The sequence below is a fragment of the Anopheles arabiensis genome, chromosome 2 (assembly GCF_016920715.1).
Source record: "Anopheles arabiensis isolate DONGOLA chromosome 2, AaraD3, whole genome shotgun sequence".
NCBI classification, from domain to species: domain Eukaryota; kingdom Metazoa; phylum Arthropoda; class Insecta; order Diptera; family Culicidae; genus Anopheles; species Anopheles arabiensis.
In genome coordinates this window covers 69,817,802-70,394,517 of record NC_053517.1, presented here as the reverse complement: position 1 = coordinate 70,394,517, position 576,716 = coordinate 69,817,802, and the positions used below count along the sequence as shown (strand labels likewise).

Sequence of the window (576,716 nt, the reverse complement as noted above, 5' to 3'; positions counted from 1 at the left end):
GCTTATCTGATGGAGGGTATTTAATAAATCGTTTACCATTTTCCTTGTTTTTCGCACGTACCACTTTGGGCGACTTCAGCGAGCATACTCCACGGGAAGAAGCAAGCAGCCCCCGAGCATCCGTTTATCAATTTCACGACAAACTTTTGAGACGGCTAGGAGCGATGGCTAAGGATACGGCATCATTTTTATCACGTTATGTCGTCGAGTGTAATCAGGGGGGAGAGAAAAGGAAGAGCACGGCATCGGAGGTAGGATGGAAGGTGAGATAAGGCGCACAGGTTCCCTGTCACAAGTTGTATGGCTTTAATCACTCGCTTAAATTATAATTGGCAGCGTAAATGTGCACCGATTCCGAACGTACGTGATTTTATCGCTATCTATGAGGAGCCGTCTTCCATCGCCCGGCATTGCTGTATGAGGCCCGTGCCGTATCTGATTGGTCTGCTTTATCTCATAGCCACGGAGCTGCTGGTGATGATATTGCTGCTAGTACTGCCAGCGCAAGAGGCTCGACCGGAAATGAAACCAATCAGAAGACGGTCGTTTGTTCGTGATGGGGCAGCAGCCTTTTGGCTTCCGCTAGCTGTCCCGTATATATCGGTCCACGCTTCGATGGCGTTTGGCATGGCCGTTGATCTATCGCTTGGACCCGACGGCATCCACGACCTATGATGTTCTGCAAACTCTCATCTTTCGTGCGTTTCGATTGGGGCCGGGGGTTTGTGGAGCCATACGTTTAGCTTGGAATGTATGGTCGAGTCGAGCGAAAAAGCGAACGATTTATGCACCTCGGAGCATTCTTATTCCCACCGGCAGAAATGGGCTTCTGGGGAGAAATTCGATGTGGAAATGAGGGTAAAGATTACGGTCACACCAGAACACTCCGTTGGAAGGTTAGGAGGGCCGATGCTCCAACCGGTATTTGTCGTTTCGGAGTGCTACTGTTCAGTACAACTTTGGTAATGGGCAAGGGTCGCATGTTTAATGACATTGTTCAACATACCACTGGAGAATGTCTCGGCGCAACCCCAGCATCTTCCTCACCTTCACAACTCACCCAAACACACACACAAACACACAGGTTGACGCACGATGTCCAGTAAGTTGCTCGCGTTATAGTAGCTTACTGGTGCGGACACTGTCCATTCGTGATCGTTTGGCTGCGATGGAAGAAGGTGTTATAATTTAGAAAAGGACGCAGAACAGATCTTGCAAGCTGTGAAGCTGTGTACGAACACGGAAAGGTAGTAACACCTTTCCGAAAACATGGCTTCACTGAACCGTTGAACTGGAAAAGTGCACGTACCTTCGGGGTATGACCTGTCCTGGTGAAAGAAGTAAGGACAGGTCCTTTGGGAGAGCAAGTGTAAATTTCTTCACAAATAGACAACGGGTGTACGGCCGTTTGACACTGTGCAAATTTATATGGAAACGCATAGGTGTGGTAAAAAGGCTTGGCTAGAGAGGGTAAGATTTTAAATCGATAACAGTTACAATTCTATTCATGTGCTGGAATTGTTATTGAACTGCATGGTATGAGCAATTCAACAGATGATTAATGCTACTGGAGTGTAAAGTGTGCAGTGCTATATATATATGCCTTATAAAGCTTACATAGACACGAATGCATAACGGATTAATTAAAGAATTAAAAGTATTTGCAATTGGATGACTTTTGTGTTTCTGTTTCAAGACTGTTGTTCATAGTTTAGTTATTTTCGTTTTATTGTTTATATTTGTGTGTTCTTTGTTTTTTAAATATGTACGGAAGTATATTTGAAATTGAAAAACAGTTATCTAGTATAACGTTACATTATTGAAAATTTCATGTTCAAATAACATTTAATATTCATTGTTTACATTATAACTATTTGCAGGAAAAATCTGCACGAAAAAGCTGCCAAAATATTTTTTTTTTTGGCTTACATGTGCATTTTGAATCAAGATGCCTGTAAAAGCTAAAGGACGTATGCGTCATTTCAAAAGCACCATTGACGTTATCTTTGAATTCTCTCAAGAGAGTTGTATGTGAAGCTTTGGTTGTTTTAATATTCCAAATTACATCCATCTGCACAGGGTATCAAATGCATAGTATGAAGGGAATATTTTTTTTAGACTGTTAGGTTTTCATCCATTTCGATGATCGATCACATCCAAACAATGATACCTATTGCGCTGTATGCCTTTTAGAGTCCCTAGCTTCTCAGGAGAATATGGCTTTTATCTTTCCAGCAGTACCTATGGGAGATCCGTAAGCCGGATGTTCTTATTTGTTTCGAAAGACGACAGAAGGGAAAAAAGTTAAAGTCACTGGTCTAAAACACTGAATCACTTCCAATTTCATGCACATGTACGCTACACGTGTGCATTTTCTAGAAGCATCCGGTAGTCTAAGAACACTTCAATGCATATTAGTGTGCGTCTTGTGTTTCGTTCCTCTGAACGGACGGAGGACTGGGCCGGGCCAGCTTACGCCTTTTTGCAAAAAGTCATTCAGTCTGCGAAGATGTAGGATGTTGGGTAGGATTCTTAGTATTCAATCAACGTAGGGGTAATTTCTCGCTCGGAAGACAAACCACCCATTAGAGGGTAGGCATGTATGTATGGGGAAGTGTTTTTTCTGGCTTGTTGAACCAGTTGAAACCTTACCGTCGTTGTGCAAGTGAGGACATATTTGTTGGTAAGCGTGCGATGGACAAGAGAATGGTGAGAAGGTTCGTAGAAGGTGTCAGAAGGCGATGAAACAAGTAAAAGAAAGGCCAGCAAATCCTTATCGGCTGTGATGATTCCCCTTTTATCCTTGCCACTGCTCTTGGAGTGTATCACAACGAAGGGCATCTCGGAGGGAACTGAGCAGTGGAGGGAGTGTGTTTTTTTGCTGTTGACGTCGAATCTAGAAGAAGCGCTAGTGTCAAGATCTGTCCTTTTGCACCCTGACTCTGTGCAAAATATGTAAAGCGGTCATGAGAACATCTACAGGGCTGGTAGGATTTTGTGCACAATTTCTGCTCCAGCAACGGCTACAGGGCATTCACAGCAACAAGCTACTTCAGTGGTGTGGCGATTAGGGGGCCCTAGGCACGTGAAACATACTAGACTTAAAGCATAGAGTGGTTTTAAAGTTCATCAGCAAGTCTTTCTCCCGTTTGACAGTGGCATTGTATTAGACATTTGTTTGCCTCAGCCTGGAACTCATGATTTCCACTGGATGGTTTGGCCTTAAAATTGTGTTGGGATTAAGATCGAAGCAGCTGGAGGTCACGTATGGCAAACGAAACAGTAACGCAATCAGATGCACATGTTTAATTCATATTTTTCCTGGGAAAAAAGTTGCACCAACCATTGCTTGCTTGCCATCTTGCGGGTTACATCAACAGGCATATCAGCATAAATATTCAACTTCGGTAAAGTGAACATAACTAGGCCAGCAGGGCGTAGAGTACAGTTGGTGTTGTATGAACAAAAATAAAAGAGGTAAAAGCTCGGAATTGAAATGAAACAAGGAAAAAAGGGTGCACTTTTCGTAGCACAAGCTGCTAAGAAAGTGTGATTGTAAAATCCAGCTTCCCGATAGGAAAGTAAATCCCACACGGAGTAGGTTTCAAAAGTTTGCTCGTGAATCTTTGTAGCGTACGAACTTAAAAAAATCTAGCAAGGAACAGTAGCTTGCAATGGGGGTTCTTGAAAGGCTTGTACGGATGCGCTTTGGTACGGAGGCTATACCGAATGACTTATAGTATAAAGGGAAAACAATCGGTTAGCCACGTGTGATTGTGCGTGTGTGCTTGAGTGTTATTTTTCTTCTCGGACCGCTTCATGCTGACTATTGCAACGGATGCATTGCTAGAACCGCACACGAATCGCAACTCGACTAGCAAGCAGGGTTTTACACGAATCAGCAGCAGCAGCAGCCGGATGGAAAGGGCCAGATGTAGTTAGAAGATATGGATGGAAGTTTTATAAAACAGTTTTATCGGCATCAAGCTGTTGGATGTAGGGTTTCATACTCACATTAGAGGCATCTTGCCGAAGCAAGCTAAGCTGTGCCAGCTGAAGCGCTCAACACATCGCATCGGCTCGAGCGATGCAAACTTTTGGCTGATGTTTGATAAGTTTTCGCTTTGGAAGAGAGAATTCACACAGGTGAAGTTATTACACATGCTTGCTATCGTGGATGAACGTACATTTGGTAATGCAACTTGGTGAAAAGTTAAATTTTCCGGACAAGCCATAAGGGCTAAAATGTGTAATACCGGATTATCTGCGAGTTAGTTGCGAAAGTACTGAGCTTCTTACTTTGCCTGTAATTGCCTGTTTATGATTAAGTTCAGTTGATTACGACGAAAGTATTATTACTGATCAACAAATAGCAAGCTTATCCAAAGGACTGATTTAAATCAATGCTACATTAAACGTTATTGATTAAATTAAATATTAGTATGCGAGGATTTGCACTGAAATAACTGTCAGCTACCACTAGATACAAGTCCATTGGTAATCTCAAAATTGTTTTTGTGTCTATAATAATAATAATAATACAATAGTTTGTTTAAAGCATACTGACCATTGCATTCGCGGCGTTTTAGATGTTCACTCAAAAAACTAATAAAAACAAAAGAGTCAAACCTCGAGAATATTTGTTTCTTTCTATCACATTTACTTTATGAAAATTAATGAAAGATAATAACGCACACTGACTGAGCATACATAAGCAACAGTCAAATACAGTTCACATCGAAAGAGGTAAGAATTAAACACACACCCACTTGCAGGGATAAGTTTCTTGAGCTTAAGGAGTGTAGTTGGAAAGCGTCTTGTGGGGAGGGGGGGGTGGGGTGGTCGCTGCTTGCTCGGTATAATCGCTTAGCGGCAGTGTAATTATCGTTTGCTTCCACCAAAATGAAGCAGTTCGACAGTTTGCTCACGTACTCACGGCTCATGACAAAAATGCCTCCGGGACGAGAAATTAAGTAAACAGAAAGTATTCGGCACTACCCATACGGGGACCGTACCGAGGGACAATACGACGCTGTGATGAGTTTGGTAACCATATGGACTGATGCCGGCGGTGGTGCTGGTGGTGATGATGGTGCTGGTGGTGTAATTGAGGTAAACATTTATTTATGAGTACGTTCGTACGACAGTACTGTATGTTGCCTTGCGCTATGTGTTCCCGATGTTGAAAGGTTTTCTTTACATTAAGTGAAAATTGTTTTTGTACAAATACATACAGGGTGGATGGTTCGTTTTGTTGGTTTGAGATGTTGAATTGAACATGCACAAAACGAGCAAAGATGTCTATCGTTCTGAATTGCTGATATTAGCAAGAATTATAGTATTTTGAAATCAAATATTCGCTATATAGAATTCTGAAAAATGAATTCGTGTAAGCTGTGGTACTGTGTAAAAGGATGGAAATATCAAATACCGACCAGACTTGTCAAAAATGTCGCTTCTTTTTGTTGCTGTATCCTGCCAGCCGGATGTCGCCGGATTGATTTTGCCAAGGGTCGATGGTTTTGTGGCTTTGTGCAGAGAGTTATCGCTGATTGGAATGGTGAAAGATTTTCGGTCTTTATTTTCTTCCACTTCTTACGTTTGGCTGCTGCTCTTTTAGTAGTCGCTCGGTCGTTTATGGGATGTGTTTTTTCCGTTTTTTATTGTTGCTGTATTCTAATGCCTGGTCGTGAAATCGTTCATATGGATTTCAGGTTTATTGTTATCAAGTCTGTGTGACATGTGGAAAATGATGATAAAAGGTTTTTTTTATTGTATTTTGTGTGTAAAAACGGGAATGGTTGGTGTGTTTGGGAGAATATTTTTCTTTTGTTGCATTGCTATTTTTTTCGTTTGCTAGCTCTGTTCCATCACATTTCGCTGTTGGTTCAGATTTGGTTTTTCAATCATGTATTCGGTTCTTTGTTAATTCGTCGATTGAACATAAAATTGACATGTTGTGGCTTTTATGGGGACAGGCTGTGAGTGTTATTGGCAACGATTGCTAAATTTTCAATAGGGTTTGTGTGTTTCTGTACTTGTGTATGTATCAACTGATATAGTGGTTTTTCTATGCATGAAATATATAAAATAATGGATTTCAAGTAAGTAAAAGTGGTTTAAACTTATTATTATTATTATTCATTACTGGTTTTGTTCGTATAAAAAGCGTACCGTGAACCATTTTTACACGGTACTCTCAAGATTTAGACAGACAAGGACAAATATGAATGTAATACAGCTGATACGTTTGTATTGACGAGTTTTCACGCGAAAATTTATAGCTGAAACGAGGCTGGCTCACATAGACGCACGGCGCGTCTAGTTTGGGTAGGTTGGCCGGTCGGATGGGCGAGAATCGCTACCAGACAAAACATCATAAAAGTGATGACGAAATTGTTTGGAAAGCGTAAAAGGGAGTAACACGTCAGAGTGACTTAAAAATGAGTGATCGAGACGAGTTTCCCGAAGGGGCGAGTGAAAATGAGATCGTAGGAACCCATTTCCCCATTACACTCAATGACTGTTGAGTGCGCAGGGGAATATCCTGAGCGAAAAGGCACACACGGGGAAGGTGATGAGTTTAGGCACTCATAGGAGCATGGGAAAGGAATCATACTGAGCGCTACGCGAACCCAGTGTATACAAATGTGTGAAGTATACTTCCGGTGCGCGTGCGTTCACTTGTACTACATTTTTGTAATAGCGGCGACAGCAATGCGCGGGATTACGGAAACGGGAAACGAGAAGAAAGACACGGGGTTACACTTTATCGCTGTTGTCGCTGTTGGTTGTAGGTGCGACTTTAATTCGGCTCTTGTTACCGTTTGTTTCGAGCACAGCTTAAAGCGAACCTTATACACGCGCGCTCAACTGCTTTCGGCGGCAGAGATTTACATCTGTGACTGTGCGACGTGTGTCGGGTATGCCTGAGACGGGGTGTGGTGAATGCGACGGTAACAGCAGCGACGAAAGGCAGGGTGCATGCTGCGGTGGGACGCTTAAGGTCAGGCTAAATATTTACCCTGACTAGGTAAAGGCACGATATGGTAGAATCAAACGGCCCTTCAAACGGCATGTTAGATACACGGTGCTGAACTGCTGAACTGCTGCTATAGATGGGATAATTTTGAAATATAATCGTTTTGGTGTAATTACTTGGAATGGCATTTTGGCACTACACACGTTCGTAAAGGTTTTACTGGCTGAATGATAGTTGCATGTCGGGGCATTTGGTAAATGGCTTATGGTGTATTTTTTTCTCGCCTATACACGGGAAACCTGTTGTGAGGCGGGCATTACTTTGTAGAATGAGAATTTATCGATGCAAGATAATGTTTGGTTGTCAGGTTGGTTCGTTCTGTTTTCAAGTCAGCAAATATCTGTTGTGAGTAATTAAACAATCCTGTTAATCATTGCAAGGCCCTTGACACCTAATATTAACAAAAAAAAAATCAATGTGATGTCTATACAATGCTAGTAGTGTAATCTTCATTTTGATTTTTCTTTAGTATTGAAATCATGCACAATGAAAATAGCAATGAGTGCAAAATTTATTGGTTATTATAGTAAATGGTGTTTTGAGACACTCGTATATGAATAAAGCTTCCTCAACGAATGTGTTCTATTTGGATATAATAATATATAATTCTCAAATACAACTTCTCTAATTACTTACTCTTATTATTCTTTATTATTTATTTATATTAATTATTCTTGACCTACCTTAATCATATAGCTGGATGACTTATAAACCGTGTTGCTTATAAACCGTACTGCTTTTAGCCCTTTATTAATTTTGCCTTCAATCTTCCTTAAAATACGTTTAAAATGTATAATGATAGTTGAACATTTGTATGCATTAATACAAAGGAAAAACAGTAAAACCAATGAAGGTAACAGATTTAATGAGTTGAAATAAAGTCCTTCAATAATCCGGACATACTTGTAAGTTACGGATAGAAGCAATCCACAAAGTCAACCATTAAAAATGGGATGTTAACACAAACTAAACATACTTTTTAGGTTGTTTGGTCTTTATTGAAACATTTGTTTAGAAAAAGCTGCAAGAAACGTACAATATTTAATAAATCCAATACAATACTTTTTCGTAAAGTTGTTCATACAATTGCTTTTTTTCTATAGCAATTAAAACCTTTTTTGGTACGACCATCATGAAACAACACTGTTGAAGAAATTTATTAGTATAATTCCGACTTTACCTTGAAAGTGTATATTTAAAATGTCCGTTTGAATGTAAATACGGTTTTTGGCAATTTATGGATACAATGTGTTTTTAACATTAAATGATTTACTTTTTTTATTAAATAATATTCACAACCTAAACAATGGTCTGTTGCATCATTTGTATACCCTAGTTGTCCTCTTTCTTTTATTGACAATTTAAAATAAATTACCAAACACGATCAGACGTCGTTTTATGAGTAACACAAACAGTCACCGACTAATCAATAAAATGTGCATACAATCAAAGTGGGGCGAAACCGTTTCAGTTCACTACCACAACGAGGGGAGAGCCGCGAGGATCGGACACGTAATTGGAAGTTATGAAATCATTTAATTTTATAATGAGTTGTTTACCGTTCGGCGAGCCAAATCCTATCAGTGCACTGTGCATTAAACAAATACTGGTATGGCACCGAGCAGCGTAAGTGCAGCTCATTCGATATTTAAATCGGCTCGAAAAGCTTGCCAGTGAGCGCGAACGGTCGACCGGTGGTCGTAGTCGTTGGTTCCCCTAAAAAGTCACACTAAGTCGGTAAGTTGGTACACATCGCGCAAAGTCAACAGAACGGCAAAGCAGACAAACTGTCCCATCCATCCGGCGGACAGCCTTCATCAGCCGTCAGCAATCTTTATTTTGGCATACATATCTTTGTGCTCGTGTGTGTGTGGGTTTGTCTGTCTGTTTGAAGTGCACTGTCAGGGGTTCTTTGGCCCGAAACGCAGCAAACGGCATCTCGTACGTTCATTTCGGTTAACAAGCAAGCCACTGGAAAATCGCCCTCGCAACCACCATTACAATAACCGTGCGCCCGTTTCTTCACTCCTGTTGAACGATGTGCAATTTTGCAATCATATATGCATAGGTGTGTTTGTGTGTGTGTGTGTGGGTGTGTGGATTTGCATTTTCCGCCCACACCATCGTCGTCAGCATCACCGGCATCATCAACGGTGAGAACGGGCATAATATCACTACGTGCCCTTTCCTCTCTTTCTCCTCTATTCATCACACCCTCTCACAGTACCATTCGCTGATGGTATGGCATCATGTGGATGAAATGATTTATTACTCGCTGCTACTTGCAATTTTCAGCCTGCCTCTTTCATTACTTTGCAGAAAATAGTTGCAATTGTGGAAATGATATTTGATTTCACCTCATTTTTACCTCCTTCGCTTCCGGCAGAAGCGCGTCACCGTTCGAACCTGGCTGGCTCATTCTCGAGTGCATTATCGAAGGTGTGCAAACGGCGGGGCCAGAGTTCTTGCACACGTAAACGATGCTCAAAATATTGAACCCACCGTTCTACGCCATCCCCGTCGTCTCTGGGAAAGAAGAAACCAGACAATCAGGCAACGGCAATTTATCGCCATCGATTCAAATGGTTCGCCCGTCATTTCGTACCGTTCCGTTCAAATGCATGCACCGTAAAGCAAACAGAGTTCCCCGTTCCAGGGGGAACAAAAGGGCACCACGATTGGTGCGATGAGACAGTCCGCCGGGGCCAGCGGGTGTCATTTAGCGTGTCTGTCAGCGTGTGCCGAATCTCGACGCTGCTATTACATGGATTTAGTAAATGTACCATTGGCCCCGAACAAGGAAACGTAAGCGCTGATGGACGTTCGCTGTACTTTGTTTGCAAAGGTGTGACGACGGACAATGAGCAAGGTCAACGTGGTTGGCATCGTTTGTGCTTTGCTCAGGCTATTTCATTTCGCAGGCATCGAATTTGGGCAAAGTAAAGCGCGAGCTCGCGATTGCAAATCACGTCTCAACAATGTGAATTCGAATAATTCGCAGCGAAAATAAACACTTTCATTCGATCGTTTTGCCCTTCGATTCGTGGAGGAGTACGTTAAAACTAGCACCAAATCACTGTGTGGCCGTAAATCATCCCGGCACTGGGTTGCCCGTGTTCTAGCGAACCTTCAGTTAACCCCCAAACTAAAGTCGGCCACTTTTCTGGTCCCAAAAGCAGGACCGGACAATTTACGATGGTTGCCCAGCCTTTCCCAGCAGTGGGGATCCCGGCACTAGATGGCACCGGCATTGGTTAGCCGGGCGCATACCCGCCCAGACCGGAGAAACGATCGTTCATTTTAAAAACAAATATCCAATATATTTTAATTTCATGTACACACTAGAACCGGTGTAGACCGTGAAATGAAAATATTTATCATAAACAATGTATTCATTTTAAATGCAAATATTTTTTCTTCCTCTCCACAATGCGGGGTACCGTTTTTCGGGGGATCTACACCCCGGTCGGACACTATCACCCGCATCGACCCCAGGCAGCCATGTCGGGTGTTGGGGTTTGGGGGCGTCGTGTGATACGAGCTGTGGCCACATGTGCCGTGCTGAAGCCATGCGAAACGAGTGGCAACCGTTTTGGGTTGCCTGATGCTGGGGTGGAGCCCGCGCCCTTTTGGTTCGTTTCCGTGTGGAACCCCGTATCCCGTTTAGCCGGAAAGTTTCGATTCACAGACAGTTGTGATTCCCGTGTCCTTTTTCGGTGGAAATAGAAAATAAAATAAAACGAGCAACAAAGCGAGAAAAAAAACATACACACACAAAAAGGGTTAACAACTTGCAGGCCTTACGGTATACGGTGTAAAAGACCCTTTCAGTTTCAGGACACCAGTCGGGTACGGGCGAAGGGCGGCGTAGGGGCATTTTGGTGGGGGGCATTTTTTCCTGTTACTTTATTTGTCGTGTTGGGCCGATGGGGAGTTTTCGGAATAAGTTTGCATTGGGATCGTTCGTTTTTCTTCTATTTTTTTTGTGTGTGTTACTGTTGAATAACAAATACACTGGAGCACGCTGGATCGTAGGCAGGAAGCGTTAGGCAACAGCTACATGGCAACAATCTGGAGAAACTAGTTATCTTTGTATGTTGTCTAAATATGCAGAGAGTTCGTTTGTATTTTTAACACGTTTTTTTGTCCGATTTCGAAGTGGTTGTGTAGGAATAGTTTGCAACATTTGACTGTTGCACAAAGTAAATTACTTGCACTATTTTTATTTGTTGTATGTCAGCTGGCGGTAGCGAATCATTATTATTATTTGTTTAGTTTCCAACCCGCCTCACTAGTGAGCAATGCTTTCGTCTATAACATTGAAGATTAATAAAAGTTTCCTGAATTGTGCCACTAGTTTCAGTTTTGCGTAAATACTTCAGCAGATATTAATTGTATTGAAAAATGTATGTTGTATTTATGCGCCTACACAAACATATAAACATAAGGATCAATTTTGATATGCTCAGTCAGTAGAGTTAATTATTTGCACATCTCTAATACAACACTTGAACTCAAACTCATGCATGCAAAGGATTGTTTGCGCCAAACTATAAGAACGAGAATTTGCCCTGGAATGCTCGTCGTAATTACAAAGCCGAGAATAAGCATAGGGCAATAAATTCAAAAATAATTTACAGCTGACACGTAGTGTCCGCCACGTCGAGCGAGCGAATTTCGATCGTGAATTATTGCCCCAACAGCGTGTGCGCTTGGCGAGCGCTGAGTGCTGAAAGGGCAGCTCGCGCGGCTGCCACACGCCAAATGCAAATGCTTTTTTTGGGGCTGTGACAAGGGAGTGTTTGGGTGAGGTAGCATCGCGCGGGCGAATGGGCGCATCGGCCATAACAGCTGTTTGCACTGGCTTACTGGTTAGGATTAATGGGAAAACGTTCCGTTTGTTGCTCTGTGCGGTGTTATAAATTTGCTCTAGTTGATTTTATTAACAGTTCGCTGAATTATTGAGTGAATAGCTGGCGTAGGCTTCCTGAAGCTAGTGCTGCACGTCCAAAGGTGAAGGTGGTAGCAGGGTGCTATGGGATGCATTCAATTCAACAGACGAGCTTAATAAAATGGAAACGGAAATAGAAAAGTTTGTTGTGATGTTTTATTTGCACCACCCCGCTTTGCATGATGTAATAATTTTTCATCCATTCAAACGTATCGTTGCCAATGATGGGGTTTTGTCTGATTCGGGATACTGGTTGACGAGCAAAAAGAGCAAAAAGAAACGAAAAATAAATAAATTCAAATGGATCTCCGATTATTGATTGACTTTTATGCTACACAGTTCGATGTACTGCAGGTGTGATGTATCAAAGAGGTAAAAAACGGAGGTATGATATAATTGATTTGTCTGTGAGTGTTGCAAGTACTATCAATTCAATGGTCTTTTTAAATGATTTTGTAACAAATGATTCATACTCTGAAGAGTGTCATTGGATGAGTTAGTGCCGATTTACGCCGCAAGATAGATTAGTTTGACTGACAGTCTGATATGAGTAAATTTCCTAATCGTTCAATACATTTAAAATTATTATAATAATCATTATTTTTTTAACTGGTTTTCTCATCAGCTTGGAATTTAAAAATTGTGTGGAAATAAAAACAAGCTTCTTTATAAATCATGCGACTCGTTGGATTTTTTGAAACGATTTTGATTAAGTTGATTTGGCGTTGTTTTTGACACATTGAAGAAAAAAAAGCGTTCTTTTTTGCACGTTCACATCGTTATGGAACAGAAAGGGCATGAACGGGCTACATGTAATCATGCTATATTAATATTCCACTGACGGCACTCGTTTTGATTCGAGGCAAAATTTAAGACTTTATTCACGTTCCCATTTTGGTACCGGGTAGGGGATGTCATCTACGCGACCATGTCATACGTAGCAAGGTGAACTGTGCCGGCTGGGAAAAAGCGAAGAAAGCAGCTGCAAATTGTTAGCCGGTTGTTTCCCGACACCTTAGATGCATAAAATACCTCGGCCTCGAGAGCGCTGGTGGGAAAATACACTCTTACCCACGTGGGATAGGCAAGCAGCTCTCAAGCAAGCACAACGTAAACGGGAATGTGTTCTTTTGCTTCCGTCCCGTCCCGTGTACGTTCGAGTGCATTCTCACTCAATCGATGGTCGATACTGTTAGGAAAGGTGCTAAGTTTGTAGCTGACAACGATCAGCAGGCCTTGGGTTGCACCGGCTGGGCAAACAGCGTAACCAGGGCCAAGTAATCCGACACGAACTATCAGCCGTTGGTCCATCCGGTGCGAATAGAGCTGGTGGAAAGTGTTTGAGAGTTTTCGGCAAAGTTTGAACTGCACGTTGTGGTTAGAATAAAAATAGACCCACCAACCTAGAGACAGAGGCGTACGAGCTGAAGGGAGAAAAAAATCTTGTAATATGCACTGCACAGCGTGGTGCGAACACATGTAAAGTAATTTAACAAACTTTTCTAGTCGGATCAAATCCCGGTCACAGGAAGCTAAGTGCAAAGGCTAGGGTGAATGTAACAGTGAAACTGAACGGTCGTGTGTATGTGGGCATGTGTTTCTACTGTGTGAAAGAAATTCAGCATGAACTTTAGGAAAGTTCTACAGTTTTCAACAAATTTAATCATGCTCTGCTTACAAACAAATAAAAGATGCTATACAGATGTTCAAATACACATGTTTGCTTTAGTTGGTTGTGCTGAATCCTGTTTTCTGGCATTCGAAGGACGTCCAAGCAGCGACGACGAGCATGGTATGGCTAGGTAGGCCAAGTAGGAGTGCTTCACGGGGATTTTTTTTTGTTTGCGCCATCACTCCTCTCACCGTGGCTGTAAGTTACTGCTTCAAGCCAAAGTCAGACCATATCTGTGGCTGTGGCATCCGGACGATGGATGGCACCCGCGTGGCCGCCTGGGGAATTGCCCATCGGCAACAATGATGGTCCATTTTTGAACTATCGTGCGGGGCGCAACTGACGGCGATGGAACCGGGAACCAGGGGAAGAGAAATCAGTCAGAAAAGTCAACAGAAGTATTTTCGGACGAGCGCAGCGTCGGCACCGGGGATCGCTGTTTGACTGCGGGCTATTCATCGAGGAGCAATTCTGCACACGGCCGACTCCGAATCGGACCCCATCCATCCTAGCAGGTAAGGTATGTGTGTAAGTTATGCCAAGATCGTCGACCAGGCCGGGTCGGGTTTATGCTCGTCGCCCTGCCCGCAGCCTGAAATGCGTAATGTTTGCCAAACCCGTTTCGCCATCAGCGAGAGGAAGGAATCCCATACATCCGGAAGGACAGAATTTTGGGTGAAACAGTGGTCCAAACATTTTTGCTACAACAAGTGTAAATTTTGCATCCCCCGCCCCACTCCTGGGTGTTCTCAATCAGTTAAAAGGTAGGGTGATATCTTTTGCAATCGGATCGCGTGTGGCTGTTCCGAATTGACAAACGTAGGCGTGAGAGAATGGTTGACCGCACCGGTTGTTTATTTGTTGAAACACTGGCTTACCGCCGGGAGATCGAAGGGAGTGTTCAATAACATTGCTTCCGGTTTTGGTGAAATATAGTGTATGAAAAGGATGTTTAACTGTTTGTACCAACGTAGCCAGATGTATAAGTTTTCTGTGGTATAATAGTCACAAATACATTTGTACAACGTGTATGTACACACACAATACACAGAAAGTATATTAGTATATAAAAAGAAAATAAAAGATTTGTAAAAACAAATTAGATTCGTTCAGAATGCTAAAGGATGTACGTGTTTCAATCCATGTTATGCGTGTTCCTCCTTCCCAAGATAAGCGTTCTTAGCTCAAACGTTTCCAGTAATGGAAATTTCATATGGCATTTCATGTGGCATCCATTACCAAAGTATACACATATATTACACTGGTATTCACAATTATTTTATGATATCCACTGAATTTCTTACAAAGGTTTTCAATGTAAAAATTAAATACAATATTTTCCAAGAGATATCTTTTCCTAAAGATTTGTGTTGCTGGCCAAAACAACAAGAAGCTCAGACGAAAGTGAAGTAATTCAGTAATTAAAAAAATTCAATGAATAGACAAAATTTATTATGCTCTTTCAGTGCTCAATTGACTTATGGACTTATGACATACTGAAACGGTAAAGCTTCAAAAATGCTCAGCTGAATAGAACATTTGATTTCGCTATTTCTAATTAGTTATATTTATTGTTTTAACCAAAATAAACTATAGTGTTGTTCATGATTCAATAAATTTTAGCTTTTACCCAAAAATCACAAATACAAATGTTAGTGTCACATCAGCAAAAAGTGTCAAAGATGCATGATACATCATACATACGGTGATCGTTGTAAACAGACAAATTCAGGCATATTTTTCTCTTTTTGAATTTCCCGCACAGTTGACTGATTTTGCTAATTTACCACTATCATAATGGCACAAAAAATCTATGGAAAAATTAGCCGCTGGGACTCATGGCTTATTTGCACGGAGCGAAAAGTTTGGAAATCAATTAGCTCGGCTTGTTTGTGGGAACGGTTTGCGAACCATCAGATTTTTGGGTTCGGTTACTGAGGCCATACCCGTTGGCTGCTATCCAATCAAATCACTAGCCCAATATTCAACCCCTGCCTGCAAGTGGCCACGTCGTAGTTGTTGCCAAAGAGGTGGAACCATTTTTTACTTAATCACATGGGAATAGTGAGTGGGAAAAGAAACCGATGCATAGAGGGAATGAGATAGAGAACGTACAAAATACCGTGCCTGGTAGGGGATGGTCGAGTTGCGAAAAGTTTCGTTCCCGCAACCCGAGAAGATGGTCGACCGAAATGAATGGGAAAGAATGAAGAATTATATTTCCGGAGAGATCCGGCGCGTCAGCATCGAAAAACGGCCGCTTCCGCACCAAAAAAAAACAAAGATTGTCCAAGAAGGCAAAGTAGAACGACTAAGCAAAGGGAAAGGATCGTGCGAGCAGGCAGAACCATGGTATGGTTCACGTTCCGGAAAGTTTGCTGGGAAATTAATTTTTATTATGACATTTTTTTCGGCTAATAATTTTATCGCCTTTGAATAATGGGCAAGTGGTGGTTGTCAATGTTCGGTTTTGTGATCAAGTTTTCTCATATCTTATATATTAGAAAATTCTTTCCTTTTACGTCAGAATGCGGCACCGTCCTGTAGCTGTTTGATATTGGCCAAAATGCAGGATTCACAATGTTGAGCCGGTGCCGCCCGCTCGTTGGTCGATTGTCGGCAATTTTTCAATACCAAATGTCAATATGTTCGCCGTTACATCGTTTACTGGGCCGAGTGGCAGTCTTGCCCGGAATGCCAACATAAAAGTAATCCGCTGTCGCGAGATGGTCGTTTTGTGGGCACTGTTATCAATAAAATTGTATAATATATGGTTTTATCAGCACGCTATCACACTGCTGCAAGCTGAATCTTTTGTCTTCATTCTGATGTGCCGTGGCCAGTATAAACATTTTCTTTTATGGATTTATTTGCATAGTAATTTGAGGAATGGAAAGTTATTGCATCGTTTTTGAGTTTTAGGTAGAAGTATTTTTATTGGAATAGTTTCCATTGAATCCGAGAGTGAATCCGGCAGATATGCTTTGGCATTTACCAGGAGCATAACGTAGTGTTCTGTAAAATTTAATTATTCGAAAGTCATGCTGCGCTACGGGATCGTATGTGCCTTTTGCTAGCTGGTAGATTTGTTGATAAATTCCATCCCATTCACCGAATTCAACCGGCGCTGTGACGAATGGGCCCTACCGTCTGTCGATCTTTCACGTGACCGAAACCAAATAATCCAATATAACGGGCGCGTTCGTTACCAAAACGGACAGCAACACGCAACAAACAATGCAAGCGTACACGTATTAAACGGCCGTCGGCTGAAATGGGGCATACCGCCGTCGTCGGGTGGCTCACCTTGGGGATTCTTCAAAGCCTACGGAGGTTGATGAGCCGATAAGGCAAGGGTCTGGCCAGGGTCAGTCCATTTGTTGCCTCGTTTCTTCGACCGGTGCGGCGTTCGCGTAGGATGTGATGGTGCCTTGCCTGTTGTTGCGTTTGCCTGTACTGGCCCCGTTTGCTCCGAATGAAGTCGAGTGGATCGAAAGTTTAAATTAAATTTCGATCGTTGTTTGTTGTGCCTGCCCGCCGGACTATCAACACGTTCGTTTTGGCCGGACCGTGAGTGCTGTGGCACCGTGTACAGTAAGGGTGGATTTTGGAAGAGTAAAAGCCTAAATGTGGTGCGGCTTGCACCATCTTCAGTGCGGAGGTAGGCGTACGGGACCCACATTCTAGCATTCCCTGTCCGTACTGTGGTCGCTAGCGAAAGTGAGAGAGTGCATGTTGAAAGAAGTGCACTACAAAGTTGATGAGTTGATAGCTGCAGGTCACTCGTTACATCGAGATACATTCCAACAGGCCCGTTTCAATCCGCCCCGAGTGTCTGTCGAGACGGGGCTTGAAATCGAAATACCAATCAGCCCGCCAGCCATACACAGCTGTACAGCTCGCTCCGCACCCGGATTGTGTTGTGTTGTCGGTGCTGGGGCGGCCTTTTTTTACTGTTCAGTTCGTTCCATCAACGCAAAGAATGAACTCATCCGTCCGGGGCCATCGGGCCTGCTGGAAGAAGGGATGGTTTGAATTCGTGCGAAAAATGGAAAACTTTGTAAATCCGTTCGGCGCGAGCTCGAACTCAGTGCCAAACCCCGGAAGGCACCGAACCTCACTCCGGTGGTCCCGGTAATGGGACGCACTGTTTGAATAGAGTTTGTCAAATGAGTGATGCAGTGATTGCGAGACAGTGTGGGAGCGTTCGACGAAAGTTAGATTAAATTGGTATTCGCTTTACAATTGGTCGCGAACGTCTGCGAAGTTGGATATTATAGAAGGGGGTGAACGGTGAACAGGGGCGTCGTGTAGTTTGGATTTTTGAGTCGTAATTCCAAAACTTCTGCCTGAACTGATTCCATCACCATCGTTTGGAGAACTACGGTCGATGAAAAAAATGAGAATTTGAAGGATCAGTTGCACGCTTGTGTGGGAAGGATTCCCCCCCCTCCCCCAGAGAACCATTTATTCATTGCCATATCGCTTATCCCAGCGAGGAAAGAAAATGGCACGAACATCTTTTGTTGGACTGTTTTTAGTCATTGTCATTTTCAATCATTTTGCTTTTCCCTCAACAAGTCATACTATGGCTATGTAATTTCACGGCACTCTTTATCAATCCGATCCAGTCAGCAAAAGTCAGCACCGGGTTACGAAATAGAAACAGGCACCCGCACTGGCAACGGCAACAGAACATTCCTTGCAGTGCTCCAAAAAATCCAAATCCTGACAGACTAATTCCAGCCTGTTTTACGAGATGTCGCCTCTCTTGGATGGGATTTTCCCATTTTCTCCAAATGCTGTGTTTAGTTGGTTTGTTGTTTTATTTTGTAGTACTGCCGATGACGACGGTATCTGACAGAGGCCGGGATTCGGAACAGCTCCAAAGTTGAAGATTACACTCTACTGATATGGCTGACCTACCTTTCTGTTCGTCCTGTGAGGCATAAATCTGTGGCGCTGGTTTTCCAATTTGTAAGATTCATCTATATGTGTGCTGTACGGCACGGTTCGACTTACGGACTTGCACCATCGAACAGTGTGTGACGACAATAAAAAATGTGCCATATAACACAAACATAAGCCGCATCCGAATTACTTCAGTTACTGGAACGGGGGAACGATGTTCGGGCTTGGTATTCGCTCTCTCTCTCACACACACACACACACGCGCGCACTTACATAGACAAACACACAATAACCGACCCATTACGTCCAGATTTCGTAGGCCTCAGCTGACGGGTACCGTACACAGTGGGGCTTGCTCTGGGCAGGCAAAGGGGCAAAGTTTTTGCTGCAGCCGGAATTTGTGTCCGCAATCTCACTCTTGCTCACTCTTACCCTTACCATGGCGCTACCTTCAAAAGGCTGGGCGTGACACTTCCGTTGCCAAAGAGGAGACGAACCTTAGGCATGGCACTGAACGTGTGTGCGTGGTGGGGTGTGGAGAATGGTGTGGGAAAACTCTGGGAAAATGGACAACAGACGGAATGGCCGGCAGCAGAAAATTACGGGGCTTGGAAAAGAAAAAGAGCCTAAACTTTCTTTTGTTTCCTCGCTGCTCAAAGTTATCAGCTTCAGTTTGACAGTAAGAGTTTTATGTGTCCTGGAGCGAATCCCAGCCTCGGTCCGTCCGTCCAGTCGGGTGGTGTGGGTGGGTGGTAAAAAAACGTCAAGTGTGAAAGATAAGCAAGCGCTAGCAGGTCGTAGCAATGCAGCTAGCTTCCTTCGGCAGGCGGCGGAGGTGAAGGATCCAGGAGCGGAATGGGGTTTGTGTGATTGTGGCAAGGCGTTACAAGACGTAGTGTCTTCTGGGAAAGCCGGTGATCGCAATAGGTGCCCACAGGGCAATGGGAGGGTGCGGTGGCGTACGTCAACCTGAAGCTCTGGGTATTATTCGTTTGGTTCGGCTTTTACTTTGTATAATCTTTTATCTCTTCATATTGGAAACAAACAAACATGGGGCTGCGGGATGGTGCGAGAGCAGGACTGAAAGAATGAAGGATTTCCTCGGCACAGGATTCGCTCGGGCAGAAAAGCTAGTGTTGGATGCCGGCCAAACCGAAAGCTGAGAGTGGACTTTAGATGGATCATTCGATGGTAGCAAATGGTAGGTCGGAGTAGGAGTGCCTTGGTCCGATGGTCCGATTATCCGAATGCACACAGTCCTCCACCCTACGGCGAAAGCCAATGGGCCTTGGGGCAGCAGAGGAAAATCGTAAAATAAAAGCCCTTACAAAGGTTTTTCGATTACTGCAGGCCGAGTTGCAGGCCGGCTAGCCTGTAGCCGGGTGTACTGTTGTGCACGGCACCGTTAGTACGAAAGCTGTTGTGTGTTGCTGGGAAGCGGAGGGCAAACGGCAAACACTGCGGGGATGAAATTTGATGTCTCTGACCTGACACAAGTTTTATGTTTGGTGTCTCGTGCTGAAATTTGCACTCTCGAATTCATTGGAACCGGGCGGCTTTCTGGTGCACGAGTTAAGGAGGGGCAGGCAAAAAGGGTCATCTATGATGAGCATTTCATTCAGGGCGTTGCCATGAAAGGAAGTTCATTATGATTTATTTCAATGAGTTCGAAACATTAGGCAAATTAAATCGTTCCTTTCATCCGGGTGTGCATGTGCTCCGAGGCAAATGGATGGCTTTTGTGGCTTTTGTACGGTGTGCTTCCTTCTTGTAGGGGATCGGGGCAGTGGTCCACATGAGCATTGTACACAATTTATGTGCCATATCGAGGGTGGTAGCCCTTGTATTGATGCTCCCTTTGTGTTTGTTGCTGTGTAGTAAATATGAACTGAAAGGTTACGTTTGGTTGTGCGAGGTCCGGTCCGGTTGATGAAATTCATTCTGAATGATATGAAGAGCAATGGAACATTTTTATATTACTGAAATCGATAGTTAAGAGTTGATGATTAAAAGAAAGTAAGGGTTGTGAGGGAGTGGAGACAAAACAATGATACTTGAATGCAAAAATACCTTTAGCTCTTAAATAAACTCTCTCTCTCTCTCTCTCTCTCTCTCTCTCTCTCTTTCTGTTGAATATTTCAAGTGCGATTGAGACAGTCTCATTGCGACCACGGACGAAACCTTGGAGACGATGGTCTGGAAAATACTTATGATTGGCAATAAATCATTCAAAAGTAGCAAACGTCCGTTGATGAAATTGTCGACTGCAAACGTAAAAAGGACTAACTGACGAGCCAGTGTGAGTATGTGTTCATCAAAATGTATTCTTCCTTCATGCAAGAGTTACGGGCATTTTGGCATCCGGAGGGTAGTCAATTTTCATTTTCATCGCATCAATTCTACCGATAAGTGGCAAACCGACCCCAACTCGGTTACCACGGTGTGGCCCTAGTGAAGAGAAAGGGCTTTTCTGTGTTCTGCGTTTTTAGTTGGATATGTGGATGGATGTTTGTTGGAAGCTTCCAACCTAAAAGGCGACAACCCCGGAGCTGTACTCCCCACCGGCAGAAGCCTCGTGAGCTCGAGTTAAGATGAACGACTATGCCGTGAAGTTGAATCGGTACCGTTCCGTTGGGCAGTGTCGGGCTGAGATGGATGGCTCACTTTTTCGCAAACATGTGTGTGTATGTATGTGTGTGGGTATTCTTCTTTCTCTCGAAAACTTGTACTAACGCAGCTGCGGGTGATTACTACGGGTGTACGAGCTCTGGGATGGATAAGATGTCAAAACTGTGGATGGAAAATGGAAAATAGGACGGGGCCAAGCATAGGGTGAACGTACATCATGGACCTTACTGTTGCTAGACGGCAGCATACTGAGCCGGGGGGACGAGCCAAGCAACCAACGGAATACCAAACGGAGCGCCCAAACCTTCATTGGTATGGAGGGACGGAAAGTCAATGATAATTTTGTCATCACTATAGAAAATTAGATTTGGGAAAAGAATATTGTATTATGTGAGGTTGGCTCTCACTGGTAGAATTTGAAATGTGCACGACGGCAGTCGGATGTACCTGTTCGACAGCACTTGCTGAGAAGGCCTAGTTTACGAGCTGTTAATGAATGCAGAGCAAGCTGTCAGCAACGTTCGTTTATTGGTGTGTGCCACATTGTCGTTCGTGTCGGCTGAAAGGTGATGTGTAGTTTAAAATTTAATAGTTGCTACAACGCGTAGTGAGTAACGTACAGTAAATATACGTGTATGCGAAAAAATGGTGGCTTTGTATTGTCAAATAGAGATTTAAGCATAGCTTAGAAAAAAAGCTACAATGTGCTTATGTTAAATGAAGTATAATATATTTAAGCACTAAACTCTTTGCACATTCCCAAGTAAAACAATTTGCTTAAACTTGTTCTCATTACCAGCGGTTTTATATGTGTTTCTACTGTTCCAGCTTCATGTACAGCTTCATGTTCCGGAATGCGCAGCGCTACCTTCTTTCAAACAGCAGTAATTCAATCGCTTTGATCCTTCGCCGTGTAGATGTTAAAACAATGCCGAGCGCTGGCCACACATCAGGGTGTGACATTTGAGAAGCGTACAAAGTCTGTTCCAACTTGACAAAAAAGAGAATGACAAAAAAACTTTGCAAAACAACGAAAAGGCTGCATTTTCTCGAAGCAAAGTGTCCCGGTCCAGTTATGTAGATGAACTCTATAAGCTGTGCTGTTTTGGTACTGTTAGCTTTTGAACCGAAACACGATAAGGTTGACGTTTGGTGTTATGTTGTTTCGTTGCTAATTAGATTCGGTACAACTTTTTTGCTGCTGCGTACGAATCCATCGCTTCTGATGTCGAGCAGCGTACAGCGAACGTGAGTGATTTTGTGTAGCGGGACGGAGTTTTCCGGCTGCATTATCGGCACGTACTGTCGCAGTTTGTTGGCTGAAGCAAACAAGTATCCACAAAAAAGGAGCGATGCTCAAAAAACTGAAACCATCAGCAGAACGGTTAGACGAGTGCATCATGTAGAAGCAATCTTATCAGATTATTGGTCAAGTTTTCGACCGAATTGCAGGCGAACGCGTTCGAACCACAAAACCTGCTTCACTGGGTGAAAATCATCATTTATATGCTCACGCACTGCAGCACGCATAGATGCCGCACTGTTTCACCGGGGGAGGATAAAGTGTCACTACAAAGAATGTTTATTTGCCGGGAGGAAAACATAGCGCATGAAAAACAGGTTCGCATCAACATAGCAACCGCTTCTTCAAAACAATGTAGCACTACTGGGCATGGGATGAAAGCTGGGTTTGGATTTTTTTCTTGCTTTTTATTTCGCCAACTGATGAAACGCGACTGAACTTGGGATTGATCGTTTGCGATACGAAAGATGCATCATTTGAAAGAACTTCAATGGCAGCTATTCAATTTTCACCAAAACACCACCATTTTTGTTGGATTGTGGGCTTGCAAAATGCTTGTGAATAAATTAAACCAAGGAGGAGTAGTAATGAAAGCAGACTTATTTTCTAACACTTCTTAAAATGAAAAAGTGCTTCAGTGATGAGGTGTTAGGATATGCATAATAGGAGTTCCGTTCAGTTGTTTATAATTAATTGAAAGACTATCAGTATTCAGGGCCAGTCTCGCGGTACAGCCGTCAACGCGGACTTGGCTAACAACCGTTGTTTGTGCCAGAGAAGAAGAAGATACTTTAATAATAATTCTTAAGATGATTGAATAAAAGCATCTGCAATTGAATAACTTTAAGCATAGTGAAATAGTTTTATGATCAGGTTGAGCATACGATACATGAAGCTCTTGATACCCAAGTACGAGGCTCTTGATCATAGTTAGGCAAAGGTAGGTAAACATTGCGGGTAAGGTGGACACTTTTGATAAAGACTTGATAAAAATAATAAAGACTACTGGGTATATTAAGCTTTGTGACTTGCATTGTTTATATTTTCGGAAATTTTACAGAGTTTACCTAGCCAATCCGGCATCGTCAAAGCGTTATCCGGCATCGGTCGCCGTAAATACTTTTTCGAGCGTCGTAAACCCTCAATTGGGCACTGTTATTTATATTCAGGCCTTGTGCAGCATCAACTGGGCATAGTCAACAATGAAAGCGGTCTACTTTGTTTTTAATTTATAAAAAAACAACGGCAAATTGATAGAAACTTTAAAGTTTCAGCTCATTTTCTGATTGACAGTGTATTTTTTCATGGTCATTGTATTTATGTAGCCCTATTTTTTAACATTTTCCTTAACGTGTACGTTTGTTTGGCCTATCTTCCCTTACGTGTTTCCTATAAAATTAGTATAATTTCAAAGAGTGAATCTTCCTCTTGTACTTCTTCTTCCTATTAGAGTCATCCGCGGTCATGTCAGACTATGAAGGTGTCTAAATTTGCGAATTTACCATTGACAGTTTTTTTCACGGTCACAGACTACAAACAATAGGCCCGATTATTAAACACAAATTGTAAAGACAAGTTGTCAAAATCGGAGGATTTGTATTATGACATCCGTTTGTGTTGTGTGTTGGAAAAATAAAATTTGACGAAACACAAACTCACAAGCATACTGCCAAGATATGTATTATGAAACACAAACGGAAATCCAAAATTGTCAAACTGCTTTCCGTCAGCTTTTTGTCACGGAAAGGCGCCAATCTCAGATTGTTTGACCGACACAACACAACAACAGAGTTGTTACTGTAACTTTCACGACAAAATATCAGTATTTTATTTCAGAAATTATCAAATTTTAACATTTTAAACAAAAATATGTGTACTGCCATATCCATACAAATGGCGATATGCTGGAGATACTGGTAACGTGCTGCTGTTTTGGGTTAAGAAGCTGCTGTTATTTCCTTCCTCTGTTGTACTTCGATGGTAGTCGAAAGATGAAGGGCTCACGCACCCGGTTTGCGTTCAACAGCATTGGATTCCAGCAACCTCTTTAGTGAGTGACTGTTTCAACAACCAACAGCAAAGGCACATGTAATTATCACATCTAATACTGCTTACACTTTTAGGAATAACAAAGACTCGGAGGACTTGATCTCCGCCAGAATGTCAAGGAAAATTTCCTTCGACACACGAATTTTTTTTCTTAAATCTGAAATTAACAACCACGAAATGAAACATGTATAACACGGTTTGCACAAATGATCCACATGCATAACTCACGCTTGGTTGGAAAGCTGCAACGAGTCGAAAACACTTCGAAGCAGTCGGCGCTGTTTTGCCAGATCTACCGTTGTTTCTTCTTCACAGCTGCTATCGTCACTTACAAAGTAGGAGAAAATCATTTCGATGTTTTAAATAAGGATCGTTTATCAAAACGATCGTGTCTTAAATAAACTTGTTTACGTTTTTTTATTTTGATTTTGAACATTTTGACTCATCGCAAAGGCTTTGACACAGCTTTAACGAAAGAAAAAATTTAACGAAACTTGTCTGTCACAAGAACGGTTTCAAAATGCATAACTATTTTCCGTTTGTCTTGACGCACTTGTCTTGTGTCATTTCCGTTTGTGTTTAATAATCGGGCCTAATAACTCGCGGTTAGCTCACTGCTTGTGGGACTTAACTATTTATTTATCCATTCATCCACGTAATGAGTTACTGATTACACATAGCACGATAGTCAGTCCAACGTATGGGGCACGTTCCATTCGGAGGTTGAACCCATGACGGGTATGTTGTTAGGTCGTGAGCTGACGACTGTACCACCAGACCACTTCATACGCCATTGATTATTTCTTTTCGCTGCACCACTTAGCGTTCGGTTATATTCGCTCGAGCTTCGGGAGCGACTTGAACCTTGATGATCGTGGTGGTCTGTTTCGGTTGTCACAACTGCTTTTTTATTTTGGGTTCTGTTGAAACATGATGAATATTATTTTTAATACGCTGTTAAGGCGATCTTACATTTCATTTCATTTCATTTCGTTTCATTTATTAATTTCAATGTGTCTGCCTCTGGGGTTGAACATATAATTGCTTAAAACCTAGTTGGCCCTATTGGTACTAAACTAACTGTAACTTAATTAAACTAAGGGGAAATAGAAAAGGATGTAACATAATGGAAATCCATAGTGAAAGGAAAATAAGCAGTGGATAAGAAAAAAATATCTAAAACAAAAAAGAAATTAAGAATAAAAAAAGCATTGGGGGCCTTCACGATTCTAGTTAGTTTTTTGTATGGAGTTTGACAGTTGGAGGCTGAAATCATGTAAACACTCCATACAATACCACACAAAAAACTAGCCTGCAATTTTCAGTCTAGATTATTCTAGTCACAAAGCTAGAATTAGATTCGAGTACCTGCTCGAAAACACGGGTTTGTTTACATTCATCCCAAGGTGCATTAAAGAGATCAGGTGATGAAATATAGAATCAATGTGTATGTAGTCCACGTGTTATCATAGCATGTTTTTAATAACCAAAATTTAATATCATTTTTTGACAGGAGGGGTGAAAACTTTTGTTCAAACAAGCTTTCTGCAGGCTTGACGAATACACAAAACACTCTTAAAAACTTCATTCAGAAACAGAAGCGATAAAAATCAGCCTTCTAAATTCATACACCTTGGGAGAAGCCCACCTGTATATTATACTCAATTAGATAGCCGCTCGAAAACTGTTATACAATGCAAACAGCTGACAGGCTGAAATTTCAGCCTACGAACTTCAAACGAAAAGGACCCCATTATTAGAAAAAATAACAAAGAGCCGGATAAAATTAGAAATTATAATCCCGGTAATGCTCATTGAATTGACGCATATGCATATGCTTTCAAGAATTAGCGAAAGTAGAATATGAGTACAATAAGTCACATAGTTTTCCCGAATACTCTGGCAAAAAGAGTACCTTTCATGTGGCAATTATTAAAAGTCAATTAATTGTGGATTATGCTCTGATAGCTTTGGGTCTTATTTGGTTGGTCTGTAACTAGACTTTTTAACACTCCAAAACCCCTGAAACTTTTATCATTTCTTACTCTTAACGAAATGTAACATTTTGACCGAAATGTCAATGCCAATTGGTTTTATGAAATTTAATAGTGCGTAATAATTTACGCCATTTTCAGCTCAACTTACAGACCCACTTGGTCGCACGGTTGATTTTGTGGAAGAATCACCCATAGGCTAGGCCGCAGCTATTTGCACGCATTGTCAGCCACGCGTTTGCAGCGATCAAGGCAGCGTAAGTGAAAACACCGGCACTCAATTATTTATGAACTTAATTTTAATATCAATAATCTCCATAACAATTTTCTTTCATCGCCTCGAACGCGTGTGAGCGCTTCAGTGTTGGCAGTGAGCCGCTGGCGGAAGCAGAATAATTGAGTGACGTGCACAGTTGATGCTGGCGACATCAACGACGCTGGCGACCTCGACAATGATGGCAATGATGATGCAGAATTGCTGGAGGATGGGAAAATATCCGATGTCCTTCCATAAAAGGTCGTTGCTTTCGGTATAAACGTTTGCACATTTTGTGCGAGTGTGCCTACGGGTGGTGCATCGAAATTTTAAAATTGCATATATTGCCTCATTATAAAATGTTTGTGGCTTTATGCCATCTCTTCCTTGTCATTTTCCATTGCCCGACTGTACGACTGCAACAGAAACTTTTGAAGTTTAGTGCATTTTCAGCATGCATTGCGTGGTAGCACGTTGATCGTCATTGTGTGTATGTGAAGCACTGAGTATACGATTGAAATATCACCAGACACATAGTGAATGGAAAGTTTGCTCATTCACGGTGGAAACTGTATGAGAAGCAGTCAGATAAAAGGTTACATTTTTGAAATAATCACCAAACAAGATTAAAACCTTGAGTATGAACTGTTTTATTATTATTAAGCTATAAGCTATATGCTTTAAAAGTTTAATATTTGTTTAACTATTTGATAAAGAATAGTTGATTGCCTAATGGCATGCGGAACTTCGAATGTTATAACAATTTTAATTTATATTGAGTCTAAAATGTTAATGTTTTCGTCTTATGGGGCCTGAATTAATTTAAAAATGAATACCAAATTTGTATACAAAAAAACTGGCCGCGTTTGAGAGCCATTGTGCACCAAAAGTTTGACACGATTCCATTCCAGGCTGCGTTCTCGTCCAACCAACCAAAAACGCAAGCATAAGCCAAACCAGCTTTCTTTCGGGGTGGAGTGCTGCAATGTGTCTTTCCTGCTGTGATGTGTAGTGTACGAAGTCGTTACCAAACCACCATATCGGACAGCGTAAGTGACGGCTGCTCGGTGTGGCTGGCTGTCGCGCTCAACAAGCAAATCGGAAAACCAGCCGGGTGAAAGTTAGTAGCATCATGAACGTTTCACTACAAACTGACGTGCCAGTGGCAATGATTCTCAACTCATTTAACAATATTTTAAACTGCTGTTGGCGCACTCGTTAGCTGGCACTTTGGCATCGATTCGTTGTGCTGGAACGGGGTACGTGTGGTCTTGAATTACGAAGAACTACCGAAGGGACTAGTAAACGTCGGACTTTGTTTCTACCCGTGCTATCAGGATGTGTGTTTTTGTTTGTTGTTTGCTCAAGATTCAGCAACAATTCTATCGCTTCCCAACGTTACACAGTTGCCCTTTGTCGAGGAAATGGAAAAAAGCAATGTGTTTTGTTGTTGTGATTTTGCGTTTGGAATATCTTTTTCCTTACCCATGTTGTACGATCGGTGGAGACGCCTGGTAGGTGTGGTACGCGGATGGAGGCGCTTGGTGGCCAGTGGTAGCAACTAAGAAGCGTTGGTTTCACCATTGTTTTTTCCCATGTGTGAGTACATGTCGGCAAGGCGAAAGGAAGTGTGTACATGCAGAAGAACGACAGTTTTTGTCGTGATTTGCCTTTCAAGTCACGGCACATGAGCTTTTTTTTGGGTATGCCCGTGTGTGTGTGCATATGTGTTGGGTATGGCTTAGTCAACGCTCTTCCGCCTTGGCTGGAGTACCGTGTTTTAGGTTCTTTTGTATCCGGTTGTGGTTCGCTTTTATCGACAAATTTTTGGTTGGTTGGACCGTGGTGTGCAAATGTGTTTGTTTTCAGTTTATTAGGAATATTTCCACCGGTCGTGGTCCCTCGCACATGGCCGCTGGACGTGTGCCATCGAATGGCATTTTGTTCTTAAGGCTTCTTCTCTGCCTTCCAGGAATTACGGCCGAGCACTCATGGGATACACATTTCGAGAAAACATGTATACAAAATGTATGTTTCTGTGTCGGTTACGAATCGGTTGCTGGGAATGTTCAATCTAGTTTTGTGGTTTATCCGGCAATTCTCAGGATCTGATTATTTGCTTGGTTTTCGGTGGAGATTCCAAGCCCATCCTTCTAGTGTTCAAATAATTCTAGATCCCTGTGTTTTTACGGTTGCTTCTCAAATCCAGCGATTTTGCTGGATCCAGGAGAAATGCTGTCAGAAAGGTGAAGGCAGTTTTGTACGCCCGGAATGATAGCTTCAGTGAGGCTAAATTTTTTTGTTATAGTTAGCAAATGAGCACAAGCCAAAAAATAGAGAACGATATTTGTTGGCAGAGTGCTGGAAAAAGGACTGACTAGTTTCCCATGCACAAACACTTCCGTGCGTCGAGTGGAGCAGATTTATGTCGGAAATTAAAGATTCCTTTTGACTTTTAATTATCGCATTTAGCCGGTGATGATGGGTTTAGTGGCTATTTGAAATGGTACGACTAGGACGTGGCAGCAGACAAGTAGAAGGGGAACCTACGTTGGCTGTCAGTGTCGGTATTTGCTAAATTAATTTAGTGTTCTTGCACCACAGCAATGTGTCCGGGGTCCAAGGAAAATACTTGGCATCGGTAGGTTTTTGTACGAGAGCTACACCAAAGCGGTTGAAATGTCCTCTGCTCTAGTGATGAACCAGGGGTTGCTGGTACGGGCAAGTGCTTCGAATTTGATAACTCGTCAGTCGCCCTGTTGCTTGATGCCGGTCCGGACCAAATGCTCGACAGCGGTTGCTTCTCCTTTTAGGAGAACCCAGTTTACTATTCCAAAAGAGGCTTTTGCGTCGACAAAGGGAAATGAAATGAAATTGAAATTGGTTGCACGAAAGTGGCGTCTCTTATGTTTGTTGAAAGTAACAGTGTTGGAAAAACCCATGCGCTTGTTTATTTTACTTCTCGCTTTACCGGTTACATCCATCAGAAAAGCCTGCACAGTACGCCAGGACAAGGTTGGAGTGTATAGCAGTGTGCTTTTGCAAAGCTACTGTGCGTGATATCACTAGCGATGGATCTGTTTGGGAACTGTTTTCACCGAACCTCAAACAATTCTTACGCTAAAATAAACAGCAAAGAATACAGTTAAATTCATCTCACGATATTTGTTGAATCTGACGGTTTCGTCCTGATATCGTGTTGTGAGCTCGTGTGCTTCTTTGTGATGTCTGTTCTTGATGATGGTAAATAGCAGGATTGTTTTTAATTTTTATTTTAAGCATTTTTCTCACGAGCACTTCTGGTTGCGCCTCTCTAAGGCATTTCTCAACCAAGAAAACAAGTGACAGCAAACAAGCAAAGGAATCAATCCCAGAGGAATAAAGAATATTAAAAACAAACCCTCCTCCGGGACTGACTACAAGCCAAGCAAAGTAAACTCCGAGTGAATATCAGAGTTGTTGCTACCCGGTAGTGCTCTTGAATTGAGTTCTGGGGGTGAAGGTAAGGTTTAAAATTTTGCAACATCATTGTGTTGATTTATTTGGTGTTCGTTATGCCTACTTCTGAGAGGATTTTCATGATTGTATGCCAACATGCACAGTGGCAAGCAATGGGACGCGAATGTTTGTAGGGTAATACATTTGTGCCAAACAAGAGTCGGTTTGATTGACGTGGCGCATGTGTCTTATTATTTTGTAATGAACTGGTGACTTCCCATTTTATAATTGTACTTGATAAATCTGCGAAAACGTAAGCTGATCTCGTGTTTAAGTTTTGTTTGACGAAGTCCACTTTAAGATTTGTGTACTTTTTTACTCATTATTAACCGATTTTAATTTTTTGATAAAATGCAGCTAATTTATACAGCTAATTCTTTATTATACCATGCATCAAAATAGTAACTAGTGTATCGTTTTCAAATTATATTAACAATTGCTTTGATTGATATTGATCAAATTTCGGCTGAAATTCAATTGTCAATGTATACTGACAATTGAATTTCATCCGAAATTTGATCAATATCAATCAAAGCAGTTGTTAATATAATTTGAAAACGATACACTAGTTACTATTTTGATGCATGGTATAATAAAGAATGAGCTAATTTAATAATTTTGATTTTAATAGAATTTTTAAGGCCGGAATAACGGACTGGCAGACGAAGGCCGCGAGACCGTGGGCGGTTTCGGACACTTCTGAGGCAGGCCAAGACCGCAAAGCGGTTTTAGCGCCGAATAAGTAAGTAAGTAAGAATTGTAAAGGGTGGTTGATGATGAATTTCTTGGTTTTGGGCAATGGCACACACACATCTCTACACATTTCTAATGTAATTAGGCTTATTTAAGTCAGTTTATTATTTTAAACATTTCTTTATACATTGTTCATTCAGGGATCAGCAGTTTGAGAGCTCCGTTTTGTGTAAGCGCTCTGCTATTAACTTATGTTTGATTGGGGTTTTATTTTCAAGATTATTCGGCTTGCATACGTTTTATGACCCGTTTTTAGCTCCACGCATCGCTTCAATTTCCACGCATTTTTATAATATTTCTGTTATAAATATGTATCGGATTAATACTTTTTTTATGTCAAGCGAATTTTTAATATTGGGGGTTTTAACATGCAAGCCAGCTGTCTTTTTTGTGAAAGGATTTAATTTTATTTCAAGTTCTTTTGTAATCAAAGATTTTTATGTTTACTTTATGCTTTACTTTATACTTAATATATTAGACTTTGTTATTAGATTTATTGGAGTGGTTTTAGGTCTGTGTAGATTGTAATCAACCAGATTGACAATTAAAATGATTTTTAAACGAATTGCATACATCGATAAAAGCAAGGGAAAATGGTAAAAAGAAGCAAACTTACCGTATAAGTGCAATGAAACCCATATCAATTGTAGAAGCAAACCTCTCACACTTATCGACGAATGCTATTAGCCCATTAAATGAGAAAATCATTAAAAAGGCACATGACGATGGGTAAGCAGTAAGGTTTGTTTGTGCCACAGAACAAATCGTATCCTATCGATCATGAAACCGACGACCGGGTGACGTCTAGGAGCAATTACTTTGCGAACCCATGCGAACGAATCGGCTTGCGTACCGGTCAATTCGATTTTGCAGAAAAGCTTTTTCTTTTCATCGAATGTGTCAATCTCGTGATTGTTGCAAAACCATCAACCTTCGTTCTACTGCTGCTCTCGGGTAAATCGTAATGTTTCCGCCAGAACTCTTATTGCTCAATGGTATTAACGGCATGCAACCAAAATCGGCAGCCACTGATGCCATTTGTATCGCAAAGCTGACGTTTGGTTGGCATTGGCTGAGGGCATCAATTATATCAGAAGCAATTTATCAATTTCAATCGACCACCGGGAGGGAATCGTCATTAGGAAGCGAGTTGAAATTTAACAAACTTTGCAAAGGCTGGCTAACTGACGTTGGTATTTGTAGCAATTCCCATTGTTGCAGTGTGTTCTGAAAGGAAAAAGGTAAACTGTGTATAGATTGTTCTAGAATGCCTGAAGAGCATTCTAAAGTAAGTGGTTGTAAGAAGAACGGGAGTGTGCAATAAGTGAGAGTGTGAAAGAAACAACTGAAATCGATAAAGTACCAATTGGATGAAAGACCGAAAAGCGTTTCATTACTTTTTCCCAGCTTTTTCCTGGAGCAAATTGTCTTATTTTTGGTTAGACCATTTTCTTTTTTCAACCTTTGTATTGCTTCCACCACTAATCCTTTTGTTTCAGCGTGGATGTGCCGTATCATTGAGGTACACCGACAGAAGGGAAACGCTAGTTCGAAATAAAAGAAGTCATTATACTTTCCTACGTCTTAAACTATCGTAAAAAGCTGTTGCCGTCGAAAAGCGAGCAACCCCTTCTGGAGAGATGTGGCAGGAAAGTTGGTTGTGCGGTCCGATTGTTTTTACGATTTGGTCAATGAGTTTCCTCCTTCGCCAGCACAGACTAGGCGGTAACAGCACATAAATACCGAGGTGATATCTGATTACATTTTCCACCTTCCCAGAAACACCCTCAATGCTTCTATTTGGGACTATCCGCACTGAGTGGTTAAGGCATGGGGGGTTAGGATTAGTTTGGTGTTCTGCTTTGTTCCAGTTACCGGGCATGTTCTCTACTGTTTGTGTGGAACAGAGCAAGAGCCTACGTCTTCGATTTGAAAAACCAACAAATGAAGAAATGAAAACAAAGGCCGTAATTGTCTAATATATATTAAAAGCTTCCTTCCACCTCTATTCGACGAAGTAAGCGCTAGCGAGTGCCTTACCTGTAGTTACGGTTTACCACACCGTGTTTACTTTCCTTGATTTCCTCCGCTCTGTTTCTAGATTCATCGCTCACAATTCGCCCAGCCAAACGATGCGGTGCAACGGCAGCAGGGGTTGTATCCACGATTCGGTGTCCTCCTGATTTAATTGAAAATTTTATTATTGTTGTCCAGCGGCAGGAGAAGAAGGGATGCAGACGGGTAGCGCAGAACCTATGGCGGTTCGAAGCACGTTGTCAACAAACGACCAAGCAGGGGACTGAAGTTGGTCTCGCTGGAGGAGATTGGACGGTGTATGGGTGTTAGTTGCCAACAATGGTGCCAATGTTTGAGGCGACCAGCGCCTTTGCCATTCACCGAGCAAGCGATCGGGCAGCGAAGGTAGCGCGAGAGAAAGTTTTCCGAGTGTTTCTTTTTCATCCGTTATACGACAGCGTCACCTTTTGCCAAGGGAAGGTACCAATTCTACTCAGAGCTGGCGAATGGAGGTGATGGAGTGTTGGTTGCGATGGTGGAAGCCATGGTGAGCCCGGCTGTGCACAAAATTGAGAGATAAGAATGTAATTTATTTGTTTGTCGGGGTAGTACGTGCGAGTGTGTACATTTTACAATTTCAATGCATGTGTGTGCCATAGCGGCAAAGTAAAATGTGGATTCAGTATGAAGTAATGGGAGAAATAGTTGCTTTTACTAAAGAGGGATTGAACACAAGGTGATCTCACTTCGGTCGGTTTAATTCTCATCCTGTGGTGCTATTGATTGATTAATTGCGTCTCTCTACCTTTATACAGTATTGTTAGGTGTCCCATTCTGTAGCTTAAACGGAACGAATCGATGTCCGAATTTGGTGATTTCATTTAGAAGGGAAAACAGGGATTCATTTAGAGTAATTATTTTTTTACTTTATGATTTGAGGTAAAATGTATGGCTAGATGTAATGCAGTAGAATTTATACAACTTTATGACCGTGCAATAAAAATGAAATTCCAGAACTTAGTGAAAAGGAGAATAAGACCAATTGGCTCATAGTGTCAATAAAAATAAATACAAATAAATAAATGAAAGGAAAAACTAATCTTGTTCTAGTTTAGTTCGAGATGATATCATAATAGAAAAAAAGCACTTGAAAAGGATTTGTACGATCTTTACCCTTACATATTGAATCGAATTTGTGTAAGGCGCCATTTATGAATTACGTATCGTGATAATTTGCAAATTAGTAGCCCCCTCTACCCTAGTGTAATAAACTGTAATGTTGAAAGTAACCCACTCTCCCTTAAAAATCACGAAACAGGTTGCCCACCCTCCCCTACTCCCATCGCTTATTTGATTTAATAAAATCTGTTTTTGTGATTTTTTCTTTATTTATGTTTATTGTGATACATTCAAATTTTTTTAATGAAACAAAATACAATTATATTATATTTTTCACAAAGAAAAATGTTCACATACAGCAGTGCTCTCAAACCTTTTCAAGATCGTGGACCACTTGACTTTAAAAGTACATACGCGACCCACATGCATTGAGGGCATACATTTTATTTGTTCTAGAGTTATGTTTAGTTAGTTAAATTTTTAGGTAATTAAAAGGTTTTGATTAAAATTATGTTTAAATGTTATTATAGCCATGCTTTTAGTTTTTTTTTATTATTCAGGAAGAATCGTCGGAAACCGCCGTATTGCTAACAAAATTTAAACTTATCTGTGAGGGATTTTTTTTTGGGAATGTATACCAATAATTTCATTCGAGCATCACGCAACGGACCACGGGATGGAGATCACTGCCATACAGCAATCCAAAGATTTTGAAAACCGGATCCTTAGCGCCATTTGCAATATTCTTGCAACACAATCATCAGAAGCGTATTTCATCCAGCCATCTTCCAAGTTCTTCGTAAATATGTCCATCTTTACAGAAATAATTCCTTGGCTCTAGGTATTGTATTATCATCAAATTGATAATTCCATTTCACATAACATGTGATGCTGAATACGTTACGCATTGCTTAAAAATAATAAACAAAATCGATACTGTTTGCAGGAGCTTTGGTTGCACTTCGATGTATCCATAAAAATACGATCAATAACCAACTCTTACGAAAATAGGACTAACTGCATTAAGTCTACCTTCAGTTTGTTTGAAACGAATTGGGTTTGAATGGAAATGGATTGGTATTACACCTATTGCCAGTGTAACAGTTGAATCTCGTGCCACTTCAAATGCGTGCCTTTTAAATAGAATGTATGCCACTGCGGTCGTCGCAGTAACGGAATGCACTACGTATATCGACGATAGGTTTGGGTCTTACAATAAGCCTAGAAACTCTACAATAAGTCTGGAAGTGGCGCACCAATGAAACCAAAAACCATCATGTAAATAAAAATGCACTGGATTTTTTACGTTCTTGCTGTAGAGATTAGTTTTTTTTTTCTTTGGCTCAACAACCGATGTCGGTCAAGGCCTGCCTGTACCCACTTGTGGGCTTAGGCTTTCAGTGACTAATTGATTCCCCCCCATAGCAGGATAGTCAGTCCTACGTATGGCGGCGCGGTCTATTTGGGGATTGAACCCATGACGGGCATGTTGTTAAGTCGTATGAGTTGACGACTGTACTACGAGACCGGTCAGAGATTAGTATAGTAGGCATCAAACTTTGTATCACTAAAATGATAGACTATGGGTTCAAGGAATACGGTGGTATAATATTTTTGATTTTGTTTTAAAATTCATCTGCGTGATTTTACTTCGGAGGAATCGTGTGTGCGATTGTTATTTCGTTAATGTTAATGTAATTCTTTTCGACTTGACATTCTAGCAAGTCATGTCACTCTATATAGACTTCCGAGACTTATTAGTACAACGCATCAGAATAGCCAGCTGGTGCTACGGATGAATGGTACGGTAGGTAATCTATTTTGTGCGGCCTTATAGAAGACGATGCTACTATTGATAGACCATTAGTCCTTCCGGCCTCCCCACTTCCGCATTTCATATTTGTCTGAGATTGGAAAAAACAGTCAGTTAAAAAATATCTACAGTTGTAACTTTTAGAAATTTTCTAAACGTAACGGCGAGTGCGAAATAGAAATTATGCCCACGGTAAAATGATAATAATTAACATTGTTGTCAACTCTGCTTGTCAGCTATGACCGGAATAATTTTCAAGGAGTTATGGAAAGTATTTTACCTTGGCCAGCCGTTCATATAACTTCATACCAAAAACCAGCTGACACAGTAATGCACTGACTATCAGTTAGCCATTGAAATTTGATTGCATTTTCCAGTTGCACTCTGGCATCACCGTATGTTCTACCTGTGAGACTAATGAAGCATTCGCTTAGCGAGCACTTTGCTGGGCTAATGAATGGTTCGTGTGGCACGTTGGCATCCATTGACCGGGATGGAAAAAGCGCATCATCCTTCAGTTCGCTGCATGCTTGCAGCGGTGCGTTTTAATTAGGAGAAATAACAGAAAATCCAGCATGTTTTCCAGGACTCATGTTGCTTCCGTAGTGTGATTTTTTTTTCGTCCTTCTCTCACTCGCTTCAATTCATACCTCCAGGACTTTGGATGGAAACGATGGATAGGATGTGCAATGCCGGTACACAGTAGCGTAGCAGGCTTTTGTAATCTGACATTATATGATGTTTTATATCAAATTGCATTCAGCCCGAAAGCGCTGTGCTCTATGGCAAGCGCATCCACGCACAGGATAGTACGGATTGTTCCTCTACGAGATTCTAAAAAGAACATCTCTAATGTGAGTGCGAATGGTACAGAGTGTAGGTTGAGCTCACCCGTTCGGACCATATCAGTAGGTGTACGGAATAAAACCATGCTAAAGGTGTGCTTGGTTATGTGCTATCCATTCTCCATCGGTTTTCTCAACTGGCCGTACTGCAACCGTTCGACACGGAGAGTGGAGAATTATTCATTGATTTATTTACCATGAAATGTGTAGAAAATAATATCCCTCCTACCCGTGCGCGCGGCGGTCACGAACGTGTTGGAAACTGAGCATCAGGGATAACGAGTCGGTCTGATTCTTACACGCCACGGAAGTGCGTATTTCGCTCGTTCGAGCTGCACCGATGCAGCCGCGTGCAATCTTGCGTAGAGGATGCACGGCTCGTATCACATAATTTTCTCGCACTCTGCACAGACCATTAACTAATCAATGGTATATTAATTAAATGCAACGGTACACGTATTCATCCGCCAGGCTGTGGTTTTGCAATTTTATGCTCTTAGCCAGCCACTTGGCAGCGAATGGCGGAACCCATACGATAGATGGATGAATATGAAGGCAAGCATCATGTTTATAGAGCTTCCAGATACAAGGTAACCTGCTTTGGAATCGTATCGCTTGTCCGTAGCTTTCTGTGGATGATTTTGTTAGGGTTGTGAATGGTTTCACTTCGAACGTCTGTTGAATTTGGTTTTGGTTTTAAAGAGTGTTTTAGTCCGCTTGTTTGTAAACTCGTTTGTTTGCTACTTTACACATAAATGATAAGGATTTGTTGCATTGTTACATTTTTATTAGGATTTGTATACATGTGAAGTTAGCTGTGATATGGGGAGTAAATGAGGACACCGGAAAATAGAGTTCTACACGATTTATTTGCACATCTCGTTTTGTAGTTCACATTTAACCGTTCCCGTATCGTTCCCTAAACTAACTCCTCGTCCCCAAAGCGCGCACCGCTTTTATAGGTTCTGCCCATCTTCCCTCTCGCTCCGCGTTACCCGCCGTAACCGCGTTCTCCTTCCTAGCTCATTCTCGCACGTTCTCTTTATTCTCTCCTTCTCGCGCACATTTCGTCACTCGCGCACGCTTCCTTACTTTTCTCCATTTCACATACATTGGTTAAGGATTTGATGTTACATTTTTATTAGGTTGCGGTACTGTAGATAAAAAATATGACAACTGTGCTACGAGACCGGCTTTAATGTTTCTTTCTAGTAGTTTATAAAAATAGACCTTTAGCAAACGTAATAGAAATAAATTTCGTAATACAACTTGATTGCAAGTAAAATTTAGGAGGAAAATGGTAAAAGCACTTGTATACATAGCATGCTATAAGAAAATACAATATTTTCAGCAATTATTTTTTCTAGACAAATGTCGATATACACTCGATATAGACGCCATACAGTAACGGTACCTGGTGGATATCTTTCGAACACACATTACTGATTAATTGAAGGATTCTAAATATCCTTTAGCACAGTTCTAAATAACTTTGTTTTGTTTTATAGCATGACAACTTAGAACCATCCAAGGGATTTGGCTTATGGTGCTGAGTACTAAGAAGGTGGCCTGTGCTTTTGAGGAATTTACTTGATGATAACGGCTTTATGGTAAAAGAAGAGCTTTCATTTATTGCAAAAAATTAAATATTTTTACTGAAAAACGTCGCATAATACTCACCACGAATAACCTATACTCATGAATTTAGAATGCTTCAGTGAAGCATACTAGTATGATGCCTATGTAATGCAGCACATAAAACAGGGTCGCTCCCTTCTTACTCGCAGCACGTTGATGTAGTAACGGCAGTGCTTGGCAACCTGTTGCCTATGTGTTTTTGCTGACACGATAGCTTTTGTGTGTAAACACGTTTTACGTGTATTACGGGTGTGTGCGTGCGCACGAGACGTAGATTGTGGATGAGATGGGTTTTATTGATTAAATCTTCGCCATAGACATACTGTCGATTGGGGTACACAGGTTTCATCATCTGCTGTTGAGGATGGCTCTTAGATGAGAATTTCCAGATGGAGAGCAGGTTTGGTTCAGAAATATGAGTTCATATTCATATTACATTCATCAAAACATTATTAATTAAAAATATGTAGATTTTGTCACACTGTTGTGTGTTTATTAGCATTGATAGTGAATTGTACCGTATTTTCAAATACATTCAAGACTAATTTGCTTTTGATGTTAACATGCCTTGCATTTTATTTTAATTTTACTATTATTATCCATAAGTTAAAAAAAAACAGTTTTTCTTTACATACTCTCTTACATGATAATTCACGATTTAATATTATCATGAATCAGTAGCAACATAGTAATGTCTTATATAAAATTATAAAGGTCATATAATGCATATGTAGTTGAACGCTTCACGTATTTCTATTCAATTCACACAAAAATTTGATATAACATAAGCTTAAACTGGCTTTAGTAAGCGCCACCAGACGGAGGATTCAACGCAAAGCAGCCTGATTTTGGGGCAGTCACGAATTTTACATCGCGTTGCGTTTGTTTTGGGATTTCGTCACAAAGCCACCAAAGGAAGGCAACCCGATTGAGAATCTGTCAATCGGAGGATTATCCGTTATAAACAACATCAAACGATAAACGGTTTTAAATCCTTCAATTTCAATTCAGCTCATGGTGGTTGGTTTCTCTTTCCTGGTGTACCCTTGGAGTGCAGGGCTACGCATAGTCGAATCAGAAAATTGACACTCGACGCGCTATTTGGCGGGTAAGGGGTAAGCATATGAAAATAAAATTTCGTCTTGGGCACATTCTTTTTTTCCTTTAATCACGGACACCAGACAGCAAAACGAAGAACGTTGACGCAGAGATACGTGCTCGTTGAAATGGTGAAAACTGAAAACTAGAAGGGTGCTCTGCACCAACCATCGGAAAGTTGAAATCGCGAAAAAGAAAAGATTTGGAAGTAAATCCGCTAGGCGTGATTCAATTTGGTGAACCATACAGAGTAAACCGTGCACCTTTATAGCAAATAACTATTGTAGGTGTAATATTTGGTAAGCCAGATGAAGTAGTGGGGTATACCTTTGGTGTTGATAGTCAACATTCATATCTATTATTATCGTCCATTCTATTACATTGGATACAGATACTGTTGTTATATGAATGTTATATGAAAATCAGATTTCAACGCTCAGAACTTGGTTTTACGGTATTATTAATAAGGTCGAATCGAATGCTTAATAAATATTTTGTGTATTGAGAATATACAAGATATGCCGTATAAAATTTGAGTATGGAAAAAAATATTTGTGGTGTTTTATTTGATCATAATTCTAAAACATACTGTAATTATCTATTTTTACATGATATTAAAATTAGAACTAACAACCAGCCAGACATAACTTTATTGCTATGTGGTTCTAAACCGACATAGATACATATAACTTAATATGGTTAAATAGTCTTCGACTTGTAACCGGTCTCGTGGTGCAGTCGTCAACTCGTACGACTTAACAAAATGCCCGTCATAGGTTCAAGCCCCAAATGGGGACCCCCATACGTAGGACTGACTATCCTGCTTTGAGGGGTGGTAATCCATAAATCACTGAAAGTCAAGCTCTCACTAGTGGTACAGGCAAGACTTGACCGGCAAGGGTTGTTGAGCCAGAAAAGAAGAAGGAGAGAAGCCCTCGACCCTCGACCTACTATGCAGTTATGGCATAAAAGGAGGAAAATAAAATACACAATTTAAGAAGGAAGGTTTTTTAATTCTTAATGAATCGTTATCGTGTGTTGCAAGAGTTATAATTTGTTATTGTGTCGCAACGCAGACATTTAGATATTTAGAGATCCGCCGGGTAACGACTTAACTATGTAAAGTTATAAAAGACAGATATCGATCGTTACAAATACACGTTATGAGACATTAATAAAATCCGTGTGATACGTTACAAAGTGCAAACTCTAAAAGCTACATGTTTAAATAATGCGTTGCCAAATTTACTTCATGTTGGCAGTTTCATCTGGGATTAAATTACTAAATTAATTCATTTTTTATTTGTGTTTCATAAGTTGGTTATATCAATTTTACAAACTGGGAAAATATCGCAAAGTTTTCACAAACATTACTCACAATCTAATCGAAGCATTTTGTTTTGCATTCTTCAAACTATGACAGTACAGACAGACGCAAACATATGTAGATTTGCGTTTTTGTAAAAAAATCCGATCAGTTCATCTAATTGCAAACAAATCTTTAGTGAGATAACGTATCATCGATTGAAAATGATGATTGAAATCAGTTTCTGCCGTAATAACATCTCATTATCTTAAGTAGCAACTGTGAGGAATGTGCTACATGCCATCTTAATCAAAGGGAGTATAACAAACACAGTGTTCCTGTTTGTTTACTCGTGCAAATGTTTCACAGATAAATAAACAAAATTTATCAACATGAAATTTGCAATTTAATTTCCAATTCCTACCCATTCCATCAGCAAGGCCCTTACCGACTGCATGCATCTCACGGATGCATGTATCGTCTCGGTTCCTAGCTAGCTTCGATATGTCCGAGAGCGATTTGCCGACATGATATTAGAACGGTAGACCTGTCCTAGTTGCGTTATGATAGCGATCGAGCTGGAGGAAGATTTCGTCATCGTTATGCAAAGAGTTCGGAGCCTTCCTCACCACCCCTTTCTGGGATGTTTGTGTGTAGCAACTTGGTCCCAAAGCGAAACAGAGTGCAGCAAAACGGGCTTGACTTCATATCCAAACAAGACCCAACAGGCGCGTCTAGATTGCGGTGCAGTGAGTGTATCCGGGGGAGTGTGTATTTGCGTGAGTGTACGTGTATGTTTAGAGTAAACATCTTGTTTATAAACGATGCTCCTGTTCCTGCAATCGCTAAAGGATGCATCTCCTCTCGGAAGGTTCGCGGAATGGTGGGCTTTGAGTAGAGCGTGGTACGTGGACGGGATGGGGCGCTAGCATACGCAGTGTGTACTTAAAGCGAAATTCAAATAAATTTGCAGTTCAAGCTACTCGAACCTATTCAATCATCCACCGGTATACAGTAGGTGTGTCAGGGGTTTGTGTTATTCGATGGTGAGAGGTTTTCAAATTCTTGTTTCTATCAATTAGGCGCTACGTTTCTAGCTGGCCGGCTGCAAATAGAATGACTTTATTGCACATAGCAAACCATCTACTGTGTGAGGTGGTTGGTAATGCGTTCCCAGGGGCCCGTGTGTGATTGGAAAAGAATCTCTCTTGGGATGGCTGAAAGGAGGCGGCTATATTGATAGCTGGCAATTAGTGTGGTGTAAGTAATGAAAAATCGCTCTCCGTTCGCTGTCCATTGATGCCAAATGGCTTGGAATATTTCCACCCAACTTACTTGGGCAGGCTTTACTAGACACAGCGTACGCTACAGCTCGCACCGGTTTGCTATCCAAATCATTACCATCGTCCAATGCCTTCGAGCTCAAAGCTTCTATGGTGTAAGGTGGGCAAGCATTTTGCAAGCAGCAACAGCTTTCGACCGTCCGGACGTCTACGCGAGGTGCTTGGGGCTGTTTTGCGTTTCGGGATTGGAATTGCTTTCTACGACACGCTACCACGAGCTTCATTTTCATTCTGTAAAACGTGAAGCAATAATGTTGCACCTCGCAAACAGTGCTCAAGTTCGATCAGCACCCCATCCAGCAAAGTATAGCATCTAGCAATGGCGGACAAATTTGTAAAGCAATACAATGTTGCCACTGGGACTGAGTGGGGGCAACATCTTTTGCAATCTTTGAAATCATTGGTTTGCACATTACCAAGCGGGCACATGCGATTAGACACCGTTTGACACAGGACGTACGCTGGGAGACGTAGTGGCGAATTTTGCTTTGAAGTTCAGTTAGCGAACCGAAGATGACGGGCGGATTAAACACAACCACTGAGAGAGGAAGGGGATGGCCGCATGCAGTATTTGAACTGTGTTTTAATATGTACAGACAGAGGTCGTGTTTATTAGAGTGCATCAATTTGCAACATTTCATACATCGCGACGCGTTGGCAGCGGAAGTTATTGGTGGAATAGTGAAGAGAAGGAGAAATTGCACCGATCAAATGAACTGTGGTGATATTTGAATTACACACGTTTCCTGTACCACCCCTCAACTGTAGCATCATACTTTTACTAATAATTATTATTTGTTCAGGCATCATCACCGACCCATGGACTGAAAAGGGATGAGTAGTTTTAATTTCCAGCTACACGCTATTGCTTGATGATAGGCTTTAAGTCAAAACTCCCGTTTTTGTGGAGAGTGATTGTTTGGATCAGTGTGGGTGTATATTGCATTGTTTTTTGGTAAAGAAAATTAAAGTCGAACTGTGTTATATAAAATACACAGAAGAGTAAAACAAAGCAATACAGTTCAAATTTTTATAAACCAAACCGATCATATTTTTCAAACACCTTATCATTATTCAGATGAAATTCGAAATTAAAAAAATGGATTCATTTACTCGACTCGCAAAGAAACGTTTGTAGACGTTAGCTTTTTATTTATGACGGTCACTGGTACTCTTCGGCGATGTGGAGATAGCACCACATAAATTGAATAATTGAATATAAACCCAAAAAACAAAACCAACTACCTTAATAAATTTGTGTGATTGTGTGTCAATGAAAAAAAAAAACAACAACAACAAACAAAGAGTTGTGGACAAATAAACTCACATGGCCATTTTTACACGGGATACTTGTTTTCAATACATCGGCCTACGGGGTCAATTCTTGTTGCTTTCACTACTGCCGGAAGCGCTTAATAAATAGGCTAGAATTGGCTCACTTGGTTATTACTCGAACAAGGATAATTAATTGTAACATTATATAAAAGCCTTATTGCTAGTCGTAGTGTAATCGATTCTAATCTTTAATGTTTGTGAGTGTAGGTGTTGAGGACAACATCCTTTCCAATCTTTGAAATCTTTGGTTTGCATACAACCAAGCGGGCCTCAGGCAACTAATGTAAGAGTTTGTGGTTTCGTAAAAAATCTTAAATTTACATGAATACATTTTTACAGCCGTTTTTCGAACAGCATCTCCCAATGACCAGGTACCAATGGTGATTTGGAATATTGGTAGCAAAACATTGGACTGGTATCGTGATACAGTCGTCAACTCGTACGACTAAATAGCATACCCATCATGGATTCAAGCCTCGAATGGACCGTGCCCCTATACGTAGGACTGACTATCCTACTATGCGTAATCAGTAAGTCACAACCCCAGTAGTGGCACAGGCAGACCAGCAACGGTTGTTGTGCCAAAGAAGAAGAATTTATGATCCATGATAAAATACCAAACATGAAATCTATCAAAATATTTGAAATTGACATAATCTCACTGCATATATACATAGAATAGGACAAAAATACCTTACATACAATTTTGATTAATTGTTTGAATTTTAATAACTTTAAAGATCTTTAATACAGCAATGTTTGGTTTATGTACCATTAATTTTGTATATTTAGCTTTATTATTTGGTCGGTATATACGCATATTAATAAACCCCTCTGACACGAGCAGATGAATAACGTAAACGATACACTCAGACAACCACCCAGATTCGTTGACGACAAATCCGCAAGCAACGGTGGCTTGCGGACTTCATGCATAATGATACATTTTATCGGTTGCAAACGAAACGTGACATTAAAGTTAACAATAACCATTTGCTGGAGGAAATTATTGCGCACGATAAATTATCACGATTCTAGCACGGCATACTGCGCAGGATACTTTACAGCCAGATTCAAACTACCCGCCGTCGAAATCGGGAATTAATAAGACCGCAAGCAAACGATCTAACCTCGGAACCGGTTGGTTGCACGGTCTACCACACGGTGGACAGTGTAATCAATCGAATTGCATATAAATTGCGTTATTATTTTTTACGACCAATCCACCAAGCTTTTGGATAATTTACCAATGTTGGTAGGATCTCAGGGATTATTTGGGTTTCCCGGAGCTACATTGCTCAAAAGCGAGCTGAGGTTTTCATGGTCGTAAACCCTGATATGTGGCATGCCGACTTTATATGCCTATCAACCTGTCGCCTGTGTAAAATAATAAAGGGTAAATACAATAGGTTTGGTAATTTTTTAGTCATCATCTGTAACACAGCGACGGCTGTTGCGTGATAGACTGACTACCTGTTAGGTAAATACGGTTTCGATGGCATGGTAATTGAACGATTGCAAATAAAACACCACAGACAAAGCGAGGGGAAATAATGAATCCTGAGCAGAAATTTACAGGCTGCCGATAGACGATGGTTGCTTTTAGAGTGAAAATGTCCCGTCCAATAAATCATCCAGCGAGAGTAAAGTGGGAAGTAGAATACTTTATTCATATTAATTAAGGCAAAGGGGTGCTGTCAAGTGTTCTACGCGATACGTATGTGTACTATGAGACATCAATTCTTGGTGAACGGTAGTGAAAATGGTTTGCAGTCGGGTGCAGTTATACTGTGATAGCCTTTGGGCAGATGCTACAGGTACATATAGCAAACAGTACCGCAACCAACACCACGGCTGGTGGGAAGCCTAAACCTTTCTGCAGTTTTCGGACAATGGGTTGCATTTTGTGCTTGACCGATTTTACCGCCACTGCAATCGCTGTGCCGTCGTTGTTCGTTCGGTTTTGAGGCTGTAATGGTGTCTGGAGTTTACCCCTTCTGTGGTTCCCAACAATCTGGTTCGAAACAGCCGAGTTTTAGCTTAATCTATATTCAAACAGATATTGGAGTAGTGATGCGTAAAATTAATATTTTAACATGTGAGACTTGTTTGCACCAAACAAACGCACTGACCACGATGTTTAGTTTGGTTGCTCCGATGTGTCCAACACGTAGATGATGGGGTTGTGGGAGTGATTTTTTGGTTGTTTTTCCCGTTCGCTTTACTGTTGCCTCCTCGTGTGTTGCGCCGATTCGTACCGGGTCACACCGTTGCTTTCCATCATATGGTGCTCATCAATCAAACAACCAGTCCTGGTGCAGCACTCTGACCACCGTAACATGGCAGACCGGACCGGGATCGGTGTGTTAAGCTTTGTGGCGTATGTGTACGCTTCGCTCTCTGAACGCGTGCATATGTGCATGAGAGTTGCTTTAGTACGCAAGCAGTAAGACGGTGTGTTAATTATTATGAGAATAATAATCAGACGGCAGCAGGCGAAATTAGTGTGTTCCGGCTGCGAGGAACGAGGTTAATTGTGTACGCACACATTACATCGCCGTGCAGTTGCGCTGATTTCGTGGAATTCGCCTCATAATGCTGCCATTGTGCCGGTATGTGCGTTGGGATCTGGCACGTATTGTGCGCGAGGCAGTGCATCCTCGTTGTTCAAATTGATAGCATTTTTCGTCTTTGCTATTGCTTTTGCTAACAGTTGCTGGTGATTTGGAGTGGTGATTATGAAATTTAAACAACGGGTCATATTGAACGGGTGGTGAACGATGTTCGACAAACTCGTGCAATGAGCGATTGATTATGGTTTTGCTAAATTATGTGGCCATCCAGAAGGATAGTAGCATGACAGTGAATATCTAGTGAAAGCTTTGAAAGGGAGCATTCAAAAATCGTAAAACATGTGAACCGAATGCGTGTCATGTAATAAACATCTTGTAATGCACGTGCTTGTCATGTTTAACATGAAATTACTGATGTTGAAACGTTTTGTTTTTCAGACCGTGAGTACATGCTAAAAACAATTATACAACTTTTTACTATAGGAAATGCCGTTTCTAAGTAAAACCCCCATTGCCATACCATCGCTTCTGCGTATTCTATTATGTATTTTGTTTACAGTACAACTTACTTTTCCCCTTTTTAAACGAGAAGTTAGATTCGCTTTTAACAATCATAAACGGTTCACTTGCAACGGTCTGTTCCACAGCTCAAAAAGGGAACCCCAGCACCATCACCCCGTACAAGGTAGATTAGTTGGGTAGAAGCGAATCGATGGGTTGATGTGTTTTTTTTTGGTTTGCACCACGAACAGGTTGTTTATTTGGTACTGAAGATTCAGACTGTGCCACTTAGCTGAAGCATGCTTGGTACTTTTTGCCCAATTGCCAAATTTTGGTTGTCTCGGAAACACGTGAAGGGCACGGTTGATGCACCTGCTGGGAGAATCCACAAGTTGCCTGGGCGGCAAAGGGAAGTTTAGACGGGGGACTCGCGCACAAAATATTCTACTTTGTATTTTATGCTTTTATGGAAGCATAAAACTGGTCGCCATGGCGATGGGACGAAGAATTAATTCGTCGTAATTGACAAAGTTTTGCTTGCATTCACATGGATGAGCTAATTATTTTGCCGAGGGACCAATTGTGTCGAGCAGGCGAAGGTGCAGGTGGACAGGTGTTGACAGGAGAAGGTTAGACGGGAGGGACGCAGAATGTTGAAAATGTTTCAACCACCATGATGATGAGTCGACTGTTGCATGCTCGGAAAATGGTACATCAGTACAGGGAAGTCACAGTTAGTAATAATTCATTATAATTGGTTTGGTAACATTTATGTTGCAACGGACCGGTACCACTCGATCAAAAAGTAACAACAGGTGACATTCGGGTAGGAACGTGCTGGAACGTTCCCGTAAGTTGCTAGTACTACCCTTAGTTTTGTCAGCTTTGTCTACGTTTTCAGCTGATGGAAAAGAGAGTGGGCGAGAGAGGGGAAAGAGAGTAGTTAAAATAATTTACCAACACGTTTGATTGAAAGTTATAGTCCTCAGTGCCTCACGAGTCGAAGTAAGGTTTTTCGTTCGGCTGGTATATTCTCACAACCAGGCAAACTATGAATATCAATGAGCAAACATATTGAACTAGCTTACCGATGAGCCTTAATCGAGTTGTATCGGCACTTGTATTCTACCCCTGAACTGACTGGCATGCACTGGCACCTCTTTTTTGCATCTGTTTGAGTTGATTTAACGTGTGCACAGAGGGGTACCAGCATCGATGTCGGCTCCACTGGGAATAGTTGTTGGTCGTGTCGGTCGAACATCGATACGATGTTGTTTCTCGATTCAGAACTGTGTCCAACAAGCTGAAGGTTGGTGCATGGCTTCCGAAACCGTGACTGCATCTGTAGTTTTTTGAAAAGTGAACCAAATACGCTGTATTTGCATTTTCCGCTTATAAAAAAGTGGAAACATGTGAGCCAAAGGAACCAAAAACTAAAAAATACAACAATAAAACGGGTAAACGAAAAGGACGGATTTTAAATGGACTTCTGTTCAGTATTGGAATACTGGTAGGGCACTGTCGACATAAGTCGTTCCTGTTTATTTCGTGTGGGTTTTTTTTGGTTGGGTAAATCTTTTCCTACAGCAAAAGAAACATGCTACCAGAGCAAAAAAAAGCTCGACTTATTTGCCGACCGGGTTCCATTGGGAAACTAGCCTATCTTGTAGTTCAGCTCATCTGATCTGTCTGTTCTGTCCGTTTGTGACGGGTCGTTCGGTTTCCTGGCGGGGGGAAGTAAAAGCAGTGGTTAGGAAAAGGGGTAAAGAAACAAGTGCATCGGAGCGTCCAAATTGGACACAGAAAGCGGGACGGACCGGGGTGGCATGGGAATATAATGCATAAATTTGCATTCGTTTGGAATGAGTAGCAAAAATCTGACAAATAACTGACAGATTGGAGTGTGAAGTTAAATTGGTTGCAGATTTATTTATGAGAACAGTCGATGCATAGGAGCTGAGAGCGGCTTACAACAATTGAATTTTGTTGCATATTTTCACCCATGGTCTTGTGTGATGGCAGGGTATGATCGCTTTCGTACATGATTGTTTTGGCGATGATAAGAAGGTTTTACAATTTAAATTTGGTGATGCAACTCCAAGGACTTTATGTTTAGTGTTTACTATGGATGAAGTTTAACGATTTATTGGTCGTTTTTGTGTTATTCTAATCAATTAAGGACTTATACATTTGGCATGTATATTGAGACTTGGTTGCTTCCACGGATATTCTATACTGAGTTTGAAGTTCATCGAAATGATCGAATCTTTGCCTTTTCTATCTTTATTTGTGTTGTTTTGTACCTCTCAGAAGCTACTGTCTTTTATTCAAAAGTACACAGGTATAACTGTCAATATTTTATTTTAATAAATATATTTTTATATCAGTATTATAATGTTGACTGGCCCTGATCGCCGTTGGTACAAGCACCATCGTTATCAAGCCGTTCAATGTCGTCGTTTTGACACAATGATTCATCATTCGCACACCAATTCTGTCGTTGCGTGAAACCAATACGTCAACGAAGCACACTCAGTTGGCATTACTGTGACTGTCACTTTGCACCACCCTCCACCATTCGTGAAAATGTAGGAAGGAACATCTTGCTTAAACTCATTCAGTTGCTGATAGCTGAGCACTGATATACTAACTTCAGTAGTTATTTGTTTTTTTTTTTGTTATATTCATATGCACATAGTTCATATACACATGAAAATCTGCTTGTTTTGTCTTCATCATGGTACTCCAAAAGATAATAAACAGTTATGTTGAAAAATTTCATTGCACAACTAAAATAGTAAAACCCCTACTGAATTTCATGGTGATGTAATAATGAGAACAAACACAAAGGAAAGGAACATTAAACAGCATGTAAATAATTCGTTCACATTTGAACCTTCGTCGAGCACGGGAGAGACCGGGCTGTGAGTTTGTACGTTACTAGGTTGGTAGGAGCAATATTTCATAACTGCATTATGATCACTCCCTAAAACATGGATGGATTTTGCCACAGTTGCCGCGGAATCCCGTGAAACATGCCCTGAGGATGCCAATTATTCGGGACAGCGTTGAATCAGTTGAATAAATGGTTTTACACATCAATATGGGCTGTTTGATTGCAGTTTTTTTAATGACTGATGCATCAAAATCAGCCTCAATCAGCAATACTCTTAGGAATGCAATATTTATTCGTTGGCAAGATGAGTACAGTTTGGTGGGATCAGAAGTAAACTGTATTTATGGATGGAGGGTGGTGGGTTACATAGTGGTGTTTTTGCGGAATGCGGAAAGGTTCGGAATTGTATGCACACTTTTGTGCTGCCGAAAATTATCCTCGACGCATTGGATCTTAATATAAGCGGAAATCTATGGGCATAATATTTTGAGTATTAAATCATTAAACAGTTTGTCTGAATAATAGTCTGGATTTTTTATTGAAACAAAAACATTGCAAATTTAAGCAGCTTTCTGTATTAAATGATTGTTTGATTCTTAGTTTTTCATCTCCTTTTCATCAGATTTATGGTTTTATTGCTGCCATAAATTTGAAAATTGGAATCCTGGTAAATTAAACATGGTTGTTTTTCAAATTGATGATGATTATGATGTTGATTAAAAAACAATTTTTATCTTTTTCAGTTTTTCTTCAAGCAATATATCAAAAATACACATTTCAACGGTAGTAGTAAAAGTAATAATAGCCGGTCTCATGGTACAGTCGTCAACTGGTACGACTTAACAACATGCCCGTCATGGGTTCAAGACCCAAATAGACCGTGCTGCCATACGTAGGACTGACTAACCTACTATGGGCGGTAATTCAAAAAGTCACTGAAAGCCATCCCCACAAGTACAGACCAGGCCTTGACCGAGAACGGTTGATGAGCCAAAAAAAAAAAATTATCAACTTGAGCATCAGTTTCATGCTCACACACAAGTTTATAACTGAGCAAATATGGGTTTTTCCTACTATGAGCAGGAAAAGGATTGATTGAAACAGTCTATTTATTATTCACCGTGCGTTTGATGATAATTAAAAGAATAATAGGTATAAAATCTAGCGATGAATTAATTACGCCCATATCAGCATCGCCCGATCGTTGCTTCACAAAGAGAAAGAACCTGTTGGTGGTAGGTATCATACGGTCTCGAAGGAATCTTCTTGAGCGTTCTCGAAATGAATGCGAAATAAAAGAATCACTTTTTATCAACCGTTCTTTTACGTCCCTTCGTGCTAAAGTCATTGGTTTCACTGAATGCTTAGTGTTGACGACTCAGTAGTCCCGTGCCTTCATTCAAATGTGTCTTAGCTCGATTAGCCACAAGTGGGGCGTTTCATGATATGCTGCACCAGGGAGGAACTAGTTGATAGTCAATTAGTTTTTATGATATTTTTCAGAATTAAGTTTTACTACCACTTGATTACATCGCTTGCAGCGTCTTGAGCTTCAGATGTGCATGTGTTGGGAACCGTTCTAGTTTTTGCCATCCTTGTTGCTGGGCGCTAATGTCTGGAATGAATTCTCGACTCATGGAGGAAGTTTTCAACGAGGTAGCGATTCGCACTAAACCATTGGCTGGTAAAGCGGCATAATATTAGCGTGCATTGTCACCGGGGCTCTTAGCTGGTTACTAACAAGCTTTCGTAAAGTTGAGACAACGATCAATGAAGGGTTCCGACGCTAAGCGCTAATAATTGGGTAAAGTGAATAAGAACGTTTCTAAGAAAAGTAGCACTTTGGGAGTTGCTCTGGGATGTGGAATGGTATTTGGAGATTATTTTAATGGTGAAGGTAATCAGCAGCGCATGGAATATATGAGATGGTTGGGAAGTTCTCTACAAAAAGCTTGTAACCAACTTCTTTCATTGTTTAGATGCATAAAAAAGGCAACTGAGAGCAATAAACTATTCGGAAGAATCTATAGAGCCCTGCATTTATAAGAGCTTTCTAGGACAATCCCTTCTCTCTTATGTTTACTGGTAATTAAATAATTGGGACGTTCATTAAATTAGAAGCAAGAGAACTTTCATTAGGTTGTTAATAAACTATGGTAAAAAATAGCTTAAGTCTTTATTGTTAAATATGATAAAGGCATTAAGCAAAATTAAGACGAATTCATACTTTTACATTTATACTGCAGAATGACTGATGTAACTAACATGAGTGAACAAAATCTACATTTTTCTAACAAAATTGAAAAAAAGGAAAGAAAAACTAATTTATTAGTTTGTGTTATAGGGGCAATAGTAACGTAATGCTATTATTTTTCAATGCAGACAGAATTTGCAATTCTGCTGCAATCGAGCATTCAAGTAATCAATGCCTTAGCGATCATTTGTCACTCGTTTATAAAAGCACGTGTCGCCCGGCGAACGTGCTGCTTCACTTTTCATGAGTGCATTAGATCAGTGGTAGGTAAAGTCCGGCGCGCGGGCCAATTCTGATCCGCCGTAACATTCCATCCGACCCGCGAAAAGATTTGGTTGACTTTGAAAGATAGGAAGAACTTATACGAAAAACTTACAAAAACCAGTACAAATTACTGAACATATTTTAGTATGGCATCTCATACCTCCGAAATCTCTTTAATTTTCGTAATATGGATTGATTCATCAACATGGTCCAACTCAAGGTTAAATTTTCTTTATGTAACATTAACATTGCTTCTATCTGACAATGGTCATCTCCATTTGAAGGAGCTTGTTGTAAAGGGAATCAGTTTTCGGTTTTATGACATGATATTGTTTTTGATTTGTTATTTTGAACTTTAAAACATCAATTATTTTGTTTTTAAAAGTGTATAATATGATAATTTATGTACAAAAAACTGCATTCGTCTAGTCCGCAACTTTTGATGTATAGTAAATTTGACCTTTAGCTCAAAAGTTTGCCGACCACTGCAATAGAAAGTTTGTTCATTGAAATTCAATCCTTCCCGTCTCGATTCAAACAAGATTGATTATTGCCACTCTCAACATTGTTTCCTTAACATGTGTATATGAACTCTGACTAATTGGACTCTTACATACAACATACATTAGATTTTATCAAAAGTATCTAAAATATTATATTTGTTTTCTGTTGTTGAAGTTCAAAAATGGAAAAAAGTAAAACACATCCTTTTGTATTACATCGATAATGGATCATTCCATAGAATATATTAAAATATAAGATGTGTATATAAAAATAAAATAAAATAAAATAAACAATTGAGCAAAATAATTCAGCCAGCAGAAATACAGTCTTAAACCGTGGGTTGTCCTTCGATTCCCTGCCAACTATTGAATATGTGCTTTTTAGTTGGGGTTTTCCATACAAAAAATATAAAATTTATTTCGGCAGGCCATAAGATTTTTGGAAAATTTTCAATGAATTATAAAACAGATAGGGTAAATGTACCTATAGTGGTGGTAGTACCAATAGTGGTGGTATTGCACTAAAATGCGGTCCATACGGCAAATTAAAAGTAATTAAGTTACTTTCGTAATTAAGTTATTAGCCGGTCTCGTAGTACAGTCGTCAACTCGTACGACTTAACAACATGCCCGTCATGGGTTCAATCCCCAAATAGATCGCGCCGCGCCATACGTAGGACTGACTATCCTGCTATGGGGGGGAATCAATTAGTCACTGAAAGCCAAGCCCACAAGTGGGTACAGGCATGCCTTGACCGACATCGGTTGTTGAGCCAAAGAAGAAGAGAAGTTATTTTCGTCAGTGTGAAATGTTTTTTAGCCTTTTACAAAGAATTTAAAAGATAAATGGGACCATTCCGTTATTTCCTGACCGAAAAATCCATTATTTTGTGAAATGTGTCAACATTTTTCCAAAATCCTTAGGATTTCATAACGAAACTCATAATTCTGTTAACGTTCTAAATAATCACATACCCACGCAATTACTAGTTTTTCAAAATGTCTGTTATGAAATGTTTTTTTTTTTACTAAAATTATTGGTCTTTTGACCATATTTATGCATTTTTAAGTGTTTTTTACCATAGTGCCATTATAGGTACACAAAACAGGCATGTTCCTATAGTGGTTATAGTTATAAAATAAAAAAAAACAGTTCGTTTTAGATTTTTTCGATGATATTTTTGACATGTCGTACTGTTGTCATTAAAATAAGCAACAGAAATGAGTTTTCTGTAAGTAATGTACCAAATAAAGACCAAAATTCGCTTATCTGGCTGAGTGAAATATCAACCTCAAATCAAGCTTTATCTTCCGGGTGTGGGTTGACGACAGGTGTTATTCAGTACTTTAGTCAATATTTTCTTCAACTAAATTCATACATTTTTACGATCAAATTACGAAAGAAATCATTATTATGGCAGCTATCCTTGCTATTTATACAAAAACAACTTCGAAACTAAGTTTCATTGATATTATAAACTGTTTTGGAGGTATCTTTGTTTACCACCACTATAGGAACACAATATGACGACTATAGGAACCATACCACCATTATAGGTACAACAAATCAGTCACAAAAATATGTATTTTTTCGTAAATTTGATGTGTTTCATGGTAAACATGGTTGTGATTCCGAAGATAAAACATATTCCAATTGCTATGTGTTAAAATATTCACAAATTGACCTTCCTGACAATGTAAATCCATTAAAACACATCAGTATCACTACAAATTGCACCACTATTGGTGGTACACTTACCCTATTTGAACTTTAAACTTTAAACTGTGAAAATAACAACGAGAATTCCGACTTGTTCACTTTTCATCTAAGCACTACGACCAAAACGGCAGTTGTAAACAAAGCATCGATGTTGTACTGCGATATTTAGTACACCGATGTTAAGTTGCAAAGTTTTTAATTGCAAAATTGTAAATAATACAGAGGTCGATTGATAGCTCGATTTTGGTCCACCATTTTCAAAGCTTGTTTTTGACACTTGAAATGATGAAGAAGTGTTTGCAAAACATTTCCACTCAACTAAACACTTTTTACGTTCAATTGTCAATTGCACAAAACCTAATGTGACTATAGATTTTCATCTCATGAACGTGGTATGGAGTAGTTTGTTTAGTAATTTATTACTTAAAAACGACTACAATCAGGAAAATAGCCTCTTAGTTTTGGTTCTCTGGAGCTGCACATGAGTTCGGCCTAATTTTGGGCACAAATCTTGTTATAATAAAAAATTGAACTATAAATCTATATTTTTCAATAAACTTTTTTAGGAACAAAAATATGAACAAACGTTATAAAACTGTTCGACAATGCATCCGAACTACTGCATGCACCACAACTAAAATCGCTATGCATGCTGCAATGAAACTATTGAAGCTTTTTAATCTAACAGTCAAAACATTCCCAAATTTTTTTTATCAAAGGTTCTGGATGACTCGACCTCTGTTTTATAAAAAGTTTGTTTAGCGCTAATATCGTAGAGTGCTGCTCTTAGCAAAATGGTAAAAGTCGCCAAACATCTCGGCAACACATTTTAAAGGGCTGATATTTTACAAAAGGTAGTGGCCAGCACGAAACTATTGAAACACAAATGTGTTTAAATGATTATATTTGAAATAAACAATTTATTCTTGGTTTCTAATCGCAAATAGTCTGTTTTAGAGCGAACATTTTGCTAGTTATAGCCATAATTAGTACACTCATATTTCATATAAATATTTGCTTTTTTAATAAAATGAATTAATATAAAATATAAATATAAAGTGGCCACTACTTACATTTTTACATTTTTTCCGTGAAAAGTGAAGTTATTGTACTGCTTTATTTTTTGAAACATTGTTCGTGATATGTTTAAGAATGCGCAGTACCATAGCATGACAAAAGAGAGAAGTTTGCTTCAATAAAAAATATTTTTTCCAAAATTGATCAAAATCACTGTGCCAAAATGAAGTGCCCACTTTATTCATTCTACAGAAAATATTTTTATGAACAAATATAACACCAAACTTATAATTTATATGTGTTTCTCTCGCATTCTTTACATGTTCGAGGATCTTTGACATAATTTATTCTGTTTTATTTGCACATATTTAGCATTTGTTCTTCCTAGGAGTATTTCAGACCTTTAACATATTTTGTTTTTCCTAATCACGTCATTCTCACCACATTTGCATCAAAATTTGCACACGAAATCTCGATAGGATTAAAGTTAAGACTAAGTGGGAGCCATTAAACAAGTTTTATTCGATTTGATTGAAAAAAAATTAAAAAAATCTTTGTGTATAACTTGAGTCGTCTTCCTGTTGTAAAATAAATTTATTTACTAACTCCGTATTTTTCACAGAAAACAGATAAATTCACACAGGATGCTTATATAGGTATAAGCTTTCATTATGCCGTCGATTCATACCATGCTCTCCACTCCTCGCATAGAAAACCCCTCCCTGGTCATCACATTGCACCCTTCATACATATAGGTTTGTTGGATCGCGTCTAGCTATTTTTGAACATCAGTTCTAATTTGGACTCATCTGTCCAAATACCAGATTTTCAACAATCTAACGATATATCTGTTCTTGTTCTTGATGTTCTTGATCATATTGAAGCCAATTGGCTTTGTTAGATTGCTGTAGCTCGGGCGAGAAAGTTGAAGGACGCCACACCTAACGGGCAGTAAATTACGAAAATTTCAATGTGATAGCCAGGGGGTGTTTATCTTTAGGAGTAGCGTAAAAACTGGTGTGAATCGAAAGTACAACTATGGCTAATACCTTTTTTAACATTCTTCATTGTGATATTTCTTTTTAAAAAAAATGGGGTTTTAAAACTAAAAACATGTTCCTACAGGCTAACATCTCAACACACACAATCATTACAAAAAACATTTCTCAAGTAGTATCGTATAAAACACCTTGCATGTCCTCCATGTCTAAATCTTGGTTCCATCGAGAATTTGAGGCAGATTCTATGTGCGAAGGTGGATAAAACTGGTGTTACAAACAAATAAATTTAAATTCAAAGCTCTTGATAACGCTTGAGAAGAACCAGATGCAAAAACTAGATGCAGAACTAGATAAATCTTTGAAAATTAGAAAAAATACGCCAAAGATCCTCGAACATGTAAAGAATGCGAGAGGAACGCATATAAATTATAAGTTTGGTGTTATTTTGTCCAGAAAAAATATTTTCTGTAGAATGAATAAAGTGGGCACTTTATTTTAGCACAGTGATTTTGATCAATTTTGGAAAAAATATTTTTTCTTGAAGCAAACTTCTCATTTTTGTCATGCTATGGTACTGCGCATTCTTAAGCATATTACGAACAATGTTTCAAAAAATAAAGTAGTACAATAATTTCATTTTTCGCGGAAAAAATGGAAAAAATGTAAAATTGTAAGTAGTGGCCACTTTATATTACCGGCCACTGTATAAGCAAAATGGTACTTTTTGCCTCCTACTGAATAAAAAAATTGATTGAATTTATTATTTCATTCACCATTTTGTGTTTAATAAATGGATTAAAAAAAACCTTAATGCAACCCATGATTCAAAAATTACTTAAAGAGAAAGAGATATTCGGTGATTTCTTATCTTTCACGTCATCTTAACTAGAACTTGAAAAATATGTATTTTACATTTTATCTAAGCTATTTTATTGTACTGGCAGACGAAGGCGCGAGACAGTGAGCGGTTTCGGATACTCCTGAGGCAGGCCTAGACCGGCCAAGCGGTTGTAGCGCTGGATAAGTAAGTAAGTATTTTATTTTATTTGTTTGCATGCATGTCGTTATTTCCTAACAGAATAATGGAAATATAAAAAAAAAATTACCCAAATATCTTTTTTGGATTAATTCTACAAAAAAGTAGATATTAAATACTTTTTATCAAAAGAAACAATCAACAGAACTAGGCAGTCATTATTGTCACAAAAAATATTCATACGTCGAAAGTTATTTCATCCACTGCCGGCTATTCGAGCTTCGTGCAGTACAGGAAAAGTGCAAGCGCAGATGAAGCATTGTTGCATAACGAGCATCTGGGCATGCGAAATGGTGTCGTTTCCGCCCCGGCAGCATCCGACAAGACAGAGAGCATACAGTTTGTCGAGCAGTCGAGTGACGTCATTGGTTCTAGTCATTCGGCCACTCATCGGCTGCCAAACTGCTGGGGAAAGTAGTGCACACCTTTACAGACGTGTAGGCAAAGTGCAATGATTACACCTCGTATGGCTACCGGCGAATGCAGCGTGACGGGAAATGTTTTAGTAATAAACTCTCAGCTCACATCTCAATTATCACAGAATCAATTTATTACCTTGGATATTCTTTATTGCCCTGTCAGAATTATGCACGAAGACGCATCAAGCAATCATTGTTTTAAAGTATTTTGAAAGCAAAATTAAATTATGCGTTGTATAGCCATTAATGATCATGATTCAGTACCATAATCAATGATTACAATAAGGTTGAAATCAACTACCATCGAGTGTTTATTGTGTGCATATCAAAGTATACGTTACCTGTAAAAAATATGTTTTTTTTTGTTTTGGTAGAATAAGGATGCAGCTTCTCACAGCTCAATCGTTAAACTCTGTGAAGCTCTACTACAGTCATATAATCTAATCAATGGCTATTTTAATCAGTGTTATCATTAGTTGTTCTTTATTATTCTTTGTAAATTAAAGTACTAAACGATGCTTAGAATGTCACTTGGAATAATAAGCCAGGGATTTTATTTTTATTCATTTGGTTATCATTCAGAATGTACATTATATAGAACTGACAAAAGTGCATTTATCAAAATGCGGTAGTATTCTACACCATTCCTTCCGTATCATATCACATAGTTTACCGGTATAGATTAGGTACGGCATAGTAAGCAGCATACGCGTTTCGGTATCGTTGCAGGTTTGGCGCGGAGGTAGCATCGTAGGAAACTTAGCAACCTTGTTCCTAACGCAAATAAGAGATCCGTGTAGAAATGCTCCCGTTGATGGGGATGAGTTCCTGTCCTTTGCGTACAGCCAGGCACTTGTGTCCTTACGTGCAGGCAATGTTTGTGCAGGTAAGAACCTTTCCACTTCTGCTGCTGCTGCTGCTGCAAACGAATAAGAGGACATTTCCATTTCCTGTGCAGTGCGGTGGTTTACCATTACGTCTTACCTAGCCATGGGTTTTTGCGACGACGAAGGACCAAAATTTGTTTATGTCACAATCATATTAATGACATTGTCATGTACCAACCTGGAAAGGTTGCGCACGTCAAGATAAAGACAGTGCCGAGCGGAGTAGCCCGGGTACCATTTAATAGTATGAGCAATAAATTCAACATTCTTACTTCTGACAGGCCCGTTTCCTTTACGCTGTGGTCGGATATTTGAAAGTTTGCCTATTCGCTCCGTTGCTGGTGGTTGGCAACAGTTGGGCGAAGCGTTACGGAATTTTTTGGTGGTAAGCCTGCCAAGCATGAATGATTCTGTGGCACGGACACTTGGAATTGATATCCCTATCGAATGTCATCCGAATGATTGTGCAAAGTCACGCTTGGAAGGAGCTGAAAGGACCTTTCTCGGGTAGCATTTCTCGCCTTATCAAACTCAGTCGAGTGTGCAAATTTCTTTATCGTGATAGCATAGTTTCCTTACTGGCAAGGCTGAGCAAGCGCATAGCCCAATTTGTTCAGGTAATCCCTTTGGCAAATGTGTATTGAGATGCATGTTTCATTCGTTGTTTAAGAAAATGGGTTTGAAATAGTAATGTTGCATAATATGTTGTTTTGAATGATATGAAATGTTTGATATTTGCGTTCACACTTATTTGATATGTACGAAAAAGTGTTTATCTTAAAACTTCACAAAAAATGATCATTAGTCACAAACGAATCTTGTAAGAATAACTGTAGCAGCAGCAGGAAAGCAAGTGACACGAAGCACGAGTCTTATCTCAAACAATAATTGTCACTCCACAGCCTTGATTGAATGAAGTCATGAGTGATTGCGGATGTGGCACATGGGGGTAGAAATTTGGAAGCAACGCTTTTGAAGTAGAAATTGGTTATGAATGCGTGCAACATTCTTTAACTACGACGTGTGTCTTGTGCTAACCTACACTCATGAGCATGGAGGAAAAATGGGTAGGATACAATGGAAGAGCCTGATATTGCACATAAAAGAGCTCGGTAAAAGGCTTCGATAGGACAGAAAAAAACAGTGTTGGCTGAACAATTGATACCGGATGATGGTGGAGAGGGTTTTTGTGTATGTTTTTCTTTTTACCTCAAATTCCTATCGTCACATTTCTAAGTCGTTGGATTTGATGTTTGAGTGCTGATTGTGTTTGCGATTGTGAGAACTTTGCATTGTGAAGTGGTTTTACAAGTTTTCCTTTAGCTGTTACGGAGCTACTGCACAAGGGAGAATAAAAAACAAAATAAACGAAAACACATTCCCTATGTTCCATCATATGAGATAAAAGAAAAAAAAATCGGGAAAGCTTGAGCAAACGAAAAGAAGAAAAAACTGCACAACGCACGAAACAAATCTTTGGAATACGGGCCTTCGTGAAGCTTGTTTCGGGCTAGTCGGGGCACACCAAGACAGAGCGCCGTTAACTGCCAAGGAGCGATCCGTAAGAGGAAATCTTTGTTTGAAGTGCTATAAAAAGCAATTTATTGTGTGGTTGAGATGTGGGCAAACATTAGGCAATGCTCAAATGGTTCAGTATGCCTTTTTATTTTGCGCTGTCCACGACATGCTGGGAAGAGCTGTGAATTGTTGGCTGCACGTTCGTACCATCTTCCTGAATGATGACATTGTCGAGCGCGTCTCTACGTTTTATGTGTTTGCTGTATTTGATGAGGATCGCTGCGAAACCAGATTCTGGAACGGCGTGATGGTTGCTGTGATTTTAAACTTTATATTTGGTGTTGGTTTTGCGTTTTTTTGGAAAACAGATGTTTATTTGTATTACTTGCGTATGTGACAAAATAAACATTTTGATCAAACGTCACTAGACTTTGGCGTGGAGAGTAGCCAAATGAACCACATCTTTTATAGTGATGAAAGTGAATAATGTAGTTTTATTGGTCAGAATTTTTAAAACAGTATTGAAATACTCCGTTTTTATCTCTAATGTGACTAATATGATGATTTCTTTCATATATGTAACAATGTACTTACCATTAAGTTTAAAAAAAATTATAGAATAAGTTCTTAAACAGTCATATAACTTCCTCTCATGGCATAACACGTATGATATTGATTAAATTTCTGGATTTGAACTAAAAAAATATTGGTTCGCAAAACTGAAGATTACAAATAACTTTGAAGACACATTTGTAAATAGCTAGATCGTAATGTAGATGCAAGTATAGAGTGTTTTTCTCCAAATTACTTCATTTTAAGTAAACTTATCAATTTAACAAAATACGCAATGCGTTATAACAATCAGTTTATTAAGTAGAGGGCCAATCGATCGAGTCCTATGTAAAAATTGTGAAATGTTGGTACAAACCAATTCAGCAAATTACTTACTAACTAACTTACTTACATATATGTAACAATGTTAAGATTTCTAATGATAAACGTAGTAAATGAGTAGTAAATGAACATTCAAAATTGAAAATTTGTGTTGTTTGCAACATGTCACACTAGGAGTACGGAATACGTTAATTTAATGGAAATCCAATTTTGAAGTAAAATACGAAAAATACCTTTGGTTTTATCTCGTAGTTTACTTTTCGTAAATTTAAAATAAAACTTTGTCTGTTTGTACCATAATGATCATTTACTTTAGTTTAATGAATTTTTAAACACATATGTAGGAAACTTATGTCTACGAAACCCGTCAATATTTGATTACATTTATTAAATTTAGTTTAGTTGTAACATTTTTTCTATTGTTAAAATGTTAAAATATGTAGGGATTAAAGATAACTGTAAACCACTGAAATAATCTTGTTGGGTGATGTAACTTAATTACGCGAAATTGTTAACCAACTTATTCCTCCTGTTTCAAAGAACTCAATCCGGGAATTGGACAAAATGTTGAAAAAATTTTTGTTTGTGAAACAATGACGACTATCACAAAAAATTGACAATGTGCAGACAATGTTTTTTGGAAACCATGACTTATTGAACGACACATAATGTTGATACAACTAGTTTATTCTTTTATGATTGTAACTAATCTTAATCAATATTCTTACCCACCTGCCAATTTGACGGTTGCTTGTTGAGATAGGTATATGAGAGATGTCTGTTAATCTAGTGTTAAAACAATTGTTAATTTGGTTACCTAATGCGTCTTCCTTGCAGGGGTCCTCAGCCATGCTTGTATTTTAGGTACTACTTGACTTTTTATAAAGTGAAGTGATAGATTTGTCGTGCTGGTGATTTAGGTTGTTCGAAGTCGAGTTACGATTTCTGCTGCATAATTAGACGTTACGATATGGTTGTCTTGTCATGCACATCACACAAGATTAGGAGAGGTAACAGATTTATTATTATTGCGCCAAAGCAAAGTCTGGACGTCCGAAAGAATTTGGAAATAATTTCATGAAAGTGAAATAAAGTGGATAAAATTTTCATTGCTGATAAGCATTAAGAAAAAGTCTATATACTATCTATATTTTCTAATTCTAACTCTGTATATGAAACTGGAAACTGAAACAAATCTGAAAAAAGATTGATTCATGTTTATCAAGTAACTTTCATTCTTCACTACAGTAGTGTATGGTCAAGCGCAACCGATATATAATAAAACCAATTCCATTTCCTCGCGTCAACAGTTTAACAATACCATCCCGCTCCATTCGATTGCATATTTCAACAATAATTGGTTCTTTGTCTTGTTCGCAAATTCAATTTGACAATCAATAAGTTGGTAATCACTTACAATTTCGATAGGGTTGTTGAGTTTAACAATTGAGTTCCACTTGAAGTGCTTCAGCTATATCGTACCAAACTATCCCACGAATACAAGTAAATATGCAAGAGACATACGGCGTAATGGAACGTAAGAAGCACGAAGGGTTCTATCAGGGGAAGCAATCATTGGGAAGATTTTCGATATCATAAATGTGTTTCTCAATAAAAACAAATTGGAAAACCACACAGCACCTATCGCTATATTGGCAGTACACGCGAATTCGCCAAAGAAACCAAGTGCACTGAATTGTCCGTGAGCGGTAAATCATTTCACATTCAATAAATATCAATTGCAAATAATTTACTTGATATCCATCGAACCGTTGCAGCAACTGATCGCAAATATAGACTTTGAAAAGAAGAGTGGTGCGAGTGCACAGAGAAATGCGTTGCGAATGGTGAAACAGATAAGAAAAGTAGAATGTATAGCGTCCGATTGGCAGCATTGTTAGTGTTTTCCGCCGATTTGCCCAACCGTACACTGAACGCCGGATTCTTGTGTCGGCTTTCGTCTATTTTCTTACGCGCGTCAGCCATCGTCATCGAAGAGCGCTCAATCGAGTGGAGGCAGCGGCGAATTTTGCTTTGATGAAAATTCAACGGTTCGTTATGGCGAGCGTCGAAATTGCTGGTCCACGAACAGCAATGGCAGGAAAAATTGCATCAAAGCGAAACTTCACCAGCTCGCTTTACCGCTCGTGTTGGTCCCGGGGTAGGGGAATAGAGCTGGTTAGATTGGCAGTAGAAGCTGTGGAAAATAATGAAGAAAATAACGGCATGATTCCACTCAGCTGTTAGCAGACGCGTCGTTGAGCCACGTTCAGCTGATCTGATGAAGCGCAACATTCAGTTTATTTTATATCGTTAAAATATGAAGAAGCACGTCGTACAGGAGGCAAAGTTTCTGCAGGTTCGATAGGATTTGGGATTATTAGTTCTCGAAACGGTAACGTCTTCCCTTAGCGAACTGCGAGTAAGATCATCCAGTCTCGTCTGCACCGAGAGTACAGTCGACGAAAGGTAATGGTTTCGAACTGGGATCGCTTGGAAACATGTTTGAAACTTCATTACGACCGAATGAACAATCTTTCTTGCATGACGCAATGAAGAGAATGTGTATAGTGAATGAGGGCATCTTTTTCCATATTTAGCCTTACGCAGACGAAAGTTTTGGTCAAAATTGTTGTAATATTGCATTATTTGGACGATGGAGGTAAATGAATATTCACATATTTCAGTATCAACCTAATTGCAAATAGTTTGAAACTTACATTGATTATATTGTTACTAAAAGCCGAAGATTCAGTGATCGTGTTGAAGCGAGCGTGAAATGTTGTGTAATGGCCAAATCACTAAATTCTTCTTTTGATCGATTTCGTTAATTGTCATGTCATGTCAAGGTTTAATGAATAACAGGAGCATACCGTGTTGTACAAGTATTCAGGATTTGTTTAGCCAATGATTAGTGGAAAAGAATAGATGAGGATTGGACTCTCCCGGTCTTGAAGAAACTAGCAGGTTTTTTTCAATAAACGATGTATCTTAAAAGTACGTACCGCTTGTAAAATGCCGAAAGAGTCAAATACTAACCTAAGTAGATAAGTAGTTAAATAAGTAGACAAGTAATTAAACAATTGATTTGTAAGAGAGTAAGAAAGTAAATTAATACATATGTAAGTAAGTAAGTGAGTAGTTCAATAAGTTAGTTAATATTTAAGCAATTAAGGTTTTTTCCTAAGATAATTATTTTTATTGTTTATCCGATCATTCAATGAGCGATCTGAAACATGAAGATATTCTTGGCATGTGATATAAATTCGCTCAAAACCGCTAGACACTTTGTTATAGATGAACTCATTATAAGTTACGATGGTGGCAAGGTAGGCAAAGTACCGATGTAATTTAATCTCTACTACTACCTTTCGGCTTGTTTGTAGATTTTGAGAGGACTTGTGTTTAATGAATCAGCTAGAGACATCTCACTCTAATTTCATGCTGCGTAAATAACCGAAAAAGGTGCGACAGTTATTGCCTACCCTGACCCATGCCAAGTGTTAGGCAAAAAGATTGGTAGCGGTGTCAGGTAATTATTCCAATAAATATGAAATTTCACTTCACTGGAGTGTGACTATCGACTTAATCACTGAAGCACCAACACCATCACTATCGCCTGGGACCGTGAGAACGAGTTGAAACGAGCACGAGATAACATTAAAAAGGATTACATTAAATTCGTAAATCTTGGCACCATTAGAACGAGGATTGTCGTGTCTTTTTTCAAGCTATTTGTGTAGAGCCAATAGAAGCGGGAGCCGCTGGTGCCCTCGAAAACAGTTGACCTTTTGGTTGAAATGGAATCCACCGTTGATGTTATTTTTCTCCCCGACAATCCTATTTTGTGCCCTTCCCGTGTTTCCTTCGTCGCAATTTCGTATCAGCATAGGGCAACAGCTCGCTTTATCTAGCGTCGTATATCTTGGCCAATTACCAACATCCTCCTGCGAGATAGGACTAAGGATGAAGTTTGGGCATTCCTTGGATGATTTTAATACTACATCCCTTTCATTCGACGTACGTGGTCGCCCAACAGTAGCAATGCTGGTTGGCTGACCTGCTGCGATTCAATATTAAAACATAATAATTCATTTTCCAGCACATTGGTCACGTACGAAGCAAAAGTTAGAGTTTGTTTCAGTTGCTGGTTTTTATTCGGAACGTTGAGGTTTTTTTGTAGTAGGTTTTTATTTCGGCACGGGTAGTATGCTTATTCGATTTCAGTTCGCGTATGTGTGATCGCTGTGGCAGCGCATAATACTAATACGTATGAAGCTGTACGGTTGCCTGCTGGCCTGTTCAGTTCATTTTACAGCAGCTGTTGTGAATCATAAAGCATCGCAACTGTTTTTTAAACGACTCTTATGGTAAGTCTACCTTGGTTACAGTCATAGCTAGCTGTCCTTGCCAATGCACAGTAGAAGTAGCATTGACCGGGATGAAAATGTTTTATTTTTTTTATATTTCAATACCGGGAGTATTTTTGCTTTAAAGTAGAGACTATTGCATAAACAGTATAACAACAAAGAACAAAGTTGATCTGATAGGGTAAATCTCTTTACACTGATATTTTGACGGAAATCGATGTTTTAACGTCTTATTCATGAATCAAAAATAGTAGTAAAAATTGTAACAGCAAATATAAATGTGTAAAATGAAATTTAAAAATCAACATCAAAAGACGTGACAATGTATTCTGTGGCATAAAATGATATCGATCATAACATTGGACTTTAGGTTTTGGTTTAAACTCTGCAATCTAGGTAGAATAGCAAGCGTGGAGATTTAAGTTTTGTAATAAAGTGTTTTGTTGAATAATTTAGTAATTACAAGTGAGAGAGAGAGAGAGAGAGTGAATCATTTAGTAAATATGCTGGAATATTTTAATAATGTATGTGTTGTAATTATTTTTTCTCGTCGATAAAGTATACATGAAGCACTTGTTTATTTTTTTATTAATGAAAGTCAAATTTATTGAAGCGACCTTTGCTTACATCTCAGTCTCATCATTTTCCTCATGTCAAAACATACCGACCATGTTTCCCTATGCTGGACCGACTTTCTTAGCCCAATTTTACATTTTACAAACTTTAATTTTAAAAACTTCATTTGAATAAAAATGCCTACTTTTCACATATTTTGCATATTTTTTCATTACTGAATGACATGTGTTGCATACATACACAGGGATTTTTTTCTCTAGTTATTTATTTTTATTATGTCTAGAGTTAATTAGCTCAATGAGACACATTCTATAGTCTTAGATAAGCCATCATGCGGACAGTTCTGTGTAGAGTTGTCAAGTCGTAAGAATGAACAATATACTAATTAATCACTTATCAATATACAAATCTAGAATAGACCATGTATCAAAGAGATTCCCAAAGATCTCCTTACCGCGCCCACTGGTGGTAAGAACTGAACGTACCCACTGAACAATGTTTAGTTGGTGGTAAGAATGGTTTAGTTCACAAAACGTTTTATTCTAAATGAATTGATTATTTGATAAATCTAGATAACAATAGAAATCCTTAAACGCAGCTTAAATCAATGTAACATTACAAAATAAGAACTACAAGTACAAAACATGAACTTAAACACGGACAAAATAAACTGACGTGTCGCTCAGCACGAACAAAGTCACTAAACGCGGCGGGAGTCATTTTCGGTAGGCAATCACGAACGGCTTTGAATTCATGGCAGATACATACAAAAGGATCAATGGTGATAATGTGGGTTTGAAGATCCTCTATGTCGAGCATTGACAATGCGTGGAACAATCTCGACGGGACTACAATAAATTTAATTTGGAACGTTTTAGTGACTCAACGCACAGCGTCCATCGTATTCAAATTAGACCCTCTAGAAGCACAAAGCTTATTCTTCTTCTTATACTTGGCGAAACGTCCTACGAGGACATGCCGGCCTATACAGGCTTTCGTTACTTATTCAGTACCACGCAGCCGGATAGTCAGTCCTTGCTACGGGGAGACGGTCCATTCTAGATTTGAAACCACGACGGGCATATTATCTAAATAACTGACTTATCGTGCGAGTTGATGACTGAACGGTACAGCTCCCTATTATATGTACTTGAACCTGTATTTTTGTACTGCCAAATTTCATTTAAGTTATCTTAAACAAATCCGAAGCGTACCTTGTTGTACAAAAATACTTAATCATTCATTTTTTGTAAAAACTTGCGTTGTGATTTTGTTTTGTTTGAGTTTACTTGAAATACGATGAAATAATGATGATAAACAATACACGGTCTGTTTTTGATAAGTGCATAATTAAACGTTTGTAAATAAATACTTTGAATTCTTTACAAAATTGAATCAAATTATGAACTGAAACATGTTGTTAAAATTTGATCCTCGTCAGGGCATGGCTAGCAATGCTCAGCCGTTAACTAGCAATGCTCAGCGCTGCATGCAATGGCTTGCCGGGATGTCAATCATTTGTGAAAATAACTAGAATGTCAGCCACGCCAATGTCACCACCAGTCATTTACGTCACCGTCACCGCTCATATGCACAGCTTTCAATTAATATCATACAAATGGACCACGTCCGGTTATTAGGTTTTTTAATACGCCCTGCCCATCATCGCACGCACAATCTGTATGCAATAGTCGATCATAAAGTGAGGCTGTTATTGTGTTTCTCTTTCTTTTGCGGAACGAAAGGCCAGCGCATGACGGATTGCTGTTTTTAATTTCGTCACTGTACATCGCTGTAAATGAGTCTTGTGCAGTATTTTCCCCCCGAGTATGACAAACAACGAAATGCATCGATGCTTGGTCGAAAAAGCAAATGGAAAGAAAAAAAAGGAAACATTGAAAATCGTAAACACAAAAAAGTAAACCTGGTACATTGAAACAAAGTAACAGGTGAATGAAGCCAGGAAGCGGAGGCTAGTGGGGTCGCGCATTGAGAAGGAAATCTCGACAACATGAAAGAACACTGCAAAATTAAATATTTTAGGTCCCGCAGAAAATGCTTTGATCATTTATAATTACGTGAGGGCGAAATTGGAATAGCTGACGCGTCCAGTGCAATGCCGATTGAAAGAAAAATCAATCCAAACGCTCTTTCAGCGATCCACGTCAGTGTAAACCGTCGAGTGGACGCATCCCGAACGTTGTTCGATTATTTGAACGAGTATAGTGGGATGTATATTTTTAGTTGGATTTTTTATGCGATACGCAAACGATGCGAGTGAACGACTCATCATTCGTAACGGTTTATTTTTTACTTGTGTGAGTTTGTATTTTCTGTCTGAAATTGAAGTTTTTTTAGACTATGAGCGTCGCACGACAGTTTCATTGAATCCACTGATTAATGTTTGCGCTCTGATTAATTCTGTCCAGTGGTACAAAATATGGTGATTAGAATTTGAGTATCAAACACGCCAAATTAATCATGCCAAAGCTATTCACGGGAGATCTATTGTGAAGAGATGAATCAAGAAAAATTATGGGAAATTTTCTTTTCACAGCAGCGTGCCATTTCTCGGGTAAGGATGTATAGGAATTCAAATCATTTAAAACGATTGCTCTATGTCTAGAATTTTCAATTTCATTGATTAAAAAAGCCCATCAGTTTCTGGTATGTGCATTACGTGATGTATATGTTCCAAAACACAATGATAAGCCTAGTCAGAAAAATAAAAGGATCATAGCTCTTCCAAACACTCAGCCATTTCTACATGAGTAGGCTTGAACGACAAATTGAAACTGACAATTGGAGCATAAAGCGTTGCTTGTCACATCTCCTTAGCTCGACAAAAGCCTCTGGAGGACGATTTTTCACCTTTACCCTACCCGGGGAAGTATGTTGATGGTTGTATTGGTGTTGTGGAGCGGTGAGGTGAGTAGGGAAAAATATCGTTAGCATTTCCACTGTAATTATTACCATCGCTGCCCCACCCATCGGGAACTCCGGGAGTTTGGCTGCTAGGAGAAAAACGGGAGCACGACTTGTTGCCTGTCGTGCCCCAACCCCTAGGCGAAGAAAAAACACGGCCCGAGCCTTATAAAATATTAACTCATTCATACACTTTCCCTAAACACGCAAGCTCCTTCAGCACACCTGGGAACTAACGGACCGTTTGTGGAGTGGTTCGGTATGTTTCTTTCGCCTGAGTTAAGGGCGAGCTCGTGACTGTGTACATATGTGAATGATAAGAAAATATGCATTAGTCAGAAAAAAAGTAAGAGTCACTTACGCGGCCGGCCGCCCAGCTCGAGTCATTCCCGTCCCGTCCCATACGCGAGAGACAATCTTTCGTGCTTTTTGATGGTTGTTTCCGGCATTGGGGCATATCACCCCATTAATCGATTCCCTTCGGTATTTGTAGATAAATGTGGTCCGTTTTGAGGTAACGTGATTAAGTGACCACAAAAGGCTCTTGTGGGTCCCATGTCCTAGGATACGAGAACATGCTGATCGTTTAAGCATGCCACTTTGTACGTTTTTCTGTCTGGCTGCTTCTGGAAGTACCTGCGAAGGGTAAGTAAAAAAAAAGCTTTGTTTATTTCCGACTAGCTTTCTATAATAGCTACGAAAAGCGGACTTCATGGCTCGGGCTGCAAAGAGCTACCAGAGATGTGTGGGTGCTCGCGGAAATGCGACGAAAACAATTTATTGACTCATTTAAGCTACACTATCGAGCGCTCTATATCTTAATATAGATAGCACAAATCATTCCAAAGCAAACACGACGCACTAAATCCTTCTGCACCGAGTACGAGTCGCCCCGGATGTTGGCCACTGTTGACTTAGTGCCTCTCCCCTTCTCCGGAAGTATTAGCGCAACTGCCTCGCCCGTAGGGCTTAATTACCGGCATTGGTTCATTTTTCGAAGTTGGAAGTTTTTATTTTCTCAATTTATGGCGCTTTATCCGGGGCAGCTCGTGGAAGCCAATTGGCACACGTAAATCGTCAATATCGTGGTGCTTTTTTCAACGGTCGTGCTGTTGCGCATCCTGAGGGTTGGGATAGGGTCGAGGTAGCTGATTCAAGGGCCCCTTCGTGTGAGAGGCCGGTAGTAGCGGGAGTTGTGTGTCTTAGCGTTATAAATAAGTTTGTCGGACGTAAGAAATTGTTTTCACGCGGATTCTTGCTCACCTTCGTTGCATGGTGTCGTCAATTACGGTATACAGGACGGTGCGATGATGGTGGTAGAAATGTGGCCACAAAGGCTATAATTTGCAGTAAACATGCACGCTTGCTGTGAATTGTGAGGTACCGTTGGTGAAGAAGCAAACTTTTTGACTTTTGGTTGCTCGAAAGGGGTATGCTACAATAGAGATATAAATGTTTGTAGTTGCATAAGTAAAACTTGCTCAGTAGAATTGAAAACAGGTAATGTGTAAACAAGCTTTGAGTGAAATTAATTTATTAAAAACTCAAACCATTAGAAGTCATTCTAGCTGCTAGTAGCGTGACGTTTAATTATGCCATGTGAAAAGCCACCCCTGACAACATAACAATATGCCAGCGCTTATTGATGAGCTAAGATAAGGATAAGGTTGTTTTAGCATGCAGGACAGTTCCATTCATGTTTATGCCTTTTCGAACGGTTCAATACGCCAGCCATCGTGCGTTGGCTAACGGAATTGAATATTTTATTTAATATTTTCAATGAAAATTGGCTTCCCCAAAATAGCTGCCACACACTTGGACAGATTCCCATTCAGCTTGTCAGCTCACCTTGACTATCTCACATGACAAAACTCTCAGGGAAACTATAGCGGGAACGAGATCCCTCATAAATATTTCATTCCTATCATAATTCTTTGAAAGCCTGCCTATTACAAACAAAATAATATGTCTCCGTTACGGTTTGGAGGAGTTGTTGGTGGCAAAAGTGAAGCATTGGAAAGGGAATTTCTTTTCGTGTTTGGGATAGCGCAGTAAAAGGGCAGGAAACGAAAAACCGACGAGTCACATTGTGGACGCAATCTGAAGAAAGTGATGGAATTATAGGCTTCCTCATGCCTATCCCATCAGGGGCACAATAAATTGCGACTTGATATTGTAATACCCGGAACCCTCAGGTTGGGTACCGCTCGTGCCCCGATGTGTGTGGCTGGATTTTATCGTTAATCCCACGTTTTCAGATTCCCATGAGCTACTACTACTTCGTTTGAAATTGAGTTTGTGGAGTGTTGTTTCGATACGATCTATGCAGCTATGATGTGTGTTTTTGTACCAATGAATGAATGGATGCATTTTGATAACGTGTATTTACAACGTTCTTAAATATAATTTAATTGTTTAAGCAGTGCTCAATTATATGAACAGTTAGGAAAGTTTGGCAATTTCAGAACAGCTACTTATAAGCATCCATAATCCGTTACAAGAAACGCAACATCCTGCATAGTCGAACAGACTGCTAGACTGTATACAAATAGAGCTTTCACCGGAGTATAGCTGACAGAAAAATTGGTTGAATTTTTCGATGAGATGGTAGCAGCATTTTTGAAGCATTGTGTCAGCAACCCTGCCCGTTCACGGACAGGAGCGCCAGTGCCAAAGCCACATTAAAAGCCACAACATGCAACTTCTCTGTGCGCCGTGATGAGTAATTGAATTAAATTTTAATATAGCTGAAAGCGTCTTGAGCGTGTGATATAATAAAACACACAGACACAGACAATATTATTCGTCCGGTTTTACGTTCTCTGTCCGTCTACGTAGGCATGCCGTGGCAAAAATTGCCTTGAAACGGCCAGACACGCCTGCAGCGGAGCTGTGGCTGAAGAGGTGAAGCTGTGGTTTATGAAAATCTGAAAGTTATCTATTCTTTTTCTCGACTTTCCCATTCAACGGTCGAATATTCCGGCAGCGCAACAATTAGATTATGGTTTTGTTGCGAAAACTATTTATTGTCCCTTTGCTTAATGCTTCGTAGGCAACCTAAAATTTGGTGTTGTCTATGTCGAGCCGTTCGGGTCGGAACACTAAACGAAGGAAGTCTGGAAATGGGATAGCATTTTTCCTTTTAGTTATGAACGCCCTGATGAGTGAGTGGGAAGGAAAGTATTCACAATCTGGAAGCAGACGGTTTTGATCCACCTTAAACTGGTGTCCTTTTGTGCGCTTGCATTCAACTGGTTTATTGCAGTTTAAGGAAGTTTGGTGAGTGTCGAGACAGAAACAAAAAATATACCCCGCGTATTATTCGTGTTGGCGGTGTGTTAAAAACAACGATTTGCAAAATTCATTGATGTGGTAGAAATCTCAACCTGCCCGTGCTCGGGGTGGGAAGCTAGTTGAACTAACAAAAGTAGAACGGGTCCCGGGGGCAACGAAATTTGGCAATGGACAAACTTTTTCCGTTGCCCGACAATTTTGCCGGAGATCATTTATTTTCACCTATCCCGTTCCTTGGTGAAGGTGACTTGATTCGGCTTTTGGCTATCCCTGGTAGCCACCGAGGAGAGAAGTTTGAGTGGGAAAAGTTTAATTGCCACCAAATTAATTCATATCCGCCGAGTGAAAAGGCGAACGCAGCTCGGGGTGGTAGCAACGCGAATTAATAATGGAATTGACTCGGAGTGGAAGCCGTGGCAAAGGAAATTGGAATTTAATATCGCATACCTCGCTTCGTGCAGTGAACGCTGTGGAGAAGGATAAAAGAGGAAGAGAAATAGGGAATTGAGTTCGAAAGTTTGATCCGAAGGATAACTACTTGTCGATTGATTGCAATTGAATTTTGCGTGTAATAAAGAGAGCTACTGAGGTGGGCGTTTGGCTAATTATGCTGACATTGTCTTTTGCAAGTTTAATCGGTGAGAATGAATTACAGGTATTTCCAAAGGATTGGTTGCGCGAAAGCGGATAATACACTCAGATTTGCATAATTTACACTAAATTCACATTGAATAAAAACTCTTGAAATGATGTACGAAATACATACAAGGTAGTAAAAATTTTGCTACTACAAGTATGTTACAATATAATACGGTTTTAGCATTCTTTTTATTTTTCTTGTTCTTGTTTGCCATAACGACTTAGGCGGTCATATCGACCCGACAGTCACTCGACAGTGCTACGGAGAACGTTCTCCGGATGGGAATCGATCACGTCTGACCTGCTGAAAGCCAGCAAGTCCATCGGTTTTGATATCGAGCCATTCCCTATAACATTTGACATTAAGATCCAAATAATAAATTTTCTGGAGCATAATTATACTAGAATGAGTTTATGAGTTTAAAGGATTCACCAAAAGGGCTCCTTTAGTAGTATTGTGGTTTTGAATAAATTTACCATTCCTCAGCCTAGGTATCCCATAATTACCTCACTGATACATTCGACACACACTACTTGAACACCACGCTTAGATATGAACTGATCTAGCTATGTTAAGGAGTATGGCCCCTTAAGCATCATTTTGCATGACTTAGTCGCATCAAAGTGTCCGTTGTAGCGGAAAGGCAAGCAAACAGAGTGAAATGAAAATTTAGCTCATATCATCTTGCCATTGAAAACATTAATTACTGTCTAGGCAACGTGAGTCCGTGTTTGCCACTCGATTGTGGTCGTGTCGCCATGACTTTGGAGCATTGTGTAGCGCCGTCAAAGGGTCGACCGTTGGAACAGCAATAGCGTTAAGCATGTTATAGATGAGCGATGGAAAATCGATTGAGCATGTATAAAGTAAATACAGTTTCTACAAATTTATGGAGAATTTGCAGGATGTTATAGTGTGAATCTAATCGAATGTATTTGATAAACACATTTAAAAAGTAACAAATAAACATATTTAAAAAGAAAAAAGGTTAGGATGGTATACTTACCGCAAACGTACTCGTCCAGCTTATAAGCATCAGTAATGGTCAACTTTATCTTGCACTAGGTTTGGGATATGTAAATTTATGCCTAATGTTTTATAAAATATTTTATAGAAGATTATGTAGATGCTGCTTGCGATGCAAATTAATTACCCGTATTCTATTATAGGCAAAGAAGCTGAAATTTCAGCCTTGTTTGTTCTTTTTTCTGTTGGATAAGTTATAGTGCTTTTATTACATTTAAAAAAAACCTTGGTCCGTTGAAGTCCGTATGGTTGAGTTGAATGTTTTAACACATAACAGTTGGAATATGTTTTATCTTCGCAATCACAACTATTTTTACCATGAAACTTATCAAATTTACCAAAAAATATATATATTTTTGTGATTGCTTCGTTGTACCTATAATGGTGGTAAATGTTCCTATAGTCGTCGTATTGTGTTCCTATAGTGGTGGTAAACAAGGATGCCTCAAAACAGTGTATAATATTAATATAACTTAGTTTTGAGGCTGTTTTCGTGTGAATAGCAAGGATTACTGCCATAATAAAGATTTCTTTCGTAATTTGATCATCAAAAATGTATGAATTTGGTTAATGAAAATATTGACTAAAGTACTGAATAACACCTGTCGACAACCCATACCCAGAAGAGTTTGCTTGATTTGAAGTCGATTTTTCACTCAGCCATATAAGCTAATTTTGGCCGTTGTTTGGTAAATGACTTACAGAAAACTCATTTTTGTTGCTTATTTTAATAGAAACACTACGACATGTCAAAAATGTTGTCGAAAAAAATCTAAAACGAACTGTTTTTATTGATTTTTGAACTAGGACTACTATAAGATGCCTATTTGGTGTACCTATAATGGCACTATCGTAAAAAAACACCGAAAAATACGTAAATATGGTCAAAAGCCAATGACTTTGAATAAAACAATATTATTTGATAACTATTATGTTAAAAAAACTAATAATTGCGTTGTTATGTGGCCATTTAGAACGTTAACAAAAATATGGGTATCGTTATGAAATCCTCAGGATTTTGGAAAAATGTTGATACCTTTCACAAAATAATGGATGTTTCGGTCACTATGAAACGGAATGGCCCCATTTCATTTTTAAATCCTTTGGTAAAAGGCTAAAGAACATTTCACACTATCATAAATAACTTAAATACTGTTAATTTATCGTATGAGACGCATTTTAATGCAATACCACCACTATTGGTACTACCCTAGGTACGTTTACCCTATCGTAAAACATCCCAATCACAGAATACGATCATAGATCAATGATAACACACAGATCAAAATTTTGACTAGAATGAATGGTTGTAGGTAATGGATGGAATTGAATTGGCTACGATGTATAAATCATTCTTAGTAGTTGCTGTATTATGAGAAATAGTAGTAGTTGATGTTGTTTTAGTATAGGATGTATTAGTAGTCTGGGGCGGTCTGGTGGTACAGTACGTACGACTCGTACGACTTAACAACATGACCATCATGGGTTCAAGTCGCGAATAGACCGTGTCCCCATACGTAGGACTGACTATCCTGCCATGGTAACAATAAGTCACTGAAAGCCAAGCTCACTTCACTAGTGAGTACAGGCAGGCCTTGACTGACAACGGTTTTTGTGCCAAAGAAGAAGAAGAAGTATTAGTAGTAGTATTGTCTGTATTATTACTAACACAGTAGCAGTACTACTAGCTGCAGTTTTACGATTCGAAGACCATACTACTTGTTTTATACTTATAGTTAATTACTATATAATTTTTTTTGTGGTGGTGAGCTTTCACATTTTGATTTTATATTATATATTTTTTTTATTTATTTATTTATATTTATTTTTTTATTTTTTATTTATTATAAAACATCAATGTGTTGTGCTAAAGTTGGTGAAATAATTATTCATGCTATGCCGCTAAATGCATCCGGACATTAAATTTTCAATTAAAATCATGCCAAAGCACTAATCATTCACAGATTTGGAAAATGTGTGTCGAACTGCTTAAGGTATTTTTCTTTTATTTGTTAATATTTTGATTTTCCTTTTGCGTGATATGAACATTTTGCACGGTTTACCAAGATACTCTGTGATGTGAGATACCACAGGATACGAATTGTAATTCTGGCGTACTACCTACTTCAGTTTGTCTGAAATAATTTTCTATTCCACCACCAGTTTAAAAAAGCTACATACATCGCCTAAGCAACTTTAAACATGCTCTGCTTAGCTGAAACGTATTGAGGTTTGCATTCAGTTTAAGTAGTCGCCGTAGATACGTTGAACGGAGGCCGATTTTTCCGCAGCTTAGAAGAAATAATCGCTCCTGTTATGCGTTAAATTGACTTACAATCTAATTTGTTGCTTAAAGAGGTGATCGTCATTGCATTCTCAAAAGTTGCTCGTTACCTAGGGAATGTGTTGTACGGTGAAAAAAAAACTCCCAGGTTAACTCAGCACTTTTACCCAAAAAGCGTAGAAAACTCGGAACTGGTAAATGATAGTCACGAGCAGCCATGATGGTCATAGTTTTCATCTAGAGAAGAAACCTAATATGTAATGAGATACTTCATAAGCTTTGGTCGGATGCAGCATGATTCAAGTAAGGTACAGGGCTGCAATATGCGATACGATCCAAATTGCTCAATGGATGTAGGAGCATATCGTGTCGTACACGTGTGTCTAGTTGTTTGGTTGAGCATATGTTAGTTTTTCCTTGGAATAACGCCTATTCATGATAGCGCAATTAATAATGGTTGGTTCATGAAAACGCTGGCAACATCGAAAATGGTAACGTTTCAAGCAAACAGTCTTGTGAAACCCTTTGTTGGTCGTGATGCTAACGAGCGCGTACAGAGTGAGGATGAAAAAGAAAAACACGAACAAAACTAAGCATCCGCGTAGTTTCTACACATTGTAATTGTTTGTATAATGGTGAAGCATGTTACACAGGTTTCCTGATGCTTAAAGCAAATTATTCAAACAAAAAATTTACCGATAGTGAAGTGAAGAGAAGGTTCGCAATTAGGTTTGAACTAATAAAATGCGACTTTTATAAATTAAATATTTGTTTGATATCTAATCCTAACAACAAATGAAAATATATTATTTGTCTTTGATATTATATTTTGGTATCTATCAAACAGTCAAAAATGGTGTAAAAGCCTTGTAAAATAGTATAAAAATGGAACTAATAATCGGATACTTTTTATAAAGTGTAGGTAAACATACTGGATAAATTTGCAAATAAAAAGAACATTTATGTTGTTTAAAAACCATATTAGTGGTTGACGTTGAAGAATCTGCTTCTGATAGTAGGTTACGAGCAGGAAGAAGATATATACGGGCTAAGCATCTTTAGCATACTTGTAGAAGAAAAAACAACAAAAGAGACACAAGAATCATACAAACAACCTTGTGCAGACTGCTGCTACCGAGTGTCATAAATGGAGGAACCGTTAAGTTGCAGATCTTGAAATTTTATGTGTGCGCTAAAATATCGCTTTTCTGGTGGTGATGTTTTAGATGCAGAAGCGATCATTTCTCGGTCTGCTTCGGTTTGGTGCTCGCGTCATTTCACAGCGAATAGTTTTTCTCTTTGTTTGGGTTAGATTTGTTCTCCAGCAAATGAATGTTTGGTTACCAAGGGACTAGAGATTGAAGGTAAAGAATAAAGTAATAATATAAAACACGTCAGAAAGGAAGTTTATACTTCAAAGTATGATTAGAAATCAAGTATGTTTACTAGTATTTTAGAGAATTCTACTCTTTATTTGCAAAAAGTGAAACAAATATTAATTTTGAGTATTTGTTCAGTAACATCACTAGATGCACCGATGTGAAAACATATATGTAGGCAAATCAAGTATCGTAATAAAAAATCCTTCAAAAGGGCAATCCCTTGTTGTAATATTTTGTCATAAAATTAAAATATGATATTGTCACATTCTATTAAATATATAATGACACATATTGTATCAATTGAGAGAAGTAAAAATAAAGTTCAACCCAAAGTAAAATTTAATTTTCATATGCAGGAGTCCCGTTACACAAATGACAGTTTACATGAAGAGTTTGAGTTTAATACGCCTTCCGGTTACATTCACTGTCTCACTACAGTTTAAATTTATAAGGCAGAAACCTATATTCCCGTAACTTTAAACCCTTAGTCAATGCTTCCTTATACGTAATCATATCTTCTAGGCGACCGATCTGTGGAATCGGATGACGAGTCCAGCTCAACCATCACGAGAAGGATGCGAGAATGTGTGCACAATATATAAAAATATAACGAGATACGCCTGAAGTAGTTGAAGCGCTAGAAGCTTTTATTCGATTCCTGCCCGACGGGTTATAAAACGGGAGTTATAAATTCCGTGCAAGGAACGTAAAACGCAGCACGACCAAATTGGTGTGCTGATTTCGTCCAATGCACTGTGCTACTTGGAGGAATGATGATAGTACGGAATTGCACGAGGTGACGATTTAGAGTTCATCTCGGTCAAATGTATTTTGGTGTCACGTGAAGTGTCTTTGTTTGGTTTGTGCTCTTTTTGAATAATGCATAGATGATGGCTTATGCCCGTGGATAGATCTTTCATCTTCAATCGATTGTTTTTCACATCTTTCACAATTTAAAACAGTTATATCAAATCCGTTTTGGGTCACGAGTCTGTTTAATGTTGAAAATGGTGCGTTAACCGCAGTTCATCGAGGGGTCGTTGAAGTAATGGGGAAAATTGGCCTACAGCCGGATTTGGATTGATCCAAATCCGACTACTGTCGGATTCGAATCCGGATCAACTCCAATGGAAGGGGGTTTGGGATGGAATAATGTTCCAGGGTTGTTTTGGGATGGAATGATGTTCAGCTTTTTTTCAGTTGTTGAGTAAATTTCACCATCCTTTGCCAATTATTGATAATAAATGATAATTTATTGATAACAATAAACTCATAAATCCATTTTCTAATTTACAATCCTTTATCTGCACTATACAGTGCCACTATACTATATATATCCACGAAGCTACAAGCTATAAGTTTCCTGTAAACTTTTCGATTTGCCTACCAGATACACACCATCTACTGTTAGCGTCAAGAAATAATTCGGATTTAAAAAAAAATATTTGAATTAATCAACAAGGTATTGAGCGTTGCACTAAATTGTTTGAATTAATTGTTTGAAAAATATTTAGATAATGCCAACTAATTGTAGAAACGGGTAAAATATATGCGGGAAATTGTTAGTAAATCTTTGAAAGAATCCAAACGTTTTAGGGCAGCAAACCATAAATCACGAGATTTGTCAAAATAAAAATGGCAAAAGAAAAGAAAACCTTGGCAAACGCAGTATACGAATTTTTGGAAGTACGCCTAGGTGAACGAATTTTTACTTATATGTGTGGCTATGAATACAGCGCTGTTAGCTAGGAGCTAGGGTTGCTAGCAAGCTTAATTTTTTAGATTAGGTTTCATTAATTGATGGACTAGAAAGCCCTCTCGTAGTCTAAGTATTTTGCTCTACGAATTGAGCACGGTAGTGAAACAGATTCAATAGGAGCCATTTGGATACGATCGGAGTAATCCTGATTCAATCTGAGCCAAATGAATTTGTATTCATTCGGAGCAGCCGGATTCGAAGCCATGTTTATTTCAGAGTCAGATCCAGATTAAGAATGTCGGAGTTGGAGTGGATTCATGAATCCAATCCGGAGCTCTCTTTACTAGGTCGTTGGCCTATTTGTTGTGAATGTGTTAAGGAAAGAATGAATTTGGCGATATTTCTGCTGAGAATAAGATCACAAAAGTAGTTTCTAATCTTTCCTTAGCTTTTGGCGGAAAGTTAGACCGAAGATTTGACTTTCGGTCTTATTTATATGTTATATCAGCTAAATGTATGGGGTTTACGAGAATCAACAAACGCTGTTGTCACAACACTACTAATCCAAATTATTCAACAATTTAGTGAGAGAGGAAGAATATGGAAGACATTGCATTGAAGTAAAAAGCAATGACTAAAAGGCGTTCGTGTGATTGTTCAACCTTTTTTTTTTACAAAGTAATAATATTTTTTCTCCAACGTATATTATTTCAACCACATGACATGGTACTTTAGATCGCTGAACATTAAGGTTGCATTGTTGAACTAAGAATCTTATTTGGTTTTACTTCATCATCTCCAACGAATATTGTTATGTTAAATCTCTTCATATAAAATTTCTTTATGTCAAATGTTTGATACAGTTTGAAATCAAAATATTAAGTAAAATCAACAGACTACTTCAAATCAGCTACTGATGTTTATTCAAGTAACCTTTCACTGAAACTCACGCATGTGCCATGTTTGCGATAACCTCTCCAACAAGTTGCTTTTTCTCTATTTAAACAGTAAACAAAAATTGAACGAAAAAATATCCTTATTACAATATTTATAATATGTTTCTGAATCAGAAAAATAACTGGGAAAGATCTTTGCGGGCCAGATTGAAAGTATTTTTGGCATATGAATTTGACACATGTTGTGTTGTTCGAACCACGTTAAAAATACGACATAATTCGAAAACAGATACACTAACCGCGCGGCTACACGAGGTGAAATACACAGCTAAATGACCTGTTTGACATGTGAAATATCCGATAGCTAAAGCTAAAGGACTGGGGGAGATACAACATCCGCTTTCGATAATCCATTGATAAGAGTATCTCCTTAAGCGGAATATTCACAAATTGGAAGAAATGATGAATGTTGATGACAATTAACGGAAAACTGAATATTAAGGCCGGGCTACATTGATCGTATTCCTGAGTGTAATTTTTGTGAACGCGTACGCCATCTAGCGGTGGCGGGTTGAAGCTACATGTTGGTATAATTTATCTGTCAAAAAACGTTTTGGGTCGAGGAGGCTATAATTTTACCCAATGATGGATAGAGATTGGAAGATGGGGAAAAATGTGGCCCAGTGCTTTGTATGAATGACGATTTGTCCAACAACAACAATTAACGGCCTACTTTGTTGCAATTTATGGACGTTTATCAACATTTCCTACGGCAAACAGGTAGCCTGGTCGAAACTTGATGAGACACCAAGTATGAATAATTTTGGCACTTAAATTATACCCACATCTAGCTTGCGCTGGTCGCCGCCAGATGCGCTAGTGAAAATCAAAATTACGCTTGCGAGTACGATTAATGTAGCCCGGCCTTTAGAGTTCTTTAATGGAATAAAATACGATTTGATACACGTTATTTGTTTACATTGCACATCAGCTGGTTGCTGTGATGCGATATCTTGTCAAATAATTTATTTCGTTGTATATTTCACCTTGTGTGGTCGCGCGGGAAGTGTTCGGTGACGAAAAAGTTTGACAATCGAAAAGTAACTTTATTGTAAACAGACAAAAAGTGAGATAAAAAGTCCTCAATTTTGATGAGAATAACAGGAATACTTAAGTTTGTGTTAATTGTGTTAAGTTGATGTTTGGCACTGCAGAAGCATGCTTACAGCAATTTCGTTAGGTTTTTGGTCGCCGACGCGTGGACTGAAATTGGTTGATCGAAAAAAAGCGTTGCAATGCGTTACATTTCATGTGTCAATTTTTTCGTGACGGTGGTTTTTTTGGTTTGTCTGGCAGCAGCCTAAGCTGAAAACCATAGGACTTTGTTTGGTTCTTTGATGGTTATAATTTCATTTCAGTTAACAAACATTTGTCCGCTGACTGGAAAGTAAAAATTTCCTAAGTAGCAAACACTTACTGCATTTGATGGTTTAAATAGTATTCAATTCTATCATTAAGACATCCGAGAAAACGTATGGGACATTAATGTTTATTTTACTTACTTACTTATGCGGCGCTACAACCGCTTTGTTGTCTTGGCCTGCCTCAGGAGTGTCCGAAACCGGACAGACGCCTCCACACTTTCTTGCCACCTCAATTTGGGCCTACCACGCCTCCTCTGTCCATGTGAACGGCCTAAAAAGATTTTACGGGCTGGGTCGTCCGTTTCCATACGTACAACATGGCCAGCCCACCAGAGCCTGGCGAGCTTGATACGCTGTACGACAGTGAGGTCGCCGTAATTCTTGTATAGTTCGTCATTATAGCGACTCCTCCATTGTCCTTCCACACATACGGAACTAAGCATCTTTCTGAGCATCTTTCTTTCGAACGCGACTAAGAGAGTTTCGTCAAATTTGGACAGTGTCCATGTCTCAGAGGCATATGTGAGTACCGGTACTATATATGTGTTACTTTAGATAGTGATATTTATTATTTAACTCGCAGACCATATTCAATATGGCAGGTTTGAATACATCACCAGGAGTTGTAACGAAAGTATTGACTATGCTGCTCTCGTAGGTGAAGCTGCACGTACGATCCAGGACATGTGCTATTGCTGGATTCCGGACTTCGTTTGGCGCACGTGACACCACAAGCTGCATGTCCCGTTTGTTCAACTTCATCTGCGATCTTTATGAGCCAGGAACCACGGCGAAGGAATGAACCACCCGCATTTATAAATTATCAAATAATAATAACCTAGTCGCTGTCAAAATTTGTAATTTACTACGCAATAATATTGCTCATTGCTTACACTGTTGAATGACTGATGGATTATAATTCTGTAATGAAAATCTTAAGCGAGTTAATTATTTTAGTTCAAACTCTAACCGGAATCTAACAGAAAATAGAACGGCTTGAAGCAAATGTTTATGAAACAAGAAAATGCAATTATGAATAAATAATGTGCGTACCCGGTTTGACTTAGTTTGCATATCAATTCAGAAATCCTAATATACTGCATTAAACTGCTAACTGTTAACAGTTTAACAAGATGTGAAATTAAAAAAAATATCTATAATGTACTGGGAAGCATAAAGCCTTCTAAATATAAATTTATTCACAAAATTCTGTTCGGAGTTTTATATTAGATAGTTTTGACTGGCATCATTCAAATGATGACATGAACTTTTAACAAGGATTATTGTGCTCGCATCTTTTGGTCAGTTCTTTATGTATAATTTATAGCTAGTCTTAAGAGTTAGGGTAATTGAAAGTGATACGGCGACTCTTTCCGGACATTTCTTTTTGGATATACAAAAGAATGCAATAAAACAATTCTGTGAGCGAAAAAACTAGATAATGTAGAATATTAACCGGGAATATTGGCCGGGATAACGGACTGGCAGACGAAGGCGCGAGACCGTGAGCGGTTTTGGACACTCCTGAGGCAGGCCAAGACCGCAAAGCGGTTGTAGCGCCGGATAAGTAAGTAGAATATTAACCAGGATACATATCAATTTTGGCAAAGGATTTAATTGGTCTATCGTGAATTGAAAAAAAAAAACAATAAATTGATATTTGTGGACAGAGGCTACTAATTATTGACAGTAACAAGTTGATATTTGATTAGTTACTTATTTTTATCCGCCCTATCTATTATTCATGATACTTCATACACTTTCTCTCCCTTACTTTGTCATCGAAAAAGCAAGTTTACGATTTACCTTCTGAAAAAATATGTATTAAATTCACATATTACGTAAGCAACTGCATGTAGGATATATGTTAAAATGTTTGAGTGGAAAAGAGTTAAACAGTATAACAATTTTTTTTCCGAAATAGCTTGTTGCAATTTTCAACGCAAACTGACCTGCGCTATTATTTTGGTTCCTGTGTGTATATTTGATTTATTACCCATTTTTTACAAAATACTTGTGTACAGGCGATAGCTGCAACAGAGGTCTAGCGTTCATATTATATTTACAAAGCATCATCATGATTGTAGCTTATAAGTTCTGACGATACCGCCACAAGAGGATGTGATGGACCCGGTCAATGCCAAGCCTGATACGAATCGTGCAGTGCGGCAGCAAGTATTCGACGCCATGTTTGCCGGTAACACAATTAAAACTTATTTGAACTGACTTCCTGTTTGCTGCGGAAGATATGAACGACTAATGAGATATGTTTCGGAAACATTGGCTCGCCTGCGCATACAAAACTCCGTCCTTTGCTTGCTCTTCGATGATGCATCGGCATAGCGACTGTTTAACCACCGCAAGTGCACATCGTCAGCAGTGACCGACTGGCTACGGTTGAAGCACAGGGACCGGAAATTGAATGAGATTGTTTCGAATAAAAGGCAATTTATGTGGCGAGTTATTTGCAGGAAAACTGTACATGGCGTAAAATCACGCCACCGAAGAATGAATTCCTTTTACATCGACGAGAAGAGTGATAATAATGTGTTAACCAGCAGTGTTGATGGCACTGGTCCTAGTACTGGATGTTGTGTGTTTAATTTTCTGCTCTTATTAAATAACAAATTCAAAGTAAAAATTTACTTTTTAAAGTAAAAATGTAGTAAAATTGATTGGAAGAGAAATGGTACGTAGTTTTGTTCAGCAGTTTGGTATGTGATGATTAGTAAAACATGGTGATTTAATTTTTAATAATAAATAAAATTATTGTAATGAAGTATAACGAACGGTAGTTTGAGTGTTAGGTTTTGAATAATATATTGACTAAATGACATTTAAACTATTTGGTTTACTGAAGCGGCTAATTTGAGGTTACAGTAACAATTTCACTGTAACTATAATTTTGTGTACAAAAAATACAAGGTATTTTAGGAACACTACTGCGAACCGTACAATGAGTGACTTTTATTTTTGCCGATTTTCTGCAAATGAGACTCGTTGCGCATAATTTCGCTATTTTATATTTTTTTCCTTCGTCCTATACTCACTACGGTTCTAGCCAATCCAATCAAATTTATAACGTATGTCGACCAGTCGACATTAGGAACCGCAGCGATAGCGGTGGTTGGTGTAAACGCCGTTTGTTTACAACAATTTGTGAGTTCTAACCAAAGGTCTATCATGAACATGTTGATAGTTCATAGATCGCGTATGCATTGGTACAGACAAACATATGATTCCGGTATTTATAATAAAAAAAAAATGCGTATCATAGGGTTTATGTGGTCGTGAAATATATTTGAACTTATTTAATCAATTGATGAACTCAATAAATATTAGTTGTCGATTGCTTTCTATTCATTATTAATTGCTTTTTTCTTCATTCTTCATTTATCAATTCCTTTTTTCTTCATTACATTATATTCAATAACAAATGTACCCTGAGAGCCAAGGTTTAACAAACAAAGGGCGCCTTCTACCTCTGCCGCGTCTAATGAATAGTTAGTATACAGTCGCAGTCGCATAGTTATTTACTTTCGTTCGTAGTTTTTATGGTAATATGTTTTACCTTTTCATGTTTATTTCCCCACATTTATACACTATTTGGTTGCTTTGTCTTGTATGCGCATCTAGCAACACTGATGGAATGTAGCATCACGTAGCAGAAAAATTGCAATCGTGTGGTGAGGGTAGTGATCCCTAGCTGAACTCTACTGCAATTGAACGAGTCAAATCGATAGTCTCTACGATAGTTTTTTTTCAAATTCATCATTTGGGTGTTTTAAGAAAATTTTAACAGACGAAGTTCGAAACGGTGCAGTTTTCTTATCAGATGCTGCTGTTCTTTTGCTCAGCATTTTTTTACTAACGCATTTATTATGATTAAATTGAAGCATCGAATGATTTAAGTTCAAATTAAAGCGTAAGAAGTTGGCGTTAAAGTTTTAGTATTTGTCCTACTGCTTTGGATTACTTGTTTGGACAGATTTACTTCAATGATAAGTTATATCTGATATCTTTAAAGTGCGTCCCGTTATTTATTGTTTAATTTAAACCTGAACTTTTCCACAATGCTGCACACTCGGTGCGATTAGTGAAGCCAATAAAATGGCAATAATCGAATTTCTTTCGCCGCTATTTACGGACAGGCTCGCGTGCATAAACCTCATCGTGTAGCCTTTCCGAGCTATGTCACGAACTGTTGGAGGTGTGAATATGGTTGTGTGGCCCCATGAAATTTCCTGTTCCGTTACGTTCGACACTACAAATTGAACTCAAATTGCTACGGCATAACAGTTATTTGATTATTTCCGTAATTTGTTTGGTGGAGTGTATATATTACCGTACGGGAAAACATAACCCCGGCAAGCGTACGTTTGTTCAGATAAAAATTGGCGCTGGGATAGGACAAACCGGGTGGAAATGACGCTTGACACCTCAAAGGCAAATCAAACAAACTGGTGTATGATAAAATTGGTATGATTATGTTTTCAACAGGTAGGGTGGCTTCAATTAAGGTTGTGTAGTGTGGGAAAGGAATTCATGATTGAACTGCACATTGTTCATAAAGTGCAGTTTTGGGTTACTCCGTTTACGGTTAAAGACTTTTTGTTTGTTTGGAATTTGATGTTTGCCAAATCACAATTATGTCAAAACTTAAGTTAAAACCATGTGTTACACTAGGTTTAAGGCTTTCAGCCTTGTTTTTTCACATTTGATTCATTTTAAATAAATACCGCTATGCCTGTTTGCTCAGATTACCACATGGATGAATGAATTGTTCTACTGAAGCCTAAACGTTGTTTTCAAAACTAAGTCTGAAACGAAACTTTAAATTGTATTAAAATTTGATAACTCTTTATAGAAAAAAAAATAGAATATGTTTGAGATCGAAAAATCGTGCTGTTGCCGATGGCCGATTTAGATTGAACTCATATTCTTCGTGGTGCTAAACCCATATCTTTTCTGGAAGTGTACATGTATCCTTATTAGCACAGGAACTGAGCACAGGATAAGCATTTGTAAGATAAAAGTAATTAGCATACAAAATATATAATGAATATCTCTAACACCGATTTTGAAGATTGAATTATACACTTAGCATAGCATAGTTACTCAGAAGGTTATTCTCAAATCACCTAGCTAGCAAATCTTTTAAGAGTGCAGTGAATTTATCTCCCTATACAAAACGAAGTAAGAGGTGACGCTCACGTTACGCTCACGTTACGCTCATAGGTAAAACGATTGCTCACTATAGGATCTTCCTTCCACGAAAAAGTTACTCACTATAGAACGGTTTTGCTAACCAACTATGGATGCTTGGATGATTTTTATTTCTTTGCGGTGTTTCCATTCTCCGAGGCAACAAGCAATGGTAGAGTGATTGAATCATTGATATATTCATATTCAGATCAAAAGACATCATTGTTTTCTTCTACACACGTGTTGAAAGTGTATCAAAAATTATCAAACTATTCCCAGTGATTCTAAATAATTCTGTGGTGGAGATTCTACCTCGCGCCATACGTTTTATCATGCGTAGTAGTGTTTTTTGTGTAGTTCAAAACGTTTAAATAAAAATACTTGCTTCGAACTATCATGTACTTGCTTCCTGTACCATCATCCAAATGCAGTCAAATGCTTGCTTGAAAGGATTGCCAAATCGTACGCTATGAACGTTTAACAATTACAATTTTCCATTGTACATTAACCCAAAAATGCGTGGTACCATGCAAAATAGTGAAACCATTGGAGCTGCATAACTAGGACTAAGTGAACAACTTTAAAACATGCTTATAACGGGTTTATATTTCCCACGGAATAATATACAATAATAATATACACGGAATAAGGACATTCCTGGGCCATGGGTTTTTTTTATATGAGCTGATGATGCAATAAAGTTGAATGAAGTTAGTTTAATTGATTTTATTTGCATTTAGCACTCCTGGATATCCATGGCTGCTTGGTACACAAATAGTCTTGCAGAACATAGGGCACGGGTCAATAATAAGCCGTGACAGTGAGCCCTGTGGATGGATGACCCATATGTCATATGAACATGTCATGACATTTAATAGAAGCTATTCCATAAGTTCAGCATAACTAAATTACCACAACAACCGTTGTCGGCCAAGACCTGCCTGCGCCACATCGGGGCTTGGTTTTTAGTGACTTTTTGATAACCTATAGCAGGATAATAGTCAGTCATATTGGAACTTGAACCCACGATGGGCATGTTGTTAAGTCGTACGAGTTGACAACTGTCAAACATATTGAAAAAGAAAGTGGACCACGATTGCTAATGTAATGGAAACACTAACATTTGTAAATAAAACATTTAAATAAGTAAATAAGACAAAACTATGGAAGGGCTATAAACCTGGATAAGGATTGGATGGAAACCTGTACCAAGATAGCAGAACGGTCATAAAATTTACTTACTTATCCGGCGCTACAACCGCTTTGCGGTCTTGGCCTGCCTCATGAGTGTCCGAAACCGAAATAAAACGGTCATAAAAAGTATCAGTAAAAAGACATCAAAAGAGAGCAGGAATTCTTATCTACATGTTTGCATGAAAACATTTAAATATGGCCTGCAGTCAGTATACACGTCTTAAGTTCTGTTGCGAAACCTGCAACCGGGCCAAATTAACTAGTGGTATATAAATTGATGGATGTAGGCCTTTTTTTACATTTATGATATTTTATTTACGAGAGATTGTGCGATAAACGTCAACTCATCAGCAATGTTCAGCATTAAGCCGCTAACGTTGGTCCCGAGAAAGCAATACTAGCACATGGATAAACATCATGTTGGTCCATCTCGGATCAATAATGTCCTGAAAACTATGTTTATACATTTTCATATTTGCATTCATTTTCAAAAGTCAATCTATTGTCTCGAGTAGAGCTTACATTCGTTATATAATTTTACTTTTCAACAGAAAATTGTTGTACATTCGTTTCAAGTTATGAATCATACATTTTTGCTGTGAAAAATGAACTCTTATCCAGTAACGCAACAGGTAAAAACAGGTACACTGCATTCCAAATTTTCATCTCTGGTTTTATACGCACCATACGGTACATTGTCATATGCTACATGCAACTAAATTTTTGACTAGACCGTACTGCATAAAGAGTTTTTTGTGTGTGCCTGGAATTTGCCAGCTTCCTTCGTGAACTCAGAAAATGAAGCAAACGTTCCGAACGATTGTAGCATAGGAAACATATGTCTTTTTGAATGCTAGAACAGAATAATAATTGGAAATTTTTATGCCGTTTCCGAATGCAGGAAGCAGTAGACTAGATTTTTTCTACTCGTTCCTCGAACGTTCCATTCACCAAGCGATTGGCGATCCGTAACAGGTTCACACTCTTCCGGATCGACTGGTATCGGCTATTCCTTATGCTCTCGTTGATCATTGCGATGCCCTTGTGCAAAATCCTTCTTCAAAGCAGCATTTGAACCAGTGCCATCTTTTGGGGGCGTAGGACGTAGGCGTTTGAAATTATAATGAGCTTTCGAACGAGTGAGTGCCGAGATTTTATGCTACTCTAGTTCCCGTTCTCCTTCCAAGCAGCAGGCAACTGGTGGCCATGGAGCTGTTAGTAGCGCATGGCAGAGTGAAGGAAGTATCGCTGCTGCCTTACGGTGACGGAAGCGGAAGTGGAAATGGCTTCGACAACAGGATAAACGATAAAATGCTAAGTGATGGAGGCAATTTGGATGGAGGGGTTTTATTGAACGGTTTTCGACACGCACGGTCGTAGTTCTCGATGTGTGGCAACGTGATGTGTCAGAAGTTCAGTCCAACATCGTATGCGACACATGTTGAGCAAGCCAACATTTTCGGGGGCTGTACTTGTGCCCGTGACACCCAAATGCAGCAGTACTTTGGTGGAAAGCATAGCGCGTGAGTTTCATTTTGATTATCTAACGGCAAACTCAAGGACTATAATTTATGGGGTTTGTTTGGTGAGCACTATTTAATGGAAATTTGAACGCGCCTCATCTCATGTATGAGAATAAATATGACGGATAGTTTGGATTGTGGTTTGAGTGTTATTGATTATTTGGATGCTTTACAGATTTTGTACCAGGTAATTTTTGTGTAAATATTTCTTGAAATTATTGTTCATATCAATTTTTTATTTTTATTTTATGAAATTACATTATGAAATATTCATTTTAATTTTAAAAGATTTTATAATGTGACATTAAGATAACTGACAAATATTTGAATAAATCAAGAAGCTAGGAAAAGAAAATTTATCATGCAAAGCTCGTTAAAATTCTCGTTTCTTTATATTGTAGATACATAATATTTTAATAATTAAAAAAAAATAATGATTAAGAAAAATAAAGCTCTAAAGAAAAGAGACTCTATATTTTGATGACTACCTCGTATTTTACTAAAAAATATTACCCTACATCTAAAACTGTGGATCACTTCACTCGCATATGTTGCATTTATATTTCTTGTCACCTTGAAATACTATTAAATTATTCGTGATGAGTGACGAGTAGCATCATGAAACTTGTATGTTTGCTGCCACAGAATATTTTCAAAGGCAATAAATTGCATATTGAAACAATTCATAGAATCTTTTATTCTTCAGAAGGTCTGCCTCTGGTGCGTGGAAAAATGAAACTAATGCCAATATTTTGTGCCATTTTATTGAGTCATAATGAACATCTGCGTTTTACTTTCCTTTGTATTGCAGCTTGAAGCGTAAATGATTGTCTCCGGTTTCATCGGTCGGTGGGTCTTGTTCTACCGCCACAAGTATCTTCGTCGTGAAATGTGACCATATAGTTGATGGGGACGTGACATAAGCTCCCTGGTAAAAGGTGCCGTACAATAAAATCCACCAAACGCGCTACAAACGCGGCGATGCAATATGGGCTCATTAATTGGTAATACCGGTGTTGCAACGGAATGGATTAAATAATCAATTAAAACTACCGAAAAAGTAGCAACGCCCTCTTTAAGAGATGGAGTAAATCTCATCTCTTTTTCATCAAAAGAATCCCCAAGCCGTTGAAGGGCTATGATATTTGATGATCGTGTTTTACGATTTCATAACATTCTTATGACAGAACATAAACGCCCGGGACGTCACGGGAACTGTCGTGGTATAAAACCAAAAATTTAATAAAGGACCTCACAAATTGGCATGCCCGCTCAGTCCTGGAAGAGGGAAAGAGATCCAGAAACAAGAGAAGCTACGCCTCTCCCATCCCATCGTGCCCTTGTGAAAGCGGAAAAAGAAGTATTCCAGTGATTTCCGTGCGGTCAGTTGCACTAAGAGCTTTTCCGGTGACCACCGTCGGTAATTAAGTATAAACTTTGCTATTATATTAAACCATTACTTTTAATCTTCTTCGTTCGCTGTGTACTTGGGTCGACACAAACTTGGAGGGCTGGACTGTTTGCACTCTTTCCTCTGGTTTTGAGTTGGTCTGGTATCGTGGTACCGGGTCCAGGGGTTTCGTGTGAGGTGAAATAAGAAAATTTATTACACTGCCTTTCGTAATCTTAGCAACGACCGAGCGACAACGTTCGGCAACAAATTGGTTAATTTTTCTCCGTGACTTCTGCAGTCCGAGCGATGGTTGTGTATTTAGGTTGCGGACGCACACAGATGAAACAGGTAATAGTGTCACAAAGTTTTCGATTGTATAGGCTGTGTGTGGATTCGAGAGAGCACGTTTTTACGATAACAAAATTGGATAATGCTTTATCTATGCATTTCGTTATTTTGCCAGGTATAATAACATTTACGTTTGATTTGTCATTTTGCAGTGATTTATTCTCAACTTTTAAAATTCATCGCTTTCTAATGCGGATTGTTTTGTTTTAGTTCTCATTCACAAAATGCATAAAAATATCCAACATAGCGATGTAAGCTCATATGAAAACTACGAAGCAATCTGGTCGTTCTTCGTTCTTCGTTCTTTAATAAGTAGCAATCTGTTAATGTAGAATATTAATTTATTGATAGTCAAACGTGTCAAATATCTGTATCTTATAAAAGTAGTTATTATTCTAAAATGTGTACCGGTTATATTATATTTGATGATCTACTTGATGGCAAGCCCCATTTTGGAAAGCAAAGCACTAAAGTTACATATGCAACCCGTGCAAGTCATAAAGCAACTTTGTTGTTTACTTTCTTCCGTGGAATCCGGGGAATGTTTTATGTTCATTGTGTAGTTTATGACAAACATGTTATCCAATGTTCTCAATACTTATGGTGAGATGTGGTTTACAATCTATTCTATAATTCGATCGCGTTATCCAACATCCAAAACACGAAGCGCGTTTGCAAGCTCATGAGCCAAGATTAAGTGGCCTCCATGAACTGTTATCGTTATCATTCGCTACAGGATGCTGCGCAGTTTTGGAAAGAAAGATAGATTTCTGTAAAACAGTGGTGGTCAGGCTTCCCGCAAGCTGTAGTACGATCGAAGAAAACTATTTCCTTTCGGGAGCAATAAAGCTGTAACTACACAATTTAGCAGTTGAATGAATGAAGACTCAGCGTGTTACATGTTTAGAGCCAATGATGGCCATGGATCATGATGGAAGAATTTTGGAGCGAAGGATTGGCAGCACAAAACTGACCATCGCATTGATGCTATTCTGTCACTAAAATCTCGAGCATGTGTCTGGTTTGAAATCAAGCGAGCACAGTTTCAGAGACACACATACTTGTATTATTCCTTTGTGCACTCATGCGAAATGGTAGCAAGCATCATCCAAGGGCAGTGGTCAATCTGAGACATTTGGATGCATCGGAAACCCACCGATATACCGGAACTCATTGTAACAGTGTACATACATGCACACATTGCACGCGCACATTCGAACATATACAGATCCATTCATTGTCTAGAGTGTGTGTGTTGCTGCCGAAAAATCCAATTATTTCCAGAAAAACACAATCGACAATGTTTTCATTAGTCTTTGCTAGAAAAACAGTACACTGCCCCGGCACACTTACTGGCAACAAATACTGGACACGCCCGACCACACGGACACATCTACACGGTTGGGGTGGAACTGGATCGAGGTTGGTCGAAGGTTTAATGAAAATGTCATTTTGACTCTCTTTCAGTGTAAAATAAACAGCATCTTCCCGGTGTTGGAGATAGGACACGGGTCATACGGATAGGTACGGCGGTAGAATAAACCGGAGGGCTTTTGTGGGCAATGATGAAGCTAGCTGACAGGAGTTTCGCTGGCAGGACACTTTCTTCACTTGTAAAAACGACCATGTCCATGAGGGATACAACAGCAGCCAAGATGTGCTTTTTGCTTTGCTATCGTAGTTTGTAGCTTTTAATGGAGGATGGTTTAGTTCTTGGAAGGGATAAAGTTTAGATTTTGTTACAAGCAACGTAATTACACTGCTTAATGGATTTGCTCAAAGCAATTTTTAATATTGTGCAGTATTTTTTTGTAAACCGCAAAAAATAGTGTAGTCTTTATAAAAGCGTTCAATTTCAATATTACCTCAGTAAATTTTCCAATTCAGTTATACCATTGCCTTCTTCATAATCAAATTCATTGCCAATGTGCAACCATTCGGTGCAATAAATGACTGTAATTACTTGCAACGGTGGAACAATTTGACACTTTGCTTTAGAACGTGCCTGATGCAGACGTGTTTCGTGAGCAAAAATTCTTATCGAAACTCCTTAAATCCTTTTTAGTCGATCCTTGAAAAGATATGTAGCCGGACTGTGGAAGCGGCACTGTGCTTTCGTTAAGAATCGGCTGTAGCCCTGCAAGTGCTTGGCTGATTCTGTACAGGAAAGAGCGATAGAGCAAAAGATCAACAATTAATTATTTTAAGTTTTACTGTAATTAATTCCAGGCAAATTTATTGTGAGCATAGATCACTGTTAATCCATTGCCGGCCATTGTTCTGCAGATGCGTCAGAGTATAGTTCTATGTAAGTGTGTCGGTGTGTGTGTGTGCCTCACGTTATTCTTAGAGCCGAGGGACGAGAAGAATCGCGGGGTTCTTCTAAGAGCAAGACAGATGAAATGTATATACGATGAAGAAGGTGATTACTTTTATGAATTGCGAAATCTATGCAACACTCTCCATTTGGCGAATGTTTGTGTCTTTTCTTTCTTGAGCTAGGTGACTCCCAGACCTTTGATTTCGGAACTATAGGTTTTGAATTACTCCTCGATTCCTTTCAGATTTGTTACGATTTCAATTTGAAAATGTGCATATTGTCTTTAGTCCATTAACAAAACACAAATGTGTATTCGCTGTGTGTAATAATGAATTAAATGTGTGTTTTGTATTAATTAAAAATAATTTAATAATAATGAATGCAATACAACTCAATAAATGAAAAAGCGTTACACTTTAGTCGGTCGGCTCACCTATATTACCATACGTGAAGTATGTTCAAATGTTGACTGGTAGCAGGCTATCAATCGTGCAGAAAAGAGACAATTAAAGTAAACTGTGCGAAGAATTTTTATTATTATCATAAAATAAATCAACAAACAAGAAGCATATCGTATTCTACAGTTTTCAATTCACTGCTAGTAAAAACATTAAATTATTATGTTTGACAATAGCGCACCTGGTTGTAATCTATACTTAAACTCTGCTATTGTAGCAACTGTGTTTCAATACAGAGAAAAGAAGCATCAAAGTTCAAAGTTCTGGAACAAATGGCCTGTTTGAAATGTTTCTCTTAAAAAACACACGATGAAAAGATTTATTTAAAAAAATGGCATTATAAATTTATCACGTATGGTGACATCAATTACTTAGTCTAATTTTCAGATGACATGTAACTCACTATTTATACAAATCGTTTGAAATATATTTTTTTCTAATAATGAGATATGAGATATCGAAAGAAGTCTGGGTTGAGATTTTTTAATTATAGATGCAAACAAAAATGTCTAAAAGTCCTTGTCCTGTGTTAGAAATAATGACTGTACATAGAAATAATGAATACACTAAATTTAAGATCCTCTGTCAAATTCTAAATGAAAAAAAAAATACAAAGAATTGTTACGCGTACTATGAGTTATGTTGTTGTTGTGTTTTATTTGATGACTCGTCGGGTTCCAGTTGAGTAATGCACATAATTTCGGGAATGCGAGATATATTTATTAAACCCTCATTGCTGTATGCAATCCCATTCAAAACGGCAGGCTTAATATATCGAACGCTGTCTCATATACATGACATGGATGTGGATTATTTTCGATCCAGTTATGTGATGCTCACAAAGAGTAAAAATTTACACAAAGAAAAACACACGCATTGCTTTTATTTTGTGGTATTTGTGGTTTGTTTGTATCATTTATTAATATTGCAACGACTTTCCCCAATAGAAAAAATGGATTTGCACCGCCTACATTTTATCGAATGTTTATATGTTGGTAGAAGTCTAGAAGAACAAATAAATCACAATCCTCGCTGTGCTGTATTCTATAATATTTGTTTCTATCTATTTGTTTCAAATAATTACCCTCTAGGTATCAGAGACTCATTATCGATCCGAAGTTCTAATGCGATTAAAACTACAAGTACAATGAATAAAATTTACTAAGTGATCAAAACATAAAATAATATGCTTTTTGATAATAAAAAGAAAAAAACCAATAAGTGTAAAAACAGGTGCTATCGTTTCAAAAACCATTCCGAGAGCTGTCGTGAAATTCAGAGGGAGTGGACTGCGAAAGCCAAGAAATATTCCTAATTTACTTGCTAGCTCCCTCCAAACTTTTAGTCATAGAAAATCTATATTCAGCACTATGTCCAGTACAAAAATCGTGTAAGAATATTGATTTATACTTCTGTTGTTTTTGATTACTATTTGATGTACATTTAGTCATACTAGTCATGTGAAAACCCTTCCCCTCCCCATATCCCTTTCCCTACGATTTATCCACGCTGTTTATGGTTATGGGGCATCTTCCCGTTTACTCCAAGAAAGATTCTCGATTTTAAATTTATCTGTATATAAATGTTGTGAGCTTTAAGCAATACGGCTTTTTTGGACCGTTACTCCTGAATAAAAAAAAAATGTTGTGAGCTAGAATGTATTACTTAACCTTTTCTCACCAAGATACATTAAGATTCCTTTAAATTGTATATTTCTAATCAAATGTATGTTTTCAAGCATAATTTATTGATATAATGAAAAAGTTTATTTGAAAGAAATGTGTCAAATAAGTGCAAAGAACGTATGACATGCAAATCACAGGATTGCACAACAGTCTTGAACTATTGCTTGGATTGATTGGTTCCCATACTCTGCCAGCCACGACACAGACAGGTAGCTTAGCATTGCCATGGCTTGTCACCAATATTGAACCATTTTGACAGGCACCTGGGCAGTAGCAATGTGATAATATAGAATTGTTTTTATTTTTTGTATTTCACCCTAGGCCACACGTTGTTTGGACTCATGCAAGTTTTGACAGCTACTTTATTGTCAGCTACCATGGCAGATTGGTTGTGGTGAATTTGTTGGTTTTCCACATGTAAGCCAGGCATTTCGTAAAAAAATCTGCTACCTGCATCATCGCACTTGTCAAACTATGCATGACATCGTTGGTATTTGTGGTGGAAAACAGAATCCTTCTTTTAATGGAGGTGTTTTACCCATGTCATGCTGAGAGGGGTATTTACCCTAGTCGGTGGTTGTAGTGCACTGGTTGAGCCCTGAAAATGTCATTATGATTTAATGAGAAAAATGCAACCGCTGTCGAGCACCTGAATGCTAACAGACTATCATTGCCAGTAGCGAGGTGTTACAGGACTTGACGCACTCTGATATTGGTCATCGCACGACGCTCCAGGGAGTCGAGGGTGAAATATGAAACAATTGCTCTCAAAACAATGTTGCCCAAAGCGACGAAGCAATATAAATTAATTGATGCGATGAAAATTTCAGTCAGTGTAATTGATTTTAAATTTTATAAAGCTGCCCTAGGTGGTAAAATCGTCGCCCAGGCTATCAGGCATTCCGTTTTCCGCTCTATCCGAGGAGCCTAGCGGTGCTCTGAAAAAATGACTGAACGTTAAAGCCTCGAAGTTGATTCGCTGGGGGTGTCGTTTGACACGTTTGTCACATTGTTTGACCGTGTTCGGGGATTTTGAATGCGCTATGCACTGGTTTTTTGTATGTATCTGTATGTGTCCGGCGCACCAAAGCACACTTCTACAGCTGCATTCTACTACTGTAATGGCAGTTGCTTGGTGAGATTAAACTGTTAATTTATGGGAAAATGATATACAATTAAGGGCTAGACAAGCGTTATGCCATAAATCTGGATTTAGGAAATACCCGGTGATATTTCAATCCGGATGCAATGAAACACGTACAACATGTTGGCATTCATAGCTATTGATGTAATTTGTACTAAAACTCTGGTTTCTTGTTTTAAACCTCTGAAATAAGTCAATAAAAATGGTTGTATTAGCTTTCCCTTAAGTATTTATAAAATAAATTTTATAAAGAATCTACTACCTGCTATTAAAAAAAATGCATATATTTTATTATATCAAAGAAGTTGCACCTGATCAATTATAATAATGAAGGCAATATTAAAAGAAGACGGCTTCACTTAATGGATATTCACTAATTATTCAATACTATCACCTTGTGATTACGTGAAATAGGTTTAAGCTACAGCAACTACACTGCATGTTGTACCATTAACATGAAATCAGGTCAGTGTTTTTGACATTTAGAATCGAAAGAGTCTTACGTTATTATTGAATTCATCTTATTTGGCACAACAACCGCATTTGATATTGGCGTGTAATTCACGACAGTTTAACGATGCGCCTTAAGGAGAGGGGAGATGTTTTGGTAGTAAATGTTGTTGAGTTTGGTTGAGAATGAGATTTACAACGAAGGACATTCGAGAATGAAAACATGTTAAACACAACTGTTTGAAAATAAAGTTTTCTACAGACAGAAGTTTTTTTCATACACATAGTCTTACCATTACCATTTCCAGCTTTTTTTTTGTCTAAATTTATTTCGGATGTATTTTGGCCATGAATGATAGTCCAAATTTTAAAAGTGTATTTTTAACTTTTATTTTGTTAATTTTCTTTGTTATAAAGATAATATGTTTTTTTTCTTTTTATATATAATAATTTTTCTGATCATCGAAGACAATCGTAACGAATTGTCGCTGTTAGCATTTTGCAATGGACATTTTCTTCTTGTTTTGTTGTGTTACTTTCCTAAGAGTTTCTACTTGTTACTATAGAATATATTTTGCTTTTTTTGTTTTTGTTTTATATTGTTTTCTTTCGTTACTTTCATAAATCAGCTGCAAATGCAAAAAAAGAAAACAAACATTACTGTTCCTGTTTTGTGTTTGTTTTTTTTTCTCTCATAGTAGTAGTCCTAGACTATCAGGCAGCTATCCTGTAAATTCCTCTTATACTTCTAGCATTACCGCGTTTAGTGAATGTCTATCAGTGACAACTCGATGACACTGACCAACACATGCGTTAAGTGGGTCCTCTTAACTACAAAATATTTTAATGATCCGTGTTATTCCTTTTTTTTGTTGTTGGCTATGTCCTGCACTTTTTGTCTAGCGTTTTCGCGTTATATCAGTATTCACCAACTATACCTCGAACGGTTATGTTCACTTCTTACCTGTTTATTTTCTAGTGTAGTGATGTTAGCAATAAATATACTAATAATAATCATAGTTAGACTTAGTTTGTTCACTTTTGTAGTGCAACCACACTAATCATGGTTTGCTGAATGAGTGTGTGTTGCAACAAAAAGAAGGTGTGACGTGTATATTATTAAGCATGTATCGCATTGCAAATATGTTGCGCCTTTCTTTTTACTGTGTCAATGCTTTTTGCTGTATCTGCAGTTGAGTTGTAATTTAGTAAGAGCATGGTTTTTGTTTTAATTTTATTGAGTTTTGGGTTTTTGTTGTGGTTGGTTGCTGTGTATTTATCTCGTACTAATAAGTAATTGATAATAAGTACTTAAATACTTTTGTGTAATTCACCATCTCTTTAAGTTGTTTTGTTACAGCATTTATTCCTCTACTTGTCCCATTAAATTCACTAATTAGAATGCAAGTAATTTCATAAAGAAGCGTGTCCTTCACGCTAGTGTAGCTTGTTTAGTATTGTAATCCGTTCTTGTTCATTTCATTCTTCTGTTAGCTTTTAGCAGCGGTTTTGCAAATGTTCAATATCTAGGACATGTGGCATACTATAAAGTATGTGCTTCACTATTTGCGCCATTAGATTCTTCCTTCTGCATGCTAGTAAGTATTTACTTCCCCCGTGATTGACAGTGCAAGGTTTAGTTTTTATTTCTCGTTAAATCATCTTAATACTTCTTGCACCGGCATCAGTTCTCGCGTGTTGTTTTACCACTTAATTATTCATCCGTTTTTGCTGGTTGCTTATACGTAGTTCATAGACCTCAGTCGAAATGTTTGCTAACCCTTCCGCTACTCACTGTAATCCGAATCAGTGGTATGCTTCGCCAAAGTGCGTTAATCTGAAAACGTCACGGCGAGCATCCTTGTTCCACAGACTTATACGTGTTTCATTATTCTTACTAACTGATTTTGGCATTTACTGATGTCACCTAAACGGGCCCTGCATGATGCTTTGTTTCGCGAGCGTTCGACTCTATATGGTTTAGCTTCTAATCTAAGCTATTTATTAACAAATGAAAATAAAGCTTATTATAACACTATGAACGAGATGGAAGTAAAATAGAATGTTTGGTGTAATGAAAATCGTACATAGCTATTTCTAGAATTCTTCTTGTATAAGTGTTTGTGTGCATGTGAGTTTTGTAGTTAATTAAGTGAATTCTTTGCAGGATTGCAAAGATTTGTAATCAATTTTATAAAATATTCAAGTATTTCTCACGAAAAGGTATCAACCGTTTAATAACCAAATTCTCTCTCCCACTTTCAGATCTTTTATCCGTTTTATCAAATTTTGTTTTTAGCTTCCACATGTTTCGCCACAACAAAGATAACACAGTGCGAAATGTGTGGTAAAAGGCCAACGGTTAATCTTCTCTTTTAAGTATGCTTTTAATCGAATATGTACTTTCATACTGTGCATAAACTTGACTGTTTATTAAGTTTATTTAAAAAAACTTAAAAGTGAAGTAGTTTTTTAGTTAGTTAGTTAATTGGTTAACATTAAATAAAAGAGGTGTATGTACTTTATTCAATTGTTGTGTTTTCTCAGAGAATTGTTTTTTCGTGGTTTGCGTTCTTGTACGATTGTATATACTTTTTTAAAAGCATTGTATTTATGGGGATTCTTTGAAATATAGCTCAACAACGCCATTTTATTTTGTTATTTTGTCTAGGTGACTGTTTCATGAAGTACTTTAAGCTTGGTAGCTATGAATGAATTAGTGAAGGATGCAAGTGTAGAAGAATATTTGCCAGAACAAAAATTGCAAAATTAAGTTTCCGCCTGTATGGCATTACTCTCTTTCTAACTTTTGAAACAAAAGTCAAGCAATTCGTTACTGCCGTTGTTTGAATAAACTAAAGCATACAAAAACTGAATTTCGCAGATTCTGACACATGTTACACCACCCTTTTCGAATTGCGTGTGGTGAATAAAATGTACATTTAATTTTCAAATGTAGCACGTGGGATCTTGGCCTGGCTGCTTATATTGCACCTTTTTCCGTTTTGTCTCTAGAGTCTGTGTTAGTTTTAGTACCTGATTGATATGGTTTAGTTTAGCATCGTGTCGCATTACCTTGAGAGATCATGTGTTTGTGTATGCATTTTCTACAGTTTTAGCAAATTAGTTTTTGTTGTTATTTTTTTATTCATTCCCTTTACAATTCTACTAATACGTGGTGAATCTTGTTAAGCAATCACTGCAGTAATCACTCTATGATGTTGAGAGACGGGACATCATTTGACTGCTCTCAAAACGTAGCTACCAGCAGGATTGTTAGGAGGAAACCAAAACCAAATACCTCTATCGTTCCATTTTTGCTAGCTGAACTTGCCATTAGAATATCTAATACTGTTGTACTTAAGATTTAGTTCATGTTTGATGCTGTTCGTCTAGGTTCACACTGTAATGTGTTTTGTGTGAGTATCGGTGTATTATGTTTACCGCTCTGTATGATTTTCGATATAAATAATTCTTATCCATTATAAATATATATTTATGTATATGCCTTTTGCGGATACCTCTGGGTTTTCGCATTTCAGCTGCTTTTCATGTTTGTTTTAGCTTCTCTTCAGTTTTAGTTTGATTAAAAATCAGATTTGGTTTTTCAGATTCAGTTGTGAAAAAAGTGTACTAATTATGTTGGCCAACAAACAAATTTTCTCATTTAAATGAGATGATTCTGCAAGTTTTGGGGTAGTTTATCAAATGTATTCAAACGTACACTACGGAAGGTAGAAGCAGTATTAACAGACGAATATTGTGTGTTATGTTGTGCTACAAAAAAAAAAACTAAACAGCAAAATGCACTCGCCGGTCTAGCTTGTAATATAAAAAAATGAAGTAGATAAAGTTGCCACCAGTATGATACAATCGCTAAAGTAGTTTCACTACATTCGAGACTTTCAATCATATAAGATTAATAAATATCCCAAACGAATAACATTCATCCGGCTTCATAATTTAAATTAATAGTAACAGTCGATCCCTGTGCTACCGTTATCTTACGCAAATTTTGCGAATCGCAAAGATATAGAGAGGAAGAGAGAGATAGAGAGGGAGAGAGAATAATTAATGATACCATTATAATAGTAGTGTTTAGGATATTTGTGTTTGTTTTAAAGTTGTGCCCCTCCAGTGCCCAATGCACGGCACTACTGCAGCTTTGTTCGTTTTGTTTCGCTGCATTACAGCAGTGCAATTTGTCTTATAATTCGTTTTAAAGTTTTAAAGAGAAAATTCTTTGATTGAAACCATTCAATATGGTCGTAGTAGTAGTTGTTGGTGATGTTGCTGATGTTTTGTTTGTGGGTCTTGGTGGTGGTGAATTTACATGGGTTTAGAATTAGATAGCGAAACGACTGCGGAGTCTTAATGGTGCTTTCGATGACTCCACTTGTAACTATCGGTTGGTTTCCCATTCCCACTTGATGTGTGAGTGTGATGGTGAAAGTGTAAGTGGTTCTTTGAAAGCGCACGTGTATGTGTGTATGCAAATGTTGCTGCTTTGAATAAGTTTCGTTTCATCTTTTAATTAAGTCGTGCACAGTCGGCTTTTAATGTAGCATATACATGGTTTAAGGCTTCATTTCAATGTTCTTTATATTATTTTATTATAATACCATATTGTCGTAATAATTAAAGTTTCCCATTAATTATTTTGTGTCTACTCTTGCTTACTTTCTCTTCTTATTTCGGTTGTTTGGTTGTCTATCTTTTCATTCATGTTTTCATCAGTTAAATGAAACAAAGACGTTTTTAAATGTACTTCATGTTAAATGTTTGAACAAAAAAGCACCATTTAACAAATTTTCAGTACTAAATCATATATTTTGCGTTGGAAATTTCACAATTGTTAATGAAAGAATAAAATGTGATTCCATTTCTGTTTTGTTGTTTTTAGGTACATACTATGACTTAAAACATTTGCTCCAAACAAACTTTATGTTGTATATAACCTTACAAAACATTTATTGTACTTATAATTCTTGTGCGTTCTTTAGATGTTGCATGTTTGCTTTTTATAACACTCATATCACATTTAAAAACTGATTTTTGAAATGAAAATACCACAATAAGTTAAAAAACAAACTTCTCTCTGCCACCATGACACATTTACCGTAGTTTCGTCGAAGAAACGATCGATTACTTAGTAATATGTTTGATATGGTTTGAACGATTAAGCCAAATTTTCCAATTTCTCCAGGACATTTTACATAACATATAAATCAAGATTTTAAGAAAATGAACGATAAACGAGATGTCAATTCGAACCGAAGCAGTGTGCATTACCTACACTTGAGGATAATGGATGGTTTTTATAGTCTCGTGCAGGTGAAAGTTGGTGAAATTGTCAACGATTATCAGATGTTTAAACTCCACCACAAGTTGTCCTTTTCTCAATGTTAGGAGAAAGAAAACAAAGTAAATTTGTCTAAAAATTTGGTTTAATTTAATAAGATTTTTGTTTGTTTGCTTTCCAGTATTAACCGTATGTGTTGGTACTCTTCTCTTTCTTCGCCTTTTACACCGTTTCTTATTTCTCTGTGAACCTTATCATTCCCATCGCTAGGTTAGGCTTCTCACGAGACAACTTATGAATTTGCGGCTTTGCTTCTAAGGGTTATCGTGTACGATCTTTGTTATACTAAATATACTAAATTATCATTCATATATATTTTTTGTTTCGTTTTCAAAGCGTTAAATTTCGCAATGTACAGGTGTCTCCACATTGTGTTATTTTGTTAAGTGAAATTTTAAAGAATTTCTTTGTATATATGGTATATATATTTCTTTTTCATCTTTTGCACCTTCTTATTTTTACTTGTTATGGTGCTACGCATCGGAGTTCTGCAGACAACACACTCCCTCTCTAGTAAATGGGCATTTTCTTTTCTGCTCGCTTTTGGCTTCTCTTTGATTGATATTTAATTTTAAACGTGATGCACCATCACTGCATTGGCTGCCTACGAGCTATCAGGATCTAGTTGCGTATTATCGGTCTTTTGTGAACTGTAGCATTGTTGTGTTCGTAAGTCTAACGTTGATAAAGGTGTTATAGAAACTGATACTACTAAAGTCATTTGAAGCTGTTTTTAATGATCAAAAATATTGAATCACATTGAAAATTATTCCTCATGGTACTAATGAGCCCCATGAAGTAGCAACAGATGAGTGAACAATAGCCTAATGCACCGGATAATCCTGAGCGTTTACTGCCCTTTGGTTAGAAAAAAATACACCATCTCTCTAGCCAATTCGTCGCATATAGGTGATCCATTATTGAGCGCTGAGTTGTTTTCTGCAATATTACTGCTAACATTTTGAAAAAAATAAAATAAAAAATAATTTACTAATGCCAATGGTAAATGTTCTTATGAAAAGGGCTACAACTCCGATGTTTGCTCGAAGATGTTGCTCCTTTCAAAACTTGACAATACTGGTATTCGCTGAAATAAATACACTCACTGGCGATTTGATTTGAAATAAATAAATCTCTGATGTAAGTATATCGCTCTTGTTAAGTGTTTAGAGTGTTTGTGTCGTTATAATAAAATGTAAATCCATCCACATTTTATTGTGTACTGGCATGTTCTTCCCATCCTCATCCGCATGCACTTTTTCTTTATCTGTTCCTTTCTATACCGGTAGACGACCTGCCTACGACTTGTTGTCAAATCTACTTTGTTTTTTATTTTTCCTGTGTTTCTTTTCCATTAGCAAATTCATAAAGATGTTTCGGGTTTGTTATTTTAAGTATCATTTTAATAGTACTATTAATATTCTTTATAAATATTCATATCACAAAACTAATTTCTTTAAACATCATATCGTTTTCCCTTTTTGTGACTCTTATTCACAGGCATGAACGTCTAAAGGCTACTGAATTAAAACGTATGAATCACTAGTAGACAATAGAAGAAGAAAGTAGGAGCAATAAAATTCGTCGGAGGGTCGTATCTAAAAAACGTTTATGTTTTCTTTTTTTGTTTCAACAATCGAGCTTTATTTGCTTCTCTATTACGTAAGATCGCACGATTTAAGTGTGTTAGTTGTTAAATGTTTAATGAGTTTTGTTGTTCATTAAATTTATAGAATAGTATGGATTAATGCGTTGTGTAAATGGTTTTGTTATTTATTTCATTTTTCAGTAGAACCCTTCTTCTAAAACTTTAAATCGAGTTGATTAACTGAACCATTCCGTCTTCGTGGTAATAATGTACGTGTTTGTGTGTGTGAGTGTAAGTGTGTCTGTGTGTGTGTGTTTATGTGAAAGAGAATAATGATAGGAATTATGTTAGCAAAAATGTATAATGATGACTTTTACGTTTTTCAATTCGCAATAATAATAAGTTTTGTAATAGTATTTAAAAATGTAAGTTATGTTTTAATCTCTCCCTTCTTTTCTATTCAACATGCGTTTTTCTCCTATAAGTATTTAATTTCTCATTATTTTCAATAATTGCAAGAAATACCCTGTATCCTAGATTTTTACAATGTTTCTTATCTGTCATGAATTGTTTTTCTTGCAAAGAGCTTTAAACAGATTTGTATTTCTAGTTATAGGTAAACAAGATAAGGGATTCATTCGTGCGTGTGTGATCAGTGGGCCCTCCTGCCAGGATCTGTGTTTGTTCCTTTACAAATGGTGATTGCATGTGAAAAAATGAGCATCCCATTAACAGTGCTCACACTGCTCGCACACACACAAATACACTCGCAATCTGTTTTCCAACTGTTATTTCATTACGCACTTCCTTTATCGTTTCTTAGCTAGTTGAAGACTTAAAATAACTTTCCTCGTAATGGTGTAGTAATCCATTCTCTTTTGTCTTGCTAGGGTCTGCAGTGTCCAGTTTCTCCACCCGGAGAAAGGACGACCATAGCTTTGGTTCGTGATTTGGTTTGTAATGTTTCACTTGTGATTTTCGTTTACTTCTACTTTGTTGGGTTTGTGGTTTTTTCTATGTTATTTTTTGTGGTTGTGTTGTTTTTGTATGTGTGTACACGCGTTTTTTGCACGGTAAATGTATATAATAATGTTATTTCTAAATATGTGTATATACGCATGTTGGTGTATATATGTATATTTATATATAGATTCATGTGTATACTATCGTGTTGGTGGCGTGGAGCATAGATTTTGGTAAGTGAATCGAATTATCCCTGTTTGCTAAAGTTAAGCTGTCTCTACATTAAAATTGAATAGAATTTGCAAATAATTTTAAAAATTTCTTTGCATAGTAAACTTAAAGAACCAAAACTGTAATTTTCTAGTTAATTTGGAGAGTTTTTTCCCATGTCATGTGCATAAGAAAAAATAATTTGAGTTTTCTATACGATGAAACAAATTAGTTACATTAAGCGTAGCTTTTGAACAGCGAAAATGTAAACCCCTAAAATTTTTAAAATTTTATGAGAATGGTTTTATTTTTTCCGACAAGATAGTTTCTCGCGTGGATATTATCAACTGAGCTACAGTTTCAGTACGGATTTGATACGGGTGTTAAATTCACCTACTTTTGTCGTCAGAACTATGTGTACTGGGCATTAATCGTGGCCTACAGATAATAAAAAATCATGTCATAGTGGCTACTACATGCTGTAATAATGTTGCGCCATCTTTGCTTACTACTAAATATTACCTTCGCTTTGCGCTTAGCACGATGCTACTTTGTCACTCCCATCTCCCAGTCAAGATTTTGTCACAAACTCTGGGTATAAGATGTTTTGTGAGAAAAAAGGTATTAAAGGATCTTACAGATGCAAGGTATAGATCTTAAAATTGTTTCAAACTTGTATTTGTATGTGAAACATGAGATTTCACATTCATAAAAATCATTCCATTTTTCAAGCGTAAAGAAAACAAGGAGGCATAAAAGTATGATTCTTTAATGAAAGGTAAAATTGTTATGTTATCATATGTTCAACCGAATTTTACTGTAATCGTTAGTTAAATAACACATTCAGAGATTTGCGGAAATGTAGATAACCTTGAGAAGGGAGGACACACTAACTACGTTTAGTTTCAGGGAGGCAGCTTAGGGAGGGATACAAATGAAAGTACCCTGGCTAGAGAGACATATAGATTGGTGAGAGAAAAATCAAACCTGACGGAAAAGTTTCACAGTTTTTTCTCTCGAAGAAGGTGGGTTCACGTTCGTTGGGCTGTAGTCCATTTTTTCATTCATACTTTGTTTGTGTTTGTATTTTTTCATTTATCTGTTCAAGTATTTTATATGTGGATTCATTGGTGATCTTACTTGCTTTTTAATAATTATTTGACTAGTCTTTGTTTTTAACTTGCTCTGCTATAATGTGGGGACTTTCACTTTATCGTTTGTTTCGCATCAAATAGAAAGGGCGATTAGAGTGGTGATTTTTTAAATCTAGCAATGTTGGGTAAGCGATGGCTTTGTCCTGTGGAGGATTCCTTGACACTAAACTTCACGCACAAAACGCGGGCAATATGGCTCTGGGTTGAGTTACATCGGTGTGCTGTTTGTAGCACATTGACAAACTGCTCTTTGTTTTTCGCATTCCCTACTAGCAATTGAAAACGAAACTTTTAGTTTCAGTAACTGATATGGCTTTCAATGCATAGTTAGACGCATCTAATGTAAATGCGTCCGTGTTCACCTAAGAATGGCTGCCGTATAAGTTAGACTCGCTCTAGGTATGCTAAAGAGGGATTGCAGTAAGTAATACTTATATAAGTAGAGTAGAGTGAGAGAAAAACGGCTGCATTGATTTTACATCTATGTACAGGTTGAACTGTTGTTTAATTTGTCTAGTTGATGGTAAAAGTGCTACCGAACGGTAACCTCTTTTTGATCTTAATCTCGCAATCTTTTCTGAATAATTTGGCAAAGGTAAGACCGATTTTACATATTAGGTGCACGGGATTAAATAATCATGTGTTTGTTCGTCCCACTCGAGCTGCTGCATGCATTCTAGCATAAGATGCTTTCTGCAAACCTTTAGGGATAGTGATGATTATTTGTTTTATTATGGGACGATGGTCAATAAAAGCAAACAATCCTTAGAAAAAAAAGTATTTAACGACACACAAGCATTGCTAATAATTGAGGGATACAAACAAGAAAAGCAAATGCACTGTTACGATATATAAGTAGAAACAAAACAAACATCAGCAGCATTTGTTTAAGTAGGGTTTTATGTATCTGGTTGTAGTGTTTGCAAATCATAATTTGAAATCACAGCCCATTTTGTTGGTTTATCTAACAATAATATGTTTTTAGTTTTTTTTGTGTTCACTTTGTAGCTGTTCATAAAACCCTACCTGCAATTTACAAAACTGTAAATAGTAAGTTTTCAATAACTTTTTCTTATCATTGTGAATCGGGGTAATGAACAGGAGTTAATGAAAAGTACGGAAAATTCCTCAATTTTGCTGTCCCTGGAGGCATGTTCAAAGAGATTTTTTTTTATTTCAGTTGGTATACTTGTGCGGTGAAATATGGATTCTTCACGTCATGAACAAATTATTCAATCGTATCAAATTATCAACCAATAGTGCTCTGACATTTGTATATGATTTCAACTGCTCTAACGATTTGCCGCGAACCATTAAGCTCTATGTGGTATAAGGTGTTTTATTCTGGTTACTTGATCGCGTTTAAGAAAATCTGTTCATAACGAAACAAAACAAAACGATTAGAAATCGCTATTGCACCGGAGAGTACAGCGTAAAACGGAAAATAGCTGCTGAAGGAAGGGAAAAATTATTATCTCTCTACTTATTGTTAATATTGGTTTGTTTGGTTTAGTTTTTACGTAAATCTAGCACTAGTGTTAATGTTGTTCAATGTTAAAGTTTTGTTTTGTGTTAGAAATAATGTATCGTAGTCATTCGTGCAGCTTGCTCGAACCATATCTGGATTCGATGACACGAGTTACCGCTTCTCGATAAACGAGTGTATATGTTTGTTTCTTTTTGGCTTTGCTTAGCTGTAGGTTCTCAATATTTTCTCTAATACGAGTTGGTTTTATGTTAATTACTGCTGACCACGCACACAAACCCACACACGCGTTTTCTCGTTTCAAATATTATAGTTTAAATCTTTGATGCATGAAGTTAATCGTTTGTTTCTATATTACTACATTCCCTAATATTTTCGTGTGTGTGTGTGTATGTATCAGTGTACGAGTGTTCGTTTTGGTTTTTATTTAAATTTTAGGCAGGAATCCGATTACTAGACTTTCCAGCCTGGCTACTGGTGGCACAGGCCCTGGAGGGATGCAAACTACCGAACGCAAAGCTCAATGATGGCGGGCATGGGTAGATTTTTAAGATGATATTACCTTAGCCTACAAAATGACTAGTGTGATAAAACGGAAACGCAATGTGCAGTTTTTTGCAATAATGCCCTTCATACATGCTTGTCTCAGTAAAAAGACGCACAGCGAAGCCGGGGCCACGATAGACAAAAGGAACGTGTTTTTATACAAATTTAAATTAATACTGTAATAGGTAAAACGATGCAAACCTGGGCTACAAAACAAAAAGCGTTGGTAACGTTATCCACGTACATTCAGGATAGGATTGAGCTAACTGTATTTGTTTCATTGCGGAAAATTTTAAAACTTTATTTTAATGTCGATTTGATCGCAAAAAAAACTCTTCGTATATATGTGCACTTCTTCAATTATGAAGTATAAAGTAAAACGTCTTACTAAACTTATTTAAAAAAATGTTAAGGAAATAGAACCATGTAATTTAATTTTTTTAAAATCAATGTTTTAAATGTATATTTTATAATTAAATTATTATTGTTATGTATCCGATAACAAATGTGGTTTGCGGAAGTAATCATCACCTGTTTGTTGCATTCAAAAGGGTTGATAATGATGGTAAATGATTACTTAACGTAGTAATATAATTTACATCTTAATATGTTGGCTCAAATCATAACAATATGTTGAATAATTGCTAAGTGCTGTTAAACGAGGCTTATTGCCACACTGCTAATGCACTATTTAAAACTAATTCCTGTGTCGCAAATTTTACGCTTTAGTTGTTGATTAGGGCTTGAAGCTATCGAAACAAATAACACTCTTTTTATGTATTAACATATAGGCAAAGTAAGTTTCACCGTATTCCTTCGAATTCCTTAGCAGTCGAAAAAACTTTAGAAACCCATACGAAAAGAAAGCAAACCGTACCATCCCATTTGTCTCTTAGAGCCCTATAGACTATGATGAATGCGTTTTTATGTTTTGCTAAACGAGCAGTTTCACACGAAACTGTGCGAGTAAAAGAAGAAAGAAACAAGTAGTGTAACAGCATTATATATATTTGTAATAACACTGCTAATGAGTTTTCCTTAGATACAAAGATTTACTATGCAGCTAGTGAATCAAAATAAAAGTGTTTTGGTCTAAAGTTGATATAATTTCGTTTGTCGAATTATAGCGGTTAAGATGTGCACTAGAAAAGCGAGAAAACAAGAATGACAATTAAAAAGTACCTTGTGGCACGTTATTTACAATTCCATTGTTAGTATAATGAACGGGCATTTAACGTTTCTTAGTACATGATCAGTAGCGTAAAAATGTGAGTACATAAATGAGCAAAGTTTAATAGATTATCTGAAAAATGTTATTAGTATACGCTTTGCTGTAGCCTCACTATTGGTTTGAAGATGCATTTAATAACGTTCTTGTAATGCTGAACTGTGTATTGTGTCATATTAAAATTGCATAAGTGAACCTAATGTATGTAATAAATTGTGTGCGCTAGAGAATTTTTGTTACCGAACCTGAATGAAACACGTTTTCTTGGTTCCACATCGCTAATCGATGGGAACTCGGTTCCTTTTACGAGAGAGTTTTGATTTGTATCTAGATATAGATAAACTTAAGTATACGATAATTCACTTACTCCTCCTATCCTATAACCACGACATTGGTTGGCAAACATTGGACTAGCCTCCATTTTTGGTAAAACAAATGTACTTTTTCCACCGGCTGCATTACATGTTTCCAGCTGCAATCGTGTAGTCACTGTCATATGCTGTCTCCCTCTTGACTGTTGTGGCTCCGCTGGATGATGCCGGTTGTGCTGTACGCACCAAAAGCACTTTCATTTCACACTTCATCCCTTCTTTTCATCACGGACTGTTGTGTGTTGCTGGCGGGCGCGTATAGTTGGTACATCGGTTTTTTGTGTAAGACAAAAGTCACTGACTTTGCAACAGTGTTGTATAGCTTTGTAATCGTGTATTTTTTTTCTCTCATGTAGGATTTTTTTTTGTTTTTGCTTTATATATAGAGTAGCGTAAATGTTTGCTCCTTTCCATATGTTTTGTTTTTAAGTAGTGTGTCTGTGTGAGTTCATTATTTAACTTTAAGCGATTGGTTGTAGTTGTTTTTGTTTGTTTCTATTCATAACTGCACTGATAATTGATGATATTAGATTAAATTTGTCTAAGGATTAACTTCATATTTTAAAGCTTCAGCTATGTGGTTTTAATACGTACGTGAGTGGTGCAGTGTTCCGCAACAATTCCCATGATCCAGACATAGTGAAAATTGGGAGCAAATAAACGAAAAGAAGAAGAGAAAAAAAAGAACAATCGATTGGTAATCTGATACACACTAGAGACATTTTCAACGAGAAAATGTAAACAATTTGTGAATATAACACTCACCAGAAGCACTTTTTAAAGCGCTTTTAATCTCTGATTGTTAATAGGGTCTATTCGCATCCTTTGGTCTTTTCAGCTGAACTTTCAGTCTTTTCATACCAATCTGAAAACCGTTCATGGCTTGAATCGCAGCTTGTGCGCTGGCTGGATTGTCAAACGATACAAAACCTGCACATGGTTGGAACAAAGAACAAAGGCGTAAGATGCATTAGTGAGGTGTGAATAATTATCATATTCCATGAATAAACTTACCGAAACATTTACTCTGATTTGTAGCTCGATCAATGAAGACTTTAGAACTTATCACAGTTCCGAAGGGCATAAACATCTGCATCAGCTCTCCGTCACCGAATTCCTGTGGCAGATGGTAGATGAACAGGTTGCAACCTTCCGGGCCCGATATGGAGCACCCTGGGAACATTAACATGTCTTTACAGAAAATTAAAACAATCCATCACCAACGTAAAGTTAAGATTGGTTCATATAGATGTTCAACATGGTAAAACTTCGTCAGCTGATATGTAGGGTAAATGGTAGTTCATTGCAAATGGGTCAGTTTTTTTATTATATAAGAAAGGGAAAGTTCTTAACGCTTTTAAAGGTGTTTTTAGTTTCAATGGGATCGTCTCAGGGATTCTAAATTGTTTTATATTTCATTTTTTGTTTTTTACGCAAGCATGAAATGCCGTGCTACACACCAATACACTATAGGAAAGGCAATACGTACAAGAAACCAAAACACTGAATGGTGCACAGGTAACCGTATAGATAAAAAAGAAAAGAGAAACACGTGTGGGAAGTCGATTTTTGATGGACATATTTACTAAAACTTAAACGAATGTTTTCGGCAAGCAATGGCTAACAACAATATGAAACGACGCTATAGATCTAGTACAGCTCCCTTTTTCTTTGTGTATTCTGTGGTTTTACTCAGAATGTCATTTTAAAATATTTTTCACGTATAATATACGATGAATGAAATAGGAATCTGTACCTTAGCTGCCACCGATCAAACAAAACACATCGGTAAGGGAAATAAATCGAATTCTTCGTGATGGGTGAGAAAACAGGCCAGGAATGGAATAAACATACAAATGGACATTTACACACATACATTTTTACACAACATACATAACACAGAGAAACACCGAAGAGCATTCAGATGAACAGTGGGGCAGTTAGAATGTTTTGTGTCGTCAATTAAACGACTAATGTTTTCCGATGGCAATAAATAAAAAGCGACGAAACAATGTGCCTTTTGTGCCAGTTTGTACTGTGGAAACCAATTCACTGCACGATAAAGCTGCCAGATAACGAACCACAACCAAGAAGACCTAAGATGCCCAATTATTCAGCAAATTGGACAGATATGCAAAAGCTATGATTTAGGCTGTTTGCTTCAAGGAACGGAATTTTCGCTAAAACTAGTAAAGATTCACCATCTGACTGCTTTCGTGCGAAATTGTAACGTAAACTGTAGGCCGTTTTGGTAGTGGTTGTGGTGATCGCGGAAAGTGTAATTGGTTCTAGGGGGTTTGTTTTTGTTTCGTTGGATGGGGTTCGCTGCAAACGGTTCTCGCTAGCTTTTGAGGTGAGGGAAGGCGATGCTTACCTTCGCGTTGTGCTGGTGCAACGGCAGCAATCGGTTGCGGTATAGCTTGCGGAAATTGTCCATAAACGGCTGGGTAGGCTGTTAAATTTACAAATTTACAATCAAAAAAACAAATATACATCAACAACACACAGTAGAAATATCGATCGGAAAAAGGAAATGGGTGGATTGTGAAAGGAATTGAGTGGACTATGATGTGGCTATTCCGGCAAGCTTTGCAATGGTTCGGACGGATAACGTGCATGAATATGCCAATCCTAAACTAGCGTTGCGTTGCACTAGTAACTGCATTAGTCACGTATCCTTGACACTACTGTTTACATGTTTTCGACATAATTCTAACTAATGGTTGGACTTGATGGATAAAAGGTCATAATGAAGGACTAGGTGTAACGTTCCCAGGAATATTCATGAAATACGTGAAAAATAACCAATAAAAACAAAACGTTTTAAGAATCTATAGTGTTATAAATAAAAAATCGTGTCGAATCAGAAAGTACAAGGAAGAAAGATATAATGACAAATAACCGAAAACCATACTTGTGAGTAATATATTATAAAACTGTAGCATTATTCATGATACGTGCGTTTGTTGTATAGTTTATAATCTTGTTTTGTTCGTATGATATGCAAAAAGTAATCGCATAAAATACACAAAAATATCGTTCATTTTGCTTTCTCCACAAACCAGCACATTGGGCACAATCAGCCCCATAACGAAAAATGTTAAAAATATTTCTTCTGAGCACAATTGCCTTCGTAATAGATTTTGAAATATAAAACCTTCACACAAACACAAACACATACACCACCTTAAAAGAGACAACAACACTGGAAGTGACTAAACCCGCAAACGACGTATACGCTATCAAATGTAACTTATTGTAGATAGCGCGGAAGGAGGAATAAACGCGTTGTGATGCCGATTATCAACCCAACCGGTAGACCAGGTTTGGCACCGTCTGGTGATTATTGCTCAGGGTAGAAACTGTCACATAATTCAAGCTGCTAAAAACCAATTGCCTAAAAGTATTGTTTAATGAAATGGAAAATTCCGTGGACTGTCGAATCGTCTGAATCAGCGTTCGTGCTTGGTTGGAAAACGTTAGAGGGAAGCAAACATTCCATCACGAACCATAAGGAAACAAAAGAACGCTGTTGGAAAAGCCTCTTTGCGCGTATTATTTTTTGTTCATTTCATTTCAGCAATATTCCTACCATAACGAGAACACCCATATCTTTCTTTTACAAGAGATAGTACAAAAAATGCTTGTTGCGGAAAAAAACCCTCGCATGTGAGCAGAGAATCGGGTATCGTTACTGTGCGATAACATTTGACAAAGAAGTGGAAAGAAAAGAGGACGAAAAAAACAACAAGCTCATAATTTTCCACACCAAGCCTGGCGCTGGAGCTATCCTGCTGCCCGGCGTACCCTATCGATATGTTACGCTTTGTGGCCGAAATATTCAAGCAAAATGGTAAGCGTAGCGGGGGAATAAAAACAAGAAAATTCATTGCTGAAAAAAGGAAGCATAACGGAATCGAATCCATGTAGGTTACGTCGTATGAACAGCACAGCAAAAATTGGTCCATTGAGCAGCGGGAGTTTAGTAGTGCAGTTCCTTCCGGATTCCCAGCCTCTAAAGGAATCCACTTAAACCTATGGCCCAATGGCCTATTCGCTGTTCATAATCCGTTAAGGGTAGTTTTCTTTGTTCATGCCAACATCCGGATCGGCCTTTTTGGATGGCACAGAAAAAAGGGCCAAAGTTAGTGGCAGTAATAATAAAACGAGATCGGTGCATAAATCTTACCAGAAAATGGCACACACTATTTTTGCGTCTGAGCAAAAGATGAACTTTCTGTTGATTTTTTTACAGCCAAAAGAACGCGGGGGGATTTTCGTTTATCATTCAGATGTTTGTGTTTTTGCTTCGTTCTCATTTTGTTATAAAAATAATTTTGGATACGTCTTAAGTCTGTCATTTTTAGTTTTTGAATTATGTTTGGATACATAATTATCAAGCTGTAGACATACGCTGAGGCGATTATTATGCATTCGGTACACCAAACTGTCACCGATGACCAAACCCATTAGTGTCTAAATCAGGCTTAAAACGACTTAGGTTTTTGTACCAAATAATAAGGAAGATATTAAAATCGCGCATTAAGTGAGGAAATTTCATTTATTTTTTAAATTTTTTTGAAATACCTATAAATTTGTACACGCCTATATGTTTTTTCCAATATTACACAAGTCCCACCGATGTTTAACTGCTGCCTTTCACAGACACCAAAAAGTCAAACGAAGGCAAACATACTCGCAAGCCCTGCTCTGAATTTCATTCTTTATGGTACCCGATTGCAAGAAACAGCGGTTCAACACCGACGGCCGAACGGAAGCGTCTGAGACAGTGAGCATTTAATTCTATTAGCAATTTCTCCATCAATATCCGGTACTGGCAGATCTTTATGGGTACGCATTTTCCACTTTATGGTAACCACTGGCAAACCGTATGGCGCATTAAGTCGCTGATGGAGACGCCTGGTCGTTTGTGGATGAAAGCGTGCGACAGCTTGGGAGGAGAAACGGAGGCAAAACTCGGATTTAATTTACTTCCGCCTCATTGAGATTCACGAAAATGTTCTCCGACAGTTTTCATTCAACAAACGTAGAGGTGTTGAGATTACGCTGTAGATATACAGTTGCTCACAGTGACGACGACCGTTTTGAAGTGGAAAACTAATCACAAGGCAGCCTCCGTAGAGCGGAGCAGAGTTTCAAATTTTTGTACCATTTAAATGTCACTGACAATTTGCATGCAGTGGTAGTGAAACTTTGTAATGAATGGAACTGGTCGCATCGTCCAGGGACATTCCCGGCAGAAGCGTTGCCGAAGCAAAAGTTATCGCTCGGAATGTGTTTATAGCCAAGTGAGGGTTGTTTTGTTGTGTGCTGCTGCTACAAACTGTTGCATGAAAAACCCAAAACAGTATAACGAATGAAGAGATGGTTTGTGAAAAACATCCGCTTTATTGAGAGGAGAGCTGTAGGAATAGAATCAGCAGGCAGAGAAAAAGTGTAGCAATTTGCAACTTAGTTGTTATTTACCGTCGCAAAGTTGTAGCATCTGATCATTGAGATGCTGTCGTGAGAAAAGGTGGTTTCACGCCGAGAAAATCAAGGGCAGCTTAAGCAAAGTCAAACAAAACAAGATAGGACAACAGCAAAACAAAACGACTGTCCCGTTTGTCTGTCACGTTGTGCCAGAAGTATGGTATAGAAGCATGGATCTGTGAAATTCTGCCTTAAAGAGGACTGGTAAACAGGAGCAGGAAAAGTTCAACTCCGTCCCTGCTTACTGACATCAAACCAAACAGAAACGATACATTAAAAAAAGGTGAGATGAATAAAAACCATCTTTCGTGCTCAATAGCAACAGGAGCTCAGGGGGATGATGGTCGCAGCCACAGTAGCAGAGAGCAGAAAAGGGTAGAATGCAGCTGTTAATTCCAGCACACTAGCCGTGCACCAGTGGCGGTACTGGTGTATGGAAGTGAAATGCAATTAAAGTTTGTTATTTGTTTTCGGGTGAGAAAGTTTATAATTTCAATGAAACATGACTCACCGACTCCCACAGTGCCTGGGTTTGCTTTCTTTGGCACCAGTGGCCAGCGAGGGTATGTTTGTGTATACGGAGTATTTTTTCCCATACAAGTTAGTTTTAACTTCAGCTTGCTTTCCCGATCGTTTGGTTTGCTGCAATTCAATTGCTCTATGAATGAGTGGAAAATGCAAAAAGAACAGTTGAATATTCAAGCTGGTTGATACTACTATTTTTAACTCTCAATTATGCCTCCGTAGACTTGGGCTTTATTGGTTTACGGACTTGAAAGCAGAAATAAAATAAATACACATCGGCCGAAACAAGTGTGTATATATTTTTGCAATGATGTAATCATGCCTTTGCAATGGATGAGTAATTTCATTCCAACTTTGCCGACATACCAGCTTTTGATGTGCAGCACGGAGATGAGTATTTTTATTCCATTTTCAAGTGTCATGGAATGAAAATGTAAACTTGACTGAAGCTGAACTATGCTGGGAGGAAGAGTAAACGTTACCATAGATGCTCGAAAGCAACATAAAATGTATGAAGTTGTGAATATTGTAAATTCTTTTGATGAAATAATTACATAAATTTACAGAAAACAAGTTGACGGAAAACAAGAAAAATGTTGTTAAAATTTTAAAATGAAGTCCGCCAAAAAAGTGTTTTGCACACTCAATATCATTGTCAGTACATCAAGGCATTTTATATTAGAACCGATGTTTTCATTTAACGCGTATTACCTCAACCGTTGTTGTACAAATATATGAGAGTGTAGAAACCAAAAACACAATGAGGAAGTTTATATGCATAAATTAAAAATTAGCGGATTTAAAACAGTGCCAATAGGATAGATGGTAATGATAGTATTAGGACTAATAATAATGCATTTACGAAAGTATCTAAATAATCAGAGAAACACATTGACACATTAACAATGAAACGATCACGGGCGAAGGCAAAAAATCACGCAGCGATTATATAGAAAACACAAACATAAAAACATAAAAATACAAACAGAAACAAAACGACTATTAGTAACAGTAACAGCAATGAAAGTTAAAAAAAACTAGGATGGTGGGAAAATAAAGAAATGTAAATCATTATATTGAACAGTTTAGCAGTAGGAAAATGGAAGCTTGAAAATGACAGAGCATAAATAAACATAAAAAAAAACACAAAAATACAAAAAAGAGTTGTTCCACTGATCACGTTGAGTTGTTCCACGTATAAAACAAAGAAAAGTTCAAATCAACCAAGTAACGATCAAAAAATCACAACACAACAACACGAGTGTACAGCATAACATCGGACATGGGTCAATCGGTCAATAATGGATTGTTTTAGAGCGAATGACCTATGAGGGATGAAGTAGGTTTTCAAACGCTAAAATTGATACTAATGTGTAGACATTATGGAACAAAGGGTAGCAAAAGAGTGAGAGAGAGAGATACAGAGACAGCGAGAGAGATAGGGTGTACGGGATAAGGCTGGTGGTTTATACCACTACAAATACGGGTGAATAAAAACGATTTGGTAGAACTTACCGACACCGGGATACGGCTGGATGCCAGGGTAGGCGGCATGCGGTAGGGCAGCATCTCCGTTCGGAAGTCCTTGAGCGGGTATCGACAGGTGAAGAGCATCTGCATAAAGAGCTGTGTCAATTAACAAAATTGCGAAAATGTGGAGGATTTTGGGAAGAAGAATGTGTGTGTGTGTTTTTTTTTGGGTTTAACGTTCAATGTTGGAAACTACTTACGTCCTGGGTAGGTCTGGGGTATTCCGTTGGTGTAAACCGCCTCCGAGCCGGCCGGTTGACCGTTGGGCGTTTGTGCTGCCATGTTGAAGGTAGGCATCGTGGGCGATGGTAGAGAGGGGATGGCACCGTTTACTGGCTGTCCGGAACCTGTAAGGTATATTGATATCCCGGTTGTTTACATTTTGGACCATTCGGAATGAGCGGCAAAGCTTTCCCTGGGCACCGGTCACACTTACCGTTCAACGCGTGAGGTATTTGTGTTGCTAGTGCAGCCATGGGATTGATATACGTTCCTTGTGCGGTTGCAGCCGCCATCAGGGCCGCCTGCTGCTGCTGGGCGTAGGCGCCGTACGGTCCGAACTGGTTGAACACAAACGGACTCAGCAGGTTCATATGGCCAGCCATTTGCTGCATACGACGGAGTTGCCTCTCTTTTTCGGTGTCAGCAAACTTTACCACTAAGCTAGAGGATGCACCCTGCCGAATCCGTGCAAAGGTAGAAAAGAGACACAATTAATAACGTAAATCAACCTATTTCAGCAAAGGCACTCTCCATTCCTTCCCTCTCTCTCTTTATTACATTCTTGGACTCCCTCTAAGCGGACGTAAATCATCAGCCTATTAAGTGAAGCTAAACAACAACTGCGAAACGGATAATTCATGACCAATTATTTGGAATGGTGAGCATTGTGTGGTTCTTTTCTTTTCGTAACAGCTCAGTAAACGTTATAACATCAAGCGGACACTATCAGCTTTTGATGGCAGCTTAAGATAAAAACATCAACAGCAACTACAACGGTTTGTAGCGTCCCGCAGAAAAATGAACTACATAACGGGTAAGCATCTGTTTTCGTACTCTACGTTAGACGCTGCACGTTTCAGGTTAAGGAATAGTATGTATGAACATTAGTTTTCGCAAACGACACACCTTGAGCTAACTGGGCTAGCGGCAGGGCATATGCGGTCATTTTGGTATGATTAATTACATAGCTTGGTGCAAACAATATATTCTACGTTTACTGACGCAAACAGTCTGGAGAGATACGGTTGTGAGGTATCCAAACACTTAAATACAACTGCCATAGTGTACAGACAATGTTCGCTCAAACATGACACAAACACATACAACGATTACAATGATAATACATAAATACACAAACACACACTTACAACGATAATATACACATTGATATGAGATACAGCGCAAAGCAACACTCTTGAGAGGCATTGAAAGCTATTTTTGAATTAAAGTTGCTTGATCAAATAGAACAATTTCTAAAGAAATTCTTTCTAAAGAAATTCTTTCTAAAATATGAAATTAGCGATAAAGTTGTGAAAGAGAGATAGTTCTCAACTTTTATTGTTAAAATCCTGTTACGTAATGCTCAGTCGAGCCTGTGTTTTCTTACTGACGTTTGCTCCTTCAACCCTTGAATTTTAAATCAAAACGTACATTCCTTCGAACGTCCACAATATTGACTGCTCAAAAACACCTGTTGCTCGAAGGTACGTTCTTGATACAAGACACGACAACAAAAGAGTATGAGAGTTGCCCTACAAGCGTACGACACGCCAATACCGTCCACCATATCACATCACCATTATGTGGTAGCAAAGTGAAAGGGAAACGTGTGCAGACGGTAAAAAAACAGAACTGCCAGTATCGTAGGCTGAGTGGTTCGTGTTGAGAATTTGCCCCGGGGTCGTACTTAGTCACGTCACGTCACCAGTCTAAATTGTACCCCTTTTTGAGGCAGCAAAAAAGGGAAAACTATCGTTATGGAGTTTTCAAAAGCGAGAAAAAAACCCCACATCTTCATACTTCCAAGCCACTAAACTGTGATCGTCATTTCCGGCCGATTTCCTGACATTTGATGAATTTCCATTTCATGGTGATGTCTCATAAGTGAGGAGAAAAGGAATCGCTATCTCAACTGTTGCGCTTGCATGATTCCGAGTGCGGAAACCTGTTGTTATGTTCCTCTATTTTCCCTTCCCTTCCATTCCTTAGCAATGTTGGGTCTGGGAGTTTGGTTGCACGATTAAGGTTTTCTTTAGTTCAGGTTTCCTGCTCTATGCTTCTGAATGTTCTACGTCATCTTTGGGCTGGTCCATCGTTCTATTGAAACGGAAATGATCCGTACGATATTGTACGAAAAAATCGAAAAGGCTCCAGCAAAGACAAGTTCATAAATACAGACAGACGAAAAAATTGACGATAAAATTGCTTCCTCCCAGAATGGAAAGAAAATCACATACAAAAAACGGTAGGCCCATGAGGTAGCTCTCATCATCACCTTTTAGGCTGGATTGTCAGCGCTTCGTCACAAAAGGGCATTATTAATGATGGTGATTTCTGGTTCAGGGACTATGATTTGAAGCTACCTACAAGCGCCTTGAGTAATACATCCATCAAAGAATAAAGCACTCCACCAGTACAATCACGTCACGGACACGGAAAGCCGGAATATTATTGATTAACGCTGGCAGGTTACAGGACAGCTCCCGGTGGGCTTTGATTCAATTGACGCCAAGGGTGCTCACCTTGCCATACATTGACTCTGGGAAGCATTGGGATCGCTAGAGGTTAATTGATGACAAATTGAAAAGCTTCTCCCGGGGGCGAGGTTCAAACAATTATGGAATGATTTATGGAATCTTCTGTCATGCGAAGGAGTTGTTTCGTCCGGGCCGGTTGCGTCGTTTGTTTGCTAATTGTTTTGTACATTCTTTAATATTCTGTAAAAAATAAAATAGTTTATTGTACAATGCAATAATTTTTAAACTTATAGACCATGTACACAGTATCAACCCAAGTAGGTTGCTTTGCTGAAAATTTAAGTGTGACTGTTTTCGTTGCTGTTACGAAAATATGACAACAAAATAGAGGATAATGGAGCAACTTCCAGACAGGACGTTCGGGAACGTCGATAAAAATCTCTTCAAACAATAAATAAACCGTCCATTACGGACTAGGGTGGCACTGCTGGCAAATCGATTCGGCACGAGCTCAACCCAGTACCACGAAATACGGCCACCTTCGTTCGGAGAAGGGTGAACTGTGGCGAAGGACAGGCGTGCTGAAGACGATACATTTTATTGAAGAGCTTTGGCCCTAATTGAATTGAGTTGATTCGTTATCCTCTGTGTAATGTGCGCACTCGGGCCACTCGGCACATCCACTTGAAACTTCATTCCATCAATAACACTCCCTGCTGCTGCTGCTGCTACCCCAAGCGTACAAACGCCACGCCTTCGTACACCTGAGTGCGGTGAAACCATTTTATTTCATTTGTTTTATTTACTGAATGGGTTAGTGCCGGCCAGCCTTCGAGTGGTTGCGAAGTGCAGGTGATGTGAGCGCCGTTCACGGTACGGCTCGGTGGGCCCCTTCGCTAGCACTCCGTGGGGTACTTTTCTGTGGTCGGTGAAAAACTCGAGGCTCAACAGACAAAAGCATTCAATATTTTATTCATTTCACCTTCTGCACTAGAAACTGTGGAAGCAAAACGGGGAATGAGATGAGGTCTTGCAGAACACAGTCTGTTGCTGCCGACGGGAGAAATCAACAGATAGGGAAACTTCTTTCCCAAGGACGAGCTACTTGAGCTGCAGCTTGTTTGCCCGATGCCCTGCAGCCATTGCGTTGCTGGTTGTAGCCGTGCATTTAGGGTTGTTCCCAAAAGCAGAACACTCTGCACACGGTACCGCTAACTTCGCCGTTGCGCCAGTAAGCGCCACTACCGTTCGGCTACCGCTGCTTAGCAACGCTTCAAGGATCACAGGAGTGGATCCTTCAGCTAGGGAAGCTTCCGACGAGGTTGGGTCTGCTCCCAGTGGGCTTGTTACATTGCAGCCAGTAAGGATGAAACATTCTAGCTCAGCGGGTCTACAACAGCAGTGAGAATGGTGCATCTTTTGCCGTGACGGCAGCATGTTGCCAGTACCATCAGTATCATCTTGGTAGTGTCTTCTCTCTGCGGGAGCCGAAGGATGGGGCGGAGAAAACAAATAAAATGTCTACTTTTATCCGACTAACGGATGCAATTTCCGTGGAATATGTGTGTCTATGGGTGGAACGGTAAGAAAAAGTACAAATATGATCAAGGGATGGTTGCAGCTGTTGGTTTCGATTCAATGTTATATTTTGAAATGGATGCGGCGCTGCTAGACGCCATGTAATGTACCTAAATTTGTTGACATTATTATTTGGCTATCGAGGGAATTGTGCAGTGATTGTGCCGTTAAGGGCATTTTGCAAGTATCGCAGACTTGTCATATGATTTATGTCTCTTTAATAGATTTTTAATAGTTTTTTTATTTATATGAACTATAAACTCACAATAAACTATACATACAAAACTGCCCATACGCTAATCTTCGTTCACGCATGAACACTGAACCACTCAAATTAATCAAAACCTCCAATCTCTCATTCATCTCAACTTCTAGCCGCTTTAAAAGCTGCTTTTTTGTGGGAAAGAAATATTTTACCCAAACAAACCACATCTATTTTCCGCATCAACGCAGGAGAAAGCACCAGCCTGTTCGTTCCAGAAGCCCTTTGAAACAACCTCGACCGTTGTCAAAAATTCTCTACAACCCAAAAGTGTGATATATTAGATGGCCCGCTTAATCTGTTGCCTCGCAAGAAACGGCTACCAAGAGCATTTGCACGATAGTTTAAACCTCAACAGCCGGTGAGACGGTGTCCGTGATGTAATGCAATGTGCATATAATGATAATATTCATAAATTGTCATGACCTCGCTCATGGCTACGGCCACTTCGACCTCCTCCTGCGAGACTGTATCGAGCCATAAATGTGCAACAGGCAGGATGGTTTTCAGCTACGGGTAAAATAACGGCCAGATAGCGTCGACTTGTACTAATAATAATAATACAACGCAACTACCACTTGGGTCTATGGACGGAGCAATGTTCTTCGTTCGCTCGGGGCCTTTACGTGCTGTGCACTGCTCGTTTCCAAAACGAAGCAAGCCAAACATTACGGAAGACAGGAGAGAGTAAAAAAAGTACAACATCAGTAAACACGAACCGCATGTTGCATGTTCCGGTTCTAAAGCGGGACGTTTCGGAGCTTTCACGCCTCTACAGCACCAGAAATCCCTTGCTGTAAGGAATAGAACGGAATGAGAACAAAAAGAACAATCCTTGCATTCGTATGCCACGATGCAGTGGCCAACACATACCAGCCCGAAGACATGATGTGCCGCCCCAGGAAAAGTGGTCGCTGGTTTGATTTGAGTTGGTGTGTTCCATGGTTTTTTCTCTTCTCTTCTCTTTTTGCCTTCGTTCGTGCCAATCGCACCGCACTGCCTTCCGTTGGCAAAGTTCCAAAATAGCTTCTCAAATAATAATGAAAGCGATTAAATAAAGTTTAATTTTAAACGACCTCATCAGCGTCACTTGCTGGCAGGCTGGCCATTTCCACCGGATCCCGGTTTGCTTTCGTTCGGAGAGGGCCCTCGAACTTTCCACCGCTCGTTACGGATGGCCAAGTAAATTGAAGGAACGCCGTGAAGGAATCTCGCTTGCAGCTGTGGGCTTTTGAATTTTTCATGTGGTTCGTAAGGTTGAGGACGGTTGAGGATGTGTATTTTTTTATTCGTTACTTTCCTCTGCTTCTTGTGCTGTTTGCTCGGCCGGACAAATGGTAAGTTTATGCGGATCGGCAGTTTTTCCTTTGCCGATGTGTTTCCTTTGCGAACAAACGCTACGCTTTGTTAGCATTCGGGCCAGCTACCGTGTGCATAAGATGTCGATTTCTCAGCCAATTTTTAGGGGGAACGTTTGCTTTTTTTTACTTATTTCAACACCATTAGAATAGCGTGTGAAGAAGAGTGGCAAAAAGTGCCCCCAGTTTTTTTTCTTTGCTGTGTTTTCTTTGGCCTGTAGTGTTTCTCTTTCGTGCTTTTACACACCAAAGCACGATGTTATTGAAGAGCTTCTAAAAAGTACACATAATTAGGTTATTAAAGAAAAATTGATTTGCTCATCGTTTGTACGGTCGTTTACGATGTAGGGAAGGTCCAATGGCAAGAGAACATGATTTTGTTGCTTCGGATTTTTTTTGGTCGAAGCAAATATTTTCCACCGTTCCCGACACGGTTGATGAGGCTGGTATGAGGAACCTTTGTTCGTGTGTTTTTTATGCCTTCCTATTAGCTCCTTCGTTTGGGATGAAGGATGCTCCGTGTTTCTGGTCGTTTTACGCACCCTCATTACTGTGCGAAGGTTCAGATCGATGTTGGGAAACATTTCATTCAGCCATCTGCCTAACAGACAACGTCGAAGGTGAAGATATTTGGCAAGAGATATAAGGTGAAATGAAAAATTAAAAATCATGTACCATTTAATATCGCTTTTAACGTGTAGCGAGGCCAGTGAGCTACGAACATTAGCCAAGGCTAGTCTTTATATCAAAGAAAGGAGAAACTTTGTGAGCGGATAAAAGTTTTAAAACTTTTGCTAGCTTGGGCGTTGCAAGGTATTAGAGCAAACGAAAAAAATGGGCATTTCGATGAACAAATAATTTTAAATTTGTTTTTTTTTCATGCCTCCTACTATCCAGATGATGTTTGAAAAAAGGAAAATCGTGTAAAAAAGCTCATCACTGTTAGCAAGATAAATGATGGTTGCATGCATTTTGATGGTAGGTAAAATGTGGAAAGTCATGAAAATCAATAAGCTATGAACATTAATCATAATGATGCTAGCGGGCTGCAAGCTTTAAAACATTTTTACGATTCCTTTTTGCTGCCGTTTTACCTTTAAAAATGTTCAGGGATTCGCTCTACCGTATGACTGTGCATTAAAGTAAGATGGGTATGCTTTACAATTCACTTGCACTGCATTGTTAGCGAATGAAAAGAGAGGAGAAAAAAAAAGCAAAAAGTCGTTGGTTGACAAGCAGGTTTTTCTCTATTATTAGCGAGCATAAGGAATTTCATACCGCGTGACACCGAAATCCCTCATTTCTTGAGGATGCAGATGAGGCAAATAAAAATTGCATATAGCTTGAAAATTTCTATCCGTCTGTCAATTGATGGAATTAAATTTCCTTCGCTCGTGTAAAAGCGACCAACGACAAGGGAAATAACCATCCGATCTATTTTTGCCAGTTGCCCGCAAGAGCCTGACACTAGCAGCAGAGGCATGCGAATGTTCGATCTAGGGTTCTGTTGACCGGTTTACCGAACGTACCAGAATGTGTATGAGCATCCGGTGAGATGGGTGAGATGACAGCGACAGCGTGTTGAACGTACGGCCGATACGGTACGTTATCGGCTCTGCGATGACGATGTGCCCGGAAACCGGATGTCGGAAGCGGTACTTCAAATTTTAATCAAATTACTACCTAATTCAATATCCCTCCCGAAATGCCACTCCCGAGGGGCCGTGAGCGGTCGACGTCTTGTGACGCGTGGTAGTCAGCACAGTTTTCGATGCTGTTCCATGTTTGGTTTGCAGCTGACGTTTACTTTGCGTGACGGCAGGAAAACGTGGGGTATTCATAGTAATATCTACGTGAAGGATATTCATGAGAATTCAAAAAAAAAAAGAATATAGTTATTCCATCGCACACATTGCCTGTCTTCTGTTTCGCGTACTTATGTGTCTTTGCACAGTACACGGTCTTATGAGTGAGGTAGAGGAAAAAAGGAAAACGATTTGCGATCACCGTTCTACCGAACAAGAAATGCTTTTGGAACGCAAGAAACAAATATAATGCAAAAAATGAAAAACAGTAATCTTCTAGTGAGACGATTTCATCCGCTCTATTTAGGTGTAATCCTAGCGGCGAGATACTCACGTACACGCGTATGCTCCCGTTTGGGTGTAATCAAAATCGAATAACTAGTGCCTTCATCGATTGATTGAACCAACAGATCTCCTGTTGGTTGAAGCACAACGAGACGAAATACTCATCCATCGTAACCACAAATCGAATGCCATGTGTAAGCAAGCTAGCACAAGGCAAAGAGGTAGAGAGGTGGACGAATGTTTTGATCACTTCTCGGCTCATAGATAATCGAACGTGCAAACGTCAGCAAAAAGTATTATCTGTGACTGTGAGACGGCATGGCAAGACATCTCCCAACTGTATGCCTTTCAAATGGAGCATTAAAGAAGGGAATATATGTAGTAAGTTGTTGTTCATCAGCTGATAGAGTGTAGCACTGTTGTCCGTAATTTAAGTTAAAAATGACAATATATTTGCTGCGTTGGCGTCGTTCCTATTTTGTGGTTTTTCTGTTCAACCATTTTAGGATTTAAAGCTGTCTGAGTTTTGCAAACAACAGACGCAATTCTTAGGGCACATTTCCAACCTTAGCAATGCAGAAAAGGATGTTTCCATCGAAAGCATCATCCGAAGAATGATCTCTTGAATATTTCCATCACATTTACTTGCATTTGCGCTGCTTTACCCTGCTCGAACGTTCATCCCAACAGCGTTTCTACCGTTTCAGTGATGAGAAACTGCATACAATCGAGACATGAGTGAAGAAATGTGGCTCAGTATCCACGCCGGGTAGGTGGAACACTAAGGAAGAAGAAGTGTAATCGAGCGAAACACGTCCGTCAGCATAGAAACGCGGAATGCTTTCACGTTCCTGGCCGTCTTTTTAGCTATTCCGCCGTCCGTGTTTGCTGATGTGTCCTTGCAAAATGATACGCGACAGTCCATTGAGTTTTATATGAAAATTGATAGAAAACCTCCCCCTGTTTCTTTCACTGCTTGTGCTCAGCCATTTCTGGAGCTGAAGAAATGTCGGACCATTTGACATGATATATAAATTATTACACATTTCAGCTTTCCCTCCCCGCTTCAGTCGATCCTAGGAGTGTAACTAACAGCGCAAAAAGAACGAGAACAATTCATCGTCCACTCGTTCAACGCTCTTTGCACTCGATGGAGATGAATCCTTACTGGACCGTTCCTTTGTTCGTGTCGGTCAGTAGCAGCAGCAGTAGCAGCATGGGAATTTATGTTCCTACCATTTTTCTACGCTCTCATTATACTGTATGTCTCGTGGAGCAAGTCAATTGGGTGAAAAATAAATTTTCAACTCATTCGTGCGGAACGATTTGGATCCACCGAGGGAATGTGTGTGTCGGAGGGTGCATGATTTTACCCTTATTTTCTTTTCTGTTCATGAGTCTGAGTTTAAAGTACCATCAGCACTACTTTTGTTTCTCAGTAGCACTCGTGTGAAATTAGGTTGACGATGTCTAACAAATGGGTTGAACAAAGTAGTTCGCACCGTCTGAAGGGACATTATTTCAGTGAGTTTGATTTTATGCTTCCTGAGTTTGTTGCAGGAAATACTTGTGCTTTGGCAATGCTGAAAAAGAAAAAAATATGAAACGACAAAGTTGGTGCGGTTGCGTTTCAAACGAAAGCACTCCGATTTGTTCCACTTTGAAAGGCAATAATTACGTTGTGTAATGTAAATAGCGTGTTACCGTAATTACTATGTATGTTTTACGATGCGTGGCCAACTTTCCGTGTCAACAAGCTGATGGTTGAAATGGGATAAAATGCACAGGTTTGAAGAATCTTACAGCGCAGTTCACATTTAAGGAAGCTTGATGTAAAACAAGTACATCAAAGAGGTTTTTGGTTTCTAAGCACTTGCTGGTTATATTTTGCCTTAACATTAAAACATTTATTTTAACAAGTATTCTTTTCTTTATGATTTACTATTTGGCAAGCGGAACCACATGATTGACTGTTATTAGAACTATTATTACATTTGTAAATTTTCTTTATTTTAACAATAGTGAGAAATATAAAAAAAAATTGTTGCAAAGCTAAAAGTATCAAATTAGAAGAGAACGATTATAAATACGCATACATTAAACGACAAGTGTAAGAAAACATTCATCCACAAAATTGGCTTGTTGCTCTCCATGCTTGCAGAGGAATGTGGAAGCATTTCTTTAACTTCTCTTTGTATACAAACACTGTTCCACTTTCTAAAGTTTGTAGTTCCATTCCTTTTTCCTCTCTTGCCAGAAACTATCACTTATTATTTGGCGTAAATACAAACATAACTGTGTAGGACTTTGTCCATAGCAACGCAATGGGTAGAAGAAAACATAGTTAAAATACAAATAAAAAAAAACAACATGGAATCAACCAATAGATTGGGCGTTGTTTCGTTTGGTTTCGAAATTGATTTTTCGCTAACTTTGTTTCCTCTCGCAACAGCAGCTGGCCACAAAATGTGTAAGTTTGTGTAACCTTGGGCACACAAAAAAACGGCCTTTTCCCTGAGGAAAAGAAACGTAAGGAAAGTTTGCTATTCTTTAGCTTCCCCGGTTCAGTGTGTAGAAGTTTGTAAGTAGGAAACGATTTTGCTACATTTTTACATCTTGTTACCGGTCTTTACGGTAGTTATTTTCCACAGGCTTAAATTCTTAAACGAGGAAAACTTTCCTTTCTCAAAGTGTTTTTGTAGTACTCGCAGTAGGTGGGACTTATGGGTTCTTTAATTTCAAATTATGTTGTTTTTTGTTAGTCAACGTCCATGCGTATTATGAATTTAAACATTTTTATCACTATAACTACAAATTATCAATGGAAGGTTTATGGTTTCGTGTGTAATGGTTTTATTGTTGTCATTCTTTAAACTTCATTCTATAATATAAATCTATTCTAGAAATAAAGCAATCCAAATTTACTCAACAAACATAACGTTGTTGAAATAGTAGAAAAATTAATTGTTTCTACTCATCGTGTTCATACTGTACTTTTGTCAGATGTTTTTCCTTAGCTCTTGGTAAATTATTCAAGTCTGTTTTGTCTGTATTTCACCAAAACATAGACAACAATCGACATTCATTTCAATGAACTGCTGTGGACCACTTGGCCAATTACAGTTTATTTGTTTGCAATCGATTTTGTTCTACCTTTCGCATGGGCGAGTGTGCGAGTACAGTACTTGAGGAGGATGAAAAGAAATGCTGGAAGTTTATGTGATCCCTTCGTCGCGTTCAAAATCACTGAGGGAAAAAGTATGCAAAAAACAACTGATCCAAAGAACCTACACAAACGATAAAATGTTGCAAGCATGGTAATAGCTCGACGCCGACACTGTGTATTCCGTTCCGCTCACGGTAAGCATACAGTGAGCTCACACCAACATAAAGCAAAAAAAAGGAACGGCACAAGTTGCACAAGTACGTTTGTCGATTCTGTACCGGGACAGAGTGCACTCGATATTTATATGTAGATTTGTTTTTAAACCATAAAACTTCCATTCCCCACCAACCTATCGGGCTTTTGTTGCCACTAGGCCTTTAGAGGTTTAGCAAAGGAAGGAGCCAAGCTGGCTCCAAGTAGTGTAGGTGTTGAGGGTGCTTTTCCATTATTACACAATATGTACGGTGAAATGAAACGCCCATAGATGAGTTCCTCGCTCCCGTCCGAAGGAGGATTGGATTGAATTGCTTTGCCCGGCGAGCATGTCTGCAAACGATGTGATCATAGTCAAGCCCTATCATCGTCAAGAGGATTGCCCTGGCAATGCTTACTCCCAATCGCCTCTCTCCCAGTGGGCTCGAGCCGGTAGAGAAACTGGATCTATCTTCATTTTGCAACCATATACCACAATGGAACGGTTTGAAAGGATTGTCTGGCGGTGTATTGTTGTTTTTTTTTATATACAGCCAGTTGCTTGGACACGAGAATAGGAAAGGATAATTTTAAAGCTCTATGAAGCGCCATCCGTGAACACATTGCATGCTGATATACTTTGTAAGAGTAACCATTTTGCACAGACAGGTGGCTCAATTCGAGAGGCGGTACTCAATTTTATCGACAACGTGTAGTCATAAGAGGCTTAAACTCATCTATCATACTTTAAATATGGCTTATTACATCGAAGAGCTATTGGAGAAGTCAAAGAGAAAGAGATAGTGAGGAGGAGGGCGAGGAGAGAGCGTGAAAGATTGAAAGGATGGGAAATTAAATATGCTTATCCTTAAAAAGAGTATAACTTAGGTTTTGTCCGGATCATATTTTAAATCGGTTGAAGTTAGTCAGACAACGTAAATAAGGTAATAAAAGAGCGATTAAATACATTGTATTTATAAATAATTATGCAAAACCATTCAAATATTTAACACTTAAAAGCATAATCTTATCATTTTCATAAAAAACTAGACAAAAGTTGAAAATACGTTGTGTAAAACCGATTTGAAACAAAATTTGTACTAAAACACATAGTTCTCCTTTTATACCACAGTCTCATTCTCTACGGACCTGTGGTCGATTGACGTCAACCTCCCCGCGTCATGCTGTTAAACCAACGGCGACGAAATGCAAAATATGGCGTGGCAAACAGTCGCAATGGAGAGAAATATGGGAGTGAAAAATAGAATATTCATGATTCAATTTGTAAACATCAGCGGAAAAACTGCACACGGCCTTCTGGTTCAGGGTGTGCAAAGCTGTTGCTCTATATATCGCATTACCAGGAGATTTTCCGACCCCCTCGCACTCGACACCTTCATTCTTCCCCTTTTTTCGGTCCACCGAAAAGAAGAGCGAGCTGGAGTGCTGGTAGCACCTATTCCGCATCTATTGCTTGCTGAATGCAGCTCTATCTGCATTTGATGCTACACTTTGCATTGGAATGTTTTTGCTTTTTCCGACACATCCTCGCAACACAACCCTACGACCTCGCTGCGGGACTTAGAAATAGCCATCTTTATAGGATGAATCCGAGCCACAGCCTTTTCCCCGTTAACCCCAACGCAAGGCACTCCACTCATCAGGAAGCGTTTGATGGAGAGATCGAGCGTAGCGATGGAAATGAGATGCAGTTTCATTTTCTAATTTGCATAATCGCACGACAACCAACCTATCTCCGGGTACTCAACGCCTGTTTTTTTTTGTTTTCGTCTCCAGTGCCACAGTGTCATGGATGCAAATACAACATGCAGCTCAACCGGTGTCCGACACCGTGCACAACCCGTATTCGGATAGAGCAAATCTGGATTTTCACTTATAATTTGTTGATTATTTTATGCGATCTATGCCGCAAAACTGAAATTTAGCTACTCCGTTGCGGCGGAAGGAAACCACTTAAATCCGGGATTAAAAGTATCGTTGCGCCGTAGTACCACCAGCACCGGAGTACGGGTACGACCGAGGGGTGATAGGGTGGATGGTAAAAGCTGTTCTCATTATATTTCCGAAAGATAAAACACAGTTTAGCACATATTATGCGACGACAAGAATATGTTTTTGGTGTCTAAGGTTTCCTTCCATTGGCTAGCCGGCAAGGGTTGCCCGGCTGAGCAGCAAAGGAGCATGGTAGACGCGTTTCCTTTTTCGAAGAACAGAAATTAAGTTATCTACCCAACGCCAGTCCGGTTAACTACACAGATGCTGTGGACACATTCACAACCCGCAAAGCACACATGGCGACTGCTGGGCCCCTCGCCGAACCCAAGCAGACAGCATTAGTCCGTTGTCCTGGCTACAAACGTACATCCATTTGAGCATAAAAGCAACGGCTCCTATGGGACAATGGGGTGGACATTCGGGGAAAATTCGTCCGTATGTGAGGGTAAAACTTTCTCCAATTCGATTAAGCTGCCAGCGAACCGCTCGGAACCGTCTCGGCAGTGAATGGACAGGCCCGGCTGGTACCCAGCGCACAGAAGTGTAACGATCTACTACACGGACGCTCACGAGCTCAGTAATGAATGCATGTCACATAGGATATCTTATAATTAAACTGTTTTTCTTTCGGTACGGCTTTGGGGGGGAGGTTGTAATGAAGCCATCGCAGCCATCGACGCTAAGGGTGAATTTGGCGAATCCCCCCTCCTCCCTCTCCCGTAGTGGGTCCACCGGCGTCGTGCTTTCGCTTCCGCTTCATCGCGTCGTCCACAAAACCGGTCTGTCTGTCTTGATGTGTTGGGTGGAAGTTTTTAATCTTTTGTCTAAAATCTCCTCTCCTCTCTCGTGTAAGAGCATCCAGGGACTGCTTCATAAAACTATCCGGCCAATATCCCTTAATTTAGGTAGTTTAGAAACTTGTTCCCCGATTAAAATCCTTTCTTGAGCGAGGGTGTTCTCGGTTTGTGTCCTGCACCAGGGAGCGAGAGTGACATCATCGAAATCGAACCCCATAGGAAAGCCCTTAAATCCTTCGGTCGGTACTGACCCACCCACTTTTCCGCCAGCTCAACCCCAACACGATAGAGACACGATTTCTGTAAGTTTGTGACAAATTTTATAACTCTCATTTAGTGCGACCGACACACGGTAGCTCACTGGTGCTGCATGGTGTTTTGGGGTTATCCACAGCCACGGCATTCACTGGTCCTGCGAGGTTGGGTTGGGCGGGCTTCGGGGTTTCTGTGCTCGTTTCGTTTTACAGCTTGACTTTTACCCATTGTGGTCGAACGATCGTAGTGCGGTAGGATTAAGCGGCATCGTGCTGAGATTTCCAATGTACCGTCAGTGACCTTTCACTTCTTAAGAAAGCGACATATTCGTTGGAATTAGTTACAACGGTTCGATGAACGGAAGGGATAGGTGTCCGGTTGAATGCGGGGTGTTTAAATGTCGAGCGTTATCAGTGAGTAGATTGATTTGAAAATCTACCCGAGCAAACCCGTATGTTTGCATACGTTGTGGGTTACCCTCGAGGGGAAAACTTTTGGACTGGAACAATTAAAAGATTTAAAGTCAAAAAGAGACATCCGTATTGCTTTGGCAGCGTTTTGATAGTTAAGATTAGGATTGTGATGAGGATAAGGATTATTGAATGTCACAGCAGGTTGATGTCAGTAGAACATGAAGGATTACTAAAATAAGCAATAGCTTCGATTTCACTGCTGTAAAAACCAAGCAATAGTACGCATTTTATACGTTTGCTTGTGTTCTCGAGATTCTCAAAAATCTATTTGTATTGTAAAAAAATTTCCCTTGACGCGTGTAAAACCTTTGTACAAAAAACTTCGAAAGGTCTTGAAAAGGCTTGATTTCACTTAATTTGGTCAAATGTAGTCACAATTTTCCTGTATAAGCCTCCACATGCTGTTTCATTGCGTCCTCTGACTTCTATCATCATGAGTTGTGTTACGATGTTTCACAGCTGCATAGTGTTTTATGCGGTGTTTGTAGTAAATACAGCTATAGGGTAAATATTTATAATCACTTAATCATCGCAATAACGTACACTGGTCTGGTCAGCGCCAACACTTCACCGTCCATGCTATGGTCTTCTGATGAGTCATCGCCACCAGTGAAGCCATTCCGTTCAAGGCGTCTTCGAAACAAAGGAAGCTCCAGTGCGGCGAACCGAAAGAACTTCAGCATTCGTGGCCGATATCGATGCCGACTAGTTGATAGGAGCTTATCAGCATTGTTGAACGAGCAAAAAAACCAAACAAACAAAAAACTTAATCCTCATCGAACGAGTAAAGACGGTACCACAAATATTGATCGGGACCCTTCGGTAGGGTGGCATAGTAGACCATCAGGTTGAAGCAGCCACTTGTAGTTATGGTGCCTCGACACGCCCAGCTCTGTTGCTGTGGGTGCACTCGAAGCTCGGTCGTGCGATATTAGTTTATCATCAAAAGCAACAAGCAGCACGCGAGTTGGGAAGGGTGATAGAGGCAAAGCCGCGAAGAGGTTTGTTCCGTTTCGTTCCGGGGCACATTGTGAAACCACAACCGTTTGAGAGTGTCTATGCACGATGTGTTTAAGGGAAGCATGAGCACAAATTGATTAAATTGTGTTTGAAGGAAGACCGCCAACAATGTTCAGATTAAGTTTACATTCACAACAGTTCGCCCTACATACTACATATCCTTGTCAAATGAAGACGCGGACGAAGCTCCAGTGTGCATAGAAAGAGGCTTTATTATTCAATATACTAGCGTCACACAGGACAAGATCATTAGTGCACACAGACGGGCACAGACAACGCGCAGTATGTTTAGAGGTTCTTTTTTCTGCTTCTTTTTTTTCACTCGATCTGTTCATTCTATCATCCTGCCGGCACCGAGAGCTAAACATTTTCGTATTCGAAGAACCATGTACCTTTAATAAACATTCGCCGAGCATGTTGTACTGTGAGCGCGCGCCCGCCGGCAATATTGCTACAACCTTTCGCATTCGGCAGCAATCATGGCACCCGATGTAATGCAATATCCTCACTTCGTTCTTCTTGTATTCCGTGATGTTTTTATCCCCTTTCTTCGCTCTCTCGTATTTCGCCACTTTGGGAGGGTTACTGAGGTATCAGGGCGGTCGGAAAATCAGCGAAACATGCGATTCGTGTAGCCGTGCGGTGGCAGCTGAGAGGTTTAACGGGAAGAGAATGAACCAGGTACGGCTCATCGCACGAAATCGCACCTTTGCGTCCGAGTATCAATTTTCCGATCCGCCTATCCTTGACACCGAAAACTACGCCTACGCAATCCATCGATGATTGATTGCGCACGACATGGAAGCCTTGGGTTGTGGGCTGAACAGAGAAAGTATGTGAAGTGATAGAAAACTCAACCAGACCGCATGTTAGTTTTTTTGCCGTATCTGTTCCTTTTTCTCTACTCTGGTAAGAAGCAACAGAAACGTGCCACTGGAAAAAGGAGAAAGTTTGTGCAATTCTTTCCGTCGCCGTGCTATGCCTCTTTAAGTTTTTTTTTGTTTTTCTTTTTCCTCGGCTTCGCCACGGAATACAAACGGGGATCGGAAATAATAACCTACAACGTTCGTCCTCCACCACCAGCGGTGTGTGTGTGTGTACGCGTGTGTCAGTCAAGCCGGCGACGTGGACGTGATTCTGACGAGGAACCGTCGCGTAACCTGAGAATCGGGAGGAAATTGAGTTATATTTTCCATTAAAGCAACTTTAGGGAGCGATCTAAAGGTTGGCCGGATTCCAATCAGCCCCGGCCGTCCAGGATGCCCCCCGGGGAATTGGCGCAACCGAAAACCCCGAACCACCGTCCTGTGCCAAAGTCGCAAAACAAGCATAAATCAATATTTTTGATGAAGAAACTTTTCTTACAGCGCGCACGAAGGACAGGTTGGTGTGTGTTTGTGTGATTGTGTGGTCGGTTCTGTTCCTTCGAACTCCGGAGCTCCAGAGTAGCTGCCCGAGTAGATTGCGAAGGCGAGCTGTCTTAAAGTATCTTTGACGACTTGCCCTCCTTAGAGAGTAGCTTTTGAAGTAACAAAGTCCTGAGGGATATTAGTTCGTCAAACGATTGGTCGCACTGTTAGAATCTAACCTCTCACCACAGAACAATGCATTAGCGTTCATTAGAAGCAACTGTGGGTGGACGGGCGTTGTTGAAAATAGGCATGTAACATCATGTTATGGAGAAATATAACTGTGTCCATCGCATGCCAGATGTATTTAAAAATATAGCTTTAAACTAAAACGTTTTTAAAAGTCTCTTGTTACAAGTTATTTTGTTTTACATACCACCGTTTTAAAACCTATGTTTTTGAAACCAAAATGTTCACTACAAAAAGAAAACAATATTCTGCTATGACTCTCAAATGTTAGGGTTGCAAAAGCTGACACAAATTTCTTTCAAGTCCTTCATCATGTCCTGCAATCATCATCATCATCATCATCATCATTATCCATTCCATCATCATCTCCCCTCGTTTATTTGAGTTTTCTTTCATCGGGTTAGTTAGTGTGTTTAACCTGTCCGTCGATCTTTTATGTCATTTTTCGTCCCAGCGTTTGCAACTGACCGGTTTTCCTATTCACCCATCCATTCCGGTGATCTATTCACCATTAGCACAGCGAGAGAACGCTAGATGGCACCGCGAATGTGGTTCAAAGTCCCAGCCCGTGAACTGCTGCCCGGCCCCAGTGGATGGTCCGAACCGGGCTTTGTTTTCGGTTCGGTCGGGTCGCTTGTTTGCTTTACGCCCGAAAGGGCGCCACCTGCAACCGAACCGAACGGAGCGAGCGTTGTAACTGGTGGTTCGCAACGCGGCGGCCGCGCCTTTTGCTTTAATGATTCAACAAACATAATCTGCATATTTCGTTCCCAGCGCTCTTCATTTGCTTCGCCCACCGGCACCGGATCCATTAGTGGCGTCGAGGCTTCAACCTTCATCGGAACGGACTCGACTGTGGACTGTGGAAAGGCGCGACAGGGAATGTACCGAAGGCAGGGAGCAGGTGGAAAAATTTTACATTTTCTCCACCTCTACCATAGCGTTACAAGCGTCCGGAAAGTGCCAAGCTGGTTGGATGGGAAACATTAACAGTGCCACCTTTTGGTACGTTGCATCTTTGTCCGTGCGCCCGTGTCGGTTCGGCTCGTTCACTTGGCGGTTGATTTGCCCATTGGAGCAAACGTCGCCGAACTCAACCAGCTCTTTCATCGAGTCTCCACCCATTCCCCCCACCCATTAGTTTCCTCTTCAGCGTTCACTCGGTTCGCTTGTTCAGAGTGACCGTTTGTTTGTTTTGGTAAAATTGAATAAATCCTAAAATAATATTAATATTTAAATACCGTTCTCTGAGTCCGAGTCTCGGGCCGACTGTGCTGAATAGGAATGCACCGACAGCAAGGATGATGACCCGGACACTTTTGCAACAGCGAAACCCGATCCGAGCGGACGCTAGCCGGCCCAGAAGGGTGCTTTTTGATAGCATAATCTCCAGCTGCGTCCGTACAGACACGTCCGGTGGATTAGAGGTGCTCGCTAATGTTGCTGGTAGGACGCACTGGAGGAGTAAGGGAGGGGCAAAAGCAGCACAAACAAACAATCGCGTTCGTACACCACTCACCGGAACATAGCCCACCGGGACAATCGAATGAAAGTGGATTGGTCTGGTTGAATCGGGCTCACATTTAGGCACAGGGAGACGAAGGTGTGTCTCGGGAGAGTGGTCTGTAACAGGAATGTTAGCAATCGTGATGTGCGAGTGAAGTATTGGGCATACGCAAAAGGTACTACTGGACCTGACCGTACTTTTGCTTTAGGGGAGGTTTTTTCCGATAAATTCTCATCAACCACCATTTGCAACCAGTTTAGCGATGGATGAGGTGGGCATCGGTAAAAAGGTTAGTCCTATTAACAGATTAAGACGAGAAACACCCAAAGAGAAGGGGATAAACATTATGATCAACAGAAGATGTAAATAATAACACGTACGTTTACTCGCTGTGATAAGCTAGCAGAATATTCTTTTTTGTAACATAAAACCCTTCAATTTAAGCGCAACACACCATACCAAAGGAAATTTAGATTTCTATCACTAACACATAACAAAGAACGGAGAAAAACCTAAAATACTTGCATGTTACAGTGAGGCTCTTATCCGTTTTCTTTTTCCTCTTCACCAAATCATTGTTACGTTACTACATGAGGACGAACTCCTATAGTAGCGATTCTTCGTACCAAAACCAACGAAGAAATAAATAAAGGAAAAACCTTCCGGATATTCACATTTACGGTTCCTTTCATCGAAATTATCACCATTATCATAACGGAGCCATTAACATTTAATTTAATGTTGGTTCCCCAGCACCCGGGCGTTAGCCCCGGTCGCCTGGGGGTGGCCTTTTACAAGCACAATCTCCATATTGTGGTGGTGGCAGCAAAATGGCAATACGAGGCAACGATCGGCGAGATTTTAGTCTCGAAGCCGCCATTTCAAAGCATTACGAGCTTGCATGGGGAATCGAAGAAGGGAAACAAAATTTCACACTCACGCCCGCTCTCACATACCACCGAAATGGGAATGATTGTTCCATGGTCGTAATCGTGTTTCCTCTTCGATTAAAGCTTGCCGAGCGTCATTTTCAAGCCATAAATATTGTGTGTAAGGAGGGACCCTGGGGCGAAAGAATATGCAAGCTTGGTTTATTTTTTTCGTTGTTGAAATTTCCGAAAAGTGTAGAAATGTTGGCCTGCATCAAGAAGGATACGAAAAACACACATTTCCACAAGCCATATGGAACCTTTTGGCGAACCAAACGTTCATCGACGGTGGGGATTACCCTGATAGAACGCCGAATCGGTCGGAAAGCGCTCGAATCGAACCACGCGTACCACGATGAGGTATAAGGAACGAGCTCAAATACTGTAAGGCAAACATTAAATATTGAACTATTAAGGGATCGCCGAATCCCATCCCGGTGGTTTGTGAGCTTGGCGTGGGGAAGGGACATAAATATTTGAGTGAAAGATTCTGTTTTTTTCTGCTTTTTGCTTGCGTGCTGCTTGTGCCAGTGAAAGTCAAACACCGTTGAGAACAATATTTGGTGCCCTAAATGCTGAGCTGCTGATTTCAAACGATGATCGATCTTTCGACGTTCTCTCGGAGTCTTATGAAGGTTTTGGCCATTCTGTGTGGTGAGCGGTTCAAAAACGAATCCACCACTAGAGTTGTTTGTTTTCAATTTCATTCGATTTTACGATTCCATCACTTTCCATCTCCACCAGCACCAGCGCTCGTTGGGCTTGTTTTGATCCAAATAATTCTAGCCAGTTTGTGAAAAGTGCAACGATGATAAATTTTTGGTAGCTGTTTTTTCTTGGGTAAAGGCTAAATTTTACGTGAATGGGCAGCCATCAGTCCCAAAATGTATGAAATCCTAAGCGTACAATATCACAAAACAGTTTCCCCTTGCGATGTGGTTCGTGTCGGCTATAAATTTTATTGATCCATCTAGATGTGGTTGGCGGGAAAGTGCTAGCACACTTTGGCCACAAAAGGCTTTCCCGCCAGGCACTGGGGCACTAAAAGCAGTCCGTTCGATTTTGACAGCTTATCCCACTGCGCAAGGACTTTCGATTGGATCAGAATCTATCGTTTCAAGAGTAAAAGTGGTCCGACGCTTTTCGTCGTTACTGATAACCCGGTCGGCCAGAACACAACGTCCCCACAAAGGGAAGGGTAACACGTAATGGAATTTCCCCGAAAATTGTTGTCAAGCAAAGTAATACTTTCCTGCCCATTTGTGGCAGTGTTCTTTCGCTATTCACAGCCTCCACCTTCTGTACCGGTTGCGCTTGGATGTTGCCCCGAAACGGTTTCGGTCGGATTTCTTGTCAATAAAACCATCAAAAATTATGGCACTGGGAAATATTAATAAAGGAAAAGGCGAGCGTACGATAAAGAGTAAATTGTATCGATGCGTTGTGCAATAAAACATCGGCGCATAAAATGTTGTTGCTTCAAATCAAAACCTGCCCATTGGATGGGGGATGGTTTCAGTGGGATGCTGGCCAAAGCTAGACCGGCTCGCATTTTATGGCAATTTTGCCGACGGTTTTTTTGCCTTCGCATCAGAGATTGGCTGGGATGTGAGTGAGAGTTTTATGTGTGTATTTGTACGGTTCTTACGCGACGAGAAACACTAAAATTGTTGATTGGTTTTTGAATAAGTGCTGCGATGCGATAAAATGAAGAGGAACTAGTTGTTGCGAGTAAATTATGCGTTCGGGGTAGAGGAGATCGATTTCAAAGTAACTCACTAAATGTGGTTATAGGTACGGCAAAAAACAGGTTTCAAATGAAATTTAAACTGTCAAAGTAATGTCATGTAATTATCAGTTAAACATAAGTAACTACATCATTTATGAATGCAATACAAAAAAACATTTTTTTAGTCGGGCATTAAAATAGCTCCTATAGTTTTGTGAATAATCAAATCTCAGAAAGCCTCATAAGAAATTCAGACATATATTTTCTATTAGAACCATTATTGCACTGGTAACGCACGCCTTCCTGGATTTAATTGAAGTTAACACAAATCCACTACCCTTAAGATAGCAAGAGCAGCTGACAATTTGAATATTACAATGTGCAGCTGTTGTCGATTTTCTGGTTTCCAGCCTACCTAGCTTGTCGGTAAGCGTATGATCACCCAGGATGCAGACTAAAAATCTCGTCTCACAATGCAGCAAATCCGACCGAAGTCTACCATTATCTTCGTTCGGGAGGGAATGGGGCCCATAATCCAAACCACCGTGAATGAAAGGCCCAGCAGCATTCAACAACTTTTTCTCTATTCACCATCGGTGCGGAAAGTCGAACCGAATGAAGCCACACCATCATTACCATCATCGGCAGCATTGTCGATGATCGTTTCCTTTCACGTACGAAAAAGCCAACGGGTAGAGGGAAGAGCTTCTTCGAGATTGAACGGGTTTTGTTGTGAGTTTTCCAGCCCACCTTTGGCGTACCGATCAGCCGGATTTGTCTTCATGTTCGAATATGCAATCACTCTTCCTCCCGTTTGATTTTCCGCTTTGCTCGGTCGCTCGGATGTATGGATGGTCCTATTCATAAAATATATAGGCGCATATTAAATAGCAGGTTTAGTAGACGGAACAAGAGAATAAGAGCGCTGGATTGGAAGATGAGTGAGCGGCCCAACAGACGATTGATGCCGTGGAAGATGGTGGTTTCAATAGAAGACCAAGCTGATTTTCGACCACCATCGCAGCCAGCCTGTTGCCTGCTCACGAGCGAGTAAAGGATAATCTTTTACCATCGGTTGGAAAGTGATTGGAAGATCCCCGATGAATGAGACCTTCCCCTATCTTTGGGCAACAGGCGGGAGTGCTAGGAAGTCTACTGTTGAATGGAGAACAAAGAGATTATCTGCCGGCGGCGGAAGGTCGTTTTCGTACCACCTTTTGATTATGGTGTCCAAGTGGTGAATGTAAACGATTTAGCACCCTAAAAAGTCTTGCGAGATTGAAAACTTCAGGCAAAATAGCAGGTACAAGTTTTGGAAAAGAATTTTTTGTTGCATTAAACTTATCCTTAATAGATATCATAACATTCAATAATGTACGTAAACTTTATACATTTTAAAACAAATTAAGCAAACAGAACAAAAATTGAAATTTTCTTTCCAAATTATTTTGTCAATCAATAGTAGCACAAAAGAGCAAACCTTGCTAAACGATTTGCAGGCATGTTTTTGCCCGTAGCAAAAACACCTGTACAAAAGCACCATTCAATTAAAATGTCAACTCGGTGCATGTCTGCAACCCGGAAAGGCCCAAATTGAAGTGCAAAAGGGTTGCACCTGCAGCAGTACGGTAGGTCGCCGACCGGAGCTGACGTTTAATCCTTGCAGTCTAAGCTCCGATCGGACCAGCGACACAAAGCAGCGATTCTCATGTGCCCATGTGGACACATAGGCGGATTTAGCAACTCCCGTTACAGCTACCGGGGCCAACGGAAATGACCGTGCAGTGACTAAATAAATATTGTTCTACCACGCAACCTACTACCACCGATACAACCTCTCTCGCTCGGCGTTTTTCCAATCCAGTTTCGACGGTACCATACGAGCTCCAGCCGGGTGTGAAGCTGTTCGAAAACACCGGTACACAGACACAGGGAATGCGTTTACAAAACACACAACTGGTTGGCATTACGCGAATCGACATGGAGGGGGGGCACACGCAGTCAGACGCACGTTTTGAGCACACAACATTTTACCCAAAATAGTTGACACGCACGTTCTGGCGTGCACTTTCACACTGCTGCTGCCGCGCTGCTGCTGAGTGGCAGAATTCTGTGGAATAGCTGACATTTTCCCCGTCGAAGGTACGGGCATCGGCTATTATTGTAGGTGACAGTGTGTGTGCTTCCCTGTGCGCCACAAATGCACTGCAGCAACGAGCAGGTCCATGGGCTGGACCACGGCACCGGGTGGAAGTGAATGTACAAATGGCAAACAGAACCCGGCCAGGATGTGACACGGAGTGCATGCGTACGCTAAACAATCGCCCGAACTGTTGCGCTCAAATACTTAAAGCGGGATTGTGGGGGGGATGGGCGTTGTGAGCACTGGTCCGTGGGTAGCGGCGAAAATGTGTGGAATTTCAAGTTTCAGCTTGACACCACATTTCACAAACAGGTCGCACATGCTCAGCCCCAGCTGGAGCTGGCGGCGGTTGGTGTGAATTGTACTACCGTCAGAAGAGCACTTAGCCGCCACGGCGACACGAGACAATGCAACACCTTTCGTTCGTAGCATAGCGTGAAAGACTGTGCGTGTTCTCAATGGACTAAGGATGTCTGCAAGCCGTGCTCTATCATCATTAAAGTACGTCTTGTTTCAAGAAACAGCAGATAAACAGCTTTAAGCAGTACCGATAGGCATGCTTGCTTTAAGAATTACCCAAAGCTCGCAAGCTCGCAAGAAACATCGGTAATGGTGCTAATAACAATAAATACATATTTTATTCGCACATCGCCCATTACTCGTCCAGTATTTGCTGGGAGGGCAGCGTAAGGAAAAATAGCCTCTATTATTGCACCGTTAGTTAGTCGGAGCAGTGGCTTTAGTAGAAGCGAACCCTATTTTATTGATTGTTCGTGAGGCGAAAAGGGAGTTTCTTGTGCATTAACCACCAAACATGGCTAGGATGGAATGTGAGACACAAACCAGGCGATGAATGAGTGAAATTGAGCATTCAATAGAAAATATTGTTAGCAAAGCATGCCAAAAAGACGAAAAAAGGGCTCACCTCCGCACGTATGCTGTATTATTGGATTAGCAACTCTTTCAATGGATATAAATTTAAAAAATGGACCAATACATTGTCTGCACGAACAATAGGAAACGGACAAAGAAACAAAAACACACTCACTCTCTTTCTCTTGCAATAGCCAACGGTCCTTTGCACGTTTTTTGCACCTAATTGGTTGTATATGATGGTGCCGAAAACCAATGATGTCAACAACGGTGTCCCAATACGATATTCCCCAGCGGAAATGTGGGCACGAAAAGTGTCCTCCTCTTCCGTTCCACACTCACAGATACCCATGACGAGCCGATGCGCCTTATGCTCGCTGACAAAAGTAGCACCATAAAAATTGCTCTTGGACTGTGCTTTTTTGTTCGGGCCCCGCTGTGCAGTTGGCCCACAAGAAGTAAGAAAAAGCATGATATCCGTATTTTCGGCTCGTAACTAGCACCTTTGCTGTTACCAACTGTGACATACGTGTGTTTGCTGGAACGAATCCAGCTCTTTTTGTATGGATGTGTTAGTGTGAATGTATTTTTTTGTTTTGTTCCAAAACCCCAACGGATGAAGCAGGGACACTCGCTGGGTTTTGGTTGACTCGCTTTTGCGTCCCCAATTGCAATGGATCCAAAGCAACGCCATCGGGTAACGGAGTGGAAAAAAATCCGGAAAAACAATTCCTTTTCCGCCCAGCTTGTCCCGCAGTTCCTCCACTTGCCTGCGGTGACAAGGCATAGAGGAAGCACACCAAACAGTGTGCAAATAAAAACACCGATCCGTACGAAGGGAAATGCCAAACGATGCGTCCCATATGTGTGTAGGTGTGTGTTTGAACCGGTGGGTAGCAGCAGCAGCAGCATCTTTTAGCCGTGTTATTGCAAAAGATGGAAAGAAATCGACCAAAGAAGCGGCGCGTGCATTGAGTGCTGCTGGAATACTCCCGACCGCTGATGGCAGTTGTCGTGGCTGTCTTTTTTTCCTTCTTCGTTTCAGATTCAGGACGGGCAAAAGCACCGTCAGCAGCTCGATAAAAAGGAATCCAATAAAGGAACGAATCTCTCGAAACGAGATGCTCATTGGACGATGGATGAACAATTGCTACGCTGCAGGGAGTATGAGGGGCGCAGATGTGGCAATGCGGGGTGGATGAGTGTGGGTGTGTGAGTGTGTGTGTGTGTAGTGGTGGTAATGGCCAGGATGAAGCGGACCCGAATCTTCAGCGTTCTCGGTTTCCATTTGGCATGTCCCCTTCCTGTTGCCCTCCGCTCTCGCGCGGAATGTTTAGAAGCGGAATCCGTATCGAGGAAATTTTCGGGCGGAATATGGAATAAAATGAATAAAAGCGAATAAACAAAAGAATAATAAAAGTAAATTGAGTGCTACATGTGCATCATGGGTTTTTTTGGGGTCTCTCATACCACTGTATCTCGCTGGCAGTGCTTCCCGAACCGTATGGACGCACCGTCTCAGCGGGAGGTCGTATCCCAGGATAGTGTACGTTGTCCCGGTGCCAGCACCAAGTTGATGCTTTGTTGACTAGCGTTAGCATTCAATCGGGTACGTATAGTGTGGAAGATGGTTAAAAGGAAAGGACGCAGGACGCCGGACAGGAACAGGAGGAAACAATATCCTTGGAACCAGAGTCGGATGATCCTGCAAACGACATCCCGGTACCATCATGTTTGGGGTTTGTTCACCAGGACAATAAAACAGCACGCGAGCTCTCCCGGCCGTATGGTGGCAGCAGCTCGAAGACGAAACGCAAATAAAAGGAACTACTTCTCCACCGCTTTTCGGTTTTGTCGGGGTGGAAGGTAGAAAAAAAGGACAGTGCCAGAGAATCGCACCTAATGTCCTTACTTGCCCGAGGATGAACTGAGCGTGGCTAAAATGGCGTGGTGGGCGATGATGATGCAACCCGAGCGGACGCCGGTGGAACGAGCGAGAAATGAAACAATCCTTCGGGCACAGAACAAAAAATCGCTCCGATTATTGAGACAACCATCAGGCACACCTGGTGCTTTTTGTTGGTAGCATATAACCGAACTTGCTTGGGTGTGGGTTGAGTAGGGACGTTCTTATTTTCCTTTCTCTCTCTCTTTCGTTCCCTTGCAAATTTGGTTTGTCTATTTGCTTTGGTTTTGTCACCTGACACTAGAGTGGACCAAAATTAAACAAACACGTCTTTGTACATATATTTGAGCGCCACAGGACAAACATTTGCTTTGGCAAACTGCATTAGTTTGATTACGTTCCATGCGGTGGTGCTGGTTTGCCATCTTTATCTGAAAGGTAATGTAAAACCATTGTTTAACCAGCACGCAAAACATTTTTTTTCGTATGGTTTATTCTTCTCGTAAATTAAAATATCGTTATTCATTCAGTATCGCAAAAGGTTGGTTCATAATAACCGTTAGTTTTAAACTAAATTGAAAGACATCATGGTTAAATAAACATTCCTTTTTGAAAGCTTTCTGGCAACAGTGAAGGTACGAATAATAAATGAGTAGCATACCACTACCATCATTGATAATGGACCCCCAAACCATACCGTACCAAGTTGTCAGCGGCCCTCAACCATGTCCTTGTCGCGCGACAAGTAACAAATTAACAACAATGTTTGACATTTTCATAAACTTCACGCACCACCGGGAAAGGAGTTAATTTCGTTTAATTATTCATGAAAATAGAGCGGTACCGCTAGCCAGTGTTTCGGCACTGGCATGGCGGAACGAAAACATCACGACGAACCCTTCCAAATGCCACAGGCACTTTCGGTTGATACGCTCCCTAGTTTCGTTAGGAGGAGGGCAGGATATTGAGTAAAAATTCATGTTGCATCAATATAAAACAAACACACGCGAACAAAGAGGGGAAAAAAGGTGTACGATAAATCTTTCCATGTTTATAGTTTGTCGCTTTTCCGCGACATCGAACCGAACACACCGAATCTGATGGGACGAGGGTGGGCCCTTTGGCAAATTAAATTAAGTGACACGCAATCACTTTCCCCGCGTGGTGGTCGCGGCACCAGCAGGCCGTGCCTCCATCCCCGAACGGTCGAGTGTTGGAGGTGGACGAGGTATACGATTTTTGTTTAGCTTCGGCTCGATGATGTTTAGCCCGCTAGCGAGATGTACCACAAACAAAGAGCGAGAGAGGGAGAGATGAGAGAGACAATGGGACATAACGAGTGAGCCTGGAACGGGTTTAAAGTGGCTTCTCGTAGTTTGTGATAAGTAGAAAATAAGTTATTGAAGGGTGTACTTACCGGCATAGTTTGACTACCGTGAAGTGATGTTATAGCAGCTTGAGCTTCTTGATGCGAGGTAAATTTAACAAAGGCGCAACCTGTAAGGAACCAAGAAAGGAATAAAATTAGTAAAACATTAAGCAAACAAAGAATTACTATACATAATTTTGGACGACATGTGACTGTTCCGATACGGTTTATCGTTCCTGACCATACAACAAGGCACAACCCATGCAGGACATAAAATAACGAACTTCTGTATTGAGTGTGATAAACGTTGTGCCGCGTACGGAGGTCATGCTATCGCGAAAAAAACATGCGCCAACCAACCGACACCATTCGAATGAAGCGTCACCTAGAACGCTCCCCAGGATTGAGCATCGGTCAAGGATAATCCACAACAGTGGGGGTGACATGGCTGTCTATGTGTGTTGTAGCGTGATGCGCATCAGAAATCGATAAACAATTATATCAAATGGGCAACGACAATCCGGGGAGCACGAGCCCGACAGGGTGTCGTTTCCGTCGATTCATTTCAGTCGGGAGAGTTTCATGGCGCACTTGCTGTCCTGTATATCTTTCCGTCCAAATTATCACCAACGCTGACCGGTGCCGAAACGATCTTTACGCTGGACGATATTTATTGCGGGAAATAAAACTCACGAGCCTTTGCTGATGCTGATCGATGATGTGTGCCCCCTAGCTAGGGCACATTGACAGCCATTCTGGTACGAAGGAAATCCGTATAAAGTAACACCGCCAGACATGTGTGCGTGTGTTTTTTTTTCGTTTGTTTATGCGACTTTGGTGCGTCCCTTTTGGTGCACAGTGAATAAAAGGATATCTCGTTCGCCAACAGATGGCAGTCTTTGCTGTCCTGCACTGGGCTAGGAAAGGGTAAATAAATTGTGTAGAAAAAATAAACAGACGCCAAAAAACAAAAAAAGCACGAAACAATAACAATCACCAGACACGGTAGTACCACGTGCTGAGCTTCAAGAGTCAACTGCCGAGGACAAACAACAAAGAACTATATCGATGAGTTTTGGCCCTAAGGCCGAACTTTGACGATCGAAACGGTGACGGTCAGGCTGTGACAGAGATAGGACGCCACATCAGCCGAGTGTAGTGTACAAACGGTTGACCTTTCCGAAGCATTGCAATGGAACCGTTGGCCACCATAGCGATAGATTGGGCCATAAAAGTATTTTTTATTGAAAAACTTCACAATCGTTCTGGTTCACGCGTGCGTGCGTAGACGAATAAAAAACGCGAATTGGTAGCTTTGTTGCAAAATACATATTGCTTTCGACACTTGGATATGTTTCCCAACAGGGACAGAGGGGTTTGTAAAAACATATCCGTCAGTGCATATGTTCCAATGTAGCAACAACTATTAAGAACAAAGACTCACACTTGTATCACAAACAGTATTTTGGTACAACTGTTTTAAATATTTTCTGCTTATATGAAATATTCTATGTAATACAGGCTTTTTAAACTCGAAATGCGGCAAATATTGGTTGTAGTCAACTTACACTAATTCTTAAACTCCTTCAGTAAAAATGTTTTAAACACCTGTAAACAGCAACATGTGCCTGTGCACTTACCGTGTTACGTAGTGAGCGGAAACAGGATGTATACATCCATTGGTTGTTGGTCAAAGAGAATATAAAAGCTTTTACCCATCCCATTCCGTAGGCTGGTCGATTCAATGCTCATGTTTGGCAAAAGCCGCCCATTTTCGTGGATTGCAAACGTGTGGCGAAAGTAGGACAGAGGTAAGTCATACCTTCCATAACCGAACGGGAGGCATACACACTAGGCATACCACTGAACGGTGCCAGCAGGTAGGATGGACGGATTTTGCGCACGGCCATTTCACATTTTCCGTCGTTCGGTCGTTGCCAATCAAAACGGTGACGTATAGCCTGTACCTTTTTCAACCGAGGAGTGATTTGAGCGAAAGTTTAGGCACGGGACTTGAAATTAGCTTTCGCACGGTGCTTTGGGAACGGGGACAGGGGACTGTCTCGAACAAGTCGCAAGTTAGATGTGTTTTTTGATGTTTGACGAAGGATGCAAAGTCCAATCAATGTTGGTTCGCTTATATATATGAATTTGGCCCTCCCACCGGTAAGTGATGGTAGTATACAGATTTATACTTATATTTTTGAGATGTTCTACATTGCCAACAAAATTGTGCTCCATATACGGCGCCAGGTAAGATCTAGTGGGAAAAAAGGTGTGAGGAAAAGCTCAAATTTCGGCGTAAATCACTCTCATGGCAGCTTCGTTTCGAACCCTCTTCACGATAATTTTTTGCTTGTAGCGTAGGCTGGATGGCTGGTAAAAATACGTAAAAGTGGCTGCAGAAACACTCAAACACGTCAACGATGGGGCAGTGGAAATGGAATCGTTGTAGCTTAGAAGGGAAAAAAGTAGCTACATCTCTGTCAGTCCCTTGTCACCGCGTAACGAAACGCAATTGAACAGATGACAACTGGTTGATTCATTAGTAAACCCATCCCTATGGCGACGGCTCTCACCGAGACCCTACATTTCAATCACCTTTTTCACCGCTGACTGACAGCGCACTGCTCCGGTTACTAGTTGCGTCATTTTCTGTAACATGCCGTAACACGTAGCGCAGGCAGCTCGAGGAGGTCTTGTCTTAGCGTACGGATGCGCAACCATACCAATCCATAATGGATACGAATGGAAAGAAAAGGATTGTGAATATCTCCTGAATAATTCGTTCGTTTCACTTCCTTTACGGTTGATTGACAGTAAATTGGTTTCTCTGTTTCACGCGGACTCGCCCCTATCGCTCCACAAATTGGACGGTGATGGACGTGGCAAAGGATGTGATCACATTTCTGGCACTAACGTCACACACCAATCGATCGACAAAGTGTTGGAGCAAATTGAAGTAATGACCGAGATGTACAGGAGGGACGTTGGCAGTGCAAATTTTGTTACCATCTGCTCAACTACAGCAAAGCATTGGTCTGGGGGAAACTGGAAAGTGGTTATAATGAACATTCATTCTAGGGCTTTTCCCGGTCGCGTTCATAGGACTGCTTCACTTCCGTCGCTCTGTAGTTGTATTCAAGACACGGAACATTATTCGCTTTAGTAGGTTTTATCAGCAGACGTTTGTGTAGGAATTTCCTTCGGCAGAGAGTTGCCATCGCGATGCTCGTGCCAAGGAGCTGCTTGAGGCACGTAGCGAGAATGAATAAAATTAATTATCTTATTTATCATGAAGCTAAATTTGAATTCACTGTCCGACACTGGTTGACTGCTTTGGTTGCGGCAAGGCACGAACTAGCGCCGGGAGGACAATCTCCGGACAAGGATGCTCTGGAATGTTCGTGTTGCTTGAAGTAGTTGTGGCTTTTTACGTTCCCTACCATTTGCCTTGTCTTGTTTGTGTAGGTTAATGATGTTGAAAAAAAAAGGATTTATCATGTCTATCAACATTCACTGTGTTTTAGTGGAATCGGTAGTAACAAAATTTATAAAAAAGATTAGACAGTGTCGATGAAATATTTTTAAATTATTTTTCTAGTACAAAGAGCAGGCTTGCCAAACGGGAAGAGGCGAATGTGCTTGTTCTCAAAGTCTCCAAAAAGATAAGCAATCATCTTTTTGCCAAAAGAGAATGAAATTTCTCCCTTTTGCTTGCCATAATTTCATTATTTTATTCAAACTATTTTCGTTTGAAATCAATTGTTTCTATGTAAAATAAAACAACACATCGATAGCATCATTATTCCTTAAGAATGTGAAAGCCACTTATCCTTTGAATATGTATTTAAAAAATAATCTAAAATACTACCCAACAATCCATTAGTTTTTCTTTTCAACCATGACTGTTGATTGATATCTGCAATTCAGCTTGCTTCGTTCGCCGCATTTAATCTCCAAACAATAAAACACTTATCTTTAATCACTCTTCCCAGGCTATATCCACTGCTTTAAGAGCACTTTATCGAACATAGCTAATACTCTCGGCCCTAATCGTTCAACGTCATTAAAACATTAGTTTCCGATCGTACGATGCAATGCAAAATCGATTCCAATCAAATAATATCCCCCGTTTTCGTTTGCTGTCTGCCGTCTGTCTGCTCTTTGCCATTTTCATTCCAAACCTTACCGAAACCTTATTCATCGATTTGTTTGGAATAGAATACAAGCGTGTTTTTTTTTTCGCTCCATACGCCCTCTGCTTTTTTCCACCACTATTCATTCCGATTGCTTGCCCAAATTCGATCGCACTTCGTTTGTTAGATTAAAATTCAATTGAATGCTGTTGAATCCTGGGCCTGTGGCGAGGAGCCTCCCAGCTATTGGGTTGCTGTTGAATCTTTCCAATCAATTCGATTCCATCGCGCCCACACAAAACTGACGCGATGAAACCAAAGAATCATGGCCGGCATAGACATGGCCAGGGTACGATAGTTTTCCTTTCGTACGGCAGCCCCGTTCGGAATGGAATAGAGAGTGGATTTGAAAATGTTTTTCAACCAGCAGAGTAGTGCAAAATATCCAGCTATTCCCCTTCTCCTCAGATGCGCTACCGAAAGAGCATATAAACAAAAAAACACAAACTAAGTGAGGAAATCTTATCATCCGCAAAACAAATTTCAGACTCTTTCGGCGCAGCGCCATCCACATTCACAGCTCATCGCGTTTCACAAATTGCTTGTTTCCGTTCAATAACTGCGGCAATATTTGTTGGCATGTCCTACCGATTTCCCCCATGCGATTCCGTCAGCACTGCTCCCACTTTCCCTCGACGCTCGAGCTTCCGTTTCAGTGCGGGTGCGATGTTTGCCACACTTCCCAGCGATATATATTTTTCGCTCTGTCGAATCGAAAGTGGATGGTAGGAAGCGCGCAACGCACTGCTTGGCGTGTGAGAATGTGAATTTTGTCATTTCATATCCACTTGCGAGGGTCTGGAGTGAAAACTCATCTCAACGTCCTAACGACTTTCCTGGACGCAAGCAAGCCGAATCACATGGAGTGGGTGTGGGAAGCCACGGATGCTTGCACTGCAAACGTGTACCGTACTGCTGCTCGAAAACAGCCAAGATCATCACTTAGTGGGTTTATTTCGATACCGATGGCAACACTCTCGTTACGGGTGCTGAGTTCCAAACACACACATACACACGCACACATGTATATGTACACATACATAGCACCAGTCATCCTTTCATCTGCCCGGAGGTGAAAAGTTCGTCAATATTGCAACATTCTACTCTTTTCCGGTAAGAGCCGTAGCAAAACGAGCTTTAGAGCCGGGGAAGCACCAATGGAGGAAGCGTGCGACGAAACGTACATGGCAAAGAAAAATGCACAAACATTATTTCAGGCTAAAGAAGATATGACTCGTACGGTTCGGTGTACGCTACGAGTTGATGTGCAAGAAGCGACAGCGAGCTTCGCACGGAAAAGCAGTCACCACCATCGCGATCATAACGATGTCGTCGACGAACGGTTGCCACTCCACTCGATGGCAGTGAAGCAGCCGAATTTTCCCAAGCAAAGCACCTCCCCACCATTAGTGCTGCAGGGCGAGGACCTGTCGCTTTCGCGTTCTCATTTCAGGTCGTCGAATGCTGCTTAAAGCGCAGAGAAATGGGGAGCCACGGAAGCGGACGGGATCGAAATAGGAAACGGAAAAATTGGAAATAACAAATCTGTCAACTGTGATTGCCAGCTTCGCACGGACGGAATGCTATTTCCAGCGTCGATGGCACTGATATTATAGGTTGCTGTAAAAATTGCATCCATACATGTTTGTGTCGATTCACCTAGCCCTCCTTGTCCTGGTGCGATATGATGCATCGTCGCTGCAAATCGAATGCATGATGCAGCCACCGTTCGCGTTTTCTTTCCAAGCACGGATTCGAATGTTTGTCATCCGGACTTGGGACCGAAAAGCTTGTCTAGCCGTAGGGCAATGTTTTGTTTTTGGGGTCGGTAGCTGTGATTTTATGTTTTACGTTTACTTGTGTGTTTTTGTGTGTATGCGATTTGGTTTATTTCGTTAGCTTCAAGCTGATTTGGAAACGGGTCTGTCGTTGGTTCCGCCACTGAAACGAACGAACATCGTACATCGTGCTGTCATAGTCGAAGGTGACGAAGTGCATCTGTACCGTCAAACAGATACAATCAATTATAATTTCGAAGTGGAAATGCAAAAACAGAGCACTGCAATCAGTTTAGGGGTTCCAATTAAAAGTATCCAGTGGTATGAAGTAAGTGCTCGTTTGGCTGAACTTTTTTTTATCATTTTCAAATATGTATAAGCTGTGAAGAATTGATTTGATAAATGTTTATTATTTAAAAGTATTGACCATGTGTTGAATAAATATTTTTAACGTTATGCAAACGTTATGCAAATAATAAAATCAATTTTTTTTTGCTATCGTGTCGCACAACAAAGAGATTAATACTCAAATTGATTGCAACGTGTGGCGACTTCATAGTAGATATTTTGTACAAAATTGACACATAGTTCGAAATATATTTAATAGGTATTAATTTTTGTACGTTATCAATTTTTTTGAACCATAAATCCCTTTAAGCAACGATACCGTGAACACTTATTTTTTATGAAAGAACTGTTTTTATGCTCTTAAAGAACACGTGTAGTACTCAATCATACAAACAACATAATGGTACAACAGAGTGAAACCCGGGAGAAGAGGACGAATTCTCTACGGGAAAACGTTTGTCCCCAGTGTAATTACACGTTCCGGGCACGCTATTAACCATCATCACTGTCTCCCAATCTCGAATTTCATCGTACAAACCCATCGTCCGGCGTTCCACCAACACCGTGTGTGATACAACATGAATTGCAGCAAAAAGAAAAACGGTAAAATATTGCAAAACCCATTCGTCAAGAACCGAAAGGAAAGCGACGAGGGGCTGGGCAAAATGAAAAATGAACGGCATCAATGCAGAACCCACCACTACCACCACCAAAACCCGTAAACGCGGTGAGCACTTTCAAAAACCATAGCGCACATTAAAAAATGGGTCCTTTAATTTGCCGAAGCAGAGCCTAGGCACAGTGACGGGCGCCAAACTCGTCCCGTTTCACGCCACGCTCTTCGCCCAGCTGCATAAAGCTGTTTTACCAGTGCGAGATTGAAAAGGTAAAGCGAAAATGGTTTACCAGCGTAAAAACTAGATGGGAGGAAAGGGAGAACAGCATTTTGCACAGGATCTACCCCATCCTTAGTTTCTCCCCGGAACGATGCATACCGAAATTATTCGCCCATCGTCGTCCTGCTGACCAATAATTTGTCCGCGAGGACCCTTTTGGTTCGGCGTTTTTTTTAAATGTTTGGACGCGGGATGGGTAAGCGTGGAGTGAAGTGAAGGATCGGCACCCGGTGACTAAAACCCACTCAACAAAGGCGAACCGATAGGAGAGTGTTTTAAAATCCAATTATGAACCCAACCGAAGCAGAACAGAAAATCGAACGAGAAATATGTATGAGTTCGTAAAACCGCTCGCTCGACGAAGCGCTTGGTTTGGTGGGTTTGGTTTATAGTCTTTGTATGTGTGTGTATGTGCGCGCGTGTCCAGGCCTCTGCGTATGGTAAAGGGCGCTGTACGAATGATGATGGCGATGAAGGTTGAATGCGTCCCACTGGGGCCGGGCTCGTTCGGAATCGGTCTCTTCGATGAGCGTCCGCTTGGAGAAAAGCATGTTCACAGAGCAATTATGAATGTTGGTTTCGCATCGGGAGATTACGTGACAGGTGGTGTGGAGGATAGGCTGGCGTTTTGGGGCGGAATAGCGCATGGTTACCTACCACACCTGCATTGCCACACAACCCGGTTTACGGTCCACGGAAAGCGGTCAACCGTTGCCGGGGTGATTCTATCGGCTGTGGTTAAGAGCCGAGAGTGGGAGATTATTTTCATTCTTGCCAGAATTGGCTAGTGTGGGGCTTGTTTTAGTATGGAACCGCTCTCAGCAGGAGCAAGATCGACAGACAAAAAACAAAACCATTGAGATATGAATAGAGTGGCTACAGGAAGGCAGGGACGAGGATGCTTTGGTCCAGTATTTTCCGGTACGCTGGAAACAAACATGGACCCACCATAGTAAAGTGTAACCCCACCAATCAGTGGCAAAGGTGAATCGTGAGACACAAATCCGCAGACAGGTGAACGTGAAGTTGTGGCACCAAATTACTATTTTCATTGCTGCAAAGCTGCCCAAAATTTATGGACTAATAATTGCAAACGCAATAATATCAGCAGCATCAGCCACCAGCCGCTTACAACGTTGCAGCAGGTCTTGCCGGGTGTGAGAACATTTCGGTACGTGCCCACTTTCAAGCAGGTTCAGGTAAGCTACCAGGTCCGTGTTGGTTTAGCACAGGTGGGGAAAAACAAAGAAAACCAAAAAAAGCATATAAAGCGCCCGGGGAAATGAGTCACTTTCCATTAGGATGCGTGCACTCAGATCCGCGGATGCGTACCGGAATGGCACGTAGCTCGTAAACAATGCAGCAACACTTATAAAATCGTACACGCACCAACCATTTGGCTCGAACGTTGGTCACAGTGCACGGACGTGTGCGTGCCGGGAGAATAAGGATGGGATTTGGGCCGAAGCGTACGATTGGATGCGAATTGCAAAACGTCCCCCCAAAACCAGAAACGACCACTGCGCGCTCGGGAACGATGTAAGCCGCTTAATTTCGAAACGGAAATCGTGCCACCATTATTGGGACGAATTGTTTGCATTTTTCAAGCGGAATTTCGTTTATGATCACTAGTTACCATCCAGCGGGCACGTGAGTGTGGGTGTGTGTGTGTGTGTGAAAGTTTGGTGACGGTGGTCAGTCTCGGTGACCACGGAATGCATTCCACACCGGTTGCTCTATGCACGCGGCGGAGGAAGCCGTAATGTGGAGCATGTGGCGATTTGAAGCATTCCAACTGAGAAGGGAAGGTTATTTCCTGTGTTTGGTTTCCTGTTCGTGCCTTCGTGCCGGAAAACAGCTTATTGTACCGGAGTTTGGTAGAAGTACTTTGGTAGAATTAGTTTTCATTCGAGCAAATCTATTCCAGCGTTAGCGTTATTGCAAAATGAACTGTTTTTTTTTGTTCACCAACCAATGTGGCTTATACTTTGAATCAATAATAAATGGTCTTCTGAATATTTCATTACAAATAGTTTAGAAGTGATAATAGTGATATAAGTCTTGTTTGCATTGTCTTAAGGATGTTATGAAATAGCATTGTGTAAGAGTTTATCTTCACCTTAAGGCATCGAAAATGCTAAAAGGAAAAACATTAATAATCCTGAAAACTGCAGTTTTGAACCTACATTTCGTTGCCAAAACACAATTTCAACTCACTTCCTTAACTACTAACCCCATAATTGATGCCCATCAAGATGGCTATCTCAAGCCATCAATGCTTAAACCTGCAAAAAGAAACCGGCTTCGGTTCAATCTTATCAGCAGCTTTGATTTAGCTCTTACTTTTTCCTTCCTTGTTTGTCCAGTTTTTTTTTCCTCCGTCAAACTTTCTCCTGTTTACTTGTTTGTTTGTTAGCTGTTTCCTCCTGCAGCTGCCATCAACTGCCTCACTCGTCGGTTCGTTATAACGCCGCTGAATCCGGTTAGCTAAATTACATTAGAGACCTTAACTGGTAATGGTGTGCAATCGAATGGAAACAGAAAGCGGCTGGTGGATTGGGCGCGATAAGCCTGGGTGCGTGAGGCCATCTCTGCACGGGATTTGTGAATACCTCCATCTGCTTTTCCCGATGGCACGAAGGCATGGCAAGGCGGTGGCGTTTTGCACGGTTGCCGGGGTACTGGGGAACGATACCGGATAACAAAAATCCTTTCAATCGCCCAAGGCGTACAGCATGGCAGAAAGGATATTGTGCCCGTCTTCCATCCTCCATCCTGGAAGCGGCATGGAAAAGGGGTACATACAACAGCACGACCCGGTGGGGTGCCCTTTTTCTTGCTCCAAAATGCCTCCTTTTTTGTGTTTGTGCTTCGTTTGCGTTGCCACCTAGAGGCACTTCGAGCGCTCTCCCTCGAAGGTTACTTATGGGCTCGACAGATAAGGAGGCGCCCAGAAACAAACGAACGCGGACGGCCGGGCTCCTCGATGGGCGGACGATTCGGCCGCGCAGCCGAAGAGCGATATGAAAGCGTTCCACTCACAAAAGGGACCACCATCTAAAAAAAAAGGGCTTCGGGCGTGGTAGAGCACGCGTTTGATTCGTGAGCATCCACCCGGCTGTCATTCCTTTCATTTCGGTGCAAATAAAATCTCTTTTTAGCAGCAGGCAGGCAACATCCAGCAGATGCGCCCGCCAAACACTCAAGGGAATTCGATGGTTTCTGGCTGTAAGCAGACACTGATAAGGATTGTCGGTGTCGGCGGGTCCAATCGCTCGCTGTAAGGGTTTTTTTTGTTTTCGTTTTCGTATTTCTTCACTGTTACTGTTTTCGCCTTTGTAGCAACCGCATCTCAACGTAAAGAAAGGAAAATAACATGATCAATTCATCAATGAATGCTTCCGGTGGGAATTGAGGGTTGAAAAGCTGTTTGGAATAATGCGGCTAGAATTAAAACAGGGACTGCCTTCAGATTCGCCTATGTCTCTGTGTATGTGTGTGCAATGAGAGAGTTGGAAATGTGAAAGATCCCTTAAGCCTTGCCCGTCCGTGCGGAGAATTATAAATGAGTTCTGCTGGAGCCGAATCGTCAAAGTGTTTTGGTTTTGATCCCATTACATACATTTCGCCTTTAGATAATTTAAATTATTATTTCTGCTCGACTCGTTACAGAAATACCGTTTTCGTGCGCTTGTTTGGCCCTCTTCAAATGTATCAACAGCAAAATGTCGAGCGGCTTGCACACGCCAGTAATAGCCAATGGGAGCAGCTCGGCCCAAGACAATTTTCCACTCACCCCATCGGCACAAAGCCACGGTTGACGTGGATCTCAATCCGTGCTGATAGATGTGACAGCTACGCATTATGGACATGTATACCTGAGCATGATAAATTTCCGTCACACATCAAAACGCTTAGTGTCATGGGTTCGTTAGCGGAACGGCCGGAATCCGGTGAAGGAGACACAGAGCAACGTGAAAAATCCTCCTGGCAACCCCTTTTTTTCGTTTACCATTAGGACAGCGAAACGAGCAGGTTCCCAGTGGTCTCGTGTATGGTAATCACGGTACGGCCTGCAATGCAATTGGAAGGATTTCCGGCCGGCACGGACGACTAAGTTGGAGGGGTGTAGAAAATATAAAAAAGAGAGAAGACAAGAGAAAACCAGATTTCCCTCAGCTCATCAAAATGTCGAGATTCTAAATGCGGCACGTAGCCACGGTGAATGGTTTATAGCGCTATAACTCGATTACCTAAATCGAGGGTTCACCCTTTTTTCGGCCATCATTTTCCCCCCAAACCTAACCTAACCTGTCCACCTCCTCCGCCAGACAAACAACGGGAACGCAGCGGGTCCTGTGGGCTCCACAAGGACGACGGTCCCGACCACGGAAGGCAATCATTCCTGCCGGCAGGCGTTGAAAATTGCCTCGAATCCATGTGAATCCAGCTCGGGCAGCCAGTGTGGTCGGTTGCTGTCCGTACCTGCGCTGCGTCCTGTGCTGACTTTGTTCCCCATGTTTAACGATACGAGGTGATGTCACTTGAAATTGTCACAAACATACGGACACACCGGGTCGGGTTCAGTTTCGCCACTCAAGAGCCTGTGGGCCACTTCAGTTGGAATCGAAATAAATTCCCCGAACAAATTTCCCTTCCCTCCGGCACACAGGGACCGTTTTAGCGTGACTCAACCTTGTTTGTTGCCTGAGTAAAACACGCATCCTATTCATCTCGCACGCGTTGGTCGCTTCTTGGATAACAACCCCTGGCTACACGGGCTACACCTTCTCATCAACTTCCAATGGTGTGGCACGGATAAGAGGGCAAGGCCAAGAGCGAGAAAAGTTCTGTCAAAACTCGCCCGAGACACTACGGACACGACAAATGACAGCCATTCACTATAAACTGAAAGTCATAAACCCGTTTTAAGATAAAAGCCGGAAACCTTTAACCTTTTTCCCGGAACACACAACACAATCAACGCGCACGCAAACTGAGAAACGCGTGTACACATCGTCACTGGCTTAGTGTGCGAGTATATGCGAGGTGCAAGGTTCTCCGAAACGGCACGTGTCAAAGGTAGAGTCACATTTGTACCGTTGCGTGTGCCCCGGGGGCGATTTTGTCGGTTGCGAAGGAAAACCCTTCCCCCATTTTTGCCCAAAGACAAACGAGGTAAAATTAAAGCCACCATTTGGTTCATTTTCTTTCTGGCTTTTCCAAACGCTGCTTTTCGCACCAAGCCGCACGTTGCTTCTGTTGGCTGCCTGCGTATATGTTTGTGAGACTGTGTGTGTGTGAGTGTGTGTTGATGGCTCAGGGGTGGGAAAAGTGATTTCATCTCTGGGCTCGTGAAACCCTGTGATAGCAGTGATTGATGGAAAGAACGTGGAAATCCTTCTTGCTACGTGTTGGAGTGTAGCAAAGATTGACTTAACTTACCGCACAAATAATAATGGAATGTACAAAAGCAAGATATAATGATGTAATAAGTTTTATAATAACATAAAAATGCTTAAGTGTATGCTCAGCACTCATTAAAAGAAGGAAACGGAATGAAATATATTGCCTTTTAATTGATCAAATTAATTAAACGAATTTAATCAAAATTTGTACCGCATAGAAATAAAGAAAATGGCTGAGTAGAAAGAAAAGCAACAATACAAATTAATCAACATTTTCCCGCTATTTTTTCACGTTGTTGTGACACCAACTGTGGTGAATATGATTTTTCTTTCGGCCATGTCACCACGCCAACGCACGGAGGGTTTACTTTCAAAGTCAATTTTTCTCTGCCCGTGATAAGCAACCAATCCCACGGCGCTATGTCTCACGACCCAGGCGGGAGCCTTTCCAGGTCGTCACCGATACAGTTGAATGTTCTTTTTGCAGCGCCAACTTTCGCTTCAATTTCTCCCTTGGACACTTACCTCCCAGGGTTGCCCTTAAACATGCAACATAAAAGAATAATTTTTATGTCATATCCAATTTATTTCCCGTCCAGCAGTTGTGACTTAACTTGTGGGCTATTTTGCCCGCCTGAGGAAGCGCTGAAGGTAGGCTGAAGAATGGACGGGAGTTTTTTTTGTCTGTTTCTGTTGTAGTTGGTTTATTCACTGTTGATTTGTTTTGTGCTGGTGTGTCCAAGGGGCAAATGTTTGGGATTTTCTTTTTTTTGTTTGTTTCATTATTCCCGTCGAGCCAATGGGGGAGAGAGTGCAGGAATGTGAGCTTGACAAATGTTTCACGCGGATAAAACACCCGGAGAAAGGAGAGTATTTGTAGCACCCCTTTGTGTGGTGGCATCCTTTTGGAACAACTGTGCAGCAAGGAACCGAGTGTAGGATAAACTGGGGCTACAGACCAAACAAAACAAAAAAATACCTGAAACGATGCGATAGGGACGTTTGCCAGGACGTTTTTGAAGGGAAATGGAGAAAGATTGTGTCGTGACAACCATCGGCCATGGGGAAGGGAAGCAGAAACGGAGACATAGTGCGAGGGCATCTGGCGAATATGGAGAGCAGGGGCAGTGCTATTCAGGATCAGACATGCGAATAACGAATAAGGGTACGTGCATGCATTCCTCGACAACCACCGAAACATGGTACCGCAACGTCTCTACGCAGCGCCGTCCATTCACAGTCGGTTGGTGTGGTATGCGCTGTAAAGCACCAAGCCGTGTTCTTGGCGGTTGTACTGAACCGCCAGGGGAAGAGTTTCTGGTTGATCTTTTCGCTATGCGCCGTGTGTTGCGCTAACCTCGGCTGGTCACAGTAAACCACCGCTTCTTGGAATGATCTATTGCTGGCCAACATGATACGGCTGAACAACACATTCAGCCAGCAACAGCAGCCGGCACGTGTGAAATTATGTTCAGTGCATTGGAGTGCCCTCTGCTCAGTATGCGACCAGTGGTAAGCCGTACGTTTGGTACGCGAGTGGATTCTCTTTGGTGATGTAGTCAAGCCAGTCGGCTTATGATTTATGACAGTTGGAAGATTGTTTTTTTAATCAAATTATGCTCGCCTAAAACGGAAATGTACCATTTGCCTCTCGCAAAGAATTGTCTTTTTTCATATCTTAATAGCTTTTGGTGTTTAGAAACATTTCAATCCAAGCATTTGAAAGTAAAAACCCATGTCGTTGAAATATATAAAAATCGCAGTGCAGCACAAAATCACGACAAATATCGTGTCATCTTAAGATGGACCAATGTATTATTTTGCAATCAGAATCACTGGTGAAATCACCGGCACTAAGCTGACATCGATACGCCCTCCCTGAGAGCACTTTTCTCGTAGAGCAATTCCATTTTGCATTGCTCCATTTCCTGAAACACTGTCTCAGAGGGTTTTTTTCTTCTATGGAGAGGTTGGCCCTTATCACTAACACTGCTCCAAGACCGAACAATGTGCGGTTTGTGGGGTTTTGATGGAAGTGACTTAGTGCTGCCCTGAGTTGTTTCTCTGGTGTATTTCCAACCGTGTACACAGTGGTGCATGGTGATGCCACCAGACGATGTAGATATTTGCTTCCATCAGGCATAAAGAAATGTGTTGTGAGAAGTTGATGGGTGGAGAGAGAGAGGAGAGAAAAAACTCGGAATACAAGAGAAGTCGAGCGACACTGTCAACGATAGCCCTGGTGAAAATCCCTAACCACCAAAACTAGTGCTGCCAATAACGAAGCCCATATCCGGCCTTACACACACACACACCTCGTATGCATTATGTTTCGTATGTCCAGGGAAACGGAGGCGGTGTGTGAAGATAGAGCACCACTTACGGCATGAAATAAATGGCACATGACAAAAGCGAGCGGCAAAGGAAAGTTGCCAACTTGAAAAGGAGGCTGACAATATGATTCATGTGCTGCTGCTGCTGCTAGGTCCCCCCGGAAGGCACGCAGCTAACTGAAACCCTGTGCATTCATTCAGCCAGTGCCCCGAGTACTGACGAGTGAGCGTTCGCTGTCGTTTGTCATTCGGTTGGCAAATGTGGCGACTAGTTGCGCTTTTCGCTCTCCTCCCCGGCGCAGCGCTAGTGGGCAGGAAGCTGGGAAATAATTGCTCCCACAGTCGGAACAAATTTATTTTCCGGCGCCAGGGGAAGGCACGTGGAAACGGGCAGCCCGGCTGCAAGTGTCACTTCATAAGCATACCCCCTTATTGTATGCGGCTAAGAGCGACCGATCCGTCGGAGGTTTTGTGTGTGTGTCTGCACTGCGTGAATGTGCTGCTGGCTGGGTCGTTCATTTTTTCCCCTAGCCCAAAGAAAGTATCCTTCGTTTCGGAGCTTAAGACGCTTGTTTGAAGTGCAGGAAGTACAGGAATGAGGTGATAGTACTTGCACAGCTCGTTTGAACGGCTTTGTTATGCTCCCGGTGACAAGTTGACAATTCGAGTGAGACGATTTAATGGATGATAGTGAGCGCAAAATAGGAAAATAAGCCGATAAATGATGGGTCGCTCTTTTGTGCGCGAAGTACGTTCAGAATATTAAGTGATGCATACATTTTTAAATGGATGGTTGCATTGTTCAGGCTGCATTACAATTTGAGCGTTTTCTAGGAATAGCAAGTTATTGCAGTTTTTTTGAAGCCTTTTGTAGGTAAAAGATTAGTTAGGTTATCTTCAATGTGAAAAGAATGTGTACAAAATGTGAAATAAGGAGTATTCCAAAAATATTCAATCAATCATGACACTAATCACACATCAAATGCCAGCACAGCCGCTCAGGTTCATTTCATATTTATGCTTATTTGGGGTACCATTCTTTGAGGTGCAGAAAAGTATTCCCAGCGAGTCGCAAACTGATACTTAACGCAAGAAAAACAGCTCTGCAAGTGCGAACAGCTCCACGAGTTGTGTGTAAAGGTGCGATAAGCTTCACCTGAGCGTTTTTTATTTAAAAAATCCCTTTTATGGAATAAAGCAAGAGAGAAGAGAAAGAAAACAAAATTTCTTCTTTTTTCCACTACAATAGTCCAATCGAGCCACCAACAGGCTGGCAACATGCAACAACATACACCTACCATCGAAGAAGCGTTCTTCCTGGTGCTGGTCGCCGGAAACCAGTCCAACAGCAGGGTAAACTTTTACGTTCTACTCCATTACCTAATATGCCCATCGAGATATCGCGTTAATATTGTATTAGGGTGCGGTGCGTTAATATTTCTTCATTTATGTGTTGCCCACGTCTGGAGTGGCGCCATGTACCGGGGTTCCCTACGTTCCAGCACGCTCGAGACAGTATTGTCATATTGCCAGGATGTGGGCGCGGTGTGTTTGGTCGTTTGTTTATCGCTGCTATGTCCTTTTGCGGCACGGCACACGTTGTCTGCTTGTGAAACAAACAGAGCAGACTATTTAAAGTTTCTTTCAAGAAGCGAGATGGCAATCTTGCAAACCCGCAAACGAACGGTACACGGCCGAGGAGATGATTGTTATTTTGAGAAAAATGATTCCCCTGTCGCCGTTTTTGGGTGGTATTTCATTTAAGGGTAATTTGCATAAAATAGGTCATGATAACGGACGCTTGGGTAGTGTTAGGGGCGTTAGCATAGATTTCATCGTTTATAGTGGGGAATTTCATGCTGGAAATGTGGTGTGAAAATGATTTTGTAGGAGATTCCAACACCAATCGAGGACACAATTATTTTTATAAAATTGAAATTTTTCGGTACAAAGTGCCCAATAATTGCGTGTGTGTTTTCCACGGGCAGGTAAAACATCTTAAAATCGAGCTAACTTCTTATTCTTGGAAAAATGTACGACAAAAAAAGGCAAAACAGAGGAAGCACTTTTGCACTTAGTATGATGTACAGTGCGCCGTCTTTCTCACACATCCGGCACCAAAACATCTACATCCCAGCCAACGTAACCTACCGCGATGGTAACGTTGTGTGTTTGGCGTTTTAGGTTTGAAGTTGATGGCGGGACGGTTTTGTTCGGCGTGCCACCTACATCCAAACACATACACCACCCAAGCAAACACAAAAACATTCAAGGAAGTAAAAAAAAACCTCCCACTTTCAGATGTCGTTCAAATGTCAGATAAATGTGCGAACGCCTAGTGTGACAGAGGTGGCATGGGATCGAAAATGAACACACACACACTTACACATACAAAAGTTCAAGAAGTAAAATGACACCCCAAAACGCATGAAAATTCAGCATCCTTGCTGAAGATGGTGGTACACTTGGGAGGAATCCCTCCTGGCAGGAAGTTAGACATAAAGTCCTTAAGGCATTCATTCAACGCACTCACAGGCGTACTTTGTACTGTGCGGATCGTTTGCCTTCTCCAACCGTTTCGGTTTTTTGCATCAAAAAAGGACAAAGGACCAAAAGAAAGCATCCCGAAACGTCATACAGCAAAAGATGAAAATGATTTCAGTTCGCAGCGGGTGGTGGGTTTTTGGTGGGAGAAAAATATGGAAATTTTGCTCAGCAAAAAAACGGGAAAAAATCGAGGGTTAGCTCATACTTTCGCTCGCCTTGCATCGCCCGACAATACTTTGTAAGTTCATTTTCAAGCACTACTTCCCCGAAAGGATAAGACAGTCATTTTGTTAGTCGTACACAGTCGTAAGATGGGTAAAAAACGAGGCAACCAGAAAGGTGACCTCAACTGGACCGAGAGAAGCGGATTGCCTTTCGGGACAATCAGTGTATAAATTGTTCTCGCTGCTGCCATAAAGTGCACACCATTCAGACGACAAGTGGTGGAACGAATGCTTGGTGCCATCGAGTTTGAGCCTTTTTATTTGTTCACTGGGCCACTAGTTGGACAGCTTTCAAAGGAGAAGTTAACTGAGATGCTGACAGAATGCATTGCTCTCGAGAAAACGAATGGCCGCAAGGGTGTAAAAAGTATGTCTTTTCGTAATTGAAGGAAGTAGTAGAGAAAGAGGGAAATATTGCAATAGGTTTGATGGCATACTTTAAGAACGAAAAATGTTTCATCCGAAACGAAAAATATTCAGCGACCAGATAAGTAACACATAGTAGCATAACTACTTATGATGTTTTAAACAATATTCCGAAACCCATGTGAAATAAAACGGTTAAAATCACATTTCACCATTTAGCCTTTGATTTCTGATGGGAACATTTTCCAACTTTCGACCCAATCATTTGTCGCCAATTGAAACCAATTTGCAATGATAATCCGCCGCTCAACAAACATTTACTGAAAAGGCTAACTGGTTGATTGGAATGTTGGCAATGTTTATTGTTTGTAAGCATTCACATGAAAAGAGACTGCAAAATGCCACTAAATGAAACAGTATACCTTTTTTATTGGATGGATTACAAACTTTTTAATAAAACTAAAATATAGACATTTATTATCAAAACGCTTTACAGATAACAAATGATGAACATCCTCTTCTATAGCATGCAGAGACTGAGATACAAACTATGACTATACCATGGAATGTTGTGCTCATGCTTTAAATTCCAACCAATTTGAGTTGAAGCAGGAACTTACTTTGGGTCAAAATACAATTATACGTATAAATTCCCTGAATATTTGAGCTGTGATGAGCTACAAAATATCCTCGATACATAATCAAACAAATGTATAATAGCGGGGTTTCATGTATTGTAAACAAACACGTTTTTTAATCAAATTCAGAAGTAATTTGACTGGGAAAGTTTTGATTCTGGAGAAAATTACATAGATCAAATTTATGCTTAAAAATTTAGGAAAGTTTGTTTTGCTAAAATATTGTATGTTTTTGTACTCATTTGAAACATAACTCTATTTACTGTGTATAAGGATCTTATTTTGTTCAAATGCAAGGAACATCTAAGAGGTCATGTCCAAGAACAATGAGCGTAATTCGTTCAAAATGCTGTACAGATGGTATATAATTCATTGAATCTAATTACCATGTTACAGGAAATAAAAAGACTAAGTTGACAAGAAAACCGAAAGATCGTTACAGATTCCTCAATAACACACACAGTTGCTTACATACTATTAAATGACAGCTCACCAGTCAGTGTTTGCTCTCAATGTTTAAAATCCATGCTGAAGCTTACCTGTAAAGATAGAGAGGAAAATAAAACATCATTTTAATGGAAATAGAACAAGCCACAGCTACAAGTTGTGACAGTTGTAGTCGAGATTAAAAAGAAAAAAAAAACAGCGAAATCATTACAAAGGAATAAAAATAAGGATCGGAATTTGGTTGCCTTTAACTGCTTTTCCGCTGGTTGTTTTTTACGAGCCATGAGACAATGTATTGTAAATCTTCCACACCGTGATGAAATAAAAAAGGTATTCTACCAAACTCACTACCGCGAGGGTTGGGCGGTATGGGATGGAGAAAGAGAGGAGAGGGCAGGGGAAGTATCGCGAGCACGATCGTAAAATGAAATTTTCCTTCCATCGTCGTTTGCCTGAGGTCTTTTTTAGAAGCTGTGTACCCCTGTACCCATTGAACGAGTAATTTCTGTCACCGAGAAAACCCTGAGGAACCTGCACAGCCATGTCCTCGCGGCGGGCATGCTGGTGCAGACGAGAAGAAGTCTGTGTTTCATGCCGTGCCTGTTTTGTATCCTTCTGGCGTAATGCCCGCGCGACCGTTCTCTTGTTGAATGTGCCATTTTCATTTGAGCGTGTATGCTGTTTGTAACGACATTTGCATAAAAAAGCGAATCATTTTTTTCTCTTCTGCCTGTTCAACCTGTGGTGGCTTGCGGTGGCTGTGGAAGCAAAAAAAAAAGATCAGCATTTGCTTTTCTTTCGTCTGCCGCCGTCCAAAGCAGTCATCGCTGTTTGGAATTATTTTTTTATGAGCCTCCCGGGCGGGGTGAGCCTTTCAAGCGAACCGGCTCATGGGAGAACAAGAAAATGGATGATAACGTTCGTCAAAAGCTTTCATTGAAAATGTTTATGGATGATTCCCCTGGCGGTTCAACTCCACCATGTCTACCGAGAGGGCTATAGGCTCATCGGCGGTGAAAAAGAAAATGTTGATGAAACTTCTGCCCACACTCACAGAAATAGACACATATCACAACAATAACATTTCGGTAGACGTCTCGAGCCACGCGAGCAAGCAGTGGCCCGACGGGACAAAACCGAACGAATTATTTTCATTTTAAACAAGTGTGCAGTGTGGCTGTTACATATTGTGCTCCCGAAACATTAAAAACGCATTACCGTCTCAGGGAGCAACGGACCTGTCTCAAGACACCAAAGGAAGGAATACCCTCCCGAAGTACAGCGATGTGTAGAGCAAAATCGCATTATTTCGACAAAGGCATACCTACGAAGGAGATCGAAAGTGTGAGTGAGAGAAATCATCATTTTTATCTTCCATCAGTCTCTTATGTCAGAGTCCCTCTTGGTCGAAACTCATCCAGCACGGCACAGGGAAATGCCTATACGTTTCGAGAAGGGTTCCCGATTGGCGCTAAATACTCCCATCCCCCTCGCCCATCCATATTACATTCGATGTAAAGAGCCTCTCAACGAGGGTTTAAATTAAATTAGAATTACACAAGTACCAGGAACGGGAGCGAGGGTGGGGCTTTCTTGCTGCGGATTGCTTTTTATTCCAGCAAAGAAAAAAAACTTCCACCGAGTTCGGATTTCATTTCTTCAATCCGTACCGCACCAAAAAAAGGGGTGATTACGGAAAAGTGCGGAAGTGTTGAAACTGAAAACTTTCTAAATACGCATCGCACCCCATGCCCGTGCCGTACCAGTTCGTGGAATGGGAGATTATGGAGGAGGAAAACGTCATTAAAAAGTGTTTTGTACGCGTAAGGATAACAAACGAGGAAAGGATTCTCATCAGCCAAGGACACCCAACGAACGCAAGGTCTTTAATCTTCCTGCGCCATTTGGTGCGATGAATTGGGCTAGCGAAATCTACCGGGAGGTACTAAACGAAACGTACTTTTCGATACGAACGATGAATGAAAAACTTTGCCACTCGTTTTCCCTAAAGGATATCGCGGCGCAGGGTTGAGAGAGTGTGAGGGATAGAAGTAAAAGTGTGTGAGTGTGTAAAAACAAGATGATGGGCCTTGGTTTAGGTGCGGAGTAGCGTTGTTTAGTGTATTGGACGCTTCCCTTGGCGAAAACTTTGACAACTGCTGGTGAATATATTTCGCTTGTTCTATGCTCCTGTTGAGAAAAGTTTGTTTCCTTTCTTGTTGTTTTTTTTGGTTGTCGTCAGTTTTGCTTTCCTCGATGGCCAACCCAGAAGCCAACCGAACGAATATCGCGTCGGAGTGTACTTTATTTATGCGAATATGTCAGTAAATATATTTTATTACATCTCATTGACAGCGGTGGCCGGTGGGGAAGCAATGGATGCTGTTGTTATTTACCAGATCTTGCTTGATTCCTTCCGATCATCCGGAACCGTCTCGGTGTTCAATATTCGTATGCGGACAAACAACACCCGAACCATGCTGGCTGGCAGAAGCAACGGTTTAGGGTTGCAAAAAAAGCAACATACATCTTCAACATTTACCAGAAGCACTTGGGAGAGCAAAAAACTTTTGTTGTGTAACTCTCACCCCCTCCCCTTACCCGCGGCCATACTCGGTTGCGGTCGTGGCGGGTCAATCACCCGCAAAGAGGAGAAGGAGAAGGCAAGGAGACGTCGCTCGCTAAAAGTCGTGAAAGGATAGAGGGAAAGTTTTCCGTACCGAGCTGTTATATGGTACGTTTCACCCAGCACAGGGCACATGGTGGCTCGATGTGACATAATGTTCGGCTCGTGACGATCCTCGTGAGACGTCGTCGTCTTTGGCCGTGCTAAGTGTCCTCCGCTACAGGAAAAGAAGAGACGGTATGGACACGATAACACGGTACAAAAAAAATTGATTGGAAAGTATGTGCCCGTCGCTCGACGTATTGATGATATCCCTGTGGGGGTTTGCTTTTCCTTGAGATGCTCTCTTCGGTCCTAAAACATACACACGTCCCCGAAGCAAGCGTCCCCAACTGGTAAACTTTTGCTTAACGATCTAGGGGTTATGTGTGTGTGTATGTTTGTGTGGGTGCTCATTCTGTACAGTATTGCGAAATGGTCCCAAGTTTAACCACCGACTCCACCGAAACCATGAGCACTCGATGAAGGGCACTTCGATTGTCCTTACTCAGCAGGTTCCGGAGGCGGCGGTTTCGAACAAGACACCCCACGGGACAAACAATTTCGGCGGTTAGTCGCTCGCAAACTTTGGTCCATCTTTCGACCGGTTTTCATCACGCCGCTGGTTCTTGCTATCAGCGCAACGAAGTGAGTTTTCCGTGACAACCGGTCTGGCCTGCTGGATGTTTTTTTTGCGTGTGTGAGTTTCATCTTCAATTACGAACAGATAAGCTGAGCAAAACAATAGCACCGACACCTATAGACCGAAGGCAAAATGAAGTTGCACGCTAGAGAGTGAAGCCAAAACGACCGCAACATCGGAAGTGATAAAAAGTTTTAAGGACCTTCGAAGATCGATTTCGGACGCACGCTCAAACTGACGACGGGTTGTTATTCGTCGACCTAGTACTCGCTCGCATCGATGTAACATTGTAATACTTTCTGATTGCCTAGCCTAGACAGCGTCGCTTCAATTGCCACCCAAATGTCCTCTTCCCTGCCCCGTCTTGATCGCATCGCGCTCGTGATGGCCAGTAATAATGGATGTAATAAAACTCCATCATATCTGAATTCCGATTGGAGGTGCGCGAAGCACGAATTCCCATCGACATTCCAGCGGCGTGAACACGCGCACAAAACTCGACGAAACAATTTCATTTCTCGTACGATTTTTGGGGCTGCATTGGCGCGATTCCACTTTCACAACAAATGGAGGTAATTTATTATTTTCTCCGCTTGTATTTGTCGGTATTTGTGTGTGTGTGTGTTTGTATGTGTGTGTGCTTCGAAGTCTTGACCAAAGAGGCACGGTTCGCTCGTTTGAAGATGTTCCCGTGGTTTGATACAAGGAGCTATGTGTTTATGGGATTTTTGTTGTTGTATGTTTTTGTTTGGTTTGGTGTGCCACACACATCTCTCACCCCGTCAAACGTTCGATAGCCAATTCGTGGCGATTTCGCTGTCCTTTTTATTGCACTATTTGGAGGTTTTGTGGGAAACTTTTCCCATTTCACTTTCGTTTTCGAAGGGTGGTGGCACGTTTTTCTTCGCCCTGCTTGCTGTTGATGCAGGAAAGGTTTCATGGGCTCGGTACGGTGAATGAAGTCATCCGACGGAATAGTATTTTATTGCCAAGTAGGTGAAAAAGTTTTCTAACAGCGCGATAGGAATTACAAGCACTTTGTGCCAAATGAGATACATCGGTACCATTTTTAGGTCAAAATCAAGTTGAGCTGTATTGTGATTATCTTTTGTGTTTGCAAGACTGTATGAGGAAATTTTAAAGCAAACATATAAAGTGACCTCGAGTCATATAAGAGAAAAATTTTCCATTTACCTTGAAAAATTTGTAAATTAAATGTGTTGCAATTTAAAAATATTTTCAGACATGAACCTTTGCTAATTACTGAGGCACCTTTGATTTAATAGCAATTAAGGATGTAAACTTTACCTTCTACCACTTGGAAAGCATAAAACATGCTTCAATTTATCTTCTTCTAGTTCTACAAAGAACAATTTGTACAAACATCCGAACAGGCTTTGGAGTAGAAGCAAACGAGCATAATCCTTTGTGCCGGTTGGATGTCTAAAAATGGTCCTCGTGATTGCAACTGTTTTTCGTCGACCCGCTGTCGATTGTTGCCGAGTTCAAACGATCAACTTTCCTAGCAACACCTCCGCCGTAGTGGTACCGGTTGAGCAGCTCTGGTTCTGATTTGCCATTACACGAAGAGCCAGAAAGCAATCAACTTTCTCTTGACGTCTACATCAAAGCGGTGTAACAGAAATTTAATTACTTTTTGTGTTGTTGGGGATGTATCCGTACGTAAAGAAGGGATCGTGCGGAAGCGTTTCTAGCACACTGTAACCGAGGACTCCTTCGATTATTGTAAAGGAGTGTAGTTTAATTTCGTTGTCGGTACCAAAGCACCACGTGTAATCATCTCCTTCTCGGATGGTGCTGAGTTTTACACCATAGATGAATTGGGTCAGAGGATTTGATTGAAATCTGTTCGATTGGCTGTTAATAATATAGCGTCGTAATAACACTAGCCTGTACACCATTACCGATAGCAACAACGGGCCAAGCAGTAATTCTTCCTCTAAAGCTTTTTCTTGCGCTCACTTCGATCGCTCTCGGCAAAAGATTGTCCCTCGGTGGCAACATTTCAACGATGTGCTGTCAAATAAATCAAGATTCAATATTTCACTAGTCAGTGGTGTCGGTGCGGATCATCAATAATCCTAACACAAAACTGCCACCAGTTGGACGAAGTGGCGCTCGACGTGAGCACGACAACCCTGCACCCAGGACGAACAAATTGAACTCAAAATAAATTTCTCACTGAATTATACATGTAATCTTTCAATTCTACTGCTGTTTCGTCGATGTCCTGTTCGCACCATACGCAAGTGAAAATTCCTCCGCCCCATTCGGCAAGCACACACACACTCACACACTCCGACATGACAGCTCCGTGGTACACATGATCGTATAAATTATGTATTTACTAGAGTAATCTCCATTTAAATGACTTCAATCAAATCTATATCCAATGTGAGGTGGGTTGGCGCTTGCGAGCTCCAAGATGCTCTCCATTGAGATTGAACGAATGAACGTCTCCGAGCGGTTTGGCCTGACAAGCTGAAGACATCGTCTAGGTGGAGCGACGGACCCTTTTCCTGCTGGTCTTGGCAATCCAACAGAGTGACGTGCAAGCAATCGAAGAAATTGACAGAAAACATGGCTCCGGGCCATCTGGGCAGCTGGTGCTTCACCGACTCGTTGTCATTTTGTGGCCCGGTTCAAGTTGACACCGCCGCTGGGAATAGTTTCAGCAAACGAAAAGCAAACGAAACGGGATAAGATGTACCGCCGGTGTACAGTACGATGGTTACAAAAGAAAGAACTCTTGTGCTTTATTCGACCAAGAGGTTCTTTTTTTACTACGCTGTGAACTCATTATGGCACAACCCCCCCGATAAGAGTGCTTTGTTTCATTGTGAAAAAGTTTCTTTTTACTCATTGATTTTTGCTAGGATTGAAGTTTTTTATGCTGTATTCTTTGTTAACTCCGAAACAGATACATTAAGCTCGAATCTGAAGCGAAGAGTGAACCAACACCACCCTTACAAACCCTGAAAAAGAATGCCACTCTCGACGAATTAAGTCTTCTGCTTGATTCGCTCGACGTCCGCTTGCGCTTTTAATTCCGCTGCCCGTTCTGCTCCGGCAGCTGTTCAGATGGGTTTGAATTTATCACGGTTTAGTGAGTGTGACTTCTATCTCAAGACAGCAGCGACTATTTTTTGTGCCTCCAGCGTTCAAATGCTGTTACGTTTTTCATCATTATCCGTTTCTATCTGCTTTGGTGTGCTTGCTCTTGACTGGCCAAGGGCCCTTATCGGGGCACGTCAAAGTGAGACAGCGAAGAAATGGGCAGCAAGCTTACTTTTTATCGAGATTGAAGTCCAGATAATGTTTCCAAGGGCTTTTGTTGTAGGAGTGTCACCATTATGGGTGCCTCGTGTGCCATTTCGGTTGGAATGTAATGGACGAAAAGATGGATAAAGCACTTGAATTATTCTTGGGCGATGTTAAGTGCAACAGTTGCAATTTGTTCAAAGAAGTGCCGCTCTGCGTTAAAGCAAGCAAAAGATGTTATGAAATGAAGAAAGACAAAAACACAATCTAGTACATACAACCCGTTGGTGTGTAGTAAAATACAGCCGTTGGGCGAAATGAAAGTTGGTAGAACTTTGCTAACTTTGCCCCGATGTAGCAACAGCCTTCCGGAACGGGAGGATTTTCATTTTATGTCCCAGTGCTATCTTATCTCGTGGACTCTCTATTTCTTCATCATCCTTTCATTCATCGTTCAATTCCGATTCATCCGTTGCCAGCCAGTAATCCAAGAGGCAGTGAAATCGTAAGCGACAGCCTGCTTTTGTCAAAACGTGCTGCTTAAGGGAGTGCGTGTCAAACAGATCGATAGCGAGGGATGTTTTTCTCCTCGTTCCAGAGATTGTCCTGTAACACGGACTCCGACAGACGTTCGTGCGATAGTAAAACAATTCATTTTGGCGTTTTAATTTGACGATAAAAGTAACACAAACCCTGAAATCATCGAAATCCAGCACTGTGAGCGAGTGAAAGTTGGAGACAGAGAGAAAGAAATGGCAAGATGTTTGTGGAATATTTTAGTACGGACCGATCTTATCTGGTGACCCATTTTCCTGCCATCAATGTGGTTCGGTAGAGGGGTTTGCCTGAGGGTCTGTTACTGTTGCGTGATCGAACGAACGGTTGTCCGCTTTTACGTAGTTGTTACGTTCCTCACGAAGATACCGTGATGAGGCTTTTGCAGAGGGAACCCTTTCCAACCAACGACTAACCGAGCGCACACAAATAAAAAAAACAACACTTTCTCCGTAAAATGGTACTGTTTTTGTTGTTTTCGAACGTGTCCTTATGTTGGGAGCGTGGAAAAGAACTCAACGCATCAATGGAAGTAGATTTTCCGGGGTATCTATGGAGGGTTTGGCGAGAGATTGAACTTGGAGTGAGAAAACGTGATTGGAGTAATTTTCTTCCGATTAGCAGTGTGATGAAAACGCTCGTTCCAATCACGTTCCGGTTGGGGGATAACCAATAATTCTGCGTTTTTATCAGCATCGCGAATAATTTCGTCTCACCCTCGTTTTTCGTTAAAAATATCAATGGTGGCAGAAGAAATGGTTTGATATTATTTTACACGTCAAGCATAGTGTTAAATACAGCACTTAAACTTTTCATCTTAGTGTGTCCGAATAAAGGACATTCACTCGTACCACGGAATTTAAAAAGTGAACTCCACTTTATGGATCCAACATCGTTAGCGGAATACCCTTTCCGTGCAATCGTACCGCCAGACTTGTTTTCCATTTATGTTTTAATTAATAAAACCCTGACAGAGGACTTCCTTCTTTGCACCAACGAGAAGAAGAAAAAAAATCATTTTACTTCTAGCAAACTCAGAGCAAGTAAAATTAACTTTTTTTTGGATGCATTTTGTTTCCTACGTTGTGCGTCTCCCTTCTGCTACGGATTGGATCATCTCAGACCATTCGTCACTGCCAGCCATGGGACGGGGTTTTTTGTGCGTTTGGATTCAGCCTCCCTAGCTGCCCGAAGAAGAATTTTTAATTAGTTTCATTTTTTAAATAAAAAGTACTCGTTGAAAACAAAGTGTGTTACGGTGTCTGGAAATGAAACTGGGAGCCGGGCGACAGGCGGGATGAATGAAAAAAAGCTATTAGATTGACATTTGGGAACGAAAGTAAAAGGAATAACGAGTGAAAGGAAAAAATAAACATAATGCGTAGCAATGGTCACCAAGTGTATGGGACCATTTGAGATTAAAGTAGTCACCAGTTCCACGGTAACTGCCAATCATAAGCCAAACTGTCGAAGAAGTAAAGTACCTCTACTTGTTAAAGCACTAAACTCTTGGAACGAGAAACAAGACAAGGCTTGAAGAGAGTGAATGTAAAGGTCGCTGAAACAATCTCACACAAAGAACGTGTAAATACAGCCAAAAGCTGTTGGTCTCGTAAAATGCTTCCCTTTTCAAACTCGCCATTACGAATATGGCAGAAGCGAACAGCAGTGCTCTGTCGAAGTACTGTTGCAATCTACACGTTTCGGTGGGTAACGAGAAAATCCGAGATCAGAATTGAATGAAAGAATACAACAGCAAAAAAGCCATCGAACAGAAACTAGTAAATCCTCTTACCGCTTGGCCCAGGCCTGAGTGGTCGACTGATGAGTGTGCATTTGGGGTTATTTTGCGATGAGAAAAATGCGCTCGTCTGTTGCGGGTGCATATAGATAGTATCTTGCCCGAGGAGCCAACCACACTTGGCTCTGGCCTGGGAAGTTACCAGTAGGGTGACAGGAAGCGTCCCTTCCATGGGCGACGTGGTAAAATAAATGATACAACTCTCCCACGATCCCAGCTTCTCGGTGGATCTGGTTGACGGATGTACTCTCCAAAATGAGGTAATTGAAGAAATGGCTGCTCAGCGCTGAATGTAACACACCGTCGGTGACTATCCCTTTAACTATGCCTGACGGAGGGAAAATTGTATCCAAAGGACAATGAGCAAAACTAGCAACTAGCAAGCGAATAACGGACGCAAGACGCAAAAGCGGCGAACAACATTGCCATCGGGACCGTGGAGTCCGAAATGAATGGACCTTACCCTTTGGCGCGAACTCTGTCCCGGAAGGTAAACCCGGAGTGTTTATGTGTCCGGATATAGTTAGAGAGAAATGACTGGCATTTTTCCAGAGCTTAAAGAAGGATTTGAATTCTTGTGTTATTATTATTGCGCGCTCGGAGTGTAGAAAAGATCGCCCAAAAAGGGGTCAGGAGTGTACGATGGAGAAAAAGGTGCCCGAAAAAAACGGCTTCGCTGATTGCTCCGCCAACCACCCGGCAGCAGCTGTAATTAATCTTTCCACTTGGACTTTTACCTTTTTTTTTTGTTTCTACTTTCTCAAAACCCAGTATAGAATTTTTCCTCGCAAACGAGCATCCGTAGGATAGCTTGCGATGATATAGGAAGATTGAAAATCGCGAATGAAAACGAAACCCGAAAGCTTAAATGAGCAATTAAAATGATACGAATCATTCTTCTTTTCGTAGAGCGAGATGGTGTAAGGCTGAGAATGGAAGAAGGAAAATTTCAGTAACCTGTGCAACGCTTACAAATTACCCGGCTCGGAAGACTATTGATTGCAGCCGGGTGTGTTTGTACTGAGTTACTAAATTAGTTCCCAAGATCTATTGCAAGTTTTGGCAGGTTTTCCTATCCCAACGCTGAAGAACGTAGTTGGTGTAGAATGCATGATAATTGAAAATCGAAAATGATTTGTTAAGCTTCAGCGAGTAATATTTGCCATTACATTGTGTACAAAAAAAAAGAGTCATGTGAACAAATGTTTACCTAGTTTGGATACAGCACAAAAGGTTTAGTTTTTTTTAAACAAGCTCATCTTATGCTACGCTTCAGCAACCCTAATAACAATAAACAAAAACACACACGTAAACGACACAAATTAAACATTTATATTTCGTACCTGCCGTCGGAGAATTGTTGGACACGCATGACATAATAGGCATAAAACACACAATCTAATTCACAGGAACAGCACAACACGCATACAAGTGAAAGGAAGAATAGTGCCCGTTGTGTATACGTGCAAAGTTGTATTGTTTAAATGCTCGATATGGACTCGGACGCATTCATAAACCACTTATTACAGTAAAAGAAAACATAAAATACAATTAAAAAAAAAACTTTGTTTTTGAGAACGAGTTTAATAACCGAAGGTTTTTAATAAAAAAAGGACAAATCAAACCGATCATACGATTGTAAATTGTGAATGAGCAGCACATAACTAATCGTACACCGAGCGCTAACGTAAAACAGGAAGGAGCAAGTTGTGAAAATGGGAAGAATCGATTACATTTAGCACTTACCTTTGCTGGCACCGTCCGGTCCTCTCAGGATCGTGCACTCTTCAATGGTTCCGAACGCGTTAAACAACTGTCTTACATCCTCTTCAGTTTGCTGCTTGCTAAGCATGCCAACGAAAAGCTTTCGATCTAAAGTGTGATGCAATGCAAAAACACCGTAACACAAATGTTTGTTATTGTTTGTAAGTAGTTGTTTTGCAGACCGAATTGATGGTTGTTGTTTGTTTTTGCGTGCATTTCAAGGAATGAGCATGATGATTATGATAGTGGTGGTTGTGGTGGTGGTGGTGGTTGGTTATGTTGGTTTTGTTTGATTTGTTGATGGAGTTAATTATTTTGATCATTTTTGAATTGGTGTTTTCATTCGTCAATTTCCAATTGATGAAGTCGAAATGGGCGAGTTTGTTGATTGATACCACCACACATTTACCACACAACACACGGCAGGTACGGGAATGGTACGATTTTTGTTTTGTATTGGTTTGTTTGTTTTGGTTTTTGCATGAAGAGCGAACAATGGGTTTGACATAAAAAAGAAAAGAGAAAAAGAAGAAAAAAGTAAATTAATAATTTTGCATCATGAACAATTAGCTGACAGTTGTGTGTTGAAGTGTTGGCGTGCTCATGTGTTTTTTATTGTTAGGGCATTTGGAAAGGTGGTTAAATTCAATGATACAAAATAATAAACACATTAAGTAAATAGTTTGGCTCAATAGTTTGCGAATAATGTTGCTGGCAAAATAGTGATAGTAAAATAAAAAAAAGAAAACTTTTCAGAAATAGGATGAAAAAGGCTCAAGGGATAAAGCTGATTTATATTATTTAGTAACGGGAGAATTGTAAGGATATAAAGGTACATAATATAACGTGTAAGTTGATTAGAGTGCCAGCAGTACAACGTTGGAGTAACATGTAATTAACAACAGCATACATTTATCTAAAAATGATGGATTCAAAATGGTGTTATCAAAATAATATTCTTTGAATTAGGCTTTGGGTAATCAAAAAACCAAGGAAATAGATTTTAAAGTGTTAAACAGTTAAATATGTGAAGCTAAATATCAGGCTTCGGATTAGATATTTAATCAGATAATTTTAAAGCTAAAATACTGCCTGATAAATAGTTAAATGTGCTACCATTTTATTGCTTTGGTAAAACGAACAATGATTCACAAGAAAAATGAAACTACACCGTGTGAATGCAAATGAACACAAACATTCACAGAAAAAATAAATAAAAAAAACAGTATAAATTATGAATTATGTGAATTATGAAACTAAACGTTAACATATCCCTCATTTGATTCCAGTAACAAAATGTAGTATATTATCTGATTCTATTTCGTGTCATAGACAATTGTCAAAAATTCAAGTAATTAAATTTTGTTTTATGTTTATCACAGGTATCATTCATGTAATAAAACTCAACTGTTGTTTCCCCGAAAGTAGAATATATTAGACTTGCTCGTTTTCTTAAAGCTTACGATAGGATGAAGCAATACTCTAGAAATTTTACTCAGTGTAATTGCACAAAACCCTGAGTTTTTCAAACAAAAACTGTTCAAAGTTTTCTTCTCTCTAAGATCAGCTTTACTTTGTTTGAGCCCTTTTGCACATTTGCGCACACCGATCTGAAGGAATCTTTTGAAAAGGAGGAAAGAAATGAATTAATCAATTTCCACTAACAATGACGAAGTGCCTCCTCGAGAATAGGGGCAGCAGACAGCTCTGTCGATCACAATACGAAACAAAGGATCATAAAGAAGCTTTCACACCACCAGTGATGGTTGGGGATAAGTATGCCCAAAATGTCCAAATGTCTCTTTCTTCTTCACGGTTCAAGCACAGGGTATGCTGAAGGTGACCCGGGGGAAAGTGCAATTGTTTATTGTACATTTGGCTAGAGGCAGCTACACCAGCGCTACTTTCCTATGCTAATGAAAAAATATTTCGTCCCTTCCTGCTTATTACAGCCGTCGTACCTTGTCTCCTGTGCCGGTAAGTTCTGTTCCGTGCCAGACCATGAGCAGCTTGGGTTCCCTTTAACGCTGGCGACGGGTTTCTTTGTCCTCGAGCTCGGGAATGCAAAAAAACAACCCTGACAGAATTTTAAACGAAGCATCTTAGCCAAGCAGGACGCCGAGCACCGAGCTCCGGAAGTAAACATCTTTCCTTAACCGAAAGAAAACTACCTCCGATCGATTGAGCACGGTGCACAACCGCCCGTGGTTTCTTCATGCAGGGTGAAGCGGACGTGATGAGTTTTGCTAAAGATGTTTTCGCAAACTATTAGTTGAATCATGGTGCACTTCCTTCTCGAGAAGCTTCACCATGGCAGAAGACGGTGCTATAGGGCCGGCAAGGCGTTGTATCGTGAGAGGAAGGTTTTTGGGGCTACCGACGTGCATTTGCCGATCACACCGCACAGACGGAGGATGAACAGATTTGTTTTGCCATCCGCTTTTCGGGTTTGGGCTTCAAAGTGCATTAAACGATGCACCCGAGCGGAAGAGGAAATGCTATCCATCCGTTCGCTTCCGATGGACGAGGGTTGAATATTATGCCCTGGCTTCCTCTTCCTATCCCATTCACACTGCCTCGACGGAGGGAGTCGAGAAGTGGAAAACAGCAGCCCCAAGTTGTATGATCCATTGTTGCTGTATTGAATTGGTCTACCGGTTCTGATGGAAGATATCGACACAGATTGAACGTACATCATTGCATGCAAACGTCTTTTTTCGTTGGCTTTTCGGAAGATGCCACAAAGGCAAAGCTTTGTCTGTGGAATTTGGCTCCTTCTTTTTCTTCTGTCAAGGGACGTTGCCGAGACGCTATTTAAAAGAAACGGGATTGGAAGTCTATAGCTGTACGTCAATTGGATAACTTCGAACTTCTCGTCTTACGGACAATGAATCATCGAAGGAAGTAAAATTTGCCAAGACAAACCGATTAGCATCGCAACCAATACGTCACTGTACTTATTTTGATTGCCTCTTCTCCGCTTTTGCGATGAGAGGTTTCGCATACCAATGAAACACGTAAGCCACCCGGAACAAAAAACTTTATCCCCTGGATGGTGAAAGATTGGGTTTTGGGAAAAATTATCCACTCACTTTTCCAGGGCGCTTTGCTTCGTTCTCGGCTTGTGGTTTACGGTCACTTGCTACCGTGGGATTATATTACCGTTAGATATAATTCGGATCATTATACGTTATTTATGAGATTCGATGGGTATCCTTTTCAGCATTTCTAATCTTGTTAATTACACCGCACAAGCGTACAAGCATTTTGGGGCAGACAGATTGCCATGGCACGTAGATTGGCCATAAAGACTCGTTCTAAATAGTCGGGCCAGTAGGTCCCGATCGATTGTCACCGACTGAGCATGGCGGTATAAGCGTCCCAACAGAAAGATTTTCCTTTTCGGTTCGTTCTGCGTAACGATACCGTGGCGGATAGAATTCATTTGTAAATTTTCTCGATTAATTCTGATAAATCAACATTCGGTGAACATGAAACTTGCCACTTGGAGTCTCGCTGCTGAAGGGACCGTTTAGCCGACACAAGGTGACAGTCACCCCGCCATTAGTGACATTAACAAAGTTCGACTGCCAAGGGTAATGAGGCGATAGATAAAATTAATGAGCTTCTTGGGTATTTTGCTTTGTTTCCTGCATGATCTGGCACGGTACTACGGTTAGCACTGTGGACGAAAGTTTCAACTACCATCATTCAAAGCCACCAAAAGCAACCACAGACGAGTGGCAATTAGGGGGAATAAAATTTCCCATGATTTAGTGAGTGAGTATTATTTAGGAACTTGCTTTGCGCTAACGTAGCAATAATCGGTCAGTCAACAATTGCATGAAAATATTGTTCAACGATAGTCCAGCGATTTCATGAGAAGTATATATACACTGCCTACCAGAATTATTACTGAAACATTTTCAAATTGCTGGAGTGTTGAATAATTTTGTTCATCAAGAACAGTTTTCTTTGTATGCAATGAAGGTGAAATTTTCATCAAAAATATAATACGGACCGCTGATAAGTAATCGGCATTGAGTTTTACAGAATTACATTGTAAATAAATTTAAAAGTGAAGTTATCTTTATAGTATGCACAATACTGCGAAAGATAACTCGAAAAGGAATTGAAAGCGCTCATACAGGCAGAGTATTAAAAAAACGAGTAAGGCTGGAATGGTCCTTGATAACATTATTTATGTCTTGACGGTTTCCTGTGAAGGCAAGGACACGTTTATTTTTGGAATCGTTCGTACTTGTACCACAAAGATCCTTCTTGGTGTAAAAGCCTAGAAAGGATTCACTGCGAAGTGCTTCACAGTCCCGAAGGATCCCGTACGCTTTTTGTTTGTGTTTTTCTCATTATAGCATCCAGCTTTTGTCTTCTCCGACCGTGTCTTCCTTCTTTCAGCTATACCACACCGTTGCTTTGACCCAAGACGCAAAACGGCACCGGAATCTCCAGTGACCGGAACTGCAGGATATTACGGCTCACAGCGTGTGATCAAAGTATTTATTTTCCACCGCCAGCAATTAAGAATGTTTTCTTTTGGTCGAGGTGACCGAAATAGAATGTCCACCGCTAGGGTTCAAGCTTCATTCATTCGGTGGCACATGACAGGGCAATGGCCAAAGACGAAAAAAGGAAGGAAAATGGCAAGACTTGGATTGGAAGACAAATGAAGAATACACGATATGATTAATTTTCTTTCACTTCGGAAAGAAGATTGTGCAAGTAAGAAGTCGACACTGTTAGCCCACCAGGACAGCTATCCACCATTCCTGGCGGGTGTATTACAAGGCTTAAAGGATGAAGCCCGCCTGAGCCGGACCATCTTCCCCGAACCCTGCCGCAAGGATGTGTTAATTCATTAGTTCGGTTTGCTCTTCCAACAATGGCAAAGGAGGATCACATTGGCGAAGCTGCCAAGACCAAGCAGTCTGGCTGCTATCGAAAAGGATAATGAATTAATATAACGACAGTGTCTGGAGCTTCCATTTTGGCATTTGAGCGCAGAAGGGGTAGTATGTTTCGGCGAGTCGATGAATAGACTTACACATTCACTTGAATCTGTGTGGCTAGAAGCAAACAGCAAACAATTTAGTTAGTGGGGCACTGTAAAATAGTAATTGGTAAATATTTTGCTTGAAATGCTACTGCATTGTTTCAATACTATCATTTCCTTTCCTGTTGAGGTAAATTTACTTAATAATACTTAACACACACACAACCAACAACCAAATGATCAAACAATGGAATGATTCAATGAGGTATTGGTGACTTGGAGATGGTTCTGTGGATTGAATTTGGTTCATTTTTCAAGCATTTGGGCCGAATGGTTTTTATTTTGTTTGTTGACCATACCTCACTGAGCATACAAACAGTCAAAGACACGCACACACACACACACATAGAAAAGTACAGAATGTTATCACAGTGGTGAGTTAGAAAGTTACACCATAGATCATGACACATATATACTAATATAATGATAAATGAACAACATCAAAAATATACGCACCAACGCAGGTTCGCGATCTTGAGTGACATGAAAAAAAAAACGCTTTTGTTCACGAAGAGAGCTTCCTAAGAAAGCGACTTATCTACCTGAAAGCGTTTCGTCTGGAGAACGGATATAGTTCTCTAAGTGGAGTGAATGTGACACGATTTCTTCAAAATAGCAAACTACTATATAATTACGGATATCCTATGAGAATGCATAAATCACGACACTTTTAAGGGTTACGACACAACGAACAAACAGAGCAAAATAGGAATCAATGCAAACAACGCAAACAAACAAGGAAGTACGATATTAAGAGCCAAATAATGCAGTTGTAGTAACAGTGGTTGTTGTAGCAGTGGTGAAGGTGTGTATTTGAACGGCGACACGCAAAGGCATGGTAGGATCGTACGGGCTAAACTGTAAGATTGGCAACACCTCGGGCGCGGCCAGAAACAGGACTGTGTCGGGAAGAAACACAAGGAAGGAAGAGAGGATACAGAGCGGTCGCTACAAGCCCGAAGACTTCGGAGAAAATTGGAATGCGATACAGTGGCGATGCCGTTGAGCTGCGTAAGACTAGGGCTATGGGGCGATAGGAACTGTATGTTAGTCACGAATCATGGCGTTAAATGAATATTAAAATTTGGGGTTTGTTGTTTTTCTTCCTTTTGCTGCCCTTTCCCTTGTCGTCTAGTGGCCTTATGTGGGACATCCTGCTGGGGGAGTTCCTTCACAGCTCCCTTGGCCATGCTGGAACCATACCTTTGGACGACGTAGGGTCGTCTAAGGGTAAGCAAACTGTGCCCGAGCCATTGAATACGGAGAAAAGAGGGAGTTGTCAGAGAAGCGTGCGCGCGTGTAGACTGCGTGAACGGAAAACCAATTTCATGCTATGATGTGAAAATCCGTGTGATTTTCTTTTCCCTCCCTTGCCTGTTTCTGCTCTCCCCACTCCCAAACTGTGGCATCCCAATATAAGTTTGGCCAGTCACCCCAAAATCCCCACCGGCTACAGTGATTGTGGTTTGGAGCAGCCAACATTTGCATAGGTCGGCTACGGGCAAGCACCGTGGCATTGACCGTTTTCGTGGAGTTCGAGATTGAGCGATGTCGGCCAGGAATTGTCCGAGAATGACTCGGCACAGCTTTCTTTGCCCAGCGTGGTTTAATTTATGATCGAAGGTGACATTTTTTCCCCCATTCCCGTGGCACTCGTGGCGATCGTTTGGTGTTATCGCGTATCGCATCCCAATCTTGTCGCGTAACGGAAGTCATCGTTTAGGGCCGTGGAGGACCTTTTTGGCTCGTTTTTGTTTTTTTTTTTACATCTATCCGTATAGTTGTTACGGGAATGGAGTGGGACAGGATAATTTTGGACGTGGAGGGGACATTCACTTGACACATAGTAAAGGACATAATCTTACTTTTCAGAACTTGCACTGACGGAGATGTGCCCTCTGGTCGCCTGTCAGCATTTAATCGGTCTTAGTTGACGTTCCTATCGGAGGGATGAAATGAGAATCTTCCTCGAGGCAGTCTTCCTTTACTGTTCTGTTCCGTTCTTCGTTAAGTACTCTGTTTGTTTGTTTTGCCGTTTGTTATACTTGTTTGTTCGTTTGTTTTTTCTCCGTAACGTTGAGCACCTTGTATTTCCAGTCTTGATACTTCTCACTAAATCCGTTCTCTATCAAATAGTGTCCGTGGTATGTAAAAAAGTATTTATTTTGTGTTTTTTTGTTTTGTTTTCCTATTTCCAGCACTTTCTCACTATCACAATTAGTATGCACTACCGAAACCAATCATTGTACTATGCAGCATTTGGAACGTAAATTCTGCCGTTATGTTTATGCAAACGCAGAGTAAGTTAAGCTCTTTCTTATGTTTTGTTATGTGTTTTTGTGTATTGTTTTATTCTTCTCGCTAAACTTTCCCCTTGGGATTATCCTAAGCTTATTGATTGTAATTGAGTGTTCGTTCTGATACGTTTCCTTAGCGTGTTTCTCTCTTTCTCTCTCTTTCTCTGTCTCACGATTCAAACGCGGGCTGAAATTGAGTTGAGTAAACTATGTGCGATGGACGATAGGAATCGGCATCGACTTCGAGTGAAAGGTGGCTGCAATTATAGAAAGTAAAAGAAAAACCAAATAAAGTAACAGTACGCAAGAGTCCTTCACACTGTTCACTACAGGAAACGTAAAACCAAACATTTATACATCTATCCAGGACAAGTGTTGTCACATTTTATTACAGTAAGAGAGCCAAAGAGTGGATCAAATAATGCTTTACGAACAATACATGATATATGGATTAAAGTTTGGAAGCGCTGAATGCACGGAACGATACGGTACGGTTAGCTAGAATTGCCCTTAAATGAAACTAGAAATGCAAATAAATCCTTGTTTTGTGTTCAAGCAATCATCCCAAGTAAATATGAACACGCCCTTAAATGGCAGTATTTATTCAAGGTCTTCTAATTGTACACTGATTGCACAGACTTACAGATGTTGATGTTAAACGCATATAGCTGCAGAGTGAAACATTGCTATCACAAGGTGCAAACGATTCTCTTTCATATCAAACCAAAAGTATTTTAACTCGCTTTACCGACAGACTGGCTTAAAAGCAGGAATGAAAAGCGAAGTATCAGCAGAAAAACTGCGAATAATTAAAATGCGGAAGTAAACAATTTCAATTTACATCGCAAAACTGTTTTTTGTTGCTTTCCCTCTTTTATTTTCGTTCATTTTCACGCAAGGTGCAGCTTGCATTTAGTTATCATCACGCACGAGGGACGACGAGTACGGATTCTGTTATTTTGGCCTTAAAACACTACAACCCGTCCGTTTTCATTTTGCCCGCGCCAAGGGGTTGGGGAGGTAGCTTCCTATTTGGAGGCATTTATCGTTGCATAGAATGTGACTGAAATAGGACCAGCACGTAGAGAATAAAGAGCAAAAAAGGGCATACCACGCCACGCACAGTACGAGGCAACTAACGATGAAAACTCGTTCGGACGTGCCGTGCGAGCCCGGGAGTCTAATTTTTTCATCTATCCTCCCGGTTCGTTCCGGCACGCTCATCGGTATGCTGCATTCAATCCGCGATGGGAAATGGCTTGCTGCAAGCAAAACCAAAGCAATTTTCCACAATCTTGTTCTCCCTGCGGTCAGTCTACCGGTCTGCCGGCACCAAGGGGCGGTCCTTGGGGTGCTAGAATTTTTTAAACCACCCATTCCCACTAACACTATGCGCAGCCCCGGACGGACACCCGGCAGAAGCCACAAGAAGCTAAGCCCATCCATGGCCGTTTGCCAGTGCTACTGCACCGAACCGTCTGCTGATCCGACCACAAACGTTGTTATCCTACCAAGCGGCGGCTTGGGGGAATTTGCAGCATTCCATCAGTGCAGCTCGAAAGGTAAAAGAAAGTTACAGGTGGGAGTAAAATTCAGATTTATTCCACACTTGATGCAAATAAAAGCCAAAAGCACACAGATTTGCATTTTAACCATTAATTTTCTACCTTTTAAATTGTACCATCCAGTCCAGGTAGAGTGGAGCGAAATGGTGAAAAGCACATGGATTGGTATGCAGTTACGTTGCATTCTCCTTTCCGTGTCCCAGCAGTTTGCCATCACCCCAGTTCGACAGTAATTTTCTCGCATCGCTTTAGGCTTAACTTTGCACAGTGCAGCGTTGCAATTGCCGGTAAACTGACGAGCAAAAAAAAAAATGCTTTTAACGTAGGTAAACGAAATGGACACTGCATACCGATCGGGAGTAGGAGTACACGTTACTGCCATCCCTTCAACACGAGTTTTCCCACCGAGATTCCCTACCAAGCTGGAACTGGGAACTGAGTCAAGTGGTTGGGTCTCTTGAAATGCTACTCCTCACTTTTCCTTTCCACCGCTCGGTGGGTAAAGTGTTGAGTAACGAAATTTCCTTCTCCATCCACGTTGCCGGAAACCAAGGCGAAAACAGCGAAAGATGAACAGCCACGGCCCCGCCCGGTATGTTTACGTTTCTGCATGAAAAATCGTTCGCAAAGTGTTTGCTATGCTGTCGAAATTTGGCATATTTTCACCGATGGTGATGTTGCACAGTCTCAATGCATGCTCGTTTCGAAAGGAGTGGAGAGAGACAGAGAGAGCGAGTTAGAGAGGGTTGGAAACTTGCAAGAAACAGAAGCAAGCAGTGAGTGGCACGTGTTGCCTGCTGCGTGCATCATCTCATTGGTTTGTGGTGTTTGTGGATGAGGGTTTGTTTTTCTTTCAATTCATTTCCCCCTCACTGAGCAAACGGGACGGGTTGTTTTTTTGTGTTTTTCTGCCCCACACATTTGTTAGTACTTTCTTTTTGCTTCATTTTTGTTTGGCCAGTTACTTTCTGCTTGATGCAGTGTTTCTACCGATGCGTACCGACCGAACCGGCTGGGAGGAAAAAGAAAGTTTTCTTTGCGAAGGAGCAAGAAATTTTCCGATGCATTAAATCAAACTATTTTATCGTCCAGTCACTCTCAGCAGTTGAGTGCAGACTGGAAGCGAAGGTGTGTCCTAGGGTGTACACTTCTGGTCGGTTGAGTGAAGCGAATGCTTGCCCAAAAGTTACCGAGGACAACTTGGAGCTGCCAACCAGCGAAGGAGCAACCAAACTGCCCCGGCCAAAAGCGTCCAGCGTTCAGGCTTCAATCAATCTACCTTATCAGGAACATCTGGCGAGTTTCCTGTGCTGTGTGTTGTACCGTTCGTGGGTAATGAAATGGAAAAATAAGAACTTGGTCCACTGCCCGTCCGGGGCAATCGGTAACGGGAGCGAATAAAAACAAGTTCCGCTTCGGTGGTACATAATTGATCTGCTGATGGACACCGTTGATGAATGGTTACAGCAAAGCGCCTTCACCACGCAGACGTACGAGTACACTACACGGGGACCGTTGGTGTGCTGATCGGGGTTGTGCAGATGTGATTACGCATTTCTCGACTGAATGGTTTCGATGTTGATGAGCGAAAGTTCTTCCCCATTGTTGTGTGCTGTATCATTGTATCATATTGGTGTGATTAAGCTATTCAGATTCAATCGAACAGCTTGCGCTGGCAGACGCAACAATTGTTGCTAAGTAATGGGCGCACTATGCAGTCTTCTTTGTCCAATCTGAAATTAATTTTGCGCATTTTCAATAATTTGATTAGCCTAGTTACTTATATCATTTTAGCCTGGGTACCGTTTGTTCCCCCGAGCTGGACATTACTCATTTTTGTATCGAATTCAATTACAGCATCATCCGGTCGCATCATTCCATTTGTTTGTCAGTTAGAACACAAACCCGGTGCAAAAGCGTGTGGCTGGAGTCTGGTGCAATAATAAATTACACCACTTAGTATGATTTACGGCCAGCGGGTTCATCCCGGCTCGCATCGGTCATCGTTGGCGATTTGACAGAAAAATACCACACGTTAATTTTCAAGCCTCCGGTTCCGGTTCCGTGAAACCCCAGCCCGTTACGGTATTCCGACATGACCAGCGTAACATGAACCAGTCATGTGATTGTCGAGCTCATTATTTTCCAATCAACATGGAAACAAACATGCAATAGCTACAGAATAGCGACACAAAAAAACACATCACACCATTCACTTTTTCTCCCCCGGCATTGTTCTATACAGTGCGCATCGTTAACACTTCCATTCTCGGCCAGATGTAAATCACGATTGCATGTTGCACAATCATTTCCTGGGTGGTGTTTTAATTTGTTAGTAAATGAAAAATTGCCCATCGCGAAACATGCGGAAAACCACGGAAACGCTCCCGCTTGGCGTGAGGGTGGGGAATCGAATGCATTTACCACGGTGCCAAAATGATTTATATTACACACACATACACAATCCACACACGCCCATTGGGATTTGAATATTAGAACTGGATGGCCGGGGGTGTGCGTGAGTTCATGGTTTTGTTTTATCCTGCCACGAATTGTAATGCAATTTGGTATCTCTTGTCACTTTCCCATTAAAGCCACCGTGGCCGAAAGCTGCACCTCAACTTCAGGCAGTGAAACAAACAACCACTCACTTAATTTTCTGCTTTTGTTTTACGAAATCGAGGCTAAAACACAGCAAAAATGGGTTTGGGTGGCGGAAAAGGAACGAAAAGCAGATAAGTTCACTTCACCGTTTCTTCGCACTGCTTGTGTGTGTTTTGCCGTTTCTGAGCACACCGGGGACACTTGCCGTTCTCCCAAGCGCCCAAGCGCTCACTCGCTTGACAGGCGTTTGATTTATTCTGCAAGATAAAGTCAGCCTAAATTTCCGCCCGCTCCCACTCCTGCCCGTTCGAGCAACGGGTAGCGGGTAACTGATGGAGGTATTTTTTTCTCTCTCGCCTTGAGGATATTTTTCCGATTTGTGAGATTATTTGAGAATGCGTACTGAGGTCTTGCGTGCGTGCCAGGCGTGGTGGAGTGGCGGGGGAAAAAAAAAAAAAAAGACGGTGCCAAAAAAATAAAACACCAACGAGGAAATCATCTGTAAGAAGCAATGGAGGCTTCTATGCTTGAAAAGCGCAAACATCCTTGCCATATTAGAGGCGTATGATAAACAGGAACAGGGTGATGGGAAGGTAGCATCGCGAACCAGTGGCTGAAGGTTACGGCAAACAAGGACTGTGTTTGGAAATTTATGAACATTTAAATTTATTCACCGCGTGTACGCAGTTTTTGGGTGATCTCTTTCGCATAAGCATAACTTTTCCCCTCATCGTACGCCTAAGTGGCAGCGTGTGTGTGTCGGTGTATCTGTACGTGGGTACAACATGGTGCCAACAGTTGCCGACCGAATCTTCAACAACTCGGCACATCTCGCACAGCTTGTGTGTGTGTATTTGTGGGCTTGTGGCAGCTGAGCATCCGAGGGTCGACCTTTTACCAGGGAAGGGAATTTAACGCTGTGCGAATGTGTATTTATGTGTTTCGTCGAAAACGATTAGAAGAAAACGCATAAATCTAAATATGATTCCACCGTGAGCTGCCACGGGCTGGGTCCAGGTTTTTGCGGGGTTACAGTTTGACCGGCGTGCCAGTTAGCACAGCGCAGCCGCTCGGGCACGGTGGACGGGGGAAAAGATTCGTTGCCGTGATAAGAAACCCCTGCCAAAAGGGAAAACATGTTTTTTCCCACATCTCAACAGACCAACAGTGGCTAACAACGGCTCAAATATCCTAACTCACAGTTGCACTCTCTCACGCATAAATAACTGTCCATACTTTTCGCTTGCGTAAACAAATCGTATCCTTCGCACGGCCGACGACGGTGGGGGTTTTCCACGGCAAGGCGTTGTCTAATGGCCATACTGTGTGAAATGTGTGTATGAGTGCGCTCGTTTTGAAACACATTTGGAGTGTGGAAAGAAGTGGGGACTACTTTTACGGAGGCTGGCGCTGGGTGAAAAATGTGTTGTTTTTCTTGCACTTCGAGGTTCAATGAGTATCGATCCAGAAGAAGCGCAAAAAGCAAAACATCGTTTCCATGAGCGGCTTGTGAAAAGACGCTTTTAATGGATGTACTGGTTGCTCAAGATTCATCCAAGTTTGGAATCGTTTTCTAAATGAACCAGAGCGTCTTTACGAAAAGCAGTCAGATCTTTGGGATTATTACACCTCCCAGGCTTGCCGGTGTGTGGGCCGCAAGCCATTCTCCTAAAGGTGAGTGAAAATCATATCAAATGACAAACCATGGAATGTGACACTTTTAAGCACATCCTTCCTACCACAAGCCTTCTCGACCGAACGACCGAGTGGAAATCGTTGTTTTGCAGTGGATAAACTTTGTCACGCCTCGGTTCAACCCATTCGCGACACGGGCAAAGGAACGGTGCCAATGGAGGCGCCTGCTCCTGCTTCACCATAATGACACATAATAATGACACTCTAAGTTGTACCGTTGGTCGTCGCTACGTTCGTGGGTAGCCATAGTCGGTCGGGAGTGTGTAAACTCAGGGAGAAAGCTACACCTCCCTTCCAGCCGTGGAGGGAAAATGAAAAGTCATTAACGCTTTGTTTCTAGCTTTTGTTGAGCGAAAATATCTGATAACAAGTTTGTCGTCGTACTTTGGAGCATTTGCTGTTTCTGCTGGGGGTCGTAGAGGACAAGAGTTAGCACCGGTGTCACCCGGGGGCTCGCTTAAGATGCTACCGAGCACGGTGCGGATGTTGTGCTTTAGACACTAAATTTGAAGCGCAGCAGCAGCAGCAGCAGCAGCAACAGTGCTGGAGGGTGTCCAAGAATTGTCTGAAGACGCTTGGCATGAACTTTGGTGGATCGTTGTTGCTTAAAAGATCATTTCCGTATCTCCCTGGAGGCGAAAACGACGAATAGTAGTCGGTCATGTTTCATGCCTTTCGACTTGTGCACGGTGTTCGGACCTTTGGTTGCCTTAAAGGCATCGAGGAAAAATGAACAAGAAGAAGAAACCCAATTGAAAAATACACCTTGCCGCAGAAGGGATAGTTCGGCACGGTATAGTTGGCTGGAAATAAAATGGCCTCAAGAAACTGTAACCAAAGTGTATGATTCTGGTGGAAGCTTCCCCTTAGGGCGGTATTGCTTGCCGGTGTTGTATCGTAGGATGTAATCACAAGCACTAGTACCTTCAAATTTGATGACGAAGATTCTGCCTCTCTTTATTCGGCACTGTGAAGCAAACTGTAAAGAAGGAATCAGTTTCGTGGACAAACTTAGACCACCGAAAAGTGTCCCACCTGGAGCAGGATTAGATTACACAGGCGTTTGGGGATGGCTTTGCGGTTTGCCTGCTGGGAGGAACGTAGCGATATGATGAGTTATCCCAATTATTTTGACCGTGTTGGCTAAAATCCGTTGAGAAATTGCAGCAAACATATCATCAATATCCTCCATGCGATACGATTAAAAGCCACATCAGAAACTAAACCCTGCCTAACGTTCACCGCGCCCCAAAAACATTCCTCCGCGTATCGGTGTCATTATGCTTAGGCTGCTCAGCGTCGGATTAGGCGTCGACCTAGTAAGGGCGAATCTTTTGCTGAACGTCCCACAGCTCTTCCCTCATTAAAGATCATATTTATCATTTCGTTCGAAGCCGAAATTCGAAGCCTATCCTTTCACCTTCACCGCTAACATACAAACCCGTAAGCCGCATTTCGTGCTCGGAAAGTTAAGAGATAAGTGGTTGCGATTCTCATTAGTCTTGCCCAAAAAGGGAAGTTACTCCGGCGACTAGTCAGAAAATGACATTCCTGCCAGTGACGACCAGGTATACCTGGTCGCCGGAGGGCGTCAGCGTTTTTCGACCTGAACCCGTGCGCTGGCCTTTAGGTGTAACGCGAAACGCAACACACACACACACCCCCCGGAGCCGTGCCCCTTTGCACTACCCCTCGGTACGGTTTGGTCGTCGGTGAGATAGGAAAATGATTTATCGTAGCGTATAAATCTTCGGCTGTATATTTATTTATTCTATTATTTATGAGCGCGGTAACGGCTTTAGGAGCAATGACATGGCCCCGGACGCGAAACATACCACCGGAATCAATGTTTTCCTGGCGACGGTACGAGTAATCGGATACGCATTTTGGGCCGCAGGTTGCTGCGCCAGGGCAGGACACGCTGAAGGAAGTTCAATATTTGTTAAGGGGTTTGCAGCTGATTACCTTTGAAATCGATATTTTAGCCAAGGTGCGAAACAGCGCTTTGTCTTACCGGTGGATACTTTCGAAAAGAAGTTCAGGTCCTATTTACCCTATTTCTAGGGATGAAAAGATGTATTAATGCTTACTAAAAATCGATTCATGTCCCGGCTCGGCTTTGAAGTTAGTTTTTCCAAAGAAAAGAACAAAAACATGAGCGCATCGGTGTAAAAGATATCTTATTCCTGGGTATTTCTGGGAAGATGAACGACCTTACCCGAAATTTAAGTGCTTAAAAATGAAACAAAACAAAAACTGATACATTCACAGCGTAAACGCTTGCCTCCCGGTGCGCAGGCAAAGTGAACGGCTCTTGAAGGGAATTCCCGTCGGTACTTTAGGGCATTTAAAGTTGTTAAAAAAGATACACTTGCCACACCAAAGGGGCGAGTAAATGCCCCCCCTCCCCCCGCTCCAATACGGTCGTTTGCGGTTGCATAAAGGTGAAGTGAGCTGCACATAAAAATGAAAACACCTTCCGTGCGCGCAGAACGCAGCAAGCAAGTGAAACCGGAAGAATAGCCGTGGAACATAAACATAGCGATCCCGTACAGTTTTGGAGCCAGTCCCGTGTCATGATGGAGGCAGTATGTTTGCTTCCCAACGCTTCGGTACCATTCGCGGGATCGTAACTTAATCTCTCACTCAATTAAGGGACGTGTGTCGGAGAATGTGTGTGTTTGGGAGACAGAGAAAGAGGGAGGGAGAATAGGGCACGCGAACTTCCATGCCGGCACGCCGCCCCTGGTCCGGAATCTGTCTGCCACTTTGTGCCCGACAAGGAACCTTGAGTTTTAGCAGCTGCCTTGGGGTTGAAGTTCATTTTAAATTAAAGAAAAACAGTTACTTTCCATCCGTTCGGTCCCGCTTGCGCTTCCTCCCTTAGTGGAGCGTAAAATGGCGCTGCTGGGCTTGTTAAACGCGTTGGCACACCTGGGCGTGCTGCACGAGCTGCTTCAAGATGTTCACCTTCATGCGAGATGCGGCTTGGCTTATGCTACCAAATAAATGGTGAAGCAGCTTCGCCTTTGACTGTTTGCCGCCAGGCACCATATGGTTTTTTGTTTTTCTTTAGCAGGAAATTTCTTCTGCAAAACCACACCAGCAACAAGCGAAGCAAAAAAAAAAAATACACAGACACACAACGTGCTTCAAACGCTACCTTTGGTCGGAAGTTTCCTGCCACGTTCTTGTGAGTAAAAATGGCAGCAGCAGCATTTCAGTTGTTTTTTTTCATAAACTGTACAGTTTCTTGGTTTACTTTGTATTCGAGTTTTTACAAACGGCAGGCGGGCGTTTCCGTACATCAAGCCATCGTCGACTGTTGAAAGTGATGGGACGGTAGCTGCCTTATATGTAGTTGTTTGATTGTATCCAGCGTGTGTACGTCGATGGTTTAAAGATAAAAATTAAAACTGCACTTGACGGCAGGAAGTGTCTATAGAGTTGGCTTCTGTTGCGAGCATTGCAAAAGTGTGCGGAAACATCTTTGCGCTGGGAAGGATTAGGATGGTATAAAAGGTACGGCGTTCGTTTCGAAACATATCACTGCTCGGGGAACTCGGGGGAAGCATAGCATGGGAGTGTGATGTGTCGGTGAAAAGACGGAAAACATGCATAAATAAGTTTTTATTATATTTCAATTTTACGCTCCGAACTTTACTCTACCAGGAAGCGACGACGATGGTACGTGTTTCCTCGTGCTGTTGCCACGGAAGGGAAGCGCCCAAGGAAACGATTCATCTGCCCATCTTAAATGGCGCTGCCGAGCGTGGCAAATGTACAGCTGCCTGGTAGTACAGTAGTCGGGTACGTCGCTGTGTTTGGGCCCGAAAATTCAAAGTTCATCTTCCGCAACGGAACGGGGCTGTTGGTGTTGCGTTGGGCGAAGGGTTTTTCGAATATTGTCATGCCAGCCGATACACGAGCACACGCATAGGTTGAAGCATTTACAAGGGAAAACCCATGTGGGAGTACAACTTTTCCCAAAAGCCTGCCGGATGCGCCAGGAGAGGAATCGGTGAAGTAGTTAGCAAAGATTTCCCAAACCCCCCTTGCGTAAAGCCTGTCGCCCTGTTACTAGCGCCAACTGGGGTCTTCGTACCGCCAGCGGTTGTTGGAAGTAAAAGGCACCCGTGTGTATTCCTTGCTCACCTAATCACCCAACAATTTAATGGGTTTTCCAATCAGTGCCGGGAGAAAGGAATTTAATATTCGTTGATTTAGACAGGCGATGTAAAATTTCACAAATGCGCCCCAACATCGCTAACGGGCTTTCGGTATTCGGCGTGGGCCCGAAACCTAGCCGCACCGACACCTGCTGTTAACTGCCTCAACAGATGGTGCACCAGGATTGTCCTTGCGATCAATTTTCACTGTTCGAGGATTGGATTCAGGGATGAGGACCTAAGCCTCTCATGTCGGCAATTTCGTAAGCATCGGAAACCTAAAATTGATTATGCTTATTGAATGTTGGGAGTTGGACAGACTTTTTAACGCTCTTATTTGACTTGTAATAAGGTAATTTTAAGACTTTCCGAGAGATTTTTTGACTGAAGATGGCTTCATATTTGTTTCAATCTTCGAATATCCTTTACTATTATCTTCCTTTAAATACCCATATTTAAATAATATTTGATAAATTTGCAAAACTAAGGCCAGAAGGCATCCAAGGTGTCCAAAAATAAAAGATTCAATCTTTCCCCAAGCGGCTGGAGTGAAGATTATAGAGGGACATTAATGCTACTGTCACTCAATTTTTAAGCCATAGACCGCAAATTTGATTACCCTTGGCTGTATCTAGCTTTTTCGATCTTGATTTATTGATCCTTTTTGCTCATTCTATGCCATTTTGTTGTCGCCTTAGCTTTCCCCAACAGCCCTGCAAACCTTTTCAGAGTATTCTGGTTTTCTTTTCACTATTTTCAGCCACGTTATACTACCTCCCTTCCGCTTCTCGTACAAATAATCCATTGGATGAATAATTGTATTTTGATTAGAAAATAAAAAGCAATCGCGTGCAGACCTAAGACCGCGACAAAGACGTGCTAGAATACAAATCCTTTGTTTTTCCTCGGGTCGTCCTTGTTGTATTTTGCTAGGCTGCTTCGAAGCCGTATTGAATACTGGATTCCCCTCATTTTCCATTCGATAATCGCTTCCATTTGGGTTGTCATTGTGTAAAACATCCCACCAGCGTACAATGCGGCGTCGACGTCTAATGAGCTTTTGTGTGAGTGTCTGTTTTTATTACCAGCAACCGCGAACGACGAATTGAAACTATTATGCGGTATAGGAGGAGCCCATAAAACTGTCACCGAAAAGATAGGGAACGAAACAAAGGGGACACTTTCGAAAGTCCATGTCCATAGGCCCTCGATGAAGGAAACAGCACATTCAACAGATATGTTGTGTATGCCGGAGGTTTTGTGTTTTTTTCATCCCCTTCCCATTCTCGCGTTTCAGGGAGGCGACACTTAGGCGTAATGTATCGATGAACTTAGCCAGTAACGGGCACTAGCAAAGGGAAAATAGATCATTGTTTCCATTAGGCATTGTTTGGGCGCAGGGAATAGATAAACGCAAGATACGAATTTATGACTCATTAAAAGTTAATGACTCCCGATGGCTTTTGTAGGGGCTATCCATTCGGTCATCGTGGCCAACACTGCTACGACGCAGTTGTTCGCGTTTGATGACTGGAGTGACAGTTAATGGTGAACTTATTCAAACTCATATTTTTTGTGATGGAAACACATTTATTAAACAAATGGAGGCGCACGGTACCCCTCGCTGGGACGGGTAGATTATCGCATAAAGGAAAGTGATCAATGGGTTTTTTTTCGACCACGACACTTTACAAGTTCGTTCGTGTGAAGGGAAGTTGATTGGTGATAGCAACTTTACCTGCCACGAAAAGGAGAACAAGAAAATTGTCACTGTAGCGGAAGAACAATGAAGAAATGACAAGAAAGCTTATTAACTTTACCTTACTAAAGCCGACGCTTTGACTTCGACTAGACGCCGGAAGGACAGCTTCTCTAGGGAGTCAAACTGCAGAAAATTGGCTGGATTAAGTGTTCTTTTTATGCGCTCTTTCATGCCGTTGCACTTTCATCACGGTTTCCACCGTTTTGTCGCTGGTTTTTCAGCCTTTGTGGCGCAGTTTTAAAGGTGAAAGGCGGGAAATTTGGCTTCCCATCATCGCAAAACCATCCAGTCACTGCTGCCATGCACGATAAAATTCACCTCGGCTTGGATCGTGAGCTGAATGCTCAAGCAAACTCAACACTCTCACCCACAGCGAAAGGCACATTGTGAACAGACTAGCCGGAGCAGTAAAGAGAAAAAGTTTACTTCATTGTCAAAGTTATTGAGCGGTAATCTCATTAGTGGAAATGGTGAAGGTAAAGACACAAAAAGCTGGCCATCCTTCCGCACGGCGATTGCTTTCGCAGGTGTGAGTTCAATTCATTTCCACACGCCATACTGTTTCTTTGCACCTTTGCCGCATTGGAGCTTACAGTCGACACCTTACAAGGATAGTTCCACTGTTCCCATCCCCTGGTGTGACACCTTCTGGACAGTGTTTTTGTGTTTTTACGATCGGTTTAGTCAGGCTCATTTACGACCGCAGACCTCAGTGTCTTTGCCGGGAGACGGTAGAGACGATTCTTGGAAAAAACCAGAACTACAGGAGCGAGAGCGAAACTTCAATGCTCAGGGTATTTGAATTAGAAAATCTGTGGCAAAGACTGGACTCGTGTAATCATCGGTGTACAGTTGAATGGTTGTGGCATTAGCTTAATGGTAGGAAGCGTCCATTCGAAATCAAACGACAGCGTATTTTAGCAATCTTCTTTTAGCTTAAAGAAAACAGCAAAAAAGTTTTGGAATAGTGTCGATGAATGCAATCGGTGTTAATGTAGGAAGAAAATAAGCTTTAAAGGCGTTTAAGAATTGTACTTCCTGATGATTTTGGTTTCGTTATTAGCTCAAAAGCGATCAATAAAGTAACATTAAAATCTGAATTTTGAATTTGTCTTGATTTGCTTCTGATTTTTCTGTAAAGATTGTTTGAAGTAGAGCTCAACAAATTGAGCTATGGCTTCAATGGAGCTTCTGGTTAGTTCATTTTATTTACTGCGATTTGTTAAACGATGAAGGCGTCTCATTCTTTGACTCATAAAACCCACAATCACCCATCCTTCGTTTGCCTGATCGAATAGCAATTTAGCTCTACATTATGTTCGGTCAGTAAACATGCGACCATTTCCATCGCCTAAGAGCACCTCTTTTTACCACGCAAAAGCGTCCAAATCCTGCCTGATGAGGTTTGTTGTACATTCAGGTCGTAAAAGCTAGCATCTCCCCGTCTCGTTGCTTACAAATGTGGGAAGATGAAGGCGTACCGTTTAATTGGCCTCGAAGCGATCGGCTCGAATGCACTTTTGACCGTTTTGGGGAGAAGAAAGAACGACGCACGAAATGGAGGATTTACATTTCATTTCCCTCACTTCGGTTTTATTTGCTCCAAATCCTGCCAGAACGAGGCAATGAAGCCACTTTTAGTGCTTTCTAAGATTCAACAGTCAAAAATGGACTGTAAACGATTGGACGGTGGATTGTTTTTGGGGTGGATTGTACGAATGCGAATAATAACGCCCTTTTGGGTTTTGGGAAAGAATTGGCCGACAGTCGTAAAATCTTGTCTTCCGCTCGCTGGGAAGGGTAGCGCTTTTGTCTGCTTATTTTGCCATGATTTTCATTGGTTTTGTTTCTGTTTGATCGTAGTTTATGTTTGTAAAGTATTAGGATATACTTTTTTATACAAAATAAATTTTTTGTTTCAATTGCCTGAGTTCAATAAACATGTAAATTATTTATTGAAAATTTACCTAGATATACTAAAAAGGAATTGATTTAATTTCGTGTTGTTAAGCAGTTAAACTTGTTCATCGCAAACGCTTTCATAATTGTATGAGATCCCATGAAAATTACTATGTGATGTTTTTCAAAAATTGTTAATTTAATGATTCACAATAAAATTGCAAACTTACGATATAATTGAAGATTTCTTTTCATACTCTCAGCTTTTTATAGAATTTATTCTTGCTGAATGAGGTTTGACATTGTATAGTTAATAAATGAGATGTAATTAATTTCTTGAACACAATCATCAGCTTTCTTGTTTATTTAATTAAAACTTCACAACGTACACGAGCGTGCCTAGTAAAATTTAATGAAAACAAAATAGTCGGACACCAATTAGGAACGTAAACAAATGGTTCTTTTTTCTTGCGAAGCTCCAAAATAACTGATGCACTATCACTGAAATGGATAGATTGAGATAAAAACACTCTCATTAATTCATGCCTGCCCACGTTGCCCTTTGCTATGTTTGATGTTTCCGTTCGTTATTATTCCTTCTACAAATAGTACCTAGAGCACTGCCCACTGAAGTCATGTTTCTGGAATTTATTTGAACGAGTCCAGCTGATTGTTGGAGGAAAACACAATATTCTGTGCACTATTTTATGACCACCTTGCCCCTTTATGAGCATTGCAGCGAAACGAACGAATTGAGTATCAGGTTCGTTTGTCCGAGAATGGAAAGCAAAGGGGTACTGTTTGAAAACACTTCACGAATAAGAGGATATGCTGAGTAAGAAGAAAAGTCGGCTCTTCAGTGCACTTCTTTATAGCTGGCCACATACATTCTCGTTAGATGCGCAATGTATCGCATGTCCCGGCGTTGGTCCTTTGCCAACCCTCTAAAGAAAACAAAACAACAAATGGCTGGGACACAGCCATGGAAATATAAAGCGATAAAAATTATTACCATTCTCACATGCAAGCGCAATAAACGTTCATAAAGTGTAAAGTTAATAAAAACGTCAATTATTCACCGTATACTCAACATTGTGTTGCCACAGCGGACACGGGTTGGTGCACTAGTGGCTAGGGGTGAAGTAATTCCCTCGATTCGGGAACAAACAGTCCTGCTTCAAATTCTGTTAACGGTTGGTGGAGGTGTGCGCGTTTTCACAGGAAATGAAAAGAAGAATGGTCACGATCGTAATGAATTGTGGCCTCCTCCTCCAAAAAAAAAAGGGAGGACTCCCGTCGAGGGGGAATACCGAAACACAATCCTTTTTGCACTGTATTTGTGTTGTCGTTGCATTTTTATACGATTTTGGAGTTGTTGCTTTCTTTATGGTTGCTAGTGTGTTTGTTTGTGTGTGTTATTAGTTGGTGAGGTTTTTTTACTGCCCACGATAATCGTAAAGCGGACGCCAAACGCGCTGAAAATAATGAAACATTGCGCCATGCTGCTCAACACGGCAATAATCGTGGAGCGTGGTTGTAAACAGAACCGGTTGTCATCATCGATAAAGTCACCAAACGACGACGATGGCGACAGAGAACAACATTGAGCACCGCGATACACCGCGTGCGATTGTTTCAGTTGTGATAAACTGTCTTGGCTCACGAAGATGGTTCGCAATTTGAACGCTCTGATTCACACGCAGAGATAATCATAACTGTAAAGCTGACAACGATGCTCCCCCTTTTCCTGTGCTTCGTAATTCTCGCAAATTTCAACCGAGCGCCCAACACTTTGAAGGGCGCATTATGAGTGTCGCTTTTGATGGCAGATTTTATTGGAAAGAAATTTAAAAGTGATTTCAAGCAGGAACGGTGCACGAACATTGCGCATTACACGAATTTAATGTGACAGAATTTACATATCGCTCGAACGGAGCGCATCCGACCGAAGCAACGACCGACTTTAATGGGCTGATAAGAAGTAGCGCAGAACGATGGCAAGAGTTATCAGATTTCGGTTCACTTGATGCCAGAACAGCTGTACTACGGAAAGCCTCCTTGCCTGCCAGATAGCAAGCGTCTTTATGGCCTTAAATTCATTCGCAACGGATTTACATCAAACACGTGGAAGCGGTCTGCCAAATCCTTTACCGACCGACGCCTAACAACGGTTCGGATCACTTCGCCAACGGTCTTAATTCCACCCGTTTTCATGTACCCGGCCTGGGGATGCTTACTTCGCCTTTGCCTCAGCCAAGTTGCAATAAGAAATGGAGTGATAAACCTTTTTGCAGTTTTTTTTTTGCTTCTCTTGCCTAAGCTGCTCCAACTTTCTTTGTCTGTAGATCTGTGCCCCGCTCAAGGCCAAACAGAGATAGCTCGCAGGGTAAAGCGAAAGGTTCGTGCTTGTTTCGTGTTTTGCTGCTTAATTTCCCAACAAGTTTGGGGGGGGGGGGGCAGAAGAGTGCCAGCAGCAGTCGCGCTGTGTAGAAGGAAGGATTGAAGGCAAATGAATTGAAAATTTTCAGAATAATGAATAATTAACGGCATCTCCTTCGCGCGGGCCCAAGTCTTTTCGCATGCTACCGAAACCACCGATCTCATCTTTCTGTGAAGTGAAGAAATTGAAAGAAAATGGAAAAAAGGTGGTTTAAGACGCTCTGCGGAATGGCACGCAGAATTTAGCCCTGCCATACTTTGCCACGGGGCCAGCCACTCATTAAAGATGTGCTGGAGGGCGTTCCGAAAGGGTGCGCCAGGACGAGTAAAATTATTCCCAGTCTTACATAATTCATTGTCTTGGTCGATAAAACGGAATCGAACGGGATATTGTTGAGCGAACGGATAAAGTGTTGCTGTGTGTAGGGGAATGTGTATTACCCTGGGTGTCTTCGAAGAGAAAGGTTGGAAGGGTTGAGCACGCTTCTAGGCATGTGGATTTGTAGATGAGAACGCTAAGAAACGTGAAATGAGCTGAGGAAGCTTTAAGCGTTTTTAATATCCTGTCGACACGCGGTACGCCTGCTGGGCGAGTGAGACAAAATATGCTTGCAAGGGAAGCTTATACTTTCATACCGTACGTTTCTATTTTTCATTTTCTATTCATTAGCAAGATTAATGAAAGCAGGAAGGGCAGGAAGCCCAACCGTACGAGGGGAAAGTTTTGTGCGAGCTTTTCGACGAGATTATCATTGATGGTGATTGAAAGGAAACGTTCCTACGAACAAGTGAACATGATGGCACAGCCTTCTCTATGAAGCAAAATCAGAGGGTTTTTTTCGCATCTTTCGTACCCCCGATGCACCCAAACCCTGCCTCAAAAGCATCTAATGCCCCGCCGACGCAAATGAGCGTTGACGCGCATGGCGCGTAATTTGGTTATGCTAATATTTACCTTAATCATATCCATGTTTGCATGGGCACGCAAGAGGGTGCAAACAATTACCGTCCAGTACCATGGGGCTCAGCAAGCGACCAGTGCCCACGGACTTGGCCATTGCTGCCCAGCTGTGGAGGATTTTACTTCCAACCGTAAACACAACAAGGGCCAACAACCAAGTGCGCACAAGCTCGAGCGATTCCACGGCGTCTATCGTACCCGGTGCAGCAATTTGCTAACGGTAGCAGAAAATGATTATTCGGCGCGGCGCCCGTTTTTGCGATTACTACAATTACGGGGTACGTGAATAAATTATTTTCCTAATTATTTAATTGCAAACCGCCGAACGGCAACGGTTCGCTACCCCACCGGTGCGGAAAGAGACGGTCGGATGGGATAAAAGATTTTGTCAACAGGGCTGTTGCCAAGTTGTTAATGAAAGTGCACACTTCCCGCTTCGCACGCGTGTGTATACTTTCGGATTCGAGTTTTATTGGACTGACAAAGTCGCATACAATTTTAACTAAACCCTCATGTCTTTTCCCGCACTTCCCGCAAACTCTGCCAAGTTGTCTTTTCCGAAACAAAAGGGGTTATAGTTCAAGGACTACAGCAGCGCTGGGAACGCTCGCTTGCAGCCGGATTTCAACTCCACAGACCTTCAAGCCCTGCGGTGGGAATTGTGGTTTCTAGTAGGGAATTAATTTCGCCTGACTTTTCCAACCCTGACTTGAACTTTGGGGGTTTTGTGCCGCTGCTCAAGGAACATCCACACTCACTAGCCGGCCTCTAGGTGTGCGTGCGTGTGTGAGCCTGTCTGTGTACGCTCCTTGCTTCATTAGGGCAAACGACAACATTTGCCATTGGTGACTTTATTAAAGCCATTGGTGACACTTTGCGACCTTAATGTGCCTTGGCCTCAGCCTCACCACTCGCAGCTACTGTACAAACCGTGTGCTGTACGCTAAAGTTCTTGCTCGGCAGCAGAGAACAAGGCGGATAGCGGATGCGAATTTTTATGTATGCTAAAAAGGCACTTTAACTTTTTCCTCCAATTTGGCTTCGGGTTTGCCGTACACCGGGGCGAACGACAAATGGAAAAATGGCAAACACAACAACGTGGCGAAAACTTTGTCATTTCTTCCTTACCGGCTGCCCAAGAAAACAACTAAGCGTTCGTTTTTCTTTCCTTCCATTACGTTTCCTATTCGCTCTTAAGGTTATTATTGTAACCGTTCAGGATGCTGGATTTGGTCAAAACAACAATGTCGCCAACAAAGACGTAGTACGTGCAGGCAGCATGAACGAGAGAAGAACACAGAGTTTGTAAAATCAATTTAGAAATCCTCCATCCCACCTCCGAGCCTAATGTGACGGAGGCGTGTGCGCGAAACGTTGGCAGACAGGGTAGCGTTTGTTGTCGCTGTTGTTTTTATTGTTGCTGTTGGCACGGCGTGTCTCGCAGGCACCAACGGCATCCACAGCATAGCGTTAGACTAACCGACGAGATGAGGTGACCACCCGAATAAAGTTACCCAAGGCTGGACAAAATTGTTTTTCCTGCCCCATTCGTTCCAGTGCCGAAAAGTTGTGTGCAGAAGATGAACAAAAAAAAAGGCAAGCAAAGAAAACATAATAAACACATTATATTTGAAAGTGATTTCCATTTTTCCTATTTTCATCATCAACGTGCCCAACAGTTTGGTGTTAAACGAGAGGTGAGGCGAAGCGAGAGACGGAAAGAGATTGCCATTGCCAATGTTAACTTTCCCCTCCCTGGACGACCCCGGCAAACGGAGTTTTAAATTAATTTTCAAGAATAAATATGTATTTGAAGGCGTGCGCAAGCGAAAAACCGCAAGGCTTTCGGTGTCGCCGGTTCACTTAATCGTCGGCTATATTAAACTCTCTGACTTTGAAGCGCCAGCCCGGATCGTACCGTCGTTCGGACTATGTCAATGTTTGAGAACATCATACAGCATGCAGGCCGAAGCGAACTAGTGTGTGGCTATTCACACTCATGCTAAATGAAATGAGAACGCTTCGACACATACTCACACACGAGGCGTAGAATAAAAACGAAAAGAAAAAAGTGGTACAATCTAATGACATGAGACTGTACGCCGTACGCTTTTCGTGTGAAAAACGAGATATCTTACACCCATGTCGCAAGGCGGATCAGAGTGGAGAGGCGAGAAAATTATTTATTCATGGCCAGACACCCAGTTTTTGCACCGAACCCTTTTTTATGTATGCGAAGGGTACAAAACTTAATAAACACACATCAGATGAATACGTTTTACGGTAGTGTGTAATCATCTACTGTTTGTTTGGTGTTTTCTCCATTTCAATCATGTGTAATTTTATCCTAGCGTGTTTTTTTACGTTTTCCGCACGACACGACTGGATGAAGGGATAAACAGTTTCATTTGAAATTGTGAGTGCAGGAGGGAGAAAACAACTCTGTACTGTGTTCGATGAAAAAAAACAAGTCCTTTTAATAAATTTTACATCGAAAGCATTCAAAACGCTGCCCTGTGGTAGAGTGTAAAGCGGAGTTTTCCGGCTAGCCAAAAATTGAACATACCGCTTCTAGCACTTTCAAATCCCCACAGCAAACAATACCTTTTTGGTTTGGCCCAGCACAGAACTTTTACTGCACATATTTCGATGACAGGCCACCATAATGCATTCCAGCAAGTGCAGCTTTTCGCCATCAAATTTCGCCTCCATCGAATGATGAATGTTTTGTGCGCGAGAGAGCCTTTCATAAACGCTTGCATCGTGCTCACTTTTACGCGGGGTTATAGAAGTACATAAAACTCGGCATAAAAACAACCGCACAAAAAAACACATACAAAACAAAAACCCCTAATGCCTTTTTGGCTAAAGCTACCATGGACGGGTGTAAAATTTGGTCACAGAGTTGAGAGAAAAAACGAGCTCCTCCCCATGCTCCACGCTGTGCAAACGTCGATGATGAAGAGTAAAACTAAATTCAATTTGGATCTCGCTTTTTTACAGCGCTCACGTTTGGCACGCTTTTTTCCCCCCGGCTGCAGCCTCAACTTGGCCGCTGTGTCCAAAACCAAATCGCTCTGAATTCCGTGAAAGCTTAGTGGCAGCATAGTTTCTGCCCGGGCGCAATCACGGCGCATGGAGTTGTACTTTAAATTCAGTTCAGTGCCAACTTCCGCTGTTCCATTTATTTTATCATTGCCTCTGATAGTGCTGGATCGGTTGAGTGCAGCGCGTGCAGGCTGCAGCGCTGCAGTAATAGAAAATCTCCGGACATGCTATATCTGCTGCTTTGGCTATGGTGAACGCTGGCGAACGGCTATCCTCTGTGTGTTGGGGAAACACCCTTCCCGGAATGTAAAGCAGTGCATTGCGAGCATTTTTCCGGGTTAAGTTGCCACTCGGCAACGTCGTGTTCACTTCATTTCGCGGTGCATAACGATCGTAAGCCGCTGGTAGGGAAGCTGGAAGTTTCGCCCCGTGGAACATGTGTTGTGCTGGAAGTGTGAGAACCAAAGCCATCGCGCGGAGAGGAACTACAGTCCAATACACGTACGTTGGGTACCATTTTCAGCATTTTCGCCGAAAAAAACCGGAAAAACGGATGCACTGAAAAAGCACCGAATCATCATAACAAAATCACGAACATGTAGCGCGCTGTGTCCCGAAAGTGCAACCGTGTAACATGGGATTTAGTAGTTTCACCCACGTTGCTTGTTTTTTTTATTGGTCTTCTTGCTTTGAAACTCGCGCAGCTTTCAAAGAACATTTTATTTTTCCAACAGCGGGTGCCCGTGCCAGTGTTTTAAGCGTGCCGTTTTTCTCTCGCCGTCTCTCTTTATATGCAAAATCTGTTCCCAGCGAGAGATCACCGGGCGATGTGCTGGAATGGAACGAAAGCGATCCTTTACAGACGTGGCATTTATTTCGAGTGAAGTGAACAAAAAACCGCTTTCCAGGCACACACACACATACTTTATACCAGCAGACACACTCGTCATGAAATGTTGAATGCAACTGAATGGAAGAATCATGCAAACAAAAAAAAGCTACCCAGTACACATCCTTGTCCGTGAAACTACCCAAAAACCGTCCACCATCGCCCACAGGGGAGGTGTAAACTGCGGTATAACATTTTATTTTCCTGTGTGGGGTCATTTTTAAACGTGGTGATTTTGCTACAACCCCTTTTTCGCATTTCGTTTGGCAATGTTGTAATTTCACATGACTGGAATTAATTTCCGCTGCCTGTTTTTTTTTTCTCCCTTGCGGCAGTAGCAGAAACACACCCACCCTCACCCGGGTTTTGTCTTTGATGGTTGACACTTCCAGCGAATGGAAGGTAAGGTAAGCACGACATTTTGAGCAGGCTGACGAAACCGCACTATCTTTCGGGCACATAAATTCTATTAATTTACATGTGTTTCCCCTGGCCGAAAGGCATTTCCAAGCGGCAAACCCACAGCGACGAACGGCGAGTGCATCAAACAGTGACGGTGATGGTTTATTTGTGTCGTGCACCGCACATTCCTTGAAGCGTTTGGGGTGGGGGGGGGGGTCTAAACTTTGCACACGTTTACGAACTTTTTGTTAAAGGAAGTTCCAAATCAAGGAAAAACTCGGCACTTATTTGCATCCGCTTGCATTGTGCTAGCATGATCGACTCTTTTTACGCAGCAGAGAAGGACAAAAAATCAAACTTGTAGAAAATTCCATCCCAATTCGGTATACATTCCTGTGTTCCGGTGTGTTCGAGGCTGTTTCCATGGTGAATGGAGATCCGTTTTCAGCTTTCTCCTCCCAACTGAAGCATTTGCAAGCACTGGAAAATGTGTCGAGAAATCGTCAAACCGTAAAATCAAAGTCGAAATTCTCTGCATTGTCGTATGCCTCGGCTCGGTTTTCCCGGTTACCTTGACAACTTTTCGGATGGTACACGAACCGGGAACATGTTGTAGCTAAAAAAAGAAGCCTTGCTTGTCAGGTTGCTGTGCAAGGAATGGCATTGCTGTGATCCAAGTGCTGGTAACTATGGTAAGGACACTTTCTTTAAGCGCTTTGGCGAGATGAAAGTCGTATGTACCGTACAGGAATATTTCATATTTTCTTTGACGATACAAATGATAGCGCTGCAGAAAGCACGACAGGTAGAGCAAAGGGGAATGAGTGTGTGTGTTTTTTTTCTTCTTTCTGCTGAATCCTATCAACTTCAGGAACACCGGAAAACGGTCAACGAAGAAGCCATTCGCTGCGTACAGCTCCGTTCTTCACGTTTAGTATTGTTCATGTTCAAATATTTGGCAGGTATAAAATAGCAAAAATGATTGTTATTGAATGATTGTTAAAAGTGAGAGTAATATGCACAGCGCAAAATAAAAACACATAGATGCAGTGAAAATATGAAACATATTTTGAAGACTTTGAAATGAAGCTTGTTTGAAGCATTTGACATGGCGAAAAAACGATGAAAAACAAAAATTGCTTTCAATGGTTTTGTTGCTATCGGTTTACTTTTTTTCCTAAATAAATGTTACTAAACAATAGAATAAATAACTAAGAATATAGTTTTTTTGTCTAAAATTTATTTCTACAAAACAACACTATCTTTTCAAGACCCACCGTCGCTAGAGCCACTTCTTGAATGGTTCATTTTGTCACTCTCAAAGATTGCGCCTTGCGATAAGCAATAATTTAATTTTACAGGACATGGAGCCGCTTACCCGGTACATGGTGGTCGTAGTAATTGGCCCACGCCGTATACGAGCTCACTACCGGAAAACGCCCTGGAACAAGACTCGGAAAATCGGTCGCCTTGTCGGCGGTACAGCACGGCACGTCATCAGAAACTCACTGCGTCTCCCGCTTCTTGAGCCAATGGGTTGGAAATGCCGATGAAATTTGATTGATTAAGTCATTCAGTTGAATGATTATTAATTTATTACATTACCGGCAACGGCAACTCCACCAGGTTTCGGGTGATCGATTGGCCGAAACGGCGAGCATCGATCGATCTTCCGGATGCCGTCATCGCGCACCATCGCGGCTGCTAACAACGCTTCCCCATTAGCATCTCAGTCTACCGTGCGGCCGGAAGTGAGTGTGCGTGTGCGTACTCTACCAAACCGACGGATGAGCGGGACTAATTGCAATGAAGCCACAAATTATCATCGTTCATCGACCGACAGGCTCTGGGCTTTGGTGGCTGGAATGCGCGCTAAAGATCCGATTCGAAATGAATCTAATCAGTTCGCTATGATACTGTTCGACGATTCATTTCGATTTCGTTTTCCAACATGTCCCTTCGCTCCTAGCTCAAGCTCTAGTGTGTGTCCTGGGTGCGAGTATGCGGAAACAAAATGGCACACATAGCTTCAATCCAATCAAGCTTTAATTCAATGACGGAGAAAACTATGAAAAATCATCTCATTGCCAACGGTGCGGAACACTAATCGCCCGAGCCGTAAAATACTGGCGCCGTGCAGACTTCACGCTGCGTCCGTTTTATTGAGAGCGGGTAAAACTAAACTAACCTACAAGTCCCACCCAGCTTTATTACCTCCCAATAGAGAATAGAGATGTATGTGTGTGTGTGTGTGCGTGTGTTAACCTAAAAGCCGTTAGCAGCTGAGTCACAGAGCTAAACGCAAAATAAAGTTAATTAAAAATGCATTAAACGGCGATGAAATTTTAAAAGAGAATGATTATTACATTTTAATATCATTATGCACAATTTCATTATCGTCATTTGCTGTTTTATTTTTTGCTTCACACCCATGCAAAACAGAGCTCGGCCGAGCGAGAGCAGTGAGGGTCCTTGTATAACTTCAGCCCGGCTATGGAACAAATCCACATCCTTCCACTACCCTGTGCTTTGCCATATCTTCTTAGCTTACCCGTGCGTCCAGTGCAAAACTCATCCCGATGGGTGGGTAGATGCGTTTCGAAGCGGTAAAGTGGGAGATTGCCATCGCATGAAATTTGAATAATGCACACTGATCTGGGTGAGTGTTGGTCGGAGTGTGCACATGTGCAAACATACGGAGCTATCGTGCTACATGAATCCGACAAGTTTCCACTCTACTTGGTGCCCGGTTGCATCCTGATGCATGCAAAAGGGTCCAGTGAGGGAAGATGAAATAATTGCTCTATTACGAATGGCCACAGCTCGTGCATGAGCATTAAACAAAGTGCCAGAATAATCCATTCTCCATCATAATGCGGAATGTTGGCATTTGAGCTGTTGTTGAATTGATCGGAATGATTGTTAAAGTTACGCAGCTTTGGTCGAAGTTTACTTGCACCGGAAAGGTTGTGTGAATGCGTGTGTGTATTCTTTGTGGGTGATCTTAGTGAGATGATTGAGTGGTAAGGACTTACGGTTGATTAAGTCGTAGACTTTGATCATCCAAATCTTGGTGGTTTTGAATTTCATGCTCGATAAAGTACGTAAACTTATCGTACCTGGTGGAATATATATCTTTCTCTAAACGATGTCAGCTTAAATCTCCATAACAAAAACGTCTTTAGAGAGGCAGTCACAGAATTTTTAACAATGATAAATGGGTTTTAGGCCGTAAAAATGCTTCGAATCTTAAATTCACTAACCGTTTTAGCCTCCAAAATTAATGAGCATTTTTCCGCCATTACAAAACACCACAATAGGCTAACGGGTCCACTTTTCCCGTGCAGGGACATCATCTTTCTTTCGCCGCTTACCTCCTATGAACCGACAATAAATTCTCCCTGGCTACGGAACAATCGAAAAACCATTCGCCGGTAAGAAAAATTGCTTGATCAAATAAAGCGGAAAGGCACTTTAAAATTCCGTCTGTTGCTGCTGCTGCTGGTGCTGTTGCTGCCAAAAAAGGTTCGAGGGTTCAGGGAAAGGGCAAAGCGTAAAATGGGTAAGCGAAGGATCTAAAGCAAAACGACCACCTGCTTCTAGCAAACGGGAGACATCGTCGTCTCACCATCACTATTTACAAAGCTTCCATGTGCAGAAAAATAGAGAGAGGAAGAGAAAGAGGGAGAATGTGGTCAAAGAAAGGCGGAACGTATAAAAAAAATATGGAAACAGTTGAATGCTATTCTGCCTCTGAGTGTGTGTGGATAAGGGAAAATCCGTCCCATGTGTGAATGGGGCACCGGCAAATGGAACGTGTAAATAGGAGGACCGGAGCCGCCGTGTACAGCAGTCTTTATGGCGTTACATCAGTTGCAGACGAAGGCAACATTTTCCTCTTCATAAATTATAAATACCGTTACCGAGTGGCGAGAAAGCTTACGGGGGCCAGCAGGAACGATGTCGACATGTCGGAAGGTCAACCGGACAAAACGAACTTACCCAACCCATGCCCAGTGAGTGGTAGAGCTGGATTGGGGGGCGGTCCCACTCCAAGCCGGAGAAATCTCAGCCACATTCATGTCCGCTATTTCTGCACCGTTGGAAAAAGGTGGCGCAGGCAAGGCGGGACAGAGGAAAACGCCTCACGCCATACTGTTTTGCTGTCATAAACCAGTTCCAGTGCCGAACCAACCACCACCGGTTGCAAAACGAGATGGCGGTAAAACGATTTCATTTTCATCCCTCACCACACACTCACACAAACCTTCGACCATCTTTCGGGACGGGTGGGAGACGGTCCGCCGTCCGGGGAATTTTCTGCGGGTGTCACCGAACTGAAAGGCCGTCCCTCAAGTGGTCGAAAATTGGGTACCCCGGGTGTACGTATGCGACATCGAGCGAGCACTGATTCGAAACAGAGTGGTTCGCTTTTCATTTATTCATACATATTAAGTGAAAAATGGTAACCGCTCGAGTTCGGGATATTGGTAACAGGAATGATCCCGGCACCCAATCTTTACTTGGGGAGAAACCGGGACAACGACAAAGTTTGCAGTCGGATTTCACTGCTCTGCGCGAACTGCTCTTATCGCTTTGTATCGCAGTCGTTGACCGGCCAGCACTACAGCCCTGGCGACTGCGTCTGGTAATTGAGTTTGGCAATTTGCGATAATTATTTAGTTAATTAGATTTACTACTATCATTCCACCGAAATGGTCGCAGTGGGGGCGCTGCTGCGATGCTGCGTTGTATGCGTTGTACCGTGGTGAGCCTATCGGGCATAGTATAGATTCATCACTTCGGTCGCTGTCAGTGCAAGTGCCAGGTTGCTGGCATAAAATCCTTGCAAATCCCGGCGAAAGGAGACGACCAGAAATTAGACTGTCTGCCTTCGGGGGTGAACCTGAACGAGCGTGTAAATGTGTGTAATGGGATTTGCTTCCATTGGCTCGCTTATCCGGTCGTCCGGTCGGAGGCGTTCTTCAAATGGGCCAGCCCAGGGTCGTAATCGTTAGCGACACATTGCCGAGCTTACGCCGTTGTGTACCGGGTGGAAAAATCAATTTTCTGTATCTCATTAGACGTGAGAGTAAATTCTTCGCCGTACCATCATGACAGCTTGAACTGGCTGATGGCTGTACCGCGTGGTATGAGGAACGGATCCAAATTCTTTTCCAGACGACTCGAGGTTGGGTGAGTTCATTGTGGTTCTGTTTTTTTACTGTAAAGCAAGACGCAGGCGCATTAAATTTGTTGAGCTAGGGAGTTTCGTTAGGCATTAACAGACATTCCTAGGATGACCCCGATAGTCAATGACCTAGTAAATCTAATTACGCGTTTAATGTCATGCCTAAGAAAATTCTGGCAACAAGTTGTAGCGGCAATTTGACCTAAATAGGGTCGAGAGATATCTTTGGTTTGGTAATATGTGAGGCACTTGAGTGAATTAGTATCTTAATATTAAAGCTTTGATAGAAAGAGCGCTGTGGATAGATTTATAAACATTACAGGATTTTGTTTGTGGAAACATTCAAATCTTCCACAAGATCACTCAGTATCTCAATGCTCAATATCTAAGCACAGACACACATTTTTCCAAGAGTCCGTAAAACGATCCAGATGAAATCAATGCTTCAATTTCAACCGAAAGAGCTGCACGGGGAATTTCAATTTAAATCATGTCACTGTCGATAGCTTTTATTGATTTCGAGCCAAACTTTTTGCATCCACGTATCGATTACAGTGTTTGATGTATTTGCGTGGAAGTGTTTGATTTTAAAACGCACACGACACACGTTCCCGTTTGCTTCCTTGCGCATCGCATAACGTGCAGGCAACAGGCTGGTGAGCAAAAAACTCGTCCTCCCTTCGCTTACAGTGCAACTCGAACACGGTTCAACTTTTGAAAATAGAGGCCTTCCACATTCAACCAAGCTAGTGCATGGCGCGTGATTCATTACAGCCGTACGGATGGATCATCGCCAGCGGCTTCGTCCCAACCCATAAAACCCCTTTGGGACACAGTGTATCGATTGTTGTTGTGGCAACGTGATCGCGCTGTCCGTCCCGTTTCGGACCGTTATGTGTCGAACGTGTTAGGATGTATGGTGAAGTTTTTCCCTGATTTTTGTGTTGTTCCCCTTCTGTAGCATCGCTCGTTTTTTGATCTTCGGTCCACAAATGATAGGCCAACTGTAAGCTGTCCTTGCTGGTGTACTATATGCGTATGTTTATCCCTTACAACTTGACGTCCTTTGTTAGTTGTACGTTTTAAGCGCATTTTTTTTGCATTCTTCCAATCCAGCCATACCAGTTGGACGCGGACCGTAGCCGAGCAGAAACTTCGACAAGGATCAAAGCAGGTACTGCTGGCGTACAAAGTCTCACTAACTAAGCTGCCGTAATTACGAGCGATTTGTCTCGCTCGCCCGGAACGGACAAAGAAGAACGGTCGAACGAAACGCTCGAAGGCTGCCTCACTGAGTAGAGTCTTTTTGAGCGGCAGGATGAAGCACTTAAGCACTCGCGTACACACTCGCAGTGGCATTGCCGTCGGATCGGTACTGCATTGTGAAGAGTGATTTCTGTCTGAGGTTTGTCCCTCGTACGACCAAGAAGACAACCAACCAACCAACAGGATGATGCGGTCTGACGACTGAGCTACGCGACAGGATTGCAGAATACGCTCTGGCGCCGGTGGCGGTACCGTTGCCGTTGATGCTGTTTGGGGCCGTAATTAATCATACGAACGGAACATAAATTATAGCTTTGGAGTCGATTAATAAATTGCAAGCTGCTTGCCACACTGCTGGTGTTGCGTCATCGTCAACGTGTGCGGAGGTGGATTTTACCCCCTTAAGCCACCGGTGAACAGTGAACATCTTGTGCTCTGTGGCGTATTTGGTTGAGATTGCAGTAATTAACATTTTAGTTGCATCTCGGCGCAACCACGGCGTACACCATCGTCGAGGAGGCTGTGGTTTCGGGAAGTGTGATTTGCTTAATGGTTTAGAGACTGCCGCAACGCTCCCTGTTTGACGTAGGGAATGTAGCTCCCGAGGCGACAACTGATGTTCAGCACAACCGGCACAGCCCACGCTGAGCGATTGGTTTCGACAAGGGCCTCGGGTGCCTTTCGACTGGGCGGTGACGATGGTATGAGTTGCATTGATGTACTCAAAGGATAGGCGCAGCCATCATTTGGAGCTTCGTTAAAGTGCTCGATCGGCAAGTGTGCTGTGTAGTGTATGCAAGTGTGCGGTCTGCCAAGAACATGAAGCAATCTCAAGAGCACTCGATGACTCGGTGAAGTGGTATCTCGGAGATAATATTTTTATGCCTTGCGCAACGTATTACTTAGAGCCATAATGAGAATTTCAATGTTCAATTCTAGCATTATTATTGCCAAGAGATATACAGCTAGAAAATTGTTTCTTAAATTGAAAACATCCAGAATACATGCTTTAAAGGTTTAGAAAAGAGCTAACTGGTGGAAAATTCTGGAAAAAGAACAGGGAACCGTGAAAAAAGCACTTTCTGACCTATTTCACCCGCAACAGTGATCCGTACCTTCGTCAACATTATCAACACCATTGGGAGCTATTTGTTAGCCTGCCTCCAACATCGTTTCCATTGGAATGTACACGCACAAATGATTCCTTTTCTTTCTTCGTGAGACGTGAGCAAAAGGTCTAGAAAGTAAGGAAATGTGTTATGAGTGCGTGGCCAGCACATCGTCAGCACAAAACACCCCTTTTTACCGAATGCCCCAGTAAAGCTGGTACACTGGACACGGTCCGTGCCGGCCGACACGGGGAATCGAACGACGGACTCACGTTTGGTCACGTGCCGGAAACGTGCTCATTAGACTAATAATTCTTGCGTCCGATACGATGCCTCTGGACATGGTCGGAATCTGCGTGTGTATGCTGTGAGCGAAAAAGCAGGAAGATAGCAGAGAATGGGTGAAGTCGTGTAGCTGGCGTTATGTGTATCGAATTTCAAATTATGTAATATTTTCCCAACCCTTCGGTCCGGAGGAGGCACGACTGAAGGGTGAACATCTATTTTCACTCAACTTTTCAAGGAAAGCCTCCCACAGCCGAAAACTAAACCTGGATAGAGGGGTTTATTCCAACATAGGAGGCCTGGCTTAAGGGCAGGAAGCCAGAAGTAGAAATTTACTTTTTCCACCCGGTCGTATATTTCTTTTCGCACGTTTTTGACCCAAGTTGAACCGGGTTGTTTGGGAGTAATACACTACAGGAAGTGCAAAAAAAACCCACAATGCACCCCCAATCCAACGAGAACGCGCAGTAAAAAAATCTCTCCATAGGTATGGCCAACCGCTGCGGATATGTGTCAGTAACAGCAGCAACAGTGCGTTCTACACGGACCGGCCCATTCCACCCAAAATTGCGACCGAAGTGAAACCCGAAATAAATCAATCGATCCGTGGCATCTTCCTCGATTTTCTAAAGGACCATAAATAATCTTTTTCTTTCTCCAGTTCGTGATTTCGACTACGTTTCTGAGCCACGCACCGTGTGCCCGGGCCGCAGTCCGTGACCACGTCCTAAAAAGTGAAACACTTTCGGTTGAAAATCCCGGCAGTTTCCTGTCTATCGAAAACCGGTCGAAAAATAGAACGATGGCAGGAGAAGCTGAAGGACGTCAGAAGGCATTTTCCACCAAACGGACTGGAAAAATGGAACCTAGCCGAACCGCACGAAAGCGGATAAATCTGTTTCAGCCGTGGACGCTGAAATGAAAAGAGCGTGCGTGCTTGTGCGTGTGCCAATCGTTGATTCACTTTCTTTTCCCTCCTGGCGAGCTGTAAGCTAGGAGGCAACACAAAAAACACCGAAGAAAAACAGGATCAATCTCCAGCGTCGGTGTGGTGCACATACCCCATCGTCACCTAGGACTAGTTTCCTGTTTATCGAAGTAAAAAGCTGTGGCCTCAGGGTTCGCACGTTGCGTGTGTCAGGTGTAGCACGACGAAAGAAAAACAAAAGAAAACATAAAAAAAATGCGCAACCAAAAGTCAGCTCGATCCGTAGATTGAATTTTAAACGTAATTGTATGGAACTTTCGATTTGCCAGCCAGTGTCTTCCTGGGGTGTTTTGCATTCGCACCACCGATGGAAGCAGGAAGTGATGACGCGGGTGGATCGTCATGGCTTGGGTGTCGTGTATATTGATGCCATTTGACGGTTCGTGCCCACGTCAAGCTCCCGGGAATGGATTCTTGTACTTGCTCTTCTGCCGAATCCTTCAACCTTCTTGTTTATACTCATCTCGCGTACTGTTTTTGGGGGAAAGCGGGAGTGCTTTGTTGTGTGACGGTGGTGGGATTGAAGTTGCCCTATTTTTTTTCGTTTGCTTTCTTCCTGCTGCCTTGGTTTTGTGCCATCCCTCGATACCAACCCGCCAGTTGATTCAATTTCCCTCCCATCAGTCGACACTTTGCAGGCCTGTAACTTCGTTAGATAAAAGTGAAGGGAAAGTTTTTCTACTGGGATGTGCCCGCACAAAAAAACACTCTCCAGTGTCCCACCCTCCTTGCCTGTAGCTAGGATTCAAACGTCCCAACCAAGAAGGTTGAATAGAATGGAAAATTTCGAAGCGAGCGTTGAAACTTAGTGTCAACGCATCGCTAGGCTCGCGCAGAGTTAGCGAACAGGAACGCAAATTGTTCGTCTTGTGAGGCGGCTAGGTAATACAACAGGGCGCAAATCTGTGAGTTAAATAACCCAGGACAGATCGCGGGCTGTAATCGGCTGAAAAGGAAGGCCAAAAACTCCTTCAATTCAATAAGCCCGCAACCAAAAAACGAAAAGAAAAGAAAGACAAACAAAGTAAAGAGCTCCAAGTGCAGCAAGCGGCAGCACCAACGAGATTAGGCCGAAGATTATTTAGCCTTTAGGGATACATCAAAGTGGGTTGAAAGATATTTGATCGCATATTTAAATCACGTATATTTTCGGTACCAACCAACCTTATCTAAGCGTATCATGTGAACACGAAGCTTAAAAAAGAACCTTCCCGGGGTGGGTGTATAAATAGAATGGATGGATGGATTCAACCGTAACGGAACGGTCGAATGGCAAGGTGCTGAGGCTGGTCGGTTAATCAATGTCGGAGCGAAATGGGACGAACATCCCGGTCCCGAAGCAGGCTTTCATTCAAACGATACACGTGTAACTTCCGTGTAGTATGGAATTGAAAGAGAATTTGAATCCCATACGCTATTGAGTTTGTGAGGTGGATGATATGTGCGTGTGTATGTGTGTACTTAATCGTGTCAAAATAAAATTATTTATTTAAAATCAGCTCACACCTTAACAAGAAGGGACGATAAATTCCAAGTTATGCTACCGAGGTTCAGCTACTTTGCATAATGAATAAGCTTTTCTTTATGCTCTAATCACACGAAAATCATAGAAAATATCTCATTAAATTAAAGTGTGATTGCAATCGTTGGCCGATTCTTAAGAAAGGATCTGCTTTGAAGCCGAAAACATATTTGCTAATTGCGATTCCCCGGAACTGATTCGTGATTTGTCCGACCCAACAGCCCAGTCCTCAAACCCATGCCATTTGTTATTGTCCTCTACAGACAAAGTGTACTGCACTGGACACATATCATTAATTTATGGGTAACTATTTCTGCGTAGTCGGAACTCTTGAAGGGGCGTAAAATGAAGGTGCCACAGTTTCAAACAAGGCATCAGTCCAGCGGTAGTTCCGTTCCGAAACTGTGACGAAATGCAGACATAAATTGAAGGTGGTGAAAGGAAACGAACAGACCAGACGAACGATCAGACCACCGACCGCATCGAGGCACCGTTGAATAACCGAGGAAGTTGTTATTGTCGTCCAAATGCAATTCATCATAAAATGCTCTCCAGCCCCATTTCCCTCTAGTTTACGATGTCGCACGCCCTTTGCTGCTGCACCTTCGCCTTCGCATCCCTGGTCTGGTGCATGCAGTCTTGCAGGGCCACATCTCGGGTGCATCGTCATCGGGCTGTCGTGTGAAATGTTTTGACATTTCATCCAACACCCTCGACCCCCGTTTCGGTTCCGGCGCGATCCTTCCCTGCGCGAGCCATTTGGATGGTTCTTGGTGGTTTGCCAACCAACCATCCCAGTAACGCCCGGAAGCAGATGGGCGTCTCGGAGGTTAAATCCCCGAGGGCAATTGCCTCGTTTTCAAGCTTGCTGGTGTTTCCCCCAAAACCCCCGAGAGCCAATGCCCTCTGTGGGAAGGGTGTACACGGGAGTACGGAAGTGGCAAACGGAAGCAAAAACTACTTTTCATTCTTCAAGTGCAATCCATCGATCAAGCTACGGAGGCTCCAGAATCTCCTGGCAGACTGCCTGCCCAGAACACAGGAAAAAAGTAGAAATAATGAAAAAATAGCATATAATCGTGACGGAAAAAGCCCGCCAGACTCGACGAGACGCGATAGCTTGACAGTTGCCCCGACAGTAGCAGACAAAGAAAAAATTGCACTCTTCCTATGAAGGCGTTTGGTTGCACCTTGGCCGAGCGATGTTGGGCATGGCGAGGAAGCGAATTGGATATATTATGGTTTGTGTCTGGTTTGCCATCGCCGCTCTAGGAGTTGTTTTCATTGGGCGGTGTGAAGACAAGTGATGAGAATGCAATTTCTCTCCAGGTTCGTTAGTTTTGGCAGTACCAGTTTTGAGCTGCACCTGAGATATTTTGACGAAATGAAAAGCACACCCGTAACGTAAATAGTTATTTTATTCTACGAACAAAAATAAATATAAGCAAAATTATTTGATAGAAATACTCTTTCAAGGAGTTTACAGTGTTTACATGTTACAACGTTTGCTATGGAAAATTCTATAAGATCTTGCTTACGGTACATTGTAGCATTTCTAACATTACAAAACATCTTTGTACCGGATTTCAAAGGATCGGGTGCATTAAAACTCCTTCTAAATTGATGACTTGCAGCACATCTTTCCGCTGAACAATCAATCAACGTAACGATACGGAACCAACGTTGTCAAAATGGACGAAGAAACAACCGTTTACAAATGGCTTAATTTGTTGCAGTTAGCAACTCCAATCGCTGTCAAGCGCTCGCGGAAGCCGTTCGCGATTTTCATCAGGCACAAGTTTAACACCCTAGCCACCGCACAAATCTTGACAGCCCTGGGGACGGAAGGCGTAACCGTGAACGATGAAGACGTTGTCCTTTGGAAGGATTTATCGCTTGGACTGCATCGCTGTATTGTGCAGCGGCGTCCGAGGGCGTCCTGTCCCGTACCTCGAGGTGTCTGCAAGCATTCTGCCATTCTGCATAAGCGGGAAAATTGGTTGCCAATCAGCGATGCAACCGCTCACATACAAACCAACGGATTCGCTTGGAAAGCTCAAAATTCACTCGCCGTCATCATCTTTTGTCGGTCGTTTGTCTGCCAAGCGCACGGGACGGGTGACTGATGCTCGTAAATCCGGTTCGCACAGATCGTATCGCATCGTTTCCTTCGTTCGTTCGCCTGGTTCGCAGTGCACAACAATGTAAGATGCTGCATGTTCTCATCACATTGCATGTGACCGTGTGCGACCCAGTCTACGTCTTAGACATTTGATATATTAGATCTCCCTTCCCTTTAATTTTAATACGCTTGCCATTTGCTACACGACAATGCCATACGCTCATGTTTTGATGATGCATGTGTACCATCTTTACACACATGCACCCTTCTCACGTGGTCTGTACGTGTGCTTACGGCTTTGCCGTTGCTTGCCCGAGAGCGTATGCACCACAGCCCTTTGCCGAAGACGTTACTTCCGGTTGAGAACTTAAGTTCGTTAGAACCGACCCGACCGAAACGATGCTCGGGGTAATCGTTTCATGGGGAAAAAGGAGAAATGGGCAGAGGGCTTTCTCCTCTGTACCGGAATTCTGATGGTGTGGCTTTCGGGTTCGTCTGCTGGAGCAACGTTTCTTGCTCCGTCATCCTGTCGTACTCGTGCATCGTTATATTGACTTCACCACAGAACCATACGGTAAACCATATGGCTCCACGTTGCACGATGCACGGGACAGTCAGGGGAAGTGAGTGGGATGAGCTTTAATTGAAATTAAAGCTTGGCAGGATGACAGCTAAAGATGTCAAACAAATACTTTGAGCTGCAAGCATGTTCTATTGATTTACGGCCATCGAACGGTTAAATTGAAGACATGAGGGTTTTAGCGCGATAAGACGAAAGAATCTCTTTTGTGGAGCGTTCACATATGGTTCTTATCGTGGGCATGATTGAAAAGCAAACAGATATAATGTACAGTGGTAGCTTCTCCATGCTAAAAGGTATTGAATAAAGTTACTCCATGAAATGAAAAAGCATCTGAGGACTTCCACTCTACTTTAACTAAAACTTATTCCATATAAAAATAGGTGACAAAAGATAAGTAACATCATGCTCGAAATGAGATATCAAACCCATGCATTCCCTTCATCGCTCTTTGGGGAGAAACTTTAAGTCCTTAAAGCTGTGCCAACCTGTCAAGGACATTTTTTATGGCCTTCATCATCCAACCCGGTAACTTCCAGCACGGAATACCTGCCATCGCCGCGCACCACGCATTGCAAACCAATCCGATGTAATATTGTGTCATCTTCTGGTCTCGTCACCTAATATTTATTCGATGACATCAACAAAAGTGGAAATCTTGCCTCATAACCCAGCGATGATACCCGAAAGAAGACGATGTTTACGATAGAATGGTTCCACAAGCATACAGCCGTCAGCCATCGCCAGATAGAGACACATCGTCATCCTTCCAGCGATGACGTTGTTTGTTTGCTGGCCACAAAATTTATGGCCACAACAGACGTTCGCACACGCGTTTGGGCTTCTATGTGTGTGTGTGTGTGTGTCTGTGTGTGAAAGATTGAACACACGTTTGACATTTTTTACCCTCAATTCGATGGTGAAAATCAATCGTAAACGGTCGTAGCGACCAAAGGGAAGAGTGAAGCAAAATCATCGCCCCAACGCGCACTGAGGATAAAATGTCTTTTGTGGTGAGAACATAGCTCCCACACACGTCTCCGGTTTGCTGGAGGGATGTTCGTTTTTCTTTTTTCAATCATACACACCATACTTTGCACCTCCCGGGGTGGGAAACGGTTTGCTCGATGCGAAGAAGATAATACGAATATTGCCTGGCTCATTTTGTCAACCGATTCCAGGGCCATCGCCGTCTTCTGCTTTAAAGTAGGACACTGACATGAGCCGCCGAGATCCTTTTACGCTCCAGTTCGATCCCTTCTCAGGGATCGTCTCCCCTATGCCACTCTCCACTTAGTTCGAACCCGGGCAAGATTCAATCATTTGCTTAGGGTATTTGGCACTGGATTTGGCTCTAAACTCGTTTGGTTTGGTATCGATTTTTTCCTCATCACCTTGACAAGCCCATGAATCCTTATTCCGCCTACGTCGGGCAAAACATCTACCCTACCGACGTGTGTTGGTGAGTCTTCCTTCCAGGCAGATAATAAAATCAATTCAAATAACGACTACAACCGAAGCAAAATCAAAGTGACAGGATGGAAAAAGAAGAATAAAGCAACTGGGAGGAAAAATAAAATCCACCAACACTGGTGGAAGCGTTTCATGTTCGGCACAAACCCTCCTTTCCCGCCGGGAAGGGATCCGGATGGTTCCGCACCTCCCGAATCTAGCCGGAGACACGGAAACGTTCGGTGCGGCGGCGGGTTTTTGGACGCTTAAGGACAAAAACCGTACGCCGCCCGTCCTGCCGCTGTCACACCAGCATCCTCTTTTCCCGTATCGATCCCTTCCGCCTGCATCCTCGCTGGTCGCTATCCTAATTTGATGGAGAAAAGATTTAGGGGTACTCATTTTCCTTTTGAAGTGAAACAAGCAGAAGTTGATTGGGATGGAATAAAAAGGTACGCCGGGCTTCCCGTTTTTGGACCGGCGAATAGCGACCAACCGTACAGAAGGGGAAAGGAGGAATACAAAAAAAACTGTCATCCCACTGGAGCAAAACCCTAGCAACCCCAGGAGTGGGCGCGTGGAAAAAGAATCGAAAGGGCGAAACAAAATTCGTAGAACAAAGAAAGCGTGCGTTCGGGAGCCACAGTATTGACAATAAATGTTATTTTGTTTTACAATGGGACAGCAACGCGTTGGGGATCCGCGTTGGTGAATGCGGTGGCTTTCCGCACACTGTTACGATAATGGCAAAGATGTTTTTCCATTGGCCTTTTTGTGCTATGTGTGTGTTTTCTTCATTTTTGTTTTGTTTTGTTGTTGGGCTGGAGTTTGTCTCATTTCCGGGGACTTTTCTTGCTTCATTCACAGGATTTCCTGTCGATCAATCCAAATCCAAAAGGATATGACAGAAAGAAAGAAAAATCAAGACTTTGAAGAATTTGAAACCGCTCTTAATGAAAAAGGAAGTGGCGCTCATCAATGCAATTTGATGAATGGTTGAATCAATATGAATTTTGTATAAATATTCATACTCAACACAAACAGGCACATCTGTCACCGACGTCGAGCTTCGGTTTAGCAAACTTAAAATAAAATTAAAAAAGTTTTCATGTTGAACCGAGAAAGTGTTTTACATTTGGTTGGCTTGCGAGTGCAGACCACTAGCAGATTCCATTTTTATCCCCACCAACCGAACCAATACAGCATACACTGTCCAATCAATGAAGCAGAAATGCTGAAAACCAAATGCCACAAATCCAAAACCGAATCGGCTTCAACCATCCATTTGCTCACTGGAGCACTTGGGGAAAGCATACCGGCTGCAGCACTAATGTGAAAGAGGTTCATAAAACTTTCACGACCCTCATCAGTATAAATTGATAGCAAATTATTTATTTTCATAAATTATTCATCCTAAAAACTCCCACACGCCTGCTTGCGCTTCGTTTTTCTCACATTATTGACGCCTTTGCGCGTCGACGGCAAACGGTGAGCTAGTCTCGCTTTGTCATGTCCTTGCAAGGGGTACGGTGATAGCGGTGGCAGGATTGGAACATTCTTCCCGCCCAGTTCAGCCACAGCAACCGACACTGGTGGCAGGTGAAAGTAAAAGGTTGCTTTTCGCTAGCTGCCTCGGGTTTACCATCCAACTCCACAGACGGGGAGCGTACGAGAGCCTGGCCACGTGTTGAAAACGAAGGGTTTACTTAGGGGCGAAACCAAACACCTCCCAACGCCGGAAAACGAGATCGAGTAAAATCCTTCGAAAAGGGACACGGGATTGCCAATTCCTCCAACTATTTTGGGGTGGATTTCTTTTGCTTGAACAGGTAAGGTATCACACAAACACATACACACACACAAACACAAACACATGACTTAAATCGTATTCCACTCGCAAGCAGAAGTGGAGCAACCTTTTGGGACTGAATTTGGCAACGCGTTCAGGTACATGTTTTCCCGCGCCGTTGCTGTCACACATATGATGGTTTTGGATTTTGGTCGCATAAAATGTATAAATAAACAGCGGCACTAGAAATGGATTTCACACCAGCGAATATGTCATAAGCTACTCCCTTGCTCCAATAGCTTCCTGAAAGCTTCCCACCTATTTCAGCGCACCACGGAAACAAGCAAGATCTAGAGACGCGGTTTTCTTCCACAGTGCAGCTGCTAAAAATGTTGTGATTTTGTGCCTCTTTCACCACACCACATTAGGTGCTGGCAGCTTAGACATGCAAATTGAAATTGAAAATCACAAAAACGAGTTCTGCTGCTTCCAGATGGCAACATCTTCCCAGTAGGGATTCTTTTTTCCCACTGGAGCGTAAGATAAAAACGCCCTTCAACGTATGCTTTACCCTTAAGAAAACGTCGAATGAACATGTGTCTTGAGCTCGCCGTTAAGTAAAATCAGTTCCAGCACACGCGGGAATGAGTTTCTTGCAGCGGGGTGAGTGGCTTGCCTGGTTTCTCCTGGCGACAATAATGTTTGTGATTATCTGTAATTGTAGTTCCCCGTGCCTTTTCCCCTCCATCACATAGACGACCCGTCCCAAGGCACCGGGACAGCTTTAATGTAATGTAATCACGTGTCGGAACATATGTTTGGCAAAATTATGTCGACACCCATACGAGGACACAGAGTTCGAGCACCTTCAACGGCAGCAGTCGACCAGAGCTGCGCCGGGCGACAGGTTCAACAAACTTAACCTCCGAGCCACATCAAGGCGGCAAATGTGTACGATGCTACAGCAAACTGTCCAAAGGGGCTGTACGTTTCACATTTCATTGCATCCGAACGCGTTTGGTACGCGTTAAGGGGAAGCGAAAACATACTTGCACACATACTAACGAAGGAAAAAATCGATTAATGGATTAGCGTGAAGGTGGCATCGATTTTTGTCCGACCGACAACCAAAATCCACCCTCCGTTGCAACTCCTATGCGCTGTGTAACGCCTGCCTGGTTTAAGAAGCCCCAGTTTGCAGTAGCCTTAATCCACCGTGTCACGGCGTTACACGGCTGTTGTGGGCAAGTGTGGCTTATTGTTCTTCCGGTGGGTGGTTTCTTTTTCGTTCTCTTTCTCTTCCAGACCAGACGGATGGCTAAGCTCAAATGTTACACCCAAATGAGACACATAAAATTGTACGATATTGTACACGTTCACATGTGTTTGGGTAAACGAATGTGTGTAGCGGTGTCTGCACACGCTGTTTTATAATCCAACGGCACGCTTCACCAGCACGGCGTGGAAACGCCTGGCAACAGGAAGGATGTGTTTTGCTTTTAGACATGATTTCTGCCTCAAATACCCACCATTTCCATCACCACCCAGAGTGGCGTGGGTGGCGAAGGAGCCAAAAGCGAAGAGGCAAAAAAAGTGAAAAACAACCAGCATGGCTCACGAACAAAATCACGTTTTATTCTTTCCACTTGCGTTTGCGTATCTTTTTTGCTGTTGTTGTTGCTGCTGCTGCTGCTTTTGCCCAACAAAAACGCAATGAATTCCCTTGCGGCGCACTCACGCTGCGTTCGTTACGTTAAATGAAGATGAATGATGTAATCAAACTCGTGTGAATACACCCGAAGCACACGAAAAACACGCAACCCAATCCACCACCGGCGGTGTAAAGGTCTACGGTGCAGAGGGAGCGAGGGATAAATAAAGGAAACACACAGCCCAAACCAAACACGTGCCTCCTTTCGGCGCAAATGTAAATCGGCACGGGGAAAATTACGCACACAACAGGATCACCTCCCCGCCTGTCCCATTGACGTTCCGACGTTCGAAAAGCAATCCATCCGCAACGCAACGGCCGCTCAAGTCGCGAAATCCCAGCTCCACGGCTGGCACGTGGGAGAAGTCTTCAATTGATTGTGATGAATGTGTGTACAAATTAAATAACATAAAAAGTACATAAAAATAATCATCAATTCCACGCATTCCGACGGATGGCACTTCGTGATTCCCCTTACCTTTGCAAAGGCGGTGGTGGCGTTTGGGGTTGTAATACTTACAGTACACCTCTTTACAAAAGTGGTTGTGTTGTGAAATTATGTGGAGTGTAGAAAAAAAAACAACGCTCACTGACAACAGCCACCGACGAGCCCTTGTTTGATGGGTACGTGTTGTACGTGAGTTTATGAGCTGTTGGCCAAACGGTGTTTGCATTATGCAGCAAACGGAACGGAGTGTACGGGAGCTGCGACAACGGGGGTGCAGCAGCCTGGCAGCAAACTGGCAAAATGTAGCTGATATAAATTTTATGAATTACAAATCAGATATCCGAGCCATCCCTTTGCCCAGCTGGCGGGGCAGCAAATGGCTGCGGCAGGCACTGTTCTTCACCCCATCAAGAGACCCGGTGTGTAGGCCGTAATTGAGCAATCTGTCTAATGGACGGTGGTTTTAGGTTTGTTTGAAAAGGATACACATGGGGTGTATGAGTTGGTGCTGGAACAAGAATAATTTACATCGTGCTCGACTTTCAGTGAGTGGATTGATTGTGGTCAATGTCGATCAGTGTGGAGTTGTTGATGGAATGAAAGTTTCAAGCTATCATTTTCAGCCGTTAATGCCAGATGTACATTATTTTACCAGCCAACTTGCACAGCGACTTTTTTCTCTATCAAAATGTAACAAAGAAGTGCGATGAAAGCTGCCCCTTGTCGAGTAAAATGTGTTTTATGTCAGAAAACAAGACCATTTTCCATTACGTCACAGATCGGTTCCGGCTTTTGCTTTTGTTCCCCTGGAACGAGCCATAAAGAAAGTTTTGCCCAGGTAGTAACAACCATAAATGTTAATGTATTCCAGGACCGGCTAAGAGCACATGCCGGGAACGAGAAAGTGCAAAAAAAAGCTGACCATTTCGTCATTTCGCCGTTGCGCGTCCGAGCGTTGGCTGCATCCGAGATCGATACATTTAAAAACTCGACAGTCTGGAGCTGAACCGGCCACCGCCCATCCTTTGCCAATTGGCCATTTTGCATTCCCCTTCCCTCGACCTACACATGCTATCTACTTTTATGATTGTTTCGAAACTGAGTCCGGCTAGTTGATATTCACTGCGGCACGAGCGCAATATCGTTTAGTGTTTGTCTAAACGGTCACCCCCATGCACTCGCTCGTGGGCTTTGTGTGTGTCCTTTCCATTTATTTGATCGCTTGACGCCGGTTTGCCTTTTTTTTTGCACAACCATTCACCATTCATTAGAAAGGTTCAAAAATGGGAGTTGGTGGGATGAGGACTCGAAAAATAAAGCAAAAAAAAAGCAAACCCGCCCTTTCCGGCTAACCAAGAAAGTACACGGTTCCATCCCGAACGCTGCCCCATTCCGAACGCCCGTCCCGTCGACCCCTGCAACAAAGGGTCATCTCTTGGACCAACTTGCTTGCAGCAACATCCAGCAAACACGAACACACGTATATAAACGGCCTTGGAAAAGCCTATTGTTTAATGTAACCTTTACGCTTCATAAAAAATGCCTCGTGGCGCTTCGACTAGTAGGAGTAGTTGGGGCAGTAAAAAAGTCGAGCCTAGCCTTTTTTTTACTCCCGTCCGTCCCGGCACCCCGACGACGCCCCGTGTGTAATAGGCATAAAGAAAGACATTCATTCGCTTGTCCCCTGGACCCGCACCCGGGTGGGTGTTTGGTAGGTGTTGCTTTTGTTCCATTCCATACTCCACTCCTCTACCCTGGCACACCCTTGGCACAAGCAAATCCGTGACCATACACTGGCGCAGATACAATGTGGTACGGTAATTTGCATACCATCAGATAGGAGTGGGAGTGGGAAGCAGGCAATAGCAATAGACGGGGAGGTGTTTGGTGAACGAGCATTTGTCGATAAAGGTGAAAACGTCGCAGGGCAAGAAGGACGGACAGACACACGAGAAACTCGCTGAACGTTAGCTTAGGAAAATGAGCGTACAGATGACTCGGCGAAGAGGAACGAAGGACCAAACCATGCAAAGGGAAAGCGGACACAGCAAGCACCACACACACACACACACACACAAGTGGAAAAAATTAGTGATATAACCAAGTTCCGTTGTAAATGAGATAATTTGAATTAATGGTGTATCTTGGCCCCATTTTCGTCGTCATCGTCGCCGTTGTCGTTCTCTACGAGCTGACCTCTCGTGGTTGCCGTGGTTGGAGTGATCGTTTCAATCTCCCTCCCCTTGCCCAGTGACAAACGCTCGTTATCTTATGCCAAGGGAGGGCGGAGGGTATCGGGGTTTTGTTTTTCCTATTCCTCTTCTGCACACCCGTAGTGGTGTATTTCTCTGAAAAAAAAAACAAAGAGCAATACAAAACAGAAACACCGAAAAAGATTCTTTCGTTGGTCACATCCGGAAAACAGTAATGACTTGAACCCCGTACAATAATACACCCCCAAATTGCGGGGAAAACGGCACGACAAAGGCGGTAACAGACCAAACAGGAACAAAGCTGGCTGTTGGGATGAAAACTTTTTAAATTAGGTACTGGATTGGAAGTGCGGCTTTTTGTCGTGCTATCTCCATTCTGCCATTCCCCAACAGTTGGTCCAGTTTGTCAGTTGCTTGTTAGTATCGGTGTCGCTGTGTGCATCCACGGGACTACGGTTGGGAATTTTATGGACCAATTTGCTTCTTCGGTGCGATAATTGAGCAAACATTTGGTGACACCATCCCTTTTGGTGGTGTGTGCTGGTGGGAGGGGTTTGATTTAACGGCTTCCCCTCGGCACTGGGTATGGTATGGCACGTGAAACATGGTAAGATGATAATTTTTATGGTGTGTTTGCGCCCCGCACATCTCATCTGCTGGCAGGAGGAATAATTATCAAAAGTGTGAAAGATAAGATGTTAAACGATTGCCGGTACAGCACTTCATCTAGAATCGCCACAAATGTACGCACAAACCACGGCAACATTAATTGCGAACGTTACGTGCCGTTTACTCTCAGTGCAAAAAAAAAACTGTCAGGTTTTTCCATTTCGAGTCAGGCCGCCGGGTCCTTGAGCATGCACCGGAGCGCAACCATTCAATTCATCAAAAGCGCACAGCAGCGAAACGGAGAATCAAACTATAAAAGTGCCATCACCTGCGCCTCAATGCATGGAGCGCGTGCACATGCTACTGCACGCGTGCAATAAAGTTGCGTGCATGGATCTTCAAACTGTTGCTGCTGCCAGCAGTACCACAATAAACCACCGGCAAATGCAACCGTCCTATCGTTTGGTTTGCCGGACGCGGTCGCGCTGTGTGGTGTGGTTTGTACATAGCACGCGCCCACCATCGAGGGAAATGACTGACATTCCCAATGAAATATTCAGAACTTTTCTATGAATTGAAACCGACCGAACGGGCGAGCGGTGCCGTGTGAGCAGTGCGCATGGCTGCCTCCTCCCTAATGGGAGCAATCAGTCGACTAATGTGTTGAAATTTTACCGTTCATTTCCTCTCCCTAGAGGGATAAAAAGGGATGATATATGAATTCCCCGTTCGTTGCATTCCATAGATTTCTGCTATCGTTCATGGAGTTGTTTTTTTTTGTTTTACAAATTGTTCGACGTTGAAATTGATGCTTTTTACCGTCCGCTAAACTGGCCACAGTTATTACAGACTAGACTGGACTCTCTATGCTTTACTTTTATTCACTCTCGTTTATAGCCGGTGTACACCTGAAGCGATTATAGGACGTTGTTTTGGGAGCGTTATCGATGCAGCAACTAAATTACGAGCAGCTTACTCATATACCCATCCTTTGTGTTATCTGCTGTACACCGCTGTACACAGTGGCGGATCAAGGGTATCGGGGGCCCTAGGCGGAACGACGAGTTGAGGCCCTCTGTAATGGTTAATGTTGTTTGTGGGGGGGGGAGGTGGGTAGCGGCACTAAAGTTGCTGTTGGGAGATTGAACAGTAAAGTTGAAATGCCGTCGGGGCCCCTTCGATCATCAGTCGCAAACTCTTCAATTTTTGCTGACGGGGGGGTGCAATTGATTCAGCGGGGCCCCCTTCGCAAATCAAATCCTTCGCAAATCATCTGTCGCAAACTCTAAAATTTTTGCTGACGGGGGGTGCAAATGTTTCGCCAACCTCGGGGCCCCATCGGCCATCCTTCTGGGGGCCCTTGTCGCTAGTACTCTTTCCATACGGCATACTATAGAATGGCGATCTACGGGGCCCCTAAATCGGCGGGGCCCCAGGCGACCGCCTAGTCCGCCTACCGTTAGATCCGCCGCTGGCTGTACACCGGTTTGGAAGGACCTAAATTTCATTATTTTCCCACTAGAAATATCTGCACGTTTTTCTCGCGTCTCGTGCTCTTACCATTTTGTCTCTGGCAGCTCTAGCACGTTGTGTGTAATTACTGTTTTGATGCGCTGTTTAAAGTGTAAGAATTTAATTTACTCACACAAACCCTATTTGGCACGTCTGAATGGAGGCATTTGATGCTACGGTGGCGTTGGGTCGTTTGCCGTGGTGTGTTTTTTTGCCCATCTCTTATCCCGTTGCCTAGTGTGGTTGTGAGAAAGCAAGCTCAGCAAGCGTCTTAAAATTACATTTACGTTCAGCGCCGGCATCTTGGGCCTGGTTCGGTTCGGTTCGGTTCGGGTTTGGAACACAAACTCACACCCCATTCAGCAGTGAGTGTGTGTCAGCTGGTCTGGCAGAGAAACACCTGCTAATGACAATGTAATTTTCCTAATGGAAAATTGCTTCGCTAAGTTTGCTACGCCCACGTATTGGGAAGAGAGCATAGAGAACATGCGGACATGGGTGGCCCGGTTCTCTGGATCGCAGACCCGTCTTAAGCAAAACTTTTACGTTCGACAGTGCGGTGTGGCAGGTGATGGTGGTGATTCTCAGCCTCAGCTACGATAGACCTGTCACTCATCCACCAAATCCTCCATAATCGCACACCACAAACCATCATCCGAGCAAGTGGCGCGTCTCACTCAGCCCCGAACCCGAAGGACCCGACCGGCTCGAGCAAGAAAATGGTGAAATACTCACACCCCAGGCCTCGATCGAAGTTCCGGAGACGATCCCGGGAGAGCGGCAGTAAAGGTTTCGATTTTAATTTGATCAAATTATCAAACCTTCTTGCTGACAGCCCTTTTCGGTGCCCGACACCGTACGGGACGTGTTCTACGTGTTCTACGTGGATGAGCTTGTCTAACCCGTTGACGGGCGTTCAGGGGAGTGGAATCTATCGGGCTAGTTTTTACGTCACAGAAAGAAAAGGGGAGAGGCGAAAGTTGTCCGGAGCCGCGGGGAAAAGGATGGATTGTAAAACATGGGAAAGGATTAAGGCAATTACTGAAACATTGCACACATGTCGCCCTGCCAGTAACAGGTAACAGGAATGACGAAGATTGAAGCGTAGCCGAACGCTACGGACGGCGTGTTGTTTGGGGGACTAATTTTCGGGCAACGGTTTAATCGAGCAGCAGGGTTTGTCTTATCATAAATCTTGCCTCGTACGGAGGAGTTCAAATCGGGAAGGAGCTGGGTGAGTAACAAATAATACGCATCAGGCATAAAATGTGAAAGACACTATAGGAGCGAGACTGAACATAAGCAGGAAAATGCTAACAAAGGCATCAGTAACTGTAGCTTATTACAGTTCTTTTTTTTCTTGCTGAAGCTCGTCCACCACAGTCTTTCCAGCAAGACCGTTTCATTTGTTTGATTAGTTTACGCCTCCTCCTGCCCCCCGCATATCGTTACACATCATCGGACTTCTGCTGTGGTGATGATGTTTGCTTTACAATTTTTTAATCGTAAACATACACATTTGTCGCCATGCAACGCCATTTATCAAATGAAAATTGCTTTCCCCGAGACACGCGGGGTAGGGAGCACCTGGTGCCACGCAAAGAATGCGGAAGGTGACGATAACCGACCAAAACCCACCCCACGGGTAGCGGGGGAGGAAAAGGCTCGCAAAGTGTATCACAGCAATTTGCTATTAAGTCTTTTACAGGCCGCAGAGCCGGACCCAGGAGGGGAAAAGGTAGTTCCGGTGCCTTTTCCGTGTTCTTGTGTGGCTCTGAGATGGCGACACAAAACTGTGCGGGGACGGTAATGTTTATGGAGATTTATTAGCATTCTCATAACTCGCCCTCTGACTTTTGCTCCGTACCCACAGCCTCGCCTCTCCTCTCTCGCGGTCCATTTTCTGCACTCTGCCAGATGCCTAGTTGTTGCCGCTAATGAAATCTTCGTCGCCGGGCCTGTGTATGCCATGGGCAAGATTCTTCCGTTTCAACCTTAAATTTGGGCATTTGTTGCTGCAGTTCACTGACCGTGGCGGGCGGAGGGAACGAGCACGGCAAAGAGAGGGAGAGAAAAAAAAGATCATTTGCTGTTTGTGCTCGGTGTACATAAATTTTAATAACGTAACACATAAAGCTGATGGAGCAAGTTTTGTCATTTGTTGGGGTGTTGTCGGTTCGTAGACATGGACCATGGAGACTTTGCACTTCATCGCTCGTCCTGTGCAACCCCCAAGACGCGTCACCCAAAGGTCGAATGGTCCTTCCCGTGTAGGACACGGAAAGCGTGTGTGTGTATGTGTGTGCGTGGGCCAAAAACTGTTTCAAAGCCCTATTACAACACGTCAACCAGAACTGGCACAATGCCTCGGTACCCACTTTACCCTGGGTGCGTGCAGTAGTACAAGCAACGAGAGACCCTTCATAAAGCTATAGCAACGCTGCTGGTGGGAGATGTACAGTGTTGCCAAGGTTATTATTATTAAATATCAAAAGACATATTTTGTTTGCTTTGCAGCAGCATCCAGAAATAACGCCCTCGACGAAACCGTACGAAGCGTAATGGTTCCATCCTACGCTGCTGTCCTGTCCGGGCGCTTACGAAGTGAACGTTGCAAAACACGAACGCTTTTGATTGCGGCCTGGGCGGACCCATTTTATCTTTCGGTTTTGGTGAAACGAGAAACATTAGGTAATTTATATTGCTGGAAATTATTTCATTAGCATGATATTAAAGTATGTAACGCTGCCGTGCGCCCAGTTTGGTACTACGGTTGGCAGGAGAGCAGCCCTAATGGACCTGTTCAGGATGACTTTAAACAGTGCAATAAGAGTTTCCTTCCTTTGCAGATGGCGCAGTATCATTGGACTCACAAAGCAAAGATGTATTTGATCTACAAAAGCGTCGTTTCAGATAACCGTTTACGCTAGGCTGGCGTGTGGTTTGAGGGCGTGTGAAATAGCAACCATTTGATTTCAACAATTTTATACATATATATTCATTCATCTCGTATCAGCCCTCCCAATCTGGCCACTTTTAAATCAAACCAATCGTCGTGAATCAGAGTGAATTGTGTGCCAACAAAGCAGCACATCGACGCGTTCGCGCGTTCGCGATGCTATCTTGAATGATTGCCCACCACTATGGCCATTTGGTGTACCGGTGGTGGTGGCGGGGACCGAGGAAAAGCAAGATAAATGGCACCGTTTTTCGCGATTGAATTTTGGCGTGAATTTATGATTATTTTAGCTCTTTTCAAATGGGTTCTCAGCTGGCGTCCGCAGTACAGCCAGCGACAGAGTAGGAAAGAACGGTTATGCGCTTCCCCAAAAACCCGACATAAAACAAAGAGAACATCATTTTCATCCAACAGGCATTTGGCAGTCGCAATGAACGATGGTGATTTTTCAATGCAATGGGAAATTTACTCACGCTGCACCAGTGGCAGATTTATTTTACCCAGTACCAAAATATTGACAAAAGTTAGATGAAACTTAGCGGATGAAGTGCTGTGATGATTTCTGTGCGTTGCGAACGTGAATGGAGAGAAACTGTGTCGGTTGGACTTTAATTCTTTTCACCACTTGGAAAACTTCTCGCTGGCAAAGAAATTTAAATGCTAAACTGGTGCTTCAATGTAGCAAGTCGATGTTGGCGAGGGGGGTGTGGGGGAAATGTAACTCAACATAAAAACAATCCAAAACGTAATGAAAAAGACAGCAAATAGTGGTAATTTTCGGGAGGAAAGATCCACGTAAACCAAGCAAAACGAGCAAATCATAACTTACCACCGCGGTTCTCGCTATCCGCTGGCTTGACTTGAATAGCACGGTTCATCTGTTGGGAAGAGAACAAGAGGAAGAAAAAGAAGAATGTTAGATCTGATTTTCATTATATCGTTCGCATTATGCTTTACGACCACGCGCGCCGACTCGGTCACGGGGATGTTATCGAATGAACGCAATAAAATTGTAAAGGCATAATTTAGGCAGGCCACTGCTGCTGCTACTGCTTTCAACCATCGCCTACACAACACGCTCGGCATGGAAATTCCAATGTGCGAACAAGACATTTAGCCTCCCTGGTACATGCTTCTAGCTGGCGATTGCTGCCAAGGAGTGATTTGGAATGGAAAAGCGTTTCCATTCACACAGCGGTGGAGCGGTGCGGGTGTGGCTTTGGTTGTAAAAGGAAATTTTAATGTATTCTGGTTTTTAATTTATATTCAATTCCAGCCTCCACGGTGGAAACCCCTCAACGGAGTGTCCTTCTCGCCCGCACCCATCTATTTGTTTAGTGTGTGTGTGTGTGTGTGTGGCAAACCCGGGAATGAAAGCGATTTTCTTCGCACAACAGCAAGCAAGACGTGGAAATGAGAAAGCAAAAGCCACTCGGTTTGCTGTAAACGGCAGCGTGTTGAGGCGTTTGAAATTGGGGAATTAAATTTCCCTCCATCGCAACAAAGAAGCCCTCAAAACTCACGGCACTCAAAAGAAAGGCGCACCAGCCAGGCACGCCTCACGGCAGGCTGAGATTCCGTATCAATGTTATTCGGTTGCGATCGCGAACAACTCGAAGCACTGCATGTGGGTGGTTGTTTAACGAAAATGATAAAAGGTTTCTTGGGGGTTTCCACCAACGCTAGGTGTTACGGTATAAAGCTTTCGGTATTTCATACAAAACTGGCTGGGAAAATTGTCATGATGTACGAATAATTTTGTAAAATCATCCATATTACCCAGCTTATACGGGGTCTAAATAATTTAAACATGAGTTTTTAATAATTATCCCAAACCGAGTCAAATATATCGTTATAAAATATGTTTTGAATGATCGAAAATTTGTATATCTTCAGAATAATATAACAGTAAGGCTATCTTTACAACTAAATATTTCTAATATGAATGCAAACCTGTTTTAAGTAAGATTAGTTTATATGCTAATCAGCCTTAATTCTAAACCCATTTTTTGAGAACGTTTATATTTAATTTTCATTTCAAAAGGAACCATTTTCGAGTGTTATCCATTTTGTCAACTTTTAGCGGTAAAGGCATTTCTTAACCACAAGGCCGTGCGAGCTGTGAACGCACCCGTCGACCAGAAACTGCAGAAATCTGGTTGCCAAAAGACGCAAGCATTTAATGGCTCGCAGCCATGGCGAACGCCAAATTTATGTTCCCGTCTTATCGCCGCGCTCGGGAGTAATTGAATCTTTTGCATAATTTAATGTTGTTTAGCGAGCATAATGGTGCTGCAACGAGCGATTGGCCAACGTTAAACGACAACCCGACTTAGCGCAGCGCATTTGTTGCGACTTACCAACGTACCTTCCGACGTGGCATTTGTTGAAGCTAAGATCTAGCGGTTAATAAAACGGTGTCAACGTTTTGCGGTTAATTAAGCTCCCTTTGGAGTAATGATGGCGGCAGCACAATTAACTTGGTCAGCTCAATGTGAGCTTTAAACCCATACCAAATAGCTCCGAAATGTTTAAAACACCTTACTCAGGTAGTTTTCTTCATTTGCATCATTAAAACAAATCTTGCTGGCCTGGGAATGCTGGAAAGGTAATTACTGTTTTCATAAATAGTCACATCTAATTATTTTCGCTTCCATCATTCACAATTACCATCAGGGAGGGGCTAATTTTTCCTTCGCCTTTTTTCTACCCATCTAGAGAGTAATCTAAATCTTTACTGATTTTGCTGAACACTTCTTTTTGCGCTCAGCCTTGCTCCAGCGCAATTCCCTCACCAGCTTGTGGCTTTGTCCCGAAGGATGAACAACCCCTTTCTCGCCAACTGTGCGACTTAAAGAAACACTTTTCTTACACTTTGCTTAATTCACGGTGGTTTTTGTGAGTATGCGTGTAGCTATGGGTGTGTGAGTGAGAAACATAGCTGTCCAGAATGTTATCCCATCGTACGCTTTCCAAGATGATGGAGAATGTTTACTTAATATTTTAATGCATTTCTCTACTCTTCCCTGAGCGGTGCGGGGCTGTTAGAGTGATTTTTTCCTACTATGTTCTTATTTCTGCCTTTGCATCTTTGTTCGCTTTTAGCATCTTTCGGTTAACTTTCGCATTCCCCGTAGGCCATCATTGGCCCGGTCCGTCTAGCGGCGACCACTGTGAAGCAAACAGCGTCAGTCAACACCATCTCTCGAGAGGAAAGAAATACGAATCGCGTCCGGAATCGGTATATCTTCCCCCCTTTTAGTGTGGTTGGGTGAAATTGATGGTGGAAAAGTTTTCAACGCTTTCTTCACCCAGTGGCCACCTTCCGTATAACTAGCTTGTGTCTGATTATGAGAAGGGAAACCCGAACACGCGGCAGGAGATGACGCAAAATAGCGCGACGAGAAGAAGTAATGCAGAAGTTTTGCGCGAGTCCTCGGAGAGTAGCATGGTTTGGGAAAGTGGAGGCATAAAGACCAAATAGCAGCCTAAAGTCGATGTCAAGTGGTGAGGATTCGCGTTCCACTAATTAATTAATTACTAACATCGATTCAAGTCGTGCCTCTAGCTGCGGGACAGCTGCAAACGTACAAAGAAAGGGGAAACGGATGTAAAGGACCGTCTGATAAGGGCTTTGGTGGTGAAGGACTGAGTGGTTTGCCACCGCTGGGTAGCCACAAAAGCAATAAATAAATTTTCAAAGTGAATGATATATTAGACCGAAGCGGCGCTATTTTCTGTCGATGCCTGGTGAGAGGGTTGTGTTGTTCGTGCATATTCAGTGGTTTCACGATTATTGATCGATTCATCTCGCTGGGCTTCGTCGTCGAATACACTCATTTTCAATCAGTTCATCTTGCCCAATAGATGTGGTTGCTTACGGGGACTGCTTTTCAATTGAAACAACCATCCGAGCCACAGAAAGCAGCAAAGCCGAAAAAGTGACCACACTCACAACGCTTTCCATGGAGCATGATTAACCGATACGTTCGTGATAGCATAGCACCTAGCCCTCCAAAACCGTTTATCCTGTAGCGTTGGGTAGCAGCCACGCCAACTGGTAGCGATTGGGGAATCGGAGGAGCATAATGGTAGTAAGCGGTCGCGAATGACAATGAAACAACTGGCCCAACCGGTGGTAGGCCCACGCAACACAAATACACATCCATTAACGTAATTAGCTACCATTTATATTATGTTTCAGATTATAACAAAGTGTTCGCAGGAGATAAGGCGAACTCGTGGGCCTGGGACGTTCTTGGGAACGGGAAGGGAGCTTTCCCGGTTGGGCTGGTGGCAGTGGTAGCCAGGAAGTTCATAGCATTGTCCGACTACGAAACGCGTTCCCCGCTTGTGTGCGGTCCTTTCCGATATCGGAGAAACCGAGCTCGGCAGGTTCGGTCAGGCGAGCGAACAGTTGCGTCGCCTCTCCACCGTCGATTTAACACAGGCCCAAATGAATAGAGGAAGAGCATATGTCTTGTGTCGGGAATGTGCTCACTTTGGTCGCTGAAAGCTGAGCGTCCCGCACCTTGCGTCACAAATCAACTATGGCGGTCCGGCAGAATTGCCTAATGGTTTTGGGGACCGTGGAATTTGGAAAAGCGATGTTATTTCGTCCACCCGTAAGGTATTTCGAAGGCAGTTTGGTCCTTTTAGCTGTAATAAAATATAAATCAATCGTTTGAACACCGTGAATCATAAGCACGAAAATGTCCGTCTTTGTTGCTGCAGAGAACTGGACTTGTATTGTGTATCGACTTTTTGTACAATTACCTATTAAATAATAAACTAACTTAGGTGATTAGCGATAGGTTGATTATGATAGAGGCTGCAATGGGGAAAAGCAATGGGCATGCTTGATAACGATGAAAATAATGTTACTAAATTATTCACACGTAACACAAAGTCAGTTTGAAATAGATTGGAGCGGTTGTGATATTAAAATAAATTGTATTGAAATTAATATTTAATTTGCCGTTTTTGTTCGAAAGGAAGAGATTTCTAAAAGAATTTCAATATTGATTAATTTCTCCAAAGATTGCATCAAATATGTTTCGTCGGACCAAATCCTTAAGATTAAATAACAAATCCCAACATGACAGCTAGTCGTGTCAAACACTAAAACTATTTCCGATGCATTCCATGCAGCTCGTTTCATTCTCAATGACACGCGAAAATCGGAGCATTTGCACCCTGTACTGCATGGCAAAATGCTTAAGCCCAACTCGATAAGCAAAAGTTTTCCCTATAGAGCTATCCCGTGGCACCGTCGTCTAGCAGAAACTGCAAACGCCAGCAACAGCGATGGCCCGTGTAAGGAGCAATTAAAACGGATTGGATAGCGATAAAAATCCGTCACCAAGGAACTGCAAACACTCATCGTCGACGCGAACGTCCGTCTTACGGCTCCAGACCAAACACACCAAAACGCGAACGACAAAGGCACTAGAAACCGAATGACATTGTTTTCCTGACTGCTGTTTTTCAGACACTTTTTCTAACCGGGAGATTTGTTTTTTTCCTTCATGTACCAGGAAGGTATGGCCTTCTAGAGGAAAAGACGAAAGAGGTGCAAGCGATCTTGAGCGGAAAGATTACTGGACTTTCTCTTTAACGGCAACTCGTTTGCTCGTTCTTCGTCTCTGGGCAGGATTTGTTTTCGATTGGACCTAGCGGCGGGTACCGGTGTATGGGAAAACTTTTGCCCCATTCAGCAACAGTGTTGTCATTAAGGATTTAAGTTGTTGATTTTACTGCTCCAGCTTCGGCTGTCCGTTCTCGAATGCGGTGCACAATTGTTGGACTTTGCCTTGTACCGTCGTCATTGTTGGGCCAATTTAAAATAGTTTTCGCGTGCTGCTCTGTGTCCGGGTGGACAAAGCGAGGAATTTCATCGGGTCGCCGTCGTTGTGCGACTTCCGCAGTAGATAACTGGTGTAGTTAAGTCGACAGAGGCACGATATGAACAAGGCAAAGTTGGGGTGTTTCGTTAGCCTGCAAATCCCTCATTAGTGCGGTCGCTTTGGTAGCATTGTGTACCAGAGGACTGGACTGGAGGTTGACTAGGAATGGATGGAAATAAAAACAAAATCCTCATTTCTTATGTTCTTTCGTTAACAACTTGAACAAATTTGAAACTTAAAAGATTACCGAATGGATTTCTTAAAATGAGATGCCGTAGACACTACTTAAAGAACCGTATGTATTCTTCAATACTTGAGCACTGTTAAACTAGTAAGGGATAATCTGATGATATCTCGATGTAAAGCAAAGTTCCGTATAAAGCTAAGAAAACCTAAATGTTTGAAGCTAATAAACAAAACAACAATGAAAGCTGACATTTGGCTGCATAATTGTTAGATTCTTTCTGGTTTCTCCGATTTACTAAGTAACCCTAACAAACATTCGCTTCATAGCATATCTTATTCACGTTTGTGGTTACATGTTCTTGGTTTCTGGACAAATTTTTCCCTCCATGCTCAGCTACATAAAAGCTTTTGCAGTCGATGCGCTCAAGTAGCGATGGACTCAAAAGCAAACATAACCGCAGAATCGGTGCTCTGGTTTCATGTGGTCTGCCTCTTGGCTTGCCGTCTTTTGCTTGATGAGACACATTAGCGGTAGAACGGAACGACTGTTTATGTCGCTCTGGTTTTGTAACATCGATTCCCGCCCCGTGCCTTCTCCAGCCTTCACCGACGCACAGTTGCACCTCGACTGATGGCACCGTTCCGAACCATTTAAACCTTTCCCGTATCTACCGACTGCTCCGGAAGGGACAATGTAAATGTGTGTAAATGAACGCGCTCTTGCGCTTCGGGTACAGTTTGAGTGCGGGACAAGTGCAGCCACAGTGAATAGAAATGCCATCGGAGCGAGTAGTGTGCAGATGTGTTTGCAACTGTTCTACGCCAACGATGTGCATTGCATACGTTGCCCGGATGCTTCTTTCCCTTGGATAGGTTTCCTGGAATGGAATGGTTTGAAAATACGGAGCCAACTAAACGAACGAATGCATATCCTGATGACGTGCGTACACGTTCCATGCCAGCACGCGCTTCAACCATCGGTACTACCACTACGCCAGGCATTTTAGGGTTAAAGGGCTCTCCCTAGCTGCCCTACAACCTACCTTTACCATTCAACCGTAAGTACATGCAGCTGCATGACGATGCATGTGCATGCCATACCGGATGTTTGGCATAACGTTAGGCACCGGCTTTTGCTTACGCCCTCATTCATGTACCTTTGCCCATTACGTTTGCACCTCCGATCACACATAAATACAACAACAAAAAACACGACTGGAATGTTTGAACAAAGTCAAACCATTTGATCTACGTTTAATGTCAGCGACATTTTATAAACGTCAACCGAATTGTTTATTAGTGCAATAATTAATGACAGGCAGGCAGGCAGATGTTTATTGCAGGGACGAGGGTACACGGTGTCGCCGAAACGAGATGCTATCCGTTTAACGAGACCGTAGCGAATGGATCATGTGTGATGATTTATACAGCCAAGCCGGGCTTCGATATTATCCTCATTAAGGTTGCCTCATCATCGGGGCGACATCGATTGCACAATGGCCACCGTGCAGCTAATATTCATTTGCCGCCGCCGCTTTGATGGACACTAATCAACAGATTACAGGGCACAATTCCTCCGAGCGTGGTCGGATGGTTTGCTTCCTGCTGTGGCAGCTTATGACATGGTATGATAGTGCGTAAGGGTAGAAATAAAGGGAGGGAGGATTAAGGGAATTAAACCTAACCTTCGGAACGGCTCTTAATAAACATGATTGTGATAATTCTTTGATGTTAAATTAAACTTCCTTAAGATCGATCACATTGTATCGAACATTACTAAGCAAATTTTCAAACTTTCTTGTTATTTTATTTTCATACACAATGTGAAGCATCGGACAATTCCTCCTGAATAAATACAATATGATGTATACATGGTTATACTTTTTAGATATACTTTAGAAGAGGCAATAATATGCTCCTGGATCAGCTTTAAACCAAAGTGTTTAAGCTTCATCCAGACTCTTTAAAAGAAAGAAGCCGCCGAAAATAGAAACAGCTTCCATCATTTTAACAACAGCCCTTGGCCTGCCTTCTTCGCACCTTGCACCTAGTCCCCACGACGATTCAACCACTCCACCGTTCCGCTTAGGGATTAATGGATTGTTTTATTTATATAAATAACCTCTATTACTCTTTGGTGCGCTGTTTGAGGGCTGCACCGTTCGTTGCGCTGTCGATGGGATAAAAGAAACACGGCACAGGATGGCGGTACATAGTCGTTCGGTTTTGGGCAGCACAGGGCCCTAAACATCAATCCATCCGTCTTGACCAGGTCCCCCGTAAATGACCAAAGACGAGAGGGTTTCTGGTTTTCGTTGCTTTTTTCACACACACACACACACACACACACACACACACACACACACACACACACACACACACACACACACACACACACACACACACACACACACACACACACACACACACACACACACACACACACACACACACACACACACACACACACACACACACACACACACACACACACACACACACACACACACACACACACACACACACACACACACACACACACACACAAAACATGTAACAACAACAACCTCCCAAACGGTCAAGAGCCGGCTGCCGGAGAGTAACATGCCTTCCTGTACTCCGGTGTTTCGCCTGGCCAGAATTTATTTATTTAGGCGAAAAGGGAAATAAAATTTTCCACCACTTTCACGGATAGCTCCCAGAAGGTTTTGCACGGAGGTAGTTTGCTCACCATATCAATTGAATGTGTGTGTATGAATGTGTATGTGTGTCGGAGTGCTTGCTAATGTATCGTAAAATCATGCTTGACCAGTGGCGATGTTGTGTGCTAGTGTCCTAAACATGAGAGTTTGAGGCATTACTGTTAAAACAAGCGATCATGAGCATGAAGCGGATTTTTTTTGCACTACAGGTGTATGATAAACTTGTTCTGAATGGTCATGAAACTGAAATAAAATTAGGTTGGCAAGATGTATTGAGCTAGTTTATGTTTTAGTAATTTACTAAATTGAACCATTCTTTAGTGGCGTTTTTATACATAGTTTAATTTGTTGCGTTATTATTATTCAATGGAAAGAATTGATATACCTCATAAAATATACCAATGAGTTAATTTCTACTAAAATGCTGCAAGCAAAGTTCAACTTAACACATACTATCAGAACATCGAATCAAACCAACGCTTTTGATGAAAATTTAACTTGTTGATTCTAAACATCGCTTCATTTCTTGCGCCTGGTGATACAAACTTGTCGTGCCGAGTCTCTTGGTACAGTCGTCAACTCAAACGACGTAACAACATGCCTGTCATGGGTTCAAGCCCCGAATGAACCGTGACCCTATACGAGGGATTGACTATCCTGCATATGGGGGGTTATCCATAAGTTACTGAAAGCCAGCCCCACAAGTGGTACAGGCAGGCTTTGATAGGCAAGGGTTGTTGAGCCAAAAGAAGAAGAGATACAAACATAAAGTATATTAAAGTTGTCCCATGGTCAAATGAAGTTGTTAATGGAATGTGTGCGGTCAAAAAGGTTTGAGTAAATGGTACTAAAAATACTACATAGCATGAGCATCTATGTTTGGTTAGGTTTCATGGCATTGCACCCAGTTGATTCTCTTATCTTCTCCGAAGAAGCCTAAAGGTTGTTTTATAACGAAATGTGCGCCTGATAGTTTGAGCAAACGATGACTAACTTCTCATTTAAGTAACTGTTTGCGTTAGATAATTTTAACAATATTCATATTCTATTGATAATCTGCGCATATATTTTTGGAATCCTCAGTCTGCACCACTGCACGTTGAAGATATATTCTATAATCTTCAACATTTCCAGCAATTAATAAAGTTACTTTGTGCTGAAGAATTTCAACCTGTCCCACCCATCATGATCAAGGATGTTATTTTTCTTAACCATGCACACAAAATTAACAGACCATTAAAAAGCGACACCAAACTAAACTTCTCTCCAGCTCCAACCCGCTGTATGTATCTTCCGCCATTCGAGTGCTAAAGCCGTTAATGGGCATGGTCATTTGCCATTCGTAAGCGCTTTTGCCTTCCAGTTTCGCCCTTATTCTGGTGAGGTGGTTCGCTGTAAACCACGGCACCAAACAACCAGCAGCCGGAAGGAAACGACTTCCTCACAGTGGCGCAACAAGGAAAAACGAGCTTACAAAACGGAAATGGAATATTTATGCACTCACTAAACATAAAAATCTCGCCCAACAGACTCACCAGTTCGATTCACATCACCACCCAGCACCAAAACAAAAGGGAGCAAGAGGTTGAAAACCGCTAAGCGAATCAAACCGACCGGGAGAGCATTAAATTAAATACAGAAAAATGCTATTTGTCTTCGGTGCGGATTTATGTATAAACACACAATAAATATAAATTTCGCCACTAAATCGCGTTTGGTCGTGTTAGGATATTTCTTTTTATGCTTCCTTTTTGTTATGCTATGTACCATGGAAGCCCCTAAACTGGATGGGAGCAATTGTTGTACCACACACAAGTTGAGCATTTTCCTGGCCAAACAAACGGCAACAGTACGCAATGCAAAACTAACCCATGGCGATAGGCGTGCCATGGAAGCATACATGAACTGGGAATAAAATTAAAGCAACGGCAACCCTCAATAAGGTGTTGAATTTGTGTACGGGTAAGCGGTACTAAACTTGTCGAATATATTGTCACTGTCTGCTGGCGGGTGGGTGCACACTTTAGCACCACTCATGCGGTCAGTTGATAACGGAGGTCCAGATGAAAAGGGCCATCGACGAGTTTTTTTAACCCGCAACACTACTTGTAGTGAGCTTCTAGCGCTTCGACTGGGAGAGTGTTTGCAAAACTATTGAATTTAATAGTGTTCACCCAGACTAACCTTATTTTGTCGTAAATTTTCACACCAAATGCAGCCGAGCCACGCTAACCCGGTCCATACATGAGCTGTTAAAGCAATGCATTTTAAAACCATCCACACTAAGCGCCTACAACTCTTGGCTCTAAACGGAAGGAAGTGCTTCCGAAGCACACGGCATCGAAAGGCAAAAGGTGAAATTATAGTGCAATCACACCGCCACAAAGCCAAATCCTTTCCACCTTCTTTCGGGACGACTTGTGTCATACAAGCAGCTACATTGGGTCGAAAGGGTTCGTTCACTGCCATCAAGCAAACACACCGCAATTGCTAAAGGAAGGGACGAACATTCCTTGGGGATTATTCTACGATTTTTTCCCCATTGCTTAGGATGCTTTGTAGCGTCTGTCGAACCATTCAATCACAATGCTAGGACAAACGGCCGATTGGAGAAACGTTCTGCCATCTTTATCCACACTACCGGCTGACCTTTCCGTTGGCCATAATCGTTAAATTATATGATTGGATGGAATGATCTCGTAAAAGCAGTAGCTGCAATTGGGCACATGACATCCGACGGACACTCGGATGCCCGTGCCGACACACCGAAAGTGCTGAAGTAAGTCAAAGTATTTCACCAAAGCTGGCACAATTGCCACTCGAACTGGGACGTTCGATATCGAAAAACGAACTTGTCGACACTCGTTTTTCTGACAGGTTTTTTCTCCCGGTCTGCCGTACGCTTCGTATCGTGCACTTCGTTTTGTCCACTGCGTTGTCCACTCGAGCAAAGAATAGGACTTTTTGCCTCGCTCTCTTTTCAGTTTATGCCGGGTTTATGCGCCTCCTTAGCAACGAGTCCTTTTTTCTGTCGCTGTCGTTTCGTTTCGTTGTGAATGTTGTGCTAAATGTGAAGTGGCTTTCGATGGGTTGCTTCGGTTCTAATGTGCAGAATGGGTGCTAATCCAGAGGGGTTTGAAGCTGCACTGTTCGCAAGGCAACCGTACGAACACATTATCTTTGCTTGACCGTTGCTGCACAGGAGCAGATATAGTAAATCCTTTATTTACTGAGGATTTTGTAAAACACCCCGCTTTGCCTGCAAGGCCATTCGAACAGCGACCCACACAAGAACGCACACATTCTCGCTGTTTGTGGCGCTTTTACTTTGCGTTTCCGATCACAACCACTCGATGTGTTTGGAAATGAAGTGTCCTTTGGAGGACCTTCCTCCCTGATCTTTCAATCGCAATCCAATGGCAATGTTGTTCCAAAAAGTTGGAAAATTAGATTGACTGCTAAAGAAACGAACGTTCACATTAAGTGAACCACACTGTCAGGCGCTCAACATCCATGATATAGTGTCAGGTTCGCATTTATCATCGTCATGGTGCGTCGTCGTAATGAAGGGTGCTCGTCGATCGATGGGAAAACTTTTCAAATTATCTCATAAAATCGTCAAAAATCGATAAATGTAAATGATGCTATCCGGGGGTCGTCTGATGGGTGTACTTGGCTGGCAGCACGGTACATACCGACCTCTGTTCCCCATATTCGAAGGGATGTACTCAGTGCCAACTGTTTTTATTACCATCATATTTCTTCCAGCGCATCATCCTAGCGTCATCTTACTGTCCCCTCACTACCCCACACACGGTGCCGAGAGCACTAATCATGCTTCCATGGGTATTTCTAGGTGCTCTCCGTTGCTTACGCCCAAAGACTCACCCCAAGGCCACAATTGCTTATATTTGAAAAGTTCTAATTTCTATTTGAACCAAGCCTCTGTCTCTTTCTCTCTCTCTCTCTCTCCCCTCTTTCACTCTCTCTATTCCTCTATCTCTTTCTTTCTCACACACAACGCCAACGTCCGGCAAAAGTACGGGTACGGTTTTGAGTACATAAGTGATGGTTCTCCTCAACGATGTTGGTGTTGGTAAATTTCCATTTTTCCGACCTTCGACGGTAACTGACAAGCGTCATCTTCAGGATCGGAGGGAAACTCCCAAGGAAACCAAAACCCACCGCAACCATCACAACCGCCCCCCGCCTTCAGGTGCTTGCGCACACAGTGTAGGGCAGAACCGTCGAACAGTAGGCAGTAACGATGCCCTCCTGATAAAGTATTCTAATTTCGTACTCTAACGACATCGCTTTGACAACAGAAAGCCGGTAGGCAAGGGGAACCCAACTCACCCTTCTCAGAGCAGCAAGGTTCAATCCAAGGAGAGGGGGTGAGCACGATTGTAAAGCATTTTAAATGGCAATCTCATTTAAGGGTGTATGCAAACCAGGTTAAAATTCACAAAACAACCCATAACAATTTGCTAAAAAGTTGTTGTGATTTTATACTTGTTTATATTTCATCACATTTGAATTTGAGTTTATTATTATCTATGAAGTTTAAAGGGATGCAAAATACACTGAACATAGAAACAGAAACTGTAGAAATAAAACGCACAGACAGATAAAATCACTCACTTTATCTTCTGAACTGTATGAAGCTAAAGTAACAATACTTCAAACGCAAAAGATAAATATTAGGTTTTGTTCCATCCCTTATACCAAAACTAAATACCTTCAAGTCTGCCATTTCGTACTTGCCCAAGGTTTAGCCAGCCTAGGGAAAAATAATTGAACTACCACTCCCACCACCAACGCGAACCCATACAACACCCTCCTGCCCAGTATTCAGTTTATTCGGCACTCGTTTAAAGCAATCCACGCCCTTAGGCTATTCCCTTGCTCGCCGCATCACTTTTTCCTAGCTACCAGTGTTGATCTGGTGATTTCAGTCATGGTTTTTAATAATTTAAGGTTCGCAAATGAAATGCCCCAAACGTTTGTGTGTGTGTCTGTGTATGTGTATTTGTGCTAATACCGATTCAGTTTCAATATTTGGTTCCATTTGCTGCGATGCAGACAGTGACGGTGACATCGACAACGACGAAGCGTCCGTTGCTATCAATAATTTAAATTATTTCCCTATAAGATTATAGGGGTTGACAGTTCTTTGCCGTCGCCATTTGGTGTCGCCCTGTCGTCCGTATCGTCCGTGCTGGAGAAAGTCCCGTGTCTTGTGTCTCCTTGGTTTGATGAAGCGACTGATAAAACATTGAACGGGAACCCCTTCTTTACCGGATCTCGTAACGCGTTCCTGCCACGATGATGGATATGTGTGCCGTGTCTTTGCTAATGCTAACCAAAGCTATGACGGCACAGGATCGTAAATGCGTGGACGAACGCTGCTGCCAGCTGTCCCGTGCTATTGTGACATGTGAGCAACACGTCGCTCGAACCAGGTCGCTGGTTGTATTGACACTGGCATAGATTATCATTTTGAGTTGGAAGGGTTTCGGTGTGTTCGTTATCGGAACGTTGAGTATTTAAAAAAAAGCAAACCCCAATGCATGGGAACGACCGCAGTCGATATTTAATAGGGGATGGAACGAATTGAGACACCTGCAAGGTCCACCCGGCACTGGTGCGAGTGGGTGGGAAGTGATGGCACGTGTTGCGTGAATGCTAGCTGTCATTCTAATGTAGCCGTGCCCCCGCACAGCTGTCCTTACCGGCAACAAAAAATCGTCCTATTCACGCCAACCGTATCATTCGAAGTTGAATAAATTATTTTCCACCCCGTAAAGGCACTCCGTTAACCCCTTTTGCCACCGCTCGAGGGCTTTCCACTGTTCGACTTTGTTGGCAACGCGGCGAGGGCAATGTGGCAGCGAGGGCAACGTGGCAGCGCGGGCAAAGACAAACTAATCACCCTTTCGACCCTCCGTAGCTTTGCAGAGGCTCGTGTTTCGACAAAAGTGTGGCAGAGTAAAAAATGTGATATTGTTCGGCTAGCATTCCAACCGAAGTTCAAGATAGCTCATAATTACAGCAATTTTGGTTTCGTGCTTCGGCGGAAGTTTCCTTTTTCTTTCGTGCCGGATCCTTTCGGAGGGAGGAGTTGAGAAAGGGAGATGGGGGCAAAGTAAAGCGCTTCGCCCTGAAGGTCTTGGTCCCCTTGAGAACCGATGATGATGGCTCAATTTCTTCGAGGTTAAAGTGTCTCTTTCCGTGCCGGGTGAAGTTTTCTTTATTAAAGTGTGCCATAAATCATTCAGCTGATTGGAAATTAGAACACGCACAGAGGAAGGACTATTGCTCCAATGGCACCATTCGGTTTGGTGGAGACTACGTAAGTAATCATCCGATGAAGGATATCATTAAAGAAAGAGCTCTTGAGTTGATGAAAATGGGCCATTCTTGGGCAGCGATGGTTTCACGCACACGCAATTAGTGAACCATTTTTGGTTGGGAACGAAAATTTGGAAAACGAGTTGTCAGCTGGGCCACGTTACATACAGTATTACGGTGAATTATACATTTATCGTGATGAAAACAGCTTTGTTATGTTATGCAGCATTTTGGAAAGGTTCTTTTCATGCGTAAAACATTCAATTATCCGTTTTTGGAAACAAATCGTGATGATTGCTATTATTTAAATTACAGACGGTTTCATACAATATTAAAGCATTAATTCATTCAAAACAACGTCTTCTACAGCACCATTGAATGACATTGAAAATAATAGCTAAGAATAAATCACAATAGAAAACCTTCATATTCAAATAGTCCTTCTTAAAAAATCGTCGAATATCCAATGCAGACAATGCAAGTTTATCACTGTACATCTAGTATTTTGCTCAGCACTTTTACTCGCCATTTTTCAACTTTTCCGAACTTCACTAACCAAATCTAACATCGACCTGCTGGGGAAATTTAAATATTTTCCTGACCTAAATCTTCATTTGCATAGGAACCACATTTTTCCCGCAGCTTTATGCTTGCACCATTTTTGTGGTGTGGTGTATGGGATTTTAGGCGATAGAATTCAATGACCACACCTTGCGTAGCCTGAAGGTGATGTAGACCGGTAAAAAAATGCGTAAGCTTAAAATAGATTTTACACGGGAAAAAAAGGAAAAGCAAATAATTCTGACCAGCAGGAAAGGTAAGCGACGAGCTATTTCTTCCCGCGTCTGACATACAAAGCCACGTAAATTCACACATACACCAAGCAACCAGGTATCGACTCGGTTGATAAAAAATGGGCAAAGCTTAAAAAAACACGCTTAAGTGGTAGAGACCTTAATAAGATTTTTCATTTCTCGGTATTTATTTACGATGTGACATCCACTGCTGGTTCCATCCAACCCCGCTTGCTGGATGTACAAACCGTGGAAGGAAGTAAGAAAGGAAGAAAAAAATCTTTTAGAGGAATTGATTTCCGCTTCTTGCGAATCCGCACACACACAGCTGGAAGGCACGGTGCGTAATAAAATATGCAACACCTCTAACAGTGCGTCTCCTCGATTTTTGGGTCGCCTCTTATTTCATCTTGGGCAAGCAATTTATGTCAGCTTTGCTGGCGTGAGATAGGCCGCGAAAAATAAAGAGACACCGCCGTGTAGCGTACATGAAGACACTGACACAGCGGGCGCCATTGCGCAGCGAATGACGAATGAAGCCAAGTTAAGGCCGAGAATCTGCCACTAAATTGTCCTTGGCATGATAACTTTGCCGTGCCGTTGCGTACGACACATCGCACGGCGTGCCGAAGCAACGTGACAAGAAAAGGATCGCAAAGTGGAAAACCTTTTGGGGCACGGGTGTGCAAGACGTAGAGTGTGAGACGATGAGCGAAAAAGAATGAAGTTGATAAAATATTAACACGATATAAAATGAACATTTTTCTGCTCATTTCTTGATCTTAAGGATTCAAAGCGATATACCCGCGGTATATGCGTGAGATGGGGAGAGGAAGCCGTGGGACCGTGTGTTTGAGGGTGGCATCGTATCCGGTGGGTAAAATATGAACATAAAAGCTGCCATTTGACACTGTTAAATTTACATTCGGTTACGCTACGTGGGTTTTTGTCATGAGGGATTTTTTTTTTCATTTTGACTTCGCAAGCCAAATTTCATAGGATGGCACTGGTTCAGAAATATTCTCTGGAGTATAGTTTTCAAAGGAACATACGTTATTAACGAAGTCTTTGAAATACCTTGAAAACAAACGATGTTGCGTAATTTTAACGTAAATAAAATATTTTCAACTATTTCACTAAAGATCTTCTTAGTTTTTGAAATGTGAGAATATATCAATAAACTCTTTCTTTTAAGCTCTCTTCCAGAGTTCATCACGTGAAACACTTTAATTAGCACGACATCGCTACTCAAATGTATTCATTTTTTACTCAGTCCAGAGAGTCACGTAACCACGTAACCATTCCAGTATTGTAAGTCTAATAGTAAGGGTGCGTGACGTGTTTGATTGCCTCGTACTACAGTGCAATCTGCTTTTATACCCTTTTGGTCAAGTATTTCCCTACTCAACCATCTATTTATTGTTGCCCTATTTCACGACAGTCCGGCAAAGGTTCACACAACATGGCTACAAATGCATTAAAGAAATGGCACCGAACTGCAAGCCCCTAAGCAGTACACCAGTTACGCGTTGCTACCGCGAATTTGCGCGTTTCGCAATGAAATCAAGTTCGCCCATTAAAGCGATTCGGGATTGCGTGACAAGCATCGTTTCGCCCTGTTCACTTCAGTACCGAAGGGAGCCGTTACTTCAATTGGGATAACGAAACGCTCACTCCCCCTCCAAAATCCACTGACCGGGATCAGCTGTTTTCCTCGGCGCGTATATAAGCGTGTGTAATGCTGACGTCATAGCACGTTGCTCAAACGCTTCGTAGTACACGTTTGTTTCGTCAGCAGCCAGAAGATCGTATCTTTATTTATTTTTATTTGCTATTGTTACGACGCTTAAAGAGTTTGCTGCCAAAGCTTTTGCAGTATCTACCTAGCAGTTTTGGACAGTTTTAGCAAGGTGGAATGGAATAGGATGACAAGATGGGGTGCAAATTTAATGATCGGCAGTTAACTACGTCTGCCAGCTATTGCCAAGCTAAGCACAAATAAGGACCCTTTGCACAAATGGCGACGAAATCGGCATTCGCTTATAGCACAGGCCACACACAGGCACAGGCGACGACGCAAAGGCTCACCAGCCCAAGAAGCCAGCAGCAAACGGATCCACCCACTTTTCCTGGTGGCTCTGTGCAGTAGTAGGCCAACGCCCGTTTGGCGGTGCCAGGCTGTGCTGTTCATGCTGGCACGGTGGAAAAAAAGGCTCAGGAGGCTGGTCTGAGCATTTCGTCTTTGCCAGCACTTTATCGTCGTTGTCGTAGTCTTCACCTTTGCTCGTGGCGCTCTCCATTCACGGACGACGATAACTACGAAGCAGAAAGACACGGCACGAACGTCGAGCAGAACCGGGGCCAACTTGAGACCAACCGGTCGCCACGGTTTGGGAAAAATAATCACAAGAAAACTCGCTCCGGTTTTTCCGCCAGGCGTGAGCGAGAAGGCCCGTTCGCTGGGAAAACACGCTCCCGCTCATCCCAACAACCGGTTGCCGCTCTCTGGCACGGCGTGATTGAGACAGTTTTTGGCCCTTTCTGTCATTCGGGCCGGGGTTTCCGAACGGTTCGGTTTCAACTTTGCCGTTTTCCCGGCGAGTGGTGGTTTCGTCCTTTCGCTGTGCTTTCGGCAGTTCAGTTTTGGGGCGACGGTCGCTGTGGCTGTGCTTGTGCTGTGGCACTTTCTGCATGTGGCTCGATCCATACTTTCTCACTCACACCTAAACACACACACACTTGGTAACATACGGAAAATAAGGCTTTGCTTAGCAAACGCAATGAAAACCAACGATTTCAACGGTTGCACCGGTGCAGTTGACAGTGCGACTGGTGTTCCTTCGGAAGGTAGCACAGCACTTGCTATTGTTCTCACTCCCAGCTTCGTGTGAAGCGTGTTGGATAAGTTTTTATACATGTATAAAACGTTTAAGTAATGCATTTCCGAGCTTCTTAAAACGATTTCCTGCCCAATCGTCCTGCTCTAGCCCGGTTTGCTTGGAAAAAATCGAAAACGATTTTATGGATTTGTTGCTTCGAAGGTTTTATGTTTATGGCCATTTAAGGCTTGTCAGTTTGGTGGTCATTCTGTGGAAACCGATATTTCTACCACTTAAGGCAAAATTTCCCTCTATCTGTTACAACTTCCATCATGCCATCTTCTGGCACCATCTTTGGAAAAGGGCTAGCACGAAAGAAGAGCCACTTCAGCCGCATAGCAAGAGAAATCGGTATTTTACCTACCATCTTTCCCTCGCGCCTACGACCACCAAGCAACCGTTATACACTTTCTACACCCTCTCCCCCCCCAAAAATGGGTCTGGGATTCGGAAACACGAATGATTGCTGGAAATTTTTATTCCCTACGCATCAACATTATCTGTTCTCTTTTTTGTGTTGTTGCTTCTGAGGCCCCTTTCCCTCGGCTCGGGATTTCTTCCGGTCGGCCCGCTGTTGATGCCAGTTGCCCAAACCCCGGACACTGCTCTACATCACTTTCACGCAACCCCCAAGAGCCAAGTGAATTCCAGTGAAAATGAGGGAAACACACTCGCTTGCCATTACTGTATCTGGTCCGCTTCAGTCCCCTTCCCGGGAGGAATCTTCTGCTTTCTTCGAGTGCGTAGAAACTCAGACCCAGTTGGGAACACGGCATCCGTGTATATGCGCTAAGATGAGAGCACCCATGACGGACCGAGGAATCGTTGTTTATGTGAACCATAATGTGAAAATCGATAAAAATTTAAACGGATGAATGAAATGTTTTATGGGGGCGGTGATGTGGTTCTGCTATTTTCTGCCTGCATCCTTAGCCCAGCATCTCCCATCCCGAAGATCTCGGGGTCTTCGGTATGTGTTTATTTGTTTTCGTTGCTTTTTCGCGTGGAAGGAGACGGGGTTTTTTTGTGAGTTCAACTCAACTACGCTATTTTCGTAGCTAGCTGGTGATGCTTTTCGGTCAAACCCTTGTCATAGGGCTGACCAGCTCCGGTATGATCGATCGACAAACTGCGGCATTCCGGCAAAGTTCATCAGTGGACAGTGAACAAGTTTGTGATATTTGTGCACAGCACAAGAATAACATTTTTGTTTGTTTTTGATCAAGCTAACCAAACGTATTCTAGCAAGAATTGAATGAGTGTGTGTGTGTGTGATGATGCGTGATAGCGTGGTGAATAAAATATTTGACCAACTTTTGTATCTCAACTAATATTGAATGCATTTCAATTATCAATACAGTGCCGATATTTGAGATTCTTGAAAATTTTGATGTGATGAAATAGGTATCCTACGATAACATTTTTTTGGTTCAATAACAAAAACTCACAAAAAAGTGTTTAAAAAGATTTTGCAAAAATATTCCCCAATATTTCTTTACATCGTCGTCCTTCGTATCATACGATTGCGACGATGGAATTTTGCAATTCTGGATCATCTTCTTATCGTACCTTCCACGAAATTGTACGCCCACGTGACCAAAGGTTTCAGGTTGTTGGATTCTCATACACGAATAATAGAGAAAAGATAATAATGCTGGGATCACCGTCATCTTTCCGACATGCCATGCTTGGGTGTTCATATTTTCTTTTCTTTCAGCAATAACGGGTAAAGCTCATAGCTACTTAACGTACGTTGTAAAAAAATAAGTATACTTACAATAACTTGAGGAAAGTCAACTTTCCCTTGACGCACAACTTCTATCATGTGAACCATATGGAATGTATTGATTTCACTAGATGAACAATGGGATATGAACTCACAATGTTTTGCGACCGGAATTATTTCTGTTTGATTTTTCACTGCTTGGTCTCTGCTTGCGGTTTTGCTTGGATGCTAAAACCGAGAAGCGTCAATCAAATGTAACGACAAACCCTTCTATACCAACAGCTACGCTGACGATATTGCACTGGCACAGTTGGTTGCTGCCCCGTGTACTGTACTTTGCCTCTGTTCTACAAGACGCCACTGGATGGAATGATACTGTTTTGATGGATCGATTGCACTCGAGTGATGTGAGGGAAATAGAATGCGGGCTACTTGCTCGAACGCACAATATTGTATGGGTTTACAACAAAGATTGCATCATGTGATACAGTTTGATTTGGAATGATCACCGAGCCTGCCTAAATTTCTGCTATTGAGCGCTTCTGGTACTTTTCTAGCTTGGACAAATGTTTCTAGGAAGATTCGAGCGTACTTCAAATGGTTTAAACTTTATGCTAAGTTTATACTTCAATACATATGGATTTCAATTCGTTTGCTCGGTCACTTTATCACTTTCACCACTACGCAGGAATTTGATGCTTGCTTTCGCTTCACTTTTGTGTTTTTTTATTTTTATTTTTCTAGTGGTAAGATGCTTCAACACAAGACGTTTTGCTATATGCACAAACACTCACACACTCAAAAAAAAACACGGCACACTGTATTGAGTTTTTATAGATGATTTGCGTGATCAATTTGCACGGCACTATCCACGGATGCTCTAAGCACAAACTTTCAAACACCTACCAAAGATAGAAAGGAAACGTTAACACTCGCGATTCAGATCAGGAACGATCGTTTAAACAGCGCTTGGTGTCGGTTCCCCGAAGTAAAATTCTAAATCTTAATTCTGAATGGATCAATGAAGCATTTGGCTACAAAACCATGAAGAGCAACACGAAGCAGGACAAACAACTGCGGAATGATTGATTGATTACGTGCGGGTGATTTTGTTTGAAAAAGTAAAACAACCTAAATGGCGCTATTGCGTTTGATTCTGCTGCTTTCTTTTTTTCTTCTTCTTCAATTTGGAATCACTCCATGGGATTTACCCAATCGTGTTGTTATTTTATCCTTCCTCTGAAACAAAGAACCAAAAGCTGGTGGATTGCAAAACCAAATGAATCACCCACGAAATGACTTAAATCTTAACGATGATTTATATAGGCTTTTGGCAGGCTGCGGCTCCATCTGCCGTAGTCGAAGCATCGCCAGAAGTCTGATCCTGGAGCTGACGTACACAATACAAGGAAGGCAAAGTGCAAAAAAAAGCACAAAAAGAATCCAGCTTCTGATGGGTTTTCGCTTGCCAAAGACGAAGAAAAATTGCCAGTTGAAATTTATGATAAATATGCTCATCAATAAAAATAATGAGACTCGAGCGCGCGCGAGCTAACATATTGTTGGGATTTGGCTTGGGCCGGGACAGAGACTTCGATGCGCTAGCGCTTGACGAAAGGGCGTTTCGGGAAATGGGATGCTTGCTGCGGATGATTCAATTTGTGTGAAAACGAACACTCGAACATCGTTATTAGCAATGGGATGGTAAAAAATGGAAGTCAATGCTTGTTCCTTCATTCAGAGAGAGGTTATTAAGAAACAAATACTTCTAATGTTGAAAACGATTTTGCTAAACTTTCGGTATCAAGCCACTATATATGTGAGGAATTTTAAAGTTGCGTGAATCATTTAAACCATCGCTTGTAATTATAGAATTGTCTTTCGATCGACGGTTAGTGGTATGCACAACGTTCACTTTTATCACTAAGCCACTCGTTTGCAAACCTAAAGTTGCCACGTTGTCACGTACACATTTCACATCTATTCACAAAGTTTCACGTATTGTTCTTCCCTAGCGAATTAAAGCCCCACGTGTAGTTGATTTAGCGTAGGGTTGTGAGTACCGTAAGTAAGATCTGCCACTGCGATCTTGCTGCGTAGTCGCTGAGTCGTATTTTTGGGGGATTTTGCGTCCACCGCCACCGAATCGCGGTCGTGCAGGCGTTGGTTGGCGCTCGTTCGCTTTTTGCGTTTCGCTCCGGAAAACACAGACACAGCTTATACAGACAGATAATTAAATATAACAACAAACAACAAGTGTATATGATCACGACTTAACTATACAAAACTCAATTGTAGACTGAAATCTAATGTTTGTTTGTAAGTAGGTAGAGCAGCCGGAGGACGGATATCTGTCTTTTTTATGACCGTTGCATGGGGTAGCCGCGAGGTTCTGGCAGCAAGTACCGATGCGCGGTCGCAGCACGCTCGGGTTTTTCCTGCCACGGCTTCTGGTCGGGCCAGCAACGGAAACCCGACGGGCGGTCGGTGTTCGCTTCGTTCGCACTCTCACGTACATGCAGGTGCCTGCCTGCCTTGCTTGCTGGCTCGCTCGCTCGCTCACCCACCGCGGTTGGGCTCGGAAAATTCGTTCACTTTTCTTGCCTGGGTGAGGGTGGTCCCGAACCGAGAACCGATTCTCAGAAAGGATGAAAATTCCAGCGTAACTTTTTTCCCCTCGATACGAGGCGAGCAAACAGCGAACCCTAGGACGGATGCGAACCAAGTCCTGTGAACCAAGCGGAGAGCAAGTCGGCATGCATACCGAGCCTTTTTCGAGCAGTGTGAGTGCGGGTGTTTCAACGTAGGAGAATTCGAGCAGTTCACGGGCATGTCCCGAAGCGTGCGGTTTCTCCTTCGCCACACTAACACTGTGGAGCGAACGTAAACACGCGCTCGTTCGCTACCCCATCTGGCCAAACAATGTAGCTACAATGTACCAGCGCCGGTGTTCCCCGCTCGGCCCGCTTACAAACACAGACGCGAGAGGGTTGGATGTAGTGCGCAGGTGCGTCACATTCCATGCCACTACACAAGGGACGCGTGTTCGGGCACGCTGGGAAGAAACTTCGGCAAACGGCACACTGTTGATTCTCCTGCAGCTCCCGAGCGTTACATAATTTCCTGTCGTCCGCTGCGCCCGATCAGCACAATAACAACGTCCCCCTCTTCCCCTTCCCCAAGATAATGGAACCGATAAAAGGGATGCTGAATCCGGTGGTGTGGTGTGGCAGCTTCGGAACGACGGTGCACGACTACGGCGACTACGACGACGACAACGACAGCGACCACGGCACGGTGACCTATACATCTTTGTACATGTGTGCATGGCAGGCGGCTTTTCCGGCAGGGCAGCACCTTTCACTGCACACACAGAGGCGGGGTTTTCCGGCTGCGAAACATGCGCACACATACCGTACCGGAGCGGAACTCTAATCAATGTGCCGCGGCTTCCCCGCTTCGTTGCTGCTCCATGCCGCTAGCATCTTCGATTGGATGGGAATCTATCAGTGTTTTCGGAGTTCAATCGAAAGCACTTGGGTTTTGGTAGGCATAATGCAATGATATGTACCCAAAAGCGATGTTTCGGAACAATAATTTTATGTCCTTATAGGTTTGCCTACCAATTCATAGTGGAAGAAGTCGTCTTTTGTGATCGATTAGATAGTCCAAAAAGGCCTCCCTTATTGTCGAACAGACCGAGCGCACGTTTCAGTGCTACCATCGTGACATATGTTTTCTGATTTATGATAAATTGAAACAGAAATTAACAGAACAAACTGTTTTTACATAATTTATTTTAAAACTATCGTCTCGCGAACCGTTTTACACAGTTGAAACCATTTTTCCATGTTGTGTGATGTTGCAAATAACCAAGCAACGTGAAAATGGATGATGCCATAAAACCCATGTTGATCGATTATTGTTTTATAGCAAGAGAACAAAATGAACTACGAGCTAGCGCTTGTTTTCCATCAGAGTTCAACAATAATTCGTCATTGTACATCCTTTTTCACCATAAATGATCCATCATATGAATAGAACTGTGCTGCAAAAATGTTTTACCCGCACAAGTAGGGTGATAATAAAAATACCCCATAGAAACCGATAACGTTGACAAACAAATGTAGGCGAGGGTGAAAAATCGATACTGCTTACCCATCACATGTTTACCCTCGCCTGGCATCGAGAGCGGAAACCCCTTCGGGATTCGAGTAAGGGTGGTCTTTGAATGAGTAAAAGCAATGCTGCGTTGCAGACGGCGCCCATAATTGCCTTATCATCAGTATCATCTTGTTTTGAAAGTTTTCTTTGGCATTTTTATACTTCATCTTGCTCGCTTCAATCCATTCAAAGGCTAGCGCTCTGCGACCGACAATCATACATACAAAAAGAAATGCACACGCACACATACACGCATACATACTTTCCATTTCCAATGATCTATTAATCGTTCTTCCAAACAGGAGACCACTTATAGGAGAGCGTTAACGTAGAAGTGTTCCCAGTGGTATTATTTTTTGCCTTTTTTTTGTTGGTACCGATGAAAGACAAGAGTCACACGAGTTTGGATTCTGCCCGGTAAGACTGTTTCCCCTTTGATCCTGTGAAAGAATGCTACTACATGGTTCTACCCGCCTTGCCTCAGCTTCAGTTTCCCAGTTCCCAGAGTACGGTTCAGGGTCGCTATGACTTCATTACGGTACAGTAGTCATTAAATAAATTAGCAAAGTTAAATTGAGGAATGCGGATGCGGCCGAGGTTTTTGGACGGGAAAAACCACCGACAACGGTGTGGTACCACACCACGCGGCAATCACGCGCGCGGTGTGCGCGCTTTCGGCAGCGCTAGCCACGCGTTTGTTGTTTGCCGTTTCCGTGTCGTCTGTCGTTTGAGCCGGCTCGATAAAACGCCAACTCAGCATCACTTCCGCCCCCGCTACGCATTTATGCTTCATCGGAACAGTGTTACTGCCAAATAAGAGGGCAACGGGGAGAAAGGGATGGTGTGTATGCGCGCGTGCGTGGGTGTGTGTGTGTGTGCGGATGGATTTTCTCTAGTGGAAGTACAAGATTGTAATCGCTGGAGTTGAAGCTGAACAGTTCATGCAGGGCGAGCATGAGCAGGTTGTGTGCGAGAAGAAAAAAAAACGGAAAAGTACTCGATCGCTGCACGCGTGGGCATGTGTTTGGTGCGTTCGAATCATAGACGAGCATGTCAAGTGTTTTGTTTAGGTGATAGGGAATGAATGTACGACAGCTTTCCATATGGTAGCGTGAGGTCTTTTTTTAAAGAAGATTTAATAAAAACATATTGGAGACCTTCTCTCTGTGTGTGAGTGTGTTTTTTTTCGTTTAAAAAAAAACACACACACACTCACACGAAGAAATAAAATTATACATCGGTAAATTAGCAGCAAAATATCTATTGTCTAATTTATTGTGTTCAATTTTTACATGTCATCAATAGGTACATACGTTTGCCAATTGTTGCTGTTTAATTTTAACGTATAGACACATTACTTTTTCTTCTGCTTTAGCACAATAGCCGTTGTCGGGTGAGGTCTACCTGCGCCACTTTCAGTGACCTATTGATTACCCATAGCAGGATAGTCAGTCTTTCGTATCTTGGTACGGTCCATACGGGGTTTGAACCTATGGCAGGCATGTTGTTAAGATTTTCAAGTTGACGACTGTATCACGAAATCGGTTTATCGAGAATGGTTTATAACTAAACTATTTAAAATATTCGAAGCAAAACAAATGGTCAAATTCAGCCATGTTAATGAGGTTAAGATGAGTTAATGAAGTAATGAGGTATGTAATGAACCTCTTTGATTGTGTGTAAAAATCGATTACACAATTTAAATATTAAAGATTGGCTGGTTGAGGAATCTTTATTAATGTGTATGTTACGGTTATCAGAAGGATAAAACAAAACAAAATATATCAATTTCTACTGAATGGCAGACTGTTTGACTTGAACTGTCAAATCGCAATCGTCGTTGATCGCATTTCGAAAATCGCCTGTACTTTTAATTAATCAAGATGCAGTATAAACCATACATTCCAGTGCATCATAACACTTTTTGTTAATACTGCAACAACCACAACAAACTGTGCCGAATCTGACAATTGTGCAATCGAAGATGACCAGAGTGTTATTAAATTGGACAGGGTAGCTTATAACATATGAAATGTGATCAAGTGGTAGACAGCATTATTTATTCATAAAGACGATTGTTATAAACATGTATAAAATTGTTTATAGGACTGGTAAACTCTGTTTTTCTAAGTATCACTTGGTTTAAGCATATTCATTGATATAAAATCTTTTCAAGTGTTATAACATAAAAATAAATGCTTAAGTTATAGTTATGTACGTAAGAATTAGTATTAAAACTTTCAGATGTTTAATTTTAATGATAAAATTGCAATTGCAATACAATATTAATTATATATTCAACGATTGCTAGTTTATAAAAAAACGAGTACATATAAATGTTTAAACCTCTTGATAGTACTTATCCCTTATACTACTGTTCATCGGTTGGCATCGCAATGAAGCTGAATATCCTTGAAATCATGATCCTGTTTTCCATGCTGATAAATTCATTGGACCATATAACAGAGAGGAGGTAAACAAAAAACAACTCACGCAGAACATAAAACAACTCCGAAGAGAGCCACGCACTCTTCGCAACGTCAAGAAATCGGATATTTATTAAAACAACGCAACGGTGGAAAAACAGAAGCACTTCAGGAAGGATCACTATTCAGGGTGTATATATCCGTAGGCGTCCGGCACTCGAGTGTCCTTCAGCAGGCCGTAAGGCGAATTGCGTCCATCGGATTGATAATAAGATTTCGCTCGGCGCATCGGGCTGTTATACCGCCGCTGGCTTTTCGCTTCTTTTCCAAGCGGGCTTTCTTCTGTCAACATGCGACTGACCATATCCCCGTTTGGATGGTTTTAATTAGCTCCTGGAAGCTGGAACTGGAGATTCACAGTCAGGCGCGTTTCCCTTTCTATTGCATCGCAGTAGTAGAAAATGGAATCCGAGACCAATCCTGAATGAAAACGTTCGCTAAGAAACTAACAACATCATCCTTCGTCCAGATCCCATGAAGTGTGTTTTTTTATAAATAAATAACGCCCTTGCAGCTCGTTTTGCCTTTCTTTTCTTAGTGGCTGTTTTGCGTGTAGGTTCATCTTTGTTATTTGGTGATATTGCGCGATCTGACTACTGGACAGTTCATTGTAAATTTGATCATATTTCGTCGTTTGCCGCTTCTGGCAGGTAGTAGCTTAAGATTTTCCTAGACCCAAAAAAAAAAAAGACGTTGTCAACGGGAATAGATCCAGTTTCAAACTAAATTAATTAACCATTGCCTAAAGCGTCTCTAAGACGAGATTCACGTGTATCATGGCTACAGCCGGGTGGGCTATAATTTTATGTTTCATTATGCAAACACACCAACCAAGCTCCAAAAGGTCCCGAAGCTGGGAGTAGAATCAAAGGAAGTAAGTGACGCAACAGTCCAAAATGTTCATTTTCTAAACAGAAGCCGTCAAAAAGCATTCAGCAGCATTTTGAATGCTTTAACTTACATCACAATCGTACGGCTTGTGTTATACAAACTTTCTTCATTATAATTTAGCTCCAGGGGAACCTGTGAACTTTCTTTCTCTCACTCTATCTGTTTGTTTGACACATTTTCTTTTTTATTATACCTACCCGTCCCAGCCACGCTAATGGTTTGGCCAGCAGGAAAATCGGGCAGGTGTCATAAATAAAAATATAATTTGATCCATACAAGTTAATTCGGCCGTGACACGCTGGCACCGAACCATGCCAGCTGCACATCGAACGCTGCCGATTGGCCGACAGCACTGATCAGCAAAATTGACAGCGGACTCCGTCGCGGTGCCCGGCGAAGATTGTACTTCTGTTTCGACGCGGCATAAGATCACGCCAGCGATATGCTTCAATATTTCCCGTTAACACATCGTTCGTTCCGGTGACTCGATTCTGTGTGACATTAAATAGGAGGAAACTCCCATCATCCTGAGCAGTCGGAGAACTGTGTTTTCGTGGGAGTGAAACCTACTGCCCGTTTTCCTCATTTTCGTTCCGCACTCTTCCACCTCGCCAGGCTCCAGCCCTTGAGACAAAAAGTGTAAGAATCTTATCGGCGATAATGATCTGGAAATGTCATAATAATTTCATCAAAGCGTGAAATAAGAAATATTTCACCCTCAACCAGACCAGGCATGGAGAAATCGTTTTCCACTGGGCAGCATAAGCATCGGCAACATTGTCTTCCCTCCGTTCTGAGGAACGGTTGAAGCGGTCATTTTCCAGCCTGCCATCCCAACTCATGTGTGTTTGTGCGTGCTTGTGTGTGTGTGTGAATGCCTGTGTTTTGCTGGTTGAATTTTCCACTTGGTCCTGGATTTTGTTTGTTTTGTTTTTCTTTCCCTGTCCAGACCGTAGTGAAGTAACGATGGTTGGCGGCGCTTTTATTGTGTTTATCTTTTCCACCAAATCTATGATAAACACGCGGGATTCGTTGTCGGCGTTGTACTATCTCGATGGTAGATGTTCATGTCTTCAGTTTCTTTTTTTTTGCAGGAATATTTTCTTCTCTTGCTCGCACTCTTAGATTATCTCTAACGGTAGCACTTCCCATTTCACTCATTGTGGTGTGTGTACCGGCGTTTTCCTCCTTTTCCCATTTTACCCATGTTTTTTCACGATCCATCGTCATTGCACTGTTGCAGAGTTTATCGCTCGATGGCGACGAGACAAAAGTGACTTTGTTAATCCACCGTCCCCGAAATGGTCGTTCCTTCCGGCGATCGTTTGAAGTTTCGCATACTACCTCTTGCTTCGTGCAACACGTTATCTCCCTTCCTAGCTCCTGGTCTGTCACAGGATTTTCTTTGTCACTTTACCGCGCCAAACACTCATCAGACGATGGGTGGATTACCAAGCAATTGTCCCTAGTGGATGCTGGGACGGTGCGGTAGTGTTGAATCTCTCCGTAGGAAAACAAAAACAGGCATGTCATCTTTCTTTTAACCAACCGCAAGATGTAAAATTATGTGGTTTTACGAATTTCTGCGAATAAACGAACGCTCGTGGGAGTCAAAGAGAGCCTAGCGAAACTGATGGTGGGGCACGTTGTGAAATATCTTAATTACACCTACAGGGCGACAGACTTTTTTTACGGTTAGTAGTTGTTGTTTTGTGCTTGCTAAACCCGTATGATAGCGTTTTAAGTTAGATTGGGGTTTTAGTGGTTCCTTTTTGTGTGGTGAAAAAACTAAATTATTCAATGTGCGTAAGCAGAATTATCCAAACTATTATTTTCATAATATTTTATGCTTCATGGTAGAATTTCGAAAAAATCATATAAAATAATTAGATAACAAATCATTATCGATAGAAAATCTTGTTTATTAAACTTTTTAAAATTATACGTGGCTATATAACATTTGTTAAACTTCAACACCATGAGCTTGCAGTTGTTATTGTTTACGCTTTAGAATTACGCTCAAACTCAGGGGAGACATCTTCAGCCAATGTGACGAGGGACGGAGCGGTTTTGTAGCCAAATTACGCAGATTCTGCAGACTATGGTAAACGGCCAAGGAAGCGATGATTTTATGTTTACGATTATTATTTTTATTATAGCACGTTGTGATTTCTTTTATTTGCTTTGCGGTTTTGCTGTGCGTAGAACGAAATGAAGTGTTCACTTCTATTATTTTCACAAAGTCTTAAGGAAGCAAACATTGTGGCAAATGCCACTGTTTATACTCGGTTGTTTAGAGCCCGCCAACTGCCACGTCATGTCGACGGCGATGATGTGCTCCAGCCTTAAGAGGTTTTATTTGCAGTAGAAACGCAATAATTGTTCATGGTCGCGAGGAGTTTGAAGTGCGTTAGATAAATCCCAAGTCGTCTTGAGTGGGTCATATTTTTACAGATGAAAAAAAACTAAGTTTAAACTATTTTTTTATTATTTGATTATGCCTAGTAACAGCAACATATCTGGCAATTCACAATTTCAATTCAAAGTTTAATTTTCAGTGGTTATTCTACATATATGTTATAAGAACATTATTATACTTCAATAAACACATTTTAAGGTTGAAAAGCGGTTTTCTTAGCGATAGTTAAATTAATATTTACATGTCAAGAAATTTACGTAATATTTAAAAGCGGATGCTTAAAAGCCCGAAATTGAATTAAGTAAGATCATTTGTCCTGCCATCACTTCTTGTGATTTGTTCTGCCAACACAATACAGAATCATCTGTAGAAGGCCAATTTATTTTATTTAGATTTAATTTGATTCGCTTGAGTGAAATGCTATTAATCATATTTTATTCCAACTGGAGTACCTTTTCTTTCGATCCTGAATCTCGTGTTTTGATTTTTACTTGCTGCTTTAAAAAGCCCATCATGCATTGGAGTGGGCAGGTAATGTAAAAAGTTTTACAACCATAGATTCATTTTCCATCGCCAGACTTTAGACAGCTGCGTGGTTGGCTCCGATGGTTCAATGGTATGACCATTTGTTAGAGAAAGAGAATGACCGAAAGAACCGAGAGGGAGTGTGGTCTCAAAATGGCTGAACCGCAAGAAAACCCTAACAGTGTCAAGATCAATCGCAATGAGAAGAAAATAGAAATTATGTAAATAGTTTCATGCTGTAAAAGCCAAGTGAAGATGAAACAATCTATAAATCATTGCCCATGCGCTCGTGAAACGTGGAAGCTGTTGCGGTCGTAAGTGGTTCTTTGATCCCAGTTTGTATTCCGCTCCGTCTGTGCTTGGTAAGTGGACAAGGTGAAATACAGATCCGATTCACCATCTAAAAAAAATCGTATAGGGAGTGTAGGAGAAAAAGTTTCGCCAAACAGCAATTACAAAACGTACTTACCGACGTTAAAAAGTTACTTAACGATCTTTACTTCACCACCGTTTCTTACGCTACGGATAGGTTTGCAATTTATTTCTTCAAGCCATTGCAATCATCATCATCATCATTATCAACGGCGTCCACGACTCATTTTTATGTGGCGTATTTTCATGTTCGCGAAGCGAAAATGATCATCTAGAGAATCACGCTGTAGCGAAGGTATGTAATCTTACAAGGAAAAGTTTTTAGACTCCATTGTCCTTTTCAATTTGGTGCAGCGCTTGGTAGTTTGCTTGCTTCTAGTAGCCAATGCACTAACGATTTTAAAGAACCTGTGAATTTGAGTAGGGCGTGAAAGGTAAGGTTGTTGAAGAATAAAGACAGAAAAAGAATCTTTATAGCAAGTCTCGCTAAAATCACCTTTCGAAAATCGTTACAAATCTCCAACGCAGAAACTTTCGACACAACAAAGTATTACACCCATAAAAATGTGTTACATTGTACATTTACTTGACATGAAAATAAATTTTATGTTTTCTTACAATGTACAAGCAGAAAGTTTTAAGAAAGTTGTTTATGTTGCAGCACAATCTAATTCGTTCATTTGAATCATACTGGCGTCTCACTTCTCGGGATTGTATAACATATAAACCAATGGTGCCATTTGTTCATTGTCAATGAACGAATAAAACAGATAGGCACTATAGCTGTAGAATGCATCAATTGAACTTAATAGCGTTTGTAATGGCTTCTTTCTTGTTACCAAAATTTGTCAATTTTTTCACTTTTTATGTTCTATTTGTCGTAAAAGATGTTGTTGGAGATACGTCTTGCCAAATATGAATCTCATATGAATATCTATATATATATTCAATCGAAAACATCTCGGGCAATGAACTTAAAGTTTGTATAAAAGTTGAGTAAAAAACACGTTATAAATTTCAATGCACTTCCATTCCACCACCGCTGGGGATGCTAAATCATCACGCTCTGTTCATAACTTACGATCAAATATTCAGCACCGGGCTGAATTGATGACACATAAACCGTTTTCCCGAGTCAGTTTAAAAATCACGAAACCAACGCATCTCAGAACCCTTGGCAAAATTGGTATCCGTCGATTGGTCGATTCTGTCCCGTTCGATCATTGTCACGTCGGGATGAAACCATTAGTAGCTGTAGTGGTTTGGGACATATACACGGAATCGACAATATATATATCTGTTCCTGAGCTCGTGCCGGCTGTGGTTGCGGGGCGGATTTTGCCATCCACCGCCGGCAGTTCATCACTAGCCGGACACACATAAAGCGCACTGCGAGCCCACGGAAACCGATCATTCGTTCCGAGTATCGTTCTACCGGGTTCCCAAGGGTTTCCGCTCCAGCACACGAGTTGCCTGAGCGAATCGATAAGTAGTGACAGCAAGGTTCACAAAACCGTGCATACGTGGACACCCGGTACACAGGGTAGGAAAAAAACATCCCGAAACAAACATAAATGGATCGAGCTGTGGGAGAGAGAGAGAGAAAGAGAAAGAGAAGTGAAAACGATATGACAGTCATAATCGTCAACCATATTTTTCCGTCATCACCGGAATCCTTGCCGTTCGTGCCGGGCAGGGTGTTCCTTCTTGCAAAAGATCCTTTTACGGGCTGATGGATATGTACGGTGTCAAGCCGGAAGGGGTATGTGAATTGGAATGGTTTTATGTTCTTGGGGATCGTGTTTCGCTGAACGCGGATGAAGAATTGCATATTCGCAGGCTTGCCAAACCCATTCTAAATGATGGTGAGAGCAGGAGTAATTTTAACCTTCTCCATGAGCAAAATTTATTGATCGGCAATATATTAGCGTGTGAGTGAAATGGCCATATGGTCCAAAATAAACCATACGCAACAGTAGACCAGTGTCGGAGTCATGGATATGCCACTGTTTCTCAAAAAAATGTGCAAAATTGCTTGTGTGTGAGAAACGTGTGAATCACTTTCGGCATCAACTTTCATGCCGTCGACAAAACCGCAATGCATGACTAACGGCGTGAACTAAGCAAATGCTCAACATGGTGCGAACATCACGCATCACTTTGAGAAAAATGAAAAACTGCTACTCTTATGACTTTAGAGGCAACGTCATCGTTGCAATGCCGACTGTAAAAATGTGAAACACACACTCACATATCCAAACAACACGCCTGGCAACAGAAATGCAATCGGTGTAGTGAAGCAAATCCAATCGTGCGTTTATGAGCAAAACATGTACCAACGGTAATGAAACCAATTATCGATATAAAATGTTCTTACAGCTTCAGCCCAGAGCCGATTGCGATAGCTATTGTAAAAAAGGCAGCTACAGTTTGACGCAAGCCCAAAAACGTGTCACACATCTTGGGACCAAAGCGAGTTTTACGCTTTATGGCATACGGAAAAACATGAACTAAAACCGATCGATCAATACGAAATGACGTCCAGAGGATCTGCCACGCAGCGTGAATTAGCTTTAGAGTTTTTTTATGTTAGCACTTTTGATCTATTTCATTTAATTTTAGGTAAAGTACTGCAATTCATAGTTTTATGGTGGTTGATCTTGTTTTTTTTTATTGATGTTGATTTGATTGATATTCACAGTATAGGGATTGTATTCAGTAAAACTTTAAAAATAAACTGTTTAAAGGAAATGTATTGTTTTTTTTTAATGCAAATATTGGTTTCACGTGAACAATAACCTATTAATAGTCGACAAAGATTGAAAACATCGTCACGATCCGGACACTAACACGATACCATTGATATGAAATCTTATTTTATTCGAAGGAAATTTGAAAGCAATGTACTTTATAATTGCCTGACATATAAATGACAGTGGTCTCCAACCTGTGGTCTGTGGCGTTAACAAACGTGGTCCGCGAAAGAATACATATGAAAAACTTATTACTATACTTATCGTGCATTTTTCCTCTTAAAAGTAAGATGAAATTTTCAACATGCACGTCTCGAATGAGATTTAATTTTATTTTTTATCAAAAACTTTGAGCTAAGACTACAAACTGTATGCCCTCAATGGATGGATCACGGCAAATGTATTTTCAAAACCAAGTGGTCCGCGATCCTAAAAAGGTCGAAGAGCACTTTCTTCGAGTTTGGTTTAATGTTATTTTAGAGCTGTTTTAGAATTGACCAATTTTCAGTTGAGTTCCGCTATGCGAACAAGTTTTGACGCACAGTCCATCAAAAAAAGGTTGTTTTTTCCATTAATGAATTACAGTGGAGCGCCGTTTATCCGGGCACCTTTTATCCGGCTTTCCGTTTATCCGTGCTGTTAAGAAATGACAGTTCAATACAAAAGTGATATTGGGTTATGAGGAGGATATTTGAAAAAGCGGTTATAAGAGCATATTGTCATAACAAAAAACACTATAATTCTAAACTAAAAACTAAACTCTAAACTAAAAAAATAATTTAGAAGTTAATAAAAACTGAGTTACTTTTATCGAAAAATAAGAAAAATTTCCAAAAAATAACCAGGAATTGGTGATAAAATATACCATTTGACTCATTATCCGTGTTATTCGTTTATCCGTGCTTATTAAATTTAATACATTTTAAAACAGTATTTCAAACCTCTATCTTAGACTGTTTGACAAAATGTTTATGAAAAAGCTGTACAAAATATCAATTATATATGAGTTGACATGATCGTATATACGCCGATTCGGCATTTGTTTACATATTTTATTTGTATGCATCGGGCTGAAAAGATTTGTAATTAAAATATTTGTGGTATGCTGTTTTACAAGGAGCGTTAACATGACTTCAGCCGCCAACTGTAAAGCTGCGTTCAAAAAAACTAACCAGTATGATGAAGACCTTCATTATTGTACAAAACAGTTTGGAATCAATTGCAATTACCAAGTAACTAGGACCAACAACTAATGTCGCAGGGTTAAATAAAAACACCACAAAAATGAATGCTCAACTTTTACTCTGCCATCACGCTTGACGCACCAAGGGCAACCGACACTTTGCTTTGTGGCACTTAAACGTGCCTTTGTGCGAGTCGAGTAGTTTTTGCTGTCTTTTGCATTTCCAATTTCCAGAAATTTTTCTTAATTTTTTCGTTCAATTCATTGACAACGATATTATTCGAGAGATCCCACAATCATCACAAAGTGCTTGGAATAATCGTCCTTAAGGGGATGTAAAATAATTCTCAACTTTTGCTTCGTTTGCTGGAGGCTCTTTCAATTTTTTCCTAATGGTGGATTCTTCACATCCAATAGTTTACTTTCCTTTTCATTTTTTTACGTCTCCATTCTTCAGGAGTAAAGAGTTGTCCTATGCTGAACCGACCCATCGAACCTAGCATCGCGATCACTTTGATTGAGAGCTTCTGCTTTCTGTATGCTTCATTTAAAAACTGGACCTCAAGGATTTCGGGCCCTACAACGTTAAAGTCCGTCTCAGTCCCTTCTAAGAGAGAAATTGCTTTTCCCAAATGCAACACAAAAACGTAAGCAAAGCGATAAGACATTTTTGTCTGTTCCGGCCGCGGTGTGCATTGGAGGATATCGGAGCGAACGACGTGTACACTTCCCAAGACGAACAAAGCCAACCAAAGCCAACCCGGCGGCCCTCAATGTTAACCCCACTCGACACAGGCAAAATATGCCATTTGCCAGCCGGTTCCTTTAGCCGTTGGGAAACGTCTCTTTGGGCTGTAAATGCTCTGCTTTCTAGAGTCAGGGCAAGATTTTCCGCACATTTACTTCGTGCCCCAGTGGTTCGATTGTCGAAACAATTACGCCTAACGAAAGCTGCTGGAAATAAACACGATCAACTTCATGCCACTACTTGTTATCTCGAGTGCTGGGCAAATTTCTAAAGCCAAGCTGGAGGGCACATATACTTTCAACAACGGATACATATGCGGTCATCAGGAAAATTTACCCTCGGACATACTAAGCTCGACACAGCCGATTAGCTTGAAGAAAAGGCATTGCTGCTTGTTTTCTATTTCCCTTTTTTGAGTTATACGCTACAATCCTAATAGAAACGACAACAGCAGAAAAAAATAATTTAGATTTTTTAAGTCAATTTAGTAGTTTTTTTGTCAATCAAGCGAACAGAACAGGTGCTATAGACTAAGATGGATTTTTTTCTAGAAACATCAAATTAAGCCTTCACCTAATAAACTTTGGATCTAATATTATTCAATACAGTGCATTTTGAATCACATGACAGTGTGTCTTGAAGACGAAACATGCATAATATAAATGAAAAATGTATTGTGTAATTCAATCTTTCAAAATCAAGGAATTCAAACCATTACGGTATCGAAACACGGAAGAGTCTACATTATATGAATTCGATTTTTAACTCAGCCAGATGGGAGTATTACATGCTAGCTTTACTTGATAAATATTTAATTCTTCTGTTTAGTATTTTTTTATGTATTTCAAGTGTTTAAACATATATTTTATTATTACATGTCTGTTATCTGTACCTATGATGGCACTATTGTAAAACATGCCAAAAACCAAAAAGGAAAAAAGGGACAACATACAATTAATTTAAGTAAGTAAAATTACAAAAACCTCTGCATTAAATATTTGCCGTCAAAAATTTTTCCTTTTCTGTTCATTCTGGCATCCTGGCTATTCAATCCAATATTAATTCTTATTTAATCGGGTTCGGCGTATTTAAGTCTACTACAACTAGTCTACGGCGTCTTTTAGGTACTAACACCAATATGTTTGAGTTCAAGCTACAATTCGACACATCATATACGCAACACATTGTATGTAACAAAAAATATAAACTTTTTAGTATTTACTTCAATCTATTTCATAAATTTAAACAAACATATCCAGGTTGTTGCTAATCAGACATTTTTTCGCAGTTTCATATGTAATATGTAATATTACTAAATTAGTATGATTTCGCATTACTTTTAAAGTATACTTTTTCGCTACCTACACCAATACATAGGTAAAACACCTTACTCATCCTTTTACAACATTCACGAGGTTCATCAACATTACAGGGAACGAAATAATGCAGCCCATTCGCTGGATAAGCTGACAAGCGGTTGCAGTGCTTCCAAACGCTTTATTCACGACGCAAGGGGTGGATATTGGTAGAAAAGTGAGAAAAATCGATATATTCAAAATAGGTGACGGGTCGTCGTCGTTGTCGCTGTCGATGGCGGGAATGGTGGCGGTCTGTTTACACTAGATAGCACCCTGATGATAGTGCGGCCTGGTGCCCGCCTGCAAGGGGACGGGAGAGTTAACGTACGAGTTTACGCATCATTGGGAGAGCTATCCAACTCATTCCAAACTCTACAGACACACATACACACACACACACATGACGATGAAATTGTAGAACGTTGATATTGTATATATTGAGACATTAAAATGGCAAAATCACACAAACGCAATGCGTCCCCACCAACGGTACGCGTATAACCTCAAGCTCATGCCTCAAGTTCTGCCCCTTTGTGTCACCCCTTCAAACACGAGACTGCCCCGACGAACGGCTTCCGAAACACCAAAACGTACCCTTTGAGCCAGACCAAGGGATTTGTTGTGCGAGAACCGCAAGCGTGCAACAGGGTGAGAGCATCGCTGTGCCAACTGATAGCTCGTGTGTACCATCGGAAGGGTTTGCTAGCACGGCTGTGTGAGAGTTTGTGTAAGCATGAGTGTGTAATTATGTGTGATCCCGTTTTATGAATATGATTATTGCATGTAAACAAAACCACACATGCAAGCAGTAGAAACGCGTTGCCGTTGTTGGGTTTTTTCGGCCCAACGACCCTTGTACAGTGGCGGTTAGCTACAATGTCTTGGTTGTACGAGTGTATGCCTTGGCGTTACATTTCAACTGCGTATTGCGTCTAGTTCAGGCGTGTGAGCACTTGGGACGATGGGCGAACCGAAACAGCCAGTCCGCTCAAGGGCAACAAGCTACAAATGATAAATGCAATTTCTATGTTAATTTTGTTTTGCCACCCGGCTTCCAGTACACAGTGCGAACAGCGAGGGCAATTTCAACAAAGAGAACGTGCAAAACTGGCAGCTTTTTCATCGTTCATGAGTGAAAACGAGGTTAAAGTTGGAAGAAGCAGCTCTCTTCTTGTGACAAGCGAATCAAAGTTTACCCCTGCAAAGGGTGAACAACCGATGAGAAACTGCAAACGATTTAAACCGTGGCTGGAAAGGCTGTTGATTAAATGGAAATAAATCAGTATGCACCGGTCAACCGGGTCCAGGCGTCGGACTATCGGAGAAGTCAATTTTTAATTACACGCCATGAAGGAACCCCTCAGCATAATACTTCCGGGGTTGGTGCTTCCAATCCCTGCGGTTCTCTGGGCGAGTGTGTGTGAATATCGACCGGACATACAGTTAATCCGCGAGGACCGGGCCGAATAATGTAATGAATACAAATTCAAATTAGATTTCCACTACGCTGTGCCTTGATCGACGCAGAAACAACGTAAGGTTCCGCTATCAAAGGGGGGTTCACTGAAGGGGTTTTTTTTATACTGCAAGTTGGTAGCTTTGGTTACAAAAAAACTTATAGCAGAATAAAGACGAAAAAGTGATTTTAATTAATTTTGAACCTCGAAACTGCACGGAAAGCCGAGGATCAAAAGGATTACGCACCGATAATTGATGTGTCGTATCGACCGCTGGTACGACAGTCGATAAAAAAGAAAACATCTTTGGTTATTTACCCATACTTTTAGTAAAAAAACTTCTCAAAATATGTTGTTAATGTTGGCTTATTTTACAGTTCTATCAAGCAATGTATGTGACTATAACACTTTATTAAGCAATTATACATTATTTTGTAAATCATTCGAAAAAGAAATAGTTTGGTTATTACAACGAAGCAGTGGTAATAGTTGGGAAACATTTTTCTTTGAATAATTTTGTGTGAATATTACCATATAATTTCTTATTCACACATCAAAAAGTGTTAAATAGTAAATACTCTGTTTACAAATTAAAGCAGTGCAAGCCATACGGGTTTAATTAGCATTTATTCAAAAACTTTTAGCACTTATGCCATATTGACCAATAGCCCTTTTAACTGAATTAAATATGGCCAATCGATCTAAAGAAATCTGGTAAGTACGAATTTTTATGAATCAGTGAAAAATATCTAAAAAAAATGTATAAAACTTTAATAACTCATACTATGCACTTCCCAACTGTAGTACATGTTGAGTTTTTCATTTTTATGTTATTCGATGCAACATAGCCCAGACCTTTAAGGATTGTCAAAGCTAGTCCTGTGCATAGGAGATTTAGTAAATACGAGATATGCAGGACAAGAATATTGTAATGATTTTGATTATTTAAACCAAACTTTACTCATGTTGATGGAAACATATTGGAATTCAAGTTCTATTTAAAAGCAATTAATATGCTTTATTATGTCACTTTTCCGTCGCTACAGCCGTTTAGCAATCGTGCTACAAGAAACGCTCACGGTCTCGCGGCTTCATCAGATAGTCCGTAATTGACATGATTTAGACACACACAATTTTTCAAAAGGGTACTAATATTTATCTACTTTTGAAATGTACAACATATCTTCCGTGGCCGTAAATTACATCGAACTGACCACGCTATTTCATGCACAATCAGGAAAATTAAACGTAGGGCAAAGTCATACAAAAAAGTGAAATCGAGCAAGTTTATTAACGTCAGATGATGAGTATAAAGGATAAAGAAAAAAAGCTAATGTGGTAAAACGATGAGCGAATGGTACCAAAACAATTAATGATAATGTAATTCAATATTTATGCTTCAACTGATAGAGTTGTTGTTGATACATTTACGAGGGCTGAAAAACAGTAATTTATGTACGTGGTTCGGTCCAGGTTTACCTCTACCGAGCGACGAAATGGCACAGAGTGGTGCAGCGGTGTAGCGTTTTTTTGTAAGTCCTACTTTACCTCGCTGGCATGTGGTTAAGAATGAATTGTTTTCGATACGGAAAGCCAACGTGCAGGCAGGTGTGTAAGTAATGTGAGCTTGAGAGCAAGCAGAGCCAAACAGAAAACAGCACAGACAAAAAAGGCTCGTCAACCACCTGCACACGAATTGCACACAGCAACAACAAAAAAGACCGAATCACACGACAAAGGCGGAGAGCGCATAATTCAACATTAAATCGTTAGGTTGTCACAAACGGTGGAGGGCTTTTCGGAAGGGTGAACGCTTTGCCGCAACACCAGCAACAGTGTGTAACGCAAAAGTCAAGAAGGATCCAACAAAATCCTGTGACAGATTCCAAGAACCACTTTAGGCAACTGGGGCCAGTTTTGAGGGGACATTAAACGTTACCAGGGGAATGGGAGAAAAATGCTGATGTAATGTACTTAAATTACATGGTTAAAAACAAATTAATTAGTTACCCTCGCGCGTTTCGGATTTCCGTCCGTCCGTCAGGCCTATATGCTGCCCCTGGAAGCATTTTGGGACATTGTTGTCCCAGCCCTGGATACTATGGTCGAAATGGCTTGAGGGGTAACAAATGGGAAGGCAGTAAATGCTTGATTTATGTATGTATGTGTATGTTTCGTACAGCATGCCAGCACACGGCCACGATACGCTGAGCCGATAGTACTTTTGTTCGCTTGAGGACGAGAGTCCCACAAGGGCTTGCAGGATGAAAGGCACGCCGAAACGCACCGATTTTAACGTTGGTTTTACAATTTCATTAACGATTGCAAAGTGTTTTTCATTTGTAGCAACAATTTTCCACCATTTTAGCGAACACGAGCTCACGTTCCAATCATGAAGGGCTAGAGAGTACCGAGGGAAAATTAAGCTTTGGAACGGTGGATAGGTATTCACATTTACCTGGAATAAATTTGGGAAAGATATCAAATTTTGGTACACGGCACGATTCACGGCTTGGCTCAGGTTACTATAGATGCATGGAATACACAAAAACATACGGTTTTACATTGGATTTACTTGCCAGGAGATACGCTGGTGCAGCAATGGGCATGCATTTTGGGAATGAGATTCATACTGTAGGGGAGCTTCTGTGGAAAGCGTGTTTCATTTTATGCTCTCCACAAGCAAAAAAAAACACACACACGCACACACGAAAAAAACAAACGAGGTAAAACTTGTTTGACGAATATTATTTACACCAAACCCGAGCATTTCTCCGACTTCATGTTTACTCGAGCGCCGTTCCCGCTGGCAGATAGTAAACATTGCAATGAAATTAATATTTTTATGGATGTTTGTTTGCGAACAAATTCCCCCTGTCCTTCGTGTCACCAGCCATCCCGCCCAATAAGCGAGTATAAAAAAAACAGGAGGGACTGAGAAGAGGAGAAACCCCCGTTCGTAGAATGAAACCAAATAATAACCGGACTATAATTATGAAATTGCAGCAGGCGTGGATAGAGAACATCGTTTTGTTGGCCAAAAATTAAATCCTTCCTGTAGATTCATCCGCTGGGAAAGTTTCTGTTCCGCTTACCTGTGTATGGGAGAAAAAAGTGAAAGAAACAAACAACAGAATTAGCAATGTGGAATGCATTTTAACGAAAAGTTTGTTATGCATACAGTTTGCAGAAATATTGTTCAAAGGTAGTGTATTGTGTGTCTATAATGCTGAGGCACATTAATAAAGTGTATTGAAATTTGAAATGATTCAAAGACATTCTATACAGTTGATCAATAAAGTGATGGTACAGCTGCAATAAATTTGTTCCAACCGATTTTCTGTATGAAAAACTTGTCTGCATGTTTGGCATAGCCCACAACTTACCTACACATAAATATATGAGCCGAGTGCACGACTTTAAACAATTTATCATTCTCGTTTTGTTTATTATTCCTATAACGATTGCAGAACTCTCATCGACCAAAACTGTTAGTTATTTTTATTTTCATGTTGCCTAAGCAGGGCCAGTTTCCTTCGATGTTCAAATTATGATCTCAATTGAATTAGATTTGTCCATTTAAAAAATTCATGTTGTGAATTCTAGTCTAGAATGGATCTTACCCTCGTAGCAAGGACTGACTATCCTGCTGCGAGGTATTGAGTAAAGCCTCGAAAGCCTGTAAAGACCAAATAAAATAAATATTATACATCGAAAAGCATTTAAAATCTAGCTTAAAAACTAGCCTAGATTTTGACAAATAATTCCAAAAAATGTTTGACAATATGATCGAATCTTATTATTTATTTGCTATTAGTTTACCGACTTGTTAAATTATTAAGTTTTATCCCGTACGACTGATTATACGCGTGATATGTATATGCGTGATACTTAAAAAGTTTAAAAAGCCTCTATAGGTAGGCATAAGGTCATTACATTACTGCTTAGGTCATTACTCGAACAGAAGACAACAAACAACAACATTTGCGTTTCTGATATTATTTTTGTTAGTATCAAGCAAAGAATGCTATTTCTAACAATTTCAGAATAATATCGTAGAATCAATATACACTGATGTTTTTAAAGAGATCCTAACTACGAGAAATATTGCAATTCTCTTAACATTATAATTATTATAAATTAACAAAATATTGCCAAAAAGTTAATTAAAGTATATTTTTTGTAAAATGCCTAATAAATCAATCAAAACTTCGTTTATTGTATTGCATATGAAAACCAAATGGTCATATATCTAAGCGAAGTACACAACACTGTTTTAAAATACTTTAAGCACGGCGGATGCAGGAACAACAATCTCTCCCTCATCTCCACCCGTTACCATGACCGAGAGTGGTGATGGGCGGTTTTGTGGCTTGACACCTTGGTCAATAAATATCTCACCGGTGGCTTAGTGTGTTTTGCCGAGGCGACGCTTGACGCTGTTGCATTCAGGTGAAACCAAACCGAGGAACGTGAGAAGATTTCGGTTTGGAACAAAGCCCACCACACATGTCCTGGGTGTTTACAGCTTTCTGTGCCCCGTTCACGTTTCATCCGTGCCAAGCCCGTTCCAGCACTGCATAATGGGTGGTCGTTCATGGATCCCCCGGACCAGCCATAATGGACTTCGGGCTAGGAAAGTGATGATACTGGTTTAAATATTTAATACCATCTACATCCGGTGCCGACACCTTTGGCTTGGTTACTATTTTCGGACAGCGCTCTCCAGTTTCGCCAGTAATGCAGAGATTGCGGAATCGAAATGGACCGGCCATTCAGGAGGTAAAAGGATTAGTATATTTTATTCATCTACGATGATTTTTATGGCACCCGTTTACGACTGTTTTCTACCAGCGCACGAGAAGGTGGACGGTGTTTTGTGTAAAGTGATACAATTCTGGCGTACGCTGGCACTCAGCGGGGGGAATGAAAAATCGACTGATCTAGCGCAAAACGGTATCTTTTATCTTTTTTTCTCCTGCCATTTCAGTTCTCCGTTTCCAAAATAGACGGTGGTAGTTGGTGCCAATATCGGGTGCTGAAATTAAAAGTGAGCCGAACGTGATCCGGAAAATCCACTGCCACTGATTGTGTGGACCCTCATTTTCTCCCCGCAGCACGTAATGCAGATTGTTTGAGCTTTCATCAATGTATTCGATTTGTTTCTGATTTTTGGTGATTCTTTGCAAATATTGCGTTAGGTGGAATAAAAAATACCACGTGTCACTACTGCCTACCACTGCTGGGCGAAAACAGCGTCGGGAAGGACAATCGCGGCCTTAACTACAGATGGCGCATTAGGGCGAAGACATTATAGGGCTCAGGCAAACTCCCGAGGGCAATCCGTTGCCCGATGCTTGACGAGCAATCTTCTCAATATGTATAAAGACTCTTGATTAAATTGGTCCCAGAATCATCCGCTTCCGGGAGCACGAGTACAGCAAACCTTTCGCATTCCATTTCCATCTGCTAGCAAACAGACACAATCGCGGCGGATTGGGTGTGGAAGGAAGGTGGTAAATAAATATCTGCTGCATCTTCGTTTTCCATTCCCAGCGGATGGGAAACTTAATGCTGAAAGGAGCTCAGAAAACGGCCTCCATTTAATTCGGGGACTCTTCCGTCAGATTTCGGTTGGCGTTCCGACCTAAGAAGTTGGTTGAATGGAGCCAAAATCGAAGTTGCTGGTGTTCAATTTTACATTAAGACGCAAGTAGGCGAAGAATAGACAACATTTCCAAAAAGACCAACGAGTCGTGCAGCATTTCTGCAGGCTACATTTATACGCTACATTTCAAAGCTAGAAAACGTTCAAAGCAATGTAAATATTAATCACGCTGTACTACGTAATCAAATAGTATTACTTGAACGATGCTTTCAGCTCCCGTGGGAGGGTATATTTTATTTAGTTGCCGTTTAGCTCAATGAGTCGAGCTGGAGGGATTTTTGACTGAATTTGTTAGGATAGAAGAAAATTCTACGAATACTTGCCTTTTACCATGTTAAAAAGCAGCACGATCATTTCAAGTGTACACATTTTATATTCGGATACATTCTCCATTTATATAAATAAGGCGAATTATTTCTATTTCAGTTCAAATTATGATCATGCTGTGCTAGTTGCTTTGAGTCTCCCTACAACCAATGTGCTATTTCATAATTCAGTAAAAAAAAATAATGTCAAATAAGTAGGACAAATCTATTTTACCATATTCCACATTTTTTCCCGATGTTAGGAATACTATCAGCGTCGGATGACACGTCTCCCGCTGAGAGAAGGAGCAAACATATTACGAAGCTTGTCGAAGTGACGAGAGAATTTGAGCGGGAAATTACTGCAACGTAACCATTCTTCTTCACGCAAACTGTTATTCCTCAGTTGCTGTCGCAGCCAAAACGAACACGTCAGATAGTACGAGTAGGGGCCGTTTTTTCTACATGATAAGCATGAGTTGTAATCCAGCCACTTTAGCTTATCACATTATTTAGACATCTGTCATTTGCATTCTAGCCCCTACTACATAATTGATATCACACCATGAAACTTTGCACGCTGAAAACGATTGAGAGGTGTGGAATAATTCAAACACGAACATTTGCAAAACTTTATTCACCTGTCACATTACAGCCAGCTTGCTAAATCAATCCAGCAATACAATGTTAAATTAAGATTTTGACAGGGTGGATTACTTCCAAGTAAGATGTTTACTAGCTTCTTCCTTTTTGGCAAACGACGTACGCGATAATTTCGGGCTTGCATGGTCACGTAGTCGAAAAGTCAGTACTTTCGGAACGAGAAGACAAAGAGGATCCAAATGAGAATCAAACCGTGCCGGCTTTTACTTTCCACCATCCACCTTTGGAACATTGGAACACATGTTTGCTCTATAGGCAATATTTAATTATTTGTGCGAAAAAGAGTCGTTTGATTACATAGTTAATTTTTAATTTGTTGTTATTGTGTAACTATGATATTCATTTCTTGTTGAAGAGTACCACTTATTGCAGTTTGATGTTTTGTAAAAAAAAAACAAATAAATCCTGATTTCTAGATCTCTTTATACAAATTCTACCATTAAATGCCTCATAATGGTTCATTCCTTTCAAGCATAATATTAATTCAAGTCCTAGAATTTCATATTTACATCAGCATAAATAGCCAAACTTATTTCATATGGATACTTCATTGGTGTCCGTAGCCGTCTCAATGACTAAAGTTGTTAACAAACAACAGATATATTATGTTTCTGTATCTCGTATAATCAACAAACTTTCCAGTAAGACACAGCAAAGTCTGTCTCTATTTCAGGGCTGTATCAATTGCAGTTAATGGACAAATTATAGTTAATGGGGGCGGTCCTATGGTACAGTCGCCATCTCTAATGACTCAATAACATGCCCGTAATGGGTTCAAGTCCAGAATGGACCGTCCTCCTTAGCAGGGATTGACTGTTCGGCTACGTGGTAATGAATTAAGTCTCGAAAGCCTTGTATAGGCCGGCATGTCCGCGAAGGACGTTATGCCAAAAAGAAGAAGAAGAATAATAGTTAATTTACTTGTTATTAATCTTACGTTTCAAAAAATGATAAAGAGTTTGCCTTACATTTAAAAAGTTCCAAATATATTTGTTTTTTTACTCTCTGAATTAATCGTACAAAGTGTTTGACCTAGCACAGCACAAAATATATGAGCACATAATTTCAAGAAATGATTGATTATCAGAAAATTACACACCTTTTATGATGGAAAGAACAAAAAATCCATCATTTTTCAGTAAAGAGTCAAACAGATACCGTCTAACAATGCGAGCCGGTCATAGAACAAAAAGGAAACGAAACTCCTGCTCATCATTTGTTTTACCAAATAATGGAAGGTATAAAACCGAGTTTCGTATGATTTCCTGTATCAACTCTATTCGTAAAATTACCGACAAAGGGAAACTTTCCCTAGAACTGAAACTTTTGAGCTGTTTCTTTTTTTCCGCAAATCGTTCATTTATGCTCAAACGCCTTCAATTACAAACAAAACACCGCTAAGTCGCAAGCACAGGCAAAGCAAAAGTGAAACTTTCCTTTACATTTCGCTTCACCGGCGATCCTTCAGTGCACGGCCTACATGAATGACACCACCGAGCAAACAAAGCCGGCGACTGCCATCAAGTAGCAAGAAATACAACGTACAAAAGTTGATCCTATTAATTTGCGAACGAATGGTTTGTCAACGGGCACGGGCAGCACGCAAAAAGCACGCAACATCCGGTTGCACTGAGCGCTGAAAACTTCTTAGTTCCGGCCGAAATGATTTATGGTTTTGTTTCCACCGCTTCCCAACGTACTGTTCGCTTTCATTCCCTCTCCCTCCAGTGCACCTTACGGGGTCAGTTGTCAATGGCCTAGTGGTGTTGGGCAAATGCTATCCAAGTAGAAAAGTTTTCTCCGACCAAACACCAAGAATACATTAAGGATTAGTTTTGTTTTTCCTGCAATTACAAACGGGTTAAGTCGAGTCGGCCTTTGCAGCCCTGTTTTAGATCGAATCCAACAGATGCTGGAGCACAGCTGTTGCCAAATGAAATATTGCAAACCACTGCCTTTTTACATTTATTGCTGTGTTTCGTGCCTCAGAACCAATTGTACGATTCGATTGGTGCCATTAGGAAAACTTTACACTTGGAACTATTGTTTTCCTCTAAAGTTGCAATCTCGCTGTGGCGATTTCTACATTCTCCCTCAATTGAAAAAAACCGAATTAATATGAACGAAGCGTATCGCTTCAAACAATCATCGAATCACCGCAAATCAACCTCTAACCACCGTGCGATAACACATCAAAGCAGCGTGTTTTGAGTTTTTTTTATTGTGAAAATCCAAACCTCACAACCACAACATTTCACTTTGGCTTTTCGAGCTGTATCTCTGCCGTGGCACCTGCGGGAGGAGAAATGGGACAGTCAACGGAGACGTCTTTCATGAGCCAAACACTTCCGGGCGTCGGGCAACTCACACCATTTGCCATTTGCTCTCGGCACTTTCCACGCCTTCCGGTAAACTTTGCACAATAGCATAGAACAAATAATTCAAGCTAATTAATTAAGAATTCCTTTGTGTCGCTGTGAACTGGCTCGCAGCATTTAATCTCCTTGGGAGTATTTAGTCCCACTCGCTCTGCCTTGCTGTGGTAAAAGGCAAAAACGGAGACAGCTCGTGAATAAAGGGTGTGAAAGAAGTGCGCTACAGTAAAGGATGGTACGTGGTACATACCACGAGTCCATCATCATTTGCCGTGGCTGCGCTGTAGCGTTGGTGCGAGTTGTGGAATTTAAATTTCGGATTGAAGTTTCTCTCGCTTTTCTTTTCTGCTTCTTTTTTCTGCTTCGTTTCTGCGTTTTGAAACGCCCAACCGCTATTGCTTCCATCATTGGCAGCCCCATTTCTAAGGCGGTTGAGCTTAAACTTTTGGCCCAGGTACGGCAAGCGTCACCTGAATGTGATTTGACCTCGCTTTAGAGGGTTTCAAAGGTAACAGGGACGACGCTCGACAAACTGGCTCGAGCAGCGTAAGGGAAAGAAAAAAGATACCCCAAACTTTAAATTTCATGGAAATGACATCGTTGCTTGCCACAACCAGCCCCTTTCCACTTGCGTCATCGTTTGGTTTGGAGTTTGGGTGCACTCCAACGAGTAAGTCGCGGCAAACGCTCGAGATAGTGCTTGGCTTCCTTGGAAAAGTAATTCTTAGTGAAGTGTTAATTTTTAAAAACTCATCCCTCCACCTTTTACGGAGCTTTGGGAATCTCACCCAATTCATTCTCAAACCACCGGTTGCCTTCTGCTTTTGATAGCAACTGAATCGGAAAAGATGGAACGTTATTATAATTGACAGCTGCTTCGGCTTTGTTCCTTCTGCTAGCTAAATTACCTTTGAATGATGGGTAGCATGACAGGTTTCGCTTCGAGCCGGGACAAAATAATTTTAATTGAACCGTTCTCATCTGTGCTCACCGCTTGACAGCTTCCCGAATTTTCGTCGGTGCTACCCCGACCATCGAATCAAATATTGAATACGCAACAGGCGCTACGGCCTGGAAGCTACAGGTGACTCAGGTGGCATTTCGTTGGTGATTTTCAGAATTGGCATGTCATAAATGCAATTTCATTGCGGGAAAAATATAGACCATCTTTGAGCATAAAGCGTGTCTGTCGTAAACTGCAACCATAGTGATAGGATGGCGTCAGTGTATGGGACGTGAGTCCTATCAGATCATTGACAGATTCATTCACATGAATATTAAAAACATTAATAGCTTTCAGCAATAGCTGTCGAAATAATGGAATAAATAAACCTGTTTTAATAATTTTTTTTTGTTAAAACAATAGTCATAGAACAATGATTACTTAAAAGTCCCTATTTTTACACATGACATTAAATAAATATTAAATGTATATGGAAAATAGATCAACCTTACTGCATTCAGTCTGTTTACTAAAATAACATGTTGATCACTTTCTTGTAAAAATAGAAAAAAAGATGAACACAAATGATTATCACCTTCCATATAAAAACGGTAGCGTAAAACTAGTGTTGCTCCCCGAAGGCTTCATCAAACTTTCGTCCTTTACAAAACGGTTCTTTCATCGCATTCCTGGTTGTGCTGAGCTGGTATCACGGTATCATACCATACCGATCCAGAAGTGTTAGTGTTGCTGGTTTGGCTTGAAAAATTCCAAGCAGAATCCAACCCGCGAAAGAGATTCGAAAGATAGTGGTAAGGGTGCCATGCGAGAAAAATATAGAATATTCTCAACATTTCCACCTCCCCACCAATACTTTCAATGGTCTTTTCGTTGCTTTTGACCACGGCATGTGACGACAACGGTTTAATTGAACGTCGTCTGAATGAAAACTTTCTTAATTACAGTCTACTATTAACACTTACAAAAAGTGTTCCCTTGCGAGAGATTCGAGATGCGCACTGCAACAACAACAACAAAAAGAAGAAAAAATGTAATGAACGATAAACCCAACACACTACTTCTTATATCATATTGCCCAAGGTCTCACTGGGTTTTCGTCTCGGGTCACACCCGTGTATCGCCATACCTGTTCCGTTTGCCAGACAACTTCTTAGCACCTTGAGCGTAACGGTACAAAGTATGAGCTGAACTAAGATGCAAGTATGCTTTCGGCTCATCCCACTCACCACAGCTGGACGTGAGGTGCAATGGTCTAAACTTTCAACTCCAACCCGTTACACACGGGAAGGTTCATTGAGAATGCGGCTCAGCAGCAGAGGCAACGGCACTAGTGATTCACCTTTTGGAGATGCCCGTTACGATGCTGTGGCCCAGTTTAGCCGAGGTTATACCGTGCGGTTTTTGCTTTCTACGTCTTCTTAACTTTTGATTTATCTCTATTCATTTTACAACTTTCATAATGCTACCCGAGTGCTGTACATTTATTACTTTGCCCGTTCGTGTGGGGGATAGCGGGGTGGTTGTGGGTTGCGGCACTGGATTAAACTACTATGCCACTAGCTGGGCCAGCTTTCATCAAGCTGCTTGAGGTGTACCAAGCAAAGCATTAGGCTACAATCTGTCTACAACCAGGCACAAACCCCAAAAACCACGCTGGCCTAGCTATCACTTGTCTGCTCACTAGCTGGACGTAAAGGAAATTTATAAAATTCAGCTGGCCACTTCCATCTATCTCTCTCTCTCTCTCTCTCTTTCTATCTCTCTCTCTTTTACCTTCTAATTCTAATTCTCTAACCTTTTACTTGCAACTGAAATTTTGGCCCAAAAAGCGATATTTCTAACACTCACAGTGTTTTTACGCAGCACCCTTGAAATGTTTACAAACGGTGTAAGAATGCGATTACGATGCTCTGTACGTCCTAGTTGGTAATGCCACTTCTGACAGTTTCAACCCATTAAAAACGAGCAAACATTAAGGCAAACAATGGAGGATAAAAATTTATTGCTTCCCGGAGTGTTCCGGCAGGGGCCATCATTAAGCCGAAGAGTTTTGCGATGGATTGATCAGCCCGGTACACCTACAGGATGGATTGCAGATCCTTGCCGAAGAAGGAGGGAATTGTTGCCTTTCCAAAAGGATAAATAACTTTGCATTTGGTTCCACTCCGCTTTTCCTCCCAACAGTGATTGTCTTGCGCCAGAATTCAATTCCGTCTGACACGGACAATCTGTAAGCCTTTTGGAAACCCTCTCAGCGGCCCCTTCTGCCTTCGTTGATGAGAGGCTTGCTTTAATGCGTGCACTTCTTGTATGTCTCCCTTGCAGAAAATTCCAAAAGTCCAAGAAGTATTAAAGGAATTAGCCAAACTTTCATTACCCGAGTGCACTTCGCTCAGTTTTGTGTACGCTAGACATCTTTTGTTCAAGGATGTTATTATTTATATTTAATTTACTTCTCACAACTGCTACAAAAACGTGCAGTTACGGTGTTTGGTCATCGTAGCATTTGAGATTCGATTCAGCATGGTCCTCAAGGTGAAAAAAAGAAGGGACCAAAAGGCGGTCGGATTTGAGAGCGTTTTGATTGTGGATTGAAGCAACTTTGTAGGAATAAAGCCAGGCAGGCAGGACGGGGACAGTTCAATTCCACTAATGGATAACCATTCACCGTGCCACCCGATCGAATTTGATCCCGAAGAGCGCGAGGCAAATTTTTTAACGACTTCATAAAACCAAATCTCGAAACAATGGTGTTCGTCATTATTTTATGAGCGAGTTGTTACACTTAAGCGAGTTGGTTTCAAACTGTGTAATGTTCCGACTTTGGTTGTACTTTTTGTAGAGTTAAGCCAGCCAGTGTGATTTGCGGCTGTATGGGTGTGTGAGTGTGTAAGTCGTTTTCGCTTGGACAGAGAATTGCGAAACAATTACGCTAATAGCAACATCCTGAAGGATGCTCATCACCGGGCCTGGACAGATGATCGGGCTTAGAAAAGGCGGGGTGAACGATTCGAATATAAGTTTTTGTCAGGGTTTGATGGTGAGCCTTTTTTGCGCTTTGTTTGCGTCGTGGTTTTCTTGAGGAAGAAGGAGCAAGGTTTTTAGCATAAATTAGAGCTTTGATACTTTTGAAAAGGTTTCCTCTTTTTTTGTCTGTTGATCACGTTCCACGCCATTTCTGACTGAAAGAGAAAGGTGAAAATACCTTCAAGCAATTCGCTCATTACGTCTTCCCGGGTAGATTTGCAATCTCAAGGTTTCGAAGAAAGTGTTTGCTGATGAAGTTTATTTTTTGTGTGTATGGTTATGGCATTTGCAACTTAATGTACAATAAGTTGAAACATAGATAATGCTTATTGTGATAGTGTTTAGGATCATTGAAAAGCGGAAAAAATATGAATGATATGTTTACTAAAACGTTCATTTGTAATTTGATTAATCATTACCTAATCAAAATATGGTTGTTTGAATTTATATTATATATTATATTTGAATTATATTCATTATGGCATGAATTACTGGATTATGGTAACGGGATTAGGAACAGACAACACTTGAAGGCTTGAACATAAACAGGGAATTAGATGAAGATTAGAAGAATTGTATAATTAATCATAGTGTGTAAAATAAACTTAAAAGGTCAAGTGAATACACATTACCAGAGTGAAAGTTAAACCGTCTACACGTTATTTCTCCCGATTCAATATATCACAATTATCCTCCCATTTTCACACCCGGTGTAAATTTATACATTTAACTCAAAATAAAACACTTTATTGGCAAAAAAAGAATCTTAAGCCTCTACATGCAAAGTTGATTGAACATATCAGTTTTACTAAACATTTCTCCACACTTATTTTCACTGTTTTCTTTGCATCAATATCTGCGATAAAGCCCAATTATATTGCACGATTTTGTTCAGGCACGTTGCGCTGCTAATCGGCACCCGGTCGGCAAAGGTACCATCATATTTTCTCTGCAACCCAAGAAAATAAACAATTCTCCACGAGCTCTACCAGTCGCAAAGACCGGCGTCTCTTTAATCTTGGGTCGATTGGAGCCGTCTAGTAGACGCCTTGTTATCTTTCGCATGAGATAATTTTCATCGTAAAATATCAATAATTTTATCCTTTGTCTCGTGTGGCATGATGCTTGTGCTAGTTTCTTGCTTCAGCCAGTCGATGGCTGGCTGACGGGTTTACACAAATACAACAAGGAATTCAGCAACAGGATGATGATGCTCCTGCACGAGTTGCTCCCTCATAAGACCGTTTTGCTAGACTATCGTTTATTTTTCTTATTCCAAAAGCCAAACACGGGAGAACGCCATTGCAGGAGGAAGAGTGTTTTCATTAGAGACATATCGGTTAGAATCTCGCACAGTTGTCGTCATCTTTTTCGCTCGCTGAAAGAAGTGATTTTCTCCGTTGGTGCTTGTGCACCTTTCAAAATTTGCCGCCCGTTCACCGATATCAAGCCGCCCGCACACCCACTAACATTATAATGAAGAAATATAATCCGCATTTATCGTGTCGTGTAATGCTCTCGATGTTTTCAGCAACATAGACCGCTGCAACCTAAGACTTCCATTACTGTCGTCGGAAGGGGTTTTTGTCATGCTTTGCGCCGCCTGTGCACACGAGCGCTTTTCAACCATTCACCTCCAACCCATATCAACAGATGTGTGGCGTGTGTGTGTGTATGTGTTGGTTGAGATCGTTTCCTGCGCTGCAGATGGTGTGAGATTATGCTTGAAGATTGTTTAAAGCGTCATTTCAGCCTCATTTGCTTGGCATTGACGATTCACGCTGCTCTCATTTGCTTCATTGGTTGGAATTTGTGGCAATCAAACATGGATTGAAATATTCTTTGCATGAATATTGGCATTTGAAATATTTAATTCTTTAGGAAGAGAGAATGATTCAATGTTTTTTTGAAGCTTCTGTAATAAGATATTTGTTGCAAATAAAAAAATAAATAATACATGGCTTATAAATAAGAATAAGAAGTTTTTAATTATGCTATTGAATCACTTTGCATTGTGAAGTATACCTAACAACGACTTTAAAATGGATATGACTTAAACTAAATGATGTAGTTTATGAAGATTGATATATGAGTAAATATATTAAGAAGGGTAAGAGTCACACGAAGAAAATTATAGACAAAATTTATTCTTCAATTTGTTATTATGTATTGAATACAACAAAAATTAGAAAAGTAAATTACGAGCGATAGTATTACATGTTAATGAAAAATAAAAATAACCTTAGCACATTGAAATTAGGTTTTACCCTAATTTAATAAAAATATATCGATAGAGGGCTTATTTAAAGTCATTTCATTTTGACATCATTTAATGAAATGAGCAGTTTTGTAAATGGAATATTTAGATTATTTATACTTCAAAATTGTTAAATTAAAAATTAATAAGTAAATCATCAACTAGTATCCTTCAGTGTTCAAAATAAGCGGAATGAATATGATTTTTCCAACACAATAGTTTTTTTTTCCTTTTCATGGATTTCATTCACCATTAATTAAATTTAATTTTTAGTAGTTAAGATTTCTCCCTTTCACATGAATAATACAAACAACACAAAATTCACGTCACCGTTGCAATGACAAAAAAAGAAAACATGATAATACAACCGCCTGAAGGAATCTTTGCCTATTTTAAAATGTCAAAACAATTAACCTCTTTCGCGATTCAATCTTCTGCGTCTACCACTAGAAGTTGTTTTGATACATTTTATTTGTGCGCACTAAAGTATCGAATGCTAATTGATCGTTCGAACAATTGCTTCGGGCAAATCCGTGGCGTATCAGGTTAACGGAAATATCAGACTGCTGGAAGGTTTGATTGCTGCTCGTAACAAAAACTGCGACCTAACAGGGCGTTTCAAACCATTTCTCGGGCGATATCGCAACTTAACTAGTTGAAAACCGTTCCCCAAGCACAAAAAAATACAAAGCTTTCAATACTTGCATTGACATTATTGGGGGTGGTATCTTAATTTTCTTTCCAATCGTTGCTTTCCAATCGGCCAAACGGAAAGGACGTTCCGGTGCTGAATTTGTTTTTCGAATAGTCTTCCTACCCGCGAATCCTCCACGTGGGGAAAGGATGCGACACAGTGATTGGTGAAATTTATGCACAAATTTGCTATTCGCCTGTTCTTTGTTGTTTTTGTCGGTATCGCAGGTTGTTACGGTCGGATTGCCTTGCAGCTATGATCCTTGCTCGGTACTTAGGATGTGCCATAAAAAATACTTACAAGGGCTACTTCATTCGCGAAGAAACGGCACCATCTCCATCGAAAAAGGGAACCACAAGGTATGGATGGATGAAGCACAAATCCTTACCTGTGGAACTTCATTTGAATAACCGAAAATTGCTTAATTTGAATATTCTCCGCCCGACTAATTTTAAGGACACTCCTTTTCCATTTGTTTCTATTGTAACGATCACAAACAGGTTGTTGATTTGTACATATTTTAAGGGAAAAAAGTTGGTGTGTAATCTGCTGGATTTAAAATAATCATGCGCCTGATTTGTTGACCGTGATTTAATTTACATTAAACAACAAATCATTAAATCGTTTGATTGGCGATTTGTTTATTGTAAACATTATATTCATAGTTATTAGTAATGAACTTTTGAGTTAAATTGGTTAAATCACCGTATAAAGCGTACACATTAGACAACGCTTAATGAGTTTTTCTAACGTTATTTATTAGCGAAAATTAAGGAAACTATTTTTTAAAAATGCCGTTTTGAAAAAACAGATATACGTCAAACATTTAGCAACGTTTACAAAAAAAGTTTAGATAAACGATATAGCATTTACTTTCAAGCATCTTTTGTTTGCAAACTACACTCATGCCACCTTTTATGAGTAATTTCTTGCTTCCATATCGAATGAATGGTCTGTTGTCTAATGTCACGCCGTATTCAGCATCTCCAATCCATTTCTCTCACCATCAACTAGCTTGCTGTTCGCGATCGTTTCAAGTACTAACTACTCCGACACCGGCAAAGAAATCGCGAATGTAAACACTTAGGCGCCTCTACTAGGAGCCGTGTCACTGATGCTTCGTGCAGACGACGGCACTAAGTGAGTGCGATTGTGTGTGCGTAAGTGCATGCAACCGTGGCCCAGAAAGGAAGGATAATACGTTACCACTCCATCCACTAGCAGTAGAATGTCAAATGAAGTGTGCTTTTGTGCCCGTACACTAACCACTTCAACTTCCTACACACTACTACGCACTTCACTTTCTCGCCGTTTGGCATACATCGGCAAAGGTATTTTTTTATGACGCGTGTGTTATTATCATCACGTGCAGAAAATATAAGCCTCAACGAGACAAATATCCGAAGCAGTATGGTTTGCAAGTGTCCTGCATAAAAGCACCGTCGTAATCCAATAGAAGAATAATTTCCGCCAGTTTTCTTCAATTGGAGCTACTGAACGCTGACAGGGTTAAGAAGCACGTCCTGAATTTAGTTATAGACCACTCTGGAAGCTTACCAAGTGCTTGCCAGCACGTGAACAAAGCGCACTATCTGCAACAATGTGGCGAAATTTCTTCATGCACTCAGCCATAAATAGATCGCTTGATTTGAATGAGTTATAGATTATTACTCCACAATGCGGTACCTACACGCACACGAAATATGAATTTATTCCATCAAACCATATTTCCTATTGGAACGCGACAATTGATGTGACATTTATGAGAGTGCAAATTATCATTCCTTGTGTACCATTCGAGGGAGGTCTACTTTTATTGTAGTCGTAAAAGAAAAGGGAAAATAACGTCCCAACCGTGCTACCAGGGTCGTGTGCAAAGCCCTACTTGTTGAACGGCCTGGTAGGATACCTCGTGACAGCACCATTTCCAATAGCATGCAGATGGAACACAGTAGTGTTGGGAAAAATGGGTCTGCAGCCGGATTTGGATTGATCTGAATCCGACTGTTTTAGGATTCGAATCCGGATCGAATGCGGATCAACTATATCCACTCTTTCCACGTAACTACAAGCTATAAGTTTTCTGTGAACTTTCCAATTTGCCTATTAGATATTCACGATTTATTTCAAGTTTCAAGAAATAATTTGGATTCCATGAATTTATTTGTCCTATTCAACAAGGTATTGAGCGTTGCTCTAAATTTTTTGAATAATTTGTTTGAAAAATATTTAGATAATTCTTACTTATTGTGGAAAAGGGTAAAACATATGAGGGAAACTGTTAATAAATCGTTTAAAGAATCCACACGTATTAAGGAAGCAAAGCATAAATCAGAAGATTTATCAAAATAAAAATCTGGAAACAACCAGAAACCCATGGAAACGGTTGTTGGTCGGTACGTACATAGAAGATCGAATTTTTGCTTATATGTGTAGCTATGAATACAACAATGTTGTCTAGGAGCTAGGGTTGCTAGCAAGCTTACTGTTGGAGCGTAAGTATTTTGCTCTACTATTTAAGCACGGTAGTGAAATAGCCATTTGGATATGATCGCAGTAATCATGATTCAATTGGAGCCAATTGAATCTTAATTCGTACGCAGCAACCGGATTCAATGCCATATTTATTTTGGAATCGGATCCGGATTAAGAATGGTGGAGTAGGAGTGGATTCACAAATCTAGTCCGGAGATCCCATCACTAGACCATATGCTACGTAAACCTGACGGCATACTTGGTCCTCACGAATAGTATTAAGTTGACGAGTAAAATCAACTGGGTAGGTTTATGGCACGGTTGTTGGATATATGCGTGAAGATTATTTGGTGGGAGTTTCTGTAATCCATAGTGTTAATGAAGGTGGTGTCTTGTCGTAGAAGCATCGCTTGAGAGGTTTATTCAATGAAATATTCTACAGTCAACCATGCTTGTAGACAAACATTGCAGAGAACAATTCTCCCAGCAAGTCCGTTCTTGGTATTCATTATTGTTAGTAAGCCCTATCGCTACCCTAGGTAGAACATAAATCCTTTTTTCCAATTACTCCGAGAAAAGATAGTAATTAGTATTGTCGTATGTTTTTATTAACAAAACAAAATAACAACATAGCACACAGGCACAAACACAGGCTGCGCAATGCCAACACCAAACACACACTTGCTTTCATCCCAACAGTGGAAAAGGGTTCTGTACAGGACGGATGTCTTCTAGCATGTGTGTCGCTGCCGGTAAGCTCGTCACTACCTCACTTTAATACCTTTTCCCGCCAAAACCGTCAGAAGGGGAATGAAAAATTTAATTAATCATTTCAGTGGATTCAAAACTTTTCAATTACATTTAAAAACTCATTAAAACTTTTTCCCTTCCCATGTGTTTCGAATGTGCGAAGATTCCTTTCAATCCGTTCTCCGCCACAACAACAAAAAAACAACCCGGACAGCTGCCTTTCCCCGATGCTTGGCGGGATCTGTGTGAGTGTGTACGTTTATATGTTGTGCAAACTTGCTGCTATTTTTCAAACCAATGAAGCTAAGGTTTTTGGCAAATTTCGTGGTGTAAGTGTACTTTTGTAAGTCTTCTTCCCATGAAAAAGGAAGTATTCCTTGGTGAAACCATCAATATGCCAGTGTGAAAGGTTGTTATTGGCGTTCCATTACCTTTGGTAAATTCCACCCATCGAAACCTCTTGAGAGCATATTTTCATTTGCCAGGCTATATATTGATTCCGTTTTCTTGGAAACTGAGTATTATTTTGTGGAATTGAGCATTTATATTTATCATTGAATATCTGTAAGGATTCATCGCCTTGTCGGCCACGTGCAATGGGTTATGACTAATGATTATCTAGGCTGCGAATCTTTATTTATGGTTTTGGAGTTAGTCCAAAAGCAAAAACATTTTACTTTATAAGTACAAACAAGAGATTGTTTTTCATATTTTTAATTTTGGTTGCCAACCACTTCATAAAACCACTCTGATGTCGATTTTGTACCATCAGTTTTATGTTGTTCCTAGTGAGGGACATATGAAACCATGAACGTCTTTTCAGACGTTACTGCCGCTTCAGAAGGCAACTGCTGATGCTTCTGTCGGCTCGTAAAACGCGTGAAAGTTTTCGAAAATTCAATTAAAATCCATAATCCCTGTGACAAGACGATGTACGGCATGAGGTGTGCGCTCGCTCCAAACCACATTACTCCGTTGTGCCCTGGGTTTGTATTCCTTGCCCCTTACTGGCAATAAGATGTCGTCATTTTTCATCAGCAAGTGAGAAGGATTAGATTACTCCCTTTTTCGGACGACCTGCTCTAGTCTATTGATTCTAAAGCGATGAGGTAGAGGAGGCACAAACGCTGCCCCAATCAACCGACAGCAGCAGACCGCGCAAATAGTGTGTGAGCAAACCTATTAAACACTTTCCCTCGTACGCTCTCCAATCAAGAATGTCCTTGATGACATACGAAACGAGCCCGCAAACGATGGTAACCGTAAAAGCTTTCAGGAATTGCTTGGCGCCGCGATGGCGTGTTGAAAGAAGACGCACAGGAAGACAATCATCACACGTTCTACCTCAGTAATGGTATGGAAAACATTCCCCCTTCCCAATCCCGCACGCGTTCTCAAATGCCGGAAGATTCTACATGAGCCATAAACTTTAATTTGAATATTAAAATTTACACCAAAGCGAAGGTTTCAATTACAGCCTCCCTTTCACGCAGACAGTGTCTGACGTGCGATCGGTAACACAAACATATGATAATCAGGTGGTGCCCCTCGGAATGGTGCCGAGCCGTATCTTGAGCTCCCACTACTAGTAGAGGGGTGCGTTGGGAAGGGAAGACACAACCACGGTATGGGAGAATGATTCTTGACGAGCACACCTGTGCTGATTGAAGATGTTGGCGTGTTGGTGGGCTGGAGGGTGTAAAAATTCTGATGATATGCAAACAGAAAGCAAATTTATGTTTGAGGTGTTGTGGTTAAGTCTTGAAGAAAATTAAGATACGATGGTGAAATGCGGTAGGGTGAAATGTGTGCAATAAGCTTGTTGGCATAATGAATGGCTAACCGGGAAAGATCAAAAGTGTGATTTGAAATTGCACGCCCGTGGTCGTGGTGAAATTGCACTCTGATATTTGTGAGTGTCTCTTTGTGGCTTCAACTTGAAACGTCATTTACTTGGGTTAAAAATAAAAAAGTAATTAAATATAGGGCCGGTCTCGTGATACAGTCGTCAACTCGTACGTCTTACCAACATGCCCTCACGGACTCGAACCCCGAATTCACCGTGACTTCATACGTATTACTGACAATCTCGGTATGGTAATCAATAAGTCACTGAAGCCAAAGTCCATTCTGGGATTCGCTGCGTGCTTTGTTTGGCAATTGTTTTTTTTTTTTCATAAAAAGTTGTGGTTCATGTTTACTATTTCAAGGGTAATATGTTTTGTCTAGGAAGTTGATTGAGAGTTGTTTAAGTGTTCGTAACAATTTTGTTTATCGTGATTTTTTATTAGATTGGTTTGTCTACACTTACACTACACTTGTACACTTGCATGCCCCTAATTGTCTTTACAGTCATTTAAATGACTCCTTATATTTCCAATACCAATTTTAGATTTATTCGATTTGTTCATCAGCTACAGCAAACTTGTTATAAAGTTCGCTGGTAAGTAATCATAATACTCTTTTAAAAACACAAAACAGCTAAAAATCATAAAGCAAGGTATGTAACCTTCCTGGGACCAGTTAAGCTTATGTAGCATTGTAGGGACAGCGCTATGCATCCGTCGCCACTATAATCAACTGAACCCGGTAGAATCACGTTATGAGATCAACTTCTTGTAAAATCGTTTTTTCACCTTAAGCATTGCTTTTTTCTTAACTTCCTTTACATTGCAACATACCTTAATCATGAAAACAAGAATTTGTTCCAGGATTTTGCCTCAAGCTCGTTAGGACTAGCAATGGAAAATGTCAAAAACTTTTCAAACGACTGCACACACAGACTTTCAAACGAAAACGGAACCACTGCCCATTGTGACTGATTACGCCAGAACGGATAGAGAGCGAAAGACGGACGCGTCCTTAGCCACTGGAGAGCATAACGAAAAAAAGCAAAGACATTTCGTTGCAGTGCAGAACAGTTGCCTGGCAACTTACACGAATGCTTTGCAAATTGTAAACTTTCAAGAGGCCATAAGACAAGACGGACATAAAACAGGACAAAATGAAACTATATTCAAGCACTCGTTGCAACCCTGGAATATAAATCATAACTAATTTGCTATGAGCTTTGGTGTTGTATGTCTTACAGTCACTGTGCTATCAATGGAAGTAAGTTGCAGCATGTACTTTTGAGCTAAAGAAAGATAAGCAAGAAACTGGGCATGTTGAGTATCTATATTGGACATGCTATCATGCTTGTCTTATTTGGTATATCAGCCCCGGGATCAAACCAACATTTAAATTAATTAAATAAATTAACAGATTAAATTTGCTTTACCAACGTATGTTTTGCATTGTGATGTAAGCATTCCATCGCAGAATGGTAATGATTTCCTTTATTAATATAAATTCAATTCAATACCACCTCTCGAACGATTGTAACGGCAAGAATTCAAATAATGGTGGAAGGGGTTTCACTCAAGAAGGACATTGTCGATGGAACGACCGTATGCTGCACAGGATGGGTAACCTAATTTGCTATTCCAGTCATCTTATTTACGGACGGCTTTTCATCGGCTCACTCTACTATACAAAAATGGTCTAGATCGCAGCAGCATCACGCGCTAACCTTGCTGTTCAATTTGGACGCGACGGCGGCATCTCTTCCGACCAAGAAGCGTCTATCTCCGGAGTAAAATTAATGAAATATGCATGTAACAATCGTCCCCCTGCCGCATCTGTTTGCGGCACCGTCTCATCGGGGACCACATTCAACAGCCGAACAATAACACAACGCGTCTCGTCCTGCCTAGAAAAATGGCGTTTTCATGGCGTGGTGAAGGTATGCGAGCGCTACTCAAGGTGGTACGGGTGTGCTTGCCACTTTCAGGAGCGTGTGGCTCTAATTTGTCCCTAAATGTTGACGGTGCCGCAGAACATGGTGGAACATAATTAGAGAGATTTGTTTATTTATGGCAGATTTTTATACACCATTCCCGGCGAACCTGGCAGACCTGGCTTGGCTCCGTTCCGGAACGCAGCGTGACGTTCCGCGCAAAACGCATTGTCGTGGCAGTATGCGAGGAATATTTCACTAAATATCCAAATTATTTTCAATAAATTCTAGCCTTATCTTCGCAGCGATGTGGCTGAACTCTATGGCATGTGTTTGTGAGTGTATTTGCTTGTAGCGAGTGAGAAAGATAGAGAAAGACAGAAGGAAGCGATGGGAAAGGGAATGTTTCAATTAAGTTTTCTCGCCCGCGAAAACCGTTGATGAGATTGGACGCTATTGCAAGCACGTTTGGAAGCGGTTGAGCCAACGGTGCTATCCCACCAATGTGCAACGCTATGTGATACGTGGTATGCCATAACTTGCTTTATAGCCGTCAAGCGACGGTATATCATATGAAATTTTTAATCTCATCGCCATTGAAGCACGAGCTCTAATGAACTGGATGCCGTTAAATGGTTGTAAAATTTAAAGATGCGTCCTTCGACCTGAGATTGGATGGTTTAAATTTGTTGAAGAATGCATCCAATTTTACGCTAAATATTCAGTGACTGGAAAGTTCAAGCGTATTTGTTGTATAGTATTTCATGAAGTTTGATTTAACAGCGACAAATAACGACACCCTGTACTAATTAGCTGTAAAATACTTCACTGATTGGACAACGAAAAAATAGTTACGTTACCTATACAATATGAAGGCATCATTACTGTTTGATTATGCTTACCTGTAAAGAGAACAAAAAAGAAAATTGTTAGTCCACATAGTACGTCTGTTCGAGGTAGCAAATTTGCTTAAGCAGTGGAAATTGAATTTTGACACAGGGTACTTTTCCCCTTATTCCCCGAAATGCTATGAAAAAGATAACGAAATGAAATACACAATACGAGCCTTTTGAAAAGAAAGGCATACTGGTTGAGCAAAGTGCGAATGAACATCACCATCATTGACAACTGAATTGACACCTGCAAAGCGCCGTAATGGGAAACAGCAACAGGCAACAGCATCCCACTAAAGCAATCATCCACACCTACCTCGAAAGGTTAAGCCAGGCCGTCGAGCCTGGGCACGAGATAATCCGCATACCGTCCGCCCTTTGCATGTTTAGCTTTTCAGCTACCGAGTGCGCGAGAAAAACTTCATCCAAATGAAAAGCAATTCATGGCAGAATGCCTCAGCCGCGGCGACAATGTGATGGACGTGCGATATGGTGCGCGCCGGTGCCACGTAACGTTTGCAGGCAGCGGAAATACAATGAACCTAATGATGTTAGCAAAACCCGCAGCAAAACATCCGCCGTCGATACGGTCCGGAAATTCACTCGACTCACGCAAGAGCCGAAGCGATGGACGCGTTGGACGCTGGTAAACGAGGTTTATTGTTTCACAAATACTCATCCCACCACCCCTCGCTGTGCAGGTTAAGTGTGAGTCGTGTGATGGATCTACACACTGAGCGCGATACAGGTGGTGCAGGTTGTTGCAAGCCGCCCTGGCACAGGCGTAGTGCCTACAGTGCTGGAGTGCCCTTTCACGCCGTACAACAAGGTTTCCATTCTAATGTTTCGTCCTGCTCGAGCAGCGAATCGCACGTGAACGATGGTTCTCGATATCAACATAATCAAAAATTTAATAATCTAGAAAATGAACTTTGATTGACGTACCGAGACGTTCCAGTAATCAGGGCCCGGGTGCAGTCAGCAACAGAACCAAACCGCACGTCAGTTCGTCGCTGGCCACATTGAGTGATACCTGTTGTTTCGAGCGTTTTCTCGGGCACGTTTTTGTTCGTGCTGGGAAATCGATGGCACTATAATAAACAGCACGCTGTTTGAGATTCAAACGTAATTGCTACGAATGTTAGCCAAACAGAAGCTTAGATAGTGTTTGGTAAAGAAATAAAACTGTCACTCTCATGATTATCAACATCATTTCATTACACTATTTATATTTTAGGGGAAGGAAGGTAAAGGCGGTCTCGTGTTAAAGTCGTCAACTCGTACGACTTAATAACATGCCCGTCATGGGTTCAAGCCCCGAGTGGACCGTGCCACCATACGTAGGAGTGACTATCCTGCTATGGGGGCAATTAATTAAGTCACTGAAAGCCAAACCCACAAGTGGTACAGGCAGGCCTTGACCGGCAACGGTTGTTGGACCAAAAGAAGAAGAAGGTACTGACACTGAAGGCAAGATGGGCACTTTTCATAAATACATCAAAATGTTAATTTTTGAATAATTCTACAATGTATCATCCAAACTTGAAGTAAAAATACACATTTGAGAACATTTTTGACATAGTATATGCAAAATTGGTAAAATCCACGAACAAAACAAATTTTCAATCGTGCGCACCCAGGTGGATTTAGTTTGACTGTTGCGGATCTTAAGCTATTCATCTTGTATTGTTTTAATTTTCGGAAGTTTTATTCCATGAATTAATTGTGGTGATTATAAACCAAAAAAACTGGAGAAGAATTAGAATGATAGCAATAAAGCAATAAAGACGAACACTTTGTCTTAGGAAAAGATGGACACCGAATTTATTGATTTATTTTACTTCTTATGTCAAATAATGATTAATATATTGTATCAAATACCTTAAATAAGGGTATTCGGAAGATATAAACCATGCAGCAACTAGAGAAAGAATGGAAATATGCGAGAAACGGCACACTAGTTAAAATAGCAGCTATTCGTTATGCTATTACTCGCTCGACGCTGATGAGGCGCTTTACAAAATCCAATATCTTGTCACTACTTGGACAACTCTAAGTAATTAATAGATGAGACATTGATACGACATCGTTCAGGAATAAAATAGAGATTTTATGGGTTTACAAAGTTCAAAGAGTTTAATTTTAAAATGGTATAAAAATGGTTTGATCTATTAAAAAGTCCTCAAATAAGCTGGGATCACGGATTTTCCGCGGAGTAATTTCCTAAAGGGAAGTTCTGGACTGTTATTCTGTAAGCTGGAGCAACGTGAGATACTAGAACCCGATATTTCAATAATGCTTTAGATTCTGCATTCTGCATAAGCGGCGCTTACAATTCCTAAATTCATTGCTGAATGAACCGCCGTTGCAATTGGCCTAGAATTGGTTTATGTACGTACCAGGACGTGGAAAGCAATAGGAAGTGTTAAAACACTAACCCTCTTCTATTTCCAACGTTTTCTACAGATGTCCTGTACATCTTACCCTTCATGGTGTACATCTTTCCTATACCAGAGTCCGTCTTAACCGATCATTTCAAAACTGCACGAAAAAAGTTTTTAAGTCATGGAAAAACATAAAAATCGATAGAAACTTACAAATTTCAACACATATTCTGATGAAACATGAGTGTAAGGTAATGTGCGCACATTTTCATGGTCGTTGCATTTATACATCCCTAGATTTTTGCCGGGGTCGGTCTGGTGGTACAATCGTCATCTCGTACGACTTAACAACATGTTCGCCATGGGTTCAAGTTCCAAATGGACCGTGTCCCCATATGGATGACTGACTAATTAATTCATTAGTTGCAGGACTGTATATTGAAGTAATATTTTGTAATTTTTTTTTTTGATTCGATAGTATACTCATAGGTTTACATTATTTTTTTAATATTCCACGTGATTACTATTAAAATACCACAAAAATCCTTAAGAGTCAATAGTAGATTGGCATTGGCAGTAATGTATTTTATAAAAATCTTCTTGCAATTGAATGTTTTTCAGAAGTATTAACTATTTAAGCAATACACAATACTATACAGGCATTACAAACGTTGTCTAGCACAATACCGTCTTGTTTTAATTAAAATGTACCAAAACGCTCTATTTCCCAACATTCATTCTCAATGGATTTAATCTGAAGTCTTTCGGGATGATTTGTCATATTTACCTTATATCTCCAAGAAACCTTACGGCATGCAATTAAACATCGTTCAAAATAATCACATCCATTCAGCCATGTCCAAATCAAGCATCTCATTTAAACTTCATCAGATTGACTTTCACGCTTAATATTTAAAACAACTGATATTGCTCTTTTGCCCCATTGCTGCGAGTTGCCCCCTGCTCTTTCATCACCACGAAACCGTCCTCGAAGCTCGAAATATTTAGATTATACAAAACTTTGCCCAACCTTACGTCACGACCAAGCGAGCAGAGTTTTTCCCAATCAAAAACCGATTACGATCGAACGATTGCAAACTCTGCCCGTCTCTCGCCCGACCCTCAGCACACGGAGTTTTTGTATCGAATCGCCGCCTATCCTGCTATTCCAACGCGGCACACAAAGCTTGACGAGATCGGTGCGCGGGGTTTCGACGTTACTCGAATTATGTTTTTCAGTTTAGCAAACGTCACAACTTACCACGTCCTAATTTGCCGCTGACAAATCGCCGGGCACAACCAAAGCGCTAAGCCATAGGCGGGAGTTGCCGGGTTGGTTGGTAGGAGTGTGGTTTGTATCGAAAGGGTAGGCGGTAGGGCCAGCGGTGAATGGCGTGGATGTGTGTGTGTGTTTGAGGATGGCGTGTAGGCAAAGAGGCAGTAGGACAGTGTAAAAAGTGTATATCAAATATTTGAATCGTAATGGGAAACTTTTAATTACATTTCTCGTTTCGATTTGTGGCAACGAGAAGTGGTTGCTAGACACGTGGACGGGGAAAGTACGCGGTCATGTTGGTGCTGGTGGTTGAAGGGGGCTGGTTAACTTTTCCCAACCAGATTCCGTTGAAAATCACGACCCAGGCCGGATGAGGCTTGTTGCATGCTGCTTGTCATTTACTTGGGACCAAGCGTGAAGTAATTTGAAATACTGTAAAGTTTCTTTTAACTGAACGACTTTACTAGGTCCTGTCCAAGCTGTGGTGTGCTCGGGATGGTTTATTCCAGAAAATTAGAGCTCTTCGTTAGATTACAGAAGCTTGACGATGGTGCGCCTACCGTACCAAAGTGTTGTATAGTGGTTGTTTCCCTTTTTGATGATGTCTTTCCTTACAGCTATGCAGAGAAATTTTATACAGATAAGGTGCAGTACCATTAAGGAAAGTGTTGGATGTCAATTAAAAACTGGCACACTGGCATGACGGAGCGTACTTCAGCCAAAGTACGCAAGCATGTTTAATTCGAAGCACCACCGCATGCGATCACGATCGATGTGCTCGAAATACACCACCATGCAAATCGCGATGGCAACGGAACCGAGCTCTCTCGCACCAAACACACACTCGTCATCAGAAGGTGCAAAATATTTACACAGACTCACACACTCACATACAAAGAATACAGGATAGGTTTGGGGAAAAGTTTCCCCGTTTGCTCAGTGAGCTGAAAAATGAGCATCTGATTTATTATATAGTTGTTCCCCTTTCGCCACTAATTGCAGGAGCCTTGGGAACGTACCATTGATCATTTTCGTTCGGAGGAAAATGATGCCCGGCCTCCCCACCCCTTACCACATTGGACTGGTGTCATTGGACAGTTTTGCTATAGTTTCGATTGCTTCCCTAAACTCAGCATCGGAAAGCTTCGCAGCTGGAAACACCTTCCCTAGCAGAGTTCGATCGATCGGAATAACGCGGAACGGACGCAGATTATTAAGTTTGTGTCATCAGTTTTCTGTTTGCCGGTGCTGGGCGATGGAAGCACTGGATATAACACCACCACGCACCGAACACGGACGTGTGACCTGATCCCGTATGTGAGAGGCATGGAAGTGTGCGACAAGGGTGAAGAATTGATACACTCAAATAGGGGAATCGTTTCACCGATGGGTGTATGTTGTTGGTGTGAGTTGCAAGGAAACTGCAGCCCTACTGTTGCAGGTTCCAGGGCCACCGTGCCTGTCAGTGTAGTGCGAAGCAATCTGATAAATATAAATGCATTGCAATTTATACTAATCAAAACTAATTGATTTTCGAGATAAATTTTGTGGCAGGAAAACTAGCAAATAGCAATAAATTTCAATATATTCTCACTTCCGGTGCGCGTTCCGAAACAGTGATTCGAGATCTTCCCTGTCCTGCTCGGGCTTGCCTTTCGTTCTCCAGCGGGAAACTCGCACATACGCGAATCGAACGCTCGCAGAACATCGAACTTCGCAGGCACACACATACCCAAACAGGTCATCACGTACATGAAAACAAACCTCCGGCCTAGGAGGACATCCGGCCCTAGTCATGTCGTGTCCGAGCTTGGCGGAGGTGTGGCTAAGGTGAAAAACTTTTGCGTCACTTTTGCCTCGCACAAAAGCCTTCCGTCGTAGCCAGTTGACCAGGCCTGGGGGCGCTTGACTGGCAAGCGTCTGGAAGAGCCTTTTTGCGAGCTAAATTAAATTCGATGCAAACATTCATCGCTAGTTGTGAGCTGTTTTCGGAGCTTCGGAGGAATCCTTTTGCAAAATGAAGCAACTTACTTACACGGCTGCATAAGTTAGCCGACCATCCTCTGCACCGCTCTGCGTGCACATCTGCATCCTTGCCTGCCGGGTGCTTGCCGGGAGCGTACGGTTGCATGGCACGAAACATGAAACCATAGCTCCCGGAAAGCTGCACTATTTGTAAATTGAATTTTGAAACTTGTTCACTTTTTTGGGGTACATCAGGATGCTTCAGGTTATTCTTTTTTGCTTCTCGCCTCGGACCAGCGGCATCCTCTTACCGTGATTCCTTATACGGGTAAAGTGACTTAGGAATGAAAACCATTCCTTTTCATCTTACAAAATCGTCCTTTTGGTTCGCATTTGATACCGAGCTCAAATTCTCAAATGCTTCCGACCGAGCATGCTTTATTTTTAACACTGTGCAAATGGTTTATATTGCTTGCCGGAAGCAGCAGTGCATAACCAAGTGCTCAAAATGAAGCTATGCTAAGATGCGCTGTGCTCATTATGGGATAATATAATTTTATATTACATTATTTTATATGAAGTACAACAAAAACCTGAAAGAAAGGAGCGAGATAAACACTTACAAGGAAGAGACAAATGTGTAGACTTTATTTTTAAGGCTTATCATACATAATTCAACTTTTGAAATTATCGTTTATATTTAGTCAAGAATATTTGATTTCAATACAGTTTATATTGCAATGTTTGCGTCATGGATTTATATTAAAATCGATCTTTTTGGCGTATCGACCTACATGGTCATGCTGTAATACGTATACAGACATTTGAAACTTATTATTAAGTATCGATTAAGTCAGTCCTTGCAACCGAGGACATTTCATACGAGGCTTGAACTTACGACGGACATGCAGTTAAGTTGTTCGAGTTGACGACTGTCCCACGGGACCGTCCAATTAATCACACCTCCGTCTCGTTTTTGACACCTAAAGCAATAACAAACTAAAACGCGTTTTACATTACTTTTCTCTAGCTTTTTATTGTTTGATGGTAGATATGGTGCTGTTTTGTCCAAACAAATTAATGTTGTTCACTACTTTCTTTTTGGTTCCTACTTTCCGTTCCGTTTCTGGCTGCTTGTTTTCACATTATAGAGTGTCGCTTCCAACGCGCCCGAATCTTGAGTGCTAAACGAGTCAACAAGAAAAGAACAAAGTAGATAGCAGACTACAAATTTGCCGGCGGATGATGATTTATGCACCTGGGTGGCGTATTACAAAAGTACAAATTGTGGAAGTTGGTGGTAATAAATGTCACATAATAAAGTGTGAGCGTGCCACACTTTTAATGTAAAGAGGGAAGGAAAATCTCTAGCGGTGTGCATTGCGTTAGAAATTCGTTTGAAGAGCATAGAGAAGCACTGTGGTGAATCGGTGAGTCGTGGTAAATGTGGATATGTGTGTGTGTGTGTGTTGGGGATGGAGTGGGGGGAGTGAAACCCGGGTCAGAGGCTACGAGCAAACGGAAGAAACAACGCTTCTCCACCATAACGTTAACGGGAAAACAGTGCAAGAAAACTCACAATTCCATTTTCCATCAACTCTCGCACTGCCGGCGCCGCATCTTGACCCAACCCAGCGTCTCCGTAATGTCGTCTCATTGTCTGTCGCACATACATATACATACATTGTGTGTCAGTTAAACCAACTTTTGCGCGAGGGTGAAAAATAGTTCCCAGTCAAAAAGACAAATGAGCTCACTGGTGCTGCGGGTTTTGGGTGCGCGTTGCCGTTGTTTTTGTGTGTGTTTTGTAGAGTCTTCGCTCAAAATGGTGGCATTTGTGTTTGTTTTTAGCACCGGAACACCAAAAACAATGCCATCGTACCGTCACCTTCCATAGCAAAGGTGTTTTTAATGACAAACAACGAATTGGCTTTTTGTGTTGCGTCGTACTGAATAGGACGGCCTCGGTGCCGGTGAGTCTACCCATGGTCTGTTAAACCTTTTTTTTATCGCAAGCGTTTGGTTTAATTGTTGAGAAAATAAGATCAATTCAACCACAAAAATTGCTTATTAAAACTGTCAAAGAAACTTAATCACATGGTTTGTGCAATAGCCGAAACTCACAATTAAGCTATACGTCTTAGCAATAAGGCTAGTGCGGTGTATCGATTTATTATTATTATTTTAGAAAACACTTGCTATTAAATATTTTTGAATGAATGAAACTAAATAAAAAGAAAACTTAAAACCATTTTTCATTTGTAATCTTATTCATTCTGTATCTATTTATATAAATGCAAAAATCACTTTTATTCACATTTATTGCTTCATCATAATATTAGGTGTGACTTCAGATGCTCCTGAATCACTACCTATCATCAGTTTTTCACGAGTGCAAAACTCATTCGTTACATTTTGTGCCCCCGAGATAATGCTGCCGTAAAGATTAATTTTTGGCTGAACTTCTACACTTTTGCAGCTTCACCTGCTGCTACCTGTTTGGATTGTTCAAAATCACAAAGCGGCACGTGACACCGGCATGTACGCCAACGTACACCGGCTCTTACACCGTACGATTATGATTCCACAGGGACTGATTACTCTAACGACCCTCTGTAGGCACTGGCAAGTGTGTTCCGGGGGCGGGAGGGGTTAGAAAGTCCGTTCCGTTCCGCAAATCACACCATTGCCATGACGCTACGCTACAAAGATGGAACCAACTTTTCCCTACGTAGGACAATGTGCAAACCTGAAGTGTAATCTAGCATCTTCGCAAACATCGCCACCGAAATGCGCGCCGGGACACACCTTCGTGCGCTTCGGATAGCATCTGCGCCGACCCAGCGCAGCTGCACAGTTCGCGGGCCGATGACATACGTCGCCGTGACTGCCGGTGACAGCGTGCAACAGTGCACTACGAGTGTGTGTGTGAGTGTGTGTGTGTGTGCAGCTTGTCATCACTACCGAGGGGATGATTAGGGAAGGTTGGTGCATGATAATGGTAAAATTTCCTAACCCACATTCCATTTTTCTCGACCTCAATGTAAATCCTTGTGTTCGATGCGGTTTCTGATGGAAGTAACACCCGGCCGTATTCACCTACCCCACACCCAGCCCGCTTTGGACGGTTGAAATTGAATTCATTTGCCTACTATGCAACCAAAATGTAGCAGATGCAGTCACCACGGCTGACGCAGCCGTTGCCATGGTGTGTGTTTGTTGAGCGATACGCTAGAGATGGGTAACCACCCTCCCCTTCCCACCTCCAAACCCCCTAAAAACTGCCAGGGTACACAGGGTTTGAGGTTTCATGGATGCAAAGGTGCAAATCTCGCCCTGCTCACCACATTGACGGGTGGGTACGATCCAAAGTCATGTCAAACATCGGTGTGAAACACGAGCCCCGTGTGCAATTACAAGCCCACCGAAACCATGGACTGGGAAGGCGAATGCGTACGGAATACACATTGTGTGTGTGAGTGTGCTCTGTCTAGCTTGTCATTGCAACGATGCGTGACGAGGTTGTCAAGGTCCTGGGATGCGACATAGAAGCCATCCCTGCAGCGGGTAAGCTCTGAGTGTACACGCCCTAGTTGCCGACACTGGGATTGTGTCGTCATCTGTAGGCAGTGATGAATTAGATCATTGGCATATTATGATTTAAATTTTGTCCTTGTTCCACAGCCGCACAATGGTCGATCAGAATGATTATTTTCATCTTATTTGTAAATGTGTTTTGTTTCTCCTAACATCAATATTAACATTAATTACCGAAATATTTGTTTTAAAAATATGGAAACCCATGCCCTAACTTAATTGAATGCATCCTGTGTTCAGGTTACATATTACGAACTCAACAATACGAACGCATAGTGCATTAGTATATTCTCGGGAGTGAAACCTTCCCAGCACGTCAGCAGGTATGGTGCCTCACCAGGCAGGTGGTCCATTCGCAGTAACCGCAACAATGCCATCACCTCACAAGCAGCATTCGCTACACCCGGATGAAATGTTGTGTGGTTTAACATCAGTTATCAGTCTATTTTCTCCTCGTCCAGCATCTAGCATTGCTCTATGCAACATCTAGAGCATGGGTGAAAATGACACTCATGAACCCTTTTTTGTGCGAAACGCATTCCACCGACCCGGAGTGGAAGTTGTGTGACAATGCTACTGGCCTTTTTGGGGAAAACGGCACTGGCAGTGTTCGTGTCCAGTTTTCCACAATGACACTAGGATACTGCGTCATGATTGTCTCGTCCGCACGCATTGGCTCCATGCAAAGGCGAAAACTCCTTGTTACTCGTTCGGTGTTGCAGGACACTCCGGTATGATCACTCGGGTGCGATAATAATCAATATCATTTTCCTACCATGCAGTTACCACAAGGTAGCGAAACCGTTCCGTGTCGTTTGCATTTTCAGTTGCCGTTCGCTCAAAATTCAATGCAGCATGACTTTGGCACCGAGCAGAACAAGATAGCTTCATAAATTCGTCCTATGAACACCAAAGAACTAGCCCCTTTCAGGAACACTCCATGAGGGATTATCGCTAGAGGGCAGCAGACTAAAAGAAACCGAAAGCGGACATTTTGGAAGTGGCTGCAAATGTGAGGTGAATCACAATTCTAGAAATTATTGAGAAATTCGAACCTCAATTCGTCAACGAAACACCATCAAGCAAGGGATACAAGTAGAGAGAACAAGAGGGTAAGAGGGAAATGTATAGAGAAGGGGAGACAGTGCAGCGATTGGAAAACCAACAAGCCGCAGCCCACCGCAATGATGGTAGTGACAGGGGCAAGCCCAACGTCCTGTATGGCACGACAAAGTTTTCGGATGGGAAAGTTGTCGTGGTAAATTGTCTGTGGTATTGCTCTGGCATCGGCAGCAACTACCGTTGCTAGTCGCAGTAGCGGAGAAGTGGAGATCAATTTTCAACCAATTGTTGATTTTTGATTTATTCGCCAATGGACACACACGCACACTTGCACACAGCATGGTATGGTAGCTGGAGCATAAAACGGCCCACCGGTTGAGTTGCCGTCAATCGGGCGTGAATGATTTGCGATGCACGTCAGGTTGCCCAGCACAAGGAGCGACCGCATTTCGATGTCATTAGCATTTTTACAATAGCCAAGCACGAACGTAACTTGTTCTTGTGTCCTGTGGTTTGTGGATGTGGTTGAGAATATTTCCTGTATGGTGGAGACATGTACTAAGACATGCACTGAGACATGTAAATGGATGGGCCGGTGTATTGACGTTTCTGGAGAAACAGTATGGTTCAGCAGCACTTGTTATTGAGTGATTTGAATACATCCATTTCTTCATGGGAATTTAGCTTAACTAACACATGGAAGAAAGGCTAGGCTAATGCAATAGTTTCATGTGATGATGTAGAGCAAACAATATTAACATTAACAATGCAATTTTGTTAGAATAAACTGTCAGTACCTTGACTCAATATGGGGTACAATACAATTATAATAAATTCCGTTTCTAAACAATTTCCAAAGTATTTTCTTAACATGTAATCTCCATGAAATTTTACAATTTTTAATTCAAACAAATTTATCCCGGTCATTGACTTTGCCCAACAATCTTACCGCGTCTCGGATCAGCTTGAAAGATTGTTTCCCATATCTAGAAACAATAATTAATTTTATTTCCCGCTCATAAAACGGAAAGCTACCCAAGCGAAAACCGACTGCACCATCCGTACCGCACAATAATACTTTGTGCGTCGCCCCTGCACGCAGCAAAACAACGCCAATTTCTCGATGAGTCAGCAAAGTTCGACTAAAAGTTCTTGAACTATCTGCGGTGCCACAGCTACCGTGTGCGTCTTAAGAAGTTTTAATATGCTTATTGGCTTCCTGCCAGTCTCCAGCGATCGAACTCATCCATCCAACTCGACGCCGTCTAGTTCGGGACCGCCTCGGTAACGGTGACAATCGATAACGCCAAAGGCCACACTGCAAACGATTCCGGCTCTCCGGTGGCCATTCCATCACGACGAAAGCACCGTCGGAGCAACGAGGACGGACCGGACCAGGCCGAATACATGCGAAAATGGCTGGTCAAATAAGAGCGAATCTCACGTCGGCATCATTCAATCCGATGCCAATAAGTCGTCACCCTTGGGGCGAAAAAATTCCCCAACCTGCACATCTTGGTTTACCTCGGATCCCGAGAGAGCGCTCTATCACTTGCACGTCACGTTGGCCGGGTGTTTGTGTGGAACACTTCGACGAAAGGGCCCTTCTCTTAGCTGGTGCTCTGTTTGGCGTATCTTCTTCCTTTTCTATTCCGCACATTTTGTACGCGGGGCTGATGTTTTCCATGCAGCTTCATGGCCCAAGTAAACAGGAAAAGCAGATAAATAAACATCCGGCCGAAGGTGGAACACCGCCTTTACGTATGGTTTAGTTTAGCTCTGGTGTTGCGAATCGTCCTAGAGTGTTCTAGATGTTTTTTTGAGATGATTATTTAGTATAAATCATGATTTTTTGGTACAACTAATTACTACAAGTGCATTCATACAATTAATTGTATATAATGGTTTAAGAATGTTTTTAAGGTTTCTTTAATTATTTTCCAATGCAAACAACTTCCACCGAGCCATATTTTTACTCCCTTTAATGATACTAGGACAGGATGCAGATACAAAGAACGATAACAAACTCCAGCACACCGTGGTCAAGCACAGCGAGCATACCGAAAGCAGCGAACCGTTGATATAGCCGATATCGCAGTCGGAAATTATCGAATTAGATCCAACCAATTTAATGAAATTTTTATTTGCCCGGCTTTGCCCCCCACATCCGTGCACATCGCGAACGTGCGAGGATCGTTGCTTGCCCCAGGACGAGGCCATTAGCCGGTCAAACCAAAGTAAACGTTCGATTCTCGACTGTAGCTGGGCATGTCGATGAAAGGCGCCGTTTTGGGAATGAACGCTGTTGGTTTTCCGACTGTTGACAAAGCCGGATGCAACCGAAACGATGATCCGGAACATTCTACCCGAAATTGTTGGCATATGGTATCAGCACACCAAACAGTCAAAGTCTTCACAGAGGTCCGAAGAGATAGTGGTTTCGTATTTTTGTAGCATGAAAGTGTCCGAACTGTTACATCCATTTGCTTCAATTACATTCCAAGAACGTTTCGAGGTTGGGTGAGCAGAAACCATTCGCCATACGAATGCCCTTGCCCTTTGTTTCTTTTCGGCCAGAGTGGATTGATTTTCGTGTTGCATTTCGATAGGCAGCTAATATAATATCGTCTCATTTCAACTGCGTTGCGAAATTAGTTGTAAGCGAGGGACACACTTGGCCAAAAGAACAGTTTTAGCTAATGCATCACAAATATCGGCCAGTAATTAAGCGTCCCAATCAGCTTCAATTATGTGCAACACATGTCGTAAATCAGCATTGAATAAATTTACCTCCACACCACGGACGCCCGGCTAACGAACTGAGTTCCGAGCCGAGTTAATTAAATATTCATTTCCACTTGCATTTTGTCCTCGCGCTTGACCGTTTCCATCCAGCCCGTTTGACAATTTCTAATGCAGCTCGGACGGAGTACTTTTTGTATGTGTGTGTATGTGCTTGGCCTTTTTGCTGCCCAAACGAGGTTTCGAGCAAGTTTCCCCAATCATCATTTCCCGGTCGTCCCCGGCACCCACGGCTAATGGGCTCCGTTGAGGTTTGGCAGCGACCAGAGAAGGAATGAAAAATAGATAACAGCAACTCGATCGTGAAAATGTTCAGATCCTTTCAACGTTTTTTGTTGCGCTCCTTTGATGGAGCGAGCAAAAGGGCGCTGGGTGCATTGGACGCACCGTTATGCCGGACCGGTTGTCTCTAGTATTCTCTTTCACCGTTGATGCGGCTTCATTCGTTGGTCAGCTATCGATTGATGAGTTCTGTATGTGTATGCGAGTGAGTGAGTGAGACAAGGGAAGCCACCATTGACGCCGAACCATGCCTTGTCGAACAATGGACAATGTAATTGAAAATTTGAATTTTGCTTCCGTTGGAGCGCATAATTATTCCATCATTGTTTCATTGGCAGAAGAGGTGCAATGCCGGGGGGAGGGATCGTTGAATTTTAAAATGAAAGAAAACCAAAGGGTTATATGGATTAAAGGCATGAGCGCAGGTGCAGAATACACAAAGCGCAAACATAGTTCCAATATACGACTGTCGGCTTTTCGTGGTAAAAGTTGTAGTTATTTAACAGAAGCTCTGTGTTGCACAATACATAATTTTGTTCCTTGATGAAAGTTGAAAACAAGTTTAAAGGGTGGATTGGATTTTTAAAATAATTCACATGCTGATAGTGGAACCATCTTTGTAAGCTTTTATTTCAATTGAACCTTATATTTATTGAACTCCTTCAGCATCCAGAAAGACGGGAGATTCATACAACCAGAAGATGTGTTCGATACCTTCGTCGTTCACAGCATCGGAAACGTTCTGCCAACAATGTCACTGTCCGGCAAGCAACTGTCACGATGTGATAAAAAAAGTAACGCACAGCACAAACGGCGTGAGGCGCTTCGTCGAATTCCAGTGACACCTCTTCGTGCGCACCACTACCTCTTCCTCCTGAGCTGGTGTTGCTGCAGTCATTTGCAATTGCAATTATTAATGAAGCCTTCATAAATCATAAAGCACTAGCTGCACTTGTGCCGAGGTGACGAAGCATGAATATTTATGCATCCGGTGATAAAGCACATTCGATACCTCGGCTCCTTCTGCAACTCATGGCCGTGTACCGTGTGGCTGTAGCGCTGGCGCTGGTATGGTATGGTAACTTGTGGCGCGCAACAAATAGCGGCAGTAAAAATATTGTTTTTCCTGGTTCTGCGGTTGACAATGGCTGCTTTAAAGGTGGCTTTTGCAATGTTGCTTAGCTTGCGAGACATAATTTAAAGCGATATAATCGAACGGGATGGTACAGTGAGAGTGATTTTGCAAACCTCATGTCCTATAAGGTAACATCTATGTGGGGCATTGTACAGCCTAACTCCAATCTCATCGAGAATTAAAAAAAATCATGCAGCGAATGTAGGTTTTTGATTCAATAACGCTCTAATTCACTTACAGGTTACGTCAGAATTCCATAAAAATATGTTTTATCATCAATTTCATTTATTGCGCTTTCCCTACGCCGGATGCGAAGCGCGGCTGTCCCTGCTTCTTTTGTTTCTGTTCCCGATGCCGCACAGCCGCGTTCTCTATCGTTTCATCAATAACTTCGTACTCACCGACCATTTCTCGTGATGGGGTTTTTTCCTGCCTCTTCATCCCATCACACACCCTTCGTGCAATCACTCATTTCTTCTCGCTCACTGTTTTTCACTTCACTGCCACTGCTGCTGCTGCTGCTGCCGTCCTCATCCAGTTCGCTTTCTGCATCCAACTGGCACTGCCAACATTCATTCATCAATCTCATCCTTGGCTAGGATAATGGCTAATAAAATTTCAATTCCAGCACTGTACCGGCGGAACGATTTTTTACGCATGTCGGTGCAATAATCTTTTTCCAAACGCGTCCATCTGCGCGAACGGGCAAAACCGGAAAAGGTGCCGGAGCGATTTCCGGACGGGCGTTGTGTATGATGGGCGGACAAGAGACGTGCAGACGCGGGCAAATGAAATTGCTCGCGCCAAAGAACTGGGGATGACTTTTTGCTGTTTCTTAAATCAATTTGGAGCATCTTAGATGAGAGAAGAAATCAGTTTGCTCCTAAAAACCTTTTTCATGTTTTCTTCAGGCGTGTAGCTTGTACGTCTTGTTTCTATTTTTTTGTGATATAATTTTTACTCAGAAAGACGATTTGAACTTATTTCCAGCAGGTACTACGCAGTACTTATGAAGTGGTTAAAATGCTGCTCAGATATGCTTTCTTATGTTTCAAAACCATGTTTTTTGTGAGCAATTGCAGAAGTATGGTTTATCTTTATTAAAGCCAATTATTTCTGTTTATATAATAATCGCGCAATATCTAAAGAGTTTCGGAACAAACAAATCAGCAAAAATAATTCATTTTAGTCGACGCAACGATGTTTAAGAAGTTGAGCCTTACATAAATTATTCTACATTCAAAACACATCTCTCACTGAAAATGAATTCATTCTGCTGTAAATCCATTCTGGTTGATAAAATTGCTCCACCCGGCGGTCTATTTTCAAGCATTATTTCTTCTCTTAGCATCTTCTACAAGTGGCTTCCCTATTCACTTTGAATGCTTTTGCCTCGTTCTGAGAATGCATTTCTCATAAAGAATGGAAACAGGCACGGCACGATAATAAATATGTATACAACGGTACGAAGGATTACGGAACGGTCAGCTAGGTAAGTGGCAGTGCCACCTTGTTGCCGCTGCTGCCATACTAGATTAGGACAATGATAGATGGTGCTCGTGGTATGATCACCCCTGTGGCCCAGGCAGGCAATGGATAATTCTTAAAAACCTCCCCTTAGCTCGAACGATGCTCGTTGCTGAATAAACATAAGCACAGCTCCTACAAGTTGTACACGCGAGGTGAGAATAAATGTGTGCAAGTCCTTGTCTTGCTGTTGGCTTCCCCAACCAACCAACCAACTGCCCCGAAACCAAACTCTAGTGCGACTGATGAGCCTTTGTTTGCGTTTTCCATTGGCAGTCCGGGAGGTCAACAATGTCCCAAACGAAGGAAACTCAGCGAAAGTAAACCATCTCGATCCCAAGGTTTTCCCAAAATTGAGTGTTTCCAGAGCGTACTGTGTATATTGTGCAGATTTGTGGATGAACGATTACAGGTTTGTGCGTTGGGCGGCCGAGCGGCAACTTAATTTCTACGAACTTTTCCGGTTCACTTCCGTGTCCTGTTATTGTGCTCCGATGGTACCGCTGCTGCATTCAATTCTCCCACCAACACCCAGGACTTTGCACCTTGGTGTTGGCAAATAACTCATGCACCGAGGTGAAAATCAATTTTCAATTTATTAAACAAACAATCTGTGTGATTGAATGGTTTCGTCAGTCGCTCACCCCGTGTACAGGCTCGTCCGTGACCGCGACGCTTTGTTGACTCGGTCCGACCTTCCTGCGTATCTTGTGCGATGCAATGCTCGGGGAGTCGTTTAACAACATGCAGGCACCCTGTGCCCAAGTTTGCTGCTTGTTATTTCCGCGTTCCAATCCTCCGTCTATGCTCTCGTCATATCAGTGATATTGTTGATGTTGTTGTTGTTGTTGTTGGTGGTGGTGTTTTTGTTGTTGTTGTCGTTTGTATTGCGGTTGGGCGACCACAGAATTCGCCTGCAATTCAGTGCCGTCGCCTAGCAATGTGCGTGTTTCCATGGGAACCGCCGTTGTTTGAAGTTCGAGCGCAACGTTTTATCGTTTTCCGAATCCGGCAGCATACTCCAGCAACGTCGAAAGCCAACTATTCATTTACAAGGTTTCTCGCTTCGGCCCTGGTTTCCCGGATGCGGATAGATGACGCTGATGATGCCACTGCTGCCGAATTGCATGCCAGCTACAGATTGAGCACAGGGATACTGTGGTATTATGTGGGAAATTACTCCCTCGCTGATTCGGATGGCAATGTAAACCAATGGTTAATGCTGGGCAGGCTAGAGCTTACGTGTACACATAGCGCAATTTTCCTATAATATCTTCCTCGTGATTGGTATACGGGACCACATATGTGAAACGTCCGATGAGTAAAAAAATAGGTTTTTTATTAAATGTAGATGTTAGGACACTTTTAAGAAAAATATTTAGAATATCCAAATTACTCGTTTATAACTATAACAAGAACGCTATCCAAAGCACATGAAACGCAAATTTTTAAATATAATTTTTAGAGTAATGTTATTTCTTCTCCTAAAATTAATTGCATAGTAGCATACAAAATTTGATACACAACAAGGTTCATTTATACAATAAAATGGACAATCGTATTAAATATTAATAGAAATGTATATCATTTTAATGATAACTATTTCATTAATAGAATTTCAAGTTATCAAAGCTTTTTATGTTTTCAATCAACCATTTACGATAGTATTTCAAAAGACCAGCCGTTTAGCTAGATTAAGCTCCATTTGATTCACCGAACTGTGAACAAATACGTGCTTAAAACTACCAGTTTTTGTTTGATTCCATGGATTTTTGTGAATGTCTAAGCTTTCCTAGATTGTAGTTTCTAGTGTTTTACAATCGGAATTAAACAGTCAAACGCAATAGTTCACTTATAAGCACTTTGCATAAATAATCCCAGTTTTTGAACTGTAAAAACATTTTAAGTCTTTCGCATTTTTTTTTCCATATGGAAAAACGTGCCAAATTAAAGAGCACAAATTCAATAGTTGGCAGACAAACAATGATCAACCAGCGAGGTTCACTGTATTTGACTTGGCTTTCAGTTATCTGCAATTGGAAAATCTGCGATGTTTGTCTGCAAAATGTAATTCCTATCGAGATGTGTGTATGCTCGATTGCTCCACTCCACTATCAGATACCTTTATAGTCATTACTACTATTTATCCTGCCACGGATCTCGAAAACTAAACTGAATCCATAGTAACACGGCAGCAGGGAGCATCTAACGTAAACAGAATGCACAAACATCATCAGCTTCTTCCAACCCGTACAATAACAACATCAACTGGAGGAAAAACCGTACAAATCTTTACAAATTGCAATGCAGCATCTTTGCCAACAGTTTGGCCGGCCACCCGGGCTCCATTGTTATTGCAGGGTGGTGATGAGGAAGCGTATCTTTTTGGGAAGCTGTTTGCATCTGCAGGGCCCGGATTCGTTCATTTCGGAGTCAACAGGAAAACAGAATTAATTTAAGCGGTAAATTATATTTGCATTTTAAATTGTTTATCTAATTAAAACGGAAATTTTCACCTAGACAAAGACATAAGGTAACCAGAGATGGAGTCGTATCAGAGCTGTTGACTAGCGTTGTCTTTTCCTGAAAGCTTCATTTACGTCATAGTTGAATCGGTTATAATTGTAGTTGTAGCTGACTAATTCTTATTGGAATGACCTTACCGATCTTTGTGTTTGTTCCATCGCAGCTTGTTGAATGTTAGATTGTTTGTGCTAATTTTTCTCGAATCTATTTTTGTACCAGTTGGTACCAGTTCTCGCCAAACCCATTTCTTTCCCATGAAAATGGACCACATGGCTGTGCATACCATCACGCAACGCACAACCCCACTGTAATGTGGCAAACGTCTTAGGTTTCATTTATTTTTCATTTATTATTCTTCATACTCTTGCGTGCGCGCGTGTCGGGCACTGGGTGAGCAGAGGTACCGGGATGTGCAAATAATAAATAATACTGCTTCATGCATCTATGGTAGCTCAACCCCAGAGGAAACCTTGGCACTTTTCCCAGTCCTCCAGATTTCTCCAAAAACAACAACAAGGCCAAACTCATCCAAATACACACACTTGCATGCGGTCGAGAGCACGAATCGCGGTTAAGCAACAGACACACAGCCCCTCCAGGTGTTTTACTGCTCCTCTCCTGTCGAATTCTTCGGCGGTCATCCCAAACCGCTGGGTTATAAACATAGAATCACTTCTCTTGCCCCATGCAGCCACACACGGCCACTGGGATTGGGGTGCCATTTTTTCCTTCCCATTTCTACTGCTTAGCTGTCTTCTGATATCGGCACGTTCTGCAAATATTTGCACAAATTGGAAAAGCAATCTATTAGTGATCGAGAACGCGAACGCGATTCTGCGATGGTCCGGGCCTCACATTCGGTCATGCCGGCCTGCTTAGTGTCCGGTTTCACATCAACCTCTCTCTTACCCAGCGCACGTCATCAGCACACTGTGTCTGGGGCGTAAGATATTCTGTATATTTTGCCCGGTCATGATACAATTGCTCCAGCTTTGGTCACCGTTTTGATGGGATATTAATGCACTACCCGTAGTACGGCCGCGTACGTAGATGCGTTCGATCGTGCGCTTGTAAGTGTGCCAATCGAATGCCTGCGTTTAATCGCGATGCTCTCTCGTTGTATATTGTTGTCTTTTTTGTAGTGTTTTTTTTTACTTATATTTTAATTTGCGTACAAATTCCTTGATTTGATTCGTTTATGTCTGCTTGCTACTGTTGCATCAAGCGACGTATTTGTGGGAAAGTATAGCCTGATTGCGTCGCGTATCATCAATCTTTTTTATTATTTGACGGTGACAATACCCTAAATCTATGAATTCAAAGAACTTTGAATAATTGAATACTGGCTTTTATAATTCTTTTGAAATCCTTTAAAAATTTGAAGGAGGATTTATTGAAGATATTTTAGAATTAAGTTAAAATATTAGGCGTTTGTTTTTATAAAACGCGACTAAAAACATTGATAGGAAATTGGTCTATAATGGTTATAACAGTATTTTATTTTTCATTTTGACTAAATTTACCACAAGTTCAAATACAACGTCTACAATAAAAGCACAAAAACATGTTTGCCTTTTTCGTGTCATTATTTAAACGATTTACGGTATGTACCTTTAAAGTTGCGATGCCTTTTCAAACAAAAGGAACTATTTATTCTTGCTTCTCATCTAAATCCCAGTCGGTGTTGTGTATTCAGCACACTGTGCATCAAACTCTTGACGCCCTGACATCAATCATGCAAATCTGAAGAAATGTTTTCGTGCCAATGTTTGTCTACCATCCCAATAGCAATCGGTGGACTATTTATCGGCGAGTTTACTTTAACGTGAATTTAATTTTGATTTGTTTATCTTAGCATCTTGCTTGCGCGGATGGTGGTTTTCTAGGCGCAACAGCTTCCACCGACGAACAGGCAGCAACCAATCAGCTCTACCTCTCCATCCGGAGGGCCTCGCTTCCCACTGCAATGCAACCCACGCAGTCGATCAAACCGCTAGCCACAAAATCAACTAACTTTGGTCCGTGCACCGTTCAATTTGCAAATCAAATTCGATCCTTTCATTTAAATCGCTCTCGTGGTGACGCTTAACAAATTTCAGCACATCTCATTTGCCGGCAACAAATGAAGCAATTTATTGAGTCATTAAATTCGAACATACACCAACAATCCATCACCATCTTACCCGCCGAACGTCTTGAGCACTATGAACAGTCAGTCTTTCGTCGCAATCGCCCACTTGGGTTTATCTTTCCGTCCTCCCGGCCATCCGTCCGGTTGCTCGCGACTTCTTTCCTGATAGAAATTGCTCAAGCGGAGGCAGGCTCAAGTTTGCCGTGCGGGGACAAGCGCTGCCTTTGTACTGCTGCGGATTTTAATCAATTTATTTACTCATCCCAGCGGATGGCACAGTCATGGCTCAGCAAAACCGCTGAATGTAGCGCAAGAGCCACAAAGGAAAGAGAAAAATTGAGCTCAATCTGTTGATGATCATTCGTTTCTTTGAGGTTTCGAAACTGCATGACGATCGAAAAAGGACGTCACACGGAAGAGTTGTACGGCAGGACCGAGCAACCGAGTGGTACGGATTTTGTCATGTTGAATGAAGCCACAAATTAATGCTGAATTTATCAGTCACCCCTTACCGGGGGGCTTCTAGGTTGGGCGAAAAATTACTCTCCCTTTTCTTCGCACTCCAGCTAGAGCGCGGGAACTATCAACCGGAGCCGCAAGGAAGATGTCCTTTCGCTTCTTCACTGCGGTCTTCCTAAGGTGCAGAGATGAAGTAATTAAGTTTTCGCTACGTTCCATTTAGCGCGACGACATTTATGAAGTGCTTCGAAATTTGATTCTGGTGGAGCAAGTTTTAATGAAGTTTTGCTTTCGTCATGTCACGGTAAGGCGCAACTGTGGCAACGTTTGTGCCGTTGCCCCCATGAAGTTCATGCGTGCTGGTTTTACATTAAAATTGCGCGATCGTACGGCATGCGTGTTGCAAGAAAAGGAAGAAATTTGTTTTTAATTTTTAGTGAATGAAATCGTTTACTTAGAGTTTATGTCTACATTCCAATGGAAAATAGCAATATGTTTTTAACACATTATTGTTCTTTTACTAGCTTGCAATACAACATCATGTAACAGATATTTACAACGAAAACATCAGGAAACTTACTATTAAGTAAAATAGTTTCCTGTACAGTGGCAATCACCCTTTCTGCGCAGTCTTCAAACTTTTAACCCCAAACGTACCTGACGAATGGTGGTGGTTATCCTTACATTTGAAAAATGAATAAACTTCTTTCCAAAGCAGTGAAAACTCATTCCGCTGACACCGAACGTCGCTCTATGTATGGGCGATGGTTCATTTACTTCCATTACCCACACACGCAGCGCGCATCGACGTAACTATTCGTTCTTCTCCGTTGAACAAAACCATGCATGAAGCACACCATGGATGCACCATCTTGAGCGAGGGCGTCTGGTAAAGGAGTGGCAAAACGAAAGCAAAAAAAGAGAAGGAATACCGGATAACGCGCTTCTACAACAGCTCTGTCCTGGCGATAATAAAAAGCTCACTCACCCAACTTCGGGGCATCGTTTTTATCGTCCACTCCCGCCCGTTCGCTCCCTCCCAACGCAGGCATTATCAGTTATGGTTCATATCTTTCCATCTTTGAAGCTGCAGTCGAAGTCGTAGTAGATTCCTGCACATACTGGTTCGTGTACGATCCTGCCAAAAGTAACCCTAGCACTTCTTCCTCCCATTCATTCGAAAGTAACGGGAGCGATAATAGAAGACAGAGGGAAAACTGCAAGAAGCTTTTTTATCTTTCTCTGTCCTTCATCTTACTGCTTCAACCTAACAAGCAGAGGAAGCAGCATTGTTGCTGAGGTAGATCGCTCGCGTATCTTATATTTTGTAGCTCTTTCGGCAGAGAGATCAGACAATAAACCATTTTACATCGAAAGCAACATGTGCCCTTCATTCTTTCTTAACGCCCGGGCATCGATTACGACGGCATCGAGGCAGCTTTTATCTCGTCCTCCTAAGAACAGGCTCCCCGAAACGATGGCACACCCTTCCTTCCTCGAGGCACTCAGCGAATCGCTCAACCGTGACTTGCATGGAGATAAACAACTATTAACACGACGGCTTGCGACGGGTCGGGTGGAAAAAGTTACGCGCCAAGGCCGGGAGCCATCGCCTGCCAGTATCGCCTGCGTCGCCCACTTTAAGGCGCACCAAATTTATACGACCAGTATAATTCCCTGTTGCTGCTGCTAGCGCTGTCGCAAGCGCTGTCTGGAGTAAGGCAGGAAAAACATCATTTGGCTGCGTCCCATAGCGTATTGAAGCTAGGCGACGGTTTTGGGGTACAATTTTTACTGCAACTAACAGCTTCCCGCCCAGAAGTGCCGGGCACGGATATAGAGCTATAAAAGGTATAAAAATAATGACGTCCCTTGAAACAAAAGTCTCTCGCACAGTGCACCTCTTCCAAATGTCTTCGACGTTTGATGGCGGGATCGGCTTCAAGCGATCAAATCCTTCGAGTGGGATTTGTGTGGTTTTTGAAAACGTCTCTCCTCCCTCATTTATGGACCAAAACATCACAACGGCATCACAACACACTCTAGCACGTAGCAAGGTTTGAAGAAAATCCTCATCCTCATGACCACTCCGAAGGCTCAGTTTTAATGCCGCCTCGTAAAATGTTTTTCCACTCTCCAGGACTTGGTGCCGCTCCCGTGTGGCCTGCGGTAGTGGTTTTGGCAAGACGGAAATTATGATGCTTGGCGGATGGTTTTATCGTTCGGTGACAGGTTTGCACAAAATTTACTGTCAAGCTAGACAAGATTCACGCGGGTTTATCGATGCGACAATTTAGGCACACTTCAATTACGCTGAAAAACGAGAGCCAAACCCATTTTTCGGCGTTTTTTGGCCACAATGGAGGTTGTTAATATATTGGAATCTTAGGGATTTGTGTTCATTCACAAGATCATGCACTTGTTCAGCCCTCAACCATCAAAACTGTAGTTGTTTACGAAAACAACAAATAAGTAATCAAATCAAATTAAAGTTTGTTGGTACATAAAAACAAACAACGTCTTTTAGTATGGCAACACAACCAAATATCACCAGTACAAAACGCTTATCTTCAATTGTGTTTTTTATGTTTTTAATATAAATTCTTAACAAAGCTGGAAAACAATGAAACATTTATAAAGATACATTTGGATTTGGATATCCAACCAAAAACAATATCCGAAAATTTAAAACCATAGAAACATGCCCTTCCAATGTTCATATCTAGAGATATTGCATTCCAAGCCGTAAATAGCACACATTTGTCCCACCTTTCGGTACATGTTTTTTTGTTTTTTGGTTTCTCCTGCAAATAAAATCGACCAGGTCGGAACATCGTTTACGTACATTTGTTTCACTCGATAAATGCCAATCCGATTGGTGTATCTTTATGCAATGGTTTTACAAATTGCCTCAAGACACCTAACTTCCATGCACTTGGTTTTCTGATCTAAATTGGAATTTATGCTACATGCAGCTTGTGTAAACGCACGTCGATACCATTTACCTTTGAGGGCAATCGAAACCAGACCAGAAGCCAGTTTCTTCCGTTTGAAAGTTTGGCCTCAAACGGTTGCGATGCCTGTGCCATGTAATCATTTGTGAGAGTGTTTGCCGAACAGACATGATGACGCTTTTTCTAGTCGAGCTGGGTAATCGCCTGGACGTCTGTATTTCCTCCTCCCCATGCAAGAGCGCGGGCATGCAGGGCAGGCGTTAGTAAATTTAGTTAATTGGTGCTACCGTTCGGACATCAAAAGGTTTCGATTTCTTCGTGCCTGTTCTGCCTCGCAAAAACAATCCATCGACGAACAGGTCTCCCAGTTGCTGACCGGGCAGCTGCTGACTGAGCGCCACACTAATTGAATGAGGCAATACTTTAGTGTACCTTGGGGTGGTGGATCATCGAGAGGAACGGATGTGCAAACACTGTATATCTGTACACTATGCATGGTATGTTTTCGGCTCAAGGAACATGTGTTGAAAAATGCAGCCTCGGCAGACGATGTCGGTATGCCGGTTCGGCTGGAAGTCTGCAACAGCCCTGCACAGCAATTCGGTACGCTTACAGCACAAGCAATGATACAGCTTTCGACAAAGCTCCTAATCCAATCAGCAAAACTTTTTTTTTACAACCTCCTTCCTTGCCTGCAACGAACCTCTTTGCCGACGAGCAGCCCGCCGGGGATTCAATTACAGGATCGATGCTTTCAGAGTGAAAAATGTGATACGAATTTCGGCTCGATTGAACTTTATGCCGGGCGACCGTTTTGCTATGGTCTGTTTGCGAAAGTGTGTCGTAAAATTGCGCCAAAAAATCACTCTGCAACTGGGTCGGCTCATGCGACGATCGCTTCGATGTCTTCCCGACAAACCATGCGTTCTACATAGTTTGCTTTTAAAAGGTTGGACAACAAAGTTTCATCCCTTGATAGGACCTTGTAAAGTGCTACACTGCATTTGCTGTGTCGTCGGGGAAGAATATCCTGCCGGAAGCTTTATTACTGGCGTTTGTCACGAAGCGCGCCATTTGCTTGGGCATTATCATAAAAGATAAGCTACACGCTTATTATCCTGATAAATGGAAAACTCCATTCTTCAGTAGTCAATTTTACTCCCATTTAAACCAATGATGCATGATACATGTCATGAAGGTAGATTGATATCTTGCTGGTCAAAGCTTATTTTCTTGTAACGTCAAAATATGTCGCTCAAAAACACTGGCTTTGTGTTTAGCAAATTGCTTCGAAACTCAGACACTTAATACATTTTTGGCATATAATATTTTCTTACTAATTCAAATTCAATCGGTCATACCTCTAGATAACTCCTTTAGCTAAGGTAAACCTTCTGTATTAGAGAAAAAAAGATTTATAATAATTTATACTCAAAACATTGAACAAACGATTGAAATTAAAAAAAAAAAATATTATGATTCATATTCCGGGCAGTTTTGAGCTCATGTTCCAAATTACAGACGTTTTGTTTCGAATTGCGGACAGCCTTAATATTCCGCAAATATACATTAAATTCACACATTCACTTCAACTATTTTAATTTTAATTCGCTTTAATATCCGAATACACAATTTGGAGAGTTGGTGTCCTCCTGGACCAAAAGAATGACATAATCACTGACAACCACGTTTAGGTACTGTTTTTATTTTGTATTCGGAGAAGCATTGAACCGAAACACTGTTGTGCGAATGGACAATATTTCTCATACGACGCATTAACGCATTGGTTGCACCTAGTTTTCAATATCTTTAATATCTTTGTATGCTATTGTCACTGTTTTAAATAATATTTTTATGCAAGTAATCACTATTTTCTCCTACTGCCCCGAATATAAAACAAGATGAAAGTTCTTACCTCAATTTCCGTACAGAATGAAATACGCGGGTTTATGACAATAAGATCATGATATGATAAAAGACTTTTGTTTCCACATTATTAACTATTTCCACAATGGATTCCGATGTATTTCAATGCATCGGGACCATATTAATAGAATGTATTTATACTTATACTGTACTTGGTAGAAAGAAGGAAATTATACTGTACTTGGTTTATCTTGGTATGGAATGGTAACCGACAGAAAACATTTATTTCGTTGTGACATGTCAGACGAAACTGTTGGAGGTCAGACATATTTTTAATTGATTCTAGTACATCCTGGCAATCATGCAAAATAAAAAAGGAGCAGGGTCAGGGACTGGATATGAAAAAAAAAACAAAATAAATGTCTGGAGTTTGAAGCTGTCCGCAATTTATAACAGTATAATAAACCTGATGAATTCAATTACGCAACATAGTCACGATAAAACTATTTTTAGAACATAAATAGAACATTTATAGAAACATGTAAATTGCTTTATTGTTCATCTCCTTACGCAATAAAGTAAGATCTCTAGGAACTATGATATTACTTAACGCTGTTACGCATAATTTTTAGTCGATTTAAATAATTTGAGAAAAAGACCCCAGTAACAGTTCCGTATCGTCAAGTCGAACGTTTTACGAATATGCTCATCATGGGTTCAAGACTGGGTGGTCCCGTAGTACAGTACTCTACTCGAACGACTTTTTAACATGGCCGTCATGAGTTCAAGCCCAGTATGGAACGTTCCCATTGTAGCAACGACTGACTATCCGGCTGCGTGGTACTGACTAAAGTCTTGAAAGCCTTTCGAAGAGGAAATCGATTAAGTTTTATGGAAACTATATGGAAATTATGTTATGAGCAAAATCACACATTTTTAAAAAGTTTTTGATAAACATGAATAATTGCATAATAAATAACATTTATTATTTAAAATATATTTGTTGATTACAGCATTTCATCTGATTATTAACGGATTTTAGGATAAAGGCATTACTGAATGTAAATTAAATTAAATGAAACAGAAAATCAAACAGTCGAACTCGTTGATTTTAACACATTCTTAAAAACAACACTCATAAAGTAATATCAGTATGTTTGTAACACAAAGTCATTAAATACTTACACTACATACAATTCATTTTAAGTTGTATGTTTTGACCCATGCAACAAAGCCCCACGCACTGGATAACTTGAGAGTAATTCCAGCTATACCCAAAATCTTGATACAATTGTAAGTTCATGTGCATTAACAATGTGCTGATTTTCGATTCCACTAACCTTGTCTGGGTATCACTGCAGGAAAACGCATCGTCTTTGCGGCTCTCGTGTTTCCGTTCTGTAAGTGAACCCATGACACCTTCATCTTCACTTGCAACAGATACTTCCAAACAGCGTTCGCTAGGAAGCCACCAGCTTGTATCACGTTATGTCGAGAATTATGCCGGAAAGGTCGCCGCAAAGAACCGTTCCCCACTGAACCGGCTTAATGAATTGATTATTGCATGGCAGCGAGATAGTTTCACATGTGGCACGTTACCGGCCTGCAACAAAACGATTATGTGCGATTGGCCGGGCGATGTTTGCGCCCCTGTCCTCTTCACACTTCTACAGACAAATGTATCTCACCTTAAGGTCCACACCAATCGGTGTGAATCTCCAATGCAAGACCACATTTCCGTATCACTTGCCTCTGGTCCCGGGGTCGTAACGATGTCCTTCCAATGTAGAACCCGACCCTGCACGGTGCGCTCGGCAGGTTGCCGAGAAACCCGAACTGTAACACATTCATTCCCACACGCATCATGAGCGCATTATCATGCAGTCAGTGAGCATTAGAAGCAATTTTCTCACAAAGGCATAAGGATAAGCGTACGTGACCCGTACGACCCATGCCGAAGCAGTACGTTTGGCGATGATCTGCAACGGTTGCCGTGAGCTCGTTGTACTTTGTAGGATGGATGGTGTAAGAAAATTAATTCGATATCAGTGCATACGTAAGGATGTGATAATGAAAAGATGTTACTCATAGCGGGCGTCCCTGCTAGCAACTTACTTATCGTGTGTACGGGTGTGCGTTTCACGGTAGGGAATCCGTTGATACGCCAGCTTCAAGAATGACCACCTTTAATTGGGCAAAGGGGTAGTGGTTGTAACAAGGTGACGGGCAAATCGAGTGAACAGACAAAACCATATTTTCCTTTCACAAGCTAATTTATAATTTATGTTGCTGAAGATCATTTCAGGTGTTCACGGCACTGTGCGTTTGCATAGAGGCTACATGAGGTTTCCCACCAGCCGCGCGACTGGCTCGGTTTGGGTCGATGAATCGCAACTCCGTGGAACATGTCCTCCAACATATCCCTGTGCAGTGAGAACAACGGCAAGACATCCGTTTTAGTCCAGCTCGAGCCTATTCAAAGCCATCATTGTTATTTTATTCAATTCCCTATTTATTTACGAATGGATAAAGACGACACAGTTGGCATGAACTTACCCGGCGACTGCAATTGCAACCCATCGGGTTAGTTATCTCAACTTCGCTCCATGTCAAATCGTTTCCCATGAGTTGAAAGATAAATTTCCTCCAGCCGGGACTGGTGGGCCCATTTTCCATTTCCTCGCTACAGTGAGACCGCAACGGAAGGAACTTTCGCTCGACCGGTTCGATCTTGGGTGAGAAAGGGCGAGAGCTTGACAAGCTCAAAATGTTTTATAACAATTAGCATTCACAAAGGAAATGAAGCGGTTAAGGCAGTCATTAAGGTGTTTCCTTAATGAAAAACAAAAGATTGTGGTTTCTGGCCTGGAACTCGACTCGAACACCCTGGAAGAACCTTGTCAGTAGCAGCTATCGCTAGTTCCACCACTCGGCGCTGGAAAGGTGCAAAAACAGTGGGCTGAGATTTTACCCCCTAGCAAAACGGAAACCCATTTCCGCTCGGTTTTGGTTATGAACCATTTTCCATTTATCATTCGATGGAGATTTTAATTAAAACCAAATCGGGTTGTCGCAAAACCTAACGCTCCGTTCCGTTTGTGACGGGTGGCTGAAAAATGATCAACTTTTAAGCTTGGTTTGGTACGGAAACCCTTCACCCGCAAAAGCGACCGGGCTCGCCCGCCCGGAAATGCGTTCGGATCTGCAAAGATACAGAATCAATTCACTCGCAACGGAAGGCGGGAAAATTACGATGGCAACAAATTTTCCGCCTTTCTGCTCGCTGTTTGCTCTTCAGTTTATGTATCGATAGCAAACAAATGGACAAAGAAAAGAAGGCATCCACGGCCAACAAAAACTGGTGACACAATCCTTCTGGCTAACTGGATTGCTGCGAAGGTGGATTAAAGAAACCCTTTTGCTAGCTCTTTCCTAGCTGTGCGGTATCGACTGTACAGAGTCAGCCACCATCATTACTAACCAAAAGAAATGAAGCGGTTAGTGAGCGTGATTCGGTTTTCGAAGTGTGTATCCGCTAGAAAGGAAATGGAAAGAACTCAACATTTTCGCTCTCGCTCTCGATCATTATAAAAAGGTACAGGGCGCAGCGCTCGTTTAAGGCGTTCATTCATCCACTGGCGCACACTTCAAAGCGGAAAGAAAGCTAAAACCCAAGCGGAACGCCGATTGGAGTTCGGAGGATCTTCACACTTTGGCTTGCGGCAGCCGGAGTACCCCAACCCCACCGGAATCGAAAAGCATTCATCAAAGGGACGGTTTTTTTTCCTTCCTCAAAGTTGCGCGAAAACGAGACATACAAAAAAGCTCTAGTTTGGTGAACGACCGACGAAAAAGCACCATTGACAGTGGGTAGGTGGCCCTTACAATCCAAAATTCAGTTGCAAACTTTTGTGTAAATTGAAACATTTTAACGGTTTCTTGAGCGCACCGCCTTGTAACCAACGTCTTTGAGGAGTCTTTTTTGCTGCACTACAGTTTTTTTCTTCTTCATCATTTCCAGATCCTCAAGAAAAAGCTTTCGTTCGATTTCGATTTTGTGTGCGTATGTATTTGTGAATGTGTTTTGGTAGCGTGCTGTGCTAACCAACCGAACGATCGAAACGTTGCAAGCTCCGTTACCTTACCGCATCCGGAGGGAGGAAAACTGTTCCAGGCTCAAGAAGATCCTGCGGCCGTGGAATTCCCGTACCGGGCTAGAGCAGGATTTCTTTTGCAGCATTAAAATCCTAACAAAACACTAGCACTTTTGCTAAGTTTTTTTTGTTCGTTACCTTTTGTTTGGCCGACTTGAGTACGCTTTTTTTGCAGCGATGCTGGTAGTAGTAGTTCTGCATTGTACCGATGCAAACAGCGGATAAGTGAAACTTCGATAGTGTTGAGGTGCAACAAGGAACGGCAAGAGTAAAAGAGATGTAGAATAAAAGATCTACCAGTTCCGAGTGCTAGGAGGGAAAACCAAAAACATGAAGCGTACAGTATAGGGACGAAAGGGAGGATAAAAAATAAAACAGGAAGTATGTGGCTCAGAAAAGTTAGTACCAAATTTAATAATAGTCGGTCATGGTTGAGCACGAATTTATTAAGTTGCTTCGTTGGAGCCAACTGCATTCGGAGGACTGTTGGTGAATGGTTTTTGATCCTCTTTGAAGTTCTGATAGAACTTCATTCCATTTCCGGCAGATCCAGTTCTACTGGGAGGGCCAGTGGCTTATGGTTGTACTAGCAATGCACGCACAGCGCATTAGTGCATTCTGTTGTAAACTGTACAGCTCTTGAACAGATATTTATGTTTCTTTAGGTATACATAGAACAAACTGAGTGATAAAGAAGACAATTGACTATTCAGTCATTTTCTAAGAAACAGTAAACGAACAAGTCGTAACCAGGAAGGGTTCTTCCAAAGAGATTGAAAAATAGATTTAAAGAATGAAAATAATTTCAATCCCCACATTTTATGATTTTTCGATTTATTTCTCGTATAAATATATTCAATCGATAAATCATTATTCCCTTCACTTATGATTAGTAGCAATAAAACCAACTATATTATCACCTATTTTACAGGAAAATATAACATTTTGCGACATTCTTTCGTATCTGTAACAGATTATGTGTTTTGAATTACCAAAGTGCTACCTACGAACGGAAATATCGTGTGTTTAGCAAACGCATGCTGCTCAGACAGGACGGTTTGAGCGATAATTACTATGCTGCCTTCCTCTGCCGGGAACATGGAGCATGGATATGGTTTACGAGGTTGTTAGGAAACAGTGCATCTGACAATTGAAGCGAGTGGCCCTATAATTTACTCACGCCCTCCCAATCTGCACTAGTTTGTGCACCAGCGCCATGTCGCAGCTAGATGTCCTTTGCCTCGAAGCCCATCGATCAGTGTCTGCAGCTAGCGGGCAAACAATCTCGAATGCCGTCCGGGCTGGTTACAACCAACGTCCTAACGGTGGCACTCTGAACTCCCGAAACTGTGCTCGTGCAACCGTTACTGGTGGTTACCCTTTGCCCCTCGCAGAACTGCGGAATAAAATTGCTAATGACTTTCGAAATTACACAACGCAGCCCGCACTGGGTTTGATGGGTCAGGCCAGCTCGGAGTGAAGGAGGCCATCATCAGCTGCGTGATATAAAGTTCGTTTGCGGACGCTGCATGACTTCCGGCGACGAATGTTCGCAAGGGCACTGCTGCATTGTGCTGCACCCTGCATCCCTTCAGTTTCGTGGTCTAGGGCTAGACGGTTTCGTCACGAAATGTTGCAAATTGCATCTTTGCACATCGAAAATCGATCCGTGATATGTATATTCCTGTTGGTCGGTTATATTATTCCGGTCGGTCGACTAGGTAGCTCTCTCTCTCTCCAGCAACCCATTCTAGAGTGGAATTATTTATTTAAATGATTGATTAAAATCCGTTTAATGTAAATGTAACAGCACGGATAAGCTGCACAAATGCCAAGCATTATTGAATTTTCGGACCTCGACAGTGAGCGCGTTAGTGGCAGCGAGAATAGCACAGACGTACGATAAGATTCGCTTGGTCGGTCTAAAGCGAATGGAAATGGCAAAGAAAAGGTGACACTGTCTCCCTGTACGAGAAATGGCAGGTATAAAGAGCCACTTCAGGACACCGGAGCATCATTAGCTGGGACGCGTTGGTCCCGATGGACCGTTGGTCGCTTTATGCAAATGTCAGCAAAAGTTTGCCCCAATAGCTCCTCTCTGCCGGGCGAATTGCTATTGGAAATTACAGATTACCGTAATGCATGGCGCAGTCGGTGGATGAATGAATGTGCAGTAGCTGCTGAGTGCACAATGTAAGTAATCGGTGGTAGTGCATTGGATGTGCCGAAAATTTTACCACAGGCTTCCTGCAGCCACGCACACTCACACACAAACACGCTAACACTGTCCACAGATAGCAACAGAATGGAAGTGAAATCCTTTTGCAACCAAATCCCGACACTGAAAATGCGTCGCTGAAATGGGACTCGATGTGGAAAACAGGATTAAGACTTGTGCATTGTGTGCAGATACTCGTTTGTAGACACACACATACACCGTTCTGGGGCAAAAGATACCGACAGGCGGCACATTTCACTGCGGACGGACGGTGCTGCCGAAGCGCACATATATTAAACGGATTGCAAGTGTTACTTTGGGCTTTGAGTTCAATCTACACCGATGCATGGGCGCTCAGTCAACATTGGCTGGATTCGCCGAACGGTAGCCATGCATTACTGTGCGCTGCTAAAGTACCTTAATGCATTCGAGCTCCCGCACACACTTCGGACCGAATTACGAATTTCTTCATCACACGATGCCACGGATTGGCAAAGACAGACCGTTACAGATTATGGCTACAGCTGATAAGCATACCGGAGTGCCTTGTACGTGGGGTTTGCTTCTGGTGAGATATTGGCAATGTTCAAGTTCATTAAGCCACAATACGTTGGAAATAGAACATATTTGCGAAAGGAGAAGAAATGAAATATTAAACGATTAGGATAATTCATTTAAGCTTCATATTTTAGAATATTAAACACCAACATAAAGGGACCGTTCTTATTGATAAATCATAATTAAATAGCTTAACATAGCAGATTAATAAACCTAAAGTGTTAACTACAGTTTTGATTTCGAAATTTTTGTAGAAGTGTGGCTGTGTTGAGGTATACTTTAAACTGAAGAATACTTAAAAGATTGAATACTTAAAACATAAAATTTAGACGTTGATGATATTCTTGATCATTTTCACTATTATGATATGGACTTTCTCATTTGGAGGCAAACAATATACAAAGAATATTTCTTCACACCACAGTGGAACGTTTATTCTGATTCAAAAAAGACTCATTGTCAATGTAAATGGTATCTTGACTGATTTTCTCGACATACATGAAGAGATATTCTCATTTTCAGCCTTTACGCACCCTTGCAGTCAGAGTATTTTTTGCTTTGTTAACCATCAGTGTGTAGTAGTTTTTTAGATCCGTAATAACTATAATGTATCTACCGGTACATGATGTCCTCAATGCAACAAAACGAATACAAAACAAATGGATTTTTTAGCTTAAAAGAAATATTATTTAATTTAAACTTAGTCATATTTTTACCACGAAAAAGCACTTTGCTCGTACAAAACAGCGAAACAAAAATTCTGTTTTTCTTCCTTTAGCTCTTAAGCGGCTTCTCTCCGGCACATTGTGGCCGATATCATAAGTCAACATAAAATATTCAAACACTAAAAAGAGGATTTAGACGACCGATATTAATGTCTTTTTTGAGAAATGTCGCAAACGTTGGGTAGGGGTTTCGTTGCGATGCGCGACGCAAACTCCCTCGCTAACGCTTCCCTTTTATACATTTACCGATAAAGAGCCGTCAACGTCAAAGTCATCGTATTTTTGTGATAGCTCCCAAAATAAATCCATCCCCGTTTGTGCGGTAGCGTCCCTTTCTGCTATTTAGTAGCGAGCGTTAAGGCGAAGGAGAAGGAAAGATTGTGCTGGAAAAAAAGCCCCCAGCAGAAGACTCCAGTATTTTGTTCAAATACTTGGCCAACAAATGGATCCGAATGATTCTTTGCTTCTTCGTTTTGAATTTTGCAACCGGTAACAAAAGGATACTGCTGCTGGATCCGTTTACCTCTGTAGTCGAACAATTTAAGCTAGCCTTTTTCATCTCTAATTTAATACCATCCCTCCTTGGAAATAGGCTTTTCTGCGGCCATTAGCGAGATTTATAAAAAGACGTTTCATTCGCTTTGCTGTTGATTCTGTCTCTGTGCAACAGGATACGGGAGTGCACGCTGGAGCAATAAAATGGATTGCCTATATGGTTGGAAGATTTATGACCTGATTTAAAATTATCATTCGAAGTATTTTATTTTTGTTTCGCACTCAATGCTTTTGGCTGTTGTGAAAAAGGTTTCATTTTGATGACTATTCACTTATACAATATTCGGATCGTCCGTTTGTAATTTCATTACTTTTAAAGTCCTTTTTTTCATTCCAGTGATTCCATTTGACAAAACTCAACACACTTCCCTTTAACGCGTTATTAAAGGTGCAGAATGTCATTAAAGTTCATTTTCGCAGTTCTCCATTAAACCTTTACCCGTACTGGGGATGATCGGCTTACAGTTTAACCGAGTGGCAGCACACTTTACGGTTCACATATTCGCCGCTCATAAAACGTACCGTGGCATAACGGTGAAGAGCTGTCTGCCGGTGGGTTAGTGTGTGCCCATACACGGTCCCCTTTGCGGGTTTGCCGATTTTAATTGACTGTTAACAACGAAAATTATCGCGCCACTGGAGCGTATTACAGCGCGTAAAATTTGTCAATCCCTCAAAATACCTTCAAGCTTCAATAAGGCCCCCAAGGATTGAGGCCATCAGCTCACTCCATGATCCCTGCTACACATTCGCGTCATATCTCACCCGAGAACATTTAGCACATCGTAAAATTGTGCCAGTTTCGCCTTAGAAGGCACAATTTAAAGTCACATTCGTTGCCTTGGAGTGTTGATTCGGTGCCCGCACAGCCTTTTTCTCTCCCTCAAAGTCTTCCTATGCTCCGTCATAACCGTATGCCACGACCCACAAACAACGAACGCTTGCAGAAATGTCAGTTAATGTCAAAATATGTTCCTCGTCCACCATTGTCTTTCAGAGACAGCGTGCGAAGGAGGAAAGACGGATGCTATTCGGCGCTACTGTGCACATAATCGTTGCCGGGAAGGAAGCGTTGCCGTGATGAAACTAAATTGCACCAGTGAAGATTCCCGTCCTACCGTCCCTTTTCCCATGCGCCGATGACAACTCGGGAAAGTTTTGTGTGAGAAGAATGTTTAAAATTTCATGACAAATATTTTTCACTTAAAGCTGACAGATGCCACACTTGAGTGACTCCGTTCGAATCCTCCGTTGTTTGACTGGTGTTTGGAAGTACATTCTCGAGGTGTGCCGTTGACAATTCTACCCGCTGCTGCTGTCATGGCGTCACCCCCGTGGACACACAGCGTTTGCGTTCGGAAGGTTCAGATAAAGTTTCGCATACTTTTGTTGCGAAGTGTACTCCGCCTCAAGATCTATCTTAGTCTGCATCTCGTCACCGCTTGTGTCAAGTGAATTGAAACGTTCAATTTGGAAGCAAAGTGATGCTATTTCTTTACCCTCATATTGTGTCTTTGGGTACCAGTGGTACGATCTATGCGCAAGTTAAAAGATCGTCAAGTTGCAATTGTATAATTTAATTTTAAATTCAATCTTTATTACAAACTATTTAAGATAAAACTAAACATTTGGTTTACAAAATCCAATTTCTAATAGACAAATAATATTGATTTAATATACCTTTGTCGTTAATAACGCCATTTGCTAAAGGCAAAAGGTTGAACCAGTATAGATGAATGCTATTCTTAAGATGCATCATTATTTCACCAGCTAAAAGGCGTTGCGTGCAGAAAAGAAATAATTTAAACGTCAATAAGCGATCCACGCTCGCACACATACCCTTCCACATAGTGTGAAAACAGGTGCCACCCGCACACGGAAAGGGCAGCCTCGTTAGTAACAACAGACAGGAAGTGAATATATATCGTATTGCCGTGCACACTGAGACCATTTTATTCAATAAAGACGGAAGACACATCCCCAGGTGTGAATAATTGACTTGCTCAATGCACCAAGGAGCTGCCGGGGCACAAAAGCATAAACTTCCAGACGACACGCGCACACATGGTGTACATGTGTACTGGCGGCTGCAAACAAAACGCGAGATAACGGTGCTCGGAGCGTAAGTGAAATCGGAGAATAATAGCCGCAATTACAGTGCTCCATTTTGTATTCAAATCAGGTGAGGCTAATCATTAGCCTCCTCGTTTCGTAGCGCTCATAATGGTAATGACAGTCAGCATAGGGACGGTTACTGTTGTTGCTACCGAAAAGTGAGTGATCGAATGCAACGCCTACTTAAATCAAGGGACTGAAATTAAAGAAGCATACGCTGATGTGCATTGAAATTTATAAATTTTTTTATGATAAATTTTTATTATAAAATAATTATTATACTAATTATTTTATGATAAGATGAATATCCTGCTATACTTATATTTGATTGGATACATCCTTGGTATAAGATTGCTTTTGTGTCCAATGCTATTTATAAATTCTGTTTTTTTCTATTTTACATTTAAGTTAATTCTTCTTAAATGAATATCAGTTTGGTTAACACTTGACAAGTTGTCGACTGTACCACGAGACCGTCCTTTCTAGACTTCATATATTAAATTTATTTTACATACTAAAACACACATAAACTTGATTAGGAACAATTAACTTTGCAATAATAATTGTTCTATTGAAAATTATTTAAAAGTTGTATTTATGTCTCTATACTTTCTAAACGATACTCATTCCCGTACAATGGCTATGAGATTATTCTGAGTTTTTTTGTTACTAAGTATCTTGAAAATGTAGCTGAAACTAACATTCTTCTTCTTCTTCTTCTTTGGCTCAACAACCGTTGTCGGTCAAGGCCTGCCTGTACCACTAGTGGGCTTTGGCTTTCAGTGACTAATTGATTTCCCCCCATAGCAGGATAGTCAATCCTACGTATGGCGGCACGGTCTATTTGGGGATCGAACCCATGACGGGCATGTTGTTAAGTCGTACGAGTTGACGACTGTACTACGAGACCGGCTCTAACCGTGCCGCCGTGCTGTTACATTTGACCCCGAGCATCATTATCGAGGCAGGAACAATCCAATCAGCCCCTGATTGAGACAAAAACTAACATTAGCCTCTTTTATATTCTAAGCCAGAAAGCTGTAATTTCAGTCTATCCGTGGAACAATATTTATCATATTGGTTGTATTTTTTATATCCAGTGAATAATTCTGACACATGGAATTTTTTCAATTGTGTACAATAAAAGATACATTAAAAAATCACTTAGTTTTTTTTTTATTTGAAATGAGCTAATTTACTTTAAATGCATTTTAAAACATCGAATAAACAAAAGAACCTTTTTCGACCAAATATGTATGCTTTCGCGTGTGGATTTCTATTGAGTGTTAGCATTAGCCGTGAACAGTCAAACTCCATACAAAAACTCTGGTTGGTGTCGTAAAATCTCCTGTTTTTAGAATTATGTTATGTCATTGATTATTTCTTTACTTGCATCAAAATTTCATTCAATATGGTGTGAACTAGCTAACAATTTTAAATCATTTTTATCATTGGTTCTCTGTTAAATTGTGCTTCAATCTAGGGAACTACCCCCCGCAACCATAAGAGCAATCAAAACACAAATTTATAGAATGTGAGGAAAGTGCAATACTTTTCATTTTGGATTATTATGAGATGTAATATAATCTCTATAGTTTGAATATTATCGTCGCCATCATTATCTCATTCGGTCTCTATAAAAATAAAATGATCACAATTAAATTCCTTTTGTCAGTGTGACAATATCTCGATCGTTTCGAGTGGAAACTTATGAAGCTCTATCCAATTAGAATAAAACAAATTCACTCTCTCGAGAGTAGATAAATGACAGAAATGGAAAGAAAAGAATCCCACAAAGTAAAAACACCGTGCCACCGTGCTGTTACATTTGACCCCGAGCATCATTATCGAGGCAGGAACAATCCAATCAGCCCCTGATTGAGACAAAAAAGAACCATCCGAAAGGTGGGTATTTCGTGCCCGAGAACCCTTTTTCAAACATTCCTTCTAATTGGGCCCGTGCAACGAAACGACGTAATCAAATCACCAGTGCTTTGGAAATATTTTCCCTTTGCTGCTCTTCATTGTTTCTTCGGCTTCGTCTTGTGTTTGTATGCTCCCTCATTGAGTCGCTCTTTACTTCCTTTGTGTAACGAATGGCATCAAAAGTAAGATTCGTAAAATGTACCACCAAAAATCGTATTCTTGTAAGACTGGACAACATTTTCTAAAATATTTCTTGCACCAGAACGCCAAACCAACCCAACAGAACGTTGTACAATGCACATGAACCAAACCGCTGACATCACCGTCCGAAGAAGTTGCTGACGTGTCCGGATGTCGTTTGCTAGTTTTCGCGTTTGTCCAACACGGTTCTCGATGCCCGTCAGTGCCAGCGACAACAGTCGGACGGTTTTCCAAAGTGAATTAAAAGCATGGAAAAAGTTTTCACTTTCCATTTGCTCTTCTTCCAACATACTCGCAGCCATTGTTTTTCCAACGACGAAGTTGGACAATTTCTAGTAGAAATAATATTGCTTGTTTTTTTTCTTCTTGCAACGTTAAAGTACATTTTACTCGATCACAAGCTATGTGTTTTACCCTTTCGTACATCACTTACGAATACTGCCAAAGAGGCGAAAGCTTACCAAAGATCGCAACGTTGGTGAACACATTCATAAATTGTTTTTTATGCATTGTACGTGAATTTCATCGAAAATGGAACCATTGGGATGGTCTGCACTAGAGCTGCACTTAAGTAACAAATAGAGTCTTTATCGTTTAAAAGGTTTTGCTTGGGATTTTTTGGGACACAAGGGATACGCTTTAAGAGCGTTTGGTGAAAGATTAAAATGTACCTTTATTCTCATTGAAGATTGCTTTTAAAGCTTCCTAATAGCAATGGGCAGAATGCTGCAATCAATTTTTTCTTCCGATTACTCAAAGTCTTACACAAACGCAAATCAAGCTATGGGGATTAATATAGCTGCAACTTTCACCGCTGCCTTTATTAAAAGCACTGCTGTAAATATGAACTGTCGAAGGTCGGTGGGCAGCAAAATTATTTATTCTTTATCCAACCACACTAACCTAGCAGATAGATAGACAGCACACAACCTAATCCGGGAGCATTGTTTAGTATTTAGAGTGAAATGTAAATTAAAACATTTCCAACAGCGAACGGATTACTTTGCTGGCCATCGAACGATGGCCCGTTTACTGTGTTGTGCAATTAATTTCGCAAACTTCACTCGGCGGGACGTAAAATTCTAGGTCCTAAATCTTGTTGCGTTTCCAAAAGCGGACCTTGGCACAGTATAAGAGAACAGTGGATACCTGGTCACCAGGCAGATAGCGCTGTCAGTAAATCAGGGGATTAAAAATGCAAAATAAATTACACTAATGATTGTTTAAGCTCTGTTGTACCTGATTCCTGACCGTTGTGTTGCCATCCGAACCTATCCAGCAGCTTGGCCGAGTGTCTTTCAATAGCTGAGAAGCAGTTACACTTGTTGTAAACGTTGCTGGGTTATGCGTGAAACAAATAAAACTCTAATTACTGTGACAATTATGTTTTTACACTGCACAGTACGTTCTTGAGAGCACCACTTCGCGGAAAGGAGTACACACATAACATGTAAGATTTGCGTGTTTGTTGATCAGTTTTGAGCAGCTTATCTTCCCGATTATTTTACCTGCAGACTCTTTCAGATGAGTGCAGATACACTGAATTACATTGAATTACACAATAAACCAGGTTGAGTCCTGGCCTCGACCGATTATCCCTGGGATAGATAGCAGCACAGACAGCAAAGCACTGATTTAATTGACTTTAATTACGCCTTTCACTCAGCTCGCAGATTGTTAGTCGTTTTTCATTAAGCTAATGGTCTTAGAGCTTTCATTACTGCTAGCGGTGGGTTAGGCTGTCATCAACTAAACCCGGACCGGTTCGAAACAATCTCATGCAATCACTAAATGTATCAAACACAATTAAACTTAATCGTTCACTTTCTTTTCCCAGCAAAAATCAATTTCATCGCCGCTATTTTGTATTAAATGTGGGGAAATGTTTGTATAAAGAAACTGCACAATCACACTCACTTTTACAGTTTAAATTGCCTTTCACTCATTTTGGTTTCGCAACACTGGATACTCATAGTGCGAGAAAAAGAAAACAGATATTTCCTGTTGTTATTCTAAAGCCTCCGTTTAGTGTGTCAGATGGATTCACTATCGTTTGAATACGGTTGATACCGTTTTTAACCTTCCTTCCGTTTGTATAAATTAGCCAATTTCCTCTATCTGCATGCAACATGCATCGTACTCTGCTTGACGTGCAGCCAAGGTTCACTTGTCGTTGCATTTAATATGCACAGTGCATGCATTATTTTTTTACACCGCCTCACCTTGACTCGTACGCATGCTTTCGCGTCCTATCGCCACGACAACCGCGCTCTCGCTTCAACCCTAGCAAACAACCTGCTATCTCACGCGGCCCGTTGCCATGGCACTCGCCTCTGTTGCTCCCGTGCTCAGCGAATGTCCTCGCTCATCTCATTACTTTCATTGGAGCGTGCAATGGAAAGCTAGCAACAGGCAGGTTCGTGCCGAGGGAAGGGAATCTCTCGGTGCCCCCTGGTTTCGTTCAGAAAGGATAGAAAGAGACGGTGATTGCATATTGCTACGGGAAGGTGTTGGTGTAGCATCACTTGCACCACCCAAACTGCTCATGTTTGAACGAGCTTTCCGTTTCGGTGGGTCCGTTGTCAAACTCGTAACATAGTAACCGATGCTGCGATGTTTCCAATTTTCCCGCCTGGTCGGCACGGGTCGACGGTTGATCCTTTTGCTGCTTGCCTTCACAACGATCGAGGTTAAACGATTCGCCGACAGGGAGCGCTGTTTGTTTCACGGGTTCTATTTAGATTTTTGGCACGGCACGAAAAAGAGATTACTCTGTTTGGCTAGCGCCGAGCTGCACTCTGCATATTAACGATGGCTTACCGGCGCTCGGGCATTGTTTGGAGGGTCATATGGGTGTACGATTCCTGGCATGTGTATTTCTGGAGCAAGTTGGAAAAAGGTACCATCCAGAAATGATCTTAAATTAACATCCCTAAACGCTTAGTGCCCGATCATAATAAAATGAACGTATGAATATTGTTGCTTTACGCAGCAATGAAGTGCCTTGGGTAGTAAATATTCATTTCAGAACAGATATTTGAAAACTTTATCGTGAACACAGTGATGTGGAGAGTGGGCGTAAACTTAATTACTTCGCATGCTCGATCTGTGATTGATCATGCGCTTTGGCGTGACAAAAGAGTAGAAAAATAACGACTAAACATAATTTTTTTAAACATATTTGCAGAATGGACACAATGTGCAACTGTTGCGCGTAAAATTCATTCCATAAATATTTAGATTACAGTCAGTCCAAAAAGTATTCGTCTAGCTGAATATTTTACAGAAAAAGGCGAATTATGGCCCAATAGGCATGGGGCGATAAAAGTAATGATGAGGTTTGCTAAAGGGACCATCAATACACACGTTTTGCTAAAAAATAAGCATTTAAATAGTGCAATAGCAACCAAAATACATAAAAAACTAAAAAAAGTCGTTTGATGGGCGCGCAAAAAGTATTCGTCCATCTAGCTTTTTAATTATTTACGCTGGACAAACACAACGTAGACGTGAATTAAATGTATTATTATCAATCTACTGGTGTTTTCCTTCTAAAATAATGCATTTCTGTTGTTTCAATTGCACTTCAAGCGGTCAGAGAGGCACTAAAGGCGGGGGAGTTAAATTATTGGAGCATGAAGGCGCAAATCGTATCTTGAACTTATGCATAACCTATCCTACCCATTTTTGAAGGTTACAAAATGTGTGGTAGGCCTCGTTCCTTCATTTGATCAGATTTTGGCCAAATTTCTGACACTAATTGTGTGACAAACTGCCATGTAAGCAGCCATCCTTGACGGTTAATCTAACGAAAGAAGCGGTTTAATGTCAAAAAAATCAAATTTTACCATGGAATCATTGCATTTTGTGATGGCCGATAAGAAAAGAAAAAGATATGGGTCACATTTGGTTGATGCGTCATGCTGCATTTCATCGTAGCTGGTCATGTAATAGCTTGAATGAGTGAGTTGTTACAAACATGTTTTGTTTGAATAATACCATACACAGAAAGTGGCCAAATCTGTTAAGTTGCATCAAATAATTCAGGAATTTGTTTCAAATTAGGCTCTACTAACATATTAAAACATGTTTAAATCGCAAAGGTCATACGGGCGACGTCTACCATAGCGAAAACAGTCTACTAAGATCCAACATCAAAATCTCGGGTAACGGTAGCATCATGGAGTCATGATACTAGGGCTCAGTGCGGCAAGGAGAGCTAGAAAAATGATTCAAAATGATAGGAGACGAGATGGCAAACATATTAATGGAGTTTTTAAGTACTTTGGGTGCTTATTCTGAGAAATTGTACATAAAATGTATCACATGTGTCAGAACAGTCGAGCTGGAGAACAAACAGGGCATTGTCATTTGCCCAAAACGCGAAACCAGCTGAAACCAAACTGATGAAAATGATTTAGTAGACTCTCAATATGATATCAGTTGCCATTTTTCAATGGAACTTGGCCACGTAGTCCGGAAATGCAATATTTCTATCAGAGGATAATTGTAACAAGTCTTGTAGGATGAGTGGATCAAAAATACGCCCTTTTAAAGGTTCAAATGAGTTCTTGAATTGTGCAAGTAGTCACCAATAGTCATAAATGCAATAAGAAACAAGATCAGGAAATTTTTTGATTCCATAACCTTTGTTTTCATTCGCATTTTATGCCAAAAGTCTGATAGACGAATACTTTTTGCGCGCCCATCAAACGACTTTTTTTAGTTTCTTAAATAATTTAGTTTTTATTGCACTATTTTAATGCTTATTTTTTAGCAAAACGTGTTTATTGATAGTCCCTTTAGCAAACCTCATCATTACTTTTAACACCCCATGCCTATTGCGGCCATAGTTCCCCTTTTTCTGCAAAATATTCAGCTAGACGAATACTTTTTGGACTGACTGTATGTATTCAGGCTTATCAATTCAATATTACTCCGACAGTAATATATAATTAACTACACAGATGAATGAAACTATACTACTCATTCAAGTATTTATTAATCTGTGTCAAAGTATGTTGCTTTTTCCGTAGTGATATATTAATTTTGCATAAAAAATGAAAGTTTAATAAGGTTGTCGAATCAAATGCTAAACTCAAACATTGGAAATATCTCCACAGAGGCATTTTACGTAAATGATATCATGCAATCTCAACGAACCGACATTTTTACGTTTTTATACGTATTATTTCTTTCAGTGCATGCCAAGGATACAGTTTAGCTACTTACATTCGTACAATATTGAGGATAGCCAAACCTTTTCACGCTGCTTGCATGCGTGCTCAATTGAGAACAGTGAACATAACCATACCCTTTACATAGCGACGCATCCTAGCCCGGACGCTCGCATACTTGCCCATCGATGATTGTGACGAATAGGGGAATTTAAATATGAAAAAATTGTTATTTCGATGAATTTATTATGATGATAAAATATTTCAAACATTCCACCACATGACCACCACCATCATGTGCTACGTACTGAAAGACTTTTCAAGCGTTTGCGGGGAGAAAAGAAAATGCAGCTCGCTCAAAAAGGGGAAGGGCAAGGACATGTAGGTTAATCTTACTTGCCCCACACGCGGGGTAGCATGGGTAAAGGAAAATAGCTGCTATCGGTTTTCATCATCGCGACCTTTCTGGCCATAGCGATCTGGAGCAACGTGCCCGTCCCACTTCCGCAAAGCCGAATGACACGAATGGCAGAAGCGAAAAAGCACGCAAAATATTTCATTCGATCCACCAAGCGGGAAGGTGTTACGGTCCATTGAAAACAATAGGGAAAGTACGCTCGAGGACCATGGAGACCGGTAACCTTAACACTTTTCCGAGCAACAGGGAAGAAAACAAAACGAAAACAATACAGAATACAACTTCAGCAAAAGAGAAGAGTCTGGTTCGACCACGGTAATACAGAAAACCGCACCGACACTGGAGCGATTGGAATCCAGCAGCGATGTTTATGGAAAAATAGCATCAAACATGTGGAAACTTCCTTGCACGGACGGATGAGTGGCCCGTGTGCTTACAGGGTGCGTCGGTAAAGCGTCCGTGTCATTGTTAAAAATGGTGGAAAATAACCTGTCAATTTGATGGACAGACAGTAGTACGACCCGATACATCGACCGGCTAGCTAAGTAAGTGTTTCAGCATGATGGGATGGGTTTTCAATTTGTAGTCATGTAATCAGCACCTTTTGTCATACACAAAAACAAATTTATTTCGAATTTTAACAATAAACCAAAATCTTACTCATTCAATCTCAATAGGTCTTGAGCGTTGCTAAAGAGATCTATCATTATTGTATTGTAAGACATATTGAAGCTACATGGACAATTACACAAGATTTACAAATAATATATACCTTCCAAAAAGGTAAAGCCATTTGATTTATTTATGAAGTTCTTATATTAGTTTCCTTTTCGAGGTGTATAAATAGAATATATGTTCTTATAAATAGATTTGCATATGTCAATGTACTATGTAGACTCTTCACAACTTAGCATCTATTTACCCATCTTTATCTCATAAGAAATTGTTGTGCAAAGATGTACAGCGTCTTCAAGCCAATTGGCTATTTTCGGCATTTAGCTTTTATGGCTTTGGTGCACACTCATAAATAAATACGACAAGGCTTATAGTAATATATTTTTTACAAGGTCCTGTCTCTGTTTTACGTGACGCAACAAATTGTGCAAAAAAATAGCAAAATAGAAATGAGTAGTTTGAACCACTTATCAAGAAGATATTTAAAATAAATATTTTTTATTTATAGTTTTACTATTACAATTTTATTCTTAAATAAAAAGATTTTTTATTCTTAAATAAATTTTACTATTCGATTTCTATCTACGCTTTTTTACAAATATATTAAAACAAATGATGTAAGCATGAATATTTTTTGTAACTGTTTGGAAGTTCCCATTGTTTTGATTATTTATTGCTAACCCCAAAAATGATATTATGTTCAAGCTAATTTCTAGGAATTTCAATTTCATTTCCACTCAAAAACCGATTTCACATTTGATGAAACACACCAGATTCATTTCAATCTTGATTTGGAAGATACGAATCCCACCTCCGGCTCGGTCTCCCGGGCACAAACACGCACACGGATGGTGGAGAGGTGGGAAGGAGGGAAAATAATACCACCCGGATTGAAACTCATCTAGTAAATTAGCAGCTCCTGCTGAAGTTTTGTTATTATTCATACACTTTTGCCTTAATTATCGCAAGTAGTAGTGTATGTAATGTTTCATCCGAGCAAACATGCTGCCGCAGCTCGGGAAAAAGCAAACGGCAAAGTTAGGCGAAAGGAAGCACAATCCCGTCTCCATGCTGATGAGACGCAAGACGGGAGCAACAAAAAAAAATTGGTGTGCTTGTATGAAAAAGTGCTAGACGAACACGCGCAACTACACATCGCAACCAGGCAAACAGAGATCGGGTTGGGTATCCATTTTGCATATAACCAGGGGTAAACTACGGCACCGAACGGAAGCGCAACATCTAAAGACAACGCGGCTAGGTACAGCTCTAATAAACCGAGCAAGATGCATCCGGTCGTGAACGGAGCAGTTTGGCCCTTTGGCACTGCACCCTCTTGTCCTCGCCAACCAAGGCGGTGCAGCCAGCAACAACACGGCAAAGTATTATCTATATTCGGTGCTGTGGCTTAGATTCCATCCAATTTTACCACTCCACAGCGGGTGGCAGGGCTGGTGGCACCCCGATTCCCGGAAGCGATCCCGGAAGCACTGAAACGAGAAAACTGCAACCCGGCTTTGGTGTCGGTCTGACCAAATGGTGAACCACCACTACGGGGTAGGAACGTGCGAACGAACGGAGCGATAAGCACAAGGCCACCAGGCTTCCGTTTGGAGCGTTCTCGCTGCGCCCAGGGTCCCTGTGTGTCCGAGGGTGTGATAAAAGACTACAAAATTTAATTAGTATTCCAATGGCGTAATCAGCTGAACGCTGCAAGAGGGAGATGGAAACCAGACACTGCAGAGGCCAATGTGTGTGATACCCAAGAGGCGTATGTTTTTATCCACCTCCAGAGCACGCTGCATCAACAATCGAGCACACGATTCCAGCTCATCCCGTCTGTGGCTTTGGATGTGAAAATCAAGAACCGCGTGACGAATCATTTCACCATGTGTCCTGCATTTCCCCTTTATAGATTTGCAAAATTTATCTTCAAAAAATCATACACACACAAACAGACACTAGTAATGTGGTTAATGGGTTTGCTTGCATGATTTCAACAGCTTTTCACGAAGTACAACATGTAAAAGCTCAACACAAAAATCATCATCATATTGCTGTATTTTTTTCGATTCCTAATCCATTTGAAAAAGCACTTAGATGACTAAAGTCACCCTCACGGTTGCGTTGTTTACGATATTCTTGTACCTCTGCGTCGGCCAAAAAAAAGAGAACATTAAAGGATTTCAGCGAGTTATTTCGAACCAAGTACGTTCAGGTATTTAATCAATGTCTTCTCCGAAGTACGGCGAAATTATTCTTCCGCATTGTAGGAAACGTATTCTGCGGTGTGTATGCGTGTATTTGTAGGGCTTCTTTAGGATCCTTGTCTTGTTGTTGTTTAATTTAGCCACTTCAAGCTGTATATGCTGCTATCGTTGCCGTTCACTTTAGGATAGAAATTTATTAAAAACCTTCTCGTCTGATATACAACCCTTAACTCACGCTTTGCGTTCTCTGAACACAGTTTGGCACTCCATTGCTCCGCACTTGCCAGCATTTTCGAACAAAAAAAAAAGGTAGAATATCGTCTTTTTTGGAAGCCGTTGCATCCTTACGCATGATTGAATGAAGTGAATTAGTATGCTGGAGATATTTAATTTGTTTTCAGGCTTCTTCCAGTTGAGCCTTTCCGTGAAGATACTTGCGCTAAAAGGGGCTAAATCTTTGAAGTTACGCGAGGCCCCAAAAAAAGAACATGGTAAAACGAACAGCAGCCACAGCACAGTTATCGTCATTGAAAATTTGATGTTCACACTGATGTCTTGCTACGGTGTAGCTCGGTGTTCGTCGTATACGCACAAAGGGCAAATATTCACATCGGGTTGAAGTCTCAGGAGAGCATATAAATCACAACAACGGGAAATTAATTGAATCCGGGAAAATTGATGATATGCCTGTTCCTAACATCCCTCGGGGGATGGTACAGTAAAGCTAAGGAGATATGTAATAACACATCCTGGCTTCTGTACGTAGCGATCCAGGTGTGAGGTGTATCAGTCAATACAAGTGCTATTTTTCGGTTGTACTTTAATGGCAATTATTTACAAATATATTGAAAAAAAAAACTTTTGAAATAGCATAAGGCAATTGTGAACTTTGATATTAGTTTTATATCAAACCATGAATTCACGTTTAATGTAACAGTACCATGTAGAGTATATAAAAAATTATTTCTTTTTAATTTTTTTGCAAATGTGCTTAAAGATCACTTTAAACGATGTTTTTAATAATGCAATAAAAAACTAACACGAAGGACTGAAAGATAAGGTTTCCCGTGGCGTAATTTTAAAATGGAACATTTAAATACCCGCTTTGAGATGGTTTCAAAACAAAGAGCTCCCAAATCTCATTTCCTTTTTCATTCTCTTCAACAAAAAAAAAAAATCCCAGCCACGAAAAGGCTAACACATCGTCGACGTAAAGCGAAGATTAAAAGGGGAATAAAATATCAATTTGTGCGAAATCGAATACCAGGCTCGTTTGCTTTGTACTAAAGCGCTCCTGTCACCTACACAACCAACTCGTTTCCCTTTTCTAGTATTGCTCCACTGCCAACCGGAGCCACTGCCCTTGTGCGTCTCGATCGTTCCATGCGGCGGACGAAAATGGATGACATTATTCAAATTTTCCGAACCCATGCATTCATCACCGTCGTACCTGACGGGATGGAAAGCCTCAGCGAAGAAACATTCCAGATTGAACGATTCGATACACCGGCGCAGGATCTTCGGTACCGCAAACTCGTACGTCAAAGTTTTTCCATACTCGGGCCCCAATCGAAAACATTCCGATTCGCCTTTGTCTGCCCCGCACCTTCCAAAAAGGGGCAAATGATGGAAATCGTTCATTTTTTCTCTCCATTTCCCTTCGTGTGCGGAAACCGTTTTGCTAGGGCAAAGAAATGCTTGCCCAATGTTACACTCTTCACCTGGTTGCCACGCACACGTTGAGCCGGCCAGATTTTGTCACCATAAAAATGCAATCAAACTCTTTCGCCAGATTCCACGAACTAGGCGGTGCTACACTTTGAATTTCGTAACGGTAAATTACTTCCTCAAAAATAAGTGAGGAAGCAGGGGAAAAAACAACGCCAGAAGCCAAACCACTCACCCAAGAAGAGCCAAAAACCGAAACCAAAGTACCAACGTTTCTGAAGGTACATGCGCGGATTTTGCTACACCTCGTTCCCCAGAAAATTGTATCCCCGATCGGCTAGCGCCCTGGTACCGCAAATGGGAAATTAAACAGAGTTCACTTATTTTACGATGAATAAGTCACCGCAAGTCGTTTGGATGTTTGCACCGCGCGCATAGAAACTCAATCAATCATTGAGTGATAGCGAACTATCTCCGTTACACAAACGAATGTTTAACTTTTCAATAATAGATCTCCGCACGGAGAAAGGTAAGCTCAGAACGCACCAAACCGCCAGCACGTTGCTTGCCATATTTGTAGAAGAAAGATAACCATCATGATGAGAATGAGCTAATGGCAATTTTGGTGAAACTACCAGAGTGAGATTGGGAAATGATAGATAATTAATGAACTACACATTTCATTAATCATACGCAATAATTATGCATTTGCTACTATCTGTAGGTATAAAAATTATAGATCTAATTGGTCAAACACTTCATTACATACTTCAAATAGCAAGTTAAAAATATAAGAATTCTGGAAGACACATTAAATAGATAGGCCATCCGGCTGAAATAATTATCGCCCCTCCAAAATGATGATGACGAATATTGATGTTTGCAAACATATTTCCATAGTTTCCTATAATTGACTAAAGAATAGCTACAATCCATCTAAGTAATTAAAAATTATGGTAAGAATAAAGTGTTTGTTAAACTTTTCATCCATTTAATGCGACATTTAATGATTTATTTACACATTTTTTTTTGCAGTAAAGTGTTTTAAATATTTTTTCGGTATAAATACAAGCTTGGGATTGGGACGTTTTAACATAAGAGATGAAAAACTGTCATGAATACCATAACATAATAAAGACCTACATTTGTCGATAGCACCAAAAAAAAAAACCATGTCTTCCGCTAACATAAGACTCGTTAATTTTGGGTTGTCTTTCATCCTGCCCAGCGCTTCTTCATTTTCAATTTCCGGTCGGTGGAAAAGGAGAATGGAATGAAATCAAAGAGAATCGTGTAGCAACTAAAACCTACTCACAAAAAACATTCTCAAATAGAAAGCGGCACACGGCCGATACGATTCTCTCGCACGGAATAAACAGGTAGCCGACGCCGTTACGGAAAAGAAGCACGGCGACCAGCACAGTTGCCAACACACCCCCGGTGCGCTGCTATCCACAGTATATATCAATTTTATTACAAACTCCACAGAAATATCATTTCCGCTTCTGTAAGAGCGCTTTTCAAAACCAGATGTCAGCGTGAGATCCCCGGCTCCCTGTCGAAGACACAAAGTGTGCCCCTGTGATAAGAAAACTTAAATGGCACCCGAAAAGAAAATCCATCCCTTCCGTGGTCCCGTAAGTTGACACGAACCGGCGGTTGGTAAGGCGGTTTGGGAACGATTGGTAAATCAACCTGATTCAAAGAAGATCTTTTTACTAGCAGTACGATCATCACCAGTATCATCATCATCGATGCGACTGTCATACAGGTACATTTCGTCAGATAAGCTTCAAGCAGTCGAAAAAGGACTAGCAGGGAGTTTGGCCTTCGAGTCACTCAATACACTTCTACGATACGTTCGATTTGAAGGCAAAAAAGGAAAAGAAAAAGATTGTCAATAAATCTACCCTTTTATTAGAGACTGATCTGTAACGCAAGTAGCCGAAAAGTCCTCCACCAAAAGACATTCCAAGTACCGGTCGGGAGTTAATAAACCAGAATTTACTACGTTTGCTTGGGAGTGGGTGTGCGCGCGCACCCTCGTGTGACTTCTTTGTTCCTCGTCAACGTGAAATTGGGGGAAAAATACGCCCAACACATGAAGTGAGGCAAACTGTATCGTGAGTTTGGCTCGCCGTTCATGAACTTGTATTTTTCGCACCTCGTCCAGTTCAGCTGCTTCTCTCGTGCGCTTCGTCGCATCAGCCTGTATTCTTTACGGCCGCGGCCAGGACAACGCGGTAAGCAATAATTTTGAATTTTCCATCGCTTGCAACCGCACACGCATCCTTTCAGCACGTCCTGCACTTTATTTTTGACTCTCCTGTGCCGCCGTTTCTTCACGCCCGCACGTGGTTTAGGGATTTCCAACTCAGAAAAGTCTTGCTGCTGCTCTCCTGCCGCGTACAACTCGATTCGATTTACTGGAACCCTCCCGTTTGCGGGAACATTGCTGCCACATCGAAGATCGAGCCATCGAGCATCTGGTGAACCGGGTGGTTCAAGTTTGCTGTACTAGGCATCAGCCCCTAAGGAGACCCGCTCCACCGATTTCCCCTTTTCGGATTTTGATTCCAGACCCGCCCCAACAGAAAGGAGTTAAGAACAAAGTTTAGCGTAGCTGCTTAAGCCCTGTATTTATAGAAGGAAAACTTTCACTCCAAATCTACTTTCCCAAAAGTCCCATTTTGGTACACACTCCTTCTGCAGCGGCCCGATCGGTCCGATGGTACCCTTTCCACCACAACCCGGATCATCCGATTGGAAAAATCCTCCACCGGGACACTGTCCCGCAGGCCATGTGCCGTATCAGTTGCAACCCGCAAAGAGCTTTGTCGGAAGGCAGGGAGCGGAACCGGGATGGTGGGTGGGTGCGAGAAGGAAGCTCAAGAAAGTATAAAATTTAATAGTTATTAACCCCTATTGAAGGTTGAGAAAAGTTCGGTCACGGATAAAACTCGGTGTCGTGGAAAAGTATCGACTGCAATAAAAATGATTGTATTTTAGTTTTCTTCCGGCCCAGCTCTCCCGCGCCCTCACGCTCACTGGCGTTCGTTCGCCGATGGCAGCCCTTCGAACGACACACCGCACCGCAATCTGGGTAAAAATCCAGCCGGTCGGAATCAGCTCCCTGTGCACTTGGCTTCACTCGCTCTCCACCCAGCAATCGACCCATTGTGCAGAGGCTTTGAACTTGCAGTACTTGCACTCGGATGACTCCGTTTCAATTCTGGCTGCTGGTTGCGAACTCTTTGGCAACTTTGAAGCGCCCGAAAAGCGTCAAAGAAACTCGCTCCCTTTACTTTGCCCCCCTACACTGATGCTTACGCTCGAAGGTTTCTTCACCTCTCCTTGTAGGGAATTACATCATCTGCTAGCCTTTCGGAACGTGCATACACACACACACACACACACACACACACACACACACACACACACACACACACACACACACACACACACACACACACACACACACACACACACACACACACACACACACACACACACACACACACACACACACACACACACACACACACACACACACACACACACACACACACACACACACACCCATACATGCAGTAGGTTCTGTTTTCATTTCACTTCCATTTCCCAGCAGATGAATCCTCGTCCAAACCCGGGCACGAGAGTACTTCATTTCTTCTTACTCCTTAGTTCCTTCGGTTCACTTGGTTTCAGCTGCCTCAACAAGTACACCTTCATTTCACAGTGTATACGTGTGTTTGTGTGTGGCAAATTGGGTAGCCTACGACCGGGTTACAGGTGTGTGAGTGTGTGTGTGTGTTTGGCTTGGTGCGCCCGGCAAATGGTGTGCTCAGTAAGCGGAACAAGCACAGCACGGATGAAAAGATCGGGCAAGGAGTGCATCCATGATCTGTCGTTCGTATTGAACCCATTCAATTTTAATGCTCTTACAACAAAGTGAAAAGAAAACGACAAAGAGAGACATCCTCAAGAGAGGAGCGGAAGGACCGTCCGGTTCGTTCGTCCCGTTGCGGGTGCATCTATCTGGGCGAGCTGATAGATTTTAATGCAAAGTGCGTCCTCTCCTCCTTCCGCAGAAGGGCCCACACCCTGCCTACATCAGTTGTTCATTGTCCGGCCAACGTTTGGCACATTAAATAATCCCTTTGCCGAATGGCTTGCAACCATTCGGTACCATGCCAGTGTCAGCTAGAACTTATGGAAGCTGCAGGCATGCTGCTCTTCTGATACCGTCAGACGGATTTGTGCACTTGTGTTGGAGTTTTTTTTTGTCTGCATCGTTTGACATTTTTCCTTCCTTTCCTTTCATTTAGTCATTGTGCAATTTCTGCTGATGCTGCTGTTCTGTTCTTACGAAAAGCTAAGGGGACAAAAGACACACTACAGACTCTCTGAACTGTCGGTTGGGGTTTGTGTGTTTGCATCACGGTAGGTTTGGAATGTGGTGCTTTATGAGGGTCATACGGGTAGTTGAATTTAACTTCAACTACATGCAAATTTGGCCTTTAACCGCACCAAATTGTTATTGTTTCATTTGTTAATTAAGATGATTACGCCGGTTAAATGAAGGGTCCCACAATTCAAAGGCACATGTTATGTTTATAGCCTAAAACAATTCAACGTAATACTAAACACAATGAAGAGTGTCTTGTGCACTACTGCACCAACCCACTAAATTCAATTATCTGCTCGAAAAGAATTCTGTTTGCAATAATTGCTCTTATGGAGAAATCCCCAATATTTGAACCAACATTTTTGTGTTGCTTCAATTGTATTACCGCATTGCTAAAATTAATACCATTATCAATCACCGAGCTCCAAAAAAAACCTTCATCAACTTCAAAGCCCTCACTAGAAATTAGAATTCACCTGCACCACCAGTGCCACAACGAGCGCACAACGAAATATTAATCATTCCGATCGAAGGTACGCACCAAACCGCATACCAACCAACCAACCAACCAACCAACAGGTTGTTATTACTTTCCCTGCAAACCGCTCACCGATAAATGAAACAACTTGTCAAACTTCGAAACAAGGGTGTGCCGCAACGAACATCGATAATAGTTTGAATGTTGACGCTTCACATTATCAGCTTGCCAGTATTCCCTCGTATTGCATGGGCGGGGCAGGGTGAGAGCAGTTCGCTGCAAGGGGGAGAGATTTTCAACTGTTCCCTCGTTCGATCCGCACCACACTCCACATCGACCCGATCGCCCTGAGTCAGGGAGACGTCATTATTGTTATTAAATTTCGTTTCTGAATGCGTTATAATTATTTGCCCAAGTTACTGCACAGTTTTAATTAGTTTCCATTAATTATAATTTTAAAGTGGTTTCAAGTGTTGTTCAAACAAATGGGTCCGAGCGATGAGCACGATACGGTGGGGCGAGTCCGTTCGGTCCAGCCACCCACTGGTGGCGGTGGCGGCGGTACAGTTCCTCCAGCTTCTGCGAACGGATCTGAGTAATTATCGGAAGCTGTCGATTGCAGTGCGATAATGATTTCGCCCTCATTGGGACTTTGTTGTAGGGATTGTTGTTTTATTTTGTTTGACTTCCTACCCCTCCCCCCTATGGGATGGTAAGATTACAAAAAAGAGAGAGTGTGAGAGAGAGAGAGAGAGAGAGAGAGAGAGAGAGAGATGGGGGGAGAGAACGATGGTGCCTGGATATGGTACCAGCGTACTTGAGGTAGTGAAAATATACTGGATATCGTCATTGTCATTGCACTTCGCCTCGGATCGGTTGAGCGTTGAGGATCACATCGAAAATAACTTTCAAACTTAGCACACTCAAGCTATAAACCTGGTTTGGTGAAAGCAGCAGCACCCCTAGGGAAAATTATCAAGCCACGGAAGTGCCGGCATTTCAACTAAATACTTACACTCCATGTTCTCCCTTCGTTAGTGGCAGTGAAGTTCAAAACGGTACGGAAAAGGGGGATACGACTTTAAGAACACGGTATACTACGCTTCTCCGGATTATACAGGTGAGTGCGGCAATGAAGAGCACCAATTATCATTAATTGGTGTCTCGATCATAAGTTTGCTTCTCGAGACTATGCCAAACTGTACGCCCATGAAGGTGGATGGCTATCCTATCAGCTGCGTTCTTGAGTGGAGTAAGTACCAATTAACTGTGAACGAAGGAGCGTTACACAAAGCACACACATACACATCCTCGAGAGGTTATTCCATCAAAGCCTATTTCCTTTTCAAATCGAACAAAAGTCCTTCATAAGCCTACTTTAACTCGAATTGCAATTGATAATGATCCAGTGAAGCAACCAATGCACTTACATTGTATTAGCATGACGTTAAGTCATCGATTGATTGTTTATTGAAAAAACAAATCAGAGCTAAAGGAATTTTTCATTTGATCATGATTTTATTTTAAAGGCTATCAAGATTTCAATGAACTACTGATAAAAAAAAAAACAGATAAAATCGATGCAAAGTCTTGATCACGAAAGTACGTTTGCCAAACAATGCCTTGTCCTAAGAATCAGAGAACAAAACATCATCTTTAACGCATTTAATCCTCTTACCAGCACGACGATTATTACTCCGCACAACACTTAAGAATATTACCCAGCTTAATTTAGACTTTGCTATTTCTCTTCTATGCCGAAATGCCGATATGCAGCTTGGCCGATGAACAATTTGTTGATTATCTGTGTACTGCCGGTGGGTGGCCATTCGGAAGCCATTGGAAGTTTCCTATAATTCCGAATAATCCATGCTGAATAATACATAAACCTTCCGCGCGTGTGCCCGTCTCGTTCGACTCCCGGTCCGTCGCTCCCTTACCGCTGTTTCTGTAAGAATAAACAGTTTCTCAGCCAGCCAGCCAGTCAGCCAAGCCAGCCGGCAAGAAAACTGTGCAAAATATAATAAATTATATTGCAAAATACCATTTATCATGGTAGCCAAGTTTCGGTTTCGGTTTTGACACGGCAAAGGCATTCCGGTGGTCTCCTGTTACGGTAAATACACAAACACTCACACTCACACACACCCAGAGCCCACCGTTCTACCCCGTGCCCCATTGCAAGGATAGTTCCTACACGGGTACTCATCATACGAGTTGGTCGTAGTTGGGCTTGCGAGATGGGGTGGATGAAATGAAACACGGTTGGCGGAAAAATTGACGTGAACGGGAAAAACAAAGAAACTTGTTGCCTCACCTACAGGCAAGCGCCACAGAAATGCCCTTACCCCAAGGCAGGAACTACTAAAAAAAATGTACGAAAAAAAAACACACACACACGCACACAGGCTAGCCTAACCACGTGGAAAGAAGTGTTACTTAACTTCTTTCTTCTTCTTCTTCCTCCTCCTTGCGGGATAGTCTTTTGTTTTTGTCCCGAGTGTGTTTTCCGTTCTCTTGTATTCGCACCTTTCCCGGGCGGACAAGGGTGGGTGTTTTCGTGGATGCCACCCGTCACTATTTAGCACACGCCATTCGTGTGCAACAACTTTCTAAGTTAGCTGCCAAGAAAAAGTTTTCTTCCAGGTTCGGTTTCCCCGCCTCAGCGACAATGCTCATTGTCCCAGCCGTCGCAATAACATTACTTGCCCCTATATACGATCGTCCCAGCGGTACAGTGGTAACAGCGGCCCTTTTTCCTCGCCCTAAGGTGTCAATGCTAATACGGAGGTGTTTCTTGGGGGAAGTTGGGTAATTTAGGAGTGGAAGGCAACGTTTTGCAAAGTTGTTTTGTTTTCCCATCGGATTGTTTGTGCTGTTACGAATCAGTTTTAATTTTTAGTGCACCAACGACCAACTTTCCGTTTGTGGGGCGCACTTTTCTCCGAGCGTGACCAGCAAAGTGCAAAGGTGAGAAAGTACCTTGCATAGGTACACTTTCTGACACTACTGTGGCACCATGTTGACCCTTCGTGGTAAGCAGTTGTGGATGTGTTGTGTTCCCCCTGGACGCTTAATTCGTAATGGTGGTATGTAAGTTTTATTATTTCTTGTTTTGCATTGAATCGTTGAGGTGGCATTTTCATCACTTAATTGCTTGCAGGATATGATATGGGTTTCATAAGTGTAATATTGAGGGATGTTTCTATAATGTTTAAGAATTCAACAATTTAATATTCGTATATAGTAGTATATATTAGCTACTAAACGATTTATCTTAATTGGTCAAACATCCGGTTAAAGTCGGTACACTAATGCTTATCTTCCCAAGCTTCCACGGCTCATAACTGATCTGTAAGCCTAATACACAGCTTCATACACCATTTTTACCTTAAGAATCTTTCAAAGCATTTTCTATCTGTTAACTTAAGCATCAACTGTCATGATAAACTGAGTAATGAGGCTAGTCTAGTTTCTAAGGCAATAAGCACCAATATTCGATTGCGTTTTATCTCATTGATCTGTAGCCATCTACTGTTTACTAACTGTTTATTCTACTAGTTTGATGAAACTGCATAGAAAATCTAAATTATAATAGCATTACTGTCAGTAGAAGATCATTCGACTTTAGATCTTTCTTGTCATAGAGTGCTAATAAAGATACAAATACGAACAGTGGCCTTTTTTCGTATACTATCACGATTTTTACAACAACAACAAAAAAACCATCACAAAACAACTATTCGTCTCCCATCGCTCGTTGCTGTAAATCTTGCTACACGTAAAGCGTTCCACTATTTGTCTTACTATGCGGACGGACCAACATGATAATCAGGCCTTTCACTCAGCTGTGCCCGGTACGGTACGGTACACAAGCATAATCTCCATACCTGTCTGACACCCAATCACCATGCCCTGCCGCAAATCCAACCCCTTTTCCCCTAAGCGCTCATCGTAATGAGTACGTCGTAGATTAATTAATTTTAAAAGCTTTATAATGGAATTTATGCATTATCGAAAGGTGCAAAGGATTTAATGTTGGTGGAAAACGCTTCTACTTCAGGGGGTTTTTCTTTTGCCCGCACACCGCAGAATGGCTCCCGGAATACCACAATGTCCGAAAAACCCGCAAACCCACACCGAAACCGATGTTGTGCTGTCTCGGGCACAGTGTTTTGTCGGTTGTGTCGCAAACTACTCGCGTTCCACAGTGGTGTACGCGGTAAACATTGTGCTATCGGATGGGGCGTACGCGCTGTGAGCTGCTCACTGATTACGGTGCTGCATTTGGGGCGAACAATTTTCGTGGCATTCTCTAATGTGAATGAATCGGTGGATTTGGTGAGTTTGCTGGTGGCGTGGTCAGTGTAAGGCTTTGGCGGGAGAAAATGAGATTTACTCCGAATGCAACAGAGCAGAGGCTCCGGATAGAAACCGGGGCAGCAACACCGGAACGGCTTATCCGTGATGCATGCGAACGGCGGCAGATGCACCATTAGATGCAGATAGCTCATTTGTTCCTATGGAGCAGCAGCTCGGCGCGGATGATATAGCAGCCCGGATGATTAAGGGTGAAGACTCTAATTATGGATGTAGAGCAAAATCCTTCTTTTGAAATGGTTTAAAATTAGGTAGCACTATGTATGAATCCGCTCGTGCTTCGGACTTATATTCATTAAATCCTGTAAGCAGTACCTTTGACAAAGGCATTTAATACTACTACAATATAAAACATGAACATTTCCTTAACGGATTCCGCTTTTACTGAGTAAAAGCAAATCGTTTCATCTATCTGACAACAATGAAATTATTGCGAGAGCACCAAAGTTTATGCCTACCATACCTTCAAACCACTTTCCAAAGACGTTCAATCGCATAATGGCCATCCCTGCCATTCCCACGACCACTTGAACCGAAAGACTCCCAAGGATAGACAGCCGGCGCCTGGAACCGTTTTGCTTCCATACTTGGTTCGCACTAGTTGCTTTCAACAGCATTGATCCCTTCCCTTTTTCGTACGGGCGAAATTTCTAAGTGTAGGATTAAGCGCAGGATTTCTGGTCTTGTGGCGTACTGTCACCGGGAGAAGATTGAACTTCGGCCCGGAACCGGTCCCCGAACCAAGCCCGCTAGCTGGTGTTTTTAGCTCTCGGGCACTCTTCTTATCCTGAGCCTTTGCTCAAGAGCATAATACTTTTGTTGTCCTTGCCGTTATCATCTCGAAGTGCTGGGAAGGGACAGCCAGCTTCCTCAAGGTGCGGCATGGGTTTGGGTTTGACCTACGAGCAGCTTACTCTGTGGAAGGCCATCATTCGCAAACACAGAAAAAAAAGACCATGGCAAAGAGACAGAGAGATAGAGCAAGAGAGATCGAGTGAAAGACACAATCACCCATCACGGTAGTTCGTCGTAACAATGACGTACAAGCTCGCTGAGGCTCTTCAGGTCGCTCCAATGTTTCGGGTCAGCATCGGTGGGGCTTTGGGTTGGAGTAAACATAATTTTTGGAGATTATTTCTGTTTGCCTTTTTGATTCATGAAGAAAGCCGTACATTTTACGCTACACCACGTACTACAAATAAGGGAGGCTGGTTGTACGCTTACATCTTTCCACTCGGAACACGTCTAGTGCGGAGCTTAATGCATTTCAGAAGCGTTTAGCGCGGTTAGGTTTAGTTTATCTTTCTGCTGATTCTCGAAAGATGCTCTAGATCTATTTATAACAGGTACGTTATAGGAGATAGTTGCTAAATAAGTGTAAGTGTTACAAATATTTCTCTAAAATAATCTCTGTACACTTAACAAATAACGTTTTTTCAACGTATTCTGAAATGTTCTACTTAAACTTTGTTCATAGTGATTATTTTGAAATGATTATTAAGCCATTGGATTCTAAGCATTATAATTTTTAGGAATTAAAAACACTAGTTTATAATTTTTATTCAAATTTCCATTCTTTTTTCTCATAAAACCACTAAAAGTTTGAGCACTCTTTTAAATTTCTACTCTTTATCCAACCACGTCTTTCGAACGCTCTAGCTAGCTTCAATGTTCTATTTATAGGTAACCTACTGGCAACCCAAATGTCAGATGCATTCGATTTGCGTTAAGCCTATTTCACCGTACACCGACATGATGTGAAAGCATCTCACCGAACCAACGCAACCAGACCGGCTAAGTTCGTGACCGAAAAAGTAGTACCCTGGCACATCTCTGAAACACCTTTGCGTCCATCCACTACACGGAAGAGGGTATCGTAAATCAAATTGAAATATTCCTCCGCTTAAATCATCTTTCCCAAGCGGGTCGTCTGTAGCGCATTCGTGAATGGTTTTGCCCACCGAAATAGTGGCTATTGTTTTTATCTGCCGGCAACAGTGCAAACTGTCCAAGCGTAAGCAGCGTACCGCTAAGCTGCATTTGCGAGACGGTACCCAATGTGGCTCCCAACGGGTCACGAGATTTGGAAAGAAAAGTATGCCTACAACAGCAAAAAAAAAAAAGACCAACAGTACCAAAGCACCGCACTTGTTTGTACTTTTTTGTTTGGGCCCTTGTTGTTCGAGCAACCAGCGATAAATCCCTTTTTAGGGATTTTCACGTAACTGCGCGTGAGCTCTTCAGCAATGAGGCAAACTTGTTAATACGCGACCGTTCGTTTGAATCGCTTCAGAACAGCTGAGAGATGATACAGACACAAAAAAACAACAGAAATAGATGCTTTCGACGCTCATAAAATCTCTTTCATTCCCATGTTGGTCTCCCCAAGTGCTTAGCGAACAAAGTCTAGCAATTGGCGCTACCGTACCCGTACAACCGTCGTTTCCGTTTCCGGGTTTTGAATAAAGGGGTTCGCGAGAAGATGAAAAAAACTACGGGCGGAATGGTAATGGCAAGGTTGGCATAACAAGGCACACAAAGTCCGAACATCCGCCCGATCGATCGATATGGAGACGCCGCACAGCAATCAAACAGCTGGGTGCCGGTTTGTGCACTACTTGCGAGTAAACAGGAACCGGAAATGAATAATAATAAAAATTCCTCGTTCCTTCATCGGATGGACGAGCGGGAGCAGGTTTTGCTATCGAATATAAATTCCAGTACGGCAGCATCGTTGGCATCATCGCTGCCCTTCCTTGCATGCGCTTCTTGCACGTAAACGGTTATGGGGAAGCATGCCGAGGGCCAGGATATTTATGATTCCGTCAACTTTGCTGCTAAAGAACACGGCTACAGCCGTACAAAAGGGCTTCTTTTCAGCTAGTTTCTTTACCGCTGATGGTTCAAAACACTCCCGATGCTGCCACTCCTATCGGACGCTTGTTGTTGAACCGGATATCGAGTGATGTGCACACTCTTGAAAGTTGGCCGAAGGCGGAGCGTGGTGGAAATGTGTCCGGTAGAGTGTCGAGCGGCTCCGGGTAAAGCGATTGACATGATTCGCTTGGTCAAAGGATCGAACTTTGGCAAACAGTACGGAACCAAAGCCCCTACATCAATCGGTAAGTAGATGCTAACGGTAGTTTTATGACAATATCATTAGTTTTATTGAGGAACCGTGCACATACCGGTCTTTGGAGCAGTTTCAAGATTTGCCGGTAGAGGGACTTTCTGCAAGGCGATTGACAGTATAGTAAACAAGAAACCGGTTCAAGCCGGTTATTATATAGAAATATTCTTCTTTTACCTACACACAGATCTATTGCAATGTTGGTTAAGATCCACAGTAAATTCTTGAAATCTCTTTCCCTTCCCGGTGGTGATTCCGTTGCCGAAAAGTACATGAACAATTCGGCAAATAGTAATTCAACCGGCGCGCGATGGGTCTTTGGCTCAGTTTTGGCATCGTTTTTATCTTACCCTTCCAGTTTTTGGATCGTTTTGTTTACCCGCCCGAATCTATCGTCCATCGATGCGATTTATTTACCGAAGGACAACAGTTTGAATGGACCGAAAATAAATATCTTGGGCCGAAAAAAAAGGGAGAGGATATTGAAACCCGGTGGGGCCGATTTCATGCTTAAACATCGAAACGAAGCAAATGAAAATCAACAGTCAATAAAAGGAAATCCTTCGATCGGTGAAAGCAATCCTTACTGTTCATCTTCTTACCGTTGTTTAACGTTGTTTCTTCTCTTTTTTACTTCTTTCTTGCTTTCGTACGCTAACACGCACGCCACAGACTGAAAGGTCTTCAAGCAGTTTGTTGCTTCGTTGCTGGCGCTTCTTCTGCTTGGATGAATTCGTTGTTTGTTTGTATTTTGTTTTCGGGGGTTCCTTTTTATTTTATTTTTTGTTTTATTTCCCTTCTCAGATTTGTTCCACATTTTCGCCGGATTGGCCGAGGGCAAAAACATTATACGGGTGGATTGATACACACTGGTTCATCCGTGCAGAGGATTTGTTGTCTCCCAAACCGGATCACCAGTCAGTGCCCGGCAGCACTTTGTACCAGCATTGGTTTAAGTAAGGGCCCATTTTTTCCACTATCGAATGTCCAGTGTCGTTTGCAACTACAGGGCAACAGGGTTTGAGCTTCAAATGAATGAGTTTTTCATAAAGTTTTTGTTGTTGTTGAAGTTGAACTTGAGACAAACAACGTCAGCTGAAATGTGTAACCATAAACGCGATCCAAACATGACCACAACAAAACAGCAATTGAGATGTTTCCATCGCAAAGGTTTCATGTTACAGGTTTTTCAGTCTAGCTGAAAGCTTGACTACCATAGTTGAGCAAAAAATTGGTATACACTATGCTAGAGAAAGACAGATATTGAAGTAGAAGTTTGTAATCTTAACTCTAGAAATCACGTTTCCAAACATTGCTCGAACTTTCAGATGAAAACTTAATCTTTTCCCATCGACATTTTAATTTTGTACCATCGGGATTTTCTATAGGATAAGAACTAAACAAATGTATCTGTAATGTGCCTTTTATTGAAAATACAATTGTTCTACAGATTTATTAAGTAGACGATACTTCATCTACAAAACACTCTCCACAAACTCGAAACTCAGCCCGAGCTTCGCAAGTGTTTTTCGCAGTTATGCATCCTGCCATGATATAACAACTCAACATGTCTGCCCTAAATAAAAACACGCATCAAGTGTTTGTCAGTATTTTGCTTCGGTCTGCAAAATGTTATGCGTACGGTTATGGTGGCGGCAGTGGTGGTGGTGGTGGTGGTGTTGTGCGGTCCTATCCAGTGTGCTCCTCCTCGGCGTGTCTCTAGCAACAGGTTGCCAAGAAGCTGAGACGAATGGTACGCTGGATGCCTAGCAACAAGCCGAACCGGGAGAACGTGCGCTGATTGGATGGCCTGAAAAACATTGCCCCATTGATATGCGAGCGCCATTTTCGCACAGGACACGGATCACCAACATCACCACAAAATCCATCGCACGACGCCAAAACTGGCACAGCGCCTCAATAAATACGATTGATTTTTTGTTACCGTCAGCACGAGGCCATATTTACTCGCACCGTAACGAATACGCAATCACAAATACATTCACTTACACGCATCCACACACACACACACACACATCAATACTCGCCCTGTTGATTGAGGAGCGCATGGGAGTGTTTAAATAAAGAATTGAGAAAAATGAAAACACAACAGGTTTGTAGTACACACGAGAAGAGATTGTATGTGTGAGAACCGTTTGTATCCTGAGTGGTGAAAAGCTGCTTCGCAATTCTGGTGCTCTTATTTCATCTTTTCGATGTTTTCAATGCGATGTTTTCGTGAGGATGCTCAGAAGCTTTCACCATAATTATAGCGTGCTCTTAGTACACGCTTTAGTACATGGCTGTAAGTTCGAAAGGATATTTTGTTTAACATATCCTTTGAAGGATGTTCGTTCGAAAAGCATGCCATAAAGATATATGTTCTAAAATTATAGCAAACTTCCTTTTGTAGCCAAAAGCGATTTTACCACAAAAATAGTATTAGTATCTTTAAAATACAATAGATGGCTGCAAATACTATAAACAAAATAGATCGTGAAAATGGATAAAGTTATAGGAAGTTGTTTATAGCAAGATATTTGTTCGTTCAGCACATAAAACATGTGGTTTCATGCAATTTATACGTTGAGGGATATTGTAGATTGTTTTCTTGCTAATCATTTAAGTCAGTTTTTGTACAACTGTTATAACGGTCTTTTTTTAACATTGTCATATTCGCATTTTCATGCATTGACTAATCATACTTTTACTGGGTAAATGGTATGTCCTTTTGTATGCTTTTGTTGTAGACACCTCTTGACGAATTCAGGTATTATTTTCTGTCGTAGATGCTTCATGAGAGTTGTTTTAATTTAAGAGCTGATGTGACCCGGCTTCAACAATGCTGAATGAGGTTCGATACCCATTCAAGAGTCGTTCGCCCTGGATCGCACACCGTGTGTCAGTGAATCAAAATCATCTTAAATTTATCTAGAATCAAAATGTGTCTCTAGACGTGTCTTGAACGTTTACGCATGCGAACATATATTTTTTAAAGCCTATGCATGTATGCAGACTATGATAAGACTCATTTTTGTGCTGAACGTTTTGGCTAAGCTGTCAAAGACATGGTCATAATCTTTCCATGCCTAGCCTCACTCGTCTGTCGGATTGAACCATCCCAAACCGGCTGTTTGCCAGACGTCTAAAGCGATACACAAGAGCAAACAACACATCGAAGAGCCTAATCAAGAATTAGACGCACCGCTTCATCCCAATCCAGCAACCCTTCCTGCCAGGAGACAAGGCGTCGCTACCTCACATTAATCTATGCACTTTTGCATCCCTCAAGGGTTTGAAATCGAAGCAAATCCCTCGGGGGCAGTTGATTGCGCCTCTGCGTTCAATTCTCCCGAGGGCAGCCACTTGTCATAATCATGCCTTCGTTCGAGGCGATTTGGCAAAGGAACCGTCCGGCTGCCAGAATGCTCTACCAAAACAGCACCACGAAAACTATGACGATGGGTTCCCGATATCGCTACGCAACGGCCGAAGTGGCTTAAAGTGCTAGCGAGGCACGGGAGACAGAGTCGAGCTCGAACCGGGGAAAGGAAACCCACTACGGCTACTAAGCGGTAATTAACGTGCATGTTAAAGCCCAAGAAGATGCGTAATTGAAACAATTCAATTTTGCCTACTCGACGACGGGTGCCTCGTCTTCGCCTCGAGTCCAACGCAACACAATTTTGCTCGTTCAGCAAAATGGAATGCGAATTGAATCGAATGTTGAACATTCCTTCCCCCACGTGTGCACGTGCTAGCGTCTCTACACAATGTATTCACGTTCGGTTTCGATACATGGTACGACCAAACCTTTCCAAAAGAGCCACTGAAATCTGAAGTTCAGTTTTAGGCTACTTTCCGTAATGTAGGCGTCTGAGATGCAAGGACAGCTGTGTAAAATCGAATTTTTTTCTATAGGTAGTGCATTGTTCGCTACATACGCATAAGCGTTTCGTGCAATTGTATATCATAACTTGATTTAAACTGAAGGTATTGGAAAATGTTATTTTTGAAAGATGTTTGACATCGATAACATTAAAAATCCTTATTTCTACGACTAATGTGGGTCGACTATTGGGACAAGTATGTCGGTATGATTAGTGTTTAGTAAATGATAATTTGGCGTGTGAAAGTGGTATAACAGATCTGGATAACTTTAAAATAGTTTCACTCTATTGATTCATTTACACAACATACAAATTACAGTGTACTGGCCTACACAAAATGAGTTTAAGCTAAACCTAGCACCGTTTATCGATCGGTTTGTATATTTTGTTACCGGAGCTTCCCATCCTTCGAACCCCATTTGTGCGTTGTTTAGACGTTGATGTGAGCTGCAATCGGACTGCGGTTACAGTGAAAGGCTAGTCTCGTCTTTGGTCACCAGCATCGTTGAACGATCGACGTACGTTTGGCATCCGTTTGGCACCGGTCGAGTTGCGATAAGCCGAGACAGTTGATACCGTCGGCCGAAAGTGTGGACCGGCAGTGCGTGAGGGCACAGCAGCAAGATTGATTTCATTATTGCGTTGTTTTGCGTGAACAGTCCCAGCCAAGTGAGTCCGTACACTCCGTAATGTTCGTGCACAAACGAAGCGTGCTTGTAGCGAGCAGAGTGGACAATCCAATTGCCACGAAAGGAACGGTAGTGTTGAAGTACCAAGCCACCTGGTCAAAACCAGTTGACGTATGCAATTGGGTTTGTAGCCTATTGTTCCGTAACCAGCTGCCCCATACCACTCACCCAGGCGAACAAGTGTGGGCTCAAAATATCAAACTGACCGCAGATTTAATTCCTCCATTTGCTTGTCAATATCGCACCAAATTGAATTTAACTCCTAATAATTTAATCACTATGTATTTAATTAATCGCACTCCTGCCCAACACCGTTACCCCTTTTGTGTACCTTACTGATGAAATGTGTGTTGTGTGTGTGTGTGTGTGTGTGTGTGTTGGTGACTGTGTTTCCATTTACCACTCCCAGTTCCTGATTCATCTTCCTACCGGTACTGGCCATCCCACGCATCGGTCGATCGGTCGGTTAGTGAGTGGAATTGCAGATTAGGCTTCACTATGGGGAAACGGAACAGCAAGGGAACGGAACTAAGGCCACCAAACTGTGGCCACGCATTGTGCCGCTCATCCCCGCACAGTAGCAGCAGTAGCAGAAGCAAGCGCAGCAGGGCAGCATAATGTTCGAAGCAGCAAGGCAGCAGCGCTCCACCACAGTACCAGTACCGGCACGACTTGCGTACTGTTGGGCAGAGAGGTGTTCATTTGTTGCACTCCGGAAGCGGTTCGGTCGCGTAGTCCGAGCATTCACACTACCCATGTGTGTATGTGTGGGAATCGCGTGTGTATATGTTACGTGTGTGTATGTGTGTATCTAGCCCTGACGACGCGAGCCCCACTGAATGGCCGAGTGTTGATTTCAATTTCATTTGAATCAACATCAAAAATGTATTACATGTGGTGATAGTCGTTTGTTCGTGCGTGTCATCGGTCCTTCCTGTGTCGCTGCAAATGTTGCGTCGGGTGCAAGCGTCATGGCAGCGGATGCGTATTTTGGAAGGGTGCATCTGGCTCGGTGCCCACATCCATTTGCTCGTACGTTGTCGTCGGACACATTTCCATCCGTTCGCATAAATCGAGATCATTTCCCTGCTTTTCTTTCCGTTGCGCGTTGTGCTGCTGTGCGCCACGTTGGGCAAGTGAATAATTCCAATTTTAGTCACTCTTTGGTGTCAGCTTTGACCATCGTTTATGTGCTTAGTGCAGGGTTTAATACGCTAAACGGATGCACAACTGGGCACGATAAAAACGCCAAAAAAGCTGGGCGTAGTTAAGTTTTGAGTCAGATATCATATGTTTAGATTTAGTTTGTTATAAATATGAGTTTGAGGCAATCTTTATGAACATGTTCTTACTAACGCATTGTTAAACAGATAGTGTACTTATATTTTCTTGTGTTAGATATGTTTCTAGATGATTGTTCATTTTGATTATTCAAAGTTTAACATGCGGTTTAAGCGCATTATTGGTAAGGTTGTGCAATTACATACATTAATAAACTTACACTTCTAACGCCTCAATTCAATTAACGATCCTTTAAGGAGAACAAATATAATGTTTGCTACACAAACTAAGGCATGAAAAGAAGTAGAAGGTCATATAAATTGTTCAAGAAGTTTGAACATAATTCACTGAAGATCAAACGGATATGACCCTGTTAATCGGTGCGAATGTTACCAAAATCAGATCACAATTCATGAAGGCAACATAACACGTATCACATTAACCTTTATCATTCAAGGCACTATATTTATCATAAAAAATTAATATTTTACAACAGACTCCTTTTAAAAGAGATAGTTTAAGGAAAATATGTATTAAAAATAGTACGACGAATAGGTTGTAATTAATGAAAGATTTCTGGAAAAAAAATTTTTTTTGTTGAAATACACGGCCGAACAATAACTTGCTGTTAATGCTATAATCCTATAAACCGCTACAGATGTTCATATGAAGTTTCAAACTTATTAAATATGAAACATCTTTGAGCTAGAGTACAATCATCCAGTACCCATCCAGCACCAACAGATACTTCCAATGACACTCGTCTGCTGCAATTGATACCTTTCATCTCGTGATGCACTTGTGTTGGTTTTCAACATAAATGAGCACTGGTTTTAGTAATCAACACGACGATGAATGACTGTTTTGTATGATAGCATCGCAATCAACTGCACGCCTTTGTGAGTGAGCTGCCATCCGGGCGAGCAAGGCCACGAGACTGGAGGAAATGTTTCCCTCCTATATGGGATGTGTGCCAACTATTGGTGGTGTTTTGTACAACTCGAGACCACTCTTCTTACATACCCTTTGCCCCCTGTCTCATTCCGTGTTGCCACAGTCTCCCAAGCATCACAAAATAATATAACATGATTTCCATTTTAGTCCATTTGGTAAATGATAAAATGAATTAGATACGATACCGAAACACTGCATGTCCTTCCGCCGCCCTTGGGCAAGGCGGTGGATGCATGTGACGATAAGCATGTCACTCAGCTAACTACTCCGAAGCGCTTCCGGGTTGTAAATATCGAATGGTGATTGATGGAGAAAGTGTGCGGCCATCGTGGTTTGTGGCGGTGCCGGCCTGGAGCCTGCTGTCCGGATGTTTCGGGTCCGGTGCAAGGCGGTGGCGGAGGTTTCAGTTGCCGACATCGACCACATAAACTTTGCCTGGCCAACCATCATCAACATCATCGGCCACAGCGGGCATCGTGGCGGGGTGAACCGTGCGGGTAACATGCCTATCATCTGCTGCATCCCGTCCATCCGCATGGCGAAACTATGTAGAACGGATCGGCAGTGAAGCGAGGCGATTTGGAATAATATTGTTATCCAAATGAAACGGACCATTCCAAATTTCATTAAACATTCTCATTGATTTATGTTGATTTTATTTCTCGCTTCCAAACGCCTCCCCGTTTAGACCCGGATTCACACGTTCCGTGCTCTGGTTGTTTGGTCTATTGCGATGATGTTGATCGTCGCGCTAGACATGGCATTGCCCGGTGGTAAATATAATGACGCTGGGGATGATGATTTCATTGATACGGTTTGGGTGTAAACGATCGAGCAGCAACGGGACGCATTTCGTTTTATGATTGAAATCGTGCCTAACGCTTTCCCTTCTCGTCGTCTCTTCATCTAACCCGAGGAGAATTGTTCCATTCTCCCCGCGCGTGCACGCGGTAGGTGTGGAATTAAAACATGAAAAAATTCAGTTTCCCTTACGCGGGTGTGGCTAGTTGAGCCAGTTCGAGCTTGAAGCAAAGGTCATACTCCTGGTGGGACACGTACTGATCACATCCTGAAAGCAGGCACCGAACCCAGGTGCCCAGCATTGTGAGTGTGTTCTGACGGAGGGAGGTAAGCAGGTGTGGGCAGTGTGCACGCAACGCCTCCAGCAGAGCGGTGTTAAACGGATTATATGAATTATTTATGGAGAACTTTCGCCAATTTTCAATCGAATTGAATGCATAATTTTTCCACTTTATCTTGCGTGCTTTCTCACTCCTCTCTCTTTTTTCTCTCTCTCTCTCTCTCTCTCTCTCTTTCTCCCTCTCACTCTTTATGTGTCTCTTTCTGACCCTACGATTTATGTTTCACTCTTATTCCAATCGCTTTGTTCATTACTTGCCTTAAATTTCTAGTCAGCCGGCCGATCCAACTGTTTGAATTTGCAATTTCATAGGCATTATTGCGCCCGATCTTTCACTGGCAGTATGAGCGACCATGCGTCTCCATCGATCGGACAATCGAATCGAATCGCAGGCACCTTTCACATCAATCGTCCAAATTTGCCATTCTCTAGGGAAAACCAGTGATATGCAAATTGAAAAATGGATGATGGATGAACTTTGGCCATTTTTCGATCAGGTGATTGCAATTCCGTGGCGGTGATGCCATGACGCAACAAGAAGCTCAAATTGAAATAAAGAATGTTTGAAATGAAGGTGAATAGTTAACGAAGGATGAAAGGAAATGCTTTCGCAAGCATCAACATTTCCAAACCGACCCCAAAAATACCATTCAGCGCCCATGAATTCTACTGATTGCATTGTTGTGAAGCCTAAAAAACCCCGCCCTGCCATCCGTTAGGGGATAACGGGGCACACAAAACCAGACGATGGTAACCATCTCAGCCAGGAGTGTAATTTTAATCGGTAGTAATTGAAAATAATTGCCCGCGAGTCCCGGAAATTGGCCCACGCTGTAATTTGAAATTACATCGATTGCAAACTTTTTTTGTTTTTTTGTTTGTTCTACGTTTGATACCCGATATGGTGTAATTAGGAAAATAGCATCTATAACTCACACAGCGGTAGCGACCGGAACACTCTCCAGCCCGTGTCGGGTTCGATGGTTTGAGTTGTGCAGCGTGGCAATGCAAGCAAAACTTCATTGATGGACTCGCTTCAATTCGGTTCGGTTCGGATGCCAACCCATCGGTTCGATTTCGTTCGCATTTCCATTGCAGCTTAATGCTTCGTTCGTATTTGTGGCCGTTGCCATCATGTCCCTGCTTACGATCCTCAGCCCACCCAAACTTACCTGAAACGAAATAGGGGGACAAAAACAAAAACAAAAAAGAACGAAAGAACAAAAAATTATTCAACAGCAAACATGAACATGGCACAGCAAAAATGGTATAAAACATCACACCAACAAAACAAAACAACGAAGAATTCACAAATTTTAATTTCGTTTCTCTTCACACATCGATAATCACGGGATTGTAGTGTAGTGAGTGCATCGTAATGAAAAAGCAGACACGCGCTCGCAAGAGCGAGACACAGACGGATTGCAAAAGGGACGAAAGGCAGCAGCAGCAGCACACGTAAACGCACACAAGTCAAATGTGCTCACTTCCATGTGCCTTTCTGTGTTTTTCTCCCTCCCCCACCTTTTTGGTTCATTCCTCATACTGACAGGTGGATCATATCGAACATATAATCGTGCACAAATTCGTACACATCACTCGCACAAACACACATACACAGAGAGAGAGAGATACATACACAGAGACACGTACAGAAATAAAAGATACAAAAGCAAAATGAAGGAAAAAGTTTGTAGAAAAAAAGGACATACACACAACATACAAACGTTCGCAAAGCAACAGAATTGAAAGCATTTGGCTACCTGTACACTGTGGCGGTAGGTAGGAGGGAGAAAACCCACGCGTGATGTTACATGAACCACAAAAGTACACAGACGATAAAACGCAAATTACACGAAATTTAAATTCATATGAAATTTAAAACTAAACGAGGCGGCAACATCAGCCCAAAATCCATCCAATCCAACGAATATCAAAGGCCGGCCAAAACGAACGGAAATTTTGATGCGAGGGAGCGAATACATAGGTGAAAGTAAAGGAAGCCAGCGCCAAGAATGGTGGGACGAGCACGTCATGCCAGAGGTGGAGTGGAACATGTTGCAGCGGCATATTGCATACATTTCGGAGGGAATAGTGGAAAAGACAGCGCAATGGGTTAGGAATCCTGCGAGTTGGAACTAAAATTGATGAATGAAGGGTAAAAAACAACATCAACTAAACAAACCGAAGTAAAATCAAAGCACAGGGATTTGCTTTGATCTTTGACTAACCGAGCGTTATAAGTACCTCCACGCGTAGCATAACTTTTTTGATATTTTTTTGCTTAACTATCTCTTGCTCAAAGTGAATGAGGTTGCAAATTACTTTTAATGTTTGCAACGTTTGTTTTTTTTTCTCTCAAAGCTTATCTAAAATTATACAAATTCCAGTTCAATAGTATTTTCTATGATTAATGTCATCATAGAAGGTTCATGATTGCTTCTGCGAAAGTTTTGAAGAAACTATTCAAGGTTCAAGCTAGCAAAGTGAAATAAAAAAAAAAAATCTAATTGCCTCATCTATATTTATAGCTACTTTTTGTCATATTTATGGTTTCGGAATCTGAAAAAACCCTAGTTTACTGGGCTTCTAAAGCTACTATAGTTGGTCCTATGCAAAATAACTGCCAAGTGGTTTTGAAGTTTAAGGAACGCCAAATGTACAATAACCGAACGGTTCATTAAGTTCGCATGAAAAAATGAATGAGCCGATTCACAAGAAAAGAACGTTATAGTTCTTTTGTTACATCAAATTAAAACAAAATCCTGAAAATTAGTGCAATTATTTATGATAATTTTTTAAATAACTAACAGAAAAAAGCTTCCAGCATTCGAACATTTGAAGAAAAAATAAGAAATGTTTGTTTTTAAACTGTTTATGCAAGTCGCTTTCCAGGGGCAAATAACAGATTGTCAGTATTGGCTTGCTGTTAATGCAATCAAACCAACGGATTAAACTAACAAACTGTTATAAATAGTTCTACCGATTTTCGAATAGTGTACCGATTCACAGACTTTACAGGTATTGCTGTTTGCAAAAGAGCAAAAGAACCGACATCACGTTCACGTTCAGAGCAATGAACGACTCGATTCACTCACGTTCACTTAAATCCAAATACCTGGATTCACATGAAGATTGGTTATCAATCGTTATCCTCTTTTTTATATAATTTTCCATACCATTCTTTTTAACTGCCAGGGTGGCATGAAAACATATATGAAGAATTATTGGTGAGTAGTTGAATTATTGTTCAAAATATTTGAAAACTACTTGAACTATATACCCCTTGCATGCCCGACTTAATTTGTAGACATGCTCTTACAAATAACTAAATCAAACAAAAATATATTAATAAATAGCAAATACACAAAAGCATATCGACAAAGGCAGTTTTGTACGTCTACTTGCCGTAACTGCACTTGCTCGTTAAACGCATACAGTTTGCGGATTTGCAAAACGACCAAGGAGACTTCGATCCAGATTTTCTGCTTGACGGCGATCAACAGCATCACTTCGACGTGGTTGCGATAAGATTCCGATAATTTGCTGGCATTCTCATCATTTTTGGCTTACCAAACAAATTCGATGCTTCAACGAATCCACCCACCAAGCTACTTCAAAAACTCTTTTTTTTTTTGTTCGTTCGAAGGAAGGGAAGCTAAATTGTGGAAACGGAAAAAATACACCCAACACAAAACTGATAATAATAAAGATTGCGAACAAACTTCCCGAATTGACGTTGAGTGGAGAAAAATGAAAAGAATCGTGAGCTGCATGAGTATGTCGTTTGGAGGCAACTGGCGAAAGCGACAACTTTCGCCTTGACAGTACCGATCGTTAGGCAGTGCTCGTCGTCGTCCATCGGCTCGATGGAACATCGGTGGGCATTCAAAACATTTCCGTATAAAGATGTCAGTTTCTTACCCAATTCACTTGTGGTGGTTTGCAAAGTTTTGACCATCCTTCCGACCAACGGATTTGTGTTTTTCTTCCCCTTCTTCTGCACCTAGTTTGGAGATGTTTTATCGATTGGTTTGGGAGATATCCATCTCATTCTCTCCCGCTTTCTAGGACACTTGCAATGGTGCAGTACTTTTGCAATGTACTTCACGGTATCATCGTATGAGTTTCGGTGGCACCGGTCACTAAACATTCCAACAGATGCTGCAAAGGTGCAAGTGAAGAAGAAGAAAACAAAAAACCTACGTATATGTATGCGTTTATATTATACTCAACCTGCTCAGCCAGTGAAAGCAGTTGAGCCAGTCGCTGGTCGGTAAAATGGGCGTTTCAGTAAAAATGGAGAAAACTTTTTAGTTCATACTGAAAGGCACTACTATTACACGAGAGAAGGAAGGAGAGAAAAAAGAATAACGAAAAAACTTTTATAACCACCCGAGTTCAAAGTTGGCAAGAAATAATCCAACCAGGAAGTGCCAAACTTTCCATCCGTGGGCTTGCAAGCAAACATCAACCATTCCGTTTTAGTCTTGCGCTGCAAAGGCCAAGAAAATTTGTCCACCGTGTGCCAACCACTCCGAAAGCACTCCGATGTTGTTTCTTATCCACCAGAGTGCATAAACAAAGAAATATTAATGAAATAGAAAAGCCAATGCCAAAGTTGCAGCAGCACTTTACACACATACATACATACATACATACATATTTATACATACACAACACTCATTTGGAGTGCTGTTCCCTTTGTGCACACAAAACCGGCGATCCCATTCGCGCCAACAAAAGATCAAATAATAATATTAAAGATAATGAAAAGACAGGAGCATAATTAAGCGAACCCTTTGCGTTTCGTATGCAGTGAGACAGAGAATGGCATAATATGGAAGGGTTGCACTCCAAAAGAGAAAAAACAGACACCTACCAAACAGCAAGCTTAATGTCAGAATCTGAAAAGTCACCAAGTACAAGAGCATGTCCCAATTGTTCATGGTGTCAAGATGGCTGATAGCTCTTCGCTAATGGTAGATAGAATTTTTTGGAGACATAATTTTGTACAATCATTCTTTTGCAGTTTCCGAGCCGTCACTGCCTGACGTTTTAGAAAGTGGGGCAAGGTTTTGAGTGCGCGGGCATTTATACATTCATGAAACACGAAAACAAAAGTTTTGCTTCTAATAGCACCAATCAAAATTAAAACATATTTTTAACTGGGACGGACGGAAGGACTTAAGTGTATTCATCCATCTTCCTATGTTATTGCTCAGATGCAGACAATTAATTTGAAAAAAAAAAATTCTATAATTCCGCGTGTGAATCCAAACTTTACATTTCTTAGGGAATCTAAAACAAATGAAATCCACAAACATCAATTCTTACACACGTGATAACTGATTTGTATAGGAATACTACCAACTTTCTCACTTGTATTGAGCTCAAAATCACATTTTGAAACGAAACGAAACTTGAAATAGAGCACACACAAAATCTGAACATAATCCAGTGGAAATTTCTTATTCACAAAACATGACGTGTACTAACAAGGGTTAAAATGATATCTGCACCTAACGACTACGAGACACACGAATTTGGCTACTGGGATTAAGCTTGTCTTGTGCTACGAAAAATTATCCAAGAACTTGACTAGTTTCCGTTGCTTTCTCACCGGCAACGAGCCATCGTCTTCTTTTCTTTGCGTTTTTAGCTATCCGTCGAACCGGCCTTGTCTACTTCCCAGGTAGATCTGAGCATAGTTGCATTCCATCTGCGCCTGTGTCGGTGGCTTGAAGTGAAGTTATCCTCAAGAAGCAAAGATAAAGTCTAGAACGAAAGGCGACAGACTTCGCACACACTTCTTTCATTCTATTTATCGTGTCGTTTTGCCAAGCTTGCACGGGTGGTGGACATTTTTGCACATTTCTTAGACGTTCCGTACAGCTGCTTGCTCGAGTGCTATGGCTCATTTTTTTATCCCAAAACCACACTTGTTACCTATCTCGAACTAAGCCCAGTTATTGTTGTGTAGGAAACGCTAAAGTTGTGTAGCTTTTTTTTGGTTCTTCAATCAACTGTTGGCATAGGCATTATTTGATGTGGTTTAAACATCAAGAAGTTATTGATGTATAAATGTCTTTAGTATGGTGAGAAACATCCAGAGGTAGTTATTAAAGTCATTCTAATAATTTTATTTTATTGCTTTATGTTTTCGAAATGAATATTCAAACATCGTAAAAGATCCAAACAAAACCTTATGCCCTGAATGTTTGCTGTAATATGGACTTGTAAAAGTAATTGAACTTTATACTTAGTGTATGTGCGTTTAGCGTATTTGACCTTTCTATTTTTGTTCAACTAAAAAATAATAATACAACTATCAACAACACACTTTACGACCAATTGAAGCAAACACATAAATGTGAGAAAACACGTGGAAAAACAGAGACGACCACGAACAGCTCGTGCAGACAAACAAACAAAATAAACAGAATAAGTAACTAAAACCACGCCCAGTGAACAACTTTTCATATTAAGCTAGATACACTTTGGAAACGAAACTCATCAAAAACACAATCCACAAATGACACGAACAACACAAGCCACATATGACACACCACCTATATATCAAAAGCTAGTTCATCTTCATTCGCTATTGCAAACACGATCGTGATTTCTTCAACATATATAAACAAAAACATAAAACAGTAAAACATCTTTTTTTGCGATTGATCTGTTTCCATATATGACAAAATTACGAACACGCACGCACACACACACATAATATCGTCCACACAAGGCAGACTTTGAAACATTCAGAAGCGATACACAATACATCAAATGAAAATCATGATTAGAAACAGATCTCGCACAGAATAAGCAATAAATACGATCGTGTGTAATGCATTGCTCACTTTTCATGGAGCTCATTTCAGAGCAGCTTGCTAAATCGATGCAAATTAGAACATTGTCGCGCATGAGGATCGTACTAGCTTTTGACAACACAGTGACGTACCGATTCATTTTGTCAGAAGAGGTGGCGATCTCTTCTGAACGAAGAAATTGGCCTCCATTATCCTGAAATGGAAGATGCAGAGAAAGGATTTTAGTAAACAAAGGCCCCACACACACGCGCGAACGGGTTTTCTTTCACATCTACAGAAAGGCTGGTGTTGTTGGTTGCATGTTCAGTGCACTGTAAAAATAATCGTTCCTTCAATGCAAATCTCGTTCTACCCTCCGGGTCCAACCGACCAGGCCCGGCTGTGTCGTGTAATTTGTCGCTTACAATTGTGAGCCCGAAAATCCCTGCACTGCAACAATGTAAAAGCATCGAAACGACTAAATTCAAGTGATAAGACCATCATTAGCATCGCTAGGGAAAACCGCATTATACGAGGGACAATGGTGCTGTCAGTATAGCCAGTGATTGACACTACCATGTACGATGCACACATATGTGGGATAGTGCAGCAAACTTGCCGCAGCAACGATTACAAAGATGGCGACATTTTCTTGCGTAATTATACATGCCAAAGACTCTTTTGGATAGACCGCTGGGGGTGTAGCCTCGTGCTTTATTTTGTCCCCTGGTGAGAACAGCCTCGTTGGCCGAATGCCTGGGGAATGACGCTGTGGACAAGAAACAAACATCATGGTTTGGATGACATCCACCAAGCGTTGAAGATCACCACCGACTGGGGGAGCACCTTTTGTTGACTGGAATTAAGGCTTTTTAATGACTCTTGACGAGCTGCGGTTGACTGGAAATGAAATGCATAAATTACATACACTTCTAGCGCAATCTCTCAAAAGGGGCGCCGAGTAACAAGCATGATTATGTTCAGCAGTGAATTGGGATTTTTCTTTCCATTCCCCTCTTACATCCGTCTGCTGGCCTCCCACTGCCCTAATCCCACTTGAGCCCAGCCGCACACGATCCACACTTTTTCCTTCAGCCATTCACACAGACGCTCGCACCAATACAGAAGCGAAATAGTTTGACACTATTCACTGGCACTGATTTCAGCTCCATACCCACCGCACTGGCAGCGTCCACCAGAGCTACGTTTGCGTTCATCTCTCCTCCGAGACCATTGAAAGTTTGATGACTGTGGAAAGTTGTGGTAATTAAATCAGGCACTTTTGAAATTTCGCACCACCACCGCCACGGGGTCTGCCAAGCCGCCCGGCCACAGACGCTCGCAGGCAAAACTGACACGAATATAAAAACCGCAAATGCCTGGTGTTGGTTAAAGATTCACAATATCCATTCCTTGGGTCGTGCGATGTGCCACGGCGCTTCTAGGACGTTCGCACTTGACAGTGCTCTTCGTTTCACCCAAAAGGCAACGCTCTGAAATTCGCTCTTCCAATGTAGTACTGATTCTGTGCTCTCTGTCGTTTCGAGAACATTCCGGATGGAAAGTACGTCCTTTCAGTATATAGGATGTGTATTTGTATGGGAGTGTGTGTGTTTGCTTTTTTTTGTTGTTTCCTCAGCTTCTTGTGATCCATGTTTCCCGAAGAGGGTGGCAAATTGCTGTCGAGTGATTAATGTGTCCCGTCCCCAGTTGCCATCCCGAACCCCAATATAATGCTACCGGGGAAGGTTTTTTTTTTCATGTTCGCTTTCACGCTCCCCAAAGATTCAAGTCATCAGTCCATTTTGCCATCCGATAACCTATCATGGAATCATCTCCCATCACCCTGCGGCAAAGCAGTGCGAGCAGCGCAAGGAGGTATTTGAACGCTTTTCGTTCGCTAACTTCGTTTACGGTCCACCAAGGCGAGAGAAAATAGCGTACGAAGCAGCAGGCAAAAGCGGCTCCCGCTTGGATGCAAAGAGACAAGCACAGAAGACCAGCAAAAACGACACACCAAAACGCAGCTTCTTTCCTTCGACCGGAAATGCATGACCAGCGATGGTGACACTGACAAAAGAGGGGGGGGGTAAAAGGAAAGTGGGTCCAGTGTGAAAACGAGCCTCGAAAGCGGTGCATCGGGGGCAAACGATAAAAAGCAATTCCACAGCAACGACGACCACACACACTCTCCAATGATGGGAAAGAACATGAATAATCATTTATGTGACCGCTACGGAGACGATGCATACCCACGTCGGGCCGTAGCTCTCGTCCGTACTATCGACGTGAAATTGATTCCAGGGCTGCCATCTTTCAAGAAAAGTTCAACAATAGTCCCTTTTCTACTGCTTTCTCGTCATTTTCCAGCATGCAGTTCGTACGCCACGCTCAATATAGTTCTAGCAATCGAGCACACGAGGAGACATTTTTGTGTCTGCGTCATCGAATGAGGGGTTTTTTTGGTCAAATTTCCTTCCTCAATAAATGATGCGAAAAATCGAAGTTTGAGACAACTGTGCACAAATCATGGGAAGCGGACGAGCTCGTACCTTATTAAATAACCATTGTAACAACATTTTCAAATTAGACCCGAAATTTGATATAACAGGACTGGCCAGTGGTGTAAAGTGTTAAGCTGTGATTTCAATATCCTCCTAACGTATCCCCCTAAGAAGGGAAGATAGTTTGGATTGAGATTTAATGAATAATTACGTGCTAATCCTGGTATCTGAGCGTTACTAACGAAATCAATTGTTGCTATCATCAGCATCATCATAGTTTATTATTGCCATATAAAGTGATTTTGTTTATAGTTTTCTATGGAAACGAACTGAACATAATTCATCGATTTTATGCCGTTTCAATTCAACGCTTTGTCATCAGACTGTTCTCCGGTTGTTCCTTCGCAGCCAGTTATTATTTCTTTCCTATCGCGATCACACTCCAACTGCTAGCATCGAGGTGGTAACACATCGATTCGAGGCTCATCCTTTCATTGCTTTTTCTTCCCAATCCTTCCGTGATCAGTAGTATCGAGAATGGGGTTTTCTTCTAGCGCCATTTCTGATATTGAGTGAGTGAAAGCAATGGCCCGCCAAACGTTGCCCAGGTTGACACTGGGAAAGCGTGCGTCTGAAAATGTCATTGATTATGTACAGCGCAAACATGATGCTTTTGACCGAGTGCAATCGTGTTCGCTTTTCTCACGCTCAAGAACAGACTACCCCCACGCGCAATTGGAAGGATATGGAACTCTAACTAGATCACATCGTTGAGAATTGGCCAGCGTTTAGAAGGGACGATGACCAGCCGAACGCTGACCGTATGTTTGTGTGAAGAAAAACCCCAACGGCTATGCTCTGTGAGCACAGTGTGTGCTAAAAGTTTGCTCCCGTTTGGGATGCAAAAAAACATTAAATAAACTGGCATAACGCACGGTAAAATAATGTGAATTCATTAGCACTGAACTTTAATCGTTACAGAATGAAAAACCGAACAAATGCTTTACATTAAATAATCGTTTGAGGTATGTCTTTAACCATATCAAAACAGTCTCATTGGCGTCACTGTAAGGGTGTGAAGCATACGGTGCCTATCTAAGATTCATTTTCCCAGGCAGGATAAGGGAGTGAGGTAATAGACAACCTATCGTATCGAACTATAGCTGAATCAGCGAAAATCGAGCAATCATCAAGTATTGCACACATACACATATACACGGCTCTACTCATTCCGCTGGCATGAGATACGAAGGCAGACACCGTGCCGGACTGAAGTCGAAGAGTGCCCAGTGCCAACGTGCGAACTGCAAGGCAAGCAAGCGTGCGGAAAAGACGAAACTAACGGAGGAACAAACATGTGGCGCACATACCGATAATTCTATACAATCAATTTGAAATCGTTTTATGTGCACATATTATCAATGAGTTGTACATGAGATCTGGCGAGAATGTCACTGCCGGCCGGGCACTCCCGGCAAACTCTTCTAAACGCTGACTTCGAACCCCCAACCGGCTACGGCTGCGAAAGTGGTTTGTGTGATGAATTTCAACGAAAATCGTTTCCCTCAACGTTCAACCCTTCTCCTGATCTCACATCTCCACGGTAAGGTAGTACACGGTAATGTCATCGCCTCGGGTCGATCAGCCCCGGAAGGTTCCCGTACACGGTATCGAACGTTCCTCGCACCCTTCCCGTAGGGTTTTGCAAATTCGCGTGCGTTCGTTTCCCTTCTCGAGGCTGTGATGTCGATTGGCTTTCGAAGCGGAAGGGGCAGAGTGGGCACTTGGCTTGAACTTTTTCGTCCTTCAGTCTGCCCTTCACGTATCGAGCTGATTGGACATCTGTTCGGCAAGGGTTACGGGCGCACGATGCCCGTGCGACTCGCAACGATGACCGGAGCAACGATGTTCTGCCTCGTTCGGTGAAGTGGTCGACGCTGACGGAATCGACATCGACCGAGACCAGTCACGAGACTCGGTAGGATCATTAACTATGATAAACTTATCACGATGTCAGAGGAGAAGCATTAGTGGTATTAAAAATTTACTACCAAAAAGTGCTCCCTCCTCGCTGTGGGCGTCGGTCAGGGCTCGATGTAAGCCACCGTATGTCACGAAGGTGGAGCACTCGACCGGCGTCTGAGATAGTAGAAATATTGCTCCCCAACTTTTGCAAGTTGGTTGAACTTTTAAAGCCCCTGGAAGAGCGTGTATGTTCTTGAAACAGGGCAAGCTTTTACGAAGAAGTATCACCTCTCTCAATAATACTTTCGACGCAATTTGGTTCAGCAATTTCTATACGACTGGACAAGCTTACTATGAAGAAGTTAAAGAGGCTAAAAAGGTCCTTCGAGAAAAAATGGTCATACATGTTTGATCAAATTCCACTAAGCTGTTAGATTACGTTCTCCTGCTTCTACTCAAGCCGCGGTAAAAGTTCTGTTGGGGATTTGATCAGAAAATATAGTTTTTAAAACATCATGTACCCCGAAAACATTAAGAAGATTTATCCAACACCAATGTCACCATCCAGCATTTTCACCGTGACGAAGGTTTCAGAACTTTCCCATTTGCACGGTCCGCCATGGCGGAGAGGAAAGTGGCGTAAGTCAACCGAGCCACTTTTATGTCGAGTCTCGCCGGGCTAGTTGTCTTCATCGTGCACTTTCCAGAACTATCTCCTGTTACGTCGCTTCCCACCAGTTCGCAATGCTTGCGCGAATTGAATTTTGCAACAGCTATTAAGAAAAAGGACACCTGAGACTCATTGTACGATATTTTTCGACCATTCGCAACATTGTTTGCACGTGTTTGCATCATGGTATGGCCCACCTTGAAGGTCGGGCTGCAAGTGGCCACAGTAACAACACAAAGAAAAACCAACTTGTAATGGATGTCGTAAACGTCCGATACGTCCGGGGGAAGAAGCGAAAAAACAACAACACGGTACAATAAAAATAAAAATATAAGTAAAAACGCTCAGACATACGATCGGAATGTACGAAGGCGGAAAGCAGTTTCAAACAGAACGCTCAACACCGTATAGAGCAAGGCGAAAATTAAACCTTCCGTTTTGAGATATTTTGTTCATCTGTTTTCTACTTCCTGCATGGTTCAAAGAATTTTGCTTGTTCTGTTTTAAACGACAAGAAGAGTTTTTAGACCAGCATGTTTCGAAAAGAAAGGCCTATTAAGTGGGTATGCTTTCTTGTAGAATTCATTATAATCCTATTGAATCAGAAATCCTTCATAATGCATAGGGTTTGGCTTGAAACCCCAAACATTGTAACTAAATTTTTTTAAACTATTCAAAAAACTAAGTTTCAAAATTTGCCCAACGTGAGCTTCAAAAAACAAATGGTTTAACCTATACCCACCATGCCGGAGCAGACACTCATGCAACAAATCATAATCATAATTAGCAAACAAGCACTCGAAGGAGCGATTATGCGCTCTCAACAAGTGGCCCAGACGAATAATATTTTAAAACTTTATAACTCACAAATTTGTAAAGATGGTTTTCGGAAAGAACCCCAAAAAACATTATCCCCTCCAAACCCCGGCAGCGCTACCACACATACGTGGACAAACACAAATGCTCCCTTGCATAATAAACAAGACGGTGGGATCCACTGGTCGGCTGCCGCACACACAACCCGAACGGTGAGTGGAAAATTCGCCCGAGCGATTATTTAACCATGTTTCAAATTAAAAGTTATAACTCCCTCTACACACATTGGATCGGACGTGGCAGGATTTTTTCACGACCCGTTAAAGTAACCCAGCCCTCTGCGCTGCCACTCATGAAGCAACACTCGGTTAGGCCTGTGCACAGTGTGTCGTGCCGTGTGCGAGACTTACTTTGGTTTACACACTAACACAAAACTTGCAACACTGGCACATACACAAGCACACGTACCCACGACGAGACCGTACAAAAAATTCTATCAAAATCGAAAGGTCTCGCTCATGCCCTTAACACCCAGTGTACAACACACGCGATTGTGCTGTGGGAGGAATAATCGCTTGCCACCACCACCACCACCGACTGCTAAGGATCATTCGAACTGAGGAAAAGGATTACCCACCCAGGCAAGAAAGAAGACGGAGTAGAAAACTGGAGAAAAAAAAAAATCAAGAAAAAATGGCCAACCACTCGAACTTGCCGAAGGTTTAACTACGACCCGCGAGCACCCACGTATTGGCACGAGTTTTGTTCGTGTGTGGCGTACAAGGCGTGTGTGCGGGGAGTGTGAAACAACTTACATAATAAATGAACAAGTTGCGTGCTATTTTATTTTACGAAAGTTTATTAAAACCTCATGAAAACTCAAGAAGCTCGCTGTGGCATACATACACACATACATAAACACACAAGGACGGACGGGTAAAGCCACTTCAATGATCACATCCATAAAGGCACGAAGCGTTCGCAACAGTTTGGCGCTGCGATGCTTCCTGTTCGATGCCACACTCGATGATGAGAAGGGGAGAAATGCCCAAAAGTGATTGGAGGTGGAGAAAGGGAAGGAGTTGTTTGTATCTCGTGGTTTAGTGGCTGCTTGATAAGCGTGAAACGAAGAGTGTGTACAAATCCCACATGTCGGGTTTCTTCAGCCATAATCTCATCATCCTCGGCTAGCGTACTAGAAGCATGAATACAGCCCGTGCTGTACTTTGTACACTTGGTGAACCAGAAGAAAAACGCCAAAACAAGTTTGTGTGTGTGTGTGTTTTTTTCCATGGGTCTACCAAATGCGTTTATTCCTAAAATAGAATCATGGTGTGAACTGCGTAATGTATTGTTTTTCTTCTATGCTTGGATTAAATTAACAATGAATTTACATTTATTTTGTTTATAAACTGCGTGCAATAAAAATAGCACCATCATCTGTTTTGTAATAGTAATGAGATCTGGATGAAGTAATATAACACAAATATAAATCAAGAAACAGTTTAAAATAGAAGAATTTATTGGATTGCATTGAAATACTTAAGGCTGGAATTTTTACAATATCAATATTTTTTTTGCAGATATCAAGTTTTCAGCAAGCTGTCCAGCTTTGACACTTCAAAACACTTTATTTTATTAGCCTAGTTTAAAAACAAAAAGCGTAGGCTATCTAAAATTCCTGATTTGAGTCTATTTGCAACAAATTGAGTAACACTGTCTGCAATTTATATCTTTTCCTTTGGATTAGCGATTTACTGAACCAATCCGTATCCATGACATGTGATTTTATTTCTAGAATTATATATATATATATATATATAATATATAATTGATATTTTACAATACAAAATTCTTCTTTTAAATGAAGATTTTAAGAATGTTTTGTCTATTTGTCAACTAACAAGAAAGCTTGCTTGAGCAAAAGTTTTCAGCCATCTTGTCAAAAAAGACGTTCAAATTTGGTTATAACCCACATGCTATGAGACCACCTCGTCTACATACACTTTGATTCTAGATTCCACCACCTGATCTCTTTAATGCACCTTGAGATTAAAGAAAACACGACATCCAGACAAATTGTACTTAAATTACTTTACCTAAAAAAACTAGATTTGTAGGGTTGAGGCTAAAATAATCTAGTCTGAAAATTGCAAGCTAGTTTTGTGTGTGGTTTTGTATAGAGTGTTTACATTATTTCAGCCTTCCACTGTCAAACTCCACATAAAAAAAAACAGGCACACATAAAAATCCCATCAGTATATAACAGTAATGTACTCAAAAGGTATAAAACATTTTATTTTAACATTCTTTAGTAAAGAATCCTTATCGGTATAGTTATTCCACAATTATTTAAAAACAAAACGATGGTGAGGCTATTGCTATTTCAGGCGGTGTATAGAACTTTAAGAAACGCTTTATAAAAAGAATTTTAAATTAGAAATTCCAACTACATAAAAGTGCTATTTTGTTTGGCTGAAATTAGTTTAATTAATCTTTTCCTTTAGATTTCCATTTAATCTATTTCTTAAACTTAACTTCGAAAGATTAGCACAATATGGCACAATGCTAACCGGATTCATCGGTACAATAAGTGGTTTTTAATTTTGCATGCTATTTACAAAATTAATTTTGATGATTTTTTCAAATCGTTGTTTTACCAACACTCAACGCTTTTGGCAACCAACACTGCTAAAAACAACAGAGGCATAAATTCGAATGAAAGTATCACACATCACGGTTGCCCATTATTACATTCAACCCCGCTGAGCCGCACCTGAAAATGCTTTCACATGCACCATTTTGCAACCTACATGTGTGTTACTCCTCTACTCCTTTGCTCCATTCCATCTCTCCATTCCGATATGAAATTCTATCGCTTCTTTGTGCCACCTTCCCGTTATGGTAGCTCCCCGGAGCAACCGTTAACATTTCCATTGATTTTTTAATGAAATTAATTTCGAACCATCAACATAACGACCCCGCTCGCGTACCAATCCCTTGGGCCTCGTTTGACGTAGTCAAACGATCGATCCGTGCCAATCACAGACCAACAACGTGAGTAAACACATCCCATGTATGTTGCGACTTCTTGTCGGTTCCCCTTTACCTTTACCCATGCCAAACCACCAGTACGAGTACCATAACCCTACTCTACCTCTTGTTTTTGACCGTGGTACTTTGTACCAGGGTACTGTATGCACACAGTTGCACTAACCGGTAAAACTTCTGAGTCAGCCCATCGCGCAATCGACGCTTCATCTGGCTACGATAAAAGGCAAGTGCGAACTTCACGGTTGCGGGAACGGAAGGTACGAGTGATAAATCGTTTCCATCTAGACTTCAACATGTTTCAAAGCTTCATTCAACGCCCCAGTTTTAAGGTTTTCATTTTATACTTGCCCAAGTACAAACAGTCAAACCAGCAAACAGCTTCCTACCCACTAGCAAACAGTGTGGATTGTTGTAGGTGGACCGGCAAGATTGTAAGGCATCGAAAATGTAACTGTAAGATCCTCCATTCTTCCAACAGACACGACTTAGGATGGGCAACGATAACTCTTGAGCAATCCATACTGTTGGTGGAAACGTGTTGAAATTAAGGGTTGGGGATAACTTTGCATTGCTGGTGCAATCACCATTTGTGCAAACAAACTCTAAATGTAACAATCTGCACATTTCAACAAGCTTTTTTAAATGAACCTCCGTTCAATCGAGTTTGTAAATACACCCTGTAAATACCAATGATTTTAAAATGTAGTATTCGATTGTATGTAGGAAAATTGTTACAAATCTAGGTTACGTGGTATTGAAAAATCAGTTAATGTTATTCATATATGATTGGCACTGAAATTATATACGTCCTTATGTTTATGCTACTTGCTTTCGAAGTTACTTAGATATTATTTTCAATGTTTTATTTTAAAAAGATTGTAACAAGTACATTTTTTACAGTTTAAGCAGAACCATTCCGCCAACCTAGTGAGCAGTCATACATAATATAATAAATTAGTTATTTTACATACGAACACATGCAACATCATACATTTGCTAGTAGTGAACCCATATCTCTCATCGTTACATCTTGACTACATCACTTTTTGCCATCATTTCCGTTCCCAAAACGATGCATCGTTTTCTCTACAAACTAGAGCAAATTTTTGTTGTGCCATCATAATCGGGCATGACTCATGTCGAGCCGGGTACGTAACCAAGTCTTGAATGCGCAAGCAAAACGATAAAACCGAACAGCAAGAAAAACACGGCTTTACCCATAACGGATCATAATACCAAAGGCTAGCATTATCCATCATCGTAATCTGCTCGGCGCTTCTGGATGACAGTCGGGCTGTACAAGTTCGAGAGGATAGTGTCCCCGCGCCCCGTCGACGATGGTCGGTCCTTCGACGAAGTTGGTTGGAACTGAAAGCTTTTTCTACTTTTCCACTCGCTAAACCAAACACTGGACAGCGTGTCACAGCACTACACAGCACATCACATCAACACACAACCTTTTTTTTCTGTTGCTGCTTTCGCTCACATATAGATCTTTTCCACTAACATTCATCCAGCGAAGCACTTAGCGACTTTTTGTTGCTGTTGCTATAGTTGTTGTTATATTCCCTTCTTCAAAAAACAACTTCCAAAGAAGGAAAATAAAATGCTTCAGCAAAACTTCGTAATTTGATATGACAATCGTGAAGCTCCAAACTCCAATAGATTTCTTGGCGCTACTCTGCCCGGCTTCACCATGCACAGCACCCGCGGTTCAGCAACAACGACCGCCAGCTAAACAGAACAGCACCAGACCACCAATGATAAACATTCACGAATGGGAATATTTCACCACCGTAACACGTCACCAGCACGCGAGCGGTGATCTTTTGGCAATGAGAAAATTAAATCACTTGCACAATGGTCTTTTTTTGGTAGCAAATTTTGCCAAAATACGACATTATTTTTCACACCCTCTGTCAAAATATACTCTCTACCGTCTGAACCACTGAAGCCACACGATCAGGTAAACTTTCACAAATAAATGTACGGTTTGCATTAAATTGAACTAGCAACTAGAGCTACATCAAAAAATTTAAATCGACATAGATGCACACTGTTTTAAATAGTTACAAATGGTACGTATAAGCACAGAAATTTCACGATTATTCACCTTTCTTCGGAGTTGTTTAAGAAGTTATACGCTAAAGTGAAAGCGTGACAAGAAACACGAAACCCGGATCGAATCACACCGCTACCAGTGAGCAACGTTTAACCTCGAGTGCGCGCGCAAGATCGACTGGCTGGCGAACTAACTCTGAGTTTCGAGAGTGTATGGGGGTTTCGCTTTTCCCCCGGAATTGGAACGGGTTGGGAAGTAAAAATTTTCCCACTCTCCTGCTCTCGGTCGGCCGTGCCTGGTCTGGTTGCTCCCATGCCAGACCATACCAGCAGATAGGACAATATGGCTGAAGGAAACGGGGTACGGGTAAAGAAAACATCCATCGACGAATTGAACTCCAAAATCAAACAGGAATCGGTAGGAAAACGCAACGACGGATGGGACGGACGCACAATCATCGCAAAGGGGCAGTGGCAACAGGAAAACCGACATTTTCGATGATCGTAGTTCCGTGTGTTGGTTGAACCGTTGGTGGCGAGGCATCACATGTGCGTGCATTCCACCCATGCAAATGCACGGCGATGGAAGGTGGAAGAAAGTTTTCTTCTACTGCCAGACGTCTTGTTTAAAATACCGGCAGTTTCGCTGGTGTAAGCGAACCCGTTTTAGATTCCGTTCCTTAACCAATAAAATGGTGTGCTGGTTGTGGGAGGTAGCGTGTAGCGGACCTTCTCCTTCGCACTCGCCATGATCCCCCGCAGTGTATGACCTGCGTCACACAATGTACCGTAAGCGCAAGTAAACATTTCAAGAACGCACCATGGGTGTTCAGTGTTCGGGTCCTGCACCCTGTACGTAGAGTCGGGATGTTTAGACAGCAGATGTAAATGGGTCTACCGCCTTCTGCCAGTCAAATTACACCTAGAAGTTAGAAACCAGGCAGCGTGGTGCAAGAAGGCAATACATCGATGAACTTCATGCATGATAGCATGATTGACTTTAGTAATTGGAACAAAGATAGTGCAACGGAGGGGAATGGTATGGAGGGGGACAGGAACAACGGAGGTTAGAAGGCCACTTATGGCAATCAAGAAATGCGTGTAATTTAGCAATAAAATCCCTAATGACTAATCATCGTAGAAGAAGTTGATGTATTGTTCAAAACAGATTACGTGAAATTCAGAAATTTAGTATCTACACGATGTACAAAATTTCATCCACTTCTTGCTTGTAATCGACAAGATATCGTATATAAAAACGTGATAGGCACAACCATACTGCAAAGCCACAAAGAAGCCCAGATAAAATAAATATCTTTGTTGAAGAGGGATTTGCACAACTATGCATGTACTAAAATAATATTGTATGTAATTCATTTCCAAACTCTTATAAGCTTTATTTTGATGTATTTATTCCTGCTGGTCCTGAAACAAAACTACATGGCCCCAAAACCTGCAGCCAACCAGATATTGGAGCTGCTGCATCGATAGATACGGCCAATTACTTTCACTGATACAGAACGGAACATCGAAACTGGTGCACCTTCTTCACGTCCATTAGCCCAGTCGTGCACGGACGTTACACGCATTTTCATCACAACCGCGCCATTGTGCTCACCTTCCCCGCCTCAGTAGACTCTGCAAACAAGTATTAACAACGCGCCGCCACGCCATACAAAGCGTACATGTTTATATGGATGAACACGCATCCGCACGCTCGAATGCACGCTCCATCTTGATCGAATCATATTCTCATAATCTTTCCAGTCAAGTGGAGCATAAACAAACCCCAGAAGCACATGAGCGCATGTACGCCGAGGCCCATCGACTCGCGATGGTCGGTGCGGCCGCTAAAAATAGGACGCATGGAGAGAGGAAAAAAATCCCAACCAACCAACAAAGCGATTTCCCTCGTTGCTTTATTGACCTGATCGGAGAGTTTCATTACAGCGGCTAGTGTTTTTCCGACTCTTAGGTGCTTGCCCGTTCTAGTCCCGGCTTCCTTAGCCGTTACGTCGTGATGGTGAAGGACTCGTAGAGAGACAGAGAGAGAGGGAGATATAGAGTGAGAGAGTCAGTCCACTGCCGCACCGAACGGCACAATAACGATTCACGTGCGTAAAGACGCATCACAATCGATTCCACGCAAAATTGGCACATACACACACTCTCTCCCACATACGCGCAGTCGATGGAGTGAGCTGCTGGTCTTTTTAAAAATACACTCCATAGGCCGGGAGCGAAATTGTACTTGTAAACACCGCACCATATACCATACATGCAGTAGAGACGCAGGAAGGCGATGAAAGTGTAGAACAACGGGTCGGTTCCATTTCCGCTTCTATTTCCTACCCGGAATCGGTTAACGGTTCAACGATTCACGGATGCATCCATGTGTTCGGTGCATTTGCCTGCGATTGCGATCTCGGGCTCCGGCCATCGGTAAGACATCTAAATCATATGGAAGCAGTTCCCCGGTCAGTGACTGTCTTTAAGTGTGTCGCATTTTGCATCTGCTCTCGGTGAACATTACGGTACTGTCATTGCACTTCCGTTATCAAATGTACATTGTATGTATGGATTAGAACACATTTCATTACATTTGTAAAGGTTTACCATACAAGAATGAAATTATATAAAATTTATTTATAATTGATATAAGACTCAACTAATATAAGACTATCTATGGCCTACATAAAAAAACGAATATCTGTAACAATTCCTAATATCTTACTAAATTGTTCAATAAAATGTAGATGTTGTGCGTAACTTGGCTGGTGAGTACCATCAATCAACCTACTCAAAGGTTCAATAAAACCAAATCTATTGATCCAATCAACAAGGCAGCTAGCTTCAGTGCACCTAGTGGAGCCGATGTTTCTTGGTGTCAATTACGCCTCAAGAACAGCGAAACGTAAGCGTGCCACCAGCAAATTAAGCCCTCAAAGCCCTATTCAATTGCCTGTTCAATCGGGAAGCCTACCCCCAACCAGCTTACCAAATACCGGTAGCCGTAGGATAATTTGTTGAATTCCAATTCCAAACCGTACTGGAAAAACGCACACTATCGAAAAGGGCACCGAACGGGATATTGTGTGCTTCGGAGAGCCTCTACGCACTGTGGTCCTTTGTGCTGCTTTGTGGAATGTCTGCCCCACTTCTTGTTCCTTGCACTAAAATGTAGCGCAGCTTGGTTAAGCTGTTGTTTCATTTTATTCCTTTATCGACCATAAAAGTACCTTGCGAAAGGATTGGTGGCGTGCCGGAAGCGGAGTGACATACATTTCTGCGTCGAACGAGTAGCAAAGATGGGAAAGGCCCCAGCTAGTGCCGATAGTAAAATCTATTCACCTCTGCTTCCTCGCTGGAGGTCTCGATAGAGAGAGAAATGTACATTCTTCTCTTTCTTTCGAACAGCTCGGTTTAATCCACCGGTCGGACAATCGTGGCTATATAAATTTAACATCTTCTCTAACGCACCTCCCCAAAAACTAGTGGGCACGGGTTGGAGGCATACTCCGGGGTTTACTTCTGGCAATCGTAAAATGGCACCCAATACTCCATCAGGTCACTCAGGGTGCTCATGGGGTGGTTGCCACGGTAAAAATATCAGCTTTTCTCAGTAGGTGCTCGCCGAAAACACGCGAAGGTGTTGCGCCGGATTTCTTTCGTACTGGGCCGTCTAGCACCTAAATTTATGTAGCAATCGAAATAAAAGCAGGAAACAAAACTAGCATACGGTAGGCACCGCCGTAACAGAGCACAATCAAACTTACCCCAGGTAGTGTCTGCTTCTCATGTAACGCGCCCTGACCGTTAACGGCGCTTTCCGGACTGAAGTACGTCAAAAACGCGCAGCCTGCGGAGAAATGGTAATGAAAGAGGGTAAATATTGAGATATGCTATTCAACAGGGTTTGAGTGTGTATCATTTGTTGACTGTGAGGGCTTAGAACAAAGCTTAAATTATATTTTACAAGCATATTAAAAGAAAGAATATAAGCATATTAAGTTCAAAACAGATCATATTGTTAATGATTAAAACAATCAGGATTAAAATACTTAAAATGTTTAATCAGAGAAAAAATCATGATATATTCCGCTTCAACTATGTTATATTTTCAAAGTTTATAGCTCATTTAACCACTTCATTGAATTTTGAATATCAATTTAGGCATGATAATCCAATATTTTTTTAATGCTCTAATTTAACAAGAAGAATTATCTAAAATATGTAACATACTTATCAATACGTTTATATATTGGTACAATTTTCATTGATTTAATATAAGAACCTTAACATTATTTGTAGAAGCACTTTTTATGTTAGATTATCAGGTATTGGTCCCCTAAATAAATTGCTCCAAATATTCCCTGTTTAGTTTGGATCTATAGCTTGACAAGGGATCCCTTTGCAATGGAGTTGAATGACAAGCATTAATGGTGTCCAGTGGCACCGTAAAACCGCTCTTTTTCTAAACATCGTCACAGCTCCTGGCGTTACGTCGTAGGAATTGGTTGGGTCGTAAAGCATTGTTCGAGACATTTCAGGAAAATCCAAAAACCCGATATATCAGACCTTCACTTTTTGTCAAGCCCCACCAAAACTGCTTCTACATAAACGCCCGAGGGAAAACATTTGGAACAATCCTTTTTCTCTCCCTCTAGTTGCCGCTTCGAGACCCTTTATCACTAAAAAAACACACCCGAACGAATGCTTTCCCGGTCAACACTTTTCAGCGTTTTGAAAGACGGATGCCTGCCTCGCTTACCTCTGCGAGGTTCCCCACTGCACCCTGCGCTGACCGTCCGCCGGCTTTGAACAGCATCATTTAGAGGCTTCAAAAACGGAAAGCATAAAACACAGCAATTAGAGCAAAAAGAAGCCCATAAATTTGGTCGAAATAATAAATTCAAGTCGGCCGCTGGCTTACTGGCCTGGCCGATGCTTTCCGTTCTACTGGTTGAATCGCCAGCAGCATTCCGGTGCCCGGCCCAAGCGACCCTTAAGAAAATAGCGCTTTTCCGCGTTAATACTCGGTGCAAAGTGAAAAATCACCTCCTAAGGCGCTGTCAGCGAAACATCACCCTAATGGCATAATTCTCTGGCACAATTTTCGTGCACAGTTTCAGCTTCCACTCACCAGACCCTCCTTTTGGTGTACAAGCATTCTTTGGGACGCTGCTCGTTTCCGGGGTCAAACACATAAAAGAAAGGCCTGATATAAAATTTATCTAACTTTAGTGGATTTTAGTGATTAAATAAGGAAGAGTTTGTGACATCGTGGCATTAAGGGTTGTTGGAAAGGTTTTTTTAATGTTATTTGCTTTTCCACCGACAACAGCTGATAAAACCGTCGTCTGTTCGCCCCAATTGCTGTAGGATTAAATAAACAAAACTTTCTGCCTGCTAATTAGACGTTAAATTGGTGAAAACGTGAGAGAAAGATAATGGGTTTGCAACAAGGTTGCTACCAGTTTGCTACGATTTAGGACAAGAAAAGTCTTAGCAATCCATTTTTTTCCTTAACCATTGGTAAAGGTTTTCACAATACCAAATAAAAACACATTAGTTTAGCTTAAACTTATAAAAACGACCTAACATAAGCTATGGATGCAACACAGACATGTTTAATAATTATTTGCCCACCAGCCTTGTCCAATACTGTCACTGCAAAAAGTGCATCCAGTTTTCTTCTTTCGACTAATGACACTTTCAACACAGCACTGTTTAAGCCCTTTACGAATCTCTTATGAATTCCCATCATCATGTCTCGCTCCAGGGCAGAGCCTTGAAAAGGATAGGATTGCTTTTCAGTACTCAACTCTTATAAATTACCCTTTTTTGATAAATTATGACCAGATCAACGGAAGACTGAGCGATCCATTGAGGCCGTGATACATCTCATAACCAGTTCCTTGGTAGCAAGAGCCATTAAAGCATGTATGCGAGGAGCAGTAGGGCGGTGAAAATCAACTGAGCTTAAGGGCGGTAGAAGTAGCAATAGTAGCAGCAGCAAAAAAAAAAAAAGATGCAGAACAACTCCTGCTCCAAAAAATGAAACACTGTGCGGACTTGGAGAGAGATAAAAAAGGAACCCAACCAAGGATAATATGTGCATGCAAGGCAGGACGTACAGCAAGCAGAACCATGCCGGATGCACAATGAGCGAAGGCGGCGAGCAGTGCTGTCGAGCTATGGAAACTGGAATGACATGAAGCATAATTTAAAAATAGACCTTGCTTTTCGTTTCAACTTTGAAGCCAAAGTCAACAGAACAGTAGCCAGAAGCGGCCACCAGGATTAAAGTCCCATAATTATACAATCCGTCCGCCTGGACGGGCTCGGTTGAAATCATTTCCTGTATACTACAATGTGAATGAAAAGGTCTCTGGGGCTGTTTGGTTCTAGATGGTTTTTTTTGCATCACCTCTCCCTCATATTTTCCTCTATTATCGCTTATATTTCCCGGACTTCTTTACTTACAACCAATCCTTCCGGTGTAGCCATGTCTGTTGTGTCACGATTCTCTGCTTTTGCTTACTTTTCTCTGTAACAACGGCCAATGGTTGAGAGGACAAAGACGAAGCCCCAGCAGTTTATCAGTCATTAGACTGTAGTCATGAAACAAAAACCATGATCGTATCTATCCTGCCAGTCTTTCTCCTAAGAGTATCTAAAGTTTTGGATAGCTGACTTGGTTCAAAAATGATGTACCGCATAAAAAACAAAAACCATGTTGAACTGGAAACAATCCGAACAGAAGCAAAACCGATGACATACATGACTGTATGAATCGCTGTAGACAGGAACGACTTTGAATGGGAATGGAAAAGGTATGCAACAAAAGCCAGAATTCCTGTTAAAAGTAGAAGAATGGTGTTCTTTACGACGACGAGTGGCAATCAGCAACGATTACCTGTGCTAAATGTTCCGTTTCAAGGGTTAGCGATTAACATTCTTTTGTTGCAGGAAGGCATACGTGCATAAACCAAACAGCTTACATAAATGTCGATTCAAATGGTGTGTGTGTTGGATGTTTTAAATGCGTGTGTGGGAAATAAAAATGTTTGCTTAAAATCCTTTCCTTTTGGTTTACTACTTCTTCAAAACTTAGGTAAATATGTGTAAATATGTTTCAATAAATTTAACACTTTTCGTCATAAATTTTAAACAGTATTTTCACAATGCTTAACATTTTTATTGTACGCAGCAATGTATTTTTTGTTGGGCACAACAACCGTTGTCGGTTAAGGCTTGCTTGTACCATTAGTGGGCTTGGTTTTCAGTGACTTATTGATTGCTGGTATGTTCCTTCGCTAGATAACTAAATCATGTATGCTCTGAATGGTTGCATTATATTATTTATGAATGTAAATTATAAAACCTGCTAAGACAAATACGACGAACTCTTTCTAATATGCAGAAAAACTGACAAATTGTCAACAGTACTTCTTTCATGATACTTCTAAAATTTTTATAAATATCAAAATTATGAATAACAATAATACCTTCTTCCATGATACCATTTTCAATAACATTAGTACTTCAATTGGATAATTCAGACTGTAACACGTTTGGCTTAGGCTATGTACACCCAACATTATTGATTGACCTCTAATAACTGATATTGGGGCCCTTTCCGTTTTAAGTTCGTAGGCTGAAATTTCAGCCTGTCAGCTGTTCGCATTGTATAGCAGTTTTCGAGCAGCTATCTAAGTGGGTATAATATACAGGTGGGCTTATCCCAAGGTGCATGAATTTCGAAGGCTGATTTTTATCGCTTCTGTTCCTGAATGAAGATTTTAAGAATGTTTTGTGTATTCATCAAGCCTTCAAAAAGCTTGTTTGAACAAAAAATTCCCTTTCCCATCCTACCTAAAAGTGATATTCAATTTTGGTTATAAAAAACATGCTATGAGACCACCTGGACTACATACACTTTCATTCTAGATTCCATCACCAGATCTCTTTAATGCACCTTGGAATAAATGTAAACATCACCTTGTTTTGCGTTTATCGTAGCAGGTACTCGAATCTAATTCTATCTTTGAGGCTAGAATAATCTAGACTGAAAATTGCAGGTTAGTTTTGTGTGTGGTTTTGAATGGATAAAACATAATTTCAGCCTCTAACTGTCAAACTCCATACAAAAAACTGACTAGAATCGTGGAAGGGCCGCATTGAACGATTTTAAAACCATATTTACCAATGTTGCTAAGCTACATAGCACTTACTGTAAGCTACATGGTCATTTTGCTAAGAAATCGAGATAGTATGACTGGTGGATTGTATGAATATCATGCATTTTTTTACATTTACTCGTAATTTTTAGAGGTTTTTCAAAATAACGGCTTGATTTTTTGCTTGAGCATAGCTGAAGAGTGTCGAAGAGTGAAGATTTTTTTCCTATAAATTGTCTAAGACATATTTTGTAACACGCTGCCAGTTAGTCAATCCTTGCTATAGGCGAATGGTTCTTACGAGGTTTGAACCCAAGACGGACATGAAATCGAACGACATTACCATGAGTCCGCCCTCTTTTAAAATTAATCTAATAAACTAACGACCAGCTGTAAAAGTGGATCTAATTGTTTAAAATTTTTTGTTAATATTTTCGAATAATAAAACATTCATTCTCCTACAAAAGAAATGGCCGCAATTGTAAATAACTATAATTGCATCAATCAGCTTCATCGCTATCTTTTCCGTTTAACTCAGAAGATAGTTAGTCTCACCGTTCTCGATTTTTCTCAACCTATTCTGTCGATGCTTTTCAATCGATCGTTTTTTTAATCTTATATTGAAAGTGAATCCGATTATCCGGCAGAAAGGAAGTCAAATTCCTATGGGAAATTTGAAATTCTCCGTGGTTTGAAGCCTCGTTTAGTTCATTTTCAACTTGAACCAGACAGATAGATACACACACACACACACACACATATGCAGACTTTGGCCTTTATCGACTAGACAACTAAATTATTTCTTCACTTCTCAAACCCAGCAAACTAGCCTAAAAGCACCGTTTAAAGCGAACGAATCAAATCTAGCTACCCTTACTGTCTGTGGTTGAACGTGGAGGAAATTTCAAAACTGCACCGGACACTTACTTTTTATATTGGGATATATATACATGCGAGTGTGAGCGTGTGTTCGTTATGAAAGGCTAACATTTGGTTAAAGTTCAAATATTGACGAAGCCGTTTTTGTCCTATGTTTTACTCCGTTTTGACCATTCAAAATAATACCGCTTTAAACGGACGTTGCTTTCCTTCTCTTTATGCAACCAGTTTGCCCACTGCTAGAGCTTGCATGCTTTAACATCTGACCAAAGGTGCTCCATACCAAGAAGGGAAGTAAGCATTTCGCTTTGCCACTCTTAATATTCTGGATTCACTTTTTGTACTTCCTTTTCCTTCACGTGCTATTGTTTCGATTTTCAGGCACTTTTTACCGGTTATGACGATGTTTTCCCTTCTTGGTTTTGTGTGTGTGTGTTTCATGCCTCTTTATATGTTTTGTTTTACTCTTTACAGTTTCAAGCACTGTCTGGAAGCGAACCAGCTAGCCACAGGTTAGCGTTTTACCCAGCTGCTTCATTGTTATTTGCAGTGGCAGAATGTACAAATCATTGCCCAGTTCACCTGTGTAAGCATAGGATACTAACCTACGTTCAGCACGTAAAACAAAACTAAAACAAAACAGTTCCTCGCTACGCTTTCGTTCATAACGGCATGCAACTCCAAACGCCACAAACATTTTCTCTGTTGGCAAGTACTTTCCGACCACAGCGCACAACATTGCTTCGTGCTGTATCGTTTGCTCCACCACAAACGATCCGCACAAAAATGAACCTAATTGAAAGATAAGAAACAATTTTCCCAACCAAACATTCGGGTGCACGCGAAAGTGAAGTCTATTTGCAAATTTATGTCTGCTTTTAACATCGTTCAAAGCCAGCGCCGTACGCCGGCACCGTTCGACGTTTTTGAGCGTTGATAGATCTTTCCTCGAGCTAGCAAGTTCACTTAGGGGGAGAAGATGTTTATTTCGAACATTCTTATCCAATTCAGCTTAGCAGTCCGACAGGCGCGTATGCACAACCGACTCCATTTGATTTATTGACAGAATTTATCCAATTTTATGAATGCTTCCTTAAATCTCGATAATCGACCCTACCTTTTTTGGGTCGTTTTACTCCCCTTTGCCTCGTCCACAAGTGCAAAAAAAACGTGCCACGTTCGGATGAAGGAACCGTACGAAACCCTTTCTGATATAGTATGGATTTGGTCGGCTTCTCCATCCTGGCTTAGGACAAATATGCGGCCCCAAAGCTACCCATCGAGATGCCATAATCGCAAATGGTCAGCGGCCTCGAGTCGAACCTTAATTTCCAATTCGTTGATTTATAGTTTACGCTGAATGGTTTCTACAGGTTATAAATAATCTTTAATTTAGCCTAAAACGTACCTCGATAAATCAAACTCTTCGGTGTGAACTTGCTATCAAATCGTTCTGTTTCTCGGTTGCCTTTTCCTTCAACATTAGCAGGGTAGAGTACGGTAGGGAAAAACAATCGACGGCAATGGCCGTTGCAGACGGGAAGGTACGCTTTGCATGTTTCGGACGTTTCGACACAGAAGATTGCCCAAAAGGTGCCAGAAACTGGACAATCCAGCACTAACAACTGTGACTTACAATAACAACAAAAACACTCATATCTAGCTCACACTCCAGCATACGCCATGCCAAGGTGCCATTACGACAATGGGCTGCACTCAGAAGCTAGGAGTGTGCGTGTAACGGCCGCTTCTTTAGCTGCGGTGGGTGGGCAAGCGCCGTTCGAAACCGGTACACATAAACAATGACTGACCATAAGGCATAATGCCAGACAAATGACTCCATCAACCATTCGAACGACGCACTTTTTACCGATTATGGGATCTGCCAATGTCGGGATTGCCGGAAATCGATGGCCACACGCAACACAAAGGGGAGGCGAAATAAACAAAGAAAGGAAACACATCAAGCAGATAGCACGAAGCACCGGAAGCCCTTCTTTTCTTTGGCTATCCCTGCACGACCGACTTGTCCGTCAAAGGAGGGGCTCGGAGTAATATGTTCTGTTTGGCATCGCATCCACCCTAAGCACACAACTGGTTGGTAGGCTTTTCCGCGACGAGCTACGTTAAACGCAATGCCAAACGGTAGAGGAAAAAAAACAATCGATACAATCGAAGATATTTCTGAGTAAAAAGCACTCGAGTAGATTTCCCAAGCCCTTTTGTTTTTCGGTTGTATGCCGGTTGTAGAGGTTCGTCCTGTATATAAAAACTCAGCCTCTAGTATGGGAGAGCTGAATGTCTGTTGGAAAAAAGGATGTGTGCAATAAACGAAATGAAGGAAAACATCCCTCCGCTTTGTGGAGTTGGTCTAAATGGGCTGATGATCGCGTGCTGGCACAAAGCGGAGAAAGGGAGCGTGTTCGTTTGTGGTTTGGCTTTTGTTTTCCCATCCCAACAACTAACAATTCTACCTGCACTAATGGGCCGGCAGAATGAATGGCTTTGTCTTGTGCAAAAAAAAATCAAAAGCAACTTCCACAGGTTTGTGGTTAAGTATTGCTCATTAATTTATGCCATTGCCCTATAGTTATTCGTTATCACTCGTTTTCATCGTAGTGATGTGCCAAAATCTGTTATTTCTGTGTTTTGTACTGTCAAACAATGAGATGACCACATGCATTGAGAATCCATATTCGTTATCAAAGCATATTCTTTTGCATTCATGGGTATAAGCAATTTCCTTTGAACTTTGTGAACACAATATGAACTTTTTTCGATATTATAAATTAAATATCAAGCATATAAAAATGATGAAATGAAATTAAAAACAGCAAGTAATATTCAATTTTCTTGGTATAGATCGCTTGTAACGTGATTGTATAGGTTCACTGCGTTTTTTATTGCTACCTATAACTTCTGAGTTTTGAATTACTGGTAAGAGTTTTGCTAATTATTAAAAAATTATGACTTTATTTTTATTTCGGCATCCATCCATCAATGATGTAATGCTCATAGAAAAGTTTGAATTTTGCTAAAGATTTTGGTGCTCCAAGCTGGAGCTTTTGTTGCGTAACACAATATACAAGATACAAAAATAATTAAAATGAATTTTTTTTAATCTGAAGAAAGCGAATCATGTAATTCACAAAAATTATTCTTTCCAACAACAACAATCCTAAATACAAAAAAAAGTTTAAAAATTCAACTTGGCAGGGCTAGCTAAACTGTTCCAACAATGAAGAAAGAAAACGAATTCGAACCCATTACAAAACTACAAGAGTACCTATTGTACTCTGTACATAAATTTCAAATCAATAAAAACTTGTATACTACTACTACTACTACAAAAATTATTCAAAATTGTCTCCTTAAGCATCGACAACCGTCTTAGTCTTTTAAAATATTTTCAAAGCGCTGATTTACAAATCATTTCAAGCTTGAAACTAAACTCAATCAACGTGTTTGAGTAATAGAACAAATAATAACACTTCTATTCGAAAAATCGTAGTATTCATTTAAAATTTCTGTTCATTTCTGTCGAATGAAAAAATACTCCAAACCGACTTATGCATCGTTACCTCTTATGTATCCGTATCTGTTTTTGCAAAATAATCTAATGTACACTTGCCATCGAGTTTTTGGCTCTCAATCTAATTCCGTTTAGCTCAAATCTCTTCACTCAATGCCACGAAACTGTTTACGTTGGCTCAAATTCAACCACAGTCTACCCTTTACGATGATTGACTGACGTTGAACGATAATGTCCACTGGGTTTTTTCATCGTCCAACACGCGGCTAAATACATACAAGTGTGAAAGATGTGGATTGAAAGAGGGACACTGCACAAGAAATCCACATCCTCATGGCAGCGCTTGCTACTGAAATGCGCACTGGAGCAGGGGAACGATTCATTTCGCAACACATTTTCGTACTCGTTACGCGACCATCAAGTTGAGTGAAAATCCCCTTTCCGGAAAGTTTATTGAATAAAACGAAAATATTGCATTTCATTCAAATCAGGTCACGGCGCATCTCATCGTTCCAGCTTGATGGGTGTACGAGATGGAGACAGGGAAGGCCTGCGTCCTGGTGACGATGATGATGATTTTATTACACCAGAAATAGGTGCCCTACTCTTGACGACTTCGCCTTTCGTTCTCGCCGCTTTTCCCTGCGCGCTCGTGTCGTTGCAGAATGGCCTATGATGCCTAATATAAGCACTTGACAACTCTCACCCTACTCGTCCCCCCGCTCCCGGCACGACTAGCTGAAAGGAAGTCAAACAGGGAGTAGGCAGATCGACGTTGATGTCACACATTCAATCTGCTGCTCTCAACTTTACGTCAAGCGAGGTCCGGAATTGACAATCTATATCGAAGTTCGTAAAGTATGTGCGCCACGATATCGGCTCGGATCGTGTTCGCTGGGTTGCATCGTGAAATGGCAGCATCAATGGAGGGATTCATTCTTTCACAGCTCCAAACCATTCCCGCTCAAACGTGCGATGGAAAACTTACCTCACCAGAGACACGTTCCGGAAGGGACGTGGCAAGCATCGCCGCAAACTGTGCGCACCACACATGTATGGCCCCATTCTCGTGGGAAGATTATTTACTCCGCAAATACTTTTATCATGCATAAACATTTTATGAATACCAATCAGATATTTACTTTGGCTTTTCTTCTGTATGGTGTGTAAGTTTGTGCGTGTGTGTGTGTGTGTGTGAGTGTGTGTGTGTGCCCCACATGGCTACCTTCGCTTTGTTCGCTTCCACCACAAACTGCACAGGAGCGGAGGTAAACTGGAAGGTAGTTTGATGGCTTTCCTTTACATGCGGCACGTTGGTTGCCCTTCCTCCGAAGAGGCCACGCGAAGAAGTTTTGATTACCACGAATTTCCTACACTCGAGTACGGTGGGTCGACTTAACGGCTCAACGCGTCGTGACATGGGGCTGATGAAAGTCTTTGCCAATTTCTCGCCATTCTTACAAACACCCGTTTTGCGGAGTACACGGTGCCCGCAAGCTTCCTAGCAGACAGGCCGTAAAACCTCCCTGCCACATACCGTTTAAGCTTCTTGACGACCAAAAAGCCTGCCCGTGTGTGGGGGCGCTCACGCGGGCCCAGCGGGAAGGAAAAATCCTCGCTCCAACCGAACATAAAGCAAGCTTAAGCATACTGGTGATGTAAATGGTCTTATCGGTGGATCTTCCTAAATGCGAAACAAAAGAATGTAAAATTTATGTGCTCCACGCTGCATCATCAAACTACACACACACATGTGCTGGAAGGTTGCAGAACGCTGCTATTCTGTGGAGAAGACAAATCTATAGGTGAGATGGAGATTTGGGCAAAGTGAACGGAAGATAGTTTGAATGAAGGATACAACAGAGAGGTAAAAACATTTATGATTTTTTACGGTGCCGTTTAGGATCTATATGATTCTTTTTTGTCCATGTATTGTAACATAGGTACATAGAAAACAATACAAATTTACACATTTTTTGTAATTTAATTTAAAAAAATTATAGAAAAGTTCAACATAAATCAAACGAATCATTTTAGAAGAATGTACATCACACATTCGTATTAAAAATCAATATTTGTTTCGAATAAACCGCCATCGTATTTCAAATAAAAACATTGATTATGAGTGAAATTATTACATTAAATGACAAATAACATTCCCCAAATTGATAAAAACAAAAAAAAAAGATTCGCCGTTTCTCGGATGAGCGATGGGAAGGGATGGGATTTGTTTCCGTGGGATGAGAATGCAGTCGGGTGCAGTTTTTTTATGCGAAGGTGACTTACGTATAGAAACAAAAGGAAAATTTTTATTTCTTCAAATATTTTTTCTGCAGTGCAATTCGAAAATGATAGGATTAGGTTAGCTATAGTAAGAGAACTCTTTTTTTCTTATGGGAGTTTCAACTTCATGAATCGCAATAAAAAATTCTTTCAAGTCTCATTACCATATATTTTATACCTAATTCAATAACTAGAGTATATCAATAAATGTATTAATTTTCTCTTTTAACGATGCTCTAAACAAAACCTTTGTAACAGCGTATGTACCAATATTGTACGTAAAAACTTTTTATCATCATGGAAATTCACATTTTACAGTGCATAAACTATTCTTGCGAACAACATCAAACTCTGCCAACATTTCAATAATAAGCAAAATATTACAATCTTCGTGCCTTTGAGACGACACAAGACGATGCGTTCCTTCACCCCTGCAAAAATGTACGTCCACGGATGGAAACTCATTCGACGTGCTCATGTTACACGTTACAACAGCGTATCGGCGAGATGTCTTCCAGACTCAAAGCGCTTGTTGTTTCACCCAAAACCTCCCATACTACCATCTGCCATCAAACGGAAAACTTCCTGCTTTTCCGACGTAATATGCCCTTGGTTGTTCCGAAACCTTGCGCGGTTCCGTGACCCCCGCCCGCAGACTGCCTCTGGTCAGACCACACCCAGCAAAGATCTTTATTTTCATTCTTCCCATTTTCGTATGCTTTATGTCAACAAAGTACCAAAATTCCGAAAACGATATCCCATCCCCCTACGATGCTCGGGGTTGGTGGTCTCGTTCCAATCTTTCCCTTCGTTGTCATTCACGAAAGGAGCAGAGGGAGGGACGAAATAGCAGCGAACTTTTTGTACCGTGTGCGGCAAGTGAAAATTCTAAAATAATTTTACGAGCCTATAAAACACGGCAGTATTTCAAAATATGGACCAATATTTGGAAGCCAGCCTGGGGGCGCATGAAGGCAATGGCAAACCGCGGAAACGCAAGATGCCAGTCGCAAAGGAACACGAAGTATTAAAAAGTTATATGCCGCACATTTCGGTGGCCCCAGTTCTGCCGCCGCCTACTGCTAATATCAATTTCAAATATTACTTCATGTTTTCATACGTACATCGCGGTGCACCGGAGCGTACTTGTGCGGCGAGGGAATGGGAACGACCGAACCGAAGCCCAGCCGCTGGTCAGTTCTGTCCGAACTGGTTTGCTCTTGCTACTTGGGGTCGGTTTTTCATTTTACCAACCAGACGAACGGGCTTGATACGACGACCACTACACCACGCTACCACGCCTGGGAAATTCGTCCATACCGAGCAGCTGGCACAACCGGTTCACTTACCAATACATAGGCACACGCGTTAATACGCCGTGGTGGAAAATGTGAAATCAATCTTGCTGTTTGATTGTGTGGGTATCGCCGAGAAACTACCAGCTCGCAAGAAGGTCGATCAACGGTTTCATACTAAAACCCATGGGTTGGGAGATAGAATGATACTGAACCGTTTGCGAAAACGGCGGAATTCGTTTCCTCCCATCCGAGCACTATTGCTGTATAGTACGCTGAGTAAACAGAGTAAGAGTGTAAAAGATTCGACCGCTGAATCGAACCATTTTGCAATAACCTCACCGAGAGCTGGTGGACTATGGTTCCGCAATTCAATTCAATACCAATAAACCGAAGCAGTAGAATACTATACTAGCTATATTTATCGTAAAAAGAAAAAAAAATTGTCGAATTTGGAACGGTATATTTTTAATGTTCAGGAGGATCCTTCATGAACGTGTATAATTTTTACAGTGACTATGATGTCAAAATGTAAAAATAGTGTGTAATTTTTTCTCTAAACTTTTAAGATCAATCCGGCATTGAGAACCAAATGTTATAGCAACTTGTATGTTTTTACCAACACCAAAATATCACATAAAGATAGAATTGGCAAGAAGGTGCAAGTATGGCCGATCTCGTGATACTGTCGACAACTCATACGACTAAACAACCCATCATGAGTTCAAGCCCCGAATGAACCGTGCTCATATACGTACGACTGACTATACTGCTATGGAAATCAAAAAGTCTTTCAAAGCTAAGCCCATTTGTGGTACAGGCATGTCTCGCGCGACAACGATTATTGTGCCAAAGAAGAAGAAGGCTGTTAGTTTGGCATCAATTTTGAATAAAAAGTCTGATTTGAAATTTTTGAAGGCGTTGAGAATAGTATCTATGAAATTTTATATTCGTTTTTGGTAAGCTATATGGCACAGCTAAAAACGAATGGTTATCTTTAACTATTTCTGTTCAGCAAACGGTTGTACTAATTTTAGTTTGTTTAGATAATCAATTAGATTGATTAAATGATATACATTAAATTAGAATAATAAGTTCAAACGATCAAATTTAAGCTGAAGCCAGGTAAGCAATAGCAGCGACTAAATTATGTTTAATCCAAATAAAAAATTGCCAAAAATCATCACCACTTTTTTCCATCTCGCTAATTTTTTTATTTTTTTATAAAAAAAATAAACATAGTCTTTCAATGGTTACTTAACCCTAAATAATCAACAAATTGATCGAGTTTATGGATTTTTTTCAATGTTTTAAATTGTTTATCAAATACATTAAAATACTCTACATTTACATTATCTTCTTATAAATAAAAACGCATGTTTGTATTTCCGTTTGTTTGTATGTAGTTATGCAGCTACAAGGTTGATACGAATCAAATTTGTCAAATAGCTAGTTTGTAGTTCAGGGTATTATTTTTAGAGCTATTTTTACTCCCGCACCCTTCCATTTCCCTTTTATATAGTTTCCTCAAGAAATAGCGTTATTGGGGGCCTTCACGATTCTAGTTAGTTTTTTGTATGGAGTTTGACAGTTGGAGGTTGAAATCATGTAAACAATCCATACAAAACCACACAAAAAACTAAACTGCAATTTTCAGTCTAGAAAATTCAAGCCAAAAAGCTAGAATTAGATTTGAGTACCTGCTCGAAAACACGGTGTTGTTTACATTTATCCCAAGGTGCATTAAAGTAGTAAAGTAATTCATAGTCAAGCCTATGAGCAGCTCATGCAGCTCTAGACACATATGGTTGTTACAATAGATTTGAAAACAAACCAAAATTTTGGGATATTTTAACAAATTTTGGAATTGATATTGTATTATTCAGATTTTTTATGTTGAAGAAAAGTTTACTAACGTTTTGGAAATCTAATTAGTTTATTCAACGTTCAGTTTAATTTTTTTTTATTATTCATTTTAGGCGGCTTTGCCATGTTGTTTTTGTATTTTAATGAACAAAAAGCTGTTGTGTAAATAACAATTGGCTGATGTGGTCCACAAAAAACGTAAAGTTAATGGTGGTAGGAAAGGGAGAAGGGGGGGGGGGCTAGGCTGTCGTCAAACGTTACTATTTGTTTGCAAAACAAATGGTATTTATTAGACGATGGTTTAATGAAAAAGGTTTCTGACTATGTCGATACCAGAAGCGCTGCAATTAGCTATGAAGTTTCACGATATATCACCACAATTACGTTGATTTGTGGTTTAAAAAAAGCCACAATGTTATTTTTTAGTATGAGCTACCTAAAGAAGAAGAAATTGCAAGTATACAGTTGTTGATATTTTTTCAGCAGTTATTTTTGTTACATGCTTTTTACTGAATCGCTTTTAAAATAAACCTTTTACAATAGACCACGTCCATGGCAACCTATTCCGAGTGCAGCAACTGCACTCATTCTACCTGTTTTCCCCGTTAATGGCGCACTCTTTGTACGTTAAGTAGCGCCCAGTATCGTTTGAAGATCGTTTATGCAGTAGCAACATCTGCGTTAAACAGCCCAACATGTAGCAGTAAAGGTGCGAACACAACAAAAAACATTCCCGAGCAATTAAAGTGATGATTATTTGCTGAGACACTTGCGCTCGGACCAGTAGATGGCTTTGTTGACGCTAAAATGTGACACAAGCACCACCAGTCGGCTGCTACATAGATGGTAAACGGGTGTGATTTCATCGTGCAACTTCTAGCGGCTGACAGCATTTCAGTGGTGTTGTGTTTTATATATGCAAGCAAACACAGACACACACACAGGCGCATAGACCAAGACAACAAAGCAATGCTTGGCTGCGTATCTGCCTACTTGCCTGGACTGCTAGCAATCGGCGTGTAAACAGTCACTTGTTGGGACTTGCCCAGAACGCTAGAACACCCCGCACAGCGCGGTCACGAGTGAGATGTTCTTACCCATCGTTGTGATAACGTTATCTGCGCTTTTGCACGGTGCTACCGCCAGTGAGTAAGAAAATAGGGAACACACGTAATGCTGCTACGACTGTGTTCGCGCAACTGTAAGGTGACTGTTCGTTAGCAGCACGCATTCAGTACCACGGCCTAAGGTTTAGTCTAATTTATTTTAATCTAGCCACAAGCTGGATTATTCAGTAGGGTAAAATTATTAATCAATTCAAACACCGGGAGTACTAGTCCCTGGGTAGGGCTTTGTTAACAAGCGTGCTTACATGCGCCCGGAGAACATACAGTTGTCAACATCAGGAATTGACATTCGCCGACTAATTGGGCATTCCCGTAACGATTTGCGCGTTGTGTGCAGTGTGCTGTACGATGATAGTGATTTGGTTGGCAATTTGCAGGATGTCGCGTGTACTTGAACGGGAATCTCACCCAACCCCACCCGCCATTGTTTATAAAGCAGTCCGGCAACAACCAGCAGTATGACCTTTTGCAGCCTACGGGACCGTTTTTAGAATGGCGTCAGGCGGATTCAATTATATTTGCATGTTCGCCAGCTAAAAACGTTCTCAACAACAGTAAGTTTTCTAATAGTTCCATTTTTACTAGTAAAAACATGTCATCAAAGTTTATAATAATATTTTTATTCCTTTTCAATGGATTTATCGTAACAGCTCGCAACGGAAAAGCAACTTTTTCATGCTTCGAAGGACAAGACTTAACTCTAAACGACAATTTAAATCGAATCGCTTTCAATGAAATCAGTTGTAGCTCAGCCGTTTCGGGAGCAATAAAACCTTCGAATGTGTCCTGTGGCAATAAAGCAGGTCGGCTGTACAACATAGGCTTCGAAGTGGAAGGCACAGAATTCATCAACTACTTTCAAGTGTGCTACGATTTAACGAAATCGTCCGCTCTCTACAGTCAGCATCAAATTCTGGGGAAAGTTATAAGCCGTGAGTGTTAATAGGAGCATTGTAACAGGGAGCTCATTTCATTGTGATTCATTTTCTTAACTCAGAAGCACAAATCAACAACAACCGACCATCGTTCAAACTTGGTGGATTAAAATCGACCGTGCGCTTAGCTTCCGTTTACACTCAAAGACATCAGCTAGAGCACTTTTCCACAATTCTTGGCTCGGCGGAGCATGCCAGCAAGTTTATTGATTCAACCTCGTATCTGGCCAAGGGTCATCTGACGCCAGATGGTGACGCAGTGCTTGATAGTTGGGCTGGAGCAACTTACTTCTTTATAAATGCTGTTCCGGAATGGCAGGTAAGTGGATGTCTTGTTGAACTCAGCGAATAAACGAAACTGTCGTCGCTCGCTTGACCTTGGCTTTATCCGACATGTTTGACAACATGTTCTACTGCCTTCATTACATTTGCTAAGAATGCTACTGTTTTTTGTCTTCTTATTTGTGTTTGGTACAGGTTGTAAACGGTGGCAACTGGTTGCGTGTAGAGAATGCAGCACGTAAAGTGGCTACACAGTTGAATGATACCGTAGACGTATACAGCGGTGTGTACGACGTCCTCCAGCTGCCGAACAAGAAAGGTAATCTGGTTTCGTTGAGTTTGGGCGATGACGGTGTTGTACCAGTTCCAAAATGGCTATGGAAGGTAGTAGTTCATCGGCCCAGCAATAAGGGTATTGTCCTCATCACACTAAACAATCCATTTGCCACCAGCGCAGAAACTTTATGCGAAGACATATGCTCACGGTATGGCTGGAATCAGAAAGAATTTCAGGATTTACGGAAAGGGTTCACGTACTGTTGCAGTGTATCCGAAGCTCAGAAATCAATCACTCTGATTTCCAAGTCAATAAAATGTAACAGTGTTCTGGCTTTGAGATAGCAATAGTGGCAATGAATATCAATATCAATGACACTATTTCAGGAAAGTTTCTCTTTTGATGATGTAATGAACATGTCAAACAATTATATTTAATGTTTAAAATAAAGAAGTTTAAAATAGTCTTTAAATCTACAAACAAACAACAAAGTTTTTTTATATTTTTATGCATCAATCAAAACAAATCGAAAGCTACAATAAGATCAGTTTCAGTAGATTATTTTATAACTTCGATGATTAGTTCATAATTTACAAAGCTTGAAATATTCTTTACACACATTTTGATTAAAGCCTTTAACATATACTAACAATGTGTATGTTATTTTTGAAACTTTTTAATATCAAAGTACTACTAACGATAAAGTAGACTCACTATTTGAAGTTTTGCTGAAGCTACCATAATTCAAGAATGAAACAGATGATGTGTGTAATATGAAGTATGATTAATATGAAATCAATATAATTCATTATATAAGTCATAATTCATTAGCATAGTTTCATCTTGTACGCTTCTGCATCATTTTGCTACACCTACACTGATCGGTCCATTACACATACTACAATCTACATCACATTGTGCTTGTCTTTCCCTAAACTACATCACATCAAAGACACAATACGCTAACGAATGTTAAGGATCGGCCCACAAACCTCTCTAGAGATCAAATCAAACAGAGCCCACAGCAAGGATCGTAAAACGGGTACTCATAATATAACTTCAATACTGAAATTTGAAAATCAGACAACAGACACAAAATTTACATTCAAATTAGCTGCGGTCCCAACTGAGTTGGGATAAAGTTTACGCAAGCAAAAATAAAATATGCGTCAAGGTTTGTATTTTTATTTCCATCCAATTTTTTCTCTCTTCTGGTTGCGTTGAGTTTCACTTTTTTTATTCTTTTTAGTTTTTGTGGTTGCCTCACAGCCATAGGCCTTGCATTTTGCTGCCCTGCAAAGCTGTTCTTAGCTTTTATCGTACTGACGTAGACGGTTTCTATCTTCAGTTACTGCAGCAGGCAGTTTCATTCGATTTGATAAGGAACTGTAGAGTGTTGGCAAGCTTTTTTGACAGAACCCATGAGCTGGTTAGTAAGTAGTAAGGCGCTAAGCAGCTAAACGAAATGGAGCCCTTTGCACTTGGTTTCGTTTATAAATTTTATGATAATATTCTACCAGTACTTGCTACAGGCGTTTAAATAACCGCAAAAGACAACGCCCTTGTTGAGCTGTTTGTTTTATATCATTTGATGTTATGTAGGAAATATTCCATCTTTCTGGCACATATATCAAATAAAAAGGGGTTAATTATTGGAGGATTTTGGTTAAAGATATTGATATGGTTATCAATTATAAATTGATAACAATCGAATTTAATAGAACCAAATAAACTAAAACTCATTTCTCCCTTCCTATTAGTTCTCACTTGCAAGCTTAGACACGACGATGAAAACTGATAGGTAATCTCTTTGTTACATTGTTATCATACATCAAGTTGTATCTTAAAACCTACATAAGCTAGAAAAAAGCTATAACTTAGAATTTGTTTAATTTATTTTTTATTGGACTGAAGGATGAAACTCTATACCTTTATAACTCAAATTACGGACAGCTTCAACCTCCCGACATTCACGAGGTTTTTAATGAATTTCTTGATATCCAGTCCCTGTTCATGCTCCTTTTTATTTTTAAAATGGCTAGCATGATGTACTCAAATCGATAAAAATGTGTCTGACATTTAGAAACGAATGCTCTTACGCCACGGTAAATAAATATTTTCTCTCGGTCGGTCAAATCAGCATTCTTAGCAGTTTTAGTTCAAACCAACTATAGTGTAATTTCAACTTCTATTAATGTGGTTCAGATGGATTGAAGTGCATCAAAATTGATTCTATGAAAAGTTATTAGTGTGATAACAACATTGCTCTTACATATTGTGCTCAGAATTTCATTTAAACACTTATTTAATTCGTTATTAATTGCATAAAAATATCGTTCCGTCCTTTGGAGCTATATGGTACGAATATGCTTCAAAATTATAGTTATTAAACTTTTTATGTATTAGAATCCTCAAAATACAACATGCTATTTGCCTGGTATTTAAATGAATAAACACAATATTATCATAATTACAAAATAACAAATATGTAAAGCACTTCAGTGGATTAACGGGTGACGTTTGGTATCAACGCGTGATGTACTACCAACCCAGATTATATAATCTTATTTTACGGACACGTTATACATACTGCCTTTCAGATGAACAATTCACTCAAACGAAAACATCATAACTATCTTCCACCAGCAGCTTCAAGCTGCCCATAAGCAAAACTTGCACCGGAATCCTGACTCATGACGAAGACAGCATTTCCGGCGTTCAACAGAGGAATGGTTTTTCGATTCAGCTTGATAGGAAACTAGCTGTCCGCTTTCAGCCTGCCGCGAATAGCGATCGGATTGCTGTGCATGGGACTAAACAACCGCCTCCATCAGCACTACCGAGTGCGTTGGAAAGAATCGCTGCGCAAGATGCGGGGGATCGGCGAGAACTCGGCGGATGAAATAAATCACGATAAGAAAAGAAAGAGCCAAAGAATGAATAGAGTGCGCTGGGAAAAGCGAAAAAACAACAACAACAACACTTGAATAAACGATGAACAGAGTGCTGGAGAAAATTTATATTCCTACATTTATATTATCTCGCCCCAGTTGGGGAGCATAATGACTCCACCGGGCGATGACGATGACAATGACAGTGACGATGATGAAAACGAATGCCAGTCAAGCCAGCATGCCGAGTCTGTCAGTCGGAAACTGAGTCGACCGATGAGGAAGACTAGCAGCAAAAAAAAGGACATCAGACAAGGACAACGAACCCTCGTCGTCCGGCTGGAGTTTCTTCGCAAGGGAAATTGTGACTTTCGTCACACAATACTTACTTGCATTATGTAAAGTGAATAATGTTGATCTAACATCAGGCCATGATCAATGCAAAGCCCGCTCGTTTGCGTGGTTACTAAGGAAACATAGATGTCGTTAGTAGTCCTCTACCATCGTCAATGCCGCCATTCATTGTGATAACAATCCAAGAAAGATTGAAAATTATGTTTGCTGTGAAAGTTGAAATGTTTATGAAACGATGTTTGAGTATGAGTTTGAGAATACTCGATATTCTACTGTAATTATCTTGAGCTCATCATTAAAATGATCGATACATATCTGAATTATCAAAACTAATATCATTGCAGCGTACTTCAACTAAGACTACAAATGAATAAATCTTGCCTATTGATTGGAAACTTTTCCTCACAAAGATTTACGACCGTAAGTGATAGCTTTGCTATTCAAACGTGGAAATCAATTTTTTCACACGTATCCCCTACTGATTTGAAACCAAATCGTAAACCCGTTATCATCGCATTATGCTTAATTGCTTTTTACGGAGCATTTGTTTTTTTTCTTCAATTCAAACCATGCATGAATTCAAAACGCTTCTCAAATTGGCTTCGCTCTCCTTCGTACGCGTAATTGTTTCTGGCCTTCGCATGGCGATGGATTCGTTTTATCGAGAGCCCAAGAGTAAATCTGGCCAAAGCGTGCCCCACCACAAATTTATAGCACGTAGTAGCGATAAATAACTCACTGTTTTCTCGCTCGTTCACTTATACCTACATGATCGCTTGGTCCCCTTTTTAGAACCACTTTAAACCGTATCCAACTAACCCTCTTACCCTCGAAGCTCAGAAGCATCATATCTCACGTCCTTAGCTTATGTCTGTTTGGTGGAACGAATTATTTGAGACGAAGAGGACGTTATCGACTTTTAACAATTTATTTGTGCCTTTGACATAGATATCCACAATGAGAGTAATACATTCAACCTCACGATGTCCATAACTGAATCTGTCATATACACAAGCATCTTTACAAGTGTATTTTTAAGAAAAATGCTTGAGATATGCATGGCATAGAATCAATTTTAAGGAAATGAATCACCTAAACTGACTCTGCGTTTGTAGCTTAACAATAAAAAAAAGATTTTAAACTGCAAGTTCACCCTTGTTAGCTGATGAGAAATGCTAATTTTATTTTTCATAGAATAACATTTCTAATGTAGGGTAAATGTACCTATAGTGGTGGTAGAACCAATAGTGGTGGTATTGCACTAAAATGCGGTCATTTACGGTAAATTAAAAGTAATTAAGTTATTTTCGTCAGTGTGAAATGTTCTTTAGCCTTTTACAAAGAATTTAAAAGATAAATTCCGTTACTTCGTGAGCGAAAAATCCGTTATTTTGAGGAATGTGCCAACCTTTTTCCAAAATCCTTAGGATTTCATAACGAAACTCATATTTCTGTTAACGTTCTAATTGATCACATACCCACATAATTACTAGTTTTTCAACATGACTGTTATGAAATGTTATTGTTTTACTAAAATTATTGGTCTTTTGACCATATTTATTAAGTGTTTTTTACCATACTGCCATTATAGGTACACAAAACAGGCATGTTCCTATAGTGGTTATAAAATCAATAAAAACAGTTCGTTTTAGATTTTTTCGATGATATTTTTGATATTTCGTACTGTTGTCATTAAAATAAGCAACAAAAATGAGTTGGAAATGTTTCAGTAAGTAATGTACCAAACAAAGGCCAAAATTCGCTTATCTGGCTGAGTGAAAAAATCAACCTCAAATCAAGCTTTATCTTCCGGGTGTGGGTTGACGACAGGTGTTATTCAGTACTTTAGTCAATATTTTCTTCAACCAAATTCATACATTTTTTACGATCAAATTACGAAAGAAATCATTATAATGGCAGCTATCCTTGCTATTCATACAAAAACAACTTCAAAACTAAGTTCCATTGATATTATACACTGTTTTGGAGGCATCTCTGTTTACCACCACTATAGGAACACAATACGACGACTATAGGATCTATACCACCATTATAAGTACAACGAAGCAATCACAAAAATATGTATTTTATCGAAAATTTTATGTGTTTCATGGTAAACATGGTTGTGATTGCGAAGATAAAACATATTCCAATTGCTATGTGTTAAAATATTATCAAATTGACCTTCCTGACAATGTAAATCCATTAAAACACATCTGTGTCACTAAAACTTGCACCACTATTGGTACACTTACCCTATGGTCAAAGTAACATTTATTTTATAGCAGTTCACTGTATTATCGTTTAAACAATTCTCATTAACAAAATAATAAATTTCATTCCTAAACTCAACATTCATTTTATAGTAAATTAATGAGTATTCTTACGGATGTACGTATTATAACTCTTCTCTCGATGAATGCTGATTAATAACATTCACGGTAAAATCCCTTTCGCTTCAAATTTAATACAAGCTTAAAGCAACACTTTGACATAGAACTACCCTCTTTCCCCAGGGTTGAAAAAGCTTCTGTATGATACGTGTAGTATCGCCGATAAAAAACTGCCATCCAGTATGATGCCTGTTCTACAAAGCAAAGCCTTACATCTCGGTCAATGTGGCCCATACTGGGGTTCCTTTGTTGTCAGCTTGTCTTTGTCAGCTTCCCTTAGCTCTTTGCTATAACATATTGCAGGTACCGTGTAACAAATAGCCCGATCCAGAGGCGACTGTGCGGGCGTGGGAAATGTGATACGCTTATCGCCATGTATTTCCTGCTAGGATCTGATAATTTTTCTATAATCTAAAAACCAGGACGTAAAATATGCATAGCGACGAAGCTCTCAGCCCTCCACCAAGTCTCCCGCATCGATCTGCTACCTGGATTTTTGTTTTTTTTTTGCCCACATTTTGTTCTTTTTCCGTCCGGTGGGCTGCTCCGTCGCCTGTTTTTCGCCTCCTCTTTCAACCCACCAAACTACCACTTACTTGGACATGGCGCGTTCATTTGCACGGCTCGCTTTCTCGTTGTGCTACCACGGTTGGTTTATGGTTGCACACCTCGTCAAGGGGATCAATTTCCAAAAACGTTGTGCACGGGCACGAAATGGTACGGCACGAAAACCATCGACAAACGGGAGAGCGCGCATCAACCTTTCACCGCCATTTGAAACCACCGGTTCCGCCGCCAGTTGATTATGTTCGTTTTGCTCCTTCGTCTGCCATTCGCTTTAGTTTTATTTTTGCTTCTGTTAGTTTCCCCGATCACAACGGGACTCAAAAGCCACGGGGTACGTTATTTATCTCAAAAGTTGTGAATATATGTGTTTGTATGTGCGTGTTTGTGTGTTGGGGTTTTTTCGTTACCTTTAGTGCTGCCAGGTCCTCCCGAAGCACACAGCAAGGTGCCGTTTGGCCCAGTTAACCGAGCTTACATTGCTGTCTTGTCGGTTGATAAAAGATCAGCCGAATAAGGACCACTTTTGCGATTGAAATCGCTTCGGTTAACGTCCAAAAGGGAGGTTCGGACCGTGATGGAGCACCGCGGTGACGGGTTTGGCATGAATGTATTCAACGGGCCGTCGGGGCTGCTTCCGATCCGGCATGGGCTACGATAGATGACGTAAGATCTTGGTAGAAATTAAATTTTCATGCCTCACTTACACGGCGGGAATGACTTTTCAGTGCGAACCGACAACAACCGCCATCATCATTTTGCCACTGGCTCAACGATCCGGTTGCGTCCGGTCTCAAGGGGCATGGTTTTGAGTTCTTGTAGAGGTTCTCTCTCTCGCAAAGCTCTAGTTTCTAAGGTATTGAAACACCTCACCTGCATTGTAGCTACACAGCAGGACTTCACCGAAACCGTAATCATGCTTTTTCCTACACCAGCGCAACCAGCAACGACGACGACGACGACGATGATGATGATGATGATGATGATGTGTGAATGTGGTGCGCTTCGAAACTAGACCTAGCCGAGTAACAGGGAGAGGACAAATTCATTTTCTTCATCCAATGCCGTTCGACTTGCTTGAATCACACGCTGCCGTTCTTTACTGCAAGTCGCAGCTCATCAACCGGCTAAAGGCTCAACCCGGGTGTCCTGGTAACGACAGCAGCTACGAATGAACCGGTTACACCCCGAGGACAGCCACGGCTCGGCACACGCTCCCAAAAGCACGCCCTGGTACCCCGTGGGTTTGCTCTCGTTGCTAGAATCCTTCCAGCCAATGTACAGTCCTGCTGGTATGCCTTTCCTGTGGCAAGGTGTGATGAAGAATTTGATAAATATAAGCTGACTGCGCTATTGATATCGATCACTTGCAGTAGATAGAGGCCAAGCTATGAGTTAATTAATCCTGCCTAAAACTCATAATGAAAATTCCACATAACATAACTGTCAGCGGGTGAAATTTTCTGGATTGGGACATAGACGTGTTTTTACCACATTCTTCTTATCATGCCGCTCTAGTTAACATTACTAGCGGAGTGCTGTCAATTTTATCTGAAATATTATCTACATTTGATGAGTGTAGTTTTACAATAAATGGTTCTTAAGCCTTTCACCTTTTCAACACACATAAAGTTTGTTCATTTTGTACATGAAAGAGGAAAATTTTCGTCCATGCTAAACCAAACTATCCTTTAATATTGAGCATAACCTATAGACTTTATTCCCTCTCTGAAACAGAAATCCTATTTAAATATGAGAATGAGGCTCCATTACAAAGCCATCCCAACGCTATTTTGAAGATGCTGATGCCAATCATTGACTAGATGATATGTCTTAATCATCTTCATCTTTTCCTTCCGAACTACTCTTCAACGTGGAACGTACGTCTTACACACGTGGCTGTTAGATGTTACATAATAAAGAAGCTTCATTCCTTCGAAGAGCCCAACCAATGGTAAACAAAGATTTACTTATGAATATCAATATTTGTTTGCTAGTCCATCCTCGGTACGGGAGGGATGGCGTCCAGGAAAGGATCTTCATCAAAGTTGAGCTGATATTAATTATAAATTGGACAGTGCTATCTTGCAGCCGTAGGCTTGGTAGCAAGTTCCGTTTAAGTATTCATGGCTTGATTAATGCTTGTGTTGGTCAGGTTGTTCGTCCTATTTTAAGCGCTTAATATATGGTCGTAAAGTCGTCGTTTATTGGTCATAAAAAATTGATTGATTCAATGGTTTCTACGGCAATGCTACAACCAGACAAGGATTTAATTCCTCATAGTAAACTAATACACTGGATTGACGCACCGAATCTAATGAGATAATAATTTGAAATCCGTTTACCATTTTAAACACAACATCTAGCTGGATTAAACCGTTCAAATGTTAAGACCAGTTATTTCAAACCAATATTTTAATGAATATGCAATGCACCTTATTTCAAACTCTATGACCGGTTATTTCAAACCAATATGTTAATAAATATGCAATGCACCCTAACATACACAATCAATTATGCTTCCAAAAAAGTCAAAAGTCACTATCGCATGATACATTTTACTTTACATTGCACCGGTTCCTCTATCGAAAAATCCATCCAAAATACTCAGCTAACCAGTAAGTATCGATTGAGGTACTCCATTAACAAAGCCATCAATAAGCCACACCCAGCGATTGGTATCGAACAGCTTCATTTTCGATTTCGACAAACCGACCACTTATAGCGACCGTGGGCCGTCGTAACGTGCTGCTGGTGAAACTTGTATCCCGCCGAAAGCGCTTACCTAGCGAAAACCTCTCAATTAGCACCTTTTCTTTGCCAGCCAGCCATTGCCGGTCGATAACAAATTTAAGGCCTCTAATCAGTTTGAGCGAACAAATCGATCGGAAATCTCGATAACGAGTTAACCTACTTCGCGCAATCATCCATCCGTTCCATGGTGGCTCAACCGTTCCCAAGTGCAAAGAGAAGGCCGGAAGGGGACGCACGGCACTGCATCGGTTCGTGATGGGTGAGCAATCCCATCTCATTGGTACCCGCCCGGGAGTGAAAGGATTGCCGGCGACATTTATCGAGAATACTCAATCAAGATAGGCGAAATGAATCGCTAATGAAACGCTAATGCACTTTGACGACCGATCCGTCCGTCGGTCGGTCTGGAGGTTGTCCCTTGCCAGGAGTTTACCCAGGGCGGAAGCTGGCAAACGGCATGCTTGTATAAATTGTGTAATTTATTGTTATTACAAACCGTTGCCGGGAGGTCATTTCAATGGGAGTGCTCTAAAACAAACCAATTAGTCCCACACTTACAAACAGCAGTGCCAGTACTGAGTGGCAAAAGATCCAAAAGAAGGCAGAGTGAATGTGCGGGTGGAAAATTGATTTTATTTCCTTCTACGGTTCGATTCAGCTTACAAAGTGGCAAACACAGTGGCATCGACCGACACCCTCTTTTTCCACCGCTTGGATGACTCATTGGTTTCTTACCTTATATCGATTTTCCTTTCTGAATTTTGAATTGCTATTCAGCTAGGCTTTCAATGAGGCTAACATTACTAGCATTTTTTTCTGAGAATTGTATAATTAGAAGTTTTATTTGGTTTTCAGAGAAACAGATGTATTTTTACTGCGTTTTATAGTAATCCGATATGATGTAGGTATCATTACTAACAAATCAACATTAAAACAAAAAAAATCTAAGAAATCTTAGATACACATGTTATAAGGATAAAGGATTAGTTAAACTGTTTGGAAATTCCATTTATAATGTTTCGTATTCGTTCTATTCGTTTCGTGCCTTCGTCGGTTTGCGCTTCATATACATCAAGCCAATCACATTGTTGCACACCTCAAGTATAAAAATAAGTATATTGAGTGCAATGCATATTAATTTATACTCATATGATTATGTTATGTGACTAAAGTGCGGATGTGAACCGTTGTGATACATGTCTATTGAATAGGTGTTTAATGAAAAATAAGAAAATAAAAACACAAAAAACAGAAGTAGAAGCTGTTGGAAGACATTTTATTTGTTGACTACGAATACTTTTTTAACATCGTGCAATTTTTCAAATCGTTAGGGGACCATTGCATGATTGAATTGGAGGTTTGAAAGCCGATAAAGTAATCGTTGAAACGCTCAGCAAGAACGTTCAAAATAACTGTAGGATTTTTCATCCAGCGCTGCAACGCTGTGAGATAATAGTTTGGGAACTTAAAGAATAATACATTCTTCGTAGAATGTAGTTCCTTTAATAAGTATTTTCATTCAAATAGTGTAATATTACCATCAACCAAAACATATTATTTCAATATTGGTTTTATGTGATGCAATAAAGTTATATGCTGCTATAGATAAACATCTTCAATGAAAATAAACGGCTAATGTCCACGTTCATACAGAACACGTATTGGACTTCCAAGTAATGTGTCCAAGTAAGTAGTCCAAGTGTTGAAGTAAGATATAGGATACAAATCCTTTCTCCCGGACCTCTTGAAATCCCTGCAATTTGGTAAGAATGACGCGAATATATTTTTAATGAGATTATAGTGTTCGTGCTACAGTCAATTGAGTTGTTCCTGTTTTTTTGGGGAGCTTACTAACGAAGCGGAATGCAACGATCATGGTTTTTCAACACGTTCCAAGGAAATTTAATTTTAAATATCTTTATCAAAGATTTATTTTCCTTAAAACGAATCAGACATAAAAATTGCTGAGTTATAGAAAACGGATTTTTTATCAGCCTTGCAAAAATATCCTAAAAATACCATTACCAAAATCATTTTCAGAGCACCCTTTTAATCTGCACCCATTGATCCACAACAATCAAAAACATTGAAGTAATGTTCGGTATGTATATTCTGTAAAATATGACTTTTCTTTGCTGATCGATATCATTGGATAATCAGTCATTTATGTGGCCTTACGTATTTTTCTAATGGTAGTACATCAAATAATCAATCACAAACAAGGATATTCTAGATGTTTTAATTAACAGTATTTTTTTATTTTTCCTCATGATGAGTTTATTATCACCATTTATAAAACTAATTACATGTGCTTAAAACAAAATATAAAATATTTTTTTCAAGACTATTGGCGTATTTCAACCTAGTGATGTATTAATTAAGACTTATTTTGTAAATGCCTAGGTTAGTGGACAGTGAATCAAATGTCATCAAAACATACCAAAAAAGTACCAATGAAATTTAAGCCAAAGACATATCTTGAACCTGTACCATTAATATCTTGAAGCTCTTATGCAATTAATTCGTGCCTTGTTATACTGTAATTGTTTTTTAAAGGTTATCGATTTGCTACCGTAGCTTTTGATGTTTTACATTGGCAACTTAATACAGATTGGGGAAATAAATAACAAACATCTATCACAAAGAGGTTGCTGTATGACAGAAAAAATGGTATAAAATGCCTAAATAAGGAAAAATAGAATTGAAGTTATTTGTTAACGAGTTTTTGTTAACGAGGCCGGTCTCGTAGTACAGTCGTCAACTCGTACGACTTAACAACATGCCCGTCATGGGTTCAATCCCCAAATAGACCGCGCCGCCATACGTAGGACTGACTATCCTGCTATGGGGGGGAACCAATTAGTCACTGAAAGCCAAACCCACAAGTGGGTACAGGCAGGCCTTGACCGACATCGGTTGTTGAGCCAAAGAAGAAGTTAACGAGTTTTTATAGCAAACACTGACGTTCTATATTGAATCAGATACAATGTAAGAAATAAAAAAATTGACTAACACATGTTGTAAATTAAAAATGTGTTCAGGTAACTAAAAGACACAAAAAATGTTAAAAAGAAATAAAAAATTTACGTACAACATGAACACGGTGCGGTATTTCGCTATCCCAACAAAACGATACGATTACAAAGTTTCCCTGAGCAATTGTATAAAATTGTACGGTTTTAATAGATTCACGACACTCTCGATCATTGGATACAACACGAGACAAAACCAAATAAAATTGCAAACGAAGTCGAGTACACCTTAAGGATGAGTCTGGTAAGCCCTTGCAGTCATGATTTCAAACCAAAATACTAGGTCTCAGGGCTTTTAACAACCGATGGCCCACCTACAGTCGTCTGAGGTGCATGCAAGAGTGTTGCTTCGTTGAGGCTTTCGTTGAGCTTTACGTGTCAACCGGTCCACAAGCGACCGTAACCACCAGCCCTGTACGACCCAATGTACAGTGGTACACCAACATTCGTCTTAATGATGGTGTCAATGTTTTGTTAAATTTATTCAGACAACGAAATTCGAAACACTAGCTGTTCTAAGCCGCCCGCTCCCAATGTTGCTAGTGAGGGCTTTAACCTTCCCGGTACGCCTTAGCTACCGTACCATCAAGGCGCAGGGGCGTTTATTTATTGACGTTTCATTTTCTAACGCAAATACTCGAGAAAAGCTTTTGCCCATGTCAGGCTCGGGCTGTGGCTGCTTTCAGTGTTGTACCTCAAGCCAATTTTACGCTCCACTCTGCTTGGCTGACGTTGTCGTACTTATGGAAATACATGATGTACAAACACTGCACAGGGGCTGGATGCCTCGAACCAATCAAGCAGTTTCATTTGGAACATTCGAGTGTTTCTTTGCTTTATTGTCTTTCCGAATTGAGCGTGTTCCAAGATCCAGGAACGCACCCAACATCACACACCGAGTTGGGGAAATATAAAGGTGTGTACAAAAATAAATATTTTTCTTACGAATGATTTCAGGAGGCCTACCCCGCAACGAATGGTTGCAAATAGACACGCTTCAAGAAAAGTTCATTTTTTAGGAAATAATGCTATGCAGCAAATCAAAATATTTTTTTTACCAAATGTTATTCTAGTTTACTTCACGTTGAAAATTCCATTTTATTTTATATACACGACAAAGGTCTTTGCTACATTTTCTTGGCTGATAAATTATGTGCCTGCAAGAGTTTCCGTTTCCTAAGATGCGTTCAAGACAACTATATTGCTGCTCACATGACCTTCAAGGGTATTCTGCAACCTTTTCGTAAAATATACGCTCGAAAACTCGTCTAAGGTAAGCTGGGTGTGGTGATACAATCGATATTCACTCATGCCGCTCAAACAGCGTACCCGTGGTACGGTTCCCGACAAGCGGAAACAACATTCTCACATATGTACACGATATTGATTGGAGCCAAATTTATGATGTAACATAATCATTTTTCTTCGCTTCCTATTCCTATCACATCAAGCGCTTCGCTTCGAGCCGTATTTCGGCATTGAAAGCAAATCTGTTCAAATTTCTTTCGATTGAAAACGGTCCCGAGCACAACCGAGGCAGTACAGTATTGAAAAAAGGTGGAATTCACCAAAGCAATCCAACCGACTGGGTTCGTTCGTACGTTCTGGGATCGTTTTATTTTCACTTAAATTTTACTTCGCTCCAATGAAAGCATCGACCCTATTTGGATGCTCGGTTATTTATTCTCCGCTGCTCGCAAGTAATTTTTACATCTCCTCAAGATTGAAACTCCTCAACAAGCAAACGAGGTTGCTTGAAGTGCCTAACCGTTGAGCAGTCGTATGAACAGCGGGGTTATTTTTATCAGCAACTGGACCAGCTTTAAAAAGTGTTGAAAAGGGTTGTTGAGAGTCTGTCGTATGTAAAAAGGAAATATTGATTTTTGTATAGTTCTTTCATCCCTTGTATTTTTTTTTTTGCTAAAGAGAAATTGCTTTTGAATCACAAAGTTACTACGTTGCGGATTAAAACACCATCTGTTTTGTGTTTTACATCATTATTTCAACGTTTAGAAACCATTTCAAATTAGAGTAAACTTATTTAACATAAAATTTCTAACGAGTATGCGTTACTTTGCCGGCAATTCAACACAGCGTTTGATTTTTTAGTCCTGCTGAACATTTGTAAACATCTGTTACATGTTAATCAAAGCTTTTTGATAATAATTTACATAAGCATAACGAAGAAAAGCGTGCAGAAGAATAGAATATTATTTTAAATAATATTTAAAATAAACATGTGACAATAATTATACAAATGCAATTGATCGAATATAATTCAGCTGTATACGAAATTTTAAATCATGGGTTCTAAAAACGTTGGTTAAAAATATGTTTTTAAGTTTTAATGCTGTTAAACTAAGTCAATGTTTAAAAAGGTATACATTTGTATGCTGGAAACTTCAACCATTACTGACCGTAGATCTTGCAGCGTGTGAGTGGTTCTGCATCCCATATCAAGCAAAGAGGCAGATATTCCATTCCGCTTCTTCCACAGGAACGAGGTACGTTAACAATGAATGAAGTCGCACGTGATTTTTGTTATTCCTACTAACGTGACTTTATAAGTTTATCACAACACACAAGTGACGGAACGCGAGCGCTCCGTTTGCCGAACGCTGCCAACACTACCGAGCCATTTGCCCAACGATCCCAAGGCTTTCCGCAAGCAGGTGTGGAACCCTGTGGGACCGACTCCTTGCATCATCGACCAGTTGAGCCCGGCAACCCATTCACCGTGCAACTGTTGCAACTGGCGGCCTGATCATAACATCGCTTGTTCATTGGCATGCAAACTATTGTCAGCTCGAACACCACGTACGTACGGTTATGTATGAACACAGCACCACAGGGGCACCGGTAGGGCTGTGTCAGCTTTGCCCTATCTGCCAAGGCTCGCCGAAGCACTGGCACCCTTGCACCAAGTGCATCCTCGATAGTGGTGGCCGATACGGAACGTCTCGACAAACGCCTGGTACGGCTGTTTGTTTGTTTGCCTTCTGTGTCTTGTGGATTGCGGCGGCCAAAACGAAACGCTGAAGATTTATACTTTCGGGATCGTGTGATAATACTTAAGCCCATTTCTGAATTGTAGCAAGACGGACCTGCTTAAAGCGGGTTATTGGGATATTTAAGGCGGTGGGGTAGTTTTGTACACGCCTGGATTGGTTTTAAATTGGGATAACAGTGTTTTTCCCTTGTTGAACAAACGATACATAAGGATTACGATCATTCTACTTTCCCAGGGTAGTATTCAATGCATTCAAATGATCAATAAGAATCATTTTGTTTGAATCCGCTATACGGATGAATCAATACTCATAAAAGTAGTTTGATTAATAAAAGTAATTTATAACAACCTAAGAAGAGTTTAATTATTGCGATATACTTGCCAATACTATCGATTAATTCTTTTATTCTTCTCTTTGGTATGTCTTGCAACAAACGTTTCGTGAATTCTTTAATGTGCTTAACATCTCAATACTGCACAAATTAGTGCATTTCCTGTTGAAGCTACTTTTTTCTCAAGCTACACCCTGTACGGTAGCAATCTTAAAGCTGAAACTGACCTCATTTTCCATTTCCTCCGTTGATACCAGACTGAGAGAACGTCGAAAAAGAAGCATGAAACGTACACTAACGATGCTGCTAGCAAATGGCTGCCTGTCGTTTCTGGTTTTCCAACTGTCCAGGAGTGCGATACCGAGGACATCCCACGGACAGATCGGTGGAAACTATCGAAAACTACGCCACTACCAAGATGAAGAAAAACTTCATCAGCTGCTCTGGTTTGTTTGTTTTTTTTTGTTGTATTTTTTATCTTCCTTCTTCCAATTTTCCTGCCCACTCCTAGAACATCAAGTCGCTACCGCTGAGGCTTGGTTTCTAGTCGCTCTAGTCTAGTTTATCTGCCGAATGCTACCAGCAACGGCTCGGGAAGGTGACAGATACCTGCTAGAACGAATAAAACACGATCATCCAAGATGTGCAGCAAGGCAGTGCACAGCGGTACAAGACAAGGTGTTGCGACGGAGAGCACAGAATGCTCAAGCCTCATGGCCGTTCCCGAGGCCCTAAATTGAGGCAAAGGCTGCTAGGAAACGAACCGAAAGCCTATGGCAAATCATGCATTACCGAGTTATAGACTAAGACGGAGGACTCAAGCTGCGTGGTACAGCCCGAAACACGTCATGAGGAGACGAAAAAAGGAACGAGAAAAATGAGCTCGCAAATGAAAGGCACAAAAAAGAAGCCCGAGAATACGTAAAATAAGAGCATATACTAATGACCGCATATAAACGTACAAATCCTTCCAGGCGAAGCATGCCGCCGAGGGAATCTGCCCTGCGAGGGGAGTGTTTTGATGACTGTATGTGTATGGTTGGTCGTTAGCTTAGCGAGGTTAGTCCCGGCACACCGTACGGTACGTCCTGGAAAAAGGCACACATTAGAGTGTAGAGATGGATTTTCTCTCATTTTCTCACTCTCGTGTCGTCGGTTCAAAGTCGCGGGCGCGACTGAACGCCTACGTAGGTATATGGGCATGTATATGTGTTTCTGTGTGTTTGGGTCCTCCGGCACCGTGCTTAGCCAACGGATCCTTTTCCCCTCTCCTCGCGTGCAGCGAGGGAAAAGCATTTCAAATGTCTGCCCGAAGGTCTGGAAGGGGTGAACACAAACGAGCCCTCGCCTATCCATCTCCTTCATGTCTCGGAATCGCCTTACGGGTACGTACAATTTAGCACACTCCGACCGTCTGCTTACACTGAGCAAAAGCAAACGGCAATCGTGGATCGGTACGACGGAACGAATCTGGGTGTGGGTTTCTGTATGTGTGTGTGTGTATGTGTTTAGTGTGTGTATATATGCGGTTGTGGTTTTGCGAGAGCAAAAAAGAAATATCGTCCCAAGCGCTCTAGGTTTTATATTTATCAATAATTTAAAGGGCGATATAACGCGGCAAAAAGGAAAACTGTAAAACGGCGAGCCACTCGGCGAGCTCGGGAACGCTTCCTTCAAGCAGCATGGAGGAGGTTTAGCAATTGAAGTGCAAGTGATTTAGACTGTTCACTTTCGCTTGGGTAGAAATCACTTAGCAGGGGTTTTTTTCACCGATTTAAAGGGTACAACTTGGTACACATTCTAACGAGAATTAAAGTCAATTGACGGCTTGTTGAAGGAAATCAATGTTTAGGGTACTCTAGATACATGCATTGCATGTCGTTTGGCTTTCCTGTGTGGATTCGCTTCGCTTACCTAACATGTATGCAGAGTGCTGTTGATGATGTCGAAACGCAATAACGTGATGCTAGAGTCGGCACTGGAGACGATTTGTCGCAGAGTGAATGTGACGCCCTTCCCGACACTGGGCGCCGATTTATATCTATTCGCAGCGCTCGAGCAAACGATCTCTTCAAGCTCGCCTCTTAGCTTCAGGTTATTCACAACACTAGTACGATATGCGATTTCCCGGTAGAATAAGCGATTCCCGCCCTCACACACACACACACACAGCCCAGCACTCTTTCCTTTGCACAAGCACACAAACTTTCGGCTGAGAATTTTCCTTGCGTTTATGCCGCCCGCACACACCGGTTTGCTTTTTTCGTCAGTTGCATATATTTCCCTGCCACGAAATGCGCGTTTGGGCCGAGTACTGCCGTGAACTGTTGCCCGTGAGAACAAACGAAATCGAAACCTTTCCAAATTCCACACAACACGGAAAGCAACAATGGCGAAAAAACAGACCGACCGACCGGCTGCACTCACACACGCACACTCACCACCAGCAGCAGCAGATGACTTTTATGATTCCCAGAAAATATCATCAATATTTTCCACCACACTTGGCAATATTTGCTCGCGGCGCTATCACTTCGCACGTTGGTTGTTTTCCACCTGCCTTTAACACTCGGTCACCCCGCGGCCTTAACACCTCAACCACGGCGATCCCTCTGGGATTTGCAGGGCGCGGGCAAAAACTGCAACGGGAATATCGGAAAATCACACGCTCACACGGAACCGATCGGTTTGCACCGGAAGGCGGATACGAGTGGGACTGTTGAAGTTGGTCGGCGAATAATATTTCTCCGATCACAGCATCTCAGATCAAACAATCCCAACCGGGATGTGGGGGAAGAGCTGCAGAAAAGCCGGATACAACACTCCGCGGTCAGAGGGAGTGAGGGCTTTCTCTGTACGACGTTGCACAAACACACACACACTGAAACACTCACAGACACATTCACTGATACACCAGATCAAACACCAAAAATCAAACAATATGCACAGACAAACGCGGAGCACTTACACCGTGAACATACGCGAAACCTGCACTCGAGACTGGCACTGACAACAACAGCGACGACGAACACAATCACGCTCGTACACACAATCACCAAACCGATAGCGAATAATATCACAACGGAATACGCGCGCGACGACAACGACGACCGTACGACGTTCCTTGCTTTCTTCACACTTTGCACTTTAAAACTCGACTTTTTGCTTTGGCGGGTAGGCGTAGGGACCGGTAGACCCCGCACGAGTTTCGGAACGGAATCTAACTCTCCGCCACTGGAGATGATGGGCGAAAGTGATGATATTGTTATTGCGGAACTATTATTAGAACCATCGGCCGAACCACGAGTGAAGCTGGCGGAGTTGACTGCTGGGCGTAATGTAACCCCGGGGGTGGGGTTGAGGAAGGTTTGGTGGGCGGAATGGAAGTTATGCCGTTTTGCCTTGTGGAAGTATGCACTAGTCACGTCCGCAGCAAAACCCACTCGTGGGTGGGTTGATTTAAATTTTACGAAACGAAAATGCCGACGAGATCAGCATTCGCAAGTGAAATTCCGATATGTGAAGAAGGTTACCGAGTTTCTTCTTTTTCTCTCTCCTCTTTTTGCCTTTTGGTTTAGAGTTTTCGACGATCTGGTTGGAAGCTGGTACGACAGTCACGAGACACACACACACTCAGACACTGATATCACAAATATTTCCTATCACTTTGTTCAACCTCCACCTTTTGTTAGTAACGTGTTACGCAGTAGTCACGATCGTCCGGAAGCACACACACACACACACTGCTCTGTTCAATACACCATGGTCCAGAGCCGGGCTCCAAGGATTTTGATTGCTTGTTAGTCGTGTTGGGATTTTTCGCAGCACTCGCCGTAGCTCCTTTAACTTTGTATCCGCTTTAATCGATTGCTGGAAGCAGACGCGATAATGGGCACAGTTCTTCTGCGTAGACAGGTAAGTGCACGAACGCACTACCAAATGCCGGGGAAAACGAGGAAAATCAATGTTCACATCAAACACCAGCCAGCATTCGCGTTCCTCGCACGTTGCTTGAAGTGAACGCGGTCAAAACTACACCTTTGTAACAGCAGTACGAACGGAACACTCCTCCAGTTGGCAAAGGCTTCGGAAAGGCGAAACACTACTGCACCTACCCTATACTGCTACGATTTCTTCATCGAGTTTCTAAACGGTTTTAGCTCAAATAACAATCGCGATGATAACAATCGGCACACGAATTTTTGTTTTGTTTTTGGAGGGTGCGAGGGAGTGTTTCTTTTTTTTTAATAGTTTTATCACTTTTGTATTAGCACACTCGCAGCATTGCGACTAATCCGCGCGTATGTGTGTGTATTATGTTTTGTTAATACTACCACCACAAGGGAGCAAACTACTGGGCGCACACTTTTCAATTTAATGCGTTTTGATTTGTTTTTCCACTCCTTTCACCAGCTACCCGAAACGTAACACAACCATTACCTGGTGGCCTAAAGTACAACGGGGCTTTTTTGGTTTTCTGGGAATCCGAACAATCCTTGACAATCCTTAGCTACACGCTGTTTCCCAGCACCGCTTGCATGCCTGTTCAGATCCGGTACGGTAAGCGTGTTTTCTACGGACGGGTCCACGCAAATCGACGGGGTGTTCTGGACAGGGAGTTAGTGGACCAATACAACAACAGATTTAAGCGAAACGCAAAACGGAAATAGTTAGGCACTTTTTTGATGTGATGGTTGCGGTTCTCCTGCTCAGTTTCGCGTTTGTTTGTTTTGGTTGGTTGGGGTCGTTAGTTTGCTTTTGTGTGTTTCCGATAGCGAACCCGCTATTGCGCTAATGCGTTCGACTAATAGGCTGTTGCTAATGCTAATTTTGTATTATACTTTCGCCACGCTTCTGGGATGATTTGCCGGTCTGCTAGCGACTTTTGTCCCGAGACATGGGCTCGACTACGAGAATGGCACCTTGGGAACGAAGACGCAACAAAGCACTAACACACTACCACTGCGGCTAGTTTGGAAGAAAGGGGAAAGCGGCTATGTTCGCGTTGTACCGTTGTTCACTTTCACTTAAGCAACACACCTGGACTGCACACCTGAAGAACTTTAGTTGTTTCGCTTCGTTCCACTAAAAAACGCATCCACACGCATTTGCGCCGGTTACAGTACACGCTGCTTAAAGTCAGTGTATACGCGAGTGATGAAAACAACAAAAAAACACCGATCGACGAAACTCGTTTGCAACACAACTGCCACGATGCACCGATTGCGAACGGCACTGAAGGGATGCAGTCAATATATTACCACTTCTCCTGCTGCAAGTGTATGCTGTTTATGCTGCCACTGGCGGCTGACTGAGTGACTGACTGATTGTTGATTATTGACGGCAATGCATGCGGCCGTTTACTCGTTCACTCTCTTTCTCTCTCTCTCTCTTTCTCGCTCGTACTCTCGCTTGCTCGGCTCGTGCGTTCTCGCCCTGACACAATTGCACTCTCGCTCGCCCGCTCGCACACGCAGTTTTCCCAGGCCAGTTCAGATGGAAAAGCCAGCTCACGTTGTCCGGTTTTCCCTTCACTCGGATGCAACGCTATCACGCACTCCAGCTGACACTGGCATCAATCGGCGGCTGACTGTCCGCATCCGTGCTGATCCGTCGCCCGTAGCTGTGAGCTTTAATACAACCTCGTGCGCTCTTTAACTTTACGCGTCGCGCAGACTAAAAGGACAGGGTTGTCGTTTTCTGGCGAAATTCTATTCCACACAGTTGTTACGTTGCACCCACTTTTAGATGGATTGTTTTGTTCAACAGCGTCGTTTTGCTTTTCAGCTGTTGTTGTTCCTTTTGTTCCGCGAGGAGCTTTTTTATCGATTTTCGCTTCTTGAGCTAGGCTTCTTCTAGTTGCCTTCTCGTGTGCTTGTCCTTTTTAGGCTGTGGATGGGAGGTTTGTTAAAGGAGTTGCTAATTTCGAGGAAAAGGCTCAAGCAAATGTTACCATCATCGTCTTCTAAATTGCCAGCATTACATACACACATACATACAGAAATGCGTGACTAACGTACACTTTTCGTAACCTATATAATCCCTGTAATGATTTTTCGATTGATTCAGAGCTTAGTGTTTGTTTTGAGTATGTGTGCTTGTTTGTGGGTTGACTTTCTATCGTCCTACTTCCACGATTGTTGATACTTTATACATGTGTTTACAGCTTCACCTGCTTGCTCGCTGTCGGTGATGATAGTTGGTTTTCTATCTTATTTGTTTTTACATTTCGCATCTGCGTGCATGCTCCTTGCTTATTGGTTTGTTGATATTCGTTTTACGTTAACGTTTCGGTTGGGCACTTCTGTTTACTGCTTCCTTTGGCGGGTGTATTTAAATCACGAACCGCTATCAGCATACTTCACCGCTCCTCTGCATCTTTTCCAACGTTGACAAAACCGCATCTACGAGCGCGTCTCTTCGTTCCACGTCACAATCAGAGTTTTGTTTTCAAGACACCAAAACCAGTCTGCTCCTTTCTTGTCCGGTCTTAGTGTGTGAATGTGTATGCTACAATTACTACCACGATTTTGGCTCAAGCCAATGGGCTGCGTTGGTACTGGGAGGCACGATTTTCCACTGGCAAGCTTTCCCGCTCTATACCGGTTGACGATGGTTTTTGCCGGGACTTTTAGGTGCTTTACTCGACGGAACCGTTCTTGAATTCGCTGAACGCTGATCGAAAGTATTCCTGGCGTTTTGCTCGTTCTTTCACGGACACTACGACTTGCGAGCGATTTCTACCAACTTACTTAGCTTGCGGCACACGCGGCTCCTTAGCGGATAGTGTAGTAAGAGTAGTAGTAATAGTAATGGTAGTAGTAGTATTCACACAAGACCGGGGAACAAACAACAAACTTATGATTTGAACAACTAAATACGACGACGACAACAACGACGACGAGCACGACGACAACGACAACGACGATGACGATAACACACCCGTATCCTTGTTCCACGTTTCTTTCTCTGAAGTCAAAACAGTCCCAACCGGATCTAGGAACCTCTGCTACGGCATACCAGTCCCGACAGTCACGACAGCGAACGCGACGACGACGACGACGACAACAACGACGAGCAACGCCGAGGATGCTCGCCGTGAGTTCTGTTTTAGTGTCCCCAGGAGCTCAGTATATCTCAGCCACACATCACACGAACGCTACTGATGGAAACAAAAGTGAGCAACCCTTCAACGGTAGTTGTGAGTACAAATTGCTCATTGAACGCACTTTCACTCGGTCCCTATGTACGGTTATCTTGAAATTTGTAGTACTTGTTGTAATTTTTGTTGATAAAAATAGATTCATATCAATAAGCTGGACAGCATTGAAAATGGAACATATTTTAGTCTCTGAGTGCATCAACATCCAATAAACCAATAATACGAGTGGTTTTTTTCTTTTAATGTTCAAAATGTTTTTTTCTTTCAATATTGTATCAATTGGTTCAAAATTGTTCCTAAAAATACGATATAAATAATAATAATTTAAAAATATGTGTAGAAATGTTAACCTGTTTCATTCCATTCTTAAATCTAAGTGACGTCATCATTTACAAACAGCCGGCATCGGTTGATGTTCTCAGACGACCAAGTGAGTGCAAATAATACCATTCAAAAGCATTTACAAAAACCACTGGGAGCACTCCTAAAAAAAGGATGTCCGGCTTTCGGAACAGTCCGTACAGTGTATACATTTGGCGCAAGCGTCGTCGTCTGTCATCTAGTAACTCTCATTTGTAATTCTCATTTTTCTACCCCTACCGTAACTCATTGCACTCGGCTATCACATGGTAAATGAGTGACTTCCCCACCAGCTCTGAAATGGTTAGAGAAGCTATCCCTTTGCATTGATAAAGCCCTTTCGAGCCTTTTGCTACTAAAACGGAGCGTAGGGAAGAAAACATTCGAATCAGTTCACTTGTTCGTTCCTTTTTTGCACACGTAAGAATTACCTCCGTCTCTTTCTGATGTTTGCCTCGCTGCTTCGTGCTGGATTACTTATCTTATTCTTGTGAGAAAATTTTTATAGATCCGCTATAAACTACAGCTGACCAAGTCATGCAGGCATGCTAAATGATGAATTGTGTATGCCCTACCTAAATCGGATAGAAATAGACCACACCATCCAAAAATATGTATTACTCGCATGAAAGTGCATTTAATGAGCCCGAAGGACATGTACTTTGCAATAGAAGAAATTGTATCATTGTTTCCGCTGAAATAGCAGTATGTATCTTAAATCAAGGTGATCCTCTGGTACAGTCGTATATTTGCACAACTTAACAATATGTTCGTCATGGATGCAAACCTCGTATAACCGTCCCCCGAAGCAAAGACTTACTATCCGGCTGCGTGGTACTAATAAGTCAGAAAATACTTTATAGATCAGTGTGGCCGCACAGGCACGATCTTCCATAACAGTTATATCTAAGCTTTTTAGCGTCGTGCATTGTTGAATATGCTATATATTATTTGTAAATGATAAAAGTGGCAAATGAGCACGACTAAGAGATATAATTTAACCCATTTGATTGCCTGACGAACCAACTAATAATTAAAATCAATTGGTGCTACCAACAAACTTTTTTGTTCGTCCATTTTAACTCAAGACAAAGATCATAAGTGATTAATGCAACAGTGTTTTCTCAAAACATACTGTAAAAATAAGAGAAAATATATAAAACATTGGTTTAAAAAAATATTAATTTTTGAAAAATCATTACACTTTTGCTTTATTTTTCGTTTTAAATGACAAAAACATGAGGAATAAACTAGAAGTATTTAAAAACAGGTTTGCTCTTTTTCTTAACACTTTAAAAACTTTCTCCAATGTCTTTGCTGGAATAAAATCACTATCTACCGTGATGAGATGTGTATTTTTTCACCCGTTTTTTTTTTTCTTCTAGTGCTACTCCACTCAACAGGCTATCTGATGCATGAAAACTCGATCTTGTAGCATATGGTGTACAGCAACAGTGTTCTCGAGGCATGTGTTGAACTGTTAAATTATAATAAACTTGAAATTAAATGGGCTAATGTTATCTTTTTTCCCACTAGCTTTCGGCTCTTCCCACTGTTAGAGTGATGGTTTAGATTTGCAATTATGATAAGAAGGATTTCGTGCGGGAAGTTATAAACCGAAGAACCCTGCTCAACGGAAACGACAGCGGACTCACTTTGTTTCGTTTCTTCGTTCATTTTTTCGGCGTTTCCCATTCTCTTTCGGCCACATTTTTCCGATGTTTGCGAGAAAATATCTTTTTCATATTCACTTTAATCCTTTAGTCAGACCCTTTTTCTGTGCACCGGGTGTTTCTTCAGTCTCGAGACGTAAGGAAAGGGTAAGAAAATTCTGGGAAGAGTATACTCGGCATCTTTACGGCATATCTGTTGGGCTATATTCCTACAGTATCCTTTATTCTTTTTTATACTCTTGCCCTAATGCATACAATATCAACTTGTCCGTTTTTTTTTTGCTGTTGCTTAGACATCGCCTTTAGACAGCCCTAGGATTAGACTACAACCAAATTAAAATTCTGCGTTGTAGTACGGCATACTGGGCTGGTCGCTGGAAGTGGGTTGTGTGTAGTGGTCTCCGCCCGTAAGCTGCCGTTCGTAATATTCGCATTTCACTTTCTGTTTGTTTGGGGTGAGTTTCCTTCAAAAGTAGCAAATAGAACAGTAATCGGTTGGGAATCGCTTACTTAGCATCGGATTGTGGAAGGCTCTCTTTTCGTTCCTTTTTTCATTAATCGCACCGTTTGATTTTCATCCATTGCTTCGCATAATGATTTACAATCGCCCGAGGAAGGCGAGATTATGGAAACTTATTCTTTACCTTACAGTTGCTAGTCCACCCGCACCTGGGGTCGGTGATGGTGCGCTACCGTCAAACGGGGTCTTTCCTATAATCGTTATATCGTATTTTTCTCGTTCATTTCCTTCTTTCATTGCAATCCATTGCCATTTCTAGGGCAGATATAAGAAGAAAAATCCAAATCAGCGAACGTTTCCATCGGCAGAGAGTAGGTCGAGAAAAGATAAGTGTTTCCGCACACACGAAGGCGAATACAAAAGTATCTCAGGCCGTACACGTTTGTTAAACAATCTTATCAAGTACAATTTTTCATTCACTATATTTCATACCACGTTAGAGACCATTTAAATACATTGAAATTTTAAATCAATTTTCTTTACCTATGGAACAGGAAAAATACAGAAACAGTAACTTTGCAATCCTGCTATTTGTACCCACATTCAAAGAAGCCACAGACGGTAAGGTGTTCTCATAACATCTCATCATCGCGGCAATAATGCCTAGCGAAGATTTTCACCGATGTCTTTTCCATCCAAAATGAATGAAGTGATGAAAGCTGAACGAAAGCCATCACAACTTTGAACGGTTCGGGACGCCCGGTTGCGGGAAAAGCAGGGAGAGACCTCGAAGACTGATGAGTAAAGGCAAACCTCAAGCGTCGTAAGGACGTAACATCTCGATATCGGAAAATGAAGAAAAGTCTCTATTGATGACTTTTTCCACGGTGGCCCATCCGAGTGAAAGGTGCGGTACTATTCATGTACAGCTAGCAAGCAGTCAAGATGGAAGAATCGTTTGAAAATAAATCAAAAAGCAAAGAAGGTTTCTCCTTCACAGGCAGCAGAACGGCGATTCACTCATTTCAATTGACGGTGCTAGTTATACAGAGCTCCCAGCGTAATGGAATCGATCTGGGAATGATTCCTTCTTCATTGGAACAAACGGATAGCGATGCTCCGGGGCAAAAAATGTGCACCAGTTGTAAGTAAAACCGTCCAATAGCTGAGAGATGAAATAAACTTTTCCTTAAGCGACCATGTTTGAGATATCGAGAAAATACCGTTAGTTGGGTATATTTGTTTGAAGTGCCTCTTTCATCCAAGCACAAGCAATATTCGTAACCCTTTGATGGACAACAGTTCCTCATCAGTTTGTGTAAATGAGCCTTCAATGTGATTTGACCTTAAAGCATCCAAAAGAAGCCAAAAAATCGTGCAAGTTGACGACTGCCGCCCTGTTATTCATTGTTTTTCATTCCTAATATACATGATTAGACAACACGATTAGACAGAAAGAGGAAGTAGATTTCATGCAAATGAGGAAAAGTTTCCGTGTGCTAGTTCTAAGATACAATGTAAGGCTATAGAAATTAATCTTGGAGTATAGGAATTATTACATGAAAAATTTATTCCCACTTAGCATTAGCTAACGATAACATTAGTTTGGTCCGTTTATGAGTATGTATAACAAGGCGTATGAAAATCGTATTCCATATTCATCCAGGGTTCTTTTTAGTAGCACATTTTCTATCGAGATATCATAGAAAGAGTTCAAAATCTGATAAAATATCGAGTCTTTTTTTTACAAATAAGAAAAGAATGCAAGTGTGCTAAACGATTTATTTCATTTGCCTTTTATACTCACATCAGCAGGTGTGCTGATGCTTTCCCAGTACGACAACTGTTTTGTTTAATCGACTAAAAACCAACGGTCGCTCATAAAATGTTGAACGTCCTAACCATTCACTTAGCCCAGCCGCTAGGAGCATCAGGAGTTTGTTTCTTTTGTAATTTGTGTTTCGTTTATGTTTTTTTTTTCTTTGTTTTTGCTAGCACTCTCTGGTCAAAAGTCAGTAATTTCCGCGTGCTAGTGTATGTGCGGTGCACGTAGTCTTTTCGAGGGAAATAAAGCCATTTGTCTGTAAGCTGGTAAATGGAAATTGCTCTGACCGCTTCCATAAACAAAACCGACGCGAATCCCGTGCACCGGAGACATAAAAAATCCCCCTTTATTCTGTCACTGCCTCCTACCCTTCCCTTTCCAGGCGCCGGTGTTAGGAAGGAGAGTATCCAGCTTGTTCGTTCGCATCCATCTAGAAGGGAATGTTTTCCGCTCGTACACGAGCGTGTATGAGCCAGGTTGCATATGTAGGTAGCTGAGTGGGTAACTGCGTGGATGCATTGCAAGTAAGGATGGCACAGACGCAAAAAACTACACGGAAAACCCATCACTACCGCTTTCGTGTGTGACAGTTGCTGGGCCGAACACAGAATCTCGTCCACTGTTTGCTTGGCATGGCGCTTAGTGAGGCAAACGTGTGCCATTGCAACCGGTTGGGCCGGCCGGGGTTTATGTTTAATCAACAAACAAAAATAAAAGGAGACAAACATGTTTCAAACATGACCTGATATGAATCAAGAAGGTACGGCGCTACTTGCTCATCCCAAGCAACAATGTCAGTAAGGTAAATGCTAGCGTTTTTTTTTGTGAGGATTGTTTGATTGGACACACGGAGCTATTGACCTATTTTTTGTTTTGTTTTATTTATTTTCTTTTATCTACAAGTTCAAGCTGCTACTGATTTAAAAGCTATGTGTACAAAATCCGCTTTTGAGTGAGTTCATGCAATGCTTACAAAGCTTGTTTTTTTTTAATTCCCTATTTATGTTGCATCCTTTTACAATCAATCGTTATACTCGTATTTATTCTCCTCACCATATTGAACCACTGTTTTTGCCTTATTTTTTCAACAAATTGCTTTCTTGTCTGCCGTCACGTACAACCAGTTTCACAGAATAAGGATGCACGCCTGCAAGTGCAATGAGTTGGAAGAATATTTTCTCTACCTATCGATGCGAATTAATTTCTCATAAATGACATTTCAATGCCATGAATTTTCAGCCGTGATTCATTTTTACCAGTGCCATCATTTCGCTCATTTGCTCATGAAATTTGATTAACAACATAAAAAGTAAGAAAGAGTCGGCAGTTTCACTCTATTATGATGATAGCCGCGTATATGATAATGCTGTTGGAATTTCCATACCCTAATTGGGTGGTTTCCCCGACTTTCTGCGGGGTCGAGAAGTGTGACACGGATAGAAAAACGACCGCCCGGATACAAAACGGTGTGGCCACCGGCATTGGTAGTAGTCGGTAAAAAAAAATCCGATAATTTATACGACATGACACACAATTGCAGAAACATATCAATTTTTCACACTCTTCACTCCAGCGTGTCGTACTGTGGTCCGGGGGGTCGTGTTTATCTCATTGAAATCCCGTTCCAGGCTACCCGTTTGCCATCTGGATGAACGACGTCACTAAATAATTATTTTAATATTAATTTTTGACATTATATTCATCATGGACGGTGGCGTCACCGTGCGGTAATGTTAAAAGGGTAAAAATGTAGCGTGTAGATTTTTTGTTTGTTTTGAATTCAAGCCTTGCATCCCATGCGGCGATAGACGCTGGTCTGGGACATCAGTGCGTGTCAGTTATTTAAAGTGTGTTTAATTAACGTGCACATTCCTAACAAACTGGCAATTGTGTGAAGTATATTCAGATATTTGTTTTTCCCTGTTTTAGTTTGAGAGTATGAAATTGAATGTTAATTAAATGTGTACCACTCACTTTACTCTATCTGTCATTTCGATTTGTTTTACCAACGACTAAAATTATGATAAACATTCTTAATATATTTAAAAATAATGAATCAAAGCATGCGACCTATCATCTTTTATGTGTGTTTTGCACCATTCGTATTCTTTGTTTAAAAACATTGATAGAGAAACAAGTCGCTTGTACTAAGCATAATTCCTACCTTCACTAACGCTCCAGGCCAGAACGTACACATGCAGGATGCCGCTGATGGGCAGTTATGATTCATTCGCTCGTATTTTGCATACACATATTTTGCACTCACATCTCCTTTCGCTTGATAGCAGCGTAAGCCGTAACTTCAAATGGCTAAACATTACCTAGCACATGTCCTCGCCGGCTTAACGGTTTGAGCAACGGTTCGCTTGTGGGTTCGAAATTTCGTACAGGTAGCCAACGCTTTTAAATCGCACCAGCGCTTCCGCCGTGTTTATGCTTCCTAGAACCGTTTTTTACCCTCTTTCGTGTGTTTCGAAACAACCGAAATATACTGCTGATAACATTTGACCGCATAAATTACGGGTCGGCGTATATTTTGGTAGTAAATTACGGGGCTATCGCAAATTGAAACTCTCGTGCACCGTGGCCGCGCAATGGATGTCGTAGATGAAGATTGCAATTTTTGAAAAATTGCTTTATTATTTACTGCCATGTGTCTGCCACGGAGTAGCGTCGAACGAGCGCTTAGCGTCGGTAAACGCTAATGGACTAGGCACATTTGCGGCAAATTTGCTTCTTTTAACTCACTCACACGCAGTAGCTGACTATTAGAGCCTGTCGTAAAGCATAGCGAAATATTTTCTAATGTATCCGATTTTTAATTTGGATGCCAATGCACTTTCGTGTGTTAACATTTCGATTAACGAAACTGCATAACAATGATTTATCATGGGTTTAAACATATTAACCCTAATAAATGAACTGTATTATAACTGTGTGTACAATGTACATTTTGGATTAGTTATGATTTATGAAAGAATGCTAAATTATGAGTTTTAAATGCATTTCCTGTATACAAAATAAGCATTATTTAAGATCATTCCTGCAAAAATCAATGACCCTGGTATACACGATCTGCTATTTAGTTCTGTGATAATTATTCAGTAAAAAGGAGCCCATAAAAAACCTTTTTACAGAAATAGTGATGTTTTTCAGTTTTTCACACAGATGATTAATTTTTATCATTTGCAGGACAGAGACTAGGGTAAATGTACCTATAGTGGTGGTAGTACCAATAGTGGTGGTATTGCACTAAAATGCGGTTCATACGGCAAATTAAAAGCAATTAAGTTATTTACGTTAGTGTGAAATGTTCTTTAGCCTTTTACAAAGGGTTTAAAAGTTAAATGGGGCCATTCCGTTACTTTGTGACCGAAAAATCCATTATTTTGTGAAATGTGTCAACATTTTTCCAAAACCCTCAGGATTTCATAACGAAACTCATATTTCTGTTAACGTTCTAAATGACCATATAACCACGCAATTACTAGTTTTTCAACATAACTGTTATGAAATGTTATTGTTTTACTAAAATTATTTGCCTTTTGACCATATTTATGCATTTTTAAGTGTTTTTTACCATAGTTCCATTATAGGTACACAAAACAGGCATGTTCCTATAGTGGTTATAGTTATAAAATCAATAAAAACAGGTCGTTTTCTGTTTATTCGAGGATATTTTCGACATGTCGTACTGTTTTCACTAAAATAAGCAACAGAAATGATTTTTATGTAGGTAATTTACCAAAAACAGGCCAAAATTCGCTTATATGGCTGAATGAAAAATTTACTTCAAATCAAGCACACTCTTCCGGGTGTAGGTTGACGACAGGTGTGATGCAGTACTTTCGTCAATAGTTTAACATTATACAACTATTATTCGATTAACATTATACATTTTTTTACGATCAAATTACGGAAGAAACCAATATTATGGCAGTAATATCTGCTATTCATACGAAAACAGCTTCCAAACTAAGTTTCATGGATATTATACACCGTTTTTGATGCATCTTTATTTACCACCACTATAGGAACACAATAAGACGACTATAGGAACCATACCACCATTATAGGTACAACGAAGCAGTCACAAAAATTTGTATTTTTTCGAAAATTTGATGTATTGCATGGTATAAATGGTTGTGATTGCGAAGATAAAACATATTACAATTGCTATGTGTTAAAATATTCAGAAAATGTCCTTTCTGACACTTTAAATCCATTAAAACACATCGGTACCTTTACAAATTGCACCACTATAGGTACATTTACCCTATATGCGAAAAAATTGTAATTATTTACTAAAATAACCGATACAGCAAACGTTATAAAAACCAAGTAAGTATAGATGTTTCCGAAAACAAAGATCAGGTCAGGTTCCAAAACTAAAATGGAAAGTTGGAAAGGTTATCTTGGAGATCTCCAGTATCTAAAATATAATTATCAGATCCACCAACTCCTTTCAATTTCAATGGAATTTACCTGGTTTATTTGATCATGTACAGGGACGGATTAAGACGAGTGGAGGCCTAAGTGGTCACACAAATGCAGGCTTTGTTGAAGTGCCTAGTGAAGTGCCCCTATGTTCTCAGTCAGAGAGTGATTGAGTAGCAATTTTACTTACATTTATGGCAGCCACTTCTACGCTTCCGCTACTGATGTGCGCAAGTTGGAATGTGATGAAGTTAAAAGCATATCAATTACAGAACCTCGTGTAGAACCAAGATAAAGATAAAGAACAGCATACACCATCTTGTGGTTAAGTTAGAGTTTAGGCTAGCTTTTAGATCAGTTATTGAATGTGCTCAAATATATCAGATAATATGACGATCAAATAGAGCATTGGGGTAGTTAAAGATCCGAGTTCGGGAATTTATTTTGCATTTGACATTTTTATTTTCCATTGATTTGTCAAATCAGTACATCAGTCAATTTTTTTTATGTTCTGTAGGAATTATTTATAGTTTCTTTTGTGGTATTATTTACAAAAGTGTTTATGAACAAAATACATTCAAAATATTCTTGACATATGAAATAGCTTGTAACTGTATCATGTAAAATTATCCACCATTACAATAGTGGATCTACTTTTTTCTCCAATGAATCAGTTTATCCTTTTGCCGCATCAGCCATGCATGCATAATATCAGGACTCTTCACATGCGTTCGTTTGCGCTGTTGCACACGAGCGAGCGAACGGGTCGTTGTTCGATAGTTCATCTCATCTGTAGATTTACATTCAATCTATGCACAATTCGCCGATGCTCATGCAGCAGAAAATAGCAAAAACGCATTTTATGCTTGTCTGTACGGCTCGCTGGTAACGTTTGTTATTTTTGCAATCGATGTTCTGTAAAAGCGGCCCAATCTGCCCTGTCACTCCTATGCCATCGAGCCGATCCCTACCCTTCAGCTCCTTTTACAAGAACAGCGCTATGTTTCCCAATCGAGGTGCCTTGTCATATTACCGGCGCTTCCTTGCCGAAGGGAGAACCGTTCGTCCATTGACTTGCACACAATGAATCGAGCCAGGAGAATACAGGATGCACCGACGGCTGAAGCATCATTGCAATCTCGAAATCTCGTCGGCGGCATCGCCATCGTCATCGCTCGTCAGCGAGTGGTGCTAGTGCGATGGATCAGCGGCTGGAGTGAACACCCCCGCTCGGTTCACGCTACCAGTATGAGTTCGGGGTAAGAAAAAGAACCAACCTACACTGCATCACAACACAATGGATGACAACGCATCAGCACCGGCTTGGGTGGAATACCGCCACCAATGCAGCGTACAGCGTGCATAAACATGAAACTGGCCCGGCGGTGCTAGGGCGTCGGTAGTAGGACGTAATTTTCCAGATTGATGCATGATTAAGTAGACAATGATATATTTTTTCCGGCCACCGAACATCATTTTTACACAGCTGTCTAGTGCTGATAGTACAAAAATAATAGATCAGTATTTTATGCGAGACATGATTATTATGAATCATTGATTAAAATGTAAGCACCTTCCCATGTAAAGGGATGTGCATTATGATATTTTAGTGTATGATCGACATCATGTGCGATGTATATATTAATGAACAATCAAAGTCCCCTAATAAATTTAATTCAATTTCAATGGTGTACTGTAAGAACGGATATTCAACAACATTTTTATAAGAAATATTTTTTTTTTGGAAAACATAATTTCACTTCAACATAAGTTGGATTGTGGTTCATTAGAATAAGTTTGTGTATGTTATTAATTTTAAAATAATGTTCAAATTAATCAAAGAATAGAAATAATAAAACTAAACATCTTCAGATTAAGCTGAAAATAAACAAAATATCTGAAATACTAAGCTATTTAATTTTTTTATTCTTATCTGGTACAACCACCGTTGTCTATCTAGTATTGCCTTATCCACAAAAAGGGCTTCTATATCAGCGTCATATTGATTTATCCATGGCAAGATAGCTAGTCATATGAATAATCGACTCGGTTTATATTAAGCTTGAATCCATAATTCTTCACTTGTGCGAATTAAGTCACGCGAAATTTATTATTTAGGAAACAAGAATTACATAATTTTTGTTTTAATATCAATCTTACATTAAACACTCTGCAAATTCTTTAAAACAACAAAACAATTCAAAAGGCTTCAAATTTTCTAAAAAAGTTTTTTTTTAATTTAGAACATACTCGTAGTCATTCAAGCTAGCCTTATGCATTTTTGGCAATCATTGAACCTTTTGTATGGCATGGACCATTCGTAGTGTTTAACCATAACGAGCACATTATTAGTTGGCATGACTCTACGACTTACAAGTTGAAAAATCTAAACGTCTCGAGGTAAATCATAATGTTACATAAATGCGTTAATAAAAGTGAACAAACAAGATCAAAACAAATTCTGATGATACATCAATAGGATATACACAAATATTCATAAGCTTAAGAAAAGTTTGTAACATTTTTCACTAATTAAATTTTGAAATGAATGATATATCAACAAGGGTAAAAAATCAATATTCAATAAAAAAAAACATAACGTGCATTATTTCAAAATAGTGTGTTACACTTTTCGTTTTGGATAACTGTCTTTGTCTTTCGTAATTTTATATTTACGCGTGTAATTAAGATGAATATACGATGATTAAAGAAAATAAACGTTTTTTTTGTAAAATCTATAATTGGCTGTAATTCAAGCAGTCATTTTTGAAACAAACTCCAAAAATGTATCTTGTAGTTTTTACTTGTATAATTTATAAAGTTAGCTGAACCCTCCAAAATCAACCAAATGTCCAAAAAGACGGCATAGAAACAAACAACAATCAATGGCATCCGAGTGAACTCGATCCAGTTTAAATAACGCGCATAGCTCGAAGACATTCGCTGTCTAATGTGAAAGGAAATTGTGTATTATTAAGAATGTTGGACCTTTGCCAGCAAATCTCTATTCTGGTGCCATTTTCTCCGACGCCGACAGGCGGCAAATGTGTGCCATTCAGCAGCAAAGCACAGTGGCTGGACTGACGAAGGATAAAAACCATTACGGCAGGGCAGTGAGCGGAAACGTGTTGATAGAAAGAAACGATTATCCTAGGCACCAGATGACGTACATAAATATAAGCTGTGCCCGGGTGTGATGGAAGTTGAGAAAGCAGGCGGTATGTGTGTGTTGTTGAAAATTGTAGCGAATGGGGATGAGGAAAAGTGTGAATCTTTTCTGATTCGAAACTTTAAAACGCAATACTCAGACGGAACAGAAAACCTGTGGATGTGAGTGGGTGGCTTCATGGAGGCTTTGTTGGAGACCAACTGAAAAATATTTCAAATTGGAAAATCGTTCGTTTCTGAAGCATCGGGACAGCAAATAGTTCGCTCGGTTGCTCGAAATCAAACCAACCCGTAGCATTTTCACTAGGTGCCATCCAGAAATATAGTTCATTGGATGGCCTTCAACTAGTCGCTAAAGCCGCCAGGACATACATCCACGTCAAACCCTCGCATTCTGGCTAGCCACCATCCCACTGATCTTTTATCCCACACGGTCCAGTGTGAAGAAGACTTTCATGCACATTTCATACACTGAAGCTCATTTCTCATGAATAAACATATCTTTCGCTTGGCAAAGCGCTCATAAATGCAGCCGTGTTAGGGTGGAAGCGTACGGGCTATCTGAAATGCATGAAACTCCGGTAACCTCTGGTACTGGCACACAGGAGAGCTTTTGCTCCCATATTGTACGGTCCCATCTTTCCGGCACACCCGGCACGGCTCAATCGAGGCGATCACCGAAATGCATCTGCCTAGAAGAAAGCACCGTCAATAACGCTAGTGAGCGGACTGGGTTCAAGTGTTGATAGTGACAAAGCCGACATAAGCTACGGCATATCATAAATGCCAGGATGGATATTGATTTTAATACGGCAATAGCTTATCTCAGTCATGCTTGACACCTTCTTTTATTTTCGAAATTTCTACTGCACACGAATACCCCGGCCGAGCGATGCGCCAAACTCACATGCCTGAGATGTTTCTGGGCAGATAGTTAAATCTAAATTGTGAAACACGCGTATGCGTGCCATTATGAAATTTGATATCCTTAACAATGATACAGCTGAGGGTCTGAGGTGTTGCGTGTTAATTGTCACCGTTCGTTCATGTTCGTTAGAAGTGGGACGTAAATGATCGTTGGGTCGAAAGGCGTTCAAAAGTTTACCTGTTAAACGAAGCATAGAGCTTGGCAGCACAGTAAAAAGGGAATGAAATTTCGTACAACAAGCACAACTGGCCATGATTATGCTTTGGTTGCCTGCGGACAAGATTAATGGGCTCGCTGTACGTAGAAGAAATTAACACATTCTAGTCGTTGCGCTCAGGCCGACAGTCCGCTCAACATTCCATAAATTTAACGCTTACGCCAACACAACCCCGTCTGCTCGTATGATTGCACCAAAGTGGTTCTTCAGGCTCGTGCGATGTTGCGTTCTATCTTTAATGGCACACAAGTATCCAACGACGGTTGAATTACTAATAGTGTTCACGAAGGTTTACTAGGGTTATGGGAAGGTTGCATAAAACGGGATGCCTTGGATGGAGGAACACTTCGATAAACCACACCACGCTTCGTCAGGCGTAATGGCGATTAATGAGCAGTGTTTAGTGGTTAGTAAATCTTCGCCAAAGGGGAGTGGGCAATAAATAAATTTTTACCAGCAAACTAATTCGGGATGATACGATGCTGAAATAGGTTACCCGTAATGATTATGTAAGAATACTTTCAAGGTGCAATAAAGCATGTATAGGCAAAACAATTCCTTTCATTGTCAGAAACTTTTTTAATGTATTCAAATTATGGACTTGTGCAAAAATAATGGCAGGATCAAGCCCTAGTGTTGATTGGCTACATATTAAGAACAATGAGATTAAGGTTTATTGCATGCAACTTATCAACATCAGGTGTTGGCAAATATATTCTCACAGTTACTTCAAACATAATAATGGATACATAATTCAACTATGATAACTATGATTCCCATAAATTGCTGAACAATGTAAAATTTAAACACTTGACATGGGTGTAAAAATTAAAAACATGCGTTACGTTTACAAATCTATTATAGTTAATGTACGACAATAATGTTTTATTAAATATTATAATTTATATTATATAATTCATAATTACGTACATAGTTATTTGATAATTGCATAAACATTAAAATTTTCAGTAGAGTAGGTAAATTTTTCCTCCAATGACAATGTATTTAATTTTCTTCTTTAGTGCAATAAACATTGGTGATGGCTTGCCATACTACTGGCTATATTGGGCTTGGTTCTCAGTTACTTATAGATTACCCATAGCAGGACAGTCAGTCCTACAGGGCACTGTCCATACGGGGCTTGAACTGTAAACGGCAATGTTGTAAAGTCGTGCGAGTTTATAAATTTATTCGAAAGATACAGTGCGAGAAGCCTTTACAGAACGAGCAAAATACAGTACTCAGAAATCTTGTATGCATTGTTCGATGATACACTTCTTTTTTCAGGAGGAACGGTTCGAAAAGGCCGTATTGGTCGATGATAAATTTTATACCACATACAAAACGATATCGCAAAACAATGATGCAGATTAAATAACCACAAGTGCTTAGATATTTTAATCAATATGTATGTATTCTATACTCTGTACTTTGAATTACAAAGAAATTGATCCTGATGTAGAATGTAGAATGTAGAATAAATCCTCCTGCAAAGTGGCACGATGTATGTATTCAATTAACATAGTTGCAGTTAATGAAGAAATCTCCTTCTATATTTGTCTAAGGCTATGTTCTTGTGACTCAATTCGCTCATATCCGATGATAAGATGCTATATTGCACGTGTAAAAGTTTCTACCTACCTGAACGCTCATCAAAACGTTTTACTCATATGGATGACAAGAGTTAGATAGTGGTTTGGCATGAAAATTAAGGTTTAGTGAATGCAAAAATAACACATGCATTGCAATTAAAATTTTAACCAAGGAATTGATCACGCATAGACAGTTGGTTTTTGGTTATACTTCTGGATGTTTGTACATTAATGGATGTAATTATCATACCAAATACAATCCATGCGTACAATAATGTAATGATAAATTCTCGTCTTAAAGTAAAACTTTTGCCGTACAATAACGATTTTTTTTGTTCATTAAAGAAGTTTGACCTATTTTAACTGAAAAAGTGTTAAATTGTCAAGTATTCTAGACGTATGCCTATTACTATGATTTCTATGGTTTTATTATGTTACTCATCCACTATTTGTACCAAGTTGCAATTCGGTACAACATGCAAAATTACATGCAAAATTTAATATTGCAGTTAACATTTATTTAAAAAAAACGCCTTGGTGTGACCCGCTGTATCATACACGGTGCCTAATGTTGGGAATACAATTCGTGTATTTGTGGCAAACATAATCTCCTAAACTATTTACTCCTTAAATCTGCTTGGCAGAATTAACACCAATATTCTAACTAAAACACCAATCCACCATTAATTCTCAAGTATTGATTTTAGGAGCCAACAGTGTAGCTCTATGGAACCTTTGAATACATGTTTCCCGCTCTTGACAGGACATTTAGTAATAACTAATAACATATAGGTTCGTGTTAAAATTTCTTGAGCCACACGCAACCATGAAGATCATGCAGATTTTTGAAATAAATTAATTATTTCATAAAAATATTTCCCTGAAAGAAAAATAAAATAGCTAAATGGCATTAAAAAATAAGCCACACATTCTTCTTCTTCAATTTGGCGTAACGTCCTACGTGGACATGCCCAGCCTATACAGGCTTTCGAGACTTAATTCATTACCACGTAGCCGGATAGTCAATCCTTTCTACGGGGGAACGGTCCATTCTAGGATTGAACCTATGACGGGCATGTTATAGAGTCGTTCGAGTTGACAACTGTACAACTGGACCGCCATACATTAATTTTAGTGAATCAAAGATCAATTGGGTATGCAATTGAGGACTACATGTGTTGGTCAAGTATCTAATTCTCTAAGTTTTGAGGTTAGTTTGAGAGATACCAGCATACAGCATGTTATTACAATTACTTACAATCTTTTAATCGTTTACCGATTCGGTGAAACTGAAGGCAATGTTTTTGTGTTTCGTTTGGTTTCATTCATCGCGTGGGATGAGGGAGATAAAATTATAATAATGACACTTTTCAGTTCATCTTTCGCGTAGTTTGTAGAACGAGCATGAATTAATGTCTTTTATTGAAATGTATCCCATTATTTATAATGAGCCTACAACAATCTTAGAAAAAAATCAAAAGTTTAATGAGCCATTACATGGAATATCCTTTCACTTTTAATCCTGCAATTTGAAAAAAGAGCAAAAAATTGACAACGATTTTTATAGCTTGAAATTCGTTGTAAAATATTCAAAATAACAATATAAACAACTTAAGTGACAAGACATAACCAACTTTTGATTCGTTTATATCTTCAATTGTTTTACTACAACTGACTGAAACTAATTATATGACAAATATATGATTATGGATTGTGATTATATGTTCTATTGGGTGGGTTCATAATTGCTTTCATACGCATGACGGATTAACTAACAATTTGATCTACCATCGCGAGTCTAACACACACCGTGATTTAAATTTATTGTATATATTGATCGTTAAACTCAATTTCTTGATAGATGTTTGGTATTCTTCTTCATTTTGTGAGATTGCTGTATACTAATTAATACGCTATTCTTATTAGCATAACGCTGCGATAGTCAGTCCAGAAGGTCTAATAGTCTGCTAGATAGTCAGGTACAGAATGAGTTTGTTATACATGCTTTTAGTTTTCTTACATGCATTGAAATAATTACAGTTTTTTTCAGTTAAAAGGTATGCTAACTATTAATTTATTTAATGTTTTATTGATTTATTGTCGAATGTCGAAAGAATTACATTTAGCCTATCAGCATCAACACTTACCAATGTCGTCAGAATCTGCAATTTGCAGCTAAATTGATCACTTACCTGAGCTTTATGAAACGAAATCGACTACAATCTTTTAAAGCACTTATCTGTAATCTTCGTCACTGCTCATACAACTGCAAAACCCAAAATCATGATAATCGTTGAATTTTCTCTCCCACTGCAACGTCTGCGATCGAACTTTAGCTGATACCCCAGTTGGATGTACCGTTCAGCAGGACCTGTCTCGCCATTCTTGAGCAACTTAGAACATTTGCCTGCTGGGAAGTGTAAACGTACAAAAAATGGAACAGAAAAACGCAGAACCGAGCAGTTTCGCTTTTACGCGCTCGAACATTGCGCTGCTCGGTACCATAAAACCGTCCAACGGATGGCAGCAGGAAGTGAACATATTTACGACATCGACACAAAATAGAAATACCTTTAACGGCTTGAAGAAGCCATAATCTTCAAATTCACGCATTCGACGCATCAACAAGCGGCGGAACGCTGCCGTAAGGACCGATATGATGCGTCAAATGAACGAACAACGATCGAAATGTCATAAATACGGACGCCTTTCGTGAAGGAAGGGACCGGTTTAAGAGGTACCACTTTACGACTTGTGGCATTTGCCATGTCTTCCAGCCTATTACCGGTAAGGGGGAGAGCGGAACAACAGACTGTGCAGAACGCGGAGTGGATTCAGTTTTCATTGAAAATCGTACTTGTTAGTAACTGAAAAAAACACACACACACAGCCGCCCACATACACAAAGAAATACAAGCTGCCAAACCACTCCATCTTGTGCTGTAGCACGCTTTGCTCCTCAGCACCCCTGTTTCTGAGCGACTTTAGTCGTACACCCCCTTGCGTAACATTATGGTAAATGCCACGGTGAGCCTCGAAAGCACGCGGGCGCTGTTTTATGGTGCGATAAAAGAACCGCTTCGAAAATTTACACGCTCAAAGCAATGATTTTATTGCGACACAAACGAGATGTAAAGTCAGCGATCGCGTTCACCACATAGCGAGCGTGTTCAACCTCCTTCCCCCCCCACACACACACAGTTCCGAGTGTCTCGGCCACGTGTCATCCTGTTTTAATACAGCATTTTACGTTGCAGATACATTTAATTCGGATGACATAATTAATAATCGTACAAAAGCATAATGAAACATTGCTCCTCTACTGAGAGTCGGTCGTTGCTTGGAGCAAAATGATAAAAAATGAACTAACAAAACATGGTTGAATATTGAAATTATTTTTTTCTCGTTTCATACGTTTTTGCTTCGAATGTTTCAGAAAGTGTGTGATATTTTTTCCCATTAATTAAGACATTCAGTTGGTATTCAAACGGTAACTTTAATCATCGGTGCAGAGTTTTGAACGTTTCCTTTGCGCTGTTTTTAGCAAGTTGATGTACTTTGTTTCATAATTAATGCATCAGTCGTTCGTTCTGCCCATGATTAAAGTCCGTCCGCCTTTTAGCTGTAAGATGTCGTCATGCTGTTCCTTTGATACTGCAGTCTAGCATGAATATTTGTTTTTTTTTTAGTATTCCGGTCGGATTACTTTTACTCCTTCTACAGCCACCTGTCCTGGGTATCGCCAAGCAGTTTTCTGAGCCTTACACTCTTCTTAAAGGATCGACCAAGCCGGCCCGATTTTATTTTATTTTTGTGCAAGCCTCCATTTCCTGTGACCTTGTTTGCTCGCTTTCTTTCTTTATTTCCTATGTTGATTTTTTTTCTTTTTCTAGCAAAGCTAGTTGCTTCTCTTTGAACTGAAGGCGTAACGCGCGGATCAGCACGGAGAAATTAGTACTGTGAAAGGTGTATTCCAGCTGTAAAATAAAACGAAGGCTCCCGAGAACCAAATTTATTTCACCTCCTGAATGCTTAATACAACCGGAGGGAATCTGCATGACTTTTCTTTTGATGCAACTACGTTACTTCGCCAATTGCTCTTATTTCTTCGCCAGCCTTAGTTCAGCTTTAGCAATGTTTTTGACAACTCATCGCTACTGCAGGTACATATTTTTGATCACCATAAAGTTTTGTAACATTTAATTATAAGTTACGATGAATGATTTACCAAATCTGTGCAAGCTACTATTTCCGGGGCATTTTATTTATTTGCTAGTCTGAGCCAGATACTTTTTACATCAGTATGTTTTCATTAAATATGTTTTTAAATTATAAGTATGTTTATTACATAAATATGTTTTCATTAAAAACTTGTGATTTAAAATTGAATGTCACTAATGTAGGCGTTACATGTAAGATAAACAATAGGCGATAATAATACAAATAAAAAACAACGTTTGGAATACAATAATGTTGCAGACTGATACTTTTTTACCGTACATCTATACTAAGCATTGAAGATAAGCAAAATTCACAAACAATCAATTTAAATTAATTTTAACTTCTTTTCCGGACATCTGTGTATATACATGTTCCTCTGAAATTTTGTTAAAGTCTTGCTCTAATAAAAGCACAAAAACATAGATGTATGTGCCACATCAAAATGCTAAATCAGAGTGACTTATTTACCATTCCAAAATATAAAAAAGTCCACCTCACATTCCCCAGCACATCCTTGTGATAATTTTTCCCATAGCACAAAAAAAACTTCTCTTCTCACATAATGAGTCAATGTACAGCGTGACAATTTAATTTAATGAATATTTAAGAACCATCCACTTCCCCATTGGGGTGTCAGCCTTCAATTGAACTTTAAGCCTCGCTTGATGGAGTTAAAGTACCATTCAAAATCATTCGCTCGCTGATATCATGCCGCATTCGCATTGAGACGACAACGAGAGTATCAAATAACTCTCCCCGAAAATGGTCCAGCCCATCCCACAACTCGTCCAGCTCGGTTGAAAACAGGACTTCCGTCCATCTTTCAAGTGGGGGCCCGATTCTTCCGATATAATAAACTCTCAAGGGCTTACAAAGAACGGCACCGGGCCAGTGACAGAAAGAAATACCTACAAAAACTGCAAAAAACACAGTCTACCGGAAAGAAATAGGAAGCCGAAAGCCAAAGAGAATATCATTATGATGTGGCCATTTAAATTCTGTGAGGGCTTCTTCCCTTTCCGTGTGCTTTCGTATTTCTTTTTTTTTCTGCAACAGTTCAAGATAATTGTACAGTGAGAAGCATAAATTGCATTTTCACCCTTCAATGCTGTAGTCGTGCCGCCTGGCCAATGGTCGCGCGTTCAATCCGAAATTATTTTCACTTGAATCGTTTCCAAACCGTTCGGGACTGTCATCTTTCTCGTTTGTAGCGCATTCGGAGCTACACAGTATAGCACCCTCTTTTGCCTTTGGTTTTTGTCACTGCTGTGTGTTAGCTATCAGTTCCCATTATTCGTTTCAAACGTCCTTCTTTAACGATGAATCTTTTCCGCTCAACTGAAACGTTGTCTACTAGCAGGCAGTTTGAAGGACGAAAATATTTTATGAAGGCAAATGAAGCACCGGCAGCTCACCTCAACCGTGTTGGTACGAGATACGAAGCGAATGTAAAAAGCAAAAAACCCCTGAAACGTCCGTAAAATGTTCGTTCGGTCCTCTCTATCTTGCCGATAATTATTTCTTTTCATTGAAAATTCATTTTCACTCCAATCGCATAAAAACGTCGGTAAGCAGTTGTATTACTTTTACCTTCAGTTTTGGCATCCTGATGGGCTGCATTTGCAGCACTCGACGTACAAACACTTCATGCCGGATAGCAATTGCAATGCGAGGCAAAGTGAAACTTTACACTCATCGCTCGCTTTTAGAGCGAATGCAAAGGGGAAACATTTACCTTCCGATTGTCATTGTGCAGTGTCTCGTCTTTTTTCTTTTCTATGAATGTTCCCATTGCAAATGCTTACAATGAAGTAAAGCAATTCTTTCGGAAATTCTTTCCGTCTGCAGAATTCTGATGCTTTTATGTGCTGCCATAAAGTGGGAAGTGTTTTGAAAAGATAATAAGTTCTTTTGAACACTATTTCTGAATAGTATCTTAGCATGACAACAATAACACGATGGTAATTGTACTTCAATAAACCAAGACAATTATTCTGCATTTAAAATAAAACAATTTCCCCTGCCTTGTACTGTGCAATGTACAAAAGTTTTACTTTTGTTAATTCATTATGTAATTCGAGGAAATTTTGTAACCTCACGTTTTAACACATAACATACGGTTTTAATCAAATTTGTTTTCTAATAAAATGAACTTCATCAACCTATTGACCGTTTATCTACTTCGATGTTTTTGTTGAGATTATTTTCTAATTTCTAATTTCAATTGTTACACTACCTGGCATGCTTGATCTCAAACATTTTGACCACATTTAATTAACAGCACGTGCATTTCGAATCAAATTCATCAGGTGCTGTGGTGAGTGGAGGAATTCAAATTAGAACGGATGGAATTCTAAACACACCTAAACTGTTCACCATGGCAGACAGAATTTCGAATAGGATTTTTCTCAATAAACGGAACCTTGCATTCGGTGGTTTGGGATATTCATTCCACTGCATGAATTTTGTTGCGCCTTTTTTCATTTTCCCCTACTCGGTTGGAATTGACAGTTAAGCTGGTGGGATGCCGGGTGACTATGCTGGAGGATATTGGAACATCCCTGGCCTACCGCAGTGATAACGTCCCAAAAACGCTACGGTCCAAAGCGAATGAAGGACGACCACGCATCGAAGTCCGCTTCAGTAGTGAGAAGCTTAACCATTCGCGGATTCTGCTCCACGGGTCAATTCCCATCTGGGGGATATTAATGCTTGAGGTTCGGAAAGGGTTGCTCGTGTAGTGCGTGTGTATGGTTGCCTTTTCGTTTTGTATTTATTTTGGTGGAAAGTGTTCACCGTAGCTTTTTTATTTTATTTTTGCTTTGTTGTTTTTCCCCCATACGCTTGAACGGGCTGTCACCGGCAGGGTTGGATTCGAAATGGTTTGCCGATTGGCAGACGACACCGATGATGCTGGACCGATGGTGCATGCATCGATCAACTGGCGCTTGTCAAACACGTTCGATTTGTGGGATTAAATTTGAGATAGAATTTGATTGGAATATTCTGTGTACGCTAACTCGGTCATTACGCTTTCACCTGATGTGACACGAATATCGGAATTGTCCTATCAGTGAAACGTAGGGCAAAAGTCATCAAAAAGGCCGATCAAATTAGAAATGTAAAAAAGACGAACCATATTCAAAGTTTTCTTTTAAATTTTTTTAGCTTTTGCTAAATTGTGGGGTAGTAGACTATGAGTATGAATAGTATCTTTTATACATAAACTCGAAATATTTAGCCTGTCGGTAGAAATATTCATTTCGCCATATTGCATTTCGAAAATTGTGCTCAAATAATTATGCATCTCATTAATTTCGTTATTTTAGTTTCGTTCGTTCGTTATTTGCCGTTATTTTAATGCTATTTCTCAAAACCATTTTTGTTTTTTTTGTGGCTTTACTTTCTTTATCTAAATACATTTCGAAAAATATTTAAATTTCATTAGCGATGAAATAATGAAAAATCTTTGCATAAAAAATTATGTTTATTTTTACAAAACATCATTAAGTCAATAAAAATCACTATTTGCATCTAGAGGGCCACGGTGCCTTGTTGTCAAAAGTATTATTTTATTCACTCGGTACCCATGGTTGACACTTCCAGTTATTACACGCCAATGCTACCGGGAGAACCTGTCCGACTCTGATATATCTTGTGCGATCCCGACCACTCTTGCAACTCCACGTGTCAGTATCGAATGACATTGTCCCTTCTACACAGACACACATAGCTATTGCGGTTTTGCGTGTCAGCACTGCCCTTACTCATCACACATTGAATGAACATACTCTGGAAGGGCGAAATATTTTTCCCTCGAGCATTTCTTACAACACACTGGGGAGGAATGAATGGGGGTAATAGTAGCACCCTAACAACCAGGGAAGGGTGGAGGAGGGGGGTAAAGCAAAAACATGCCCATTGGCGTAAGCAAGCATACGAGTATGGTAACCATTCCCTTACACTATATATGATGAAACGGTTCAGTTTCGAGCACTGCCAACAAAACAAAACTAAAATTCAGGACGAGGCAATTCATCGCGAACATCCGTACAACACCATCCGGTGATGGCGATCGTCACCACAGGTCACAATGCGCACACAGTCAATCTGGACAAACCAATCCCGGAACTCGCCAGAGAAAGCTGACTACAAGCAGGAAGTAAAAACATAAAATATATGAAAAAAGAAACGAAACGATGAAAACCATTTAATGTACCGACATTGAATAATGACAATTTTCATGTGTGTCCCACATCGACTGTCACTCTCCATCATGCACACTCTTTCGGGGGGATTATTTTCGCGGCCATTTTTACCGCCGCTCCTACTCCCCAGCCAGCTAACCAACACCTTCGGTAGCAACATTTGTGCCGTTCTATTTTTCATCGCCCTTCCGACCAAATGCTCTTCCCGTCATCCTAGATGCGAGGCTGACGGGAAATAAATTTAAAACGACAAAAAACAACGACTTTCCTTCGCAGACGATGAGCCTGGAGGGTCTAGCATTGGATCGGTACAACGATTGGCTTTATGAACTGAGCGTTCGTGCTTCAAGCTGCCAGCTCCAAAAACCAATCTACCGGAGTGGCCCGTGAGCCAGGTGACGAATCGTTCCGGTGGACAAAATTTTCTAAAAGCTATTCCCATAAACCGTCATCAACTTGCAAACCCTTCCAACGCCACCGGGGACATCCCTCCACTGCTCTCTCACACACGGAAACAGCTGGCCACCACGTTTTCTTTCCCTTTTTTTACTACCGCACGGCCAGCGAAATGCAACACAACATAACAATACCATTAAAATGCTGCAACCGATGGAGGCGCCCAGTACGTCAGCGACACAGTTGAGCGGTGAAAGCCTGTGGATGAATCGGTGGGTACCCTTTTCGATTGTCAAAACGAGGGACACAGGAGCACAATACGATTTTACGAATGACTCGCCAATAATTTGTCGTGAAGCTTGATCCACCAGACCTGTGGGTAATCGGTCACCGAAAATGGACGGCCACCAATGCATTGGATGCAAGCATAAGTACGAAACGATCGATGGAACGAGCGATGCCAGACGGAAGGTAAACTCAGACTTCGGAACAGCCCAATTTATAAAAGCTGTGAACGATTGATATAAATGTGGGTTTTATGAAAATTAGGACATTATTTAAAACAACAATAACAGGAGCCAGCCCCAACTGCTCAATAGTGACATCCGGCAGGGCTGGTAGAAAGGGACGAATCGAATGGACGTTATTGTTTTGGATAGCAAAAAAATGGCACCACATCTGTGCATGTGGTATGTTGAAAAATAGCTCTCCGTGCGACTCCATCCAGCACTGCAGTGGAGCATCGGTGCATTTTTTGTCGACCGGATATAGGAAGGGCAAGCAGAAGGGACACTCACACAGAGGCACTTTTGCTCGGTGGTTGAATTTGAAAAATGTATCCTCCTGCATGCAGTTTGCAGCGCGTTAGAGGGCGGTACCCAGTTAATGGCCCAATCGAGCAGCACGATAATGCGCTAACGTGATCCCCCAAACAGTAGGCAAGCATTGTCCACTCGCTTACTGAGATGAAATGCATACACCCTATGTTGGATAGAAAGCTTACTCTCCTTCCGCGGGTGGTAAGCTTCAATTCAGCGGTGCTCTAGACCGTGAAAAACACGAAGCACAAATAGAGCGCCATGTTGAGCGGTACCATATTTGACCGGCAACTAGTTGACGTGTTTATATTTCAAATCCACGTGTAAGCATTTGTTAAATTTATTGTTCCCAAGCTAAACGGGTTTCCGCCAAGAGCGTTGGTAACGTTCAGCAAACATGCGCGACATTAAGGGTGCCCATTATTCCCTGCGATATAGTGATTTTCGTCCTCTTTGAAATTAAAAATATTTAAAAACATATTCGGTTTAGATATGTAAAACAAAAATAATTTCCACGTTGAAAGATATAAGACTAAATTGGATCAAAATGATGGAATAGACCTTGGTTCAGTAAGGTATACCTAAATATGCATGTCAAGTTCTCAAACACATATCATACCATACAAAAAGTATTTTTATCAATTCATGTTCAAAATTAAAGTATTCTCGTTCAATAGGTTGAAAAACCAGATTTAAGAGCAAACATTTATAGGGGCAAAAATTTATTGGTGCAGTTACATGATAGTTATAGGGGATGGTCTTGTGGTACAGTCGTCGATTCGAACGACCCAATAACATCCCCGTCATGAGTTCAAGCCTACAATGGACCGTCCCCCCTTAGCAAGGGCTGACTATCCTGCTGCGTGGTAATGAATTAAGTCTCAAAAGCCTGTATAGGCCGTTATGTCCGCGTGGGACGTTACGCGAAATACGAGAGGAAGAAGATAGTTATATTTAAAAATGAAATGCACCCGCAGATAGATAAACATGAATTAAAACTGATACTATATTATGTCTTAGAGATAAAGTAAGATATATTTAAGCCAATGATGTAATAAAAACTGAGTAAATTAATTTTTTATTTAAGAAATAATCATACAGTTGATTCGTTTAACACTCTGGGCGCTGGCATTTTGCTTTAACTTTCTGCGGAGAACACAGCACAAGATAAGAAAGCGATGAGAGCGTTTCATTGGCGCGTTCACTCTCTTTCCGATCCTCACATACGATGCCGCTTCGGCAATATGCGCTCTCTCTTTCTTCCGCTGCAATAGGCTCTGCTGAGAGTTGCCGAAAGACCAATCACAGAGAAAGAGAGTTAACAAAGCTGTGATTCCAAACCGAGTCACACAGCGGCCAGAGTGTTAAATAGCATACATTGAGAAACCCATTTATGTTTTTAAATAACAGTATTAAACGAACTATCGAACGAATCGACAAATTCTAAACATGGTAGAAAATCTTTTTGATAGACGTTAAATTAACAAAATAACACATTTATCTTAGAATGTTTCATAAATTATTTCGTGAAGTTTTGAACAATTCCTTTGACTTATGTCGTTTGCATATACACACTCTAGTATAAATAGTAAAAAAAATGGACTCACATTTGACTCAGTGGAACTCTAACCGTGATGGCCTAAAAGTAATGCAACTTTGTTTAGAAGCATGCATGAGCATAGAACTGCACCTTTTAGCGTCTAAAATAGACTCCGTGTGGCATTGTGGACGTTGTATAAGCCTGTTCCAGTATTTATAACATCTGGGCCAGTATTTAAAAAATCCGACGACTCTGAGCGACTTGAGGTTGCAAAGTAATAAGAATTCAACACGGACGGAAAAGTGGTATGTTGCTGAGTTATCTTGACCAGGAAGTCGATGCAACCCGCCAAAAAGTGAAATAGTACTTGAGAAACAAACATATCAGAAAGCAGAAATCGCGTTCACAGGCTTCTTTCTTCTTCTTCTTCTTCTTTAGCTCAACAACCGATGTCGGTCAAGGCCTGCCTGTACCCACTTGTGGGCTTGGCTTTCAGTGACTAATTGATTCCCCCCCAAAGCAGGATAGTCAGTCCTACGAATGGCGGCGCGGTCTATTTGGGGATTGAACCCATGACGGGCATGTTGTTAAGGCTTCCTAGTGACAAGCAAAGACGCCAAAACTCAATTCGATCATTTAATGCGAGTTTCGGCAGAATTTCGATATGACACCCGAATACGCGAATCGGTTCAAAATCTCCCAGTTGCATCCCATCGAAATTTTCTGGACTAACATGATGCATAATCTCTACTCCAACGATTTCGTCAGGAAAACTGAGGAGGTACTGATAAAAATCAAAGTACAGAATTGGACAATACAAGTGCAACTCACATTCACCAATCACTATATACATCAGTAAACTTCATTTTTTAGAATTTGAAATTGAGCAAGTTATTGCAGTTGATGGTTCAGGAGTCTAACTGTTTGCTGCATGATTATTGAAGTCATCAGTTGTTAAATGATAGATTACCGGTAATGTTTTGTCGACACGAGCCGTTTCGTGTTGGTCAAAACATGTGCTTTTCCTATTTTTGTTCTTATTCCCTTAAAAACTGTCTTAAAAGAGGGGTTTATTTGTAGATAAAAGTATTTTTCCTTGCATTATTGTACAATTAAAGGGTACATATTACTGAAAACACATTGACAATGGTCAATATTCCTTCTATTTATATTATCAGACATCCTAATTGGTCCTTATAGCATTGGATTGGAACTATCAAAAAAAATTATCGATGATTACAAGAGCAGAATGTTACTAAAAATTTATTGGGATTGAATGGTTGCAAATGTTTTGACCAATACTGTAAGTCTTAAAAACATGTTCTTCGTCCACCATAGCAACAATTCTGGATAGTTTGTTTGCAAGGTCGTACATTTAGATTTGAAAGTAAAATTATATAATTAATTTTCAAAAGATGCTCACAAAAGGAAATTATCCTTGTTAGTTTTTTTCTACAGCCATCCGAAAAAAGTCTTTTTTTAATGCAAACTTTAGTGAGGCGCTAATCGGTCGTTTATACCTATGATTCCCCTAAACGCCTTTCAGAAGGAACTACAGAGCATAATTCACATTTCGTCAAACCAGGTTTGTTCATAATGCACGGGCAGGCTTTGTATTGTAATGTTTAAGCATTGTAAAATTTGAGAAATTATTAAATTTTGTATAGCCTAGCTCCTTTTAAACTGAACAACGATTACAAGTTCATCCACAAACCGACTCTAAATAGCTTTTTTGGAATTACTTCAAAAACCTTATACATCTCTATACTTACCTAGTAGAAAATGTGAGATAAATCCCAAAGAAAACTGTTTCTGCAGCCCACTTTCCAAATTGGAGAGGACACAATATTTATTCATTCTGCTCATGCTTACCCTACTCGAACGGTTCATTTGGCTAAGGCCACTTTCGGGTGGATGAGAAACTGAAATTGCCCATCCAACGAATTTCTTCACGGGACGTTGATGGCGCACATGTGGAGGTGTCGTGTGCAATGGCGGGCTCGGACCAAGAAGATAGTCTTGGTCGGTATTTTTGGGCCCGTTTTTTTAACTCTCAGCTGTTCTTATTCGTACCAGGGAGGCCTGGTAGCCGTGCACCTGTGCTGTAAGGTGTAAACATTTCTCCGCGTACAAAGTGAAAAGAAACGCTCCGAAATCCAAACGACTATTCGGCACAAAACTCCTTCCCTAAGCATTAAGATTCAGTCGAGAAATTTGTCACTTCTCTCCATTTGCGTATTTCGACATAAATATGAAGAGAGCTTGTGTATTCTTTATTGCAAACCGCCAGCCAGTGAAAGGACCACAATTTGGTCCACAGCAGCAAATCGCCCCTCAGGTGAATTGCTGAAATTGTCCCAATTCTACACCAAGGTGAAAATAAATAAGGCTTCATCCCAGCAGGTACAAAAGGTTGCAAGGGGCTGTTGGTTAACTCCCCACCCCAGTGGACCGTAGCAAATCGTTACAACATCTTGTTCATGCCAGACTCGACGGACACGGCAAAGGCGTTTAATGAGAACAAATAATGGGCAAGACCTTCTGGAGGAAAACTAGACCGCTCCTGCATGAAGCAAAAAAGGGGAAAAAGAAAAACGTCAACTGTTCGTAAGCAGTAGCCTAGCACTCTCGATACGTGAGTGTTTTTGTTTCATCTAGCTTCCACCTCCGTTTGCATACAAGACACATTCATGGTGAAACCTTTTTTTTTCGACTTCTTCTGACAGCCATGTAGCGAGCTACTTCCTTCTTGAATGGATAGTGTCAATACTCTTGCGCGGCCAGCTTTTCTTGCCCTACCCGTTTCAGGGGTCCTACGCTTTTCGGTTTTGGGCTTTCTTTATTTTTGGAAAATGGAAACCAAAGACCCAAAGAAGCATCGTTACAGAATGGAAACTTCCGCATGAGTTACTTCATTTGCAATTCTGAGCCCAACCGCCCAACTGGCTTAAATTTCACTCTTCGCCCTTGCACACACCGGTACCGAAGGGTGGCTCATTTTGGTTGTACCTTTGTTACGTTCTACACTCGACAGCAACTGATTGCTATCCCTGTTCCCTTGAAAAAGAGGAGAAAAAAACACGCCGGATGCTCTAACGCGCCCCTTTGCGGGGCGGGGATGTGAGAGGACAGTGTTATGTTACTGCCATTCCTTCAATTCGGATGAACAAAACTCATTTACGTAATACAGTGAGTGAATTTATAAAGTATTAGCAACTTTTATTATTTGTTCTTATGTTCTGTGCTGACTTTTTGGGGCTCAACGGCAACGCAAGCCAGTCATTTCTAAGCACCAGGCACGGTGCTGGTTTGGAAAATGGTCAGCAGTTTTGCACTTCATCAAAAAACCGATCCAGCCGAGCATCGTTCTCAAATGAGCGTGTAAAGACGAAGACGCCGATGCGAACCTGGCTGCCAACAGAAGAAAGCAACAAAAAAAGTAAAACAAAATCAGCACCATTTCGCAAAACTACTGCTCCGAGGAGAATTGCATTTATGAAGGTTCATCAGCAGGCCACTGAAGGTAGGGCAATTTATTTAATTTATGATTTAATTTGAAACTTTTGTAATTAAGATAGCACGCCGTAGTTCGCGAGCGCCCAGCAGGAAACCGCTCTCACACACACACACACGCGCGCAGTGCAAGAAGGCAATATGAACCGGAAACAGAGATTTGGTTGTACATTTTTCGAGTATCACACAACTTTATCTTTCTCCATGTTTCCGCATGCACCCGGTTGCCAGCAAGTTCACCAACCGTGCTGACCTTGCTAGAAACAGTCGGAAGGCGTGCAACGACTTCATTTTTATAATCATCCCTTCCCGTGTCAGACCCGGGCATTCTACCTCTTCCCTTCGCAGCTTGACAGCTCTGGGTAATCCACCGCGTCGCTGCGCGGCACCAGTAATTATTCCGTCGTTAACGAGCGTCTTTGGCGTGGCGAGTGAAGTAAATTCGGAATGATATATCCTACCACGTGCTGCACGTTTCCGATGTATCTGAGGCGCTTGGTACAACAAAATGGGGTCGGACTAAACAAAGACATTAAGACACAACGGGTACAAATGGTGTGATCCTGTATTTTCGAACTTTCTACAGTTCGGCACAGCGCAGCGCAGGCACTAGGCAGGCTAGATGAAGGCCCGCAAGCAGAAAAACACTCACCAGTACGGCTGATAACAAATCAACTTACCCACGCAGCGTAATGGCCTCTAACGTTCCGCACATTGTCCGGCGGTTTCTACATCCGTGTGTGCTAATGATATTACAGCAAACATACGGTTGCACAATAAACTAATGCTACTATTTATGTGCACTGTCGACTGAACGAGGACCCCCGCAGGCTCCTTGCTCGTTTGTATCACTCGGCAAACCCTTCGACGGCTAAGGGCCGTTCACATCTGCATCTGCTCAACATTTTGCTTGCTTCACAACAGGAGCGAAGCTCACGCTCGACGATCGTCGAGAACGGGATGCGTACGGGATCGTGTCAACGCTACAAGGGTTTTTGCCCTGCTCATACCAAACGAACGACAGGGCAGAGATTATATTTAGCAAATTACTATTTTGTTGCGAAAATATACCACAGTTAGATTTCGGTAGTTGGATGGGTCCGTTACTGGCACCAGGTTGCTAGCTACTGCTTTCGACGATGCAACTGCTGTCCTCTGTACCGAAATTAATTAATGTAAATGTAATTTGTTTTCAGTTCAGTTAAATAATCAACCACCAGGCTATGGAGTGAGCGTTTGCTGTAACGCTGTGACAGTGGAATGGCAGGAGAAAGCATTAATGTTGGACTGTGCCTAACCGTAGATCAATAGTTTCAATCGCTTCGTGTCGATGATGTCCGCTGCCAAATGAGAACAATTAGCTGGGGTTCGTGTGGTGGGTTTCCTGTTAAGTTACAACTCGATACAACCGAAAAGTGATGTGATATTTTGTTTACGCCGTTCAATGTACAGTGCGATGAGTTCCATTTAAAATGGAGAGGAGATGGCAAACATTGCTCACACATTTGGTTCATTGGTTAAGTGATGCATTTTTTTACAACCCTTGTTTTATTTGCTACACATTTCACACATAAAAGGTAGTATGTTCATCATTTTTCTTGTACAATTACTTGATTGATGTTTAATTTATTTTAACAAAGGTAATTTAATACAATTGAATGTTTGAAACACCCATTCAATTTGGATTAAATTGTGCTGTGCTTCGCTAGGTTTGTAAAATGTATAATTTTTTTTATGTGTATTATTCTACAAAAATAAGCTCGTTCAGCCTATTTTTGAGTTCACAAACTCTGTCTATATCTTACCTTGTGCATTAATTTACAATCGTTTTTGGTTGTGTTGTGTAATGTAAATAAATAAGTAGGAAGGTTTATAAACCATGGCGTTTTTAGCATTTAGCAGTAAAAATCTTTAATAGATTATTTGGCTTAATAGGAAAGTAATTTATTTGGTTAACTAATTATCTTCCACGACGGACCCAGTGGACTATGTTTAAAAATCAACCTTTATAAAGCACGTTAGGAGTTCCTTTAGGCAGATTTTTTGGTCCTACACTATTCATCATGCACATCAATGATATAAAAAGTTAAATAAAACATTTAGACTTTAATCATTTTACTAATGATGCTGTGATTATTTTATTGGAAAATTAAATGAAACCATTGTACAACCATAATATTGTAAACATCTATATTAACTGAATTATTGATCGGAATCAGCAGCGCCGTTCTTATTCTGCAGCACGTTAGAGAATTTGAATTTGATCATTATATTGCAATAACTAGTGTTCCAAGAATCCCTCACTTTAGATCATCTATGGCCTTGGAATTAATTTTTGGGTCTTTCAATTTTACTATAAAATGCCGAGGTAATGCTGAGAATTTGCTGCGCTACCTCAAAAAATGTATGCTATCCACATAAAATGTAATGTTGTAATGTAATGTGTTTAGTTTCCATATTAAATAGTATATACAACCACTGACAATCGCAAATGTTTGTGATGATGACATCAGTAGCACCATCTCACGCAATTTCTTCTGATGTTATTCGCTAACCGGGTTGATTAACAATTTGAATTGAATTGAATTCATGACATTAAAAGAAATATGTCTTCCACATGTACTTTTCTATTCTTTGGAACAATACCCGTTGTTAGTCAAGGCCAGCCTGCTCCACTAAGGGATTGGCTTTGAGTGACTTATTGATTACCTACTGCAGGATAGTCAGTCCTACGTATTAAGGCATGGTCTATTCGGGGATTGAACCCATGACGAGCATGTCGTTCAGTCCTACGAGATTTCGACTGTGTCACGCGACCGGGCCACATTTACTTTAGGTTCTAGTATTTCGCGCAATACTGCCATGAAATTAACCAATTACATGTTTTAGCAATTTGCTAAAAAGTCATGTCATCGTTGATTACTAAAACTTTAAACTTAAAAAGGTAGGTTACTGCTTTCTCTTCAACGGTAGGTAATGAAAACCGATTCATTCGGAGGAATGTCTAGTTGATTTTTTAGGTTGGATTACTAAATAAACAAAGAAACTTAACTTAGCACAGTATCATCTAATCATGTGCATAAAATAAATTATAAATTCTACTTAAACGCGACACATCAAAATTAATATTTCATTAATAATTGCAACGTACTTCATCTAAGAAAGGTGAATGCTCCGAATAAAGCAAAATTGTATAAAATAGGAACAAAGAAACAACGCTAACAGTAAAACTTAAACTAAAGGAGACAAAAAAATACGTCAACTACATACTTACTCATACTTAAACTAATATGCTTAATTAATCGTTTCTTTCACGTATTCTATTTTTTTTTTGTTTAATGTATTCTTCTAGACACTTATTGTTATTTTATTGCAAACACTTCATTTATATCAACCTGCTCGTGCTCTAAAAAAACAAGACCGTAACGGCTTTTGACTAGTGAGTCGCAGAAAAGCCCATTGTCATATTTAGCATGGCTTTCATGTTTTTCCACGTGCGCTCGCTTTTGCTCATAATTGTTTGTCGCACCGAGAGGCAGTGTGTAGAAAATGTAAATGTTATTATATTTTCCTTTCTTTACCTAGCAACACCATCAGTACAAAGCCACAAAATTTCTCTTCTTGTCTCTCAACTGCGTTCTACTGCCGTTCTTAAAAATGGATTCACTTGCAAGCAGTAACAATAACAATGATAATAATTCAAACGAAAATTTTAATAATCTCCTAGCATACTACCACTCGATTACGCTACAATTGCTGCCAGGATTGAGTTGAACGTTTTATGGGCAGGCTTTGAAATTCGGTTCGTACAACTCAACGTTCCGCGTGAATGTTCTGAATGTGTTGATGCAAATGAATCTCGAGATGAAACGGTTTTTAGAGCAAGAGACAGGGGAAAATCGCATTGAATGGTTTATCTCAATTTAGGGATGAGTTATTTTTTTATACGGGTATATGATTGTTTGTAAATAAGAACCAGCTAGAGCAATTGAGCGTTTTAGTATTGCAGCAAATGCAGTAGGTGTTAAATATACCAGTTCTGGTGTTTACTATTATTTTAAAACTATAGAGAAGTTGTTTTGGCGATAGCTGAGTCATGCATGTAGCTTCGTATAATTCATTAGATATGGCTCAGGCACGAGATCTCAAGGCTTTCGCCGAATGCTACCGGATATGTCGCTGGTCACTAAAATTAATCTCAATTAAATTAAGCACGAACATAAATCATCATTCCTCTTACTGCAACTGACGTTCAAAATGCACATAAAAGCAACAACGAATCATTGCAAGCAGCCAGCAATAAACGGTGCAACAGAGCGCACAAGCAAACGAAACGATTTTTCCACCCAACCAAACAACCAACCAACCAATCGGCGAGTGCACCGTGAATGGGAAAGCGTTGAGCTTTGCGGTTTGTTTCTTCGTTGCTCCATGAATGTGCAGCACCAACGTGGGGAGGATTTGTTTTAGTTGGTGAATATTGGTGTAAAAAATAACAACATATATCCCACGGTTTTACAGCCACATGGTACGAGTGTACGGAAAAATTACGATTTGTTGGGAGTAAGTCAGAAAAAAAAGGCAAACTCTTTTCGACCCTTCGCAGCACCATGTTGTACCTTAGCAAGCTTTGCCTCGAACTGCACTCGTCAGTTGAAGCAAACTAACGCTAGCTGGCAAATGGGTGCTTCTCTTCATAGCAACTTGCTTCCCTGCCCAACCGCCAGAGTCGGAAACGTTTATTAAAAGAAATATATCCCAAGAAAGCAGAGCCGCTTTTGGCAAAGAAACTACCACTGCATGTTTTTCCTTCCTAGAAGCATCGCTAGCCAGTGCTTAAGAATTTTAAAACGACACCGCTTCCGCGAGGAAACGTGGAGCACAGTGTAAGGGGAAATGCATAAAACAATCATACTTCACTAACGTGTTGAGCTGGGTGCGCCTCACTCTATGCTACCCTCCGCTCAGTTGGTTGAGCTTATCGGATGCTTTCGTATCGTATGGGGTTGAAAGTAATCACATCAGACGTCTTGGGCAAAAGCCCACGCGTCACATTCCTCAGCACTACCACTTGCGGTGGGTGGGTGCAATGGAAATACCAAACGAAAATGCACTTTCCATGAACCCTGATTTAACGCTCAGATTACGAAGCGGAAAGTGTGTACAAGGGTGGCAAGGATGCAGTTTTAAGGGAAGTTCAAATCCCAGCCTTTCCTTTCAAATTCACATCAGCTTTTATGTGCAGTGCCGGTGCATAAAGTTTAATTTGGTTTCATAAAGCAAACCTCAATGGATGATGGCTTTGTGCCATTTTGAACCATTCATTCGTGCTATCATGTATGTGCTGGCAGATCGTATAACGAACGAGTTTACTTTCAAGCAGCCAAGAACAAAGAGTTGAGCCCCGTAGGTCACCTTCTCGTTACGGCTGAAACCCGCTGGCTGTTGGTGTTCATGTAAGTTAAACAATATCCCCATCTTAGATAAACAAATGGCCAAAGTTTTCGCATACATTTGACTCCCCTGTCTTTTCATGACTGACTAATTATCTGTTGTAAAAGAGGAAAAAATAAAACTCTCGAAGAATGGTTAGAGCTGCAACGTACAAAGATGAGCCATGTTTTGAAATGTTCCGGGTTTGAAAGTTTGAAATAGTTTCAACAGATTGATGTGGAAACAGTGGTCGTTATGAACCGAAATTACATTTTTTTGTTCACAAAAAAAATCTCTTTGCTTTTTATCTTCCAAGATGAAATCGTGATGAAAATCTAACCTGTTAAAAAGCTATTTGTATACTAAAACCAGCTCAGACATATTAAGATCCGAGGAAAAACAAACATACAATGTAACAATGTGATACGATGATATAGCTTTACACAATGGGATCGCATACGCTTCCGATACGGTAACACCATTACTGCACCAAACGTCAAAGATGGTTGGCTTCAGAAATAGTTTTTTGATGGTGACGATGGTCTCGGAATAGCTGGGTCTCCCTCCGGCAGTGCCGCCCAAGAAGCATCAAGCAATCCTCCCCCCTTCTGCATTGACAGAAGCCCATCGGCAGCCCGGCAAAACCTGATGGCGCATCGCGAACCGAACGGATAATAGTGTTTGTCCTATAAATATACTATTAAGAAGTTTATTTATTCAGAAACATGTTCCCGCACGATGATGCGTTCCGGGCGATGAATACTAATTTCGTTTTCACTCCCGAAAACACGCGAGTTCGTTAGCAGCCAGGCCGAAGAAAGTATCATTCGTGGGCCAATGCTGCCTGCACTGCGCCACACGAATATAGCGCTCAATTTGCATATACATGGCGTTGCACTCCACGGCACGGCGGCCGGGGCAGTACTGGTCGGGCCTCGAGTTCCCAGCAAACGTCCGAATACAACGTGTCCACGTGTGTGTATCCTCTAGCAGTACTGAGTGGGTGGGTTCGTTAGTTGCTGGAACAACATCTCCAGGAAAGTATCTCGAATTTGTAGCCCCATGCATGTAAGTATGTAACCAAGCGGTACGATTCAGACACCCTCCTGTCACTGCTTGTCTTGCGTCGCTCTACTGCGAGACCCACTGTGTATGCCACGTAGCGGCAAAACGTGCTCACCATTTCCGGCGTCCACAGGCACTTGTGTCCAAAATGAAACTTTTAATCGGAAACCCGTCTGACAACGGTGCCACAAACTGTGGTCGAACGTACTTCGGCCTTGTACTGCTCTACCCAGTGAGTATTACGCCCCGCCGTCATGTCGTTCCCCCAGTGGGTTGGAAGTATTGAGCACTTCAATAAAAGGACTCTTTCGCCTGAACGCATTACTGCATTTAACTTACTCAAGATCCCCACTCTAAACACGCTTCAGCCAAGTTTGAAGCTACAACACGGCCCAAATTCAATCAAGAAGGATGCGCTCGAACAGTCGAGCAGGTGGAGCATACAAGTTTTACCCAGCCATCCCACAGTTGCATCCGGTGTTCGAAGCATCCGAGAGAACAAACGAAAGCATGATTTGATGATAAATAAATGCCCTGCAACAGCTGCACTGAATTATGAATGTTCGGTACTCGGTATCGAATTTGGGTGTCCCTTCCTTTCCCAGCTGCCTAGAGTTTAGACCGCTTTGGCACGAATTGTGCATCCGGTCGATGCATTGACTTTTAATGAAACGTCAACGTAGCTTTTCATTATGCGATGGGAAAATAGAATTACTATTCCAAATTGTATTATCGAGTTTGTCTGCCTCAAAGATTTTGCAACCAAATCTCTGACCATCTTTTGTCCCGCCTATACTGCGCTTTTTATCTCTGTTGCATTAAACTGAATAATGACAATATTGGTACATATTGACATATGCTTGTGCCATTCCTTTGATACCATTTGGCGGGACAGCAATGGTGGGATTTCATTTAGTTTATTTAAAATCAATATAATATAATCAGAATCCGAATCTTAAATAATATTGCTAACCAGTTTGGTTAAATTGTTTATTTTATAGACAACGCTTCCTTGAAGATCGGATGGGATTTATTTTCATCCGGATAGATCTCTCGTAACATGGACTGATGGATATCGGGGTTATACTAAGCATGAAAAAAACCAGCACAAATAAGAACAACAAATCAATAATGTTTGAACGTATCATAAGGTCAATACTACAAACACCAATACGAAGAAGCAAACAAGATAATTTTACGTTATTGCTCTCCTGCTGCTATGACTAACAATGCAAGCTGGACACATTCATATCACTTAGTCATTTTAGTTTGACGCCTGTTCACGCAACGCCATCAGAGCAGTCAAAAAAGTAACTACTTACCGTGACACCTACTACCGTTTGGATTATATGAACACTGAACGGAAAATATGACACAAATACGTGAGTTCAAAAAAAGAGTTCAACAATGAAGTACTAAGAACAATTGATTCGTAGTATCGTAATACGACTCATGGTTTGAGATAAATTATATATATTTTTAACATAGATGGAGTACTTTAGATCAGCGATCTCCAACCTTTTCAGGAAAGCGGACCACTTGGCTTTGAAAATACATTTGCCGTGGCCCAAATCGATTGAGGGCATGCATTTTGTAGACTTAGTTCAACGTTTTTGATAAAAAATATGTGTAAATCTTATTCTAGATATGCCTTTTGAAAATTTAATCTTGATTCTGGGGAAAAAATTGCACGATCAAGGACCACATCTATTAACGCCACGGATCACAAGTGGTCAGCGGACCACAGGTTGGAGACCACTGTTCTAGATATACTACTCTAGAATTTTTCGTATCCGAGAACCGATCAAATACACACGTATAATCGTATGAACGTGAAGCAGCTTCGTTTAGAAGCGTGCGCGAACAAAGAAAGACTAACTTAGTTTTGTTTCTATAACTTTTCGAAAAAAAATCATTTTTATGGAAACTGTCAGATTTTCGGATAAATTTACTGAATATGAGGAAAAATTTAAATTCACTTTGCGTGATGTTCAAATTTATTGCCGCTTTTATCTTAGTTTTCCGATATCCGAATGAGAGGCCTTCGAGCTTGATCATCATCTATTTATACCGTCCTCTTGCGGAATAGATCGGTACTACCAAAGCAACAGGGATGGTCAAATTGTTTTGACACAAACGTTAGCACTTATGTAGGTGCTTCAAAAAGTTTGACAGATTTGTTGAAGAGCATTTTCATCGAATACCATACGTTTGTTTTGTTTGGTAGCTGGATACGAAAAATGTGAAAGCAGTACCTGGAATTTCCGCTTTTTTGGTGTAAATGTTTATCAAACGGTTTGTATAAGAATAACTCCATAGGCTGTTGACAGTTGCGTCCCATCATATTGAAATCCGGAATCAATTGTATACAAACAACAATGCAGTAACACATCTGTGTTCTGCTTGAATTGATATGAATGAATCATAATACTTTTGATACATTTAAAATGTATTTTAAATTGTTTTCAACCTTTCTTGTTAAAATGATTGAGCTTCAGCAGAAACAATCTCCCTCCCCTCCAACCTCTTCCTTAATAAATGAATATGCGAAAACACCACGAAACTTTCAATAACGACTGATTTGTTATAACCTAGGAATACTTTGCAATATTATAATCATAGTTCGCTAAATCTTTGAAAAACAGTCTAAAAATTTATTTTCCGTTATGTTTTTCTTCATATTTCGGCTCGTGTTTCAGGTGATAGTGTTTCTTAAATTAGATTGTACCTAGATCAAACCTAGCAGTAGTCAAAGAGTTCTTCTCTCTCTCTCTCTCTCTCTCTCTCTCTCTCTCTCTCTCTCTCTCTCTCTCTCTCTATCTCTCTCTCTCTCTTCTCTCTCTCTCTCTCTGTCTCTCTCTCACACACACACTCGCAATAAGCAATCCATCGCATGTTGAACGCACTCATGTAAAAACGTATGTACTATGAAATTTAATTACTATCGTGAGCTAATGACAGCCTCCCATACTCTCTTCGGTATATCATCACTTGAGCACTACGAGTGCCGAGGTTTGCTAACGTGAGGGAAAATTTTGTAATCACGAAATAATTTCTTCTCTTCCTGCACTCTTCCCGTCCGACGATCTGTTAACTTTTCTTCCATTTAAACGTTTCCGTGGCATTCAATGAGTCGACTAAAATCAGCGCAGAGGGTAGTGTTTCCGGCCCGCCCGGAAGTCTGTGATAGATATGCATTTTCTGCTTATATGGCGCTGTCAGAGCACCAGTTTGAAGAACCATCATCTCCATCATCACCATCTCCACGGTACCGTCAGTCGGGCAGGGAAGGACCCCTGAAGGACCATCATTTGGGACATGTACGGTGCACTCTTCGGGTGCACAAGTGCTCGGGATCCGCAGTACGATCGACGTGCAGAGAAGCTTTTAGCGCCATCATCAGCACACACTTAAGCACTCTAAACCACTCGCCGTCGCGATACCGAACGTACCCACCACCCGACAATGGCCATCGATGGTCCGTTTCGATGGGTTGGGTATGCGTTAACTCGAAAAGTAAATGCCACTGATGAATTGGACACATTCCGCTGACAGCTGAAAAGCTTGCAAGCTGCGTACGTCACTGCGTATGGTGGTGCATCCGCACCGGCTGTCTGGGTGCCGCCTCAATGAGACCTCATCGCGTTGACAACCTATCCAGTGCATTTTCCAATTGCATTCCACTCTTCCGTAATGCGATGCCGGTTTAGTTGTTCAAGCCGGACGATGGGTAGGGATGTTTGGGAGGATTATTGTTATGCTCGGAATTGATTTTTCCAGTGATTAATGTAGAAAAAAAACAATCCGTTCAGCATTAATTCAATTTGCTTTTCCAATTCACTGTCGCAATGCACCCAAGCCTAACATTACGCAAATATGAAGGTAAATCGTTTCAATTTGAAAAAGTCAAACCAACACAATGATTTGCGCTATCGACCAACAACAGCCATATTCAGGGTTGCTGGTGGCCAGGGAAAGATGTAACTAAATTAAGCATGTCCCTTTTATTTTATTGTTATGAATTTTTGCTGCTAGTTTTTTATTCCATCTGCCATGGTGGTCATCATCAAACGCGGTAAATAATTTGCCATCAGCACCACGCACACATTATTTCAGTATTTATGAAGCCAATCAAAATTCTGCTCGGATTTGTTTGCTCCCGTTTACCGTTCGGAAATCGCGTTCCCTTCATGTTTCCCGCTTCTTTTTTTGTTGTTGCGATTGCAGGATCGCATTTAATCTCGCAATTAATTTAATTTGTTCGACTTTTTTCGATCTGCTAATGGGTGCCCGTGTGTATTGGTGACTGGATTACAACATTGTATGCATTTCTGCTAGCACCGCGCTTTCCGTGGAGTTAAAGGTAAATTTGGGAGAGAAAGGGGCGTAGGCATTCATCGCACGAAAACTGCCACACTAACGGAGGAGCTGATTGTGTTTATCAGGATTTGGTAGGCTTCTGTTAATGAACAAACTGTATCCGCTTAATGTTTACCGAACGATCAATGCGAAATTCGAATGTTTAATTATTGGTTTTAATGGCTCGTTTTCGAAACAGTCAAAGTCCCGCTTTGGCTAAATTACGTTACTCATCACACGTTCATCTCGCTAAACTAAATGAGGAGTGCGAGTAATGCAATTGAGATGTGAAATGTGTAATAACTTTTCATTACACGCGCACATTACAATGTCTGGATACAATCATTTTCCAATCACTTACTTCAATGTAGCCTCAAATTGCTGTGCAGTGAAACGGGATTTTTTTATAACTTCTACCATAATTTTCGTCATCAGCATTACCAATACCAATGAATCCAATGTACTAAAACCCATCCGAAAGCAAACGGCGAAGGGCAGAACCAAACCAGCATAGCTCAAGTAATCGACACAAACCCATTAAACGACCCGTTTCAGGGGTCATTTTGATTAGGCATCCTCCAAAACCCACTGGGCAGTGGGGTTCTGCCTCTAAACTGGACCACGACTTCCTGAATGGAACCCGGTCGCACCTGTACACCGTCTAGAAACCATTAAAATAAATGTTTATTGCAAAACATCTAAACTTTCATTAAAACCGTTATTAAAAGCAGTCAAGGTGAAAAGGAACTTCCTGAAAACGTCAGAGATTCCCCGCTCCGAACGAAGATGTGACGTAGTCCTCGCTGTCGTAGTCGGTATCGTCGCTGCTATCCTCTTCTTTGTCGTTCCGCACGATGTCTATTTGCGTTCCCGAGCAAGTCGCTACTTGCAACACCATACCGCCGCAAATTCACTGCCGAAACTGGATTTTACACCAAACAGGCGTCACCCTATGCAAATTAAGTCCATTAAGATCTTCCATATTACATTAGCCAAACTTTGCCGATTTTTTTCTTCAGCCATTTTTGCATATGCCCTGTCCTTAACGCGTCCTTCTCTCCTTCTCACCTCACCCGAAGCGCATTTCATCGTGTGCTAGAATTTCTATCCAGTCATTACATTTTTATTTTTTTCTCTTTTCTGACTTTTTGAAATTCATTCTGACGCTTTCGTCTCTTCATCGTTCGGACCTCAAAGGCCCGTTTTTTCCTTTTACTATCGCTTTCTCCTTCTCTCCTTTATTCGCAATCCGCTCTCCGCCAAATGTTGTCCCCTTCAACGGCGCCTTCATGCGGAGCGTCATGCTTGCCCATTAAGATTCGGGACCGTTCTTTTGCGTTACTTTCTGACCGGAACCTTTCCACACCACATGGGCGAACATCTTCATTAAAGAGGTATCGTTTTAATAAAACTTTAAACTTACCGTGCCTGGCGATATGCCGTCGCAGGCAAAAGCAAAGGTATTCCCCATTACGGCCGTCACGCTTCTGGAAGTTGAGCGTAAAATTCACAAGAATTTGTTTCGTTGGTCTTTGCAATGGGATAGCCAAAAAAAAGGGGTGGAAAACTTTTTCCATATTACCGGCCAGCCGCCGTCTACCGCGATATAACGCGATGAAGGAAGTGAACCGGGATGCTTGGGTGAACCATCGTAGAAAGGATAATTAATTTTTTTTTTTTTCGCTGTTCACAGTTTTACACCCAGTAATAAGATACGGGATGAGACGGTTACGTTCGAATACACGCATATTCAAGGGAAGATTTTTGAAATATTTCAGCCCACCTTTCTGTCATCTGGTGTGTTGCAGGATCAGTGTGTTTCGTTGATACCAAATTGTTCATATATAAATAATTGAATTACGTGTTTCGTGGAGAGAATTTACCTCATGCTTTGTAGTAGTTACATTTAGCTGCTAAAACAAATTATTGTTTTGGGACATAAGTTCAAATACCGTGTAAAGCTTTATGGTTTTATGTAACACAACTTTTTGATTGCGTTTGCTTTCTCAAATGTCTGAAAAACGTTTTAAATTAATCCTCATTTAACTCTCATTTAACTCTCATTTTGGTTTACCAATGGATTGTCAATCTTTTAAGATTTCATGATCCTATTTCATGCATTGTGACTTCAAACAAAATTCCAATTACCATTGAACAATTTCCCATTCGCTCAAAAGAGACAACAGGTGCGTATTGAACATTGTTCTTCATAGAATAGAGTTGTACGTTCCCTTAGTCTAGGCATTTTGTTATTTTATTGTCACATGGCTAACATTCTTCATTTGCTTATTAAAGCTACCCTTATGCCACACCATTCTCTGTCACAACGCATGACTCTTCACACACAGGCAACATAGATACAGGAAAACTTTCGACCTATTTTGCAGCCAAATCTATAGAATGACATTGTGCTCAGTCTCTTTCTACGTTGGGGTGGTAACTGCTGGCTTGACTTGTGCACCACTCAACAGAGGGGAACGTTCAACAAGAATGGATTGCCCTTCGGCACTCGCTTCGAGAGATGTTCGAGAAGTTCCGGCCAAATGGGAGGAACAAAAGAAAACTAAATGATCATAAATTATCAAATTTCCACATACATATTTGCTAAGCCCAGAAGCGGCACGACAAAACGTTTGGACATTTGCCGAGAACGCTCGAGTCGGGCGACTACCAGCACTGTGTCAACAAGCAAGCAAGCACGGCCGGCAGGGAAAGGCAGGATAAAAACTAGCTTGAAGAATGTTTCATGTTTATTTATATTCATTTGCAGCCGAAGCATTCATCAGCCAACTTTCCCAGAGGTTTTCTGTTTCCGGCAAGAGAGGATGGCCTGCCTCTTGCAATCTTGAAACTATAAATGGATCCTCTGGGAGGCAGCACAGTGAAAGAAAGTTCTGTAACTGTTGACAATGTAGCATGTACGATGTTAGACACTTCTTGAAATGACAAGGTTTTGTTTTCAATGGAACTTCAGTTTGAAGGACAATGTAATCAATATGATCAATCCGTTTCTAAACAAAATATGCAATTCGAAATTAAAATATTAATGTCCTGTAAGATAATTCTCATATTCCAACAGCAAAATACTAAAATCGACCGAGCATACTTTCCAGCTTAAAATGCAAGTGCCTGGTATAGTTTCAATTACATGAGATAGATTTAAAAGAAACAAAAACAACCCTAATCTATGCTACTTGATGATATCTGTTCACACAAACGTAATTAAGTAATTAAACAGCTCATTATCGAATAATTACCCGCTCTCCACTGGTAAAAAGCACACAACACGTATCCCCATTTTCAATAAACCTTTCGAAAACAAATGTATTCCTACATATCGAAATAGTCTAATCAGCTGGAAGAGGCAATGTAATGTCGGGACAATTTATTGAAACCAACATCCCGATCTTAGGCTTCCTTAATTTACAAAATGAGAATAAAAGCGCAGAAAATAACGGGAATGTATCCAATAACGAGCGCGCAGCTTGAGCCGAGCTAGCGCTGGAACAGTAACCGATGCATTCCGGAAAGAGCATGGTTTAGCGTGGTGCGATATAAAAAAGCTAAAAAAGAAAAACACATTCCCGTTCATTGGGTGGAAAGTTTGTTCACTAAGCGCTCAGCCACCGTAATCCTGTTCGGTATTATTTTCGCTTTCGCTTAAAATATGTAGCATCATAAACTACCGATAAAAGTGCCCCGTAAATGTAATGCTGCGCTTAGGTTCATTCGTACCGAACGGTCCCGCTTGGCCGATCCCGACCAGCTGGAGAAATTCAATTCACTTCCGGTTGCGGTAGGAGCGACCGACGTGCCGATCGGGAAGCGACGGACGAACACGCGGGCAAACGCGGGACAGAATGTACGAGCGAACGGAATCTATCGAAAGTTACTGCCTAGGAAACCAAATCGCGCTCTGCTCCGCGCTCCCGAATGCACTTGCAATTTCACTCAACTGCATAAGCTCGGGAATATTTCGCCCACAAGTTTTTCTTAACTCTCTCTCTCCTTGCTCTCACCCTATCTCACTTCTGTCTCGTGCTGCATTTCCCTCGATCTCTACCATTTCTTTAAGCACGGTTCACTTCGAGAAAGCAGGTCCACGCTTCCTGGCAAAACAACCGTTTACCGCTTCTTGGCCGGAAGTTGCTGGCACAAATTTACACCATCGACCACCGGCTCGTTACGAACTAACCTTCTCGAGCGTTGAAACTGCTCATCCGCAAAAACAGCACCCCGCTCAAGACGCTCGGCATCCCTACGGGCGAAGCGTAAATCATGTCGTATAAAATTAAAAATAAAAACACCAACCCCGTTTGGGGATAGTAGCCACTACCGAAAAACATCCAAAATCGGACAGCAAACATGTTTTGGATCCGGTACAAAGACAAGCGATTTGTTCTTGGAATTTAGCAGGAATTATGAAAGTTACAGAGGTCTTCTAATGACGCAGTTCATGGCTGTACATGCGCCCAAACAAGCATTCAATTAAATAACCGATGTTTAACATACTTTACTAAGTGCTTCAAACCTGCCAAGCGATGCTCTGCCCTTTGCGAAATACCAACCTTATTAAAAGTTCTGATTAAACTTGCTAAGGAGAAAGTTTCTTGCAGCTCAACCTGCTCCTAGAAGTAGATAATTTCCTAAGCCGCCTCAATTGCAGCAATCAACGAAATATAACAAATTAGCCAAACGTAGGACCATTACATATCGCAACAGAATTTATCAAACGACCTGTCCTGCCTGCCTGCGTAAACTGTAGCTCACTGCATAGCAGCTTCATAAAATTTAATCTCAGGGTCTTGGTAGAAATTCATTAACATCTCACAATCTATGCCATTCATGTTATGAGCATTCAAGTTCCCCATTCGCCTCGATGACAAAAACTATGCTTACCGTTAATCAAGAAATCTACTCAACGACTCCACCTCTACTGCACTTGCCCTCCTGCCTCGCCACTCACTCTCTCAAAAGATGTCCAGAAAAGGCGAACATTCTTAATTATTTCATGTAGCTTCACCTCGTAACATTATCCCTTTTGGCATGGGTTTTAGGTGCGCTTGTTCTAGTAATCCGCTTTGCCGCTTTGCTACTTGCCCGCTACTTCAGCTTTTCCACGCTCAGCTCGTGCGCCGGCTGATCGGGGAGCTTACAGTTTTATCTTCAAGCGTGAAGATAGTTCTTTGATGCTTTCGGCTCCATTGCGTTCCCTTTGTCTGCGTTTTTCCAGTGCCCAGGCTCTAGCTTCCAAATGCGTTCAAGCTTCGTTAAGATTCGTGCCTGCTTCATACTCTTCTTCCCCACTCGAGGCACCCCCTTTCATTTGGGTTCTCTGATTCACCATCCACACCACCACGTAGCACGTTGGCTCGCCGAGTCATACGAAGAAACTTTATCGTGAGAATAATTGAAAGTAAAATAAAGTCACACCGGCTACGACGGTACCAGTGCTACAAGCGGTTCTATCCACAACCGGCAGCCACACTCAACCCCTGGCTTTGTATTGGTCCAACGAAATAAGAAAAGACCACACAAAGCCCAAAAACTCGATGGATAAAGACGGTGGATACATTCTTTCCCGACCACGACAAGCCTGCATTTCTTAAACAGCTCGATAAAAGGAACGGAGACCTTTTCCCACGAAACACTACTGCTTGTCTCATTACTATCCTCATAAGTGTTTTACTCACCGTTTTTTGCCTCAATCTCTCACATCGTTGCTTCCGTCGGTGGTTAAAGTGCGCGAGGGGGGAGGGAGTGGGGGTGTTAAAGATACGGCACAAGAAAGGATTCTAATTAAAACATTCTAAGAAGTACAAATCCTCGAAAAGCGAGTGAAAATTTCGTTCTTATGGGTGGTCCATTGAGCGCTTCGATCGTCCATGCATCGTTTCTTGCCAACTGGGACGACCCCGGGAAGCAGACTTGCCTCAACAGCTAAGCAAATAATGTTCGCACGTTTCAGTGAAATGGAAACTAATGGTTAACTGTGCGTGGCGATTAAATTATTCTTGATGCTATTGTAGCCTAACCACCATCAAGTAATTGTTGCTGATGGTTTTTTTTTATGTTTTAAAGAAACTAGCTTTTTTGAATTGTTGATGTGTAAATCGTTTGTTACCCACGGTTGTTTTAATCAATGCTGAATAAGCGCAAAAGCTTGGTGAAGATACTCGTATATGTGTATACAATAACTACAAAAGAAGTGTTCTGCGTTAATGCCTGGCATAGACAATTAAAAATCCAAAAATACTTAAAAAGTGCTGAGAAGGAGGGCGATATCAAACGTTAGTGTTTTAATATACGTGCATAACTGTACAGAATAACCTATCATATGACTTAACACAGTCGTAGTCTAAATAAGAGAAATTATAGAGATAGCAAAGAGAAATTCAGACATTAGTTTGAACAAACTGAGGCGGATATTGTGCAAGTCTTGTGGTACAGATGTTAAGTTTACTTAAGACTTAACGATAACATCGTAGCCAGTCTATACCGATATAGTCACATAGACGACGTCACTACAATAATAATAATTAGAAGAAGAAGGAGAAGGAGAATATACCCGCTCTCCAAAAATAAAACATGAAGTACAACCACCGCATATGTTTATTTTCTTTGTAGCAAATTTAGCCACTGAATCAAGTTAAAAAAATCTACCATTTGAAATACAACACTGTCACCAGCTCGGTACTTACAGAGTTTTACAAGCCAGAATCGAATGTCAGCAAAACAATTTCAGAACCTCAAGATGCAGTTTAGCTGTCAAAAGAAGTTGTTTCACCGCACCGATGCTATTTTCAAAAGCGCAATTTGATTTTTAATTCGTTCAAATTGTTTTCGCATGGTTTTGCTAATTCAATCGCGATTTTTGAGATTCCCAGCCCAGAGCTCATAAAGTTCAGATTTAGTAAATCACAGTTGTTTATGTATATTGAGCGGTCTCGTGGTACATTCGTCATCTCGTACGACTAAAGAAAACAACCCAAGTAACATTTTAAATCTTATCTTAGTTTTTACGTTGTTGTTTTGGTTATTCCATTAAGCCTCCCTTTTTCATTTGAATATCATGTATGACCTAATAAAACTATAATAAAATTCTCTTAAGATTGATAGGGCCCATCTACAGAACTCTGTTAAGACTACTTGTTAAAACCATTTCTAGATCATTAAGATGTGAGGCGTAAATAAATTATCAAAAATTACAGCTTATTGCTATCTATATGTTCTTGAGCCGGCAATGAAGTAATGATTATGAAGTCATAGTAATGGTTGAGAATTAATTGAGAGTTATTATGTTGTTTTAATTTTTTTTTATTTGGAAATCGCTAGCATATGAGCAGAAAACCATGCCAAGAAAATTTCACTGTTGAAATACATTATATTAATTTAAAAAATATCAAAGCGCCTCAATAATAAGCATCTTTTTAGCTTAAAACTAAATTATTTTAAAAATATAGTTTTCATTAAAATGCCCTCATTTTGCACAAAAAAATTTTTCAAGGCTGTGGCATAATAAACACGCCGGGAAACACGTTTGGGAAATAGCAATTTTTCTATTTGTTTTGTAAACTATGAATTGGTTTATCTACACATCTACATGGCTGACACATTTTGGATACACAAATCAACAATCTTATACATTAAAATGGATTCCATTGGCTTAAGATCAAGAGGACATTCTTGATCACAAATTCAGCCGATTTGTAGTGCTGTATGTATGGCTAAGATAGTTTTAAACAGCACATAGCTTTAGTAAGCACTTATGCAGACTAACAAGTTTTAAGACTCTCCACGTACAGATAGTGTCGAAGTACGCAGATCCTGGTATATGTAAATTTACACAATCGTTTACACAATTTACACAATTTACACAAATTTGCAAGTTATTTGCACAAATTTTATTGATATGATACAATATCAGTTAATAGCAACATGATTAAAAAAACAAAAACTGTATAGAATTGGAATAATAACCACCCACTGCAAGCAAAAGGAAAAGAAAAATAAATATATAATGCCTGAAAACCACTTCTTCACGATTTGCGTTAATATCGTATCTCAGATACAGCCTGTATAGTTTGTTCCAAGTTCCCTTCATTCAAGACTTAATAAGCATTTAATAAGATCAGTTGATCTTTATGTCCCAGTCTCAAATAACGAGTCTTAAAACATGCTCGAGAATACGTTTGCTGGATGGTTAAAGCCAGGCATCTTATAACTTTTATAAGACAGTCTAATAATCGCCTTCAGAACGTTTTAAAGGTTTAACAACTTTAAAGACTGTTAAGCATCTTTAAAATACATGTTAAAACTATGTGGCTCCTATTATAGTTTTAACAGATAGTATTATAATCGAATTCAGAACGTTTTAAAGTTTTAACAACTTTAAAGACTGCTAAGCATCTTCAAAATACATGTTAAAACTGTAAGGCTTAGTACACTCAAGCCTCGAATTGACCGTTCCTCCATATGTAGGACTAGCTATCCTGGTATTAATAATCAATAAATCACTGAAAGCCAAGCCCATTCATGACACAGGCAGGCTTTGATCGACAATGGTTGTTGTGCCAAATAAGAATAAAAAGTAGTTTATGTTCAGATGTCATTAATTTAATGCTAGATGCTATGATTCATGTATGATTCGAGTCATGTAAAGCCTTGATTTCAGTTTCAGTTAAATTGAACGTGACATTTTAGGGGTTTTTTTTTTTGCTATATTACATGAAATATTTATCAGAATATGGCTTATCGTACTTCATAACAAAGGTTACTAAATTCCATCCAACTGTTTAGACTACAGAATATATTGAATAAATATATTAAATGCATTTCCATGTGATTCCCCACATTTTCACGGTGTATAATGGTCAGTGGAAGAAAAAGTTAAGATAAAAGGAAGAAAAAAAACTTCATTGTGGAAAATAGCAATTCATTTAAATTATTCATGTTTTTTTCAAAACTGTGATCAAACACTATGATAGCAAATATGTTCAACCGGGTGCTTTTATTCTAAGCACTGGTTAGTGGTGTTTACTTACACTGAAACTATAAACTGAAACTGGATCGGGAAACGATGTAAATAAACATTTTGTTGAATTAAAATGATTGTACATCATGTTCGTAAAGACACTATCTTTAATTTATTTTAATAAAACAGCATTTATTATTTTCGCATCACACACAACTTATTGCAACAGTGAGAACCTGATTAATATTCAAAACAAATCATTGCAGCGTATCAGGCCAATACCTATAAAACATTATAAGACTGTGATATTATCTATTATCTGCATAATCATGTTTAAAACGTGCTGTAAACAAGATTTGCCCCAGTTCCTATGTAGTTTCTAGTTGCTGTTCCACTTCAAAAGTACAGATTTTGAAACTTTTCTCATTGTTTTTAACGCGGCATAATGTGCGTGCCGGTTTCATAAAATACGTTTCTGCCAAATCTTTGTTCGTGCAATTCTGTACGTATAAATAAGCACTGTGCCACAAATCCATGCGCCCATTATCATGTAAAGCGAAAAAGTTTCTCCCTAATCTCTTCATCAAAACTGGCAATGAAGAAGATTGCTGTTGACGAGATTAAATTAAAACGTGGATAGTAGCTCTATACACGTGGCAGGACCGACCATATTTAGCACATCGTTTCAGGTCGGCAGCACACAACGGAAGTACAACAACTACCTGTTAATAATCTTTTCAAATTAGCGTGTAACGTTATCAGCATGTTTACGTCGTTTACTAGTTTGAGTGAGCAGAGTGCTGGAAGATTAGCAGTGTACTTTGCCAGGAGAAACTGTCTGTACCTGTTGAAAGCATTATGCAAAACTTAACACATTACTAGTACATGCATGTATCAGACTACCAAGCAGTATGAGTGTGTATGTGGTTTTTGTTTTTAAGATTACATGACGAAACACTTGCAAAATGTAAGTATTTTACGAGAACATTGATTCATTTAGGAGAGTGGATAAATAGCCTGACTAAAATGTGTCCATTTTCTTTCAAATACTATATTTTATACATTGAAACACAAAAAAAATACAGCAAAAAGCAATTATTTTTTATATAAATAAAGATAAACATACATATAAATACACAAAATACAAATATACATTAATTTTCTTTATTTTTTATACAAGAAAGCTGCACTAACTTTCGACAAAATTGATTTAAAAATGCAACTTTCACACAATTTACACTTACCTGTACACAGCAAGAATAAATATTTTCGAACTTTCGTTTGAAAACTTTATTATTAATAATAGCAGTTATTCAACTACGAATTGAATCTATATAATTTTCAGGGCCATCGCTCAACCGCTAGATTCGGTCTTACAGTCGCATGGGAGTCGTTTGAGAATAGCTTTCCATGCGGGCATCCAGAATGGGTTGATTTTCAATCTTCCACTTGCTTGCACATCCTCCGTCGAAAAACCGCCCTCGGCAACCGACCGACGGCCACTGAGTCGTCCAAACCATCGGTCAAGCAGCCCGGCCAAATCCAGCGCAAGTGAACAGTGCACCAGAAACATCTGTGCCGTAATTGTTGCACCCAAGCTTTGTAATCGGCAATAAACAAAAAACGGGTGATACCATTCCTCCTCATCCGTCAGGTACTGAAGATGGATGTCCTTTTCCGCGTGGTACATCGAAACAAACGCAGACACCACGAACAGCAGGAACGCAGCGCCCGACACTATCGCCTCGACGGTGTAGTTTAACCCGCAGCAGCCCTTGTACAGAAACAGGAACGAGTAGAACGAGATCAGAAAGTAGCTGGCGTACAGACCGCAGAACAACATCTCGTGGGGAAACGGTTCCGGATAGTGCAGGAATCCCTGGATGTGCAGCCCGGCGCAAATCAGGCAGCAAATCTTCGCACCACGACGTCCAACAGCAACCGCACCACATCGAACACCGTCACCAGCAGCGCAATGAACCACACGTAGCCGAGAAAAAGAACAAATTGTCTTAACATGACAAGTCAATTTGATGGAACACGGCAGCAACAACGATGCCTGCCTATTGCTTACGGTTTCTACCAGCTTCATTCCAAGAAACGCCTGCTTTTCCTGCTGCCGTGTGCGATCTCGTTCAGTTTGGACACCACTCCCCGCGGCAATTTCTGGCATGACTTGGCAGCCACCGTCTAACACCAGCAGCAGATACCTTTTCTTCTCTCCCGTGCTCACCTTCCCTGCGTCGATACCTCGAAACACTCGATCGACCAACGTGCGCGAATGTGAGTAAAACAACCGAGTAAACGATTACTCAATATGCAACTAACTAGCAACAACTTCCACAGCTGCCACCCAAATGTGTCGGGCTTCTTCCATCGAGTAATTTATGGTCCCAGCAGGCAGGCTGGGAACGTTTATACGTCACAGTAGAAAGCCACACCGCGCCTACTTTGACGGCATGCATCTTTCTGTAATTATACTAGCAGCCCTTGCTCACTTATTTGCTCACTCCTGGCTGAAGCGGAGCTTCCTGCTCCGCTGACTCATCTTCTTGGGCTACTACATCGTGCCAAAAAAGCCTTTGAGACTAGACAATATCCAGACGATGTACAAGATCTTGTTGTGAAACTGCTCCATTGCAATGATTTGCAGAAAATCTAACGCAATACACATAACTGCTGGTTATCATTCATCAGTTTACATCATGCGTAACCCAATACTGGCACACTACCGTATCATCTGCAACTTTACGCCTCAGTACTTTCTCCCAATGCACAACACAATGGAAAAAAATGTCTTATCACCGATAGTACAATAGCCTAGACCAAATCCAATGTACGTGTATAATACGTACACTTCATGCCCTCCCAACGATGCGGCTAAATATTCTTCTCCACATGTAAGATAGCAGTGGTAAACCTATCATGCCCTGCCTGTAAGACTTGACATAATGAAAAACAAACCCATCTTGTAGGAAGGTCGTAATTCAAATGTTTACTTTAGGCAATTTGTTTTTAATGGACTGGAATCCATAGCGTACACCGTAAAACGATACTTTCGTTTCAGTGACCACGTGAGCGTGCATTAAATGGTGCACACTGCTGTACGTACATTACGGGGAAACAATAAAAATGTGTGATGTTAGTTAGTAACTAAGGATAGATCCGAATCCATCCAATGAGAGCATACCGAAGGTACAGCATCGCCTTCAGCAGTTCAGCAGTTGATGGCCAGTCTGGATCGGTCACTCTCGTAAAACCGTTCTACTGCCTAGTGCGCCCAGTTTAGAGTCAATTAGGCTCAACATCCTGAAAGCGATATGGCACAGAAAATGAGGAATCCTGTTACAGTGCACCATTACGTTATTAAAGCTAAATTTAGACTGCACGATCGATAGAAATTAAATTAAAGCTCTACTCTTTTGTACAGAGAAATGTTGTGCAAGCATTTCTGCTCACTATCTTATGCCGCAGGGTTGCCGTTGCCTTGCTACTTCATCGTTGTATGCTTATCCAGAGCGGAAGGGACTTCAAATCACGTACTTACACACATTGCTGGTGAACAATTGCATCACATGCCAAGCACGGACGAAAACTATTTACCACTATTTTCCACAGTTTTACAATTATAAACGAATACACTCGCAGCTTTTAACTTATATGCACATTTTAAGAATAAGTAATAGCATAAAAGTAACTGCGAACCATACCGACAGTAAACGTGGTGGATTTTAATTAAATTGGCATTCACTTTCATAACCACCGTTGTACTGTTTATTTGGTGCAACAACTAGAGTACGAGAAAAAGCATTAGCACAAAATGTTCAGCATAAAAACTTCTTTTGCATGCTCTTTCACTGGGAGTGACAAAATTGGAACATCTAGCTTAGTTATGTCTTTGCAATTCCCCAGAAACCATCAACCTTGCTCATGTTGTGGACCATTTACTAATCCCGACAATCGTCCGGACCTGGTGCAGCAGCTGAAACAGGATTAGATATGAACTTTCCGTCCGTCTGTAATATTAAAGAAGGAACAAACAGAAAAAAGAAACTAAACTACTAAACACCCGCCCCGAAACTCGCCCCAGTAGCGATAAAAAAGCTCCAACGTCTTTAGTGTTTGCAAGACAGCACATACCGTTCTAAGCCAGAACGGTGCACAGGTCTAAAGTGCACGCTTGCAACAGGGCTGTGGTTTTTCTTATACCATTGTACGGCTACATTGCGGCAGTAACACGGATGCTTATTTTCCACCAGCTTTTAGCCAGAAGCTACAGCCGCACACGGTTGTAGCATTAGTAAACTGCCAATGGCGTCCTCGAACTCGACGACAATCACACAACAACCACATACATTCCAAGTCCCCGTTGCCGGGTGCCCGGTATTCCCGGTTCATTTCCCGTTGACCGTTGCAGAAAAGGGGTTTTGATAAAATCCTATTTAAATATTTCCATAATGGAATAAATGATAACGGTTATTGCTGTCGTTATCCGCCACGAAACTAACGTCGCCGGGTTGGTTACCACAGCATTCGTAGGTGGATGCGCTGCATGTGGTAAAATCTTGGCCAAAGTCACAAACATTTTGCGGTGGCAGGAACTTGTGGGAAGAAGCGCAGCTATTAGTCGGTTAGTAGCAGTACACAGGAGGAGCTGAGGTTGAGGCTTAGTTTAGCTTGGAATTAAACCAAATAAAAGTGAATAGTACAAATTACACGGCTAATGTGGAGCATCGCTTGTTTTGAGTGTCTGTATAAACTTACTTTAGAAATGTGGAATGCACTAGAAATTGAAAGATAAATTAGAATCGGAGCTCGTAAAATCAACAAATATGATGTATAGTAACAAGGCCAAAGATATTTAACATCCTTTAATATTTATATTATTTTTTAACGAAAACTATCTCAAATAACACCATCAAAAACGAATAATTTTTAGTTGACAAATGTACCTAAAAATGTACGTTTCATTTGTAGAGATACACAAAACACACTGATAGCTTTAATATATAAACGTTTGTCGCACAATGTCGAAGAACAAAAACTGAAGCCTACACTTAATCATTGCCCAACAGGGAAAAGGTCTGTTTCGTGTGTGATTTTACTAATGGTATATTGGGCTTTTTGTCACCACCTAGGCCCATGCGTTGTCCAGATCAAAGAAACTTCAGCTAAAACCTGAAAACCTATCCTAATGATGATGTGCTCTCACAAGACCACATCCCTGAAATAAAACTGCCCAAAACACGGCAACTTACACGTGCAAGAAGAACCAACGCACACCAACAAAGTATCCGGTACACGGAGTCACACTGCCCCCCTCAGTGGTCTCGTTGCTAGGTATGTAACACCCTAGTAATGCTAAGAAACATAAATTATGTAACACCCTCACTGAAATCCGATTGAAGCTCGGATACTCGCCTTGGCATGGCATCAATTTCCGGCCACACAGGAACGGCTGCCCGTACTTTAAGGCTGTGAATATTTCAAGCCACACTACATGCATGGCACTTTTATCCTACCCTATCATGTCAGCCGCTAGCCAAAGCAAATACGGCAACGGTCTAATCGAAATGTGACTAATTGGTAGAGTCGCTGCTGCGTTCACGGTACAGAACTGATGGAATGATTTATTCAACCATTCAGAAAATTCAAACCACAAAATGATTTAATATTTGATTATACCTAAAAGTATGAAACTGAACGGGAAAGCCCTCTGAATAATGCAGAAACAATGTTACACTTTTCATCATGCGTCTAGGATCTGTAAGCCTTCTCCTACTTGGCACAGGCAATCACCCAGCAGCCGACACAGGCACAGCGTTTGAGAAGTAACTCGTAAATCGATCAACATTTGCACACAACCACAGCCAACCGGGCAGGGCAATCGTTCAGCGAATGCCTTTCAATTCATCCTAGCATGTCACTGGTTGAAAATGAACAGTGTACATACACCAATTCACGGAGCGCATGAAGAACGACCGAGATGCCTTAAGATGCTTTTTTTCCTCCCCTGGTTTGGATACAATACTGGTACTGCGAATATATTTTTCAATATTTCTACGACACAATTTTCAAATATTTTCCTTAAGACTAAACCATCTTTACTGTATAACGACACCATTCGACTGCTAATTTCCAACATCGTGCCAAACGATAAACTTTCTCCCGGTATGGTTGATGTATTTCCAGACAGAGCTGTTTTAAATCCTTGGAATCATAGAAAACTTATTTCTCGATAACTTATAGCTGCTTGAAAAACACGCACAATTTAGCTATTTTCTGCAATCGGACTGCTGGTCCACTAAAAGGCAAGTCTCTACCAACAGGACGAAGTTTCCACTGGTAAACGCGTTACCGAACGTTGATCATGCGCACTCTCCCTTGCAGGCCTACTGGTAGAACACTCATCGCACTGAGTGTTTTGCCAAAAAGTGGGAGGGGGTTAGCCTGTTACATTGAAAGAGTGCATGTATGAACATCTCGGAAGCTCAATGCACACTCTTCTGGCTGTTACCCCTGCCGTCAGTGAGCGACGCTAATCATCGGCAAGCGGCATGGAGAAAGAAAATCAGTGTTCCGATAGGGGAAGTTTTGTGCACCTTTGAGCACCATCATTGAGTGATATTGTCCTTGTGAGCTCTTTTACGTTCGTACCTTAACCTCACGTTAACGAAGGTCTCATTGCAGCTTTCCGTTTGCTTTCTCTCCTACGGGTTACCCCTCAAACAGCACGTCTCGAAGGACGTTCCTTGAGCGAACTTTCATTGCTGGAATCTTGTGGCAACGACGGTGGTTGTTGAGCGACCGTAGACAATAAGATGCTCTCTGCAGGCAGCTTTAATGTTCGCTACCGTAACTTTGCTACACGTAATTATTACCTTATCAATCATGGCACGATAAAACGAAACTTTTCATCTTTTAATGCCCATCAAACCTGACGAAAAATGCACTGTCTAAAACTTTGCGGCTGGCTTGAAAGCAATTTTATTCATTGTTTTTAATGGCAGTGAACTGAACGAACCCCAAGTGAGGTGTGTTTGTGTAGGGATGGTATTGTTCACATCGAATTTTTGTGGCAGTTTCCAAATTTCGTAACTTACTTCAGCACGCCTTACACAAGATTGCCGTGTTTAGCCGCGTTACTGTAAGCCGCCGCTGGCAAATATGGCCAAGCGATCCTATTTTTTATTACTTTTGAATAAATTTTAGATCTCAAAAGGTTCAAAGTTTGTTTACACTCAAGAATTATGATGTTTTATAATAAGCTGGTAAGTCATAAGAAGATATCTAATGATTGCGTACATTGTGATATTTTACTAAAAGCATTGTGTTTTTTAGTTCAACAAATGCTTTGGCATGATTGATTCAGTTCACTAATTCTATTTATTTATTTCTCAGATTGTTAGCCGCGTGTAAATTTTAAATAGATTGTTTAAAAACAGTTATAGATGAAATGAAGCATTGTTTCTAGCTGATTGAGCTTTTTTCAATTTCTCAGTTTAAATTAAAAAAATGTTCACAATTGTAAACAATAATATTATATTAGATATCGGTGTCTGATCATCCCAACAACAACGAAAAATAAAACAATTCAAAACATTAAATTCCGTAAGTTCCCTGCATCGTGCGTATACGCGTAAAGTCAAACAGATAAAAATTAAACATTACACACACCATAAACGTTGTTTGCCAGGAAATATTACATCCTACACAATTCACAATGTAGTAAATGAGGAAACATTCCTCACGGTCGGCCGCAGCTTTCCGCTGTTAAAAGTGTTATAAACCGTCCTTATTAGCATTACTAAGTGGTGACCACAAATCAACCATCCCAGCCGACGGCTGTGTCGGGCAATTAAACGCATCACATATTAGCGGTTGCGAACGTGTGACGACGGGCGAGAGCTTCAGTGGCGATAAAGTAAATTATTAATGTAGAAACTCATCAAACGCAAGCGAGCAAAGTGTTGATTTTCCGGCCCGTCCTGCGCTTCCCTCTCCCATTGCAGCATAACGATTCCACTAACGATTGCTACCTGTCATTAGCCTTCGTCGACTACTGCTACTGCTGACGACAAATTCCCTAGTGCGCCTGTATTTCTGACCCTGATTGCCACGCACGAGATCATCCAAGTGAGAAGTGTGTTGCAGATGGAAAGCAATATATATATTGGCAACATTTCACGTTCCTTCGGTGGCGCACCCTTCACGCCATCGTCTGCCCTTCACCGAAGATAGAAAGAAGTCGGAAAAAAGGGGCGTACCACGGTGAACTCAAGAAAAATGAGATAATTTCCACGATAACAAAACCAAGACATCCTAAATGGTATCCCTCTGCAGCTGGCTTTGAACCAAAACCTCAGGCTACCCCGCAACCGCATGGTGGCCCGAATCTGAACGCACAGCGATCCTGCCACAGCTACCGCCCTGGCGTAACCGCACGCCTAAACATAAATAATCCAATCAAAGATATAAATTACTTCCCATTACCGCTGGCATATTTCATTTTCAAAATTAATTGAAGCTCATGGTGTTGAATCGTATGCACGCCGGAATTCGCACACAGTGCCAAGAAACGGGGCTAACAAAACATTTGCCATCGGCGTCCGACCACTTCCTCCACCTGGTTCATGCGAGCAAATTAAGGTTGATGTTGGACGGGGAAGGCAGAACGGTGGCACCAAAACACAAAGATGCCTATTGTTTGAGCTTCCCTATCATTTGGCTCCAGAGAATACAGCCTGAAAGTTAACCACAATCTTTCTGACACATCATCTGCAAGGTAAACAGATAGACGCTTATCCTTCCTTCGCATTTATCGCACGCACTTGCTAAGCATCTAAATCCTTTAATATTGCTCAGAGGTGTATTTGCCATTAATCAAAAACTCTTCAAGCAGCGAATGGTTACAACACTCCAAAAAAGTATGTTTTTTTGATGAAACATCAAGTTGTTATTTTAACTTTAAGCTGTAGGAAAAGAAATACAGAAAAAAAACCTCGACATCAAACGTTCAACCGCCAATAAACAATGTGGCTTAAAGAGAAAATGTTAAAAAAGTTGATCATTTTCGCTATGTTTTTGTGTGCAATTCGTTGGATTCTTTCATAAAAAACTACTCGATACAACACTCTCAAATGCAACATAATAATGACATCTGAGGTTAGTAAATTCTCTAATCAAATAAGACTGTTCTTTTCCTTTAGCTTTTTCCTGTCTACTGTATCAAACACTCTTTTAGTACGTAAGACATAAACTAGCCAAAAATATAATGCTCCAACGGCTATGGTTAGCTTCTTTTCTGACCATGCGTTTTGTGGTCTGCTTTCTTTCCCTGCTGATATATGCTTTTACTCTTAGCTAAGACTCTACAGGCTCGCGGTACAACGGACGGCGTGTTTCTTTCTTCTTGTAAGCGTATCGCACCGTTTCATCAGCACTAGCCTTTATAGCCTTTATTCCTTTATTCATTTTTTGCTTACACGAGAAAGAGTTGGTGTCGTCCCAAAAGATTGAGAATCTTCCATTATCTGCCCACCGTGCGCGGCCAATGGCCAATGGGGAAAGCCCGTGGATTTCTGGCGTTCGTCGTACATACAACACACGCTAGCACTGCATTCTTTCGCTGGAAACCACAAACAGCGTTTGCAAAATGTACGTTTTCTTATAAAGGAGAAAAACGAGTAGAACATTATAGCGACTGCTTGGGCTTACTTCCCGCCGCACGCCTTACAACACGTAGCCAGTAACGATATAAAAATGAGTATGGTACAGCCGCATGTGCACTTTTCACTTCCATCAACGACAACAGCGTACTATCAAGCGTTATTTTAATGTGCAGCAAAGTGCTTTCAATGCCGCAGACAACCATTTGCCCGATTATCTTTGAGATCAGCACGAAATTGGAAACTAAACGCTCATAGAGAATATACACTGGAAAATTTGGCTTCATTCTATCTGGTATTATCACTAGATATCAAACATGCAGTTCTAAAGGTTGAGAAATAAACTAAGTAATGTTTGTACAGAAATATCGTGTTTTTGTAACCGTTTAAACAACAATTCAATCTAACAACACGTATATGGTTGTTCGTAACAAATTGAAGAAGAAAAAACAATCTGCCCATAAAAACAATTAGAGATAAAGACAATAACATACCAAACATTGACATTATTCAACAATTGAATGTATCGTTATAGATTAACGAGCCCCAATTTAAAATACAATAATGAGCATCACTAGAAATTAAGGGAGTCATACCAAACATCATTAAATTTTACTTGTAATGCAAACAACAACAGCGAAGTCACACGGGAATGGTGCATGATTTTTGTTGTTTACTAATCAATGTTGTAATTTGAATCGTCATCTTCAATAGTAAAGATAAAAATACATTAACGGTCCCAGGCCCACAGGGCACAAGCGGGCTGCGAGCTTCTTTTTTGACTTGTGAAATGATTTGGAAATCCGACCTATGGTTTCTTTAGGCCTGAAAATCTAAAACGATCACATAAGTCAAATCGATAAAGAAGACGTGTTTATTGTATCACAATATATTGCATGTATAGTTGCTTAATATTATGATAAGCAACATACAAATTATAAAGTTTAAAAAGTATATCTGTAAAGAAAAATTGCATGAGAGTTTCAACAGAAATATGAGGATGTCTTCAAAACGAATAAATATTGACATATTTTGTACCTATATCGAATATATTGTATATGCAAGATACATGCAAGAAAAGCCTCTTCCAGTGCTGCAAAATGTCATGAGCTACATGTGACGATCACCACTGAAAATAATAAACATATCCGTGTTAGCTTGACGTGAATAGTTGATAGTTGATTGCAAAAATGTTACCAAGCACGTGATGGTCGCACCTACTTTTTGAGTCTCACCTATGATCATCACCTCAGCTCGTGACGCGGACATGATTTTGTTTCAGTCGGAATTGGTTATGACTATATCAATGACATTTTGCAGAACTGATCACAGTAAAAAAAATCATGACAAAGTGACTGCTCAAGCGTTGGTTTCTAAAATCTTAAGCACATGTTGATCACACCAACTCACAGTCGACACCGTAGAACAAAAAAGGGATATCAGTAATTGTCATTGAATACATGATTTCTTAGGTACATTATAGCGTTGAAATTTTACATTAAACAAAATATTAATGTGTTATGTATATATGGCAAATTATAATTATTTTTAAAATATCTTTGTATCCCATTTACGTAGACTAAGACATTTCCAAAACATATTCATTTTAAAAATTTAATTGATTTTTTTTTTAAGTTACAGTGGTTTAAAACAGGTTGTTATGCTGAGTTTTTTCAAGACCGAAGACATTAGGAGTCTCTATCGTAATAACTAATGCGACTAGGAGACTAAAATTTCGTGTTTTTCTTAGTTTGATACTGTAGATTTCAATGCTTTTCTTGGATTACAGAAAAATGATAATTAAATGTTGGGCTTCATCCCGGCAGCTGCCCACTGTGCAACTGTTTGAGCATCACCTCGGATTATTACAATGTACTCTGCATGACGCTGACGTGGATTTTGTTTTAGTCAGAATTGTTTATGACATTTACACTGACATTTTGTAGCAGTGGGTCCTTCTCGTAGCAATATTAAATACGTTCATAAAGTTGACTGTTGGGTCCGCGAAAAAAACAAAATAGCACTAAATAACAGATATCCATAAGCTTCATAAAACAAACAAATAAATAATTAACAATTGTTAGTACAAAAACAGTCAGAACTCAGAAATTTTTGACAAGGATATATCGCATTAAATATACATTTATCTAGACAGATAAATCAATAATGTAAAAATAGTTAAGATCTTCAGACAAGAAGTAAGTTAACAGTTCAATTGCAAAATTTTTTTAATCAAATTAAGCCTTGGAACTTTTGCAGAACCTGTACCAGAACCATTGGAACAAATCCCAAACCCATACAGGCGTTAGAGTTGATCCCACAGATGTGACTTTGGGTCTAAAAACTCTTCCCATGACACTCTTAGAATTGATTCTGATCTCATAACAGTCTTGAAACTGATTCTGAACTTATTCAGGTCATGGAACATATCCTGAACTCATCCAGTTCCTCGACCTGATCTTTACCGGATATCGTTCTTTGAACTGATTCAAAAACCATCCCAGTTCTGGAACTTTTACAGAATTGAACTTCTGACCCCATATTTAAACGTGCAGCCTAGAACTAATCTACAACCCATAATATTCCTGGAATTTATTATAATTGTAATTTTGATATGTACCTGAACCTGTCTTAGCCATGGAATGGATCAAGAACCTGTTCTGATCCAGAAACCGTTTCAGTACTTAGTTCGATCGAGTAACATATTTATCTAAATGGTACCCTATAGACGAAGGGACTCATATACTAAAATAGCCCCGTGGTCGTGGGATCCAAGAACCTAATGACCAATGGATCATTTTTGATAGCTGTTGTTTAGGCATAGTCATCAAACTAGCCAAAGGTGCCGTTAGACTTCACGTTTAAGTGTTCGAAATGCGACCAATCGAAACAATATTTAAATTTTCTGTTCATTATCTATGGTATATTGCAAACACAATTAGACTTGAGAGAGACATCGATTAATAAATACTACACTAAACTAAACTAGCCAGATAGTAACAAAAATAATGCGCGTGACTCCTTACTAGAATGTGTACTACAAAACGATAGTTGATGCTGAATAGAAATAGAACAATATATTCAACCTTTGTGATGTTTAATCATCTTTATTTCACATATTTCACAAAGTTGAGTTTTTGCCAAAATAGCATGCTCTTCACAAAAAAGGTAGAAGAAACGACAAAACCAAGCTAATTGGTGACACCCGAGCTATGGTATGTAGAACAACTAAGTATGAGACTAATTTTGTTCTGTTTGGTCTTGCAGCAACCCGAAACAAACGAGCCATTCTTACAACACCCATCACCCAGTATCGCATTCAATGCCAGCACTCCAAGGCGCGGTAGAAGTTGAGCCCTGCGGACCAGGCGCAAAAACCGGTTAAATGTTTCGCTCTGCTTTCGCCCACCGTCAGCAGAGCTTTTAATGATGACTACCTCCACCAGCAAACAATGCGAGAAAGATTGTCTCGAGTGGCCTGTAACATCTGTGTCTCGTCTAATGAGGAAAGTATTTTCTTAATTACGTAATAATACTATTTTTGGTTTTGCTCGTGCTGGAAACCGAAACTGTCGCCTCGTGTTAGTGTGATCGCGCATCGTACCGGGCCCGGGAAATGCGGAAGTCGAGGCGACCCGGTGCGGTATGTAGCCTGCGGTGTCTAAAACGGCAGGATAAATGACAATCACAGCTGTCGGAGTGGAAGTAACCGAAGCTGAAGTCGGACAAGTCATCGGGCTCGGGGCCAAAATGGGACCCTGGTACGGTTTCGTGGTACCATGAGCATGCCTTGGGAGAATGTTAATGCTCTACGAACATTCACAAATGACATTTTGCCTAATTTCAGCAAAGAATTCATAGACTTTCTACCCCAAGATGAATGTAAATGAGTGGCGGAACCGATGCAAGATGGGCGTTTGCATGGACTGCAAGACGCATGATGTGAGTCTGTGACTGTGGCCATAAGAAACTCCAATTCAAACCCTTCCCACCCAGCAGCCGGACCAGTGGAGGCAGCCTGGCAGTGCCCGACAGTGACACTCGATTTCCGGCAAAGGAGTTTATTTTAAAAGTGCCACTTGGGCGTAACGTTATCTGCGCAATTTCTTGACAAGTTTATTAAAATCCCTTCCATGCCAGTGGCATTGAGATAGATTCCATGCAATCATTAGCATCAGCAGCTGCCTCTGTTATGGATGGTTTGACCTGGGACACAGGTTATATGATAGGACGGTTGGCGATGCAATTGTGATATATCAGCTTTAATATGTTTGAAGGATTTAATCTCTCTGCCCAAAGCTATTATTTATCTATAAATACATTTAAGGTGCTTGAAATGAAGAAAACTTTGAACATTAATCAATGCTCGATGATTTGATTTTCAAACGGCTAGGAACTTTCATTCAAACTCATTACGCAAAGCTAAGACACATCACGGTGGTCCAGTATGATCAAATTTAGTCCAAGTTTACTGCCAAACTGCTTTGTCTTCCTACGCCGCCGGGATACCGCTAGCTCCAAACCTAACTCCCTTAGAAGTAATTCGTCTTCACCGATTTCCTAAGCACCCCCACTGTCTTACCAAGTCCCACTCCTGCCCTCTAAACAAACTATGGTGGATAAAATAAAAGTCTTTCTCCTTCCTGCGCCGGCTCACACATACACGTAGAAAGCGTATTTCCGCCATACGCCAAAATAACCAAGTAACCCCCGCAAAGCGCCTCCTGCAAAGACCCTTACATTAATCAAGATTACACTTGTCCTGTTTCGTCTTCGCATCATCCCACCAGTAGGCCTAATCCGGTTGTGCCGTGAAAGTGCAGTAAGTAAGTTCCGTCCCAGATCGGATGCCGTCGGTCGCTTGATAAATATGTCAACTGACTTCTTGCTTGAAGCTCTCTTCGCGCTTCATGCTGGCATTACCTACACGTCAGCAACCTCACTCTGGGCTCACGCATACTTACAGCGAACAAACATAAATCTTGCTCTCCTCGTCTGTCTCCAAGAAAGCGGTAAAATATTACGATCGATTCTAAAATTTCACCACTTTTTGTCAGTCACCGTGCGCGGTATGTAATGTTTGGTCCGCTCCGGTTGGGGACCGTTGTTTGTGTGGTACAATGCATGCTACTAAGGAGCTGACCCGAGCACATTACGTAATGTGGCAAACACGCGCGTCCCACAAGTGAGCGTATTTGAGTTGACACAAAATCAGAGCTCATCCACGCGACCATGCATAAGGGGATGCAGACTCGAAAACAAACAAAAAAAGGTGGTTGGAGAAAGGATATAAGCGACATAAGAATGAAATAAGAACAGAATCACCCAGCAGCGGAAACTTTCAATCGTGTAACTGTCTCGGTTTGAGCGATTTATGGATCGCTATAATTAAGGGCTTGCAATCTAACCGACTCGGCTTGTGGCAACGTGACGGGAACGCAGGACGTCAACTTCCGCAGGACGTCACTACCATTTCTATGGGTGTTGATTTTACGCATCGTTTGCCACACCGGGTGAACCTCAAACAACATCCTGCGGGTAGCCGAGCTGAAAACATGATCGAATGAACCCACTCCTCAAGCGAATGTGAGATTGTGTGCGTTTGGAGAGGTTTTGTGAGGAGTCGAGCTCCACCTCTCTGTTTTACCATTGCTCAAAACTTCCAAACGCTGCTCAAGTATAACGTGAATCAATCTTGATTTAATTAGAAAAATCACTTCAAACCCTGACCAAACCACCGAATCTATGCTGAGCTACTAAAACCCAAACTACAGCAGCGTTCAACAGAAATGAAGGCGCATCTGAAACGCTTCAAATGTGACGGTTGCCACAAGGACGCTCGAGGAAAACCCCATTAACAGAAACTACCGAAGGAGGAGCAGCAGTGTGTGGGGAGGAATGGGGCATGGAAGGGAACCGGAGAGTTTTGATAGTGCCAGCAAAAGCGCTAAGCACTTGTACAACCCTGACGTTGCTAATAATAATGAAATAATCTCCTGCGCTCAGAATCGTCCCTCCCCAAACCCAACGGAAGGTCCCCGGTCTCGGTCGGACCTTTGGAAATCTCGACCAGATTTGCCAAAATAAACTTAACACACCACGGTGCAAAACGCAGCCTCGAAGGCGTTCACCAGCCGTACACCGTCTCTGTCGTCTCCATCCGTTCTCGCGCTGAGTCTCATCGGCAATCCGAGCTAGAAGGATTACGGATTTATCTGCTCTCTTTCTCTCCTGCACACTCTAACTCGTTTCGGGCGCAATGGAAGGAGGGTTTGTGCGAGAAATTTTTATGAGCTCATAATAGTTGTTATATTATGGAAACATAATGAATGCTAATCTGGCGTTGGCTTTAATTTGTTGAACTTCAATTATTCAGCTGCCCTTGAGTGTGTTTCTGCTTGTTGTTTTCGTGTTATGTTTCTTTTTTACTGTCTTTGCTTATTTATTTGCCACATTTGCACCCGTTCGCCGTTCGTGCAGCGACCGGAGTGTGCCAGCTAATCCGGAAAAGGTTTTTTCAATGTTTGGCGTTGGTGAAACAGTAACTAAGATATTATTTATTCAACTTCCAGTGCTGGGCCCGTTTCAAAGATGTTCTTTGCACCTAGAATTAGCTCAGGGAAATGAGCTTTAAGGAGAAGAACGTGCCAATGCAAAATTAAGTAAAACTCTTAATTTGAACTTTGAATGGCCACTTTCATCGCAAGATCCCTATGTCCTTCTGTTAAAGTAAATATTCATGATAAGTTTTACAACTCATAAACATTATTTGACAGACTTACTTTATATTATATTATTGATACTATAATTGTTTGCTGGTGTGGTTCCTTTTTGTGTAAATAATGGAGCACTCCTCGCTCTTGTTCTAATTTAATGTTAATTAAAAAAAACTAAAATAACTAAAAAAATACCAAGTACATGCCACATATTCAAAAATAGTAAAAGAAGACTTGTGACAACGTATGCAACAATTTTAAATAAATAAATAAAAAAATAAATAAATAAATAGTTATGTACACATGCGCTACGCGCTATGATACAGGTGCTGAGTAAGAAAACGGTCGCAAGCGAGCCATCGATGTTACTCCACGCGCGGAGTCAAGTTCCAACGGGAACTCCACTGGAAGCAGGTTCCCACGACCAGGTGTGGTGTCGTATGCTCAGACGGACCGAGGCAACATGATCATCATAAACGTGGACGACAACGTGACCGGCAAACCTGGCAGCACCGAAAACACCAGCCTAGCTAAATACCACCGAATCCAGAAGTTAGCTTTAGTCTTAGTTTAGCAGTTCGCAAATAAAGATCCCCAGTAATATTTTTTAAAACTTACTCCGGGTCATCATAAACATAATTGGCGCAGTCGGCTAGGCCCAATTCACGTTCAGTGACAAGTGTTCAAGTATAGTGCAGTGAAATAACGGAAATAAATCTGTGTATCGCCCGGACTTTGCTCCATCGCCCGATCCGTGGTTGACTCGTGACGATCGCGTGAATTTCATTATTTCATAAAGTGTAAGAACAAGTGCACGAACGGTTGGTTTCAACTATTTAGAATTGGAAGAGAACATTCGAACAAAAGCTAGCGGCAAGACTCCCCAGCCAGCGTTACTGGGTAAACTAATCAACGCAGGACAATCGCTGACCCAACCCGTGGACAACGAGCGACCAAGGAAGAAAAGGAAGGACAATCGCTGACCCAACCCGTGGACAACGAGCGACCAAAGAAGAAAAGGAAGGACAAAGCAAAGGACAGGTAACGGAAAACCCTAATTTCCCGACACGTGGATAAAAAAGGTGAGTTACATCCTAAAGCATAAGTTCCCCACTCTTATAATAAAAAGGCGGTAGGCAACAAACAATTTTTATAATTGAATGCCAAAATATACCCCTTTCCCAAAAGTTCGTTCTTTGAAATTCACTAGGGACAAGAAAATTCCAGTGAAAATGGAACAAAATATACACGCATTGATTGAATCTATGCGCTCGTTAGAGGAACGCGTTAACACACTCCAAGCGGAAAATGATAGTTTACAACGCTTCCAACAACAACAACAGCCAACGACCTCGAGTCGCAGTGCTGACTATTTTCGTATCCCGGATCCAATTAGGGTCATTCCCGGATTCGACGGAAACAAAAACAGTTAATCGGTTGGTTAACAACAGTTAAAAAAACACTAGACCTCTTCAAAAACAATGTGGCACCAGAAATATTTAGTGTCTACGAACAGACCGTAATTAATAAGATAGAGGGCAAAGCACGTGATACTATTTGTGTGAACGGAAACCCTACTACTTTTGATGAAGTCGCAGATATTTTGCAGAACGTTTATGGCGATCGAAACAACATCGCAACGTATCAAACACAACTGTGGAACCTAAAACAAAACGAATCTTTGAGCCTTCACTATAGAAAAACAAAAGAAATTTTGATCAATATGAAATCAGTAGCAAGACAGAATACGGTATACGCTTCACATTGGGAGGCAATTAACCTGTTTTTAGAACAAGAATGCCTCGCTGCGTTCATAAATGGTCTGAGCAAAACATATTTTGGATATGCACAAACCGCACAACCAGAAGACTTGGAATCAGCTTACGCCTTTCTATGCAGATTCCAAAACGCCGAAAGAACTAAATCAAACACCAATAATGGGTTCGAAAAACATCCTAGTGTCGACAAAAATGTAAAAAGGGATAATAAATTTTCACAACCTAAACACCTTGAAAATAGACCATTCAATAACATGAAACCATCTTCAGATCGTACAAAAATTGTTCCCATGGATGTCGATCAATCCTTACGGTCCAATATGAGAAACAAAATTTTCTCGCATACAGCCGAAGAAGATGACGGAAAAACAATATCAGAAGAATCCGATTCAGACGAAGAAACCGATAATGAAGAAGATGTAAATTTTCAAATTACTGCAAACTTAAACCCACCGAGTTAAACGCAATTAACGGACTACCCTTTTACACAACAAAATTAAATGGCTCAAACATCAAACTTTTAGTAGACAGCGGAGCGAACAAAAACTTTTAAATCCAGAATTAGTTCCACTAACTCAAAGAGTAAAATGCGAAACAATCACCATAAAAAATAAAAATGGTAAGTTCAAATCACAAGAATGCACATTCATAACTATTCTAGATAAAAATTTAAAATTTTACCTTTTCAAATGTCACAATTATTTTGACGGAATACTCGGATATGAATCACTCTCCGATATGGAAACACTAATTGATACAAAAATCATAAACTTATTCTACCCGATCGTACAATCGACTTAGAAATAAGAACATTAGAACCCCCTTCAATTACATTAAATGGTAATAATTCTCAAATTATAAAGCTTCCTGTTTCTCAAACAAAAGGAAACATTTTTCTTCCAAAAGACATTCAAATAAAAGATGCAATAATTCCTTCAGGCGTTTATAAAGCAAAACAAGGATATGCTAAAGTTCTTGCCAGGAATTACGGCGACACATTAACATTTCATTGGACTAAACCAGCAAAAACATATGAATTAGACAAAATGATCGAAATAAATCACATGAGCACACACCCATATAATGATCATCCACAAAATTACATAGCAAATCTCGAAAATTTAATTCGCACCGATCATTTAAACAAAGAAGAAAAACATAAACTTTTCGAAATTCTTAAACAAAATCTAGGCATCATCCATCAAGAAAAAGAAAAACTTTCATGCACCACCGCTATTAGACATCGAATAAAAACTAAAGACGATATACCCATTCACACAAAAACTTATAGATACCCCAATATTCATAAAGCAGAAGTGAATAGGCAAATCGAAGAAATGATTGCTGACGGTATTATCCAACATTCTATATCCCCATGGACATCCCCAATCTGGATAGTCCCTAAAAAATCAGATGCAAGTGGAAAGGAGAAATGGCGCATCGTGGTTGACTATAGAAAATTGAATGAAAAAACGATCGATGATCGATACCCTATTCCCAATATAGAAGAAATTTTGGACAAGTTAGGTAGAAGCATGTACTTCACTACACTTGATTTAAAATCCGGCTTTCATCAAATTGAAGTTGATAAAAAGGATAGACCAAAAACAGCTTTTAGCACAGAAAAAGGACACTTCGAGTTTATACGAATGCCCTTTGGCTTGAAAAACGCACCTGCTACTTTTCAACGAGCCATGAATAATATTTTAGGTGACCTTGTAGGAAGAAACTGTCTCGTATATCTAGATGATATTATTATTTTTGGTAAATCACTCCAACAACATTTGGACAATTTGAATAAAGTGTTGAAAAAATTAATTGAATCAAATTTAAAGGTTCAATTAGACAAATGTGAATTTTTAAGAAAAGAGTGTGAATTCTTAGGACACATCGTAACTCAAGATGGCATCAAACCCAATCCAAACAAAATAGAAAAAATATTGCATTGGCCCATACCAAAAACAACAACCCACATTAAAGGCTTCTTAGGAATCCTTGGTTATTACAGAAAATTCATAAAAGATTTTTCAAAACTGACCAAACCTCTCACAAAATGTCTTAAGAAAGGTTCTAAAATAACACATAATGACGAATTTATAAATTGTTTCAATGATTGTAAACAAATGCTCACTACTGATCCAATTTTAAAATATCCTGATTTTAGCAGAAAATTCATTTTAGAAACAGACGCAAGTGACTTCGCCCTTGGCGCTGTACTTTCACAAAAATTCGAAGATGGTAAGGAACACCCAATCGCTTACGCTTCTAGAACGCTTAACGAAACAGAGTGCAACTATTCAGCTACCGAAAAAGAGCTACTCGCCATTGTTTGGGCAACCAAGCATTTCCGACCGTACATTTTCGGAACAGTTTTTGAAATAAGAACTGACCACAAACCTCTTGTTTGGCTAAGACAGAAAAATGATTTAAATAGAAGACTTCTTCATTGGAAACTGGCCTTGGAAGAATTCGAATTTGAAATTAAGTATAAAAAGGTACTCTTAATGGAAATGCAGATGCACTATCCCGCATAACGGAAAACCCTGCTTTAACATCCGAATTAAATGCAAATACTGCCTCTAACAATACTGACACTATGACGCAACACTCAGCAGATACTAATGATGACGAATTCATCCCAGCAACTGAAAAACCACTAAATGAATTTAGAAATCAAATAATACTAGAAGAAAATAATAATGATTCTCGAGAAGCAATTACACTTTTCGGAAATTATCATAGAATAACAATAAAAACGCCTCTTTTTGGACCAGCTATGTTGATCAACATAATCAAAGAATATGCATCTCCCAAATGTGTTACTGGCATTTGTTGCAGCGAAAAAATCTTACAAAACTTACAAATTATCTACAAAAACTATTTCTCTCGCGCAAAATCGATCAAACTATTTTGGACAAAAACAATTTTAGAAGATGTAACTGATGAAATTGACCAAGATTTGATTATTGAACGACAACATAATGCAAACCATAGAGGAATTATTGAGACCAAACTACATATTGCTAGAAAATATTATTTTCCAAACATGAAAACTAAAATTACTAAATTTATTAACATTTGCAAAATATGTCAAAAGCTAAATATGAAAGACGCCCATATAAACAAAAATATCAAATTACGGCCACTCCTAAAAAACCTTTGGAAATCGTTCATATGGACATCTTTATAATTAGTGATAAACATTTTCTAACCCTTTGCGATAAGTTCTCAAGACTAACCATGGCGATTCCTTTACAATCAAGAAACGCTATACATATACTAAAAGCACTAACTCACTTCTTCGCTAACGTTGGAAGACCTTGTTTGCTTGTGATGGACCAAGAATGTTCGTTTAAATCCACCACAGTCAAACAATTTCTTGAAGAAAATAATATAGAATCTCATTATACAAGTGTTGGTCAATCCTCTTCAAATGGAACAATTGAAATTGTCCATAGAACAATAAGAGAATTGCACAACATAATCTCACTACGAGATTCTACAAAAAATTTATCAACTACTTCAAAAATTAATTTGGCAGTCTCAATTTACAATGATTCTATACACTCTCAAACAAACATATCCCCTAAAGAACTATTTTTCGGCTTCAAAAACGAAGATCCTATCCCTGAGGACCTTCAAGAAAGAATTAAACAAAAAGAGGAACTTTATAGAGTGTATGCCACAAAACAAAAAGAAAAAAAATCCAAATACATAGAAAAATTAAACAAAACACGAGAAGAACCAGAACTATTCAAAGACAATGACACGATCTTCGAAAGGAAAAGAAATAATTTAAAACACGAAGAAAGGTATCGTGAAACGAAAGTTTTCGATAACCTAGTTACAAATATTTTAGACCGAAATGGAAGAAAAATTCATAAATCAAAATTGAAAAGGAAACGAAAAACCTAACATACTATTTAAATTCTTTCTCATCCTTACGGAAATCACAGCTGAATACTATAAAAAACTAAAAATGAAATTTGGAATGATTCATTTCCTCATAATAGTTTTAACAAATTCAAAACCTATAACAGTAACAATTTATAGAGACTAACCTTAACTATATTCAGAATTTAGCCAATAATATAAGCCTAACCAACCATCTTAAGGACACCTTAGACTATAAAATCCTATTAGCTTATAAAAAAAAAAAATGAGGAAATATAAGACCTAGAAAACAAAAGAGAGGCATAATAAATGCAGGAAACCGCAGATCAGAAAACACTTAGAACATTCAGAATTTAGAACATTCAGAAAACAAAACCATATCCAACATTAACGCTCAAGTTAGAATTAATTCCGAAATAGAAAAATCAGTGAACAAAATTACACAAACTCTAAAAAAAAAATCGAAAATTAAATGAATAATCAGATAAAAGATCAGATCAGATCAAATAAATAATCGTAAAAACTGAAATAGAACAAGTAAATCTTATCCTGAACATTGATAATATTGTACAACTGTAGAAGACATAGAAGAATAGACGGATGTGAAATTTGTAACCAAGCATAAAAACACCATTTTCAATGTTAACGAGGAGTGCACGATTTGCAACAACCCACAACCGCTAAACGACAAGTGTATCTCAAATATCATCAGAAATCATCCATCTAAATGTACCACCACCACGAGCTCCGAGCATACGATAATACGAGAAATGAAACCAGGAGTCATTCTAATCGATACCACCCTTGGAGTGCCAGTCATTGATTCATGTTCAAACAGCCAAATAATAGCAGTACCCACACTAATTGAAACCGGCAATTGCACCGTAAAAATCTTAAATAGCACATTTACTGCGCATATTGATGTGTTAGACCAAGAAGACTACTTCCTACCCTTAACTGGCAGCAAAACAGAAATAACTCTTAACAAGCCAAGTATACAAGATCTGCACACAATGCATATTAGTAACATACATCAACTCCATACAATAACACTCCGCTTACGCACGCATACAATTGCAGGAGGGATATTAATTGTTGTTCTAACAGACTTTCTTATAACTGCATTTTGCATCTACAAACACAAAACCAAACATGCAGAGAAGAAAATGTCTACCGAAGCTATTCACAACATCATCCCACTGCAAACGTCGGTAAGTCGATCGAGGACGCTCGACGTTTAAGGAGGGAGGAGTTATGTACACATGCGCTACGCGCTATGATACAGGTGCTGAGTAAGAAAACGGTCGCAAGCGAGCCATCGATGTTACTCCACGCGCGGAGTCAAGTTCCAACGGGAACTCCACTGGAAGCAGGTTCCCACGACCAGGTGTGGTGTCGTATGCTCAGACGGACCGAGGCAACATGATCATCATAAACGTGGACGACAACGTGACCGGCAAACCTGGCAGCACCGAAAACACCAGCCTAGCTAAATACCACCGAATCCAGAAGTTAGCTTTAGTCTTAGTTTAGCAGTTCGCAAATAAAGATCCCCAGTAATATTTTTTAAAACTTACTCCGGGTCATCATAAACATAATTAAATATAATGATTTATTTTTATATGAAATAGATGAGTAAAACAAATCTCAAGTTTCTTAAATTTTCTGGTTGTATTTCGAACCAATAGTTCTTACCAATAAAATTATTAAAAATATTAAAATTTCACAAAACATATTTTTAAATTGCAATACATTTAGTTACTCAAGATTACAAATGAAAAAATAAAAAGTTATTTGAATTTCAATGTTTCCACAAGTTTTAGCATACTTTTCTTATTTTACTTTTTATACAATTTTTTTTACATTCAGTATCATTGATAGTTACAAAAAGATGAATATTGTAACACGACTAACTGCTGTAGTGCTACCGTTTGTCGTGTTGGTAGCACCTTTTTACTATTATACTGATTTAATTACACTCTACCGAAGTACGCGTTCCACCGTTTCGGAATGTGCATTTCGTATTACCTTTTTTGGGTTTAATTTATGTTTCATGCAGATGCGGTTTCATCCATTGTTTCTATCGTCCGATCTGGCAGTGATTTAGCACATCTTTCCGTGCACGCGCGACCGAGGATACATTAGGGCCAATTATGATGCACTCGTTGAGCTATGAAGCAATAAACCATCGGCCGCAATTGCAGCGCACATCGACAAAGGCGCACATGCCAGCGCCGCTCCGTGTAGTAGTCCGACGCCTGCACAATGTATCTGTCTGCTGGCGATAATAAAGCAACCATTCATCCTTGCATTTCGCACAGTGACTTTAACCGCCCAATTCTACCTTTCTTGGGCCGGTTACATATTCATGAGTGCGCCCATCTTCGTATTTATTAGCGCGAGCACTACACACTAGTGAGCTGACGGTCCTGCCGTTGACGGTGCACCCATAACGGCACCCGGTCCCGGCTGGAAGATAATCAATGAAACATCATAAAACATGGATTCCATTCCTCTTTGTGATGGACAACTAGCCAAACATTTCGTGTATTTATATGTAAATTCTCGATGTTTTGATAACCAACCGAGAGCGGGAGCTAACGTGAATGGTTCACGGTGGTTCGTGTGCGGCACTACCGTGCTGGACGGGCCTGTATCACAGCAGGAATGCGCCGCTCTCACGGGGACTCTTCGGTAATTTCTGCGCGGCTCCTTTCGGCGGGATGATTAATTATGTTTTGCAGCCTACCTTGCCGGATGGTGCGGCCCGGGTGCTAACCCACTCGCCCCAAAAGCTCCCCGCTGGCTTTATTTCCGTCTCAATGATTAATATCATTGCATGCTGGCGGCAGGCGCGCGCGCTCACGACCGTTTTGTCCGCCGAGATCTATCAGTGGCGGCTGCTGATGCGAACGCGTTGGAATGTTAATTTCGATTCACTAACGCCATCAGCTAGCCGTGATCAAAGAGAATGTTCATTAATGCCCCTCGTTTGCGCACGCACTCCACGTGTCAACGCAGGCGGTTGGTGTGGGCTTGCCAAGGCCATTCCGGCATTCACTTTGTAATCGAGGGAAATGGAATGCCTTCGGGGTGCTTCACTACATTTTATCAAAAGCGAAAACGCAAGCAAATGTGCTAGTGGCACGCAGCGGCTCGCCAGTAAACGCCAATGAACCGAAGATAGGAAGCATTTACTACTAAACCAAACACTCCATCAAACACACGCGTAAGCAAACGGCATATTTGCATTCAAAATAGTGGGTATTGCTGAAATTTTACAAACGAAAAAATGCATCGAAATTTAACCGTGTGCTGTGTTGACTCGCAAGCTCTTCGTACACGCTCCCCTTTACATTACTGCTTTGTGCACAGAACGAAGAAAAAAAAGAACTTTTCATAGCGTCCCATTAATTCGGTGAAACGTTGCGGGAAAAGTGCGCCAACATCAAGTGTGCAATTGAAATTATTCTCATTCATGTCTTCTGAACTAAACATTTTAAATTGGAAAGGGAGGAAATGTTCCATTTCATAAGGGTTTTTGCTTTCTCTCTCTCACTCTCTCTCTCTCGCTCTCTGTCTTTTTTGCTCCGTCTCTCTTTTTAGTGCACGTTTCTCAAATCGTAAAGGTACTCGGAAATCATTTCGCAACTGAAGTGAGGTAGCTTTTTTTCCGTGTGTATGTACATGAGCAAGGAATTGTGCACCATTGGTAGATGCTTGTGAAAACTCTTTTGCGCCATAAATGAACCACTCGCGGAGTTTTAATTTGACTCGTGAATTTTTTGCAAAACGGGATAAAATTCCCTGAAGTATGCGAACATCAACAAACTGCCATGCCGAAAGGGCTGCATTTAAACCACTACCCACACACTACGCCGTGTGAGTGCTGGAAGCATTTTCCAGCAAGGTTGCAAACGTTCTTTATGCTGAAAAAAGGAAGCCAGCAAAATAAGCATCCTACTATTTGTCAAACAAATACTAAACCGCGAAATTGTATTAAAAAGCACCGCAGCTTGGTCTGTCTAGGATGTAACATGTAGTTTGGGTAAAACCTTTCCTTTATTCTTTGGGTTCATTGCTTCTTTTTTTTTTGCTTGACTTAAATCGGATCAAAATGGTCAGAAACATTATAATGTTCTGTAGCTTAATCAATAAATAAAAGAAACAATATTTTCTGGATCATTAAAGTAATAAACAAAATAATTGATTCAAAATATTTCACATAAGCTTGCTAATTCAAACAATTATTTTCCATAAATTCTGCAAGAACCTCGTCTATAAATGAATTATTTTCAACAACAAACAAAAAGCTATTCAGTAATGTTTATTTTCTGTAAGCAATTAGGGTATCGTGGTTCATAAAAACGGACTCTTAATGTTTGGATCTTTTATCCAAGCTGCTGCTCTAGTATTACGTTTCGCAACTGGTTTAAAATCATCTTCCTCCGTCTTCGGTACATTGTACGATTTCTTGCTGTTTGTTTTTTTTTGTACTTTTTGCTCCGAGACAAAAAAAATAGAAAAATGATAAATAACTAATAACTAACATTCTTGCTTCTCTGCATCACTGATTTCTCATTGAATGTTTGCCCTGGAAACTCTTTCTACCTCTATCTTTCCTTTCGCCCCACAGCCCTACCGGTATCCCACACCCTTTTATCTCACTCTCACTCTTCCATTTATCCTGCCAACTATTAATGTTTGAGGCAACTTTTCGTTCTAACCGATTTCTCCCTGACCTCGTAAAGAATTTGAAAAGCAATTCATAACAATACAACTTTTCCGCTTGCCAAAGTTGGAAAAAGTCATTTTTTACACTTAATGCCGTTTCGGATGCCGTGCTTCTTTCTGCAAACGTTTTAATCATTGCGTTTTGTGTACGATCTTGCTCATTTCGGTTTCATTTTTTCCCCATTAAGCGCGGAGTATCAGATTCTCCGGGATCGAGAAAAGCTATCCCTGAGTGGGAGACAGTTGCAGACCGCCGGGGATTCCACAAACTGCTCGCAAAACAATGGACGAAAAATGCTTATGCCAGTGGTAAATATTGATTGGAAAACTTTGCCGTGCCATATTTCGTGCCAAGTTTATTCAATCAAACGGACAAGCGGGGAAAAAACTGCCAGCTTTTGCTCTTGCCTGGCGGGAAGAAATAATTATTTTTTAAGCGAATCTCCTGCATTCGGAAATGAGCTCAAATGGCTATATGAATGAGGTCTTTCAAAATTAATATGGTTTAATAGAAAACTTTTGAACCAACCAAATAAATTGTGTAATCCCAAAACTTCATTATGAATTAATGTTTTCTATCTTCATGGGCTCCCGTCACTATCATCACACACCATCATTGTCGCGTTGCATCGACGTCCATCCCATACACGCAGCGTAACATTATCGCCGAAATGAAATAGTACACTTCTGTTCCCTTCAATTCAATCATAAATCATTCTAACGCGTTCGTCAAACATGGCTTTTAATCTGGTTATTAATTAAAGTGACACTTTTCAACATGAGGTGTACTGCATCACCAGGCTCAAAAGTTGGATTCCCTCAGGGAGCACAGGGGCTGTTGATTTAATGACTTTCCTCCATGATCGATCCTAATCCGCTGTGAAAACTGTCCAATTCGATAATCATCCGAGAGTCCTAGGCTTACCTTTCTACTTTTGCTTCATTCGCTGCCAAATGAATCTTGCATTTGATGCATATTGACAACACTATTTAATGTGCATCAACGGTAACAGGTTGCTAATGACATGCAACATATGCTCAATGACGTGCATAGCGCACTTCGCGCCTTAATGGTATAATCTTTAGGGCTGTTGAAGGATTAGCAAATGCATCACATTTTTCTTACCATTAGCAACACTTTCCGACAACAACTAACGCGGCTATAAATTGTCCAATCAGGTGATTCTTTAATTACAACGGCTTTCGAGCAGTTGTTTAACAGTGTTAAAGCTTAAGTTGTATGTCGTCTTTGTAATGATTGTTTTAGATTGTTGTAGTGTATCTTTTTTTTTTTTCTTTGGCGTAACTAACTACACAGCTTCTACTGGTTTCCTATACTTATTGCACCACGCAACCGGATAATCTGTTCTTACTACGATAAAACGGTTCAGATAGTAAACGTTCTCAATCAATCTTGATAAAACCAGCGGGTCTATCAAGTAGTCTACAGAACAGCATTTTAGATTATATGTCTTGATTTTATTTTGTAAAACTTAATTGAAACTCCATTTATATTGACTGTTTTTATTACTGGCAATAAAATAATGATTACAAGTATTACATCTCTTTGATATGTTGTTGATAGCAAAAATGCTACATTGCCTAAAGGATTTATATTTTAAAGTGTATACTAAACTGTTTAATAAAAAAAGAATAAATTGTGACTAACTGTAACTGAATAAATTATAAGTTTTATAAAAGTAAACTAATTTAAAACTATTTTCTAAAACACAAGTGATTAAATAAATGTTTAATGATCTATTTGTTTGCACATACAAAAACGCTTTCACAATCTGCCATTAATATTTCATAATATTAGAACGTAGTTCAACTGAGTTCACCCATTTGATGACAATCTCGACAGCAGCTGAAGTGATTGACAATCTTTGTGGGTTGCATAAAAAAAATCAGACTACATCCGACACATTACATAATTTGCAACCATAAACATCAATTTGTGTACTCGCCGTGCAAACCATTTCCTCGTGGGGGAGGGAATAATCAAATTTCATTTCCGCACTACCTTCCGTCAGTGTAGTGGAAAAACACCCAGACAGTGAGGTATGGTCTGATGGAACCAGGATAAAAAAAATATTGTTTCAACACACCACTTGCTGTCACTGTCAGGATCGCAGAGTGCTACGAATGCTTCGTGGACGATATTGCAAGCGATCATTTCCCTGGAATGATCGTTCATCTATTACAGTCCTCCAAAACATACCACCAAATAGCACGACAGCTACTGTCGTTAATCTACCGCTGACAAAAAGCTTTATAACACTGCCACATACATGCCATCAGCCCGCCTCGTCCAGCCCTGCCCTGTGCATGGTGGACTGTGTGAGCATTCTTGTGTCGAATTTCGCTAAACACTTGCCGACATAGTCAGCAGCAAACCTGAGCTAAGCCGGGATGCATCCAGATGAACGCTTCCGTACGAGCACATCATATTCTGGCAGCACCTAAAACATAACCAACTCCCGCCCACACACCACAGCCTCCAGGGAGGTTCAATTCTACGAGCTACTTGCCAACGAACACGGATAGGTCCTGCCGTCACTGGCCAAATGCTCGAAAAAGAACTATTTTTGCATCATAAATCACAACAGCAACGATACATCACATCGTGATACACTTTTGCCCGAGATTGCCCATCAGTCCCATGTGAGCGGAAGTGCCATCTTCACCCCTTAACATTCTCCCCTACCCAATATTCCTCTTGTCCCTCAACGACGCCCCGCCTCAATTTGCAGGCAGAGTAGAACAGCGGTGAACAAAAGAGTTGCAGTTATTAATCATAATATACACCCACCCGAATGTATTCCGAAAGCAATTTTTAATGTCTTCGTACCACCGTGCGCCCGACTGACTGATGTTTCCGGTAGCCAAGTCAAACGTCGGACTATTCCTGTATCATCTAGTGGGCTTATGCTGGGAGCACGCGAAACACCACGAGAGATATTTGGTTTGAACGATGCATTTGACGATTGTTGCGATTATAGCACTTGTCGTGCCGAGCCGCAAAGCTTCAGGTATGTTGTACAACAAATGGAAAAATAGCCGTGATTCTCATGTCATGTAAATTTTCAAATTTGTTAAAGATGCGCAATAGATTTAGTCTGCTATTATTAAAGGAATGGGCTACCAATTTCTTTGAAAGACAATTGAATGAGTGTAGAAATAACAGTGTAACGGTTTTCATACTGCCTTCGGTCTTTGTGGCATTACCATCGATATGTTATCCTTGTATCCTTGTTTTTTGTACTATGTATCTGGATAGTCAGTTCTTACAATGGGGAACAGTATGAATAAGAATATGAATTAGTCTGGTCTTCCTTGGAAACCTCGAGCGGTTTAGGACACTTTTGCAGCAGGCCAAGATCACAGTTGTAGCGCCGAATACAGGGTTTCCTCGATTTATTGGTTGGTTCCCATCAATTTTTGGTGGTTTCCCATATTTTGATGGTGCACGATTTTTTACCGTTTCCCAGAACTTTTTGGTCCAAATGTATTGATATTCAATTGGAAAATACCAATAAATTGTAGGAATGAACCAAAAATCTATCTAAAAACAAAAAATCATGGGAGCTCACGAATAAATCGTGGGAAACCCTGTAAGTGAGTAAGTAACATAAATTAGTGGATTCCTCACTACGCTAGCTGAATGATTTAGACTGTTTGGTTAAGTGCTATTCATTATATGGTATGGAAAAAATATTATATAAATCATGTTTGGAAATCAGTCGATTCGGATTCCGTTTAAATACAAATAAATAGCTTTTTCAATTCTTTCACATAATATAAAATTTACACTGACATTTCATCTCGCTAAAAGTAACTGTTATAGTGATGTTAAACAAAAACACATTTAACATCTTTGAGTGAAAAAGGTAAAAAAAAATCCAACTCTATGCTCCAACCAAATGGATACTCAACAGAATAGCAATAACACACTGACGTAACCGTCCTCATGGAGTTTTAAAATTCAAGTATTTTATTTTTAACAATATTCATTCTTATATCCGAATAGTTTGAACAGTATTCAACAGCCTTGAATTGGTGTTGGCTCGAAATTGTGCAAGGCAAAATTCGAGTTTCTGAATTAAATTTCCTGGTCCATTTTTATTTATTTATTTATTTTTTATTTTTTGAAACAGGAGAAAATTGCTTTTCCTGTTGGCTTTTGATCTCTTTCACGGGACTGTCCCAATATGTACAATATGTACATAAACTCTAAAAAGTGTATTAAAACTATCTATAATTTAATATGTTAACGCTACAAATTACTATGAATATCTCACTTCCTGTCATATGATTGAGAATATGCGTGAATTGTGTTCAGAATTTAATGCTCTGAGAGAAAATGTTTCCTTGTTTCTGCAGACACAAGATCTGCTTACTATGGTTTTCTAAACACAAACTATCTTAACACACGAATTGCACACGCAATCCACCCCAAACTCAAACCAACACGCACTACAAATTCAATTACATTACACGTAATGGAACAGCCAGAATGCAACTCTTACGTACAGGAACTTATCTTTTTACAATGAAATACTTTTCGCTGTTCATCAAAATTCTCCCACACCAAAACTGCTCCGTTTGTTGTCCAGCATTCTTTTCCCTTGCAAAACTGTTCGTGTGAACAAGTAGTAAGGAAAATTATTTGTGCCATAGTTGCTTCACATTTCTTACCAAGCATTTCTGTTCGGTACAGTCACGCTTAGCACATCGCATCGGAAACGACTTACAAATGGAGAGTGTGAAAAAAGAAGAAAAACCCCTAACCCATCGTTCACTGCTCTGCAGGTTTCTTGGCGTTGTCTTTGCCCGTTACTGACAGGGCGTCTTCAGGCCCCGATACATTCCCGGGGCGAGATAAAAACCAAAACGGAAAAGCCATAATCCAAGCGTGGAGAAATTATTGCACTTTCGGAATTATGATTTATGCCACCATCACACACTATCCTGCTGGAAAGGGTGACGGAGGCACCCCAGGACAGCAAGCTGGTATTAGTCGCATGCACGCCCGATCTTGTCATGCGTCCCAGTAAACCTCGCACATTCGCACTCCAAAGCGCACGCAAATTGCACTGTCTATTTATTTATGGGCCAGGAAAGTTGCTCAATTGTTGCTTGCGCCGCGTGCAGCCAACTCCGTTGTATTCTAACGCCTGAACCGCACCCACTGCTTTGCTTCCCAAACCTCGAGTGGCATATCATGTTTGAGGGATATAAATTCTTGTCCCACTGCTGCTTGGAGCTGCCATAACCGGGCACTTTCGGAATTCTTGCTGAAAGTTTTAGCCACCGCCGGGCGACCATTAGTTCCCGGGACAGCAGCGTGCGAGCTGCACTGATGAATATCTTGCCAGCACGTGAAATTCATTTCCATCAGGTGTACTAAGTTGAAAAATTATGGAAACAACCTCCCACCGAACCGACCCGTACCCGGAAGGGGCACATTTGGCACCCTCGGGCAACGATAAATCGGAAAACATTTCCACCGGCGTTTCTTCGCTCACCCGACCCTTCCACAATAGAAGCGTTACATCGTTGGGCGGGATCGAGCGTGGCTTAAGGCATGCCACTTCCACCTGTGCATCGACGTGGTCTCACACTTGTATGCGCCTTTTGCCAGCTGGCTTCATTTTTCACGCTCCTTTTGCACCGCCACCACCGGGGCAACTGGCTGACCACCGGCATGATTCATTATGAAACAGCGTAACACACCGACAAAACGAAACACTTTTCATGCCCTGAAGCTGATTGTCCCACTGGTTGACCTTTCGATACGCGCGTTGCATTTTTGTGCAATTATTTCTGTGCAATTTCGTTCGCAATTATACTTGACTCGGTTCAGGATGCAGCCACACCAGTATGCACTCGCCTGGCACAACAACAATAATAATAATTACTGAATTTATGGCTTTCGTGGACTAAAATTTACGATCGATTGAATTGAATCAATTAATCAATTAATAAATAATGGAATGCTTGTGACTTTTGTTGCCACTTAAAAAGTATGGGGGAGATGCTGGCAATGTGCAATTGCATCGATACCTAGTGAAAATCCTAGAGCATTTTGCTACACGCCTGTTGCTGTTTCAATTAATCAAACGAACAACTTGTGTAACATGAGGCAAGAAAAACTGCTACAAAAATACAATCTGCAAAGGCTCGATTGTTCCAATAGAGGAAATTGCTCTCAAGACCAAAAATGTAGAAAAAAATAAATGTGTTCAAACAATTAATGTATATTTCTTTAATATTTTTGTCACATTGTTGCTTGTGTTTGTTGCTGAAGTCGGGTTCAGAAGATGATATTTTAAATTGAAATTTACACCAAAATCACCAAAACTCATTTTGTATCATCACTTCGAGCAAGCGGCAAATCAAGAACAATTGCTTGGAGATTATTTGTTAACCGATCTTAATCAACAAAGCGTCCTCTACAACTTAAAGAATTGTAAGACTTTATTAGACTTTGGATGCATACATGTAAGAATAGTGGCAAAATGGTATTGCCTGATGCAAATTGGAATAATGTTATAAAGAAGAGAACTTGGACTGAGCAGTCAGTCGTTGATCAGAACTCAATAAAGCAACACCGTCAGAAAAGATAGAAGTCTGTGTCAACGGTCTCCCTCATTCGGTCCACCTCCTCCACCCCTCGGTCGGTTTTCGGTCGTCGTGATACGGTTGTGTCGATCATTGTTCTCTAGTGTTGAAGTATTGATCGCCTTCCTTACATCCATTCCGCTCCCGTCTTCGTCGTCACTTTCTTACATACATGAGGCTAAATAATAACAACATTTTTTTAAGAATAAGTTAAAAGGAAGATCGAATGCAGAGGCAAAGAAGCCGTGACCTACGCGACCTTCGTCCTACGCGAGCATCCTAGCCTATACTGGCTTTCGCTAGGCTTTCAGTGACTTATTATTACCATAGCAGTGTAGTCAGTCTTACATATGGGGGCACGGTCTACTCGGGACTTGAACTCATGACGGGCATGTTGTTACGTCGTACGAGTTGACGACTCTATCACCAGACCGACACTATAATAATAATAATAATAATAAGTCTTATTATTGCAAACATAACAAACTTATAAGTGTCCGTCAATAGTTTGGAAACCATAAGATTCCGCAAACGTTAATTCTTCCGAAGACTGCTGATCTATGGTAATACAGAGTTTGTCACTTTATTCTACGACCGCGGGCGCTATTCCAAATTGTTCTTAAACAAAATCAAGAGTGCATCATGGAGCATGAAAGCATAGCCGATAACCGATAAGAATTGCCAATAGTTCACAGGAAGCAATGTTGAATAACCCCCTCCTCCCTCACCCCACCCATTTGAATATTTCTATCGGAGCAAACGTACTCATTTCCACCTTACACGGCCCTAACCACCCATACATCGGATGCGGTTAACCGAAAACGCATCATCACGAACGACCCCGGCTGCATCTGATGCACTTGGTCAAAACTATCACCCAAAACCGCTTGTATCGAATTATTTGTTACTTTGTTAGCAGCACCAAACGCATACCCGCGTCCTTTTTGCGCTCGTGATTACGCATCGACCGCAAAACATTTGTGCTCTTGTTATGGGACACAGCAGGCGTACAGGCGTAGGAGTGTTACACACGAACAGACCACATCTCAGCTTTTGCTAAAGTATGCACCATTTGCCTCATTTCCATGCCCACTACTACTGCGGCGCCTGAAGCTATATCACGCATTACATGCTATAGTATCATGAAACATTCGGTTTTGGTGGTTTTGTTGCGCGTTGTATCGTAGGTTTTATTAATACCATACCAACTCTAGCCTCACTACCACACAACTATCATATCTTAGTTTGGGGCAACTTCTAAAACACTAAGAGGTAGTAGTAGTTTTGATCGAAATAATTTGACAATATATAGGACCAAAATGTATTACACCTGAGCTATGTGAATTAAAATTTCGCAAGCTGTTTGTTGGTAAACTTTACTTTTTTTTACTTTCTACTTCCCAAACGGCAATCTAACAAATGTGTCATGTCATCGGTCGTGCGAAGTGTCATAACGTGGTATTGTGATTGTAAAACATGGAAACATCAACAAAAAGCAATTTCCCAAGACACTTTTACTTTCATTTTACAAACACCACCCAAGATGCCCATGAAAGCGAACATAAAAATCACCATTACAGGGCGAGGAAACCTTAATCGAATGCATTCCCAAATCAACAGTGGAGCAGTTTTGCCCCTACCCTCGTGTAGTCCCCCAAGGAGAGAGAAAAGGAAACACACTCAGATAAACAGTTGCTTTTCCACTTTCACTTACTTTCCTGTCCGCCCGCACTGGGACGTAAATCATTTTCCAGAGTATAAATCTTTACACAACGACATAAACAATTTATGGCCTGCTCAAGACGGTAAGGGCAGTTTTCCTACCATGGTCACTCTTGGATTCGGTGACACGTACATACGTACGTACGTACGTACGTACGTACGTACCAGCTGACCATCAGGGTAATATGCTCGAGGTGTGTGCCTGTACAGGCGTAAGAATACCGCGAATAGGCGAATAAGGTACCTCAGCAGTAACATTAAAAAAAGAAATGAATTCTTATGTATAATATGGTTTGCTCTGGGTAATGCACTAAAACATAAAACATGTGAGCATAAATGATGCTCTATATCATCGCTTGTCATTTGCTTAAACGCCTATAGGATATCTTTTTATGGAGTTCTTTTTGGAATCTTATCGACTACTCAGTTCAATATACTACAAATTAATTCAGCTTTTACTGTTCATATCCATTGCTCTTTAATGGTTGATTCAATTATTTGAAAATTATACCGTTAGCTAGTTTGGTTGTATTTAGCTTGTAGATTCAATAGATAGATTTAGAAGAAATCGATTATAATTACTCTGAAAAAAAACGATACTGGGGCCCTTTCCGTTTTAAGTTCGTAGGCTGAACATAGTTTTCGAGTAGCTATCTAAGTGAGGATAACATACAGGTGGGCTTATTCCAAGGTATGTATGAATTTAGAAGGCTGATTTTTATCGCTTCTGTCTCTTAATGAAGATTTTAAGAATGTTTTGTGTATTCGTCAAGCCTGCAGAAAGCTTGTTTGAACAAAAGTTTTCACCCCTCCTGTCAAAAAGTGATATTAAATTTTGGTTATTAAAAACATGCAATGATAACACGTGGACTACATACACTTTGAATCTAGATTCCATCACCAGATCTCTTTAATGTACCTTGGGATAAATGTAAACACCACCTTGTTTTGCCATTTTTTCGAGCAGGTACTCGAATCTAATTCTATCTTTAAGGCTTGAATAATCTAGACTGAAAATTGCAGGTTAGTTTTGTGTGTGGTTTTGTATGGACTGTTTACATAATTTCAGCCTCCAACTGTCAAACTCCATACAAAAAGCTGACTAGAATCTTGAAGTTGGACATAATACTTACCCAAAGCATCATAAAATTACTAATTGATTAATCAGATATGTTTGATCCTTGGCTTTCGTACATGTTTACAATATTTTCTTTTTTTTCAATTAGTTTTACCTTCACATATTGAGATTAACTATTAGTATCATGATTTCCATTATTATAAGATACAGTATCTGGACTTGCTGACATACAGAAATCACCAAAAAATATAAAAGCTTCATCTTAAATGATATTGTATGCATTGAGTTAAACCCTTCTTCATCTTCTATTTGACGGAACATCCTACACGGACATGCCCTTACATAGCAATTGGAACAACGTGCATTAAAACCAATTGAAGATCTAACATATTTTTGAACGTTTCTTACGTTTATTTTTTTTTTAATGCCGAGAAAAAAACTCATTCACACGGCAACCAAAGAATAATGTTTAAAAATTAGATTTTAGAGAGCATATTTAGTGCTCCGATGGATCTTATGAACATTGAAGATAATATCTAAATGTGGTATATTTGAAAAGCAATCCAGAGGAATCATGAACAAGCAACAGCAAATTACAATTGACAATAGGTTTTATAGGAGAAAGATCTGCTTTAATTGCTTTGCTATGTTTAAGTACAGTGTAGCATTGTAATTTAAACCCTGTTCTTCTTATTACTATTTGGTGCAACAATTTTATCAAGTCTAAAGCAAGGCAAGTTTGACAAATGTGGGCTCGGTTAATACGGGACTTGAAAAAACATCGGGCCTATCGTTAAGTCGTGCTGGTTGTCAGCTCAGTTTCAGAGAAAACAATGTCTGAATTCGAATCCATTAGCTTCATACGCTTATTTCAACACGTTAGAACGGTAATCTATTGGTATGACGGAATTTAACTCACAACCATCTTGGATAGGGTCTGTTAAGACTCGCCAACATAGTTAGGAAAAGTATGATCAGTAAAAACAACAAAGGAAGAACTTGGCAAAACCGTCCTCCGATGCCACAACAATAATTGAAGAATTGATAAATGATTTTTTATGGAAAGGCTCTTTGACAATCGTTGTACTTGTAAAAAGCAACAATGTGCAATGGTCTTACTCGTTAAAATAAAAATTAAATATTTTAAACATTGATTTTTTTTCAAATACTCATCTTATCGTCGAGCAGAAGCAACGTTATTGCTATATGCGGGAAATTCATCCCCGAATTGGACCATAATGATTAGTTCGTCAATTCATATAACGAAAGGTAATGTTGGAAGTGTTCCACGGTATGAAATATTACTCGTGATGTATTACTCTAAGATGTTTTATAATTTGTATACGAATAGGTTCTTACTACCATTAAAAATCAGGCAAATGTTACGGTGGGCCGCATCAAGCCTGCGGGACGGAATTTGCCGACCGCTGGTATAGTTCATTTCGCGTATTTGGATCTGTTCGGCCCACTTTAACTGAATTTTATTTTTCCTCGATTTTGTCATTTCTCTTACGCACAACCGTGGCCTAACGGTAGACGCTGGCCTCCCTTAGGTACGCTATCTGCACTCTAAAGCAACAAAAACATGTTTTACATTCTGGGCATATTTTTCTACAGTCATGGGGGGACAAGGGCTCTCATTTCCATTTGCATGTAAAAGACATGATTTCCCTGTGTATTTACTTTCCCATTCGAAACACTTTCTGTATGTTTTTCGAATAAAAACCTTTCCAGTTTCCTCTCCAGTCACACGCACCCCAACCCAAACACACGCTCTGGACGGCTGTTGTTTGAACTTTCCATCCGATCACAGCCGAAAACAATCCATCCCTCAAAAACTGGCCATGACTAGAACGGAGCAAAGTGGCATAATTCATTTCAAAGCATTTTACGTCCATTCGATCGGCTGAGCCGCTTCGACGAATGAAAAGGCGGGCTCGGGTTTTACTACAGCCCACGATGGTGCACACGGTATCATGGATCACGCAGCAAAATAAAAAATGAAGCTGACATCTGTCCGCCGGTTCCCTCGGGGTGGCATACAGTATCATGCGTGTTTGTGAGCGGTGTAGGGAAGGGATCTTCCAACCCCTCTCCCATAACACCCATTTCGTGTGCCATGCGAAAAGCCGCCCAAATACAGCGACCCGGTGTTTGGGGCCACCCCGACTCGTCCTGGCGTGTAATGGCGTCCTTTAGCATGTTTCGCGGTGCGAGCCACGGCGAGTCTCACCAAAACCAGACGGGATGGGATTTGAGAATAAATGTTATTCGCTTGATGTTAATATGTAAACAGGATTGTTCGACCAAAAGCACAGCACCTTCCGCCGAATCGTCGCAAAAGCATATCACCCCATTGTAAGCGCAAAGGTGGTAAAGGAAACCCTGCGAGAGCAGCAGCAGCAGCATTTCGTTGTGCTATTGTTAGTGATAGCTCATCCAGGAAAAAGCGGCTGGAGTTTCTTTCCCACCCAACAACTGTGTGCGGCATCGCGATGAATGAGATGTCCCGTTTTGCCACGAAACCGAAAGGGCCCAAGATTTATGAAACACCAACGGTAGTGTGGGCCAGTATGTGTATGTATGTTGAATGTGCGTGTGTGAGTGTGTATGTCAGAGAGATATAGAGGGAGGGGGGACAACCGAGACAACCATGTATCCGAAAAATATTCATCTCAACTGTACGCGCGATATGCCTACGCTCATACACATCACTTCATGCATAAAGTTTGAGCTTCGTCGAACGCAAGCCCACACACACAAGATGAGTACGCATATTCCTCAGGACATGTTTTTTTTTGTTTGTGTCGATGTTGGTTGTTGTGTTGTTTTTGTTTGGTGCTTTTTATATTTTTGTACCCATTTTGCCCATCTCGTTGCCGTTGTTAGCAACGCAGGCACCACACAAGAGGAGCCCAGCCGACCGAACGGCCAGCTAAATGGATCGTAGCGAGAACACTTTCAGGGAAAAGGCTCACATTGCGTTGCATGGTGGCGCTAAAATGGTTGAACCAAACCATTGCTTCGTAAACGCTACACGAAACTTTTCAAATTGAATAATGAATAAGAAAAATTGAAACACAAATCAAAGTCCAACCTCCATTTCACTCGACATGATGATGGATGAATGTGGCAGCCAGCCTGAGAAGAAATTTTAAATTCATACGAGCACGTTCACCCGTTTCGATGGGCTTGTGTTTTTGCACGCCGGGTTTTGTTTTCTTCGCGTTTTAGGGAGAAAAAGTATGTTGCGTTTTAGTGAAGCAAGCGATTGCGAGTGGGTTTTGAGTGGGATGGCGTGTATTTCTGAAAAAAAAAGATTTATACGCAAAAGGATTATGGAAAATTTAACGCATAAAATATGGCTTTAGATATGTCTTTTGAGGATCAGTTTAATCAACACAACGCTCGATTATTTACAAAATATTAACTGTTTCTACACGTATTAACATCCATAATTCATCACCATAACAAGACCGTATGGAAACGATCTACAAAAGTGGTTGATAATGACGCCTTGGTTGACGGTTATTTAGTTCCGAACGCAATATTTTATGTAAAATAAGAGGCTATTGTTTTACGATTAACCAAGTTACGTGCTTAACATTCAAATCAAAGTATAATGTTTATAAATTCAGATAATAAAAAATAAGGTTCGGAGTTTTGAAAAGAGTGTAGGTCAACGATTTTCAAAAAGTAATAAAAAGAAAATTGTGTTTTCTGTTCTCCAGTGGTGTATACAGACCTTTTTAAGTGTACATTTTACCATCCCATTTCTTTACTTTGTTACTTTACTTTTTCATTTCAATTATTACAGTTCAATCCATTTAAATATTGTTTATCGTTGTTTAGATATTTTAGTATGAAATCTGTCACTGCACATGGTCTTTCTGGTCTATCGTGTAATGCTGACCCCTTTATCTCTCACAGTACGAACTATAGACAATAAAGCCATTAAACGTGCATATGCAAATCAACATCAACACACACAATCCTGCACAACAAAACAGTTCCATTGCACGACTATAACTGATTCATACAAACAGATATCTAAATCATACATTCATTCATACACACACATATCAACCAGGCTATCTGACGGCTATCATTAAATCAAAGCATATCTTTTATAACTTCCAATTGCATCAAAACTTTCATCTATGCAAACCAGGCTGCTAGCTCGAGTGCACTACAATTTGGCCGCATCATACACACGCATGCGGTGCCCATATGTGTTCACAGTGAAGGTAATTATAATGCATGCATTTAATTACGAGGATCCTGCTCGGTTGAAGGCGCTTCATTTGCGATTCCTGTAACCATCACCCGCAGTGTTGAACCACTGCGCTATAAACAAGCTCAGCAAGGCCCAGAGCACCGAGCGTCTGTTTGACTTGGCAAAATAAGACTTCAATAAAATTTATTCATACATCAAACCCGCACTCCGACGTTACTCTCCCAGTAAAGTTACACACTCATGGCTCATGGAAAATATAGTGGGAAGAATATCATCAGCAAACTTGCCGACTATCACCACAATGCAAACTTTATACCGTGCGAGCACAAATCAAGATCAAACTTTATAAATTTACATTTCCAAGCATATTTCATCCGTCAAGATGCTAATTAAATATTCATACCCGTTGCACGAATCATGCCAACGCATCGAATCGCGCTATTCACCGTCATCGCTTTTTACAGACCAAGCTTCATGAGTATGCACGGAAAAAGCATTTCATCGAGTGCTTGTACCTTTTCAGCCCTTCGGTCATTAGCTTTCAGCAGCAGATGTTGGTACATTCGGCTCAATATTGAAGCGCACATCATCAACAGCACAAATCCGTTTCGATGAAATCATCCAACCCCAAACGCCGCTACGTACATAAACGCTCAATAGATCAACATCGGTGATGCATTTCCATTGCCTATCGTACAAAATTGGCAACCGGTATGCAATGCCAATAGCTACCCTCGAGACAGAGACCGTAAGAGTTGGATTCTTCAAAATTTACTAACTTTCAGCATGTATTCATTATTTGTTGCGCTGGCTCTGACAACACATGCAAAGTATTGCTCTATGAAAACCATGATTTCAATGATACGTAGTCTTCATCACAAAAAGAGAATAATCAAACCAATGAAAAGAGAAAACACGCTAATCTACCTATTCTTTCTCCCGGGATAGTTACCTATGCATTCTTATTGACCGTACATCCTTTTAAGTCCCAGATTATTTTTGTTTGTACAGAAGTGAAATCGAACGCATACTAACTGAAAAGTGATGAAAATAATGAAAAGTTTTACTTTTTTCTCGTTTTCTGTTATTGTATGTATTGTAAGGGAGAATATACATCATTTTTAAGTAGTGTCGATTTGTTGTACACAATATGTACCATTGATGATAGGGAAATTGTAATCATACAAACAACATGTTTAACAATTGAGTGATTATTTTGAGCGCATGAAAGCTCACAAGATCACCAAGTTATATAAAACAAAACTGAATAAACCAATATTATTTTAAACCACATACTAAACTATGCTAACAAAGCAGTTTTTTTTTTGAGAATAAACATAACATAACTGGTAATCGTGCATAATACTCACTGCAGTCGGAGTAATGTAAGGTCTTTTCAACTTAGCTTATATTACTTACTACTACGTTTTTTTTTGGAAAATGATAAAATCAAATTTTGTACAACTACTGTAAATAAGTCCAGAAATGAACTTAAACTATCGTTTTAAAATAGATCAATAGCTGTTACTAATTAGCAATAAAGTCATTTAATTATACACAGCGTCTAAAGCATTCTTACTCTTTCCTCTTCAAAGCACTTCAAGACCGCGCCTAAATACCCCCAAAAAGTATCGCTACTAAACCAAAGGCTCATTAGCGTGCTTTGTGTAAGAGTTTCGATAAGGTGAAAAAAAATATAATAAATTTTGGTTTGCCTATCAGCATAATTGGACGACTAATAACACCCAACCGACGCATTTCCATGCCACCCACCAGCTAGAGAGTGTGGCGGGAAATAAAAATCTAGCCTTCCGGATGCCATTCACCGGCAGACTCATAAAAGAACAATGCCGGCCCAAAAATTCCCTAAGCTGGCCGAGCAGATCTTTCCCCTCCTATTCCCAGTGTCTACCAGTCATCAATTTTCTCCGAAAAAGCAACAATTAGCTATAAATGTTTCCATAGTTTCCAGTTTAATTTTATTTAAATGGCATTTTTCCTTCCGCTGCCATCCGGGAGGCTGCAAACATTTCCATTCACTGGCGCGGGAAAATATGGCCTCCCAATTGGAGCCCCAAACTCTGCTCAACATCCACATCCTGAGCTAGTCTGTTGCTTACGCTCGTTATTTCTGGCCAAACAAAAGGATGAGCACGCCCTTTATTTGCCCATTGCTACAATGGAAGGCCATTTTCCGACGGGGAAAACAGGACACCCGAAAAATAACGCATCATCGAGCAGGCAAGGAGTCCTTGGCACGAGCGCTGGCCAACTTTTCACCATCAATTTGAAAAACAAACTGGACACAAACTGTGCTGTGCCTAAGAGTGGAAAATCGGATTCGTCCCCAGTCCTGAAAATTCTGCCCCGAAGCCAACAGTGCAACCGAGCCAAAACCTGTGCCCATCCACGACGAACTATCCCTCTCAGCTGAGAGGAGGTCCCCTGTTACAGTGGCTGAGCTTGTTCGGGATGAAAGTTTTCTTCATTGTCGTCCAGTCGGCCTGTCCTATAGTGTTGGCCGTTTTTCTCTAAGCTGAATATCTTTTTTTTGTCAGTTTTTTTTGTTACTCTTTACGTATCTCATACCGGAAAAATTGAATATTTATTACGTCACATATGGCGCTGGTGCATGGTTTTGTTGGCTACAGTTATCCGAACAATTTATTACATTTTTTCATCACCTTGCCAAATTTTCCCTGCTCTGCCTCAACCAATACCATCCGATCCCTTTTTGGCAGTGGCTGTGCATCTGAAATGATTCATACTTCCGATTTGACCACACTGCTACCGGCGGGGGCAGATTGCAGTCGTATGGGCCCGCCAGTAAGCGGAAAGAATTCTTAAAACTGCTCGAAAATATGTCATTCTTTGTTAGACTTTCCTACGATTTGTAATCCCGGTAAGAACTTACCTTTAGCCAAAGTTGAACGATTGTAATAAATTGATACTATAATTGCTTTTCGATAGGGTAGCTCTGCCGTACATATAAATCGCATACTAAGCGATTTTGTTTATGAGTAAGTGTAATTTGATAACTTTAGGCCATGATCTTCTGCCATATTGTATATCCACGTATTTTCACCGTCTAGAAAATAAGCTTTCATTAGAATTTATCAAGTCCGGTAGCGTTATACAGTCGTCAACTGGAACGTCTTAACAACATGCCCGTCATGGGTACAAGCTCTGAATGGACCGTGCCTCCATACGTAGGACTGACTATCATGCAATTCAATAAGTATTCAATAAGTAACTAAAAGCCAAGCTCATTGGTAGTTCAGGCAGGCCTTAGCCGACAACGGATGTTGTGCCAAAGAAAAAGAAGAATTTTGCAAAATAGTATACAAGAAAAAGGATGTGTACCCATGCAGAAGACATTTATCTATTATTTACGTGAAAAATGTAACCATTTTAATTTAATTTAATATTTTAAAGTTAAGGTTTGTAATATGTTATACTTGTTACAGCAATGTTAGGGCAAAATGTTGCAGCATGGGGCAAAATAATTGCCATGTTTTGACTGGAGCAAAATGATAAGGCTGTGGTGTAATCAAAGGTCGCTACTATATATTTGTTTCACAAACATAAAACTATGCTGTTTGCATACGCTATCGACAAAAAACTGACAACACGGGCATTTTTTATATATTCCATTAAGTTACTAAATTTTTTAAAACAACACTCTAATACGCAACATTTATTCTCTACCTTTACAATTTTACCTAGCTGACAGAACTCAAAAAAAACCAAAGCCAACAATCCAATGTTGTGGTCCATTTTACCTCTTTTTGTTGATGTGTGTTGATATTTTGTGCATGATCATTTTGCCCTATAGCGAGACCATTTTTCCCCGCACAATACGTTTTTACGACTTTTGATGTTGATTTTTAAATTCCATTTTATGCATTTATATTTGTTGTTAATACGTCTACTACTATTATTGTTTCATTAATAAAATGTTGAAGCATCGATTACCGTCAAACCATCAGTATATAGTGATTTATCCAATGAGATACAGAACAAATTCCTTAACCGTGCCATTGTTGCTACGGTGGTAGCAATCTGTTTATTAGAGTCGTAACAGTAAAGATAATTTTATAAACTGTCGTTCGCGTCCAGTATATCGCCGAGCAGTTTTAAAATACAGTGGAGCACCGATTATACGGGTACCATTTATCCGGCATCCGTTTATCTGTGGTGTTGAGAAATGACAGTTCAATACAAAGGTGACATTGCGTTCTGAGGAGGATATTTTAAAAAACGGTTATCAGGCTATGACAAAAAACACTATAATTCATGGAAAATTTCAAATATTCTCATTGAAAAAACATGAAGTACATAAAAACTGGGTAATTTTTATCAAAACATAACATTAATTTCAATTAAAAAATCAGAAATTTGTGATGTTTCCATTAACTCATTATCAGTGTTATTCGCCTATCTGGGCGAGGTCGAGTCCTGATGAGCCAGGATAAACGGCGCTCCACTGTAAATGTCGTTTTTCCGTATTCTAATATGCAACTAATTGCATTTTGCGATGGCACCCTGTTCTCGATCAGCTGTATGAACTTACTCTGTTTGAACCGCTTCCTAATTGGTCCTAATATGGGAGGTCTAGTTGTCGCACAAACTAGATCCTGTCGCCTCTTTCTGTGTAACTAGTATGCAATCTGTTGGAAAAAATGGGAATTATGTTGAGCTGTCGTGACAGCTGTATGTTTGTAAATATTATTCTTCTGTCTTGTCTGTCCATGCGGTTTATATCATGCCAACAGCCATTTTGCCAAACCTTCCCCTACCTTGAAAATAATTTCTCATTTCATCCCAACCAGTTTCAGAACAAATCATTCTTTTGCTCTCACTAGTATCACATCTCACAAAAAATAGCTATTAATCCATTAAACACCATTTCCCCTCACCAGTCAGAAATTAGAACTCATTTACACCGGAGCGCCGTCCACAGGATTAGGACAGGTGAAGAAAATTGATTTTAAATGTACCGTTTACGGTGGCAAGCTAAATTGAAATCTATATCTGCATCACCTTCCCGCGAGCGTACACAATTATCGAGTATCCCATCGGATTTTATTAATTATCAATTAATTACGCTTTTTACATTTGTGTCTGTGTACGTGCACACGTGTGCATCCTTCCAGCACCATCGCTTCTAGCCCAAAACACGGGCTATTTACGGTGGAACATGTGTCAGGATTAGAACATCCACCGAAAACCCCAACCAGCTTACGTGCTAACCATCCCACCAACAAACGGGATAATGAAATGCTTAATGTTATTATGATAATGTGCACATCGAGCGACTAGCTGGCTGCTAGTTCTGGTCTTTGTCCCCCATTCCCCATTATTTGGCTCATTCGCACTCACATACACAGCTAAACCCAATCGCTAACGAGGCCCAAAATCCCCAAAGCGTCACAAACGTTAATATGATAGTGGAGCTACGGCTGGTGGTTGTTTGCACTGATGGACGTGAAGGCGCAATGTAGCAAATGCGGACAACGGGATGGCTGATGATGTAAACGCGCTTTGGCGAACGCTTGGTCGGGTCAAAGCAGTCCTTAAATCCTAGATAATCCTTCAACTCCATTTAAGAACGTTGGTCAGAGTGGGCGTTCGCCTTTAGCCGTGCTGTGCTGAGAGCTCATTAATTTCGTAGTCTTGCCAGCTGGAAGAAATAAGTAAACAATCATCTTCGCCAAACCGGCTGAGCATCGTCTAATGAGTGAAGAAAATAAAGCACCGGTACCCAATAACGAACGCTATCTGAATATGTCTTGTACAGTGTACGACAGTGTATGCTTCACACTCAAGTACCATATACGATAGCAATTATGTATGTATTATGTATGTATTAATTTTTTGAAGCCTTGATTAAATTTTATAAACGAATAAAAATAAGAATGTATCATATTTTATTATTACCTAAAATAATGCTTAAAAACAAATAATAATGCCTCCGAGAAAGTTGTGTAGCTAAATAAGTAACAGTTAATTCAAAACTGGTAATAAGTGGTCACCACTTCATGATTGTTCGATATTTTATGTTTTTATCTCGTGTACTACACTTTTCGTTTTTAATCCAACATGATTGAAATTTTTAAACAACACTGTTTACATATGCATAACATCTTTTACGATTCTCAAACTTTCAAATCGTTCCATATTCGGACACATAATTGAAAATAATCTCATTTACGTTTCGTTTCATAAACGTGAAAATATTTAAACGCCGAATCTGCCGAATCTGACGTTAGTGCCATTCTTGAACAAAAAGGCATTGACAGAGAGTAAATTTATTTATTTATATTGAAAAAAGAACAAAAATCCATGATTATCAACAAATTATTGATTCAAAACTTCAAACATCAACAATTTGAATTTGTGAAGTATTCTAAAAGTAAACGAGCTTAATAATTACTTTGCTATTTTATTAATGATGGAGAATTTTTAGACGAGTGTTGCATGTGGGTATATTCGACATATATACCAGGCGATTTATGCAAATCAAACGAATTGGTACTTGAATGCGTAATCGTATTGTGACCGCAAATAAACATATTTCATGGGACTACACTCAAGGCCTAATGCCGCGTTTATTTTCCCTTTTTTAATGTTTCTACAATCGATACAACATTCAAGTTTATCGGTTTTCTTCTTATTGCTATCCTCACGTACCTTTATAACCAACTTCACCTTAACAGAAGCAAAGCAGATGCATTAAAATAAAAAGATCTTAGTATTATTCGATTGATGAGTATTATATTCTGTAGATAACGTTATGAAATGTATCTTCATTCAGTTCAACTTCACCGTAATCGAAACACATGCCAGCAAACCTTCTTGTTTACCGTAATTGTATCGATTCAACCACAGCCCCAACAAACCACAAACCAAAAAGTATGAAAAAAAACTGTTTCATGTACCACCACATAATCTTGATATGGGTCGTAATATTGTACCCACTTTTTAATGAACAAAACGCCCCCATAGCAGCTGCAAACGCTGAGGCTGGCCGAGCCTATGCGAAGTGGTGGCAAAAGTTTGCCAAACTATTGCACCCATAAAGCACTGCACTCGGCTCAGTAACCGTGAGTGAATGTGCAATGTTTGTACGAAACATAATAGACTTCCTGATGTGCTCTGGTCGATGTCGTTCGGCATTAAACTCGTCTGCTAACTACCGGGCAAGCGGTTCGGTACTGGCGCTTACCAGTAGCATGATTACTCTGCTTTGTGCTTCCTGTTGTTCCAACCCGTTCGCTGGAAGTGGTGCTACACTATTCATCAATAAACCCGGACCCCTCCTATCCCATCTCTGGGCAATGTTTGGAAGAATGTATTGGCAAAATGAGAACTATATTTAGCAAAACGATTTGCATGAATTATACTGCACTCAAACAGTAGCAACAGCGAGCTGCAAGCCATTCGTTACGGGCAATCCGTTTTGTTCCCTTGCAGTCCACTCCCGGACACAAACACCACTTTCGACAAATAATTTTCTTCACAAGCAACAAACTTTTCCCATGGCAATTGGCTCCCTATTTTACTATCGCACCGGGACGAGAGGTACAATAGGACACGGCCTGCACAACGAGCGGGCGTATCTCGTATACGCTCCGATCCAAACGCAACTGGCCAAACTAACCGACGCTGGGGTTTTGGCTTTTTCGTTTTAAATGGTCTATTGAGAATTAATTTACAGTAATATAATGCCAATGTTGGTAGAGCATAATTAAATGATAACATAACAATCATAATAATGCATTGCCGTTCGAACGGGCCCGAGCGGCCCGAACCGATCCGATAGTGTGCAACGGGCCGCCATCCAACCCGACCAAGTGGAACAACATTTTGCCATTCGGCAATGCCCAACACTATTATGCGGGCCCTGTCTCTGCTACTGTCCTTTGCTTGCTGTTTTGACAGCTAGTGGCAGAAGCGTTTGTACTGTGCACCCGTGCCGTTCGGTTTATGGAAACACTTGTTTGGGTTGCCGGAGGTTTCGGCGATCGAATCCCAAGAAGACAATCTCCGTCGTCCCCATATGATGCATGGCTTGTCCACGATAATCCCGGTACAATAAGCGTATCCTTCGGTATCAAAGTTCCGTTCCATCGAACAATGAATGTCCCCGGATTGGTCCAATATCGACGCTAGCCAGAACTATCCACGGGCACGCCGTCTTGGCCGCGTTTGGGTTGCGTTCTTCGATAGGCAATAATTTTATAATTGTTTTTAAAGCTTTCACATTATAATTTATTATTAATTACAGCGCATTACAGACAGTGATTTACGACCAACCGGTAAGCTTCAGGGAAAGGTGGGTAAGAATATGCCTATCGCTACTGGCACACTGCCGGCGTACCATTGATGCTTCTGGTGCGAATCATAGTAGTCGCACACATTCCGGCTTTATTTGGTGCCTGATCATGGCAATAATAATGGAAGCATCGTCTATAATCACAATCCGGATAGCCTCACGAAACCAGATTCGAAAGTGGCATGTTTTTGGATATGCAATATTCAATGCAATCCTATTTGCCAGGGGACTTCAAACATTTCACTTCGCGAGCCGCATTGCTTCACAAATATCGTTGCTGAGGGCCATTTTGACCTCACTTGTAGCAAACGGACGAACGTTTAAATCTCCTTTCAATGAGAAAATGCCAAATGAATGTATCAAAATTCTACAGCTTTCTATTATTACAGCTAAAGTTGAAACCTCAAAAGTAAAAATTTAAATTGTGATTGAAATAATCAAATTATTAAACTTTTTGTTTTAGTCTTTACAAAGTCATCGCGGGCCGTAGTTTGGAGACCTCTGCTATGTGCGATTGTCTAAACTAGTCACGGTCGTTTTGATTCAAACTAGAAAGACACGATTTATGCGTCCGAATTTTAAGGAAAACTTTCAAAGTCAATAAAACCCAGTAATAACTTATAAACAAACATATAACTGAACGTATTCTAACGAAAAAACAAAGAAAAAAAAACAAAAAAAATCCTATTTTACTAATTATTTCTCATACACTCATAAATGCCAAATTGATTCAAATATCAATGCTACATACTAGCATTTATCAACAACTTATAGTGTTTCTGTTTGTTCTATATTTATTTTACAGTCTTTAAAATATTCTTCTAATAATTGTAATAGATCAAATTTCAAGAACTTACGTGCAGTAGTTTATGTGACAATATATGTGAAGTGCTTGATACAATAGAAGATACATTATTCATGGTTTAAAATTAAACTCTTTTATCAAGTGAGATTAGCATAAACCTCAATTTAGCTATGGGTACATAAATTAGATTTGCTTGCTATCTGAAATTAATTATATACCTGGTCAAATGAACAAACATTGCTTCAGCTTGGTTGCAGCGTCTCACAATGGTTTAGCGTTGGCTTTCAAGAAACGAAAATGCTCTCATCCATATCGATCGTTTACGAACTTGTCCCCGATAAGACCTCCATTGGATTTATCGGTTGAGTAGCAAGAGTTTAAATTGGGAAACAGCAATCGTGATCTACTTTTGATTGGCTCTTTAATTACGATCACTTATCAGTGCTGACTCGTATCCTTTGCTATGGGCTCAGATAGGAGTTTGTGGAACCCTAACAGTTACAAGAGTGTTTATAACGATGTCAGTGTGATGGTCAAAAGGGACAGTGTTTACATAACTAGGCACGAACGAAGGAGGAATAGTGGTTTAAAGAATAATTTAAGGCTTTGTTTTCATACAATGGAGACCCAAAATTACTAACAATAATTTTCCATGTGCTGTAAGATATCATCAATGCATTATTTTTATAGCTTATTGATCAAGAAACAATATTTTTTTAACTTTGCAAATTGTGTATCAAACTTCCATTTATCTCTTATGACTCTGATTGTTTTAGAATATCTGAAAACTTTTTTTTAACTAAATAATACATTGAATGCTTTGAATGTCAGTAAATAGTTTTAGTTTCAAGTTATAACAATATATAAAACTAGCTAATTTAAACATAAGCGCTCAATGTAGTTGTAGAAACAAATTATCACATTTTATCGCATATATTGATGTAAAATATCATAATTGTAGTAGTTTCTGTAAGATGTTCATAAAAAAAACTAACATATTTTTAATTAGTACAAATGCATGCTTTAAATTATGATAACACATATATTTTTATTTATAAAACCTGATCATTTTTACCCTAGCTGATCATTTTTTTTTTAGCTTTATCTTTAAAATTAAGTTTGACCGTCGCATGCTGGAAACAAATCTTTACAAAACCAAAAAAATGCTTTTTTATTTGTTGCTCATTCATGATTGATATTTTTCATTTTCGCCTACTTATTATTTTCTTCAGCAAAAAACAACTACAGTGGAACGCCATTTATCCGGGATTATCGAGACTCGACCTCGCCCGAATACTCGATTAATACGGATAACGGGTCCAAGTATGTTTCTTATCACAAACAAGTTTTTATTTGATTTTGTATTATGTCTGGTAAAACCTAGTCTCTTTTTATGGTCGTTCAATTTAGCCGGTCTCGAGGTATAGTCGTCAACTCGTACGACTTAACAATATGACCGTTATAGGTTCCATCCCCAAGTGGTACAGAGACCGACAACGGGTTTTGAGCCAAAAACAGCAGAAGAAGGTTTTTTAATGAGAATATTTCATATTTGCCATGTATTTAATGATGACAATGTGCTCTGATAATGGCTTTTCCAAATATCCTCCTCAGCAAGGAATGTCAACTTTGTGTTCTTTTGACAGCTGGGATAAAAGGTACCCGTATGAACGGCGTCCCACTGTGTTATAAACGACATATTAAAACGTTATTAACGAATGCCATGTATGATTGGCCTAATTTTCGTAACTCACCTAGGTATTCGTATTTACTTAGCTGTATCTGCTCATATATCATATATTTTGCAATTCATATTTTTGTTCAAATGTACAAAGTACCAGGTGTCTCCACCGCTTGATTCTGCTTGATAGCACAACAAATAAAATTATTCATTTGATCCGCATGGCCCTGTACGTTTGATAATTTATGAACGCTCTACATGGAGGATCGGTTTGATTAGGAGGTGTCGGTAGTATCTAGGAGACATGACAGATCTTTCTGTTTCTAGTCCCCTATGCCCTCTCCATACTCGAGCAGCAACAGTGTTACAGTAACGTAACCACACGCCTAATAATATAAACTAGTAGGTATATAAGTAAACCAAATTCAAAATACATAACTGCCACGAATTTGATTCTATTTAATCATTTGATGTATTTAGTCATTTTAACTAATCATAATCTATTGCAATACAGATTACCACTATCGAAATGAATCCAATTTCGATCACCCTGTCACAATTTTACTCGATAAACAACCGAAGCTGCCTGTTGCATTCACGTTCAGACGATCATCGCTCACACTCACTTTCATTCCGTCATCTGATTGCGTATCTCATTCAACTTCTCATCGAAAAGGAGCTGTGCTACCAAAAGCACAGTCCAGTCCCAATTCAATCGGATGGATCCAATTGGCCCTAGTGCAGTTAGCGAATGAAAGAGCATCGACCTCACCACCCGTACCGATAAAATTCATCATCGTTCTGCCTCGTCAACGATGTCAATGATAAAATCCACTCGTGAGAAGATGTACACGACCCGACACGAGATTGTCCCTTCTTCTCGGTGGCAAAAACTGTAAACCATATTTTGCTGCCAACGGACCCTCGCAGGGTTTACCGTTAAATTCGTAATCATTTTCCGGCCCACCCAAGATCAGCTCAACAGATACGTCACTGGTTTTGCTCGGCATGCGAGGGCCTTTTTCGATTTGTCCGGATAGAGACAGGGAAAAAACACGAGCACAAGCATAAAGATGCTCGAAAGAAACATGAAATCAGTTGATAATTCTATTCATGTTTTCACTTCGTGTTTTCTCGAGGTTGTTGCTACCAAGTGGTTAGACCACTCCTGCGATGGCCTTTCTTTGGGCGATGTTTTATTGTTATTATTTCGGTTTCTGCTTTTGTCGTTTTATTCTTCACCCAACCGGTGGTACCAAATGAACCAAAATTTGTGCAACCAATTCGAGGAAAAAAATCATCCCAAGCACGGAAGTTTCCTCTTGCAAACGGAAACAAATAAATAAAATTAAATATTCAAGATACCGTACCCGGGAGATGTGTTTTTAAGCAGCAGATCATAACTTTCCCACTCACTTTCACTGAAAGCGATGGTTTTTTTGTTTTTCCTTTTTCTCCATACCCCTGCACTTTTACTTGTGAAGCTTGTTTTTTTTTTTCAAAAGCAACGAATATTGATAGGCGCGATGCTTGGCAGGAGCCGTTTCCAAAGCACAAGAGCGAATAATAATGGATTTCAGTCGGGATCTAGGTAGCTGTCCTTTTCTTTTCCCTTGTCTAGCAGTACAGAAAACGAGGATTGTTGTGGATTTTTTACTGATCCAAACGGGAGACTTTTGAGCGGAAGGCTGGAAGAGTAGATTCGTGCCCTTCAAGGCCATGGATTAACTCTTTTTGACCAATTTGAATTTCAGCCAAGGATGATAAGACGACTTTGATGGTGGCAATGTTGGCGATGAAGATGCTATGTTTGATGGGGGAGCTCATTACGATTTAAATATCATTTGGCGTTTTGTTTACCTTCATTATGAATAGCGTTGAAAAAAGCGGTGGATTTTTTAGAAAAAAAAAACACTTTATTAACGAAATGAGGTTAAATAAAAAAAAATTGTCCATGTGTAACGATTGTCGATTTTCAACTGCCAGGCCAGGAGCGGACGAATTCTGTCCCTTATCTCCTAACTTATCGTTTTTATCCTTCCTCTCACTCTCTTCTCTAACGTTGTGACCTGACAGACTGTTGGGCACTCACGAGTTTCCAACAAATAGTTTTAAGGAAAACAGTCAACCACCAATTATAAAATAAAATTAATAGAATAATTACATTTCAATAAGTGCACCTTAACGTAAACATAAAACAAATACTTGAGGAATGTAATAGCCTTTTATTTGCTGTGTAAAGTTTTATATTCAATGAATATTCTTTGAAATATCATGCACACAATATCATCATACAATATTTTACGTTCATGTACACTCGATCAGTCTGATCAGTCGATAAGCCCACCTGTTATCAAGATTCACTTTGCTCAAACAAACTTGCACACTCCCAAAAGCCGAAAAACGATAATGCTGGTTTATGGTTATTAAAATGAAAATCGTTTCTATATCGTACTATATGTCTATTTAAGAGATGACGGTCCAAGAGATGATTAAAAATAACATTATTGCTGGTAAGCATGATGTGTATGGTTCACGATGGAAATTGAAAGTTTATTAGGAACGTTTATAAAACTTGATAAAACTGTAAATCTTTTTAATTAATGACACCAAAACAAGGTGTCTTTTGTCGAAGTTCAATTCCAAAGAGTGATATCATCAATCGCCTCGTAACTTGAAAACAAGTTAGATAGTTATGGAGTGAAGTTAATGTGATTCTACAGTAATTGATGTCAAAATTACGTACATATAATTTACATGCACATATTTCAACAAGCAAATATTTCAACGATGACGTCTTGCTTGAAAATAAAACACAATAAATATAATCTCTTTCAATGCGGCATTCCGATGCTACTTAAGCAATATTTAAAAGATCCGAAAAGAACTTTGACGCTGTTTAAGAAGCATATGTTGACAGGCTGTGAGTTTGCGATGCGCAAAACGGTTTATTGGACTATTTTTGTCACAAGTCACTAACGCATGTGCATCACGCAAGAATGATTATATTCACGGGAAGCTGAAATGAGTCAGTTTATCATTGGTGAAGCTGTATGGTTGCACGTTTGGCGATGTTTTTTATTTTCAATGTGGCTTGCTAACTCATTCTAGACTCGGCTCAAACTACTCTAGACTTCGGGCAAGATTTTACACCCCAATCGGTTGATGAAATGTTGGACATGGAGGAAATTTATGAAGAGAAAGAAAGTGACAATGAAAGTTTTGCTAAAGAGGTAAATAAAGAAACTACCTCAGTGAAAGGTGAAAATTCAGAAGACGAAGAAAATGGGCGTAAAGGCGACGGGAATACCAAAGAAAAAAGGTCAAAAACGGTAAGATAGAGCAGATACTGAAGCGCCACATATACCTAACACGACTCCTAAACGGGATCGTAACGATTTAAGCACCCAGGGAAAGCGGTATCAAAAACGACTTCGTTTTGCAAACAATAAATGACTGGAGCATTTAAAAACATACCAAAAAAGCTTTTGGTGTCACCTGTTGGTGGAAAACCAGCTAATTGTGGAGCTTTCAGCACTGTCATGTCAGTCGCCTTCAAGCGTCCAGAGGTTATCCCTCCTAGTGGTGGAAAGAATTAATAAATCAGAGTTGGCAAAACATAAGGAACAAATCACCAATAACAAACCATTTAAAATACAGACTAAAAAGGGAATCACCTTTCAAATCATCAAAAAAGTGGCCTTGGCTTTCAGTGACTAATTAATTCCCCCCATAGCAGGATAGTCAGTCCTACGTATGGCGGCGCGGTCTATTTGGGGATTGAACCCATGACGGGCATGTTGTTAAGTCGTACGAGTTGACGACTGTACTACGAGACCGGCTGTTTTGGATATTCCACCGAAAAGAAAAAAAAAACAAGCACGAAGGCATTTGCACATCGTTCTTTCAAAAAATTACAATGAAATTGAATTTTTTTTATGCTTTTAAAGGATACTATTCTTTAAAAACCAATTTAAAACGTATATGGTTACATATAGATTTTTGAAAAACGTAATTTGAATAGATTTTTTTGGGATTAACACAATTTGTTAACCCTTCATGATCACGGTTGGGTAAACGTACCTATAGTAGTGGTAGTACCGATAATGGTGGTATTGCACTAAAATGCGTTGCATACGATAAATTAAAAATAATTTTGTTAGTTATGTTAACATGAAATGTTGTCTGGTTTTTTAAAAAGGGTTTAAAATTTTTTCAAAATCCAGGATTTAATAACGAAACTCATATTTTTACGTTCTAAATGACCACAGAGCACTACATTTATTAGTTCTTCGATATAACTGCTATGAAATGTTGTTAATTTACAAAAATTCATTGCCTTTTGACCATATTTGTTTTTTTCACCATAGTGCCATTATAGATGGCACTAAATAGGCATGTTCTCATAATGGTTATAGTCATAAAATTAGTAAAAACAGAATATTTTAGATTTTTACCTGATCTTTTAGCATGTCTTATTATTTTCACTAATTTAAGCAACATAAGTGAGTTTCTTGTAAGTAATTTACCAAAAAAGGCCAAAATTCGCATATCTAGCCGAGTGAAAAATTGACTTCAAATCAAGCATAGGGGAAGGTAGGTAAAGACGGACACTGCGGGTAAGATGGACACTTCTCATAAATGCATGAAAAAGGTAATTTTTGAGTAATTCAACAGTGTCGAATCCAAACTAAAGGTAAAACAACACATTTGAGAACATTTTTGGCATAATATATATAAAATTGATTAAATCCACGAAGAAAACAAATTTTCAATCATGTGCACCCTTGTGGATCTAATTTGACTACTACGGATCTTAAGCTCTATAACTTGTATTGTTTATATTTCCGGCAGTTTTATTTCATGAATGGGTTGTCGTGATCATTAATGAAAAAACTGGCAAAAGAACGAGGATAAAAGCAATACAAAATATTGTTTTCTGGTGGTTTAAACATTCTGACATCAAAGCGGGAAAGACGGACCTTGTTGTAGGGAAAGATGGACACCGAATTTATTGATTTTTTTACATCTCATATCAATTGGTGATGAATATATTTCTTCAAATATCTTAAATAAGGGTATTCCGATGCTATAAATTAATCAGTAACTATAAAAAGTAATAAATAAGCGATAAATGAAACACCGGTCAAAATAGTAGCCACTCGTTATGCTATTACTCACTCGACGCTGATGAGGCGCTTCACTAAATCCAATATCTTCTGACGACTTGGACAACTTTAAGCAATAAAAATATGAGGCATTGACACGACATCGTTCAGGAATAGATGAGAAATTCTATGGGATTATAAATATCAAATGTTTATTTTGACTTGGTGGAAAATGGCTTAAGCTATTAACAAGTCCCTCAAAAAATTCTGAGGTCGTGGACTTTTTGCGGAGTAATTTCCTAAAAGGAAGTTCTAGACTGTTGTTCTGTAAGCTAGAGCAACGTCAGCTGTAAGTGCGCGATATGTCAATAATGCTTTAGATGCTGCATTCTACGATATATTACAAGCGCCGTTTACAATTCCTAAATTCATGGCTGAATGAATCGTCGTTGCAATAGGCCAATAATTGGTTTATAAACGTACCAGGACGTGGAAAGCGATAGAATTTGTTAAAATACTGTAAAACTCTTCACTTTCTAACTTTTTCTACAAGTGTCCATCTTACCCTTCATGGTGTCCATCTTTCCCATATCAGGTGTCCGTCTTACCCGAACATTTCAAAACTGCACGAAAAAAAACATGTTTTTCATTCATGAAAAAAACGCAAAAATCGATGGAAACTTAAAAGTTTTAAAACATTTTCTGATAAAACATGAGTGTAAGATAATGTATGCACATTTTCATGGTCGTTGCACTTATATATCCCTAGATTTTTATCATTTCCCTTAACGTGTCCGTCTTTACCTACCTTCCCCTACTCTTCCGGGTGTAGGTTGACAACAGGTGTTATGCAGTACTTTAGTAAAAAAAAATCATTAATCAAATCTATACATTTTTTACGGTCAAATTCCTTCCGGGCGCAAGAAATCAATATTATAAATATTCCTTCCTATGTAATCCTTACTATTCCTACGAACATAGCATGAAAACTAAGTTCAATTTATATTATACACAGTTTTTGAGGTATATTTGTTTACCACCACTATTTGAACACAATACGACGACTATATGAACCATTCCACCATAATATGTACAACGAAGCAGCCACGAAAATATGTATTTTTTCGTAAATTTGTTGTGTTTCATGGTTAAACATGGATGTGATTGCGAAGATAAAACATATTCCAATTGCTATGTGGTAAAATATTCATTAATTTTCCCTCCCGACACTTTAAATCCATTAAAACACACCTGTACCACTACAAATCGCACCAATTTAGGTACATTTACCCTAATAAGTACTCTCCTTCTCTCTTGTTGACCTGCTCGCGATAGAGCACGTCGATGTGACATGGCCTGGTCAACAATTATTCTCCAGGATGCTCGATCCCTGGCAGTAGCCTCCTATTCATGCAGATACGTCAGGTATCTAGCCATCGACCCGATCTACGTCAGGTCTCCCAGGTCTAGCCATCGAGTTCGCTGTGCTGCGCTGCGCCTTATGCCGAACTGGGGATCGCTGTCGAACCGTTCGCCACCGTCAGGATGCTCGGTCCGCCGTACAGCTCAGCAAGCTCGTGGTTCATCCTTCTCCTCCACGCTCCATGCTCGAATACACCGCCAAAGATGGTCCGGAGGATACGTCGCTCAAACACGCCCAGAGCGTTTGCATCCGCCGCTCGAATGGTCCAGGACTCGTGTCCATAGAGGACCACCGGGCGATTCAATGTGCGATATTATTATTATTATTATTTATTAATCTTCAACGGGCCGTATGGCCTAATTAAGATGTAACAGTTCAATAAAAAAAAAATACATAGCAAAAACAAGATTTGCATCGCAATTCACTGCGGCCACGGCAAAAGCCGGAGACGTTCCTTGAAGCACTGAGTTGAGATGTCGAAGTCGAAGCAATCCGAGACAGTGTTGAAGACAGCCGACATGCGGAACATAGGGTCTGACCGACCAGCACTGGAACGGGGTTGAGCGAGCCGTAGAGTTTCTCTAGACCTAAGTGTTCGAGATGGTGCATAGATATCGACTCGATGCAACAATGGCGATGAGTCGATAGAGCCATTTAGCAATCCAGCGATGAAAGAACACTGTGCATTGCGTCTTCTGACCGAAAGAGGTTCAAGGCCTAGAAGACGGCACCGCGCAGCATACGGAGGAAGATTATTGCGATCCTGCCAGGGAAGTAGGCGTAGGGCATATCTCGTAAGCTTACGTTGAATCGCCTCAATTCGAGCAATTGAAGAAGCGGTAGTTGGGCTCCAGACTACGCACGAATATTCCAGAACCGAACGAACGATACAGTTGTACACAGCTTTGATGCACATGGGGTTGCGGAATTCATTAGTTGTCCGGATAACCACGCCAAGTAATTGATTTCCTCTGGCTACAACGTCATCGATATGCTGTTTAAAGTTCAAACTAGAGTCAAGCAGAACGCCCAGGTCTTTGGCATGGTTCTGTCGATTAACTGCAGTGCCGTCCATGAAGTAGATCCCAGTCACTGGGCTCCTGCATCGACTAAAAGACACACAGTAGCATTTCTCGATGCAGATAGTCAGTCCATTACGCTTGCACCACGAACAGAAAATTTCGATGCAGTCTTGCAGGAATGTACAATCACCTGTGTTGTTAATAGGCGCAAAAATTTTTGCGTCGTCGGCAAACAGACTGATACTGTCGGGAGGTAAAGCGAGGGTAACATCGTTGATAAACAATATGAAGAGAAGCGGGCCAATGTTGCTTCCTTGTGGCACACCCGAGCTGCTGACTATTTCTTTGGACATGTGCTTATCAATTTTCACGATGTATGTGCGATTAATTAGGTACGACTTAAGCCACTGTACGAGCGGGCTGGGAACTCCTAGCTTATCGAGTTTAGCGAGAAGAATTGCGTGCGGAAGAGAGTCGAATGCTGCTTTTAGATCGGTATAAATTGCATCGACTTGAGCTCCGGCATCAATTTGACTAGTGCAATAGGTTACAAATTCAACCAGGTTCGTGGTAGTCGACTTTTTTGGCACGAATCCATGTTGATACGGACTTAGGTAGCTGCGGCATGCATGTAGCAGATTTTTGTATATCACTAGTTCGAACACCTTGGCAATGGCACACAAGGATGTAATACCCCGGTAGTTGATGGCATCTGTCCTGTCGCCCTTTTTGTAAATAGGAACCATCCAAGATTTCCTCCATGCTTTGGGAAAGTAGCCATTGGCTAGCGATGCATTGAACAATTTTGCAAGGATAGGTGCTACTGTCGTTTGACAGCGTTTCAGCACGGTAGAAGGAATTCCGTCGGGTCCAGGAGCGAAGGAAGGCTTTAGTTGCGCTAGGGCAGATAAAACGATCTCACTGTCGATGAAAGGAGTGTTAATTGCTCCAGCCGGAGTGTTGACGAGAGCAGCATCAATGGTATCGGTATCATTCATGGCCGGTTCATGACTATATATATATATATATATATATATATATATATATATATATATATTTCATATATCACATTTCGTGCTGGCTTGAAGTCTTACACGATTCTCCTGCACAATGCGTCTCCGGATTGCGCTGCTGATGTCGTTGTCCGAATTAACGACCGTCCCGAGATAGCAAAACTCCTTTACTATCTCGAGACTGTCGTCGTCGACTAATACACTGCTTCCCAGATTGTCTGAGTCACCGGCAAGCAGGTACTTCGTCTTCCTCGCATTGATTCTCAATGCAATTCTTGCCGCTTCGCGTTTGAGTCGGGTATACGCCTCACACACCTTCGATGTTGTCCTGCCGATGATGTCGATGTCATCCGCCCTACGCCTCGAATGACACCTTCTAGAGCGATGTTAAAGAGCAGACCTCAGAGTCCTGTGAGATTCGAACGATTCTGACGTCAAGTACGACACCTTGCAGCAAAAGGGTTGCCAGGTTGTTCATGGTGGTCTCTAACAGCCGGATCAACTTCCCAGGGAAGTGGTGCCACTGCATGATGCTCCATAGCACTTTCCGGTCTATGGTGTCGTAGGCCGCCTTGAAATCGAAGAACAGGTGGTGTGGTGGGATCTGGTGCTCTCGGCACTTCTGGAGGATCTGCCGTAGAGTGAAAATTTGGTTGATGGTGGATTTGGCTCCAACAAACCCAGCTTGGTAGCTGTCGACAAAATTTGTAGCAAGGGGCGCAAGTCTGCAGAACAGTCGCCATTTTTGTACACTGAGAGAATAACACCCAGCTTCCACTCCTCCGGTAGTTCCTCCAGCTCCCAGACTTTCACGATCAGCTGATGCATTTCGACGGTAAGCCTCTCCGGCCCCATCTTGAAGAGCTTGGCCGCCAGTCCATCGCTGCCGGCAGACTTATTGCTCTTTAGCTGCTTGATGGCGCTGGCAATTTCATCCAGAGCTGGCGGGGGCAGCTCGTCGTCGATGCTGTTGCTGTTGTTACTGCTGTGCTGCTGCTGTGGTGGTTGCTATGTTCTGCGCCAGCTTCTCCTGCCTCTGCTCCAATCCTGATAAGTACATTTACCCTAAATAATTAATAATCTTTCATTTTTTTCAAGCATTTTTTCTGTTTATTCGTAATGTCTTTTTGCTCTCTCTCTTACGATCGTGTTAACCTAATAAAATTCTCAAAATCGTTCTGAAAAACCTTTAGTATAGGCTGGCATGATCGCGTAGGTCTTTTTTTTAATTTTTTAATTCGCAGTCGTTTAAGTACTTGGATAGATGATGTTAAGAGTTTTAATTTAAAAAATGTATGATTTATTTGCAGGAGCCCAAGAGCAAAAAATCGTCCAAAGGCATAGATAAGAAATTGAAGAAATGGAGGAGTGCAATAATGCAACCGCTCAGTGAGTCATTGTTTTTGACGTCTGGTGATAAACCGCATCAAGCACACCAACCGCAGATCTTTACTGTCTTTAGTGCCAAACGTGAATTGGAAAGTAGATTTCAACCTGGGAGTAAAAGCATCAAACCAGAAGGATGAAGGAGAAGACAAAGTGGATTCTAAACAGTGGCCTGAAAACTATGAAAAATTTGCGAACGTAAGGCTTTTGTACTGCTCCTATAAAGTAAAAGATAGTAATGGTTGACTTTGTTCTTTTTTCCAGTTGGTAATTGAACATAAACGTCTAGAGCAGATTGCGCAAAAATGGCAAAATGGTATGTGCTCTCATCAAAATACGTGAATGACACGTGAATTGTGTGTGATATTGTGTGTGTGGCTACAATATATTCGCACAAGGAATTGATATTTCGATTTAAATTTTTTATATTTTTGACCATTAAAAGGTATCAATGCATTATTCAGTTAAAACTGTAAAACAATTACAAAATATCATGAAAATACCCCTAATCTATAAGAATAAATTAAGATTTAAAATCATTACAGGGTTTTCCAATTGAATAAATAACGTTTGCCAGTGATCTCAACATCTTTGATCTACATCGATATCAATATTTTACACGGCTTGCGAATAGATGCATCCATATTCTCAACCCATTTCCATTCGATGCCAACATTGTTCGCTTCGATGTGATAAAACTACAAAACAATCCACATTTGAATTTTATCGCATCGAAGCGGAGAAATGTTGTTTGCAACGTAGTTAGATGAGAATTTTATTTCATTTATAGATCTGGCAGAGCTTTCAAAACAGCATGCAAATCTTAAGGAAGAGATGGACTGTAAAGCGGAGACACATTATTTAGAAGTGATTAAACTCAATGAAACCTTGCAACAGACAGAAACGGAAAAAAATGATCTTAATGTGCACATTGAAAGGGTATACAACTCAAACAACGTCTTTAATTTAAAATATTCAAGTGATAATTACTTCATTGCATCTTAATAATGTGTTGCTTATAGAAATGCTTAGAGAGCTAATATATCTCAATAATTATCATTGCAGCTGGAAACACAACTTACGACAGTAAAAACTGATAACGAACATTTGAAAGCAGGTTGGTGTGTAAATAACTAAATATACTACATTCAAATAACAACTTTTCAATTCAATTTCCATTGCACAGCATTGCTTGAGCAGCAAAAGCTTCGACGAAGCTTGTCAGAAAATTTGGCAAAACAAATCGAAGATCATCGCATAGAATTCGAACGACTTGATACAGAGCTTAAAACAGCTGCGACCAACCTTGCAAAGGTAAAAGATGATTGAATGATAGGTTATTAGGTGGTAATATTAAACAAACCATTACTGTACTTAGGCTAAATCCAAAAGCCGGGAACAAGAGGAGGAAACAAGTCGGTTTAGAAAAGGTGAGTGTAGAAGTTTATAAAATTAGACGGATTATTTGTATCGCAGTTATATTGAATTTAATTTCAATTATAGAACTAGAAGCACTTTCTATACAAAATGTGATTCTTCAACAAGAGATTGATTGTAAAACGGAGCAGCATCTTTCAGAAGTGACGAAGCTTAATGAAAGCTTGCAACAGACCGAAAAGGAGAAAACTGATCTTAATTTGCACAATGAAAAGGTGATAAACTTAAACAACATCTTGAATTAAATTGCATTTAATTGATAATTATTTCATTTCAGCTTACTGCTGATTTGCAAGCAGCAATTGAGCTCAACAATGCGGCCAATACAGAAAACGTGCAACTACAGCAGAAGTTACGAATGATGGAATATAAAATGTTTGAACTGCATCGTGCGACACATGGGTAGGCATATTAGGAAGGACCTTCGATGTAGAAATCAATTAACAATACTCAGAAACTTAAATTCATTATTTTTAGTTTGGAATCAAACTCCACCATGAGCATAAGTTCTGCAAACCATTGGTTCGATTAAGAAGGTGCGGTCTGAGGGGAGCTATCCGATTGACATTTGGGGACAATTGCTCAAAGCGGCGATGCCAACAATTGCGATGCTCGATCACATTGACACCAGCAAAGATTTCGCGAAAACCACATCCGTACGATGAGAGCGAGCTTCATTACTCCATCCATTTAAACTTAAATTCTAATGGTAGAAGAGAGTGATAAAACAACCCTCACAATTTAAAGGTAATTTTTATTTGATTTTAGTGCAGTAAAACGTGTTTTTATTTTAAACTGATCATTATGTAAATCATAATGCGATTTTCGCTTTACACGGCACACAGCAAACTAAAGGTAAACCTTTCTAAAACGATACAACGTTGTAATAAGAATGCATCAAAATGCATGTAATATTAATTTTCAAAATATTGTAGAAAACGTGAAAAAACGATGGTAATAGATCCATGAAGTTTTGAAAATCATACTGAAGAAATTAAACATTATTATGATGGAAATGAAACTTGGAAACCCGTGTAAAGATAAGTCGTAAGCAAATGAAAATGATATTCTTCTTGGGCGTAGAAATATCTTGTGTCCACTGTTTGAGAGAAAAATATTCGCTGAGATATCACATGGCGTCATATGTAGTCCCAATTTCGTCCGTCGTGACAGGTTCATTGTAGTGAACTGCTTTCTCTGGCTATAGAATGACCGGTTGGCATCCAGTATCCTTGCGCGTAACTTAGCTTCCATGCTATTGTCGTTGCTGAACTTTGACCTGAGTTAGGTGACTTGGACAAATTCAAAAATGTGTTCACCTATCTGTACGTCACCCCTGCGTAAGTTTGGTTTTGTTGGTAGGGCCACTAATGTTACCACCATCAGTTTGGTCTTTTCCTCGTTTATTTACAGTCCTAGGTTGGTTGACGCCTGCTCGGTCCCTTGGTGGGCTTTAGCTACATAGGAGAGCCGAAGACTAATTATTGCTATATCATCAGCGTATGCCTGGATCTGGGTCGACTCATAAAAAAGATGGTTCCCGAAGTCTCCACCCTCTAACATGAAGTCTAACATGTGACGCTTGAGTTCGCGTCTATTCTCGCATACCGTTCCAAAGCTTAACTTTTATAAAACAGAATAAACTGTGCTAAACGCATTCGCAAGGTGAGTTGTGATTTTCAATTAAAAAAAGTAGGCACCACATTTATGGCGCCTCTAAAGATCCAACTCACTCATTCTATGTGTCGGCAAAGGACTCACTCTTGTTGGATACTCCATTTGTATCCAGTTTTACCTTCGGATTCGAATCCTCCGACTGAAAACCCGGATTTGCCCATCACTAGATCACACAACGTCGACAATTTAGATTTGGTCAGTAGGGTATCATTCTTTGCTTGTAGCATATACACAAACCATTTTGTTACAAAATAGCCAATAGATGGCGTTAGCATTGCGTTGCACAATCACAGTGGGCGATCCATTTACAAAAGTGAAAATGAACAATGTTTTTAATTTAAGGCATCAACAATTATAGAAAAAAAACATGACTTTTTTTTCAAAATTATAAATTTTGCAAAATTTATAAAAATAATAGTTTTGTAAGGCAATTTTTATTCAAAAATTGAGCTGGTATAATGTCATTCGTTATACCAGCACGAAGCAATTTTTTTACCCGAAGTTTGACAGCACACGTACAGCATTTTTCTCCCCCCCTTTGTCGTTTGTGTTTGTGCGAAGAGTGTTCCGATGCTTAATGTGGTGCTGAATAATACAAAGTGTTTTATTAGTGCAGAAAGCCAATAAAAATCGCTGAAAGTGTTGTTAAACGGCAGAGGTAATGATCATTTCATGAAATGAATTAAAAACTTTGTACCATTTGTGCAGTAGCCGGTGAAATTATGTGTTAAAGACTCGGGCCTACCGATGTTTGCCATGGACTCGCCCAGTTTTGGTTTCCTCCCTCTCTACCACCCGTCGACCGCACATGAGTCAACAACGGTGCAGAGAAATAGGAGGAAGAGAAAAAAAGCAAAAAATACCTCCCCCATAGCCGCGATGAGCTAAAAAGCAAAGTGCATTTGTTGTTGATGCTGGAATGTGATAAACAATGTAACTAGAGTGAAAGAGAAGGAAGAGGGAGGAAAATATAAATGCCAAAGCGAGCTCCCAGCACGCACCAGCGTCCACTTCCCGGTCGAATGATTATTGGGTTTAAACTGCCTGCTACCCTCGGTTTCCGTTGATTAACATTCCCTCTTTTTCAACTCCCCCCCTTTTTGTTGCAGGCCAAACAGTGTTGTGCGTGGCGCACGAAGCACGAACCGAGCATAACGCCATCCAAATCAGCAAGAGCAATGCGTTAGTCGGCGGGGGAACCAACCTGGCGGATGATAGCAGCATTGCCGATTGCTCAGAACAGAACGCGCCCGTATCAGTACGCAACTCACACATTCACACACACACACACGCACGCAACACGCAAATACGCAAGCTAAACCACGATGGCTCGCCAGCTGAATCCGAGCCAGCAAAAGATCGCCGAAAAGCTGATCATCCTGAACGATCGCGGCGTGGGCATACTGACGCGCATCTACAACATAAAGAAGGCGTGCGGCGACACCAAATCGAAGCCCGGCTTCCTCTCGGAAAAGTCGCTCGAATCGTCGATCAAGTTCATCGTGAAGCGGTTCCCGAACATCGACATCAAGGGGCTGACGGCGATCGCGAGCATCAAGTCGGAAATCATCAAGTCGCTCTCGCTGTACTACTACACGTTCGTCGATCTGCTCGACTTTAAGGACAATGTGTGCGAGATTCTCACCACGATGGATGCGCTCCAGATCCATCTGGACATTACGCTGAACTTTGAGCTGACGAAGAACTACCTCGACCTGGTGACGACGTACGTGTCGCTCATGATACTGCTGTCCCGCGTCGAGGACCGGAAGGCCGTGCTGGGGCTGTTCAATGCCGCGTACGAGATGCAGCACACCCAGAGCGATCAGGCATTCCCGCGGCTCGGCCAGATGATCATCGACTACGACATGCCGATCAAGAAGCTGTCGGAAGAGTTCGTACCCCATCAGCGGCTGCTGTCGAGCGCCATCAACTCGCTCACCAAGATTTACTCGATGCGCAACCTCAGTGCGGAGAAGTGGCGCGAGCTGCAGGTACTGAGCTTGATCGGTACGCCCGCGATGCTGCTGAAAGCGACCAAAACGGACACGATGTCGTGCGAGTACATTTCGCTCGAAACGCTCGACCGATGGGTCATTTTCGGGCTGATGCTGGACCATCGAGCGCTCTCGCAGCAGGGCCTGGTGAGCAACATGTGGATATCGGCGCTGGATTCGAGCTGGGTGGTGGCCCTGTTCCGCGACGAGGTGATCTACATCCACCAGTACATACAGACCAACTTCGAGGGCATCAAGGGGTACGGGAAGCGCATTTCCGAGGTGAAGGAGTGCTACAACCAGGCCATCTCCAAGGCAGCACTGTTGCATCGCGAGCGGCGCAAGTTTTTGCGCACGGCGCTGAAAGAGCTGGCGCTCATCATGACGGATCAGCCGGGTCTGCTCGGCCCGAAGGCACTGCTCGTGTTCATTGGGCTGTGCTATGCGCGCGATGAAATCCTGTGGCTGTTGCGGCACAACGACAACCCGCCGGTGGTGAAGAGCAAGGGCAAGTCGACCGAGGACCTGGTCGATCGGCACCTGCCCGAGCTGCTGTTCCACATGGAGGAGCTGCGCGCGCTCGTGCGCAAGTACAGCCAGGTGATGCAGCGCTACTACGTGCAGTATCTGTCCGGGTACGATGCGATCGATCTGAACTACAAAATGCAGCAGCTGCAGATGTGCCCGGAGGACGAGAGCATCATCCTGTCGTCGCTGTACAAGACGGCCGTCAGCCTGTCGGTGAAGCAGGTCGAGGACAACGAGGTGTTTGATTTTCGCGCATTCCGGCTGGACTGGTTCCGGCTGCAAACGTTCATGAGCGCCAAATCGGCGGTACGCATTACCGACTTTCCCGACCTGGCCCGGCTACTCGACTCGATGGTGTTCCACACGAAGATGGTCGACTTTCTGGACGAGTCGCTCGTCGAGACGTCCGATCTGTCGATCTTCTGCTTCTACAACAAAATGTTCGAGGACCAGTTCCACATGTGTCTCGAGTTTCCGGCCCAAAACCGGTACATCATTGCGTTCCCGCTGATCTGCAGCCACTTCCAGAACTGTACGCACGAGATGTGCCCCGAGGAGCGGCACCACATCCGCGAACGATCGCTCTCGGTGGTGAACATGTTCCTGGACGAGATGGCGAAGGAGGCGAAAAACATCATCACCACCATCTGCGACGAGCAGTGCATGATGGCGGACGCGCTGCTGCCGAAGCACTGCGCGAAAATCCTGTCGGCGGCGGCCAACCGCAAGAAGAAGGACAAAAACAAGAAGCACATGGACGACATCCGGCGACCGGGCGACGAGAGTTACCGCAAAACGCGCGAGCTGCTCACCACGATGGACAAGCTGCACATGGCGCTGACCGAGTTGTGCTACGCCATCAACTACTGCCCAACGGTGAACGTGTGGGAGTACGCGTTTGCACCGCGCGAGTACTTGTGCCAGCATCTGGAGACGCGTTTCTCCCGTGCGCTGGTCGGTATGGTGATGTACAGCCCGGACACGTCCGAGATTGCTAAGCCGTCGGAGCTGCTGGCCTCGGTGCGGGCGTACATGAACGTGCTGCAAACGGTGGAAAACTACGTGCATATCGACATTACGCGTGTGTTCAACAACTGCTTGCTGCAGCAAACGCAGCCCCAGGACAGCCACGGCGAGAAGACGATCGCGGCGCTCTACAACACCTGGTACTCGGATGCGTTGCTGCGCAAGGTCAGTGGTGGCAACATTGTGTTTTCGCTCAACCAGAAAGCGTTCGTTTCGATCTCCCCCGAGGGCTACATACCGTTCAATCCGGAGGAGTTTTCCGACTTTAACGAGCTGCGCGCGCTGGCGGAGCTGATCGGGCCGTACGGCATCAAGCTGCTGAACGAGTCGCTCATGTGGCACATCGCCAACCAGGTGCAGGAGCTGAAGCGGCTGGTCGTGCAGAACAAGGAGGTGCTGATGATACTGCGCAGCAACTTCGACAAGCCGGAGATCATGAAGGAACAGTTCAAGCGGCTGCAGCAGGTCGACAATCTGCTGCAGCGTATGACCATCATCGGCGTGATACTGAGCTTCCGGCAGCTCGCTCAGGAAGCGCTGGTGGACGTGCTGGAGCAGCGCGTCCCATTTCTGCTCTCCTCGATCAAGGACTTCCAGGAGCACGTGCCGGGCGGCGATCCGCTCAAAACCGTGTCTGAGATGGCGTCGGCCGCCGGGCTGAAGTGCAAGGTCGATCCGGCCCTGTCGAACGCGCTGAAGGCCCAAAAGTCCGAACCGGACGAGGGCGACCACCTGAACATCTGTCTGCTGATGGTGTTCGTCGCGGTAAGCATTCCAAAGTTGGCCAAAAACGAAAACTCCTTCTACCGGGCGTCGCTCGAGGCGCACACGAACAATACGCACTGTATGGCAGTGGCGATAAACAACATATTCGGCGCCATGTTTACCATCTGCGGGCAGAACGACATCGAGGACCGGATGAAGGAGTTTCTGGCGCTGGCCAGCTCCTCGCTGCTGCGGCTCGGGCAGGAATCGGACAAGGAAGCGATCAAGAACCGGGAATCGATCTACCTGCTGCTGGATCAGATCGTGCAGGAGTCACCCTTCCTCACGATGGATCTGCTCGAATCCTGCTTCCCGTACGCGCTCATCCGCAACGCTTACCACGCGGTGTACAAGCAGGAGCAGCTGATGCACTAAAAGACGACCCTTCCCTTATTCCCACTTCCCCAAACACCCTCCGATGTGACCAAAACTACTATTCGCTGCATTTTAGGATTGCTACTTTCGCTCCTTCCTCTTCTTCATTGAATCTTGGCGATTCTGAAAACGAAACAAAAAATACTGCAACTTTTTCACATATTTGTATGCACATTTATTTATTGCATCCACGCATATGGGGGTGGCCCATCGACGCCTAGCCTCCATTTGATGCATTTATTTAGAGCAAATTTAGGATGCGAAACGGAATCGATGTACGATTTCCACTGTTAATTTCGGTTAAGGTCCGGGGATGGGCTCGGGACAGGGGCGGTCTTTGTGATTATGCAGCAGAGCTCCCCTGCCCCGGTCCGTCCGTTCGTAACTACCTGTGCAACAACCTACACTCATAAGGGAAAAGCATTTAATCATTAAAAAAAATCGTATGAACAAAAACATCCAGCAAAACACACATTACACAGTGTAACCGTCATTTGGCAATACTTTTTTTTATTTCGAATATGAAATAAACTCGCTCTAGGTATAGCTTATTAAAAAATAAAAGTAAAAACAGTTCAATTTCATACCTCTTTTGCGGTGTTACCGTCTTCCGAAAGTAGAAGTAAAAACGTTGTAAATATTTCGAAAATGGGAGAATACAGCGTTTCCAGGTGCTCTCATAGTTGTGGAACACTTCCTTGACTTTTCTTATGGGAAGTGACCTTCATATAATGGAAATTGGGCTATGGAACCCTTTTTGGACAGGCTCGTTAAAAATTCCTATTGGATTTGTCCAAAAAGGGTGCTATGGAGTCCAATTCCTATTACATTAAGTTCACTTCCAATATGAAAGAGTCAATAAAGTGTCCCACAGCTATGAGAACTCCTTGCAAACCCTGTAAAGCATGGACAGCAATGGAACATTGAATGTGCAGATAGAACAGGAAACGTGCAGAGTAAAGCAACTCCGCAATTACCATATTTAATGCTCTGCAATTGAAGATTCCAAAGGTCGGTTGCAGCTTGTCGAACATTTTAATATGAATTTGCATCTTTCGTTAAGTTGTTTCGTCAAGTCGGTCAGAAGGTTCGGTTCTCGACTTTCAAATGGATTTTTTCTTATTTAATCCATTTCTGTGCTGCAATTTAGTTAATTGTTTATGTATGTACATTTCACTATTTTTTTGTGTTTTTATAAACATTTTTTTAGTCTTTTTTAAACATAAATTTCCCTTGTGTCAACTCGCGCGACCGTCCAGCATCCCACAAGCCGCCTGCTGTCATCCAAGTCACATCAAAACATTACCGCAGTAAATTGGTTGTTACGTGAAGGAACCTATAAACTGACCAACTTGCGTGAAATCGTGTATGAAAACGTGCTCGTAGCCGGCGCTTGCTGATATCCGTCCCACCGCCAGCCATTCGTAATGCCGATGAGCACAAACCATTAACGCACATTCGTAGGATAAGCGATAAAAAAACACCACAGAATGGTAAGGATTTACAGTGTTAGACTGCGCCTAGGCTCGTGCCGCACCTGTGAAACGCCCGAATCGGTTGACCTATTTTTAGGTCGCAGCATGGTTCTATAATTAGTGCTAAATTAATAGCTTCCTCGATGCATTCGGCCGCGCGCTTGCCGGCATCAACCGGGCAACGGCGAGATGCTACATTAGATGAATGTAGCACACATGATTTCACATTTCGATTCTTTCCCACCTTCTCCAGGCACTGCTTGGTGCACAACTGGTCATCACGCTGATCATGGTCAGCGTGATTCAAAAGCTGAGTCCACACTTTTCGCTCGCAAAGTGGATCCTTTGCTCCACCGGGCTAACGCGCTACCTGCATCCGACGGACGACGAGCTGCGGAAGCTGTCCGGGGTGCCGCGGGAAAAGGGCAAGGGGAAAAAGGACAAACGCAACGGGCATCAGGCGAATGGCGAGCGGTCGTCGACATTCCACATTCCTCGCAGCCTGGACATACGGCTGGACACGCTTCCCATCTCGCCGTACGATATTGTGCATTTACGCTTCTACACCGAGTACCAGTGGCTAGTCGATTTTAGCTTGTACTCCGCCATCGTGTACACTGTTTCCGAGGTAACGGCAAGGAAAAGTAGCTCATTTTCAACTGTTCAGCTAATAATGTCCATGATTTTTTTTTCTAGGTTTATCATTTCTTCTATCCGTTAAAGGAAGAGGTCAATTTGAGCATGCTCTGGTGCCTTCTGGTTGTGTTTTTCGCATTGTATCCTTTTCAACTACAATCATTCAATATTTGTTTTAAAACTTGTTCAAAAACATATTTCCTTAACGAAAATACCTTCACAGCAAACTGCTTGCCTCTCTCACAGTGCAGTACTTCAAGAGCGAGGAATCTATTGGTGAAAGATCCACCTGTATCGTGACGGGACTGGCCTACCTACTGATCGCGATGATCATTCTGATCGTACCAGAGCACACGCTAGAAGTCGGCCTAGATAAAGCATATCATAGCTTCAACACAAGCGCTTCGAGCTTCCTCGAGGGACAGGGGCTTAATTCCTCGTAAGTTTGCCCCACGCATCCACAACAAAGTGTTGATAAAAACTTGATAAAATCATTTTTTTATTGCAATTTCCAGTGGTCCTGCTTCCAAGATCGTGGTAAAGTTCTTCATCGCAGTGAGTTGTGGCATCCTAGGGGCGCTCTTTACCTTCCCCGGACTGAGAATGGCACGCATGCACTGGGATTCGCTGAGGTGAGCACATTTGGGGAAACATTTTGCTTGGCCAATGATAAAGAAACTTACAAAATTACGTTTTACGCAGATTTTGCCAAGATCGTCTCTGGTTGAAGCTGCTGCTGAACGTTAGCTTCGCAATGCCTTTCCTGTTGGTAGTCTTGTGGATTAAACCGCTCGCACGAGATTACCTCACCGGGCGTGTTTTCTCGGGCATGAGCTCACCGATGTAAGTATTACTTTATTATGCTTCAAGCAGAACCCAGAACCAAAGTGAGAAACCGTTCCTTTGCTCTCTTTGCTCAACCATTTAGCCTCTCGGTGGAAGCGTTCGAAACGATGCGCCTCGGTGCGGTGGTGTTTGCGGTTGTGTTGCGCTTCCTCCTAATGCCCGTCTACCTGCAAGCCTACCTCAACCTAGCGTACGATCGTGTCGAGGAGCAAAAGAAGGAAGCGGGCCGCATCACGAACGTCGAGCTGCAGAAGAAAATTTCCTCCATCTTCTACTACCTGTGCGTCGTGACGCTTCAGTACGTGGCGCCCATTCTGATGTGCTTGTTCTTCGCGCTCATGTACAAAACGCTCGGCGAGTACACGTGGAGCGGTGTGCTGAAAGAGTCGCTACCGCTGGACGAGTGCTCCGCCGACCTGGAGTACGAACGGGCGATGCTGGCAACGGTGGCCAGCGAGCCAGGAGCGGCTGTTGATGCGCTCGACTTCCAAGACATCACGCCGGAGGGCGAGGGGGAACAGCAGGTGCCGGTAGAGGACAACATACTCACCACCGCGCAGAGCTTCCAGCTGTCGCTGCAAAGTCTCAAGTCGGTCTTCACCAAAGACGTGTACCGTGGGCTGTTTGGCTTTGCCACGTGGTGGAGCTGCTTCATCTGGTTCGCGGCCAGCTCACTCGGTATGGTGTATCAGTCGTACTTTACGAAATCGTGAGCTAGACCTTACCCTCCAAACGCCCTCCACGGCCATTGTCCACCGAGCTCTGGTACAGATGTCGCGATGTACATAATAGCAAGCAATCATCTATCGATCGTTTAGTCGTCGCTTCATTTCCGCTGACTCCGTACGATGAAGAGGGCCGGCATTTTCGTTGCACCATCCAACGCAACGCAATCGTCAATCAGCTACTAGTTTTAACTTTTCTCCTTTGCGCGTAATGTTTGGCTTTGTGTTTGCGATTATGCCTTAATGCGATACCGGTCGCGTAATTTTGTTGTGGTTTTCGTTTATTTGTTTGTAGATTTATTATTTACGTTTTCGTGTTCGCTTCGGTCTAAGTGAATGAAACAAGAAAGTCATTAGAGTAGAGAACATTTCACAGGAACTGTCAATAAAAACCATTTTACTCTAAACACATTTGACTTCGTCGTATTTCCCAATGTTAAAACTGTGTCATTTGTTCCGTATTTTTATATTGTACAGCTTCCGCTTATGAGTTAGAATCCAAAAGCCTAATCTTGACTTGTTACCTGATTTTGTTTCACAGGCGCACCCTAGTACCATGACTTTAACAGACCGTGTCGAGCTCCCAGAGTCCTACAGTTCCCTATTAAGTATAGATACCTCGATGACAGAGGAAACTAAGACCACTCCGAACAGTCTCCGTTGGATGACCATTCCTAATACTGTTATGGATCAGTTTGGCCATACAGACAACGATAAACAATTCTTCACCGACGGCTCAGCATCATTAGAAGGGATTGGCTTTGGTATATATAACACCTCAGTTGAACCCTTTTACAAAATGAAAAAAAGCCGTGCTCGATCTTTACAGCAGAATTGGCAGCCATATTTGTCGCACTAATGCTCATTAGCACTAGAACACATGATCACTTCTACATTTTTACCGACAGCTTTAGCGCAGTCCAAGCTCTCAAAAACATAAAAGCTATACAGAGCTAATAATACTTCATTCTCAAAATATTGGAACTGATGGGATCCTTATTCAATAAGGCGTTTAGGATCTCTTTAGTATGGAATCCTGCTCATACCGGTATCATCGGAAAAGACAGGGCTGACATACTAGCTAAAAGAGGTGCAGCAGAAGGTGAATTTTATCACAGACCTATTCTCGCGCATGGCACGCTGGCAAAGAACATAGGATGCTGATGATCTAGGAAGACATCTGTGTGCGATATATCCGAAGGGAACCCTTCATCCGGTCTCGTGGTACAGTCGTCAACTCGTACGACATAAACAACATGCCCGTCATGGGTACAGGCCCCAAATGGATTGTGCCGCCATACGTAGGACTGACTATCCTGCTATGGGGGGGAATCAATTAGTCACTGTACGCCAAGCCCACAAGTGGTACATGCAGGCCTTGACCGACAACAGTTGTTGAGTCAAAAGAAAAAAATCCATGGTTTGGAGGACTCACTGTGAGGAGAGCAGTCACTCGCATGATGTCACGACTGATGTCGAACTATTTTGCGCTAGATGCGCATGTACAGCGCATAAACTTAGCAACAACAAAGGCCTGCAAGTGTGGAGCAGGTTATCATGACTTGGACCACATCCTCTGGTCTTGTGATGAGTATACTAATATAAGGTCTATCCTCTTAGTGACAATGGAGGCAGCCGAAAAACAAAAAAAATCCAATGAAGGATATCTTAGCTAGCAGAGACCTCGAATACATGAGGAGTAGACAATTCGCCAGACACTGTGATTTTGCCGTATAAATTTAGACCCTTTTACCCATTCCTTGCAACATCCCTTCCATCGTGACATTCCAGGGTATCAGCTGTGGGCACTGCGGGTGTTGGAACGATGAAGGCTTTTACCTTTACGTCCCGATACTATAGCTCACGTATCTAAATATTTGCATGACACATAACAACAAACCGGAGGCAGACGACCTTTCCTCGAACAACGGTCTTGGCAATGAGGATCCAGACAGTCGGACGGACTTTAACTGCAAAAAGAAGCAGCACAAGGAAACAGCAATAGCAGCACAAGAACAATCAACGAAGACGACCAATCGCTGCGAGCGTAGCAAACTCCGAACATTCACACCACTGCAAATCATCAAAAACAGCTAATAACCGAGTAAGCCCGGGATAAGGCTGTACCGCTGGAGGAAACTAATTCGGAGACACACTTCGCCATAAGTCGACAATACGGCCGGGCCGTAGTAATTAAACAAATAAATAAATAAGCTTCCGTTTATGCTCTTCTAGCTGTTATTTTTCGTTCTCCCTATCCCCCGAACACGTACAGCTGTTCAGAAACACGTGGTCCCAAAGAAAAAATGCGCGTAGACCGCATTGTTGCGAGGCGCATTCCGTCTCCCTGCGCAATGCGCCAGCTCTTGAACCCTTAGTGCGTGTTCTACCCAGGTCGCTATCGTTGTACAGACGCTCCTGGCCACTCTTTGGGACACGAACGGTACGCAGCGGGGAACCACATGGTACATCGCCACTTTGATGACGATCATTCTAGATGCTTTGAGACGGCAATATCTCGTCGCTGCGGAGCGCCGCGTGGCCCTGCCAGCCAAGCCAACGGGCATTCCGTCACTATTTCCGTCACTAGCCGCGTTCGCGCATGGTTACGTGATCTGCCCGACTCGACAATACTATTTTAAGCGATCGTGCAGAGCGACCTCCCGTTTAGTCGACCATTGAACAGCGAACGGACAGCACGTTCAACAACAAAGTGTAAGAAAACCACGTGCAGTAAATCGGTGACATTGTTCTTTAGCCGTACAAAAAGACAAGACCGATCACACAGGTATGTAGAGCCATTTTCTGTTGAGTTGAAACAATTTCCCTGATTCCCGGATGGTGCTTCGTGCAAAACGATTGCCAATGAGCCATTCCACCCATCAGCAGCTGGATAAATGTCTTCATAAGCATGTGACCTTTAGCCGGCCGGTCTAAAAATAGTGTGTTGCGAAATTTGTGTGTTGCGTGAGTGTGGGCAAAATTATAACCGTCCTTCTGTGTGGTTTTCTTCCCCTGGTCAGAAATGGCAAAGACACCAGCTGTCGGTATAGATCTTGGCACTACCTACTCGTGCGTCGGTGTGTTCCAGCATGGCAAGGTGGACATTATCGCGAACGATCAGGGCAACCGGACCACCCCGTCGTACGTGGCGTTCACTGATTCGGAACGGTTGATTGGAGATGCTGCCAAGAACCAGGTGGCGATGAATCCCAACAACACCATTTTTGGTAAGTATTTTGAAGAGGATCTTAATAAAAATATTGAGTATGTCTTAACCATCAAGCTCTCGCTCTCGCTCGCTCCCCCTCACAGATGCCAAACGCTTGATCGGTCGCAAGTTTGACGATGCCACAGTACAGGCCGACATGAAGCACTGGCCATTCGATGTGATCAGCGACGGCGGCAAACCGAAGCTGCAGGTCGAGTACAAGGGTGAGAAGAAGTCGTTCTTCCCGGAGGAGGTGTCCTCGATGGTGTTGACCAAGATGAAGGAAACGGCCGAAGCGTACCTCGGCAAGAGCATTGCCAACGCCGTCATCACCGTGCCGGCGTACTTCAACGACTCGCAGCGCCAGGCCACGAAGGATGCCGGTGCGATCGCCGGGTTGAACGTGCTGCGCATCATCAACGAGCCGACGGCGGCCGCCATTGCGTACGGGCTGGACAAGAAGGGGGCCGGCGAGCGGAACGTGCTGATCTTCGATCTCGGCGGCGGCACCTTCGACGTGTCGATCCTAACGATCGAGGACGGTATCTTTGAGGTGAAGTCGACGGCCGGCGACACCCATCTCGGCGGCGAGGACTTTGACAACCGCATGGTGTCGCACTTTGTCGAGGAGTTCAAGCGCAAGCACAAGAAGGACATTACGAGCAACAAGCGCGCGCTGCGCCGATTGCGCACGGCTTGCGAGCGGGCAAAGCGCACGCTATCCGCGTCCACCCAGGCAAGCATCGAGATCGACTCGCTGTACGAGGGCATCGATTTCTACACCTCGATCACGAGGGCCCGGTTCGAGGAGCTCAATTCGGACCTGTTCCGCGACACGATGGAGCCGGTGTCGAAGGCGCTGCGCGATGCCAAGATGGACAAGGCCAGCATCCACGACATCGTGCTCGTCGGTGGATCGACCCGCATTCCCAAGGTGCAGAAGCTGCTGCAGGATTTCTTCAACGGCAAGGAGCTGAACAAATCGATCAACCCGGACGAGGCCGTCGCGTACGGGGCCGCCGTGCAGGCCGCTATCCTGCAGGGTGACACATCGGAAGCGGTCCAGGATCTGCTGCTGCTGGACGTGACGCCCCTGTCGCTGGGCATCGAAACGGCCGGCGGCGTGATGACGGTGCTGATCAAGCGCAACACCACGATCCCGACGAAGCAGACGCAAACGTTCACCACCTACTCGGACAACCAGCCGGGCGTGCTGATTCAGGTGTTTGAGGGTGAGCGCGCCATGACCAAGGACAACAATCTGCTGGGCAAGTTCGAGCTGAGCGGCATCCCGCCGGCACCGCGCGGTGTGCCCCAGATCGAGGTGACGTTCGATATCGACGCGAACGGTATCATGAACGTGTCGGCGATCGAGAAGTCCACCAACAAGGAGAACCGCATCACGATCACGAACGACAAGGGCCGCCTGAGCAAGGAGGACATCGATCGGATGGTGAACGAGGCGGAGAAGTTCCGCAACGAGGACGAGAAGCAGCGGGAAAAGATCAGCGCGAAGAATTCGCTCGAGGCGTACTGCTTCAACATGAAGTCGACGATGGAGGACGCGAACATTAAGGACAAAATCCCGGACGCTGACAAGACCCTTATCATGGACAAGTGTAACGCAACGATTGCCTGGCTCGACGGTAACCAGACGGCGGAGAAGGAAGAGTTCGAGCACAAGCAGAAGGAGCTGGAGGCCGTTTGCAATCCGATCATTCAGAAGCTGTACCAGGGAGCGGGCGGTATGCCCGGTGGTGGCATGCCCGGTGGCGGTATGCCCGGTGCCGGTGGAGCTCCGCCAACCTCCGGCGCTGGCCCAACGATAGAGGAGGTGGATTAAAGAAGGGCAGAAGCATACGTGCTGGGGAAAAGCATACGGGATGAGGGATGTAATGAATAAAACAATCTACCACCAAGAAGGTGAAAACTGTTAAACAAAAATTATTTTATTCATTCCTTGTCGTACAGGCCTAAAACAATTACTGGTTCAATCACTGGTTTTCGCTGTGTTTTCCTGTTGGTGAGGGGTTTAGTACATGTTACGGGGGTTTGTTTGCATTATTTCCAATATGTTGAGTGAACTTTTTTTTTTTTTGTTCTATTTTTTGTTCGAGTCAGGCGCGCTCAGATTTTCATACCTATCAGATTCCAGGGCTATTGTGTAGATCGGCATGTGACCGTGGGTGTCTGTGTTCCATTATGAATCGATTTAAACAAGTGAGTACCCTAAAACAATACCAAAGCAATGCTTTCACATGCATCTGCAAGACACGTGGGCACACAGAAGCTTTTTGAAACGAGCTTTGCGCAAGCGATTAGAAAGCACCGGACTGCGCACACCCCATACCGTCCGCACGGATCAGCACCGGTTGTGGATGCGGCAAAGCATAACTAACTTCCCTGGGGACTATGAGGTTCACTTTCCCTTTGCTCACCAAGAAGCTGTCCATCCGAGAATGTTGTTCCATAGCCATGGCAACCATGTTGTATCGTTGCGCAGCGAGTGCGCAAACAACACAGCTAACAACGACGAGTTTGCGATAGCTTCGCCTAAACGAAAAGAAGCGCAATAACGTTTATCGATGCTGCGCGATCAAGCACGACATAAAGTTTGTTTCCTGCTGACAACTCTTTTAACTTGCTTCTACCAGAAGCATGGGAGGTTGTTTGATTAGTACTTTGTTTCCATTCCTGCTCAAAGATCTTGCTGGAGTAGTCGTTTTTTACGAGTTTTTCTTTTGTCTTTTCTATTTGTTCATTCACTCATTTCTGCACGTTTAAGTTTGCTGGTCTGCGCTTCTGGTGTACGGTGATGTATCCTCGACTCGTCTATAGATATATCAGTCTATTTTCAATATTAAAGTTATAATATCAATGCATTTGACGTGTATAGAAAGGGGTTTGTTCATTCTGTTTACTTCTCTAGCTGCTTCTTCGCGGTTTCCATACACTTTACTTCTGTTTCTCAACGCCATATAAATAGGTTCAAGAACCGAGAGAAAACATGAATGGTAATCAAAGTTTGACTTTAAGTGGATTAAACTTTTGTATCTTTAAACCTTCTCTTGCTATTTAATTGGTTCGAATTTTTTGTCCACCCTCACCGAAAATATTCTTGTTTTTTTAATTTATTAACTTGCTGTTTTAATTTAATATGTCCTAATTTAAAATATACTCCAACATACACACACTCCACAAGCACGGGAGAGAACGAAGAGAGGGAAGATTTAAGGTATGTAATGTGTACGCCCGCTCCCCCGAAAAAACATTTAACATTTTTGTACATACGGAAGAGTTGGTTGGAAAGAAAGCAAAATGGTATCCATGGCGATTTTGTTATGTTCACAACTAGTAATGTGGAAAGCAGTTTAAGTGAGGCTAATTGTTTTGAGGCTCACCGAGAAGCGTACTGCTAGAGTGTAAGATGCTGTAATCAATTCCGAACAATTCTGCAAAACATTTTGTGTTAGCTTTACTGGTCAATCAATTAGTTTATCCGGCGCTACAACCGCTTTGCGGTTTTGGCCTGCAATCAATAAGTAGGAATAAAATCGAACGTAAACGACTAATCTTCACTCCATATGTAACCAGTCTAACACAGTTCTAACATTTTTGAACTCAAAGCGTTGTAGTTTTTGGCTGGGATTCTCATTCGCAATGAACCATACAACAATATGATAAATTATTATGACATTCATCAGAAAAGGCAGCTACTAATACCTTGCAAATAAAGACACATGGTTCTTTGCTAAATTAGATGAAATTATAAAATATTTAGTTCAACATCCATTGACATTGTATCATAATTATCACAATATTATTTTTGTAAAGAAACTCCAATTTGTACATGAATTATTTCTTTCTTCAAAACTTCTGCTATCTTGAGCATGTCTATTTTGACATCTTTTTGTATCAATTTGTAGATTTTTATCTCTATCGTATCGAAGTTCTTTAAATGCTTACAGTAACGAACCAAAATTAAATAATTTTTACAAAACTTCACAATGTGTATGTATGTAAAAAATACAAATCCCAATTAAAATTGTTTAGTTTACATTCGTCTCTTTGATATTGACTTAATTACAATAAAACATACTAGTCCGACAGTTAATTTATTAGAGTATTTATCTAAAATTGTTAGAACTGCGTTAGTCTGATGACGTATTGGGAGAGATGTGATATACATAAGTTATTACGTTGAAAATATGATCGAAGAAGAATGCACGTCACGCCTCATTTTCAACAAAAGAATTAATTGATGGAATTTAAAATAAAAACCCCACTATCATGTATAATCAATATTTGTTGCGATGAGAAAAATCACAATAAATGAAATATTAAGCTGATTGATTCACTATCAGATGCAACACATTTCGAAAAGCAATTGCAATAAATGTATAAGAAAGGAAAGAACTCTTGCTGATTGTCCTCTAGAAATCGGTTGCTGTCGATTGCGTATGCGAATTATGCAAACACAATTCATTATTCAAGTTTAACATAAAAAAGTAAGCTTAAAATTAATAAATCAATTTCATTTTCTCATTTCAAAATTACATCTTAAAATGTTGACTTTATCGATTTGAGTATTTCAACTCTTTGTTAAATTGGAGCAAGCAAACACTTTTGCAAGACAAGACTTTTATACTTTTTACGATCCGGAACGTCCTCCAGTGATAAGGACTAATTCTGAAAATGTAATAATAATTAGTCTAATGACTATGCGTATTCTACAAAACAAAGAATTTAGAATTTTATTTGTTCATCAAAGTTCTCTGATTCAACTGATTAAACGGCAGCCAAGAGACATTCTCTTTCGATCACAATTTAAACGTAATACCTTACAGTAAAAATCAAATAGCACTGTAGTCAAATAGTTTATAGGATGAATTAAACATAAAAAAGACATCGAAAATGAAATATGAAAAACCTGCATCATTCACTAACAGGGTACTAAAACACGACAGCTTGGATACACGAATCGCTTGGATAGCATTTGCCGCACATGGGAAAGTTAAGAGCTAGAGTACAATGCATTTTTGTTTGTCTACATCCTTTATCATCATCATCATCATCATCATCACATTCCACGTCAACAGAACAGTTCGCCTTACACGCTACACGCTACTTGTATAAAGTAATGGTTTTGTATTTTAGAATTATTTCTTAATCAATTCATCCACCTCACTGTATCGTCACGCTTATCCTCTTCCCTTTCCGCCCCATTACTCGAACAATGCTCGAGCCGGAGTCCAGCAGAAACAGTTCCGTAGACTCCTCCCGACCGCCTGTCCGATGTTATAGCTCGTCTTTCTTCAGTTTTCTCCCAGAACCAAACAAATCCTGATCCTGAGAATCCTTATCAGTTTATATGTTATGCCTAAGGCTGAGCACGAATAATCCCGTTGATGTTTATTACTTGTCTTAACATTAATACAACATTTAAGTCAACATGAACGTGCTAATTTTACTGGGTTTCTGCTTTCTGCTTTCGGTTTATATCTGCCGCGTGTCGGTTTCGGCTCACCGTACCGGTGTGCAATAGCGACGTATCATTCGTATATAGGTTGCACACCCAACATAGTTTCTGATTTTTTGATTCAGCTGCAATTTGCTGCTACTGCTGCTGCTGCTGCTGCTGCTACTGACTGGGTTTTTTACCTTATAGACCTTGCGTTTTTTTGTTGTCTACGTAAAAATTCTATTGAAAACTTGGAATCAAATTGCTTTGCTTTTAAGTAGTTTTGTCTTACTATAGATTTAGCTGAAATCGTATGCAAATCGAAATACGGTTGTTTACAAAAATGGTTTGAAACTGGTTTGAATAGATGAATTTAAAAAACATTACCGCACAACTCGCGCGCGCGTCTGACTGGTCAAAGGCTACTGGCAATAACTGTTGCAACATTAGTAAGGGCATTTATCGTAATAGTGTTCTGTAATCTGTGTGCGTGTCTTGTGTGTCTTATTGGGGCGTTTTGGGATATAGGTTGGTAATACAAACTATGGCTTGCCCATAATATAGCGACTCGCCGAAACTAGCGCTTTGCTACTATGTTCGTGTTGAAGGTAGTCATAAGAATGATGCGCCAATGGTGCTGTCCCACACCGAAGCACACGTTTGCTGAGGCCGTATTCCTTTGCTCGCAGGGAACTGCTGTGATTAGGTGTGTAAAATGTGATCTCGATTTAAACTTAACTACCGCTAGTGTAAATTAGCAATAAATGTCACATAATAATAACAAACTGGATAATTTTCCAATCGTTCGTACCCTAACAAAAGTGAGAAAATATAAGGTTAACGATGCGTTTTGGTGTTGCTAATTATTGGTTACTGAATGAAAACTAGTACTGTCGCAAGCGCGCATAATGAGGACCGTGTACCGTCTCTCTGTATCTTATTATTGCTTTGCGGTAATAGCTCACAACAGATTATAATGCAAGGAAAAGATCACACAATTTCAACCGATTTGCGTTGTGACACGTGCACCGATACAGCCAACGTCACGATGAACGTTTTGATTTAGTTACAGCTTCGTTTACTTGATCCGTTTTGGTTCGCCGACTACGTCCCCAAGCGCGCGTTCCAGCATGTTCTCAGCGGCTCGGGGAAGTTTTCCATTCGGCAGGCGAGGGCAGATAAAGTTCCGTGACCATCATGTAGTGCTCACGTTTGCCACCATTTACGCCACGCTCGGTTCGTCTAGGTTTCGGTTGCTTGTTCGGGGGTTTCTTGTTTGTTTACTTGTTTTACTTATCCGTCTAAAAATTTCCATAAAATGGGTTGCTATATAACATTTGCCTACAATCACCTTGCCTAAAGTGCATCCACTATTTCAACAATTCCGTAGAGCTGCACGGTCCGTCAAAACATCCGCCCGTACTATCGCTCACCGATCGTTGGCTAAGGTTGGGCGAGAACTGCAATTAAAGGAATGGATAGAAAACGTACAGAACTGTTATCTTCGCCCTGGCAGATCGTGCCAGAATGTCACCGACCTCCTGCGTCTCGTCCACCGACGGTAGTATGTCGTCGACCGAGTTCGGAGTCATCGGGCTGGGGGTCGTCAGTATCGGTTTGTTCATAGGGCACGATATCACATCACCGATGATGATGTTGGGTTTGATCTTCTGTAACTGCTGCTGCTCCTGGAGCCGTGCCAGGTGCCGCTTCATCTCCTGCCGCAACTCCTTCTGCTGAATCTCCTGCTCAAACCGACGCATGCTGTAGCTCCGCACGGACGAACTGGTGCTATGCACGGAAGCTAGACTGGGTCTTCGGGAACCTGATGGTTTGATGAGCAGCCCAGGCAACATGTAAAAAGACACACAAAGAGATGAAGAAAGCGAGAGAGAGAGAGAGAGAGAAAGAGAGAGAAAGAAAAGAGGAAAACATATTTTCACCATTACTGAATTGTCCCTTGACTGCACCTTGCTGATGTCTAGTGTTAGATTTCTTCTGCGATTGCGAATGAACCAATGGCGTGTGCATTACGCGTTACAATTGGCTTGAGCATGAGAGCAACCGTTGAAAGTGACAAATAGATGTAGAACACAGTGGTAATAGTAGTAGTAGTAGTAGTAGTAGAAAGTACGATATACGATTTGCACTTGTGAAATGCTGACAAGCTGGCAGTGCTACACAAAACAATGCATGGTACCATATACGAACAGAAGTGGTAAAGTATGTGCAACATAAATTATAGTACAACAGGGCAGCGTAGGAGGGTGCTTGCCAGAACCAAAAAAAAAACTAGTCCCAGACAATGGTTAAATGTTGTAGCGGGCAACACAAGGTAAAAAATAGATGTATTAAAAATTTACATACTCAATCTAATTGAACCAGTAACACATTTGTTGTAGCGATCGAATCCATTCATTTTGGGACCAGCAATGATGCCCGCCACTATCATTAGAACCAATGCCTTAGCATCGCCTTGCACAGGTGACTCTTTTCACGGCTAAATGTAGCTGTTGCATGTTTATTGCATATGTTTTATTTAAACAATAATATAAATGAAAAATGCAATGAAAAAACTTTGAGTAACATGTATACTGATATAAATCAAGGCAAAAGTAAAAAACAATATAGAATATACAAAACAATGCAATAACCATTGTGTGAGATGATTATTTTCGTTAGTTAATCAAGCACAATTGAGTAGCAGCACAGTTAGCTTCAAAACATTGCATGGAAGAAAAAACTTGAATAATTTGAGCTGTATTGTAGTTGTTAGAAAGTAGTTTATCGTTAATAGAATTATTCAATATACGAAAAATTTAAATTTATGTTATATATTGACGTCTGCATTCACACACTTTTAGACGACATTTTTATAAAAGACTTGTGTTTGTTTAGATTATGATGTGCTATGCAAAATTACCATAACAAAAACAAATATATGAGTTGTAAGTGTGTTTTATGTCGTGTCGATAAGCAGTAAAGGCAGTAAAATGGAAGTAAAGATTAAAATCATTCATTTGACACAATCAGCGCACGAAGCATGAAGAGATGTGCTGCGAGATGCTTCAAAGATAGCGCAGAAAAGGTTCAAAATACGAGCGATAAAGGGTAACTGTATGACAAACACATAAAATATAAGAAAAGAAGCAAAAGAAGAAAAAACACAAATAAGAACAAGATTGAGAATAGGAGAAAGTGAAAAACATAACGGTTATGAAACAGATATTCGAAACGTACAAAATAAAGCCATTTGAAGAAAACCGAAAACTATGACAACAGCTTGTAGATGTCAGTTTCATTACCAGATTCGTGTGTACTTTGTGTGTGTTATTACGTAAATCATTTGCGCCATATTGCTTATATGCATGAAACACTTCTGAAATTAGTTCGTCATTGAGGGTAGTAAAAGAAAAACATAAACTTACGCTTCCTTTTCGAAACGGAACCAAATAGATAAAAAGACGGTTAATGATCAAACACTAAGTCACAAACACACAGCTACGAGCACACCCAAAACACACCGAACAGCTATGCACACGTAACGTGAGGAAACACGTACACTATTGTTTACAAATGAGTGTTGTCTTTGTCGTGTCTTTCTACCCTAGAAATGGCAACATAGAAATGTATGAAGGACGACCGATTTGTTTTTTTTTTGTTTTTTTTGCAACATGAACAACAACAATGACAACAGCAACAACAACACTAAAAACAACAAATGAGAACAACACTAACGACAACACACAAAAACTCTACAGGAATGGAATCCCGTGGCAGGAGGCAAACGCAAAGCTCAGCCAACCCAGAACGAAACATCCTTGACAATTGTTGCGGTTTGCATGTTTTGTGCCGTCGGCAGCGCGTGCCATCATTCCATGCCGTGTTCCGGCTTTCCCTCCTAACCCAACACCTGCAACAGTGTGTTGGGCGGGCACGCAATTGCACTACTTTTCTAATCGGTCACAAAAACAAACGGCACGACTGGCTGGGTATTTGGCAGGTGTGGGAAAGTAGAATTTGAACGTACTTTTGCGTGGCATGTTCTCGTGCCTAACGAAGTTGTTGCGAAAGTGTGACGCTTGCTGTGTACATTAACAGGATTGATCGATAGGATGGAATTTGTCGTTTTGTTCGGGATTGTGCACTATGCATTTCGCTACGTAATCTGTTGCACTTGTGTGCATGTTTGGTTCAACAGTTTTCCACTGTGTAGAGTACAATGTACTTACATGTATGTGCAAAATGCTATGTATTTTATTGCAATGAACTTTGGAATTTGTCCATTGGATTGAAATTGAAACTGAAATATTGTGCACAATGTACAGCCTCTTGCATAAGCAAGATAATCATTTTTGCTTAACTATTACTCAATATCAATTGAAATTTGATACAAAAAAGAATAAATTTACATAAAATTATCCTAAACTAACTTTAAGTTAAAAAGGCGTCTTTAAGTAGACTTTTTAATATTTCAAAATATGTCGTGGTGGGTAGATAAATTAAATATCTTGCATATTACAGGGTTTGCCACGATTTATTTGTTTCGTCCCATTGAACATCAATAACATTGAATCAAAAATTCTGAGAAACGGACAAAAGAACACCCAAACAATATATGAGAAACAACTAAACATTTTCGGACCACAACAAAACAATCTTAGGAAACCCTGTAATAACTTACAAACAAGCCTGCAATTGATTTCATTTCTGGCCATATTTTAGGAAGAAATTAGGGATATGAATGAAGTAACAATATAATTATTTAAAGGCCAATAAATCAAAGGTATAGGAAGTATTTAATATACCTCAGAAAGAGTCCTCAATAATGACGGACTCGATTCAAATTGTTAGAAAATATTTTCTAAAAAATCCTCAATATGTACTCTATTGTTTCATTTATTTTTTTATACCAATGAGTCTCTTTCAAACCCTGTAGTCAGCTCTTCGGACCATATACGTAGTACAGATCATTAGTGCAAACTTAACCATAAATTTCAATAGATCCAATATCCGGTTACGGAATAAAATCAAGCCAAAAGCCTATAAAAAGATAAACATCACCGACGTAGGTCGTTAAGTTAACCAAGAGATAGCGACTCCTCATCTGCCATCGTTATTTTCTTCTCTAGATCCAGCCAAGAAGACAGACACTCCAAAGACAATTAAAAAGCAATAAAATGCTTTCCTCTGCACCGGAAAGCGTTACTTCCAATGGGTAGATAAACAGAGACACAATCACTGGTCAGCTATGGAACAAGCACAACGTAAAGCCGGCCATTATGGCACCATTCGTACAAAGCCAATGTCTGTGTGGTGTACATCAGCAGCCGGATGGTTACAAATTACTGTTCCATTGAGTTACGATTATTCACAATCAGCTCCTACAAACCTGGTCCCAGCCGCACCTAATCAATGGACCGGATTACAATCACAGCTACACATGCCCCACACACTCCCCATAAAAGCCACAGAACAGTAGAGGAATTATGGTTCGGGAAATGGTCGGAAAGGAGTGAGCTAGTAAACAGTCAGTGAGGGGAAGTCTGTGACACGACACACGGAGGTACAAACTAAAGAAAGGGAACGCCAACGTAACGCAACATCTAAAACACACCGATACATGTACACTAGCGGAGGGTTCCCGTCCGCCCGTTTTTGTGGAAAAGTTGGTGAGCGGACGGTGGATAGGACCGCGTGGAATTTGGTACGGGATTGGGACCGTAGAAGAGCAGAGGGTTGGACATGGGAAACTTCCGGGCTACGAGTTCCGGTTATCATTCAACAGTCATTTGGAGATGGCTGGTTTTGGAGCGGAGGGAGTTGTAGACAGATATAGATAGATAGATAGTAGGTGTGTGAGAGAGAGACAGAAAGAGAGATAGCCTGGATGGAGTGAATGTGTTTTACCGCAACGTTAGCCACCTCGCTCGCCGGTGTCGGCAACGCGCCCAGCTCGATGCTGTCGTGCAGATCGTAACTGTAGCAGTGATTGACAAACGGGTCGGCCGTGCCGTGTCCGTCCTCGCCGTCGAAGCTCGAGTCGTCGTTCGTGGAGGTACCGTAATGGTATGGTCCGTGGTATTGACCATTGCTGCCGCCGGCACTGCTGCTGCCGGCCGCGTTCCCGGTGCCGGGGCCGTTGTCCCTGCCGACGTTCACGTTGGTGTGGTTGCTGCCGATCAGCGCGGTGGCTTTGCAAAACTTGGAAAACAACTTATTGTGCGTTCTGAGCGACGGTATGTCCAGGTAGAGCAGCTGCTTCTGGTGCTCCAGCTGGCGCTCGAGATATTTGGTCATATTGTCGTCGCTCAGATAGCTGCTGGGGTGCTGGGAATCGGTACTAGTGGATTTACTATTTCTAATTGCAGATATGTGACATGATACAAGCAATATGGCGGCAGAACGGGCCGCACCTGTACGGGAGGTCGACACCAGGACCCCTTTGGAGCCGTGCAGCGGCGCACTGGACGATCGCCGATTGCCATAGGAACCGATGGAACCGCTCGAGCGCTGACTGGAACGAGATGACGGTCTTGCCGACTGTATTGTCAATGGTATCCCTGTTGGTTTGCCGCACGGATGAGCGCACGAACGGTGACCGACGTTTGCGCGTCGTCGCGCACGTTTCGAAACAGGTTCGCGCCATCCATCGGATCGGCACCAAGCGTGTATGTTCATTTGCCATTGTGATGTGTAAAGTGTGTAATTAAAGCGTAAAACATGGTCAGCATGAAATAGAGAGAAAGAGCAATAAATAGAAAGAGAGATAGATAGCCAGATCGATACACAAAACAGAACGGAAATTAATGCATAAAATTATCAATCATCACACGTCAACCATTACGCAGAACAGAAGAATGAATAGTGGTTTAATAGTTGTTATTGCAGTGTAATGCATGTTTGATATGTATGTACGATGTGTCGCACCAGTGTAAAGCCTATGCATTATTGAACCCAGTTGAAGGATGGCCTAGCTTAACTCTATCGTGCGATATCATATGCCATCGTTGTATTGTTATTATGAGCATCCCGTGTCCATGATATTCGTTTGCAATTCAACTAATATTAGAGAAAAAAGCGACAGGAAAATGCCTAATGCTTCATCATGCAGCTCAACTATTCCTATCGAGTTTTAATGTTTATATTTTTTCACATTCTTCGTGACCATTTTGAAAATCGCCTAGGAGGAGAAAGTTGACCCCGGGTTTGGTTCGTGCCCAATGTTGGAATGTCATACGGTCACAAACGGGCAACGGTAAATAGGACAACACAAAAAAATGGGCTTAGAATACAACTGCTAAAAAAGCAACTACCGGTCCGCGGACCAGAACTGCAAACTGTAGCAGTACCTCCGGAAATGGAACCGAAAAACGCGCCACCAGCGCTACCGTGGCCCGTCCAAGGTCTTGGCGAATTGGCAAGACAAGCCGAAAGCCGAAAGAAATAATGTCAACGGAAGAAAAAGAAACCGTTCCGAATCAGGGGAGAAGGTTAAAAAGCTAGAGGAGCGGAACGGTCTGACACGGAAGAAATGATAAAAATAGCCAAAACCGGGACAACAAGAGACATAAAGGAAGTGAGAGAGAGAGAGAGAGTGAGGGAGAGAGGGAGAACGACAATCTAGATCTGCAGCGACGGCCTGAGCTGACCCGGGGGTATACCGTACCTGTATCACTGGAAAAGAGTATGGGCGGTGCGAGGTTCGCATCACCGAAATGCCTAGGTCGAGGATATTTTGTTTTGCTAAATAAATGCAGCACCATGCAAATGAGCCCCGCCAGCACGGCAATGCCGCTCGTGACACCGAACAGCGTCGGAAGATCCGCAGTTATGGTGGCCATGTCTGTGAAGTAGATTAAAATGTTAAACGATTGATGCGGATGCCGGAACCGCAACGCTTGTGCTGCTAGCTGCGCGAAATGCCGCGTGTCACTGTGGACCTGTCTATGTGAGTGGTACCCCCTTCTTGCACATGTGTAACAGCTGTTAAGCCCAGTGGATTATGGTCATTTTACTATATTTTCGACTAAGTTTTTATTGCTCTTTTTTTCGTTCATTTCTACTAACCAGAAAGCTTGCTCCCTTCTGAGAATGGGCCCAATGCCAACAACGGTCTGTGCTATTGGAAACTGAAAAAACACACACTCTTTTCCGGCTAGCGTACGTAAATCGTACTATTATCACAGGCAGCACCATTTGCTGCAACAGCGAATCCTTTTTTTTAAGCATAAATCAAACATCACCTATCAAACGGAAACTTCATACGGTGAACAGGATGGATAAAGGTGGAATGAAATGCAAATATCTTTTTACAATTTCATTTTTACTCAAGCATGTAATGGAATGATTGGACATCACATGTTCTAAAAGATTGTGTTGAATTCGAAACGGTTGTTTTATTATGCTAAATCATTTAAGATGCAATTTTGGACGCTTATCTAATGGTCTACTGGCTCTATGCCATTCCACCTGGCATTTCCATAAGAATAAGGCAGGCAAGTCAAAAAAGTAACATTTTCGTCAAACACAAGAAAATAAACCGTATATATTTACTTTTGCTTGTTTCAAACATTTTTCTGGAAGAGCCATTTTATCAAAGAATTAAGTAGATCGATCAATAAAAATCCTCGCACTTACGCGAAGAATTAGATTATTTGAATATCAGAAAACTTCGTGACTTGGTGCAATTTTAATAAATCCTGACAAAATAGATCATTTCTTGTACATGCAAATGTATCTCAAAAATGTCTTATTACAGGGTTTTCCAAGTCATTTTCGAATGTAAACTTTTTTATTCACCGCATCCAAGATGTTTTTCAACAGCTGTCAAATGGTTTATTTATTTCAAAATTAAATTTCAGCCTTAACACATGATTTTCAACACATAACAAAGAACTATCAAACTCAATCCAGCTTGAGACGTGTTGAATATCATGCTGTAGAAATTAAAAATTTTTATGATGGAAATGAAATGTCATATCGATGTGGAATAACATTTTGCATGCGGTGAATAACAATGTTTAAATTTGAAACTGACTTGAAAATCCCTGAAAGTCATGTTGAAAATCATGCTTAAGAAATTAAGAATTATTTGATGGAAATAAAATATCAGATTAATGTGGATTAACAACTTGCACGCGTTGCATAACAATGTTTACATTTGAAAGTGACTTGGAAAACCCAGTATCTGTCAAACTCAGCCCAGCTTGAGACGTGTTGAAAATCATGCGTAAGAAATTAAAAATCATTATGATGGAAATGAAATATCAGATTAAGGTGGATTAACGTTTTGCACGCTACGAATAACAACAGTTACATTCGAAACTGACTTGGAAAACCCTGTATTTACACCATCTACATCCAAATATTGTCATAAAAGTTATTTAAAACATTACATTCCATCGCCGAATGTATTTGATGATATTCCATTGAACATTCTGATCGTTTACTGTTATTATCAAACCTTTACAAAGTCAACAATATAAAAAAAACTTACCAAAATGCCTTTCATAAGGACTTTTTGTAACAAGGTCCAGTTCATATGAAATCGATGCTTATATATTATGGCTTTCTTGCAAATGAAGACTTAAGGTCCCAAACTGTTTCTACTGTGTTCACATTATTCTTCCAGAGTTCGGTATGTTTTCCTAGTTGAAGTCGGACAAAATGTAAGCTATGGTGAATACTTTGAGCAAATGAGACAAATTTTAGTTCTTTTCAACAAACAATTTCTTTTTGGAGACCTATTTCAAGCCTATCGCACGTTTTGAGATAATCCTCTAGCTGCAATTACTTTCTACGGCCTTGCACACATGCAGTCTTTAGCATTGCATGTCAGCCAGGTTATCACGAAACCAGGATTCTCAGCACCATTTGTATGCACTGTTCCATGACACTCTGTGCGGCACAGAAACCACAAGTGACTACTGCGGCATTGCGCTACATTCTCACAGACACTCTAATCATCGTTGCCGCACTTACCTTGTGTGCAGAAGACACGTTTCGTTGGCTTCGAATAGCTAACGGAGTGGAAACCGGGCGCACATTGACAGATGGCATTGTGGACGATCTGCACGCACATCGCGTGCTCGTCATTGTAGATGCAAGTCTGATGGTAGAAGCATTGTTCCCCAAGTTTTTTGGCTGATTCCGATGTGATCCGGGTATGTCAGTGTGAGTGTGTTGCAAAATGGAAGAAACATTACACGAATGATTAAATACTATTTATCTACGAGAAGACATTTCTAGAGATTCGACAACCAATCATGTCAATGCCATTTCAAGCATGTTTTTCTACCTCAAACAATGCGGACCTTTTTATAGGAGCAGTTCCAGTTTCTGTTTGGTTTCCAATCCGACTCACTTACCCACATATTACCCACACATTCCGCAAACGCTCAAATCAAGCGAAACATGATACGTTCGAAACGGCACCAACGTACATTGACGCGAAGACAATTCGAAGCAATGTTTGCCGACTTAAAACGAGGTCGAAACGTTCTAAACGTGCGAGTGCTCTTTTCCACGGGGATAATTTGAGAATTTCGCTGGCCTTGAGCCAAAACCCCCCAGCATTGGCTACCGCTTATAAAACGTTCATTTTCGTCTGCGGTCGACCCACCACGTCGCAGTGGTCAAGCCGGCACGGTCAGAGCCGGAGCAGAGGCTGAAGAGCGGAAGCAAAAAGGGGTCACAAAAGGTGAAAAGAAAATAAATGAAACAGGAAGACGGAAACATTGGCGTTTCCGGTGGGGGGGGGATTTGACGTCGATACCCGTGCCCGTGGTCTCAGCTGCACGGGGGAAGGGCTAATGGAAATCGGACTGACTTATGCTACCCGTGTGATGCGAGCGATGCTCGGGTGGGAAAACTTACGCTTGGCACATCCTTTCAGTATTCCAATCAGCACGACGTAATCTTTCTCGCAGCTGCAGGTGTTAGTCGTAGGATCACAGTACACGTGATGTAGCTTGGCGTGGCACGTAAACTCGCACGGTGCCCCGACGTACATTCCCTTCGCTGAAATGAAGCCAAACAAGCGGGAAAGAAAAAAGCAGCAATTAATTGTGAGAGCTCGCTGATTGCGTTGATGTGGATTTGATCGATTGAGCACGATGGTGGTGCGATGTTTTGGTTTGTCGCGTAGTTTTGGATGTATGAACGTAAGCTTTCGTAAGCTTTCGCTGGAAATTCAAACATCGCTCCTTCCGACTTGGGGTCGATAAAATTGCTTTTGAAGACACTTGCACAACATAATATCATCATGAATTATGCAGTGAAATGATAAAATAGCACACAAAAACAAATTGTAAAAAAAAGTCACGTTGCCTTCCATCAGCCAAAATGAGGCATGGCACCACGGGGATGAAAAACACATAAGAAAGTGGCAAAGAGTTACAATGTACGCCATAATTTTGGTTTTTATTATCTTTGCCACGGAGCACGGTTGAAAGCTTCGCTGGAACGTTGGAAATTTGCCAATTTTTGGGCAGCGAAAAAGTGTACGAAGCGTGGCAACGATTTGGGTCAACTGTTACCGAACCACCGGCAGGGTGTCCATATTACCGTCTAATGTTGTCACCTCTAATTCCCCGAGTCGTTACTTTGCTGCCGGGTGCTGGCATGCAAACAAATAAACAAGCGCAGGCGGTACTTAATTTCGCAATTGATTGCTGCTGCTTGCCAAAGGCTTATGAATATGTAATCCTTTACATAAATGGTAGCGATTCCAAATTTATGACATTTACATCGATTGTAAATGATAGCACTCTAGTTCAATAACAATAACAATAACAAACGCACATGAATCACACTCGCTCCCTATATTACTATAAAATCCGTGTGACATCCTGTTAAGTTTCACCACTGCAGCTCTTCCCCTCGACACGTATGAATCGGACGCGTGAGCTTGCCTGCGGACAGCATTAAACATTCAACTAATGTACATCCTGTTTAGCTGACACCGCTGCTTATTTCGCTTAATGAGTGACTAACCACAACAACACCACTGCCTGTCGATGCTGCCGATTACTCGCTTAACACGCAGCAATAAAAGGCAATCATTAAAACGATCAAAACACGATAAGGCATGAAAGCGTTGGACGTCCTGAAGTTTGGTGGCACAGGCCACAAGGAAAGGGCACAACAAGACCGAAGGAGAGTGAGAGACAGACAGATACGAGAGAGTTTATAATCGCATCGCGTTCCAATAGCGTGACAACATGAAAAGTTGAATCCTCACGAGAGCTTTTTGCCGCACAGTTGCTATCGCTTCAAAAGCTCTTGTTTGCTCCTTAACTCACTATCACGCTTCGTGTTTTTTTGTTCTTTGTTAGTTTTTGTAATCTTGCTGTATGTCAATAAAAGGAGACAGATTTGGCCGATCCAATCGTGAAGTATGCGTTGCTACTTTTAAGCATTTATGATGTTGCATTAAGATAATGAACAGAACGTACATAAACATGAAGATTGAAAATAATGTTAGAAGTTGTATTTTTCCTTCGAAGTTGTGAAAATTAACCGCTAATTGTTTCTAGTTTTAAATGCAGAATAAACTAATAATGTTTCATATCTGTCTTTTCTCGCTTGAAAAACATGTCATATGTTTGTTATTTGATAATATTTCAAGTACGTTTCTTTAGAAAAAAAAAACGAATATTGTGTCAAGACGTTCTCTAATCCGCAGTTATTATATCTAGCATTGCGCATCTATTGGAAACAACGAGTTGAACCTATTCTTAGAAGCAGGAAGTATCAAACCATGAATACGTTATTTCCATGGCTATACGTTACGGTTTCAAGTGAAAGCAAGCGGATGAGGAAAAGCATTAGATTATTTATTCAGTCTTTTTTTCAGACCAAGGCATCAAAAGTACCCGTGTCTTATTGGATTTGTCACAAACGCAATTTGACTCAACAGTACCGAGAAAGTACTGACACTAGGGTCTAGGATATGGCTCGATAGAATTCCCTTTGTGGCAAAAGCTGCAAACTTTTAGAAAACAGGACCATATTTCTATACTTTTCTGCATTGGATAATCAATTATTAGTTTCGCGGAATTACAAAAGAAACACAAAGAATTTTTATGACACTTTTGTACACAACCATAGTGATAGTTGTATATATCTTCCTAGACAGAGTTCAACTAAAGATTAAAAGCTTCTTTATTTTGATGTAAATAAATGATAATTTAATGCACATCTCTACATTAGAAAAATATAATTAAAAACTCAAAACAATATGGACTTTATGAGCTTAACTTTGCAAAGCTTTTTCGTAATACATGTAGTAATAGTTATTAGAAGTTGAAGCATATTAAGAAACACCTAAACTATAGCTTGTAATTTATTATTTTTTTTAATAAGACGTCATTCATCAATTACGTAACACTGAATGGGGGGGAGGAGGGGTGTAGTCAAACGTTAAGATTTGTTGCATGGTGCAGAAGGGGAACTACACTTTTCACTGTGGTGTGGAAATGGCACTAGTTTCATCTATAAAGCTGCAAACAGGTGTAATACCAATCCAATTATTTTCAAACCCAATTCGTTAAAAAAAACTGGAGATGAAGTTAATTCAGTTAGCCCTTTTTTCTTCACAGTTGATCATTGTTCGTAATTCTACGGAATATTCATCGAAAAAAACAGCCGAATCTCCTGCAAACAGTACCAATTCTGTTTCTAATACATAGTAATAAGACATGCGTAACATATTAAGCATATAACATGTTATGTGAAATTGAATATTAAATTTGATGATGATACAATATCAAAAATCCAAAGAAACTTTTCTGCAAAGATGGACACATTTATGGAGATGGCCAGAAAGATGGCGGGATATATAACGCTTCTGATGATGGTGTCTTGAATCAAATCGTAAACGGCGCTGAGGATCCGATTATCAGAATCTTTTTGTATTTGATCTCTGTTTGGGATAACTTTTATTTATGAAAACTGAAATATAATTTTATCTTGTTTCATTTTAAACATTGTGAATGTACCACAATAAAATGAATAATAAAATAATAAAAAAATGAAAAATTCACAAAACATCCGATTTTGTTCAATAAATTAGGCTGTATGCGGGATGATTGGGAGGGGGGGGGCTCAATGCACTGCCTAATTTTTTGGGGAAGGGAGGAGGGATTCTTCCGATATTACAGTTTTTACGCTAGGGGGGATGTGGTTGAAAATTTGCAATTTTTGCGTTACGTAATTGATGGATGACACCTTTTAAACATTTGCTTGTAAAACGTTACGTTTTACTTCCTTTAAAATATGTCAATTAAAATTGCTAATGTTTTACCTATTATTTCTTTTCAAATCATTTTTCTTGCTTGTGCTGTAAAATACGATTGAAGCCTATCGAAAATGCATTCCTTTTTATCTCGTGTTTAAATTATTGTTCCACGTGTTTTAACCACTATGAGAAGCTTATGAGCACTTACCCGATTTATTGTTTACTATGTCGTACTCATCAACATAGTCGTCGAAGTAATCGTCGTCCTCATCGTCGAGTGGTGGTGCAACCATTTCTGGCAGCGGGCGCGTCTTTGCTGCAAGCGAGGTGATCGATTTGGTGCCAGTATGCGTTTCGATCGCGAGCGTCACCGGAAGCATCTTGATAAACACGTACGACAGATAAAGCAGCGCAAAGGACGACTTGCGCAGGATTCGGTTTTTGTACTTATCGCTAATGAGGGTGTAGATGATCTTATGGTACAGGAGGTGTTTCTGCTTTTGATGCTGCTTCACTGTACATCCCCAGACACTGTCGGGGAAGAAACTCACTATCATCTTTGATGAGTTACACCAGGCTGGGCATTGCGTGACGGGAGACTCATTTAACAACGCATGCAATCCTAGACGGTGGCTGATGGTGCGAGGCTCCACCGTAGCAAAGGGAACCGGAACGTTTCACTTCACTGACGGCAGTGTTGGTGATGGTTGTGTTAGGTAGCGCACGCTGTGCAAGCCAGTTCTAGCACTTATTAGCAACTGCATACTTTACATCTTTGTCTAAGTCGAATCTGTTGACAATTTAAATGTGTCGATAAAAAACTATAATTTTCATTGTTTACAATAAATCTTAATCAAAGGATATTAAACGAGGCACAATAACATTAATTCCAGGCTCAATTTATAATTATCCAAAATTGCTACGGCTTTTTCGTTACGTTAAATCGAGGGATTAATGTAACCTTAATTCCTTAAAATAAATAATTGAATGTAAAAATTCCATTGTCTTTCCTCATTGCTTTTGCCCTTTGTAAAGCACTTTCCTATGCAAATTATATAAAACAGCAGTGACAGTGAGGCACACTCATCAGTTTATGACCAATCACGCACCTTCACGACCGTGACTGGTCTTGAGATTAAACACTTAATTATAATCCACCTCACGCTGCGTTACGGTCCTGCACGGTCGGCGAGCTCGTGCTACTTCTTCAACAGTCAAGATGCCTTCAACTCGTTGCATGCATATCGCTCATACTCGGACTCTCTTAAACTAAGAAGCTTCCGGCAACTAGTTAGCTGAAGCTTTCGGTTGGAGAAAGGAGCAAAACAAAAAAAGCCTAAGGTCGTAGGCTAGAGAGATAGGAAAACGAATTGAAGTATTTCCTTCCTAGCCAAACCTCATCTGCCTAACGTAGTTAGTGGCCGGACTCGGTGGCAGCGGAAGAGCCACACGGAACACACGGCACAACAATCGTGCCCCAATAAGCCACCCTAGCCTGACCTACATTGCGCACGTAGCAGCGTATGGTATAGTACTTCCGTCCTGACTTTCTTGCTTCTTTTCCCTCGTTCTTCTTCCCTTTTTGCCATACCGGGCATTGTCTCGCATCGCAGTGCCTAGGGGCTGAGGGAAGCAACGGACTACGACGGTATCGCTTGGCCACATCATCAACAGGAGGCCCAGCATAGCCTGGCGGGAGTTGAACAGGCTTGAACGGGCGTAAAATTGCCGTCGTTTTTGGGACAGCCTAGATTTGTGAGGCGGATAGACTCGCAGCAACAAGATCTTCGCTGGAAGTGCTCCAACAAAACTTTGGCGCAGTTCGAGCCCGTAGCCCCTCGTCAACCAGTGCTAATCCAGTGCAGGTAACGAACCGCAAGCTATACTTAGCGCCTTAACACTGACACCCAACAGTATACTACCTACGGAAGGGAAAGTGTACCTTGTTGGGTAAAGTTGAATCGAACTCCTGAAATAAAATTGCTCCAACAACTGGACATTTGCTTACGTCAACTCCGGTTTTCGATCGGTGTGCTATTTTCATCGCTGTTATATGTTTACCCGGACTGGAGCGTTCCGCTTATCAAAGTTGGTCGATTTAGATAGGCCCATCGTGTTGCTGTATCATGAAGCCGGTATGTTATTTTCCAGAATGTTATTCTATCAGCCGTATGAGCGGGCGACAGGACCGACAGGACTCTCACAAGCACAAACACTCACTCTTTCACTCCCTCTCTTCTTCTCTCTCTCTCTCTCTCTCTCTCTTTCTCTCTCTCTCTCTCTCTCTCCCTATTTATTTTCCTTTTTGTCTCTCCGTAACTAGTCCTCGGAACACTTGACTGGTTCGCACTGCACATGCCCAAGCAGATGCTCAGAGTTGCATACTGGCTCTCGCATGCTAGGAGCTTCGGCAGGAGTGCGTGGACGGGATGGGAATGAATGATGCGAAATCGGTGGGGAGGAGCGCGCTTGGCAGCAGCCAACCAGGCGAAACGGGTACGCACAATGCCCTCCAAAAAAACGGGATTTTTGTCTGTTTTTTCGGCATATTCAGTGACTTCAAATGTGAGCTACAGTTTAAAAACGATATTAGACCGTCGATCCGTCATCGTGGCTGCAACAGTCCGGCTTATCAGGTTACATAATGCAATGCATTAACATTGGGCTGTAGTGTACTTGCGGATTCACTCCAAATCAATAGGAAAGAAAATTCCTAGACTGTTTCAATAAAGCTCTCTGCGACATCAAAGCAAGCGAATCTCCGTAAACGATTTATTAATCCGATTACAGAAAGAGATTCGCACGTCTATCGGCTTTTTGGGGAATGATCTGCTGTAGAAAAGATTATTATTGTACCTATCTTTATTTTACGATAGTCTCCGATAATCCAGAAAGGATCTTCCTACAGATGTGGGTCGAAAAACACATAAAAAGATACTTTCTATATCATTGAAATGCATGCAGGTTCATCGTGACTCGAGTTATTCGCTCAACAAGAAAAAAATGAAATACAAAATTGTTACACCTTTACCAAAGGATTTCCCCACTACTGCCGCTTTTCGTTATCTTTGGCAAAGGTGTAATCGATTTTACGAGCACCATCTTCAGCCGAACTGTCGAACTGTCTTATCTACCACAAAATGTCCATTTACACAAACACACACACATAGACACTAACACACGCACTTAGAATGCTGCCAGCACCTACACAACAATATCTTCTGCGTTTTCTGCGATCACGGCACAATCTAAATCCATGCATCGCCGCTTAGATACATTACATAAATCGATCATCACTTTCGGTGGTGCTTTACCGAACGAACTAAATTTTCACGCATATAGGCACTAGCGGATCGCAATAAGACCACTCGCGAGAATTTCACTATCGCTTCTCACCAGACGGTTCTGATAGACAGCTCCAACCCCAAAATGCTTTCCGATGGCGCCATTGCTATCGTCTCGTTTGCGCTGGCATTTTCTCGACCGCTCGGGATCCCTTCCTTTCGTCCTGGAGAAACTGACTAGAGGGCACCCTGTCGGTACACGGTGGATGCGTAAATATGCACGCGTGTATGTGTGACGTGTGTGTATGAGTGTTTGAGCTTTAGCATAAGTGTGAAGCGGACTTTGTTCTTGATTTTAACACTCTTATTTCCTGCCCGCACACTTCACACCAATCATTCAGGTCCATTCCGAAAATCAAAAATGTCACACAAATCACTGGCCCGGGGCTCCGTTTGCAGAGCATTTTCGTTGCTTCACTTCCTGATTATGGGACAACAACGCGGGGAAGGAGGAGAGGAAGCGGAGGAAGCAGGAAAGCAAATGAATGTGAACTTTTACTTTCAATCCTTGCGCCCGAAATTGATTTTTTGACTTTTACACAAACGATGCTTGCTGCACGGTGTGTGCGTGTATGAAGAACAATTGGAGGAAAAGAAGGTTGTGTGTGACTGCTCAGGCAGCAGTGAAGTATAATTGGTGCCCTTTTCCTCCAGTGTTTGAGTGGCAGGAAGAAAAAAAAATGTGTGTTTGCGAGTGTGCCCCAGCGTCAACTGGTTGTGTGTGCTGCTTGGAAAGTAGTACAACGTGAACTGACTCGGTGGAACGGGCTTTTTCGATTCGGTTCCAAGTTTTCCCTCACCAGTACCCGATGTTGGTGTGGTTGAGTTCGCTCACCGAAAAAGCAGAGGCTCTCGTACTCTCTCAGCTTTCCAACTGCTCATGCTTTTCTCACCACTCACCACGAGCAATCTCACCAGGGACAGGGAACTTGAACGAGGAAGGTGAATGCTATGTTTATTATCAGGAAAATGACATGTGTTTTGGTTTGTTTGCAAACTGTCACACAAGGCGAAAGGTAAACAAAATGTAACTTGGGCGAACAGATTGGGCCTGCGAGCAGGTGCGTCCTCGCAACGGACCGAACGGAAGAATGAAACAATGGCAACAGAAGCGTGTATCAAGGGTAATTCCCAGCATCGTCACGATTTAGCATCCGGCGACTGGAGTGAAGTGGCCGAGGACCACTAGCATTGCCTGCGGGCCGAAGTGTAGCCGAATGTGCGAGATGGAGATAACGTTACACTTGACTGAAGCTTTGCCGAGAAGAAGAGCATAATAACAATAAATTAGCAGGCTGGTCCACGAGGCGCCGCATATCGGTTTCATGTAAATAACGCTAACGTCAGATGTAATAGGATAGCGAAAAGTCGGCCACAAGAGGATTCTAGCACGCTGCATACACGACATATACAGTGAAGCAGGAGGCAGGGTGCCGCACAATGTGTATGCAAAAAAACAATTTCTTTCTTTGCTTTCTAAATGTTGACATACGCAATATGGAGAATGAGTTGAAAGACACAATCGAACGACTTGTTTACTTATTGCTGTTGAGATTTTTCTGCCGTTAGTTACACCCAAACGTCTGCTTTTATTTGCAGTCATAAAACAGACACATTTATTACACAAGAAGATTGATTGATTTTCTGGTCAAACAATTAATTGAATTTTTCTTACATTATGTGCTTTAAGTACACGCACAATGCCGTTCGAGTGATTTTAAAATTTATTGGCGCAGCTATTGTATGCCTGATCTAATTTTCAAACAATGACATGTTGATAAATTGTTCTCAAAAACCATACACTGAAAACAGTTTAAATTTTGTGAATAACCATGCAATGCTGGAATGTACTAACAATAATACAGGAATGTACTAATAGCAGGAATGTATTCAGATGTAAAAAGTTTGTTTGGCACAATGGAGCTTTACGTGTAATACTTAACTCGAAGCTTCCTCGAATCGGAGCTTTTTCTAAAAAAGCCTAGAGCATGAAAAGCTTGATACACTAGTATTTCGTAACAATTATTAAAACAAACTTTACGCCATTTTAAAAATGACCATATTAATTGCAATAAGTATAAAAATCATGTTGTAGACAAAAATTCAAGGCTTTTTTTATATAAAAAATAATGAAATACCTATTGGAACAATACAACAAAACGAACATTAAAAATATTAATAAATTGTGAATGACAATCAAATTGAATAATGAAAGTCATACTTTGAAACGACGAAAACCACATGATGTATATATAACTGTGCTAAGGTGTAGAATAAGGAGTGGTTATCAATTATAGCACAATTTAAACGCGTTTTAATTGCTCAAAAACTGTTTAGTTCTCTTGGTTTTGTTGTTTTTAGAAGGATGTCAAATAAGAGTAACAGTAAAATTAGTAAAAGTTCTTCTAAAAAAATTCCAAGGAGATTTTGGTTAGTGATGAGACTTGTTTGACACCTGAATTTAACAACACTGAGTACACTAGCTGAGTGACAAAATACTCATTTGAGTTATTGTATGCTGTCTAGAGTTTAATGGACGGGTAACTAATTAGCTGCTTTACATTGCTGAAATACACTGGTGCATTAGTTCTAGACATAGTTTAGCTTCAATAATAACCTCATTTTCAGGTAAAAGGTTAAAGTGCTAAGATGAAAACCTTGTCACAGAACGCACCGGAACTGATCTTTGTCTTTGTATAGGCACTCATTCGCCATGAACTCACTCCGCTCTCGGTGAATTGAAGCAGCGGTATGCCACAGCAAGTACGCCTGATAGTGAGCACCACGCGTACTTCTCGTGCTCGAAAACACAGCATTTTAATTAAGGTTTAAATAAAATATGAGATAATTATGGTGGCAGAAGGTTTGTTTGCATTGCCTAGAATGTGTGTTAATATCACTGTTGGCTATTGGTGTGTGGGCCCGCTGCTTGCAGTATATGTGTGGGTCGGAACGCCAAAAAAGAAACCGACAGAAAAGTACTGATAGACGGCGTTCAATGAGTCAGTTTGCACGCTTGGTACGCCTAAGTAGCTGTTGGGAGTTTTTTTATCGCTTCCTACACCACACTGAGCCTCATGAAAAGAAACAAGGTAATAAGGACATTGCCGGTAAACAGTTCAGGTGCGCAAGAAAACGACCTTTCACCCAGCATCAACAGTAATTTGTGCACAATCCACTAGGCTTGGAGGGTTCTGGATAGGCAACTGAACTATCTCTGGTCCTTGGATAACCCCCAACATTCAGCATCTTGCTCCCATCGGCCTGCGGACGAATAGCTCGTGATCCTGATCCTCTACGTACTGCGTGTGCACTGTCGACAGTTTACTGTGCTTATGTTTCGTTACGCTTGGAGGAATCTTTCCCGTCCTATCTACATACATTGTGGCGTTTATCATATGTATCCGATTTCCTGTGGCTATTTTTCTTTCCCCTTCTTCTATTTGTCGGCTTCACACTCTCGTTCTGTATCTCTATCTTCTCGTTTCTTCTTAGATACGTAGGCACCTTTCATATACCCTTACCGCCGACCGTATAAATGAAACCCTCACCAGGTAAAACGTACACCAATGGTTCCGGATATCTGCTTCTTGCTTCATCCGAATGTACCAAACAACGTGTATGCTCGTATGAGCGTTATTTCACCACCTCATATCGGTCTGCAAGCTGACTTGCCAGTAGTCGCATGGTTCTGGTTACGAAGAGGCTTGGAACCCCCGTCTCGGCCGTTCAGCCGTGATGTATCAAGCAAGCATTTATAAATAAAACCCATTCAGCCGACACTAATATGGATACATTTACAGGAGTTCATGGTCCTATGATGTGGTGCAAAAAGATTCAAACAAAACACACTCACACATAGCACAAGAGCAACAACAACAACAACAGGGAAAAAAATCCAGCACCGCCTGTGCATCGCCGCCGCACGCTCGACGCCGACGGACCCTCCTGCTAGCATTGGGCAGGACGGTTCCGGCTTCACCTAACCGGATTAATAGCTCCCTGGCAATGTTCAGGTATCTAGAAAAGCATGCTTTGATATTATTATTTGGAGCATAAAATGATGCTCTTTGAAATTAAAACTACATGCCTGAAAACACTCATTGGTAGCGCTGCCGCTACGAGCTACCAGGCGACTCCATCGTCACCGATTTATCATGGCCATCACCGTGCCTGGACCCGTTTATCAGCCATCCGCGTAGGTTTTTTCGCTTTGCTACACAGTGTCATCGTCGCTGGTGAGTGTGATTAAACGTTTTTCAACGATTAAATCTTCAAACAGCACGTGTACATACACGTTCATATATTAACTTAACTCTCAAACACATTATCTATTTACAAAACATAATCTGCTTTAACTATGAGCGTAACTAGCGAATATCACATTCTATGTTACGAAAAATGCATAGCAAATACCTTAAACGAAAGAATGAATGATATTCAGTTTTATTATTTATTATTTATTTTTATTATAGTTTGGCTCTCTAACGTAGGTTTAATAGTATGCTACATTGCCATAAGAGCTTATGAAATAATGCATAGTTTAGCAAGCCACACCGATAATATGCAATCAAACCAAAGAATCAAAGAAAATAAATAAAAATCTATAAATTTGTTCATCAGACAATGTATCTATCACGTCAAAAATATAAACACAACTATTTTCAATCAAAGGTCTTCCTCACATCATGAAAATAATACGTAATACGTCCAACAAACTGTCATATTTGCGTTATACTATTTTACCGATTAAATTAAACTGTTTTGCTTTTAACCTGTTCTGCAATTACAACCGCATTAAAACTCAAGGTTTCAAAAATGTTGCCTTAGCTGGTTTGGTTTAACCATTACCAAACAAAAGCAAAAACTAAAATATCACAACACCTCACGTGCAATTAATTAAAAGTTAAATTTCACCAGAGCCGAAAGCAGGGGAAATAATTGAAGGCACTCTTTCTTGCTATCCCTTTTGAAACTATCCCAAATTAATCAAGTTTCTCAAGCCAAGGAAATACTCTGCTCACACCTGCTATTAGCAAACCTCAGCTTGTTTCGATCGCTGCCCCGAAACTATGCAGCGACTAGTGAAGCAGTTTTTTAATTATTTTCCACCTACCCAGTATTAATCACTGTCATTAAGTTGTTGTTCTTAATTTTCCTGTCAGCGCAAACAATTTCCACCGAACGCGTAAGGGAGTTTAAATTTGTGAACGTATGAGTGTGTGTATGTAAGACTCTCTGTATAAGCAGGAATAAAAAGAAACAAAAACAAGTCATTCACACACCATCAAGAACGCTGGCAGGGTAAGACAAAGAGGAAATCGAAAAAATATTAAAGTATTTTGAGCTGTCGGGTTTTTTATATAGTTCTTACGAAATGCCAGCTATTTGCGTCATTTCCATTACCACCGGGTCTGAACGGTGAAAATTTACCTATATAAACTACGGGACGGGTGAGTGCTGAGAACGACACTACTTTTTTTGCCATGCCACTGCGGGTGCTAATGCTTGCTGCGTGTAAGCGGGTATTTGAATCGCCACGTGCAGCTAAAATGAATCAACAACCGGTAGGTGTGCAAATTTTGGCTCTGTTTATATTTTCCTCCCTTACAAAAAAAAAGAATCCTAGAGAGGAGGAGAACGTACTCTAAAACTTTTGCCGCTGAGTTTTGCCATTTGCTGGAGATTGAACAACACCA

At 41.1% G+C, this 576,716-nt stretch overlaps 7 protein-coding genes across 39 annotated transcripts; 4 read left to right on the top strand and 3 right to left on the bottom strand.

Annotated features, from left to right (window-relative positions):
• Nucleotides 1–97,958: 97,958 nt before the first annotated feature.
• On the bottom strand, nucleotides 97,959–422,650 carry LOC120897318 (CUGBP Elav-like family member 4). 24 transcript variants are annotated; one of them, XM_040302102.1, is made up of 13 exons: nucleotides 417,611–422,650; nucleotides 383,484–383,566; nucleotides 368,790–368,851; nucleotides 230,986–231,034; nucleotides 175,582–175,707; nucleotides 145,754–145,833; nucleotides 118,182–118,422; nucleotides 117,946–118,092; nucleotides 117,731–117,829; nucleotides 112,572–112,649; nucleotides 111,212–111,388; nucleotides 110,963–111,127; nucleotides 97,959–110,770 (listed from the first exon to the last, which is right to left on the bottom strand). In XM_040302102.1, the coding sequence occupies exons 4-12, from the start codon at nucleotides 231,032–231,034 to the stop codon at nucleotides 111,000–111,002; spliced, it is 1,125 nt and encodes a 374-aa protein (XP_040158036.1). In that variant the 5' UTR covers nucleotides 368,790–368,851; nucleotides 383,484–383,566; nucleotides 417,611–422,650; the 3' UTR covers nucleotides 97,959–110,770; nucleotides 110,963–110,999. The 24 variants fall into 24 exon arrangements, with proteins under 24 accessions (XP_040158036.1, XP_040158028.1, XP_040158029.1 ...); XM_040302094.1 differs by lacking the exon at nucleotides 368,790–368,851; XM_040302095.1 differs by lacking the exon at nucleotides 368,790–368,851 and having other exon boundaries at nucleotides 111,212–111,370.
• Nucleotides 398,757–400,829, top strand: LOC120897321. 2 transcript variants are annotated; one of them, XM_040302120.1, is made up of 5 exons: nucleotides 398,757–398,890; nucleotides 399,250–399,426; nucleotides 399,523–399,804; nucleotides 399,870–400,126; nucleotides 400,285–400,829. In XM_040302120.1, the coding sequence occupies exons 1-5, from the start codon at nucleotides 398,833–398,835 to the stop codon at nucleotides 400,708–400,710; spliced, it is 1,200 nt and encodes a 399-aa protein (XP_040158054.1). In that variant the 5' UTR covers nucleotides 398,757–398,832; the 3' UTR covers nucleotides 400,711–400,829. The 2 variants fall into 2 exon arrangements, with proteins under 2 accessions (XP_040158054.1, XP_040158053.1); XM_040302119.1 differs by lacking the exon at nucleotides 398,757–398,890 and adding an exon at nucleotides 398,961–399,184.
• Nucleotides 422,651–473,264: 50,614 nt separating the features above from the next.
• On the bottom strand, nucleotides 473,265–478,370 carry LOC120896147. Of its 2 annotated transcripts, none has more exons than XM_040300062.1 (3): nucleotides 478,154–478,272; nucleotides 474,120–474,314; nucleotides 473,265–473,960 (listed from the first exon to the last, which is right to left on the bottom strand). In XM_040300062.1, the coding sequence occupies exons 2-3, from the start codon at nucleotides 474,216–474,218 to the stop codon at nucleotides 473,400–473,402; spliced, it is 660 nt and encodes a 219-aa protein (XP_040155996.1). In that variant the 5' UTR covers nucleotides 474,219–474,314; nucleotides 478,154–478,272; the 3' UTR covers nucleotides 473,265–473,399. The 2 variants fall into 2 exon arrangements, with proteins under 2 accessions (XP_040155996.1, XP_040155995.1); XM_040300061.1 differs by having other exon boundaries at nucleotides 473,266–473,960; nucleotides 474,120–476,721; nucleotides 476,810–478,370.
• A 58,564-nt stretch (nucleotides 478,371–536,934) lies between these two features.
• On the top strand, nucleotides 536,935–541,661 carry LOC120897008 (membrane-associated protein Hem). The gene is made up of 2 exons (XM_040301578.1): nucleotides 536,935–537,044; nucleotides 537,496–541,661. Exon 2 carries the CDS (start codon nucleotides 537,712–537,714, stop codon nucleotides 541,075–541,077), a length of 3,366 nt encoding a protein of 1,121 aa, XP_040157512.1. The 5' UTR covers nucleotides 536,935–537,044; nucleotides 537,496–537,711; the 3' UTR covers nucleotides 541,078–541,661.
• A 696-nt stretch (nucleotides 541,662–542,357) lies between these two features.
• On the top strand, nucleotides 542,358–545,170 carry LOC120897010 (transmembrane protein 161B). The gene is made up of 7 exons (XM_040301581.1): nucleotides 542,358–542,570; nucleotides 542,806–543,180; nucleotides 543,249–543,328; nucleotides 543,412–543,627; nucleotides 543,704–543,820; nucleotides 543,891–544,031; nucleotides 544,117–545,170. The coding sequence occupies exons 1-7, from the start codon at nucleotides 542,568–542,570 to the stop codon at nucleotides 544,745–544,747; spliced, it is 1,563 nt and encodes a 520-aa protein (XP_040157515.1). The 5' UTR covers nucleotides 542,358–542,567; the 3' UTR covers nucleotides 544,748–545,170.
• A 2,241-nt stretch (nucleotides 545,171–547,411) lies between these two features.
• Nucleotides 547,412–549,914, top strand: LOC120897009 (heat shock 70 kDa protein cognate 4-like). Its single transcript, XM_040301580.1, has 3 exons — nucleotides 547,412–547,547; nucleotides 547,783–547,989; nucleotides 548,075–549,914. The coding sequence occupies exons 2-3, from the start codon at nucleotides 547,785–547,787 to the stop codon at nucleotides 549,811–549,813; spliced, it is 1,944 nt and encodes a 647-aa protein (XP_040157514.1). The 5' UTR covers nucleotides 547,412–547,547; nucleotides 547,783–547,784; the 3' UTR covers nucleotides 549,814–549,914.
• LOC120897011 lies at nucleotides 549,897–571,753 on the bottom strand. Of its 8 annotated transcripts, XM_040301588.1 has the most exons (8): nucleotides 571,517–571,753; nucleotides 567,882–568,463; nucleotides 564,310–564,453; nucleotides 563,416–563,577; nucleotides 561,101–561,277; nucleotides 559,848–559,994; nucleotides 554,970–555,256; nucleotides 549,897–554,891 (listed from the first exon to the last, which is right to left on the bottom strand). In XM_040301588.1, exons 2-8 carry the CDS (start codon nucleotides 568,228–568,230, stop codon nucleotides 554,802–554,804), a joined length of 1,356 nt encoding a protein of 451 aa, XP_040157522.1. In that variant the 5' UTR covers nucleotides 568,231–568,463; nucleotides 571,517–571,753; the 3' UTR covers nucleotides 549,897–554,801. The 8 variants fall into 8 exon arrangements, with proteins under 8 accessions (XP_040157522.1, XP_040157523.1, XP_040157518.1 ...); XM_040301589.1 differs by lacking the exon at nucleotides 559,848–559,994; XM_040301584.1 differs by lacking the exon at nucleotides 549,897–554,891 and having other exon boundaries at nucleotides 555,131–555,256; nucleotides 559,342–559,994; nucleotides 567,882–568,494.
• Nucleotides 571,754–576,716: the final 4,963 nt, after the last annotated feature.

Excerpts from the sequence above, each read along its gene's own strand:
- LOC120897008 (XM_040301578.1), top strand. The coding sequence starts at position 537,712 with ATGGCTCGCCAGCTGAATCCGAGCCAGCAAAAGATCGCCGAAAAGCTG.
- LOC120896147 (XM_040300061.1), bottom strand. The coding sequence starts at position 474,218 with ATGCCAGAAATTGCCGCGGGGAGTGGTGTCCAAACTGAACGAGATCGC. Across the intron at positions 473,961-474,119 it reads GAATGAAGCTGGTAGAAACC|ATTTGCTGCCTGATTTGCGC; the intron begins GTAAGCAATAGG and ends CGTGGTGCGAAG.
- LOC120897009 (XM_040301580.1), top strand. The coding sequence starts at position 547,785 with ATGGCAAAGACACCAGCTGTCGGTATAGATCTTGGCACTACCTACTCG. Across the intron at positions 547,990-548,074 it reads TCCCAACAACACCATTTTTG|ATGCCAAACGCTTGATCGGT; the intron begins GTAAGTATTTTG and ends TCCCCCTCACAG.
- LOC120897011 (XM_040301584.1), bottom strand. The coding sequence starts at position 568,230 with ATGATAGTGAGTTTCTTCCCCGACAGTGTCTGGGGATGTACAGTGAAG. Across the intron at positions 563,578-564,309 it reads ACTGAAAGGATGTGCCAAGC|CCAAAAAACTTGGGGAACAA; the intron begins GTAAGTTTTCCC and ends CATCGGAATCAG. Across the intron at positions 559,995-561,100 it reads ACTCTTTTCCAGTGATACAG|GGATACCATTGACAATACAG; the intron begins GTACGGTATACC and ends GCAAACCAACAG.
- LOC120897010 (XM_040301581.1), top strand. Across the intron at positions 543,329-543,411 it reads CTGGTTGTGTTTTTCGCATT|CAAACTGCTTGCCTCTCTCA; the intron begins GTATCCTTTTCA and ends ATACCTTCACAG. Across the intron at positions 543,628-543,703 it reads GGACAGGGGCTTAATTCCTC|TGGTCCTGCTTCCAAGATCG; the intron begins GTAAGTTTGCCC and ends TGCAATTTCCAG.
- LOC120897321 (XM_040302119.1), top strand. The coding sequence starts at position 399,118 with ATGCGCCCGGAGAACATACAGTTGTCAACATCAGGAATTGACATTCGC. Across the intron at positions 399,185-399,249 it reads CCGACTAATTGGGCATTCCC|GATGTCGCGTGTACTTGAAC; the intron begins GTAACGATTTGC and ends GGCAATTTGCAG. Across the intron at positions 399,427-399,522 it reads TAAAAACGTTCTCAACAACA|CTCGCAACGGAAAAGCAACT; the intron begins GTAAGTTTTCTA and ends TTATCGTAACAG.
- LOC120897318 (XM_040302094.1), bottom strand. Across the intron at positions 175,708-230,985 it reads GGATAGCGAGAACCGCGGTG|ATCGAAAGCTTTTCGTTGGC; the intron begins GTAAGTTATGAT and ends ATCACACTTTAG. Across the intron at positions 117,830-117,945 it reads ACCCCAGACCTACCCAGGAC|ATGCTCTTCACCTGTCGATA; the intron begins GTAAGTAGTTTC and ends CTCTTTATGCAG.